The sequence below is a fragment of the Trematomus bernacchii genome, unplaced genomic scaffold, assembly GCF_902827165.1.
Source record: "Trematomus bernacchii unplaced genomic scaffold, fTreBer1.1, whole genome shotgun sequence".
Classification (NCBI taxonomy): Eukaryota; Metazoa; Chordata; class Actinopteri; order Perciformes; family Nototheniidae; genus Trematomus; species Trematomus bernacchii.
Genome location: NW_022987621.1, coordinates 1 through 448,814, shown reverse-complemented (window position 1 = coordinate 448,814; position 448,814 = coordinate 1). Strand labels below are relative to the sequence as shown.

Genomic DNA, 448,814 nt, shown 5'->3' with positions numbered 1-448,814 from the left:
TAATACAAAACATAGATTCTTGACATAAAACAAACACTAACAATGCATGTACTGCAAACATACATCCAATTTAACACACAAAATGTCCCTTTTTAAATGCACACTACAAACATACATATCCAAATTAACACACAAAATCCCCTTCTTGGAGCTAAACTGCACTATCATAGCTAGCGGCGCTAGCATAGCTAATGGCGCCAGAAAAGCTAGCATTCACAGCTACAACAATTATGCCCCTTTCACACCGGCGCTTTTCCAGCTCCTGCTGGGAGCTAGAGCCTGAAAAGCGCCGGTTTTTCCTGTTCACACCGCAGCGGCGGCGCGTCATAGCTCCGGAATGCGGTTCACTTCCAGCTCCAAAAAGTTGTCGGTCCAGAGGCAAGAGCTTTGGAGCTATGACGCGGCGTCGCTTACGTCTCTTACGTCGAGGCGTGCAGGAAACCTTACTTTGACCATCCGTTCGCTGTTATTGATCATTGTGGAGAGCAGGCAGACGTTTGGTTTGTTATTATAGCAGCTATCGGATGGAATTAATACATGGGCTGTACAGGTTGTCATGTCCGACTATCACAAGTAGAATCATAATGAAAAATACGCCGGTAAAAAGTGCCTGGAGAAAACGGCTTAGCAAGTAGTCCGTTTAGCTTCGGTTGCTATGCTAACATCACCCATGTTATACCAGAGAAACTTTCATAACAGCGTTGTGATGCCAAACAGTGTCAATTCAGACTGACACACATTCACTTAAGGGGAACTGGGGATATGTATCAGCTGCTTGTGTGACAGTCAGACAGTGAATACTTTAGAGCCGTGTGAGCTAACCTGGAGCTAACGGGAGAATACACTCCCGTTGAAGAGCAGCCAGCACTGTAGCGGTCGGTAAATGCTGAAACACATTAATAAACAATGAACCACGGCACTCTGGAGAAAAGTATAAGGTTGGAGAAGTCGTTATTTAATTTAATCTGGCTTCGTATGATTAAAAGCAACACGATCGTCGACCCGACGCAGTCCCCCCCCCCGTTGTTGTGGGAGAAAATCTCTCAGCAGCTCTGGGCAGTGTGAACAGAGCGGGAGCTGAAAAGGGAAACGGGAGCTGAACCAGAAAAGCTCTCGCTAGGAGCTAGAAAGGGAAAAGCGCTGGTGTGAAAGCCGCATTACAGAACCCAGAAAAACCCTCCAAAAATACCCTCCAACAACTATCACACCAACAGTGTGCTTTTCACATTAATATTACACACAGTCAGTCTACATATATAACATTTATCACGGATGAACTCACGTAATATGGGGAAAATATCAGACAAGGAAACAGAGACGTTGTTCGTTTGCTTCAAGTCTAATGTATTATGCACCAGTGGCAAACAACAAGCGCCCTCTGCTGGACAGACCCGGAAGGTCATCAACCATGACTTGTCATATCTATTACAAAGGCATAGCATGAATGATATTGGGTGTCTGAGGGTGTCATTACTGAGAAATGTCAAACAAAATCAAAACCCTAAATTTGAAAACAGGTTTGCATTCCTCCACTTAAGGAGACGTTATCATTGGAAACAATAAACGCGAATTGTTTTGATGTAGAATCTTTAAATTGAATCGTTAGAGCAGAACAGAATGGTTGTATTGTAGCCTGAGTTTCGTGCAGCCTTTAGTTTTACCAGGTGGAAACATTGTCTATATAATGTGAATACATGTAGAACTAGACATTAAGAGACCCCTGACATTAGGCCTATTTGAACAATAGTAGGGGCTTTTAACAGCCCGCCCACTTACAGGCATCATAGCAGTATGAATAGCCTTAAACAAACCCACTCTGCGGTAACGAGTCATGTATCTGAACCAAATGCCCTAAGTGAAGCCGTTAGTCTCATCTGACTGACCCAAGGGTTGGTGCTGGTGTGACAGGGAGGCTTCCAAGTGTTCATAGCAGATGTCATGCTTTCAGTTCATGGCTCAGTGGGGGGGAGCAGACCCATGTGAGACAGTATCAACGGCTGTAATGTTCAGTTTGAGGAGTGTCATTCTCTCTGGGAGCAGGAAATGGTGTCCATTCTCGGACCAGACCATGTCATGTCATGTAGAGCAGCCATAGCATCTCTGTGACTGCACTCAGCCGGACTGCAGCAGGGCAGAACTGGGTGACTTTTAGTGAAGCCGTCCAAGGCCATAGACAAAATGGAACCACGTACTAACAAAAGGGACACAAGGTCATCAATGTCTCTCTTTACCTTTGGCCTAATTGTAAAACAAATTAGTGGAAGAAATGTGGAACACTAATCCATCATCATGTGAAATTTAGAGTTAATTTAAATAATTACTTATGGGTTGAAGTCAAATTAACATTAACATTAGAACTAAAGTCAGTCAAAATTGGACGTGCACGGATCAGAATCTAATCAATACAACATTTTCCCAGCTCCGTAATGAAAAGGATAACAAGATTAGGTACATTACAGGAGTGTTAAAACACCCAAACATGCACATGTATCTTAGTCTAGTAGAGATTAGAGGACAGGTCTAATGTTGTGAACAAAATTATCAAGTCAAAGTTATTTTATCTTACATTTAATTGAATAATTAATCTTGAATTACTAATAACTCTAAAGAAGGCAACAATTTACAATGTGGATAAGGTAAATACTTATCCAAAGTGTGGGTGTGTGTGTGTGTGTGTGTGTGTGTGTGTGTGTGTGTGTGTGTGTGTGTGTGTGTGTGTGTGTGTGTGTGTGTGTGTGTGTGTGTGTGTGTGTGTGTGTGTGTGTGTGTGTGTGTGTGTGTGAACAACTTGTCTGCCCAAGGTTAAACATTTGGGACAGCAGTGAGAATGTTATGAGAAACAATTTGTTGCTTAGAGTGAACTCGAAGGAAGCTAGACTGGAACGTTTTAAATAAATCAAAACACTTGTACATTAATTAAATACAATTGACATTTAGCTTGAGCTGGGTTCAATACTTTCTTTATGGTATTTAAATCGGGCTCAAGTAGAACCTTTACATGGATTTGGCTTGCAACACAAAGTAATACCGATCTCTGTCTGTTATGATTTGAAAATCTCATGATTTAAAGTGTAGGGCTGTGAAGGAGAGGCCCTTGGAAAACAACATCTATTTTTTAACTGTAATTACTTATTGTAAAGAGATTGCAACATTATACTTTTTAAAGAATTGCTCAATTCATTTAACACATTTATTATGCACACAATAAAAACTTCAACAAATATATTGATCCTGGCTTAACCAGGGATCCAAACTATTTTGTTCATAAGCTTAGTTTCAGAAAACTTGTCAGTAGTTTAACAACTATTTGAATTTTAGTAATGTCTATGTAGACCAATTTGCTTGATAGGAGAAATAATTTGAAGCAGTTTAATAAAGAATGTTAAACTATATTTAAAACTGTAATTGAACTTCAACTTATATTAATTATCTGAATCCAGTGGCCAGTTGGAATAGATAATCAACAAAGTCTCCATTTTGCAGCAACAGCGCAAAAGGTTTCAACAATAATTCGTATTATGTCTGAGTCTAGTTCTGTCTTATCAGCTTTGTTTCGGAATGTGTTCAATACATTACGTTTTTTATTTTTCATTATTACCATACAATACATAGATTTAAGAATAAATGAAACAAATAATACAACATTGACCTAAAAGAGCAGACCCTGATCTCCTCAGGCAGGTTGTTTACGACCAGCAGTGATGCCTCTGAGGGTCTCAGGGTGCAGGACGGGGCATAGGGTTTATACAAGGTCACAAACATATCTTAACATAACAGCAATACAATTTAAAATGTATTCTTAAAGTAATATAATCTTCTTTTCTTCTTACACCTACAGCGCACACCCTGAACAGTGTGCTTCGTGTTAACATGTTTCTCTGCACACTCAGATGCAGGACATAAAAACACTCTTTTGCTATTTATTTTCATTTTGCAGCACATTTATAGTACTAGAATTTTGCCTTACATCTTTATATTATTTATTTTTCTCAAGTCATTTACTTTTGATGAGTTAACTAAAGTTTAGTTTATTTTACCCTGGCTATGGACTGATTCATTATTAGTTGTTACAAAACATGCACAAGACGGCGGTTAGACAAACCAATATAGACCCCCCGATACGAAACAATCAGACAAACAAACATGAACTCGTAACAAACGCCAGCGTGCCAGCAAAGTTCATCCAGCTCAATTTAGTCCGAATTAAGAGGTTTCAGAGGGGGTAGGGAATTATCTGTTTAAGTGGGCGCCTTGACTCACGCTTCCACCCTTGTATACAAGTCCTAGATCGGTGCCTGATGACCGTCCAAGAGCGATAACTAGCTTGTCCTCTTGCGACACCACTACGCTATTCTAGTGGCGCTATGCCGCCCCGATCAGGAGCGCATAGACTTTTTTCCACTACCCTTTCTCTCCAACAACAGCACAGTTAACTGTAGTCACTATGGACCAGCCTATACACTCGCTATCGAGTTCATCACAACGATGAAACACAGTCTTGTTCTACACTCGCTTGCCACTGCCCACCCGTGATCAATTAGCCTATCATTTTATATCTCCAGCAATATAGAGAACTGTGGCGCATCAGGTAATGCACGCACCTCGCGCTGCCCCGTCTTACCAGGACGTAGAAGACGGTCACAAACAACGAGAGTGCTTTTAGACCATCTCGTTTTTAATAGAGACGGCGGTGGTGTGAGTTAAAGCTATAGACAAAGGCTGTGACTTTCTCCCTCTCAGTGCACTTCACCAGCCACACAGATACGGGAGGTATTTACACACACACACCCGGAGCAGCTGGAGCCGTGTTTATAGAGGCGATAGCGGTAATATCTCTGGCTGCTTATTTTTAACTGTTGGTGCTGGCCGCTGAAACCCCCAGAATTCGGTGATTTGTCCAATACAAATCTTTACATTGCTTTCATACAGAAGTTCCACTTTACTGATGCCTTTCTTTAAGGTTTCTCTAAACATGAGCTGTGTACGCTTGTATGGCACTTCCGTCCCGAGCAGCATACACAGAGAAAATCAGCCAGGACAGAGTCCCCAGACACTGATCCCCTGGGTTTATTATCCCCAAATGTTCATTAACCAAAAACGAAACTCAGCCGTTCAGTTTCACAGGTAATTTTAGGATACCGTCAATCACAGATTCTGGTAAGGCAATGTCCAAATGTGGATTTGAAATTACACTTACCAGTTCTGAAGATTTGTTGGTATCCTGCTGACAACGCCAATTTGTGGGGGAAAACTTCTGTGTAGCAATGCAGTCGGAGTCACCGACTCAGGAAGGAGACACGGGATGAGCTGGAGCTTTGATGTCAAACACTGATGGTTTATTAGAAGCTTCGGCCAGAGAATTCACAAAACAAGTCCAAGAGCCAGAGGTTCTGACTTCACGGTAGAGTTGCCACGTCAATTCTGAAGAACTCTACCCCAGACCCGTGTATTTAGCTAGTTCAGAGAGAATAATCAACATTGTGCATAACAACATAGAATCATAACACCTCTATCAGCTGACGCCAACAGGCAGGAACAGGGAGACAAAACACTGAGAGCACAGCAGCCAAGGTTACAGGTGCGTGTGCTCAGTCAGGACAGTATGAACTGATAAACTGGATCAAAGTTATGGGCTTGGAAAATATTTCCCCAACAGTTCTGATAGTCTTTTATCTTTCAAACCGACCACAATTCTGTCTCTCACCATTTCATCATGAAGAGCGCCATATCCACAGTGCTCCGCCAGGCAATGCAGCGCTGTATGGAAGCTGTCAGCCGACTCGCCCAGCTCCTGCTGTTTCTGATTAAACTTTGCCCTCTCGAAAATGATGTTTCTTCAAGCCACAAAGTGTCCATCCAGTCTTCCAGTAACTGTCACGTACTCACTCGCTTCCTCTGGGCTTAAGTGCAGAGAAGTCAGTATGTCCTCTGCCTCCTCTCCCATAATGTAGATGAGGGCATTCACTTGATTCTCGTTCGGTTGTGTCTCTAATCCAGACGCAATGCGGAATCTTTCAAAGCGTTTTATCCACTTAGGCCAGTCATCTGCCTTGAAAGTGAACTTTTCCGGTGGTGAGACTTGAAACTGGTTCATCGTGGCGCGCTAGCTAGCTTTAGCCTCTTCCTCGGCATTCCACGGAAAAAATAATAATAGACGGCACTAAACCTGACGTACTTTTTGGTCGCTGGACACTAACATTGACTTGTTAATGTCTCGTTTTCACTTCTGACACCATGTTCTATTGTTATAAGTGTTCACTATAACTTATATAGAGGCTCTTGTATAGGAAAGGATTGGACCAACGTGTAGGTTGACTTGCTCTCGTTTATTAATCACCGATGCACAACACGTTACATCATAAAGGTTCCTACCCTATTATGCCTGATACTACATTAAGAAAGCTATTTCATAAATGGCTAGATCTTGATAAATAACAATTATTTTTATAGTTTTGTGTTAAAATATTCGGTAGTTAAATTATTTAAATTTCACATTCCTGAATGTAGGTTTGTGGTGAATGTGGGGATTGTTAGAAATTAAAATCAATGTTGATATGGCGTAATTTGAATTAAATACACTGTATTTAATTTAAATCTGTTTTATTCTAAAAACCGGAGATTCACATGTGACTTCCGGTTTTCCGCTGGTGAATTTCGTCATTTCCGGTTAGCATTAGCATGTGGCGAGATGCTACGTTTTCAAACCGTGAATTGAAGGTGAAATAACGTGATGTTGTACACTAAACACCCTCGGTTTAACACTCATTTATTGACGCTGGAATGAGGTTTGGGAATGTTTAAAGGGGACCTATCATGCAAAATTCACTTTTGTACGTCTTTTATACATGAATATGTGTCCCCGGTGTTCCAGAGAACTCACCAAGTGTCAGAAAACACAACCCTCTCTATTTTCCTCCATACCCAAATCTCTAAAAAAGGGGCTGCAACGGATCTGATAAAAACTGATCCAGATTTGAACCCTGTCCTGACATCAGGACGGTGGCGCTACGGCTATTGGGCCAACTCTCCACCTATCAGGGGAATGTGGGGTTGGGCCACGGCCGGCCATTGCCGCTCGAAAGCGCTGGAGACGCTGTAGTACATATGCCAGGCCTGTAAGTGGCACTGTAGTCTGCCACAAAAGCAGCGAAGAAGACTTCCCGCCCATAGTTACCATGGTTACCCTTCTGTTTATTCTTCGCTGTGGCTTTTTTTCTCCCTCCCCGAGTCAAGCGTTTGCTCCCGCTGCAAACGCTTGCAGGGAGGGATTGCTCAATGCAATTGCTCAATGCAATCCCTCCCCGTCGAGGCAAGCACTGTAATTCTCTCCGGTTAGTCCACCAGCAGATGACAAACACCCACCTCTCCGCCTCTTCCAAGGAACGAGGGGACCGTGCGGCAGAGTTTCAGTTTCAGTTACTTTCGCCGGTCAAGATGTCCGTTAAAGTTTAAATCTTCCGGACAAAATTAGAAAAGTGCCGGTCAAAGGTCTTCTTTGTTATTTATTGAGCTTTAAAACAAATGAATAACGACTCTATATAATAAAACACGGAGGACGGAGATCTCTTTTTCTCCCCCTCTTCTGACAGCCCAGCAGCTGATCAGAGCACGGCTCACCTCTCCTGCAGGGGGGCGTGGTCAGCAGAATCAGACCCGTAGACAGCAAACAGCACATAGAGCGAAATGAGGCATGGCTAAAATGCATGATCTGTTTGGTATTTTGAAAACAGAAACGTATAAATATACCTTATATAGGTATGGCCCTACAATATATCATTTAAATATAGCATGATAGGTCCACTTTAAGTTTGGCTATACACTAGTATTTATTTATTAGCCTACTTCAGGGGTCGGCAACCCCTGGCACACGTGCCACCATTGGCACGCGGCACCATAACCAGTGGCACACTAGGAATAAGTGGAATAAGTGTGCAAAATGTGCTTTGACTTGAGCGCCGCCCAGAGTGGCTGCCTGTACTGAGCAGCTCTTCCTTTGTTTCTAGCTTTTCTAGCTTTTCTCTTCTTTTCCCCCACTACTCTTACGTTTTAGTGGATTTAATTTAACTGTAAATGTTGGGACACTGTTCTCAACTTGTATATATTATTGGTAGGAGTTTTACCCGTTGGATTCAAACGGCAGGACAATCACCTACTCAGAAGAAGCGCTCCTCTCCCTCCAGGGCCGAGCTGGATCGCCACCAAGGGATATACCCAACACAGTCTCACGGCATTTCGTGTTATAGTCACGAAATTAATCTGTTGATTCACCAACACGATTTTCCCATTTTTTTCGTGTCACACAGAACAATTTTAAAAGCAATGTAAATAATAACAAATTAGAAGGAAAAACAGATAAAAAAAAATACAGATTTCAGTATTCTGACACAGAAAGATTTTAGAAGCAATGTATTTCTATTGGTAGTATGTTTCGTGCCTGCACCAAATAATAACAAATTAGAGGGGAAAAAAAATGACAAAAAATACAGATTTCAGTATTCTGAGGCTGTCACCATTCCTGTTCACCCTTACACCTCCGACTTCCGCTTCAACTCCGGCTCATGCCACCTACAGAAGTTCTCTGACGACTCCTCCATTGTCAGCTGCATCACAGATGACAATGAGGAGGAGTACAGGGCCCTGGTTGAGAACTTCGTAGGCTGGTGTGACAACAATCACCTCCAGCTCAACATCAGCAAGACTAAGGAGCTGGTGGTGGACTTCAGGCGGAGCAGGAAGAGGCCTCTGACCCCCATCACCATCAGGGGGAAGGATGTGGAGGTGGTGATAAGCTACAAGTTCCTGGGAGTGCACTTAAACAATAAACTGGACTGGACAGACAACACTGATGCTCTCTTCAGGAAGGGACAGAGCAAGCTGTTCTTCCTGAGGAGGCTCAGGTCATTCAATGTGTGCACGAGGCTGCTGCAGATGTTCTACCAGTCTGTGGTGGCCAGTGTGCTCTTCTTTGCCGTGGTGTGCTGGGGTGGAAACACAAACACTAGGGACACTGGCAGGCTGAACAAGCTCGTGAGGAAGGCTAGCTCTGTAGTGGGAGTACAACTGGACAATCTGGAGGAGGTGGCAGAGGGGAGGACGAGGAGGAAGCTCGACAGCATCCTAGAGAACCCCTCCCACCCACTCCACGCAGAGCTAGTGAAGATGAGTACGTTCAGCCACAGACTCATCCCTCTACAACAACGCACCAAGCGCCTCGGACAGTCCTTTGTGCCTGTAGCCATCAGGCTGCACAACCAACACATCCTCGCTCCCAGGTCGGCTAATGTTGACGTTATGTCAAGGTCCCCTGTGGTCTTTTTCCAATGCAAGGGGGCGGTCCTTAGCGTACATTTTCAACTTTCTGGGATGTCCATAGGCTTCTTGAGATCGCGAGCGAATGCTTCCCGCCGCGGGCCATTCTCTGCTGAAGCAACCGTTGCGAGACTGCATTGCATTAAAAACATTATGCTCTCTATATATTGTCTTTATTATGCTTTAAACAGTGTCTCTGGCTTTGGCTATAGGGCGGCTCAAAGTATTTTGTCCGGCCGTTGTGAAGACTGCTTTGTTTATTGTCCTTGTTTTTGTTTTAAATAAAGCATATTCAATCGAGACATGCCAAACATGTGACGTCATATGACGCGTCGCATCGAGACCCCGAGATCCGTATTCCCCGTATTTTTTAAATAAAAAGATTTTCAATCACGGGCGCGCATCAAACTTGTGACATAATGTGGTATTAAAAGTATTAAAAGAGGTGAAAATCACTACAAGTCTGGGCATGTTGAGAGCTGTACATACACACACATTTCATAGTCTTATATTTCAACAGTTTTACGACAAACTGTGACTTTTTTGACATGGAAATGATTATTTAAGATTGACAAACATCATATGTGTAATTCGTGGCACAATTCAAACGGGATCGAAAGATAATCTTTCTCTCTCCATTGACTTCAATGCATACTTTTTCCGAAATAAGATCCCATGGAGGAACCCGGAAGTTTGACGGACATTACCCACAATCCTCTGTAGCAACCATAGACTGTATAAAAAAATTAAATAATACATTATTCCGAGTGTGCTTGCTTTTCTCTTTGAAAGTCATCACATAACGGCATTGTAATACACGTTTCGGCGGCATTAAATATTACATATCTGCCGTAGTTAACTCTATTTATAGAGCCCTGATGACAAGACTTCTAGACAAACAGGAACTGCCGCCAAAACTGAAAACTTGACGTGGATCTTAAATATATAAGCAATTAAACAACATCTTACATTTCTTTTCACACAATACGTCTCCTTGCAGTATCAACACTAATTCGGCTGACTTTTATATTTGATCCAATTGGTAGATAGGCTGTATTTACGCCATAACGGTGCACAGCTGATAGAAAGGGACACCTACTGGTTAAAGCAGTTTATTGCATTTTATAATTGTATTATTAGATATTAATAGGAGGATGTGCAAAACAGACCAACTAATAAGGCTTTATTTAAACATTAAAGAATACTTTAGGTTAAGGTCTTCTTTTGAATAAGAAAAAAGCTTTGGGGGTTGTTAGAAATTAAAATCAATGTTGATGTGGCGTAATTTGAATGAAATACACTGTATTTCATTTAAATCTGTTTTATTCTGAAAACCGAAGATTCACATGTGACTTCCGGTTTTCCGTTGGTGAATTTCGTCATTTCCGGTTAGCATTAGCTTGTGGCGAAATGCTACGTTTTCAAACCGTGAATTGAGGTGAAATAACGTGATGTTGTACACTAAACACCCTGAGTTTAACACTCATTTATTGACGCTGGAATGAGGTTTATTAGGGAATGTTTAGATGACCACAGACATCAGATTGATGTAATTCAGCGGCAGAAACCGACAGGATTTGCATTGGACACGCCCCCGTCGACGCCGGCCAATAGGAGAAGACTACAGGTCCCCCGTCTGACCCGGCGCCACGGGACCAAAACAGCTGGGAGGAGCAAACCACCAACGAGCATATTTCTTTTGTAAACCACCGCATCTTTTGTGTAATTAAATGCTGTTAACTTGTATAAGCTTGCCTTGACTCTTTTCAGTCTCTCCTGCTCTCGGGGTTCAAGAATAACTAACAATTGGCAACCAACGAAGGGACTCTGAGACTGGAGAGTACTGGAAGAGGGGAAAGCTGCAGCTAACTAGCATCACAACAGGCGGCAGACAGAGGATTTTTTGGCTGGGCCTAAATCAAAGGTGAGACAGCTACCTGTTTAATTAAAAAACTGTATAGTTAAATAACTTACATTAGGTGCAAGCGTTGGTGGTGCGGTTTTGTTTATAGTGTTTCTTTGGCGCCGCCCAATTAATGTGAATATTAAAGACCTTTGGGAAGGCACTAGAGGTTATCTGGTTTACATTGGACTGGCTCCAAATAGTGTTAAGATCTCTGGGGAGGTACGAGCCATGATCTGTTTTGCACTGGACTGGGTCCGTTCATGTTAGTTTATATGTTTGATGTGTTAAACCGGCGTAGTCTCGTTTAATAAAGTATATTGTGTGGAGTTCTTAAGCCGAAAAGTATATTTTTGTGTGATGTTCTAAGCCGGAAAGATTGTGTACAAGATTGGTATAAGATCAGCTTTTAAGGTCAGCATCTATAGAATTTAGAGCTAAGGTAAATGAAGATTGTCTTGTTTTGTATTGGAGTGTTTCAAGCAGTGTGGTTTTCAATTGCATCCCATTGTTCCCCTCCCCTTCCCCCAGTCACATGAGGTTAATGCTAAGCTAGTTAGCTAGCCAGTTGGCATTACTAGGTGATACAACTGGTAACTACTGGGATGGTGGATACACAGGGATGGTGTAGATGAACATTGAGAGTAGATTAAGTTGTTTTTGTTTTTCATGCTTTTCAAAGAAAGTAATTTGAACTTTATTTGGGTAAATAAACCGGAAGTAGGTTTATGAACCGGAAGTGCTAGTTGATACATTTGAAAGGAGTTAAAAATAAGACAGCTCCCCTAGCGGACACACCATTAGTGTTAATGCATTCTTCACCACACACAGATAAAGATTACATGTGGTTTCTCTGAATTGAAGTATTGTAGTTATGACATTTGCATAATTTCATAAACTTCAGAATACACTGTACACAGTTTATTTGAATTTTCACCATATTCCTATTTTCATATTTTAAAGGTCAAAACCATACACTGTACATTTTTTAAATTTCTGATTTTAAAATTTGCATAATTTCTAATTTACTTTATTAATTTTTTATTAAAAACTTAAACTAAAAAACTTTAAAAATGAAATCCCAGATATTGAAGTTAAGTTCGGATGACATAGGATATTTTTTTATCAGGAACGAAGGTACTATTCAGTAGATTAGTGATTCATCTTTGATACATTTAATAACTATATCCAACTACTTAAGAAATATGTCACCAAAAGACACTAAGTTAAGAGCATTCTCAATGCCAGGCTCAACTGCAGATATTAAGGAGAGGGTAAACATCAGGTCAGATGCTATGACAGCGCCAAAAGATAGACAGAAGACATGGAACAGAATAGAGAAACTGTTCGAGCAGTGGCAAACGAGAGGATTGATTCCAGCAGATGATAAACCTGGACCAACGAAAGCCCATAGAAAAGCAGTAGTTGAATATGAGAATGGAGAATACCTACAACAGCAAGAGGCATGGATCAAAGCCGGACGACCCTCGTGGTATGGACCTGGAAAAAGCGCTATGAACAAAGCTGAAGAAAGAAAAGCTAGAGTTACAAGTCTGATACTCCATCTAAAATATGCCAGCCAGGGATTGACAACAAGCTTACATTTGGTAGAAGCAGCAGATCTGCCAGTAAATGAAGACACAGCAGAAATAACAGAAGAGGCTCCAGTTATCCAAACTCCAAAGCAGTATCCAAGCCTGACCGAAGTGCCTCCTCCCGACATATCAGAGAACAACCCTTCTCACCAAGCATCAATTCAAGCCCCAAATGTGAAATAATTGGTGTATGAGGTAAGAATCCTATCCAGTGTCAACCAGCTGATGGAAGCAGAACGCATCAGAGAGGAAGAGTTCAACAGAAGAATGGAAGCAGAACTCATCAGAATGGAAGCAGAACTCATCAGAGAGGAAGAGTTCAAAAGAAGAATGGAAGCAGAACGCATCAGAGAGGAAGAGTTCAAAAGAAGAATGGAAGCAGAACGCATCAGAGAGGAAGAGTTCAAAAGAAGAATGGAAGCAGAACTCATCAGAGAGGAAGAGTTCAAAAGAAGAATGGAAGCAGAACGCATCAGAGAGGAAGAGTTCAACAGAAGAATGGAAGCAGAACGCATCAGAGAGGAAGAGTTCAACAGAAGAATGGAAGCAGAACTCATCAGAATGGAAGCAGAACTCATCAAAAGAATGGAAGAAAGACAAAGACAAGAACAAGAAGAAAGGAAAATATGGGAAAAAGAGCAAGAAGAGAAAAATTACCGAACTGGTTGCTCTCCTGAAACAACACATTCTGCAGATGAAAGAAAACAACAAATAACTAAAAAATGGGGAGAATCTCAAACAAAACGCCGAACAAATGACTCTCCTGACAAAGACTATTCCAAAGAAGATGAAGATGACGACGGCAGTACACAGTTTGTAACCAGTAGACACTCCCCCTACCAAGAACAGTCACAGCAACGACGCAGATTTGCATCTCCCTCAGAGAACAATAGTAGGGACGAATACCCTGGGACATGCCCCAAAGCTGGAAGAACCAAGACCAGTGCACATACCTTCATGCCATTGATAGCGGCTGAGAGAGGAGGATTTGACTACCAACCATGGGCTCACAGGGACATGGAATCATTAGTGGCAAAGCTACCTCCACTCACCCAAGGAGGTCAGAAGTGGGTGAAAGATCTGGAGAAGTACACTGTCCAAGACCACCTGTGCTTGGGAGACATGAGGGCACTGCTTAGACGGATAGAAGGCAGACTAGAGGCAAGAGCAGTAGATTTCATGGCCAAATGCACCAACTCTTCAGATGACACTTCATTCAACAATATCAGGTCAAGCTATTGGGCTGCTATTCGTAGCATCTACCCGACAACACGCAGTTTACACGCCCTCAACAGCCTGAGAAAAGAACCGGGGGAGGACATGCATACCTTCCTGAAGAGATGTGAAGGAGTGTGGGAGGACTGCACTGGAGAACGACATGACGTTTCTCCGGCTGTCGTAATGTTGTGGAAGAACGCAGTCATTAAAGCCCTTCCCCGATCAGTTCAGGTATGCCTGGAAGCCGTGGTGGGATTAGAAGCTAAACTCCCAGAAGAATGGAAACATCTCATTCACCACGACATGACATACCAGGCAACACAGAGGGAAAATGACGAAGTGATGAAAGCACTAAAACTAAGACTTTTGAAGATACAAGTAGCTGAGAAAGATGCAGAAGCTGAGAAAAATGCCGAAGCTGAGAAAAATGCCGAAGCTGAGAAAGATGCCGAAGCTGAGAAAGAGGCCGAAGCTAATAAAAACAAGAAATCGACAAAGCAGATGGCCATACTAGCAGAGAAGGCAAGGCGAACACCTCCAACAGTTAAAACTCAGGAAGTACCAGAGAATCAAATGCAGAACCAACAAAGCGGAGGAAGAAGTTTCCATAATGGTGGCTGCTACACATGTGGTCAGACGCAAGCACAGGTATACCCTCCCATACAACAAAAGGGACAATGGAGAGGAAAGCAACGATCAAGAGGGAGAAGGGATGATGGCTGCTTCATATGTGGTGATTGTAGACATTTGGCCAGAGATTGCCCCACTCAGCAATATCCACCACAATGTAGCCCCTCACAATACAGAGGAGAACCAGTGTTAGATATTAGGAAAATTGAGGCGGAAGCATATGCCAGGTCCATGAAGAATATTTCTGTTGGATCAGGTGATTGGGTGAAAGTAAAAATCCACAAGATTAACTCATTGCAACCTGTATGGAGTGGACCATGGGAAGTTGTAGAACGCACTGCAGATGCACTCCGGATCAGAGTTAACAAAGGAACATGTTGGCACTTTCTTGCAAATTGTGTAGCCGTACCGCCACATTTCCAGAAACGGCACGGCAGTTAGAACTGATTTTGGAAAAAACTGGTACAAAACAATGAGTAATTGAACATTTTTAGGAGTTGGCAGTTTGCAAATGTGAAACTCAAACTATAATCTGAAGATTCTGTTTCTTTTAGGACTGAAAGATGAAGAGAAACATTTATTTTCACTGAGGTGTTTACTGTGGAAAGATAATAATAATAATAATGGATGTAAAATTGCTATGTCCCTAACCAAAATGTAACTGAAAGTTTTCTCTCCTCCCCTCCCCATTTCAGGATTTTATTACACATGAGTTCATGTGTAAAAAGGGGGGAGTGTGTATAATGTCAACATGGCTGTCAAATTCACAATTTTTCTTTTAGGGATTGAAAGAAACCTTCCGCCCCAACCTAGATGTTCAAACTGAGCATTGAACGATAGTTTTAGAATTAACCTGCTCCATATCTGGGGATAAGATACTGTTTGATGAATGTTGACATGTTTCTAAATATTGATTGCATTTTGAACAGGTAACACAGATGCAGAAGCAGTGGCCAAGGGGCTACTGTGAGAGATGTAATTCCAGAATAGAATACAGAAGAAGTTGACCTGTGATAATGAAACAATTTTGTAATATTTTAACAGACATTAGAGTAACTGAGGTTTGAAATATAGAAAGAACATATTACAGTTAAGCTAAAACATAGTAATGTAATGACACAGAATTTATTTTAGACAACATCTTGTAACTAGCCTGGTAAAGAAATAGAAGTAAAAGCCATGGACTCTATTGTTTAGGTCATTATGGGGATATACATTTAATTTATAATAGAAAGACATTTGATGACAGTATGTTGGAATTCTGTATTCATTTTTCAGCTTGATAATAGACAGGTAGAAGCAGTATTGCCAGGTGCAACTGATGGGATTTCTGCACACGAGCCAAGCAGAGAATGACGTACCTTTTATAGGACAGATACACTCAGGAAACCACACTCTGACAGCATTATGACTTCAGTTGTTTTTGAATCCATAATTAAATTGTATTACATAATGTTAGTGTGTGTCTTTACCACAAACAGGAATAGTTCATTGTTATATTTAGATTTGAAAAAGATTACAAGGATTTTATTTAGGAACAACACAGATGCTCATCAGACATTTCGAGCTATTGAAATATGTTATTTAGTTCACCATGAAGATGTTTTATTTTGTTTGTAACATATGCCGAGTATTAAGATTCAGATATCAGCAGGTTCTGAATTATTATTCCTCTGTCCCACAACCAACAAGAATGTGGATGGGGAGAACTATATCTGATATAACCAGCAGAGATTCCTAAATCACACCAGAGACACAGTAAAAGGATGACACAAACAGTCACATAAAAACAGACCGATAGAATAGCGCTAGACATTAGTTGAAAAAGGGAGTGTGCAACACTGAAGAGGATAGGATTGTTTAAATAAAGAGTAATATTTTCAGATAGTTTTATCCTTCTTATATTTTGTGAAAGAACAAGTGCCTTTACACCAGATACAGTATGAAGATGATATATATGATGTGAGAGGAGGGAGTTCGACGTTTTCCATACCAAGCTAATTGCTGCTATTTTACGAAGTGATATTAAAGGTTTAAGCTAGAAGTTATGCACAAATGAAAAACTTCGCATTTATGATGAATATGTATTGTTACTATTTGTATTTTCTACCCTTTATGAGTTATGTACTATGCAAAGTTCAGATGAAGAACTCATTGATTTCAGTATTATGTTCATACCTTAAAGGGTATGAAAGGAGGGATTGTTAAATACCAAGCTAATTGCTGCTATTTTGAAAAGTGATATTGAATGTTAAAACTAGAAGTTTAAGCACAAGGGAAAACTTATGTTGAAGACCAACCGAAGTATTTTTTGTATTTTTGATGACGGTTATTTGAACCATTCCATTTTGATAGTATGTTTTTGATATGAGTTATGTACTATGCAAAGTTCAGATGAAGAACTCATTGATTTCAATATTGTGTTCACACCTTAAAAGGTGTGAAAGGAGGGATTGTTAGAAATTAAAATCAATGTTTTATGGCATAATTTAGTCTAAAACATACCGTCAGTTTAAAAGCAGTCTTATGAAGAACTCATTGATTTCAGTATTGTGTTCACACCTTAAAAGGTGTGAAAGGAGGGATTGTTAGAAATTAAAATCAATGTTGATGTGGCGTAATTTGAATGAAATACACTGTATTTCATTTAAATCTGTTTTATTCTGAAAACCGAAGATTCACATGTGACTTCCGGTTTTCCGTTGGTGAATTTCGTCATTTCCGGTTAGCATTAGCTTGTGGCGAAATGCTACGTTTTCAAACCCTGAATTGAAGGTGAAATAACGTGATGTTGTACACTAAACACCCTGAGTTTAACACTCATTTATTGACGCTGGAATGAGGTTTATTAGGGAATGTTTAGATAACCACAGACATCAGATTGATGTAATTCAGCAGCAGAAACCGACAGGATTTGCATTGGACACGCCCCCGTCGACGCCGGCCAATAGGAGAAGACTACAGGTCTTACCCGGGAGATCCAAGAAGGATCTCTCTCTCTCTCTTTGCCCGGAGCTGACCCGGCGTGGACGCGGGCCAAAACAGCTGGCAGGAGCAAACCACCAACGAGCTCATTTCTTTTGTAAACCACCGCATCTTTTGTGTAATTAAATGCTGTTAACTTGTATAAGCTTGCCTTGACTCTTTTCAGTCTCTCCTGCTCTCGGGGTTCAAGAATATCCAACAGGGTATAGAAGATGAATATGGAGGGATGAAACCCTCTTTGATGGTCACACATGCAGAGCACACAGCACACACAGTGAAATTTGTATCTACAGATAAATATTAAGCCTGACAAAGTACTTAACGTCAAATATATCGCTTTCCTGCAATGTTAACTATGTTTAAGCACTTCTTTTAACTGATATTATACATATGTATTATACTCTTATAAGATGTATGTAGATAGTATAAGAAATGTGCAGAATATGACAATGTAATGGTGGAGGTACACACATATTGATAGATGTCTTGTAATGCACTGTTGAGGAACCTGCGACCCAAGTTTTTCATTCATTGCATAACTACACCGTAGTTGTGTATAATATATGTCAATAAACCTTAGAAAATCTTGAAAGGGATGTGCAAAATAGTTGGGCTGTCAAGTTAACGCGTTAATAACGCATTAACGCCACTAATTATTTTAACGCGATTAACGCATGTGTATTTTTTGTCCTCGGCCGCCGTAGTTTCAGAGCGCATCGAGTTTAAAATACCATCTACAAGCTGATGCTGACAGCCCCGCTCCTGCTGCCCGCTTGTGGCAGACCACACTTCCACGCTCACCGGCAGGCCCGGACTGGCCATCGGGAGGACCGGGAGGGTGTGTGTATGTGTGGCGCGAGCGAAGCACACCTTACGTGTTGTTGTTAGCATCTGGTGCTAGCTAGCTGAGCTAACGGATATAAGGAGCTGTTTCAATGAAAACAGAGGAGCGACATTTCGCCGACAACTGCGCCGAGCACTTGACTTTATGCAGGTAGCCAGACAGCACACTCAGCACGGATAGTGCCGCAACACAGCTCATACACACAGGCATATATGCCTTGAGCTGCACATAGCTCCAACGATCCTCCACACACACACACACACACACACACACACACACACACACACACACACACACACAGTATTGTATGAGAGAGGTTCCAGGTTGAATTGAGGCGAATATTTGTAATGTTCAGAGGTTGTTGTGTTTAATATTCATGAGAATATTTGTCATTGTTCAAATGATAATAAACAAACATATAAAGCATAGTTGTCCACTCATATGTTGATAAGAGTATTAAAAACTTGAAAAATATCCCTCTAAGGTACATTTAGAACAGATAAAAAATGTGCGATTAATTTGCGATTAATCGCGATTAACTATGGACAATCATGCGATTAATCGCGATTAAATATTTTAATCGACTGACAGCCCTACAAAATAGTCATTATATACAGTCTTTAATTAACTATTAGTAGAGAATAACGACGAGTAAAGAATATACTTTATAGGGATCCTATTAATATCTAATAATAAAATTATAAAATGCAATAACGTGCTTTAACCAGTAGGTGTCCCTTTCTATCAGCTGTGCACCGTTATGGCGTAAATACAGCCTATCTACCAATTGGATCAAATATAAAAGTCAGCCGAATTAGTGTTGATACTGCAAGGAGACGTACTGTATTGTGTGAAAAGAAATGTAAGATGTTGTTTAATGCTTATATATTTAAGATCCACGTCAAGTTTTCAGTTTTGGCGGCAGTTCCTGTTTGTCTAGAAGTCTTCTCATCAGGGCTCTATAAATAGAGTTAACTACGGCAGATATGTAATATTTAATGCCGCCGAAACGTGTATTACAATGCAGTTATGTGATGACTTTCAAAGAGAAAAGCAAGCACACTCGGAATAATGTATTATTTAATTTTTTTTATACAGTCTATGATTGCTACAGAGGATTGTGGGTAATGTCCGTCAAACTTCCGGGTTCCTCCATGGGATCTTATTTCGGAAAAAGTATGCATTGAAGTCAATGGAGAGAGAAAGATTATCTTTCGATCCCGTTTGAATTGTGCCACGAATTACACATATGATGTTTGTCAATCTTAAATAATAATTTCCATGTAAAAAAAGTCACAGTTTGTCGTAAAACTGTTGAAATATAAGACTATGAAATGTGTGTGTATGTACAGCTCTCAACATGCCCAGACTTGTAGTGATTTTCACCTCTTTTAATACTTTTAATACCACATTACGTCACACGTTTGATGCGCGCCCGTGATTGAAAATCTCTTTATTTAAAAAATACGGGGAATACGGATCTCGGGGTCTCCCTGCTCCCTGTGCGCAGATGCGACGCGTCATATGACGTCACATGTTTGGCATGTCTCGATTGAATATGCTTTATTTAAAACAAAAACAAGGACAATAAACAAAGCAGTCTTCACAACGGCCGGACAAAATACTTTGAGCCGCCCTATAGCCAAAGCCCGAGACACTGTTTAAAGCATAATAAAGACAATATATAGAGAGCATAATGTTTTTAATGCAATGCAGCAACGTATGCTTCAGCAGAGAATGGCCCGCGGCGGGAAGCATTTGCTCGCGATCTCAAGAAGCCTATGGACATCCCGGAAAGTTGAAAATGTACGCTAAGGGCCGCCGCCCTTGCGTTGGAAAAAGACCACAGGGGACCTTGACATAACGTCAACATACGCCGACCTGGGAGTGAGGATGTGTTGGCACAACAAGGGGTCAATAATGAAAAAGAAATACAATTAAATCACTGGACATAAATATACACTGTTTCCACAACCCATGTTAATATATTAGTAGTAGACCAAATATGTAGATAGATATGTCGATATATATGTACAGATGTCCATTTTCACTTTTCACTTGTCACTTTAACTCATTCCGTACTTCATAACTTAGATGACCAAATATGTATATATGCTGACAGTTATTTTACTCTTATTTTTACTCATCTCCTATTTCATAGTCTTTTATTATTATTATCATTATTATTTTAATTTTATTCTTGATTTTATTTTTTATTTTATTAATCTGTGTGAATCTTTGCTGTCCTGTTTTTTCACGCTTACCCTGTTGCTGCTTTGTACAACTGAATTTCCCCACGGGGATTAATAAAGGTCCATCTTATCTTATCTTATCTTAAAATATAAAAAAATTATTTTTGGATCCTGAACGAGACCGCCGCCAGAGTGCGTCTCCCCGTTACCTGCAGAAGGAAGCCGTGCACGCAATGCAGCCCCGCTCTCTTTAACTCCAGGCGACTTTCTGCCGCTTTCCTCCGTGGTGCAGTGCTGATCGTTTCACCACAGAGGAAAGCACTTCACCAATTGCAGTACCCATAAGGAGCTGTACAAATGCCGCAGTTTTTGCGTGGCTGTGTCTTTAGTTGAAAGCCCAGTGGCGATCCGGAGCGGGAGCGGGAGCCCGTCGGGTTCGGCCAGCCTGTCCCCGTGAATGCTGGTACTGGGGCCGGTTCTCCGGGACGGACTGCGGAGGCAGAGGGAGCAACAGGAGCCACGGGGGCTCTGTACCGGCGCCTCTCTCTCTCTCTCCGCCTTACCACCACCGGGAGCTCTCTCCCTTGAGGAGGGGCCTGAGGGCGAGCCAGCGGCAGCATGCAGCTGAGCTGCGCCCTCTCTTCCTCCAAGCGACTGAAACGCTGGGTGACCGAGGAAATCGACCCGAAGAGCCCTTCCGTGGAAACGGGGGCCCCAAGGAGATCATCTCATACCCCATTCACACCAACGGTGTTTCAGGGCCGGTTCGGAGCTGGAGCTTGAAAAGCACCGGGTTTTCCTGTTCACACCGCAGCGGAGCAGCCTCTAAGCTCCGGAATCCGGTTCGTTTCGAGCACCAAAAAGTTGTCCGTCTAGAAGCAAGAACCGCATACGTCACGCTTATGTCGGAGGGGGGCGAGATTAACCTGAGCTAACAGTTAAAGGCGAGTACGGCAAATAAAAGTTGTAACAAGCAGTAGTGCTGAGCAAAGTGACTAGAACGCAACCACACACTTCTAAAAAAAAAAACACGCTTTATAAAGTCAGGCAACACTAACCAGGCTTCGTGTGATTCTGTTTATTTGTACCTTACTTTGACCATCCGTTCGCTGTTATTGATCATTGTGGAGAGCAGGCAGACGTTTTGTTTGTTATTATAGCAGCTATCGGATGGAATCAATACATGGGCTGCACAGGTTGTCATGTCCGACTATCACAAGTAGAATCATAATGAAAAATACGCCGGCAAAAAGTGCCTGTATAAAACGGCTTAGCAAGTAGTCAGTTTAGCTTCGGTTGCTATGCTAACATCACCCATGTTATACCAGAGAAACTTTCATAACAGCGTTGTGATGCCAAACAGCGTCAATTCAGACTGACACACATTCACTTAAGGGGAACTGGGGATATGTATCAGCTGCTTGTGTGACAGTCAGACAGTGAATACTTTAGAGCCGTGTGAGCTAACCCGGAGCTAACGGGAGAATACACTCCCGTGGAAGAGCAGCCAGCACTGCAGCGGTCGGTAAATGCCGCTGAAACACATTAATAAACAATGAACCACGGCACTCTGGAGAAAAGTATAAGGTTGGAGAAGTCGTTATTTAATTTAATCTCGCTTCCAGTGGCGAGCCGTCAGGGCCCTCTAGGCCCTCTGTGAGGGCCTAAGATATTCCAAAAAATAATATTTAAAAACATTAAAAAAATATATATTTTTTTTAAATATATATTTTTTTAATATTATTTTTGTTATATTTTTCATTAGTTTTACCGAAAAAAAACTTGATTTAATAAAATGACATTTCCAAAGAAATAAATCCTTCGAATCTGCCCGTTCAGTCTCTGTTTGAATGTCAGTTACTATAGCGGGCCTCTCTGTGATTCACAGAGGGCCCGCTATAGTAACTGAACGAGAGAGTAATGTCAAATGACAGTACAATTGACCAATCATATCTTCCCTCTAAATGGGTGGGTTTTATTATCGCGGACTTTATGACGAGTTCCGCCCGCTGTGAAACTTTTCTTGTTTCCATAGCAACAACAACTTCCTGTCAACAGCGTGAACTCGCCTTCAAAATAAAAGCATGCCAAATTACACTTAAGACATACAACTGCAATGAAAGTAACAAACACAATGCAATATCCTTTTCAATGTCAAAGAACACAAATTGGGTTCACAGGTGTTGTTTTGTGTGGTAGAGGGTCGCTGTCATTGATGCGTTTTGCACCCTGGGCCGTTGTTTTGATATTCCGCTGAAGAATATGCTGTGACGTAATAACGTCTTTTTTTCGAAGGAAGGGGTGGGGGTCAGAGGGCCTAGGTATAAAGCTCACGGCTCGCCACTGCTCGCTTCGTATGATTAAAAGCAACACGATCATCGACCCTGAAGTAAGAAGATATGATTCTACATTGAAGTAAACATGTATTATTTTGAACTGTTTTAGATAATCACTTAGAAAAAGAATGTTATTCTCACTTTTAAATTCACTGGCTCAGAGATTCTGTGTTTCAACACACCAACATCCTTATCATCCCTAAAAGCCAGATGCGGTCATTAAGTCGTTAAAGACACATCATTAAATAGGTGAGGAAGAGTTTAAATGTCGGAAGGAGGGAAGGTTAGGTGAAAATATCCCCTGGGAAAGGAATGTAGAGTAAGATAAGGTAAAGATAAACATTGACTTTTGACCTTATGGAACTTTATGGTCCGAACTCTGATTGAACCAGACCAGAAGCGAATCCAGCCAATCAGGACACTTGGGGGAGGTTAGCAGTTTAAACAGCTCCTCCCCAGGGGTTCTCTGATTCGCTTGGGAGAAAAGTGGGAAGGAAGAATCGACAAATCTCCGCCCCAAAGACAGATAGAAATACTGACGTTTGTGTGTGTAAAATTGCTTTTGGGTTTGGTGAGTTTGTTGGTCCTGATATCTGTGTCCGCATCGAATCACAAACTTGAAGTCCAATTTCTTCTCGTTTGATGAGTTTGTCTGGTCCCGATGCATTTATCCGCATCGCATCACAAATCTAAAAGCCCAGAGTACTCGAGTACTCTGTATAACTTGTATATGTGTTTGGTTTCCTACTAGAAGTAAACTCAGATAATTTGTTATAACTTTGATTCCGGTGTTTTCAATTCCTTTCTTAATTTAATAGAGATCCAGCCTCATCCAACGAACGGCGCGTAGCAGAGGTATTCTACTCCAACAACCCGACGCAGTCCCCGGCCCGTTGTTGTTGTGAGCTCCGTTGGGGAGAAAATCAGCGATGTAAACTGTGACGTCATGACGCAGCAGCGGCAGCACCAGTCGGGCTCTGAGTGGTGTGAACAGAGCGGGAGCTGAACCGAAGAACCGGTTCTGAACCAGAAAAGCTCCAGCACGGAGCTAGAACGGGAAAAGCCTTGGTGTGAAAGGGGTAACAGTCCTTCTTGGTTAGTACGGTCACACCTAGCCACATGTGACGCGACGCCACGGTGGCCAGGGACATCACACGACCGGCTGCGGTAGCCATACCGTGGACCAGATTATTCATCTGGCCCACGCAGCGGTCCGAGTAATCACTCCCGTCCGTAGGCGGGGAGGCGGGGATGTCCTGCTGAGGGCATGGATGTATAATAAGAACTGGATACAGCGTGGGAGGCGGGGCCTCATTCATTCCTATGAGAGCTGCTCATTGGCGCATGAAGATAAAATGGCCCAACTTTTGAAAGAGCGAAACGTCACAGATTACCCGTCATGCCTGGGAAGTACCCGTATGTGCGCTCATAGAGCATGCGCTAATGCCCCCCAAAAGGCTTGTTCACATCAAGCACGTCAATTTGTACACGTAACAGCACCGCACGTTCATGACAGCATGGTACTGGATTGTTATGATGGATTTTGATATTAACTAGGCGGCCGCGGCAGTTAGCAGCTAGCGGCTAGCTAGTAATTATGCTAATGTACACATAAATCGTTGTGTACTTTTATATTACGCTGATGTAACAGGATCTAGTGATATCCAAGCAACAGAGCTTCATTTAGCATGATACTTGTGTGGGTTGTAGCCTACATGAAACCACTTGGTAATATATAAAAATATATGTATTTTGAGTTATGATCAATTGTGATTTAAATAAAGTAAAAGGATAGTAACTGATTATTCATGTTAAGTACCCCACAAGTAACTAAAACGTATAGTACTTGAAGGAAAGGTGTAAAATGTTTCCATAAATACCAATATCACACACTACAACACAGACTATAACACCCCTTGTTGTTAAATACCAACCATGTGCAATATATTTTTAATTACATTTTCGTAGAGCTTTGACTTTTCAGCTGAATAAATATTATAACTAGATGGTTTTGTTCAGCATTGCCATCTTCACTGTTGAGCTTTATGTTGTGCCCAGCATTCTCCTGTCCTGTGCTCTGAAATCAAAATGTGGATAAGCATTGTTGTAACTTGTTTTATTTAAGGCCGTAAAACATTTGTTTATTTGATTCTTGAAGCTTTTATTTTGAAGTGCAAGTATGTGTCCTCCTCTGACACCTTCTTGTTGTTATGAAAATTGAATACGAGCATGTCGAGTGCATTTTCTCTGTCACCGTTCTTGTTGGAAACTGTTTTAATATTATTTAATGAATCGTTGAGCTAGCTAACTAGTATACATTGTCACTATCTGCTAACGTTAGCTTTAGCCTTCGTTTTCAAATAGTTTTTTTCATAGGCTATAAACGGAGGTGGTATAAGTATTAGGGCTGTCAAGTTAACGCCTTAATAACGCGGAAAAAAATTAACGCCACAAATTATTTTAACGCGATTAACGCATGTGTATTTTTTGTCCTCTGCCGCCCCGCCCCGTAGTTTCAGAGCGCATCGAGTTTAAAATACCATCTACAAGCTGATGCTGACAGCCCCGCTCCTGCCGCCCGCTTGTGGCAGACCACACTTCCACGCTCACCGGCAGGCCCGGACTGGCCATCGGGAGGACCGGGAGGGTGTGTCGTGTGTGTATGTGTGGGGCGAGCGAGGCACACCTTACGTGTTGTTGTTGTTGTTAGCATCTGGTGCTAGCTAGCTGCGCTAACAGATATAAGGAGCTGTTTCAATGAAAACAGAGGAGCGACATTTCGCCGACATCTCATTATTGTATGAGAGAGGTTCCAGGTTGAATTGAGGTGAATATTTGTAATGTTCAGAGGTTGTTGTGTTTAATATTCATGAGAATATTTGTCATTGTTCAAATGATAATAAACAAACATATAAAGCATATTTGTCAACTCATATGCTGATAAGAGTATTAAAAACTTGAAAAATATCCCTCTAAGGTACATTTAGAACAGATAAAAAATGTGCGATTAATTTGCGATTAATCGCGATTAACTATGGACAATCATGCGATTAATCGCGATTAAATATTTTAATCGACTGACAGCCCTAATAAGTATATATCTTGAAAAGTATATATCTTGTACTTGAGTAAAAGTAGAAGCACTCAGATATTGTACTAAAGTAAAAGTAGAAGCCCTCAGATCTGGTACTAGAGTAAAAGTAGAAGTACTCAGGTCTTGTACTTGACTAAAAGTAGAAGTACTCAGGTCTTGTACTTGAGTAAAAGTAGAAGTACCAGAGTGTAGGAATACTCTGTTACAGTAAAAGTCCTGCATTCAAAATGTTCCTCAAGTAAAAGTAGAAAAGTATTCTCATCAAAATATAGTTAAAGTAGCGACAGTAAAAGTAGTCATTGTGCAGATTGGTCCATTTCAGAATAATATATATGATATGTTTTATAATGATTGATCATGAAAGTGTTCTCAAAGCTGGTAAAGGTGCAGCTAGTTTGAATGACTTTGTATACTGCAGGGTAGCTTGTGAATTTACTCCAGGTGGAACTAAAGTCTGATTTAACACTTGATTAGATTTCACATCATTCATCCACATCTGTAAAGTAACTAAAGCTATTAAATACATGTAGTGGAGGAAAAGTACACCAGTTACCTCTGAACTGTAGTGGAGTAGAAGAACAAAGTAGCAAAACATTGAACTACTTAAATAAAGTACAAGTATCTCAAAATTGTACCCAAGTATAGTACTTGAGTTTATGAACTTAGTTACTTTACACCACTGGCTATAAAGATAGAAAGACTAAGCCTTGAACAGAGGCATGAAAATACATTTTCAAAATGCTCAACAGTGCTGCCAAAATTATAAACTGACTGCTACACAATTAAAATAAATGCTTTTATAAATTTCTATTAGATGTGACTCTTTGGCGTTTCTGTTATTATTAACTGCTTTAGTTGTTCTGACTGCTAAACTCCTCTGTTATTCCTAATTTTAAAGCCGATATTCCGTGGGGTCGGGGGGCTCGGATCCTTGTCACCTTTTTCATACCTGATGAGTTTGCATCCCTGGTAGTACAGTTTACTAGCACTGAAGAAGCTGAGCCACTACTAGACCTAGAGATGTACAGCAGGTTAAAATCTGTATTGAGGATAACTGCATGGGTGAAAAGGTTCATAGATAATGCCCGTTCTAATCAAAAGAACAGGGAGAGCTAACTTCAGAAGAGCTCACAGCAGCAGAAGTGTACTTCAGCAACATTTCAGCCAGGAAATGTGTCAGCTGAAATCTGGACAAAACATAAAGAGAGATTGGAAAATCAAAGACTTGAAACCCTTCTTAGATGAAAATGGCCTTATGAGTGTAGGAGGTAGGCTACAGTACTCAGGATTACAGTTTTAGGGAGAAACACCCATGGGTGCTACCTAAAAATCACAGATACACGGAGCTACTAGTTCAGCGATGTCATGAGAGAGTGATGCATTCAGGGGTCAGAGATACTCTAGTTGAGGTGAGAGAGAGATACTGGATTTTAAGGGGGAGACAGCTAGTCAAGCGGGTGGTATCACATTGTTACATTTGCCGGAGACTGAAAGTTAAACCAGCACAGCAGGTTACAGCTCCACTACCCAGAGACAGAGTGACTGAGTCTCCACCTTTTGAAGTAACTGGGGTAGATTTTGCAGGGCCATTGTATGTCAAGTCTAGCGGTCAGGCTAAGAAGGCATATATTGCACTTTTCACTTGCGCTGTCACCAGGGCAGTGCATTTAGAGTTAGTGTCAGATCAGACCACAGAAAATGTCCTCTTAGCCTTAAAGAGATTTATAGCAAGACGAGGACTGTGTAAAGTTATTTACTCAGACAATGCTAAAACATTCAAACGAGCAGACCAAGATCTAAAGGAACTATGGAAGTCATTCAAGGGCTCAGAGCTCACAGAGTTTTTCACTGACAAGGGGATCACCTGGAAGTTTATTGCCGAGCGAGCTGCTTGGTGGGGCGGCTTCTGGGAGAGACTTCTGAGATCTGTTAAAACATGTTTAAAGAGGGTCATGGGGAAGGCTTCACTGAACTTTGAAGAGCTAACAACCATGCTTGCAGAGGTTGAGGCTGTGTTGAACTCCAGGCCTCTATCCTATGTACACAATGATGCATCAGAGCCTCAGCCACTGACCCCCTCTCACTTCCTGGTGGGGAAAAGACTAACCTCTCTACCACCAAAAACTTTGCTTCCACCATCTTAGGCAAACAATGCGAGCAGAGAGGACATGAGCCGGAGATGGCCGTACCGGCAGAGACTCTTAACCAGCTTTTGGAACAGCTGGAAAAAGGACTACTTGATGGAGTTGAAATCAGCTCACAGGTGTGAAACACCTACACCCACTTTGCTGAAGGTGGGAGATGTCATCCTGATCGGAGAGGACAACACTCCCAGGCAGAATTGGAAATTGGGTAGGATAACAGACCTGTTTCCAGGGAGAGATGGACTCATTCGTTCCTGCGTTGTCCGGACTTCTACGGGCAGTTTGTTGAGGAGACCTGTTCAGTTAATATATCCATTAGAGATAAGTTAATGGACTGAAAAGTGATGAAAGACTGTTCATCGTGCGGGAGAATGTTGTAACTTGTTTTATTTAAGGCAGTAAAACATTTGTTTATTTGATTCTTGATAGAAGTTAAAAGGTACAATGTTTCACACAAAAAGCTGTGCAAGTATGTGTCCTCCTCTGACACCTTCCTGTTGTTATGAAAATTGAATACGAGCATGTCGAGTGCATTTTCTCTGTCTTCCACCGTTCTTGTTGGAAACTGTTTAATGAATATAAAGTAAAAATTCAGTTTGGATAAGACTGCGCTTGGTTCTTCAAACGAAGCTTCTATTACACAACACGCATTAAACAACACTAAAATAAACACTGCAATACAACTTGTTATTTGTTTTTTGACAACAAAGGTTGTTCATTTATGTGTATAAATATACAACACACAGGCTATATACATATATATATATATATATATACATATATGTATACATATACAATTATAATGAATACAACTGTTTGTTGTACTGTTTGATTAGAGCTTTGACACATATATCTTTATTGATATATGTATAAGTATGACGACTTCCCCGGGCGATATCATATGGTATAGCGAATGAATCAAACTGGGTCAAAACCCTACAGTCTATGGTCAAAACGTCTTGTGCCCACATGCAAAGGTTGTACGCTCTGGCTTATCCCGGCGTGGTATTATATAGTAATAGCAAACAGCTACGTTCAACTCCTTTAATGGTAGGCTATATTGCAAGTGCAATAAGAAGCTACAGCAGTGGTTCTCAAACTTTTATCAATAATGTACCCCCTTTGAAAAAAAAGATTCAGCCAAGTACCCCCTGATCAGTGCAAAAACTATTTGTGAGGGAAAAATGCCTATATAAAGAGGTACAGTATAGTGCTGCACCATCAGTGTCTGATTTATTAAAACAAAAACATTGTAACTGAGAAACACTTAAATGCTACATTTCAAATGTTTACAATCCATCACTAAATTCATGGTAAACCAATTTTAACATCATGCAATAACACTAAGACGACATTAGTTGCATAGAACTGATCTTTGTCATTCTGACAGGGAGGCAAACTGCAGTTATTACACTTCGTTACTTTTCCTAAAATTGGTATATTTATTTATTTTGGGGCGTGGGGAATGAAGAGAATCAAATATATGAGCATTCTATGAGCATGGGATTTTGACCCCTCATATAAACATAAGCATAATGCTGCGTTCTACTTTGCGGCCACACGCCGTTGCCAAGCAACGCTTATTGTTTAGGTCCTTTGATAAGCAGGCAGTCATATCATTAACTAGAACTATCTAGATCTGATAGATTTGGACATAAACGCGAGTGAAGTATAACCGGACGCAAGAGAGAGATCAGAGATCAGATCAGCTGGTGCTGACGGAGAACACACAGCTCTTCCGGATCACAGCTCCACCCGCTGTGACGGACCGTTTAGCGGAGCAAAATACACTAAGAGTTAGACCTAACACACTTAGCTAGTTTATCTACTCTGGAACAAGCTAAACTAGTTATAAATATGTTTATTCTTTACTGTCGGGTCACTTATTACAGGTTCAGCGAGCTGCACGAGACTGACGGGCTGTCAGGAGAGGGAGAGGAAAAGAGAGCACCCCATTTATTTTTCCCATTTTATTATCCAGAATTACTGTAAACTTTTGAATAAAGTAGTTAATCTGCTATTAGTAGTTTGTTTAAATGTATTAATTATGGTTTGTTTTTCATTAACATAAAATAAATCTCACGTACCCCCTGCAGTACTCCAACGTACCCCTAGGGGTCCGCGTACCCCCATTTGAGAACCACTGAGCTACAGGGACGTTAATCTACGTCGGTAATATTAACTAAGTCTTTGTTTAATACAACATTTACGGTACAAGATTTAGTATAATATTTTACAAATGATGAATTACAGCAAACATGTGCAATATATCCATTATTACAGCTCCGTGGGCTGGCAGTAAGGCGATATGGTCCGTTCTTATTGTGCATCCATGGGTAAAGGTAAAACTCATGTAGTACTGAACACGTAACATGAACGTGCCGGGCGGCGCGGTCCCGTGGGTTAGATGCGCGTTCATAATGCAGAGGAAAATAACTCTCAGAATAACGTTATTAGCACATTTTACAACTTGAGGACCGAATGTTTTTAATAAGGGCTATACAAGTGTTCATACTGGGTAGTTTATTTAGTTTAAAAAAAACTATCCAACGATTTACAGACCACTCTTTCCCAATGTAAGTCAAAGTGAAAAAGTGTTTCCGGGCCCAGCAACCTAACGGAAGTGTAGTACCGCCGTTTGGCCACAACAAATATTTTCCTCAGAGTCCGGCGCACTTCCTGGGGGCTTGGCTGAGAGGTGATCAGCGAGACTCCCACACATTTTTCACTTCCTCTTTTCGTCTCTCTTCACTCAGTTGTTCTCTTGCTTGCTGAAGAGAAAGGGATGACAGTCAGGAGGCGAGGCCTCCTTTTATACGGTGAGATGCGCGCGCATTCAGGTAGGCCCGCCCCGGGGCCGGCTACGTCTATAGAAGTCTCAGTGGATGAATGCTTGCATGATATGATCAAGCACCCATAGAGTCCAGTAGAGGGCGGAGCCTGTGAGAGATATAACCTATAGTTTCATTAATGCACTCAATGTTTGATTATTGCTTACTGCACATATTTCATATTTTATATTCTATAATTCACTGCATTCTATTTCGTTGTAAATTACTACTTTATTTTATTGCTATCTTACTATATTTGTATTACAGTGTTCTTAATATAGTTTGCTATCTTTTAAAATGTTGGTTTTTTATTTGTATGTATGCACCACGACATCAAGTCAAATTCCTCGTACGTGTGAACCTACCTGGCAATAAACACGTTTCTGATTTTGATTCTGATAGAGGCTTATATGAAAACCACACCCGAAAGACATACAAAGGGTAAAATACAAACACATAAAAAAATCACCAACACCAAGGGCAGAATCAATACCATAGTTTTAAAAAAGAAATGCCGAAAGAAACAGGAGTGAGGAGTACGGATATTGCCATGTTAAAAGTAAGAATAACAGTGTCAAAGAGTGATAATTATTTTATTTAATATAATAGGTGAAATATTTTTGACAGCAGAACTATTACAGAATTACTAAGTCTCTCTATTTATTTCCAACCCCTAGATTCCACCGGGTCCGTCTGCGCCGCGTTGCGGTTTTGGTCCGGCCTCCTCCGGCGTCATACCCTACCAGGCGAGTTTCAGAAGCATTTCAGAAGCGGAGCGTCTTGCCTGCCGGCTCGCAGTTTTTGTTGATTTGGGCATATTTCCTGGACAGGCTACTTTGTACAGACAAAGTTAATAATAACTGTAATATTCCAGTTACAAACGACATGAATCAAAGATGTGTTGCTGTATTTTAGTGGTAAAAAAATGCATTCATCATCATAATTATTCTATATATATAATTTACACAGTGCCTGTAAACCGGAGGAGAACGCTAGCATTTCTCCTCCTACTTGAAAGACTACGGAGGGATAGGGTCTGCAAAATGAGTTTGTGTGTGTGTATATATAGCTCTGAACTTTCCACTTCCTGCCTGCCCGACCTTACGTTACGGCTGCGCCGCGACAAAAATAGGATTCGATCCTAATGTTAGAGGAGCCCTGCACCGAGCCGCTTCTGAGCCGTAACGCGCCGCGTGTGGTGGAATAGCACCCATTGACTAGAGTGGCCGCGATCGCCGTGAGCACCGCGGCGCAGCCGTAACGCGCCCGTAACGCGCCCGTAACGCGCCCGTAACGCGCCCGTAACGCGCCGCAGACGGACCCGGTGGAATCTAGGGGTAAGGTGGTGCGTCAGGGCCAACGCGATATCCAGGGTAAGCCGTGCGTATGGCCCACTTCTCCAGACACTACATACCCTCCAGGAAGAGCGCAGAGTGCGCGGTGAAACCAGGACGAAGATCTCCGGGCTTCTAAAGCAAGCAAAGAAGGCGAGAACGGTGTTTGGCCCTTGTTGGAGCAGAACACCTCTGCTACGCGCCGTTCGTTGGATGAGGCTGGATCTTGAAGTAAAAAGATATGATTCTACACTGTATTTTAGTGAACATGTATTGTTTGAACTGTTTTAGGTAATCACAAACGGGTTTTGATAAGTCACTTAGAATAGGAATGTTATTCTTACTTTCAAACTCACTGATCCAGAGATTCTGTGTCTCACACACCAACATCGCTCCTTATCACCTCTAAAAGCCAGATGCTGTTTTTAAGTCGTTAAAATACATCGTTAAATAGGTGGAGAACTCATGGGAAGAAATTAAGTTAAGATTCTAATCACAGATAGAGGTTGACTTTTGACCTTATGGAACTTTATGGTTTGAACTGTGATTGAACTAGACCAGGAGGGAATCCAGCCAGTCAAGACACTTGGGGGAGGTGATCAGCTTACACAGCTCCTCCTCAGAGAACTCTGAGTCGCTTGGGAGAAAAGTGGGAAGGAAGAGATGACCCATCTCCGCCCCAAAACTAGATAGAAATACTGATGTTTTTGAGTGTAAAATGCTTCTGGTCTGTTGAAAGCTGGTGCTAGAAGACGGTAAACTGCATCACAAACCTGGAGTCCATACTTCTCGTTTTCTGAAAGCTGGTCTGTCTACCTGTAAAACCGCATCACAGGCCTGAAGCCCGGAGTGCTCGAGTACTCTGTATAACTTGTATATGTGTTTGGTTTCCTACTAGAAGTAAACTCAGATAATTTGTTATAACTTTGTTTTCAATTCCTTTCTTAATTTAATAGAGATCCAGCCTCATCCAACGAACGGCGCGGAGAGGGGGGCTATTCAGCCACCAGAAAAGTGTTCTACTCCAACAATCTCTATTAAATTAAGAAAGGAATTGAAAACACCGGAATCAAAGTTATAACAAATTATCTGAGTTTACTTCTGGTAGGAAACCAAACACATATACAAGTTATACAGAGTACTCGAGTACTCCGGACTTCAGGTTTGTGATGCGATGCGGACACAGATGTCGGGACCAGCCACTCACCAAACCAGAAGCATTTTACACTCAAAAACAATAGTATTCATGCTTATATTTCGGGGCGGAGATGTGTTGACTTGTTCCCTCCCCCTTTTATTCGACAGCGAATTAGAGAGCGCCTGGGGAGGAGCTTTGTAAGCTGATCACCTCCCCCAAGTGTCCTGACTGGCTGGATTCACTTCTGGTCGGGTTCAATAGTTCTTCACCAGAACTTGAAATTCCAAAGTTCCATAAGGTCAAAAGTCAACCCTTATCTTCGTGGGGATCTTCACTCCCATACCTTCCCATGAGAGCTCTTCACATAAACCATCCCCCCTCAGACATCCAAACCCCTCTGCATACATTTAATGAGGTCTTTAACTACTTAAAAAACAACATCTGTTCTTAGGGGTGATAAGGAGCGGTGTAATGTTGTCTTTAACGACCTTAATGACGACATCTGCTTTTAGGGGTGAAACAGGCAAGGTGTGTGTATGACACAGAATCTCTGGGTCAGTGAGTTGTAAGTGAGAATAACATTCCTATTCTAAGTGATTATCAAAACCGTTGTGATTACCTATAACAGTTCAAACAATACATGTTCACTAAAATACAATTCAATATAATACATGTTTACTTCAATACAGTGTAGAATCATATCTGTTTACTTCACCCTCTGTGCGCAGAAGCTCTTTTTGGTCCATGCGAGGCTGTGGCTAAAGTCCTACAAGGTGAAAAAGCAACCGCTGCTGGAGCACTGGAGTGCGTAAAGACCCTGAAAGGGCGCGTGCATGCCCTACGCAACGAAAAGGCCGTGGAGGAAATCTTAAATAAAACCAAAACCTCAGCAGCTGCACACAACCTCAAGATGCCTGACCCAGCTGCCAGCCGGGTAAGCAAGACACGGTCCCGATTCCGCAGCACAACAGAGGCTGAAGATGTTGTACCAACAAAAGGAGTGGCATCATGGAGGAGAGAGTTTTTCGAGGCTCTTGATCTTGTGCAGAGTGAAATAAAGCGCCATTTTGACCAGAGTGGCATGGAAACTGCCTCACGCAGGGAGGAAACATTGCTTGCTGCTGCTAAGGCGTCAGTTGGCACAGAGGAAGACCTGAGATCTCTTCAGCTGCCAGGAAATATAGATGTCTCTGGTATTCACATGCAAATGAGGATGCTGGGAGACCTTACGAAGGATGAGGACTTTTGCACTGTTCACGAACTGGCTGTGTATATGTCCAGCCTGCACATGCAAACAAGAGGACTCTTCAAATACGTGGAAAATCTCATCCAGCTGTGTCTTTCCATGCCCATCTCCATGGCCTCGTCAGAGAGATCCTTCTCGGCGCTCCGTCGCCTGAAAACCTGGCTGCGTAACACAGTTACCCAGAAGAGACTCACTCACCTGGCCTTGCTGCATATACAGCAGGAAATTCTGGACTCACTGGACATTCATGTTCTCATGAGGGAGTTTATTTCCACCACCCCTGAGCGCAAGACCACCTTCGGTGTTCTGTAGCCTATGCTGTGTGCGCGCGAAGAGAGTCAGAGAGAGTGAGAGAGAAGTTCAGAGTTACTCGTTATTAATATGTTCACTTAAATAAAATAAATAAATACGTTCATTTCAACCTGGTCTCACCAGAATGCGTGACTCCACCACGACTCCTTAACACCGCAGTGCGTGGTGGAGTCACGAACTTTGCTACATTTACGTGTCTGTATGGGCTCAGAACAGTCTCATAATACACACATGCACACAGAAGGATTCACACTTGTATTTCATGATCCACAAAAGGATTCACACTTGTATTGTGTGCATGTGTGTATTATGAGACTGTTCTGAGCCCATATGTCTGCACCATGCAAACAACCCCAATGTAAAGTGAATGAGGCTCCTTTGTCGTGGTGCACACACGCATTTCTACAACGTCCAGCAGTGAGCTTTTATTCTATAAAACGTTTTTAAAATCTACTTTATAGCTTGTAGTAACTCACGGGAGGCTTCTTTTATTTTATTTGTATTCATAATCATTTTTATTTTTCGTCAGAATGTATTATGGTGCATTATTTACCAATGTTTGTTCTCAAAAAACAGTGCATTGTGTGTAATACAACTGTGATTTTTATTAAATTAGTTAGTTTTTAAGGAAGGCCAGAGCTTCAGCTGTGTCAAATAGATTGTTCCCTTTAGTTAACGTTATTTAAAAGATAATTATATTCCTATTTGATCATGTCCCCTTTATTGTATTACGGACGCAGAGAGCAATGTGAGCGTCCATTCCCATTGGATAACGGAGGATTTTACACCCGGAAGTAAGTATTCTCCTTACTGTCGATTGATTTTATTTACAGTGATATCTGCACTACTCATCAACTCAAAAACACCAGATTATCCTTGTTAATTACACAACATTGATTGGTTTAAATTGTGTACAATGCTTTTGTAATTTTCCCCTTTCGATTCGGAGAAACAAATATTTGTTCATAGTGTAAGAGTGGGGAGTCATCCGATAATTTATTCCGAACTTAAATTACTCAGACCTCCGAATTGACCTAACCGAAGTTATTGAGTCTATGTAAGTTTACTGCTTGGCTCAGATCCACCACACTGTAAAAAAAGATCGTAATTTTACAGGAAATAACTGTAAATTTTTATAGTAATTATCATGTTTTTTTAAATAACTTGCAAAATCCTGTAAAATGACAGATATTAACTATAAATTAACAACCCAAAACATTATTTTAAGTATTTTGACAATAACAACAAATAACGATTATTTCATTTTTTTTTACAGTAAATTTACTATATAATATTTACAGTATTTTTGCACTTTCAGAAAATACATGCAGATGTACGTAAAATAAAAAGTATTATCTGTAATTAAATATGTAACTCGTAATATAAAAGTGTATTACTATTATAAGACTTTAAGATATTTCTTTGTAATTTTAAGGTAAACATAAAACTGTAAAAAAAAGCGTCAAACAAAAAAAATGTAAAGTAAAACATTTTTACATAAATCATTTTCTCAATATTCGATTGAATCCACCACAAACACAAAATATCCAATGTTGAAACAAAAGTAAATAAATATGTTTTCATTAAATTCCTAACTTACTATATTGTAAACATCTACAGTTGACAATATCATTAAAAAAAATAAAAATCTTAGAAAGTGGAGAAATCTCTGCAGGGAGGACCCAGGTTTAAAACACACACTGTTATTTACTCAACAATAAGTCACAGTTATCCTTGTTTTATTTATGTGTTCTGTTGCTGTGTTTTTTTCCCCATTGGTCAATATACAGTAATAAGCCTTAGTCTTTCATGCAGTATAATGTGCATGGTTTTCGGATTCTGGCCGACAGCCAGAGCTACGGCACTTGAATTGGAATTCAGCCATAACACGGCAGACAAGTCAGGCATGTTTGGAATGAGTCCACAACACTCCTGATTGGTTAATATAAACGTCATTGAAGAAACCTGCCAATGAGAACTGCCCGCGCCTGTTGTTCACATTTGAAACATTCACGTCAGTTACGGGCCGTCTCCACGGCAGCGTTAAAAAATCTTGAAACGCTTCTGCCCATTCACTTTGAATGGGGTGACGTCACTTTTTTTCGCTTTCGCCGAAATGCATTGTGGGCAGGCGAGCGGAGATTCTCAGGATTTTCAAGATCCAAAGTTGAACAATGTTCAACTTTTGAAGCTGAGGAGGAAGCGTCAGCCAATCAAATCCCGTGTACGCAAATCTGACCGTTCAAGCTCTAGCCAATCAAACGGCGTGTATGCTGGGAGAGAAATACCGCAGGTCATTTCCTCATATTCCAAAAAATGGAGGAGAAATTAGCGGTAGCGAATCAATCACCCGGTGCTTTATGACCAGACCTACCGGGATATAAACCGGAGGAGCCAGGCATGGAGGGAGGTGGCAGAGACAGTGGTAGGTTTTCGCCTGTTTTGGGGAGTTTATATCCAGTTTACTTCGGGCTTTTTTGCTTCGTATGTCGCGGGCGGGAGATTCATGTGATTGGTTGCTCGCAAAAAATCCTCAAGCTTCAGATACGCCCACCTCCAAGATTTTTTTAACGCTGCCGTGGAGACGGCCCGTTAGAGCGGGTCTCCTCCTGCGGACGGAGCTACAGCTGTCTGCCCCTTTCACACCGGCGCTTTTCCAGCTCCGGCTCGGAGCTGCACGAGTTTATGGATTAATGGATTAATATCGGGATCGTTTTACATCTACACGTTAAATATGAGCATCGGGACGTCAACAAAGAACAGAAGACTTGAGATCTGGTGAGTCCTGCAACTGTAATGGAGTTAAACATGTATTTAGATAATCCTTAGTTTGTGAATGTTTTATTTTTTATTTAAGGTTACGTTTCTTCTTCTAGTTAGCTGAGTTTGCATCATTAATAGGTTGTTAAATGTTAAGAAGCCCTGAGATGCTGTTTCTTGCAAGATGTTGCGCCCAAACCTGGTTTAACAAGGTGGCTGCTAACGTTAGCTTACAGCTTATTGCAGTGCTGCCGCTCCACCTCTCGTCTCCAACACGGGAGAATTACACATAAACATGCAGCGGGGTGTCACAGTGTTGTCGCCAAGTTTAATGTAAAGTTTCACAGCTTTCTTACAGCGGAATCCAGTTTGTTAATGTTCAGCAGCCAACAGCTAGCCTAGCATAAACAGCTAACCGCTAACGTTCGGCTAACTTGCTAGTTAGCTCTGCTCTATATTGTAGCGTCTCGCTACAGGAACACAGGGAGGCTTGGTTTGTCCTTTATCCGGGAGTTTATTATACAGATCACAGGTTACTGTTGGCCATAACCACGCCAAACAATCCACTAACTCTGTCGTATATCCTCACTCTCCGTCACATATTCCCCTAGCTCTTCTCTCGCTTCCCGCGTCTCCCCCTCCAGGAGCCTCCCTCTTCCAGCCCCAACTAACCAGACAACACTCTCCCACCCAAACCCACAGCTACAGGTCACAAGAACTGTCCATCAAAACAGTGGCACGTTCACTGACACTCTGTAAAATGCAAACAAACTCTGAACAACAAACACATCAAACATCAACATTATAACCAGTCCGTTACACTTTCCCCCCTCCTCAAAGTCCCTCGTCCTCGAGGGAATAAACAAAGTCTCTCAGGTGGTTAGGGGGTCTGCGATTTCTCTGCGGCCGTGCCTGGTCTGCGGCAGGGGGAAACAGGCCCACCGTGGGGCTCAGAGTAGGGCAAGGGAAAAAAAGTCCAGGTTGTGGGGAACCAGGCAAGGTCGCTGGGTCATGGGAGGGGGTTTGGGAAGAAGAAAGAATAGTGTCCCTAGCCCGCTGTGTCTCACCAACTGATCCTAGTGGTGTCGCTGTACCCCGATAGGGTGCCAACCTGTCCCGGTGAAGAGCAACTATTCTCCCTCTCCTCTGCAGTTGGACCCTGTAGACCAGGGGTTCCCAACCCCCGGTCCGCGGACCGGTACCGGGCCGCAGAGGTGTTACTGCCGGGCCGCGAAATAGCTGTGAGTTTATCGTAATATTTGCAGAATTATAAATATATAAAAATATTTTATCATAATATTTTTTCAAAAAGTGTTTAATTTTCGCACCTATGCCACCAGTCATATTATTTCATCCAGTAGCTAGTTAATCTTTCACCAGAAAACCGTTGAAAATGGCTTTTATGATGAGGGATTCGGCGGCTCAGCCTTATAAGGTCTCCTCTCGTGCGCACGAGCATGTTACCGGTGCGCCAAGTAGGAAGAGGAGCGCACAGGAGACAACCGTTTGATTGCAGACTGTTATGTTTATGTGGGGAAATGGTGGTGCATACATTATTTGAGATATATTTCAAACTCGGACTTCATTTTAAGGACATGTCGGCCAGGGGTGTAGAGCTATTTGTTTAAGCACCGGATTGGCAAAACAGAAGAGTAAACCAGTCTGCCTTGATCTATGAATTAATGTCCGGGACTCTCGGACCCGCAGCTGCCCGCAGCTGCTTTATAGACGGAAACCCTCCTTCACTTCTTAAAACGGCTGCAGCATCCGGAGGCAGCGGCACGTATACTCCGCTTCTGAGAAGTGCAGCACCAGTATGACTGTGTTTAACTTCATCAGAACAGTTTAAGAGTGACTGCAGGCTGCTACGTGTTAACCACACACACCTATACACACACATCTACACACATCGAACTGCCCGATTACTCCCCCTTTTATTAGTTTTATGAAGGAGATGTCCAGTCAGTCACCAAGGCGCATGATGTGTGTGTGTATGTGCTCTGCTCAGCTCAGCTCTGTGTGTTCGGTGTGTTTGTGTCTGTCCGACACCGGCATTTGTTTTCAAATGTTTATGAACAGTAATTTACACACATATGGCTAACTCCATATATGCGGCTGTTCCCAAAATAAATTAGTTTAATCTTAATCTCGATGTAGTGCTAATGCTGTCGGAGTGCACCGGAACGAACGACACTATCATAATATCTTCTGAAAACAAATGCCAGTGTTCATAATGCGGCTTCTCCTCGTTTTCCCAGCATTCACTGGATTATCCGTAAATCATACAAACAAAACCAAAACGTTAATTTATCTGTTTTCCCGTTTTGGTTTAAAAACTGAATAACGTCGGTTTTTTAGTTTTCCGAAAAACCAAAAAATGACACCGGTTCTTTTTTAAACTTTGTTAATATGTTTTGGATGCATATTGTTCTAGTATCTGTTCAGGCTGTTACATACAATTAGCCTCTGTTGCTACCTGCTGGTGGTGAGTAAATATTAAAATCAGTTAAAATTGACAACCGGTCCGCGATTTTTTTTTAATGTATCTGCCGGTCCTTGGCACAATAAAGGTTGGGAACCCCTGCTGTAGACGACCTCACTCAGTCTCTCCAGAACCCTGCAGGGCCCTTCCCAGTTGCTGTCCAGCTTTGGGCATCTTCCCTTCTTCCTCTGTGGGTTATACACCCAGACCAACTCGCTAGCACTGAAATGCCGTCCTCTAGCATGCACATCGTAGTTCCTCTTCTGCCTCGCCCCTGCACTCTGTAGCTGGCGCCTGGCAAAGTCGTGAGCAGACTGTAACCGTTCCTGGAGTTTCCTGGCATATTCGAACCCTGGGGGGTCCACAGGAGCGTCGGGGGGTAAGCCCATCATCATCTCGCCTGGCGTGCGCATCTCCCTTCCTAACATGAGGAGGGCAGGGGAGCAGGAAGTGGAATCTTGGGCCGCAGACCGGTACGCCATCAGCACGAGGGGGACATGGGCGTCCCAGTCTCTTTGGTGTTTCGCCGTCACTATGGCAAGCTGTTGAGCCAGTGTGCGGTTGAACCTTTCTACGAGGCCGTCGCTCTGTGGGTGAAGGGGTGTGGTGCGGGTCTTATGGGACCCCAGTTTTTCGCACATAGCCTTAAACACTCGGGACTCAAAGTTCCGGCCCTGGTCTGTGTGTATGACTTCAGGCGCCCCGAATCTGCTAAACATTCCCTCCACCAAAGCATCCACAATAGTCTCTGCCTCTTGATTTGGTAGGCTGTATGCCTCAGGCCACTTAGTGAAGTAGTCCATGGCTGTGAGGATGTAGCGGTTCCCTTTTTCTGTGCGGGGAAACGGCCCAAGAACGTCGATCCCGATCCTCTCCATTGTGCACCCTACCGGAAATTGCTGGAGCTGGGCATGAGATCTGTCGGTAGGGCCCTTACGTGCAGTGCAGCTGTCGCAGCGGCGACAGTAATCTTCCACGTCTCGTCTGTGTTGGCCCCAGTAGAATCTCTGTCGCAGGCGGCGGAGAGTCTTAGAGACCCCAAAGTGACCAGATCCTGGAGTTCCATGCACTGACCGAAGTACCGTCTCCCGCAGGGTCCTCGGCACCACCACCTGCCACCGTGTCTCTCCTGTAGCCGGTTCCTTCCACCCCCTCTGCAGCACTCCATCACACAGCCGCAGGGCTTCGAACATTGACCATAGCCCTTTTGTGGCACGAGAAAACTCAGAGATCTGTTCCCACCGGGGTTTGTGTTGTGCAGCCACCCAAGCGGTCACCGGCCTGATGTCGACATCCCCCTCCTGATTCTTCCTCCATTCGGCAGCATCTACAGCTAAAAGTCCATGGTCAGTTGATGCCCCGACTGGTCCCACAGCTGCACATATCACCTCAGCCTGTAGACATTCCCTCTCCTGTGTCTCTCTCTTCACTGTAGCAGGGGCGGCGGGAGAGTGCATCAGCGTTGCCGTGCTGCACGCCAGGTCTGTGAATTATGGTGAAGTCATATGCTTGTAACTCTTCAATCCAGCGTGCCAGCTGACCTTCTGGTTCTTTGAAGGACATGAGCCACTGTAAGGCAGAGTGATCAGTCCGGACTGTGAAGTGGAGGCCCCCTAGGTAGTACCTGAAGTGCCGGATGGCGCTGACCACAGCAAGCAGTTCCCGTCTGGTGACACAGTAGCGGCGTTCAGCTTTGTTAAATGTTCTGCTATAGTAGGCCACTACTCTCTCTCCTTCTGGTGTCACCTGGGCCAGCACGGCTCCTGCTCCACTGTTGCTGGCATCGGTGTCGAGGATGAAGGGAAGGGTGGGGTCAGGGGGAAAGAGGATCGGTGCCTCCACTAGGGCTTCCTGTAGTAAAGCAAATGCTGCTTGACACTCCACTGTCCATGAAAACACCTCTCCTTTCTGTAACAGGCGGAACAGCGGCGTAGCTATGCAGGAGAACCCTTTCACAAACCTCCTGTAGTAGGAAGACAGGCCCAGGAAGCTCTTCAGGTCCTGCACAGAGCTGGGGGTGGGCCAGTCCTTCACAGCCTGCACCTTCTCTCCCATGGTGCCGACGCCGCCCTCCGTTAGCCTGTGACCGAGAAAAGTCACCTCACGCTTCACAAAACAGCACTTCTGGGGGTGCAATTTCAGTCCTGCTCCAGCCACTCTCACCAGCACACGTTTGAGGGCCCCGAGAGCTGATTCGAAGGATTTCCCATGGACGAGGATGTCGTCCAAGTAAACAACACACTCATGGCGGGGGATGTCTGCCAGTACCTGGTCCATAAGTCTCTCAAACGTGGCAGGGGCATTACAGAGGCCGAATGGAAGAACTTTAAACTGCCATAAACCCCCGTTGGTGATGAAGGCTGTCTTCTGTCTGGCCTCAGGGCAAAGGGGGACCTGCCAATATCCGCTGCGTAGATCCAGGGAGGAGAACCAGGAAGACCCTGCCACTGTATCGAGTGCCTCATCGATGCGAGGAAGTGGGTACAGGTCCTTCTTGGTCACTTTATTGAGCGGTCTGAAGTCTACGCAGAACCGAAAGTCCTCCTTCTTTTTCTTAGGAACCATGACTACTGGAGCGGCCCAGGGGCTGTTGGAGGGTTCGATGAGTCCAGCCCGTTGCATCTCCCCCAGTGCTTTATCCGCTGCAGCTTGTCTGGCTAGAGGGAGGCGTCGTGGTCTCATTCTAATGGGCTGTGCATCTCCAGTGTCGATGTTGTGTTCGATGAGATCTGTCCGGCCAATATCGGTCTCAGACAGTGAAAAACAGTCTTTGAATTCCGGCAAGAGCTGCAGCAGCAGGTTCTGCTCATTGGGAGTTAGTCCATCAGAGTTTCTCTGCCAGACCTCTGTCACTGCCGAAACTCTCTCATCGGCGACAGGTTCTGCAGCAATGACTGGGTGAAGACAAGGGTCCAGGGTCGGCAGGGTGGGGGTTTGTGCAGGTGCCGTCATCTGGGAGTCGCAACAAGCAACGGCGTCGGTCACTGTCTCGGTTGTCTGTGTTATAATGGTGTGGGTCACACGACAGCCTGTCTGGGGTGGCCGCCTACACATCTGAACGACCTGTCCATCTGGAAAAGTGAGTGTACCCCTCTTTGTGTCAATGACACAGTCTAATGTCCCAAGAACATCCAGCCCCAGGATGCAATCTTCCAGGTCTGCGACCCACACTGGGCAGCGAACAGACTTCTTTCCCACCCCCATTGTCACAATTGTCTCTCCCACCATCGGACATCGTTCCCCGGTAACTGTCTGTAATTTCACTATGGTGGGGCAAATAGTTGTTTTATTTCTCACTGTTTCAGGCTTCACAAGGGTTGCTGAAGAACCTGTGTCGACCAGCGCAAAACAGTCTGTTCCCGCAATAGTCACTGGGGCATACCAGCAGTCCTCAACCCAGGTTCGGCCCAGCCTGATGATTCGCTCCGGCTGGCCGTCAGCCTCTTCTGTTGGTTGTAACACTTCTACTTGGTTAATGCGCTGCGACGTTTCCTCATTTGAAGAGGGACGGGACACATCATCAGGGGTCCGCATTGTCCCGGTTATGCAGACCCGACCCCGTTTCCCTGGTTAGCTGTGCTGCGAGGGCAATCTCGAACCAGATGGCCAGGCTGTCCACACCCCCAGCAGATCCTCTGGCGGGGTCTCTGAGACTCCTCCTGTCTCAGTGTGGTGGCACGCACAAGCTGTGTCAATTTTTCCACCCAGGCCGGCTCTGCTGTATTCAGCTCAATACCGCATGCGGCGCTCACCTTCAGTGTGTGGTCATCCGCACTCCATGAAGCAGTACATAGCATCTCTCTCTCTGTGGCTAGCTCCAAAGCCTCCTGTAGAGACTTGGGGTGGGCGAGCAAAGTCTGTGTACGCAGGTCGGCTGGTAGTAGGCCCTGGAGGAAGTAGTCCCGGGCTAACTCACTCTGGATAACAGGAGGCATGTGAGTATAGGTGCGGTGAACCAGCCCCTCAATGTCGTTGGCGAGCTCCCTCAGCGGCTCCCCAGGCCGTCGCTTGCGGCTACACAGTTCAGAGCGGAGCAGGCTAGCTGCAGAGCATAGTCCAAAGCGCCTCTTTAAAGCTCCCACCAAAGCATCATAGTCACTCCTATCATCAGGGTTAAGTAGCAGCAGGCTGGTTAAAGCATCCCCAGTAAGGCACATTGCGAGCTGGAGGGCCTTTTCTTCAGCAGACCACCTGCCAGCCTTGGCTAGCAATTCAAATTGTGCCTGGAATGCTTCCCAGTTAGCTTTGCCATCATACCTGGGTGTTTTCATAGATGAGGGGAGGGCTTCTCTGTGCTGCTCAGTGTGTTGACTCGTGCCTGCCCTCTTTGTCTCTGTTTTCCCGCGTGTGGCGTCTCTATCGGGGAAGTAGCCGGGGCGGTCAAAGCCAGCCTCAGCGGCCATTCTCATAGTCATTACCCTTCCCCGACCCTCAGTAGCACCGAAGTGTTGCCGCTCGTCAGCTTCCTCCTCCCGTTTAATTTTAGAGTAGTCCCACAGCGACATGTTCTCACCGAGATGGAAACTGTAGGCTGTATGGCAGCAATCACTGTAGCACGCCGCTAGTTAGCTGTCGTTAATCCGGAGTTGAACTTTTACTTCTGACACCAAATGTAGCGTCTCGCTACAGGAACACAGGGAGGCTTGGTTTGTCCTTTATCCGGGAGTTTATTATACAGATCACAGGTTACTGTTGGCCATAACCACGCCAAACAATCCACTAACTCTGTCGTATATCCTCACTCTCCGTCACATATTCCCCTAGCTCTTCTCTCGCTTCCCGCGTCTCCCCCTCCAGGAGCCTCCCTCTTCCAGCCCCAACCAACCAGACAACACTCTCCCACCCAAACCCACAGCTACAGGTCACAAGAACCGTCCATCAAAACAGTGGCACGTTCACTGACACTCTGTAAAATGCAAACAAACTCTGAACAACAAACACATCAAACATCAACATTATAACCAGTCCGTTACACTATATTACAAGCTAACATGACTAGCTAATGTCACACTGTGTGAACTAAAATACTTGTTGTATTACTACATCATACATGCTTGGTCCAAATCACTGCTAAAATTAATTATTTTTGAAAATGTATAGTAAATAAACACTCAGCCATGCATGAAATAACATAGCAAAAGAATACGGGCAATGTTTGACCCATGTTGTCCCTTAGAAGTGTAGTGATACAAACATGATTTGTATTCAAAAAGTAAGAAAGTAAAAATTAGAATCAACCAAGCATATCTTCCCCCTCGAAATCCCAGTTGTACTTCGCTAACATGGACTAGGTCATGTTAGACAAGCAATCCAGTGGTTAGTTTTAGGGTAAGCTCCATTGTTTTTTTTGTTTTTTATTCACTTTAAGAGAAAGGGATTTCAGAAACAAGTATCACAAGTTTGGCTCGAGGTAAAATTAACAAAAGCTAACTGTAGTTAGACTATGTTCCCCCCTTCTAAACTTATGAAATAATCAATGCCCTTGGGATGCTGTGTGTGTGTGTGTGTGTGTGTGTGTGTGTGTGTGTGTGTGTGTGTGTGTGTGTGTGTGTGTGTGGGGTCCATCATACAAGATTTAGGGGATCTATTGGCAGCTGCTGATAATAACATCCATTATTATGGTTTACTAATAGTTATCACTTCACTTCCTCCTCCAGCACCTGGACACAGCAGGAACCTACGCCAGGATCCTGTTTGTGGACTTCAGCTCTGCCTTCAACACCATCATCCCAGCTCTGCTGCAGGACAAGCTCTCCCAGCTGCAGGTGGATCACAGACTTCCTGTCTGACAGGAAGCAGCACGTGAGGCTGGGGAAACACGTCTCTGACCATCAGCACCGGTACCCCTCAAGGCTGCGTTCTTTCCCCTCTGCTCTTCTCCCTGTACACCAACAGCTGCACCTCCAGTCACCAGTCTGTCAAGCTCCTGAAGTTCAGACGACACCACGCTCATCGGACTCATCTCTGGTGGGGACGAGTCTGCCTACAGGTGGGAGATGGACCATCTGGTGACCTGGTGTGGGGAAAACCACCTGGAGCTCAACGCTCTCAAGACAGTGGAGATGGTTGTGGACTTTAGGAAGAACGCAGCCCCGCCCGCCCCCATCACTCTGTGTGGCTCACCATCACTCTGTGTGACTCCCCATCACTCTGTATGACTCCCCATCACTCTGTGTGACTCCCCAGTCACTGCTGTGGAGTCTTTCCGCTTCCTGGGCACCATCATCGCCCAGGACCTCAAATGGGAGCAGAACAGCAGCTCCCTCATCAAAAAAGCCCAGCAGAGGATGTTCTTCCTGAGGCAGCTGAAGAAATTCAACCTGCCGAAGACGATGATGGTGAACTTCTACACCTCCATCATGGAGTCCATCCTCACCTCCTCCATCACCATCTGGTACGCTGCAGCCACAGCCAAGGATAAGGGCAGGCTGCAGCGTGTCATCCGCTCTGCAGAGAAGGTGATAGGCTGCAATCTGCCATCCCTCCACGACCTGCATGCCTCCAGGACCCTGAGGCGGGCAGGAAAGATAGTGGCCGATCCCTCCCACCCTGGACACAAACTGTTCACCCCCCTCCCCTCTGGCAGGAGGCTGCGCTCCATCAGGACCAAAACCTCTCTCCATCAGGACCAAAACCTCTCTCCATCAGGACCAGAACCTCTCTCCATCAGGACCAAAACCTCTCTCCATCAGGACCAAAACCTCTCCATCAGGACCAGAACCTCTCTCCATCAGGACCAGAACCTCTCTCCATCAGGACCAGAACCTCTCTCCATCAGGACCAGAACCTCTCTCCATCAGGACCAAAACCTCTCTCCATCAGGACCAGAACCTCTCTCCATCAGGACCAAAACCTCTCTCCATCAGGACCAAAACCTCTCTCCATCAGGACCAGAACCTCTCTCCATCAGGACCAGAACCTCTCTCCATCAGGACCAGAACCTCTCTCCATCAGGACCAAAACCTCTCTCCATCAGGACCAGAACCTCTCTCCATCAGGACCAGAACCTCTCTCCATCAGGACCAAAACCTCTCCATCAGGACCAAAACCTCTCGCCACCTCAACAAGGCCCCCCCACTGACACTTTACCTCATCCACAACGCAGACTCTATGCATTACATAATGGAGATCACAGGATGGTAAATAATGCAATGTTTAAATATTGCTTACTGCACATATTTTATATTCTATAATTTATTGCATTCTATTTCGATGTATATTACTGCTTTATTTTATTGCTATCTTACTATATTTTTATTACAGTGTTCTTAATATAGTTCGCTATCTGTGTACTTTTTTTTATTTAATTTTTTTTATTTATATGTGTATGTACGACACCTAGTCAAATTCCTCATACGTGTGAAAAACCTGTTTCTGATTCTGATCTTTTTGTCCTCTAGGTTGCACTGCCACGTCTACAGTAGCGCAGAATGGACAGAGGAAACATGATTGGGCCTCAAGGTTTTTGCAGCCAATATACATTCTACAAACTTGGGATAGGAGGGTGAGTGAACAAGTTATCCATTTGTTGGAACCTACATCCCCATTGTTAGACGTACTAAATCCTGCACACTGCTCCTTCAAATTGACAATGTGAACATATGTTGCCATTTTGTAATTTCTGTTATTTTCAGTTGAGAATGTTTCAAAGTACTCTTAAAAAAATTCAACTTACTTTTTGTTTCTACTGTTTATAAGTATGATGTTTAAATATGAAATGCTGTATTCATTAGTTTTCATATTTTAAGTTTTCAGAGTAATTGTTTCCGACAGAACATTTTGTGATGTCTTTTCATTGAATGTCTTTGATTGGAAAATGTTAGAAAAAAGCTGTAAAATAACAGTATTCTACCTGTAGAACTTTAGGTTCTGTATTTATTTTAGTGTTTGATCATACAAATCTAATAAAAAAAAATGTAAAAAACAGTTTTTCTCATCCGAACTTTATTTAAGGTATTTGAATGTAACATTTTAAGACAATGGATTTTGAAAAGAGAGGAAAGTTTCCTGTAAAATCGTTAAGGACAATTTCTGTATATTAATTGCTTTTGCACTTTATTTGAGTTAAAGTATTTTTACTTTAATTTTATGGTTTTTGTTTGGCAGCCGCTGCTGCCAGTCATTTGACCGTTTTTTTACGGGTTTTTTGCCCGTAGAAGTTTTAGTGCTGTACTTTTATTAAAGGTTATTGACTGTAAAAAGAGAGGATAAATCTGTAAAATTAGAGTATTTGCACGTTAAAGTATTAGTAATGTACTTTTATTAAAGGTTATTGACTGTAAAAAGAGAGGATAAATCTGTAAAATTAGAGTATTTGCACGTTAAAGTATTAGTAATGTACTTTTATTAAAGGTTATTGACTGTAAAAAGAGAGGATAAATCTGTAAAATTACAGTGTTTTCCTGTAAAATATTTAAGGACAATTCCCGTAAATTAATGGCTTATTCACTTTATTTCAGTTAAAGTATTTTACTTTAATTTAAGGGTTTTTGTTTGGCAGCCGCTGCTGCCAGTACTTTGACCGTTTTTTTACGAGTTTTTTTTTTACAGTGCAACGATCAGCAAGATCTCACCTCTATTAACTCCCCGAAGAACCAGGTTCAATTAACTGCTGTTTCAATTCAAACAACCCCCTAAATCTGTTTAAGCAATCCCGAAGGACTTTGATATCAGTAAATGAGGTGTGGCCCTACCTAAGTGTGAGCGTGGCAGGGTGCGATCTTACCTTTCAAGCAGGAGAGGAGAGCACAGATGTCTTTTAAGTTGTCCCAATCCAAAAGGTGGGATCAGTTTATTTGAAGAAAAATAGGTCCAAACTAATACAGGGTTTTTACCTTCTCTCGTTACAACATTATCATCGTACTAAACCTATCATGCTGTGATCATGTTCTAATATGAAACTTTAATTCACAGTTTTACATTTATTACCAAATTTGTAACTTCAACTGCCCAATTCAGTTGTGACATTTAAAATCTCCCAATAGAATTTAGAGGCATTTCCTCATAAAAGACCGTTGATAATAAAAAGCACATTCAAACTTTCTTTCACCAAATCAGTTCACATCAATTCCATACCTTTTTTACCTATATTCCGCACAGATGGCGGGGAGTTTAACCTATATTCCGCACAGATGGCGGGGAGTTTAACCTATATTCCGCACAGATGGCGGGGAGTTTAACCTATATTCCGCACAGATGACGGGGAGTTTAACCTATATTCCGCACAGATGGCGGGTAGTTCCATTCACAAACACATACCTATTTCCCAACACAGATGGTGGGTACTAACATTCACACACACATAGATTTACGCAATAGTTACCAAGTTCGAGAGAACCTTACCGAGAGCAAAAACCCAGCTCTGAGGGAGAGAGCGTTACCGAGAGCCAATATACCAGGGGATCCCCCCCCCCCTCTCTCCCTCTCTCCAAAAAGCAAAGTTCCTCCTCATCTGCCAGTGTCTTTATGCTCGAAAACAGGATAGAAAAACCTAAAGACACCTCCTCCATACCCATATTTGTGGAAACTGGGCATGGCCTCTGATGTAAAGAACTGGACATGACCAGACATATTCTATGGCTCTGGCATAAGACACACCTTCCCATGTTTGTGTAAAAAGGACATGACCCCTACTCTGCAGGACTTGCAAAATATTATTCTCGGCTATGACATAACCACCTTTTTGGGGCCTCAATGTATTTCTCCTTAAGTCAGGAGCCCCCCTCCCTGTGTACTGCTGTGAGGGGAGAGGGAAGAAACTGCCTCTTCTCTTATCAGTGACACCCATAAACCATTATAGGCCTTACACACTCAACTTAACAAACCACTTGTTTTTTGTTTATACTGTAAATATAGAACATCATAAAATATGAAGCATTTTCATTGTGGGTTATACAAGAATATAATTGATTATATTTGATTATAACTAACTTTCGTTTTAAGTATTCATCCTAATATGGAGATCTCAACACCCTCTTTTTAAAACGCAAAGTTATCAAAACAGCAACAGATAAAACAGTAGTGTGTGGATGGCAGAAGACACTACACTACCCAGAATCCTCAGCTATGGGACTACACCATGTGCTTAGAACGTGTCCTACCCCCCCCCCAAGCCAACAATCAGGCGAGATATTTGGTAGTGGGTGCTTGAGAAGACTAAATATTTATCTGCAGATCCCTATAAAGCATATTTATTACTCGTTATTCTCTACTAATAGTTAATTAAAAACTGTATATAATGGCTATTTTGCACATCCCTTTCAAGATTTCAAGATTTTCTAAGGTTTATTGACATATCATATACACAACTACGGTGTAGTTATGCAATGAATGAAAAACTTGGGTCACAGGTTCCTCAACAGTGCATTACAAGACATCTATCAATATCTGTGTACCTCCACCATTAAACATATTCTGCACCTTTCTTATACTATCTACATACATCTTATAAGAGTATAATTAATATGTATAATATCAGTTAAAATAAGTGCTTCAACATAGTTAACATTGCAGGAAAGTTGATTGTCAAGTTCCAAAACAAACCATGCAATATATTAGACGTTAAGTACTTTGTCAGGCTTAATATCTGTAGATACCCCCAAAGCTTTTTTCTTATTTAAAAGAAGACCTTAATCTAAAGTATTCTTTAATGTTTAAATAAAGCCTTATTAGTTTGTCTGTTTTGCACATCCTCCTATCAGGCACTAAACTGTTTTATTGTAGAGATCACTTACAGTATCTTCTTGATATTTTCTATTCTATATTATTTATATCATTGACATTCCACTTTCCCACTATATTAAGAGTATGTATTCTTAATATTTAAATGTTTTCATCAAATATAACACATTCAAAAGTGCTTTACAAAAATGAAAGACATTAAGAAAAAGGCATTTTAAAACAGTCATTAAAAAGCAACACAATCTACCTGCATTGCAATGACTCTAAACGTGTAATAACGTGCTTTAACCAGCAGGAGGTGCGGGTTAAAAAGCTGTCAAGTTTACAGTGTTAACAAAATAAAATATACTGCTGTTTCTGGTTTAGTTTACGACGGATATATTCTGTTATTGTTTTGATATTTGTAACACAAAAGCGATGTAAAAAACCCACAGCAACACAGAAAAGATGGTCATGTAGTGCCGAGAGAAGGGAGTCGGAGGCGGTGCATCGAAGGTGCAAATCTGGCTTTAATGAGCGACAGAAATGGACATGCTGTCGGGTCGCAGCCCGGGAAGAGAAGAGAAAGCGAAAGGGAGGACACACAGTAGGTACACAGTAGGTACCGTCAACATATGTGTCCGTGCGGAAACAATACCCCCAACCTGTAGTTCCATGAGTGAATTATGTAACCTAGTTAATTAGTGATCACTACAGTCTTAACATGACCCAGCGGTCTAGTAGTTAATAAAAAACAATAATATCAAAACAAATTATTACTACTAACTTTATTGTGAAATTAAAACAGAACGGTAAAAGAATAGTTTCCGGTCTATTCTGAGGCCCGATCTCTGTAGATAAATAAAGAACTACGACAGATGTGTAATGTTTAATGCAGCCAAACCATTCATTACAATGCATTCATGTGATGACTTTCAAAGAGTAAAGCAAGCACTGCTGAATAAAGTATGATTTGATCTTTTACAAAACGTTTTTTTTCATATGGAATGCAGTTGGAGGTCAACCAATCACAGAGCTTGAGGCAAAGCGGAACAATAGCTGAGGATTCTGGGTAGTGTAGTGTCTTCGGCCATCCTAAACTCTGAACAAATATTTGTTTCTCCGAATCGAAGGGGAAAATTACAAAAGCATTGCACACAATTTAAACCAATCAATGTTGTGTAATTAACAAGGATAATCTGGTGTTTTTGAGTCGATGAGTAGTGCAGATATCACTGTAAAATCAATCGACAGTAAGGAGATTACTTACTTCCGGGTGTAAAATCCTCCGTTATTCAATGGGAATGGATGCTCACATTGATTGATTGATTGATTGAAAAGTTTATTAACTGCTTGTATATTGGGTACAGTACATTGCTCTCTGCGTCCGTAATACAATAAAGGGGACTTGATCAAATAGGAATATAATTATCTTTTAAATAACGTGAACTAAAGGGAACAATCTATTCGACACAGCTGAAGCTCTGGCCTTCCTTAAAAACTAACTAATTTAATAAAAATCACAGTTGTATTACACACAATGCACTGTTTTTTTAGAACAAAAATTCGTAACTAATGCACCATAATACATTCTGACGAAAAATAAAAATGATTATGAATACAAATAAAATAAAAGAAGCCTCCCGTGAGTTACTACAAGCTATAAAGTAGATTTTACAAACGTTTTATAGAATAAAAGCTCACTGCTGGATGTTGTAGAAATGCGTGTGTGCACCACGACAAAGGAGCCTCATTCACTTTAAGGCCCTGACACACCAGGCAGTCACCAGAGAACTCGCCGACACCGACACCGACAGTTCCATCGACGAGTTCTCCTGCGTCTTGACCGTGTGTCGCACTGGAACACACCGCAAAGACTTCAGCCGAGCACGTACGAACTGCGCATGAGTGAGTGGCAATAACTGTCCTTACCAGCAGGCGGTGGTAGTGTGTATTCGTCATTCAAAAGAGACAACAACCGGAAGAAAGAGAAGAAGAACAGACTGTGATATAAACAAACAAATAGCGTGTGCGTTCCATTTTCACTCTCGTCCATCGAAAACATGTTTTAGAATATAAAAATACATGAATGATGAAATGAGCACATAAAGTGCAGACATACTATAAAATCACAGTTAATAGACCTGCATCTGATGATCGCAGTGTTCTGGTGGGTGTGTAGTTTATTGAGTCAGCAATGTAGTAATGTATGTAATGTAATAATGGCCACTTCTTGCTAAATTTACATTTCCATGTGATGCTTTTATCCGAGGCGACTCACAATAGGTAAATGAACAGCAGTAGACAGTATCTCATTTACTTAGACACTGTACTTAAGGACAATGTTGAGGTACTTGAGACTAATCCTGCAACTTTATACTGACAAATAAACCGGACTTGACCAAACAAATCACGGAGCTCTCAGCAGAGGACAGCCGGGGACGCTCCCGCCGATATCAGAGATGTCCCTGCTATGTGTGGGAGGTAAGAGAGGACATTTAAGGGCTATGTTTGATGTCTTTAAGTATCACCTGCTGGTGTTTAGCTGCTATCCTGTGCCTTAAATCGTTTGTTTACGTCCCTCACTTCCGTTTCGCTTCTCATTTGCTAGCTGAACAGCTGATCAGAGTGGTTTCTTGGCCCGATAGCTTGTGTCCGTATTTTGGCCGATTCAACATGTTGAATAGGCCATGTGTCGACCGTGAAAGGCCAAATAAGGCGTGTCACGGCCGAGGGTTCGGGACACACCAAATTGACTTTGGGCGACAAGGAACGCGTTGTCGCCAGGCAACGCAAGACGGCCGAATACGGCCTGGTGTGTCAGGGCCTTTACATTGGGGTTGTTTGCGTGGTGCAGACACGTAAATGTAGCAAAGTTCGTGACTCCACCACGCACTGCGGTGTTAAGGAGTCGTGGTGGAGTCACGCATTCTGGTGAGACCAGGTTGGTTAATTTAGTGCTTTTCTAGCATATCGCACAGCCGAATTCACAAAAATGGGCAATTGTGTAAAATGTTTAAATTGTCACTGTTAGAAACCTATGATTATTCATGTAGGCCTATTCCGTTTTAATCTGTTTAATCTCTGTTAACTCTGCATCTGTTATTGTTATACAATCCGGTGCGCAGTGCGCGCTATAAAGTTCAAGTGCGTTGTTATTGCTACCCGGCTGCGTCTCAATCAACAATAAATCGTCTTCTGATTAGAAAAAAACCTGCTGCATTTCGTGTGTGAAATTCCCCCCCCCCCGCACCCGTACCCCGCACCCCCAGCTCTGACTGACTTCCCGCGTCCCTGCTTTAATGTCTACAGATGTGCAGGTGCTAGATACAAAGACTTCGTAAATGTTGGGTTTGACTGCTGTTCCTTCATTTGGTGCAACAATAAACACTCAGACACATGATGCCTTGAAAATAAATAAACTATATTCAAATAAGGTCAATTTGACTTAATTAAAGACCTTCATTATCTTTCGGTAACACATTAGACCTCATGCCATTATCTCAAAAACAAGTTGTCGTTTTTCAAATATTGTTTTTATGCATTTCATAAGAAAACTTATATATCAGCTTCAGTTAATAATTTATTACAGTATTGAATACATTTTTATGTCTATCACATGATATCGGAGTAACTCAGTCATTGTTTTCCTACTAAAGTTCAGGCAGAGAGAGACATTTTCATCATCACAGGAAAAATCTTCACAGAGACACATTGAAGAGCAAGACCTTGGGGGCTGGGACACATGGGAGAACAAGAAGAGGAGGGGCACTAACACAGACACAGAAATATCGTACACCAACAAACAAAAAGAAGACCTGGGATGTTGCTCGTTGCAGACTTAGCCCGCTTAGCACGCTCTCACAGCTTTTAAAGGTAACAAAACAAGTAAGCAGTGGACACTGGCCCATAAATGCCTCTGTGTGTGTTATCTTCAGTATATCTGTATGGAGTAGAGTATATGTGTGCCACTTGCTCATTTTATTTCACAGAGAGCCTCTGGTGTTTGCGATTCCAAACTGTGGGAAATTACAAGTGTGCCAATAGGCGTCCATCACAGTAGACCATGCTGCTAACACACAAACACGGGGATTCAACATGCATCTGCAGAGGAACACGGAAGGGAAGCAAACACAGACACACACTGGGGAGGGGGTGGGGAAGAGAGGCATCACATCAAGCTACAGAACAGCAAAGGCCGAAGCCAGACAGTTAGTTCAGAAGTTCATGGAAACACGGAACATTGTCCGGACATTGTAGAGTTCTGTGTTTAGGTGCTGAGCCACACCTGCAGGGACAGGGCACGCCGTCTACATTCTGTACCGCTGGTGCTGATCATTCTTACACAAGAGTCCAGCAGATCTGTGTGCATGTGTATCTGTGTTTGTGTGTGTGTGTGTTTAATGAGTAGATCTAAGCTACTGAAGCGACCTCACACACCACTGACCTGCCCCACAGACACCGTTAATATCAACAAAAAGTTCTTCTTTAGCTCATGACGACCCACAATTGACAATTATACTCACAATGTTCCACAGTTTCTTCATGTAAACATGCTACTTAGACTCAAAACTCCTCCTCTGAGAGAACTGAAAGGATAAATGTACGTTGGCGGAGCGTTACAACAAACGCCGGAGTAGAAGAAAATGTGAACTGTCCTCTCGTCAAAGCTACTAAAGAGATGAGATGTGTTTTAATAGTTTTCTGTATTGCACATTGAAACCACACTCCTTGAACTAAACTCCAAACTGTCCGCCTCAAGGACCTGCGGCACAGCTAATCTATAGATAAATAATCTTCTTGTAAATAAATAAATATCTAAGTAAATGATCTTATCCATAAGTAACATAGACACAAACATGTAAATTAGATGGATTATGTGTGGTTAAAATACACTACACTGTTTGAGCAGTTCAAAGGGAAGCTTCCTCGCTGTGGAAAATATATCAAAATCTAATCTACTAAATTTACTAAGGATGTAATCAACACTACCAATCGTAATATATCGATACCATTCTAAACATTGTTTAGAAGTACAAAAAAATGTACTTCAGCTATATTGGCAAGGAAAGGATACAAAATCTGTTTTAGAAAGTTTACAAAGTATAGTTAGTCAAGGGTTAACGAATCCAATCTTTCTGATATTATTGTGTGTAACAATAGATATAACAAATTCCACCTGGATAGCACTTTTGTGGGTGAAATGCTTGTGATGCACCCGCAGCACAGGGCAGGGTATGTAAAGTGACTGATATTAAAGGTGGGGTAGGTAATTCACTTCAGATACACTTTTTGTTATATTCCATGGAATGCTCTTAACATCCCGATAGCAATGAATATATTAAATGCTTTGACAATAAATCCATAAAAAAATGTCATCTGTGGAAGCCGTAGTACTGTAAAAAGCACGACCAATCATTTTAGCCGGCCCGGCTAAAATAACTGGATGTCCTACCTGCCTGTCAGCCTTCCATCTGTGCACAAAGTTATCTCGTGCCCTCATTGGTCATGTGCGCGTTCGTGTGTGTTGGAGGAGGGGCTCTGTAAGGAAGTCTGAAGGAAGGGGCATATTTTTTCCGGTTGTGTACTTTCAAATTCTAGCGCACTCGAGCTGGTTTCTCCATTCTTACCTACCCTACCTTCAAGCATTGAATATTACAGTAAATATAATGGTAACTGATGGGACGCCGTATTGAATCAACTCTTCCCCATGTAGAAAAGGATGCAGGACTCTGGATGCTTCTAGCTTCTTTAATATTATACTATGAGGTTTTCTTGCTACATTAGCTATGACTTTATTTTTTCATGGACTGACCTCTCAGCTTTATGTATCTTAAAGTTGAAAGTGATAAAGCTGAACTGTTGGTGTGTCGATGCCACTTTAGATTTAACAGTTTTGCACTTCTCTAGTTGATTTTACTGTCTATATAGCAGCCAGTAGCTTCAGAAGCTTATGAACATTTGTATTGTATGTTCCAACTCTGCCATGCATTACTGAGCGACAGTGAGGTTTTATTCACTAAAAACAGCCAACACTATGGTACTATGACTATAGAAACTGTGTTTTATTCAAATGCAAAGTGAGACTGCGGCTTCTGTGCAGATTTACTCTTTTGGATGCGAACGCGTGATTTGAAAATGGAAAGCATTGTCTGCTGCTGACCTACAGACTGTAAACAGGAGAATGTTAGATGATAGACCTTAGTTTGTTTGCAAGTAAGTTCTTTTGAAACAGTGTGCACACCTTCCATTAAAATGGAAAGTAATTTTAAGCATGTCTGGTTCTTGTATTGAATTGCACTAAGAAAACAGTGTGTTTCAGTTACATCAGATAAAGTGCAGCTCTGTACAGCTGAAAGCTTGAATACTGGATTTGTACTTGAGAATTGTATCTTAAGGCATTGTAAGGGTGCCATCTTGAAAATGTTAGTGGTTGAGACCGGCATCCTGCATCCTAATTTGAGTGTAGCTTAGGATCTTGTGTGTGGATCATTATGCTGTAGACTTGATGATGATTGGAATCTGTTTTGTCCGTTTTTTTAAGACTATATTGTAATGTACTAGCTTCATAGGCTTCACTGTTGAAAGTAAACTAACACTGTTAAGTCTTGTTTGACCACCCATGCATGTTTGCCTGTCCGTGCTGCTGTCACTGAAGGTAATTAAAGGAAACATGCCGCAGTAATGGGTTGCTCTGTTTCCACATTACTGAAGGAGTTCCGTCATCTCAGTCTGTCTGGATGGAGCCTCCAACCAAGTTCCACACAGCACACATTTGACCTTTGAGGAGAACAAAATGCCCTTTTTGTTTCCCTCAGAACAAACGCCTCTCCTCCCTCCTGTGTGCCTGCACACTCAGCTTTATACAGGTAAAGTGGACATATCATTAAAAACTCAAAATTCAGATAGAAACCTAAAAGGCCAGTATAAACCTGAAAGTGAGCATTATATGTCTGATTTAACATCAGGGATGTCATTTACAGGTGTATTCTGATCGTTTCCTTTTACATAGTATTTCTGCTTGACTATTTGTGTGTCTGTATCTGGCTATACATGCCAAATCTGTTGGTTTGGTGTACAAACATCTGAGAGACACATCTGACTTGAACGCAGTATGTAGGGGATATGGCTGTTTTATTTCACCAGTGTGGCATTCATCTGTTTGGGCAGCTAACACTTTTACTGCCTAATATTATGATTCCAAAAATGTTCACCATTATAATGTTGGGGATCTGTGGTGTTTCTTCTGCATGGATATAAAAAAGGTGGAAGCAGAGACCTGATGGTGGTGTTTTCTTTTCTTTTCTCTGTAATATGACTAATTGTACAGAACAGTAGCTACATATTTCCTCCCTGTCTAACTTGGTCAATGGTAGGCATCATCTGCCTACTGAAAACACAACACTCTATATGTACAGCACACTGGTTTCATTATTTACAGCGCGTGTGGAGAACCGCGTTCTTCTGTACAGTGTATTAGATCAGCATCACCACTTTATAAGAACCTCCAGTGGTAAACATACTTAATGCTATTGTTATTGTAAACATTCCACTCCTTTTCAGACAGCGTTTCACCTCCTCAGTTGACTGTACCAGTAAAGATGGGGGGGGGAGCAGGTTTTTTTGTTGAGGAAACTAAAGTGTTGTTCCTTCAATGCAACTGATGGATACATTTAGTCTGATGTGCACAGGTTTCTTCTCTATCAGCGGTCTGATCCTACAGGGCAACCCACCCCCCCGGCTGTAGAAAAGAATGAGACAGCACTCCAGAGGCTCATCTGACCTTTCTCACCTCGAAAATCTCAACTTCACATTCACTCTTTCTCTCTCAGTCTGCGCTCTGCTTACTTTGTTGCAGTAACCTCTTGTGTTCACTAACCTTAACACTTCACTAACACTTCCTCTCGCCCTTTATCATGCCTGTAACTGCCTGTGTGTGTTTGTTATGATCTGTTTACACATGCGTACATAGTGTGTGTGTGTGTGTGTGTGAATATGTATCTGAAGTGTTTTAGTATCCCTGCATTAAAAGCCGGAACACTTCCAAACATCTCACACTTGTTTCATGTAGAACTGTGTACTGTATGGACTGAGTGTTAAAGTATATGTTTGTGTTGCTGTGCAATATTCTTTCAGAACATTTTCCATCTTCTTTTTAAAAGCCGCTGATGTGGCAGTAGGCCTCCAGGCTGGAGAAGAGGATGTAGAGGAACCACAAGCCCAGGAACAGCAGGCTGGTGGCGATGCGGGCCCTCCTTGGCCCCCCGAGCTCCCCCCCGATAGAGGGCCGGCGTCTGAACAGGAGCACGCCCATGCAGATGAAAGCGAAGATGGTGAAGAGAGTGACGGAGAAGGCCAGCGACCCTGGGTCCACCCTGAACTCCTTCCCTTTGACTTTCCAGTAGACGGCGGCCACCGTCCACGCCACGCCGATCCCCAGGAACACGTTGACAGCGTTGCTACCGGTGACGTTACCAACAGACGCATCAGCATGCTGGTCCTGCATGGCGGCCACTTTGCTGGCAAAGGTGTCTGAAATGAGAGAAAGAGGTGTGAGAGTGATCCATGCACCTCGATGAACTGTTGCATCGACCCCGAATGAACATTCCTGCTGATAAAACGATGTTTGAATATGCGCACGTGAATCATTGCAAATCAAATGCTACAGTTTTGTTTGCAGTGTGAATGTTCATTTTCACACAGAAAAATCAACTTCTCATCATGAGAGAGTGACTGAGGATATAGGCCATTGATGTTATCTTAGTTGTTATTATGCAAATTAAGGTCATATTTGTGGTGGGAGTTGTTTGATAAGACTTAAACTGAATCTATAGAAAGTTATGAGGACACAACATTTCTGCTGGTCTCTGCACTTTCTACATATTTCACCCGTATGACCTTCTACACCTCACACAGCGAATGAGGATTCGCTCACCTGGAATAGAGGTTCCCAGCGCCACGAACACCACGGCGGTCACGGTGTCCCGCAGCCCCACGGTGCAGCCGAAGTGTGACGCCAGATCCCCGATGAAGGCGGTGAGGAGGCCGATGGTGCTGATGGAGAACAAGAAGCAGGCCCAGCCGTTCCAGTACTCTGTGGGCGGGACGCAGGCGAACAAAACCTTCCAGAAGACGGTGACGAAATGCATGAAGTAGTCGTAACAAGATGGAAGACGCTCTTCACTACCCTCTTCGTCATCGTCGCCATCACCTGTGAGGAAAACATCAGACCACATCACAGAGAAGATTAGAGTGGAAAGAGGCTTAAAAACATGAAAGATGTACGGAAACTTGTCCGGAAGTATACTGACTGAATTCATGTTAAAATACAAATCTACCTAAAAGTAGAAGTACCAGACACACACACACGCACGCGCACGCACACACACACGCACGCGCGCGCGCACGCACGCACGCACGCACGCACGCACGCACGCACGCACGCACGCACGCACGCACGCACACACACACACACACACACACACACACACACACACACACACACACACGCACACAAACATCCTGTCAAACTTTTGGGTTTGATGTGAATCTATGTATGCCGTCAGCACTCTATTCCCTGCTTCTCTCTCTCTGGGTCCTTCTGTTTTCATCATGTTCCATTTCTCTATGCTAAATCAAAACACTCTTTCTTAGTTGTATCTGTAAAACAATAACCTCTTCAGCAGATAACATGTTATTCAATTAAAGAGATTGATGGACATCAGACTGGCTTTTCAAAGCGTGGGCATTACTCTTCTCTTATTTTAGAACAATAATGACTGTCCGTGCCTTGTAGAGAGTGTGTTTGGATGCTTGTCACTGCTCTGTATCCACCCTCCCCTCCTGACACACTCCTCACACACGTGTTCTCTGCAGGTGTGTGGTCACGGCTTCAACGCTGGTGAGTTGGGACCAGCAACTATCGTTGGCAGCGCCGCCTTCAACATGTTTGTGATCTTGGGGATCTGTGTGTGGACGATCACACACACACACACAACTCACCTGCGCTGACAGTGACCGCCTCCACAAACTGCTCCCTCCAGGAGTGTGTGCCGATCACCAGCGCCAGGTTGGTCTTCTTAATGAGCTTGTCCACGGTGCTCTGCCAATCAGGAGCAAAACACACACTTCATTAGCAGCCAAACACAGCCGAGGACAGGGGACAGAGTCACCCGTGACACTGAGCTTGTTAGCTGTGCTGTTTGTGGGGTTTTCAATGATGAAAATCTGTGAGTGAAGTTTAAAGGTTCTCTATGTCACACTCAGTACCAGCAGATGTCGCACAAGAGCACCAGAATATCAGACCAAAAGAAATGGGCATGTCAGTGCGCCCTCTCTTCTTCTGTCTAGCTTTTTTTTGTTGCCAAAAGCCTTTTTATTCAAAGAACATAGATTCTTCAGTGAAGGAAAATCCAAAAGGTTGTCTCCAGAAGAACCCTGCCATCTCGGTATTAAAGTGCTAAAAGGTTCTTAGTCTCTCTATAAATGCAGGGAGGGCCAACAGTTTTAAAGGGTGGGACCTAAACCGTCCCTCACTCAACCATTCAGCTATAGGTCGGACAAAGATATAGAACAAAACCTTTTAACTGCTTTGAACATCAGTAAGAAAAACATTTACATATAAACAGGTATGCTGTTTGTCCAAAGCTGGACTAGCTTAATCACACATAAAAGAAAAAAAGCTGTTGCTGTTTTTGTTGTGATTTCCCTTTCTAAGGGAAAGGGTCGGTTAGACTACAGAATAGGAAATGATCAGGTAATACCACTTAGCAAACATTGATCCTCAGCCCACGCTCACTGGCCTCCTCTAAATGCCAATCACACTGAATTTCATTATTCCCCCAGCGTGTTCTTACGACCCGCAAATCATGAAAGATAAGTTCAATAATAAACTGTTTGTCCCAAAGGGTCGATTGCCTTTGTCATTAAATGAAGCATAAGAATATTGAATTTGGTGTAATGTGTTTGGAGTGACAGTCTGACAGGCTCTCATTCATCTCTTTTGTTGGTTAATGTTTGTACTCTTTTTTTACTCACTTCTGGAAGAGATTGTCAAATATCCATGCTTCTGTTGGTTTCTAATTAGTTCAAAGTCAGGCATATGTTTGATCTGTTTGCTTTATTCATTTGTATGTTTAGGGAAAGTGTGAAAGAGATGGCTTATAAGAGAAATACCCATGCAAACATTCACCTGCCAGCTAGAAGCTTCCACTGTTCACAAAAATAATCAACACACAGGTGTTATTTTATTAAATGTTTGAGGGAATTTCATGATTTCTGGGCTTTTTTTCAACTTGCGTAGCACCCACTGCTTCAATTACATTCATGTGTGCTGATGACAAAAGGAAATAGTCATAGAGGACTGTATCAATATTTGATTCTGTGCATTTCACACAGACTCAGAGGCGTACAAAACAATATGATCCTTCCCTGAGTTCTTCTTAGTTAATAAAAAAACAGCACATGAAGAATCCATCGGTTTAATTATTTTGAGAGAAATAGAGCAATAAAAAGATGGATTAGCAATATATCATCCTTCTGTGTGTTGGACTGTTTTATCGACTTATTGCTATGGCAGTAAACTACACTCATCAAGCTGCTCGGAGTGGCAGTCATTGGCTGCTTTTATTTACTTAATTACCTGAGCCCACTGCACATTTTAAATATTTGGATTGCATGCAGCCTGGGAGACGTGGCAGCTCTGTTCATGCCATGAGAGTTTGAATTTTTCATGCCTCAAGCTCACCGCTGCATCGTGAGCAACGGGCATTTTGAATAATTTAAACTCATATTAGATCTGCTCGCTGAGAGGGTTATGACCCGGGTTTAGTGTGAGAGTGTAAACGTGGATTATATAACATTTCCAGGAAAGCAGCGTTCTTTTTATGCCCCTCACACTGAGGTGCAGCACCATAAGTGTCCATGCTCCTATTCGGGTTTCAGCTTTTACCTGGATATACAGTATATTATATGTTCAGAGGTGTGTACACACAGCCCTGTGCCCCACTATTCCACTGCTGCTTTTAAATATGAATTCAAATGAGATGCATTTGAAAACAAATTGTAATAACACTGTGCATTGCTGGAGCCATGTTCTGCTCCCGATACAGAGTAATATGCTTGAATGCAAGATTTTATTACATTTTTTCACAAAAGCATGTTATATATTTTGGAAGAGAATACATGTTTTTGTAATGTGTAGAATGATTTGGATCTTGTCTAGATTCTAGAGCTGCAATAGGCTACCATTAATAATTCATCTATAAATGTACCTAGAGGACATCAGAACAAAACTATAAAACTTAGACCATTGCTGGAATGAATTGGCAGTACACTGCAGTACAAAACACATAAAACTACACTTTTTCCAGAGAAAAATATTGAATGTTGCACCTTGAACTCGTAGGACTCCTCGATGACCACCTCCAGGCGGCTGTGCTCTCCCAGGATGGGCTTCCCCATCTCTGCTATCCTCCGGGCCTCCTCCTCCTCAGGGCTCATCTGCCCCTCCGCCCCCTCTGCCGTGGAAGAGGTCATGTGGAGGGAACAATAAGTACACCGACCGTGAGCTCGGAGTGAAACTAAAGTGCGTGATATTTCCAAATTCCACACCTATCAATAATAGATAGTGAGTCAGCCTTATTTCGGGCTGCACTGAGGCTGAGTCTGAAATATGGGTGAGTGTTCTCACACAGTGGGGGGGGGGGGGGGGGGGGGGGGGGGGGACATGAGAGGATGACAGATGGATGATATCTGTTTGGTGTCTGTACATGTTGCGATATACCGCCTTGGTACTATCCAACAGTATACTGTTCGTTTTGTACGTTTCTTTTTCAGTTATGTCTTTTTTTTTTTACATGTTATTGATTGAACACACACTATAAAGATTCATTTGAGTAATAGCATTAATATAATTTGCTATTGTGAATTTATTGTGCCAGAATAATTGTAGAGTCAAAATGTGATATTGTGACAGCCCAACAAAGAGAACAATAGAACAGAGACACAGAAAGAGAGCAGGTGTGTCAATAGAAACTGCACGGTATTCAGAATATTTTGTCCTCAGAATATTTGATAGATTTGTACACAAGCTACCTCTCTTAACATCTGCACAGCTTTCCACTTTTCAGAACAATACTGTACATATTTAATTTATTATTCTGAGAATACTGTACGTATTTCTTTTGGTATATCTATCTATTCATATAAATCATTTATCTACATCTTTTTTTTCGTACTTTCTATCTTCTTTAACTGTGTTTTTGTCTGCACCATATACACCAATGACAGGTAGTTGGATGACAGGTTGGTGAATTGTATTGCTAAAATGCCAACAGAAAATAACAAATCAGATACAAAGAACAGATCAAATGTGTAAAACAAGACAATGTCACAGAGCCCAGGGGGACCTCATGTGGCTCGTTCTGTCTGACCAACAGTCCTTATATTCCCCTATTCACTTCACAATGACATACAGCAGAGGGAAGCAAATACTACATTTATCATTTCTTGCTAAATAAAATGAGCACATATTTGACCATGTACAGTATGATTGGTGCTCACAGGTGGAGATGATATTGTGGGGCCTCCTGCTGCTCTGTAAAGGTGCACCGCTGTTTGTGTCCTGCATGAAAACTAAGGTCAAATAAAAAAAAACAACACACAATCTTTGGCAAAACCTAACCGACTGCTTTTGTTGCATTGTTATAATTGTTTTCAAAAAGTTTAAACATTGACCATGTGTCCAAAAAGTAATCCAGGAGAGAATGTGTTTCCTTCAAAACATATTTAAAAATACAGTCAATTGTAAGGGAAGGTCATTCTGTTGAGCTGGAACTCTTTCTCCTGTTCAAATGATTTGCAGACTTATGAGGTGAGGCTACACTGTACACAAAGCTTAACCTTGGGCCTCTTCATATCGATCCCCCGCTTTCTTCCTGGCCCTCGATACAGTATCAGAGAGAGAGAGATAGAGAGCTCCCAGCAACTTAAAAGAGAGGGGATTAATGCTGACAGGAGGCCAGTTTGTGGTATTGATCCATTGCTATGCAAGTAGCTGAGTTCTTCTTAGAGAATGAACTGAGAAACTCAGCTAATCAGGGATTCAAACGCCTCTTCTCTTTACAAAAAGAGAGGTTACGTGGTCCACAAAGAGATTCTAGCCATTCATTCATTTTCTCATTCATCTTTCTGCTGAGAAGGATGGAAATAAAGAGACGTGGAGTTTTGGAGACAGTGTGTGTGTGTGTGTAATTATAAAAGTACAGTAGGAGTAAAGCATCAGATGGAAACCGTCCCTGCAGTATTCATTGACACTAGTTCCACCTCCGAGCAGCGTCTTTCAACCTTCACGAGAGGACAGGCTTTGAAGAGGTGCCCCCCCCTGTTAGTGAGGACCATGATGCTTCAGGGCCACCTGCTCGCTGACACTCTTCATGGCTGCCTCATCGCCACTCATTTACAGGAGAAAGCTGCTCAGCTGCTTTGTCCTCAAAGAAGCATTTAGAATTTTGTGAAAGTTTTAATGACATAATATGATGCTGGTGACTTGTGCTCAATGTGGAAATAAATCTTCTTTACTGGGTACTAAAAACCTCTCTGGCTGCGGGTTGGTTTGTAATTTGCAGATCTCATTTCCTGTGGATTTGGCGTTCCCCTGCTGCTGTTGGAAAAACGTATTTCAGACCTATATTCTGCTTTGTCATATGCTAAGAGTACTTCCCATTCAAAACTAATATGAGCTTAAATCAGTGGGATGCCAGTAAGCAGGGAGGTGACCCTCTTCTCCTTTGCAGGAAGACTTATTATAAATCCAGCTGCCCTAAATGAATGAACACATCCAGGACTCAGTGTTCACTCCTCCTCTGTTCAATCCCCAAACAATCCCCATCTGCAAATCACTACTCATGTTTAAGAATGACCTTAAAAAAATATACTACAAATATATTTTATATGGATATATTAGTAAATATTTGACATCATAGTATAGAAGCAGCTGCTGTAGGTTTACAAGCCTTGGCTGTTTGTAGAGTCATAACACAGGATCTATCTGATCAGCACATACACTCAGCTCAGTGTGTGGGAGCCAACTCATTTGCAAATATTTATTTCCGAACGGTTCCATTGTGCTGTGCTCACATTCACAGAGCGGAGATCACATGAACAACAAATAACCTCTGCTCCCGAGTGGCTCTCCCTGTCATACCTCAGGGGACTGGGTTCAGATCTGGTTCATTGTTATTACCACTTATAGAAGTAAAGTCCCCAGTTAGGAAGAAATGGTGTTAAGAATGAGTCATTCAGGCTGAAACCTCGTAAACCACAGACTCTGTGGCTATAACTCTGGATTTATGTCTTTTCAAAATGTTGTGAAAAGTGAAACAGATGAACTGTAGTGCATTTAATATTCTTTTCTTGCAAACAGAATGACTGAGTCAGGCTCAATAGCCGCTTTCACACCAAGTACTTAGCCGGTACTTGTCCCCGGTACTTGCTCCCCCCGAACTCTTTAGTCCCTGGAACTGTCCTAGTAGATCGCGTTCTCACCGGAATAAGTCCCAGAGGGAGGATTAGGCAAATGAAGCCGCATTTATCTGTGACTTTCTGTTTGTGTAAGAATGTGTGTGTGTGTGTGTGTGTGTGTGTGTGTGTGTGTGTGTGTGTGTGTGTGTGTGTGTGTGTGTGTGTGTGTGTGTGTGTGTGTGTGTGAGGGGTGGGTCAGTGGATCAGAGTGGCAGGTAACGCTCGCTGCGGCGATTAATCACCCGTCAAAATGCTTCTGACAAATGAAGCTGCTGGGTCGCGTCTTCCGAGTAAATTGCCAGAAGCGCCGACACCTCCTCATCACTCCACCGCTCCCATGTTTTCTTTTGTGTTGCCATAAGTTAGTCTCTCTCCGTTGGTGCGCTGGGCTAATGCTAATGCTAATAATGCTAATGCGAGCAAATAAAATGGCGGCTTCACAAAACCTTTCGGAGTTTTACGGGGCGTGGTTTGCAATTCGCCCAGTCAATCAGAAATTGTTAGCATGGCCGACACACCCACGAACCATTTCCTCCCCAGGAAAGTACTACCTCGCTAGCAGGGAGGATCTGGGGGTGAAAAGGTTTGTGCGAACTAGGGACTATAGGCCCAGATCCTTTATGGTGGGAAACCAAATCTCCCCCCCCTATTGGCCTAGTTCGGGGGGAAAAGTACTCCGGTGTGAAAGCGCCTTTTGTATCTTCTCTTTCTGAATGTGTTGATGCTGTGATGAGTCAGACTACAGCTCACAAATACTGCAGCGGAGGTTAGGGTGATGATAATGTTGTGATAATGTGAAGCCGTTTTAATGCTGGGCTCAGCCTCAGATTGTTATCTGAAACAATTAGTTTGATATTCAGCAAATATATTGATAAACTGAATAATTGTTTGTCATATTTTAAGAAGAAATTGCAAAAATGTGCTTGCTCCTTGTTTTCCGGGGATGAGGATTTGGTGCTTTTCTCGGTTAATTAAGCTCTAATAAAGACTGTTGGTCGGACTAAACAAGAGAGCTGAAGAATGTTTGACTTGTAACTATTATCCTCAGCCCTACTGAGATTTCCTGACAAATGAAATGAAGCCAGGAGCTTCACTCTGCAGGACGAGGAATATCAGATGCTCTTACCTTGGCTGAGCAGCAGCGCTGTAGAGAGGACAGAGAGGGGGGGGGGGGGGCAGTTAGTAATAGCACACATTCTGCCTAACAGCAACATCTAATAATACATCAAACTCCACTCCACATGTTGTGATGAAAGTGCAAACTCACAGACACTATTTAGAGACTTCCTGTGTGATCACTGAGCTGCAGCGTCACTCTCAGAGTGAGCCTCTGTCTGACAGCTGGGGTTTTTAATCTCTCTGACTTCAAGACAAGCTTTCAAAATCCAAATAAACACTCCTCTCTCTTCATCTGTGACTTTTTTTCCGAAACACAACAAAGAAGAAAGGAGGAGGTTCAGGTGAGTGTGTTTGTAATTGAAGCAGCTAAAAAGCTAAACAAACCCAATAAAAGACAAAAGGAAACCCACATGCTGCAGCACAACACAACAGACAAACTAAAAGAGCAAGAATTTAAACTTGGACAAATTTCATCTTGTTACTCAGCAGGTGCTACTATGAGCAATGAAACATTACGAAGTTCCACTTACATTGTAAAGTAAGCACTCTTGTTAAAGGTCCCATGTCATGGCCATTTCTACTGATCATAATTCCATTGTTGAGGTCTACTAGAATAGATTTACATTGTTCAATGTTCCAAACTCACATTGGTTTCTCATACAGCATCTCTGTATAGTATGTGTATTCACTCTGTCCTACACGGCTTGTTGGAGCTCCTGCCCCCCCCCTCCCTGTGAGCCCACTGTGCTCTGATTGGTCAGCTCGCCCACTCTGTTCTGATTAGTCCACCACCGTTACAGCGGAACATCAGTGTTTATGTGTTACAATGGCGTTTGTTAGCAACCAGAAAATGACACCAGTAATGACAAACAGATGAGAATGCTGCGTGGGGTCTGGGTGCCGTGTTGGCGGGACATTGCGGGGCTCGCTGCTCCGCCCTTTGAGGCTCGAGGAGCGGACAGTGTGAGCTGGGTTACTGGTGTCGTTTCCTGGTTGCTGTGTGGGGTCTGCGAGACACCGTGGAGCTCAGCCTGAGCACACACACGTGAGTGTGTGGCGAACTGTGAGGGAAGATCCACGGAGCCACGGCTGAGAAAAGATAAGGCTGAGTGAGTGTGTGTGTGTGAGCTCCACGGATTGGTCCATTTGGTCGTCGTTACTTCACTTACACCAGGAAGAAAAAAATGGAAAAAGAGAAATCTCCAACGAGGCGTTCTGGGGCAGCATAGACAGGTCTTTTCTGTGTTAGAGTTTTACTCGCTACAGGGTGTACTTTGAGGGTTTGTGACTCTGCAGACCGTTTACATGCAGAAAAACCTTCATAACACACAAGGGGACGGGTAATAACCGGAAAAGCATGACATGGGACCTTTAAGATGTTAATACAGATTAATATATCTTGTGGTTTTCTATATTACATTTAAGCATTAAGATTGACAAAAAAAAACCTTTGTGGGATACAAATAAAAAGTACATGAGCTGTGTTTTGTTTTTGTATGGTTATGTGACGATAACCAGAGGAATACATTTTGATAATCAGTACTAAAATCCTTTTTAAATATCTTTTACTTTGACAAATATAGAGAAACCCTTAAATTAAATGTTGTCATCCGTTTTAGAAGTTCTTCACTTTAACAGAATAGTTTAATGAATATACAGATATGTGAAATATGCAGATGTATGTGGTGTTCAGGGGCCTCATTTATAAAGGGATATACGCTCAAAAAATTGCGTACGCCAGTTTCTACGCAATGTTTGCGATTTATAAAATACTAACTTGACGGGAAAATGTGCGGTCCTCCACGCAAACTCTAACCCATGCGTACGCACTAAGCACACAAACGGGAGAGACGAGAAACTGTGACACCGTTGGCAGAAGGAAGAATGGAGAGAAATATGTGGAAATAATACCATCAATAAAATGTTACCTCATTTATCAAATATGAATTAATTTTCAAACATTGATTAAAGCCAATCTTAAAATGATTAAACAAACGCCTGTTTGAGACTCCTCAGTGCACACAAAAACATAACTTGGAGAAATAAATAAATACGGATATGTTATTTAAAACCACCTCGAATATGTTGTGTTAATGTTATGAAATGTTTTCTCATACATGATGCGGTAAGCAGGAGGACAGAATTACGTCTAAACTGACGCCGTTTTGCATTTCTATAGGTTGTAGATACGAGCATGGTTTTATATACTATCACGTTTAATCGTGTTTTATGCCGTTTGCCAAGACTTGATAAGTCGCTCGTAAAACACAGGATGTATGGAAACTAAGAACACCATATGTGGTAAATTGTACAGCTAATATAACACAACACATTGTATTTCCTTTAACTGGTGGATTATGGATATATAGTTGCTGATCGACAGCTGGAACACAAACCACCAAATACAACAAAATAATTCAGATCCAGTCGTCATGACTCCACTCCGGAGGGATTCCCCGATCATTTCTTACAGTTTCTCATCAAGGGGGGGTCTCCTGTCCCCGGTACAAACACACTGCCTGAGGAAGGTTATGTGTATTTTCTTTGTCAGTAACTTTTTTCGGACCACTTATTTATTTATTTTGGTGACGATCCGACCTCCATGCTGCTACTCTGGTTCAAACTGCATCCACCAAACAATATGATTTATCTCCACCTCCCCAAATTAACCTAAATCTGACACGGTGTGAGATGTCTTTTTTAGCTGTTCTGTCGTCATTTCCTGCGATCTTCTTCATGCAGTCAGTCAGAATGAATGAATGGGCGTTTCTTTGACTATGTATAGGCAAATATGGGCGTTACGAGTCGATTGTGATTTATAAAGGGAAACGGGCGTAGGGAGTGCCGTACGCACATCCCTCGCCGGTACGCAATGTTTTGTGAATCGGAAAATGTCGGAAAATGTCTGTACCTATTTTTTTGCTTTGTACTACGTAAGCAACCTTCCCACGTGAATCCTACGCAAGGCGTTATAAATGAGGCCCCAGGACTACATCTGTACTCAAAGCTGATCCTCAATAAAAACACAAAGTTAGATAAAAATATCTATCCCCTTGATATGTTGGTACATAACAACAACGGTTTCTACATATTGATCACTATTCATATAATATGAGCCCACGTTGCCCAGTGGTCTGGTCGTTTAATGTTCATAATCAATTATTTCTTCCTGAGCTTTATGATATCAGAGCAGATTAATGGATTGGCCATTTCAAATTGCTTTGAATGTTTGGCCTGTCCATCTACAGCTTTCTGTAACAGGGTGAATATCTGTTTATGAAGGAAGGAGAGTCAGTACTGAGATATGAGCACCATGTTGATGACACATTCTTAATCTAAATAATGTCAACAGAAACATTGATATTGCCGTGTGAGACTATTCAATTATTTGTCAAATTTTAGTTTGGGTGATAATCAGTGGGCTCTACATTTTGAAACTACAGTTATCATAATTTAGGGGTTTTAGGAAGTATTCTGAAAACAGTTGTCTGTGGGCTACAATTTTTGTGCCATTGGTTTACATTTTGGCAAATTGTAATGATTAAAAAGTATGCCCAATTTGCTATTCTGTAACTTAACTGTTCATGTTGTCATGTGCCCAGGGATGTACCTACAACTGATATTGGATTACTTTCATGCTGAAGAAAACTGCTTTAAAGGAATGTCTTTTTAATTATATTTTTGCAGCTTTATACACATTTGTTTGCAATGGAAAGAGACTTTCTGAAAAGCTATAGTATTTGTCTGTGTCCAGGTCATTTCCCATGAGAACTTCCTGTTTACTCCTCTTGATTTGTTTGTGGTAAGTCAAGTTTGACCTTGAGGTCAAATGAAATCCTGACATGAATCACAGCAACATCCTGTAGGGACGTACCTGAGATCCCTCTCTTCAGCCAGCGCGGCTCCTCCAGAACTATGAAGAAGTTCTCATGTTTTTCATATTCTTCATCATCAATGATCCTCACCTGGAACGTCTGACTGCATCCAAACACACACACAAGCACAGAAACTAAATAATCAACGACAAACTTAGAAGTATTTTGCATTTCTGTAAACAGACAAACAATCCTCCATGAATGCAGGGCAGCATCCACATCCAGTCCTGTACACACATACAAAGACACACACTGCCAGCAGACACACACAGTGAAGCTTTGTATCAGTAGGAAGGGTAACACACACGATGTTCTGATCAGGAGCAGCTGATGTGTGAATCACTGCAGGAGGATGCACTAATCTATTCAAATACAATTACATCGGTCAACATCAATTATATCTATAAATACTGATTCAGGTCTAAACAGGTTTCATTAAAAAAAATGTCACTGTTATAGTCATCATTCAGTCCTAATTTATTGTTCTGTGTAATAGTTCATTTGTGTAGTCCATAAGCATTTATAACAAACTTGATTCTGTAATTTTTCTGTGGATAAAGCATTACATAAATGTACACAGGGCCAAGAACTCCGGAAGAAGCCTTTAAATTATGAGACTAGATTACAGATAATTAGTTCTCAAATTTCCCTCTCAAGAATGTTTTAATGATCTTAAATGATTTAATATCAAACAAATAGTTTCTGTTTGCTGAAGTTACATGCAGTCAATCTCCTACACCTGTGTACAATAATGTGTTTACTGTGCATATTGTTACACATTATTCATCTATTCTACAGGCTCAACACAAATCAAAGGAACTGAGAGGAGAAAAGGAAAAAGTGACTAGGCAGAAGAGATGAAGATGGAGCGTGGGATATCCTGAAGAGGAGGAGCAGTACAGGGGAGAGAGATGAAGAGTCAAGTTGGTTAGAGGGGTGCAGAGGGAGGGTGGACCCGTGGCAAGACAAACTGAAAAGCAGTGAAGTAAAGGATTGCCCCCCTGACTGGAGGGCAGTGTTCTGTGAAGATGACAGAAGTGTAGGAGGGAGATGATGAGTGGAGGTGAGGATGATAATAAAACAGCAGGACAGTTACAGCAATGAGGAACTGCTGAAATATATTAACTGCACTACATCACTGCTCTCACCACACTTCTGCCATTACATTTCATTTACAAACTCCTCAAAGGCGATCATGTTCACAGCCAATAAACCAATAGACCAGACCGACATTACATCACATTTCATTTGGCTGACGCTTTTATCAAAAGCGACTTACAATAAAAACCATAAAGATTCAAACTCTGAACAACAAGTGCAGATATATTCCCTTCAAGCAAGATCTGACCGTTGTAGGTGCTGGTGAATTAGTTACAAGGCCTAAATTAACTTTTTAAAGGGCTTTTTTGTGCGCCTGCATTTTTTATTTTATTGCCAAGGTACAATCAAAACACATGGGTTCACAGTTTGCGATGGAAGATATGCAGAGCATCCATAACAAACTGTGAAATACCTGTATGTCAGTGTGGTAAATGGCTAAATGTGTGCAAAGCAACAGTACAGTACAGTCATAGTACAACTGGCAGCATCTGAAACAAACGAAACATCGGACTATAAATCCCACAATTGGCAATTTACAGGCTAGTTACTTAAGGACAGCACTTATCTGCCTTATCGATTCTGGTGATTTAATCAAATGAGCATTATACAGCGGTCAACCTTCATTTATTCAGGTTCAGGTAAGGTCACAATATAATTATTAGACTATGAAAAAACTGAAACGTTGACTTTAATTAAATGTATTATGTCAACAGATTTCACATAACTGTATTAGTTTAATTGAAAGCAATAATATTAGGTTTAAATAAAAAATATTGGGCAATAATATTCAACTTAAGATTATTGCTATCCGATGCAGCCAGTTGTACTATATGACTGTACAGCAGTTGCTTCACACACATTTAGCCATTTACCACACTAACCTAATACAGTTATGTGAAATCTGTTGACGTGCTACATTTAATAAAGTCAACGGTTCAGTTTTTTCAGTGTGTGTTTATCAAGAGAAAGAAGCACAGAAACATGTCAGACTGCTGTACCAACAGTCCCAGCAGAAGTCTTCACTCTGATTCTACATGACATGCTGAGGTCAGGGGTCAAACCTTCACTTCACTGAGCTGTGAGCAGAGGTTAAAGAACCCAGCTGCAGAAGCAGGAAGCAGTCACAGAGAGTGTAACTGTCAGAATCCTGGAGGTCTGTTCATCATGTCATCAGGCAGCCAGGCCACAGAGGGCAGAGAGAGGGAGCTGTGCTGCAGCTGAGGGACAATAGTCCGTCCAGCAGCAGAGATGTGCAAGGGTTTGAGAGTGAAGTATACTCAGATATGCTGACTGGGCTCTCTAACTACTGGAGGAACAAACTGGAATACATTTCCCCTGAAGAGCAGAGCCTTTCCATGGTCACAGATACAGACTTTAGATCGATCCACCCCCCACCACCCTTCAGCAGCTGTCTCACCTGATCCAGGTCTCTGTGACTCAACGACCCTGCCAGGTTCTATCAGATCAGAGCGGCTGGAATCAATATCACACAGGCAGCAGTCCGATCGAGTTTGACACATGTGCTGCACAAGCATAGAACCAAAAAAACCAACCAGTGTAAAATAAAGATGTTCTCACTAACAATTTCATATATATTCAGTATGCTGTGGAAGATGTTATCTAAAATAATATTTGAACATTTACATAAATACATATATTTTTTCAAGTTTACCTAATCAAACTTCAACTCATACAGAGTCAAACAACAAGAAAATGTGTAAATCTCACGCTGCATGACCAGCAGATTTACGTGTCAAAGTATCTGAAATCCTCACAAACGGTAGACAGATATGCACCTATTGTATTTATTCAAACCAAGATGTCATAACAAGTGTAAAGGGCTGTCCACACCAATTTACCAACCATTTAAAACCAATGTCAAGGGGATGGTGGAGTCTACATATATATCTTACAGAAACTACTGATATCGCTTGGATTACTTAGAGAGCGATTTGATAAACAATAGAAATCTAAATCCTTTGAACTACTAAAGTGTATTTGTTCCACACAGCAGGGGGCAAGTAGAAATGTTCTTTTAACACATTTCCTTTCAACTTTTTAACTGCATTGTTTTTCTTATTATTTATTTCCTAATCTAATTCTTTCTCTGCTCAGCACAACAAGCTATTATTATTATTATCCATTTTTGTCAAGGCAATGCAGTATATCAATCATCTTCACTGTTGATGCTAACCTCCTTTATTCATGGTGAGAATTACAGTGATGATCATTGGTTGGCAGTCTGTAGTGGTGCTAGAAGCTGTGAGGCTGCTCTCAGGCACAGTGGGGTTTGAGCTGAATGCTAATGTCAGCATTACATTTATTTTAAGGAAGATTATTTACCTACTAAAGGCAATGTTATGTAACCCCCCCAGGCTAAGAATCATTGATCACAGAAGAGAAGCAGTTCAAAAGGAAAGGAAGAAATCCGCAGTCATTGGTAAAATAAACTGTAAGCATCATCCATGTGTGCAGATTTAAAAAAGAGCAGCTTCCAGTTTCAGTGTCAAGTGCTCAATAATTCCTCTACCAAGCTGGAAGTAACTGCTTTATTAAAGCTTTTCTTCAAACTTCAACAGAAACGAAGGGTTACGTATGGTAACCCTTGTTATATAAACACAGGCGGAGCTCTCTACTGGACTCTATGGGTACTCCCCTCGATCCTATCATGCAAGCATTCATCCACTGAGACTTTCTAGACGTAGCCGGCCCCTGGGCGGGCCTACCTGAATGCGCACGCATCTCACCGTATAAAAGGAGGCCTCGCCTCCTTACTGTCATCCCTTACTTCTCTTCAGCAAGCAGCATAGGACAGACAGTGCCCCTAGGTAGAGGGCTCCGCCTGTGTTTATATAACAAGGGTTACCATACGTAACCCCTCGTTATATCTCTCACAGGCTCCGCCCTCTACTGGACTCTATGGGTACAGTGGGCGGAGCCCCGATGTATACACGCGCTGTCGTCCCACAACAACACTGTTCCATCTCACTGTTCCTGACCGGCTTTCTGGTTAGCAGCCGCTGCGCCTCACTCACCTCTCCCTCGGTCGTAACCATAGAGAGAAAAGAGGCAGCGGCTGACAGAGCACACCCTGACGCGCTTACCCCGCGGAGGTGTGCTATGACGTGGAGGACTCCCCCCTCCTGCCCTAAAGCAGGGGAAAAAGAGTCCTCCAGCCCCTATGGGCCCATGTGCGCGTCACGTCCCACGGGGCCGGGGGCCCGGGGAAAAACGTAAGCGCATTACGTCCGGGGAGGGGGTCAGATGCCCACTGACCCCCTCCCTCCTCACCAGTCCTGCGTTGCCCCAGCAAGCACAGACGATGAAAAGGAGCCAGAAATGTCCAAGAGATAAAACTTTAAGAAGGGGCCTGGTGTTGACCAAGATGCCGCCGTGCATATGTCCTCCAGACTTACGCCGTTAAATAAGGCTGTTGACACAGCCATGGCTCGTGTTGAGTGTGCACGGACCCCCGTGGGGAAGGCTCTCCCCGCCTGTCCGTAGGCATGTGCAATGCACTCGCAGAGCCAGCCTGCCAGGCGTTTCTTGGACAGAGCCTTTCCAGTTACCCCAACCCCGAAGCACACAAACAGCTGTTCCGTGTGTCTCTCTCTGACAGGGTGGCGCGTAGCCTGCCTGCATCGAGCACCACTCCCAAATACAGCGCCTGTTGGTGAGGTATGGGGGTGCTTTTTTTCCAATTGATCACCAAACCCAACTTGGTTAGGTGTAGGATCAAGTGGGCTGTATAAAACATTGCCCGTTCCCTGGACCTGGCCATAACTATGAGGTCGTCCAGATAAAAGAAAACTCTCATGCCACGGCCGCGCAGTGGCTGGAGCGCTGTGGCCACACATTCGCTGAATGTGCGTGGAGACAGGGAGTAGCTGAACTTTAGCCTGTTGTACTCGCAGGCCACCCCCTGTAAGGCAAAACGCAAATACTTTCTGTGTTTCGGAGCAATCTCGACATGAAAATAAGCGTCCCTCAGGTCGATGGTTGTAAACCAATCGCCTGGCTGCAGCAGTCCCAGTAACTGTTTTATAGTTAACATCCGGAATTTTCTGCGTGCAATGTGGAGATTCAGACTGCGAAGATCCAGAACGGGCCTGAATTCGCCTGTCTTTTTGGGAACCAGAAAGTACAGGGAATAGTGCCCCCCCTCTCTGTCTTGCGTGCACACAGCAGACACTGCCTGTTTTTGCACCAACGCCTGAACCTCTGCTGAGAGAAAACCTCGGGATCTCCCCTCGGGATGAGCGTTGCTACGTCTCGCCGGTGGAGGACCCAGAGCTCGACGTGGTGGAGATGGAGGACCTCGAGGAGGGAGTGCCCTTCGTGTTCGCCTTTCCAGCGGACCTGGCAGGTCCGAGCATCAGGGACCACCACCTTACCACCGCTGGGCGCTCTCTCCCTTGCGGAGAGACCTGAGGGCGAGCCAGCGGCAGCATGCGGCTGAGCTGCACCCTCTCTCCCTCCAGGCGACTGAAGCGCTGGGTGACCGAGGATATCGATCCGAAAAGCCCTTCCGTGGCAACGGAGGCCCCAAGGAGATCGTCTCGGTCTTTCTTGGCCAGTGCAGTCAGACCTAGCCACACGTGACGCGACGCCACGGTGGCCAGGGACATCACACGACCGGCTGTGGTAGCCATACCGTGGACCAGATTATTCATCTGGCCCACGCAGCGGTCCGAGTAATCACACCTGCCCTCAGGCGGGGGGGCGGAGGTGTCCTGCTGAGGGGTAATCAGCGACACTCCCAACACACCAAGATAACAAGGGTTACCATACGTAACCCCTCGTTATATCTCTCACAGGCACAGCCCCGATGTATACACGTGCTGTCGTCCCACAACAACACTGTTCCATCTCACTGTTTCTGACCGGCTTTCTGGTTAGTAGCCGCTGCGCCTCACTCACCTCTCCCTCGGTCGTAACCGTGGAGAGAAAAGAGGCTGCGGCTGACAGAGCACACCCTGACGCGCTTACCCCGCGGAGGTGTGCTATGACATGGAGGACTCTCGGGGCGCCATCTGCGCCCCGAGCCTGAATATCTTATCCAGATACTCAAGCATCTTGCAGTCACGCGGCAGCGGGGGCAGGGGTCTTCTCCCCTCTGCCCACCCGGCTGCCTGGGAAGCAGATGGGCCGCCAGGCTTTCATCCAGTGGGGGCACACCGGGACACTCCGTGTCCGAGTGGCCCTGCACCCTGAGGATTCCAGCCCATGTCGTCACCAGAGCCTTCGCCTTCAGTGGCTGTCGCCACATCGCCTCCACACACCGCCAGATAACGGGCGGGCCAGGCCGTAGAAGCCCTGACGTAGGCGGCTCACCGGCCTTGGTGGCAGCGGTGGGGGGAACGGCAAGCCTGTACGCTCTGCCGCCATAGTCATCACCGCCGGGAAGTCCTGTCGCGCAGACCTGTGCTGTTGGCCTTCCTGGTGGTCGCCGGAAATCCCAGACGACGAGGTGTCGTCATCGTCGTCCCTCTCCCCGACGCTCGGACTTTCCGCCCGGTCCGCTGGAATGGCGAACACGAAGGGCACTCCCGAGGGGCGCTCCAATGGTGAGTCCATTTTCTTCGTTGTCTTATATTTGTATCCTTCTCTCTTCACTCAGTTGTATCTCACTGCCTTGCTGAAGAGAAAGGGATGACAGTAAGGAGGCGAGGCCTCCTTTTATGCGGTGAGATGCGTGTGCATTCAGGTAGGCCCGCCCAGGGGCCGGCTACGTCTAGAAAGTCTCAGTGGATGAATGCTTGCATGATAGGATCGAGGGGAGTACCCATAGAGTCCAGTAGAGGGCGGAGCCTGTGAGAGATATAACAGAAGGTTAGTCTCTGGTCAGCTGATACAGCTAAACACACTATGGATTAACAGATCACAGCTAAAAGCTCTCCAGTCTAACGCTGAGTGTACTGACAAGGCCCACAGAGAAACAGACTCAATATCTGGAGCCAAATTGCAGCGTAGTGGTTCTATAATGATCGAGGGTAACGAGGGTTTCTTGACTAGAAATCAAATCCTAAATCCAAGTTCCATTAGTATTCCCTCCTGCCGTGCAACGATGTGGGGACATCGACTTTTGGGGTCAAAACCAAACCATTTCAAGTGTGAATGATACTCCCCTCTTTTTAGCTATAATGAATAATGTATAGGATTACACAAGGATGAAGTAAGAGAGCGGAAAACAAGACAAAGCTAAAATGGGTGAAAAGGAGGAAAGAGGGTTGAATGAATAAGAGGAAAGATGAGGCAAGATGAGAATGGGAGAGAAGTTAAGGGTGATGACGGACAGAAGAACTACAGAACACAGACTAACACACACATTATTGCTCTAAATCAGCCTACTATCACCTTAAGAATATATCGAGGATTAAAAGACTAATGTCACAGCAGGATTTGGAAAAACTTGTCCATGCTTTTATCTTCAGTAGACTGGACTACTGTAATGGTGTCTTTACAGGTCTCAATAACAAATCTATTAGAATATGGGCTCAGAACAGTCTCATAATACACACATGCACACAGAAGGATTCACACTTGTATTTCCGGATCCACACTTGTGTTTTTCAATGCACACACAAATGTGTTCCGTTTCATATACATGTAAATAAAATCCAAATACAGAAAAAAGTTTTACATATGTATTTTTGATCCTCACATATTTGTTTTCCGTTTAAAACCTCTGCACCTGCAACACAAACCGCTTTCTGTGCATGGATCGCTGTGCATTCGTGTGTGGGTTTTTTGAGACTCCCCTGACGGTGACCCGATTCGTACTTGTAATTGTTTCTATCTATAGCCAATCAGATGTCTCCTCAATTCTAAGCCAATCACATGAGCGCGTCCCCACGAGGGTATGATTTCTTGCGTTCATGACACTTCATATACGCATTTTGCGAAGTCCGGAGCAGGGTGGACAGAATTTATTTTACCGGACAAATTTGAAACTTACCGGTCATGTTTCAATAATAATAATAAGAAGAAGAAGAATTGTGTAGCAGAGTTTCCGTTAGCAAGTAATTACCGGACTATGACCGGATGGCTAATAACACGGGAGTAAGGATCATCTCTTTTCCTCTCTCCCTCCCTCTCTCCTGACAGCCCGTCAGTTTCTCATGCAGCTCGCTAAAACTTCACTTGCGTTTATGTCCATATCGATCAGATCCAGCTCTCCTGATCGGCCTTTATAGAGAGCACCGATCAAACTATTTAGAGTGAATATCGGCCGATAATGACCGGCGGGGCTCCCCCCCGTTGACAGTTCACTGTCTAGCACTGGCTTCGTAGTGCACTGATCGATTAGGCTAAGCTAACCTGTAGCTGCTCCCTCCACACTCACAACAACTTCATACAGACATAAATAAAGCAGCTGTATTCGCCATACAGGAAACACACATTTAAAACGGTTTTGCCTGCCGTTTTTGTGTACACAAGCATTCATTAATGGTTCGGAAAGTGGCAATGTACTGAGAGTGGAAGTGTCCTGAGATTAGCGCCTGCAGGCAGGCTCCATGGACCTGTCAGCTCCGGACAGCGCAAAATGCGTACATGAAGCGCTACGTTATGAACGCAAGAAATCTACCCTCGTGGGGGCGCGCTCATGTGATTGGCTTAGAATTGAGGAGACATCTGATTGGCTATAGATAGAAAAAATTACAAGTACGAATCGGGTCACCGTCAGGGGAGTCTCAAAAAACCCACACACGAATGCACAGCGATCCATGCACAGAAAGCGGGTGTGCAGGTGCAGAGGTTTTAAACGGAAAACAAATATGTGAGGATCAAAAATACATATGTAAAACTTTTTTCTGTATTTGGATTTTATTTACATGTATATGAAACGGAACACATTTGTGTGTGCATTGAAAAACACAAGTGTGGATCCGGAAATACAAGTGTGAATCCTTCTGTGTGCATGTGTGTATTATGAGACTGTTCTGAGCCCATATTAGAAAGCTGCAGCTAATTCAGAACGCTGCTGCTCGAGTCCTCACTAAGAAAGTGGATCACATCACTCCTGTTCTGAAGTCTTTACACTGGCTTCCTGTAATTGATTTCAAAAATATTGCTGCTGGTTTATAAAGCATTGAATGGTTTAGGCCCAAAATACATTTCTGACCTACTGCTAAATTATGAACCATCCAGAACTCTCAGGTCTTCAGGGACTGGTCAGCTTTCTGTCCCCAGAGTCAGAACTAAACCTGGAGAAGTTCAGTTATTATGATCCAAATATCTAGAACAAACTCCCAGAAACCTGCAGGTCCGCTGCAACTCTTTTTGCCGCGGCTTTTAATTGAGCTATTCCTATCTTAAACTGCACTGTAACTTTTATGTTACATGTATTCTTTCTTTTAATGTTTATTTTATTATCTTTGCTTTTTAATTACTGTTTTAAATGCCATTTTCTTAATGTCTTTCATTTTTGTAAAGCACTTTGAATTACCTTGTGTTGAAAGGTGCTATATAAATTGCCTTGCCTTGCCTTGCCTATAAAGTTGTTGTATTCAGTGGACACAAAGCCACCGTGTTGTTAGGTCTTGTCTGCCTGGGAATACAAGTCCGATATTCTCTTTGCTTTAGGTTCTGTTTTGGTCTCTACCAGGGTCTTTTTAGCTGCTAGATATTCAATTTTCTTCAGCAGCTGCTCAATAACTTTGTGTAGACAGCACTCAACAGGGTCGATGAGTGTTTGTTCTTGATGAGACCAATATATGAAGTGGACCCAAGAGAAATTGCAGAATTGGGTGCACTACAAAGTAATGAGTCATTTAATCCATTATGCAAAGGGTAGTGTGATAAGTGAGGGTCTAAGGTTGTAACACAGTGACTTTTTTTGACCAGCAGCAGTAGACCAAGGATGTCAAGGGATTTTCTCAAATGCGAATGTGTAAAAATGTAAAATGTTTTGGGATACATTTGTTTGTCATCAGTGTGACTCACGTGGTCTGGTCGTTGTTGAACTCCAGCTCCCCTCTGGCCTCCTCGTAGTCCTCCCCCTCCTTGGCGGTCCCGGACTCGGTGCTGTAGGGCAGGATGACGGTGCCGCGGGCCCCTGAGTTGCGCACCACCGTCACCTCCATGGTGCCCACGCTCTCGCTCACCCGCACCATGCGATCGCTAAATGTGAAGATGCCGGCGTGGTCGTCGTCCAGGATGGTCACCGTGGCAACCAGGGGCTCAAGCAATCGACCTTTGGGGGCGGCTCCCACCTCGTCGCTCTCGAACATGCCTTCTGCGTCGCCAACTCGCAGATTCAGCAGGCGCACAAAGAAGTGCTCGTCCTCTTCGAATATGTCGTCATCGATTATACCGACCTGAGACACAGAGGGTCGTTAGGTTTGGATTAGATGGTGAACACTGTACTCAACACACGCTGTACCTTAAATGTTTCTATCATTTAAGAAATAGAGCAGGATGGATCGCGGATGCATAGTGGAGAGCAGGCTGTATGTTGTGTCATGATATAGGGGTCACCATTCACCCCTATATCATGACACAACATACACACAACATTTTGTATGCAAACAGATCACATTGACCACACTGACTGTATCTTTTTAACTAAATAATACAAAATATATATGTTTTTAAGAATCAGTACAATATTACAAAATATAATTTCCCAATACTCAAGTGTAACATGATTTCTTGAACCCCTGGTGAAAAATCCACTCTTTTTTATATCTATATCAGAAGGCTATTTCTGTGGATATACAGCGGAATAGAGAAGGTGTGGTTAAATAATGAATGACTTTTGTAGTCAGTTCAACTCAATTCAACTTTTAACCGATGGTACATTTTACAAAGCAGCATGTAACGAGCACAGTTTATATGGATACTTGCAATTTAATATGATTTTTAAGATAGCAGGCATGCACTATTTATACACAATTCATTATGCAGAATCCTTTTAGTCAAGACACAGAGCTCTAGAGGGGAATTGTATTTTACAGGAGCTAATGATGATTAGAAGCTACCAGAAGAAATCTCCCAGATGCCCTGCTGTTTAATTGTAAATATTTAAAGTAACTGAAATGAATCCTGGTCTGGGTGTTTGTGCTGTTTATTGAGAAGAGGCAGGGCTAAGATATTCTCCCTCAGCACATAAACAGAGGCTCCAGTTACAACTCTCAAACTGAGAGATTATTATCTGATTATGCCATCGCGCAATAACTGGAGGTGGGTGCGATCAAATCAGATTACGTTGGCATCGTAATCCAATGATCCAGACCACATCTTTCCATTCAGATTGAAAACATACTCTGGATGTGGTCTGTCAAGAAACATGAAGAGATGAAGAAGGGGAAAATCTGATTCCTTTTTTGGAGATTTTATTAATGTCTTAACAATAGAGTGGTGCAGGAATGAGTCCTGAAACCACAAAATGGGTTAGCATTTTACCACATCTGGTTCAGTCTCAAAGTGAACTGTATTTTGAACGTGTTTTTGGTTAGATGCATGAAATATGTGTTGGTTACCCACTGGTAAATATCAGAAGCTTCTATGTGCCACAAAAATGGCGGTTGCTAATAAGTGGCCAAAGATTTGCCGCCTTTAGTTTAGCGGTGGTGATGCGCAGCCATGTGTTTCAAGGTTTCAAGGCTTTTATTAGTCATACGTGCATAGCTACAATGTAGTTATGACGATGAAAATCTTAGGTCACAGGCTCCTCCAACAGTGCAACACAATAAACAGATAAACAGAACAAACAATTGTGCAAGTAAATAGTAAATGCAAAAAGAAAAATAGTAAAAAAGTGAAATAGTGAAATAGTGCAAGTGATTGGAATGATATATTAGATAAATAATTCCTAAATAGCAGCCAGATTAATGTTATGATGTTGTTTCAAAAGTTCAGGTGTTTAACAGTCTTATGGCCTGTGGGATACAACTGTCTCTGAGTGCAACACAGTCTCACTCCCTGATAGAATGGCGAAGTCACGCCCATCTACTTCCGGTCCATGGGACCTTATTACGGAAAAATTATGTATTGAAGTCAATGGAGAGAGAAAACGTATCTTTCGATCCAGTTTTAATTGTGCCATGAATTACACATATGATGTTTGTCAATCTTAAAAAATCATTTCCATGTCAAAAAAGTCACAGTTTGTCGTAAAACTGTTGAAATATAAGACTATGAAAAATACGCAACTAGAAAGACTACAAATCCCAGAGTCGCGTAAGTGATGTCACTCATAACTGATGTCACAATTGTTTTCCTCCACTAAAATAGAGATAGCTAAGATAAGATAACTTTAACAAGATGCCTGTGTGCTTAGTACCAGGTTGTAATCATACCAGCAATGGGTCTTGCTCGTTCTTTCGCTTCCCGTCTGATGAAAGGACCAGGAGAGGCTGGATCAAGTTAGCTACCTAGCTAGTAGCAAGCACGTTAGTTAGCATTACAGCCGGCTTAGCCTTGTCATTTTTATTAGCCTTAACATTAAGTAACATTAACCTGTTAAGCCCTGAGCCTGTTTTTCAGGTCTCAGGCTCGAAAATGACATTCCCAGAACAAATGACCATATCTTCCCTTCTAAAAGGGTTAAATTAATAATCTTTTTTCTCAAAGTAATGATAAACCTGTGAGTTGGATGAAGAAAAGTCAGAATCAATATAGATGTTTTTTATTTTAAAGAAAATTCAGATTGAACATAGTAAAAAACTGTAAATTATAGTGTCCGTCCAAAAATTATTTTTTACTTATAGTGAAAACTACCCTTGGATGATGGTAAGGTAGACTAAAAGCTTTAGGAATCCAAAGTCCAACATATAATAAGTACCCTGTATCAAGACTGATGCAAAACAAGTGACATTTGACCTTTTTAGAGAGGTTTAGCAAAACAAACTCCACCTCTGAGGTGATTTGGGTGGAAATGGGGGTTTTACCGTTTCTCTGGAACCCATTGGTCGATTTTGGTGATTGACATCTCTTTATGACTGTTAGAGCCAATAGAATCGAAGGGGAATTTCTCCACACACACGGTAAAAAAGGTGGGGGCTTTGCACATGCAGGATTGCATCAGAGTGAACCTATCTCTCGCTCTGACATCTGGAAACGGAAAAGCAGTTTTATTGCTTATGGATTATCAGAAATCATTTCAAAGGGACACAGACACATTGGATTAACCTATGGATTAACTTCAGCCGCGTTTTTATGGTTTTAATGCCATTGAAGACCACTTTTGACCAGACAACGACACAGGTAAGTCATGTTAGCGTTTTTAGCTACCTAGTGCCACATGTTTTGATGTCTGTTTTTGTTTATAAAGTTGCGAGTTCTTATCATAGAGTGATAATATATGTACCCATCGATTCTGTGTCATCTCACGATCAGATCGATGGGTTGGATGTGCAGAAAGGATAAATAATAAGGTTTTATGAGTGAGTTTCGGTGCAGTAAATCTGTTAGCATTTTTCGCTCGTTGCTAATTCAGATGCTCAGCGTTAGCATTGTGTGTGTTTTTTTTTTTTAAATAAATAAAAATGATCAGTTAGATGAATTTCTTCCCGTTACATGGATATAAAACATTCACAGTTTATTAAATGTTAAGATGCCCTCAGACACTGTTTCCTGCAAGATGTTGCGGGAGGGCCCCGGTACCGGGGTCTCTCAGGCTTAACAGGTTAACCAGAATGTTAAACAGTAAGATTAGTAGTCATATTTCGTGAACCCTTTGAAGAGTACTGTCACACCGGTGTGATCATTCTATAATACACCATTTAAGCCCGGGGGAGAAATGCTAACGCTAACGCTACATTAGCATCGACGATCTTTTGAGAGGGACGTCCCCCTTTTTCCCCTGACACATTTCGTACGGAATGTCTTGTCAGAGTGAGTGATGTTGGGGACCCAGCTGTGCGCTCTCCTGCCTGTCTGCACGCAGAGAGCTGCTATTCCCCCTCCTTTCTGTCACTGGGCAAAGTGTGACCTTCGTCTCTACTTTCTCACAGCGGCAGGTATGTATTATTCCCAGCCTTCGTCCCCTCATGGTAAATATTCATGTTATGCTATATTCCAGGGACTGTGATGCGCCATTCGCATGGCACAATAGGCATGGGTTATTATCTGAGCAGGTGTGTCTGTGCTTCTTGTACCGGGGGGACCCAGTGGGGCGCAGACTACATCTTGCTTCGCCCTTAACCCAATAGCGATAGCCTTAGAGGGCGAAGCCATATACGAAATAGAACTGAAGTTACCTACTGTAACTCCAGCTTCTATGAGTATTGGCGTAGCCCTCTAAGTTCTGGGCCCCACTGGCTCCACGAATAGCTGAAGAAAAGTTATTTTGTATGGGAGCAGATTGTCGGGCCTCCTTCCTATTTATACCGGAAGGGAGCCCGAGGGTGGGGCCCACCTTGCGGGCGGGCGTGGACTACAAGTGTTTCAGTGCTGCGCGGGTGCGCAGGGCGATTACCCAATAGTGATAGCCTTAGAGGGCTACGCCAATACTCATAGAAGCTGGAGTTACAGTAGGTAACTTCAGTTAGTGTTTGTATGTGTTTGTTTATACTGTGTGTGTCTCTCTCTCCCCCCCACCTGCCTGCTGGTCTGCTCTACACGGCTGGGAGCAATCTCCAATCAACCACACCTGCAACCTGCTCATCAGCCACACTATGAAAGCCTGCAGCCTGCACTCATTCCCTGCCGGGTTGTTGCCGTGAAAGGTTTGTTGCGTGCGGCTCTAGCTTTTTGCCAGCAGATCTATTGACAACTTTACCTGCTTTTGCCTCACACTCATTTTTGTGTCTCTCCCAGGAGGAATCCAAGGCCTGGCACACAATCAAGACCAGCCAGGCCTCTCCACCCTGGAACAACTGTTTCCCACTGCTGCCATAACCAACCTCCACTCCCAGCTCCCCTTTTCTAATAAACAAATGTTACGCTCACCAGCTGATTCCGAGTCATCCTTTTACATGTGTTAATAGTCAAATTCCAATAGTTAAGTAAACTATCAATCCTAGTGACCACAGTGGTCAGTCCACTTACCCAGGAATTTTGAGTTGAACAATTACAGGAATATTATGTCTTTATGTTCTAATAATGTAAAAATATTTTACAGAACATTTGCATAATGTTTTAAACATAAAGCATGTTATCCTTCTCTAAAATAATAACATTCTGGCAACATAAAAAAATCTAACTTGCAGCTGAAAACGTTTTAAGAACAGTAGGGCATAATGTTCTAACAATGTTATCAAAAACATTTTAAGAATGTTTTTAGAGACCGTTATCCTACCTTTCAGAAGAACATTCTGAGAACCAAAATAAAATCTTCTGCTGAAAACGTTTTAAGAATAGTAGGGCATAATGTTCTAACAATGTTATCAAAAACATTTTAGGAAGGTTATCACCAAACATTTTAAGAATGTTTTTAAAGAACGTTATCCTACCTTTCAGAAGAACGTTCTGGGAACCAAAAGAAAACTTCCCGCTGAAAACATTCCAAGAACAATGAATGTAACATTCTCAGAATGTTTTTAGAACCAAACATTTCTAGCCGGCTCGCAGTTTTTGTTGATTTGGGCATATTTCCTGGACAGGCTACTTTGTACAGACAAAGTTAATAATAATTTGAATAGTCCAGTTATAAACGACATGAATCAAAGATGTGTTGCTGTATTTTAGTGGTAAAAAAATGCATTCATCATCATAATTATTCTATATATAATTTACACAGTGCCTGTAAACCGGAGGAGAACGCTGGCATTTATTCTCCTACTTGAAAGACTACGGAGGGATAGGCTCTGCAAAATGTGTTTATTTTGGGGATTGACTGGATGCTATGACCATTCCACTTCCTGCCCGGCGCTATGCAACGCCTCGCGTCGCGTCGAAAATAGACCAGCCGCCTATTTTTAGCGGAGCCCATCGCTGAGACGCTTCTGGGACGCTTCTAGCCGTAACGCGCGCGTCTGGTGGAATAGCACCCATTGACTAGAGTGGCCGCGATTGCTGTGAACGCCGCAGCGCAGCCGTAACACGGCCGTAACGCGGCCGTAACGTGGCGCAGACGGCCCCGGTGGAATCTAGGGGTCAGGGAAGCACCGCATCGGTCCATATCGGCGGCAGTTAAAGGCAATGTGAGCGTCCATTCCCCATTGGATAACGGAGAATTTTACACCAGGAAATAATAATAATAATAATAATAATAAATTCTATTTATATAGCGCTTTTCTAAGACCCAAAGACGCTTTACATTTGGGGAAGGGTAGACAGACAAGTACAGGCAACAAAACAACAACAAAACAAAAACAAAACAGAGAAAAAACAAAAAACAAACAGAAAGCAGTCAGGAGGAAGTGGGGGGGGGGGGGGGCTTATGGGTATACAGATTTGAAGAGATGGGTTTTGAGGCGGGACTGGAACAGGATGAGGGACTCGGACTCACGGAGGTCTTGGGGGAGGGAGTTCCAGAGCTTCGGGGCTGCCACAGAGAATGCTCTGTCCCCAAAGCTCCGGAGTTTGGCCTTGGGGATGGAAAGCAGACCGGCTGAGGTGGATCTGAGGGACCGGGGTGGTTGGTAGAGGATGAGGAGGTCAGTGAGGTAGGGGGGGGCCAGGTGGTGGAGGGCTTTGTAGATGAGTACCAGGAGTTTGTGTTGGATGCGGTGGGAAACGGGGAGCCAGTGAAGTTCTTTGAGGACCGGGGTGATATGATGCCATGATTTGGTGTGGGTGAGGAGTCTGGCGGCTGCGTTCTGGACACGCTGAAGTCTATTGAGGGATGTAGTGCTGATGCCGTAGAGGAGTGCGTTGCAATAGTCCAGGCGGGAGGAGATGAAGGCGTGAATGAGTCGCTCAGCTGCAGGGCGGGTGAGAGAGGGACGGAGTTTGGCGATATTGCGGAGGTGGAAAAATGAGGTTTTTTACAACTTGGCGGATGTGGGGCTCGAGGGAAAGGGTGGGGTCAAATATCACGCCAAGGTTGCGTGCCTGGGTGGAGGGGGAAACAGGGGTGCCATCGAAGGTGAGTGTCAGGTTGGGGGTTTTGCTGAGGGTGGATTTGGAGCCGATGAGGAGGAGTTCAGTTTTATTGCTGTTGAGTTTGAGGAAGTTGTGTGCCATCCAGGATTTTATAGCAGTCAGACAGGATTCGATGTGGGTGAGGGGGGGGTTGTGGGGGGATTTGGTGCTGAGGTAAATCTGTGTGTCATCAGCGTAGCAGTGAAAGTCCAGGTTGTAGTGGTGTAGAATCTGACCAAGGGGGAGGATGTAGATGATGAAGAGGAGGGGGCCGAGTACTGAACCTTGGGGAACACCTTGGGTGACTGAAGCTGTGGCAGAGGAGTGGTTGTTGAGGGAGATGAAGTAGGATCTGTCGGAGAGGTAGGACTGGAGCCAAATAAGTGTTCTCCTTACTGTCGATTGATTTTACAGTGATATCTGCACTACTCATCTCATCTCAACTTTCTATTATCTCAGGCCTCAATAACATCCTGAAAACATTTTCTGAATGTTGCTTGGAGAATGTTCTTCTTTTGTTATCATGTAACATTGAGGGAACGTTTTATAAAGAACATCTTTAATCTGTTACCCCAACAACGTCCAAAACACATCTTCAGAATGTTGCAGGCAAAACGTTCCACCTTTGTTAACATATCACATTAAAGGAACGTTTTATAAAAAACTTTCTGTCATCTCAGGCCTCAATAACATTGAAATAATAAACATCATCAAAAAGTTCTTTGAACATCAGATTAAAACGTTTTCTTTAAAACATTATTAGAACCTGTAGGTAATGTTAGCCAAAGTTGTGAGAATGTTCTTCTGAAAGGTAGGATAACGTTCTTTAAAAACATTCTTAAAATGTTTGGTGATAACCTTCTTAAGATGTTTTTGATAACATTGTTAGAACATTATACCCTACTATTCTTAAAACGTTTTCAGTGGGACGTTTTATTTCGGTTCCCAGAATGTTCTTCTGAAAGGTAGGATAACGTTCTCTAAAAACATTCTTAACATTTTTGTTGATAACTTTCTTAAGATGTATGAGCGCATTGAGACAATTAATAGGACGTATAAAAACAAATTTGCATGCCAATATTCACTCACATGCCCTTATAATCACACTAAGGTATGTAGGCCCACAGTATTCATAATATCATGTGTAAAATATCAGAAAATAATCACTTTTTTCTGACTATAAAGGTTGTGTCTCGTATGTAGGTTCTAACTGTTAGATAAGCTATCTGGCCGTGTGTGGTTTGTGAGGGCTGCGTATAAACAGTGTCCGCTGTTTATGGATAGTGGATACAAATCGTTATTGCACCCTTTAGATTTGAGACCGACAGACATATAGAAGAACGGACCGACTGTGGGTGTTTCTCAATCGCGAGTAAAGCTGCTTCAGAGCCACTATTTCAAGCATACTACGTCATCGAGTGCCGCCGAAGTACTGTTCCAATCTCCAGCATACTTGGAAATCTACCGAGCCCGGCGTACTCCGTTTGGAGAAATATCGAGGCTGCACATGAGTAGACTCCGCGGTCTTAAAATCCCCACAATGCTTTGCGCACGGACCAATTTCCCCAAATCTGTGGCGGAAGATGTAAAGCGGGGCCTCTCATATGACGCACACCTGCACACTTGCTAGCGTGTTCCACACTTCGTTTTCCGAATGGCAGGAAGTATTCTTGACTCGCTTCTGAAGCAAGATGCTCGGCAGACATGTGCTACCAAGCAAGTGTACTCGCGATTGAGAAACACCCTGTCACTGCCCGTCCCTGAAACCCCTGTTAGTGTTTGTATGTGTTTGTTTCTACTGTTTGTGTCTCTCTCTCCCCCCCCCTGCCTGCTGGTCTGCTCTACACGGCTGGGAGCAATCTCCAATCAACCACACCTGCAACCTGCTCATCAGCCACACTATGAAAGCCTGCAGCCTGCACTCATTCCCTGCCAGATTATTGCCGTGAAAGGTTTGTTGCGTGCCGCTCTAGCTTTTTGCCAGCAGATATTTTGACAACTTTGCCTGCTTTTGCCTCAACTGATTTTTGTGTCTCTCCCAGGAGGAATCCAAGGTCTGCCACACTCTCAAGACCAGCCAGGCCTCTATACCCACCCTGTAACAACTGTTTCCCACTGCCGCCATAACCAACCTCCACTCCCAGCTCCCCTTTTCTAATAAACAAATGTTACGCTCACCAGCTGATTCCGAGTCATCCTTTTACATGTGTTAATAGTCTAATTCCAATAGTTAAGTAAACTATCAATCCTAGTGACCACAGTGGTCAGTCCACTTACGCAGGAATTTTGAGTTGAAAAATTACAGGAATATTATGTCTTTATGTTCTAATAATGTTAAAATATTTTAGTAAATTGTTACCACAGAACATTTGCATAATGTTTTCAAAGTAAAGCACGTTATCCTACTCTAAAATAATAACATTCTGGCAACATAAAAAAAATCTAACGTTTTAAGAACAGTAGGGCATAATGTTCTAATAATGTTAACAAAAACATTTTAAGAAGGTTATCACCAAACATTTTAAGAATGTTTTTAGAGAACATTATCCTGTATTGGGGAAACAATACACCCCTGACAACATCATCCGAGGAACCAATGCAGCTGGGCGGAGCCAGGATCACAGCAGAGGAACGACAGCGCCGTTTTCGTGAAGGATGCTGCTTCTACTGTGGACAACATGGCCATGCTGCATCCTCCTGCCCGTTAAAAGGCCAGGCTCATCGGCGCGACGGGGGGCGCTGGTGAGCCGATTTTCTGCAGCTGACTTTCCTCCACGATCATTGACCAAGGTAAAAATGCAGTTACGTGACCACACCATGACTCAGGGGGTACTAGTGGATTCAGGGGCGGACGCAAGTCTGATGGACTGGGGTCTTGCTAAAAGACTGGGCATTACAACTGTTCCTTTGACTTCCCCTGTAGATGCCAGTGCCTTAGATGGCAAGCTGTTATTCAGAGTAACCCATATAACTGAACCCGTTCAAGTATCTATAGATGACATTGACAGAAAGATTAAGATTCCACTTATTTGACTCTGCACTTCACCCTATAGTTTTGGGATTTCCATGGCTCCTCAGACACAATCCGAATATTGACTGGCGGTTGGGAAACATTAAGAACTGGGCTCCTAATTGTAAAGTTACCTGCTTAGCCTCCCCTGGGAACTCCAGACAGTCTGTAAATCAGACAGACAAACCCAATAGAGTTTCCACTGACATCAAGTCAGAGTACGCTGACCTGTCTAGAGTGCCCACATGTGATCTGGACTTAAAAGAGGTTTTTGACAAGACTAAGGCTACATCGCTACCACCTCATCGACCTTATGACTGCCCTATTGACCTTTTGCCTGGAGCTCCGATCCCTAGAGGTCAGCTTTACTCCATCTCTGCACCAGAAAGGGGGGCCATGGAAACGTATATTGACTCTTCCCTTAAGTCTGGACTCATTAGACCGTCGTCATCACCTGCGGCTGCAGGCTTTTTCTTTGTGGGCAATGGAATAACTGTTAAGAATAAATACCCCCTCCCACTAATGTCTTCAGCGTTTGAACTGTTGCAGGATGCCCAAGTATTCACCAAACTGGACCTCAGAAACGCCTATCATCTCGTCAGAATTCGGGAGGGGGATGAGTGGAAGACAGGTTTCAACACTCCTAGTGGCCACTACGAATATCTTGTGATGCCTTTTGGTTTATGCAATGCTCCAGGTGTCTTTCAGGGTATGATCAATGATGTGTTGAGGGACTTTCTCAACAAGTTTGTCTTCGTCTACCTTGACGACATCTTAATTTTCTCACCGGATGAGGAGACTCACATTCAACATGTCCGCCAAGTACTCCAGAAACTGTTGGAGAATCAACTGTACTGCAAAGCTGAGAAATGTGAGTTTCATGCCAAGACGGTCTCCTTCCTGGGTTACATCATCACCGCAAACCATGTTCATATGGATCCAGTAAAGGTTAGTGCTGTGGAAAGTTGGCCAACTCCCACAAACAGGAAACAGATCCAACAATTTTTAGGCTTTGCCAACTTCTACAGAAGGTTCATAAGAAACTTTAGCGCCATTGCGGCGCCATTACATGCACTAACCTCTTCCCATGTTGTGTTTAAGTGGAACACTGAGGCAGAGAAAGCCTTTCAAAGACTCAAGACACTGTTCACAACCGCTCCAATCCTCACAGTGCCTGACCCGCAGAGACAATTCATTGTGGAGGTGGATGCCTCGAACGAAGGCGTCGGAGCGGTGCTCTCCCAAAGGTCTGCTCAGGACTACAAGCTCTTTTCTCTTGTGCGTTCTTGTCACGTAAGTTGACAGACGCAGAGAGGAACTACGATGTGGGGAACAAGGAACTTTTAGCAGTAAAGATAGCCTTAGAAGATTGGCGTCATTGGTTAGAGGGGGCGGAACAACCATTTCTAGTATGGACTGATCACAAAAACCTGGAATTCATTAGGAAATCCAAAAGACTAAACCCACGCCAGGCTAGATGGTCATTGTTCTTTAGTCGCTTTAACTTTACCTTGTCATACAGACCAGGCTCTCAAAATGTGAAACCAGATGCTTTGTCACACATGATCCTGAACTTGCTGCCAAAAAAACGGAGAGCATCCTTCCACTTCATTGTGTGGTTGGGGCAGTTTCATGGCAAATATAATCTGTGGTGAAGCAAGCACATGGTGAGAGCCCGGCCCCTAGTGGTTGCCCGCAAAATAGGTTGTTTGTACCTGTTCCAGTTCGCTCACAGGTAATTCACTGGGCTCACACGTCTTTGCTCACCTGTCATCCGGGGGTAAGACGCACAATCTTTATGATAAAGCAACGTTTCTGGTGGCCGGCTATGGAGAAACAGGTGGCAGAGTATGTGGCAGCCTGCACCGTTTGTGCTAGAAACAAGACCTCCAAACAAGCTCAGATGGGTCTGCTGCAGCCTCTTCCTGTTCCACACCGTCCATGGTCACACCTCTCCATGGACTTCGTCACTGGATTACCCGTGTCCGAAGGAAACGCCACCGTCCTGACGGTGGTGGACAGATTCAGTAAGATGGCACATTTCATTGCATTACCCAAGCTCCCCTCTGCCAAAGAAACGGCAGAGGTCATGTTACGTGAAGTTTTCCGCATTCATGGTTTTCCCAGGGACATCGTATCGGACCGAGGCCCCCAGTTCATCTCAGGTTTTTGGAACGGTCCCGTCGGCACACGCCATGGTCCGTCGGTGCCGCCGGATCTGGGCAGGTGCTCGTCATGCTCTCCTGCGCAGCGCCAGCCAGATCGGCATCGCAGACCTGCTCCATCTTATAGGCCTGGACAAAGCGTTTGGCTGACTACCAAAGACTTACCCCTTCATGTCATGTCCAGAAAGCTAGCCCCAAGGTTCGTGGGCCTTTTCCAGGTTTCTAAGGTGATTAACCCAGTGTATGTGCGCTTACGTCTACTCAAGGTCCATCCGATGTTTCATGTGGGCAAGGTCAAGCCTGTAAGAGAGAGTCCGCTGGTGCACGCCTCTAAGCCCCCACCGCCTCCCCGGATGGTTGGTGGTGGTCCTGTCTACAGTGTTAAAAAACTGCTTGGAGTCCGTAACCGTGGTCAAGGGAAACAATTCCTCGTGGATTGGGATGGTTACGGTCCCGAAGAGAGACAATGGGAGTAGTGTTACCAATCCCGCTTCAATCACATTAGTATGCATAAAAAAGTGACAGGTCACACCTTCTAAGTCCCGCCCCCTAATTATGCTAATGAGCCCCTTTGATATGCTAATGAGCCCCTTTGTTCGAGGTGTTATCGCGTATAGGTGTTACATCCCCCCGGTAGCCCCCACCCCCCTCAGCCCGCCCCCCTCCCCCTCACATACAGGTGTTACATCCTCACCGGTAGCCCCCACCCTTCTCAGCCCCCACCCTTCTCAGCCCCCACCCCGCTCAGCCCCCACCCTCTCAACCCACCCCCTCCTTACAGCAGGTTTCACATCCCCCCTGTCGCCCCCACCCCCCTCCTCAGCCCCCACCCCTCTCAACCCCCTCCTCCTCCCCCCTCCTGTCCGGTCGGCATGTTCGTTACAGTTTAAATCTTCCGGGGCAGAATTAGAAAAGTGCCGGTTAAAGGTCTTCTATGTTATTTAATGAGCTTTGAAACAAACTGATATGATTCGATATTAAACCAACTAATTATAGTAGATTAATTAACTATTCAAAAACGTGTACAGTAATTTACAATAACAAGGGAATAATAAACGGACTGCTCTCCCCCTCCTGACAACACGACAGTATCAAAGTCGCGGGTCCAATAATGAGTGACTCGACAGTAAAACTAAAACATATCTATAAATAGTTTAGGTAGTTTGAGAGGTAAATAAAATAGCTACGTGTGATATCTGAAGAGTGTGTTTTGTTCCGCTCACCGCATGCAGAGATGCATGTCGAATAGTCCGCAGCATCGGATCTCCCCCCCGTCAGCAACAGCGGGTCTCCCCCGTCAGATTAGACTTTACTAGCGTTTATGTCCATGCGCAATCAGCCCATACAGGACATCTTTTGTCTGTCACACACTATTCTTGTATGTCACATAAGTGGTGTAGCTGATGCTGTATTGCGCTAAAGGGGATATCATTCTGAGAGATTTCCCTCCACACACACACACACACACACACACACACACACACACACACACACACACACACACACACACACACACACACACACACACATACCCGTATTCCCCTCCTACCCAGCCTTTTTTTATTTTAAATAAGAGTTGGGTTAATAACTAAGGAGGCTCTCTTGAAGTGTACGGATGGTGAACTAATGTTTAATTACTATACTAACTATAAGGGCCTCTCTTATAGAAAGGAGGGGTAATCTGGTAATAAATGCAACAAAGTCTCTCTGAAGAGGTTGGCAATAAATTAAAAATCTTAATGACCCTGGGGTATTTTGGTTTTTTCTTTATGTTTAATTACATCACCCCTTAATAAAATAATCCTTATATGAAGTTATATGTGTCATCTTTCCTGAAACTGACGTGCTGTCCGCTTTACAAACAAGTTATCTTTCTGCTTCTTCACACCTGAATTTTCCTCCCCCGTCCCTATTACTTCAGCCATCACAACAGCAATCAAGTCAGATCTGTGAAATTAAACACCTCTTCCCAAAGCGTGACTTCCCTATTGGGGGAGTGGGGCAGTAGGGCCTAACCCGATTTGGCCAAATATACTAACATGCAGAACATATGGTATGTTTGAAAAAAGACTAACCATCTATCCAGTTCAAGCTGTCTTTAAGATGTGACATTGCGCTCTGACTTTTTCCCGTAAAATCGTGACAAACTATTACTTACTAAATTTGACCTCATACTGCTTGGTTGAAAATGATAGATGAGCATTTTACCAACAGATCAACGCGCAATCAACCCATATTTGAGGATTCTCAGTGCAGGCACTAACAGGAAGCTGCTGTGCATTAGTGGAGAGTCCTCTGAAGGCAGCTGTTATTTCATTCACACACTCATCTGCTACCTGCTGACTCCTCATAGTAAGTCTAGCCAAGTCAGCTGTTAAGTTGTCCATACCATCGCTTGATAACTGGTAACTTTTGATTGACAGTCCAGCCATGGCAGCTGCCAACTCGTCCATATAATTCTTAAGAACGTGGTGACAATACTACAAAAAAGTGTATATATTAGGTCAGTTAACCTTGAAGAGCTAAACAGTTCAAGTGGTAAGGAACTAAGTATTTGCAATGAATAAACATAGAAATGATCACTGTCATATTATATAATCACTTAATATGGAGATAAGTAAAACTGACACAGACAGTTTAAACTGCTTGTTAAAACGCTATTGCTTATTTTTTTTCTCAGCACACTAACATAAATAAGGATGTATAATATAAAAAACTAGAAAACGATATAGTATTTTCAAGTCTTACTTTAGTATGGTAAAATTAAGAATAAGTCACATTAAAGTGTGTCATGATTTTCCGTAAAAAAGTCAAGTATAGTTTGTCAAAAGAATACTGAAAAAATCATTTTGTAGAGTAGTATGTTGAAAATCTCAGTGTTTAACTGAACACACCTACATGTGATAACGCCTCGAACAAAGGGGTAATTAGCATACAAAGGGGGGTCACTAGCATCAGTGAGGGGAAAGGTGCTACGGGAATGAATTTTGAGGAGGGGGAACTTGTAAGAATTTCCAGCTTATGAAGACAATTATATGGTACCCGTCCTTACAGCTAAACAAATCCTATGCCAGGTAATCAACAGACCACAAGAAGCACAAAAAGCCCCAGAAAGGATTACATTCAGAGCTAATAATGGTGAAACCGAAGAAGAAGCAAAGCAGATTATAATCGTTGCGGGTGAAAGGATAGAGAATTTGCAAGTGATGTTAATGCACTTATCTGATATAAAAAATGCATTCATTTACTTCCAAGAGACCCCTAAACATCTAGTTGGGCAATGTGAATTGAACGATAAACCGATCACTGTAAATGAAACGCGGAGAGAGGCAGCAGTGCAAATCGTTAAGTCTATTACCTTGTATGCACTACGACATTAACTTGGTCAAATGTAATATGTCTTTCTGAAGATGTGGCGAATGGTGTGTTTTTCAATTAAACAACCATAACAAATGAAAATGTGTTTTATTTTTGCTTTCATATATAGTAATAGTATTAACTCCTCTGACTAGACTGTACTAAAATAAGACGTTTCACTGTTAAATAAAAATGGAAGTAGAAAATCGAGATAATGATGAGGCTCGTTATGTATCCAGTAACTATGAACAGCAGTTTTGAAAATGTTATTTAACCCTTTAACTCTAATTGACAAATCTAAAATAGCCTCTATCTTATCTATAAGTTTGTGATTTTAACACTTATTCACTGACACAAGGCAGATTATGGCTTTTTTCTCTTGCCAAGATACTTTTAGACACACTCTGAGGTATGCAAAACCTTAAAACTAGAAAATGAAGTACATTGTCTGATTAGATTTTTTCGTAAAGACTGTTTCTCTAAAAGGCAAGTTTGTGATTTTTAACACTTATTTACTGACACAAGGCAGATTTTGACTTTTTTTCTCTTTTCATGTGTTACCAAGATACTTTTTAGATACACTTTTATGTATGCAACACTTAACAAAGGGGTATAATATGAAGTACTTTGTAAGGGAATGGGGGTTTCTTTAATACCCCTTTTTTATTTCTAAAAAACACTTGTACAGTTAAATAATGTAGGTTTTTCTCTGATATTCTAGTTATTTTCAGCTACCAAGATACTTTTGTTGATACACTTTTACGTAGGAACATTTGGCAACTGGTAGAATGTCAATTATTTTGTAACAAAAATGTATTTTCTTAAAGACTGTGACTCTAAAAGGGAAGTTGGTGATTTTAACACTTCTATTTTTCCCCCGTTGTCTTTCACTTACTGTTTTGATACAGTTTTATGTATGACAACTTTACAACTGGTAGAAAGTTAAGTACTTTTTCTTTCATATTATTTTAACACAACATTACTTTTTTCATATTTTTCAACATACTGTGATATATATATATATATATATTTTTTCTCTCCATTATATTTTGATGTGGCGAATGGTGTGTTTTTCAATTAAACAACCATAACAAATGAAAATGTGTTTTATTTTTGCTTTCATATATAGTAATAGTATTAACTCCTCTGACTAGACTGTACTAAAATAAGACGTTTCACTGTTAAATAAAAATGGAAGTAGAAAATCGAGATAATGATGAGGCTCGTTATGTATCCAGTAACTATGAACAGCAGTTTGAAAATGTTATTTAACCCTTTAACTCTAATTGACAAATCTAAAATAGCCTCTAGCTTATCTATAAGTTTGTGATTTTAACACTTATTCACTGACACAAGGCAGATTATGGCTTTTTTCTCTTGCCAAGATACTTTTAGACACACTCTGAGGTATGCAAAACCTTAAAACTAGAAAATGAAGTACATTGTCTGATTAGATTTTTTCGTAAAGACTGTTTCTCTAAAAGGCAAGTTTGTGATTTTTAACACTTATTTACTGACACAAGGCAGATTTTGACTTTTTTCTCTTTTCATGTGTTACCAAGATACTTTTTAGATACACTTTTATGTATGCAACACTTAACAAAGGGGTATAATATGAAGTACTTTGTAAGGGAATGGGGGTTTCTTTAATACCCCTTTTTTATTTCTAAAAAACACTTGTACAGTTAAATAATGTAGGTTTTTCTCTGATATTCTAGTTATTTTCAGCTACCAAGATACTTTTGTTGATACACTTTTACGTAGGAACATTTGGCAACTGGTAGAATGTCAATTATTTTGTAACAAAAATGTATTTTCTTAAAGACTGTGACTCTAAAAGGGAAGTTGGTGATTTTAACACTTCTATTTTTCCCCCGTTGTCTTTCACTTACTGTTTTGATACAGTTTTATGTATGACAACTTTACAACTGGTAGAAAGTTAAGTACTTTTTCTTTCATATTATTTTAACACAACATTACTTTTTTCATATTTTTCAACATACTGTGATATATATATATATATTTTTTTCTCTCCATTATATTTTTGAATATACAGCAAACTCCTGGACTACTATCGTCACCACCATTGTGGACACCCACATATTGCAGTACTACTGCTGCTGATGTTACTCCTGGGGCCAAGACGTCTCTGTTTCTGAACATAGTGAAATCGGAGTTGGTTGATATTCTGGAGAGGGTGCTGCATCGGTACAGAGAAGAAATCTGCAATGGATGTCGAGTCAACCACCCCAGCCAGAGGCAACACGATTGTCTGAATGACATTCCAGAATATTTCTTCAGAAACAATTGCAACGCGTTAATGAAAAGACTTTGGCTCGCCGACTTCATTACTGTGATTGACCAGAGTCTTAATGATAAAAACATTTACACGGCTGAATGGAGGATCCAAGGCGCTTCGGAGGCTTTTCTGCACAATCTCAAAAACTGCAGACGCCTTAAGGAGAGACTTGAAAAGATCCATGCCGAGCTGGATGGAGAAGAAGAAGACTAATAACCAGCGGTTGATTGAAGCCAGGGATTTTTATTTTATTTTTTTTCCGATACTTTGACTTTTCTTTAAAGTAAAATTTAAAAAAAAAGGGATAACTACTATGGAAAACAATCTGTATATATTTATCAGAATGCAGTCAATACCTGTTTAATAAGTGTGTTGTTGATGACGATTGAAAACAGAATGAGTAGTGATCCCCGTGTAAACAGAATGGCTGAAGTTTGTAAACTAGAAGACATTTTGGATATCGTTCATTCTGGCAGTACTATTCCGGGTCATTGGGAAACGATTGTAAACGAAACATTTAAAGTGGTACTGGAATCTTCATTTTCCGAAACATTCTGTAACATTAGTCAAGTCATAGTATAGTTTGACAGAAAGATCTTGAAAAAGTCATGGCATTGTGTGTTGAAATGGTTTTGAATAAACACATCAGTATTTAAAAAAGTAAAATTGTATCAAGTGCATCAGACAACTCAAATTACTCCATTTGAACCATATTTATAAATAAGTAAAGAATGGTCATAGTATATAGCAGGGCTGTTTAATAGTTTTCTGTGTTCTGTGTTTTGTGTGTCAGTGTGTCAGTGTTTCTGTGTTTCTGTGTTTTTGTGTGTCAGTGTTTTCAGTGTTGCAGTGTTTCAGTGTTTTGGGTGTCAGTGTGTCAGTGTTTTGTGTTTCAGTGTTTCAGTGTTCTGTGTTTCAGTGTTGCAGTGTTTCAGTGTTTTGGGTGTCAGTGTGTCAGTGTTGCAGTGTTGCAGTGTTTCAGTGTTTTGTGTGTCAGAATTTCAGTGTGTCAGTGTTTCAGTGTTTCAGTGTTTTCAGTGTTTTGTGTTTCAGTGTTTCAGTGTGTTTGTGTTTCAGTGTTTTCAGTGTTTTGTGTTTCAGTGTTTTTTGTGTTTCTGTGTTTTTGTGTTGCAGTGTTTCAGTGTTTTCAGTGTTTTGTGTTTCAGTGTTTCTGTGTTTTTATTTGTGTTTCAGTGTTTTTGTGTTTCTGTGTTTCGGTGTTTTTGTGTGTCAGTGTTTTCAGTGTGTCAGTGTTTCAGTGTTGCAGTGTTTCAGTGTTTTCAGTGTTTTGTGTTTCAGTGTTTCAGTGTTTCAGTGTTTTATGTGTTACAGTGTTTCAGTGTTTTGTGTGTCAGAGTGTCAGTGTTTACAGCCTTTCTTTGCTCTGATCAATCCCCAGGGATCCTCCCCTGGAAGGAATATAGCAGGATGAGAGAAAAACATTTAAAAAAAACGTATCTTAGAAGTGGCTATAACATTTTGATGCAATTCTAAAAGATAGTCAGATTCCTAAAAAGTTACAAACGGATGCTGGAAAATAATTATTTGTTTCTTCAGCAAGGCTTCAAAAATCTTGTTAAATAATTATTTTCCAGCATCCGTTTGTAACTTTTTAGGAATCTGACTATCTTTTAGAATTGCATCAAATGTTATAGCCACTTCTAAGATATGTTTTTTTTAAATGTTTTTCTCTCATCCTGCTATATTCCTTCCAGGGGAGGATCCCTGGGGATTGATCAGAGCAAAGAAAGGCTGTAAACACTGACACTCTGACACACAAAACACTGAAACACTGTAACACAAAAAACACTGAAACACTGAAACACTGAAACACAAAACACTGAAAACACTGAAACACTGCAACACTGAAACACTGACACACTGAAAACACTGACACACAAAAACACCGAAACACAGAAACACAAAAACACTGAAACACAAATAAAAACACAGAAACACTGAAACACAAAACACTGAAAACACTGAAACACTGCAACACAAAAACACAGAAACACAAAAAACACTGAAACACAAAACACTGAAAACACTGAAACACAAACACACTGAAACACTGAAACACAAAACACTGAAAACACTGACACACTGAAATTCTGACACACAAAACACTGAAACACTGCAACACTGCAACACTGACACACTGACACCCAAAACACTGAAACACTGCAACACTGAAACACAGAACACTGAAACACTGAAACACAAAACACTGACACACTGACACCCAAAACACTGAAACACTGCAACACTGAAAACACTGACACACAAAAACACAGAAACACAGAAACACTGACACACTGACACACAAAACACAGAACACAGAAAACTATTAAACAGCCCTGCTATATACTATGACCATTCTTTACTTATTTATAAATATGGTTCAAATGGAGTAATTTGAGTTGTCTGATGCACTTGATACAATTTTACTTTTTTAAATACTGATGTGTTTATTCAAAACCATTTCAACACACAATGCCATGACTTTTTCAAGATCTTTCTGTCAAACTATACTATGACTTGACTAATGTTACAGAATGTTTCGGAAAATGAAGATTCCAGTACCACTTTAAATGTTTCGTTTACAATCGTTTCCCAATGACCCGGAATAGTACTGCCAGAATGAACGATATCCAAAATGTCTTCTAGTTTACAAACTTCAGCCATTCTGTTTACACGGGGATCACTACTCATTCTGTTTTCAATCGTCATCAACAACACACTTATTAAACAGGTATTGACTGCATTCTGATAAATATATACAGATTGTTTTCCATAGTAGTTATCCCTTTTTTTTTAATTTTACTTTAAAGAAAAGTCAAAGTATCGGAAAAAAAATAAAATAAAAATCCCTGGCTTCAATCAACCGCTGGTTATTAGTCTTCTTCTTCTCCATCCAGCTCGGCATGGATCTTTTCAAGTCTCTCCTTAAGGCGTCTGCAGTTTTTGAGATTGTGCAGAAAAGCCTCCGAAGCGCCTTGGATCCTCCATTCAGCCGTGTAAATGTTTTTATCATTAAGACTCTGGTCAATCACAGTAATGAAGTCGGCGAGCCAAAGTCTTTTCATTAACGCGTTGCAATTGTTTCTGAAGAAATATTCTGGAATGTCATTCAGACAATCGTGTTGCCTCTGGCTGGGGTGGCTGACTCGACATCCATTGCAGATTTCTTCTCTGTACCGATGCAGCACCCTCTCCAGAATATCAACCAACTCCGATTTCACTATGTTCAGAAACAGAGACGTCTTGGCCCCAGGAGTAACATCAGCAGCAGTAGTACTGCAATATGTGGGTGTCCACAATGGTGGTGACGATAGTAGTCCAGGAGTTTGCTGTATATTCAAAAATATAATGGAGAGAAAAAAATATATATATATATATCACAGTATGTTGAAAAATATGAAAAAAGTAATGTTGTGTTAAAATAATATGAAAGAAAAAGTACTTAACTTTCTACCAGTTGTAAAGTTGTCATACATAAAACTGTATCAAAACAGTAAGTGAAAGACAACGGGGGAAAAATAGAAGTGTTAAAATCACCAACTTCCCTTTTAGAGTCACAGTCTTTAAGAAAATACATTTTTGTTACAAAATAATTGACATTCTACCAGTTGCCAAATGTTCCTACGTAAAAGTGTATCAACAAAAGTATCTTGGTAGCTGAAAATAACTAGAATATCAGAGAAAAACCTACATTATTTAACTGTACAAGTGTTTTTTAGAAATAAAAAAGGGGTATTAAAGAAACCCCCATTCCCTTACAAAGTACTTCATATTATACCCCTTTGTTAAGTGTTGCATACATAAAAGTGTATCTAAAAAGTATCTTGGTAACACATGAAAAGAGAAAAAAGTCAAAATCTGCCTTGTGTCAGTAAATAAGTGTTAAAAATCACAAACTTGCCTTTTAGAGAAACAGTCTTTACGAAAAAATCTAATCAGACAATGTACTTCATTTTCTAGTTTTAAGGTTTTGCATACCTCAGAGTGTGTCTAAAAGTATCTTGGCAAGAGAAAAAAGCCATAATCTGCCTTGTGTCAGTGAATAAGTGTTAAAATCACAAACTTATAGATAAGCTAGAGGCTATTTTAGATTTGTCAATTAGAGTTAAAGGGTTAAATAACATTTTCAAACTGCTGTTCATAGTTACTGGATACATAACGAGCCTCATCATTATCTCGATTTTCTACTTCCATTTTTATTTAACAGTGAAACGTCTTATTTTAGTACAGTCTAGTCAGAGGAGTTAATACTATTACTATATATGAAAGCAAAAATAAAACACATTTTCATTTGTTATGGTTGTTTAATTGAAAAACACACCATTCGCCACATCAAAATATAATGGAGAGAAAAAAAATATATATATATATATATATCACAGTATGTTGAAAAATATGAAAAAAGTAATGTTGTGTTAAAATAATATGAAAGAAAAAGTACTTAACTTTCTACCAGTTGTAAAGTTGTCATACATAAAACTGTATCAAAACAGTAAGTGAAAGACAACGGGGGAAAAATAGAAGTGTTAAAATCACCAACTTCCCTTTTAGAGTCACAGTCTTTAAGAAAATACATTTTTGTTACAAAATAATTGACATTCTACCAGTTGCCAAATGTTCCTACGTAAAAGTGTATCAACAAAAGTATCTTGGTAGCTGAAAATAACTAGAATATCAGAGAAAAACCTACATTATTTAACTGTACAAGTGTTTTTTAGAAATAAAAAAGGGGTATTAAAGAAACCCCCATTCCCTTACAAAGTACTTCATATTATACCCCTTTGTTAAGTGTTGCATACATAAAAGTGTATCTAAAAAGTATCTTGGTAACACATGAAAAGAGAAAAAAAGTCAAAATCTGCCTTGTGTCAGTAAATAAGTGTTAAAAATCACAAACTTGCCTTTTAGAGAAACAGTCTTTACGAAAAAATCTAATCAGACAATGTACTTCATTTTCTAGTTTTAAGGTTTTGCATACCTCAGAGTGTGTCTAAAAGTATCTTGGCAAGAGAAAAAAGCCATAATCTGCCTTGTGTCAGTGAATAAGTGTTAAAATCACAAACTTATAGATAAGATAGAGGCTATTTTAGATTTGTCAATTAGAGTTAAAGGGTTAAATAACATTTTCAAAACTGCTGTTCATAGTTACTGGATACATAACGAGCCTCATCATTATCTCGATTTTCTACTTCCATTTTTATTTAACAGTGAAACGTCTTATTTTAGTACAGTCTAGTCAGAGGAGTTAATACTATTACTATATATGAAAGCAAAAATAAAACACATTTTCATTTGTTATGGTTGTTTAATTGAAAAACACACCATTCGCCACATCTTCAGAAAGACATATTACATTTGACCAAGTTAATGTCGTAGTGCATACAAGGTAATAGACTTAACGATTTGCACTGCTGCCTCTCTCCGCGTTTCATTTACAGTGATCGGTTTATCGTTCAATTCACATTGCCCAACTAGATGTTTAGGGGTCTCTTGGAAGTAAATGAATGCATTTTTTATATCAGATAAGTGCATTAACATCACTTGCAAATTCTCTATCCTTTCACCCGCAACGATTATAATCTGCTTTGCTTCTTCTTCGGTTTCACCATTATTAGCTCTGAATGTAATCCTTTCTGGGGCTTTTTGTGCTTCTTGTGGTCTGTTGATTACCTGGCATAGGATTTGTTTAGCTGTAAGGACGGGTACCATATAATTGTCTTCATAAGCTGGAAATTCTTACAAGTTCCCCCTCCTCAAAATTCATTCCCGTAGCACCTTTCCCCTCACTGATGCTAGTGACCCCCCTTTGTATGCTAATTACCCCTTTGTTCGAGGCGTTATCACATGTAGGTGTGTTCAGTTAAACACTGAGATTTTCAACATACTACTCTACAAAATGATTTTTTCATATTCTTTTGACAAACTATACTTGACTTTTTTACGGAAAATCATGACACACTTTAATGTGACTTATTCTTAATTTTACCATACTAAAGTAAGACTTGAAAATACTATATCGTTTTCTAGTTTTTTATATTATACATCCTTATTTATGTTAGTGTGCTGAGAAAAAAAATAAGCAATAGCGTTTTAACAAGCAGTTTAAACTGTCTGTGTCAGTTTTACTTATCTCCATATTAAGTGATTATATAATATGACAGTGATCATTTCTATGTTTATTCATTGCAAATACTTAGTTCCTTACCACTTGAACTGTTTAGCTCTTCAAGGTTAACTGACCTAATATATACACTTTTTTGTAGTATTGTCACCACGTTCTTAAGAATTATATGGACGAGTTGGCAGCTGCCATGGCTGGACTGTCAATCAAAAGTTACCAGTTATCAAGCGATGGTATGGACAACTTAACAGCTGACTTGGCTAGACTTACTATGAGGAGTCAGCAGGTAGCAGATGAGTGTGTGAATGAAATAACAGCTGCCTTCAGAGGACTCTCCACTAATGCACAGCAGCTTCCTGTTAGTGCCTGCACTGAGAATCCTCAAATATGGGTTGATTGCGCGTTGATCTGTTGGTAAAATGCTCATCTATCATTTTCAACCAAGCAGTATGAGGTCAAATTTAGTAAGTAATAGTTTGTCACGATTTTACGGGAAAAAGTCAGAGCGCAATGTCACATCTTAAAGACAGCTTGAACTGGATAGATGGTTAGTCTTTTTTCAAACATACCATATGTTCTGCATGTTAGTATATTTGGCCAAATCGGGTTAGGCCCTACTGCCCCACTCCCCCAATAGGGAAGTCACGCTTTGGGAAGAGGTGTTTAATTTCACAGATCTGACTTGATTGCTGTTGTGATGGCTGAAGTAATAGGGACGGGGGAGGAAAATTCAGGTGTGAAGAAGCAGAAAGATAACTTGTTTGTAAAGCGGACAGCACGTCAGTTTCAGGAAAGATGACACATATAACTTCATATAAGGATTATTTTATTAAGGGGTGATGTAATTAAACATAAAGAAAAAACCAAAATACCCCAGGGTCATTAAGATTTTTAATTTATTGCCAACCTCTTCAGAGAGACTTTGTTGCATTTATTACCAGATTACCCCTCCTTTCTATAAGAGAGGCCCTTATAGTTAGTATAGTAATTAAACATTAGTTCACCATCCGTACACTTCAAGAGAGCCTCCTTAGTTATTAACCCAACTCTTATTTAAAATAAAAAAAGGCTGGGTAGGGGGGGAATACGGGTATGTGTGTGTGTGTGTGTGTGTGTGTGTGTGTGTGTGTGTGTGTGTGTGTGTGTGTGTGTGTGTGTGTGTGTGTGTGGAGGGAAATCTCTCAGAATGATATCCCCTTTAGCGCAATACAGCATCAGCTACACCACTTATGTGACATACAAGAATAGTGTGTGACAGACAAAAGATGTCCTGTATGGGCTGATTGCGCATGGACATAAACGCTAGTAAAGTCTAATCTGACGGGGGAGACCCGCTGTTGCTGACGGGGGGGAGATCCGATGCTGCGGACTATTCGACATGCATCTCTGCATGCGGTGAGCGGAACAAAACACACTCTTCAGATATCACACGTAGCTATTTTATTTACCTCTCAAACTACCTAAACTATTTATAGATATGTTTTAGTTTTACTGTCGAGTCACTCATTATTGGACCCGCGACTTTGATACTGTCGTGTTGTCAGGAGGGGGAGAGCAGTCCGTTTATTATTCCCGTGTTATTGTAAATTACTGTACACGTTTTTGAATAGTTAATTAATCTACTATAATTAGTTGGTTTAATATCGAATCATATCAGTTTGTTTCAAAGCTCATTAAATAACATAGAAGACCTTTAACCGGCACTTTTCTAATTCTGCCCCGGAAGATTTAAACTGTAACGAACATGCCGACCGGACAGGAGGGGGGAGGAGGAGGGGGTTGAGAGGGGTGGGGGCTGAGGAGGGGGGTGGGGGCGACAGGGGGGATGTGAAACCTGCTGTAAGGAGGGGGTGGGTTGAGAGGGTGGGGGCTGAGCGGGGTGGGGGCTGAGAAGGGTGGGGGCTGAGAAGGGTGGGGGCTACCGGTGAGGATGTAACACCTGTATGTGAGGGGGAGGGGGGCGGGCTGAGGGGGGTGGGGGCTACCGGGGGGATGTAACACCTATACGCGATAACACCTCGAACAAAGGGGCTCATTAGCATATCAAAGGGGCTCATTAGCATAATTAGGGGGCAGGACTTAGAAGGTGTGACCTGTCACTTTTTTATGCATACTAATGTGATTGAAGCGGGATTGGTAACACTACTAATGGGTCCCTGCAAGTTTCATTGTAGATCGGAGTTTGATCACTGACTTCTATCAGGATCATCCAGGGGTGTCTGGGACTTCCGGAGCAGTCCCTAGAGGGGGGATTACTGTGGTGTCTCGTCAATTGTGTTAGTTGTGTTTGTTTTATGTCTGTCATTTCATGTTTAGTCAGGTATTTATGTCATTCCAAGTCTAGTCAGATTTCTATGTAGAGTCAGGTTTTCATGTTACTTCACGTCTTGTCTGTATATGTATGTCTGTCATCTCTAGTCAAGTCCCCATGTTTCATGTCATGTCTCGTTTTCCCATTTCCTGTTTTATTTTGTACTTACCTCTTGTTTTTCTTTTCAGACCCAGTTACTTCCTCCCTTTGTGTGTTTTCCCGCCATCGTCAGCGTCTGCCCCGCCCCTGATTGTTTCCACCTGTTCCCACTTCCCTCATGTTTAAATAGTCCTTGTCTCCCATTGTCTTGTGCCAGTTCGTCTTGTTTCAGTGTGCTTCACATGTCCAGAGACCCAGCGTGTTACCAGAGAGGAGAGTTACCAGAGAGGAGAGTTTTTGTTTGAAATCAAGAGTTTAGTTTTGTCCTCGCAAGAGTGATCTTTTGTTTAAACTTTGTTTTATTTTTCTCATTAAAAAGTGAGTCGTTGAATTTGAGTCCAGTATATTTGTACCTCGTTATAACAACACCTCTCTATTTGGACTGGCACCCCTGCTGTAAATGATCTGTACAATAAAACAATTTAGTGCCGGATGTACAAAGATATTAATAGGAGGAAGTGCAAAACAGACAAACTAATTAGGCTTTATCAAAACATTAAAGGGGACCTATCATGCAAAATGCACTTTTGTACGTCTTTTATACATGAATATGTGTCCCCGGTGTTCCAGGGAACTCACCAAGTGTCAGAAAACACTCTCTATTTTCCTCCATACCCAAATCTCTAAAAAAGGGGCTGCAACGGATCTGATAAAAACTGATCCAGATTTGAACACTGTCCTGACGTCAGGACGGTGGCGCTACGGCTATTGAGCCAACTCCACCAATCAGGAGGAGACAGCCACGGCCATTGCCGTTCGAAAGCGCTGGAGACGCTGTAGTACATATCCCAGGCCTGTAGATGGTGCTGTTCTCACTGAATCTGCCCTTACAAAAACAGGGGTAAAAAATGTCAAATTGAGCAAAATGAGGCATGGCTAAAATGCATGATCTGTTTGGTATTTTGAAAAAAAAAAAGTATAAATATGCCTTATATAGGTATGGTCCTACACTATATTATTCAAATATAGCATGATAGGTCCACTTTAAATTGTATAATGTCGGAGTTTTTTTGCCGTCCGCGAGGGAAAGAAATGGGGCTCAGAATACTGAAATCTGTATTTGTTGTCATCTTTTTTTCCTTCTAATTTGTTATTATTTGGTGCAGGCACGAAACATACTACCAATAGAAATACATTGCTTCTAAAATCGTTCTGTGTCAGAATACTGAAATATTTATTTTTTTTCCTTCTAATTTGTTATTATTTACATTGCTTTTAAAATCGTTCTGTGTGACACGAAAAAAATGGCGAAATCGTGTTGGTGAACACGAATCAATAGATTCATTTCGTGACTATAACACGAAATGCTGTGAGACTGTGTTGAATATTAAGCCTGACAAAGTACTTAAAGTCTCAACTTAATATATTGCATGGTTTGTTTTGGGACTTGACAATCAACTTTCCTGCAATGTTAACTATGTTGAAGCACTTATTTTAACTGATATTATACATATTAATTATACTCTTATAAGATGTATGTAGATAGTATAAGAAATGTGCAGAATATGACAGTTTAATGGTGGAGGTATGCACATATTGATAGATGTCTTGTAATGCACTGTTGAGGAACCTGCGACCCAAGTTTTTCATTCATTGCATAACTACACCGTAGTTGTGTATTATGATATGTCAATAAACCTTTGAAAATCTTGAAATCTTGAAAGGGATGTGCAAAATAGCCATTATATACAGTTTTTAATGAACGATTAGAGAATAACGAGTAATGAATATGCTTTATCTGCAGATACATTTTTTGTCTTTTCAAGCACCCACTACCAAATATCTCTCCTGATTGTTGGCACTTGACAATCACCTTCACTGAATTTTACTCAGGTGTAACTAAAGTCTGATTTAAGGGTTGTTTATATTTCACATCATTAATCCAAATCTGTAAAGTAACTAAAATAAATGTAGTGGAGTAAAAATACCAGGTTAACCTTAAAGAAAGCCCTCAGGATTATAAAAGACCCCCATCACCGCAGCAACAAACTGTTCTGTCTGCTGCCGTCTGGCAGGCGGTACCGCAGTATCCGGACTAACACCACCAGACTCAGGGACAGTTTCATCCCACAGGAACAGAAGACTATTAAACACCTGGGGCCTCATTTAAAAACGGTGCGTACGCTCAAAAGATGGCGTACGCCAGTTTCTATGCAATGTTTGCGATTTATAAATAACAAACTTGATGGGAAAATGTGCGGTCCTCCACGCAAACTCTGACCCATGCGTACGCACTAAGCACACAAACGGGAGAGATGAGAAACTGCGACACCGTTGGCAGAAGGAAGAATGGAGACAAATATGTGGAAATAATACCACAAATAGAATGTTACCTCTCATTTATCATATGAAGAATTCATTTTCACAAATTGATTAAAGCCAATCTTAAAATGATTAAACAAACGCCTGTTTGCGACTCCTCAGTGCACACAAAAACATAACTTGGAGAAATAAATAAATACGGAAATGTTATTGATCACCCCTCGATTATGTTCTCTTGTTAAGAAATGTTTTCTCATAAATGATGCGGTAAACAGAAGGACAGAATTACTTTAAACTGACGCCGTTTTGCATTTCTATAGGTTGTATAGATACGAGCATGGTTTTATATACTATCACGTTTAATCATGTTTTATGCCGTTCGCCAAGACTTGATAAGTCGCTCGTAAAACACAGGAGGTATGGAAACTAAGAACACCATATGTGGTCAATTGTTCAGCTAATATAACACAACACATTAGTTGTATTTCCTTTAACTGGTGGATTATGGATATATAGTTGCTGATCGACAGCTGGAACACAAACCACCAAATACAACAAAATAATTCAGATCCAGTCGTCATGACTCCACTCCGGAGGGATTCCCCGATCATTTCTTACAGTTTCTCATCAAGGGGGTGTCTCCTGTCCCCGGTACAAACACACTGCCTGAGGAAGGTTAGGCTATGTGTATTTCTTTTGTCATTAACTTTTTTCGGACCACTTATTTATTTATTTTGGTGACGATCCGACCTCCATGCTGCTACTCTGGTTCAAACTGCATCCACCAAACAATATGATTTATCTCGACCTCCCCAAAATAACCAAAATCTGACACGGTGTGAGATGTCTTTTTTAGCTGTTCTGTCGTAATTTCCTGCGATCTTCTTCATGCAGTCTAAATGAATGAATGAATGGGTGTTTGACTATTTATAGGCAAATATGGGCGTTACGTGAAGCCCGCAAAAGCTGCGCCGCATTTCGAGTTGATTGTGATTTATAAAGGGAAACTGGCGTAGGATGTGCCGTACGCAAGTCCTGTGCCGGTACGCAGTCTTCTATGAATTCGGAAGATGTCTGCGTATTTATTTGCTTTGTCCTACGTAAGCAACCTTCCCACGCCAATCCTACGCAAGGCTTTATAAATGAGGCCCCTGAACTTTTGAAACAACATCCACAACATTAATCTGGCTGCAATTTACAAATTATTTATCTAATATATCATATTCCAATGACTTGTATAGAGACACCAATGTGTTTCCCATCCCCTAAACCTCCAGGGATGTATACAGTTTAATACTGGCAACTTCTAATTATGGGAAATATGAAAACGCAGGGCCCCTCCCTACAGGCAGATCACGCAGACTGCGTGGGGCCTCACCTCGCGGAGGGGGCCTCATCTATGGGCTCAGAACAGTCTCATAATACACACATGCACACAGAAGGATTCACACTTGTATTTCATGATCCGCAAAAGGATCCACACTTGTATTTCCGGATCCACACTTGTGTTTGTCAATGCACACACAAATGTGTTCCGTTTCATATACATGTAAATAAAATCCTAATACAGAAAAAAGTTTTACATATGTATTTTTGATCCTCACATATTTGTTTTCCGTTTAAAACCTCTGCACCTCAACATTACGTGTTGATTTCTATCAACACGTAATGTTGTATCGATGTATAGAGATGTACTACCGCAAAAGTATTCTCCGTCGGGACTTCCTGCAACAACACCACGCCGTTATCGTGATTCTGATTGGCCAGAAGACATTATCAAAGATGTTCTATTGAGAAGACGATCACTACGTGACAAAAGTTTTCAAAACCGTTTCTAGTCTTCGGTATTCTTGTTTTTGGCGTGAAAATAGTTTGGGCAGCGTGAGAGCGTGAGATTGAGAGTGAAAGCGTGTGTCACACGCCAGATGCGTGAGAGTTGGCAACCCTGCCGATTCGTACTTGTCATTTTTTCTATCTATAGCCAATCAGATGTCTCCTCAATTCTAAGCCAATCACATGAGCGGGTCCCCACGAGGGTATGATTTATTGCGTTCATGACACTTCATATACGCAGTTTGCGCTGTCCGGAGCAGGGTTTCCGGACAGAATTAATTTTACCGGAAAAATTTGAAACTTACCGGTCATGTTTCAATAATAATAATAAGAAGAAGAAGAATTGTGTAGCAGAGTTTCCGTTAGCAGGTAATTACCGGACTATGACTGGATATGGCTAATAACACGGGAGTAAGGATCATCTATTTTCCTCTCTCCTGACAGCCCGTCAGTTTCTCATGCAGCTCGCTAAAACTTCACTCGCGTTTATGTCCATATCGATCAGATCCAGCTCTCCTGATCGGCCTTTATAGAGAGCACCGATCAAACTATTAAGAGTGAATATCGGCCGATAATGACTGGCGGGGCTCCCCCCCCCGTTGACAGTTCACTGTCTAGCACTGGCTTCGTAGTGCACTGATCGATTAGGCTAAGCTAACCTGTAGCTGCTCCCTCCACACTCACAACAACTTCATACAGACATAAATAAAGCAGCTGTATTCGCCATACAGGAAACACACATTTAAAACGGTTTTGCCTGCCGTTTTTGTGTACACAAGCATTCATTAATGGTTCGGAAAGTGGCACTGTACCTTAATAATATAAAGGCTTGTATTTGCGTGCATTTCCTGCTCGGAAAGTGGCAATGTACTGAGAGTGGAAGTGTCCTGAGATTAGCGCCTGCAGGCAGGCTCCATGGACCTGTCAGCTCCGGACAGCGCAAAATGCGTACATGAAGTGCTACGTCATGAACGCAAGAAATCTACCCTCGTGGGGGCGCGCTCATGTGATTGGCTTAGAATTTAGGAGACATCTGATTGGCTATAGATAGAAAAAATTACAAGTACGAATCGGGTCACCGTCAGGGGAGTCTCAAAAAACCCACACACGAATGCACAGCGATCCATGCACAGAAAGCGGTTTGTGTTTGCAGGTGCAGAGGTTTTAAACGGAAAACAAATATGTGAGGATCAAAAATACATATGTAAAACTTTTTTCTGTATTTGGATTTTATTTACATATATATGAAACGGAACACATTTGTGTGTGCATTGAAAAACACAAGTGTGGATCCGGAAATACAAGTGTGAATCCTTCTGTGTGCATGTGTGTATTATGAGACTGTTCTGAGCCCATACTCATCTTGCGGAGGGTGCTTCATTTTGCAGAGGGAGCCTCATCTGAAGCGCAAATGCGGCGCACTTACAGTGTAAGCGCGCCACAGTTTCGCCGCTGCGAGGCTCCACTAGCATCCCTCCCCCCCCCCCAGACGCTCGCAACACAGAGGGCCTCATCATATAACTTTGCGTGGGGCCACAAGTTGGCCAGGGGCAGCCCTGCGAAAACATCTTTTCAAACTACAATTCCTAGTAGAGACGCGCCATAGAATATGTTGCGAAACACACATATAGTCAGCATGTGTAGTTCTGGGGGGTGGGGTGGACATGTTCGAGTCCAGTTTTGGATAGTGTGCCGTCGATGGGTTTCATTCCATTTCAAAGTGCTGTTTGACGCTCGGCGTAAACTTTGCGCACTGCCACTCCAACATCCAATCACAGAGCTTAAGGACTAATCACGGGGTTTGTCAAGCAAAGCGGCTGGTGTAGTCCTAAACGATAGCTGAGGATTATGGGTAGTGTAGTGTGTTCTGCCATCCTAAACTCCAACAACATATTTGTTTCTCCGAATCGAAGGGGAAAAATACAAAAGCATTGTACACAATTTAAACCAATCAATGTTGTGTAATTAACAAGGATAATCTGGTGTTTTTGAGTTGATGAGTAGTGCAGATATCACTGTAAAATCAATCGACAGTAAAGAGAATACTTATTTCCGGGTGTAAAATCCTCCAATGGGAATGGACGCTCACATTGCCTTTAACTACCGCTGACATGGACTGATGCGGTGCTTCCCTGAGCGTCAAATACCGCCGCCGATGGGAATACATTGCAATCAGTTGAAAGCTCTTTGCGTCCGTTTATGAAGCTGAAAGAGACTCGGTGCGTCACAACTGCACGCCAAAAGACCCTGACCAAGCGTCGCTATTGGACTATCAGGGAGTGAGACTGTGTTGTTGAGTCTGGTGGTTTAAGTCCGGATGCTGCGGTACCACCTGCCAGACGGCAGCAGACAGAACAGTTTGTGGCTGGTAGAGATGGGCGAGTCCTGATTCATCCGGATCATTAACCCGGATCCTAGAAATGAGCTGGTCGTGACGAGTCTCCCCTCTCCATTAACCCGAGTCCTTTGAGTCCCACACTTGGTGTGACGTACAAATTAAAACTATAAATTGCGTCACTCGCTACTCTCTTTATAACATGTAAAATCACATTACAACGTACCCCAGTCCATCTACCCTTTAGCAAGTAGGATAGCTGCCAGAAGTGATCGTTTGGCTCAGGGGACGCGGATCAGTGAAACTTCCTGCAGACTCGTGGGGACTCAGAGGAGCCGACGGCTCCTAACCGTAATAGCATAGCAGATCCAGAGATCCATACTCGTCATGTGCACGAGCATAGCCCCTCCTCCAGCACCCGGCTCCCGCGGCTATATTATGCACGAGTCAACAGCAGACTCAGAGATTCTCAAATCCTGACTCACTGTGCAAAACATAGCAGACTCGTGCGGACTCAGAGCCGTAACCGTATAGCAGCAGATCCAGAGATCCAGCAGACTCGTCCTCATGCACGAGTCAACAGCAGACTCAGATTCGCTAAATCGCAAAATGACCCTTTTTTTGTGATCAATATGTTTTATTAAAGCAAAAGACACCACTTTACACACATTTAACACATACAAACACCAGTATTGCAATGATTACGCAGTCCATGAGAAAATATGGGGGGCATATGATTAGATATAATTATATGTTTAATAATAATAATTGTATAATTAAGAAATTTTATATATTCTAACTGTTGTGCAATTTTCTATCATTTGTCATTGTTTGTTTCTTTTTGTGTGCTATGTTCAAAATAAACGTTTTGCCAAGTAAGATCCTTATTGGAAATGCAGCTATTACACGCAGGAGACTGTTGCACAACATGACAATTTTGTTAGAAGTCTACACTGAAACTTCATTTAGAGCCGGAAACATAATGGACTTAATCAAAATCGCGGGATCCGTGAATCCAGGTCAATGATCGAGAGAGACCAGTAGCCTACGAGTTAGTCAGCGGAACTTCACAGACTCAGATTTGCAAATCCTGACTCACTGTGCAAAACACAGCAGACTCGTGCGGACTCAGAGCCGTAACCATATAGCAGCAGATCCAGAGATCCAGCAGACTCGTCCTCATGCACGAGTCAACAGCAGACTCAGATTTGCCAAATCGCAAAATAACCCTTTTTTTTGTGATCAACATTTTTTATTAAAGCAAAATACACTGTGTAGCGGAGGTTAATATAACGTCAGTTTAATATGCTCATGAAATGCAACAACTTTTCGGTTTCACCGATAGGATTTCTACGGTCTTGGTGATGCTGACTCATATGACTCAAATGACTTGTATGATCCGGATCTCTTCAATGACTGACTCAGAAGACCCTGAGTCCGTAAAAGGATCCGGATTTGCCATCTCTAGTGGCTGGGGCAGTGGCGGCGCCAGGGTATTTTTGTTGGCTAATCTATGGTAGGGCTAACCCATACAGTGGTGGTGCTCAAGTCAGTATTTGCAATGTAATTACATACACGCTATATCGCCCCCCGTGAAACAGTGAAATGCCACGCGTGAGGTTTAGATTATTTCCCAGTCTCAATCAAAATGGAACTGTATGAAATAAAACGGCACATTTGTCTTGTAGTAAATAAAAAGGGATCACTGTGAATGTGACGTATGATAGTACACGTTGAAGATCCAATGGGGATACTGAATGGCGGTTTCGATTGATCTCAATCAATAAGGCATGACGCAGACCCAACGTTTCGTTGCTCTGATTGGCTGTAGGTCTATTCAAATTGCATTCGGAGGCATTTTGATCTGACCGCGGCCGCACTGATATTATAACGCCTGATAATTTCGACACCTTTAGTGTATAAAACTCCCCCACTACTTAGACCAGGGGTGCCCAACCGGTCGATCGCGGGGAGATTCCCGGTCGATCGCGAGATGTGTCTAAAAATAGAACAACAATATTCTGTTTTATTGTTAATGTCCTACCTATAACATAATCTTCCTGTGCCAGAATAATGCACTTGAACGCATCAAAGCTTTGTGATTGGCTGGCGTGACCCCATGTGTCGGGGCTCAGCTGGTGGGCAGTGGGCACTAGTTAGCTGATGTTGTCCGGGTCAACAGGAGTGACAGTCCGCACAAACACAAGTCCGCAATTATGGCAGAAGCAAAAAAGCCCAAAATATATCATTTTCACTCCGAGTGGGAGGATGATTATTTTTTTATCTATTCCAATTCAAAGTCCATCTGTCTCATCTGCAATGCGAGCGTGGCTTTACCGAAGAAGGGTAATTTAGGAGCGGCATTTCAAAACAGTGCACAAACGCTACGAGACGGAATTCCCTCCTAATTCTGCCCTACGCTCCCAAAAGGTGAGGGACCTGAAAGGACAGCTAAATGCACAGCAGTCCATTTTCACCAGGCCCAACAACAAGAGCAAGGCTGCTACCATAGCATCTTATCGTGTCAGTCACGTTTTGCGAAACACATTAAGTCTTTCAAAGACGGCGAAGTTGTGAAAGAAGCATTCCTGGAGGCTGCCGACGCGCTTTTTGGGGACAGTAAAAATAACAGTAGCATTTCAACAGGTTTTTGATATAATAAAAACTCAAGTTAGATACCGTTATTAATCAGCTGTAAGTTTTAGTTTGTTTGAACTTATTCATTATAATTATTGTACAAAATGGTATAAGAATGCAAACTTAAATTGATTATAGTCTATTATCAATTCAGGTTAAGAAACTAGTGTTGCTTCCATCCTATTTTAAAGGCATTTCTTTTTATACTCTACTAAAATGCAACAAAGGGTTTGATTCTATTAATGTTGTCTTTTTTATTGCACTTTGGCAGCAGATTCCTGTGTAGCTTCAGATCTGAGTTGTTTTATGAGTAAGCCTAATTTATACTTTTGTAGCAACACTATTTTTATATAATGGCAAAGAAAGGGTTCAGAGTCTTTTCTTTTTTTCCTGTGTCATATGTGGCAGCACTGTTCAATGTTTCTTGAAAACATGACCCACTGTAGTTTGTGACGTGTGAATAAACTCCAACTCTGTATCAACAACACTGTTGTGTAACTTCAGTTAAATACTTGTATGTGTGTAGATTAGAAAGAGGTAAGATAAAGGATCTGCAGTATTTTATGAAGTATTAATCGTACAAAGGTCAGTTTTATACAAGTAGAAGTGTGTATTTACCTGGTAGTACGCTGTCAGTAATGGCTACGCCTCTCTATTTGGACTGGTAGATCTCGGCAGACTGGCAACTTTAAAAGTAGCTCTCGGTTCAAAAAAGGTTGGGCGCCCCTGACTTAGACTATTCCTTGCACCCCTCTTCTAGCATAACCCCGAATGGTCTCAACCATATTGCATCAGTAGCGTGCACTTATTGTTACAGCAGGATCAGTTTGTGTGTTGTGGACACGACCCGTATATTTTCGCAATCCGTGTTCTCAACATTTAGCATTTTGCTTATTATTTAATTGAATTTGCTTACTTTAACATCACTTTTCATGGTGGGGCTAAGGTGGGGCTAAGCCATTTTTTGGTATGGCTGTAGCCTACCCCAGCCATACCCTGGCGCGCCACTGGGCTGGGGTGATGGGGGTCTTTTGTAATCCTAAATCATATGTGACAAGTGATGTAGTTCATTTCCAGGATATATAATTAGCCTTTTACTTCTGGTAATTGTATTTGTGCTTCATAAATCATAAAGTGTTATTAATATGAGGACAATATCCTCAATTTTGTTTTGCAATATTCCCAAATAGAATGGAAACATCCCATTGCTCTTTGTCGAGGGAGCCCTTGCAATGCTAACTTGAGGGCCGGCCTACAAAAATACATCGTCAGTGCACCACTCTATTAAGCTGGAGAATGGGGGTTGTTTCTTAAACCTGCAATAATAGATGTTTTGGCCATGGGGCAGCAGCAAAAACTACATAGGGGATAGGACCCTGAGAGTTCAACCAGAGAGGAGAATAAAACACGATTATCAGCCGAAGTCCCCTTACTCTCAGATATAATGCTGAAACAATAAGTAGTTCACTGATTATATGACCAGCAGCAGAACATTTGAAAACAATTGAGAATGGACTGATTGTTGAAATGTCCCATATATGTGAAACAAAAGCGACACACTTAAACTTCTGAAATATGAGTATTTCCTGCTTCAGCTGCTTTTTATTGTGTAATCTCGGACTCTGCAAACATTTGATAAACTTAAATCAAATGTTTTTAGTTTTGTATTACTTTATAGGTGAATTGATTAAATTAGTCAATATAAATTAACAGACTGATGAAATTTCAATGAAAATAAATGAACGCGTAATAATATATAATTGATGTTATATTGTTTCTTTTGCATCAGCTAGGTTCTAAAGCAGGGGTCGGCAACCTTTTTGATATGAAGTGCCATTCAATCAGCGTGCCGACGATCGTGAATTATCAACGGGGGGGGGTGAAGAGCTCGACGAAAACGCTCGTGAAAAGTGATGTTTAAAACTCAGTTAATGGGGCTCATTCACTGGCGCTTCCACAAACAACAACCAACATAATTGTTACATTCAAATGAAGTAGCCTACATTATTCAAGTTTACATTAACTTTGGATAATATTATTACTATTTTATTGTCATTTTCGGACACCTTAAAATACTGCCAGACTGGTGAAGCCATTTTGTCGAGCTTGTTTTGCTGCACACAGAGAAAAGTGTCATGTATTTTACGTCTCGCGATCGGCCTTTTTAGAGAGCACCGATCGATCGGCAGAGAGTGAGTATCGGCCGATATCGATCGCCACGCAAAAACTGCGGCATTTTTACAGCTCCTTATGGGTACTGCAATTTGTGAAATGCTTTCCTCTGTGGTGAAACTATCAGCACTGCATTACGGAGGAAAGCGGCAGAAAGTCACCTGGAGTTAAACAGAGCGGGGCTGCATTGCGTGCATGGCTTCCTTCTGCAGGTAACGGGGAGAGGCGCTCTGGCGGCGGTCTCGTTCAGGATCCGAAAATAAAATTTAAATATTTTGCACACTTATTCCACTTATTCCTAGTGTGCCACTGGTTACGGTGCCACGTGCCATTGGTGGCACGCGTGCCAGGGGTTGCCGACCCCTGTTCTAAAGTATTCAATTATATTTTTCTTTCTATTTCTTGGTGTATCAAACTCATCATATACTACGTCATAAATGATGCAGTATTAAAGGTAGGGTAGGTAATTCACTTCAGAAAAACTTTTTGTTATATTCCATGGAATGCTCTTAACATCCTGATAGCAATGAATAAATGAAATGCTTTGACAATAAATATATACAAATATGTCATCTGTGGAAGCCGTGGCGCTGTAAAAAGCAAGTCCAATTATCTGCCTTGGCCCGCGGCAGATAATTGGATGGCCTACCTGCCTGTCAGCCTTCCATCTCGTGCACAAACTTATCTCGTGCCCTCATTGGTCATGTGCGCGTTCGTGTGTGTTGGAGGAGGGGCTCTGTAAGGAAGTCTGAAGGAAGGGGCAAATTTTGTTTCGGTTGTGTACTTTCAAATTCTAGCTTACTCGAGCTGGTTTCTCCATTCTTACCTACCCTACCTTTAAGAATACGATACGATACGATATACTTTATTGTCCCCGTAAGGACATTTGTTCTGGATTCCGTCCTGCAGTTCCGCATACATGTATATATACAAATATAATAAAGATTAAAATACATACACATATCATCACTCATAAACCGTTTGAAAAAACACAATACACAGACGCACATACTGACAATGGAGACCTGTTGCACAACCCTCATGGCAAACATTTAAAAAGTATATCACATTACATGTGAGTGTTAAGAAACTTAATGGACATAGGCAGGAATGAGTGCTTATAGCCAGGGGTTAAGTTTGGATTTGATATGTGGGGGGGGGGGGCTCTGTTTGGAGGTGCGAGGGGGGTTGGGAGGTCGAGGATCTCATTATTGGACCTTAAGGGCTATACTGTATATGAGGCTCTAAAGTTCTGCTCCATTATCTGTATCAAATGCACATATTGATGCCACCAAATGACACAGTAAAAAGAAAAAGTACTACAAATAAGTTAATTTACATCTTAAATTATTAATATATACTAGGGCTGTCAAATTTAACGCGTTAATAACGCGTTAACGCAAAAAAAAATGAACGCCACTAATTATTTTAACGCGATTAACGCATGTGTATTTTTTGTCCTCGGCCGCCGTAGTTTCAGAGCGCATCGAGTTTAAAATACCATCTACAAGCTGATGCTGACAGCCCCGCTCGTGCTGCCCGCTTGTGGCAGATCACACTTCCACGCTCACCGGCAGGCCCGGACTGGCCATCGGGAGGACCGGGAGGGTGTGTGTATGTGTGGCGCGAGCGAAGCACACCTTACGTGTTGTTGTTAGCATCTGGTGCTAGCTAGCTGAGCTAACGGATATAAGGAGCTGTTTCAATGAAAACAGAGGAGCGACATTTCGCCGACAACTGCGCCGAGCACTTGACTTTATGCAGGTAGCCAGACAGCACACTCAGCACGGATAGTGCGCGCAACACAGCTCATACACACAGGCATATATGCCTTGAGCTGCACATAGCTCCAACGATCCATCACAGTGTCTCCACATTCTCACACACACACACACACACACACACACACACACACACACACACACACACACACACACACACACACACAGTATTGTATTATTGTATGAGAGAGGTTCTAGGTTGAATTGAGGCGAATATTTGTAATGTTCAGAGGTTGTTGTGTTTAATATTCATGAGAATATTTGTCATTGTTCAAATGATTTTAAACAAACATATAAAGCATAGTTGTCCACTCATATGTTGATAAGAGTATTAAAAACTTGAAAAATATCCCTCTAAGGCAGTGGTTCCCAAACGGTGTGCCGTGAGGCAAGTCCGGGTGTGCCGTGGGATTTTGTGACAACCATACGTTATTATTGCAATATACAACTACACAAAAATAATTATTTTTTAATTTACTATATCAGTACTTTGTATGCACTCATTTCATAATACAGAGGCAAACTCTATACCTAAAAACAATTCTTTTAAAAAAAATCCTCACAGAACCCCATATTTCGCTGTTAACGCAGTTGCAGGTGGGAATTATAAGACCGTGACACATCGAAGGCTGAAGGACAACATTAAAACAGAGAAACACGCAAGAGGGAAAATGGAGCGCTTTCTTGTGCGGAGCAAACCACCAACCACCAGTGCAGAGACTGCCGACAACCCACCACCGAAAGAAAAGAGGAAAAAAACTGTCAGCAGACAGTATCATGAAAGTTACCTGTCTTATGGCTTCAGTGGCGAGCGTCAGATTTTCCCTACAAATAGACGAACCTACTGACATAAGTGGGGCTGCCCAACTTCTGGCAAACGTCAGATATGTTGATGCTGACTAGGGATGCCAGAAACTGAAATTCAAATTTTCAAATTCGAAAATCGGATAGCCCTGGCGTCGAATATTACTCGATTATTCGCCGCACCCCCCCCCCCTTCCCCCCCGCGGGAGAGAAAAAAAAGTATTTTCGCAGAGCTTGCATTTGACTTCATTTGCACTTGTCACTTCTCTTCTTTGAACATGCCGCTTTGTTCATCTTTAGTTGTGTTGTTCTCACTGTTCTGTATATCGTGTGACGAAGAGAGAGGGGGGGGGGGGGTCGGTGTGTAGCAGGCTGCAGCAGCAGTCTGCACTCTTCCTCCAAGTTTACAGTAAAACAAACTGGTGGTGTGACCAATGGCCATTTACAATTATTAATACTATTACTATTAGCATTAGTCTATATTTTGGTTGAAACTAAGCCAGAAAAAAGAAAAGAAAAACATAAATAATAATAAAAATATATATAAATAAAATCGAATTTTAAAAATAATTTTCGATTATGGAGACTGTAACGAATATTCGAAAAATCGAATAATCGCTGGCATCCCTAATGCTGACTCTATCAAAGAGACGTTTTTCTTTTGCAAAGAAATGGAAAGCCATACTACGGGAGAAGAAATATTCAGGGTAACTAATAACTATTTAAAAGAGAACAGTCTGACCTGGAATATGTGCGTCAGTCTTTGCACAGATGGTGCGGCAAGCATGACGGGGAGAGTGAAAGGATGTATTGCTAAGGTGAGAGCACAAAACCCACATATCGTGACAAACCACTGCATTTTGCATAGAGAGGCATTAGTTGCCAAAACCATGCCCCCGGAGTTGACTGAGGTGCTGAATCAGGCTGTGCAGATGGTGAATTACATCAAATCAAGGCCCCTGAAATCTCGCCTCTTCTCCCAGCTGTGCGCCGAGATGGGAGCCGACCACCAAAGCCTGATCCTCCAAAACATTTTATTTTGTGACCTGACTGGTTTAAATGAGTGTGTTGCTGCTTTGATGAAGCCTAATTTGATAAAGTTTCAAATTAATTTCTGAAATATTTCGTTAATAAATATTTCACGAGTAATATAGTTGTCTTTGTCACATTTTATTTGGCATTAGTAAATAATTATGCACATTTACAGATATTTTACATGATATGAGTGATAACACGTGTTTTAGGGCTATTTTGCACAATAGGTGTGCCTTGAGATTTTTACTTGTCCTTTGGTGTGCCTTGGGCACAAAAAGTTTGGGAACCACTGCTCTAAGGTACATTTAGAACAGATAAAAAATGTGCGATTAATTTGCGATTAATCGCGATTAACTATGGACAATCATGCGATTAATCGCGATTAAATATTTTAATCGACTGACAGCCCTAAACACACATTTTTTTTTAAATATCCAACCTTCAAATTGCTATTTTAAATCAACATTGCTCTGCACACTTGCTAAAGATCATTTGTGTGGAAATCTGAGTTCAAATTTCAGTTGCGCGAGTATGGTGAAAAGTATGTGAGTAAATCTCACTGTAAACTATTAATTATGACTCAGCTTTATGCACACACATACATTTAGCATGGTTTAAGAAACGGGCTCCGTGTTACAAGACGGGTCGGGGGGTTTGGCGGCACCGCTGCAGACTCTTTGGACACACACACTCACACACCGCCGCAGACTCTCTTCACGGAGGAGCCGCAGCTAAGTCCGGGCGGTGCTGCAGCTCCTGATCGGAGCAGACACACGTTCACTACGCCGACAAACTATATCCGGTCACAGAGATCTGCTATTTTAAAGTAAAGTCAACACATATCGACCCTAAATATAGTCTATATTAAGAACGAGAAAAGTTTTAACATATATATCGTTATATATACCCAATTTAACCCCTGCAATACAGCGGTTCAGCCTGCTCTTGGGAACCCTGAATCTTCTACCAGACGGTAGGAGCTGGAATTCTGGGTGGAGTATGTGGGTGGGATCAGACACAATTTGTTGTGCCTGTCTAATAATGAACTGCTCATATATGTTTTGGTGAGATGGATGTTTTTTGACCCCCATCATTTTCATAGCAGTCTGTACCAGGCGAGCGATCTGTGACTTCAACTGCACTGTCAAGTTACCATACCAGGCAGTGATACCATACCTTATGATGCTCTCCAACACTGCATGATAAAACAGTAACAAGAACATATGTTCAACAACAAACACTTTTCCCAAACCTAACCCAGTTTTGTTTTTTGCTTAAAGCTTAGTGAGTTGTTTTACTGTCTACAGACAAGTATTTTTGTTCGACAACGTTAAATAGAATGGTTCCTAGTTTAACTTTGGAAGTGCTAAATATTTCCCATACTTACTTTAACCCAAAACTTTTCCTAAACCTAACCAAGTAGTTTTGTTGCTTTAACATAATCAGGTAGTTGTGTTTCATAATGATAAACAGAATAAATGCACCTTTGAGAGTCCTGTAGTTTCAGTATACAGAGGTGTTGGCTGAAGGAAATAATGGATAACATTTGCATCAATGTGTCCACACTTGTTTAACTGGCAGCCCTGTTCTGATCTTGCTGCACTTCCATCTCTTCACTGTGTTTCCAATTAGATTTAGATTTGTTCTGTAACTCTGTGAATAGTTGTCTCTCTTTGGTTTTATATAATAATGATTTTGACTGGCTACAACAAAGAGTGCTGACAACAAGACCTTTAATTGGGTCTGTCTCCCCATGTCTCAGGTCTAATCAGCAGAGGAGTGACACAGTGGAACTGAGTGAGACATTCAAGTTTAATTGGTTTCCCCGCTGCTTATTTCTGACACTGATCGATGAAACCCACTGGAATGCTGTTGAAATAGATGACACTGACCTTTTTAATGTACCCACTAAGTGTTTTGCTATCTATTCCCACATGGGAGATGAGCCAATTTTAAGTGTGTGTTTTTCTAGTCCAGCCACCCCCATGCTTCTTTAATGTGGCTCTCAGGCTCTTGCATCACTCTCCTCACCCGGCCTTCACACTGCTTTTCATCTTTGAATCTGAGCGGAGCATCCCCGGCTCACCGTGTCTCTTCCTCCTGCAATCATATGCTTTTCATTCAAGACATCAGTCGTGACTATGGACAAGATGGCTTTGATTACATTTGGTTACATTTCAATTTCATTCCTCAATTCCTTGGCTTTTGAAAGGCTAGCAGAAATTGCGTGACTTTGACGTATTCAAAAACGACGTTAATCAGAAGGTTTACCTTTTAGAAAATGTTTCTCTCCATCTCTGAAATGCTTCGCCGATTGTTAGACTTTTACATTTTTTTATTGAATGGACATTGTGATTTTTTCGGGTGCTTTGCAGTGTCAGTGGTTGTTGCCAAGGCTGCAAGATCACATTTTCCTGCAGGATATTCCACTGTTATGTCAGGCTGCTCAGGTGCATCTACATTTGTAGAACAGCCAATAGGAACAGCTTAGTAATCATGGAGAAGGTAATTGATATTGTGAAACTACTATATCAATTAAAATGCCTGCATTGAAACTTACTTGTTACTTAATAATGATAATAAATCATATTTATATAGCACTTTACCCAGTGCTCAAGGACACTATATGCAAACAGATAACCGTAAGAAAATGTGCAATAATATTTGATTTTCATTGATCATGCATTAATGTGAAACAATAATAGATGTTACTGTTGTCGTTGGTTGAGGTGAAAAAATGTAATTATGATTTTTGTGCTTTTAACTTTGTATGTGTAATAATAACTGTCAGACACATGTAGTGGAGTAGAGGCTTAAAGAAGCAAGAGAAGAACAGACTCAAGTAATTACAAGTATCTCAAATGTGTACAGTATGTAGTACTTGGGTAAATGTACTTGTGATATGGACTTTTAATGTTTATGATAAGTGTTATGATTGTTGTTGAGTTTCATTCTATATAATAAACCAAATGTAATTTCATCATGAGTTGAGTCTGAAATGAGTGGCTGACGTTCAGTCTAAGAAGTCCTAGAACATGCATCTATATTTGTAGAACAGCCAATAGGAACACCTGAGTCTCTCTATAGCCTGTATAGAATGTTTTTTTCCTCTGATTATTTTACACGTTGTAAGTGCTTAAGGACGAGCTTCCTGCTGTGTTTCATACCTACGGGTCCTTCTGGTTCATACAGTAAATCACTAGCTAACATAAGATTAGCTGGATTAGTACCAGCAGTATTCTCTGTCCTCTTCTATCCCCACACTTCTCTCTCCTCAGCCTCAGGCTGTCTCTCCTGCTGGGACTCTCATTAGTAATCCCCCCCTCTCCGATCTCCTCCAATCTCTCCACAGCCACCCTGCAGTTTCTCAGAAATCTGAAGCATTGTTATGCATAATGTAAAAGCGTCTCAGTCCTCCTGCATCATGTTTGCTCAGCTGGCAACTCATTGTGTGTTAATCCAGTTTTTGTGTTTGAGAGGCTGCTCTGTTCTTATTCAGAGGTAAAAATATATCATCTTATATCTCCAATCTCTCAATGATGAAACGCTGAGCTCAGAGTTTTGGGGATGGCAGATATCCTGTTTCATAATGTTTATGTAAGCCTTATTTTTTTGTTTCCCCACAGGGATCAATAAAGTTTCATCTCATCTCCAGAACGACTTAAATGAATTTGTGAATGATGCGGTCTCTCTTATTGTCAGTTTAAAGTCAAACCAGTCATGAAGGAGTCCTACAGTAGGCTGTTAGAGTCCTTAGTGACACGCTGAACAGGATTTACAACGACAGAGCAAAACAGAGAGAAAATAAATATAGATCAATTATATAATTGAATTTATATAAGTACTTTAATTAATGAGTCTGGTGGAATTATTTAGTCAAGTTATCAAATTGAAAAGACTCAATAGTTATGTAACACTCCCCTCTTAAAATATCTGTTGCCTCTGAGTTCATTAAATGTCCTATTCACCCATGCAATACAACAGAGTTTCCACAATGTGATTATTATTTCCTGAATGAATTGTTTGGAAATTGTGAAAAACAATAAAACAGTGAGCTCAAATCAGGTGGTGTGTTTGTTCTGGAGAGGAGAACACTGTGTGGTTGGACAAAAGAACAAAGAATCTCAACCCAGGAGAAGCTGACGAGCATCACAACCTCACCAAACTGGTCTTTGGTTTTATTTTGATTTGTGATTGTCTTTTAGGTGCTTTTGCGGTGGGTTAATATACCACAAACATTCTAGTCTTCCTACCACTCAAACCATTTAGACTACTTGTCTACATTTACCTATTTACACACATTCATACACTGACGGTTGTCCCTTTGGGAGGACTTGAGGTTAAAAAACACACATGCAGAGGAGCCGGGATTTATCTTCTGATTGGTGGACAACTCGCTCCACCTCCTAAAGCACAGGCATTCAGTGTCAGGTGTTAACATCTCTCCTCTCACCTTGATCTCTCTGCGCGTCTCTCCAGGTTTGAACACCAGAGTTCCCTCGTTGTATTCGTAATCCGAGCCAGCGTTGGCTGAACCGTCCTCTGTCTTGTAGTCTACATAGAAGGTATTCTCTCCCAGACCGCCTACACAGCAGCAAACATACATACATTTAAACATACATACATGTAATTTAATAACATTTAATCATAACTCACAATGTAATCAAATCAGATGTACTGTTTGAAGCTTAGTTGTATATAGATGTTGAATGAGAATATTGTAAAACCCTTTAAGACGTATGCATCTAGATACATCTCTGTTCTTATCTGAAGTCAAAGTGAAAAGTTGAACTCTGTAGTGCAGAATAGACCTGAATAAGGCTTTTCTTTCAAATACAAATAATGTAAAAATGTCCATCACTTTGGTGAAATGGGGAAACTGTGCCCTTAATGCTAATTGGTATTTATACTACAATTACACAACATTAATCTGGCAGATATTGTGACTCTTTGTTTTTTTTTAAATAAAGATTTGTTATTTCTAACTTTTCTTTATTTAAAACAAAAATATCTCAAATATATATAAGAACTCATATAATATTTTTGAGTGTTTCATAATAAAAAGTAAGATTTGAATGCATGACCTCTCTTTGACCTAAAGGGGACGTGAGGTGTGTGAAAACAACCTGCAGATATGCCTTGGTGCTTTGAGTTGAGATTGCAGCAGATTACAGTGATTGATAAACGAGAACAGATGTAAGCATTCATTTAAGGAATAAAAAGTATCTTATTATAATGGGTTACATGGTTAACCCTTGGTTGTGGAGCCTGATGGCTACAAGCACAGAATATTGTGTAAGCCCCCCAGTGCATTTCACCTTAACACCCTTGATGTAAATAGAGACTGCTGTACCATCACTCATCTGTTTTCATTTCATCACTTGTTTCTATTTGTTCCTGTGAATGATATTGATGTGTGTACCTAGGCAGACCACAGCCAGGGTCAGGACCCCGCAGTTCTCCATGCACTGACTGTGGGCGCTCTCGAAGGAGATGCGGCTGCAGATCCCCACGTTGTCTTCTTCCTCTGGCGCCTCCTCGTCGGTGACCGCTGTGCGGCGAGCGTTGTCGGCTGCGTGCCTCTTCAGGACGTTCCCCGCTCCGATCATCATACGAGTCGCCTGGAGAGAGGAGAGACGTCAGGAGAAACAGATAACTAATTCCTTCAACTTTGCTTCCCTTTTGCAAAGTGTTCACAACAAGTAAAAGACAGGGCAGGGATTTTCTAAATGTCATTTTTCACCACTGACGAAGGAAGGACTCATTGAGAAAATACTATCAATAGCAAAGGTGGAGATCATTTTGAAGTATTAACGATGATTTTTATTGATTTATATGCTGTTTTCTTTTTTGATTTAACGATGGATTGATTGTTTGGTTTTTAAAATCAGTGCAATTACTTAAAATGCTGTGAAACCTCCACCGTGTTTGTCTAGTTGTCCAACCACCTCAACATTTTTTTTTAAATTACAATTTTTTAAAAATAACATTTTCACAGGAAAAGCTGAATTGTTTGTACAATGAGTGAAACGTACGTTATTCACTTGTACTTGTGATATTCAGACTTTTAATGTATATCAGAAAATAGTATGCATGTTAAGTTTCATTCAACTTTATAAACTTTATGTAGTTTCATCATGAGTTGAGAGGTCCTTTTGTAGGTCTGCATAACCTTGTGGGCTGGCTTCAGGAACTATTCATGTATAATGTGTTAGAAATGGGCTAAGAACCCAGAATTGGAATTTGTACAGTGAAATTGGAACCTGTGTGTGTGTGTGTGTGTGTGTGTGTGTGTGTGTGTGTGTGTGTGTGTGTGTCACCTGTATGCGGTAGAAGGCTCTGCTCTTCTGCTGGTGCAGCAGGGCGTAGTAGTTGGCCAGCTCCACCAGCTGGTCCAGCTCTTTGTCCGGATACTTCTGCTTCAGCTCCTTTATGATACGAATCACCTGGAGAGCAGAGCAGATTGAAATATCTAAACACCGCACGCACGCACGCACGAACGAACTCGAAAGGCTTGGTTGGTACAGAAAAAAGTTCAGATATTGGTTTTAAATATCAAGGACTTGCAGGTGGTCAATTGAGTATATACAAAAATGTTGGAACTCCAGAATGGGAAATATTTCTGCTATATACATTAGGCGCTTTCACACCGGAGTACTTTTCCCAGTATAGTTCCGATAGTTCTTGAAATTTTGCGTTCACACCAAAAAAAAACGGAACTAGAACTTAGTTCATGAGAACCGTTTCACCCCCTTTTTAGTACTTTCATGGGAGAAAAAGGTTCCCATTCCTGGGCGAATTGCAAACCACGCCCTGTAAAACTCGGAAAAGTTTTGTGAAGCCGCCATTGTATTTGCTGGCATTAGCATTATTAGCATTAGCCCAGCGCACCAACGGAGAGAGACTAACTTATGGCAATACAAAAAAAAACATGGGAGCGGTGGAGATGAGGTGTCGGCGTTCTGGCGATTTACTCGGAAGGCTTCAGTAGAAGCTGCTGGGAGTCCCAGCAGCTTCTACTGAAGCCAGTCCCCAACTCCGGGGACTTCCGGCCAGGGACTTCGGGCGGCAGTATACGCCGTGAAGTTGTTTTCGGCCTGCCAGTAAACCCAAAGCAGAAGAAGAAGAAGTGACGTCAGCGGCTTCATTTGCCTAATCCTCCCTCAGGGACTTATTCCGGTGTGAATGCGATCTGCTCTTTAGTTCATCAGAACTAAAGAGTTCTGATGAACTAAGTACTGAGAACTAAGTACGGCAAAGTACTTGGTGTGAAAGTGCCTATTTAGGTTGATATGTTCTTTGTTTTGGTGCAATTAAAATGTTTGTGATTTTCTTTTCTTTGTGTGTGTGATTTGAAGCAGGTCCTGATACACGTACTTGTTTATTAATGGGCATGCAGAACACACTGACTGAGTGTGTTTGGCAGTACCTTACTGTCCAATTTGGAACACAGCCAATTTGAACTGGCAAGATCAGAAGCTGTGTCTACACTAACAAAAGTCGGGGTTTGTTTTGCATTCATCTTTTTAATGAAATCAAAGTCCTCCTGACTTTACCTGGCAAAACTAGACTAAACATTTTGAGCAAGCGCGCCAATAACCAATAATAGTATTATCTTTCGAAAATGCAAAAAAACGAGCAGCAGGATGAGCTCCTTCATTCTGTCCTCCTCACTTTATGGTGTGGATGGTCCTCCCTGTGTCACTTTACTGGACTCATTATCGTATTATCGTCTGTCATCGTAAACATGTACTCTCTCCTCTCCCTCTATCTAACATTTCAGCATGCTGCCAACAGATTTAAATGTGGATAATGTAATCTTCAATCCCTCTGCCTCAACTTGAGTTAAGTGTCTACTCTAACAAGTAAAGCATAGTTTGCATGAGTCATTCATCGCGGTTGGTAACAGCCCCAACATTTTATCAGACAATTTTGCCGTCTCCCGCAAGGAAATAATCAACTTTTTGCACATTAGTGTCCTCGTCATAACAGCAGAAATTGTGTTTCCTATGTTCACCTGGGAAACGAGATTAGAGACGTATTACAGAGCACATTCTGCAGTGAGAACGTGTGAATTAAAAACTTTCTTTGCTCTCCACTCTCTTTTTCCAGTCTCCACAAACATCGTAATGTTGAATAAATGACAGTACAGTCTTTTTTATGAGGTAAGAAATGACCAGACACAGCATGAGGGAATGGAGTGCAATAAACAAAAGGTGCAAAATGTTTCTGTTTGAATTCTTAACGGCATTCCTGCGGATGGGACTGTTGGCTCAGTGAAGGTGTCGCAGTTCTAATTCTACACCATCCAGGTAGGTGCACTGGCCATTCAAATACATGCAATCCCACATTCATGGTAAACTTTGTCTTTAGTTAAATGTATAATGTCAACAGATTTGACATAACTGTATTAGGTTAGTTGAAAGCAAGAATATTAAGTTCAACCTATTTAAACTTAATATTATTGCTTTCAACTAACCTAATACAGTTATTACATTACATTTCATTTAGCTGACGCTTGTATCCAAAGCGACTTACAATAAGTGCATTCGACCAACAAGATACAAACTAGAAGAAAACAGAATCATATAAGTACATCAGGTTTCATAGAGCCAAAACATTTCAAGTGCTACTCAACTGGCTTTAGATAAGCCAGTCCTTTGTTAGTATATAAGTTAAGTTATAAGTGTTAGAAATTCTTTGTTAGTAATTCTATCTCTCGAAGTGGAGTCTAAAGAGATGAGTTTTTAGTCTGCGCCGGAAGATGTGCAAGCTATCTGCTGTCCTGATTTCAATGGGGAGCTCATTCCACCATGTTGGAGCCAGGATAGCAAACCCACGTGTTTCTGCTGATGGGAACTTGGGTCACCCTCGCAGTGCGGGTGCAGCGAGCTGTTTGGCTGATGCAGAGCGGAGTGCACGTGCTGGGGTGTACAGTCTAACCATGTCCTGGATGTAGGAAGGGCCAGATCCATTCACAGCATGGTACGCAAGTACCAGTGTCTTGAAGTGGATTCTAGCAGTTACTGGAAGCCAGTGAAGGGAGCGGAGGAGCGGCGTGGTGTGGGAACATTTAGGAAGGTTGAAGACCAGACGAGCCGCTGCATTCTGGATGAGCTGCAGAGGTGGGATGGCACATGCAGGTAGACCAGCCAGGAGGGACTTGCAGTAGTCTAGGCGTGAGATGACGAGAGCCTGGACCAGAAGTTGCTTCGCTTTCTGGGTCAGGAGGGGACGTATCCTCCTGATGTTGTAAAGAGTGTATCTGCAGCAGCGGGTTGTGGCAGCAATGTTTGCAGTGAAGGACAGTTTGTGTCATGGCCTGGCTCTTGGCCATAACAAAAAGTGTGGAAAGGACAAGAGTATATATAAGAAAATATGTTTATTAACCAAAAACTAAACTGGAACCAAAACTAACATAAAGACAAGGCAAAGTTTAAACGAGAGTGGCTGATCCCAGGACAGGTCCTCCGCGGAGAGAGAGATCAAGGGTCTGCTTAAATCCTCCGGTGCCAGCAGCCAGGTGTCCTCAATCAGCGCTGACACAACAGAGGGAGAACATTAAAGGGCCATACACACACACACACACCACAGGAGACAGTAAAGCAGGGGTCGTCACACACCCCCCCCCTTAAAGTCGGTGTCCCTAGGACCACCGGCACAACAAACCAACCCCATCCCAAACAAAAACAAAAACCCAACCAGTAATGAAAAACAAAAACAAAAGACATATGGTACCCTATTTTAAAGAAAACCAACAATTGTAACATACAACCCTCATTCTGCCAACCGCGCCTCCAACACCCAGCCACATCTTTAGCAACACAGGTACCTGAGAAGCACACTTTAAAAAGATGGGCAGAGCAAGAAAGATTTACAAAACAGTATGAAAGACAATACATTACAGTCAAATATATATGTTATGCACATTTTTCCTCGGGGCAAACTGATAGTCCGCCTTTCCGCAGTTGTAGCAGTTAGTCTCACTGGCTTTACTGCAATGCACCGCAACGTGGCCGATGTCGCCACACCTGTAACATTTCACCTTATTACAACGTCTCCAGATGTGACCAAGCCCACCGCAGGAGTAGCACCTCCGGTCGTTGGCATGCCCACAGTCACGAGCCATGTGGCCTGGTTTGTTGCAGTTGTAGCACACATCCTCAGTTTGGTCACAGTCCCTGGCCATATGTCCTTGGTCTCCACACCGATAACAGAACATTTCCTTGCCACGTCCTCGACCCCTGCTGCCGCCACGACCACCATCAACGCCGCCGCCACCACGACCACCATCAAAGCCGCCGCCACCACGACCACCATCAAAGCCGCCGCCACCACGACCACCATCAAAGCCGCCGCCATCACTTTGACCAGTGGAGCAATGCTTGGCCTTCTGGTTTCTAAACGACATAGTTTCGGCCATAGCACGCGTGATCACGCAGGAGGACGTGACCACTGTAGAGCTCTCCTCAAACCCAGACTCAATCAGACCACCAGTCACTAAAAGCGCAGGGGGAACATCCGTCCAGACTCTGCTACCTGCCAAACCGTTGCCCAGAATGAAATGTATCCCCTCGATTGGCAAAGCTGGACGTACACCAACAGCTACTTCACCCTTAACAAGGTCACAGTCAATATACATCTTATGAACAGGAATAGGAAGAACTTTTAATCCCATCCCCCAACTCAGAACTGTGTCACCTGTGTCACTTTCATCAGACAAAGGCAAAACAGAGTCAACAATAAAGGAGTCAAAAGCCCCTGTGTCCCGCAAGATTTTGATTGGAACTCTGACATCACTACCTACCAATGACACCAAGCCGTCTCTTATAAATGGAGCATAAGATGCCAAAACCTCAGATCCACATAAGTGGGATGTAAGCACATCGGCAACACAGCAGCTTTTCACAGGAGCAGCCAACGCAACAGGCCCAACAAAATATCTTCTCCCTCAGATTTTGCTCTAAGCGCAGGACATTCTGCCTTCCAATGGCCTTTTTCACGACAGTAGTGGCAATTATCAATGTTATCCATGTTGTCCACATCAGATTTGACCAAACCCAATTTCCTTGGCTCCATCCCAAACGAACCAACATCAACAGCCTTTCTACTTCCTTCAAAAACAGCTAGGGCCCCAGAGCGCCCTCCGAACCTGCTCTTATGAAGCAACACAAACTCATCAGCTGCCACAGCAGCTTCAGCCGCAGAAGTGACCTTTCGTTCAGTGACATATGTTGCAATGCGATCAGGAAGAACATTTCTGAACTGCTCCAAAATCATCAGGTCACACAAATCGTCAAAAGCAGCGATATCAAGAGCAGTTAACCAACGCTTAAAATGAACAGACATATCCCTCGCCATCTCCACATATGTTTGACCTTGTTTTTGCTCAAAGGACCTAAAACGCTGTCGATAGGCCTCTGGCACCAGTTCATATGCTCTAAGCACCGCCAATTTTATTTTACTATAGCTAGAGCTATCTTCCAGACATAAAGAGGAATATGCGGACTGTGCTCTTCCTGTAAGAACACACTGAAGCATCAGAGCGCAGTCCGCATCAGGCCAATCTCTAGCTCTGGCTACACGTTCAAATAACAAAAAAAACATGTCAGGATCACTTTCATTAAAGTGAGGTAACAAGCTCAAGTTATTAACATCGAAACGATGAGGAGACCTGGGCACCTGTCCACCCTGCCCCTCACCGGACAACGCGCCATCTCTGAGAATAGACAGATGATGTCCCTCCATCTCTAGCTTTCTCACATTGTGGTCGCATCCGCTCCATTGCGATCTCCTTTTCAATTCCCAACTCACACTTTATTCTGTCATGTTCCCGGTTACGTTCACACCTTACTCTGTCATGTTCCAGCTGCAACAACAACATTTCTTTCTGCTGCTCAAACGAAAGTGCACTAGCCTGAAAAAGAAGTTTTAACAAAACCTCCTCTTTCTCTGCAGACAACACTCCTGTCTCCCTTAATGTCGACACTATAGAGTATCTTATGTTCTCTTTCATCCTCTTATCACCGACAATGGACACAGAGAAATGCTCAGCAATCAAGAGCAGCTGCTCTTTTGAAAAAGTGACAAGAGACTCCTGAGACGGAGCTTTAACGAATGCTTCTACGTCAGCCATATTATATTACCACGACCCCTCACTGGAACACAACACCGGACCTTTAAACCGAGAGAAGAGCAAAAACAAAACAAAACAAAAACAGACACCACAGCGTTTATTATACGTACCAAGTGGAACAATACTAACTTCTTGATTGGAGTTTCCCCACTAACTATTGACCATCCCACTGACTAATCTCCTCCCTAGTCTTCATGCAGTTACTTGTGGTGGGTATTTATGCACTGGAGACCGCTGGCCTAGCAAAGCGACTAGCAGGCTAGCAACACTACTGATGCTCCCAAGCCGAAGCTTCAACCACTTTCTCCGCAACACTACACACCCCGCTCAACAATCCCAAGGGAACCGCCGCTTAACCTGCCAGGGAAAACTCTGCACCGCTCCGCACTGCTCCACATACAACGCACCAACAAACCCACACGTGTCAACGAGAGAGAAAGGAAAAAAAACAAAAAACAAACAGCTGACCACGGCTAAGAACAACTAGCAACCACTCTCCCGAAATATAATACAAAACAAATTAAAGCCTCACAAAGTAATCTAATAAAGTCCCCAAACAACAATCTGAAATATACTGTCCTCCCCACATGCGGTCTAATGAGCCGAAACACAGAAACCGGCCGCACTGCATGCGCTCCCAACACACTTTACACACGCGCACCACTCCTAACACAAATCTTACCTATCTGTTGCTGTAGTACAGATAAGAAGCGGACAAGCCCCCATCTGTCATGGCCTGGCTCTTGGCTCTTGGCCATAACAAAAAGTGTGGAAAGGACAAGAGTATATATAAGAAAATATATTTATTAACCAAAAACTAAACGGGAACCAAAACTAACATAAAGACAAGGCAAAGTTTAAACGAGAGTGGCTGATCCCAGGACAGGTCCTCCGCGGAGAGAGAGATCGAGGGTCTGCTCAGGCCTTTAAATCCTCCGAGTCGGGGAAACAACAGAGGGGCCGATGTTGATTGTCAGGTCAAGAGTGGGACACTCTTTTCCCGGAAGAAAAAGCAGCTCAGTCTTGTCAAGGTTGAGCTTGAGGTGGTGAGCAGACATCCACTGAGAGATGTCAGCTAGACAAGCAGAGATGCGTGCGACGACCTGGGTCTCTGAGCGGGGAAAGGACAGAATTAATTGGGTGTTGTCAGCGTACCAGTGGTATGAAAAACCATGCGGGCTAATGACCGATCCGAGCGAGTTTGTGTACAGAGAGAAGAGGAGGGGACCAAGGACAGAGCCCTGAGGGACCCCTGTAGTTAATTGACAAGGGTCGGACTTGGACCCTCTCCAAGTGACCCTGTAGGTGCGGTCTTCGAGGTATGAGGTGAGGAGGGAAAGTGCAGAGCCTGAATATCAGGAGCGATAGTCTGAAGGAGGTTTGAGGGGATAGGGTCCTGAGGACAGGTGGTAGGACGGGCAGAGGTAATGAGGGTAAGAACCTCACTTGGAGAGAGAGAGGGGAAAAGGAGGTTAGTGAGTGGGTGAAAGGTAGGTCTGGTGACCCAGCGGTGAGTAAAGGTGAGTCGGAAAAAGAAGAGCGAATATCAACCTTATTTCAAAGTAGTTAACGAAGTCGCTTGGCAGAAGGGAGGAGGGGGAAGGGGCTCTGGGGGGGTCCAGGAGGGTGGACAAGATAGAAAATAGTTTTTTGGGATTGGAATAGGAAGAATGGATCTTATCTTGAAAGAAAGTGCTTTTTGCCTGAGAGATCGAAGAAGAGAGCTTGATAGGTTAGGACAGTGGTTCTCAAACTTTTTTCAATAATGTACCCCCTTTGAAAAAAAATTCAGCCAAGTACCCCCTGATCAGCACAAAAACAATTTGTTAAGGAAAAAAAGCCTGTATAAAGAGGTACAGCGCTGCCCCATCAGTGTCTGATTTATTAAAACAACAACCTTGTAACTGAGAAACACTTAAATGCTACATTTCAAATGTTTACAATCCATCACTACATTCATGGTAAACCAATTTTAACATCATGCAATAACACAAAGACGACATTAGTTGCATTGAACTGATCTTTTTAATAAGTTGTACTTACAATATAGTGAGAAACATGGGCTTGTGCTTCACTGAGGATCTTTGTCATTCTGACAGGGAGGCAAACTGCAGTTATTACACTTCGCATTTTGAAATATGTGTAACTCTGTTAATATAAAACCCACACTGATCAAACTTCGTTACTTTTCCTAAAATTGGTATATTTATTTATTTATTTTGGGGCGTGGGGAATGAAGAGAAAAAAATATGAGCATTTTATGAGCATGGGATTTTGACCCCTCATATAAACATATGCATAATGCTGCACTATACTTTGCAGCCACAAGCCGTTGCCAAGCAACGCTTATTGTTTAGGTGTCCTTTGATAAGCAGGCAGTCATATCATTAACTAGAACTATCTAGATCTGATAGATTTGGACATAAACGCAAGTGAAGTATAACCGGACGCGAGATAGAGATCAGAGATCAGATCAGCTGGTGCTGACGGAGAACACGCAGCTCTGCATGATCACAGCTCCGCCGCGGACCGTTGAGTGGAGCAAAATGAAATACACCAAGAGTTAGACCTAACACACTTAGCTAGTTTATCTACTCTGGAGCTAGCTATACTAGTTATAAATATGTGTATTCTTTACTGTCGTGTCATTTATTACAGGTTCAGCGAGCTGCACGAGACTGACGGGCTGTCAGGAGAGGGAGAGGAAAAGAGAGCACCCCGTTTATTTTTCCCATTTTATTATCCAGAATTACTGCAAACCTTTGAATAAAGTAGTTAATCTACTATTAGTAGTTTGTTTAAATGCATTACTTATGTTGTTTTTTTCATTAACATAAAATAAATCTCACGTACCCCCTGCAGTACTGCAACGTACCCCTAGGGGTCCGCGTACCCCCATTTGAGAACCACTGGGTTAGGAGGTCGTCAGGGTGTGTGGATTTCCACCATTTACGCTCAGCTGCCCGAAGGATGGTTCTATTAGCAAGCAGTGCGTCATTTAGCCAGGGAGCAGGAGGGGACTGACGAGCCTGCCGAGATGTGAGAGGACAGAGAGAGTCCAGAGAGGATGAAAGAGTCCAGAGGAGAGTTTCTGCAGCAGAGTTGGAACGAGTCAGAGGAAGGGAGGGCTGAGAGCACCGATGAGGTAAGAGTAGAGGGGGAGAGGGAACGAATGTTACGGCGGACAGGTGCAGAGTTAGAAGAGATTAGTTTGTTATGTTTGGAAAGGGGTAGAGAGAATGAAATGAAAGAGTGGTCGGATGTGTGAAGCGGGTTTACAGAGAGGTTAGAAGTAGTGCAGTTCCTTGAGAATATGAGATCAAGGACATTGCCAGCTTTATGAGTTGGTGGGGACGGAGACAGTGAGAAAGCAAAGGCGGTTAAAAGAGATGTTAGTTCAGATATTCCCTGTCTGGAGGTTGAAGTCTCCGAGATGTACAGTGGGAGGGCCAGTTTCAGGGATGTGTGAGAGGAGATTATCTAATTCCTCCAAGAAGTCCCCCAAGGCGCCTGGTGGACGGTAGAGAACAACAATGGATAATTGTATAGGATGGGTTACTGTGACGGCATGGAATTCAAAGGTGGAAGGAGTGAAGTTAGGTAGCTTGAAGAGGGAAAAGCTCCATTTGGGAGAGAGCAGGAGACCAGTGCCACCTCCTCTGCCAGTGGGTCTGGGTGTATGGGTGAAGGAATATGCTGTGGAGAGAGCTGCTGGGGTGGATGTGTTGGATGGAGTAATCCAGGTCTCAGTTAGAGCAAGGGAATCCAGAGACTGCAGGGAAGCGTAGCCAGAAATGAAGTCAGCCTTAGGAACAGCTGACTGGCAGTTCCACAGGCCACTTGTAACTAGATGTTGGATCTCAGTGGAGCATGTGGGATAGACGAGAGCAGGCCGGTTATAGCGATTAGGAGATGCACAGGGCCAGTAATAATTGCGAGAAGACACATGAACAGGAATGGAGAATATACACATGATTTTAGCAAGAGTGGATAAAAACACCAGCGATACTTAGCTCATTTAAAGTAGGATTTACCTCCTCTTTGCCTCCCTCGTGACTCCAACAGGACTCTATTGTCTTTGTCAGTCTGACGCTGACGCTCCAGGAAAGTGCTGCCTAAAATGGACACCTGATTGCTGAGTTGTCACAGCTGTGGGGCCACGCCCCTTTAATTAGTTAACTCTCTGCAGCTGATGGGCCTCAATAGGAAATCGAGACTGCCTCACTCCTGAGTTGTTAATGAAACTTTTTAGTGGCACAATAGTTTACAATTACATTAACCCCTAAGTTATAAAGTTATGAGTTTAACCCTTAATACAGTTACCCCTACTCAATAAAGCTCTTAGTATTCTACAAATGTTTAAATCAAAGTTAACCCTAGCAGCCAGTTAGTTCAGTTTTAAGGTTTCTGTCAAACTAATTGTCCCAAATTTCTGCCTGAAAATACTGTAGCGGTTTTGAGATTAAAATCACAATTTCAATCAGATCAACTACAGAGCATTTATACAGAGCACACACACTGAAACAGAGAAGTCTAGAAGACACCAGTTGTTATCCTGTCCAAATCGAGTTATGTTTCTCAAACTGGACTGCACTGTGTTTCATGCCTCAGTGCTCCCTGAAACAATGACCCCCCTGTCCACGTTGCCAGGTTGTGTAATGCAGCTTTGTTTATGGTCCCATCGTATATATTAGAAATGTAAGCTAGGGTGAGTATACATTTTGTCTCTGTCTGTGCTCGTTATAAGTGAGGAACATCAATAATAAAAAATCAGTAGCACCTTTTTGAGATTTTTCAACAAATAAACGATAACGTTAGTTGTAAGTTTAATTGTGCAATTCCAATTGTGTATGGTGTTATTTAAACTTTTCCAGTGACAAGTATTTGAACTTTTGAGATAGATATGAATAGACATCCCTAACTGTTTCAAAAGTCTGAGATTCCGGATAAATACATGACCTGGGGCCTCAATACAGAAAAATCTCCTTACTGATTGGCTGATACAAAGTTAAATTAGAAAGCTAGGAGAAATCCTGTCTGTTCCACGTTGTTCAAGACGTCCATGCTTATTTCCACTTCAGAATCCTGAATATAACTTGAATATGATTCTTCATTCAGCACTCGTCCTGTCAGGCCTGTATCTTTGATAACAATGTACCTGCAGGCATCTTGGGATGTCCGAGCCATGATAACAAAGGCTCCCACAGATTTTAAATTGTAGCCCTGAGGCATGAGGCAGTGATCGTACAGTGCTTTGTATTTCACAGTTCAAGTAGCCTTCAGTAATTATATTTCAGTGTTTATTTTATTCCCAAACGTCAGCGCCATACAGTCCTTTGGGGTGTGTTTCAAATTGCTTGGACAGTCCTTCCTAATATATGATTCCTCACTTTTGGAATCCCTGAGTTAGGAAGATTAATTATGTATTCCCCCTGTATGATTGTTATCGTGTGTCTGTCCTACTGTTTTTATTGTTTGTCTGTTTTGGACACTGTGCACTGTGACAGGTTTGCACTCCAAAAATCTCGTTGTATATTTGGTACGGTGACAATAAAGGCTTTCTATATATACCAAAAACACATAATATTTTTAACTGAGATTAGATCTCTCACCTCTTTGCGGCTCTCGTCCAGCTCCTTGTTGCTCTCCACATTCACCATGGTGCTGTTGGAGTTGGGCAGGTTGCCCCCCCCACCAACGTTATTGACGCCTGCTGCTCCGTCCTGAGCTACACCCCCACAGTTCTCTGCAGGGACCACGGCCCCACCTCGATGTGTCAGCTTGCCATCTATGATCATCTCCATGCCCACCTTGTTGGGCGTCAAGTCTCCCTCTGTTTCCACGACGATGCCGTGACGCTTGTCGGCACGGTAACGCTTGCCCATGTATTTGTAGAAGAGCAGGCGGCGGTCTGCGATCCACGCCAGGATGACACACACCGGGAAGTACAGCAGGGTCACCAGGGCCTCCCACACCTGGAACACAGGACAGATGTTGCCTCACTAGTCTGAGATAATAATAATAACTAGAAAATGCATTTCCTGCTGAAAATGCGTGCGAATGCTGTAAACTGTGTACATTTGTTGCTGAATTTAGCTGAAAATGCAGAAAAAGCTGAATATGGTATTAGTTGAATGGTCTCTGTAGCTGCTTTTAGCTACAGAAACCAAGTGAGTGTGTTGCTGAACTTAGCGGAGAAATGCAGAAAAGTGAAATGATTTGAATCAAAATTGTTACAGCTCAAATGCATTGCAATGACTTTGTTGAAAACTTGAAAGTGAACTGTTAAACTGGAAGAGTAGGAGAAATAGTGAAGAAGCTTAATATTTAAAACAAAAGGTTTAAAAAAGGTATAAATAACAAAATGTATAGCCTCAATGTCCTGAAATAGCTAAATAATGTAATAGTTGAATGGTTTCTGTAGCTGAAAGTAGGCTGAAGGAGTTAGATATTAAATGTAAGTAGTAGTGAATGAATGTTTACAAACACCTGTGTGTGTAAGCCCAGAGATCAAAGGTAACCATGGTGACAACGTTATCAAACACCTGTTTACGTGAGCCCAGAGATCAAAGGTTGGCATGGAGATGTGGAAAGGAGAGCCTTTCCATTGTTCTGAAGGAGAAATAAACCTCTTACATTTCTAACTATAGTTTAAAAACGGTAGCTGCTTTCGGTAAAATGTCAACGTGTGTGTGTGTGTGTGTGTGTGTGTGTGTGTGTGTGTGTGTGTGTGTGTGTGTGTGTGTGTGTGTGTGTGTGTGTGTGTGTGTGTGTGTGTGTGTGTGTGTGTGTGTGTGTGTGTGTGTGTGTGTGTGTGTGTGTGAGTGGGGGTGGGGGTCTGTGTGTGTGTGTCTGTCTGTCTGTCTGTCTGTGTGTGTGTGTGTGTGTGTGTGTGTGTGTGTGTACTAGTCTGTCTGTGGGCGTGTCTGCTCTGATTAGATGATGCCACTCAGGTGTGTGGCCCCAATCTGCCCAGCAACACCATGGTAACCAACTGCAGAACTGAGTCCCATTAAGAATGCATTGAGGATTATATCTGACCATTTTGCCACCTGTTCAAAAACTATGGCTCCTATCAAAAAATGAACAGACTGTGAGCATCAGGGAACCCCAATGAACTGATAGATGTGTTTTTGGGGGGTTTTGTGTTTAAAATGTGGAGATGGGAGCAGTTTTTTTTTATTTTTCATCGTAGGAGAATTTTTCCTACATTTTTCATGAAAAATGATGTCCAAGGGTTTGGGAATGATGGCAGGTTTAAAAAAAAAATTGGCCGAATTTCAAGCACTCCTCCACTCTGTTTTGAGATCAAAGCACTCTAGACTTAACGAGCTGCGCAATACACACTAATGTTAAAATCTGAAGAAGGCCTCTTTACCAAGCTCCAAACTAAGTTAAAGTGGACCTATCATGCTATATTTGAATAATATAGTGTAGGACCATACCTATATAAGGCATATTTATACTTTTTTTTTTTCAAAATACCAAACAGATCATGCATTTTAGCCATGCCTCATTTTGCTCAATTTGACCATTTCTAGCTCTGTTTTTGCAAGGGCTGATTCTGTGAGAACAGCACCATCTACTGGCCTGGCATATGTACTACAGCGTCTCCAGCGCTTTCGAACGGCAATGGCCGTGGCTGTCTCCTCCTGATTGGTGGAGTTGGCCCAATAGCCGTAGCGCCACTGTCCTGACGTCAGGACAGTGTTCAAATCTGGATCAGTTTTTATCAGATCCGTTGCAGCCCCTTTTTTAGAGATTTGGGTATGGAGGAAAATAGAGAGGGTTGTGTTTTCTGACACTTGGTGAGTTCCCTGGAACACCGGGGAGACATATTCATGTATAAATGACGTACAAAAGTGCATTTTGCATGATAGGTCCCCTTTAAATATCTCAAAAAGTGTAAAAGATATGAGTTTTATAGCTGAAGGTCTTGTGATCATTTTAAAGTTGGAATGAAGTCTTTAGCTGAAAGTATGTGGAAGGAGTAGCATTTGGCGCAAGTTGTAGGTAAAAGAGGATTTGAAGGTTCCTCCCATTGACTTCCATGTTAAAAAAAGAGTTTAAAAAGCTGAATATTTCAAAAAGTATGACATATTTTGAAAAAGTTGAAAGTTTCCCATCGATTGCTGAAAAGTCTGAATAGTTTGATATTTGAATGGTTTCTGTAGCTGAAAGTATGCTGAAGTTATTCAACGGCAAAGTATTGGTGGAAATAAGAATAAAGATTCGAAGAACTATAGTGGAATGCTGTAAACAGCATTCGCACTAATAAGAAGAAGATGATTCAAGAAACAGAAGAACAATGGTGGAATGCTGCACAGCATTCGCACTAATAATAATAGATTTATTTTGTTAGCGCTTTTACAGGTGCTTCTGATGAGCGGAGGCAGCGGGAAGGGGTGTGGTGGTGCAGCAGGTCTGTGAGGTAGGGGGGGGCTGATTGTTGAGGGCTTTGTGCGTTATGAGCAGGACTTTGAAGTCGATTATTTGACAGTGTAGGTTCTGGAGGACAGGAGTGATGTGGTCTCGGGAGCGGGTGTGGCGGGCAGCAGAGTTCTGGATATGTTGGAGTTTATTGAGGAGGTTGGATGGTATGCCGTAGAGGATGCTATTGCAGTAGTCGAGTCGTGATGTGATGAATGCATGAATCAGGGTTTCAGCAGCAGAGGAGGAGAGTGATGGGCGGAGTCGGGCAATGTTTTTGAGGTGGAAAAAGGCGGTCCTGGTGATGTGATGTTTATGTGGTGATTGAATTTGAGCTGACTGTCGAAGATGACTCTGAGGTTGCGGATGTGAGGGGGGGGGGGGGGGGGGGGGGGGATAGAGTGTTGCCGTCAAGGGTGAAGTTGAAATTCTGGATGGCTTTGGTACGGGATGGGGGGCCGATGATGATGATGTCTGATTTGGCACTGTTCAGTTGGAGATAGTTTGTTTGCATCCATGCTTTTATTTCTGAGAGACAGTTGGTGAGAGTGGAGTGTGTTGTGGGGGTGATGGTTTTTGTTGAGATATAAAGTTGGATGTCATCGGCGTAGCAGTGAAATTGAAGGTTGTGGCGACGAATGATTTTGCCAAGGGGGAGCATGTAAAGGATGAAGAGGAGGGGGCCAAGCACCAAACCCTGGGCGACGCGTTGGGACAGAGGAGCAGTGGACGAGGTGCAGTTGTTGATGTTGATAAACTGATGTCTGTCGGTGAGGTATGATTTCACCCAGGAGAGTGCAGTGTCGGTGGTGACGTGGTGTTGAGTGATGATTCGAGGAGGGACAGCAGGATGGTGTGGTTGATGGTGTCGAATGCTGCGGTGAGGTCGAGGAGGATGAGGATGTTCAGGTTGCCGGAGTCAGAGGAGAGGAGGAGGTCGTTTGTGATTTTCAGAAGAGCTGTTTTGTTGCTGTGTTTTGATCGGAAACCGGATTGAAATGGCTCAAAGAGGTCATTGGAATTGAGGTGGTATTTAAGTTGTGAGGCAATGACACGTTCAAGTATTTTTGACAGAAAGGGGAGATTTGAGATGGGCCGGAAGTTGGACATGATGTCGGGTGTGAGTCCAGGTCTTTTGAGAATGGGTGTGACAGCAGCCAGTTTGAGAGAGGGGGGAACTGATCCAGATCTGAGGGAGGAGTTAATGATGGTGGCGATGAGTTGGGAGATGGCAGGAAGGCTCTCTTTAACAAATTTGCAGGGCATTGGGTCAAGTGTGCAGGTGGAGTTAATTCCAGTCATGAAGTCGGACAGTTGCATGGGGGTCACAGGGGAGAAGTGGGACAGGGGATTGTTGTAAATCGCCACAAAAGCTATTTATTTGTAACCTTATTATTATTGAACACCTTATTTTTAATTGCAGACTCAATGCCAACCAGCGCACACCTGATTATAAACCAGCGGTTGCAAGGGATACACCTGCAGTTATATTGAAAAAAACAACAACTTGGCCTTCATAAGAATAATCATATTGAAATATGCCAATGTTGATATGTCCACAGTCAAAGCTTATCTATCCAAGTAATGATGTGCAAATCCAGGTTATTAATACCCGACATGTTATGAGAGCCAAACCACACTGCAGAATGAACCACCATTCACCAACCAACCACTGACCAGACGGGTCAGCCCTAGTGAGGGTGAAACCATTAATTAGCCTTGCAGGATTCATAGAGTATACGCTAAAGCTCGGTGAGTGTCTCACCTCCACGACGCCGGGCGTGATGACGGCCAGGATGAGGTAGAGCCAGATGTAGGCGAAGATGCTCCAGAAGGAGGTGATGAAGAACACCCGGAGGTGTTTGATCTTTCGGGTCTCACCCTCAGGGATCGTCCACACACAGATCCCCAAGATCACAAACATGTTGAAGGCGGCGCTGCCAACGATAGTTGCTGGTCCCAACTCACCAGCCTTGAAGCCGTGACCACACACCTGCAGAGAACACGTGTGTGAGGAGTGTGTCAGGAGGGGAGGGTGGATACAGAGCAGTGACAAGCATCCAAACACACTCTCTACAAGGCACGGACAGTCATTATTGTTCTAAAATAAGAGAAGAGTAATGCCCACGCTTTGAAAAGCCAGTCTGATGTCCATCAATCTCTTTAATTGAATAACATGTTATCTGCTGAAGAGGTTATTGTTTTACAGATACAACTAAGAAAGAGTGTTTTGATTTAGCATAGAGAAATGGAACATGATGAAAACAGAAGGACCCAGAGAGAGAGAAGCAGGGAATAGAGTGCTGACGGCATACATAGATTCACATCAAACCCAAAAGTTTGACAGGATGTTTGTGTGCGTGTGTGTGTGTGTGTGTGTGTGTGTGTGTGTGTGTGTGTGTGTGTGTGTGTGTGTGTGTGTGTGTGTGTGTGTGTGTGTGTGTGTGTGTGTGTGTGTGTGTGTGTGTGTGTGTGTGTGTGTGTGTGTGTGTGTGTGTGTGTGTGTGTGTGTGTGTGTGTGTGTGTGTGTGTGTACCTCTATAACAGACAGCAGTATCTCTGGAGCACTGGAGCCGAGAGCCATGAGCGTCAGATTGGACACGGTTTCGTTCCAGATTCGAACCGTGGCCACGGATGTTTCCCCGTTAGGCAGAGTGATGGTCACCTGCTTCTCCTGATGGCCCAAACACACATTATCTGGACTAACTGTACATCAATTCCCTGGAAAACTTGAAGGTTTAAACTCACTCACTGTAATTTCCCACATGTGTACCCAGTTATTAATTGGCTTCAGAATGCTTATAATCAAATGTTTTCTGATTTGGAAAATTCACTGAAACTAGTTTTTATTGTTCCGCTGTCTCTGGCATGTGTTCCCTGTCTGCCAGCTGAATATTATACAACACTCACTAACGGCATGTTTAACTCCTATAAGGCTCAATAGTGTACCAGTTAAATGTTTTGGATAGGAAGGCTGCATGAAGATTTAATCTTGTTATTTATTAACAGACATGATATTGTTTTACCTCTTAAACCTTTTATCTTTTTCACATGTTATTTGTCTGAACTATTTTCCATCTGAGGATTTAAAAAAGTATTTTAACAAACGTAGCATACCTGAGAAAAATAAAGTTAATGTGAAAATAAAAGAGACTTTCTGTGCAATTAACTGAAGCCATATGTTATAATTTTTCATTAAAATTAGTTAGCTTTAAAAAATGTATTAAGTTTGATGTTTGATACACACATTCTGTCTTTGTTTCATCATGTGACTGTTAGCAGTGTTAGGGGTCCGTGGAACAGGGCTCTGTTACAGTTTATATTTCTCACTGCTGTGGGGATATGGTACGCCCTTTTTTCTTTCAGGATTCAGCGGCTCTTTTTGATCTTTTTTTTACTCTTAGTTTGGATTAAATGTGATTTTTGTAATAAATGCTTTATGGAATTTGACTGATCTAAGAAGAGTGAGTTCTGCCAGCCTCGACTATCAGAATTCCAAAATCCTTCAAATAATAATAGCTATTGATATGGTAATTCTGTTTAAAGTGAATAATTCAATTATATTATAATCATATTTCCAAATTCATAATGTAGTATACTTTATGAGACTATTTCATGAAACAACAATAATAATTGTCCTCGGGTGTGTAGTGCAGTGTAATTGAGGTGATTTAATGTCAATTAGGTCAAATAAATTATCACAATTAATATTAAATAGAATTACTATATCAGATCATTATGAATTCTTTAAATACTTAACTGCTGTGGCAGTTATTATCAATCCTTGTTTATGTTTAATAAATATCCACTGTTTGATTAATATTAATGATAATGAATAATTATCATACCGATACCGTTATGTACTGTGCAGGTCCCTCCATTAACGAGGCTGTTGTTGAATTGCAAGCTGCTTTTAACATTATTCAGACTCAGCTCTCTGAGCTTAAGCTTCTTTTAAATGTTGATAAAACCAAGGTAATGCTCTTTTCAAAAGCTAAAAAGACACCAGAGCCTGTTTTAGATATTTTAACTACGCAAGGAATAAAACTTGAAGTGGTTGCCTGTTACAAATACCTTGGTATCTGGCTTGATGATTGTCTCACTTTTAAATGTCATGTCAATAACCTGCTTAAAAAACTGAGGGTTAGACTAGGTTTCTTCTACAGGAACAAGTCCTGTTTCTCGCTCGAGGCCAGAAAAAGGCTAGTCACTGTGACCTTTTTACCTTTGCTGGACTATGGGGATTTGATTTATATGAATGCACCTGCCAATTGCCTGGTCAAGTTAGATGCTGCGTATCACAGTGCACTGAGATTTGTGACAAACTGTAAAGCATTAACCCATCACTGTACCCCGTATGCAAGGGCTGGTCTGCCTTCACTAACTGCACGGAGGCTCAGTCACTGGTACATTTTTATATATAAAGCCATGTTAGGGAAACTTCCATCCTACATCTGCTCCCTGATCTCACGGCGAACTGTAAGTGGCTACTGCCTGAGATCGCATGCTGTGGTTTTATTAAATGTGCCAACTGCTAGGACTGTCTTAGGGAAGATAGCATTTAGATGCGCAGCTCCACTGTCCTGGAACAGTCTGCAATTAAAATGGAAACTGAGCAATCTGGTGCCACTCAATGTTTTTAAAGCTCGGTTGGATGCTACTCAATCGGAAGCTGTTGGTACCTGTGCATGTGGATAGTATGTAAATTGTAATCCCTGTAATGCTACTGTATGATGTCCTTTTGTTGTTCTGTTTATGTTTTTAATGTTTCATGTGGAACCTACTTGAGCAGGTCTCCCTTGAAAAAGAGGTCAATGATCTCAATGGGATACAACCTGGATAAATAAAGGTTTGAAATGAAATGAAATAATGGTTGATAAACCAGACTTGCTCAGATTAGTTCCCCGACATGTTGGTGGCTACTTTTGAGAAATATTACTTTTGACACCAAAAGTGAGGCGTAGCTACCCAACACCCCTTACAGCCCGTCCCCAGAAAGCACAATGTGGAGATCAGTGCACCACTGAGTGCTCATTATAGTTGTGAATGATGATTTGCTGTATGAGAGGAAATGACAATTTTGACATCATTATTCTTATCATTCTGTTTTTAATAAACATGATAAAATGACAATGGTTTGATATTCGCAGTAATCTTTACTGTAAATGTTGAAGCGAACCTTTTGACAGTTTTTTTATTTTGTTTTGTCTTGTGTTTTTAGTGTTATTTTATTTGTATTTATTTGTGAGATGGGGATCTCCCTAGGTTGCTATTAGTCTTTTTCTCTTAGGAAGCTTTCCTTACTGAGGGATATGACCATGATAAGAGCAGTTTGAATCCTCTAGATCAGCGGCCCCCAACCTTTTTCAACTCAGGGCCCACATTTCTTTTCGCGGCCCACATTCAACCATAAACAATACGGAGGCTAAATAAAGTTCTGATTGGTCAATTCAGAACATGTGACACGTTGTTAATCCAGTAGAACAGACCGCTGTCAAGGACTGTAATGACCGTTGCTAAGGAGGATCAAGAAAGAGAAAGGAAAAGAGGTTCAAATAAAAAAAAATCTTAATAATGAAATGTTTCCACACAAATCATAATGTTTTGCAAATTATTTGGCGGCAAATATTGAATTTACATTTACACCCTTTAATATTTTATTTGGGCTTTTAGATGAAGACCGCACCAAGTTAATACATACAACTATTCTTCTGGCTAAAATACATATTTTTAAAAGTCAATCAAGGAGTAATCTTAATTTAAGGTGTTTGAAGAGTAGATTAAAAATACAATTTATTTTTGAAAAAATGATTGCCACAAAAAAGCAAAGGGTGGCTCAACATGCCATGAAATGGGAAATGAGTGTGTTGCTGCTTTGATGAAGCCTAATTTGATAAAGTTTCAAAATAATTTCTGAAATATTTCGTTAATAAATATTTCATGAGTAATATAGTTGTCTTTGTCACATTTTATTTGGCATTAGTAAATAATTATGCACATTTACAGATATTTTACATGATATGAGTGATAACACGTGTTATAAGGGCTATTTTGCACAATAGGTGTGCCTTGAGATTTTTACTTGTCCTTTGGTGTGCCTTGGGCACAAAAAGTTTGGGAACCACTGAGCTAGCCCACTCTGTTCTGATGAGTCCACCACCGTTACAGCGGAACATCAGTGATTATGTGTTACAATGGCGTTACTTAGCAACCAGAAAATGACACCAGTAGGCCTAAGGAGGACAAACAGATGAGAATGCTGCGTGGGGTCTGGGTGCCGTGTTGGCTGGACGTTGCACGGCTCGCTGCTGCGAGGAGCGGACAGTGTGAGCTGGGTTAATTAATTCCTGCTTGCTACGTGGGATCTGCGAGACAGCGAGACATCGCGAATGGACGCGGGAAGGTCCACCCCCCATCATGCTGTCCTTCTACCGAGGCGCCACCGAGAGCATCCTCAGCAGCTGCATCACGCTGTGGTTCGGAAGCTGCACCGCCGCCGACCGCAAGAGCCTGCAGCGCATAGTGAACTCTGCCCAGAGGATCATCGGTGCCTCACTCCCCTCACTACAGGACATATACAACACCCGCCTCACCCGCAAAGCACTCAGCATTGTGGGTGACTCCACCCACCCCTCCAACAGCCTCTTCAGCCTCCTGCCTTCAGGAAGAAGGTTCCTCAGCCTCAGCTCACGCACCTCCAGGCTGGGCAACAGCTTCCTCCACCAGGCGGTCAGGTTGCTGAACTCTCTCCCCTCCCTCCCTCTCTCCCCCTCTCTGACATCTCTCCCCTGAACTCTCCACCCTGCCTCCGACCTTTCTCCCCTGCCCCAAATGGTCCTGGACTCTAACCCCCTAACTCACTTTTCTGCCCCGCTGCTACTGCACTGAAACTGTACTTTGAACACTTAAATTATATTATTGACATTTTAAACTGTATACCCCGGTTATCTAGGCCCTTTGTTTTGTTTAATGTATACCCCGTTTATCTAGGCCCTTTTTGTTTTTTGTTTGATGTATATATGTCACACTGTAGGACTGCGGGAAACGATATTTCGATATTTCTGGATGTACATTGACAATAAAGCTGACTTTGACTGACTTTTGACTTTGAAGGGGGGGGGGGGTGCTGAGGGGGCTGCAACACCCCCATCTGTGAGGCTCCACTAGCACCCGCACCCCCCCAACCACCCCCAAACGCAGCGCACCTACAGTGTAAGCGCCACAGTTTCGCCGCTGCGAGGCTCCACTAGCACCCCCCCCAGCGCATCACAGTTTCGCCGCTGAGAGAGTGTGTGTGTGTGAGGAGCTCCACGGATTGGTCCATATGGTCACGTCACTGTACCCAGGAAGAAAAAGAGAAATCTCCAAAGAGGCGTTCTGGGGCAGCATAGACAGGTCTTTTCTGTGTTACTTTGAGGGTTTGTGACTCTGCAGACCGTTTACATGCAGAAAAAGCTGCATAACACACAAGGGGACGGGTAATAACCGGAAAAGCATGACATGGGACCTTTACGTTTTCCGCACTCTTGCGGGACTATCTCCGCGTATAAAAACAAACAATGGATGTATTTTATGAACATTTATCCATGCTGAAAGTAGATTTAAATGACTTAGGAGTGAGATAGAGATTATTATCTAATATATGCATCCAATGAAGCATTGCATGACGTCTGTTGATGATCAGAGGCTGTTGTTGGGGCTGCATAAACGTTTTTTTATTTGTTTTTGTAGGCAGACCATGCAGGCCAGCCCGATGGTCACCAAGGTTCATGTTTTAATAGCATTTTAACAAAAAAAGCCCAGGCGAGCCTAACATGTGAAAAAATGGCTTAGACCTCAGAGAGTTAAACTTGGGCATGCGACCATAGTTTTACTGTATTTTGTTTGGAAAATCCACAGCGGAGGTTTGTGTCGTACTACATCCGGTGTATTTTGCATATCTCTCAGTAGCCAACGATCTGTGGTTGGCTCGGACATAAACTCCGTAATAAATGTAGTCTACATTTCATAAGAGGTGTAAAACCTGTGAGCATTTTAAATCGCATTTGAACTAAATGCTTATATAATCTGTAGTTGTATTTGTATTGTTGATTTAATGTGTGAACGAGGCGATACAGAGAAGGTTAAGCTGTCATTATTAGGCTGTTATGTACTGTGGGAGTGGTAATAAAAAAAGAAAAAATTAATTTTCAATTTTTATTTTGTAATCATCTTGCGACCCCCACTCGGGGTCTCCCACTTTGGGAACCCCTGCACTAGAACATCCTTTACCAACATAAGTAAGATAATGCTGTCCCACAATACCTTGTGGCTGCATGATATTAAGTGACGCATCAGTCGTCATGACTCATGACTCATGACATACAGATGAAGTTCATGTAAGTAATGGTGCTTATTACAATCTGGAATCTTATGCCATAACTTGTTAAAAATTGTTATATATATTATTTTTTTTATTTCTCCACTTTGAAACAAATAATTACTGATTCGTGTGGTGTTTCCCAATTTAAGTTTGTTCTCTAAAATGTTGAAATGGTGATATGTACAGAAGCAGATTTGTATTCAAATATTTTAAAACCATTAAACTCATTTGGATTCATGTTGAGTGGACAGATGGTGAGAGTGAGAATAAATAACAATGATGTTGGCATCATAATGACGTCGCTCAGTGAGTGCAGTCGGATTATTTTTAGTCCTGATGAATTCTTCTTCACATCATTTCTTAACCCGATAACATTTTTCATCGAGGCCAAGAAAAAGTGTTTAGGAAAAGACAAAGAAAGAGCTAAAGTTGAAGAGCTAAATTCAAGCACTTTCAATTACCCATATCTACACTGAAAGAACAGAAACGTTGACTTTAATTAAATGTATTATGTCAACAGATTCCACATAACTGTATTGTGTTAGTTGAAAGCAATAATATTAAGTACACAAAAAAAGTGTTTTCAGTGTGTCTATTTTTCAGTGTCTTCCTTGTTTTCACACAAATATCTAAACTTTCAAGACTCTTTAACACTCTCATCCTCACCTGGGAGGTGATGACCTCGATGGAGGCCATGAAGCGGTCTGCGATGATGGAGACCCCCAGGAACATGTACATGAGCGAGGCGAAGTAGATCACCGCCCGGGCCACCTGCTCGCCCACCGCCGGCCGGTTGGGCTGCCAGACGGGCAGCAGGATGCCGGGCCGGCACATGGACACCTCCCCACACTTCTCCTTTTTGGCAGGCGTGGTGCTGTTGCCGTAAGGCATGGAGGGCGGGAAGAAGGAGGGGAACATGGAGGGGGAGGCCGAGCGGGCCTCGGGGTCACTGCTGGGGAAGCTGCTGGGGTCACTGCGCTGGGACTCCGACTGGCAGGGAGGCAGTGGGAGGAGGAAGAGGAGGATGAGGAAGAGGAAGGGGGCGGGAGCGGCCAAGAGAGACATGGCGGCGTGTTGTCCCACAAGAAGACAGCGGGGATAGGCTGAGGAAGAGGGAGGTGGGGGGGGGGGGAGATACTGCGTAGAGCTGAGGGCGGTGTGACTAGCTCACCTACAGGGGGAGGACGAGAGAAGAGAAAAACAGAAAATGAGTTTTTGTAACAGAAGACAAGTTTAAAATTCTAACGGCAACAGGGAGCCTTTCTTTCTCTTTGGTTACAGCTTGTTCCATTTGGTTTTGACAAGGCACACATGAGAGGAGTCTCACTGAACACCAAACACCTTTCAGAGGACTGGACATGTTCACCTGAGTGAAAGATGTTATGCTGAAGCTGTTGAGTCCTTTTTCATGAAACAAGAGGAAATTGTGTGTCTGTGTGTGTGTGTGTCTGTGTGTCTGTCTGTGTGTCTGTGTGTCTGTGTGTCTGTCTGTGTGTCTGTCTGTCTGTGTGTCTGTCTGTGTGTCTGTCTGTGTGTCTGTGTGTCTGTGTGTCTGTCTGTGTGTCTGTCTGTGTGTCTGTGTGTCTGTCTGTGTGTCTGTGTCTCTGTCTGTCTGTCTGTGTGTCTGCGTGTCTGTGTGTTTGTGTCTCTGTCTGTCTGTCTGTGTGTCTGTGTCTCTGTCTGTCTGTCTGTGTGTCTGCGTGTCTGTGTGTCTGTGTGTCTGTGTGTCTGTCTGTGTGTCTGTCTGTGTGTCTGTGTGTCTGTCTGTGTGTCTGTGTCTCTGTCTGTCTGTCTGTGTCTCTGTCTGTCTGTGTGTTTGTGTCTCTGTCTGTCTGTCTGTCTGTGTGTCTGTGTCTCTGTCTGTCTGTCTGTGTGTCTGTCTGTGTGTCTGTGTGTCTGCGTGTCTGTCTGTGTGTCTGTCTGTGTGTCTGTGTGTCTGTGTGTCTGTGTGTCTGTGTGTCTGTGTGTCTGTCTGTGTGTCTGCGTGTCTGTCTGTGTGTCTGTCTGTGTGTCTGTGTGTCTGTGTGTCTGTGTGTCTGTCTGTGTGTCTGCGTGTCTGTCTGTCTGTGTGTCTGTCTGTGTGTCTGTGTGTCTGTCTGTGTGTCTGCGTGTCTGTCTGTCTGTCTGTGTGTCTGCGTGTCTGTCTGTCTGTGTGTGTGTCTGTCTGTGTGTCTGTGTCTCTGTCTGTCTGTCTGTCTGTGTGTGTGTCTGTGTGTCTGTCTGTCTGTGTGTCTGTCTGTCTGTCTGTGTGTCTGTCTGTCTGTCTGTGTCTATGTCTGTCTGTCTGTGTGTCTGTCTGTGTGTCTGTGTCTCTGTCTGTCTGTCTGTCTGTCTGTCTGTGTGTCTGCGTGTCTGTGTGTCTGTCTGACTGTGTGTCTGTGTGTCTGTCTGTCTGTCTGTGTGTCTGTCTGTGTGTCTGTGTGTCTCTGTCTGTCTGTCTGTCTGTCTGTCTGTGTGTGTGTGTGTGTGTGTGTGTGTGTGTGTGTGTGTGTGTGTGTGTGTGTGTGTGTGTGTGTGTGTGTGTGTGTCTGTCTGTGTGTCTGTGTCTCTGTCTGTCTGTCTGTCTGTCTGTCTGTGTGTCTGCGTGTCTGTCTGTCTGTCTGTCTGTCTGTCTTTTGACACTGGAGTCAGCAACATAACTTCCAGACTGGGAAATGAGTCTATGAGAGGAGCTGAGAATGCATCATTTGTCTTGCAGAGGTCTGTATCCTCTGAGTGCCATTTTAGTTTTCTAACTTGTAATCCGGAGAATTTAGTGAGCTGTGATTCATAGCAGATGACGTGATTCAGCGTCACTCTGATGTGATGCTGAGTCACCGGTGGTCCATCGAAGGCCGTGGGCAAACCATGGTGGTCTGGCAATAAAGACGTTATTTATATGAGCATGGTTCTAGACTTTCCCCACCCCATGCTACTTTGGATGAGGGCTGTAATGAAATATCAATACAGAATCATAATGCAATATTACGTTTTTTATACAATATTTCATCTTTCTCCAAAAAACTATAGACGTTTAATTCATAGTTTAAATGCAGAAGAAGACTCATTGCAGTACAATAACCAGTCCTGAGTGCAATACTCTTTTAAATACATAACACTTATGCACTTTGGAACTTTTTGAATTTACATATTTTATGCCATTGCTCTTAATTATTTATTAGCCCCTGTATGATTGGGCTTATTCAAAGCCTCTACCCAAATAATGTTACAATTATAAAACACAAGATCAATATACAAGCAATTACTTAAATTCAATAAGAAATGGCAAACTTTAAGAACAGCATATACTATACTTACATTTCAAATAAAATAGGACTGATGTGACTATAACCAGACATCATTGGTCAAAATATTTGTAAGGTATGTTTTAAAACAATGCTTTGTGCGCAATGCTATTAGGGGCCACAATCCAGCCTTTGTTATTTACCTGTGACTTTGTGTGTGTGTGTGTGTGTGTGTGTGTGTGTGTGTGTGTGTGTGTGTGTGTGTGTGTGTGTGTGTGTGTGTGTGTGTGTGTGTGTGTGTGTGTGTGTGTGTGTGTGTGAGTATGAAAAAATGCCAACAGACCCCGGTGTGAGACCAAAGGCTGGACAGTTGGAGCGAACCTGTTTCCTATGGTAATCGTTGTCCTCCACCCTCTCTCCATCCTTCCATCAGTGAGGATGAAAGCCCCGCCAACATCTTCTGATTTTCACCTCAGCTGATCTCAGTGAACGGCATATAAAAACACATGGCTTTCCTTTCTTAAGTTCTATTCCCTCTATTTCTGCATAGCTTTTTCTTCTCTATGGAGTTTCTCTACATGAAATGAAGAATACAAATGTAAGTATGACTGTCCATGTTGTTATCCAGGGGCCAATCTTTTATTTAACCTTTAAAGGTAAACCGTAATCATTGTGAGAGACCATTTTACACAGTCCATATAAAGGTTATTCATCTAAAACACTCATGTAAACTCAGGACTTGCCATAAAAGGAGAGTCTCACTGTATCATGACACCAGTTGCTTTATTTTAATAATTTCCGTTCACACAATAATAAACCAAGGTCAGCCTGTTGGCGATCAGTTTGATAAACACTGACAAGGAAAGCAAATATTGTGACAGGACAAGCTGGATATTTATATCCTGTGAGGTTTCCTGTGTCACTAGACAACATGTTTATTCTCCGTGTTTGCTTCTCGGTATCTCCTGTGACCCGACAGGACACCACAGAGCTGCAGAATAATGTTGTCAACAAAGACAACAGGAGAGAAAAACAAGAATCCTCGTCAGGCAGAACGTGTCTGTTTGTTCTGACGAGTCGCTCCAGGCCTGTAGTGACATTACACTGCAATTAGCAGAGGACGTGTTTAAGCAAAAACAGACAGAGATTGATGATAATTAGGTCAAATGAAATGATGAAATGAAACTGAGGAGCTGAGATAATCTATTAACAGGAAAATATAATTTGTCTTCCATTCATCCTCTATAAACCTTAACACCCTCAGAAATCAGGCACTCATTTAAATTCACCATAGGAGTGTGTCTGGTGTTGATAAGGGGTTTTAAAATGTGTCAGGGTACATGTAGGTGTTTTATTAATTTCATTTCCCCTGTTTAGTGATCTGTTTCATTTCTTTTGTAGCAACAAAGAGTGTCAGTGCTGGGAGCGTGTCATAACGGAAAAACAAAATGAAGATGAGAGACTGACTGTGATTCACACATGAGCCAGCAGAATCTGATTATTTCTTTTATTTTAATTAACCCCCCTTAACTGCCACTGCATTTATGTACTCTTGCAATTTGAACAAAAGTATCAATTTAATAGAGATGAATCATCATCAAACAAGAGTTAACACATTTTCATGAGTCAGTGCCTAAGCATACAATCGGTTGTTCTTAAGCCTTCAAAAATGCAGGTATGTTTTTTGAGCATGTCAATGAATTTATTTTTCAAATTTGGGGCAGTTATAAAATAATTGTTATCGGTGAAATTGGGATGTTGATAGCGGTAGGATTGATGGGTGGAGGTAGAGTTTAAGGAGAACTTGATGATGAGTAAAAGATAAGCAATGGATGGAAGATGAAAGAGAAAAATAGGAAATATACCAGAAATGTTTACAGGATAATTATTTGATCAGTATTTTTGGAACAGTCTCAACACATAAGCTAAATATTGAATACTGTGATACGCTTCTTCAGTACACTTATAAGACAACACTGGAGGGCTATTATATTCACTCATTTAGTAATCCAACATAATACATTATACATTATCAACACTTATTGTTATTAGTTAGTGTTAGAGAGATATTGCTGTTTGGTGTGTTGAGCTGCACTTGTGTACTGCAGTCAGAGGTGGAAGAGATACTTAGATACTGTATATTGTTCTTAAGTAAGGTAGAAGTACCAGAGTGTAGGAATACTCTGTTACAGTGAAAGTCCTGCATTCAAAATGTTCCTCAAGTAAAAGTAGAAAAGTATTATCATCAAAATATAGTGAAAGTAGCGACAGTAAAAGTAGTCATTGTGCAGATTGGTCCATTTCAGAATAATATATATGATATGTTTTATAATGATTGATCATTAAAGTGTTCTCAAAGCTGGTAAAGGTGCAGCTAGTTTGAATGACTTTGTATACTGCAGGGTAGCTTGTGAATTTACTCCAGGTGGAACTAAAGTCTGATTTAAGAAAGAATAAAATCCTTCGGCTGAGAAAATGAAAGGAGAGGTGTAAGGGCTGGGATTGAGGTGGAATAAAAAGTAGGGAAGGGAGGTGCAGAAGAAGTGATGGAGGGATAAAGGGTTGATTAAAGAGTAAAATAAGGGATAGGGATCATTTGAGGAAGGAGGGATTTGCTAGATAAAGAAGAGGGATTGATAGAGAAGAAGGTGGGATAGAAAAAAGTGCCATGAGTCATTAAAGGATTCATCGAAAGTGATCAAAGTGAAGAAAGGGATAAAAGGAAGGATGGAGAGGGCAGAGGGGAAGGAGGGATACAGTGTAGTAAGAAGTAAAAAGGACAGGAAGGATGAGTGTGTGAGACGGGAGGAGAGGATGAAAAAAGGAGGGATTGGAGTATCATCCTAAACACGTTTATAGTCACCATCCAGGGTACAGGCAAGTGTGGTACCATGGCAACAAGGAGAGAAGTTGGGTGGGACAATCAATCAAGAGGGGAGGGTGCTGAAGGGGGGGGGGGGAGAAAGAGAGAAAGGGAGGTAGACATACTATATGTACCTACTATTATAGTACCTATTATATTGTAATTTAGCCATAAAATACAGAGGTTCAATTTCAGTCCATTTTGCCAAGCCTCACACACACACACACACACACACACACACACACACACACACACACACACACACACACACACACACACACACACACACACACACACACACACACACACTCCTCTGCATCATGCATGTTACAGTAAATGCCTTCGTTAGCCTCTGACTGTAACTCCCCCGCTCATCAAACAGCCATTTCAACAGTGCATTAACCTCTTAAGCCCTGAGCCTGTTTTTCAGGTCTCAGGCTCGAAAATGACATTCCCAGAACAAATGACCATATCTTCCCTTCTAAAAGGGTTACATTAATAATCTTTTTTCTCAAAGTAATGATAAACCTGTGAGTTGGATGTAGAAAAGTCAGAATCAATATAGATGTTTTTTATTTTAAAGAAAATTCAGATTGAACATAGTAAAAAACTATAAATTATAGTGTCCGTCCAAAAATTATTTTCCGTATTTCTGAAAAAGGATCAAACTGACTGATCAGCTCCATGCTACCCAAATAGTTGCCATTGTTGGTGTCCCCCAAAACTGTGGCTGCAAGCCCGCGAACGAGCCGTTTTTGTTGTTGTTTTGTTGTTTGTTAAAGTGGACCTATCATGCTATATTTGAATAATATAGTATAGGACCATACCTATATAAGGCATATTTATACTTTTTTCTTTTCAAAATACCAAACAGATCATGCATTTTAGCCATGCTTCATTTTGCTCAATTTGACAATTTCTAGCTCTGCTCTGCAAGGGCAGATTCTGTGAGAACAGCACCATCTACCGGCCTGGCATATGTACTACAGCGTCTCCAGCGCTTTCGAACGGCAATGGCCGTGGCTGTCTCCTCCTGATTGGCGGAGTTGGCCCAATAGCCGTAGCGCCACCGTCCTGACGTCAGGACAGTGTTCAAATCTGGATCAGTTTTTATCAGATCCGTTGCAGCCCCTTTTTTAGAGATTTGGGTATGGAGGAAAATAGAGAGGGTTGTGTTTTCTGACACTTGGTGAGTTCCCTGGAACACCGGGGACACATATTCATGTAGAAAAGACGTACAAAAGTGCATTTTGCATGATAGGTCCCCTTTAAAGTAATTCAAGACAGAATGATATGATGATCTCCGCGCTACGGGTGCTCCGTGCATGCATGCAGTGACATGTAATATCCAAGGATTAGAGATGGTTGGATGCTGCTGTTTTGAGCATTGCAATATATTTATTTTCACTATGTTATTTATTTATGATTATCTTTAGGCTCAGCAAAGATTTGATGTCAGCTGTTGCTGTCTTTTTTTCTTTAGATAATACTGAAATAGAGCCCTGCTGTTTTGTCAGGGCTTTTTCTCTAAATATAATTTTAAAATGTCGATACAGTAGCTGCTTTGTGTAGCGTGGTTCTACAAGCAAGTCAGTGCATTCTTTGGGTGGTATCAGAGAGTTACAAGGGTCTGTAAATGCAATGAAAACAATTGGCCACAGCAAATCATTGATATTAAACATGTCATTTTTACTTTTGAATACTTCAGTACAAAGGATGTATTGAATAATGTAAGTGATATATGTGTACACATATAAATCATTAGTCAAAACAGGGCTACTTTTGATTGAATTATAAAATGTATATGTGGTAAACTGAAGAGCCGTTTGGGAGCCGAAAGAGCCGGCTCTTCTTGGTGAGCCGAGCCAAATGATCCTGCTCACCAAGAAGAGCCGGAATTCCCATCACTATTCTGAATCCACTGTTCCACGGTCAGCTGTCTGATTGATGAAGGATATTATGGCTTTCCTGTGCATGTCACAGCTTTAATGTTCGGCTATCCGTTCATTTGCGTGCTTCCAATTAGAGTATCCCACGCTGCCAAATGACGTGTCTCTCTTATTGCCAAATAGTTTGCATGCAAAGCAGAAGACACTACCTCGGGATGGTGAGTAATATAGCCACTCCCTGAGCATATACTCCCCGTTACCCAGCTTGCGCTTGAATAAGCTTCTGGAGAAGTATCTCTTCTGATGCTTGTACTGCCGCTCTGAGGCAGAGAGGTCAGCTTCTCTGTTTTGACACAATTCCGGACCCATTTTCGCCCAGTAGAGAAGCACCTGTTCGTCCATGTTGTTGCCCCAGAGACCTGGGTCAGTGCTGTAGGGGTCGTTTAGTTCTCCTGTATCCTCGTTTTACCGATTGTCTCCTTCACTCTGCTCTTCCCGCGCCTGGTCCTCTCCTCCAGATGAGTGACGTATCGGGCCTCCTTTATGTATTTTTCCGGTTGCCGTTGGCTCCCCTCCACGTAGCAAGTCCTTGTCGTCCTCTCCATCTCCTCCAACAGATAATGTCCCTCCTGTCTGTTTTTCCTCTCCTGCTTCTCCATCGCTATCAGAACCAGACGGCCTACTTGGCTCCGAGGCCCCGTGGCCGGCACCGCCGGCACCGCTGCCGCTCGGTACATTGTACATTTTACCACGTTGTACATTTTACTCTATAATCTGTTCAATATTTATACTCCATATTCCATATATTTTGAATATATATATATATTTGTATATATATATATATATATATATATAATATCTGCATGCTATTTCGACATGTATATTTTATATTTTATTTTATTTTTCTTTCTATTCTTGTATATTTTGTAGTTTTGTTTTATTGTAAAATGCCTTTTATGCTGCTGTAACAACAACAATTTCCCAATTTGGGATCAATAAAGTACTATCTATCTATCTATCTATCTATCTATCTATCTATCTATCTATCTATCTATCTATCTATCTATCTATCTATCTATCTATCTATCTATCTATCTATCTATCTATCTATCTATCTATCTATCTATCTATCTATCTATCTATCTATCTATCTATCTATCTATCTATCTATCTATAACTTGTCTGTCCTTCCTCCTCATCCTGGCCTACAGGTTTAAAATAACCTGTAAGCTTCTGCATTTTTTTTTTAAATTGCTTGTCACAAAACTCGTATCAATCACCAGCCACATACAGTACATTCAGATCAAATGATGGACAGAACATTTGATGAATTACAAAACAATGCATTTTTTTATTGGCTCATGATCAGCCCGTGCATTAAGGCGGCCTTGGGTGTCTGATGGAGACAGTTCAGGTGTAATTTGAACCAGCTCACAGCTATTTGTGCTCCTTGTCACAACATATTGATCCCCAAGGGGCTCATTTGTTCTGTTTTGTGCGTCACCTTGTATGATCAGGTCAGAGGTCAGCTTCAGAACAGGCTCTGGAGCCCTGAGGGATTTAGTGTCTTATTTCAGGCGGTGGACCCGTGCTGTCATGGGGTTTGAACTTAGTCATTCATGTGGACGGGCATCAGCTGGAAATGCCAACAAAGCTGTTTGCGAATTAACAAAGCATAAACATCCCAAAGTTATTCATGCATAGAGAAATACAATCCGTCCTGTCCACCAGATCTCAGTGTCCTCATCTGTCCACCACAAGTGCTGATAACACAATGACAAAGAGGGGTACCTGACGCACATAACTCATCCAAAAATGGGGATGACACACTGGTCTGCATCTTCACCAAACCCAACACTGCTCTCCGCCCACCCCCCTCAGCACCATTCTTCAAGACATCAGGAGCTGGACGAGCAGGACATTTCTAAAGCTGTGGCAGCAAAACAGAGACCCTGCTCATTGGCTCCAAAAGCCCCCTCTCAAAAGTACAACCCTCAACTCCTCCCAACCTCATCATGGATAGCTTCTCGGTACCCTTCTCAATCGAGGCGTTTGTCACTTCCAAGCTAGATGACTGCGATACTATCCTCTGAAGCATTCCCAACAAAACTCCTCAACAGCCTCCAAATGAAACAGAACTCTGCTGCTCGATCATTACCTGGTCCAATTTTGATGATTGACATCTCTTTTGAACCGTTAGAGCCAATAGAATTGAGGGGGAGTTCCTAAATCCACATACACGTTAAACATTGAGGAGTGAGAGTGATACGCATGCAGCTTGCCCAAACCGAAAGCAGTTTTCAGGTTACGCTCTGAAAACTGAAAACTGAAAACTAGGTTATAGCCATAAATATGAAGATGGATTATCAGTAATCAGTGACACAGAGACATTGGATTAACCTTCAGCAGCGTTTTATGCGTTGTAATGCCATGAACACAACTTTTGATCAGAAAACAGCAAAGGTAAGACTTATTTTCCGTTTTGGTCCCGTAAAGCTACGTTGTGTGTTGTCTGGGTTTGCTTCCCCTGCCGCGGGTTTTGATCGCACAGTGATGATACTAATACTTCTAGAATCTGTGGAATCTCAGCTTGCTAGCTGATATCTTGTTTGTGCAGATCCGATAAGTAATAAAGTATTTCTACCGTGCGTTAGCATTTTTTCGCTCAGGGCTAATTCAGAGGCTTGTTATTGTTTAGCTAAAAATGGTTAATATCGTCAGTTAGCTGAGTTTCTTCCCGTTAATGGGGTATGACACATTCATAGTTTGTTAAATGTTAAGAAGCCCTCAGACGCTGTTTCTTGTAAGATGTTGCGTTTTTCCCATGGTACCGGGAGCATGGGGCTTAACTGATTAAGGATGTATAACGATAACTAGATACAGTTGTTCATTCCTCTGATGGCACATGATGCCAAAATGGCCTGCCTCTCAAGAGAACCCGTATCATGGCCAATAGAACGTGTTCACTTGAGTTCTCCCTTAAGCCCTGCCTCCGATCTCCCGCTCTCGTCTCAGTCAAATGAATTGGGGGAAAATGATTCTGGATTTGGCTTTCAGCAGATTTTACAACTTTTAGAACCCAATGATTTAAAGAAGTGTTCGTACTGGGTAGTGTATTTCGTACTGGGTAGTGTATTTAGCTAAAAATAAAATGATATACTGATTTAGAGACGTCCATTCCCCAATCCAAGTCAATGGGAAAAAAGTATTTTTGGGAACAATGACATCACAGACTGACACAGAAGTTGTACCGCCGTTTGGCCACCTCCGCTCATCCTCAGGTTATCATCTCCTCTTCAGACCTCACAACCATGACTGCTATGTCTTTCAGCTGCACTGCTCTGGAGCTCCCTGTTGCCTCACGTCCCCCCATCTGATACTTTGTTCTACTCTCTCATTGTTTTCATACTTCCTGTTCTAAAAAAACAAGATGGCATCAGCACTAACACAAAACTAGTAGCTTCAAATTGATAGCTGAGGTCATGACCACTTCTGTTACACAGGTTATGAATAATAGACTAACCCCTAGATTCCACCGGGTCCGTCTGCGCCGCCGTTTTGGTCCGGCCTCCTCCCCCCTAGATTCCACCGGGTCCGTCTGCGGCGCGTTACGGACGCGTTACGGACGCGTTACGGACGCGTTACGGACGCGTTACGGCTGCGCCGCGGTGCTCAAGGTGATCGCGGCCACTCTAGTCAATGGGTGCTATTCCACCACACGCGGCGCGTTACGGCTCAGACGCGTCCCAGAAGCGTCCCAGAAGCGGCTCGGCGCAGGGCTTTTCTAAAATTAGGATCGAATCCTATTTTTGTCGCGGCGCAGCCGTAACGTAAGGTCGGGCAGGCAGGAAGTGGAACGTTCAGAGCTATATAGACCTATATATATACACACACACAAACTAATTTTGCAGACCCTATCCCTCCGTAGTCTTTCAAGTAGGAGGAGAAATGCCAGCGTTCTCCTCCGGTTTACAGGCACTGTGTAAATTATATATATAGAATAATTATGATGATGAATGCATTTTTTACCACTAAAATACAGCAACACATCTTTGATTCATGTTGTTTATAACTGGAATATTACAGTTATTATTAACTTTGTCTGTACAAAGTAGCCTGTCCAGGAAATATGCCCAAATCAACAAAAACTGCGAGCCGGCAGGCAAGACGCTCCGCTTCTGAAATGCTTCTGAAACGCGCCTGGTAGGGTATGACGCCGGAGGAGGCCGGACCAAAACCGCGGCGCAGACGTAACGCGGCGCAGACGGACCCGGTGGAATCTAGGGGTAATTTTAGAAAAGCCCTGCGCCGAGCCGCTTCTGGGACGCTTCTGGGACGCGTCTGAGCCGTAACGCGCCGCGTGTGGTGGAATAGCACCCATTGACTAGAATGGCCGCGATCACCTTGAGCACCGCGGCGCAGCCGTAACGCGTCCGTAACGCGTCCGTAACGCGTCCGTAACGCGCCGCAGACGGACCCGGTGGAATCTAGGGGTCAGAGAGCTGCAGCTCAAGGTCACCTGCCACTCAGAGCTGCAGTAAGAAAGCCTCTGCTTATTTAAAAGCAGACAACATTAGCTGTGGCAGCAACACACTTTTAAAGAGAGGCCTCTGTCCCTGGTGCTTTGGACTATTTCTGTTCACTCTCCCCCTCTCTGCTGTCCCTCTCTCTTCTTCTCATTCTTAATGTTCCTTCTCATGTGGCTCACAAACACAAAGCTTTCTGTCTTTGACAACTTGTCCACAATGAGGCAGCGAAAATGTCCTTCAGCCGGCAGGAGGTCGTTTTACTGTTTAAATGTCCTTGTCATGAGGTAGAATAAAACACTTCTTTGCCGTGTGTCACCCTCCCACACACTCTCCCTAATCACACCTTCCCTTTCCTTGCTGTCTTTGCTCCTCATTCGCAGCATCTTGTTTTGTGAAGGACTATTTGGTCAAGCTCTTAGCCGCTGCAAAAACATCCGGCCGTCTAGATTAAAAGCGTTTTTTTTTTATCTCGGGGCTTTAATCTACAGATCAGAGGCAGCAGACCACTCAGTCCAATCAAGGTCAAGTACTATTTGTTTTGTTTCAAACTTTATTTGTCTGGGTTGCATCACAACATGTTTTATCTTTATAAATGACTAATGGCTGCTATCATCATTCATTACATAGCTAAGTTAATTGCTCGATTCTGATCTGGTCAATTTGGAAATCTGCTGTTAGCAGACTGTTGCTAACGATAGAAGATTGTTGCTAATGATAGCAGACTGTTGCTAACGATAACAGACTGTGGTTAACGATAGCCGACTGTTGCTAAGGACGCCCTGATCAAAGCACTTTATCCAGTCACTTTGATGACTGTATAATACGCAAAAAGAATTGCATTCAATTTAACGTCAGCGGTGGGCAAAAAAAAACCTCTTCCTCCTACGGAAAACAATATGGAATACTTTTCGTAATATTATTTATTTTATTTTTGGAAAGCATGACATTTTGAATTAGTGATAGCTGAACTTCCCAAGTGAAGGAAAGAAAAAGAAAACGAGAACACAGAGAAAGAGAAGGAAATGGTTAAAAGATAGAGCGCTGGACATCAGAGAAATCAACAGAAGAACACAGACAGGAAGTAAACACTAATGGGAACCGCAGAAGAAGACAGACAGGAAATAAAACACCAATGGGAACACGGTATGGGCTCCACAGTGTTTGAGACTGGTTCATGGAAGAGAACATGTGGACAGACTTAAACAGTTACAGTAAACCTGGATCATTGCTGCCGACATATTGCTGTATCCGCATCCCACTGTGCCCACTTCTTTTATTTGATTTGTCAAAATAAAGGAAATGTGATGATAATTTCCCTTCACCAGACACCTCTGTAATATGAGCTGCCAGCTGGCGGAGGAGTGAGAAGCTCCCTGCTGTAAATTCTGGTGACACTAATTTCTACAAAGGGAATAATTATAAAGTGTTTCTCAAGAGGACAACGACAAGGGACGTCAATACATGATCCAGCCTTTGTGCATGGATGGAGAAAACCCAGCGTGCACCTGAGTGTTTCTGTGATGATAACGACACATGCTGTTCACTTGACAGGGGAACCATTAGAGGGACACAGAGAGGCTCAATGAGGTTTTTATCTTATATAATACACAACCTTTATTCTATTCTATTCTATCAACCCTGCAATAGTGATATGTGTTTGTAAGGTCCTGTTAAAAAAAACATAATAACCATTAATCATTTTTGCAACAACAAACGGTCGTGCTAGATGATTGACACCAGATGCTGCTCGTCAAAATTAGCCTAGCATATCTATCTATATATATATAAAATTCAAGACGTGAACATGTGACGATTTACCATGCTGGGAGACGTGAAGATGTCACGATTTCGTCCCTTCAAACGTGACATACACGGTATTGTTAACATGGCCCAACCAGTGGAGATATACCCGGAAGTGCCAAGCAAATGCTACCCCGACGGTCGGTTGTTATTGTCAATATTAATATAATAATGATTTATTTTGTAATAGTCACACTCGATTTCGCCGATTTTCTTGTTGCCCCAGCTGGTCGACACCTCTTTTAGCAGAAACAAAGGCTACATTAATGTATTAAATCGATGTTAATCCATGTCTGTGGATGTGGAATTAACGGACGTGACGTTGTGTGATTGCGTTGCCAGGCAACAGCTTCGGTTCATGTTAATTTACAAACTCTTCAACTAGAACCGTAGTTATATTTAAAAACATTTTAGAAGGCCTCACGAAATACTTTAATGTACATTTAAATTAAAATGTGAAGGAATGTGTGTATAACAAAATACAAACGTCATAAAAAATACCGGAAACAGACGTAGGCAAGGTCCTCAGCTCGGTGATTCGATGGTTTAGCCGCAATGCAAGTTGGGAAATGGTGTTTATGCGATGTGAAATCCGAAAACATTTTTTAAAAATAAGATAATACTTTATTCCGAGTGTGCTTGCTTTTCTCTTTGAAAGTCATCACATAACGGCATTGTAATACACGGTTCGGCTGCATTAAATATGACATATCTGCCGTAGTTCTCTATTTATAGAGCCCTGATGAGAAGACTTCTAGACAAACAGGAAGCACTGCCGCCAAAACTGAATACGTGACGTGGATCATAAATATATCAGCAATTAAACAACATCTTACATTTCTTTTCACACAATACGTCTCCTTGCAGTATCAATACTAATTCGGCTGACTTTTATATTTGATCCAATTGGTAGATAGGCTGTATTTACACCATAACGGTGCACAGCTGATAGAAAAGGACTTGTCGTTTTTAAAGATATTACTGATTTTCTTTGAATATAAGAATGTAAATACTGAGTTGAGAGAATAATCAGGGGATTTGGGTGATGGGATACACATCGATGGATTCAGAATTTCAATAGCTTACTGTTAAATGACGGATATACCTTTCTGTCTGTGATGTTTTACAAATCAGATATTAGAAGTAAAACATGTGAAATAATATAGCAATATCCTGTACAATTATGTGAAAACATGAATAAAACTACACATCTTCAGATGTTATACATACACAAGTGTCCTACACTAATAATACAAAGTTATTATGGCTGTGTGTACCTTGTGTGCACCGCCTAGTGGTTAAAGCACATTATTGAATTAGTTGTGTATATGATATGTCAATGAACCTTAGAAAATTATGAAATCTTGAAAGGGATGTGCAAAATAGCCATTATATACAGTCTTTAATGAACTATTAGTAGAGGATAACGAGTAATGAATATACTTTATAGGGATCTGCAGATAAATGTTTAGTCTTCTCAAGCAGCAACTATCAAATATCTCTCCTGATTGTTGGCACTTGACAATCACCTTTCCCTGAATTTTACTCAGGTGTAACTAAAGCCTGATTTAAGGGTTGTTTATATTTCACATCATTAATCAGAATCTGCAAAGTAACTAAAATAAATGTAGTGGAGTAAACATACCAGGTTAACCTCTGAATTGTGGTGGAGTAGAATTGCTGTTTTGTTTAGTAATGGATATTGAATATGGAATAAAGGTTTTGACAAGACCTGGTGTAACAATAATCAAAAAGGACATTAAAAGAGCTCCAGATGTTAATGATCTAAACAAAACAGCACACCTGAAATGTATATTTAAATACTTTATTAAGGGCAGTGAATTCATTTTTTCTGTATGTTTTTCAAATCAGTGTTATACAGTCAAGTGTCATAGACAGTGTTACATTGCTATTATTATCCTTAAAATATATGTAAAACAAAACCACTTATGATCTTTTTATTTGGGTGGTTTACTAATGACAGTTAATTCTGTTTTTGCTATTGATGGTTTCATTTTTGTGAAAAATAATAAAATTCAATAACGTGCTTTAACCACTAGATGCGCCTTTCTATCAGCTGTGCACCGTTATGGTGTAAATATAACCTATCTACCAATTGGATCAAATATAAAAGTCAGCCGAATTAGTATTGATACTGCAAGGAGACGTATTGTGTGAAAAGAAATGTAAGATGTTGTTTAATTGCTGATATATTTATGATCCACGTCACGTATTCAGTTTTGGCGGCAGTGCTTCCTGTTTGTCTAGAAGTCTTCTCATCAGGGCTCTATAAATACAGAACTACGGCAGATATGTAATATTTAATGCAGCCGAACCATGTATTACAATGCCGTTATGTGATGACCTCCAAAGAGAAAAGCAAGCACACTCGGAATAAAGTATTATTTTATTTAAAAAAAATGTTTTCGGATTTCGGATTTCACATCGCATAAACACCATTTCCCAACGTGCATGGCGGCTAAACCATCGAATTACCGAGCTGAGGACCTTGCCTACGTCTGTTTCAGGTTTATTTTATGACGTTTGTATTTTGTTATACACACATTCCTTCACATTTAAATTTAAATTTACATTAAAGTATTTCGTGAGGCCTTCTAAAATGTTTTTAAATATAACTACGGTTCTAGTTGAAGAGTTTGTAAATTAACATGAACCGAAGCTGTTGCCTGGCAACGCAATCGCACAACGTCACGTCCGTTAATTCCACATCCACACCTTTATATATACAGTCTATGATCCACACACATGGATTCACATTGATTTAATACATTAATGTAGCCTTTGTTTCTGCTAAAAGAGGTGTCGACCAGCTAGGGCCACAAGAAAATCGGCGAAATGGAGTGTGACGATAAAAAAATTAATTAAAAACATCTAATTTTGACAATAAAAACCGACCAATAGGCGCGGTAGACCATTTGCTTGGCACTTCCGGGTATTTCTCCACTGGTTGGGCCATGTTAACAATACCGTGTAACTGTCACGTTTGAAGGGACGAAACCGTGACATATTCACGTCTCCCAGCATGGTAGATCGTCACACGTCTTGCCGTGATACCGGGTTGATAAAATTACATATGGAGTGTTAAGACTTATCATTTTTTTTTTTTTGTGTATTTAGCATGATGTGATGTGACTTAATATTATTGCTTTCAAGTAACCTAATACCAACAAGTCCTCCAACTCATACGACCTAATAGGTAGATTGTTCAAGCAGCTTATTACGACCTATAATCACGTTTTAAAGTTTTCGACCTCTAGTGGTCGTTTGTCCTATTTGTTTCTTTAGTGGAATATCCTAAATTGTAGGATAGTTTCATTAAAATGATTTTTGATTAGATTTCTAGCGAGAATTCTCACATGGCTCCCCTGGTGTTCAAAGTGGGTCAGTGCAGCATGAAGAGCAGTGGCGATGGCATCCTCTGTAGGCTCTGTAGGCAAACTGCTATGGGTCAAAGGTGGGTGGAGACTGGCTTTGATGTGCCTCTCGAAGCATTTCATGATTATGGTGTGGGTGCTACTGGACGGTAGTCATTGAAGCCGGGGATAAGGGTGTCCCAATAAACTTGAACTAGAAATAAACGTTTATTTTCTAAATGTTTTTATCCTAAAACATTGAGGTCATCTTATGTTTGGTGATACAGTACTGTGTGATTGATTAACCAATGTTTTCATTGTTTCTGTGTGGATATCTGTGCTGCTGCTATCAGAGGTGACAGGAAAAGATAACTCTAACTGTCTCACTTCGATCTGATCAAATCAATTGTTGACTTTCCTTCTTTATATAGAGCTAAAGCCAGACAGCTCTTCATTGATTGTTTGAAAAAATAACTCTCTCAACTCACGGTCCTCACACAACTTCATGCTCCACTCACTGCTTTCAACTGGGCACGTACTACATCATCAGTAATATTCAGGAAGCTACTGTATAAGCAACCACTATCACATCAGTCACAGAAGCTCATAGGACCTGCAGCTCACTTCCCATGAGTCACTCTGAATATAGCAGCATCTGAATGGCTACAATATAGAAGCGGATGTAAAATCAAAGCATGAATTGAAGTTAAATAGGGCGTGAAAGGGGAAAAGAGGCAGAGAAATAAAACGGAGGCCTGTGTTGCGTGTTGGCTCAGCAGTCTGAGTGATTTCTCTTTTGTATACAACAATATAAGACCTGAAGCTGCTGTCATACAGCAGTCAGGAAATGACAGCTGTGCGTGCCGCTCGGCTGCTGCCGGTCTGTAGGTGTTCACAAGCCTGCTTTCTTTCTGATGGTGTGTATTTGTGCAGCCTTTTGCTAAAAATAACGTTTTCATACATCAAAATTGTATGTCTGGTAATTTCAAAAGGAAACATTTTCTCCAGGATTTTTGATTCGACACACAACAAATAGGTTAGTAATGTAAGTCCTAACAGGAAGGATGAGAGTGGTAAACAAACCCTGGAGACAGCTGTCACCTTGACTTACTTTATTCATTTCAGTACCTTATGTAATATATGTAATACTCATTTTTAGCAGTATTGGACAGGATATTGTAGGAGACAGGGTTAATGTATGTGTTTTTTCTTTGAGTTCATCTCTTCTATCTAGAAATGTGTGAATTTAAACTTAATATTTAGAGTTTAGAAAATAGACCATTATATAAATTAGATGGGTTTTTGGAGAATGGGAGAATTTGCAGCTTTAAAGCCAACTTACATAACTGCTCTGCAAGCTTGACAGGAGACTGACTGGGTTGCAATATTTGTCTAAAAATAAGTCTTCAGTGTCAAAGTTTCCCTTTTACAGTCAGCCCTCAGAATTTGAACAATGATTGCTCACCCACACTCACTGACAACTTGTGTTCACTGGCGGCCGGGCAAACAGAGAGGATTCTGGGTATAATCCTGCTTTGAATGGCCCATTAGCAGAAAGTCTGCACAAACTGGATAACAATAGAGCAGATCTGGGAGGGGAATTGGCTAAAGATATATATTCAGTATTTCTCTCATTTTCTAGTAAATACTAATCAGATGCTACATATCGGTTGTGGTTCTGTCTTAATGTCCCAGATTCATTAAATGTGGTCTGGACTGTCAGATTTATAAAAATATCCTTGCTGTGTCTGAGAACCATTACTTATTCGTCACAGTTGGTCATATTTCTCAGAGATTGCATTGTGGGATTGGAAGAAACGAGTGTAAATTTAATGGAATAAGGGCAACATATAGTAAATACATTCACATCTTCCAAAGCAGATATTCAATTGAAAAGGGGAACAGTAAATGCAGTACTCTATTATACACTGTATTCCTATAGCAGGAACCAGTTAGGTGGTAAAACTGTTGCACTCTAGGATAATAGTACTGAACTACTTGTCCATGTTTACTCATGGATTCAACTGTTTACCAAATGTCTATCAGAGCCAATCCACCTCAACTCTCTCCTGTTGCAAAAAGACGAATGTTTGTTTCTGTAAAACCACAACAAGTGTGTATCATATCGTATATATTCAACGAAAAAAAACAACCTGTAAAAGATTGACATCTGTAAACTCCAGTGTCCAATCATGTTGCACTTAACTCACTCTTGATTTCAAACAAACAGATATGGAGTATTTGAGTCTGTGTGTTTTGAGGATGACAGAAGATGGGTCGGTCAGTGTATGTTTTGGTCATTGGATTTTCTTTTCACAAATGGAAATTCAAAAACAAAAAACGAGTGGATATTTAATTTTCGTTTTAAAATTGAAAAACCAAAATTGAAATACAAGGCGTTTTTCTTTATCACGGTCAAAAAGGGATTTACTAAACTTAAAAAACGGGATGATTTTCATTTTCTACTTCTCAAAACAAAAAATAAAATCACTAGAAAACAGAAACAAAAAAACTACCGTTTTTCATATTCTGCTACCGGAAGTTACCTTACAAAATAAGAGCGCAGATGAGGACGGTCAATCCGTGTATCTACGGTCCATTTGTTTTCACAACGAAAACAGCCAAGACACATATTGAGCCCAGAAAATGAATGTTATTAAGGGCTGTAGATATAATAAGCCTTTGTCTAAAATGGACAACATTGTTAGGAGATTTCAACTATACAGCGATTCTGCACTGCGGTCACTCAGCCGTCTCTCGAGTTTGTTTTTTCAAATCAGCTCCTCTTTCCTGCTATATTCAATGAGTGATACAAATATTTTTTACCACAAGTTCCTAATACAACTGACACTGTTGGACTCGGTATTAGTTTAACTGCTACCAGAAATGAAATGAAGTACTTTTACTGTGTATACTTTGTGAGTAATCCTCTGTCAGAGTCCCCTCCATAGTACATAATGCATGTTTTTCTGCTATCTTTGATGAATGATACAAATATAATTTTACCATCAGTTCTTAATGAAATTGATACTGTTTGACTTTGTATTAGTTAGCCTACTACTAACAATACATTGAAGTACTTTTACTGTGTATTTTTTTAGAAATACTCTGTCAATATCCCCTGCTGAGAACAACATCAAGCCACTTCTGCTAAGTTTGATGAGGGAATTCTTTTTTGTTGCCATTAGTTATTCTTGAGATTGATCCTGTTGGACTCAGTACTACTGAAACTGCTGTAAGGGTGATGCCCCATGATCACAAAAAGATCCCTCTAGAGTCTGAGTGCCAAGGACCTCATATTATGTCTGTCATTAATGTTACATCACCCATTATAACAATTTTCTTTCCTTTTTTCTCTTCTCTTAACTGAATAGTCCTGTCTTTAAGTATAACCCAATGTAAAGTCCTTTTCCTGCACCATTTTAAGGCTACAAAACAGGCATTTTTACTGTATGTGTTTGGAGAAATGACACAATAAATGGCCCAGAATTTTACTTTATAAACTATGAATCTTGTGGGGCTTGAAGAAATATTACAACATTTGCATGTTGAACTACATGCTGATATATCTTCCCCAGCCTCAAGGAAATACAATAAAATAGATGGATTCATAATTTAAAGAATTGATTAAAATGTATACATTAATAATGTTGTGTGCAAACATTTCAAATTAAAATATAAAATGAAAAGAAGTTTACTTTTGAAATGATTTCTCACAAAAACCTTTCTAAATTATAATAAATTATTTAAAAAGTTTTAGTCAATATACGTTTTTCTGCCTAAAATAGTTGAAATTGAACATAAACTATATCAAACACCACATCCATGGCAATTAACCAATTTGTGCCCGATTTCCTCAGCTCAGAGCCTGAGCCCAAACATTGATGAACTTGCACCCAAGATGAGATGCCAAGTATCTGCTTGAACTAGCATCACAGAGCAGCACACTGAGTTTACATGGATGTTTCCTTCTGCACTTTGTTTCTTGCGACAACAGGGCATGTTTGGTTTTTTCTTTGAGGGAAATTATTTTGTTGAAGCTGTTGTTGGCCTGTGGAGAAATGTAATCATAAGAAATGACTCTGGAAAAGCTGCAGATAGAGCCATAAGAAATGAATGCAACTAATGATTTAATGTTTAATGTTGCTAACATAACAAAGCTTAAATGATAGGCAATCATTTAAGCTTTGTTAGTTCCAGGTTTAATATGTGCAATAAGTTAATTTCAATAAGTTCTGCAATAAACATTGAACTAGTTCGGCCCTCGACTAGTACCCATTTTTTTATTTTGGCCCACTGTGTATTTGAGTTTGACACCCCTGGTCTAGAGGGATCATTTTGTGATCATGGGGCATCACCCTTGTATACAGCATCAGGACAATATCATATGGAGTCAGACACTGGAAGTGTGCTGGAGGCGTTGACTGGGACTGATGGAAGGATGAGGCTGATGAGACTGAAGAATCTGCGAGGAACGAATTAGCGGCAGAGGAATAATTATATATTAAAAGACAGCAGCATCATAAGAGGCCAACCATGTGACAGAGTGTGTCACTTTGCTGAAGGATATTTGTGACCAGCTATCCAGGCCAGTCTCTAAAGACTTTCCAAGGTGTAAAAATGCTGCTGCCGGAGTACTGACTGGAAGTATTGCTGATATCATGTCTACTATCCTCTTAAAATACTCTGTCCAACAATATCAGTCTCAGGAAGAAAGGTGTTTTAACGCGGATTCAAAATAGCAGAGAAACATGCATTCTTGTACTCAGGAGGGGACATTGACAGAGGATTACTGGAAAAGTACACAGTAAATACTTCATATACTTGTGGGGGTAATTTCAGTAGTCCAACAGGATCAATCTCACAAAGAACTAATGACAACAAAAAGGAATTCCCTCATCAAACTTAGCAGAAGTGACTTGATTTTGTTCTCAGCAGGGGACTTTGACAGAGGATTTCTCAAAAAATACACAGTAAAAGTACTTCAATGTATTGTTAGGCTAACTAATACAAAGTCAAACAGTATCAATTTCATTAAGAACTAATGGTAAAATTGTCTTTCTATCACTCATCAAAGATAGCAGAAAACATGCATTATGTAGGCCTACTATTGAGGGGACTCTGACAGAGGATTACTCACAAAGTACACAGTAAAAGTACTTCATTTCATTTCTGGTAGCAGTTAAACTAATACCGAGTCCAACAGTGTCAGTTTTATTAAGAACTTGTAGTAAAAAATATTTGTATCAGGGCCGCCCTCCCTACAGGCCGATCACGCAGACTGCATGGGGCCTCACCTTGCGGAGGGGGCCTCATTTTGCGGAGGGTGCCTCATTTTGCGGAGGGTTCTTCATTTTGCGGGGGGAGCATCTGAAGCGCAAATGCGGCGCACCTACAGTGCAAGCGCGCCACATTACACGGATTGACCGTCCTCATCTGCGCTCTTATTTTGTAAGGTAACTTCCGGTAGCAGAATATGAAGAAACTGTCGTTTTTTTGTTTCTGTTTTCTAGTGATTTTATTTTTTGTTTTGAGAAGTAGAAAATTAAAATCATCTCGTTTTTTAAGTTTAGTAAATCTCTTTTTGACCATGATAAAGAAAAACCTCTTGTATTTCAATTTGGGTTTTTCAATTTTAAAACGAAAATTAAATATCCACTCGTTTTTTGTTTTTGAATTTCCATTTGTGAAAAGAAAATCCAATGACCAAAACATACACTGATCCAGATGGGTCTACACTACCAGAAATGAAATGAAGTACTTTTACTGTGTACTTTGTGAGTAATCCTCTGTCAGAGTCCCCTCCATAGTAGCCTATCCAGGCCAGTCTCTAAAGAAGTTCCAAGGTGTAAAAATGCTGCTGCCGGAGTACTGACTGGAAGTATTGCTGATATCATGTCTACCATCCTCTTAAAATACTCTGTCCAACAATATCAGTCTCAGGAAGAAAGGTTTTTTAACGCTTATTAAAAGAAAAACATGCATTCTTGTACTCGGGAGGGGACATTGACAGAGGATTACTGGAAAAGTACACAGTAAGTACTTCATAGTACTTGTGGGGGTAGTTTCAGTAGTACTGAGTCCAACAGGATCAATCTCACGAAGAACTAATGGCAACAAAAAATAATTCCCTCATCAAACTTAGCAGAAGTGACTTGATTTTGTTCTCAGCAGGGGACTTTGACAGAGGATTTCTCAAAAAGTACACAGTACAATTACTTGAATGTATTGTTAGTAGTAATATCCTTCAGCAAAGTAACACACTCTGTCACTCTGGTTGGCCTCTTATGATGCTGCTGTCTTTTAATATATAACTATTTCTCAGCCGCTAATTCGTTCCTGGCAGATTCTTCAGTCTCATCAGCCTCATCCTTCCATCAGTCCCAGTTAACGCCTCCAGCACACTTCCAGTGTCTGACTCGATATGATATTGTCCTGATGCTGTAAGGGTGATGCCCCATGATCACAAAATGACCCCTCTAAAGTCTGAGTGCCAAGGACCTCATATTATGTCTGTCATTAATGTTACATCACCCATTATAACAATTTTCTTTCCTTTTTTCTCTTCTCTTAACTGAATAGTCCTGTCTTTAAGTATAATACAATGTAAAGTCCTTTTCCTGCACCATTTTAAGGCTTCAAAAACAGCCATTTTTACTGTATGAGTTTGGAGAAATGACACAATCAATGGCCCAGAATTGTACTTTATAAACTACGAATCTTGGTGCTTGAAGAAATACACACTGGCTAAGCCGGCCAGGATATATATATGCCTTTTTTGGAGCCCATTTTTGCAATATTTATTAAAATGTCACTAGTTATTTAAACAAACCCCTATCTGAGGATAATACAAGCAACCATAAAACGCCCTTTATGTAGAGAGCCATTGAAGCCCATGAAGAATGTATCCTTCCACAAATCTTTTCATCTGCTGTATTAATAAAGCTGCCACGTGTTTTCAAATTCAAGTTAAGGCACTATCTGTGCAGAACATTACACATATTCTTCATTTGCAGTATTTTATTTTAAAAGTGTTCAGAAAGACTGCATCAAATATGCTATATCTATATATCTATATAATATCAATATTGTTATTAACTTCAATCAAAGTCAATTTAAATAGCGGGCAAGACTTTCCAAGGGGTACAAATGCTGCTGCCGGACTACTGACTGGAAGTAAGCCTATTGCTGATATCATGTCTACCATATCCTCTTAAAATACTCTGTCCAACAATACCAGTCTCATGAAGAAAGGTGTTTTAACGCTGATTCAAAATAGCAGAGAAACATGCATTCTTGTTCTCAGAAGGGGACATTGACAGAGCATTACTCAAAAAGTACACAGTAAGTACTTCATAGTACTTGTGGGAGTAGTTTCACTACTAGCCTACTGAGTCCAACAGGATCGATCTCACGAAGAACTAATGGCAGAAAAAATTATAACAAACTCGAGAGACGGCTGAGCTGACCGCAGTGCAGAATCGCTGTATAGTTTAAATCTCCTAACAATGTTGTCCATTTTAGACATAGGCCTATTATATTTACAGCCCTTAATAACATTCATTTTCTGGGCTCAATATGTGTCTTGGCTGTTTTCGTTGTGAAAACAAATGGACCGTAGATACACGGATTGACCGTCCTCATCTGCGCTCTTATTTTGAAAGACAACTGTCAGACCGTAGCAGAATATGAAAAAACGGGGGGTTTTTTTGTTTCTGTTTTCTAGTGATTTTATTTTTTGTTTTGAGAAGTAGAAAATGAAAATCATCCCGTTTTTTAAGTTTACTAAATCCCTTTTTGACCGTGATAAAGAAAAACGCCTTGTATTTCAATTTTGGTTTTTCAATTTGAAAACGAAAATCAAATATCCAGTCGTTTTTTGTTTTTGAATTTCCATTTGTGAAAAGAAAATCCAATGACCAAAACATACACTGACCCAGATGGATGCGTTTTAGTGAGCCTTGGGAACGGCAGTTGTCCTTAATCATATTTTGTTATGGATTACATGGATCAGCAGGAAACAGTTATACAGTAACCATAGAGAATTAAAGCATTGTACCTCTAACATGGAGTTTTTAATTAATGTGAGGGAGTTTTTGCTATATACTTTGCTGTCACAACGTAGATTTCCCTTTTGTGGGACTAATACAGGAATTCTGATTCTGAATATATTATAATACAGTGATAAACCTTTTTCCAACAAAGGACATTAGAGATGTTTGAGCCGATCCTAATGAGGCCAGTGATGCTGAGTCATTCAGATGGACCATTATTAGCTGAAACAGATCAGAGGAACTTCACTTTGTTCTGTCACTGCTGTTGTTGCTGCGCTGTCCTGATAATCACAGCTCTGCAGTGTGAGCATTTCACTGCACATGAGATGAGTGTGTGACGGCCCGTCCACACGGCGACGTGCGTTGAAGCTTCAACGCTTCTGCCCATTCACTTTGAATGGGGTGACGTCACAATTTGCCGAACTGCATTGTGGGATCATCGCTTCGCTTTGCTCGCGTTGCTCGCTTCAAAAGTTGAGCAATGTTCAACTTTTGAAGCTTCGACGGAAGCGTCAGCCAATCAAATCATATGCCAGTACAAGCTCTAGCCAATCAAACCGCGTGCTTGTGTGTCCGGGAAACCCCCTTTAATTTACTGCAAAGACATGTCGGGAACCCCCCTAAGGGGGCCCCATATATCGTTTGTCACTTCACCACTATCCTGGCCAAAATAACGAATGAGTGTATGGAGGTCTTTCAGTCTGTGTTTACTTCACATAACTCAGGAACCAATCGTTTCATCTACTTCAAACTTGATGGGTGTATTTCTGAAGACCGTAGGGCAGGGGTCGGCAACCTTTTTTATATGAAGTGCCAAAAAAAAAAAGATTGTGATCAGTGTGCCGACGATCGTGAATTGTCAAGGGGGGGGGGGGGGGAGCACTCAACGCTCGACGCTCGTGAACTGTCAACAGGAGGGCGGGGGGAGCCTCGCTGCGGGGAAGCAGTGTGAGGAACGCTTTCACCTGTCGGCGCAACTTACATGATGCCGTTTAAACAAATTTTAATTATTGGTTTAACTGGCATAATAATAATGACGACTGTCCGTACTGTGATTCTCCAGAACACACAGATGGCCAGTCCGCCCCTGTGTAGAATAGTATTTCGATGAGAGATGAGCAGATCGCCACTGGGCTTTCAACTAAAGACACAGCCACGCAAAAACTGCGGCATTTGTACAGCTCCTTATGGGTACTGCAATTTGTGAAGTGCCGTTGCGGCAGCAGTGCTTTCCTCCGTGGTGAAACGATCAGCACTGCACCACGGAGGAAAGCGGCAGAAAGTCGCCTGGAGTTAAAGAGAGCGGGGTTGCGTTGTGTACATGGCTTCCTTCTGCAGGTAAAGGGGAGACGCGCTCTGGCCGCGTGTCCTTCAGGATCTGGAAATACAATTTAAATATTTTGCACACTTATTCCTAGTGTGCCACTTATTTATTTTTATTTATTTATTTATTTGACAGGGACAGTGCACATTGATTGACATTTCTGTAAATGCGCCAGAGTTAGCCAACAGGCTATTTTTCATCTGTAGTCCCTGGACAAATGTTGAAAGTCAACCTAAAAAAAAAATTCACTTTAAATGACAGGTAAATACAATCAGTAAAACAACATTCAACATAGATGCTTATATTATGATAAAAGCATATATAAAAACATAAAAACATAAAAACAAAACTAAAATACATATTCACAAAGCAGACAGATAGCAACAGGTCAAGGCACATGTACAAACAGAGCGTTGTAAAGTGCAGATTGTGTTGAATGAACTCTTCCTTAATGGAACAACGCAGTCTCCTCTTGTTGCAGCTCTTGTTGACCTAGTTACAGGTGTGCGTATGGTGATAAAATGTCTGAGCGGAGGTGAGGTAAGGCCGTGTATTATTTTGTACATGAGGCAAGCATTTGCATATCTCATTACATTTTCCCAGCTCAACAAGTTGTACTTTGTGAGTATTGGGCAATGATGAGAATAAACTGATTTCTTATCTACTATTTTAAGTGTTTGTTTGTATAATGATTCCAGGGGTTTAATAGTGGTTGTACAGGCGGGATGTGAGCAGGTTGTTAAGCAGTATGTGACGTGAGATAGAACCATAGAGTGCATGTACATCAGAGCCGCCTCTGTTGACATGCAGTCTCTGGTAAACCTCAAATTTGACAGACTGAATTTGACCCTGTTGCAAACCTTTTTCACCTGAGCCTTCAAATTGAGTCTTGAATCAATTAAGACCCCCAGGTATTTGTACTGTGAGACCACCTGTAGCCTCTCCCCGGACACAAACACATCTGGCTCAACACAGGAGGACTTGGTTTTGGTGAAGAACATACATACAGTTTTACTGACATTTAGTTGCAGACAGCATTGCTCCAACCAAGCTGTTACATGAACCATCTTGTTCGTCAGTTCATTAGCCACTTGTGTCAGACTGCCTCCGTGAACATAAATTACAGTATCATCAGCATATATTTGGATGTTTGTGTCAGGACATATCGATGGTAAGTCGTTTATATACAATGAAAATAACAATGGACCCAGAATTGACCCTTGTGGGACACCTGTGGACAGCTGGAGGTTAGATGATTGATTATTCTGTACTGAGAACGGTTGAACAAATATGATTCTATCCATTTAAGTGTTTGTGTGGAGAAGTTAATGCTGGATAGCTTAGATATGAGTTTTTTGTGATTAACAGTGTCAAAGGCCTTCTTTAAGTCGAGAAACACTGCTCCTACAACACCACCTTTATCCATTTTGGATTTTATTTGTTCTGTGAAAAAACAGTTGGCTGTTTCTGTAGAGTATTTGGCCCTAAAGCCAAATTGCATTGGATGCAGAGAAAAAGCACTGTTATTCAGATGGTTCATAATTTGTTACGGTTACTGGTTACGGTGCCGCATGCCAATGGTGGCACGCGTGCCAGGGGTTGCCGACCCCTGCCGTAGGTAGGGATGTCCCGATCACCTTTTTTTGCTCCCGATCCGATTCCGATCATTTGATTTTGACAATCTGCCGATACCGATTTTTCCCGATCCGATCTTTATGCAATGCATTAAGAGGAAAAAAAAGGTAACAGCTGGTCATCCAACGCGATGAATTCAGCTATCTTGGCTGTTATTTTTTTGGCCTTTTCACTGTTCTGGGGTAGTTTCTCTTTCCTTTTAAAAGTCTCTGAAAGTGTCGGTTGTTTCAGTGCCGTTACCTGAGTGGCCGCTGTGTACTCGTCGTGTTGTTGTTGGTGGTGTTTGTATTAGATTGGTCATGTTGAACGTAGCTCTGTTCTTTCCACCACGCGGAACCTCCGCCTTGCAAACATTGCATCTGGCTGTTACACTGCCTTCGCTTTCAATTTTATAGTACTTCCAAACTCCTGACATTTTCTCTGTCCCGACTCCCGAGTCACCAGCTGAACGTAGCCTCTTGTTAGCTTACTGCTACTATTAGACACTGCGCCCACTCTGTTGCCAGATTTGAGAGAAATAAGCAACCAGGTCTATGAAAACAAGCCCAAAAGAAGCAACACATACATGATGTTGTGTAATTTTAACCCAAAACTAAGGCCTCAGGATGACTTTAAGACGTGAACATGGTCATTTTTGTTTTGTAACATTAAATAAAATGTATAAAAATATTTTATAAAAAAAAAAAAAAAAAAAAAAAAAATTCCGATCCCCGATCACGTGATCGGATCGGGACATCCCTAGCCGTAGGGCATGCTTTGTCTTATTTGGTGCAATTTGGACACACAACGCATTAAATGTAATATAAACAATATTATTGTTAAAGAAAACATTGGCTCATAGACTTCAGTTTACTCAGCTGATGACTTACATATGTGGCATCATGTAGGCTGGATAATAATGTTACATCATGGATGCAAGATGACTAAGGTTACAAAGAGGATGGATAACATGTTCCAACTGAACTCTTCTTCACTTCTCTGGAGTCACAAGCAACCTTGAGACCTCAGAAATCGGGAGCATTTTAAAACCACCGCGGGGGGGGAGCTAGTGGATCGCCGGAGCTGTTAGATTAACATTAACATGCTTATTGTAGTTGTAAGTGCAATGCCTTGCGGCCTGTACCACCATCCTTGATGGAGTATATGTGTGGGGTGGACCTGTATTTTACAGGAAAGGAGTTAGCAGAGGGTAGAGTTGTCGATTCTTGTTATGTTTTCTGTGACTATCTTCCTCACCATGCTGAACACCCTCTCAGACTTCCAGTTGCGCGCGCTACTAAAGAGACGCGCTACCATGGAAACCAAACAATGGTGTAGCTGTATTAAAGTCCGAGCGGAAACAGTTGTGAGTAAATCTGATTTTGTCAGAAATCGGGAGAAATGCGGGAGAAATATGACCCCGGGAGGAAACCGGGAGAGGGCAATGAAATCGGGAGTCTCCCGCGAAAATCGGGAGGGTTGGCAAGTATGGTCACAAGTGTGCATATAGCCTACAGGAACACTGCTGCCATAGATCTCATACTGTGTAATAATGCTCACATTGTTTGAGTGCTTGAAATGTTAATCTCTGTTAAAAAAAAATCTCTTGTGTAAGACAACAACCTACATTTAGGCATCCAACCAAACAACCCATTCAAATGACATTGACTTTAAGAAAAGGGAAACAGGAAGTTCTAGAATGTTAACTCAATTCCAAGTTTTTGGACTCATTCCTTCAGAACTAGCAGAGAAAGAAGCAAGGCCACATGAATGAATGACTACAAATACAAATCTGCTGGATACACTGCACATTTACAGGGATTTTTTTCCTACACAAAACAGCTTATTCTACAGCTTTCCAACCAAGACTAATCTAAAGCAGTAACAAACTTCAACAAAGGAACAGTTTTCTTTGACTGGACTCTTCAGCCTTCCGTCAGACTTGGCCCTGGAGTTCCTGCTTTGAATCAGTTTGCTGTGCATGCTTTGTGTTGCAGCATTGGCAAGATGTGTCTTCAGATTCAACATGTACTAGCTTAAAGCATTGCAAGTACTATGGCATTTTGATATAAATTATGAGAAACCTGAATGGGTTAATAAGTGAGACGTGTGTCAATTTTTTTTAAGAGAAATTCCATTAATGAATTATGATTGTATATTAGTACCTAGGGTTATGAAACACTCTTGTCACATAGTTAAAAGACAATTATTTTTTATATTGATGCAATAGAAAGATACAACTCTGCTTCTATCTAAAATATTTGCGAGAGGAAATCTGTAGCCATCAGATACTGAACGTTCAATGGAGCTACTGTAGTTATTTCAAGGTACCCTAACAGAACACAACTCTCATCCATGTTGAGATTGCCTTTGCAAATATAAAAAATCTATCCTGTTTCTTATCCAATACCCCTCAAATCACATCAAGGAGAGAGGCCAGCACGCTGCTTCACTAACAATACGTTTTCAGCTTCCTGAAATATGTTGCTTTGTCTTAATGTAAACACACCTCCAGGGCATCAACCTCCTCAATGTAACACACACACACACACACACACACACACACACACACACACACACACACACACACACACACACACACACACACACACACACACACTGTACAGAAGCACTAATAGTTAATGAGCTTTGCCTCACTTCATCCATAAAAGCATCAATGTCACATCTGGCTGAGAACAAGTCAGCCGACACACACGTCAGCATGTGTACGCAAACAAACACACAAATCATTCTGATGAGGCCTGGCTGCTTAATGCAGGGTTATTTACCACTGTGCTGATGTAACCACACAGTACTGACACACACATACATGTGCATACTGTAAACAGAAAAATGAAGAGAAATTAGCTATCATAGTTGTCAGGGCTGAGATGAAGGACTTAGGAGGCCCTTGTGCGTATCACACCATACACACATATGTGAGAGGCCGTCTAGCTCACAACTCATACTTGGTCTTACAAACAATATCAGAATCTCACATGTACACCACCAGACTCTTTCACACACAGTATCATACCGTCTTTAACGTACTGTCATTCCTTCCTTCATTTACTATCATACTATCATACATAAATAACTATTCTCTCTCACACACAAAAACAAAATCTCTTAAACGCACCATCATACTCTCGGACACACACCACTATCGTCTTTCACAAACAACTATAATCTAATAGAACATAATAGTGTATATGAAAGAGGATAGTAGTATGTGTGTAATCGGTAAACAATGTATGTAAGACAAAATAATAACCTAAGAGGGAATAGTATTTCATGTTAATAACAATAGTCATATATGTAAAACAGAATAGCAGTGAATGAAAGGCCGAATAATAGCTTATAGAAGAGGTAATAATAGCATACACGCTAGCGTTAGCCATACTAGACTGTATACATGCTTATTGCACAGCTAGCATTAGCTATATTTACCTTGTTTACACTTAGCGGTCCTATGTGTTAATCCAACCCAGCCTCACGACATTTCGAGTTATAGTCACAACATTTAATCTATTGATTCGTGTTCACCAACTCGATTTCCCCTTTTTTTCGTGTCACACAGAATGATAAAAGCAATGTATTTCTATTGGTAGTATGTTTCGTGCCTGCACCACGTCTTTTTGTCCGGTCGGGTCTTGGAAGACTGTGTGTCATAAAAACATTTTCTTACTCATTATCAAGCCACGATTATTGTTTTTATTTTAAATTCTATAATGTCGGTCTTTTTTGCCGTCCGTCAGGAACTGAATTTCTAAATAATGTCACCGGAAACAGACGTAGGCGATACACACCCACTGAACTGATTACCCAAGATCCTCAGCTATGGTTGAAGCTCGGTGATTGGATGTTTTAGCCGCAATGCACGTTGGGATATAGTGTTAATGCGATATGAAATCCGAATTAAAAAAAAAGAAAATATTACTTTATTCCGAGTGTGCTTGCTTTTCTCTTTGAAAGTCATCACATAACAGCATTGTAATACACGGTTCGGCTGCATTAAATATTACACATCTGCCGTAGTTCTGTATTTATAGAGCCCTGATTAGAAGACTTCTGGACAAACAGGAAGAACTGCCACCGAAACTGAATACGTGACGTGATTAAACAACATCTTCAATTTCTCTTCACACAATACGTCTCCTTGCAGTATCAATACTAATTCGGCTGACTTTTATATTTGATCCAATTGGTAAATAGGTTATATTTACACCATAACGGTGCACAGCTGATAGAAAAGTACTAATTTTTTAAGATATTACTGATTTTCTTTGAATATAAGAATGTAAATACTGAGTTGAGAGAATAGTCAGGGGATTTGGGTGATGGGAGACACATCTATGGAATCACAATTTCAATAGCTTACCATTAAATGACGGATATACCTTTTTGTCTGTGATGTTTTACAAATCAGATATTAATGTGTAGAAGTCAAACATGTGAAATAATTTAGCAATATCCTGTAAAATTATGTGACAACATGAATAAAACTACACATCTTTAGATGTTATACATACATAAGTGTCCTACACTAATAATACAAAGTATAATTTATTGTGTTAACACTTTAAACTTGACAGTTTTTTAACCCGCACCGCCTAGTGGTTAAAGCACATTATTGAATTTTGTTGTTGAATATGTTATATTTGATGAAAACAATATTAAGAGTACATACTAGGGGGAAAGTAGAAGGTCAATGATAGAAATATAGAATATAAAAAATCAAGAAGATACTGTAAGTGATCTCTACAATAAAACAGTTTAGTGCCAGATGTACAAAGATATTAATATGAGGATGTGCAAAACAGAAAAACGAATTAACCTTTATTAACACATTAAAGAATACTTTAGGTTAAGGTCTTCTTTTAAATAAGAAAAAAGCTTTGGGGGTATCTACAGATAAATATTAAGCCTGACAAAGTACTTAACGTCTAATATATTGCTTTCCTGCAATGTTAACTATTGAAGCACTTATTTTAACTGATGTTATACATATTAATTATACTCTTATAAGATGTATGTAGATAGTATAAGAAATGTGCAGAATATGACAGTTTAATGGTGGAGGTATGCACATATTGATAGATGTCTTGTAATGCACTGTTGAGGAACCGGCAACCCAAGTTTTTCATCATTGCATAACTACACCGTAGTTGTGTATATGATATGTCAATGAACCTTAGAAAATCTTGAAATCTTGAAAGGGATGTGCAAAATAGCCATTATATACAGTTTTTAATTAACTATTAGTAGAGAATAACGAGTAATGAATATACTTTATAGGGATCTGCAGATAAATGTTTAGTCTTCTCAAGCACCAACTATCAAATATCTCTCCTGATTGTTGGCAATTGACAATCACCTTCCCTGAATTTTACTCAGGTGTAACTAAAGTCTGATTTAAGGGTTGTTTATATTTCACATCATTAATCAGAATCTGCAAAGTAACTAAAATAAATGTAGTGGAGTAAAAATACCAGGTTAACCTCTGAATTGTAGTGGAGTAGAATTACAAAGTAACAATGAGCTGTCATGTGGGTATATATTAATGCTGCACATTATGGAGACAAGCAATTTTCACCCATTTATTAATTAAATGTTTTAAATGTGATAACACCAATATGTTTGCTATCCCCTAAACCTCCAGGGGTGTACACATTTTAATACTGGCAACTTCTAATTGTGGGAAAAAACGAAAACGTCTTTTAAAACTACAATTCCCAGTAGAGACGTGCCATAGAACATGTTGCGAAACACAATAGCCAGCATGTGTAGTTCTGGGGGGGTGGGGATGGACCCGTTAGAGTCCAGTTTTGGATAGTCTGCCATGGTTTCATTCCATTTCAAAGTCCTGTTTGACGCTCGGCGTAACCTTGGCGCACTGCCACTCCAACATCCAATCACAGAGCTTGAAGATTAATCACAGGGACTGTAGTCCCAAATGATAGCTGAGGATTATGGGTAGTGTAGTGTCTTCGGCCATCCTAAACTCCGAAAAAACTATTTGTTTCTCAAAATCGAAGGGGAAAAACACAAAAGCATTGTACACAATTTAAACCAATCAATGTTGTGTAATTAACAAGGATAAACTGATGATTTTAGTTGATGAGTACTGCAGATTACTATGCAAACTTCGAGACCGGAAATACTGTTTTCACCCCAAGCTGTTGCCTGGCAACGCAATTCTGTTGATAGTTATTTCATATCGCATTAACACTATATCCCAACGTGCATTGCGGCTAAAACATCCAATCACCGAGCTTCAACCATAGCTGAGGATCTTGGGTAATCAGTTCAGTGGGTGTGTATCGCCTACGTCTGTTTCCGGTGACTTTATTTTGAAATTCAGTTCCTGACGGACGGCAAAAAAGCCAGAGATTATAGAATTAAACAAATAAATAAAAACAAGGATAATTGTGTGTTATTGTTGAGTAATTAACAGTGTGTTATTTAGAAAAGAATAACAAATTAGAAGGAAAAAAATATTTAAAAAATACATATTTCAGTATTCTGAGCCCCATTTATTTTCCTCACGGACGGCAAAGAAAGTCAGACATTATACGATTTAAAATAAAAACAATAATCGTGGCTTGATATTGAGTAAGAAAATGTTTTTAAGAACCACACAGCTTCCGGTCTTCCAAGACCCGACCGGACAAAAAGACGTGGTGCAGGCACGAAACATACTACCAATATAAATACATTGCTTTTAAAATCGTTCTGTGTGACACGAAAAAAAGGGGAAAATCGCGTTGGTGAACACGAATCAATAGATTAAATGTCGTGACTATAACACGAAATGCCGTGAGACTGGTTGGTTAATCTGTGTATGGTACACTTGCATGTATGAGATCATTAAAGGTGGGGTAGGTAAGTTTGAGAAACCGGCTCGAGATACACTTTTTGTTATATTCCATGGAATGCTCTTAACATCCCGATAGCAATGAATATCTTAAAGCTCCCATGTCATGCTTTTCCGGTTATTACCCGTCCCCTTGTGTGTTATGAAGGTTTTTATGCATGTAAACGCTGTGCAGAGTCAAAACCCTCAAAGTACACCCTGTAGCGAGTAAAACTCTAACACAGAAAATACCTCCCCAAAACGCCTCGTTGGAGATACGTCACTGGCCATTTGAGTTCCGGGTACGGCATGATGTCAAGTGGTACCCGGAACGAAATGGACCAATCCCGAAGAGCCGTTACGTTACGTCCGCGGAGCCGTTACATTAAGCCCCCGCTGATTGGTCCAAATTGACCGATCCACGGACTTCCTCACACACACATCTGTGTGCAGGGAGCAGGCAGCTCTGCTGATTTCTCCTCCCTGGCTGCAGGCTGATAACAGACCGTTGGGATCGCGGCGAAATTCTCTCTGCAGACCCAGAGAAACTCTGTTTTGTTTTTGTTTTGTTGTTGTTTTGTTGCCTGTCCTTGTCTGTCTACCCTTCCCCAAATGTAAAGCGTCTTTGGGTCTTAGAAAAGCGCTATATAAATAGAATTTATTATTATTATTATTATTATTCTCACAGCGTTTATCAACCTTTGTCTTACTCAATATCAAGCCACACTTATTGTTTTTACTTCGACTGTGACTTTGTGTGTGCTCAGGATGAGTTTGGCTGTGTTTCGCTATGTATGCTAAACAAGGAAGCAACACCTCCACGGAGCTCAGCGCGATTCACAACGTCCCGACCAATCAGAGCACACTGTGCTCACAGGGAGGGTGGGAGCTGGAGCTATTGGAGCTCCAACGAGCCGTTAAAGGTAGAGAGTGAAATTCAGTGAATACACGTAGTTTACAGAGATGCTGAATGAGAAACCAATGTGAGTTTGGAAAAATGCACAGTATAAATCTATTTTAGTATACCTCAACAATGGAATTATGATCAGTGGAAATGGCCATGACACCTCTCCTTTAAGTGCTTTGACAAAAAATCCATAAAAAAATGTCATCTGTGGAAGCCGTAGTACTGTAAAAAGTACGACCAATCATTTTAGCCGGCCCGGCTAAAATAACTGGATGTCCTACCTGCCTGTCAGCCTTCCATCTGTGCACAAACTTATCTCGTTCCCTCATTGGTCATGTGCGCGTTCGTGTGTGTTGGAGGAGGGGCTCTATAAGGAAGTGGCAGATTTTTTCCGGCTGTGTATTTTCAAACCCTAGCGCACTCGAGCTGGTTTCTCCAAAATTACCTACCCCACCTTTAAGTGCCTTTTTTTATAGTTTCACTCCGTTTGAATGTCAGCGGACTGCAAATAAGTCAATAAAGGAGCATGGCTGCTCATTCCCTGGCTCTCAAAAGAGTTTGGCTGGCTGTTTAATCTATGTTCACACTGAGACAGTACAACACATAGAGAGAACAGTACACATATTGTGTAAGTACATACAAGCAGGTCACACAGTATGATCACAAATAGATAAACTCTAAAAATCAGTTTTTATTAAAAAGTACAGGCTGCATATGTGTTCTCAGCCTTGGAGAAACTTGACATGTTTTGAGATGTGTCTGAACCTCTCTTTAGTGGTTTAATAAAACAGATATTTTAACGTGAGCCTACGTTGTTCATGTGCTGTTGAGGTTTAATTTCAGTAGTTGTGTGCTATCATGTATTTACAAAGTGTGAAGAGGAGGCAACTTTAGAATAGGGAACCTGTTCAGGTCAATTAGAGTCAAACTACTAGCTTATTGGTTATGAACAAGACTTCACTTTAAAATAAGGAACATATTCTTAGATAGAAATACCTCATTTTGAGTTATTTAGACTTAATTAACACTTATAGTTTCATGTCTTGTTACATAAGAATAGATCATATTTGTTAAGTGTTATTATGGGAGAATTACTATTCTTGTGGTATTACTGCCTTAAAAGGCCCATATTGAGCAGAGCATATTAAGACCCAAACTCATGTACAATAACTTCCTTACTTGCAATAAATAAGCACCAATTAGAGGGTTATTGAGGAAAAACCCTCAACTAATGGCTTATTACTTGTAGAATATGGTCATGTAGAATAAGGCATTAATAAGTGTTTTATAATGACTAATAAAGAGCCAATATACTGCTAATAAGCATGTTAATTAACAACTAGTTGATGGTGAATTTGTGAACCTTAATATAAAGTATTACCAAAAGTTCTTATTGCAGCTCAAATGTAGCTAGCAGTGCTCTGAGCAGCTTCAGGCTTTGTTTTCAAGGCTGTAAACCAGTCAAGGAATGAATATTTAAACTGGCTTCCTGTTGGATCAACCTGACTTCCTTTTAAAGTATACTCTCTCTCAACCAGTACAATGTCCTCTCACATAATCTGTCATAAGGTCTCAAAAACACAAGCATTGTCTTTCACATACACTATCATTCTCTCACACACACACACACACACACACACACACACACACACACACACACACACACACACACACACACACACACACACGCACACTACTATACCCTCATACATACTACAATTCCTCTCTCACATACACTATCATTCTTTCTCACACACAAAGTTTTCTATCTTGCATACACTAGAGTATTATATTGTAGTATGATGTTGTCTGTAAGTGGGAATAATAGTGTAAGTTTGATTTATGGCCCAGACAAACATGTGTGAAAGACAGTATGATTGTGCGTGTAAAAGTGTTTAGCTATATGTATAAAAGAGTTTAATGGTGTATGTGTGAGATTCTGATACTGTTTGTAAGACCAAGTATGAGTTGTGAGCTACGTAGGTACTAAAGCTTTTAGGTACTAAAGCTTTTATGTGCGCTGCTCCTCTAGCTTGGAACACTATGCAAAAAACATTGAAACTGAGCATTCTGATTCCCTTGCATCATTTTAAAGCACGGCTGGATGAAATGTTATTAGATACCTGTCATTGTGAATAGGTTGCTAATTTATACCCCTCTAATTATGTTGTGATGTCCTTTTTGTTTTCTGTTGTTTTTATGTGTAACCAATGTACCGCAGGTCTCCCTTGAAAAAGAGATCGTTGATCTCAATGGGATTTTAACCTGGTTAAATAAAGGCTACAAACAAACAAACAAGACGGCCTCTCATGCACACACGCACACACGCACGCACGCACGCACGCACGCACGCACGCACGCACGCACGCACGCACGCACGCACGCACGCACACACACACACACACACACACACACACACACACACACACACACACACACACACACACACACACACACACACACACACACACACACACACACACACACACACACACACACACACACATTCATTAAGAGAAAACATATATACACAAGGAGAGCTCTCATGAATTATCTTCACCTGTCAAAAACACACGCTCACACAAAAAACAGGACGAGTGAGAAGTAATATAAGACACAACACACACACGCTTACACAACCAAACACACACGTACAGCAATGACCCACACAACAGTGCCCATTCATCACCACTTGGCTGTGTTGCCGTGGGATAAAACGAATGAGCCGTTACTGTTACCCAGAATACATTGCTCTAGCCCTTTATCCACTCAACCGTCAGAGAAACTCCCTCTAGAGAACACAGGGATTTTAGCCTTTGCAGACCATTGACATGCACACAAACACCTATATACAGTAACACACTACAGGAGAGGGAACAGCCAAAAGCATAACAGGGCCTCTTTGATGTTATCTGTCTCTTTAATACTATTCATTAACTGTTGTTAGAAATGTAGTAGAAGGAGAATGAGTGCAATATTTATCAATGAAATGTAGTATACATTTGTATAAAATGCTTGAGTTTAATACAAGATCCTCAACATTGTACATTGTTTTGAGGGTGGGACATGCTGCAGGTGAGGCAGGAGAAGGACATGTGACCAGAGGAAAGGAAGGAGAGCTCACCACTAGTTCTGGTTTCTTTCTTCAAATCTTGATCCACCTGGGTTGCTCCTACTCACTGTAGGCTGCAGACAGAGAGAGACAGAGAGAGATTAACAGATGGTAAAGTTTCACTTGTTTTTAAAACAGTACACAGCCCACAGAGGCAGACACACAACATCTAGCATTCTGACACTGATATGGAGAACCACATACTTTAAAGAGAGAAAGACAGAGAGAGCGAGAGAGTTCAAATAAAGGAGGTAGACAGAGTGCAGGAATTTAGAAAATTAGAAAAATGAAAATAGATTAAAAGTGTAAGGCTATACTGGGAAATGTTATTGAGTTTAATGCCAACGGGATCTCTTCTTTTAAATAGCACTATCAGACTTCCAATGCAGGAAAGTTTGCCTAATGACAGACCAATAAATGCTCTATGGAGAAGGAGCAGGAGTGTTGAATACAATTGCAAATAAAATTCCAGGTTAGGGAAGGCTTTGAAAGAGTGATAATTTAGTTTAGGTTTGATTAGTAGGCTTGAGTCAAGGATGGCTGCCCTGCACCCCCTTGGCCTCGAGGAACGTGAGTATCAAACTGACCGGGTGGAGTGAACTCATTTATGCTGAGATATTCTTCAGTCTCAGCCAGGTTTCAGTGAGACAACAGAAGTCAATCTGATTATCTGATATCAAATAATTTACTAGTAACGCTTTAGAAGGTTAAGATCTGACCTTTGAGAGTTCTCATTACATTTTCCTGTTTAGTTTCACTTTAATGTACTATTCCCCATATTTTTACTTTTTAATTAATTCTTTAAGTGGTTTTGTTGAGTGGATGCCCAAAACGAAGCCCTCAGAAGTCTGTAAGACTGCAACCCCGCCTCGTCTCAACTCTGATTGGTTGGCCACTAATACACGTTTATAATATTAGTAGATATGAGAACTGCTCCTTCCAGAGTCGGCTGAATGCCATCTCTCCTAATCAGATCTGATGTTCCCCAGAAAGCACAGCAATTATCTACAAAGCCAACACCATTTGCAGGAAAGCAACATGACAACAACTGAAATGATAACATGCAGCTATACATGTCATCACTGGTCAGACAACTAGTCAGGTGATCAGGGCTCATTTGTATAAATGTCACTTCATTGGGTGAGCAACCATCCCCACAGAGGGTCAGGATAATAAGCACAAAAACTAATTAAAATGTGTGTGTGTGTGTGTGTGTGTGTTTGTGTATGTGTGTGTGTGTGCAGTCATTTCACAGATGGTAGGAGAGGAGAATGGACTGATGAAAGGAGATGAGGCGTGTATCGATATGGCAGGTCATTATCTGAGGTTACTCTCAGATCACAACCACAAAAAAACGTTTTTATAGCTTGAAATAAAATCTGCTTCTAAAAGCCGCTAAACCTGAAGGATTTCAATTCCAGTTTTATTATTTATCCAGAGTGTTCCATAGTGATGTCACTATGTTCCTGAAGTAAACAAAGGAGTCCAATGGAGTAGTTTCAGGCAGGGGGGGGGGAGTGTGTGGGGGAGAAACTCCCTCTGGAGGGAACACAGGGATTTTAGCTGTTGCAGACCATTGACATGCACAAAAACCTAGAGGAAAGGGATAAGCCAAAAAGCAGAATAGGGGACAGTGGTCTATAAACATTGGGATTAAATGGATTTTGGAACATTTTTGCTTAATCAAAATGGTCAAATTGTATCATATAGAATAATGCATATTCAAATATGTGAGGCAAAAATGAAGAGGCTGGACCAAGGAGCTTGTCAATGAGGGGGGGTCTCAGTTAAACCTGTTAGTTCTCCCCCAAGAATAATTTCTCCTTAATGAAGTGCACCTCATCACATCGTAAAGTAAAAACTGTTATAAGTTCAGTTTGCAAACATAAAGTTCACCTTAAACTGCCAAGAATATATAAATAAAGAGAAACAGTGGACAGGGTGCACACCCAGCACAGTGAAAACGATCTTCTGTCAAAGCATTGTTTAATAAAACATATTTTTTAATGAACAGTCAAATGTAAATACCACTTCTTAATGATACCCTCTTAAAATATCCTTCCCATAGCTCCCTTTTATTAACACAAGGCTGCTAACAAGAAAATAATATCATATTTTAAAGGGGACCTATAATGCAAAATGCACTTTTGTACGTCTTTTCTACATGAATATGTGTCCCCGGTGTTCCAGGGAACTCACCAAGTGTCAGAAAACACAACCCTCTCTATTTTCCTCCATACCCAAATCTCTAAAAAAGGGGCTGCAACGGATCTGATAAAAACTGATCCAGATTTGAACACTGTTCTGACGTCAGGACGGTGGCGCTACGGCTATCCACCAATCAGGAGGAGACAGCCACGGACATTGCCGTTCGAAAGCGCTGGAGACGCTGTAGTACATATGCCAGGCCTGTAGATGGTGCTGTTCTCACAGAATCTGCCCTTACAAACACAGAGCTAAAAAATGTCAAATTGAGCAAAATGAGGCATGGCTAAAATGCATGATCTGTTTGGTATTTTGCAAAAAAAAAAGTATAAATATGCCTTATATAGGTATGGTCCTACACTATATTATTCAAATATAGCATGATAGGTCCACTTTAATGTAATATTCATTACATTTCCATGCAGCCGTGACCTCTTTTCCCTGAATGCAAATGCCTTTAAACATTATGTGGTCTTATTATTAGGGCGCGTTAACGCAAAAAAAAATTAACGCCACTAATTATTTTAACGCGATTAACGCATGTGTATTTTTTGTCCTCGGCCGCCGTAGTTTCAGAGCGCATGGAGTTTAAAATACCATCTACAAGCTGATGCTGACAGCCCCGCTCCTACCGCCCGCTTGTGGCAGACCACACTTCCACGCTCACTGGCAGGCCCGGACTGGCCATCGGGAGGACCGGGAGGGAGTGTGTATGTGTGGTGCGACTCGCGCGAGCGAGGCACACCTTACGTGTTGTTGTTGTTAGCATCTGGTGCTAGCTAGCTGCGCTAACGGATATAAGGAGCTGTTTCAATGACATTTCGCCGACAACTGCGCCGAGCACTTGACTTTATGCAGGTAGCCAGACAGTGGGACATTGTACGAAAAGTCAGCACACTCAGCACGGATAGTACGCGCAACATGATTGCAGCGTCCAGGCAGCTCCCATTCGAGCATATATGCCTTGAGCTGCACATAGCTCCTCCAACGATCCATCACAGTGTCTCCACACACACACACACACACACACACACACACACACACACACACACACACACACACACACACACACACACACACACACACACACACACACACACACACACACACACACACACACACACACACACACACACACACACACACACATTGTATGAGAGAGGTTCCAGGTTGAATTGAAGCTAATATTTGTAATGTTCAGGTTGTTGTGTTTAATATTCATGAGAATATTTGTCATTGTTCAAATGATAATAAACAAACATATAAAGCATATTTGTCCACTCATATGTTGATAAGAGTATTAAAAACTTGAAAGATATCCCTCTAAGGTACATTTAGAACAGATAAAAAATGTGCGATTAATTTGCGATTAATCGTGATTAACTATGGACAATCATGCGATTAATCGCGATTAAATATTTTAATCGACTGACAGCCCTACTTATTATATTTCTCAATTTGTCACTTCATTAAAACTCTAAATGTGGGAGAATGAATAATGAGATACTGAGGGCTGCATTGAAAACAATAGATGTGCCTAATAATGTGTGACAAACAAATATTTTAGAGTTCTGTCTGGAAATCAGATAACCCGCCTCTTCAGGAGCAGACAGCTCTTCATCCCTCATCACGAGGTGTTGACCTCCTTTACCAGGGGGAGGGATTCTTCACTCCGTCAATAGCTCTTTATCTGCTGGGGGGGGCGGCTGGTCGGGGAGGCACACAGCGATGACCCCCCGCTCTGTGAGGTTCACTCATCTGATGCGACCCAGTGGAGGGGACAGCATCCCCCCCCCGCCATGAGAGTAGAGACGCACCCATCGATCTGTCAGCTGATCTGTCAGGACTCTCAGAGTCTTTCGTTGGTCAAATTGACACGTGATGGTTTATCGCCCACACACACTATATGCATGTCAGTGTTCTTCAGAGTTCTCCAGTGTTGTATCTTTGCAATTTGTGAAGTTCAGCTCCCTCTGTGTTGCATCATCCAGCCAAATGCAAAAACATGAAGCTGTTTATAATCGGAAAGCGTTTTAAACAGACTCGTTAAATCTCCTGTATTTGGGATATACTGCAATTCAGAATCAGTTGGATTAGATTTGTCCGGAAGCTAATGGAAAACTTTTATTTTAACATGTGTTTAAGTGAGAGAAGGTTGCATTACTTGGTTTAGTTTTGGAGAATATGTCATTTGTTTATAGGGAAAATACAGTTGAATTATTTTTTTCCATTAAAGAAAAGGTACTTAAATATGAGCGTATGCTGTCAAAAACAGTTCTCAGAAAGAAATCAGAATCGGCAGGACAGAGGGCTCGCCCCTCACTCCAGTCTCCAGTTTCACCGCGTGGCCTCCGCCCAAGCTCCGCCCACACCCCCTCCCATGGTTCATCAGTCCTATGACCCCCGCTCCAGCACTGCCCCATACCCAGGTTCACTGTTCCCCTTCTGCCCTTCTTCCAGGCGATTCATTCTGCATTATGCACTTTTCTTTTGCCCCATTGAGTATATTTTAATTATCATACTAAGAATTGGTCTTATACTTCAGCAAAATATCTGAATACTTCTTCTTCCACTGGTTGTTTAAATGGTAAGGCATGGTTTGAATGGTAAAAGTTATGATATAAGAATCAAGTTAGGCATCATTTCATTTTTCTACAGTATATATGTTCCTATTTTTGGACTCAAAGCTGCAGTGTTTAACTATTTTGAATAATAAGCTGTCAAAAGTTGTGTGTGTAATGCAATGATACACCACAGTGTATGACCCCCCCCCAGTCCTCAGTGTGTGCAGGTGTAACTGAAGAGCAGAGAGCTTGTCTGATTCGGGGACAGTAAACATCAGGTTTTCTCTCCCGCTGCCCCCCCGCTCCCCCCCTCAGGCCGCGCTGACGTAAAGGTCTGGGCTAAAGGTTGCTGCAACATGTTCTCTACAGCGGCATTAATCAGGAGAGTAGACGCTAAAGTTCACCAGCCAATAGTCTCCTTCTGGGTCTGTCTGTCTAATCACTGTGCTCTTTCCCTCTGCATGGCACCGCAACTCTCTGCCTGTTTATCTCCGTGTCCCCTGCTGACACATATCAGACGTTTTTCTAAAGGTTGAGTCAAACGAAACATTCAAAATAACATCCATTGCACCGAAGAAATGTTTCTTCACTCCGTTCAGGTTTTCTACATGACAGAGAATATGTATCTTTTTAAATCCATCAAAGCTCAGTTTCTAATTGGTCTGAATTCCGGCTACTGTGGAAACAAGGCCCCTTTGTCCCGACATAGCACAAATAATATCATATCATATCCTAACTTGGGGTTGCGAATCCTTCTTAGAATAAAGTCAGGGGGGTTTGTGTGTGGTTGTAGAAAGTAGGGGTGTGAATTTACTCTCAAATATTGGGGTTGCGATTCCATTAAAACATGATTTTGCTTCAGTTTATAGGGGTGCTAAATTGATGAATGTATTGCAGCCCAGGGCACATGTATTACAGTCTCCACTCATCCTAATGTCAGCAGACTCAGAGCATGTCACACTATCATGTGTCTCCTGCAATGCAGCTACCTGGGTTTAAAGATAATATACATACAGTAATGAAAGCAAATGAGAACTAGCAGCACAGATACAGTACGTTTCCAGGGTGAGGTTTGGGTCATTATAACAAAATCAGCACCTTTGACACTTACCAATTAACATTTTGCATCTCATATGTAAAACAATTTTAAAAGGGGTTGTGGTGAAGTATTTCCTGGCTGAAAACAGCTGCCAAGGCAACCAGTGCAGAAAATAACTGGTCTGGAAATGAACCCTCCTCAACATTTGTTGTGATGTATAGATGCTGGTAGTTAGATTGTTTAAGCATTTGGTTTAGCTAGAGTAGTTTCCCTGTTTCCAATCTTTATGCTAAGCTAATTCAGGCAGCTGTTGGCTGTAGTTTAACTTTTACCAAATAGACATAAAACGCGTTATCAGTCTTTTCATATCTCTACAACAAAGCAAATACGTGCATTTCCTAAAATGTAAAACGTACAAATAACCAAAAAAGATATATTCTGGTTTATTAACACTGCAAAGTTGTTGCCTTTTTCCTTTCTGCAAACACAGTTAAGGCTAAATAAAGACATTCTTGATTATTTGTCCTTAACTTATTATTGTTATTCCTTGTTAACTTGCTGCTACTGAAACACAATAATATCCCAATCTGATCAAACTGAATTAGAATACAGCCTTGCACTAAGCTATTGGTCACTCCTACAGCCAGAAAGATCTGGAAAAACATTGTCTTCAATATTGTTCACCATAATGACTTAATCTCTTTTAATCTTTCTAATTAAAGGCCTGCTCTCTGCCTCCAAGCTTTACTGACACAAGTAGCTTAAAGCAATAAGTAAAAGGAAAAAATCAATGAAATGAAATCCACTGGGTGGGGGGGTAATGCTCTCTCTCTGCAGCCGCCACACAGACGCTCACTCATTTGGTGATTATAAATATCTGCAGCCTCAAAGGTTTGTTGGTGAGGTACGGCCTGGGGCCAGCCTTCAGCACCTCTCTGGAATACACTCAACCTTTAATCTGTGGTGAGTAAAGAGCATTAACTCAGTCCCGCCAATCAGAGTTACACCTTTAAATGTGTCCGTTCCATAGCTACAGCTGGATACTTATGGCAATGCAAAAGAAAAGGCATTAAGTCAGCAGATGTTTTTAGGAAGATACTTTTCGGGAGCATTTTTTTGATGATTTTAATAAGACCAATCTATCCATATTATCCTTTTAAATACATACAAATGGTACATTTGGATTTTTTTAAGACTGCACTTCCCATGGCAAAAATCTAATACAGAAAATAAAAGCAATCCGTCATTTAATGTTTTTATTGTGACAGGAGAACTATAATTGAAAGGCCATGTAAACTTCTAAACGAGCAGGACTTTGAAAACGTTTCTGTGTCCTTATATACTTGCAGCCGAGACGCAGTTGGATGTGTTATTGAATTATGTAATCTGTGAAATAGCAATGCGATTTCACAGACAGGCAGGAGAAGAAAGGCTATATACATTAGGGGTGTTGAAATTAATCGTTTCTACGATGCATTGTGATGCGGACGTGGACGATTCTGCATCGATGCAGTGACAGAACATAATCGATTATAGCGTAGTAACGTTCAGGCGCGTCGCCAGGCCTGGGCATCCGGCTTTTGCATGGAAATAAACGTGTCTTATTGGCTGATAGGTACCTATCCTGTGACAATGTTTAAACTGTCAGTCGGACTCGGAGCTTTTGAAGATGGACATAAGAAAAACATTTCTTAAAAAAGACGACAATTCTCAAGTGATGGCTCACCCGCATAGATTACCCGCGCGATTCAAAGTAACGTAGCTGTTACTTTGAATCGCGCGGGTAAGCTAAACCGTTAGCAAGTAGCTATAGCTAGCCAGAGATATTAAATTAACACTTTGTCATACAATATAAATGTAATGTTTTTTAGTGTTACCTGGTGATTTCAAAGAAAGCTCTCTTTTGTGTTGAATTACTGTCAGTGTTCGACATGAAGCTAGAAGCTACCTTACATTACACAGTCACAGGGGAGTGATTTGTAAAATATCCATAAAGAAAAAGAAAATCTGTTTACAGTTCTGTTTCATATGGGTGTTGAGAGATGTATCCATATCTCTTAATTATGCTCTCAAAGTGCACCAGATTGATGCTTTTAACTTCAATATAAAAAAAAAAATCTTCCCGGGGGAGCATGCCACCGGACCCCCCTAGAGGAGGTTAGGTCCGCCCCCCACTTATAAAAAATAGCACTTTACCCCTGCTTACACCTATATGCCGTGAGCTGATTATCGAGCCTTCATTGTAACAGTCGCAGGTGTACTGTGTTTATGCGTGTGGGGAGTGTTGCAGTATACATTTCCACTGTAGCGCCCGGTACCTTAATGTACCTTAATGAACTGTGGACTAACCTCTTAAGCACGGCGGTCCCCCCATTGGACCCCTCCCACAGTTTTTTTTCCGAGACAATGTCTCAGGGCTTCTTAACATTTATGAAACTATTAATGTGTAGCACCAGATTAACGGGAAGAATCTCAGCTAACTGAAGATATGAACCATTTTTACCAAAACAAAATACAAGTCTCATAAGAAGCGTCTAAATGACCCCTGAGCGAAAAAATGCAAACTGACTTTGGCACACAATTCAAGATAAAGATACCCTTATTACTTATCGTAGCTGCACATACAATATATCCGATTAAAGCTGAGACTCCACAGATTATTTAGGTATAGTATCATCACTGAGCGATCCGAACTTGCGACAGGGGAAGCAAACACAGACATCACAACACGTACCTTTACGGAGCTTTTACGGCAGATCGTCTCACCGTAGCTGTCAATTAGGTCAAAAGACGTGTTCAATGGCATTAAAACGAAAAAAAAATACTACAACTGTTGATCCATAGGTTAATAATGTACCTGTGCCTTTGAAAAAATTATTTATAATCCATAATTCAATTTTTATGTAAAAATCGGAGCGGAAAAGTTAGCTGCTAATGGTAGCCACCAGAGTGTACGCAGCTTCCGGTTTTGGTTACGCGTCACTCTCACTCCTTATTTGTTAACGTTTTGGTGTGTATATAACTTTCCCTCGATTCCATTGGCTCTAGCGGTTATAAAGAGATTTCATTCATCAAAATCGAGCAAGAGGGGCCAGAGATAGGTCAAATCCACCCAAATGACCCCAGAAGTGGTTTATTTTTGCTAAATCTCTCTAAAAAGGTCAAATTTCACTTGTTTTGCATCAATCTTGATACAGGGTACTTATTATATGTTGTACTTTGGATTCCTAAAGCTTTTAGTCTACTAACCCATCATCCAAGGGTAGTTTTCACTATAAGTAAAAAAGAATATTTGGACGGACACTATAATTTACAGTTTTTTACTATGTAAAATCTGAATTTTCTTTAAAATAAAAAACATCTATATTGATTCTGACTTTTCTACATCCAACTCACAGGTTTATCATTACTTTGAGAATAAAGATTATTAATTTAACCCTTTTAGAAGGGAAGATATGGTCATTTGTTCTGGGAATGTCATTTTCGAGCCTGAGACCTGAAAAACAGGCTCAGGGCTTAAGAGGCTAAGCCCCGAATGTTTCCAGGTCCAGGAAACGCCCCTGGTAACGTTGCTTCCTGATTTTACGGCCGCGGCTTTACAATAAAGTTTTTTTTTCTGTCACTTTAATATCAAATCGGTCGGTGACGCAGAGATCAGGGAACAGACGTGACAGCGGCACAGCGACTCCAAACACGGAGCAGTCTGCTTTATCCACCAACACAAGAACACCAGTCCAGAACCAACAGCAGAAGGACCCGCTCTGAATCAGTCCGTGTCGCTGCGGCTCAGAGACACAGGGATTTATGTTTTTAAAATATACTCGCGTTACAATCATGTCAGGTTTTTGGTGGATTTAATTAAGTCTTGGATTGCAGAGTATGAATGTCCTCTTGCTATTTTCAGACGATAAATACGTGTGTAAAGTTTGTGAAGGCAGGAGGAAAGCTTCCACGATTACCGTCTCCTCTCCGTTCCTTCAAACCCAGCCCCCTCCCTGAAAATAATGAGTGACAGGCTGATAGTAACCTGATGGAAACTTTATTATTCACTTGATCACTGATTGAGATATGATGAAGCTAACTTAATCTCATACAATTATGGGATTTATGTAACAGTAAGACAGAGAATGTAAGTGTGCACCCACATGCACTATTTTTGATATGCTGTTGTAAATACTCCTGTTGTCTGCTGTGTTCAGACTCAAGTCCTGTGTGTGATGCCACATTCAGGACATTCAGTGTCCTTTTTTGAACAGAAGACCGTTGCTAGAAGCTGCAGCTAGACTGCAGAAGCATTAGTTTTTTGTTTTTGAGGATGGAACAATTTCACAGACAGATATAGGCATGCTAGAGCTATACAATTGGTTTATTTTGGTTTATAAATTAATGTCAAGACATTTATGTTATTGATTTCTGAAGCACTTTCTAAATAATAAAAATAGGTTCATATGTATTTACTGCATGTATGCATTGATGAAAAAGAAGCCATGTGCAGTAATATAGAAAATTGAGGATGCAACGCATTGGTATGAATCGTGATGCATCGGGATATCGAATCGAATCGGTGACAGGATAATCATAATCGAATCGTGAGACCAGTGAAGATGCACAGCCCTGCATATAGAGATGGTCATAGTGCAACTGGAAGACCTTGAAGTGGCACTTTGAAAAGCTCTCTACACAATTTATGTGAAAAACCTCAGGCTGCAGGCTCTGCAGAGCAATGCTCTCACAGATATACTGTCGTTTAGAAAATGCACAGAGGAGGCGACTGTGATGCTCTTCATTTATTCAAGCAGTCCATTGGGCGGCAATATCTTTCTGAATGTGTTCGTGCTGCATCACTCGCAGTGACCCTGCTCTGACCCAGAGGTGGTAAATGTCAGCAGCTCTGACTTCAGATGACATCCAGGGATGAGAAAGAGTTCACAGAGTGCTGGGCTGTGACTATAACAACTAGAGATTAGACTTTAAATGAAATGCACTTCCAGACCAAGACCTTTACTCACCAGGGAGGGAAGTTTGAATATAAAATAAAACTACACTGACTTCTAAGACGTTATGAATAAAAGGAGGCCCCCTTGTCAGAAGTCAGCTGAGTGAGAGCTGCTCATTCACAGGGCAGGCACTCGGCCGGTCTGTGGACTCAAGCTGGCAGATCACTGCTCCAACAGTTATGCAGTGAAGGAGCCCAGACCGACATGCATTAAACATTAGAGCCCAGTTCTAACTCATTCAGCTGTGACTATGGACAGATTCACAGAACTGGTCTTGCCTTTAAGACTTAAAGCTCATGAATCAGAATCAGCTGAAGGTTTTAATAGCCATGCATAATATAAAGAGATATTCATGTGTGTACTGTACGTCTGGGCTTTTATTAACACAGGTGTGTGTGTGTGTGTGTGTGTGTGTGTGTGTGTGTGTGTGTGTGTGTGTGTGTGTGTGTGTGTGTGTGTGTGTGTGTGTGCCCATCAGGCTGCAGCAGCGGCCAGTGTCTGAGCCTCAGACCTGATTTATAGATGACTTCTTGTCTATTTCCATTTTAGGCAGCTTTGAAATGTGCTTTGAAATGGACATGTTTCCCACACAAGCAAAATATGTTCTGAGGCCATACTTTATGTATTACTTCTGCTCTTCTCTGCAGGTAGTGGAAACAACAGATCCCAGGCAGAACCAAAAGCTACTTTATTTTGGGTGTAATTAACAAGACGGCTCCAGGTCTAGCTCACAGTGCAGAACATAATGATCTGGCTCCAACACCACTTGGATCATTTCTATTCTTACAGAGGAACGTATTTAGCACATTTATATTTTATTTAAAGATGGTGGTTAAAAGCTGCTTAATATCCTGTATTAAGAGAAAACTAAAACATGGAGCCACAAAACATTAAAGCTCCGGTGCTGCTTCTGGAGTACAAATCAATCTGTGTTTCCTGTTCTGTTGAATCAGACGTCTGGAAACAGTGCCGAGCTGCTTTCAAAGGCTCAGAGGTGTTTGTTGCAGAATTTTTGTAAACTTCTCAAACCAACCAATAGTGACAAAACAGTCAGCAAAATTAAACATTTAGAGAGTAATTAACTGTCCTCTACACACAGGCAAAAGGAGCTGTGGTCCAAAAATATCAGAGGGTATGACCAACACTGTATTAACTTTAGTCTGTTTGAAGACAGTGTGCAAAAGATCTTACTTTAGTCTTTTACAAAACACAAGCTGTTTAAGTGCCATATGAACATATTACAATGAGGGCGGCCCCAAAACCAAATCCTGCATATGGCCTCCAAAGGTTTAGGGCCTGACCAATCAGCGCTGCAAACAACTCTTTTTTTACTTTTGGTTAATATACAGTTTTCATTGCTTGGTTATAAAAAAACATTGAAAAACCCAAGAGAAGGTTTGCTGAAATTGCTGAAATTATCTATATTTAACTAATAGTTGACTAATTGACTTGCTTTTCTTGACAATGGAATCATTGAGTAAGTCATTTATGGAATAAAGTTAGAGAATGTGCTGTTTTTGTCTTTTACATCATTTTAAATAAAGGTTTTGGGGTTTGGTAAGATAACATTTACAATCCACATTTTTTTTAAGCATGCCTTAACAATTACTGTAACCAATTCTAGTTACCTGAATGTATCACATACTTTAAACACTGATTTTTACCAATAGTTTCTCACCTCAAGATAATACCAGCTGTTCCTGGACAGTTGGAACAGCTGACTCCACTCCGTCGTCTTTAACCCAAGTTAAAGGGGTGGAACAGAGTTCATGTGGGACTTTTATAAAATATTCCTCATTTCACTATTTCTTTCTGCTGCTGTCCGGTAGACAGCATGCTTAAGTGCTTCTGTCAGAATCAGTTTGACTTTGTCTCTGTTAGTTTGCAGTGTTCCTCCTGTCCCTGCCTCTCTGTCACAGTGCAGGCGGCTGATCTGATGGGACATAAACTTCAGCTCCCATTAGTCCATGCCTCACATCAACACTCACATCAACAGCAGAACACACTGTAGAGCTAACAGCAGAATACTAAGAAGGCCTTTGAGTGAAGGACGTTTAGTCATTAGACTGGTATTGAGATGCAACGTTGATATAATGAATTCAAAAGTGAAACAAATAAATGTATGAGATGAGTTAGTTAGTAAGTCGACTGTGGCAGCTGTCAAGGAAGCAACTCCTTATAAACAGTGATGACCAAAGATCATGTGGTTATCATAGAGACTAAGTACATAAGCAACACAGCAGATTCATCAGAACCACATCAAAGTAGCAAGATGTTGGTAACTCTTTTTTTGAATTGATGTTCCATTTGACTTCCAAGATATATTATTACAATGTATTCATATACTTCAAAATACTTTTTTGTTATTTCCCCATCAACATACTTCCTTGACACTGTGAAACAAACAACTTTTTTCATCTGCATAAACTTTTAGAGCTCTATTTAACTGAACTCTCAAAGACAAAACTAATTTGTCCCAAAACGTTGTTAATAAGAGTGGAAAAGGTTTTTGTTCAAAAGATGAAAAAAGACCCAGGAATCCAATTTTTAATCTTAAAGTTCTAAAGCCAGCTAAGGCTTTTTGTTTTGTTCTTGGTGGTATGAATAAACATTGATCTTGGAGAATCAACACTGTGACATAAATACATCTTTCTCACTATCCTAGACCATAGACTCTATGTTAGTCTACAACAGACACGAGCTGCTTAAGATCAAGGAAAATGTGGGCTTTTTTGCAAAGTTTGGCCAGGGTGGACACACAAACTCCCCTCCCCCTTCTATCGGATGCACCTGCACACCTACTGCGGGGCGGGCCCTCGTTACCCCGGAGACGCAATCGTCACTGGGCCGTGAATCTCACGCGAATGTTGCCCCGGTTCCAACCAAAGGCTCGCTGGTAAATGCGAGATCGGTCGCAAACAAAACTTTCATCATCCAGGACTTTTTCATGACACATGCTGTGGACGTGCTTTTTATAACGGACACCTGGATGTCTGCGGGCGATTCTGCTGCTTTTACAGAGCTATTGCCTCCGGACTGCAGTTTCATTAATTCTACCGGGACCACGGGTCGTGGAGGAGGTATAGCGACTGTCTTTAGGAGCAGCTTATACTGCAAACCCACGCCGTCTATCTCATTCTCCTCCTTTGAACTGAGCCTGTTTGAGCTGGGACGGATTCATCCTGTACTATGTGCTGTGGTCTACCGACCGCCCAAGTACAACAAAGACTTTATAAAGGAGTTCTCTGAACTATTGGCCGGTATCGTGACAAACTATGACAGCGTTTTAATTGTCGGGGATTTTAACGTGCATGTCTGTTGTATCTCTAAGCCACTAGCTAAAGACTTTCTTGATGTTCTAGATGCTTTTAACTTCATACAACATGTCTCTGGCCCCACGTAAGAGCATGGGCACACTTTAGACCTAGCTTTATCCCATGGTCTGCCCATTTCAAATGTCAATGTGTGTGATGCAGCTTTATCAGATCACCTGCCTGTGCTATTTGATTTGATTCTGCCCTGTCATAGTCTTAAATCATGCGCTCCTGTCCGTCACGGTCGTATGATGAAACCTTCCACTAGTTTCTCCCCTGCCTTTGTAAACCTAGCCCAGTCTGGTGCCATGTCCTCTGACTCCCTGGACACTGAGCAATTAACCTCAGCCTTTCTCTCTACCTGCACTGGAGCTCTTGACCTTGTTGCTTCCCTGAAACTCATGCGCCCCAGAGCCAAATCTGAACCCTGGCTCAATGACGTCACTCGTGCTGCCAGGCGTGAGTGCCAGCAGGCTGAGCGCAGGTGGAAGAAAGACAAGCTTCATGTAACTCATGACATTTTAAAAGAGAGTTGGAGAAAGTATCAGAGCATTGTAAAGGCTGAAAAGATGAGTTACTTTTCTGATATTATTTCAAGTAATTTAAACAAACCTCGTGTTCTTTTTAAAACCATTGATGCTATGCTAAACTCTCCTTTATTCACTTGTATTGAAGCTTCAACTGAGGTGTGTGAAAAATGTCTCTGCTATTTTATAGACAAGATCTCCACTATTAGAGCCAGTATCTCACCACCCTCTTTTGACCCCTCCATTGACATCACATGCACGGCTGTCTTCCAGCAGTTTGGACCTGTGTCGTTGTCATCTCTTAGTGACATTGTTGCTAAATTAAAACCCTCATCTTGTCCCACAGACCCAGTCCCTCCTCGACTTTTTAAAGAGATATGGGACACTATTGGATCTAATGTCCATACAATTATAAATAGCAGCCTAGAGTCCGGTTCTGTGCCAGTTTATTTTAAACAAGCGGTTGTGGCACCACACAAAACAATTTCCCAAATTGGGATCAATAAAGTACCATCTTATCTTATCTTATCTTATCTTATCTTATCTTATCTTATAAAAAAACCTAATCTGGACCCTTCTGTCTTCTCTAATTACAGACCCATCTCGAAGCTTCCTTTTAGAAAACCGTACTCTTACAGCTGCAGTCTTTTATACATGCACACAATATTTTTTATATTTTTCAGTCCGGTTTTAAAGCGCTTCACAGTACTGAGTCTGCCCTTCTAAGAGTATTCAATGACCTCCTGGTCACTACAGACTCTGGTGACTCTGCTATTCTTGTGCTCTTAGACCTCACAGCTGCCTTCGATATGATTGACCACTCCATCCTTATCTCTGGTCTAGAGCACTGTGTGGGTATCAGGGGCTCTGCCTTAGAGTGGTTCAGGTCCTATTTGTCCCAGAGATCCTTCTCTGTTAGACTTGGTGACTTTACATCGTCTTCTGCCCCCCTATCCTGTGGAGTTCCCCAAGGTTCTATTTTGGGGCCCATTTTATTTTCTTTATACCATCTCCCCCTTGGACTGATATTTAGAAAACATGGCGTCTCCTACCACCTTCATGCGGACGACTCCCAAATATATCTGCCCCTAAACAAAACACCAGCTCTCTGATGCCCCTGGTTCACTGTCTTAATGACATAAAGGCCTGGATGGCGCTAAACTTTTTAAATATAAATGAGAGCAAAACGGAGGTCTTTGTATTTGGACCAAATGGTGAGGTCCCTTCCATTGACCTGGGTTCCCTGCAACCGTATGCAAAACCCATGGTCACAAATCTGGGGGCGTCAAACTCAACAGTGCTTTTAAATTAGATAACAGATAAACTCTGTGGTTGAGTCCAGTTTTGATCACCTGAGGCTCCTGTCCAAAATCAAACCGGTTTGATCCTTTTTAGACTTTGAGCGTGTTATTCATGCCTTTGTTTCTACTCGTTTAGATTACTGTAATGCACTTTATGCCAGCCTAAACAAGACTCTGCTGGCACGCCTGCAGCTGGTACAAAACGCTGCGGCTCGTCTGCTTACAGGAACCCGCAAGCATGAGCACATCACACCTATTCTGGCTCCCCTCCACTGGCTTCCTGTCCATTTTAGAGTTCATTTTGTTCATTCTGTTAAGCCCTGAGCGTGTAATATTATATTTTATTATAATGTTATGTTCATTGTGAAGCACTATGGCAAACCCTCTGTTTCTAAAATGTGGTATATAAATAAAGTGGATTGGATTGGATATCCTCACATCAAGGATGGGAAAGTGTTGTTCCAATAAGAACTACTTCCACAGACATGAGGCCAACACTCACTTTAACATTCTGTCTCCGTGTATTTGATCTTGCTGCTCCGTTTGACCAGTCTGTCGATTGTTACTGTAAAGGATGGCAACCTCAAGTAAACCTTTCGAGTTTAATGAAGGTTTGATTTGAGCTGAATTGAAAGAAAATGTTTATATAAAGTGATGCGATCAACATTTAAAACTCTGTATTTGAGTTAGGTTCAGCAATAGTATACAAATTAAAGGGAAAACCTGAAGAAACAAGTAAAGAAACATAACGAAAATAGAAACTCCTGTATTCATTCACTTTACTTAAAGGTGTCCTATCATGCAAAATGCACTTTTTGAAGTCAACATTTTAGTTTTTTTAGAATAAAGTATATTCAACTTGTATTTTTTCCCCCCCGGGCGCCGTACATAATGGCAGCCCACTGCTCCTAACACTAGGATGGGTCAAATGCAGAATGTGCATTTCCCCTCTGTGGGACGATTAAGGGTATATAACATAAAAAACAATCACATCACATCACAGCATCCATCCAGTGCTCTCACACACTCGTGTTGGATGTTCCTCATGCAGGCTGAGGAGGGAAGAGCTGGAGGCTAACAGCACGCTGCAGTGGCTTCTCTCAGTGTATCCCCGCTCCTGTTCTACATGAGGAATACAACTCCTCCTCTCTCTTCCTTTTCACACTCCTGTGTTCACACACTCGTCGTTTCATTCTCTCCCTCCCTCTCTCTCATTTTATTTCTAATTGTGTTCAACTTCAATACCCCTCTTTCATTTCCTCCCTCTCCTAATTGTGTGTGTATATGTATTCATGGCACATTTCTCAGTTTTATGCTAATTTTTGCTTTTCATCACCCCCCCCCCTAATCAAGCTCTGGTTGTATGTAATTCTCGCCCTCTCTCTCTCTCTCCTAATTACACTGTGTTGATGTGTTGTTGTCCTGACCTCTTTCTTCCTCTTCCTCATTCACCCTCTTGTCCTCTCCCATCTCTTTTCCTATCAGTCTATTCCCAAGGCTTCCAACCTGCTTATCTTCCGTCTCTCTCTGCTCTGCACACTGATGTCATTTCATCTTTCACATATACATGTGTTGCTTCTGAAGAGGCACTCCACAGTTACTCAAACATAAATACAAATGTGTGATAATCTCCATCAAGGTAGCTTTGATTTCTATTGAAGAAAGATTCTGTTTTCTGAAATGAGTGAAGCATTGTTATCATCACTGGCATTTATCTAAACTCTGTCTGTCAGTCCTATGAGAGGTTTACCGACCTCTCTCCTATAACTATCGATTTTATTTTGCCTCGATGTGAGAGGTTTAGGTAACTGCTTCTAGTCATCGGTTAGTTTTCATTCTGTTTTATAAAACGGTCAGTTATTTTATTGTTATAAATAGAGTGACAGAGTTCAGAAATAATAGCATTACTCTGCATTCCTATCAATTCTGCACATTAACACATTTGACCGGGGAGAGGTATCATAAAGTAGCGGGAAGAGACAGGAGGAAGAGGAGGAGGAGGAGGAGGAGGAAGAGGGGAGGAAGAGGAAGAGGAAGAAGATGACAGAGGAAGCCAGGGGAGTGGAGCTGAAGGGCGGTACCTCTGCATCTCTCTGTCAAATGAAAAAGGCAAATGATATTCCAGAGAGGGGAGATAGATGAATCGAGGAAAAGAGAGTAAAGAGAGTAAAGAAGAGAGAATCAGAGGGAAACTGTGAGGATGTCCAAGTGGAATTCATGCTGCATGTGAACGCAGTGTTGCTGTTGAAGTTATTCACAGAACCACAACATTTTACAAGATGACATTTGAATACATCATGATTAAGTTATAATTTACCTGCCGCAATACTCATATTTACAGACTTTGAACACACCATAATGCAACTTTATGGAACCCTTATTCAGATATTATTATTAAGCTTTCCAGCTGGTTTCAACACAGATGTAGTGTATTTACAATGAAGAATTATCAGGGAAACAGCATGCGTGCGGCAATAGTAAGTTTACTGAACATATAATCCCAGAAAGCCAATGGTGTGTTTATGAGGAGTGAGGACACTGTGTGTGTGTGTGTGTGTGTGTGTGTGTGTGTGTGTGTGTGTGTGTGTGTGTGTGTGTGTGTGTGTGTGTGTGTGTGTGTGTGTGTGTGTGTATGTGTGTGTGTGTGTGTGTGTGTGTGTGTGTGTGTGTGTGTGTGTGTGTGTGTGTGTGTGTGTGTGTGTGTGTGTGTGTATTTGTCAGTTAATAAAACAAACTGCCTGTTGGGGAATAATTTCCCCTGCATGTCTTATTTCGCCCTCTGACGGAGATGCCCAGCCTTGAGCAGCCGTTATCTCCCTTAAAGGTGGGGTAGGTAATTTTGGAGAAACCGGCTCGAGATCGCTAGAATTTGAAAATACACAGCTGGAAAAAATCTGCCACTTCCTTACAGAGCCCCTCCTCCAACACACACGGACGCGCACATGACCAATGAGGGCACGAGATAAGTTTGTGCACAGATGGAAGGCTGACAGGCAGGTAGGCCATCCAGTTATTTTAGCCGGGCCGGCTAAAATGATTGGTCGTGCTTTTTACAGTATTACAGCTTCCACAGATGATTTTAATGTATTCCATTGAATATAACAAAAAGTGTTTCTGAAATAAATTACATACCCCACCTTTAAGGAGGGGCTGCCCTAGCAAGTTGTTGTTGTTACCAGTTTATGACCGGGCAACTCTCAGTCAGAGATAGTTATTGTTGTGGGACACCTGGAACACATCCTTCTCTGGGTGTAGATGACCCCGAGCCATAAGCGACAACAAATGTGATTCAGTGTCCCTCAGCTGTTTAGTCTATCTATTGAAGAATGTTGATTATTACACTCTGAACTAGTTAAAACGTGGAACTACAGAAGGGGTGTTCAGAATTGATTGTGGCATCTCAACCGTGTGGTCAGACCGTGGCCCGTGACATGTCTTGTGAATTCTATGGCCGAAGCTCCAAATAAACCATCAGTGTTTGCCATCAAAGCTCCAGCTCTCCTAGTGTCTCTCTGAGTCCTGACTCCATCAAAGCTCCAGCTCTCCTCGTGTCTCTCTGAGTCCTGACTCCATCAAAGCTCCAGCTCTCCTCGTGTCTCTCTGAGTCCTGACTCCATCAAAGCTCCAGCTCTCCTCGTGTCTCTCTGAGTCCTGACTCCATCAAAGCTCCAGCTCTCCTCGTGTCTCTCTGAGTCCTGACTCCATCAAAGCTCCAGCTCTCCTCGTGTCTCTCTGAGTCCTGACTCCATCAAAGCTCCAGCTCGTGTCTCTCTGAGTCCTGACTCCATCAAAGCTCCAGCTCTCCTCGTGTCTCTCTGAGTCCTGACTCCATCAAAGCTCCAGCTCTCCTCGTGTCTCTCTGAGTCCTGACTCCATCAAAGCTCCAGCTCTCCTCGTGTCTCTCTGAGTCCTGACTCCATCAAAGCTCCAGCTCTCCTCGTGTCTCTCTGAGTCCTGACTCCATCAAAGCTCCAGCTCTCCTCGTGTCTCTCTGAGTCCTGACTCCATCAAAGCTCCAGCTCTCCTCGTGTCTCTCTGAGTCCTGTCTCCATCAAAGCTCCAGCTCTCATCGTGTCTCTCTGAGTCCTGACTCCATCAAAGCTCCAGCTCTCCTCGTGTCTCTCTGAGTCCTGACTCCATTAAAGCTCCAGCTCTCCTCGTGTCTCTCTGATTCCTGACTCCATCAAAGCTCCAGCTCTCCTCGTGTCTCTTTGAGTCCTGTCTCCATCAAAGCTCCAGCTCTCCTCGTGTCTCTCTGATTCCTGACTCCATCAAAGCTCCAGCTCTCCTCGTGTCTCTCTGATTCCTGACTCCATCAAAGCTCCAGCTCTCCTCGTGTCTCTTTTGGCGCAGTTCCACTGCAGCGCGGAGCTCGCTTTAAGCGTGCCGTGTCGTGCCGTCCCCTTTTTTGGTTGTGCTTCCACTAGGCCAATTACCGGCGCGGCACGGCGCGGGGCCACTTTTTCACCTCTTTTCTGGCCCTAGAAAATTGTGGTTCTATCGGGGCCAACAAACAGGGCTGAGTCGGGCTGAGTATGCTAAACTAGAGAGAGGAGCGCTGGCAAGAGGGCTAGAACTACAACAAGATGGACATATTTGACCGTGATTTAATTGTAATACACGTTTCAAAATGATGCCGAAGTAACAACATACTGATACCGGTTAGTAAAAACCATGAATTAATGCTTTGTCAAGTCTGCAGACAGACGGCAGGCGAAAAACCTTTTAAAATTCGTGTTTTTCTAGATGGAGATTGGCTAAGCTAACGCAGTATATGCCCCGACCGTCCACACTCACAACAACGGCCTATACAGACATAAATAAAGCAGCGACTGTATTCACCATGACACAGGCAGTCTGTGGTTTGTACTTGTTTAACTTTTGTCGAGTTTCTGAACATATATGAGGAGCTGTGAGCTCTGAGTGCTCACAGCTAACGGCTGTGTTGTGCTTCTGGATTTCTCATTGAAGATGACGTCACGGCTCCGCCTACACTGCGTTACTATAGTAACTACCCCAGTTCCTAAACTGTAATGGAAGCGCAGCATGAAGTGAGTCGGCCCTGTTAAGGCCCAACGCGGCCAAGCCGTACCGAGCCGTACCGAGTGTGGCCGAGGCCGACCGTGTAGTGGAAATGCGCCATTTGAGTCCTGTCTCCATCAAAGCTCCAGCTCTCCTCGTGTCTCTCTGAGTCCTGACTCCATCAAAGCTCCAGCTCTCCTCGTGTCTCTCTGAGTCCTGACTCCATCAAAGCTCCAGCTCTCCTCGTGTCACTCTGAGTCCTGACTCCATCAAAGCTCCAGCTCTCCTCGTGTCTCTCTGAGTCCTGACTCCATCAAAGCTCCAGCTCTCCTTGTGTCTCTCTGAGTCCTGACTCCATCAAAGCTCCAGCTCGTGTCTCTCTGAGTCCTGACTCCATCAAAGCTCCAGCTCTCCTTGTGTCTCTCTGAGTCCTGACTCCATCAAAGCTCCAGCTCTCCTTGTGTCTCTCTGAGTCCTGACTCCATCAAAGCTCCAGCTCGTGTCACTCTGAGTCCTGACTCCATCAAAGCTCCAGCTCTCCTCGTGTCTCTCTGAGTCCTGACTCCATCAAAGCTCCAGCTCTCCTTGTGTCTCTCTGAGTCCTGACTCCATCAAAGCTCCAGCTCGTGTCTCTCTGAGTCCTGACTCCATCAAAGCTCCAGCTCTCCTCGTGTCTCTCTGAGTCCTGACTCCATCAAAGCTCCAGCTCTCCTTGTGTCTCTCATGCCCCTTTCACACCAACGCGTTTTCAGAGCCGGCTCGAAGCTAGAGCCTGAAAAGTACCGGTTTTTCCTCTTCACACCGCAGCGGCGCCGCCTCTTAGCTCCGGAATCCGGTTTGTTTCCAGCTCCAAAAAATTGTCGGTCTAGAAGCAAGATTCCGGAGCTACAACCTCCTGAACAACAACAAAATGCCCGCGTTTTATCCAGTTTGTACACAACGATAGCAGAGCATAACCAAAGCGAACAGCGCTTCAATACAATCGGCCATTGTTGTTGTTGTCGATGTGAGGGATTTCCGCGCGGTTTGGCTTTTATGAAGCAGGCACGTAAACGGTTACATCATGACGCAAACGATGAGGCAATGACGCAGTACCACCCCGGCTCTGTGTGGTGTGAACAAAGCGGGAGCAGAAAAGGGAAACCGGAGCTAAACCAGAAAAGCTCTAGCACGGAGCTAGAACGGGAAAAGCGCTGGTGTGAAAGCCGCAGCTGAGTCCTGACTCCTATTGCTTCAGAAGTTTCCCCTACACTGCCCACAGCAAAACATAAAGCCAGGCACAGAAACTCAACACGTGAGGATCCTGTATGTGAATTCTAACATGTAGCATGTAGCATAGTGATTGAATGCAGACCACCATCAGCAGCTGTATGATGATGACTTGAATACGCAATAAGGCAGTCCATTCTGTTTTATGAACATATCTATTTGCAACAGCCCTGTTTTTGTGTGCGCTTGTTTAACACAACAATGGAGGGCCAGGGGACTCAGCCCACTTCCAGTCTATGAAAGCTGTCACTGTTCTCAACACTCTGTCTGATCCCTCAGGAGGATCCTGAGCTGCATTCAAACTGAAGTCTGATATATACCATCATCAGCAGAGATAATCAGAGTGGAGTGTGATTTTTGGAACAAACAGTGACAGTGAACACCTCATCAACGTACTTAAAGGGGCCCCATTCTGCTTTTAGGGGTGTTCCCTCTCCTGTAGTGTGTTCTATAGGTTTTTGTGCATGTAAATGGTCTGCAAAGGCTAAAATCCCTTTGTTCCCTCCAGAGGGAGTTTCTCTCCCACAGAGACAATATCAGTAATACATGTAAATGTGGTAAGTCTAAAAATGTTAATGTATTCAATGATCAAATCAAACTGGCTCTGATGTTAGTTTTATGATACATGTGACAGAGATTACATTTCCTCCTCACATTTTTTTTATTCTGGTTTATTTTTGTGGCAAATGTTATTTTCGTAATGGACCATGTGAAACAGGAATGCCTGGAAAGCGTCCTGCCGTGCTTCAGGTACAGAGTGTTCCTCTGTGGCTGCTCTCTTCAGTGAACTCAGAGCTCTGAATTATTCAGTGCACCAGTTCAATATTCACGCCTGAGCGGCACCTCAGATACGAGGTGGATCCAGGGCCGCCTTAATGCACGGGCTGACCTGGGCTGAAGCCCAGGGGCCTACGGAGATCGGGGGCCTATCATGAGCCAATAACAAAATTCAAAAAAAATAATTCAAATGTCTTTTTTTTTTTTCGGGAGTTTTTTAAAAATGGTAACCCTTTCACGCATAGAGGTCACTACAGTGGACAGCTATTCAAAAGGTGTTTTCTTGTATATGCATTGTTTTTTTTTGCATAGTTGCACCATCAGCCACTACATAGGACCCTATTGCATCATCCCATACACTGCTACTCAGTGGAAAGTCAGTGTAAGTGCATGATACATGTCTCTAAACCAAGATGGACGACAGAAAGCCACATGGACCAAGTCACCCATCTATATCTTGCCAATCCTTTCATGGAAAGCGCTCCCGTCAGGTATAAAACATGTGGTGGAATCATATAATTCATAAATTATCAAAGTATTGATTTTATGTTTGCAGGAAATCATGATTAACCACCTGTCCACTACAGTGGACGTCATGCATCACTGGCTATATTTCAACTACAATTCATACTGGTACTGCTGCTGCTGTACCCAGGGCCGTCCCTCCCTACAGGCAGATCACGCAGACTGTGTGGGGCCTCACCTTGTGGAGGGGGCCACACCTTGCGGAGGGGGGCCTCATCTGAGGCGCACCTATGCGCTTATGTGGCGCAATTAGGGTGGCGTGGCACGGTTTCGCCGCTGCGAGGCTCCACTAGCACTCATCAAATAACTGTGCGTGGGGCCTCAAATTGGCCCCTGGCCCTGGTTATTCTTGAAAATATTTCATCTGCGATATCTTTTTGCGCCGTAAATCAATATACTTATGTTATTATAATGTAATTTTAAGTTTGCAAATCTTTATTTATAATTTTTTCCAAATGTACATCTTTTCAGTTCAAACCCTGAACGCATACTGTCCACCTGAGTGGACATATAAAAATATATTTTAAAAAAATAGATGAAAAAAAAAGAAAGTTCAAATCTTGGGCACCACTTAACAGCCAACCAGAATGAGAATATGTTTAACATGTGACTTATTCAAATTGTGAGTGATTGAGTGACAGATGAAGGTTGTTTAGGAGAAAATGTCGGAAAAGAAAAAGTTTGAGAGTGGCGCTCGGAAAAGGAAATTGTTGAGGGAAAAGGAGTTTCGAGACAAGCAGCTATTACAAAAAATGCCGAAGCTTACAGGTTATTTTAAACCTGTAGGCCAGGATGAGGAGGAAGGACAGATTAGTTATGTACCGAGCGGCAGCGGTGCCGGCCGCGGGGCCTCGGAGCCAAGTAGGCCGTCTGGTTCTGATAGCGATGGAGAAGCAGGAGAGGAAAAACAGACAGGAAGGACATTATCTGTTGGAGGAGATGGAGAGGACGACGAGGACTTGCTACGTAGAGGGGAGCCAACGGCAACCGGACAAATACATGAGGGAGGCCCGATACGTCACTCATCTGGAGGAGAGGACCAGGCGCGCGTAGAGCAGAGTGGAGAAGTGCGATCACAGAGCCTGCAGAGGCTATAAATGACTTTGATTTGTTGTTTAAATAGGGGGCCTACAAAACCTATCAGCCCCAGGGCCTGATGGCAGGTTAAGGCGGGCTTGGGGGGAGCGGAGAGGAGACCACCACTTTAAACCAATGTTTTTATTATTTCAGTTACAAGTTCCTTTCTACAATCAGAGCTGGATCTCTTGTTGGCGTACTGCAGTCGACAAAGACTCAATATTCGGTTTGCATTGTATCCATGCTGAATGAGCAGCTCAAAGCTACGTTTAGCTTGTTTCTCTGCAAAAACAGACAGACATAGTGACGGGACTACGGATGGAAACTAGCTTAAAGCTAAAATCCGGCTCATTTACATTTAAAAGCATTATTTTGTTTAAAATGTTCATTAATGTGCACTGTCCCGGTTCAAATAAACGATTAAATAAATAAATAAATAAACATAGATCCTGCAACCGAGAGCTGTGATTGGTCCGTTTGGAGCAAAACTGCTGAGTTCTTTAATTGTTTTCTTTTCGTAAAACCATTGCTTGTTTAAACCATGTTGCTTTGTCAAGAGGGAATAACAGAACATAAAAACAATTACTTTGAGTTAAATCTCCTTTTCAATAATGCTACACACGTTTACTGTGAGCTATTTGAAATGCAAACCTTCACCATTATTGCTGGAATATCTATGAAATTAATTAAACAAGACAAACTCAATTTATTTGCAGTACAATGAATGTGCAACACACCCAGTGTATCTGTGGAGGAGCTGCAGCAGCAACTACACTCCAAAGCAAACAAGGGAGCACAAATCCTCCCTGAATTGGGCAAAGATAAGTTATTACTATTATATTATATAAATAAATATTATATTATATAATTAAAATAATTATGATTTGTTGAAATGTAATCTTTTAAGATGGCGAGACACTTTAATAAATAGAGAAAGGATGTTTTCACAGAAATATCAATAGAGAGAATAATAACCAGTTTAATTTCTTAACACTAGTTTGAAGCAGTTTATGATAAATCAGTGGAACTATTAATGCCACGTTTCCTAGTTTATCAAAGTAAATATTTCAATGAAAATATCTTTTTATTTACTAGGCTATTATTTTAAATATTTGTAATGCAAATAACCTCTAAAGACAATAATACCCAAGTTAAAGCATTTAGAGGTTTTGTGAAGCTGACAGGTGCTCATTTAAGAGGGTCCTGGGGACATTGAAAATCCATTACTGTCAAATGGCAATATAAGGTTTAGATCTCATTAGGAGGGATACTGAACATAGTGTGGGTTATTTTGTCTACAGATATATTTAGGGAAGGACCAGAGGAGCTTCCTCCTCCCACTGCACCATGCATTATTCATGACGTTAGGTATTTAGGTTGAACTCCCTCTGAGACATGTGGAGCTACAGTCTGGGATTTATTTGCAGCCTGTACTTCTCTGCAATATTCTGGAGGTGAGAAACCTGCTTTAGAGCAACTCAATGAGATGAAAGCAGAACAGACAGCAGGGTATCAGGAGGCATTAAGTCCCTGACAACCATGACACTGTTAGAAAAACTGCTTATGATGGAGGGGTGAAATAATAACAGCAGAGATGGGAGAGACTGGTTCACTTTGAGGTTTAAAAGACAGGTTTGTTGCCAAACATCATCATGGATGATCTTGAATGAGAAATGAAATATGCTGATGAGGAGGAAGGAAGATAGGAGAGGAGGAGCAGGCTGAAAAACACTTTGGTTACATCAGCACTTTGCAGACAACAGCCCAACCACATCTCAGAAGGCAGTGGGAGATAAGCTGTTAGGAGAGGAGGACGATTAATCAGCTCACACTAAATACCACTAATATATGACTATTAAACTGCTATCATTAGTGGTAGGAGTGGGGAGAAGAAGGAGGAAAAAGAATGTTCATTTTTGTAATAGATTTATGTTTGTATGAAAATATTTGCTGTGCCAGAAAGAAGTATTTGCTGTTCGGGTTGCGTTCTACATCCTGATATTACGTACATCATGGGAAGAAGGTTCACACCAGAGAGAGCTTTAGACAGAAGTATTAGATAAACAGTGAAGAGGTTACTTTAACCACAAGCTTCGAGTAAGCTTTGACTGTTTCCATATTTAACCAGGACCACTATTGTTCACTGGCTTTAACCAAGTCCTTATAAAACATGATATTTAAATTAATAGATTTTTATGTAAGTATTAGACACCTTGTGACAGGAGGTGACCTTAATGAAGTGATGCCGCGGCTCAGTCCTTCTAACGTCCCAACAGTGGTCATCTTTTTTTTATTTGTCAGGAGCCGAGAAATAAATGACATGTGATGATAGAGAAGGTTTAAAACCATATTCTACATTTTATCGTTATCCACTTAATTAGTTGTTTAAGAATGTGATTTTTTGATAAGGATGGCACTTTCTCACCCAAAACTGTCGGCATTCGGAAGTTATCAACACGTTATCATCTATAAAACGCAAATTAAAGCATCAAACTTGCTCAAATGAAGAGGCGTGGATGGGTACTATGTCTAGTACCCATCCACTACGTCTATGGGTACTACTCTCATCAATGATACGCGAGCGTTCACACACTGAAGTTGTATAAACGTAGCTGGCCAATCAGGGCGAGCCTACCTGAATCCGCGTGCATATAAGGCAGCTACACCTTCTGACTGTCATCCTACACCAGGGGTAGGCAAGTAAGTTTGGCCTTGGGACAATTTTTTGCTGAGCCACAAGATGGCGGGCCAGAACATAATCAAAGCCTAATTCAAGGAATTGATTTTGGTAAGGGGGCGCAGCGCCCCTGTTCCCCGGTTCAGAAAAAACTCTGATATCGCTGATAACCCTCCCCATCAACACTCTGATGCACAGTCAGATCCGCTGATTGGTTCACTGATGATATAGGCGCCCAATCCAGAGCCTCTGGATAGACCCGCCCAAAGGGAGGCTCGTCGTCTCTAGCCCCATTTCAGTCCCATGTTAAAAGCCAGGGCTATTATCTGTATTTGAACAGACTTATCTTTTAAATTGAGGTGTATTTATTGTTCTCTTCAAAGTTTATTTTTCTCTGAAATTTTAGGGAGGATGGTCCTCCCTTTCCTCAATGGACGAGTCTCCACTGAGTAAAGCAGAGTTATTAACTAGGTAGCAGTGTTATTTAACATACTTTTATTCTGATAAGTATTGTCAAGTTCTCTGGGTTTTTGGCATTTATTTGAGTGTTTGCCCAAATTTGAGAGGCTTGAGGGGCAACAGAGGACGCATGGACAACTGGAATCCTTTTTCCTTTTCTTTATTTCAACTTTTCAAGGACACTTTAGGATTCTTTCAGGTTGAAAACCTTTAAAAAATACCAAAGGACAAAATAAATCAATTACAGCATGTTTTGCTTTGCAATTTATTTAATATATTATAACCTAAATTAATCAGTAACAAAGTATTTTACTCAAACTCAATGTATTTAATAGTTAAATAAGTACTTTAATTGACCTGGTTCCCCACAACCACACATTTGCCATATGTGACCCGCTCTATCGAAATCAGTCGGAAGTCGCAACGGCTCATTTCAAAATAAACGTGGATTTGCGTAAAAAACTAGTTTTTCGGGGTTCGGGTGTTTTGTAAAAAGTAATCATAGATAACACGGCAGGGTCCGTTACAGTTTGTTTTCATCTGATTTCAAATAAACAAAGTCTTGGCTTTCAGAATATTAAACTTGTTTCGGCAAATTCAGATAATAAATACAACTTTGAAGCTTGTAACTGCATAATTACAAGTGGAGAACGGAGTAACTTAACGTCACAGCAGGCGTAACAACAGCCGGTGTTTCTCGTGAGTGTTTTCCCCGGGAAACAAACACAATACACACAAACGCAAAAATACACAAACACACACACACATACACACACACTCACGAGCTTCCCCCAGACCAGTAATCCAAAGCAGTAATGTCACTCTCCAAAGGTCTAAAGAGGAAAGTTGACGGTGAAAACAGGGCATTTAAAGAGGACTGGACAGCGAACTATGCGTTCGTCCTACCTGGTTTCATCAATGCAAAGCCGTTGTGTCTTATCTGCAATGAAGTTGTGGCTGCTTGCAAAGAATACAATATTAAGCGGCACCACGAGACGAAGCATGACACCTTCAAAGTGGCCTTTCCACCCAAGACAGAGGCACGAAAGCGCAAGATTGAAGCAGCACTGACAGCAGGTTATGCGCACAGCAGCAGGATCCTGGTGCGAGGCCTCACAGCCCAACAGAAAGTGACAACTGCGTCCCTAAAGGCGTCGTGGGTGCTCGCAAAGCACAACCGGCCATTCACTGACGCAGAGGTTTTCAAGGAGGTGATGGTGACCGTTTTGGAGGAACTGGCCACCGACAAGTCCATGGATGGTGTCATTGCGTCAGTGAAACAGGTGTCCCTCTCTGCGAGGTTCGCTATACGCCGCATAGAAGCACTGTCGGACGCTGTGCAGGGGGTAATTATTAAGGGTCTCAGTCAAGCCAATTACTTTTCCTTAGCCATTGACGAGAGCACTGACAGTACAGATGTAGCCCAGTTGTGCGTCTATGTTAGATATTTTGATGGAAAGGAGTTCAGGGAAGAGCTGCTGTCTCTTATTCCATTAGAAGGGCATACCACTGGGGACGTTATATTTACGAAACTGGAAGAGTTGTTTAGGCTGCATTCATTGTCATTTGAGAGGGTTAACCTAATCGTGACAGACTATCCTGCTATGGTGGGAAAGCACAGAGGTCTGGTAAGCCGGTTGAAGGAGCACGCCCCCCAAATGCATGGACTGCACTGTCTGATCCATCAGAGTGTCCTTTGCGCCAAACTCAGTGGTGAGCTAAAGGAAGTTATGGACAAAGTGATGCGTGTCATTAATTTTGTCAGGGGTACATCAAGCACCCAGCATCGGCTTTTCCGACAACTTGTGGCTGAGTCAGAAGAGGCCAACCACGATGACCTGCTGCTTCACAATGACGTGCGCTGGTTGAGCAAAGGGAAAGCGTTGGACCGCTTCTGTGCACTACTGGATGAGGTCAAGGCGTTTCTTAGATTGAGCAAGATTAGGGCAGCAGCTGACCACCTTGCCTTTCTGGGAGACGAAAAGTTCATGTCCAATGTAGCATTTTTAGCGGATATATTTGACCACCTAAACCAGCTTAACCTGCAGCTACAGGGGAGAGGCAAAACCATAGTGGACATGGTTGAAAAGCTTAAATCCTTCACGAGGAAGCTGGAGTTGTTCGAGTCAGACATATCCACTGGCAGGCTCCTCCATTTCAGTACACTAAAATCACAGGCACTGGGACAAGTGACAGAGCTTATGGTGGACTTCATCAAGCAGCTACGGGCCAACTTCACGGCAAGGTTTGAGGACTACTCCAGTCCAAAAGACATCATTGCCTTTGTACGCGATCCTCCAACCCAGTCTCACATCTAAACGTGTAATAACTACGTCGGTCCACAACTTGGGACGTAGTATTTCTACAAAAACGCCTCTGAAATTGTAGGATCCCTACGTTTTTTTTCACCATTCATTTCCAATGGCTGGCGTCTATGTCACGTGATCTTCAACTTTCTCTCCGCAGAAATAAAAAAACATGGCCGACCTTCGTTTTATTCTCGGTAGAAAATGCCTATTTTAAGGTTAGTTTGGCCATTAAAATGCGTTTTGATGTCATTTGATGCGAGAAATATGAGTTGTTATTTCAGATTATGTGTGCAGTGGATGTACATGATCTTTAGTTTGCTAGTTATTACGAAGAATACTTCAGGAAATTGTGTAAATACAACGTTTTCATTGTTACCAAGGTGGTTGCTAGGGACGCTGCTATCGATATTATGTCTGTTATGTTGTGTAACTGTTTAATCGTGTTATCTTTATTACTACCCCCTTCCCTGTCAATTTATAGTGTTGGTCCACAGCGCAAACGTATTAGTTTAACAAAATCCGCGGCATAGATACGTTATTTTCCCCTGTGCAATTCTCCAACCCAGTCTCACATCTCATCGTCATAAACACCGGAAACAGACGTATGCAAGATCCTCAGCTCGGTGATTGGACGGTTTAGCCGCAATGCACGTTGGGAAATGGTGTTTATTATCTGAAAACAGGAAGAACTGCCGCCAAAACTGAAAACGTGACGTGGATCATAAATATATCAGCAGTTAAACAACATCTTACATTTCTTTTCACACAACACGTCTCCTTGCAGTATCAATACTAATTCGGCTGACTTTTATATTTGATCCAATTGGTAGATAGGTTATATTTACACCATAACGGTGCACAGCTGATAGAAAGGGACACCTACTGGTTAAAGCACGTTATTGCATTTTATAATTTGTATTATTAGATATTAATAGGATCCCTATAAAGTATATTCATTACTCGTTATTCTCTACTAATAGTTAATTAAAGACTATTTTGCACATCCCTTTCAAGATTTCAAGATTTTCTAAGGTTTATTGACATATCATATACACAACTACGGTGTAGTTATGCAATGAATGAAAAACTTGGGTCGCAGGTTCTTCAACAGTGCATTACAAGACATCTATCAATATGTGTGTACCTCCACCATTACATTGTCATATTCTGCACATTTCTTATACTATCTACATACATCTTATAAGAGTATAATACATATGTATAATATCAGTTAAAATAAGTGCTTCAACATAGTTAACATGGCAGGAGGTATAAACACATATTGATAGATGTCTTGTAATGCACTGTTGAGGAACCTGCGACCCAGGTTTTTCATTCATTGCATAACTACACCGTAGTTGTGTATAATATGATATGTCAATAAACCTTAGAAAACCCTAAGGTATGCAATGAATGGTAACTATTGAGTTTCCATTCAATAAGGCCAGAATGTGGCCTTATTGATGTATCTGGCCATACATCAATAAGGCCACATTCTGCACAAAGCCCCTGAAGGACCTTTGAGGATTTAAGATTGTGGCTCTTGGACTGGTTAGATTTATCTAATGTAGGGTTAAGAGTGCAGTTGAAATCACCGCCCATCAGTCCTAATCCTTTACAATTTTCATTGAAGAGCAGCACCATGTCAGACATGAACATTGGTTCATCTATGTTGGGAGCATAGATATTTAAAAAGGTGATTGGGGTTCCAAAAATAGTACCGACAACCAAAACAAACCGACCATTTGGGTCCGTAACAAATTTTTCTAATTCGAATGGGCAAGTTTTGTTTATCACAATAGCTGTCCCTCTACTATGGGTTTTATATGATGAAAAATACACCTGACCTATCCAATCTCTTTTCAATTTAAGGTGTTCAGTATCTGAGAGAAAGGTTTCTTGTAAGAAGACCACATCAGCTTTGTCTTTTTTAAGAAGAGATAGTACTTTATTCCTTTTTATGGGATTTCCCAAGCCTTTAATATTCCAAGAATATATTTTCATGTTTTGCATGGTGACTGCTGCATATCTGTGGGATTATATTTAATACATTGTATATTTTGGCCCCATACACAAAAGGGATTGTCACTGCTTTTATTATTTACCATTAAAACTAATGTAACAAAAACGCAAAACACAAAAAGAAAACAATATAACATCCCACCCAAACCAGGGTCTTCCGACCCTGGCAATACATCTACCCAATTTGTTGTAGCCCAGAGAGAAACAAACGTCAGAAAAATGTGCATCTCAGAACTAACGAAATGTCCTCTTTGTGTTGGCAACTTGGAATTTACCGGTTTTTAATAAATTTTACCAGCTAAAAAACGGTAATTACCAGCTAACGGAAACCCTGATGTGCGACTGTCGGTCCGATATTGTAAATAAAAAAAATTAAAAAAAATCTCAAAATAATATTACATTTTTTATTCTCAAAATTACGGCCCAAATATTATTGCTGGCGGGCCAACAATGGCCCGCGGGCCGCCTGTTGCCGACCCATGTCCTACACCCTCTTCAGCGAGTGGCATAGGAAAGACCCCCTAGGTAGAGGGCTCCGCCTGTGCTTGTATAACTAGGGTTACAATACGTAACCCCCCCGTTCTATCTCACACAGGCTCCGCCCTCTACTGGACTCTATGGGTACAGTGGGTAGAGCCCCGATGGATAAACTCCCTGTCGCCCTACAACATCGACCCACCACACTGCCCCTGACCGGCCTTTGGTTAACAGCCACCGCGCCCCAACTTCCTATCATCCAGTTGTGACCGTGGAGAAGTCGGGGCCGCAGCTTACTTGGCTGGGTAGAGCCTAATTGGTCTGAATAAGCCCATGGCTCCACCCTGCAGGTGCCAGCGCAAGTGACTATACACTGCGCACTACGTTTCCCAGGTCCCTAAGGAGCATGGGGAGAACGTAAGTGCACCATGTCCCCCACACTCACACACGCTTACCTCGTGTAGAGTGTGCATGGACCGTAGTTGGGAAGGCTCTCTAAGAGATACTTACCTTATGAACGGGCCTGGCGTCAACAAAGTCACCTGTGACCCACGTGACAACGGCTACATAGGCCGGCGTCATTAGCGGATCGGCTCCCAGAATCTTCTCGCGAGCACACAAGAATTCTGAGTGACAGGAAACTCTGGCGGTCATCCGGGACTCATAGAACCGTAGTTACAGCCGTAACTATCGTTCTATTTTGTCCCTACTGACCGCCAGAGGCGGTGCTTTAGCACTGGATGACCTATACCAACCATGTCATGAAGAATCCAAGCCCTTGCTCACTACTGGAAGCAGCGGAGCTCGGCACAAGGACCACGCCCAAAGAATGGGGAGTGGCGACATTAACCTGATAACAACTGGAGAATGTGCCAGAAGACGCCCACGACGCCGCGGAGCAGATGGTCTCCAGGGGCACCACTCTCAGGGCAGCCCAAGATGTTGAGATGCTCCTTGTAGAGTGGCATCTCAGCCCTGATGGCAGGGGGCGGCCACTGGCCCCGTAGGCATGTGAGATGGTATCGACAACCCAGTGGGGCAGCCACTGGTTAGAGGGCACAACCTCCTTTAGTGCTGCCATGGCAAAATCAAGAGTTGCTCCTACTGCCGTATACAGGCAGTAGCCTCGATATACGCCCTTTGGGCACCCACAGGGCACAGCAACTTCGACGTGCCGTTCTCCTGAATGTCAAAGCGTGCCAGCTGGGCAGGCTGATTGAAGTGGGTTTGTGGAAGCACCCTGGGCAGGAATACCACATTTGCCCAAAGGGCAACACCTGAGAGTCCCACCTCGGGCATGTATCGTTTATGGAGAGGACATGCAACTCCCCAACTCGCTTCCCTGAGGCTATGGCAAGCAGAAATGCTGCCTTCGTGGGCAGCCACCTAAGCCCCACCTGGGCCAGGGGCTCGAAGGGAGGAGATGATAAGGCATCCGGCAGCTGGGGCAGGTCCCAAGCCGGAGCCCTCGGGGTGCTAGGGGGACGCTGCCGTAAAGCCCCTCTCAGGAAGAGGGACACCGACCTGTGGCACCCCGCCGTGGCGCCGTCGACCCAAACATGTCAGGCAGAAGTAGCAGCCACATAAATTCAGAGTGGAGTGAGAACGTCCACTATCTAGAAGGGACTGCTGTCTGGGCAACAGTGTACATGTTGTCCCAAGGAACACGCACATTCTTGCCCCCCAGTTGGGGTAGAAAGTGCGTGAGTGCAAGCTGCACAGCCCGAAGCTCGAGCACGTTGACATGGCGTGCACCCTCCTGGGCAGACCACTGACCCTGAACGGTCCTGCCCTGCCGCACTGCACCCTACCCTGAGAGACATGCACCTATGGTGACGGTCTCCTGGCGGGATGGGATGGCGCCCATGGGCACGCCCATCAGGAGATAGGCCCTGCCCCTCCAGCGTGACAGAGAGTGGAGGCAACGCTGCGACACCCTGACTTTCCTGTGCCTGTGCCACTTGGCATCCAAGTGAAGACTGTTCAGCCACATCTGCATGGGGCGCAACGACAGCGGGCCTAAGGGCCCAACGGCCGAGGCAGCCGTCAGTCTGCCCAAGGGCCGGAGGAACTGAATATAAGGCACCATCTTGCCCGGCCCACGTGGAAGTAGGCATCCCTCAAGTCCACGGTTGAGAACCACTCCCCCTGTGTATGTGCTGTGGTCAGCATATAGAATGGCAGCACCTTCAGGAATCTGTTGATTCCTCTGAGGTCCAAGATCAGGCGAAATCCGCCGACTTTCTTGCTCACAAGAAAGTACGCCGAGTAGAACCCCCTGGGCTAAGCAGAGGGTCTACTGGCTCGATTGCGTCCTTGGACAGAAGGACGGACAACTCTTGGGCCAGAGCTAGGGCCTCTGCCGGATCGCTGACGACTGTCATTTTGGCCCGGCCGAAGGCTAGGGGCCGGAACTGCAGTTCGTACCCGTGGGTTAAGGTGAAAACCACCCAAGGGCCGGAAGTACAGACAGCCCAGTAACTGAGCTGCTGCTGGGAAAGCAGCCGACGACCGGCCCCGAGAGTCTCAGGTGACTTTGTTGTTATTAGGTACTCGAACTGCGCATGCGTGCGATGGACATATCCAGTGCTAAAGCACCGCCTCTGGCGGTCAGTAGGGACGAAATAGAACGTTATTTAAACAGCCAAATATCAACATTTTAAATTTTCCTCAGTGGACTTTACAGTACTGTATGTACAGCATATGAATACAACACCCTCTGTCCTTGCACCCTCACATCGGACCAGAAGAAACTCCAAAAGAAACCCCACAGTTATGGGGGAAACATTGAAGAAGGATCCCTCTCCCAGGACGGACAGACAATAGATGTTGTGTGTAAATTAAAAAGATAATGCATTTACAACATAGGTAGTCCAGATGCTTGAAGAATGCACGTGTCTATATGTAAGAGCTGGAGCCTGACCTGACACACAGCTGAGCTTCAGTGGGGTTTCCTGCCCCCAGGTCAGCAGCATCACTCATCATCTGGCTCTTTACAGGCCTTAACATAAGTGCCATCATTGACATTTAAAAGACACATTACCTATCAAGCTGTGGTATTTGTCAGCTCCCATGAAGCTAAATGATCAATGCTAATAGACATCAAGGTATATGAGACTTATGGGACATGAGGCATATGCAAGACGTGTGATTTACAACATGTGGCAGTCTGCTGCAGGCAGGGGGGGTGCACAGTGCCATAAATCAGAACGTTCAGCTTTTTCACACATTTGATGGTAAAGTGAAAAGGAGGCTGAAGCCATTCTGTTAGCTTGTTGTTTTGCAAACCCTACATTTGTATAGTCTGCCTCGGTAGCTCATAAGAACAGATATGTGGTTTAGTTTCACAGAGATGAATAAATGCAGATAAATGCTTTATGTCTGTCAATTTAACAGTCTGTGTTTGATGTTCTGTTTTCCAGGGGGGTGTATGATAAACAATAGTGATAACGGTTTCATTTAGAAAGATCAGAATTCCTTTATTTGAAGAAAATAAAGCGTGAATTGCATGAGGGTGTATTGCACGTCTGTATTGGTAACATATTGTCACTAATATATTATTGAGAAAGACATTTAGTCATCTGCCAGTTTTTCATTTCAGTAAGTGCACGTTGATTTAAATTGAGTTCTATTTTTCATATACGCACTAAATAAATACACGCTTAAAAAAATTAAACATTGACATTAATGAAATGTAATTCTTTATTTAAAATGTATAATATTGCTTCAACTAACCTAATACAGTTATGTGAAATCTGTTGACATAAAACATTTTATAAAGGTCAGTATTTCAGTTTTTTCAGTGAAGAGACAAATAAGGGAAGTGAAAAACAATGATCAGTTGTTTGTTGCTGAAAAAAATAAATACATACGGTAAATCAACAATGGTGTTTAAGCCCACCGCTGAGAGACTCTGCAGGTTTTAACACTCCACCACCTCCCTGATATCATTCAAGAAACATAATGAGTCAGAAACACTAATGGCGCTTTTAGTGGAAGCACGACTTAGCCCGATTTAGTTTGGCCCGGCCGACTTTTTTTTGCTTTTCCACTAGGGGTAGTTCCGGCTAACGGATTACCCACGGATTTTGGGTAGTGTAGTGTCTTCGGCCATCCTAAACTCCGAAATGTTTTTCGGATTTCATATCGCATTAACACCATATCCCAATGTGCATTGCGGCTAAAACATCCAATCACCGAGCTTAAACCATAGCTGAGGATCTTGGGTAATCAGTTCAGTGGCTGTGTATCGCAATGATGCTCGAAATGTCCCATATAGGCCTACGTCTGTTTCCGGTTCTTTTTATTTTGAAATTCAGTTCCTGACGGACGCCAACAAAGCCAGAGATTATAGAATTAAACAAATAAATAAAAACAAGGATAATTGTGTGTTATGGTTGAGTAAATAAGAGTGTGTTATTTAGAAAAGAATAACAAATTAGAAGGAAAAAAAGATTTAAAAAAAGATTTCAGTATTCTGAGGCTCTGAGCCATTTATTTTCCTCACAGACGACAAAAAAAGTCCGACATTATACGAAGCAAATAAATACACACAGACACTTTCCGATTCATAAAAGACTGCGTACCGGCACAGGACTTGCGTACGGCACATCCTACGCCGGTTTCCCTTTATAAATCACAATCAACTCGAAATGCGGCGCAGCTTTTGCGGGCTTCACGTCACGCCCATATTTGCCTATGAATGTCAAAGAAACGCCCATTCATTCATTCATTTTGACTGCATGAAGAAGATCGCAGGAAATGAGGACAGAACAGCTAAAAAAGACATCTCACACCGTGTCAGATTTTGGTTATTTTGGGGAGGTCGAGATAAATCATATTGTTTGGTGGATGCAGTTTGAACCAGAGTAGCAGCATGGAGGTCGGATAGTCACCAAAATAAATAAATAAGTGGTCCGAAAAAAGTTAATGACAAAAGAAATACACATAACCTAACCTTCCTCAAGCAGTGTGTTTGTCCCGGGGACAGGAGACACCCCCTTGATGAGAAACTGTAAGAAATGATCGGGGAATCCCTCCGGAGTGGAGTCATGACGACTGGATCTGTATTATTTTGTTGTATTTGGTGGTTTGTGTTCCAGCTGTCGATCAGCAACTATATATCCATAATCCACCAGTTAAAGGAAATACAACTAATGTGTTGTGTTATATTAGCTGTACAATTTACCACATATGGTGTTCTTAGTTTCCATACCTCCTGTGTTTTACGAGCGACTTATCATGCCGATCTAGATCCCTCCGCTTCGCGTCGGGCTCCTGATCAGCCTGTCGGTGTTCTTTTACCCATAATGACCGCGTCGCTGCACATTATCCCTTACTTAGTGTCTGTCATGTCTCCATTCTTTAATGTTCAAAAAGCTCTTTATTTTTCTCATACTGCTTGTGCTGCAGCACCTCTTTTCACCCTCTGTCTGAAACCAGAGCCCAGTCTGCTCTGATTGGTTAGCTGGCCGGCTCTGTTGTGATTGGTCAACCGCTTATAGATGTCCCGCCCTTTAGCCTATCACGTATGATGTGTTGGAGTGCTAGCCAATAGAAACAAAAGCGTACATAGTGATGTCACTATGTTACTGAAGTAAACAAGTGGAGTGTGTGAGAGAAACTCCCTCTGGACATAACAGGGATTTTAGCCTTTATAGACCATTTACATGCACATAACAGCTATAGCATACACTATAGGAGAGGGAAAACCACAAAAAGAAGAATAGGGCCTCTTAACTTAAAGCGTATGAACCCAGCAAAGTTCGAACGACTTCCCAACTCTGAAAGTGTGAACATCAGAGGAGCAAGTGAATGCACCACAGGCTGTGGCAGAGGTCTGCGCTCTATCTGATTCAAATAACCTTCTCTCACAGGGAATGAACAGGAAACAAAATGTTAGAACTGGGTAACGTTCCACCTCATCCTAACCCTACACTCTCTGCAGTTGCTTCTCATGAACCGAGCCAAACATGCAGTGGCATTTATTTTAAAGCCGCCCCAGGAAATGCAACGTATGGTTGAAGCATTGATGCTTCCAGCCTTTGATCACTATAGCAGGTTCCCACCTGTGTTAACTGAGTCCTGCTGTCTTTGTGTCTGCTGTGCTCAGTCAGATCCCAGCAGGATGGAGGGATGCTCTCACTCTGCAGTAGGTTGGTTGTAAACAGATACCCAGCTGTCCTCAGTCTGTTCACTTCCTGACAGAATAGCTGCAGAAGGCGTTTTCTCAACAAGGATTGTAATCCCTAATTTTATAACTTTAAATATATCTACTGATAAGTACCTGTATACATATTGGGTGGATGTGATTGTAGAGTTGCAAATTAGATCTTATCTGACTTACTGTAAGGAGTGGCATGTGTTGCTGAGGAGGATTACAGTTCATAAAATGAACGTGTCCACTGCATGTCCTCATATATACACCAGAACTCTTGTGTATCAGTACAGTATGTGTGAGTGGAAACGGCAGTTTAACTTAATGCAGTCAGTAGATGTCTTTACAAATCTGCTGACCGTTTTCCATTACCAGTCTGTTGGCCAAGGAGAAGCTTTACTTCATGGTTACCCAATTACATATTTCTACACTTCATTACATATCATCAATCTACAATGTTCAGTGCATTTGAGATTGTTGTGATAAAGGGCTTTAATTTGGCTTTACACTTGACCAGTCATGTGTGCATCCACCGCAGTGAGTCACTTCCTACGTTCCCATCGAGTCCCATCTGCCAGAGACTGCAGGAGCAGTGAGTGTACAGGTACTGATAGAGGCTCTGGTTTGGGTTAATGATGCATTTGCTGTTTAATTAGCATTATGAATATATATCTGCAGACATCATGATGTAAATGAGTGGTAGTGATGGATCACAGGCTCTGACATCACTCCTCCCTCTCCACCATCTTTCATCAAGGTTCACCTTGGAGATCTTATGAGCATTAAGTGCTATCTTTGGTATTTCCATTTTAATGCATCACTTTCAAATATGACACGAAGGTGTACTGAAATGGAAAATGTTATCATTCTAGTTATGCTTATGAAATGTGTTGTATTTTGCAAGAGAATTGAACGTTTACACATAATTATTCTCGTTGTACAATTGCTAACAGTTTCCAGTAAACATTTTCTAACCTACACAGGAGTTGTAAAGAGTGTTGGGTTTCCTTACCATGTTATTATTATTGGTTGGCTTCTACTGGTTTCAATTCCACCACAGTACTTACTTCCATATATCAGATGTTTACAATGAGTCATCCAGATCCAGTGGTGTAAAGTAAATAAGTAAATGGTTTACCTTTACTCCACTACTAATCTGCACAATGACTACTTTTACTTTTGGTACTTTAACTATATTTTGATGCTGATACTTTTTGTACTTGTTACTGAGTAACATTTTGAATGCAGGACTTTTACTTCCTGTTAGGCCCCAAGCCTGTTTTTCAGGTCTCAGGCTCGAAAATGACATTCCCAGAACAAATGACCATATCTTCCCTTCTAAAAGGGTTAAATTAATAATCTTTGTTCTCAAAGTAATGATAAACCTGTGAGTTGGATGTAGAAAAGTCAGAATCAATATAGATGTTTTTTATTTTAAAAAAAATTCAGATTGAACATAGTAAAAAACTGTAAATTATAGTGTCCGTCCAAAGATTATTTTGTACTTATAGTGAAAACTACCCTTGGATGATGGGTTAGTAGACTAAAAGCTTTAGGAATCCAAAGTACAACATATAATAAGTGCCCTGTATCAAGATTGATGCATAACATGTGACATTTTACTTTTTAGAGAGATTTAGCACAAAAAAAACACTTCTGGGGTCATTTGGGTGGATTTTCCATATCTCTGGCCCCCCTTGGTCGATTTTGATGATTGACACCTCTTTCTAACCGTCAGAGCCAATGGAATTGAGGGAAAGTTCCCCATACACACACAGCTTACCAAATAAGGAGTGATAGTGACGCGTAGAAAAACCGGAAGCTGCGCTAGCCTCTGGTGGCTACCATTAGCAGCACATTTTTCTCCTCCGATTTTTGCATAAAAATGGAATTATGGACTATCAATATTTTTTCAAAGTGACAGACACATTGCTATAACCTATGGATTAACTTCAGCAGCGTTTTTTCTCGTTTTAATGCCATTGAACACGACTTTTGATCAGAATAACAGCTAAGGTGAGCATATCTACGTGTTTTGCTAACTAAAGCTACTCGTGTGTTGTCTGTATTTGCTTCCCCTGTCACAAGTTCAGATCGCTCTGTGATGATACTTATATTTCTATAATCTGTGGAATCTCAGGATGTTATCTAAGCTTGTTTGTGCAGATCCAATAAGTATATCGATCGGTATAGCTAGAGTTAATTAATATTGTTTTGCCCGTGGCTAATTCAGAGGCTCAGCGTTAGCTTTGAGGTTTTTTGTGAAAAAAATAAATATATATATCAGTTAGCTGAGTTTCTTCCCGTTACTTATATATGAAACATTCATAGTTTATTAAATCTTAAGAAGCCCTCAGACACTTTTGCTTGCAGATGTTGTGATTTCGGGCCCTTCGGCGGGTCCGTGGGGCTTAAGAGGCAGAGTATTCCTACACTCTCGTACTTCTACTTTTACTAAGTACAAGATCTGCGTACTTCTGCGTATGGATGTTGAGAGGTATCCATAGATCTCTTCATTTTGCTCTCAAAGTGCACCAGATTGATGCATTTAACTTCAATATTTAAAAGCATGCCCCCGGACCCCCCTAGAGGGTGTCAGGTCCACTCCCCACTTATAAATGTTGCACTTTACCACTGCACCCCCTCTAATCTCAGATGCACCCAGAGTCATTTTGTTTAAGTACAGTGAGCCTTTCTAAAATATACAGTAAAGAGACAAACCCACCAGCATTAGGATATACTATGACTTTGAGCCAAATACTTGTTTTTGGGCTGTATAAATAAATTGACTTGAAACAGTTGCTGATTTAGAGTACTGGCACCTTTTTTATTCCAATTCAAGCACTGAGTGGGACATTGTACGAAAAGTCAGCACACTCAGCACGGATAGTGCGCGCAACATGATTGCAGCGTCCAGGCAGCTCCCGTTCGAGCATATATGCCTTGAGCTGCACATAGCTCCAACGATCCATCACAGTGTCTCCACATTCACACTCACACACACTCACACACACACACACATAAGAGTATTAAAAACTTGAAAAATATCCCTCTAAGGTACATTTAGAACAGATAAAAAATGTGCGATTAATTTGCGATTAATCGCGATTAACTATGGACAATCATGAGATTAATCGCGATTAAATATTTGAATCGACTGACAGCCCTAGTTAATATTGATCTAATATGATTGTCATCGGTCTAAATTAGATTTCAAATGATTAACTGTGTATGTAATGAAGATCATAGTGTGGGTTGAATCCATTTTCATAACCACTGTCTTTTAACTGATTTAAATGCGGAAACTGGGCTTATTCATCAGAATTTCGTATGACTTGACTTGACTTGCTTGACCTGAGCAATGACTTGACTTGACTTGCTTGACTCTCACCACAGTGACTTGGGACTTGCTTGATACTTGTAGGTCAAGACTTGAGACTTGCTCATGACTTGCACATGTAGGACTTACTCCCACCTCTGTTGATATCAGACGGCAGCTGCCTACACTCTTCGATTTCACTTGTTAGATATATGGTCAAACTAGTTTGTCACTCTGCTTTACTAGTTAAAGGGGACCTATCATGCAAAATGCACTTTTGTACGTCTTTTCTACATGAATATGTGTCCCCGGTGTTCCAGGGAACTCACCAAGTGTCAGAAAACACAACCCTCTCTATTTTCCTCCATACCCAAATCTCTAAAAAAGGGGCTGCAACGGATCTGATAAAAACTGATCCAGATTTGAACACTGTCCTGACGTCAGGACGGTGGCACTACGGCTATTGGGCCAACTCCACCAATCAGGAGGAGACAGCGACGGCCATTGCCGTTCGGAAGCGCTGGAGACGCTGTAGTACATATGCCAGGCCTGTAGATGGTGCTGTTCTCACAGAATCTGCCCTTGCAAAAACAGAGCTAAAAAATGTCAAATTGAGCAAAATGAGACATGGCTAAAATGCATGATCTGTTTGGTATTTTGAAGAAAAAAAAGTGCATATAGAGGATCTATATTCCTGTCTGCAGTCCTAAGGCAACTTTCTAATTTTAACAAAGTCTTCAATGTTCTTATCTAATTTGATATACAGTCATATGATCATAATTACAAAAATACTTTTGTTTTATATTTTTGTAAATATGGTCATATGACTGTATTTTAAAACACAGTGTATTTAAGCTCTTAAAGAAACTATTTGGGCTGGGTGGCGCTCTATAGCTTAGGGCCAATAGGAGACCTCGATGCATTCTTTCCCCTCCTCCTCATTAGCATTCTGTGCGACTAGTGTGACTAGTGCACATTTGGGATCCACTAGTACTACTAGTGAACATTTTAAGCCTCACTAGTTCACTAGTGGAATTTAAATGTATCTCACCAGTTAACTAGTAAAGGGCAAAGGGTTCACTAGTTAACGTGTAGACATTTTGAGCCCCACTAGTTAACTAGTAAGGTCAAAAGAGGCGTCAACTAGTTAACTAGTGAACCTTTTGCCTTTACTAGTTACTAGTGAGTGATTCTGGGTGCTACTAGTTAACTAGTGCAGACAAATGTATGCCACTAGTTAACTAGTTGTGCTTATTTTTTGTAACTAGTTAACATGTCAGAGCTTTTGCAGCGCACTAGTTAACTAGTACGGTCAGAGGGTCACTAGTTCATCAAAAAGCTTACAAGTTGGGACTTTGGTGCTACAAGTGGTGCTCCTGTGTGGTGCACTAGGCTTATGTGGTAACTAGTCGGACAAAAGTGCCACTAGTTGCTGAAAAAGAGTGACGAGTGTAATGTTTTATTTAACTAGTAAAGCAGAGTGCCAAACTAGTTTGACCATATATCTAACAAGTGAAATCAAAGAGCCAACTAGTGTAGGCAGCTGCTGTCTGATATCAAGGATATGGAATAAATACTCAAATGGCTTGCCATAGAGTGCGACATGATAAATACTGAGACTCACACACATTTAGCAAGATGCCCCCTTCAAACCATCAGAAAGATGATATGATCTGGTGACAATGAGATTTGACCTCCAGTGCACTCACTGCGACTTCAGAGAGAAAACAAATGGAAGCCATTGTTAAATAACTCCCCATCGTAAAGTATTTGTACTTTGTAAATAAAGCAGTCACCGACACGGTCCAGCTGTGGAACTCAAACAGATGCTGTCACAGTTCCCTCTCTGATTTCCCAGCAGAGGTTTTAATGGACACGGTTGAGCTGGATGAGCAGTAACCGTGGTCTGCCATCCATGTTTGTCTCCAAATACAACAGAGTTTGGGCCTTTTTATTTTGCAATGATTCAAGGGAAATATAAAACTCTGTGTCTCAGCAAGAAGGACGCATAGGAGCCAGTGAAATCCAACAATATTCTCTAAGAGTGACTTTATTTCTATGTTGCTAACAAAGGCGTTGATAACAAATAGGTCCATGAAATGATAACTTCAATAATCTAAAGTAGCACCGTTGGATCCCTGTGGAGGGAAACTGATGATCATTTCCTGCTTCATTGCCCCAGGATGTTCTTCATTTTCTGCTGGGTTGCTCTCTGCTGTTACTCCTCTCCTGCTTCCTCCCATAATTCCTCCCTCCTGGTCTTCCTGTGATTTCTCTTTGCTTCTTTATTTATACATTTAACTATGTTAAAAAATGTCCAGCTGCAGCAGTTCAGCAGACTAGTTTCTGTGTCCTCACTACTAGAGAAACAACTCTGATTTATTATATTTACATCCCAGCTGGATGTGGAAGTTAAAATGCTTGGCACTTCAACTGACCTTGTTACCTTCAGACTGCACATCAGATGTTAAAGACAGACTGTTTGCACTGTTAGTTCCATGTTATCAAATAGTTTTTTGTGTGTCCAGACAATAATCACCCATACTCATGGGTTGCTGTGGTAACAACATAGGCAATGTAACTACTCTGCTGAAGCAGCTTTCCAACTGGGAAGCATAAATAAAGAGCAGGTCAATCTTCCTTCCAAACAAACATGCTGTCAGGTCGCGGCGCAGGACTCGCTGAGCCTGATGGGATGTCAGGTTTTACAGCACCATGACTGGCTGGTATGGAGCTCAGCTCAAGCAGGAAGACTCTGTATACATCCATTCACTCTGCAGCTACATTAATCAGCTCATTATGGGAGTCTTCTTTTAACCAATTACATTTCACCCCAACATCAATAGCCAATCATCGTGCTGCAGTCAAGCTTCAAAATGGTTCTCTTCTCTCCTGCAGTCAGCTGTGATTTCAGGTGTTTATGCTGCAGCCCGCCTCCACCCCATCCACCTCCTTTCATCCAACACAGTCTCACTCCCTGAACGTCCAGGAGCGACGCTTGGTCAGGGTCCATGGCGTCCAGTTGTGACGCGCCGAGGCTCCTTCAGCTTCATAAACGGACGCAAAGAGCTTTCAACTGATTGCAATGTATTCCCATCGGTGGCGGTATTTGACGCTCAGGGAAGCACCGCATCGGTCCATGTCGGCGGCATTTAAAGGCAATGTGAGCGTCCATTCCCATTGGATAACGGAGGATTTTACACCCGGACGTAAGTATTCTCCTTACTGTCGATTGATTTTACAGTGATATCTGCACTACTCATCAACTCAAAAACACCAGATTATCCTTGTTAATTACACAACATTGATTGGTTTAAATTGTGTACAATACTTTTGTATTTTTCCCCTTCGATTCGGAGAAACAAATATTTTTTCGGAGTTTAGGATGGCAGAAGACACTACACTACCCAGAATCCTCAGCTATCGTTTGGGACTACACCATGTGCTTTGCTTCACAAACCCCGTGATTAGTCCTCAAGCTCTGTGATTGGATGTTGGAGTGGCAAGTGCGCAAAGTTTAATTTAGGAGCGGCATTTCAAAACAGTGCACAAACGCTACGAGACGGAATTCCCTCCTAATTCTGCCCTACGCTCCCAAAAGGTGAGGGACCTGAAAGGACAGCTAAATGCACAGCAGTCCATTTTCACCAGGCCCAACAACAAGAGCAAGGCTGCTACCATAGCATCTTATCGTGTCAGTCACGTTCTTGTGAAACACATGAAGTCTTTCAAAGACAGCGAAGTTGTGAAAGAAGCATTCCTGGAGGCTGCCGACGCGCTTTTTGGGGACAGTAAAAATAACAGTAGCATTTCAACAGGTTTTTGATATAATAAAAACTCAAGTTAGATACCGTTATTAATCAGCTGTAAGTTTTAGTTTGTTTGAACTTATTCATTATAATTATTGTACAAAATGGTATAAGAATGCAAACTTAAATTGATTATAGTCTATTATTAATTCAGGTTAAGAAACTAGTGTTGCTTCCATCCTATTTTAAAGGCATTTCTTTTTATACTCTACTAAAATGCAACAAAGGGTTTGATTCTATTAATGTTGTCTTTTTTATTGCACTTTGGCAGCAGATTCCTGTGTAGCTTCAGATCTGAGTTGTTTTATGAGTAAGCCTAATTTATACTTTTGTAGCAACACTATTTTTATATAATGGCAAAGAAAGGGTTCAGAGTCTTTTCTTTTTTTCCTGTGTCATATGTGGCAGCACTGTTCAATGTTTCTTGAAAACATGACCCACTGTAGTTTGTGACGTGTGAATAAACTCCAACTCTGTATCAACAACACTGTTGTGTAACTTCAGTTAAATACTTGTATGTGTGTAGATTAGAAAGAGGTAAGATAAAGGATCTGCAGTATTTTATGAAGTATTAATCGTACAAAGGTCAGTTTTATACAAGTAGAAGTGTGTATTTACCTGGTAGTAGGCTGTCAGTAATGGCTACGCCTCTCTATTTGGACTGGTAGATCTCGGCAGACTGGCAACTTTAAAAGTAGCTCTCGGTTCAAAAAAGGTTGGGCACCCCTGCTGTAGATAAATAAAGAACAACGACAGATGTGTAATGTTTAATGCAGCCAAACCATTCATTACAATGCATTCATGTGATGACTTTCAAAGAGTAAAGCAAGTACTGCTGAATAAAGTATGATTTTATCTTTTAGGAAACGTTTTTTTTCATATGGAATGCAGTTGGAGGTCAACCAATCACAGAGCTTGAGGACTAATCACGGGGTTTGTCGTGTGAAGCACATGGTGTAGTCCCAAACGATAGCTGAGGAATCTGGGTAGTGTAGTGTCTTCTGCCATCCTAAACTCCGAAAAAATATTTGTTTCTCCGAATCGAAAGGGAAAAATACAAAAGCATTGTACACAATTTAAACCAATCAATGTTGTGTAATTAACAAGGATAATCTGGTGTTTTTGAGTTGATGAGTAGTGCAGATATCACTGTAAAATCAATCAACAGTAAAGAGAATACTTACTTCCGGGTGTAAAATCCTCCGTTATCCAATGGGAATGGACGCTCACATTGCCTTTAACTGCCGCCGACATGGACTGATGCGGTGCTTCCCTGAGCGTCAAATACCGCCGCCGATGGGAATACATTGCAATCAGTTGAAAGCTCTTTGCGTCCGTTTATGAAGCTGAAGGAGACTCGGCGCGTCCATGGACCCTGACCAAGCGTCGCTCCTGGACGTTCAGGGAGTGAGACTGTGTTGTTTCATCACACCCTATGCCAGGAGTGCTAATCCAAAAACCTCATCACACCTCCTCTTCATCCCATCTCTTCCTCCCACCTCCCCATCAAATCCAGATCTTCATCCCACCTCCCCATCAAAACCAGATCTTCATCCCATCTCTTCATCAAATCCAGATCTTCATCCCATCTCTTCATCAAATCCAGATCTTCAGCATCACCACCAGTGTATAGAACCCAGGTAGTTTTCCTACACGGCTGCACTTCAATCTTCAAATATATACGACATCAGGATCGGGGTCAGATTGCCAAATACTATTAACATTTCTTTATTATCGTATATGGCGCACGTTTCAATAAATGTTCTTTAAACAAAAACATTTAATCTTTCCTTATAGAAATAATGAAATGGTCCACGCTGCAATCATAGTAAACTTCACTCCAAATGCTGTTTAGAATAAATAATAAAATAAAATATTTTTTTAACGATGTTATTGTGCTGGCTGAAATCTCAGAATCAATCTTGAAATGCCAAAACCAGCATTCATTCACTCTCTCCAGTCACATGTTGATTCATCAGATCCCAGCTATGATGGGCTCCTCTCTGCCTCTCCTCACATCACATCATGCTTAAGGACACATGATAGCCTGAAGCACAGCCTTACAGAGCCAAGAACCGTGAAGATTTACTGCAATCCACAATGTATCTCCTGCTGAGGTGTTTCCTTTCAAATCCTCCCTAATGTTGCTGAGAAACGTTTTTCCCTGAATGCACCACAGCCTGCTGGACTGATGGCCTGTTTGCTCTGTGTCTCTGTTAATTCATCAACTCCGTGGCTCATTATGCACGTGCATACATCATGGATGCTGGAGTTAAGATACTTGTGTGTTTTACCAGTTTTATCAGCTTCTTTTATAATATGGTTCAAATAAATATGAATATATTATTTCCTGAATTCAAGATTTAAACATTTGTAGAATTGTTTTTGTTATTTGTGAAATCAATTAGTGATCTATAGGAGGATCCTCCTAAACTACATTTACTATGCAAATGTAGCTATTGGTATGTCAATTTTGGCTATTTTTACTTTATAGAAACATTGGCCTATTGGTATTTACTGTACAGTACAATTTGTGCTGAGCAGAAATCTAATAATAAGGTAATTGTATTAAAAAAATGTAAAAATGTAAAGAAACAGGGAAAAGGCACTAAAGCTTCTTCCTCTCTTGTTATTTGGATTTGTTAGGTTTCAATCAATAGGAACTCCTTTCACTCTAGAGTCTTACATACAGTTGTATAATAGACTGTGATAGAACCTGGGACGTGCACAGGTAGGGGCTAATGTTGCCCGGGAAACAGCCCGTTTGCCATTTTTGTCTGACCTGCCCCTCTGGAGAGAGCAGTTTTTATTTTGTTTCTATTGTGGCCGAATCAACACGATAAGCCCACAATTAGTATTGTAGCGTCTCGCTGCGGGAAACACACCTCGTCAGCGCTGTCATCTGCCCCCAGTCACGTGACTTTGTTTACAATCTGACAGCTGGAAGCAAAGGAAAGCCCTCCTGCCTCATATGGCTATGGTGATCACACCAAATGCCTGCCTGGCGTTAGAGTATAGGGGACAAACCAGGGGACTTTACTTCCTCTTGACACTGTCGGTTATTTACAAAGAAAACACCTAAATATACTTGTTATTGTGCTTCTGTCTTTCTGTGTCTTTTACTCTGTAAACTCCCTCACCGCTCTCTCTTCTCTTGATCGCCCTCTCTCACATACGGGTGAACAGTTCACTGTCCCGCTTCATTGTAGGATTTCTGCCATGTCTCCACTTTAGTTTGACCATCTCTGTTATTAAGTTATGGGATTCTAAATAAATAAGTAATTAGATACCTTACCGTTACTGTGCTCATAAAGAATGATAAGAATAAGAATAAGAATAATGCGTATTGAACTGGTTTCATTAATTAGTGAGTCTATTTAAGGTAATTAGTTAAAGCCCTATGTTATCAGTATGTCTGCACAGCAGTTATAATGGTCAAACTACGTTAAAACAGAATTGTTCCCATTGTTTCTTTAATAGTTACTAACATTAGATATTTTAATGAGATATGGACCGCAAAACTAAAAATGTGCCTGAATAACGAATTTAGCAGTGGACATAAAAGTCAACTGAGTGTCACTTGCAATGACAGTGTTGTGTTTTTATTTTATGAACCTTTTACATTAAAAACAAGTTAGAATTTTCAAAAGGTCTTATGTTTTTTTCAGGGGGGGGGGGAAGGCCCTTTTTCCAGTTTAGAGCAATAGCCCCTCCAAATGTCTGTGCACGTCCCTGGATAGAACCAATAAATCCTGCACACTGTTGATCACTTGAACTCAACTTTAGCTAATAGTTTTGTTCCTCAATCAGAATATATCTGCATGATGAATGTCTGAAGATGAAATGTTGTAAATAAAAGTAGAGAACAGGAAGTAGCTCTTCTGGTTCGGTAACAGTCAGAGATGCTGCTTGGTACTGCGTTGTTTCTTTTCTTGGAAAATAATTCTCATTTTTCCATTACACTACATCACTGCTTATGTAGAAAATAAGGGATACAAAGACAAAGCAGCATTCTAATCGCGGCTGCAGACTGCTGACAGGACTGAGCTGCTCTGTTCTCCATCAGCAGCATTCATGTGCAGATTAAATCAGGCCAGGCTGGGTGTAATACATGTGATGTTCTTGTGAAGCATGAAGCTAACAACACCCATAATCCATCTCTGCATCATATAAGCTGTGTGTGTGTAACATTTAGCACTTGCTGTGTCTGTGTTGACAGTAACCTGTTTTTTTATGGATTCTGTGAGTCTTTGTTTGAAACATCATTAAAGGCTGTCTCAGCACAAGGTACATGGATTTTTAACACCAGCATCATTGCCTTTAAACAACCTTGTTTGATTTGAATTGGTTAACAAATTCTAAATGAGTTTGGGCCTACAGTACATACAGTCAGAGCACAAACTAATACAAATAACACATTGTCTGGTACTTTAAGTAAAACATAACAGGAATCTTGAGTTTAAAATATTGAGTTTTAATTAAAGGGGACCTATCATGCAAAATGCACTTTTGTACGTCTTGTATACATGAATATGTGTCCCCGGTGTTCCAGGGAACTCACCAAGTGTCAGAAAACACAACCCTCTCTATTTTCCTCCATACCCAAATCTCTAAAAAAGGGGCTGCAACGGATCTGATAAAAACTGATCCAGATTTGAACACTGTCCTGACGTCAGGACGGTGGCGCTACGGCTATTGGGCCAACTCTCCACCTATCAGGGGAATGTGGGGTTGGGCCACGGCCGGCCATTGCCGCTCGAAAGCGCTGGAGACGCTGTAGTACATATGCCAGGCCTGTAAGTGGCGCTGTAGTCTGCCACAAAAGCAGCGAAGAAGACTTCCCGCGCATGGTTACCATGGTTACCCTTCTGTTTATTCTCCGCTGTGGCTTTTTTTCTCCCTCCCCGAGGCAAGCGTTTGCTCCCGCTGCTTTAATTCAATGCAATCCCTCCCCGTCGAGGCAAGCACTGTAATTCTCTCCGGTTAGTCCACCAGCAGATGACAAACACCCACCTCTCCGCCTCTTCCAAGGAACGAGGGGACCGTGCGGCAGAGTTTTAGTTCTTTCGCCGGTCAAGATGTCCGTTAAAGTTTAAATCTTCCGGACAAAATTAGAAAAGTGCCGGTCAGAGGTCTTCTTTGTTATTTATTGAGCTTTAAAACAAATGAATAACGACTCTATATAATAATATAATAAAACACGGAGGACGGAGATCTCTTTTTCTCCCCCTCTTCTGACTTGATCAGAGCGGCTCCCCTCTCCTGCAGGGGGGCGTGGTCAGCTGCAGCTCACAGAATCAGCCCCCTGCAAAAGCAGTGCTGGAGAACAGCACATAGAGTGAAATGAGGCATGGCTAAAATCATGATCTGTTTGGTATTTTGAAAATAGAAACGTATAAATATACCTTATATAGGTATGGCCCTACAATATATCATTTAAATATAGCATGATAGGTCCACTTTAAGGTATTTGTCGATATTAAAAAGCTGTGTATATTTCACAAAAGCTAAACTTTTACATGAGCAGCATTCAATGTATGCTTTGGTGCTACTGACCGGATTCCGACAAACAAGACATATGAAAACAGATATGAATATATTTATGGCAGCTCTTTATGATATCATGTTTCACAGCGTAAGGCAAGTGCAAACAAAGAAAACACATTTTAAGGACAATTTCTTCTGCATTATTTGAGCTAAAATACAAAGGGGAATAAAATCCCGAAAGAACCACCAATCTCGATGAACATCAGAGCTTAGCTTAAACTGGGTATGACCTCATGTGTCTCATCGAACATTAAACATGTCACTGGACAACAAAATAACCACAAGAAAAGGTGTGGCTGTAACCAGATTACACTCATGTGCAAACACAAAACAAAGGTGAAGATGAGTGTAGTGCAGAGGTTTCATAGTGGGAGGCATTGAGGGTATCCCAATATCTGAGACCTCTTACAATATTTTTAGAAAATCATAGTAGGTGGGGTACTATGTTTTTCTAAAAATACTGTAAGAGGGGAGGCACAAAGTCTCAGATATTGGGATACCCTGCTGAGGACAAGAGGAGAAACACTGAAGATGATCTGACACCTCCACACTGTTCACTGTGGGAGGAACAGAGCAAGACGCCTTTGTTGTGCGTGTGTGTCTGTGTGTGTCTGTGTGTGAATGTGTGTGTGTCTGTGTCTCAGAGCCATCCATCTCCCTACCCCAGTCACCTTCTATAATCACTATGATTGCCTGATTTCTCTCCATGTCAGCTAATACGCCCCTCATTACTGTGAGTAGCAGTGTGTGTGTGTGTGTGTGTGTGTGTGTGTGTGTGTGTGTGTGTGTGTGTGTGTGTGTGTGTGTGTGTGTGCGTGCGTGCGTGCGTGCGTGCGTGCGTGCGTGCGTGCGTGCGTGCGTGCGTGCGTGCGTGCGTGCGTGCGTGCGTGCGTGCGTGTGTGTGTGTTCTTATAAAATACTCACACACCACCACCTTCGCTCCCTGGTAATCAGGCTCTACATCAGCTGTCAGCCTTTCTGAGCTCAAACATGGCTTGGGTGCAAACCAACTCATACACCCAAACACTTTACAATTATTTTCATCATCCTTATTTTCCTGATAAATGTAATTCTCAAAAAGTAATTAGCCGATATACAACCAACCAAATATATTTATAGAAATAATTATTATGGCTGTCATCTTTAACACATTAACACTCGCGATACATCTGGACATATTAATGTAAGATAAGAACATTAGCAAGTTTGAAGTCACGTTTATTTTGACTCCCTCCCGTAAATCCAGTACGAATGTGGAAGGAACAGGCTACCATGTACTGCACCGACCGGAGACCACTGCCCATCAGTGAGGACCATCACTACCTCACTGTCCCAGCACTAATCCATGACTAATGTCATCACCAAACAAGCATATACCCTGCAAAGCTCATACAGTTGTTGCTAAGTGATAAGTGTCATAATAAAGAAATACATTTTAAGTCTCTTACCAGTGTTTCATACATTTCTTTATTACAACACCACACCTGTATTTGTTTTATCTCCCCCCAAAACATAAGTTCATACTAGAATTTTAAACTTGTGATTAATCATGATGGGATGAGCCGATTAAATGTTATAGTCGATTGACACCTGTTGGGACTCCACATTAACAGAGACTCTATTTTCACGTGATCCTCTTATTGTGAAAGTCCAAAGCCACTTCCTCTCTACATACCTGGAAGTGCTTTATCACACGCCTGAAGACAACAATCTACAGTAACCATTGGTCACTGTAGCCTGATGCATGATGTCACAGTTTTCACCCAGAGATATGAAGAACACCATGTATAAACTGACCCCACAGCCGGCCTGCTGGAAGCACACCACTGCAGCTACCCATCAGATGACAGATATTTATTGATTTACAAAACCTAACCTCTCATATGTGTTGTTTTTTTTTAACAATAAAACATGTTTGAGCAATCCCTGTCACCACACTTCACCTCAGTGTCATTTGCCATGTCAGTGATTTCATTTGAATTTCAATTTACCGGAAAAATATCACCTGTATTTATTATTGAGCTGGAAATATGAATGCTATATGAAGGGGGGACATCATCAAGGCATGTACATTTATATTTTATAACATTTATCATAGAGCATTTCAAGCCTGCATAACTGGGGTGCATGGTCTGGGGTGTAGTGAATGTTGTACCGAAGCAAACCTGACGCACTGGGAGAGGCTCGTTTTGAAGGATATGTAACTGCTGTCAAATAACTCTCTTAAGCCAGAATCACAGCACAACAGGAAAGTAAGTAAAGTAAGTAAAGTGAGTAAAGTCAGTAAAGTAAGCAAAGTAAGTAACTCAAACTAGGTAAAGTAAGTAGTAAGTAAAGTAAGTAAAGTAAGTTAAGTAAGTTAAGTAAGTAAGTAGTAGGATAATGTTCGGTCTACAGGGTGCATTATAGCCGCGATCCAACTTTCTTTGTAGTGTATTCGCTGTTGTAGCCTATCACTTAATAATGTGACCATGTACGAGAGACAACAAACAGTTAATATTCTTAAAATACAGGATTTGAGCACAGAAAAAGCAGCATGTGTACGGCACCTAATGCGAATTAGAACTATTAATCTTGTAGCGTTAGTTAGAGCGGAAGTGAACCTGCTGGACTCGGCTCAAGACTGGGACATGCAACTTGACATAGATCAGAAGCTCACCCCCCACCGGAGATCATCACAACCAATCTCAGGCCAGATTTGATCATGTGGTCAACCTCAAAAAAGTCCTTGTGCATCATTGAATTAACTGTACCATGGGAGGCTGCAGTTGTTGAAGCGTACAAACGGAAACTTTTAAAGTACTCTGTATATCAGCCGAGGCAGTACAGCAGGATGGAAAACACAGCTGCTCCCAGTGGAGGTCGGCTGCATCAACCACCAGGCTTCTTAAAAGCATGGCTGGGACGCCAGCCCTCTGGAGAACGAAACCAAACACTGAGGAAGGAGGGTGCCCACCTGATGACCCCAATCTGGGCCGCCCCTCCCTACACGCAGATCACGCAGACTGCGCGGGGACTCATCTTGCGGAAATGCGGCTCCGCAGTCACCCCGCTGCGAGGCTCCGGCGAGCTAACAGTTCACGAGCGTGCTCCACTAGCACCCCCACCCTGTCAACGCTCGCGACACATAAGGGGGGCCTCATGAAACACCTTTGGGTGGGGCCACAAGTTGGCCAGGGGCAGCCCTGACCCCAATGATGTTATTACCCCTTCATCCACTCAAGAAGGTGCCGATAATAAGGGATTGTAAAATCAAGTACTATGAGCTCAACGTTCAGACTATTTTTTAATATAGTTTTCTCTCAGTGATTGTGATGTTATGTTAAATGTTCTTTGTTTGTGTTTCATGTATTGTGTCTGGATATGTGTCTATGTTGGTGTTGGACATGGTGCAAGTCAAATTTCAGACTTGATCTGACCAATAAAGTATTATCGTATCGTATGTATCGTAATACATATTATTATTTTTAACGTACAGTATGACCAGAGGGATTTGAGTTGGTCGGACTTGTACAGATATTTTCCAGCCAGAGTTCTGTAAACACCTTCTAATGGAAACACTGCCCAGACCTGGAAAGGGTTATTAATGCCTTTGTTACCTCGAGGTTGGACTACTGCAACGCTCTGTACGTGGGTATGGACCAGGCATCAATTAAACGCCTGCAGCTAGTTCAGAACGCAGCTGCACGTCTTCTGACTGGCCACAAAAAGCGTGACCACATCACCCCAATTCTGGCCTCACTGCACTGGCTTCCAATTCGGTTCCGAATTGATTTAAAAATCCTTTTATTTGTTTTTAAAGCCCTAAATGGGCTGGCTCCGGCCTATATAGCTGAACTCCTCCAGCGCTACACCCCAGCCAGAGCTTTAAGGTCTGCTGACCAGCTGTTGCTGGTAGTGCCCAAGACCAGGCTCAAAACCCGAGGGCACCGAGCCTTCGCAGCAGCTGGCCCTAGGCTCTGGAACACTCTGCCCCTCCATGTGAGGTCGGCCCAGACCCTAGGGGTTTTTAAATCTACACTAAAAACTCACTTCTTCTCTCTGGCCTTCTAGTCAGAGCGGAGCACGACTCCTGACTTTTCCCTGTGTTTTTTATATATATCTGTTGTAATTTATTGTCTTTTATTGTGATTGTAGTAATGTGTTTTTATGTGATTGTAGTATTTATTACATGTACAGCACTCTGGCCCGACCAAAAATCGCTTTTAAATGTGCTTTATAAATAAACTTTGATTTGATTTGATTTGATTTGAAGGTGTTTACAGAAGGGGCAATGTTGTCCATTTCTCACAATATATTGGTAATATTTGAACACATTGTTTAATCAGATAAAACACTGAACATTTTGTTAGTGTTCCACAGCTACATTCCCAGGAGCTCCATGACAGCTTCTGAGGCTCAAGAGGGATGTTGCTGTTGACTAAGATCCCATGAGCCTTAGCCCTGGCACGCTCTCAAAGCCTCATTGGAGCTGCATGTGTTGAATGTTCAAATCAAAAGGTGTTCCAGTTCTAAAACCCAGGACAGGAATCGATACTCATTTAGATTTGAATACTGACAGGCACCCCCCACACATTGTTCCGAAATATATACCAGACTTTAAAAACATGTGATAAGCACTGCAGTTTAGTCTACTTGTTATCAATTCATCAAGCAGCTGTAAGACCTGTGCAGCCGTGGTGTCAGAGCCTGGTCTGACCACAAAGGGAGGAAGAGGGTGAGGGGTGGGGGCTTGGTGGTGGGCTGAACTAATCTGCAGTGCAGACAGGACTCTGCTGTGGGAAGCTTCCAAAGCAGTTAGGAGGAGAGATAGCTGCAGGAAAGAGACAGGGGAGAAGGCTCATAAAGCACTGAAAAGAAATAGAGGAAGAATAAGTGTGGGGGCGGAAGCCAGAATCAAATGAGTTAAGACAGGTAAAGGACTGAATCAGAATAAGAAGTAAAGAGAGATGACATAAAGAAAGTTAGTAGTCACGAAAACAGAGAAGGAAAAAATGAGGAATAATCTAAAGAAAGAAGGGAGGAGGTGGAGGAGAGTTGGACTGTGGTAAAGTGGAGAGAAAGCAGGAGGAGGGAGCGTTCAGAGAGAAGTGGACGGCAGGGGAAACAATCAGCATATCAAAGACACATAGAGAGGAGCAGCAGTGGTGTTGCAGCTCCTTTCTTCATGAACATTCTGCTTTAAATGCACCGTGCAGCATCAGAAGCTGTACTCAAACTGTTTAGAGCAGCTGCTCTGAGCGCTTCTATTGAAAAACCACTGAACTTTCCAGAAAGGTGCTGAGCTCCCAAAGGACCTGCCAGCACCTTTCTGCCAGAACAACATGCTTTACGAACACTCAGCCTCACAGAAACATGATCTTCCTCCCGCTCACACACAAACACACACAGTCTCAGTACCTAAGTTGAAAACATATCATTAAATGAATAGTCCCAACCAGGGGCGTCGCCTGGACCTGAAAACATTCGGGGCTTAGCCCACAGTGGCGGCGGCACTACAGTGGCATTTTTTACTGCAACACTCCCCACACGCACACACACAGTACACCCGCGACTGTTACAATGAAGGCTCGATAATCAGCTCACGGCATATAGGCAGGGGTAAAGTGGTATTTTTTATGAGTGGGGGGCTCACCTCCTCGAGGGGGGTCCGGGGGGATGCTCCCCCGGGAAGATTATTTTTTAAATATTGAAGTTAAAAGCATCAATCTGGTGCACTTTGAGAGCAAAATGAAGAGATCTATGGATACCTCTCTCAACACCCATATGAAGCAGAACTGTAAACAGATTCTTTATGGATATTTTACTAATCACTCCCCTTTTAAACTCTATTCTTGTTTTACTGCCATATAGTATTTCATAACTGTTTTTCCTTTATTCTCTTTTTTTTATAACTATAATGATCATATGAAGGTGTGCCGCGGAAATAATCTTTTGAATAATTTGTGACCAAACCGTTTGAGACCCACTGAGATAACTTAGACTAAAGTTAACTATCTAAACACTCAGAGAGTCCTTTAGCTCACCTGAGTCTCTCAGTCTGAGAGGAGAGGACTCTCCTCCAGCTTCTTGTGGAACAAACAGCTCCTTATGTCCGTTAGTGCAGCTAGCTAACCAGATGCTAACAACACGGTCCATGCTGACACCGGTCTCTCCCTCTCCCTCTCTCCCTCTCTCTGGCCCAATCCCAAACCGCCCCCTACACCCCACCCCTACACACTACCCCTCCGTTTGCGCGTTCGCGCGGAGGGTCCGCCACATTAAGTGCTGTTCCAAACCAACGAGTGTGGAGCGGTGTGGAGGGGGAGTGGGCTATCAAGCCCTCAAACAGCGAGTCTGCAGCGGTGCTGACTTGAGACCGGTCTCTACCTGACCGGAGTCACGCTGTGTGTGTCCGTCAGGAAACACGCTGTTAAAAAGTAGTTCCAGCAAACATCCACTGATAAACTGCGATGTTAACAACGTCATGATAACCTCATATTTTTTTAACTTAGGATCGTACCTGTGTTTAGTCTAGAAAAAGGTAAATGTGTGCATTTTATTATAAAGTTGTGTATATTTACAGACTGTTGCAAAAACTAAGAAGCTTATAAACATCAGGTTTAAAACTAAAAGAGCTTTACAGAAAAAGTAACACAATGAAAGATGTTTGTAGTTTTATTTGAGTTATTAATTTACATTTTTTGTCTAAGAGATGCTGATTTGAAACCGTTGTTACATACAGTTACGGCATTTCCTGTTTCTGCCGGAGAGAGGGGAGTTTGTCCCAAAGCTTGCCGCTGTATTTACTCCCTCCATCTGACAGGAGGGAGCCTCGTGTGGCTACAGACGGAGTTCACTCCGTAAATTTGCTTCGATAGTTTAGTTTCTAAATGTAATTCATGTGTTTTCAAGTTGGTGAAGATGTTTCTTCATTAGAATGTGTTTCGGCACATTTGTGTTATTATATTTGCATCTTTTCTAAAGCTGCAGTACATTTCTCCCAATGGAAGTGTTTTTGGACGTTGTAGCGACTTTAGATATCATCACTCCTCAGTCACACCACTTGAATAAAACTCTGAGTACCAGGTGACAGCAAAGTTTCATAACCATGTTCAGGGAAATCCACATCTCTGTCAGCAGGCCTTCACAATTTGAATCCCATCTTTCTAGATAATCAGCGTCTGCAGGAACCAACTGTTCCAGGTCTGTGTCAATAAACAGTGCCTGTTACTGTGTGCAGCCCATCCCAACATATATTCTCTCTCTCAGGGGCTTTCGGAGGCAAGGATGTGTGACAAAGAAAGCAAACTGGAACTAAGAGCCTCCGCTGGAAGAAGTTGTAAAAGTTCCACAACAAAAGTTACCACGGTGGAAGAGCAGTGAGTGAAACGACTGAAGAGGAAATAAATACGCAGCAGCAAAGGAATACAAAGAGATCTGTGTGTGTGTGTGTGTGTGTGTGTGTGTGTGTGTGTGTGTGTGTGTGTGTGTGTATTTTGAGGTTAAGGGAGTAAGTGGTGATAAAGACAAATATATCGTTCCATCTCTGCTCCTCCCTGATCTTATCAGGGTGTGTTAAGTGAGGGGAAGCCACAAACACACAAATATTTCAGCAGAGTAGGATGTGTGTGTGTTTGGGCGAGAGGAAAGAATGGTGGGAAGAAAATGTGTCCTCAAACATACACACACACACTTGAGTCAAGTCCTCATCAATTATAACCCTATCACTGTGTTTTCTCTTTCTCTCACACACACACACACACACACACACACACACACACACACACACACACACACACACACACACACACACACACACACACACACACACACACACACACACACACACACACACACACACACACACACACACAGCAGTGTGTAATCCCCTGGCTGTGAATAACAGCAGATAGATGTTTAGTATTCCGAGAGGCGGACGGAAACCAGAGCAGAGAGCGAGCTGGCTGCAGGAACAAAGCAGCCCCTCCTCTCTCTCTCTGGGAGTTGTTAGGTCTGTGTGTGTGTGTGTGTGTGTGTGTGTGTGTGTGTGTGTGTGTGTGTGTGTGTGTGTGTGTGTGTGTGTGTGTGTGAAATTGTACCATTAACCAACAAAATATAGTAGACTTACCCAAACCAAAGTCATGGGGTCGAGCTGCCCTGAAACAGAGAAGGATTTGATTAGGAGACTGAACTCAGTGAATTAGCGTGTTGTTGTTAAGGATTTTATTTTAGTTACAAAACCACTTTACAGTCATAAACTGTAACACTTTAGAGAGCAGAATGTATTGTCAATGAAGTACTTCCTTACACTTAAGGTATAATAGACATACGTTTCTACACACACACACAAACACGCATGCATCAATGTTTCCATTAACCGTTATTTACCCGGCAATATCTGTTGAGGTCCAACAAATGTAAATCTCTCTGGTCATAAATAATTACCTGTTTGCACAATTTATTATATATATATTTTTCCATTATGCACATGTCTTATGAGGGGACTTGTTTTATTTCAAAATTACCTAGTTTCAAATCTACATGCCTTGATAATGTCATTATTTAGTCTTCCTATCAAATGGTTTTTAAACCCAATAATAAACACAGATGAGATTTGACCAGAATTCCTCCCCTTTGACATTGAAACCTTACGGGACACGTTCACCAGCACCATGTTTTCTAACAGAACGCTGAGGTGGTGCCCTCAGAGAGCAGCCCCAGAGCAGCGCCTCACAGTGACGCAGCAATTTCTCTTCAGCCTCAATGTCCCGAGACACTCAACTGGAACAAAACCGCCTGAGATCAATAAAGAAAGTTATTGGTTGAAAGAGATTTATTTATTCGGCTACGATAAAAAGCCTTTAAGATAATCAGTAGTCAACATTTCTATTGAGAGCATATAGAACTCAGCAGGTGCTTACTTATCTGTCAGTGTGTGTCTCTGATTTAGTGCCAGTTACTCCAGCCCACGTGTTATATATAAGTGCGTTTTAAATTCTTCATAACTTCCGCACTTTTTTTTGTATTTTGTTCCTCACTTCTCTTGGTAAATACAATTATTTGAAGGGAATCTGCCTGGAGGAATTCAATCTAACCACAGAGAGCATCTCTCTCTCTCTCTCTCTCTCTCTCTCTCTCTCTCTCTCTCTCTCTCTCTCTCTCTCTCTCTCTCTCTCTCTCTCTCTCTCTCTCTCTCTCTCTCTCTCTCTCTCTGTCTGTCGGCCTCTCCTCTCACTGAGACGTGCCTCAGATAGTGATGAGGGCTCCTGTCAACAACACCCAACACGGCGGTGTAAATTGGATTATTGATCTGTGTGCAGTAAGAGAAAAGAAAGTGTGTGTGAGAGAGAAACACATAAAAGAGAAGGATGATGACAGATAAAGAGAAGCGAGTGAAAGAGGTCAGAAAGTGTAAAAGACACCAGAGGCAGACAGCTGATAGATGAAAGCTCCATACAGAGAAAGAAGAAGATCAATGTGTTCCTACAATGTATTTCAACCTCTTAAAGATGCAAACAAGTCCATACTTTACTGCTTGATATCCTTTATACTGTGTACAGGACTTGTTACATGTTTGCAGCTGTTCCAATAGGTGTCAAGCATTTTCCCTTTTATACTCGTACTGAATTCAAGTTTAAAATGATGGTATTGTTACAACCATTGTATATAAAGTAGACATACCAGATCAAGGGTTTTTGGCCAAATCAAATAAGTATTTGCAGATTCTGAGTCTGAGTACTTACAATATTTACTCAAACGTGATGGAACACTTATAAACCTTATTTCACACATTATTTTTTCACAACCTATGGCTGTTCCAAAACGATAAAGATTATAAACCTAAATTATTTATTTGAATGAGAGATTAACATAGAGAACGAGATGATCAGCCAGATCGCATAAGTCAGAACCAGTCTAACCCTACGGTGGGGTTACAGGGTGGAGGTTCTTCCCTCAACAAAGACCATTAGCTGCAGAGAGCTCTTTAATCAGACAACAGAACGTTTCATTTTGCCCAGTCATCAAGTTTATAAAACCGCTGGTCAGCAGAAGTAACAACAAAAATGCACATTGAAGAGATTCAGGGCTGGCAGGCTGTCTCTAAAAAACAGTCAGCGACCCATTGAAGGCGTTCTCACACTGGCTCCATCATTCATTGGTTGGGAGGGGAACCAAAGCAAAAAGCAATCAACACATTAATACCAATCCTCCAACGCTTTATTGGTGCAGGATTCACTGGGCAACCTCAAGTGCTAAGCATATTTTAAAAGATTTACCAAATGCCTCAGATGGTTTTGCAGGCTTCTAATTACCTAATTCCCAAATGCAACAGAATATTTAGATAATACATTTACATATAGTGCAGTTCAGCACCACTATCAGTTAATGTATTTTCAGTTAAGGGTGACTGCTTCATGTGTTTGTCTGACCGGAGACATGCTCCTGGCTCACTGCTGCATGCTTTCTTAGATTTTCTAAATGACCTCTTGTTCATCATTATCATTGCTTTCTGTTGACTCGCTAATGATAATACCAAAATGACGGTAATAGTGAAGTAGAGATTCGACCAAGTCCCACCACCTGATGTCATGTTAACATCCTCCCACTTGGAAGGATCCTCCTTCAACACCAACTCCAGTTCCACTGTCAACCCCTCAACTCACGTCCGTAACCTTGGCACCATCCTAGACCCCGCTCTCACTTTCCTCCCTCACGTCAACCAGGTCACAAAAACCGCCTTCTTCCAGTTAAAGAACATTGTCCGCATCAGACCCTCCCTCTCATCCACCGCTGCTGAAACCCTCATCCATGCCTTAATAACATCCAGACTGGATTACTGCATCAGCATCCTCTATGGTTCACCTGCATACATCCTCAATAAACTGCAATATGTCCAAAACTCTGCTGCCCGTATATGCTCACCTCCACCCGACGCTCCGACCACATCACCCCTCCACCACCTCCACTGGCTCCCCATCAAACACCGGATTCACTTCAAATTATTACTTCTCACATACAAAGCCATTAAGAACCTTTCCTCCCCCTACATCAGTGACCTTATCCAACCACACACCCCTACCCGTCGCCTCAGGTCTGCTGACAATAATCTACTACAGTCCATCAGGACAAAGCTCCGGACCTGGGGTGACAGGGCCTTCGCAGCAGCCCCTCCTTCCTCTGGAACTCCCCCCCCTCCCTCTGGACCTGGGGTGACAGGGCCTTCGCAGCAGCCCCTCCTTCCTCTGGAACTCCCCCCCCTCCCTCTGGACCTGGGGTGACAGGGCCTTCGCTGCAGCCCCCACCCGTCTGGAACTCCCTTCACAGTCACATCCGAAGGGCCAACACTCTTGAATCCTTCAAGAAATCTCTCAAAACTCACTTATTCACTCTAGCTTTCAATCTCTAATCATCACATTTCCCATAACTGTGTTAGGTTAGTTGAAAGCAATAATATTAAGTTGAACTTAATATTTTTATTATTGCTTTCAACTAACCTAACACAGTTATGTGACATTTGATGGCATAATACATTGAATTAGAGTCAACATTACAGTTTTTACAGTGTGTGGTGCAGCCAGGTTTAAAGGTCCCATGACATGGCCATTTCTACTGATCATAATTCCATTGTTGAGGTCTACTAGAATAGATTTACATTGTTCAATTTTCCAAACTCACATTGGTTTCTCATACAGCATCTCTGTATAGTATGTGTATTCACTCTCTGTCCTAAACGGCTTGTTGGAGCTCCTGCACCCCTCCCTATGAGCCCACTCTGTTCTGATGAGTCCACCACCGTTACAGCGGAACATCAGTGTTTATGTGTTACAATGGCGTTTGTTAGCAACCAGGAAATGACACCAGTAATGACAAACAGATGAGAATGCTGCGTGGGGTCTGGGTGCCGTGTTGGCGGGACGTTACGGGGCTCGCTGCCCCGCCCTTTGAGGCTCGAGGAGCGGACAGTGTGAGCTGGATTACTGGTGTCGTTTCCTGGTTGCTGCGTGGGGTCTGCGAGACACCGTGGAGCTCAGCCTGAGCACACACACGTGAGTGTGTGGCGAACTGTGAGTGAAGATCCACGGAGCCGCGGCTGAGAAAATATAAGGCTGATTGAGTGTGTGTGTTTGAGGAGCTCCACGGATTGGTCCATTTGGACCTGGGTATCGTTACGTCACTATACTCAGGAAGAAAAAAATGGAAAAAGAGAAATGTCCAACGAGGCGTTCTGGGGCAGCATAGACAGGTCTTTTCTGTGTTAGAGTTTTACTCGCTACAGGGTGTACTTTGAGGGGTTGTGACTCTGCAGACCGTTTACATGCAGACAAAGCTACATAACACACAAGGGGACGGGTAATAACCGGAAAAGCATGACATGGGACCTTTAAGATATCCTGCTCTGATGAACACCTGCCAGCCAATCAGAGGCTGCTCATGATGTGAGCATGTCTGGAGAACCGAGAGAGAGAAGACACTCTTTATAAAGACGAGAGGCAAGAAGGACAACCAGACACAGAGAGAGAACGCCCTTAACATCATGAGACGAAACAAGCCCGCACACACGTGTTGTTTGTTCATTGGAAGGGGACAGGACAGAAATGAGCACCCAACTGAAGTTGTTGTGTTATAGAAGTGTATGTGTGTATACGTGTGTGTGAGATTGTTAAAATCAAAGTGAGCAGTCAATAAGGTGAAAACATTTGAGTTTGTTCCTGTGTTGTGTTTTGCTTTGTCTCTCTTTTCTCTTGTTATCTAATATTACCAGAGAGGGCACCAGCTAACGAGAAGCAGGTATGAGCCAATATCAGGACGTACGTACGCACACACACACACACACACACACACACACACACACACACACACACACACACACACACACACACACACACACACACACACACACACACACACACACACACACACACACACACACACACACACACACACACAGATAAAGATAACCTTAATAAAGTGTAATGGTTGTTGACATCTTCACTCTGGGTTGGTCCTCAGGCCTGGGGCAGCTTCACATTACACTCTCTCTGATTTTCTCTCTACCACCTCTGCTGCTCTCATAACAAAACACCTGTTGTCAGCCAGAGATCCAGAGCAGGAAAGCTTAGGAGAAGGAGCTCGTTGAAACAATGCTGAAGAAATATGTTTTTGACATCTAGTGTCAGCAAATGTCAGCAATGTTAAATATTAGTGCTGGGTTAAACAAATTACTTTACGATTCAAATCAATGTTTATTTGAATGATTCGATAACATTAAATAAAATGCAGCGATGGATCTTTTATTATATGCCTGCCCTCTTCCCATGGATACCTCAAGCTTTAACCCTGCTTTAAAACGTAGCTGGAGCTGCTTGGCTTCATTTTAGAAGAGGGGGGGTAAAAGTGTGTGTACTTTTAACTACATGAGACACCTTTCATATTGTTCTGCTTTGAACATCTCATCTGCTCTGGAACTCACTTACACACACTCTCTGCAGCCACATCTTACTACAGGCCTCTTATACTGTAGACGTTCTTATGTGAACATGATGGTACTTAAACCCGACCTTGGCCATTTCCTCACAGCATGCTTGTGCGTGCTGTGGCACTTTACAAGGTGATATCTTTGTTTACTGCATTGGAACAATAAAGTGTGTAATAACACACCAGGTTAGAGGGTCTTTCCAACATTACTGTTCTCTGCAATCCAACCCGGTATCACGGCAAGACGTGAACATGTGACGATCTACCATGCTGGGAGACGTGAATATGTCACGGTTTCGTCCCTTCAAACGTGACAGTTACACGGTATTGTTAACATGGCCCAACCAGTGGAGAAATACCCGGAAGTGCCAAGCAAATGCTCTACCGCGCCTATTGGTCGGTTTTTATTGTCAAAATTAGATGTTTTTAATTTATATTTTAATCGTCACACTCGATTTCACCGATTTTCTTGTTGCCCTAGCTGGTCGACACCTCTTTTAGCAGAAACAAAGGCTACATTAATGTATTAAATCGATGTTAATCCATGTGTGTGGATCATAGATATAACAAGTCTGACAAACAGGAAGCACTGCCACCAAAACTGAAAACGTGACGTGGATCATAAATATATCAGCAATTAAACAACATCTTACATTTCTTTTCACACAATACGTCTCCTTGCAGTATCAATACTAATTCGGCTGACTTTTATATTTGATCCAATTGGTAGATAGGTTATATTTACACCATAACGGTGCACAGCTGATAGAAAAGGACTTGTCGTTTTTAAAGATATTACTGATTTTCTTTGAATATAAGAATGTAAATACTGAGTTGAGAGAATAATCAGGGGATTTGGGTGATGGGAGACACATCTATGGATTCAGAATTTCAATAGCTTACTGTTTAATGACGGATATACCTTTCTGTCTGTGATGTTTTACAAATCAGATATTAGAAGTAAAACATGTGAAATAATATAGCAATATCCTGTACAATTATGTGAAAACATGAATAAAACTACACATCTTCAGATGTTATACATACACAAGTGTCCTACACTAATAATACAAAGTTATTATGGCTGTGTGTACCTTGTGTGCACCGCCTAGTGGTTAAAGCACGTTATTGAATTAGTTGTGTATATGATATGTCAATGAACCTTAGAAAATCTTGAAATCTTGAAAGGGATATGCAAAATAGCCATTATATACAGTCTTTAATGAACTATTAGTAGAGAATAACGAGTAATGAATATACTTTATAAGGATCTGCAGATAAATGTTTAGTCTTCTCAAGCAGCAACTATCAAATATCTCTCCTGATTGTTGGCACTTGACAATCACCTTTCCCTGAATTTTACTCAGGTGTAACTAAAGCCTGATTTAAGGGTTGTTTATATTTCACATCATTAATCAGAATCTGCAAAGTAACTAAAATAAATGTAGTGGAGTAAAAATACCAGGTTAACCTCTGAATTGTAGTGGAGTGGAATTGCTGTTTTGTTTAGTAATGGATATTGAATATGGAATAAAGGTTTTGACAAGACCTGGTGTAACAATAATCAAAAAGGACATTAAAAGAGCTCCAGATGTTAATGATCTAAACCAGGGGTTTTCAAAGTGTGGGAAGGTGAGCCTCCCCTCAGAGAACATAAGAACAGCCGCGCCCCCCCCCCCTCCCAATTATTATTGCTATTATTATTATTATAATCATTGTTGTTGTTGCTATAATGCAGGGGTATTCAATTGCATTTCAAAGAGGTCCAGTAAGATAAAATGAAGACTGTTTCTCTCCTCTTGTCTCGTCTCTGTGTGTGTGTTTGACCGCTGATCTAAACAAAACAGCACACCTGAAATGTATATTTAAATACTTTATTAAGGGCAGTGAATTAGTTTTTTCTGTATGTTTTTCAAATCAGTGTTATAAGTGTCATAGACAGTGTTACATTGCTATTATTATCCTTAAAATATATGTAAAACAAAACCACTTATGATCTTTTTATTTGAGTGGTTTACTAAAGACAGTTAATTCTGTTTTTGCTATTGATGGTTTCATTTTTGTGAAAAATAATAAAATAATAAAATAAATAACGTGCTTTAACCACTAGATGCGCCTTTCTATCAGCTGTGCACCGTTATGGTGTAAATACAGCCTATCTACCAATTGGATCAAATATAAAAGTCAGCCGAATTAGTATTGATACTGCAAGGAGGCGTATTGTGTGAAAAGAAATGTAAGATGTTGTTTAATTGCTGATATATTTATGATCCACGTCACGTTTTCAGTTTTGGCGGCAGTGCTTCCTGTTTGTCTAGAAGTCTTCTCATCAGGGCTCTATAAATACAGAACTACGGCAGATATGTCATATTTAATGCAGCCGAACCGTGTATTACAATGCCGTTATGTGATGACCTCCAAAGAGAAAAGCAAGCACACTCGGAATAAAGTATTATTTTTTTTTTTTTAAATGTTTTCGGATTTCACATCGCATAAACACCATTTCCCAACGTGCATTGAATCACCGATTTGAGGACCTTGCCTACGTCTGTTTCCGGTATTTTTTATGACGTTTGTATTTTGTTATACACACATTCCTTCACATTTAAATTTAAATGTACATTAAAGTATTTCGTGAGGCCTTCTAAAATGTTTTTAAATATAACTACGGTTCTAGTTGAAGAGTTTGTAAATCAACATGAACCGAAGCTGTTGCCTGGCAACGCAATCGCACAACGTCACGTCCGTTAATTCCACATCCACACCTTTATATATACAGTCTATGATCCACACACATGGATTAACATCGATTTAATACATTAATGTAGCCTTCGTTTCTGCTAAAAGAGGTGTCGACCAGCTAGGGCCACAAGAAAATCGGCGAAATGGAGTGTGACGATTCAAAAATAAATTAAAAACATCTAATTTTGACAATAAAAACCGACCAATAGGCGCGGTAGAGCATTTGCTTGGCACTTCCGGGTATTTCTCCACTGGTTGGGCCATGTTAACAATACCGTGTAACTGTCACGTTTGAAGGGACGAAACCGTGACATATTCACGTCTCCCAGCATGGTAGATCGTCACATGTTCACGTCTTGCCGTGATACCGGGTTGCTGCAATCCCTTTCATATCCAAGCAATGTTGTTAATGTACTGAAACATCCATAACAAAATGGATGTTTAATCAAATTGGAAAGCACATTTAAATCTTGGGAATCGGAATCAAATCTATTCGGGAATAAATGACGATACCCAGCCCTATTCATTGCTGGTCACATTACGCATAGTAGCAGTGTCGTTTGGGAACAATGGATTGAAACGATTTGTTGAAGTCTTCAAACGGTATCTTTATCCAGACACTCAGCTCAGCTGTCCATCTCTTACCAAAAAGCATTATCATCATCAGGCTGAACTGAACATGCTCCAGGTTCCAATCCTGAACCTTCAGCACTGACGTGTGCCCTGAGTGAGTCGCACTCACCGATTGGTTGAACATATCTATGTGCGTTATTGTTGATTCTAGGTCATTAGTACACTGAAAATAACTGCTTTGTCCATCATTAATACATGAAAGCAACTGCACACATGGATCTGCTCGACCTTCAATATGTTTGCTTTTAAACCCCAAACAAACCACAAGAAAGACTGGTGGTCACACTCTGGTTGTTCAGTCTGCATCAGAGCTTCATTGACAGCTTTTACTTCAGCTTAAACAAATTAAAACACATCTCAGTGAGTTTGAGCTGTAATCAATTCACAAGTTACAAGAGATGATACATTTGTTTTCTAACAACATGACAATAAATAATACTCAGAGTGCAACTTCTGCCTCCCTACTGATCCAGTCAGAGCTCATTCAAAGCCCCATGAGGACATTAAAAGGATCCTAAAATGTTGAAAGTCATTTATTTTGTCCAACTTTAATATCTGCACCACTGCAGGTGAAAGTAAACACGGCATAAGAGCAGGAGAAATATAAGGTTCATCCCAGATCTCTAATGAGAGGCTCTCACCCATGGGACTCTGCTCCTGAAAACACATGGCTACTCGTCAATCAGGAAACTGTTACAACGAAGACCTTTGGGTCAAGACTCACACTGCTGTTGGAGAAACAGTAATGAGGAGACAGACGGGATAAACGATACCTCGACTGAGACATGGAGAGAGGGAATAGTTCATCCTGTTAAAGGGACATCGGATTTTCTCCTGAAGATCTCACCATCCTTTATTCTTCAGTTGCGGAAAAAAGGGTCATTAGATCGCAATTTAAAAAAAAAAATACAGACATCTCTCTGATCCATTAGGAGCTCCAAGAAATACATACATCAAAAATGACAAGCAAGGGCGTGGAGGGGGGTTGGGGGTCCGCAGAGTAGCTTGCAGGCCACAGCTGGAGCCACTCGTGAAATATGGATATATAACTGGGTGATGGATGGAGAAGCAGAGCTTTGAAAGGGTGAGAGAATGTGTGTAGATGGAAATTAACTGATGTGACTCTAATAAGTTGATTGGAAGTAAGGCAATGTACACATATCAAAAAGATAGATATTAGAAAAGTGAATCATATATTATTGAAATGTGTTCTTGTAAATACAGAATCATATCTGTAAAACATCGGATAACACAGGGCAATAGTTTTCATGTTACCAAGTGATAATAATAACTGTTTACAATAATGGGCTCTAAAGATATTTTATTGTTAAACACTCAGGGGGCGTATACGTTGTTCTCTAATACCTGACACTAATATGATGTTTATGAAAAAGCTGCAACACCCACATCCTAAATCCTCAGAGGCAGTACAGAAGAAGAATCAACAATGAGTCAGCACACTGTGCCCTCCTCTCTTTAATGCATCTGCATCAAATCCATTAGCTGTGTTCATCACCTTTAATATCTTCACCTATCTCACAAGTGTGAACAATTAATAGCATCATTAATTTGTTATTTCTAACGTGACAAAAAGCATTGACAAATGGACCGATGATCCTGTAAAGGAAATGTGATTTATGTTATAATCTGTTTTGTTATAAACATGTTATCTTGAATTTCAATTTTCCATTACAAAAATTATAGTGTCTGCTGTCAATTATATTTTTCTCAAAGGATGAGAAGCCTTTGTTGTGATGAGATGGCAGAGCAGCGTGGTCCCAAATGCACAAAATCGATCGCAGAAAAGACCTTTAATGGCAGTAAATCCAATCAGAGCAAGGCAAAAACAAACTGAACTGAACTCTTCCATGAATGACAAACAAGGACAACAGAAAACCAGAACCTAAAAACATGCAGGACTAAGGCTGCTTTTACACGGGAACGTTTGCGTTTATGCACAGTATGCGTTTTCAAAAAAGTCTTCCGTTCACATGCATTCGTTTCATTTAACGTGTCTGTTCAAACGAGACCGCTGGAAACGCTGTAGTACATATGCCGGGACTGTAAGTGGCGCTGTACTTCCACACGAGACCGCTCGAAAGCGCTGGACACGCTGTAGTACATATGCCGGGACTGTAAGTGGCGCTGTAACTTCCGCCACAAAATACACCAAAAGCAGCGAAGAAGACCCCGGAGCAGCCCGGAGCAATGTTGCCATGGCTACCCTTCTGTTTATGCCCCGCGGTGGATTTAGCAACATGTTCATGTAATTCTCCATGTCCACTTGTTGCTGATGGTTGTGGTAGAGGAGCTGTAGATTTTGCACTAACATCTGTAGCATGGTCGAGCTGTAGATGTTGTACTAACATCTGTAGCATGGTCAGTAGCAGTAGCACTAGCAGTAGCTACTGACAGTAGCTACTGGCCATGCTACAGAAGTGAGCAGCAGAGGCGGGGAGAGGTGGGGCTATCGTTATTTTTTCAGGAAATATTCGTATCGAGGCGATTACACGGACTCGTTTGACCCCCCAGAGCGTTTAGTTTGCAAATCTATCCACCTTGGGACCCGTTATCGTTTGTGGGGTCCGTTTCTATTGTTTTGTTACGGCCTCGTGTAAATAATAGGGCTATACGCAAGAGAAACTATGCAGATACAAGCCATTTCGTTCTCGTGTAAAGGGGGTCTAAGACACAGCTGGGGAGGGCAGGAAAACACAACAGCACCAGGTGACCAGAATCAGGTGATCAAACGGAAAAAACAGGAAGTAACAACAGGCATTACACAGGGGGTGAATCATTTTCAAAACAGGAAACAGACCGATGTGTCATTTTTAATAAAGTCTTTCATCACAGTTGGCCAAGAAAAACTGCAATTGGTGTATCTTTAAAAAAATTGCACCTCCCCTACAGACTATTTCTACTTTTGGTTAAATAACAGCTTGTTGGCTACCAAACCTCCTGAGGAACTTTACCTAGCAACATCAAGCATATCTTGTTATGAATCAGGTTCCAGTTGCACAATTCTTTAATCTTGGTATTCCCAGTCATCAATCTATTTGTGTTTGAGTCTTATCTTATTCTCATGAATCAGTGTGTGAAGAAGAAGCTGACTGGTGTATTATCAGTGCTGCTGCAAATCACTGTTTGAATCCTTTATCTGGTTAAGGACCTCAAACCTCAGCAGCACCTTTTAAACGCTCTGGAGCAGCATCAGTTACCATGGCAATTGACCCCGGTAAGAAGGGAACCAGCGGCGTAGGACCTAAAACTAAAAGTTAACCATGAAGTGACCTTGCTAACCCGAAATCCTGCTCCGTAGTACAGGCATCAAGAACAGACCTGATCCAGAACAGACCTGATCCAGAACAGACCTGATCCAGAACAGACCTGATCCTGCACAGACCTGATCCTGCACAGACCTGATTCTGCACAGACCTGATCCAGAACAGACCTGATCCAGAACAGAGCTGATCCTGCACAGACCTGATCCAGAACAGACCTGATCCTGCACAGACCTGATCCAGAACAGACCTGATCCAGAACAGACCTGATCCAGAACAGACCTGATCCAGAACAGAGCTGATCCTGCACAGACCTGATCCAGAACAGACCTGATCCAGAACAGACCTGATCCAGAACAGACCTGATCCAGAACAGAGCTGATCCTGCACAGACCTGATCCAGAACAGACCTGATCCTGCACAGACCTGATCCAGAACAGACCTGATCCAGAACAGACCTGATCCAGAACAGACCTGATCCAGAACAGACCTGATCCTGCACAGACCTGATCCAGAACAGACCTGATCCTGCACAGACCTGATCCAGAACAGACCTGATCCAGAACAGAGCTGTCATGAATGGAGCTCATTTAACAAGCAAGGTGAAGTGACAGAAGAAAAAAGTATTAAAAGGGACATCTGATGAGCACCCTTTGCTTTAAAGGTCAGTCTGAAAATATTTCCTATTTTTAGCACATTGCTGATTGTGCCTCCGGGTGTGAAGGTGCACTATCACAGGGAGATGGATGAAAGGTCGTTTCCAGGCTCTGCTTTAGAACACCATTACTCTCCTGCCTGCCAGTGGTGGCAGTGTTTCAGCACCAGACCAGAGCAGTCAATTACCGACTCATGCCACAGATATGAGGGGCTCATCTCCCCCATGTGAAGAGGAGGAGGGGGCTTCTGTCTTAGTGCTAACACGTCCATTTTAAAAACCAGCTGCACACCCATTATAAGCCCAGGCCACCAGAGCATTTCAACTCCCTCATCCACAACCTCAGCTCTCAGGCAGCTTTGTTCTCTAATAATTGACCAGGTTAGAGTGTATTTAATATCCAAGTAATATTGGTACTGTAACTGAAACATCAATAATCAAATCAATATTGAATTGAACTGGACATCGAATTTGAATCTGGTGAATTTGGGGACTAATTGAATTACAGTTGTTCTTGTTTTTTCTGCTGCTCTAAATAAACCATGTCTGCTGTCATGGATTCTCTGTGATGTCTGGTGTCCCAAAAACAATAAAGTGCCCGTGCGCCTGGAAAGGGATGAGGAAAAAAGAAAGTGTGTATGGAGAAAGAAATATTTCTGACGTGCACAGGCCACAGAGGATTGTAGGGAGAAGAGAGGAGGCAGATTTACACTGACAGCTCCAGACATGGTCTGATCCTGAGCACTTTTGATTTATCTGTTATTCATTTGCTCTTTGCATGTCTTTCATACAATGAAAAAACGTCTCAGTGTTTTCAGTATAGGATCCTCACAATGAGATCAAACCAGGCATATATTTAAGGAATATAAACATTAAACTAACTTTAGTTATTTGGTGTCACCTTGGCTTAAAACCTTGTGTAGAGCATACAATAGCTGCAAGTACTTCCCAAAAAACAACTATTCCCAAAAAAAGTTAATTAGTAACAAAAGACATGTATTTATTTCGTCAAATCTCAATCATTGTCCAAAGGTCTTAAATTAAACCAGTTTGGGGTAAACCAATGTATGCAGGACCCACTTCTGAGTGGCTGTTTACAAATGAGCCGCAGTCTTATTGGACCAAACACAGCAAACTAGTCAGAGCCAAGCCCACAGGAAGTGATCACCACGTCAGGCTATCTCTCGCTACTCAAGCCATTGTGGCTTTACTCAGCATCTTTCATAGGGATAAATGGGCCCACCTCGCAGGGTTCCATGTGTCTTTGTGCATCCCTGATCAGAGCTCGAGATACAGTGACTGCAGCAACAGGGGACTGCTGTCCTGAAACGCTCTACATTGTATCGGGTGGGGTGGGGAACTTGCTCTGTTGCCGCCTGAACTGTTTTTGCGAACTGCGAAAAACACCCAAAAACAGGGAAAACGACCGGCAAAAGCACAGAAAAGGTTCGGAAATAGTGACGGCAGATAGTTCGCGCGAGCCCAGTCACGTGGGCGTAGCCCACGTGACTGCAACTCGCATAATTAATATCGTTACGATCAATTTAGTCGCTCGCGAAGCGAGCGATAACCATGCAAAACCCACAAAAAACAGGGAAAAAGACGGGTAAAAGCCCATTAAAAGTGGCCTAAATCATGACAGTAGGTAGCCCACGCGACTTACAGTGACGTGGGCGTAGGCCACTGGAGTCAATGGAAAAGGTTCCAAACGGCACAAGACTTTAGATGACAGTTACGGACCGTCTACACAGCAGCGTTAAAAAAATCTTGAAACGCTTCTGCCCATTCACTTTGAATGGGGTGACGTCACTTTCCCTCACTTTTCGCCGAACTGCATTGTGGGCAGGCGAGCGGAGATTTTCAGGATTTTCAGGATTCAAAGTTGAACAATGTTCAACTTTTGAGGCTGAGGTGGAAGCGTCAGCCAATCAAATCCTGTGTATGCAAATCTGACAGTTCAAGCTCTAGCCAATCAAACGGCGTGTATGCTGGGAGAGACATACCGCAGGTAATTTCCTCATATTCCAAAAAATGGAGGAGAAATTAGCGGTAGCGAATCAATCACCCGGTGCTTTATGACCAGACCTACCGGGATATAAACCGGAGGAGCCAGGCATGGAGGGAGGTGGCAGAGACAGTGGTAGGTTTTCGCCTGTTTTGGGGAGTTTATATCCAGTTTACTTCGGGCTTTTTTGCTTCGTATGTCGCGGGCGGGAGATTCATGTGATTGGTTGTTCGTGCCTTGCTCGCAAAAAATCCTCAAGCTTCAGATACGCCCACCTCCAAGATTTTTTTAACGCTGCTGTGTAGACGGTCCGTTAATGGTCCGGCCCTCAACAGCTCTACACCAATTAGGGGATTTCATCATATGCTGTTGCCATGGCGACAGATCCCTCGCCATGAAAAACGGTGTTGTCCTAACTCAATGGAAAAACTTCCAAACGGTACCAGACTTCAGATGACAGTTAATGGTCCGGCCCTCAACAGCTCTACGCCAATTAGGGGATTTCATCATATGCTGTTGCCATGGCGACAGATCCCTCGCCATGAACAACGGTGTTGTCCTAACTCAATGGAAAAACTTCCAAATTGTACCAGACTTCAGATGACAGTTAATGGTCCAGCCCTCAACAGTTCTACGCCAATTATGGGATGTCATCATATGCCGTTTCCATGGCAACGCATCCCTCGCCATAAAACACGGTGTCGCTGTAAATCCAATGGGCACGGTCCCATCGTCCCCCAATCTTCACTTTTATATCACCGGTCCATGCCTCAACAGCTCTACGTGAAATATGAGATCTCACCGTATGCCGTTTCCATGGCAACGCCTCCCTCGCCAAAAAAACCGATGTTTCCGTTACTCCTATGAAAATGGTCCAAACGGCACCAGACTTCAGATGCTGGCTAATGGTCCGGCCCTGAACAGCTCTACATGAATTATGGGATGTCATCATATGCCGTTGCCATGGCGACAGATCCCTCGCCATGAAACACAGTGTTGTCATAACTCCATGGAAAATGGTCCAAACTGCACCAGACTTCAGATGACAGTTAATGGTCCTTTAGCTATCCTGTTTTTGTTTTATGTTTGTCAGAATGTCTCTGCTCTGCTCGTTTATGATCGCCAAGCTCTCCTCCACCTCAGACCCTCACTGGAGTTGATATTGCTGCCCAAACCTACATCTGGCAACCATAAATCGTCCCCCCGCCCTCTACTGTCGGATATCCCCACTTACCTACGCCGGTCACACTGCATCCTGCCTCGCCGAAAGCGCTTTCGACGACGGGGAAAGCGTGGTGGTGCACTGGTCCATCTTAAGGCATACCTGACGGCTTCTTCCGTGAATTATCCACGCCTCGGATGTCATGGCCCTCTCGCTGCACACCATGTGAGGGATCGGTGGATTCGCCCCGTTTTTCCGGAGCTCCGGACTCTGAGGGGCCCGCTGGCAGCTCCTCCTGCCCGACTGACTGCTCCCGGCCCGCGCGGCGTTCAACACGCACATCTTCGTCAGCTGAGACGCACTACACCTTCGGCAAGCCCGGAGCGAAAACTTTGCATGGCTTTGCTAAATGCTAGGTCGATAGCAAACAAAACGTTCCTGCTAAACAACTTTTTCACCTCTCGTGAACTGGATTTTATGTTCCTGACGGAGACCTGGGCCCACGCTGGCGAGTATACACCGTTCTCTGAACTTCTTCCTCCTGACTGTACATTCTTCAGCTCCCCCCGTGCCACTGGCCATGGTGGGGGCATAGCATCAGTGTTTAGAGCTAGCCTCCAATGCCGTTGCAGCTTCTTGAACTGAACCCGGCCTCGCCTATACTCTGCACAGTCGTGTATCGTCCGCCAAAGTGTAATAAGGATTTCATAAATGACTTTTCTGACTTTCTGTCCGGGATCATGGTGAAATATGATCGTGTTTTGATCTCCGGAGACTTCAATGTCCATGTGTGTTGCGAGTCCAAACCTCTGGTTAGGGACTTTTTAAATCTCCTTGATTCCTTTGGTCTCGTTCAGTCCGTGGCTGGCCCAACACACGAAAAAGGACACACTTTGGACTTAGTATTATCGTTTGGACTGTCTGTATCTGTGGATGAAATATGTGCAGCAACGCGTATCTCAGACCATTTACCGGTTCTGTTTACAACCTACATCCCTTCCGCAGGAGTCGAATCACGTGCCCCGGCGCGTCCCCTGCGTTCGATTAACCCCTTGACTGCCTCACAGTTCTCTGATGTTTTTAATGCTTCTCCGATCAGTAAATTAGATGTGAACTGTGCTTTTAATGCTGATGAGCTTATCTCCATGTTTGATTCGACATGCACACTAATACTGGATTCTGTTGCTCCTTTTACGCTTAGACGCACCAAAGTTCTATCAGAGCCGTGGCTCAATGACTGTACTCGTGCTCTCAGACGCGCTTGCAGGCGTGCAGAGAGAAAATGGAAAAAGGATAAACTCCATGTCTCCCTAGAAATCCTTCATGCTTGCCTTTCTGACTACCAGGCGGCAGTCAAAGCAGCCAAAACAGAGCATATTTCTCTGTTCATCTCCAAAAACAGCCATAAACCTCAGGTTCTCTTTAATGTCCTCAAGTCTATCATTAATCCCTGTGATGTTTCTTCTATTGTCCCATCGACTACACTCTGTGATAAGTTTCTTACATTTTTTATTGAAAAGGTATCTGCTCTTAGGCTAGCCCACACTAGTGCTACCCCAGATCCTGCTCCTTTTCTGTGCCCTGCTGTCCTCGACCACTTTGAGCCTGTATCCCTCTCTTCTCTCTCGGATGTAGTCAAGCACCTGCGGCCGACAAACTGCAACTCAGACAGCATTCCCTCTCGCCTTCTCCGAGATGTTTTTGATTCAGTTGGAGCAAGTATTTTATTACTTTTAAACACCTCTCTTACCTCAGGATGTGTCCCAGCTGCCTTCAAACATGCCGTGGTTAAACCACTCCTTAAAAAGAAAAATCTCGACCCCTCCATTCTCGCAAATTTTAGGCCCATCTCCCAGCTACCTTTTTTATCAAAAGCCCTGGAGCGAGTAGTCTACGCCCAGCTGCAGTCTTTTTTAACCATCCATGGAATCCATGAAAAGTTTCAGTCTGGCTTTAAACCCATGCACAGCACTGAAACAGCCCTTTTAAGAGTTTTTAATGATCTGCTCCTAGCCGCCGACTCAGGTAGCCCAGCTGTCTTGGTGCTGTTAGACCTGACAGCTGCCTTTGACACTGTGGACCATAGCATCCTGCTGTCACGGCTTGAACAGTCCGCTGGCATCACAGGCTCTGCCCTTGCATGGTTCAGGTCCTACCTGACAGACCATAGCTTCTCGGTACAGCTAGGTGCCTTCTCCTCTGCCAAAGCCCCTCTTACCTGTGGGGTTCCCCAAGGCTCGATTCTGGGCCCCATCCTTTTTCTACTGTACATACTGCCCCTAGGTTCAATACTCACAAAACATAACATTCCCTTCCACTGCTACGCCGACGATGTACAGATCTATCTGCCTCTCAAAGCAAATGTCACACACTCACTACAGCAGTTGATGGACTGCTTAGCAGAGATAAAATCCTGGCTGAGCAAAAACTTCCTCAACCTCAATGAGAGCAAGACCGAGGTCATCTTTTTTGGACCGCAACCTCCAGCCTCTCCGGTTGATATTCTGGGCTCTATCAAAAAAAACATCCTCCCCTCGGTCATGAACCTTGGAGTGACCTTCACTAGCACTTTTAAATTCGACAAGCAGGTCAGCACCGTAGTAAAATCCTGCTTTTTTAAAATAAGACTATTGGCCAAAACCAAGTCGTATTTATCTTTTAATGACTTAGAAAGGGTTATTAACGCCTCTGTAACCTCGAGACTGGACTATTGTAACGCTCTGTATGTGGGTATGGACCAGGCCTCAATTAAACGCTTACAGCTAGTCCAAAACGCTGCTGCACGTTTGCTGACTGGCCACAAAAAGCGCGACCACATCACCCCTATTCTGGCCTCACTACACTGGCTTCCAGTTCGGTTCAGAATTGATTTTAAAATCCTTTTATTTGTTTTTAAAGCACTAAATGGGCTGGCTCCGGCCTATATAGCTGAACTCCTCCAGCGCTACACCCCAGCCAGAGCTTTAAGGTCTGCTGACCAGCTGCTGCTGGTAGTGCCCAAGACCAGGCTAAAAACCAGAGGGCACCGAGCCTTCGCAGCAGCTGGCCCTAGGCTCTGGAACACTCTGCCCCTCCATGTGAGGTCGGCCCAGACCCTAGGGGTTTTTAAATCTAAACTAAAAACACACTTCTTCTCTCTGGCTTTCTAGTTAGAGCGGAGCACGACTCCTGACTTTTCCGTGTGTTTTATTTTTATTTTGTTTTTAAGATATATCTGTTGTAATTTATTGTCGTTTATTGTGATTTGTAGTAATGTGTTTTTATTACATGTACAGCACTTTGGCTTGACCAAAAATCGCTTTTAAATGTGCTATATAAATAAAACCTGATTTGATTTGATTTGATCATGTGAACCACTGCATATGTAACATTCGTTTCAAGTCTCTTTATGTTTTTAGCAAACACATTTTATAAGATGCAACTGAAATGTAATAAGAGTAAGAAATGTATGTTTCTCCTGCCGAATGTTACAGTAATCCTGGCCAAAGAAATTGCAATTCACAACATCATCAGCTAATTACAACACATGCTTCAATCTCTTGAAATGACACTGAAACAATATTAAAAAACAGTTTGTGTCCCTTTCTGTCGGGATATCTAATATTATCTGCATATATAATTATAATTTGTTTCACCGACCGACAGTATAAATCAGTTATTTGATTTACATAATTATGTGTGCGTCCTTTTCAATATGTATACAAAAACCTATTTAAAATCAAACAGCACAGAAGGCTGGTTTTATAAAGATGCAGCCTGAAATTAACCAACCTCTATTTTTTTGTTGTTAATCATTTGGCTTTGCATCCTTTCAGCTTAGATCATTGTAGCCATCGTATCACCTACAGTGCAGGTATGAGACAGTAATGAGGAACCTAGAAAAATGTGTTTGATATTTGGAGTGTTTCTTATTGGCTCTACATGTAAATAAAAAGCTACAAAGCCTTTCAAATAAGATGGAATCAGCTCCGGAGCGAATAAAAGGATTAATCTCAGAATCCACTGATGCAACATAATGTATAAAGATTGGAAAATGTCAAACATATTTCGTCTGTATATATCCAGGTAATGAAAAGGTGCTTAATGAGTTACCTTCCAACATTATCTAAGATAAGGGGGGGGGGGGGGTGCTGCTACCATAGATTCCCTTCTAGATAGTCGAGGGTCCAGGAGCAGACACATATCGTTCGTCTCTGCCACCCTGAGGGCCTCCTCCATCTCCAGGAAAAATAATGCACATTTCCTGAAGTATAAATCCTGTAGATGAATGAACCGTTTTCAACTTTAACTTTATTGTCCCAGAGGGGCAATTGTTCTTGCAGACAGGTAAAACACAGAACACACAATCACACGGACCTATGTACATGGAACGTGATGAAATACATATAACACAACCTCAACTCTCTGTCAAAATGTTCACTTTAACTGAGACACGGCATTAGCTCCCAATTTAATTCATCCATTATTGAAACCTTCGTCCCAAGGCAGATAGCAGCACTGACAGGAAGAGGAATGAAAGGCCGTCTGCATCGTAACGTGGACAGAAACCATACTGCAGAAAGAACAGGTCCACAAGAGAGTCCTGTGATGGACAGATAGACAGAGCGAGAGACAGGAAGTGGTAAAAGGAACACATGGCCGTAATACATCTTTCAGCTTGTAACAGACACAAACACAGGCACTCTGGGGAAATGGCATGTGACATTAGAGAAAAGCCAAGAAGGACAGAAAGGAAGACAAAACGCTGCGAACTCGCCCTCTCACAGAGACAAAATGATCAATTGTATGACCATAATGTTAACTGTAGAAATCTTCAGTCATGTCTACTCCTTCGTATTCAACACTACACAAATAATGAGCCTAACCCTTAACCTCATTTTCATCACATTTTGCAACTACTAAACACTTTTCACCATCTGTCAACATATCTTTAATCCTTCACTGAAAAAACTGAAACGTTGACTATTTTTTATTTAAACTTAATATGATTGCTTTTAACTAACCGAATACAGTTATGTGAAATCTGTTGACAAAATACATTTAATAAAAGTCAATGTTTCAGTTTTTTCAGTGTTCTTCCGTTTCTGTGTGTGTGTGTGTGTGTGTGTGTGTGTGTGTGTGTGTGTGTGTGTGTGTGTGTGTGTGTGTGTGTGTGTGTGTGTGTGTGTGCGTGTGTGTGTGTGTGTGTGTTTGTGTGTTTTTCAGGTAGGTTAGTGTAGTCAAGCACAAACACATACTAGTGAAGTCCTTCCTCAGCAGATTTATCATGCATTCAACACATCATCTAATCAGCATTTTAACCTCAAGCCTATTAATATTACACAGTGCTTCTGTATGTAATTAAAAGAGCTGTTTGTGAATATTTTAGATCGTCTCAAGAAGCACAAAAGCAAGGACCAACGGTCATAATTCTAAAGTATATCTTTTAAACCATCGCCTTGTAAACACAACTGAATCTGAGAGCTAAAAGCATTTATAAAGATATAGTAAAAGCTCTTATAGGTCAATAAATCATGAATATATGATCTATTAGTCTGGGAATAAAGGAAGTGATGTATGAATAATACATCTGTTTACTCTGCTCTCGTGCTGGTTTATTTTTCCATTCTGTTTGTGTGCAGTTGATGCCCGAAGACTATAGTCTCCATTGGAGACTTCTGAGGTCCCAATGTGTGTGTGTGGTGCAGTGGGTTTTGCGTTGGTGTTTCGGATCAGGGGGTCACAGGTTCAAATCCCACTGCAGTCAGCATGTCGTTGTGTCCCTGAGACACTTCACCCCAAAGTGCTCCTGTGGGGATTGCCCACAGTGTTGAGTATGTAAGTCGCTTTGGATAAAAGCGTCTAACAAGTAACATGGTGTGTGTGTGTGTGTGTGTGTGTGTGTGTGTGTGTGTGTGTGTGTGTGTGTGATACACAGTATGTGAATGATAAATGAGACCTGGAGGTTATAATTCTTGGATCCATCTTGTCCAGATTTGTCCATAAATCGCTGTCCCAGTGCCCATGAGCAAGAAAAGCCGTAATGATTGAGTAGATGTAGCTTGGGATGGGGAAAAACAATTAATTGGATGAAAGGAATTGGAAAATGGAAAAGCATGCTCGAGTGCCTGCATCTCTATAGAGGCTGGAGCAGTTTTGAACACATATTCTAATGCGATGCAGCGTGAGCAGACCAAATATGTAAAGTGAGTTTTAATATCAGGAAGATGTATGTAGATGTTGTCTTGTGTCAAATGTAACAATGAGGAGACGAGCATTCAAATGTCTTCTTCTCTGGTGAAGAACATGCACATGTAAGAATGGGTTTATTTCATCATCATTCCTCAATATTCTATGTAAAAAATCCATCCTGAGAGTGATGAGTTTGGAGCCTAGACGCCACACTCAAACTGAATCTGCTGTTTCAACATTTCAAACGTGAGATGTTTGATTGGATAACATTCTGATGTAGATCTTTGAGGTGTATTCATTTGGACAAATAAGTGTCTAGAAGTGGGAAGTAGTGAAGTATAAATACTTTGTTACTGTACTCAAGTAGATTTTTCTGGTATCAGTACTTTACTCCACTATTTATTTTTCTGACAACTTATTACTTTTACTCCTACACACAAATAGCTGTACTTTCTGTATAAACACGAGTATCTGTACTGCTACTTTAGTGAAGGGTATGTGTACTTTTGCTATCTCTGTATCTCAAATCTCCAATTTTCAAAACCACAAACAGAAATACTTTTGAAACCTGTGTTTGACATGATCCTATTGTGTCTGTTATTTTGCACCTATTGCATGCAATAGTTGTGTATAGGAAAGCATTGTGCATGTTTGTTGCCTGTGGGTTCCATGCATGGCCTCTCTGCACTGACCAGAGCTGAGCCTGATCCTGGGCTGGACATAAAACAACAAATGGTAAATAATGTATGACTACTAGCTGGACTGGAACAGGCTTCAACTTGATAAAAGGCCATTTAAACTCAAACATGATTACATTTACCCTGGGCATGATAATGAAATGTATCTGACTTTCTGCTGAGGTAATTGAATTGTATTGACAGAATCTTAATCAGTTGATTGCTAATGAGAACCTCCAATATGGCCGCCAGAGGCTGAGTAATACCCTTTTATGAATCATTGCCAAAATAAAATCTGTTCTAAATGCAACTACTGCGCTGCTAGTTTAAGGCGAGCTGAGTCAGCCGGGGTTAACTGTCAGAGCTGAACACACACTCACACACTCACACTCACACTCACACACTGCTGCACCCTGATGGCACCAGGCTGTGCTGCTGCGGTTCTATTCTAACTCTGTAATTGGTGCGAAGGCAGCAGCCTTCTCAGCCCGAGTGGCATTAAAGACACACGTCTGCAAATCGCCACAGCAACAGCACTGGGGAGGAAGTGGCATGATGCAACACGTGTTATCCAAAGTTAGATCCAGTCAGTGATGCAAGAGGAAGGTGCTGCTGGCTGGAAGCTGTGAGGAGAGACAGTGATTCATGTTGTTTTCTCAGGAACAGGGACCTGCTGATCGGGAGCACTGACTGCCTGTTATAGAGAGTAACTAAGTACTTAGAAGACTTCAACTTAAAAATAATATTTCAATGTTTTGCTACTTTTACTCCACTACAATTATTTAATAGCTTTAGTTACTTCACAGATGTGGATGAATGATGTGAAACATAATCAAGTGTTAAATCAGACTTTAGTTCCACCTGGAGTAAATTCACAAGCTACCCTGCAGTATACAAAGTCATTCAAACTAGCTGCACCTTTACCAGCTTTGAGAACACTTTCATGATCAATCATTATAAAACATATCATATATATTATTCTGAAATGGACCAATCTGCACAATGACTACTTTTACTGTCGCGACTTTAAGTAGATTTTGATAATAATACTTTTGTACTTCTAATTGAGTAACATTTGAATGCAGGACTTTTACTGTAACAGAGTATTCCTACACTCTGGTACTTCTACTTTTACTTAAGTACAAGATCTGAGTACTTCTACTTTTACTCAAGAACAAGATCTGAGTACTTCTACTTTTACTCAAGTACAACATCTGAGTATTTCTACTTTTACTCAAGTACAACATCTGAGTACTTCTACTTTTACTCAAGAACAAGATCTGAGTACTTCTCCCACCTCCTAAAGAAGGTCAAGCTTGCACCCTTTTGTGGTGTTGAAAGTACTTCATTTGAATGAAGTGTGCAACACGAACACATACAAGTGGGGGAGGAACTACTTTTTAACAGGTATAGATAATATATAAAAGGGCGTTGCGCTGCACTGAAACATTGGGAGGGGTACAGGTCAAGAAGCAAACACACTCAATGCAACATATTTAAATCAGCTTTTGCAACTTTCATCAGGAATAGTATCCAATAAACTTTGCCCCTGAACTGTGCTTTCCTTTAATGCATCAAAACGAGAGGTTTCACCCTGATCCCCTCAGCCCTCTAGAGAAAAGACCATGGAGGAGGATGTGGGTTGACTCGACAATATTCACACACGTTGTTAATCTCAGACTTCCGCAGGCTCCACCTATGCAACTCCACTTTACCTCCAAATCATTCTAAATTCAATATACATGAAGTTCAGTTCAGTGCCTCATGCAGAGTCAGATGAAGTCATTGAGAAGAGAGAGCTATCTTCACCTTAAAATACTTTCATGTTTTTTCTACACTTCATAGAGCTCAGTATGTTTTATTGCTCCACATGAGCACTTTACACAAATGAGGCTGTTGAACTTGTGGTTGAAACATTCATTTTGGCAAACCAACTACACACTTTAGCCCACACCGGCTTCATCAAAGAAGTGAACAGCGATGAGTCAGTGTAATAATGGGGGGGGGGGGGAGCTGACAGGAAAAGAGACATTATCTACAGAGGCTATACTGGTCAATGTTAGTGTGGAATAGGATACATTTCACATGTATGGTGAAAAGCTTCACACTGTATTGTACACAGTTCCTTGCAGAAGGAGTTTCTCTACCACACTCAATTGTTTAGACTGGATGGATGGATGGATGGATGGATGGATGGGTGGGTGGATGGATGGATGATGGATGGATGATGGATGGATGGATGGATGATGGATGGATGGATGGATGGATGGGTGGTGGATGGATGGATGGATGATGGATGGATGGATGATGGATGGATGGATGGATGATGGATGGATGGATGGATGATGGATGATGGATGGATGGATGGATGGGTGGGTGGATGGATGGATGGATGGGTGGGTGGATGTTCCAAATGTTCACTTACAGAGTAATGAGCAATTTCCCAGAGTGCAAACGGCAGACTGACTATTAAGTGATGAATAGAAGACGACAGAGTGAGGTGAAGACAGACTGCATGCTGGGAGAACAGCTTCATCTGTGACCCACAGGCTGCAAGTGGATAGAAAAATAAACCACTACAATTCTGAAGGACGTCATAAATCAGGGATAGAATTAACAGTTAAACGAAAAGAAGCTACTGTCTTCATAGCTGGCCCAAGTTGATTTCCTTTTTCAGAATTATATACTAAACCCTTTCAACAAACACAGTGCTTTCTCTAAAAAATAAATGACGAAAAATAGACTTAATATGGCATTTGTGAAGGACAGTTTGCACTTGTAGGCTTTTGCTGACAAAATAAGAAACTCATATTTTTCATAACTACAAATGCATGTTCAAGATCTTTATTTTAAATTCTAGTTAAGATTCCATCATAATAATCCATATTGATGGCCACAGCTTTAAAGAAAGCAAAGGATCCTTCATTTTAAGAAGAGAAAAGTGTTGACTATGCTATCTCAGAGTCTCATTTCATTTGTGGCTTATCTTAGTCAAGCATTTCAATGTGAAATGAAGAATATGACAAATATATTTCATGCAGGCAGGAGAAGAGGTGGGGCTATTCTTAAATATGCTACTGTCGGGGGGCTTCTTCCATTACAGTAAATCATATGTTATGAATTCATTTTGTATAATACTCTGAATAAATACTCTAAATGATCCAAAACTGTCAAACAAATATAGTACATTAAAAGTACAATATTGGCCTACAAAAATGTATAAAAAGTATAAAATGTAATACTTAAGTGAGAGTAATTAGAAATGTGTACTCAAGGACAGTATTTGAGTAATTTAACTGTGTTATTCCACCAAAGAGTGCAAGTAAATTAAATAAAACCAATGTGAGCTTGTAATCACAACCATGAGGTTCCCCCTGAAGCATGGGCGGTGGAGAGATGGAGACATAAGTCTGCACCATAGACTGTACAAGGAAAATGTCCAAAGTGAGACATGTACTCCTCACAGTGTTCAAGGACTGTCTCCTGGCCCTATCTGTCTAATGAGTATGCATGATTGATTGCTCGTCTCCTGTTTAATTACATCACACATACACCTGTGGGTTGCCATCACTGAGAGCTAGTCTAAAATAGTGATGCTAACATGCTAATTGCGATTAGCATCAACATTTCTACAAAGTGCATCAATATAGTACAGTGTCGAGGATACACTTGACACTTGTTTCCTTCTGCTCTGAGAAATAAGTACTAAAACAGAGGGCCTGTCTGTGCAGGGACCTTAGGAGCCAGCTCCACCAGGTGGCGTCACCTCCACAACCAATTATACAACCAAAAGGCTACATTTAGCCTATGGCAGCGGTTCCCAACCTGTGGGCCGCGGTCCACGAAAGCATTGCAAGTGGGCCGCCAAATAATTTATTTTCCTTTTTCTTTACAGGCTGAAGACACACACATGGACATAACAAATACATATAGGAGATGACATTCCCATCTCAGAGTCAGACAACAACAAAACAAAAACAGAAGAAATAAAGATACAGTCAGTAGGATCACTTCAACATTTCACAAACAAAAATAGGTTGACAACCAAATGCCACCAAAAAAACAACATGGCAAGCATATTTATTGTTCCTTTAATCCCACTCTTCGTTAGAGCTAATTATTTCCCATTTCTTGGCGTGTTGAGCCACCCTTTGATTTTTAGGCAATAATCTTTTCCAAAAGAAATTGTATTTTTAATCTACTCTTCAAACACCTTAAATTAAGATTACTCCTTGATTGACTTTTAAAAATATGTATTTTAGCCAGCAGAATAGTTGTATTTATTAACTTGGTGCGGTCTTCATTTAAAAGCCCAAATAAAATATTAAAGGGTGAAAATGTAAATTCAATATTTGCCGCCAAATAATTTGCAAAACATTATGATTTGTGTGGAAACATTTCATTATTAAGATTCTTTTTTATTTTAACCTCTTTTCCTTTCTCGTTCTTGATCCTCCTTAGCAACGGCCATTATAGTCCTTGACAACACACTCTCACTCCATAAACGTCCAGGAGCGACGCTTGGTCAGGGTCCCGAGGCGTGCAGTTGGGACGCTCCTAGGCTCCTTCAGCTTCATAAACAGACGCAAATAGCTTTCAACTGATTGCAATGTATTCCCATCTGCGGCGGGATTTGACGCTCATGGAAGCACGGCATCTGTTTGTGTCGGAGGCTTTTAAAGGCAATGTGAGCGTCCACTCCCATTAGATAACGGAGAATTGTACACCCGGAAGTAAGTATTCCCCTTACTGTCGATTGATTTGACAGTGATATCTCCACTACTCATCAACTCAAAAACACCAGATTATCCTTGTTAATTACACAACATTGATAGGTTTTAGTGTGTGTACAATGCTTTTGTCACGTTTTCCCCTTCAATTCTGAGAAACAAGTAGTTTTCTATGAGTTTTGGATGGCCGAAGACATTACATTACCCACAATCCTCTGTAGCAACCATAGACTGTATATTGCAGCAGGCAACAGCTTCGGTTCATGTTAATTTACAAACTCTTCAACTACAACCGTAGTTATATTTAAAAACATGTTAGAAGGCCTCACAAAATACTTTAATGTAAATTAAAATGTAAATGTGAAGGAATGTGTGTATATTAACTGTGGGTTTTTCTCTGGAAGTTTTTCCTTGTACGCTGTGAGGGTCAAAGGACAGATGATGCCGTTTTTCTCATACTGATATTCCGCTATGCACGCTGGGATTTGGTGTTTATGCGATGTGAAATCCGAAAACATTTAAAAAAAAATTAAATAATACATTATTCCGAGTGTGCTTGCTTTTCTCTTTGAAAGTCATCACATAACGGCATTGTAATACACGTTTCGGCTGCATTAAATATTACATATCTGCCGTAGTTAACTCTATTTATAGAGCCCTGATGACAAGACTTCTAGACAAACAGGAACTGCCGCCAAAACTGAAAACTTGACGTGGATCTTAAATATATCAGCAATTAAACAACATCTTATATTTCTTTTCACACAATACGTCTCCTTGCAGTATCAACACTAATTCGGCTGACTTTTATATTTGATCCAATTGGTAGATAGGCTGTATTTACACCATAACGGTGCACAGCTGATAGAAAGGGATACCTACTGGTTAAAGCACGTTATTGCATTTTATAATTGTATTATTAGATATTAATAGGATCCCTATAAAGTATATTCTTTACTCCTCGTTATTCTCTACTAGTAGTTCATTAAAGACTGTATATAATGACTATTTTGCACATCCCATTCAAGATTTCAAGATTTTCTAAGGTTTATTGACATTAAAGACTGTATATAATGACTATTTTGCACATCCCTTTCAAGATTTCAAGATTTTCTAAGGTTTATTGACATATCATATTATACACAACTACGGTGTAGTTATGCAATGAATGAAAAACTTGGGTCGCAGGTTCCTCAACAGTGCATTACAAGACATCTATCAATATGTGTGTACCTCCATCATTACATTGTCATATTCTGCACATTTCTTATACTATCTACATACATCTTATAAGAGTATAATCCATATGTATAATATCAGTTAAAATAAGTGCTTAAACATAGTTAACATTGCAGGAAAGCAATATATTAGACGTTAAGTACTTTGTCAGGCTTAATATTTATCTGTAGATACAAATTTCACTGTGTGTGCTGTGTGCTCTGCATCACTGCATGTGTGACCATCAAAGAGGGTTTCATCCCTCCATATTCATCTTCTATACCCGCAAAGTTTATTCAAAAGAAGACCTTAATCTAAAGTATTCTTTAATGTTTAAATAAAGCCTTATTAGTTTGTCTGTTTTGCACATCCTCCTATTAATATCTAATAATACAATTATAAAATGCAATAATGTGCTTTAACCAGTAGGTGTCCCTTTCTATCAGCTGTGCACCGTTATGGCGTAAATACAGCCTATCTACCAATTGGATCAAATATAAAAGTCAGCCGAATTAGTGTTGATACTGCAAGGAGACGTATTGTGTGAAAAGAAATGTAAGATGTTGTTTAATTGCTTATATATTTAAGAACCACGTCAAGTTTTCAGTTTTGGCGGCAGTTCCTGTTTGTCTAGAAGTCTTGTCATGAGGGCTCTATAAATAGAGTTAACTACGGCAGATATGTCATATTTAATGCCGCCGAAACGTATATTACAATGCCGTTATGTGATGACTTTCAAAGAGAAAAGCAAGCACACTCGGAATAATGTATTATTTAATTTTTTTTAAATGTTTTCGGATTTCACATCGCATAAACACCAAATCCCAGCGTGCATAGCGGAATATCAGTATGAGAAAAACGGCATCATCTGTCCTTTGACCCTCACATCGTACAAGGAAAAATTTCCAGAGAAAAACCCACAGTTAATATACACACATTCCTTCACATTTAACCTGTTAAGCCCTGAGCCTGTTTTTCAGGTCTCAGGCTCGAAAATGACATTCCCAGAACAAATGACCATATCTTCCCTTCTAAAAGGGTTAAATTAATAATCTTTTTTCTCAAAGTAATGATAAACCTGTGAGTTGGATGTAGAAAAGTCAGAATCAATATAGATGTTTTTTATTTTAAAGAAAATTCAGATTTTACATAGTAAAAAACTGTAAATTATAGTGTCCGTCCAAAAATTCTTTTTTACTTATAGTGAAAACCACCCTTGGATGATGGGTTCATAAACTAAAAGCTTTAGGAATCCAAACTACAACATATAATAAGTACCCTGCATCAAGATTGATGCGAAACAAGTGGCATTTGACCTTTTTAGAGAGATTTAGCAAAAAGAAACCACTTCTGGGGTCATTTGGGTGGATTTTCCATATCTCTGGCTTCCCTTGCTCGATTTTGATGGTTGACACCTCTTTCTGACTGTTAGAGCCAATAGAATCGAAGGGGGAGTCCCCCACACACACACGTTTTGAAGAGAAAAGGTGGGGGCTTCGCGCATGTAATTTTCCATCAGAGTGGACCTATCTCTAGCTTTGACATCTGGAAACGGAAAAGCAGTTTTAATGCTTATGGATTATCAGAAATCATTTCAAAGGGACACAGACACATTAGATTAACCTATGGATTAACTTCAGCCGCGTTTTTATCGTTTTAATGCCATTGAAGACCACTTTGGAGAGACTACAGAGCCAAGGTAAAAATGTTAGCATTTTTAGCTACCTAGCGTCACCTGTTTTGATGTCCGTTTTTGCTTATAACGTCGCAAATACGTATAATTAAGTGGTAATGTCGGTGTCGTTAGATTCTGTGTCACCTCACGATGTGAATCGATGAGTTGGATGTGGTGAAAAGATAAATAATAAGGTTTTGTGAGTGATTTTCGGTGCAGTAAGGTGTTAGCATTTTTCGCTCGTTGCTAATTCAGAGGCTCAGTGTTAGCATTGTGGGTTTTCTTTTGAAAAAATGATCAGTTAGATGAGTTTCTTCCCGTTACATGGATATAAAACATTCATAGTTTTATTAAATGAACATGCCCTCAGACATTGTTTCCTGCAAGATGTTGCGGCACTGCCCCGGTACCGGGGTCTCTCGGGCTTAACAGGTTAAAGAAAATTCAGATTGAACATAGTAAAAAACTGTAAATTACGCAGCAAAGCCTTAGTTCTGTTAGGAAAAACATTCTAACACTACAATCAGGATTTCAGGAAATCTGAAAAGGCACCAGCAAGACCTCAGTGTTTTAGTGCCAAGACAAGATTGTTAAATAGCTGCTTTAAATCAAGAGCCAGATGGCATCAGTTCAAACAGAAAGCGTTTCACTTCTCTGAAGTCGGTGCTTTTTTTTTTAGTCTTATTTAACCTGTTAAGCCCGAGAGACCACGGTACCGGGGCACTGCCGCAACATCTTGCAGGAAACAGTGTCTGAGGGCATGTTCATTTAATAAACTATGAATGTTTTATATCCATGTAACAGGAAGAAACTCATCTAACTGATCATTTTTATTTATTTTTCAAAATAAAACCCACAATGCTAACGCTGAGCCTCTGAATTAGCAACGGGCGAAAAATGCTAACAGATTACTGCACCGAAATTCACTCACAAAACCTTATTATTTATCTTTTCTGCACATCCATGACATCGTTTCACATCGTGAGGTGACACAGAATCGAAGGGTACATACATTATCACTCAATGATACGAAATCGCGACGTTATAAACAAAAACAGACATCAAAACATGTGGCGCTAGGTAGCTAAAAATGCTAACATGGTTACCTTGTCTCTGTAGTCTTCAATGGCATTAAAACGATAAAAACGCTGCTGAAGTTAATCCATAGGTTAATCCAATGTGTCTGTGAAATGATTTCTGATAATCCATGAGCAATAAGACTGCTTTTCCGTTTCTAGATGTCAGAGCGAGAGATAGCTTCACTCTCATGCAAAACTACATGCGCAAAGCCCCCACCTTTTTGTTTTACAACGTGTGTGTGTGTGGGGGAATCCCCCTTCGATTCTATTGGCTCTAACGGTCAGAAAGAGGTGTCAACCATCAAAATCGACAAAGGGGGGCTACTTTATACCTCTACTGAACTACATCTCAGTACCTCTCTGACTAATAGTGACTTACAGAATACAATTGTTTATCCCCTCACTGTCCTTACTGTATATAGTACAGTACCATTTGATCAGCTTTCATCACTAGCTGAAAAGAGGGCTGTTTTTTGGAGAAACTCATCATAAATTGAATTTTTGGAGAAAAGTGGTTCTCACAGGTCAGAAACACAAACAAACATAAGAAGATCATGAACAAAATATGATGCATTGCTGTAAATGATTATACTGTAGTGATCACTGTTTATCACTGTTTATCATAATTCACTCATGGAACTACAGGTTGGGGGTATTGTTTCCGCACGGACATATATGTTGTTGACTGTACTTATTGTGTGCCCTCCTTGCTTCTTCCTCTTTGCTTCCCGGGCTTCAAGCCGGCAACATGTGTTTTTTTGCTGCTGAATAAAACCAACTTTGCACCTTCGATGCACCGCCTTCTCTCGGCACTACACTACCAAACATTATATAGAGGAGTTTAAAGGGCCCATGCGATGCTTTTCCGGTTATTACCTGTCCCCTTGTGTGTTATGAAGGTTTTTATGCATGTAAACGGTCTGCAGAGTCAAAAACCCTCAAAGTACACCCTGTAGCGAGTAAAACTCTAACACAGAAAAGACCTGTCTATGCTTCCCCAGAACACCTCGTTGGACATTTATCTTTTTCCATTGTTTTCTTCTTTCAGCGATTCATGCCGGATATGTACAGCGTAGGGGCGTAGGGCACTGAAGAACGATGCTGTTCCTACTTTGTTTGGACCAGCAGGATATTCGGGTACACAACCTGTAAGTATTCATTGTTGTTTGTGTATTTATGATGTTTAAAACAAACAAGGTATCTACCACGACTGTTTAAATGGGTAAACGTTTTTCGGGCTGCTAAGCCATTGACACAGTGCTAACTGGGCTAACTAAGTTGCTAGCGTTTCCATATATCAACTCCAATGTCAGCAGATGGCCTCCTTACATGTATCTCATAGCAGGAGAATGTCTGCATTCACACACAAAATACTCATAGACAGGATACTCCGGGTGATTTCCCGTACGGTCAGTCGCAAAACTTAATTGCTACGCTTCCCTGCAGTCTCTGGATTCCCTTGCTCTCACTGAGACCTGGATTACTCCATCCAACACATCCACCCCAGCAGCTCTCTCCACAGCATATTCCTTTACCCATACACCCAGACCCACTGGCAGAGGAGGTGGCACTGGTCTCCTGCTCTCTCCCAAATGGAGCTTTTCCCTCTTCAAGCTACCTAACTTCACTCCTTCCACCTTTGAATTCCATGCCGTCACAGTAACCCATCCTATACAATTAACCATTGTTGCTCTCTACCATCCACCAGGCGCCTTGGGGGACTTCTTGGAGGAATTAGATAATCTCCTCTCACACATCGCTGAAACTGGCCCTCCTGCTGTACATCTCGGAGACTTCAACCTCCAGACAGGGAAGATATCTGAACTAACATCTAATTTAACCGCCTTTGCTTTCTCACTGTCTCTGTCCTTGATCTCATATTCTCAAGGAACTGCACTACTTCTAACCTCTCTGTAAACCCGCTTCACACATCCGACCACTTTTTCATTTCATTCTCTCTACCCCTTTCCAAACATAACAAACTAATCTCTTCTCATCCTGCACCTGTCCGCCGTAACCTTCGTTCCCTCTCCCCCTCTACTCTTACCTCATTGGTGCTCTCAGCCCTCCCTTCCTCTGACTCGTTCCAACTCCTGCCTCCAAACTCTGCTGCAGAAACTCTCCTCTCTACTCTTTCATCCTCTCTGGACTCTCTCTGTCCTCTCACATCTGCTAGTGAGTTAAATTGTCGATGGGGGGGGGTGCTAGTGACTTATCCGAGCGGCCCACATCGTCCGACCGGCCCACTTCAGTACCGGCCCATCGGGATTCATCCCGAACGTCCCGATGGCCAGTCCGCCCCTGATGGCGGGTCATGCAGCTGATCCTTTGCCACTCCAATTTATCATTGTAACTCAATCTTGACAATGACTCGGTTAATAATTTCGCAACGATGTCATCACTATCACTGACATGAGCCATCATGAACGAACTTATGCTAATCATAAATCTATCGATCATAAATCTAGCGATTAGATTTATGATTCGAAAATAATAAAAGTAGGGTAGACATGTGGATATTATCCGGCTGAACAAAACGTGCATTTATCTAACAGGTTCGTTATCCACAGACCTTATTTCGAGCTATTACATCCATGAGAAATCCCATTGCTTTTCTGTCGAGGGAACCCGAGCGCAGCTTACTTCCGGGTTGTAGGACGCGTCACTGTACCACTTGCATAAACCCCACAGCGGGCGGAACTTGTCATAAAGTCCGCGAAAATAAAGCCCACCCATTCACGTCAATTGTACTGTCATTTGACATGACTCTCTCATTGAGTTACTATAGCTGGCCCTCTGTGAATGTACATAGGGACCAACAAGCTCTCCCGTCTTCACAGTAACTCGCAGAGACGGCATTTAACCCTTCACATTCCAACAGAAACTGAACAGGCAGATTCGAAGGATTTATTTCTTTGGAAATGTTATTTTAAATACAATTAAATCAAGTTATTTTGGTAAAACTAATGAAAAATGTAAAAAAAAAAATATATAAAAAATAATATTTTGAAAAACAATGTTTTTTTTTTAATGTTTTCAAATATTATTTTTTTGAATATCTTAGGCCCTCAAAGAGGGCCTAGAGGGCCCTGACGGCTCGCCACTGATCCCCTCAAACCTCCTTCAGACTATCGCTCCTGATATTCTACCGTTTCTCACCCATTTCATCAACACTTCTCTAACTTCTGGTCACTTTCCAAACACTCTCAAGGAGGCAAGAGTAAACCCTCTCCTAAAGAAACCCACTCTCAACCCGTCCGATGTTATAAACTACAGGCCTGTCTCTCTCCTCCCGTTCCTGTCTAAAACACAAGAACGCGCTGTCTTTAAACAACTCTCCTGTTATCTCCATCAGAACAACCTTCTGGATCCGCACCAGTCTGGTTTCAAGGCAGGTCACTCAACAGAAACTGCCCTCCTCGCTGTCTCTGAGGAACTGCACCCGGCTAAAACAGCCTCCCTCTCCTCTGTCATCATCCTTCTGGACCTGTCTGCTGCATTCGACACGGTGAATCATCAGATCCTCCTTCGCACTCTCCAAGAATTTGGAGTTTTAGGCTCTGCACTTTCCCTCCTCACCTCATACCTCAAAGACCGCACCTACAGGGTAACTTGGAGAGGGTCCGAGTCCGACCCTTGTCAATTAACTACAGGGGTCCCTCAGGGCTCTGTTCTTGGTCCCCTCCTCTTCTCTCTGTACAGAAACTCGCTCGGATCTGTCATTAGCCCGCATGGTTTTTCATACCACTGCTACGCTGACGACACCCAATTAATTCTGTCCTTTCCCCGCTCAGAGACCCAGGTTGTTGCACGCATCTCTGCTTGTCTAGCTGACATCTCTCAGTGGATGTCTGCTCACCACCTCATGCTCAACCTTGACAAGACTGAACTGCTTTTCCTTCCGGGAAAAGATTGTCCCACTCTTGACTTAACAATCAAGATCGGCCCCTCTGTTGTTTCCCCGACTCAGACTGCAAGGAATCTGGGTGTGACCCTAGATAACAACCTGTCCTTCACTGCAAACATCGCTGCTACAACCCGCTGCTGCAGATACACTCTTTACAACATCAGGAGGATACGTCCACTCCTGACCCAGAAAGCGACACAACTTCTGGTCCAGGCTCTCGTCATCTCACGCCTAGACTACTGCAACTCCCTCCTGGCTGGTCTACCTGCATGTGCCATCCGACCTCTGCAGCTCATCCAGAATGCAGCGGCTCGTCTGGTCTTCAACCTTCCAACATTTTCCCACACCACACCGCTCCTCCGCTCCCTTCACTGGCTTCCAGTAACTGCTAGAATCCACTTCAAGACAATGGTACTTGCGTACCATGCTGCGAATGGATCTGGCCCTTCCTACATCCGGGACATGGTTAAACCATACACCCCAGCACGTGCACTCCGCTCTGCATCGGCCAAACGGCTCGCTGCACCAGCACTGCGAGGGGGACCCAAGTTCCCATCAGCAAAAACACGTCGGTTTGCTATCCTGTTTGTTTGTTTGTAGCCTGGCTCCAAAATGGTGGAATGAGCTCCCCATTGAAATCAGGACAGCAGAAAGCCTACACATCTTCCAGCGCAGACTGAAAACTCATCTCTTTCGACTCCACTTCGAGCGATAGAATTACTAACAAAGAATTGCTAACAAAGCACTTATATACTAACAAAGCACTTATATACTAATAAAGGACTGGTTTATCTAAAGCCAGTTGAGTAGCACTTGAAATGTTTTGGCTCTATGAAACCTGATGTACTTATATGATTCTGTTTTCCTCAAGTTTGTATCTTGTTGGTCGAATGCACTTATTGTAAGTCGCTTTGGATAAAAGCGTCAGCTAAATAAAATGTAATGTAATGTAATGTTAATTACATTATAGTTGGCGTTCCTAGCGTGTATGCTACCGAGCTAAACAAGAAGGCTACCAAGAGCTAGACATGCTGGGGAAAACATTGTTTTTATGCCAGCTACAATGAATGTAGCACACTACCCGTATATGATTGCAATTGTAAACATGTTCTTGCTAGCCTAATATGAACCACTAGCTGTTGTTCATAGTAGGTTGGCATATTACACTGAACAACTAGCAAACGTAGGCTAGCATATTAATCTAGCTGGCAAGCTAACGAACCTAAAACAACTAAGTTTCTCTAATATTTTGTGATTTGCATTTGATTTCGTCAGGAACTCCTGGCGTATCCGGCGGACAACACATGACGGGATGACCCACTCTGATGCCTCGTCCTAAAAAGCCCCAGCACCAGCTTACAAAGCTGTGATAGGCAAGATGCCGAAAACGCCTATAAGGGGAGGAATGGATGATATACAGTGTATATATGTATATTTACACATGTTCATTTTGTACATTTCTAAAAATAAAGTTTGATGGAAATACTTAGTAGCCTTTCTTCCCTGAATTATTTGCCCCTATAACATATCATTCATATATAGCAAACCATGATTTGATTTTTCATCAAACACAGTAGTAGTTTATTACAGGTAAGAATAACTTACTCTTCTTCCGTTCTACGCCTCAAAGGTCCATAATCGAATCTGTAAATGTTATGGAGGTTCTGCAGGGTGTATGGGTTGAGACAGTTTGGCTCTAGTTCTGGGTGGCAGGGACGTGCACAGGTACGGGCTAATGTTGCCCGGGCAACGGCCCTTTTGCCCTTTTTGGCTGACCTGCCCCTCTGGAGAGAGCAAGAGGGTTTTTTTTTCTGTTGTGGCCGAATCAACATGATAAGCCCACAATTAGTATTGTAGCGTCTCGCTGCGATCAAACACACCTTGTCAGCGCTGTCATCTGTCCCCAGTCACGTGACTTTGTTTACAATCTGACAGCTGAAAGCAAAGGACAGCCCTCCGGCCTCATATGGCTATAGTGATAATACCAAATGCCCGCCTGGCTATTGGTGGCAAATCCCCGGGTCAATCTGTCCCCGGAAATGTCCCCGTTTTTAAATATGCTTAAATTGATTTTGAGTTTTCTCATGGCAGTTAGAGTATAGGGGACACACCAGGGGACTTTACTTCCTCTTGACACCGTCGGTTATTTACAACAACAAAAAACCCTAAATATACTTGTTATTGTGCTTCTGTCTTTCTGTGTATTTTCATCTGCTCCGTAAACTCCCTCAACGGGGCCGCTCGCTCTCTTCTCTTGATCGCCCTCTCTCACATACGGGAGAACAGTTCTCTGTCCCGCTTCATTGTAGGATTTCTGCCATGTCTCCACTTTAGTTTGACCATCTCTGTTATTAAGTTATGGAATACTAAATAAATAAGTAATTAGATACCTTACCATTACTGCGCTCATAAAGAATGATAAGAATAAGAATAATGCGTATTGAACTGGTTTCATTCATTAGTGAGTTTATTTAAGAAAATTACTTAGAAGCCCTATTTTATCAGTATGTCTGCACAGCAGTTATAATGGTCAAACTAGCCTACATTAAAACAGAATTGTCCCCATTTTTAGTAAAATTAGATATTTTAATGAGATATGGACCGCAAAACTAAAAATGTCCCTGGTTTTCATTTAGAAAAAAATTCATAAGGTCTTGTGTTTTTTTTTCCGGGGGGGAGGCCCTTTTTCTAGTTTAGAGCAATAGCCCCTCCAAATATCTGTGCACGTCCCTGCTGGGTGGTGTACCATGCACATAATAGGTGCTGGGACTTGGTTCATTCGTGTTACAACCTATAGGAAGGTAAGATATTTGTAACATAACACGTTTAGCAATTAAACCAACTATGGCGAGGTTTACAAAATAAACATTCAATTACTAAGGAAGAAATAAAAGGGCATATAATAGTCTATTGACTTGACTAATCAGAACAGAGTGGCCGAGCTGACCAATCGGAGCACACTGGGCTCACAGGGAGGGGGGGGCAGGAGCTCCAACAAGCCGTTTAGGACAGAGAGTGAATACTGGTGAATACACATACTTTACAGAGATGCTGTATGAGAAACCAATGTGAGTTTGGAAAATTGCACAATTAAAATCTATTTTAGTATACCTCAACAATTGAATTATGATCAGTAGAAATGGCCATGACATGGGACCTTTAAAGGAACACTACCTTAAACATCTACAGCGGTATATAACACATGAAGCAGCAGTAATATTATTCCAGAAACATCAATAATAGAAAAACAGGAAACATTTACTGCTCGCTAAATAGTACACAAGTACATTTTGTTGATAATAATTGCTGTCATTTGCATAGTGCACCACTACATTTGGTTATTTGGTAAGAAAAATATAACCAACAATATAGAATGACTGGGAACAACTTGCTTATGATTTCATAAGATAGAAAACAACCAACAAAATAATGATAATATCTTGCATTCAGAGAGTTCAGCACTCTCTCATGTCATATAGTTGGAATGCTGATACAGCATTCCAACTATATGTTATGCTACGGACAAAATTCTTATTATTATTCCATCCAATTATTTTGGCCCTCTTCTCCTCCCACATTCAACATCGCAGAAACTCCGTTCAAACATCAAAACGTTCAGCTCGGTCGGGAATCGACTGCTATTACTTTTATCATTCATAACTTTCATAATTCCAGAGATACATCCCATAATACATCACATTTTTAACATGGAAGTCAATGGAGAAATTCTTCAGACTTCAACAAATCTTCATGCGACTTCAACTGCTAACTGTTCATTCATACTTTCACTCAGAAACCTCATTCCAACTTTAAATGTTACACATCTTTCTGACATTATTCGTGTAACACAACTTTTAAATCTGATTCTTACTTTTAGAGATATTAAACATTGTTCAGACCTTGGTAAAGAGGTTTTCTTCAGATTTTAACATTAACTAGAGTGCGTGATGTCACAGCTAGAGGGTAAGAAATCTTGAAATGTGCCTTCATATTTTTTTTTAAAAACTGCCATAATTCCCAAACCCTACATTCTTGAGACATCATTTTTCATGACAAACGTAGGAAAACATCTCATAGCTTGAAAAATGACAAATAATTAAGCAAAATAATTAAACAAAATGCCTCTTGAGGGCATGAAGTGACAAAAACGTTCAACATGCCTCCATTAACCCTTAAAGACCGAGCGAGCCGCCCGCGGCTTCAAAGAGGCAGCGTTCTAAAATGCTTAATAACTTTTTAACCGCTAATCCTATCCATCTGATTTAAAAAGTGAGGTAAAGCGGCGATTCTAGGCTTTTCGCTGGTATCACTATGTCCTTTTCCGGGATTCAGAGGCTCCGACGTGATCGGGGCAACGTCATCACATTGTACAGCCTTGATTCGTCAAGGAGACCCACGCGGCCCCTCCGTCTGAGCCAAACAGCAAAGGTTTTAGACTAAGTCCCACCCCCCTGTGTCCGGATAGGTTTAAAATGTAAAGGTTCAGGCAAACCTCTGCCCATGCTACCATCTTCTCGACCAATCAACATAGGTTGCTGTGTATGTTTTTGGCGGCGGGAGATAAACAAAGAGAAACAGAGAGACGAGAGAGTAATACTAAAGAAGAGTAATTTTGCCAGCGTAAGAGAAATAAATACAACACGAGATATCTAGATACAGTCACACACACACACACATACACATACATACATATACACACACACACACACATCCCAAGACAAATTCAAACCAACATGTCAAAACGGCGTTACACTACGGAAGAAGCCGTAGAATTGATTTTGTCCGGCGGACCGCTTAGCGATGCAGCGGTGGATTCCTCAGATTCCGAAGCTGACAGCTGGCGTGATGAAGAGGAGTATGATCACGGGATTGATCCCTTCGAAGATAAAAAGTGAGTAACTTTGCTTATTTCTTATTGTTTGTGTTGAATTTATCGGTTGCTATTTCTGTATAACGCCGAAAATAATTAGTCCTAAGAGTTTTTATAATGGATGGCCATTTGCCGTAATTGTGTCATAAAGTGAAGTCCTGAGCTCAAGATTCACTATCAATAGAGGCTACTATTTATTTCAGTAAAAAAACGTCAAGCAATACCTTTCATTTATTGCCTCATTCTGCTTGCCCTCTTTGGTTGTTTGTTATAAGGTCTAATGTTATTATATTCATTGCATTACAATTCAGTTACTGATTCCATCAACTAGTAATGTTAGCAGAGGGTTAAAGTCAGGGGTTAAATTGGGCCGGGGCTGTCCGGGGCTCAGCCCCGGCACATAGGACGATGCTCTGACGTCGTCACCCTCGCTCATTTGTCATTTGTTTAAGCCATATGTTAAAACATCTCTCGTTCTTAATATAGACTTTATTTAGGGTCGATATGTGTTGACTTTACTTTAAAATAGCAGATCTCTGTGACAGGATATAGTTTTACCGCTTAGTGAACGTGTGTCTCTGCTCCGCAGCACCGCGGCTCCTTCGTGCAGAGAGTCTGCAGCGGCGTGTGTGTGTGTGTGTGTGTGTGTGTGTGTGTGTGTGTGTGTGTGTGTGTGTGTGTGTGTGTGTGTGTGTGTGTGTGTGTGTGTGTGTGTGTGTGTGTGTGTGTGTGTGTGTGTGTGTGTGTGTGTGTGTGTGTGTGCAGAGAGTCTGCAGCGGTACCGCCAAACCCCCGACCCGTCTTGTAACACGGAGCCCGTTTCCTACATCATCAGGGCCGGTTCTAACCAATTTGCTGCCCTAGGCGAGATTTTAGCTGGCCAGATCGGTTTACATTTTAATAACCAAATATGTGAACATAACCAATAACATACCACAGCCAATAACAAATAAATGTAACTTATTTTATTTTTGTTGTTCATTCATATCTTATTTTACCTAGTTAACATTTATTTATGCATATTTTTGTATCTCTCAAGTTTTAAACGATATTTCTGGTTTACTGTCCTATAGTATACATTTAAATGATTTCAAACCTGTTTATCCCAATAATTATAAAGGAGTGCCTTGGAAATATGTGTTTACATAAATTGCATTTATCTCTCTTGCTCGCTCCCACGCCCACTTTGGCTGTGAGCTGCGGACGCCTGATAAGCCAACACCCCCCACTTTCATCACTTACAGCGCCCGTCGTACAGGGCAAATGACAAGTGTTACCGGGGTGAAAAGGGTGTTACAAGGGTGTTATGTCGCCTATGCCAAAAACCGGCCCTGTACACCATGCTAAATGTGTTGTAAATGAGTTATGATCGGTCATAATAACACAGAATTTGGTGATGATTAAATAGTTTACAGTGTCATCTCTCGCAAATTATGTTAGTTTAGTTTAGTGTTTTTGTCTTTGTCTAGTGATTTTCCCCTTTATTTTTTAATAGTAACCTTCCCTCTCGTTTCAGATACTCTGACCTCCCTTCCTTGTGTGTCTCCCACACCTGTGATTGTCGACCCCGCCCCTGATTGTTTCCACCTGTTCCCCATTACCTGGTGTATTTATTGTCCTCGTCTCCCTTTGTCCTGTGCCAGTTTGTTTCGTTTCCTGTGACTAACTACCAGTGTATCATGCCAGGAATAATCCCAAGCAGAGCTTTGAGCCACGTCTTGTTGTCTGAGTATTTAGTTATCCATGCTCCTAGTGTTTTTTCCTCATTGAAGTGATTTTGTTTTGTTAGTGTTTTTCCTCATTAAGAGTGACTTTGTTTTGAAACTGTTTTTCCTCGTTAAGAGTTATTTAGTTTTTGATCTCTGTAGTAGAGCTTTGGTTTGAATAAACCTTTTTTGTTAAAACCTGTGTGAGTCGTGCATTTGAGTTCAAACCCGTTTATTCAGTCGTAACAGATTTACTCTCATACTTTTGGCCATACTCACGCAGCCCTACAAATGAATTGAAATGTCCACACAAATGTTCTTTAGCAAGTGTGCAGAGCAGTGTTGATTTAAAAAAGCAATTTGAAGGTTGGATATTTGTAAACCTTTTTTTGTGTATATATATTAATAATTTAAGATGTAAATTAATTCCAGTTTATTTGTAGTACTTTCTATTTTTATTGTGACATTTGGTGGCATCAATGTGTGCATTTGATACAGATAATGGAGCAGTTGCTTTAGGGCCACAGTGTATATCCCTTAAGGTCAAATAATGAGATCCTCGACCTCCGCCCCCCTCTCGCACCTCCACACAGAGCCCCCCCACATATCAAATCCCAACTTAACCCCTGGTTAAAGTGTGTATCAAATCAAAAGTTGAGACTGTGTTTAGAAAATAGATAGGATGACACTGGAGAAGTAAAAGCAATAAAGGAAATAAAATAAATTCAGACATTTATATCTGTATATTTTCCTTCCTTTTATTTTAGTCCAGAGAATGAGAGAGGGGATGCACAAGCCACTGTCCTCATCAGTAGGCCTCCTTCAAACCGAGAGGGAAAAGAATGTGGCCAGGAGGGTGCAGCATCCAGAAAAAAGGCCAAACCAATGCCAGCCCCCCTGACAGTGAAAGGGAGAGGAAGAGGCAAAGGGAAAAAAACATCTCTGACCCCAGAAGAGCCAGGAGCTGTTTGGAACGGACCTGAGGTGCCAGATACTGCCCAACAACTACCACACTTTTGCCCGAAAAGAGCCCCTGGAGTCCAAGGTTTTGTTGGTGTGGAGTATACTCCTGCACAAATATTTAGAATTTTTTTTAACAACAAAGCTGTAAATATCATCTGCAAGAACACAAACAAAAATGCTGAAAAAGAGCAGGCTAAGGGGAAACAGTTTGTTTGGGAAGAGCTAAAGCCGGTAAAATTCCTCATGTATGTCGGCCTTATGATGTTCATGGCACTTCTAAAACTGCCAAAAGTAAGAGACTACTGGAGGAAGGGATCACACCTAAGTGTTCTCTTTCCTGCTTCTGTCATGACAAGAGGCAGGTTCATGGCAATCAGCAGAGCTGTACACCTGAGCGACCCAGACCATGATTTGGCAAATAACCGGAAAAAGGACACCCCAGAGTACGATCCACTCCATCGCCTAAAACCACTTCAAGCCACCATAAAAGAGGCATGCAAGGCAATGTGGCAGCCTAGGAAAGAATTTTCAATTGATGAACGGATGGTGGCCACAAAAGCCAAAATTGGACTGAGGCAGTACATGAAGGCCAAGCCAACTAAGTGGGGTGTGAAGCTGTTTGTGTTAGCAGACTCCAGCAATGGGTATACCATCGATTTTTCCATCTATACTGGAAAGAGCCGCTTCATTTCAGGGCAGGGTCTCTCCTATGATGTTGTCAGCGGCCTAATGGATAATTCCTACTTGGGGAGAGGTAACCATCTTTTTGTAGACAATTTCTACACCTGCCCAAAACTTTTTACTGACCTATTTGCAAGGGGTTTTGTGGCATGTGGTACATTCCGCGACAATCGGAAGAACGTGCCTAAATCAAAATTGAATGCGCTAACCTCAAAGAGCCCCAGGGGCTCAATCCGATGGCTCAGAGAGAAGGAGCTTTTGTTTGTGAAGTGGATGGATACGAGAGAGGTGTCAGTGTGCTCTACAATACACCAAGCCTTCAATGGAGACACTGTCACCAGGAATGTGTATGCTAAGGAAACGAGGAAATGGCAAAAAGAAAACATCATGGCACCTCGTTGTGTGGTTGAATATAATAAATACATGGGTGGGGTGGACTTGTCTGACCAGCTCATCCAATACTATTCAGTGCACAAGAGGTCCAACAGGTGGTACAGGACACTGCTGTACCACTTTATAGACATTGCTGCAACCAACAGCTATATTCTGCACAAGGAGATGTGTCTGTCCTCAGGGTCAGTGGCCATGTCCCACACCCAGTTCATGGAGGAGCTGTCTGCAGAGCTGTGTGGAGTCCCAATTGGCAGCTTTGTGCCACCCAGAGGGGCACAGTGCTTGCCAGAGTCAATGTCCTGTGCAGACGAGGAGGAGGAGGAGGAAGAGGGAATTGACTCATTTGCGAGACGGAGGTCAGGAGACACGGCAACAAAAGGTCAGCGAAAATGTGTGCTCTGCAAAAAACGTTCCATCTGGAAGTGTGCGTGGTGTGATGTGACACTGTGTCTTGTGGCTCACAGAAATTGCTTCAGCAAGTGGCATAGCAGCCGCACGTAAAACCTTTCGATTGACTGAATCAAGTCTGATTGTAATTTAATGTAAATAATTTAAGAAATGTTGATACATTTCCTTTGCTCTTTGTATATTTTTCTAATATTTTGTTTATAGTTTGAAGATCATTTGCTCTTTGTACATTTGCACTTTCTATATATTTCTAATACTTTGTTTATAGTTTCAAGATAATTTGCACTTTGATCATTTGCACTTTGTATCTCCAGCACTTGGAATTTGTTTCACTGTTTGTGTTTGTATTTAAATGATCAAATGATAATATATTTCTCTGAAACAAGTTATTTTTGTTGCAATGTCATCTGTTATGGTTTAATGTTTTTTTTTTTACTCTCTCAACCTTTTTTTGACAGAAGAAACATGATCAGTCATTTAAATATGGAAATACATTTCGTTTTTATTATTCCATATTATTATATAATATTGTAATAAATAGCTGTAACTTGCTCAGGGAACATAATATGCAGATTACATTTCATTTGAAAGCCTAAAACATCTAAATGCAGCTTTATAAATAATAAAAAAGAAAATTCCTATGTTCCTGGCGGAGTAAACAGTAAAAAAACACAACATTTGTACTGGCGTTTTTGAAAAGTGCTGGTAAATTCAGCCATTATCACACAAAGTTAAGGTAAAATTTGGACTTTAAATTAACCAGACTTGAACTAGAGGTTCTCCTGAATCAAATGAGGTAAGGCACTTGATGCTGACTGCTAGAAAAGGTTAGAACAGGTTAGGAGAAACAAATAAATACAGGAGAGTCAGGCAGGCGAAAATTCCGTCTAGGTCTTTAAGGGTTAAAGCCCATTGTAATTTCAGGCTGATATTTCCTCACAGCAGCAGCCGCACACCTTTAGTTAAACTGCCAAAAAGGACACATTATTAACCCGAAAGTACACACAAATTACACTTCAGATACTCAACTTCCTTGACATGCTTCACGTTTTGAAATTTCACAGATATCTGTTACGGTTCTTCGACAAAGCGTTCACATGTAAGAAGTTTATCTCTCATTCAGAACAATGGAAACCTTTGATCTCTGCACACCTCGTTAGCTCAAATATAAACACCTGTGTCATGGAACACGATGATGTCATAACACACAGGTGTTCGTGTTTGAGCTAATGACGTGGTCACTGGAGTTTAACAGACTGTCTGAGCTTATTATTTTCTGTCTGATGGAGACTTCATACTGACTTCAACATGTTCCACCTATTTTATACATTATTGGTGACACACAGCTGTCGTCGTTAGCTCAAATATAAACACCTGTGTCATGGAACACGATGATGTCACATTGACAGGTTTGGTAACGATGCAGCCATCAACGCATCTAAGCGTATTATGGGGTGTCATCAAATGCCGTTGCCATGGCGACAGACCACTCGCCATGAAGCACGATGTCGCTGTAAGTCCAATGGACACGGTCCGATCGTCCCCCAAACTTCGCTTGTATATCACCGGTCCAGCCCTCAACAGCTCTACGTCAATTATGGGGTTTCTTCAAATGCCGTTGCCATGGCAACACAAGGCTCGCCATGAAACACGGTTTTCTCATAACTTCAGTGAAAATGCTCCAAACGGTCCAAAACTTCACAGGTTTGAGAACGATGCAGCCATCAACGCATCTAAGTGTATTATGGGGTGTCATCAAATGCCGTTGCCATGGCGACAGACCACTCGCCATGAAGCACGATGTCGCTGTAAGTCCAATGGACACGGTCCGATCGTCCCCCAATCTTCACTACGCCAAATCTGAGATCTCACCATATGCCGTTTCCATGGAAACGCATCCCTCGCCATTAAAGACGATGTCGCTATAACTCCTATGAAAATGTTCAAAAAGTGCTCAAACTTCACATGTGTGCTAACAGTCCAGCCGTGAAGACATCTACGGGACATGCCGTTGCCATGGCAACACAATGCCCACCATATAACACGGTTTTCTCATAACTTCAGTGAAAATGCTCCAAATGGCCCAAAACTTCCCAGGTTTGGTAACGATGCAGCCATCAACGCATCTAAGCTTATTATGGGATGTCATCAAATGCCGTTGGCATGGCGACAGATCATTCACCATCAAGTTAGTTCAAAGGTTTACAGTTCAAATATTCTGCTGCTTTTCCAAGCCTTTTTACTCTCTTTTCTTCTCTCATCACACATTTAAGCCCCCAGTGTTCATGTATCATTTCAATCTAAATTCTTCACTTTCTTCTTACACATTACATTTCAGCATAGCAGTTTAGCGTCAGATTTTCAGCATAAAGCATTCCCACTAGCAATTTCTTCAGGAATTGCATTCTCTAGTTCTGTTATGATGTTAATTCTCTTAAATGTACCCTTGTTACTGTACACCTCTGGTGCCCCCACCTTCCCCTCTGCTCTGTGTTTTATTCCTGCAGCTCCATCAGCAGCTCTCTCTGTGGGGACACAGGAGAAGTGCACTGGTTATTGTGCACACTGTATTAATGAAGCTGCACAACATGGAAACACATTTATGCAAATCTGAAGTGGAAAACGGCTGCGGCTGATATTATTTTCTCTCTTTCGCATTATGTAATCAACGCTATCGTCATGTTTGGCCCCATTTATAATCTGTCGCTCCCCTAACTGTCTTTATTCACACATTCCAAGAATAAGGCCAGGATCAATTTAAAGGATACAAAAATAACTATTTGGATTACCTTGAAAACCATCTTGAAAATAACTTCTTGCATGCCTCCACGATGAAGAAGAATCCAAAAAGAGTTAAACTAATTAATCAATTAAAGGAAATGGGGGGCCACATTTAGCAACAGCATAGCAGTCTGTCGCTTGCAGAGAACAACTACTGTTGGTGAAGTCCTGTTGAAGCGTACGTCTTATGAATGGTATGATGTGTTTGGGTATAGGTAATATATGACTGGATACATGAGACTTGGATTGTACTGCAGGAGTTGTATATGGATTTTTTTATATGGATTTGATTTTGTTCAACTTGGCCCCCGTTTACTTGAATTCATCAAGACTGTTATTGGTTCGGTATGGAGGCATGGGAGGACAGGATTTTGCCGACTAATGTATTTGTTTTTTTAATCAGTAGATCTCCACAATTTCAAAGCAGCCGTTTAAATCTTGTGTTAACCAGAGATTTTGCTGATTACATTTAATTAAACTAAGACCTAAACAACCTGAGGAGGCCGTAACTGAGACAACAGGTATTTTCCTTTCTAATTTTCCTTTCCAAGAACAGAAGATGAGGGTCCACAGTAGTGGAACCACAGCTGCTCAGTTTAAAGGCTGGTGGTTCTACTTCATGCACTGCGTCACACTTCTTGGGTAAATAATGAGAACATAACTTTATAAAATAACAACTCCTCAGCTCTGCTGTGTCCCCACTCCCCAAGCTGTCAGGGGGGGGGGGGCTGCTGAGAGGAGCTCAGGTACTCTGGTGACTTCCTGCATCACACTTCATCTCATCACAGCACACACACACACACACACACACACACACACACACACACACACACACACACACACACACACACACACACACACACACACACACACACACACATACACACAGACACACACTCACACACACACGCACGCACGCACGCACACACACACACACACACACACACACACACACACACACACACATGGAGTAAGGTTTTGCAGAAACTTTCAGAAGACACCACCCACAGGATTCCACATAGTGTACTGAAGAGTGACATGTGGAGAGAAGTGTGTGTGTGTGTGTGTGTGTGTGTGTGTGTGTGTGTGTGTGTGTGTGTGTGTGTCTTTGAGTTTCATCCCCGTCATAAATCCCATTATTAACTCTCAGTGAGCTGCCAGTTAGAGTGGGGCTGTATAAAAACATCTCTCCATGAGAACATTTCTAACAATATACAACAACAAAATATAGTTTCCCACTTCTCTTTGAGAAATTGATTCATTTTTAGATACCAGCCACCTAGACATGTGCCACCACCTAGTTCAGTTGAAAGGCATTTATTTGTGATGATCTATGCATCTAAACATTTGGAAAAACTCAACACGAACTTGTCTTTTCAGAAATATGTTTTCTCTTACTAATTCACAGTGTCGACAAATTCCATTTGAAGCAAAGTTATTTTATATCAAATACATTTCTATATGATTAGAAAAGTTCTGAGTAACCTGAACAGTGACACACTTTTACTCACCTTTACAAATGCAAAGTCTGCACCACACATCAAATACCATTCAAGTTTCCTGGATGTGCTTTGTCTTTGCTTTCCTGTTTTTATTTATTTGTTTGTTTGTGTGCGTGTTTGTCTGTGCGTGTGTAGGAGAGTGGCACAGAAAATATGCTAAGTATCTTCAAAAGCCTCTGGACACGGTGGAATGAAGCGTCTTATTAATTGAATTGATATAAAACATTTAAACATCGGCATGTGTGTGTATTATACTGTGTGTGTGTGTGTGTGTGTGTGCGTGTTTTTTTGTATGAGGAAGGGTGTAAGTCTGAATGTGTACATGCTGAAAGAGACAGAGAGAGATAGAGAGAGAGGGAGAGAGGCTATGAGTGGCACTCAGTGTCAGGCTGTGAAACAAAGCCTTTAGAGAAGTCCGTGACAGGCTGAAAGGAAGCGAGGGATGATGGGATGAACGAGAGACAGAGATAACAAGTGAGAGACTGAGAGGCCGGAGGGAGCAGAGAAATGAAAGAGAGGCAGCTGCATAACGAGGGGGGTGGGCAGAGTCAACGAGCACACAAGTACACAGCAAACACAACAATCATACTGAGATCTGACACACACACACACACACACACACACACACACACACACACACACACACACATACACACACATAAACTAACCAATAGCTCTGCAGTAACTCTCATGCAGAGGAGCTGCTGCAGGGACCTCAAAAGGAGACAAATGGTGACAGAAAGAAAGAAGAAGAGAGGAGAAAAGGTTTGTCAGAGAAAAATAAGTTTACAGCTGAGCGCAGAAGAGGCGGCAGAAGTACTCAGATGAGTAAAAGTAGAAGTACCAGAGTGTAGGAATACTCTGTTACAAGTAAAGGTCCTGCATTCAAAATGTTACTCAAGTAAAGAACAACAGTATCAGCATCAAAATATAGTGAAAGTAGTGACAGTAAAAGTAGTCATTGTGCAGATTGGTCCATTTCAGAATAATATATATGATATGTTTTATAATGATTGATCATGAAAGTGTTCTCAAAGCTGGTAAAGGTGCAGCTAGTTTGAATGACTTTGTATACTGCAGGGTAGCTTGTGAATTTACTCCAGGTGGAACTAAAGTCTGATTTAAGACTTGGTTATATTTCATATCATTCATCCACATCTGTAAAGTAACTAAAGGTATTAAAACATTTAGTGGAGTCAAAGTACACCATTTACCTCTGAATTGTAGTGGAATAGAAGTACAGTACACAGTAGCAGAACATGAAAATACTCAAGTAAAGTACTCTAAAAGTGTACTTAGGTACAGTACTTGAGTAAATGTACCTAGTTACTCTCCACCACAGACTAACATCAGTAGTCAGGGGTCTACGCTCATGGTGGTTCTGTCAGGGCAGCAGTGAGAGTCATCATAAAAGGGATGCAAACTGTGACATTTTCACTTGAACTTTTAAAGATAAACTCAAAGGTTAATTCATATGGCCCCCTGTCAGGCTCACCAAACAAAAGCCTGTATACTGTATGATTTTTAACAGCAGCGTATTTATCCCTTGAGACTTTTGTACATTACTACAAGAATTTCACATCACATATATGTAATACTAAGCCTTGTACTAATTTAACTCAAACCACAACCTTCTTCCTAAACCTAACCAAGTAAGTTAGTTTCACAACATTACATATAAAGGTCATATAAGAAGTTTTGGTGTAAGGGTGTGTTGACTGCTACTTGAATCTGTCAAATCATGTCTCCTGTCCCCTGTCTCCTGTGTCCTGTCTCATGTCCCCTGTCTCCTGTCTCCTGTCTCCTGTGTCCTGTCTCCTGTCCTCTTCACCTCCACCAGTATGATTTCAGTCTCTCTGAAGGACTACATCTGACACCACAGGCTTCCTCTATCTATCATCAGCAATATAATCACACACAATTGAACAGGCAAGAAACATTCTTTATTTTTGTAATATTAAAACAATCTTATGGCAGGGACAAAAAAGAAAAGAATGTATTCACTAACAGGAAATGTTTGTGCCAATCATCTGTTTAGCCCAAAAACGATTCAAAACAAATGAGCAACACTGTCATTGTGTTATTCCATACACACACACACACACACACACACACACACACACACACACACACACACACACACACACACACACACACACACACACACACACACACACACACACACAAAGACCACTAAGAGAACCGAATATATACATTTAGCCAGTGGTGTAGTGGTTGTTGGACGCGGGGGATCGCCGTCCCCCCACTTATTTGGAGCCCCCACTTTTTTGAAGCATGATTTTTTTTGAAAAGTCTAATAAATATAAAATCTTTGCCAGTGTTATCAGTTGCAAGTGTGTATTTGTTGTAATAATGACGAAAACATAATACATTTCACAGTAATTATAATAAAAATGTAGCTCAAGTATTTATGCAACTTGATTTGAAGTGTGTGTGTGAGGGGCAGCACCGTGTGTGTGTGTAGGGTGAAGGGCGAAAATGCTGTGTGCTGCACACACAGCATTTTTATCATTTGTCCCGCGTCCCACAAATTGAGACTATGTCCCGCATTTGAGTGACAGTCACGCAGAAAGGCCGGCTCGGTTCGCTGACGGCCGGCACCGCCCTTTATTATTATATTTTTTAAATGGCATCATGTAAGTTGCGCTGACAGGCGACAGAGGTCCACAGAGGTCTACAGTGTACGCCCCCCCCCCCCCGTTGACAGTTCACAAGCGCGTCCATAGTGTCTCTCCCCCCCCGTCCACCCAGTAAAAAAATCCCCACTACACCACTGCATTTAGCCTTATATTTTAATGATCATTTAAGCAGATTTGAACATAAGAGGCCCTATTCTGCTTTTGGGGTTTGCCCTTCCCTGTAGTGTGTTCTTTAGGTTTCTGTTCAAGTAAATGCTCTTCAAAGGCTAAAATCGGTTGGACATCTCTAAGCGGTTGACCAATTACAACAGAGCTAACCAATCAGAGCAGACTGGGCTCTGGTTTCAGACAGAGGGTGAAAAGAGGTGCTGCAGCACAGGCAGTATGAGAAAAATAAAGAGCTTTTTGAACATTAAAGCATGGAGACATATAGAGACACTACATACTGATATACACCTGAACATCAGCAGGAGAGGACTCTTTAAAGTAGAGACACTACATACTGATATACACCTGAACATCAGCAGGAGAGGACTCTTTAAAGTAGAGACACTACATACTGATATACACCTGAACATCAGCAGGAGAGGACTCTTTAAAGTAGACACACTACATACTGACATACACCTGAACATCAGCAGGAGAGGACTCTTTAAAGTAGAGACACTACATACTGATATACACCTGAACATCAGCAGGAGAGGACTCTTTAAAGTAGAGACACTACATACTGATATACACCTGAACATCAGCAGGAGAGGACTCTTTAAAGTAGACACACTACATACTGATATACACCTGAACATCAGCAGGAGAGGACTCTTTAAAGTAGAGACACTACATACTGATATACACCTGAACATCAGCAGGAGAGGACTCTTTAAAGTAGAGACACTACATACTGATATACACCAGAACATCAGCAGGAGAGGACTCTTTAAAGTAGAGACACTACATACTGATATACACCTGAACATCAGCAGGAGAGGACTCTTTAAAGTAGAGACAATACATACTGATATACACCTGAACATCAGCAGGAGAGGACTCTTTAAAGTAGAGACACTACATACTGATATACACCTGAACATCAGCAGGAGAGGACTCTTTAAAGTAGAGACACTACATACTGATATACACCTGAACATCAGCAGGAGAGGACTCTTTAAAGTAGAGACACTACATACTGATATACACCTGAACATCAGCAGGAGAGGACTCTTTAAAGTAGAGACACTACATACTGATATACACCTGAACATCAGCAGGAGAGGACTCTTTAAAGTAGAGACACTACATACTGATATACACCTGAACATCAGCAGGAGAGGACTCTTTAAAGTAGAGACACTACATACTGATATACACCTGAACATCAGCAGGAGAGGACTCTTTAAAGTAGAGACACTACATACTGATATACACCTGAACATCAGCAGGAGAGGACTCTTTAAAGTAGAGACACTACATACTGATATACACCTGAACATCAGCAGGAGAGGACTCTTTAAAGTAGAGACACTACATACTGATATACACTTGAACATCAGCAGGAGAGGACTCTTTAAAGTAGAGACACTACATACTGATATACACCTGAAAATGAGCAGAATATATCCTCTTTTAAAAAAATATTTTATATTCAGCAAGAATAACCTGAAACCAAGGAAATCAATAAAGGTAATTATTTGCTTGGGAAATGTATTAGCTGCAGAAAATATGAAAATCAACCAGTATTTTCCTTTAATATGATTCCTTTGTGCTCTCTGTTTATTATTATCTTTGGGTGGCATAAGACTGGGGCAGGGGCGGACTGGCCATTGGGAATACCGGGAGTTTTCCTGGTGGGCCGGTGCTGTGCGTGGACCGTGGAAATAAAAAAAAAAATTATTTTTTAAATGTTTGCCTAAATCCTACCGGCACACATTTGTAAGTGTTCCGGCCACTCCCTGGGAGTGGCCCAGTGTGGCCCACACCCCACTGGGCTGGGCTGGGCCATTTTGATAGGCTACATATGTTCTATCTATCAGATAGTTTCACTTTCACACATCAGGCCCGTAGCAGCTGTCACTGCGCAGTGAACGATCAGGAGTGAGTGACTGAGAGACCTAGCTGGCAGTTGCTTACAGATGGATAAACAAGCTCCAAAGCATAAAGGCGTTTTTGTATAGTTTGTGTATACAGTATACAGTATTGTAGCGAGCCCTGGGTTCAGAGGGAGGGGCTTGCATGGGGGAGGGGGAGGGGGGTTGGCAGAGAAACGGGGTTCAGGGGGAGTGGCTGCACCCGTAGGATAGAAAAGGGGGAAGTGACGTCTGACTCAGAGGTCGCGCGGCTGTGGAGAAGAACGTGTTGCCCACATTCTGTTACTGAGTTTAGGCTAGTTAGCTAGCAGGTTTATTGTTTTGGGTGCAGTCACTTTTGCCTCCACTTGCTGTTCAAATAAATGTTGAAAGAAAAAGTCAATCTGTTTACAGTTCTGTTTCATATGGGTGTTGAGAGATGTATCCATAGATTTAGTCCCTAATTTTGCTCTTAAAGTGCACCAGATTGATGCATTTAACTTCAACATTTAAAAATAAAATCTTCCCGGGGGAGCATGCCCCCGGACCCCTCTAGAGGAGGTGAGGTCCACCACCTGCCCACACCCCCTGTCAAATTGTCTCACCCACATTGAGGATGCTTCCTACACCCATGTTTTATTCCATGTGTCAAGTCAGGCGAATTGCGTCCAAATGTTATTGCATCAATGATCTGTTAACATTAAAATCACTAAATATATGCTGTAACTATTTTTGCTCTAGGCAACTCAAGGGCTCAGGTAATGTGATTACTATATGAATAATGGTCCAAAATAACATAAAATGCATAGGGTTTTTTGTTAAGTGACATACTTTCGTCGCCGGCCGGCCGATACATGCCGCGCATTAAGTGGGCCTGTCTGTCAATTAATCCCCGGGCCACTTTTTCCGCCCAGTCCGCCCCTGGACTGGGGTGGATCCTGCGTTCTGTCGTGTGTGTCTATCTGTTTGCAGCTACTGTAATCTTCCATACTACTAAACCCATCTTTTATTTTTTGCTCATTTATGTCTTTGCTCAAGGAGCTCTTCCTGATAAAATACCATATGTGATATACAGGAAACTCTGCTTTATAAAAGTGTGATAAATGATGAGACCACCTTTCACCTTTTCTTATTGAGCTGTGTGTAGAGAATTGATTTTAGGATGAGTCTGCTGTAGTTGTGAATGTGTTGCTAAAAGAAGACCCCCCAGCACCCCATGTCTGAGCCACAGAGTGTGAACAGGCAGAGCAGCCAGACGATGGAGCAGGCAGGCGGTCAGATAACAGAGGCAGACCCCAGACACAATACTCTGAACATGCTGACACACAGAGGAGCTCCCTGCAGTAACACAGCGTGGGGGTTGTTTAACTTTCTACATTATTGGCCATGACACATGGCCATGTTTGGAGGAATGAGAGGAAGTCATCAAGAAAACCCAAACAGTTTATTTCAGTCTGTCTGTGTGTCTGTGTGTGTGTGTGTGTGTGTGTGTGTGTGTGTGTGTGTGTGTGTGTGTGTGTGTGTGTGTGTGTGTGTGTGTGTGTGTGTGTGTGTGTGTGTGTGTGTGTGTGTGTGTGTGTGTGTACTTTATGTGTAACCTCTGATGTGTGTGCTCCCATGCTAAATAACAGCAGTGCTACACATATACTGTGTCGTTATCCTGCAGCAACAATGACACACGGTCACAGCCACTGACCCTGCTGCCATCTAAAATAAACTCTGTACCTCAGAGGAGGAGAAACATGAGAGTCAGAGATCAGTCCGCAGGGTACCAGCTCATTTCTTGGAAACGATTCATAATATAGTATTTACATCACATTGAGCAGGACTCAGTGTTGGAAGAAGTACTCAGATCCTTTACTTAGGTATTAGTACAAATACTGTAATCGTAAAATACTACACTACAAGAAAAAGTCATGATAAGTAAAAGCATCAAAAAGTACTTAAAGTACTGAAATTAAAATGACTCATTCTGCACAAAAGCCCATATTACCATTACATATCAGAGTATGTCTGCGGCAGCGACGTGCAGTCAGGGGAGAGGGAGGCAGAGCCTCACCTGTCGTACTCCAATGCAACCGGAAAAAAACTAAAGAAAAACTAAATAATAATAATAATAGAATGTCTCCACTGATCTGTGTTGTAAATGGGATTTCTGTATGATTCCAATCGCTTTTTATAGTAGAAATCGGCAAATTTGCCGAGCTCCGCTACAACTACATGCGCGATGAGAAGTGAGGCAGCTCTGCCTCACGTAACCCTACAGAAACTGGCTGGAGCACGGGCACTAAGCGCATGCCTGTTACCATCTCACTGTAGGTCACAAATGTAATGTTTGTAGATCCCTTTATTACATGTGTCCTCGCCATCCATAGTCTCTTAATAACTTATTTCACGTATATGATATTTAGGCTCACTGGTCTCCAGTAGCGTAGGCAGAAATGTACTATTTTATACAAGCTGGCCCACCCTGTATAAAATAGGTGGAAAAATGACTTTAAAGTAGGCCTGGCCTATAATAATAATATATAATAATAATGCCCATTGCCAAGCATCGTTGTAGCATTTCCCTCCGAATAATGGTCGAAGACCTGACTGATGATATGAATTCTTCAATATCAACGTAAGAGCTATAAAGACACAAAAATAACAAATAAATGTAGGCTCCATCCGTATAAGAATCACTTTAGCATACTACCAAATGTGAACTGTAAACAGACAGCAAAGCTACAAAACAGCATACAAACGAATTAGGACACAACCTACATTTTTATATTATAGTTAATACCAACCTTGTGCCTCTTCGGGGGGTGCTAATCTTAAATATAAACTTTATCCTTTACTTTCTCCGTCTTTATATGTAGATTAATCTCCGTCACGTTGTTTCCATAGCAACAACAACTTCCTGTCAACAGCGTAAACTCGCCTTCAAAATAAAAGCATCTAAATAACACAGGAAGTTAACCTAAATTACATTTAAGACGTATTTACAACTGCAACGAAAGTAACAAAAACAATGTAATATCCTTTTCAGTTTCACAGAACACAAATTGGGTTATTTACAATCGTTATTTACATGCTGATACAGCATTCCCACTATATGTTATGCTACGGACAAAAAGTTTATTATTATTCCATCCAATTATTTTGTCCGTCTTCTCCTCCCACATTCAACATCGCAGAAACTCCGTTCAAACATCAAAACGTTCAGCTCGGTCGGGAATCGACTGCTATTACTTTTATCATTCATAACTTTCATAATTCCAGAGATACATCCCATAATACATCACATTTTTAACATTGAAGTCAATGGAGATATTCTTCAGACTTCAACTGCTAACTGTTCATTCATACTTTCACTCAGAAACCTCATTCCAACTTTAAAATGTCACACATCTTTCTGACATTATTCGTGTAACACAACTTTTAAATCTGATTCTTACTTTTAGAGATATTAAACATTGTTCAGACCTTGTTAAAGAGGTTTTCTTCAGATTTTAACATTAACTAGAGTGCGTGATGTCACAGCTAGAGGGTAAGAAATCTTGAAATGTGCCTTCATATTTTTTTTTAAAACTGCCATAATTCCCAAACCCTACATTCTTGAGACATAATTTTTCGTGACAAACGTAGGAAAACATCTCGTAGCTTGAAAAATGACAAATAATTAAGCAAAATAATTAAACAAAATGCCTCTTGAGGGCATGAAGTGACAAAAACGTTCAACATGTCTCCATTAAAGCCCATTGTAATTTCAGGCAGATATTTCCTCACAGCAGCAGCCGCACACCTTTAGTTAAACTGCCAAAAAGGCCACATTATTAACCCGAAAGTACACAAAAAGTACACTTCAGATACTCAACTTCCTTGACATGCTTCACGTTTTGAAATTTCACAGATATCTGTTATCGTTCTTCCACAAAACGTTCACATGTAAGAGGTTTATCTCTCATTCAGAACAATGCAAACCTTTGATCTCTTCATAGCTCGTTAGCTCAACTATAAACACCTGTGTAATGGAACACGATGATGTCATCACTCCAACTGACAGCAGTCAGTTCTAACTGTTCATTTCATACTCACACACACACACTCTCTCTCTCTCTCTCACAAACTCTCTCTCTCTCTCTCTCTCTCTTTCTCTCTCTCTCTCTCTGCCACACCGGTCCATGCCTCAACAGCTCTACGCCAAATCTGAAATCTCACCATATGCCGTTTCCATGGAAACGCATCCCTCGCCATAAAACACGATGTCCCTTTAACTCCTATGAAAATGTTAAAAAAATGCTCAAAATTCACATGTGTGCTAACAGTCCAGCCGTGAAGACATCTACGGGACATGCCGTTGCCATGGCAACACAATGCCCGCCATGAAACACGGTTTTCTCATAACTTTAGTGAAAATGCTCCAAATGGCCCAAAACTTCACAGGTTTGGTAACACAGCCATCAACGCATCTAAGCGTATTATGGGATGTCATCAAATGCCGTTGGCATGGCGACAGATCATTCGCCATCAAGTTAGTTAAAAAGCTGGCATATCAAATATTCTGCTGCTTTTCCAAGCCTTTTTACTTTCTTTTCTTCTCTCATCACACATTCAAGCCCCCAGTGTTCATGTATCATTTCAATCTAAATTCTTCACTTTCTTCTTACACATTACATTTCAGCATAGCAATTCAGCGTCAGCTTTTCAGCATAAAGCATTCCCACTAGCAATTTCTTCAGGAATTGCATTCTCTAGTTTACTCTTGTATTGCACTAGGTAACAGCAACAATAGGTTGTAGCATTCAAACCTGCTCATGGACTCAGTGGTCCTCGCTTTTTTGATGTCTCTCCAACAGTCTACATATCCATCCCTCGTAAATGCACCTTCAGCTCCTGGGCTGGGGAAATGTCTGCACATTTTACAGAAAAGCGCGTCCCTGCAGGCAGCTCTCTGCCTCTCTCACGTTACTATGGCGCGCGCCGGAACCAACAACCAGTTTTTACCGTAAATGAGTTCGGTTCAGAGGATAAAACACATACAACATTAATTCAACTCGATATTTGTTCACTTGAATTTCACTTTGAATGCTTGGATATTCTCAATAGGTGAATACATTTTTATATAATAATAATAAAGAAATTTAAACATTTTAAAATTTAAAATTTAAAATTTACACCGAAGCTTTCTCAGGGTGGGCCAATGAGTAAACTGGGTGGGCCTGGGCCCACCCTGGCCCTATGGTGGCTACGCCACTGCTGGTCTCATCATACAACGGCAATGAAAAAAGCACCAGGGGAGGCAGCCATAACCTCTGCCGCACTGAAGGGGGCGCACGTGAGCCCACAGGTTCTTGTTGCTACTGTTATTCTACACAGAGACGGTAGACGCAAACAACAAGCTAGACTTTTGAAACTAGAGGAAGATAAGGAGGACTTTTACAAAAAAGTAATAGAGATTGTTGTCCAGAAGGATAGCATGGACTTCATCTTCAAGTCAAGGTAAGACCACAATTGTAATGAAAATGGGATCTTACTAAGAGAGAACAATCCAATATTAAAATGTTGGGTATCCTTTTGTTGAAGGGTCTGTTTAAAATTAATCGAAACATCAGACTAAAAAAGCTTTTGAAAATAACAGAATATTTCGATTAAGGTCAAAATATAATATTTGTAAATCTGACTCTGAAAGAGTCAGTGCCTCACCGGCCATGAACCTCACCGCACGTCACTGGTCTGCGGGTGTTTGGGAGTACCACTGCATATTATGTGAAAAGCTGTATCTATGATTGCTTCCGAGGAAGATCCAGGAAATCTTATAGATACAAATTCTGGATGAAAATATTCAGTGAGGAGTTAGAAAGAGTGATCTGAGCTCTGCATCCCTTCTCACATCTGCTGCAGGCTAGAAGATACAGACTTCTTTAGCAGGTGGTAGCATAGCACTGATCTCGGACCAAACTGTTATCAGCCAAGATGCATTGTGGCTAGTATAGGTTTTGACAGGTATGTGTCGATAAAAAAATGATATCTCTGTTTCTGCTGCAGAGATTTGAATCCTTTTTTTCAGACAATTTTGAGAGCAATGATATCAGTGAAGCTCATAAGATAACAAAGATGATAACGGCCTGAGAATCTAACAGCAGCTTCTGAGGAGCAGCACTGGGATCAGGGCTGCATAACGAGAGCCAGAGGCTTCTGCAGGATTCATCCACATCTGACGTGCAGAGTTTTATGATATAATGTTAGCTGTAGAAGCTCAGCAGTACACTGTAAAAATTTACCAGCATTTCACTACATTTAACAGTATTATTTTACAGTGACATATTGTAATCAAGGCCCCCTGTAATATCCCAACAAATACATGTAAAAAGGACTGTATCCTTGGATTTCACAGCATTTAACTATTATTTCACAATAAGATACTGCAATCAAAATCCTCTGTAATATCACAACAACATTGTAAACATTGCAAGGATTTCACAGCATTTAATAATCATATTACAGAGAAATATTGTAATAAAAAGCCCCTGTAATATCACAACAACATTGTAAACATTGCAAGGATTTCACAGCATTTAAGAGTATCATATTACAGAGAAATATTGTATATATATTACAAGCTAACATGACTAGCTAATGTCACACTGTAAACTAAAATAGTTTTTGTATTACTACATCATACATGCTTGGTCCAAATCACTGCTAAAATTATAGTATGTATTTTTTTACATGTAACAAATACATGTAAAAAGGACTGTATCCTTGGATTTCACAGCATTTAACTATTATTTCACAATAAAATACTGCAATCGAAATCCTCTGTAATATCACAACAACATTGTAAACATTGCAAGGATTTCACAGCAGTAGTGAACTACTACACACTGTGAACTAAAATAGTTTTTGTATTACTACATCATACATGCTTGGTCCAAATCACTGCTAAAATTATAGTATGTATTTTTTTTTGCATTTTTATCACACTTGGCCTAAACTATTTTAGTTCATCATTTAAGAATGGGAGAATGAAAATAATGATTTGTGGTAATCAAAAACAAGGCATTTAATTAATACTTTGAATATTAATGACTAAAGGAATAGATTTGAAAATGTATAGTAAAGAAACACTCAGCCATGCATGAAATAACATAGCAAAATAATACGGATCATTTTTTACCCATGTTGTGAAGTGTAGTGATACAAACATGATTTGTATTCAAAAAGTAAGAAAGGAAAAATTAAAATTTGGTGTTGATCCAAAACAGGTTAATTGAGGAATACCTGGAATCCTGAATGATTAAAGTAATTTATTGCAAAGATATTTACAATTAAAACTAATTCGGGTCACTTTTGACGCATGTTGGTTGTATGTTGTGTAACAAAGGGTTAACATGACAGCTGTGATGTTCACTCTTTTGACAGAGCACCAGTGGACAGTAAAGACTATGGAAGAGAAGATGTGATGGCTGTGTGGAAAGCTGCTGACGCCAGCCTGTGTTCCTCATCAGTTTCTCCAGGCAGCACCCAGCTATTCTTCCATCTTGCAGATGAAAAGACTTTGATATGTGAGTAATAACTTGTGTCTAACATAATATTCAATGTGGTTTAGTAAAGTATTTAAAAATACCCCACATTGTACATGTACAGGACAATCAGACCTTTTTCAACAAAGATCATCACACTACGGTGGCCCGGAAGTGCAAGACACCACAGCATTTCAGAAAACACAACAGCATTTCAGATAACACCGCAGCATTTCAGAAAACGCTACAGCATTTCAGAAAACGCAACAGCATTTCAGAAAACACAACAGCATTTCAGAAAACACAACAGCATTTCACAAAACGCCGCAGCATTTCAGAAAACACAACAGCATTTCAGAAAACACAACAGCATTTCACAAAACACCACAGCATTTCACATTGGACGGAAAGGGTATTCCTTTAGGGAGAACACTTCTTGTTTGTGATTGGACAGAGCCAGCCAGAGAAGCACTGCTGTGATTGGTTGTTTTTGCTGCCAGTCAAGAAATGACACTTCGTGATTGGTCAGCACCCGAGCGCAACATGTCCCAACACATCAGCCGTTAGCTATTTGCACACACTCAGAGCTTACAGCTCCTCATATCTGTTCAGAAACTGGACAAAAGTTAAACAAGTACAAACCACAGACTGTCTATGTCATGGCGAATACAGTCGCTGCTTTATTTATGTCTGTATGACGCTGTTGTGAGTGTGGACGGAGCAGCTACAGGTTAGTTTAGCCTGATCGATCCGCCCCCTCTCCAGCACGTCTTGTTTGAATGACAGGAGTAAACACTGACAGCTGCGGTGAAACTCGACAACAAAATGAACATATTGACCGTGATTTAATTGTAATACACGTTTCAAAGTGATGCCGAAGTAACTACATACTGATACCGGTTAGTAAAAACCATGAATTAATGCTTTGACAAGTCTGCAGACAAGACGGCAGGCGAAAAGCTTTTAAAATGCGTGTTTTCTGAATGGAATCGGATCCATCAGGCTAAACTAACCTGTAGCTGCTCCGTCCACACTCACAACAACGTCATACAGACATAAATAAAGCAGCCACTGTATTCGCCATGACATATACAGTCTATGGTTTGTACTTGTTTAACTTTTGTCCCGTTTCTGAACAGATATGAGGAGCTGTGAGCTCTGAGTGTGTGCTAACAGCTAACGGTTGATGTGTTGGGACATGTTGGCTGTCGGGTGCTGACCGATCACGAAGCGTCATTTCTTGACTGGCAGCAAAAACAACCAATCACAGCAGTGCTTCTCTGGCTGGCTCTGTCCAATCACAAACAAGAAGTGTTCTCCCTAAAGGAATACCCTTTCCGTCCAATGTGAAATGCTGTTGTGTTTTCTGAAATGCTGTTGTGTTTTCTGAAATGCTGTTGTGTTTTGTGAAATGCTGCAGCGTTTTGTGAAATGCTGTTGTGTTTTCTGAAATGGTGTAGCGTTTTCTGAAATGCTGTTGTGTTTTCTGAAATGGTGTAGCGTTTTCTGAAATGCTGTTGCGTTTTCTGAAATGCTGTGGTGTTTTCTGAAATGCTGTTGTGTTTTCTGAAATGCTGTGGTGTTTTCTGAAATGCTGTTGTGTTTTCTGAAATGCTGTGGTGTTTTCTGAAATGCTGTGGTGTCTTGCACTTCCGGGCCACCGTATCAGACAATTGTTTTGTCTTTTGAGGTACAGCCGCAGCAGAGAGTCTGAGTTTGAAGAAAACCCTACAATTGTATTCAGTGTTGTTTAATCAATCAATATTTACTGGTCTTGAATTTCCTCACTGGATTACAAAATGCTCGAATCTTATTGTACAGGGACATTATGCAGATTTCATCAACTGAAGATGAAAATATAGATTCAGCGATATGTACCATTTTAAGGAAATAGACTGTTAGCGGTATTGACCGAAGCTCCGCAGCTGTAGCTAGGCGCTGCTAATGAAAACTCAAGTGCTCAATTTGTTACTTTTGCTTTTTTATTAAGAATTGACCAAGCATATCTTCCTCTTCGAAATCCCAGTTGTACTTCGCTAACACGCAGTGCCTGCGAGAGTGCGTTTGATTGTTCCCACCCTTACCTCATTTATGGACTAGGTCATGTTAGACAAGCAATCCAGTGGTTAGTTTTAGGGTAAGGGTTTTTTTATTTATTCACTTTAAGAGAAAGGGATTTCAGAAACAAGTCTCACAAGTTTGCCTCAAGGTAACATTAACAAAAGCTAACTGTTGTTAGACTATGTTCCCCGCTTCTAAACTTATGAAATGAATGAGAAAAATATGAACAACTCTTCATAGAGCCACATCCACACAGCTTTAAAGTTGTAGGAAGCTGAAGCACTGCATTCGTGCCAGCGCCTAGTTGTAGTTTCTAAGGTATTAGAAAGTTTTCTGGAAGGGGTTTAGCATTTGATCAATTCCCTTGGGATGCCATCAAGAACTGTTTTTACAATCAATAGTGTGTTTAAGTTTCCAACCCTGCTTCAAAGGTCCATCATACAAGATGGGGGATCTATTGGCAGCTGCTGATAATAACATTCATCATTATGGTTTACTAATTGTTGTCTTTTTGTCCTCTAGGTTGCACTGCCACATCTACAGTAGCGCAGAATGGACAGAGGAAACATGATTGGGCCTCAAGTTTTTTGCAGCCAATATACATTCTCCTACAAACTTGGGATAGGAGGGTGAGTGAACAAGTTATCCATTGGTTGGAACCTACCATTGTTAGACGTACTAAATCCTGCACACTGCTCCTTCAAATGGACAATGTGAACATATGTCGCCATTTTGTAATTTCTGTTATTTTCAGTTGAGAATGTTTCAAAGTAATCTTAAAAAATTAAACTTACTTTTTGTTTATACTGTTTATAAGTAGATGTTTAAATATTAAATGCTGTATTCATTAATGGTTGTATAATTCTACAAATATTTTTATATTTTAAGTTTTAACATTTTTATAGTAATTGTTCCCTACAGAACATTTTGTGCTGTCTTTTTATTGAACGTCTTTGATTGGAAAATGTTAGAAAAAGCTGTAAAATAACAGTATTCTACCTGTAGAACTTTAGGTTCTGCATTTACTTTTGTGTTTGATCATAAAAATCTAATAAAAAAAATGTAAAAAACAGTTTTTCTCATCAGAACTTTATTTAAGGTATTTGAATGTAACATTTTAAGACAATGGATTTTGAAAAGAGAGGAAACATCTGTAACACTACAATGTTTTCCTGTAAAATCTTTAAGGACAATTCCTGTTTATTAATTGCTTTAGCACTTTATTTCAGTGAAAGTATTTTACTTTAATTTAAGGGTTTTTGTTTGGCAGTTTTCTTTTTTACAGTGTAGCCTATTTGATTTGACCCAACTGGACTGGGTGAGATGCTTTTTGTGCATTTTTGCTTGCTGTATGTGGATGACGTGATTAGTCATGTCATCCAATAGTATTTGACAGGAAACCATTGTATGAGCTTCCTCCAGGAAGGACCGGAGCTGGGGACTACAGTTATGCACGTCTATCATTGTAAATTGATAGTAAATTGCTGGCTACTCATCTGCATTACTTTCACAGTACACATTGTACATTCACAGTAAATTACTGGCAACTCTTTTGCATTACTTTCACAGTACACATTGTACATTCACAGTAAATTACTGGCAACTCCTGCATTGCTTTCACAATAGAAATGTAAAAGTACAGGCCCTTGTTGTAATGCATGTACAACAAAATGATGTAATTCCCCAGTAACATACTGTAATATCACAGTAATTCCTTAGTCATTGAAGCTGTGAAGTTACAGTATACAGTTTTACCTTTACAATAATGCATTGTAATACCATGGGTGTGAAATTACAATACATTGCTGTGAAGACATTCACAGCAATGTATTGTAATATCATGGGTGTGAAATTACAATACATTATTGTGAAGACATTCACAGTAAATTGCTGTGAATCTTACTGTGAAAGTCATGCAACATTTGGCCAAGTATTTATTGTGAATTCACGGTGAATATTTTTACAGTGTACTGTATGTCTTTAGTATTCATGTATGAACAGCAACCAATACTAAAGCAAGGTGTCCATGTTCTCTGCTGGCCTAAACACTATCAGAATCACTGACTAACCTTTTAATATAGTTTTTCATTAACATGCATTCAATTATTTCCAATAGTCTATTCTCCTGAATTCATAGCTGTTCTCTGTGTTGCGCTCGGTTGCGCTGTGTCCAGTAATGGAAAGTTGGAGCTTTTTTATCCAATCATATTTCATTCAGAATGTGTTGATGGGTCAAAGAAATCTTCCTGAGGCCTTCAGAATCAACAGAGCAGACCTTGTAGTGTAAAATACATGGCAAGGAAACTGTTGCATTGACCAATCAGATTTCGAGTTGGCGACACAGGGACGATCTAGCAGTCGTACGATGACGTCGGCATTCTCACATCCTTTCATTTGATTGTCAGCGCTAGCAAACACTAGCGTGTAGCGACCTGCTAGTGAACAGCATCTGAAGCATACTTATCAACCTGCACTAGGTAAAGCAATTCAGTGTAGATTTTAAAGCGTTTTTTTCAACCCACACACACACACACACACACACACACACACACACACACACACACACACACACACACACACACACACAAAACACAAAACACACACACATACACACATATATATGCTGATCATACAAAGGCTTACATCACATCAGTTTTACAGTATGCAAATGACTCAAGCTGAAGCAACATGTTTCACAACAACACAAACAGCTTTAGGAGTGTTTGCTAAATAAAAACTCATCTGCAGGGATGAAGAGCAGGATGCTCTTTAAGCTTCTTACACATGGCACACTTAGACATGCAGCCGAAAATCAGGCTGAAAGCTGGCACCTCTTATGAAACAAACACAATTACATAAAAAGGGGCATCCTGCTACCAGATGCACTGAGAATATATCATATAATACTTTATATGTGATAATATAACATTCCGTTTGGTTGATGCTTTTATCCAAAGTGACTTACATAAACTACAATACTGCAGACATGCTTACAGGAGCAGTTTGGGGTTCCAATGTTTTGCCCAAGGACACCAAGGCATGTTGACTGCAGAGACCAGCAATCTAAAACGTATGATTGGTCGACCACCATTTCTCCCCTGAGCCAAAAAATACCTGACCAATTATATAGAAGCGGAAAGCATAGAGTTTACATATACAGTAGCTTAAAAGCAAACGCTTCCTTGATGCATTAATAGAGTAGTAGATCTGCCAGACATGTATAAGAGTTCTCTGATCAGCAGGAACATGAATCTGTTTAGAACACACACCCTGGCTCAGCTTTGTGTTATGTGCAGAAACATCCCGGGTATGATTTGGAACAAGTAAGGTAGAGTTTGTTTAATGACACCTATAATAAGGTAAGTAGCCTGCCAATGGCATCATTTCAGTATAACCACTTAGTAATTCATACATGGTATCAAGAAACTAATATTGACCTTTAGTGTGTACCAGGAAGTGAACATCAGACATTTGTGGACCCACATATACATTTTCTTTATACTTTTTTAATATAGCACATTACTTCTTCCTCTTTGCTTTTAGCAACAGTCATAGTCTGTGGGCCGCTGTCATTTAAATCTAAGACAATTGATGCTGTTGGAGTTGCAATTTTGTTTAATGACTTATTTCAATGCAAGCAGACTATGTATGGAAACTTTACTTCTTTTGAATATGTGGCCCTTCAGCTGAAATGCTCCTCTCGAGCTCTTTTCCTAAACATCTACAGACCACCCAAATACTGTGCAAGCTTTTTTGATGATTTTACCGAGTTACTGTCTATAGTGTGTATTGACTTTGACCGTCTAGTCATTGTTGGTGATTTTAATATCCATGTTGACAATCCCCAGGACAGAGGGGCTAAAGAACTGTTTTGTGTTATCGACAATTTTGGACTGACTCAGCATGTGAAGGGTCAGACGCACAATAAGGGGCACACTCTGGACCTAATTGTATCAAAGGGTCGGAACATTTCTAAGCTTGTGGTGACTGATGTAGCGCTCTCCGACCATTCCTGTGTTTTCTTTGAGGGCTCTATTACCGTCCATACAGTTGTTAAGAAAGAGGTAACCACTAGACGCCACTTAACTGAAAATGCAGAGGAAATGTTTGCCCAGAGTTTTACTCCCTCAATTGCCCATCCTAACTTCTCAGTAAATGAGCTAGTTGATCATTTTAATTCCAAAATAACAAATGTCATGGATACCATTGCTCCCATTAAAACAAAGGAAGTATCTAGCAAGAAAATATCTCCATGGAGAAAAGCCATGACTGTGAGAACAGCAAAAACTGAGTGCAGAAAAGCTGAACGCAGGTGGAGAAAAACAAATCTCCAAGTTTACTTCGAAATATATAAAGAGAGACTCTCCGTCTATAATCGGGAAATAAAAAAGGCACGACAGTCTTTCTTTTCTGACATCATTACCAAAAATAAAAACAACTCACGTGCCTTGTTTGCTACCGTCGACAGACTAACAAACCCCCCAGTGTCAGTAGCTTCAGAATTTCTATCCACCAGGGCCTGCAATGATTTTGCCTCCTTCTTCACTGACAAAATCATGAAAATTAGACAGGCAGTCAGTGCCTCTGCATCAGGTACAGCAAATGTACTGCCCCTATGTTCACCTAAAGTCAATCCAGACATCATGACACAATTCCATCTGATAAATGCTAATGACCTGGAAGACATTATTCAACATCTGAAATCCTCCTCCTGTAGCCTCGATATTATTCCGACAGGATTTTTCAAAACTGTTTTTCATTGCTTGGCCTCAGATATACTACACATAGTAAACAAGTCTCTTCAAACAGGTGTATTTCCGCAGGCCCTGAAAACTGCAGTAATTAAACCGCTCCTAAAAAAGCATAACTTGGACACAACCGTAATGAATAATTACAGGCCAATATCAAACCTTCCTTTTTTAAGCAAATTGATTGAAAAAGTTGTCTTTCAACAGTTGAGTCATTTCATGTTTTTAAATGACGGTTTTGATGTGTTTCAGTCGGGCTTTCGACCAAACCACAGCACTGAAACTGCACTTGTAAAGGTCTTAAATGACATTCATTTAAACACAGACAGTGGCAGAATATCAGTGTTAGTATTATTAGATCTCAGCGCTGCCTTTGATACTGTTGACCACAATATATTGCTAGACCGTCTAGAAACTGGGTGGGAGTTTCAGGAACAGCTCTAAATTGGTTTAGTACCTACTTAAAGGACAGAAAAAACGTTGTCTCAATAGGCAACTACACATCAACTTTGACAAATATGTCATGCGGGGTTCCTCAAGGCTCCATCTTAGGACCTTTGCTTTTTAATATTTATATGCTACCTCTGGCTGAAATTATTAAAAAGAGCGATCTAAGCTATCACATCTATGCAGACGACACCCAGATTTATTTTAAAATTACACCAGGAGACTATTCTCCGATTAGAACACTGAGCAAGTGCATTGAGCACATCACTGACTGGATGACTCAGAACTTTCTCCAACTGAACAAACAAAAAACTGAGATCATTGTTTTTGGAGCAAAGAAGGACCGATTAAAAGTAATCGCAGAGCTTCAGTCGGCAGACTACAAAACCACTAATAAAGCCAGATATCTGGGTGTAGTGATGGACTCAGACCTGAATTTCAACAGCCACATTACAACAGTCATTAGGTCTGCATACTATCACCTGAAGAACATATCGAGGATTAAAAAACTAATGTCGCAACAGGACTTAGAAAAGGTTGTCCATGCTTTTATCTTTAGTAGACTCGACTACTGCAATAGTGTCTTCACAGGGCTGACAAAAAAATCCATCAGAAAGCTGCAGCTGATTCAGAACGCTGCTGCACGTGTCCTCACTAACACGAAAAGAGTGGATCACATCAGTCCGGTTCTGAAATCTTTATATTGGCTTCCAGTCGGCCAAAGAATTGATTTTAAAGTACTATTGCTAGTTTTTAAATCATTACATGGTTTAGGACCAAAGTATATTGTTGAACTCCTACACAATTACGAGCCATCAAGGTGCCTCAGGTCTTCTGGGACGGGTCTGCTATCAGTTCCGAGAGTAACAACAAAACATGGAGAGGCAGCATTTAGCTATTATGCCCCGACACTCTGGAACAAACTACCCAAATCATGCACGTCCGCAGAAACGCTTACCATTTTTAAATCAAGACTAAAAACATATCTCTTTACCGCTGCTTTTAATTGAGCTGCTCATATTCGAACTACAGTATGCCTTTTAAACATACACCTGTGGTGTTTATTTTTATTATTTTATTATCTTTGCTTTGTAATGCCTGTTGTAAAATGCCATTATATAATGTGTTTTTACTGTATTTATTCATAAAAAGTCTTTTAATTTGTTTTGTAAAGCACTTTGAATTGTCGCGTACAGAAAAGTGCTATATAAATAAACTTGCCTTGCCTTGCCTTGCCTTGTTGGTAATTTGTCAAAAAACTAAATGACTGATCAACACAAACACAGGTGCTTCCGAAACACTGAATGTTGGATAAATATATCTTCTCTTTTACAGTTTGGCCTTTATAACCTGATATAAGTATTTATTTTACTTTTCTTTTTCCACCTTGCTCTAATTTTGTAGTACAAATACTTCTGATAACAGCCCAGTGAGGCTCATGAAACACCTGTTCTGATGGAGAAAGAACTGAGGTTTTGCTTTGTTCTGTGTTTTCAAATGATTGATTTTCTCTGGGCTTCAGTTTGTTCAGGAGCAAAGAGTCTGCCCAACATCAGACCTTCTTGTTACAGAGTCTGAAACATCAATTAGTTCCTCCTGCAGGAGCCCATGGTGTTCTTTTTCAATTAATTCAACCTAACTGCTGCTGCTGCTGCTGCTGAGGGCAGAATGAAGAAAGCATCAGAATATAATGTAACTTAAACTACACACACACACACACACACAAAACTCAAACCACACAAACACACTCACGCACACACACACACACACACACACGCACACACATATGCACACACACATACACATACACACACACACACCCATACACACACACACAAACACACACACACACGCACGCACGCACACACACACACACACACACACCCACACCCACTCAAATATACAGTATATGAAAGGTAATTTGGATCATGGCCAAGAATCTACACTCATTGAAACATCCGTGAGACGGATTAAAGAAGTCAGAGAGAGGATTTGATGTGTTACCAGTGTGTGATGAGTCACAGTGTGGAGGTGTGTGTGTGTGTGTGTGTGTGTGTGTGTGTGTGTGTGTGTGTGTGTGTCAGACAGGGAGAAGATGTGATGAGACTGTGGCTGAAAGCGACCTCATCTGATTTCAAAGCCTGCCTCTGAACATGTGGAGGCATGTGGCGCAGTGGATAGAGCCTTGGTGTTGGGATCAGGGGGTCACAGGTTCAAACCCCACTGCAGTCAGCATGTCGTTGTGTCCCTGGGCAAGGCACTTCACCCCAAATTGCTCCTTTGGGGATTGTCCACAGTATTGAGTATGTAAGTCGCTTTGGATAAAAGCATCTAACAAGTGACATGTAATAGTAATAATAACTAGAGAATGCAATTCCTGAAGAAATTGCTAGTTGGAATGCTTTATGCTGACGCTAAACTGCTATGCTGAAATGTAATGTGTAAGAAGAAAGTGAAGAATTTAGATTGAAATGATACATGAACACTGGCTTGAATGTGTGATGAGTGAAGAAAAGAAAGTACAAAGGCTTGGAAAAGCAGCAGAATATTTGAACTGCAAACTTTTGAACTAACTTGATGGTGAATGATCTGTCGCGATGGCAACGACATTTGATGACACCCCATAATACACTTAGATGCGTTGATGGCTGCATCGTTACCAAACCTGTGAAGTTTTGGGCCGTTTGAAGCATTTTCACTGAAGTTATGAGAAAACCGTGTTTCATGGCGAGCATTGTGTTGCTATGGCAATGGCATTTGAAGAAATCTCAAAACTGTCTCGTAGATGTCTTCACAGCTGGACTGTTAGCACACATGTGCATTTTGAGCACTTTTTGAACATTTTCATGTTAAAGGGACATCGTGTTTTATGGCGAGGGATGCGTTTCCATGGAAACGGCATATGGTGAGATTTCAGATTTGGCGTAGAGCTGTTGAGGCATGGACCGGTGCGGCAGAGAGAGAGAGAGAGAAAGAGAGAGAGAGAGAGAGTTTGTGAGAGAGAGAGAGAGTGTGTGTGTGTGAGTATGAAATGAACAGTTAGAACTGACTGCTGTCAGTTGGAGTGATGACATCATCGTGTTCCATTACACAGGTGTTTATAGTTGAGCTAACGAGCTATGAAAAGATCAAAGGTTTGCATTGTTCTGAATGACAGATAAACCTCTTACATGTGAACGTTTTGTGGAAGAACGATAACAGATATCTGTGAAGGGTTTGGGAATTATGGCAGTTTTTAAAAAAAATATGAAGGCAAATTTCAAGATGTCCTACCCTCTAGCTGTGACATCACGCACTCTGCCTTAACGAGCTGCGCAATGTTAAAGTTAAAATGTTAAAAATGTGATGAATTATGGGATGTATCACTGGAATTATGAAAGTTATGAATGATAAAAGTAATAGCCATCGATTCCCGACCGAGCTGAACGTTTTGATGTTTGAACGGAGTTTCTGCGATGTTGAATGTGGGAGGAGAAGACGGACAAAATAATTGGATGGAATAATAAGAATTTTGTCCGTAGCATAACATATAGTTGGAATGCTGTATCAGCATTCCCACTAAATGAACAGAGAACACTCAGCAGCTGATCGTCAGCTCCAGACAGCTTCCACAGTTTGAGTCAAATAAATAACCCAAATTGAATTACGGGCACTATCATATTTGGAAATCTTATATTGATACAAGTCCCTGCACTTTTTCCACAATGCCAATAATACCTGCTTAAAAATAATCAAGTACAGAAACACTAACACGGTCAAAGAACATCACACACTGAAAAGACTGAAACGTTGAACCTAAACTGAACCTAATATATACATTTTTATAAAGTCAACGTTTCAGTTTTTTCAGTGCATATACACATCGCCGTATATGTATTGATAATAAGCTGTTAAACCATCACAACAGTATTATATGTATTTGCACGACTATCCTGTTCTAACCTGTCCATAACCAGTCCTTATAACATATAAACTATTACCACATTAGTGCCTGACATGTCCATATTACAGTCTATTCACTTCAGCTGCATCAGTTTGCCACAGTACTCCTTTTACATTTTATTCCTACTTTATTCTCATATTCACTAGCAGATGGCTTCACTGGGACTGTTGTTCATGGGAAGAATAAAGAACTTTAACTTTATACAAATCTGAAATAAAAATCTGCACTCAATCTCAATGAAAATAAGACACAGTGTATCTATGATGTGAGGAGCATTTTCTTTTTTTAAATAATAGAAACGACACAATATGTCATCCATATACATGTACAGGGCTCAACGCTAACTTTTAAAAGTGGTTGCCAGGCTGGCAACCAGGCATCAGCTTTTGGTTGCCAAAACTGAAAATACGGTTGCCATTTTTAGTCACCTTATATTTTAAATAATTAAGATACATCAACTTAATAATGAACATGTGACACAAAAGAATGTTCAAATGCTTTACAATAAGTAATTAACACAATTATTTGAAACTTAATTGGTAGTAAACTTGTCCACCCTCAATTGCTGGTATACAAAACACCAGTAGTGCAGCTGTTGCCATGTTCTTCACAGATCACTAGTTTCTTGGTCATCCATTGTCTCCCTTTCAATTGTGGGTTTTCTTGACCTTTGTGCTGATCCCCACCATAGATCCATTGGCCCTTCAGCATTGAAGTCTTGGATTGGCCAGACTAATAAATGTCTAATGTTAAATAAATGAAAACCATTCACAGTTAAGAATTAGATATTAATTATTAATGCTGTAAATTACCTTTAATAATGTCTAACTATATTTAAAATGTGTTACCTTTTTATAGAAGTGATTATATTTGTATGCCAATATGTTCCTATGGTAAAGTTTCGTTTTGCATTTTTATTTTGGTAGTAATTCGATCAGGACTCTTATTTTGAAGGAACTTTTACCGGAAGTGAATGCACAACGGAGCAGAATGTACATAATATTTCGCCTCCCAAGACTTTACGCATTTCCTCTTTGCTTTTCGTTCGGGTTCACCTTGCACTTTATCAGTTGAATCACTTTGAACATTCGTTTGAGATGTTGACGGGTTGGCCGAACTTTTTACCCCACAGTCAAACAACTTAATTTGCTTCGCCATTTTTTTGTAAAACAAACACACGGCGCACCGTGCACGCGAGTAAACGTGCATCGCTTTCTGGCTCCGTAATCACACCAATGCATGTGCAACTTAAAGTGGACCTATCATGCTATATTTGAATAATATAGTGTAGGACCATACCTATATAAGGCATATTTATACTTTTTTTTTTTCAAAATACCAAACAGATCATGCATTTTAGCCATGCCTCATTTCGCTCAATTTGAAAAATGTTAGCTCTGTTTTTGCAAGGGTTGATTCTGTGAGCAACAGCACCATCTAGCGGCCTGGCATATGTACTACAGCGTCTCCAGCACTTTCGAATGGCAATGCCGTGGCTGTCTCCTCCTGATTGGTGGAGTTGGCCCAATAGCCGTAGCGCCACCGTCCTGACGTCAGGACAGTGTTCAAATCTGGATCAGTTTTTATCAGATCCGTTGCAGCCCCTTTTTTAGAGATTTGGGTATGGAGGAAAATAGAGAGGGTTGTGTTTTCTGACACTTGGTGAGTTCCCTGGAACACCGGGGACACATATTCATGTATAAAAGACGTACAAAAGTGCATTTTGCATGATAGGTCCCCTTTAAGTATCAGGTTCCGACTGGTCACAACAATAATTAAATATTACTCTCTTAATACAACAAATAATTAACATTTATCTATTTTGGGGTGCACATTTTGCTGTTTGCTGTCCTTATTTCTTTATGTTAAAAACTGGTTGCCACTGATGGCAACCAAAGGCCAAGAAGTGGTTGACATTATTTCTGAATGGTTGCCAATGGCAACCTGGCAACCGTTACTGTCGAGCCCTGATGTAGTTGGCTGGCAGTGTACTTTTCACTCACTAAAGGTACCATAGCTCAGTGTAAGACACAGAAGGGTTTTACCTTCATGGCTCCTCCACATCGGACTACAGAGAGAAATGTCCACAGACCGATCATTACTGAGACGCTCAGAAAAAAATTCATCATTATATAGTATAATACTATAATCAAAAACTATATATGTATCAAACAGTCAAATATATACATGTATTTTATCATGTTTGTCCTATGAATGAGTTTGAGCTCAAGTGCCTGGATGTGGAGGAGAGAGAAAGACTGAGAGACATACATTGAGTTAAAGGGAGAGAGGCCCCCCCTTCCTAAAAACACACCTGCACACATGCATGCACACACACACACACACACATACACACACACACACACACACAGACACACACACACACACACACACACACACACACACACACACACACACACACACACACACACACACACACACACACACACACATACCTCCTACAGCAGCCAATAGGGGGACAGCTGGTGGCACAGTTCCTGACTTTGACCAAAGACAGCATGTGGGTGGACCAGTGGGGTGTTCTGTGTGTGTGTGTGTGTGTGTGTGTGTGTGTGTGTGTGTGTGTGTGTGTGTGTGTGTGTGTGTGTGTGTGTGTGTGTGTGTGTGAAAATGTACACGTATGTATACTGTGTAAATCTATCAATTTAAAGGATGACACATTTATTAAACAAAAAAAAAGGCAAGCAACCACAAAGCGTTCCTCACACAGTGCGTTTTCATCCACCTGTTATCATGCGCAATTTCAATTTGCACACGACTAACCCTAATAATTGATTTTATACACAAAGTATGTTAAATCACCTTCTACTGAAGAGAAGAGAAACATTTTGGTCATAGCTTCACACAATCTGATGTAACCTTCCTTACAATAATACATGAAACAAGCACAGGTCACATGTCACATTTCTGTGCACTTTTCAACACAGTTTTTTTGAATGTGTAACACATTTGTAAATTAACCTGGTCACAATGAAAATACATTTGGGTCTTTTTTTCAGTTTAAGAAAAATTCAAAAATTGCTTTTTAAACTATCCAACGCTCGCTCCATGTGGACTTTAAAGGAGTTTCTCTGCCTGTGAGGACAGAGTCTGCGTACAGCATGAAATCAGCCATGAACTCCAATAGTGGCAACATTACACAGCAGAGGAAAGGTCATGAAAAAGTCCACAGTACTGTCTAAAACAACTCCTGCAGGACAATCTGCTTCTCTTTACTAACAGCACAGCTCCTGCAGTCCTCCAAGAGCCTTGTTCAATTTCAAAGATGTATTGTCATGTCAATGTGTGACCATGTCCATGCATTGGTTATTGCACCAGACTCGGCCATTGCTTCCTTACTGGCTCGTTTTATGTCTTTCTTTAAAGACACTGGGGAAATGTGATACAACGTTTTTTGATGCACACAGAACGAAAACCTACAGGCTTGAAAAGTTGTTGCAACAAACTTTTAAAAAAAAAAAATTCTCAAAATGTATCAAAACATCCACAGAAACTTCTGCAATTCTGGATCCCTACCAACTAATTCACAACTCCACAGTTAATCCATAGGTTCTGTTCCTTCAAATAAATTGTTCTTCACCAATAATGAGTTAAGAAGACCATGACATAGAAGTCTGGTTTAAGGATTTTTGATGAAGTGTTCTTTTACATACTGCTTGGATGTACTGTATATTATATATTGTCTTCTGACTCCATGGTCATGATCTTAACTGACGGCAGCAGAATGAACACCAGGTTCAGTTAGAGAAGACACAGGGGTTGGATGGGGCCATATGACATCACTCACCACTCCATACTCTCACAAAGAAGGAAAGTAGTGGCTGAGGGTGGAGGAAGTGTGAATGGAGGTGGGGGAACAATGAAGGACAGAGGAGGTGGTGGGGGGAAGGATGACTAGGCAGATATTAAACCTGTCAGTCACACACAGGAAGTAGAAAGAGTGGGAGGATCCAGGATGAAAAAAACACAGATTTATTTTAACTCTGAGAGTGAGAGAGTTTATCAGGTATGACTGGTTAATATTCCTGAGGTGGATATGTGTGTGGTCCTTCCATTCAACAATATCAGACATTTATTTGGACTACAAGTACAGACATTTTGTAAGGAATGCTGTTACTTTTATTCCTCATTATTGCTTTTCCTCCTTTATTCTAATTTGTTGATGAATTTAACCAATACATTAGGAGCACTTTAGAATAGTTGAATGAGACACACAATGTGTTTTCTTCTGTTAGCCATGCAGCTCTGCTGTAATACTGTCAGTCTCTCTGAAGTACACACTTGGTCGAGACTCCAATATCTTAACTTTAGGATGGGTTTCAGTGAAATTGGGCACATTCATGTCCCCTCAACATTTGAGTGTTTTAATTTGTATTTGGTTTGTGGCATAACAAGTGTAGGTCCCAAACCCAGATCACAAACTGCTCTCTCTCTAGCCCTCTGGTAGGAGGTACAGGAGTTTTAAAACACGAACCAACAGACTGAAAGACAGGCTGCTAAACCAACAGGCCCAAGTGCAATACTCTTTTAAATCCCTAACTCTGATGAACTTTATCACTTTTTTAATGCACTTTAGATCTTTTTAAGCAATTGCTCTTAATTATGTATTCCCCCTGTATGATTGTTATCTAGCATCTGTCCTCCTGGTGTGTTTTTATTGTTTGTCTGTTTTGGACACTGTGCACTGTGACAGGGTTGCACTTCAAAAATGGTTGTACTGTATATTTGGTACGGTGACAATAAAGGCCTTCTATTATTTTATACAGTATTTTATTCTAACTGATAACATCTCAGCTGTACTATGTGCTATTTATTACATGTTAGCTGCTAAGATTCTAAATTATTCAAAATTTGTCATTTAAGGTTTATCATTCAAACATTGATCTGAATATTACTAAACAGATGGGACAGCGTTTGAAACCTTAGAGAAAGCAGAACAGGAGGACGAGCCATACAGTAGATGGCCTCTTTTGTTACTGGTGTGTCATTTAAACATCTCTGAGAGGCTCAGAGTCCAAAAATCACACCCTTCAAACCTTCAGTCCACTCAGATCCAAACTACACCTGCCTACAAAGAGCTCTACAGCACCCTCCACACCATCACACCCCCAGGTGAGAACGCGCTGAGGGGGGTGGGAACATGGTTTGTGGGGAAAGGAAGGGGAGGCCACTGAAAACAGAGAAGGAGTGCAGAGGAGGAGAGGAGAGGGGTCATAAAAGAGGACATGACAGTACAAAGATTATGGTGTAATTTCATTTCAAACCTTTATTTATCCAGGTGTATCCCATTGAGATCATTGATCTCTTTTTCAAGGGAGACCTGCTCAAGTAGGTTCCACATGAAACATAAAAACATAAACAGAACAACAAAAAGGACATCATACAGTAGCATTACAGGGATTACAAGCTATAAACTCTCATCCAGCATCCAGAGTTCCTCTGAGCTTTTAATAGGCAAGCACTGAGCACACACACACACACACACACACACACACACACACACACACACACACACACACACACACACACACACACACACACACACACACACACACACACACACACACACACGCACACGCACTCTTGAATTTGAACTTTTTATGTTCTGGGAAAGTTTAAAAATCATCAGTATATAAGAATTAGGATTGATGAATGGCCTTGTTTGCAGTTATTGTATTGTCCAAATGCTTTTTTAATGGAGGTCTATGAGAGAAATACTTTTCAGGAAGCTGTGATGTATTTTGGGCTCTTAACTTTTTTCATTTATTGGCTTGTTTTATGTTTCTCTTTCCTTTTTAATCAGTTTTAGATGCCATTCTGCAATATTTCTTCATTTCTGTAAAGCACTTTGAATTGCCTTGTGTTGAAAGGTGCTGTATAAATAGGCTGCTGTTGTGCACCGCCAAAAGTGTTAGTCAGTCATGTTTCATGTTGTTATTCTTGTATTGTCTTTCACTTCCTGTTTTGTTTTGTCACTCATTTGTCACATCTCATTTCAGGTTCCTTGACTCCCTTTCCTAATGTGTTCTCCCGCGCTCATCAGCACCAGCCCCGCCCGATTGTTTTCACCTGTTCCCAGTTATCTCCTGTTTATATTCCCCTGTTTCCCTCTGTTTATTGTCAGTTCGTCTTGTCCTGAGGCCTGTACTACGAAGCTGGTTCAACTTAACCTGGATATGTTTGAGTTAGCCGGTTGGCCCAATCCAAAACATACGCGCTCTCGCTAAGCTGTACTACGACGCGGGTTATCAAGTGGATCGCTCAAGCCAGCCGTGTCCTATCTAGTTAGGTGCGCGTTCACATGAAAGGGGTGGTATTTGGAGCATTCGACCAATCACAAACATGGACAAGCGTACTGACAGCGCAGCGTCATACTTCCTGAATGAAAAGTGAACTTTAATATTAGTCAAATATGAAGAAGTTAAACTTTAAACATCCATGACTTAAACACTTTATCCAGGATAAAAGCCACATAGCTGCACCTGCAAGGTGAATACAGCTGGTAACAGAAAAAGCGTTTGAATGCGTACATTAACAGGTTTATGAAATCACTGCCCCGTCCAAGACACGAGTGGATCTGACTTTAATTACATTTGACTCGAGTGTTTCGTCAACTTAATGTGTTGCTTAAAATAATACTTCTGCATACAGTATGTGACACTGTGAGTGTTGCACGGCCAGATACGGCTCAGCTGACTCAGATAAGGAAATATATGATACATTATGATGTGATATGAATGATAATGGGACACATCGACGTCTGCACTCACAGTGCCGCGGACTGTACTTAATGTTACTCTGATCCGGTTACTTATGTTGTGGCAGATATTTAATTAAGCTTTCTTAACGGTAATGTTATAATAGTCAGATTGCTCTGAAGATGGGAGGTGATATTTTATTAATGTTCACGTTCACACAGTCAGGTGATTTTTGCCAGCCGTCTTTCCTGCAACGGCAGTTTTTCTGTATTTCCTCTATCCTGTAATATGACTTGATCGCTTTAAACTCCGCACACTGAGCTCTGATTGGTCAGCAGGTGTGACCTACACAAAGTGTAATCACAATTGTATGTTTATATTTAATATGATTTTATATGACCTGTTTAACAATGGACAGCAGGGGGCAGTAGATGGCAGGGTATCACTGCCGCAAAGGGGTTGGTCATTATTTACGCGTCTGCCGTAAAATGTCTGACGTGATGACGGAGCTGTCGTTAGCTTGCCATTCTGGCAAGACCCGCCAAACGAGCAGCAAAAGGCATTCTCTGCTCATAATTTCTCCTGTTCTACAGGTCAGTAATGTGTACAGATTGTCACAAATGTTATAAATCGCAATGTCTTAAGTTTGAAGTGATGTTTAGATGTTGTTTATTATGTTTAATGCCGCGTAGAAGACCACCTCGTGGTGGCTGTGTGTGTATAATGGTGGTCGCTATTTAGATGTAGTAGACTCACGCTCCCTGATGAAAGTGAATGCAAGTTAATTGTTTATAGCTTCTGTGCACTTTATTAGCTACCTATTTTCAGTGTTTATATTCCAAATGACAATGTGTGTTCTGTATTATCTATAGCCTATGTGTACTATGGTCAGTCGTTCTTTAATTATTGTAAATGCTTGTTAGATGCTAATGCTAGCACATTTTAGACTAATGCTAATAGTTATCCTGAAAAGGTACTTAACAGTACATTCTTATTTTTAGTCATGAAGTTAATGACACTTGGTTATAGACAAATGTGTTTATTTTGAATACTTCAAGCATGTTAAAAGTATATTTTGAAGACATGAACATATAAACATGTGTTTATATTGAGAGTAGGAAAAGGGCAAGAACAATTGTGTTTTGTTTTGTGCCAATTGTGAATCAATTCTGGCAAGACCCGCCAAACGAGCAGCAAAAGGCATTCTCTGCTCATAATTTCTCCTGTTCTACAGGAATATAATCTGTCATCGCGCCCTGCATAGCGGGGCCTGCTACACAGGCAGTGCTTTCACTGACTTGATCTCTTAGCCTGCAACCTAACCTGCTCTGGAGCAGGTTAGCTGCTCAGCATGAGTTACCATGGAGATCTAGCCCGCTAAAAAGAGAACCAGCGTCGTAGGACCGGAAACCCCGAGTTTTCCCTGAAGTTAGCCCGCTAAGCGAAAATCCTGCTTCGTCGTACAGGCCTCTGTCCTCATGTCAGAACTCTGCTCTTCAGCGTTTGCTCGTTTTGATTCAAGCCTATTTTTTGCTCCTGAAACGTATTATAAGTTTAGTTCCTCACGTTGTGAGCGATTTTCTGTTGTTCCTTGTTTAAACCTTTTTTTTGTCATCTCGAAAGAGTGATTTTTCTTTTGTTACCTTTTGTACAATAAAGTATATTAATTATACTTTACCTTTGGCTCCCGGGTCGTGCATTTGAGTCCTTATTTCCTTGTGTAACCTAGTTCATAACAGCTGCCCTGCCTAGCAGGAAGCCTTCAGAAACTTTGAAAAGCACATGGACACACACAGTATCTGGTGGAATCTTCATCCCTGAAGAGAAACAGCCTGGGTCATGCTTATAGCACTTCTCATTCATATGTATAGGCTGTAGAAACAAAGAGAGAGTGGGGTGAGGGCACATAAGTTATAAAGGTGAGGAAGGGGTAATCATTTAATTCAATGCAAATTGAATAAATTAGAAGGTAAGACAGAGAAAAGGCCAGAGGGAGAGAGGAGGGCAAAGGTTAAGTGTGAAGGCGGTGGAAGGAAAGGAATTACTTTAAACAGCTGAGAGACATTGGTGTGACGGAGTGAGAGGAATATCAATGGAAACGCGCCACACTTACTCAAGTGGTTAGGTAACCGCCGAGCAATGAAAGTAAAAGATAGACACAGAGACTCAGTTCAACCCATAATGCACTACTGGTGTAAAAGTTGACTCTAATGCATACAATTAATTTCTCCCTGGCAGTGTGTGTGAGTTTCAGAGCCTTTATAACACGCAGTCTGAAACACATCTGATAATAAGATGGGATTTTGTAGCCTCTCTCAGCAGGAGGCCAGATCACACACTAACACACACACACACACACACACACACACACACACACACACACACACACACACACACACACACACAGACAGACAGACAGACAGACAGACAGACAGACAGACAGACAGACAGACAGACAGACAGATACACACACATACATACACACACACACACACACACACACACTGTAGTTAGTTTATCTCTGATACACAGATGCAGCACTCTTTGTAGGTCATGAGTTGTGACTTTGGGATTTAGTCTCTTTTATCTCGAAACAGCCTCATTTCCAGACAGTAGGAAACACCCGTACTGTACCGTGATGCAGACCTTCAGTGTGATATGCAGAAACACAATGCAGTGCAGCAGAATTAAATGAGAATGTGGTTGGCTTGATGGAACAGATTTTTCTCAGAATGTCGTATCAAAATATAGAATATAGCTGCTTAAAGTCACAAAAGGGATTGCACAAATGACTGGAAGTGTTTTTCTCTCAGACTTGGCTTAGTTTGCTTAAATTAATTCACTATGCTTAAAAAGACTTGTGTCTTGACATTAACCTCTTAAGGACGACGGTCCCCCCATTGGACTGTGTCTCAGGGCTTCTTAACATTTATGAAACTATTAATGTGTAGCACTAGATTAACGGGAAGAATCTCAGCTAACTGAAGATATGAACCATTTTTACCAAAACAAAACACAAGGGTAATACCAAGCCTCTGAATTAGCACTAAGCGAAAATATGCTAACGCACTTAGCACAGAACTCAAGATAAAGATACCCTTATTACTTATCGGAACTGCACATACAATATATCCGATTAAAGCTGAGACTCCACAGATTATATAGGTATAGTATCATCACTGAGCGATCCGAACTCGCGACAGGGGAAGCAAACACAGACACAACACGTACCTTTACGGAGCTTTTACGGGAGATCGTCTCACCGTAGCTGTCAATCTGATCAAAAGACGTGTTCAATGGCATTAAAACGAGAAAAAACGCGGCTGCATCGGTTGATCCATAGGTTAATAATGTATCTGTGGCTTTGAAAAAATTATTTATAATCCATAATTTCATTTTTATGTAAAAATCGGAGAAAAAAAGTTAGCTGCTAATGGTAGCCAACAGAGTGTATGCAGCTTCCGGTTTTGGCCACGCGTCACTCTCACTCCTTATTTGTTAATGTGTTGGTGTGTGTAGAACTTTCCCTCGATTCCATTGACTCTAGCGGTTATAAAGAGATTTCATTCATCAAAATCGACCAAGGGGGGGCCAGAGATAGGTCAAATCCACCCAAATGACCCCAGAAGTGTTTTTTTTTGTGCTAAATCTCTCTAAAAAGGTCAAATTTCACTTGTTTTGCATCAATCTTGATACAGGGTACTTATTATATGTTGTACTTTGGATTCCTAAAGCTTTTAGTCTACTAACCCATCATCCAAGGGTAGTTTTCACAACCTGGTCTCACCAGAATGCGTGACTCCACCACGACTCCTTAACACCGCAGTGCGTGGTGGAGTCACGAACTTTGCTACATTTACGTGTCTGCACCACGCAAACAACCCCAATGTAAAGTCAATGAGGCTCCTTTGTCGTGGTGCACACACGCATTTCTACAACGTCCAGCAGTGAGCTTTTATTCTATAAAACGTTTTTAAAATCTACTTTATAGCTTGTAGTAACTCACGGGAGGCTTCTTTTATTTTATTTGTATTCATAATAATTTTTATTTTTATTCAGAATGTATTATGGTGCATTATTTACCAATTCTTGTTCTCAAAAAACAGTGCATTGTGTGTAATACAACTGTGATTTTTATTAAATTAGTTAGTTTTTAAGGAAGGCCAGAGCTTCAGCTGTGTCAAATAGATTGTTCCCTTTAGTTTACGTTATTTAAAAGATAATTATATTCCTATTTGATCATGTCCCCTTTATTGTATTACGGACCCAAAGAGCAATGTGAGCGTCCATTCCCATTGGATAACGGAGGATTTTACACCCGGAAGTAAGTATTCTCCTTACTGTCGATTGATTTTATTTACAGTGATATCTGCACTACTCATCAACTCAAAAACACCAGATTATCCTTGTTAATTACACAACATTGATTGGTTTAAATTGTGTACAATGCTTTTGTATTTTCCCCTTTCGATTCGGAGAAACAAATATTTTTTCTGAGTTTTTGGATGGCAGAAGACACTACACTACCCAGAATCCTCAGCTCTGGGACTACACCAGGTGCTTAGAACGTGTCCTACCCCCCCCCCCCCCCCCCCCCCCTTAGGTCACAGGCTCCTCCAACAGAAAAAAAATAGTGCAAGTAAATACAAAAAGAAAAATAGTAAAATAGTAAAAAGTGAAATAGTGCAATAAGAGTCTATATACAAGTGATTGGAATATGATATATTAGATAAATAATTTCTAAGTAGCAGCCAGATGAATGTTATGGATGTTGTTTCTAAGTTCAGGTGTTTAATAGTCTTATGGCCTGTGGGATGAAACTGTCCCTGAGTCTGGTGGTTTTAGTCCGGATGCTGCGGTACCGCCTGCCAGACGGCAGCAGACAGAACAGTTTGTGGCTGGGGTGATGGGGGTCTTTTATAATCCTGAGGGCTTTCTTTAAGGTTAACCTGGTATTTTTACTCCACTACATTTATTTTAGTTACTTTACAGATTTGGATTAATGATGTGAAATATAAACAACCCTTAAATCAGACTTTAGTTACACCTGAGGAAAATTCAGTGAAGGTGATTGTCAAGTGCCAACAATCAGGCGAGATATTTGGTAGTGGGTGCTCGAGAAGACTAAATATTTATCTGCAGATCCCTATAAAGTATATTCATTACTCGTTATTCTCTACTAATAGTTAATTAAAAACTGTATATAATGGCTATTTTGCACATCCCTTTCAAGATTTCAAGATTTTCTAAGGTTTATTGAAATATCATATACACAACTACGGTGAAGTTATGCAATGAATGAAAAACTTGGGGCACAGGTTCCTCAACAGTGCATTACAAGACATCTATCGATATCTGTGTATCTCCACCATTAAACATATTCTGCACATTTCTTATACTATCTACATACATCTTATAAGAGTATAATTAATATGTATAAATAAAGCCTTATTAGTTTGTCTGTTTTGCACATCCTCCTATCAGGCACTAAACTGTTTTATTGTAGAGATTACTTACAGTATCTTCTTGATATTTTCTATTCTATATTATTTATATCATTGACCTTCCACTTTCCCACTATATTAAGAGTATGTACTCTTAATATTTAAATGTTTTCATCAAATATAACACATTCAAAAGTGCTTTACAAAAATGAAAGACATTAAGAAAAAGGCATTTTAAAACAGTCATTAAAAAGCAACACAATCTACCTGCATTGCAATGACTCTAAACGTGTAATAACGTGCTTTAACCAGCAGGAGGTGCGGGTTAAAAAGCTGTCAAGTTTACAGTGTTAACAAAATAAAATATACTGCTGTTTCTGGTTTAGTTTACGACGGATATATTCTGTTATTGTTTTGATATTTGTAACACAAAAGCGATGTAAAAAACCCACAGCAACATGACATGACCCAGCGATCTAGTAGTTAATAAAAAACAATAATATCAAAACAAATTATTACTACTAACTTTATTGTGAAATTAAAACAGAACGGTAAAAGAATAGTTTCCGGTCTATTCTGAGGCCCGATCTCTGTAGATAAATAAAGAACTACGACAGATGTGTAATGTTTAATGCAACCAAACCATTCATTACAATGCATTCATGTGATGACTTTCAAAGAGTAAAGCAAGCACTGCTGAATAAAGTATGATTTTATCTTTTACGAAACGTTTTTTTTTCATATGGAATGCAGTTGGAGGTCAACCAATCACAGAGCTTGAGGCAAAGCGGAACAATAGCTGAGGATTCTGGGTAGTGTAGTGTCTTCGGCCATCCTAAACTCTGAACAAATATTTGTTTCTCTGAATCGAAGGGGAAAATTACAAAAGCATTGTACACAATTTAAACCAATCAATGTTGTGTAATTAACAAGGATAATCTGGTGTTTTTGAGTTGATGAGTAGTGCAGATATCACTGTAAAATCAATCGACAGTAAGGAGAATACTTACTTCCGGGTGTAAAATCCTCCGTTATCCAATGGGAATGGACGCTCACATTGCTCTCTGCGTCCGTAATACAATAAAGGGGACATGATCAAATAGCCATAGGAATATAATTATCTTTTAAATAACGTTAACTAAAGGGAACAATCTATTTGACACAGCTGAAGCTCTGGCCTTCCTTAAAAACGAACTAATTTAATAAAAATCACAGTTGTATTATTATTATTATTATTTGAACAAAAATTCGTAACTAATGCACCATAATACATTCTGACAAAAAATAAAAATTATTATGAATACAAATAAAATAAAAGAAGCCTCCCGTGAGTCACTACAAGCTATAAAGCAGTGGCGAGCCGTGACATTTATACCTAGGCCCTCTGACCCCCCCCCCTTCCCTCGAAAAAAAAGAAGAGTTATTACGTCTCAGCGTATACTTCAGCGGAATATCAAAACAACGGCCCGGGGTACAAAACGCATCAATGACAGCGACCCTCTACCACACAAAACAACACCATTTATATAAACACCTATCATGACAGGGCACCCACAGCCAAGTCACAATTACAAATGAATTAAGTCGGCACGGCGGCCCACATTGAAAATGACTTAGGCCTACCTTTGATGATCAATTCACTTAAACACAAAGTCCATCCTCCTGTCCTTTTGGATGAAGCACTTGATGGCGGGGTCATGCAGCTGATCCTTTGCCACTCCAGTTTATCATTGTAACTCAATCTTGAAAATCACTCGGTTAATAATTTCGCAACGATGTCATCACTATCACTGAAATGAGCCATCATGAACGAACTTATGCTAATCATAAATCTATCGATTACATTTATGATTCGAAAATAATAAATGTAGGGTAGACATGTGGATATTATCCGGCTGAACAAAACGTGCATTTATCTAACAGGTTCGTTATCCACAGACCTTATTTCGAGCTATTACATCCATGAGAAATCCCATTGCTTTTCTGTCGAGGGAACCCGAGCGCAGCTTACTTCCGGGTTTTAGGACGCGTCACTGTACCACTTGCATAAACCCCACAGCGGGCGGAACTTGTCATAAAGTCCGTGAAAATAAAGCCCACCCATTTAGAGGGAGGATATGATTGGTCAATTGTACTGTCATTTGACATTACTCTCTCATTGAGTTACTATAGCTGGCCCTCTGTGAATGTACAGAGGGACCAACAAGCTCTCCCGCAGGAGACGGCATTTAACCCTTCACATTCCAACAGAAACTGAACAGGCAGATTCGAAGGATTTATTTCTTTAGAAATGTTATTTTAAATACAATTAAATCAAGTTATTTTGGTACAACTAATGAAAAATGTAACAAACAAATATATAAAAAATTAATATTTAAAAAAAAAAAAAAAAAAAAAAATTTCAAATATTATTTTTTAGAATATCTTAGGCCCTCACAGAGGGCCTAGAGGGCCCTGACGGCTTGCCACTGCTATAAAGTAGATTTTAAAAACGTTTTATAGAATAAAAGCTCACTGCTGGACGTTGTAGAAATGCGTGTGTGCACCACGACAAAGGAGCCTCATTCACTTTACATTGGGGTTGTTTGCGTGGTGCAGACACGTAAATGTAGCAAAGTTCATGACTCCACCACGCACTGCGGTGTTAAGGAGTCGTGGTGGAGTCACGCATTCTGGTGAGACCAGGTTGAGTTTTCACTATAAGTAAACAAGAATTTTTGGACGGACACTATAATTTACAGTTTTTTACTATGTTCAATCTGAATTTTCTTTAAAATAAAAAACATCTATATTGATTCTGACTTTTCTACATGCAACTCACAGGTTTATCATTACTTTGAGAACAAAGATTATTAATGTAACCCTTTTAGAAGGGAAGATATGGTCATTTGTTCTGGGAATGTCATTTTCGAGCCTGAGACCTGAAAAACAGGCTCAGGGTGGAACAGGTTAACTAGTTCTTGGGAACCTGACTTGAAACCTGGGGTAACCGTTATGAAATAAAGCCGTATTTGATTCTGTTGTGCTCCATATGTGACTCTAAAGGCTCTGTTTTCGTTTTTTTGTTTGTTTACTTGTTGGTATTTGTCCTCTCCCAAAGGCCATGTTCATTTGATTTCTAGCCTTTGTTTTCTGTCTTTCCGTCTCAAAGTCAATCTCCTGGATCATTTCGGACATCACAGCCTCAGTCTGTCTGTTTCCCTGTCTTAAACTTGATATCTGTTTTTCTTTATCCAAGCTGATGAGATAGGAGGGGAAGGGATTGGAAAAGATCAGCCTGTTTGCTCATTCATTTGTTTGCCGCTCACGAGTGTCTCACAAAGCCCTGATCCAATTTCAGCCAAACTTGAGGGAGTGATGCATCTCACATACAGAGCTCCCATATTTTCAAATGTACAGTTAAATCCCCAAAGTGACGGAGCTCCTTCCTGTCTGTCAACCTGTCCTTTTGTTCTGCCCCAAAATAAATCAATCCCCCTGTCTCCATCTATACCAGTCCTGACACACTCACCACACACTCTTTTACCATGCTCCAATCAGCCGGATCATTTGTGTAATTCAAAACAGTGAAGAGTGTGTGGATGTGAGGCTGGAGTTACGGAACAGCCCTGAATGTTTCCCCGGAGAGCAATCAGCCCGGGGAGACAGAGGAGAAGTTAGGAGGAGAAGAGAAGGATAATGAGACCAAAGGAGGGAGCAATACTTTCTTTATTAGGGAGATACATTTGTGTTTCCTCTTTGGTTTGTTGCTCATTGTGTATTATTTTATGTTGTTTGGTGGGCTGTACAATCATAAATCCCTCTTTGAAAAAACTCTTGAAGTAATCTGCAGATTGATCATGCCACCACAAGGTTCTGTGTTTTCGGTGCAGCCCTGCCCTTTTGTTTTAGACAGGGCAGATGTGGGCAAAACCTTTAAAAGGGTTAATAAGGCTCCAGGACCTGCCTCAACGACTACCGCCCAGTAGCACTCACCTCCATCATCATGAAGTGCTTTGAGCGGTTAGTCAAAACATTCATCACCTCCTCCCTCCCTGTCTCTCTGGACCCCCTGCAGTTTGCCTACAGAGCAAACAGGTCCACAGACGACGCCATTTATTGATTACAGTTCAGCTTTCAACACTTTGTGCCCTCCAAGCTGGTCATCAAGCTCAGGGACCTCGGGCTCAACAGCGCCCTCTGTGATTGGATCCTGAACTTCCTGACGGCAGACCCCAGGCAGTGCGGGTGGGAAACATCACATCCTCCACCCTGATCCTCAACATCGGAGCCCCTCAAGGCTGCGTGCTCAGCCCTCTCCTCTACTCCCTGTTCACTCACGACTGTGTGGCCACACACAGCTCCAACACCATCGTGAAGTTTTCTGACGACACGACCGTCATCGGCCTGATCACCAACGGCGACGAGACGGCATACAGAGAGGAGGTCGAAAACCTGACATCTTGGTGCCAGGATAACAACCTCAACGTCAGCAAAACCAAGGGGCTGATTGTGGATTACAGGAAGCAGCAGAGAGAGGGACACGCCCCCATCGCCATCAATGGGACTACGTGGAGAGAGTCAGCAGCGGCTCTTCTTCCTCCGCAGGCTGAGGAGGTTCAACATGGACTCCAGGATACTCTGCAACTTCTACAGGTGCACCATAGAGAGGATTCTGACCTTCTACAGGTGCACCATAGAGAGGATCTTGACCTTCTACAGGTGCACCATAGAGAGGATTCTGACCTTCTACAGGTGCACCATAGAGAGGATCCTGACCTTCTACAGGTGCACCATAGAGAGGATCCTGACTGGCTGCATCACGGCCTGGTACGGCAGTTGCAACGCCCTCAACCGTAAGACTTTACAGAGGGTGGTGAAAACTGCACAGCACATCACCAGGACGGAAATGCCATCCATGGAGGAGCTTTACTTCCAGCGGCTCAGGAAGAAAGCCCTCAGGATTATAAAAGACCCCCATCACCCCAGCCACAAACTGTTCTGTCTGCTGCCGTCTGGCAGGCGGTACCGCAGCATCAGGACTAAAACCACCAGACTCAGAGACAGTTTCATCCCACAGGCAGTGGCGTAACAAGGTTGTGATTGGCCCCGGTGCAAATATTGTTTTGGGCCCCCCCCATCGCCCCAAACATAAGCGCACGCTGATGCGCTCACACACACACAGACATACACAACCACTCAGAAGCGCCACATGTATAGGCTATCAACAACAGCCTGCCCTGGCCTCAGACCACCACAGCCTGACAACGGCACAGCGAACTAAGAAGAGGATTAAACCTGTTTCCTTGATGTTTGTCTCTGGGGAATGGGCCGGTAGGCCTACATAGACCGGTTGCTATAATATAGCTTTTGATCTTGGCGTCGGGGGTCTCAATAGCGCCATAGAGTCCCCTATCGGTTGGGGCCCTTGGGGGAACTGTTGGACCACCGCCAAATCACACCAAATCGCACAGCCAAATCCAGCCTCTCCTCCTGGCTGGCTGGAGAAGAAGGTTGCACAGACACGGCCACGGATACAGCTTCACTTGTGGAGCTAGATGGCAATGATGGTGGTGAGCAATCGTTAGCCTCCGGCTCCGGCTGCCGCTACACGTCAACATTGCTGACGTTAGCGCTCGATTTCGAGGACGATGTATGACAAAAAAAACGGTCTAATTTTGTCAGTTTAGCTGTTACATCTCCTTGTTCTCTCTTGTCCTTTCTCTTTTGAGCGCCGCTCTTGTGCTTTGGTTTGCTGTACATTATAAATGCAAGCTATTACATTTTTTATAATGCTGCCGAACTTGCTGCTGCTAGCTACAGTACAGTACAGGTTGATTAAACGGTTCGCTCGTCACGCAAGGTATCACATGACATGAAAGGGAGCAAGGTCATTGGACAGACAAATTACAAATTAATTTAGGTTGCTTGGTTACTTTGAAGACTGCGTGAACCGGTCAATGCCATTGGGGCCCCTTGCCGGCTCGGGGCCCCAGCTAGCCCTATTTGTTGTAGCAAAGCCTGTTAACACTTTTGTTTGCGATTCACAATTTTCAAACAACCTAAAGTGACATTTTTTGTAAAAGAAAAGCTGTGATACAGCTTTTGCACATATTTTATAGCTTACATTTGGGTTGTTCTTGTGTGTTGATGATGTCAAGTTGGAAACTGCAGTTTTCTGAATAAAATAATGGAAACATAAATGATAAATCGTAGAAATAATCGACAGATTAATCGATGATCAAAATAGTTGTTGGTTGCAGCACTAATTTGCTTCGTTTCTGAAGCAAGCTGAAATGTTTTGGGCCCTACTAACCACATCCCTTCATCACATCCAGTGACAGATGGGAAATGCTTCATGTTGTGGCATTCTGCTAAATCAAAAGCGTTGAGTAACAAATAATTTATTGTATACATTTTTTTGCCGATTATCACTTCAAGAGCTGAGTTGATAAATATTCTGTTATGTAACGGCCCAGCGCAGCAGCACAGGGCTGTGGTTGTCCCGGAGCTTCTCCCAAGTGTGATCTGTGAATGTGTGAGTGTGGGGTGGGGTGCTGATGATAGAGGAGCACAACACCCACTGTGTTAATAAAGGTTAAAAGATGCAGAAAACCAGGCAACATATGTTGCTGTGTGGGGCTCCTGATGAGACAATCTGCTGAGCGGCCAGTAGTGAGCTGTGCTACACAGAGAGGGAAAACATGAAGAGGATGTAAGGAGGCGAGGAGATGCAGAGGGAGCAGGGGGGGCGGAGAGAGGAGGAAAGAGAAGATGGGAGGAAGCTAGCGTGAAAGAGAGAGTGCAATCGAGATAATGGAGGAGAGGAAGAGGAGATGCAGATAGAAGCAGACAGAGAGGAAGAAGGAACGGTAATGAAAAATCTATCAGATATTGAACAGGAGAAGATGCTTGTGGAGTTGTGCGAATGGCCGTATGTACCAAACATCAAAATAGAAAAGGCAAACATCTGATCACACTACACACTGAGTTCCATTGAAGGTGACTCTAATTATTACTAAAAGCTTCCCTTAGGGGAACATGATGTGGCTCCATCATTGTTCCATCATTTGTTAGTATCTTGTTCTGTTGCTGCATCTGTGTCCTACAGCCTTTTTCCGTCAAAGGGGGATGGAGGGGTGTAGGGAGGGGAGAAGTGGAGGGAGAGGCAGAGGCCAGGCAAGCGTGTGCTCCTGCTGTAAATCTCCCCGGTAGTCCACCAGCAGCTGAAAAACACCCACCTCAGAGTTTCCGGTCAACATGTCCGTTAAAGTTTAAATCTTCCGTACAAAATTATAAAAGTGCCGGTCAAAGGTCTTCTTTGTTATTTATTGAACTTTAAAACAAATGAATAACGACTCTATATAATAATATAAGAATAATACACGGAGTCTCTCTTTTCCTCCCCCTCTCCTGACATCCAGTCAGTATTTTCGTTATCAGGAAATGATCGTATAGGGCGTAATCACGGAGCCGTTTGGCCCCCCAGAGCGTTGCGTCCGCAGATCTACCCACCTTGGGACCCGTTATCGTTATCGTTATCTGCGTTTCCCTGTCGGCCTCGTGTGGCCGAACTGTCTATAAGATAGAGAACTGTAGCGGATACGACCCGTTGCGTCTCCGTGTGGCTAGGGCATTAGATTCAAATACTGCTTTACTCCGTAAACATTTGGACCGTCCAGTTCCGTAATCTGTTCAGCACAATGCTTTATTTAGAAAATCAAACCGGAAGTCAAGTGTTTATTTAACGCTAACTTGATGCTGGTGTACGCAGCCGAGAGGCGCAGTATCTTCAGAGATTTACCAAGCAGCAGATCCATCTCCATGTAGAGACGGTCGGTGGTCTCACCTTGTGTCCCTCTTTATATGTATTTAGTTTTATAATTTGTTATTAAAAGCATACTCTGAGGGTGTCCGACGACCTTTGATTGAATAACTGTTTCTCTGCAAAAATAAGGGCAGTCCCAGCACACCTTTTCACACTTGGTGATGTTTGTCTCTTAAACACAACACCCCCCCTGCTCCCGGGCTGCAGTGCTCCCTGCGGGGCCCCAGGGCCGCTCCGCTCATTAGGAGCCACTTTGGATGGAAGCACGGAGCTGCAGCTTCATGCAGTGTGTGTGTGTGTGTGTGTGTGTGTGTGTGTGTGTGTGTGTGTGTGTGTGTGTGTGTGTGTGTGTGTGTTTGTCACATACCCGCAGCATCCTTAGCATTTCACTCACGCGTCTTTATAAAAAGAGACAAACATCCGCGGTCACAATAAGGCTTTAAAGCAGCAGCACGGACATGAGACAGACTGTCAGAGGGTCACTCAGTCAGCACTGATCCACACACACATCCACACACTGATCCACACACTGGTCCACATGGTCACCGGACAGCAGACAGAGACCCCCGCATGGGGCTGTGAGCGAGCGCACACAACAAACGCGCGCACACAATAAACACAAACAGACAAAGTGAGAGGAAATGTCTTACCTGGTGTTCTCGTGCCGGACACGCGGAGCAGCGAGCACTATCTGCTGTTAGGATGAATGAGAGACAACTGTCCTCTGTGCTGCGTCCCGCCTTCCCCCTCTCTCTCTCTCTCTCTCTCTCTCTCTCTCTCTCTCTCTCTCTCTCTCTCTCTCTCTCTCTCTCTCTCGCTCTCTCTCTCTCTCGCTCTCTCTCTCTGACACAGTCAACAAACTGCACACAGCACTCGCGCTCCCTCTCCCCTCACTCCCCCCTCATCACACAGCGCGCGCAGCTGGGCGGGGTCTCCAGAAGCACGGTTTGTCCTCGGGGGCGCGGATGGATGAGGAGAGTGGTATGAAATTCGAGAGGAGAGGAGACGAGGATAGAAGAGGAGAGGAGACAAGGAGAGAAGAAGAGACAAGGAAAGAAGAGGAGAGGAGAGAAAGAAAGAAGGGGAGAGAAGGAAAGAACAGGCGAGGAGACAGGGAAATAAGAGGAGAGGAGACAAGGAGAGAAGATGAGAGGAAAGAAGGGAAGAAAAAGAGAGGAGACAAGGAAAGAGGAGAGGAGACAAGTAGAGCAGGGATGAGGAAAGCAGTGATGGAGAGGATAGGATTAAAGGAGGCAGGGGCGCCGTAAGGGGGTGAAAAGTTAGGACGATTCTAAGGGCCCGTGGCTGACAGGGGCCCAAACAATTTTAGAACATTAAGAACAAAATGTTTAAGTAACCAATGTGATATCTTTTCAAGGGGCCCAAAATACCTGGCGGCGCCCTGAAAGGAGGGATGGAGAGGATAGGATTAAATGAGGGATGACGAACATCAATCAAGGCTGGACAAAAATAGAAACTTAAAGGAAAGGACAAGAAAGAAGAGAAGAGGGAGGTACTGAAAAGTAAAAAGATGAGCAGCTCTCCTGTTCATTGTTGTGTTAAAGTGGACCTATCATGCTATATTTGAATAATATATTGTAGGACCATACCTATATAAGGTATATTTATATGTTTTCTTTTTCAAAATACCAAACAGATCATGCATTTTAGCCATGCCTCATTTCGCTCTATTTTGCTGTCCTCCACCCTGTCTTTGCATGCGCTGCAGCTGACTACGCCCCCCTGCAAAGGAGGGGGCCGAGTTACGAGCGTCGTGTTACCATGCTGTTACCATGCCACGGCAACCTCTCATTCCCCTGATAGGTGGAGAGTTGGCCATATAGGCCGAGCTCCTCCGTCCTGATGTCAGGACAGTGTTCAAATCTGGATCAGTTTTTATCAGATCCGTTGCAGCCCCTTTTTTAGAGATTTGGGTATGGAGGAAAATAGAGAGGGTTGTGTTTTCTGACACTTGGTGAGTTCCCTGGAACACCGGGGACACATATTCATGTAGAAAAGACGTACAAAAGTGCATTTTGCATGATAGCTCCCCTTTAAGTATTGTGTGTATTTGCTCGTATTACTGTTGTGTAGAAGTTATATTTAAATGATTTGCAATGTGAGGAAGGGAAAGTACAACTAAAGGACAAATGAAGAAAGGAATGTAGCTATGTGAGAAAAGAGACATTTTACAAGGGAAAGGAAAAACCAAAACGATGAGGAGAATTTAAAACCAAGAGAGACAGAATGGGAAAAAGAAGGAAAGGGGGAGGAAGATGATTGGGAAGGAGGAGAGAAGAGAGGAAAGGGGAGATGAGTGGTAAATGATTAAAGGAATATTAGTGACAGCAACAGGAAGCTGTGCAGTCCTCTCCTCTAATACTAGACCTCATATTATGCATGTTTCAAACATACGGCACGCAGGATGACTTTGCAAAGTGTAAAAACTACAGAGAAGAAATTCACTGCAATTTTCACAACTTTTATGTATTTTCTATATTTGATACATTAACAGAGATACCTTAACCTTCTCCCTCTTTAGTTTGTCTGGTGGTGTGTCAGGATTGCTACACAGATGTGGAAATGAATGTATCTTTCTAGATCTTGACAAGTGATCTGTGTGTTGTACTGCACATGTGTAAATGATAAACTGAAGTATAAAACTGCTGAATTTGCTCTTATTTTTCCTAGGAAATGTCAGGTTGTTCATAATGTTTTGTTCATTGAATGTGAAGATTTTCAGAATGTACTTTTTTCAATAAAACAAACACATTTGGAGTTGTATTTATAGCTTATTATGTTGTGTGTACTGTTCCGGCTGTATGGGGCCCCTGAACTAAAATGAGTTTCACACCCTCGCTCTAATACCTACATGTGGATGTAGCAGGCTCCACAGTTTAACACTACCTCAGTTAAACTCAGAGTGGAGCGGCTCAATTACTTACTGTGCCGGCTGAGTTCTGCTGAGCCAGCACAAACTCAGGCCTTCAATCAGTCTGTCAGACAGAGAGGCTGGGCAGTGTGCACCTCCTCCCCCCCCCCTGTCAGCTCCTCCTCTCCTCCCCTCCTTCAGCTCCTTCTGCTCCTTCAGCCACCACACCTTGTTTTTGAAATGGTAGCTCCTCTTCCAGAAATGTGTCCACAAAAAAGTGAGAAAGCAGAAGCCATGACTTGGTAAACATTGTACTTTATTACCAGTTCAAACTGTGGAATAGGGCTCTTTCTGAAGTGTGTGTGTATCATGGGTGATGGGAATGCTTTCCTTAGGCATGAATCCAATTATACATTTGTTGTTGTTTAAAATATCTAAAATCCCTTGCAACTAAACCTAACCCTAAACCTCCTGGTCTGAATGAAGTGAGGCCAATGTAATGTAATACTGACCAGCAGGGGCCAGCTGTTCCAAAGGGAAGATTGCATAGAAGTCTATGAAAACAATATTCTACCTCTCAATTGGTTATTACCTCAGTAAACATTTTCCTAATGAGTTTTGCTTGGAGTTTACACCATGGTGCTTATTTATAAACAAATTTGAGTTCATTCATTAACATTATCAAAGAGAGGAGAAATGTATGAAGCTAAATGGTTTCATTAAACACCATTAACCCGCACCAAATCCTCTGACCACATAGACTCCCAGACTCTGGAACTCTCTCCCCTCACACATCCAACAGTCTACAATCACCACATTCACCACACCACACCCACCTGTTCAGATCATCCTACTCACTGCAGTGCTACATGTCCCCTATCCTTTTGCACTGTTTTTAACCTTTCTTTAGACTATTTTATGAATTGTACGGTGTCCTTGGGTGCTTTGAAAGGCGCCTCTAAATAAAATGTTTTATTATTATTAAGAGGAGAAAAGATTGAGGACTTGTGGCTAAAGAGGGGCAATTTCTCCTCCTGGGCACTGCAGAGTGGAGCGGCTCAATTACTTACTGTGCCGGCTGAGTTCTGCTGAGCCAGCACAAACTCAGGCCTTCAATCAGTCTGTCAGACCGACAGGCTGGGCAGTGTGCACCTCCTCCCCCCCCGTCAGCTCCTCCTCTCCTCCCCTCCTTCTGCTCCTTCAGCCACCACACTTTGTTTTTGAAATGGTAGCTCCTCTTCCAGAAATGTGTCCACAAAAAAGTGAGAACGCAGAAGCCATGACTTGAAGCCATGACTGTTTTGAACCTTTCTTTAGAATATTTTATGAATTGTACAGTGTCCTTGGGTGCTTTGAAAGGCGCCTCTGAATAAAATGTTTTATTATTATTAAGAGGAGAAAAGATTGAGGACTTGTTGCTAAAGAGGGGCAATTTCTCCTCCTGGGCACTGCAGAGGGGCCCTTCAGCAAAGCACTGAACCCCCAACTGCTCAAGGTGCCAGACCATGTAGTCCCTCTCCCCCCATAACATCTCTCAGTCATGCATGTGTATAGGTCCGATAATGTGTGAAAAATAACACTACAGTGGAAATTGAATTACCCCTTGAGGGGATAATAAAGGAACCTATTAGAAAAATGATTGGCCAATGACCCTACCTCTGATGCACTATAAATCTCACTAGCAAAATGACTACACACACACACACACACACACACACACACACACACACACACACACACACACACACACACACACACACACACACACACACACACACACACACACACACACACACACACACACACACACACACACACACACACACACACACACACACACACACACACACACACACACACACACACACACACACACACACACACACACACACACTTTGACTCCAGCATGTGTCTCACACTAGTCCACCTGCTCCGTGGAGACTAAATAAAAGCAGCAGAGGTGACAGACAGCAGCATCAGAGAGTAACCTCCTGAGACACAATCAGATTCCAGACAATTGATCAAATGATGCGTCACATGAAATCACATCAATTATAAGTTGAGTTTGTTTATGTACATAAAACAATATACCCAATCAACAATGCATTAATAAAGACACTCATGTGTAAATGAGTTGGTTGGTGTTAATGAGGTTTTTAATTTGTACCACCATTATGTTTTTTGGTGTAATCTATTTAATGGTGTCATCAGAGCAGATTACATTTAGAATTGTGGCATTACCAGTATGCTTGTTAATACATTACAATGACTACAAGTACATCATCTCAACTATATTTTGTTTGGTGTTTGGGATATAATTACATTATATTAAATTCATTGTTAAAAATATATGGGCAAAACTATTAAGATTGTTAGTTTATTTATAAGGGAAATGTACAGTGGTCGCCACGGAGGAGCACACAGCCTCTGTGAGCGAGCGAGACAGAGAGAGAGAGCGAGAGAGAGCACACCTTTATCTATTTAATATAGCCTAGTTGTAAAAAAGAAAGTAAGAAATCATTGTAACATAAGATAAGAATAAACAAGTTTAAATGATTTGTTATTGCTTGTGATCATATTCTAAAGATGTTTGGATTATTGAAAAGTATACAGCTCTCTTTCATCTGAGTGTTGAGAGCTGTATCCATACATTCATGTTGTGCTCAAAGTGCACCAGATTGATGCATTTAAAAAAACATTTAAAAAAAATCTTCCCGGGGAGCATGCCCCCGGACCCCCCTAGAGGAGGGGAGGTCCACCCTAGAGGAGGTGAGGTCCACCCCCAAATAAAGCAGGTTAAAATAATTAAATTGAATACATTTTATTTGAGTAAACACTGAAAACGGGTCCCACAGACCCAAACAGCACACAAAGGTTAAAGGTCAGCATATAATAATGTTCAAATGTGCTAAATATATACACTGCAAAAAACAAAAAAAGAGGAGTAAAAGTAGCTCACGACTTGTTTTATTTTTTGAAAGTAGCTCTCATCCTAAAAAAGGTTGGAGACCCCTGATATAGAACGATACATTTGACAATTTTAAGCTTGGCCTCATTTGATTGGAGCGATGAGGAACAGGTGGGGCTTGAAAAGGCCCACCTGTTCAAAGTGGGGAATGACAGAACAAGTTTGAGAACCACTGCTCTAACCCCACAGCAACCGAGCTGAGAGATTTGCTGACTCAATATTTTAATGGAATTAAGAAGGTAAAAATATAGAATTCATTGTTTCTTTTATCGATTCTGCTTGTATCAAAAATGCATATGATCAGCCAGTCTTGCAGAAAGCAAAGGTTAGTTGTTGATGAATACATGTTGTCGTTAAAATGACCAATTTTGCACACAGACAGCTGGTTGCTGTTTCTGAGTGTTACAAAGCAGGCTGTTCATTTTGTTCAGTGACAGAAACATGTTGCAAAGCTGAACCTTTCTCCAGCGACAGATGGTGCTCGCTCTCCCTCAGTGGTGGAGCTTCTACTATCACAGTGTGTGTGATATCTCTGGCTCAGTGTAACTGCAGGGTGTGTGACATGCAGCAGACCCAGATCCTGGGCTGTCCAACACCAGAAACACTGCGTGGTGCATTGAATCCAAATTAAATCATCCTCGAGATGCTGCGAGGTTATTTCCTATTCCATCTCAGCCTCTTTCTCTGACACACTCAAAAATCTACACACTGCACTCTGGGAAATAAATGAAAGTGTAATAATGGGCCCTGCCAGAGTGTCTTGAGTGGGCGGAAACTGAAGGCTGGAGATCTGTCTATAGAAACTGGGAGAGGGGGGGAAGAGGCCTGATACTATGAGGAAAAAGGCCAAAACAGAGAGCTATAAATAAATAAAGAAGCTTGACAGAAAAAAGGGAATGTGATGTTAAAAGAGAGATCCAGACAGACATGAGAAAGGGGGAAACGGAAGTTAAAGAGGGGAAATCTTGGGATGGATCCCCCCGCCTGGCTGCATGAAGGAGAGCGGACAGAGAGAGCTCGCTGTGGAGGGTTTGTCCTTCATTGTTCATCAGCAGGAAACCTATTTCTTTCCCAACTGAGCTACAGCGATGTCAGCAGTCCTCGGAGTGATCTGCACCAAAGGCCTCTAAATCTTATCCGCTTGACTGAAGGCTCACGACTCAAACTGAAGACACCCAGAAGCAAGAAAGATAGGTTATGAAGACATAAAAACACTTTAAAATAAACGTATATTTTGAGACATCAGTACTAGTGGCGGCTGGTGGAAAATGTTTTTGGTGGGGCTACGGAAATGGTGACCAAACCATACTAGGGGGGTCCGGAGGGATGCTCCCCCGGAAGAAAGTTTTGAGAAATGACCCCTTAAATTAGGACTTCTGGTGATGTTAGAGAGGGGAGGGGGGGGAAGGACAAATTGAGGCTTAAAAATATGAGATAATCCATAATCTTCAGTGTGGTTAGCTATGAATCTTCCAAAACTTCCAAATACCTTGTCCTGGACATAGTTTCTACAGTATAAACTGTGCAACAGTACAGTAGGCCCACACAAACTGCAGAACACTGGTGCTTTGGGAACACTCAAATGATTTAATTCCCATTTAAAATCAGGAGACTAAATACAAACATTATGTGTGTGTGTGTGTGTGTGTGTGTGTGTCATACTTGCCAACCCTCCCGATTTTCGCGGGAGACTCCCGATTTCATAGCCCTCTCCCGGTTTCCTCCCGGGGTCATATTTCTCCCGCATTTCTGACAAAATCAGATTTACTCACGACTGTTTCCACTCAGACTTTAATACAGCTACACCATTGTTTGGTTTCCATGGTAGTGCGTCTCTTTAGCAGCGCGCGCAACTCAAAGTCTGAGAGGGTGAGGAAGATAGTCACAGAAAACTGAACAAGAATCGACAACTCGACCCTCTGCTCACTCCTTTCCTGTAAAATACAGGTCCAGCCCACAAATATGCTCCATGGTGCTACAGGCATTGCACTTACAACTACAATAAGCATGTAAATGTTAATCTACAGCTCCGGCGATCCACTAGCACCCAGAGTCTCCACCTGCAGACGCAGCCATCCTTGACAACTACTGTAGCGTCACCTTGGATACCAGTCCAAACAACTCACAGACACACAGGGCGCTGAAATTGGCGCCCTATGACCATCAGATCTGACGATGCTGATTGGCCAAAATTATGTTTCGGCGGCTGTTACGACCCGTCCTCTACCAAGTGGTAGTGGCTCGTGGGAAGACCCGCAACATAAAATAAATCACACCAAACACGCAGCACTTAACGGCGAGCATTTAATTGAGAGCACAGCCGTTACTTACATGAGCCATAGGGCAAATGAACAAGGTCTGGAGGACGGGCAAAAACAAACAAAAGGAAGAAGGGGGCCTGGGCCAGCCACACCACGGACCGTAGGACCCAAAGCTTCCCTCCTCTGCCCAGAGATCTAACAAAAACCCTACGGGAAAATAAAGCAGCGAAAACCTATTCTAACAGGTCCTCCAGAGTTCACACATTAACATATTAACAACAGGCATCTACAGGTCCAAACGGCAGCGAGATATTGTCCACGGTCAGAGTCTTCCGGCATCGGGAAAGGGAGAGACACTCTTCTCCTCCAGCTTCTCCTTTTTAAGTCCCCAGCTGAATGGAATTAGGACACCTGGGGGAGGCGGAGCCAGGGGCGGACCAGGTGTACCTGCGCAGCAGAGAGACAGAGAAAAACAACAAGAGCACGTAACACCCCCACCATGAGTTAGTGAATTTTTTTTTTTAAAAGAAAAGAAAACAATCACAACAATCGACTTTAAGTCGACAGACGTGCTCAACCACTCAGTCCACACACCGAACAGGCTACATATCATAAGCGCGACAATGCATCAGCCAACACATTGTCCTTGCCACGAATGTGTTTGACCTCAACATGAAGGCTTGCATGAAAATGCTCCATCGCATCAACCTTTGATTTGTCTTACGCATTCTCTGCAGGAACACAAGGGGGTTGTGATCGGTAAAAAAAAGTGACAGGGATGTTTGATGACCCAACGTATACCTCAAAGTGGTTTAAGGCCAGAACCATAGCCTCCTTTTCGATGGTGGAACACACCCGCTGGTGGGGATTGAATTTCTTGGAGCGGTATGACACAGGGCGCTCCACTTCACGATCAGTTCCAACACATCTGCACGCTGCGCATCAGGCAAGTGTGCTAAATGAGACTCAATATTTACCAGAGTATCCGCAGCGATCGGGGCCTCCGAGGTGACAGGGGTGTCACTTTCAGCACTGGACAGCGCCACCACACAGGCCGCGACAGGGTTATGAACAGCCCCGGGGATTATCGTACCTGTTTTCCCACCCTCACGCCACGATGGAGGGTCCCTGATCGGTCTGTCCAATCCTGTAGCCGTACAACTGTCACGGGTGACTGCAACCACATTCACCCCCGGCTTAACGAGCACTCTGCCACCGGCTAAATCATTCCCCAAGACCAAATCTACCCCTTCAATGGGAAGACATGGCCGAACCCCGACAGCTACCGGACCTGTGACCAGATCTGACTCAAGGTGAATATTATGTAATGGCGAACCCACACACTGCATACCAAACCCCCTCACAAGAACACCCGAACCCACAGCAGACTCCTCAGAGAGGGGAAACACACCCCTCACCATAAAGGATTGTGACGTTGCTGTATCCCTCAAAATGGTCACTGGAACCCTGGTGTTCTTCCCCGGTAAAGACACCATTCCTTTCATGAGAAAAGGATCAAAAACGTCCAGTTCTGACTTGAGAGACCCTGGCTTTGAAGTACTCACCAAGGCGACCGTCTTTACAGGCTTCTCCTCATCCCGTAAAGCAGGGGTGTCAAACTCAATTTCATCGCGGGCCACATCAGCATTATGGTTGCCCTCAAAGGGCCGGTTGTAATTTTAACACTATATAAATATACATATATAAATATCAAAATAATGTTTTATACTGTATAACAATATTGCCTCTGCATTGGAGTATTATTGGTTTTGGCAATAACTACGTCTGAAAGCACATGGTTGTGCATTAATGTATTGTGCACGTAGACACAAAAATACTGTATGTGGGCTCAGACTAACATTTCACTCTCTTACTGTTACATAAATCCCATGAATTTATGAAATTTAGTTAGCCTCATCATATCTTATCAAAAAGAGATACAATGTTTGTGAAATCTATTTTTTGTGAATAATAAAGTATTTTTCTTTTGTATATCAAGCATTATTTAAGTAGGCTATATTTCATTTGAATTCAGCAATAATATTTTAATAGTCTGAAAGCCAAGACTTTGAGAACCCCCTGTCCCAGATCCTGCTGTGTTACTATCACCTGTCACTCACTATTTCAGTAAGCAGTGAGTGGGGGGGGGGGGGGGGGGCGGCGGCGTGTTGAGGAGGAACAGAGTGAGAGGGGACAGGGATCGCGGAAGTTTTCCTCCTTCCTTTACAAACTTTACACAAGTATTTATAAGTATTTATCGTCTGAATATAGCAAAAAGACGTTCATACTCTGCAAGCCAAGACCTCATATATTTTAATCAACCAGAAACCGGAAATAACCGTAACGCGAGTTTTTCTAAAACATAATAAATCCATGTGTGTCTCTGAGCCGCAGCAACACCGACTGATTCTTAAAGAGCGGGTCATTCTGTCTGTTTGTTCTGGGACTGGAGTTGCTTGTCTCGGTTGCTGAAGCAGACTTTGCTCCGTGTTTGGTGTCTCTGTGCCGCTGTAAATTATGTTCCTTCAACTCTGTGTCACTCACAGTCACACACTGGTCACTCACCGCCTCAGAGTGCCGCTGCTGATAGGAAGTCGCTTCAGTGCGCACGTCACAAAACGAAATGCATTTTGGGACATGCTGTTTATGGGCAACGTGCTTAAACGGCATGTAACCGTATAATAAACTGTTTATATTCTTTGCGAGCTCTCGCGGGCCACATAAAATGACGTGGCGGGCCACATTTGGCCCGCGGGCCTTGAGTTTGACACGTCTGCCGTAAAGCATAACAATTCGCAAAAACATGACCTCTTTTCTTGCAGAAATAACACACTGGGCTATCCCTAGGTCCCCAATTCACCTCTCCCGGTTTTTCCTCAACATTTCCTGGCCTGCTGGACTGTCATGGCACATTAGTGGGGACTGGGGTTTCCCTGATGTTGTTGTCCACAAACCAGGCCTGTGCCCTACTCCTCTCACTGAAGACAGACTTGTGAGTAAGAACATACTTGTCACGATCTGTCTGTGTTGTGTTGTGTCTTGTCTTTTTCTGTCTCTGGTTTCCTGTTTTGTTTTGAAATGTTTTCCTCCTTGGTTGCGGTCGATTACTCCAAAAAAACAGCTCCTAAGTTCTAACCCTATCGTCTATTCCTTGACCTCGGAGTGAAACGTCATGGGGTTAAGGGATAGTGGATAGGAGAATTCAAAAGGATTTAGGAGAAGAGACTGCGGTACTTTAGAGAATCCGACTGCACTTTCACTATCCGACGTGTTTATGATGCGCCAGCGGAGGTCATAAATGTGCGTCTGCTGCTGTGGGGAAACTATGGAAACTACAGTTTTCTATACAGCGGACTACAACATGGATGTTTAATAAGAACGAGGGACTACTGTAAACTCATCTAGAGACTCTGCACCGTGCTCTGATGCTGTTGCTTTATGCTTTATGAACGGGGACAACAGAGAAACATATTCTTCATGACCAAAGTTGGAATTGAAATAAAAAAGGAAAGTGAAACTTATGCTCGTCACCCTCTCCCTCCGGTCCACATTAATACAAATGATCCCAATACGTATGATTGCATGAAAAGATCTTAAAATCAATACAAATGTATTTATTATAAACGTTAGTCCTTAACATCTATCACTGTGTATATCACCATTCAAACATCTTTTAAAAGTTGAACAAACCCCACACAGCTCAGTAAAGACTGTGAAATGTTGACTTTATTTGATCATTTCAGTAAAAACTAACGTTCATATTTCTCTTTTTGAAGAATACTGATGAACGTTCAAAACAAAGCACTTTGGCAACTTACCACATACGTTTTAAAATGCTTAATAAGCACCGTAACTTTCATGATATCATTTCTCGTTCATAATCGGTTGTTTCCGTGAACAGCCGACTGTTGTGTGACGGCAAATGCCGTGGCCGCAAGGCATTGTGGGGCAGCATTTTCTCCTCTCCTTTCGGTTAGGGAGGTCCAGTGGTTCCTAAGCTAAAGGAGGTTATAAAGGAAGTTTGAAATCTCCTTTCCTTTTAATTTAGAGAATTCGAACGGCACTTATCATGGCTGCCACTGAGGAACTTCCGGGTCATTTCACTCCGTTAGGAAGGTTCCTAAGCTAAATGGACTATTCGACCGCAACCCTTGTGTATTGTCTGATCCTACTCCCTGTGTTTGCCTTCCCGTCGTTAGTTTCCCTGGTGTGTCTGATTTCCTGATTGTGTTCACCTTGTGCCCCTGTGTTTTCTCCTCCCTCCTCACCTGTGTCTTGTTGTGTGATTAGTCTTGTGTGTATTTAAGTTCTGTTTTTTCTGTCTGTCTTGGTTAGATCCTTGTTTGTCTGTGACTGTGTTCATGGGTTAGTATTCTTTTTGTCACCGCTAAAACCTTAATAAAGGTATTTTCTTTGTCATCTGCATTTGGGTCCTGCCTGCTTCACTCAACCCTAACAGAAGGATCTAACCAAGGATGGACCTAGCAGTGTTTTTTGAGGATGAGGTTGGCAAATTATCCTGCAAACTTTTATGTTTTCTTGGAGAATGGATGAGGGCTCATGGTAAAGAGGCTCAGGAGGCTGCTCTTTCACGAGCACGCCGGGAAGTTGCTGATAAGCCCTGGTTAAGGAGCTCACTGCCTGAGTTTTTAAGGGACTTTGTGACTCCTCCCGATAAACTGCACGCCTGCTTTAAACCTCGAGACCCAGCAGCCATGTTTCTGGCTCACATTCTGGCTCCAGTACTGGCTCCTCGGCCGACGCCAGCCCCCCGTGTTTTGTTAGTGGTTCGGCCCACTCCAGCCCCTCGTGTTTTGTCAGTGGTTCGGCCCACTCCAGCCCCTCGTGTCCTGTCGGTGGTCCGGCCGACTACTCTTCTGCCGGGGGTCTTGCCAATCCCATGTCCTGTGCCGTTGGAGGTCCCGCCGACTACTCTTCTGCCGGGGGTCTTGCCAATCCTATGTCCTGTCCCGTTGGGGGTCCCGCCGACTACTCTTCTGCCGGGGGTCCTGCCAACCCTATGTCCTGTGCTGTTGGAGGTCCCGCCGACTACTCTCCTGCCGGGGGTCTTGCCAACTCCATGTCCTGTCCCATTGGGGGTCCCGCCGACTACTCTTCTGCCGGGGGTCTTGCCAACCCCATGTCCTGTACCGTTGGAGGTCCCGCCGACTACTCTTCTGCCGGGGGTCTTGCCAACTCCATGTCCTGTGCCGTTGGAGGTCCCGCCGACTACTCTTCTGCCGGGGGTCCTGCCAACTCCATGTCCTGTGCCGTTGGAGGTGCCGCCGACTACTCTTCTGCCGGGGGTCCTGCCAACCCTATGTCCTGTGCTGTTGGAGGTCCCGCCGACTACTCTCCTGCCGGGGGTCTTGCCAACTCCATGTCCTGTCCCATTGGGGGTCCCGCCGACTACTCTTCTGCTGGGGGTCCCGCTGACTACTCTTCTGCCGGGGGTCCTGCCAACTCTATGTCCTGTGCCGTTGGAGGTCCCGCCGACTACTCTTCTGCCGGGGGTCTTGCCAACTCCATGTCCTGTGCCGTTGGAGGTCCCGCCGACTACTCTCCTGCCGGGGGTCTTGCCAACTCCATGTCCTGTGCCGTTGGAGGTCCCGCCGACTACTCTTCTGCCGGGGGTCTTGCCAATCCTATGTCCTGTCCCGTTGGGGGTCCCGCCGACTACTCTTCTGCCGGGGGTCCTGCCAACCCTATGTCCTGTGCTGTTGGAGGTCCCGCCGACTACTCTCCTGCCGGGGGTCTTGCCAACTCCATGTCCTGTCCCATTGGGGTCCCGCCGACTACTCTTCTGCCGGGGGTCTTGCCAACCCCATGTCCTGTACCGTTGGAGGTCCCGCCGACTACTCTCCTGCCGGGGGTCTTGCCAACTCCATGTCCTGTGCCGTTGGAGGTCCCGCCGACTACTCTTCTGCCGGGGGTCCTGCCAACCCTATGTCCTGTGCTGTTGGAGGTCCCACCGACTACTCTCCTGCCGGGGGTCTTGCCAACTCCATGTCCTGTCCCATTGGGGGTCCCGCCGACTACTCTTCTGCCGGGGGTCCTGCCAACTCCATGTCCTGTGCCGTTGGAGGTCCCGCCGACTACTCTTCTGCCGGGGGTCTTGCCAATCCTATGTCCTGTCCCGTTGGGGGTCCCGCCGACTACTCTTCTGCCGGGGGTCCTGCCAACCCTATGTCCTGTGCTGTTGGAGGTCCCGCCGACTACTCTCCTGCCGGGGGTCTTGCCAACTCCATGTCCTGTCCCATTGGGGTCCCGCCGACTACTCTTCTGCCGGGGGTCTTGCCAACCCCATGTCCTGTACCGTTGGAGGTCCCGCCGACTACTCTCCTGCCGGGGGTCTTGCCAACTCCATGTCCTGTGCCGTTGGAGGTCCCGCCGACTACTCTTCTGCCGGGGGTCCTGCCAACCCTATGTCCTGTGCTGTTGGAGGTCCCACCGACTACTCTCCTGCCGGGGGTCTTGCCAACTCCATGTCCTGTCCCATTGGGGGTCCCGCCGACTACTCTTCTGCCGGGGGTCCTGCCAACTCCATGTCCTGTGCCGTTGGAGGTCCCGCCGACTACTCTTCTGCCGGGGGTCTTGCCAACCCTATGTCCTGTCCCGTTGGGGGTCCTGCCGACTACTCTTCTGCCGGGGGTCCTGCCAACCCTATGTCCTGTGCCGTTGGAGGTCCCACCGACTACTCTTCTGCCGGGGGTCTTGCCAACTCCATGTCCTGTCCCGTTGGGGGTCCCGCCGACTACTCTTCTGCCGGGGGTCCTGCCAACCCTATGTCCTGTGCCGTTGGAGGTCCCGCCGACTACTCTCCTGCCGGGGGTCTTGCCAACTCCATGTCCTGTGCCGTTGGAGGTTCCTCCGACTACTCTTCTGCCGGGGGTCCTGCCAACACCAGATCCTGTCCTGTTGGGGGTCCCGCCGACACCTGCTCCGCCGGGTTTCCTGCCAACTCTGTGTCCTATCCTGTTGGAGGTCCCGCCGACACCTGTTCTCCCGGGGGTCCTGCCAACTCTGTATCCTGTCCTGTTGGGGGTCCCGCCGACACCTGTTCTGCCGGGGGCCCTGCCAACTCTGTGTCCTGTTCCGTTGGGGGTCCAGTCGACACCAGCCCTTGCTCCATCCGGGGTCCCATTGACACCAGCCAATGTCATGTTCAGGATCCCGTCTACGCCTGTCCCGTCGGCTCCGGTTCCTGTCTGGCCGACGCTGGGTCCTGCCCGGCCTCCGGAGCTGTCCCGTCAGCACCTTACTGCCCGTCCTCCGGAGCTGTCCCGTCAGCGCCTTCCTGCCCGTCCTCCGGAGCTGTCCCGTCCGCGCCTTCCTGTCCGGCCTACGGAGCTGTCCCGTCGGCACCTTCCTCCCCGTCCTCCGGAGCTGTCCCGTCATGGCCTTCCTGCCCGTCCTCCGGAGTTGTCCCGTCAGCACCTTCCTGCCCGGCCTCCGAAGCTGTCCCGTCAGCGCCTTCCTGCCCGTCCTCCGGGGTTGTCCCGTCGCCGTCTTCTTGTTCGCCCTCGGGCCCGGCCCCCTGAGTGCCGCGGTCTTCGCTCTCGAGCCAGGCCCCCTGAGTTCCCCAGCCGCTGCCTTCGCCCTCGAGCCCGGCCCCCTGAGTGCCGCGGCCTTCGCCCTCGAGCCCGGCCCCCTGATTTCCCCAGCCGTGGCCTTCGCCCTCGAGCCCGGCCTCCTGACTCTTTCAGCCGCTGCCTTTGCTCTCATGCCCGGCCCCCTGAGTTCGCCCGCTGTGGTCTTCGCCCTTCCTTGATCTCTGCCTTGCCCCCGGGCCGTCCGCCCGAGACCCCTTCCGGGTCCTCCGCTGTGCCCCTGGGCTGTCAGCCCAAACCCGTCCTCCAGACCCCCTCCAGCCACCCTTTTGGCCCTAGTTATGTGTCACCTAACATATTTAGCTATGGCACTGTCGTATACATTGAATTATTCAATTTGATAATATGTAATCAACTTAGGCATCCCTCCTAAAAACAAAATTAAAAAAAAATATTCATAACTCATATTCGAATACCTGAATCATTTCGAATATTCAAATATTCGATTAATCGTTCCCATCCCTAGTTGCTACCCGTTCAAAAAGGACAAAATAATTATCAACATCTCTCTCGTGAAACACTGGGATAAATCGAGTATATCTACCCACGTCAAAGTCATGAGATTGTGCCGAACAATGCTGTGTTCTCCGAGCTCCGCCTTCACCTCAGCCATTTCGAATGTGGCGCGCTCAGCACTGGCAGCAGATTAATGCGGTGCAGAAGTTATGATTATGCGAATATGCGCGATCCCGCGGGGGAGAGGTCTGAGGATTTAAACATTAAATTAAATTATTATTATTTTAATATATTTATTATGCAACACCCGCGACCCGACCCCCATCATCTTTGTTTTACCCAGAACCGAACCCGGAAAAAAGCGTTTGAAAAAATACCACCCGCGAATCACTTTTTGTGCGGGTCCGCAGGTACCCGACGGGTGACCCGACCCGATGCAGGACTCTGGCCTGGAGGTCCAATGAATCAGATCTGCACACTGTCTGGAGTTACCCTTTCACTCATGAGGCACACAACAGAGACTTCTGTGTCAGAAGTGATATCAACTGGAAAACATGAGTATATGTAGCGTCTGGGAAAGCTAGCACAGGGTTGCCAACTCTCACGCATCTGGCGTGTGACACACGCTTTCACTCTCAATCTCACGCTCTCACGCTGCCCAAACTATTCTCACGCCAAAAACAACATGAACCGGCGATAGTTTTTGGTTGGTTATTTACAATGTTGAGTTGACAGCTGCTCAAGCTGTCGATCCGCTCCCTCCCCGCCCCCACCACTCTTAACAACGTTAACAGACAGCAGAGCAGTGGGAGCCGGTTGGTCAATCCCCGACCCGTATTGCGCATGCGCAGATCTAAGATCGGGGCGGAGTGGCGCAGCGGGCTGTGCGTTTGATCATCAGATCAAGGGGGCGTTGGGGAACTCCAGTTTCGAAACCCGCTCCTGCCGCCACTGCGTCAGGCCGTTGTGTCCTTGGGCAAGACACTTCACCCGAATTTGCTCCTGTGGGTATTGTCCACAGTACATGTATGATACTAATGTGTACTTGTAAAGCGCCTTGATGACTTTGAGGTGTGAAGATGGGCGGTGTGGCGCAGTGGGCTGTGCATTGATCATCAGATCAAGGGGGCGAAACCCACCGCTGCGTCTGTAAAGCCGTTGTGTCCTTGGGCAAGACACTTCACCTGAATTTGCTCCTGTGGGTATTGTCCACAGTACATGACCGTTACATGTATGTATGTGTAATGTGTATCTGTAAAGCGCTTTGGGTCATGGAAAAAGCGCTATAATAAATATAAGGAATTATTATTATTATTATTATTATCCAGTAGAAATGATAAAAAGTAAAAGTCTGCTGCTTATTGTTCTACTAGGCCAAAATAGAGTCAAAGAGTATATGAGAGTGAGAGTGCGTTAATTAATATATTTGGCAGTTTGGAGTAAGTCTGTAGATTTGTTTGTGTCTGTGTGTTTCATGTATAGGCCTCTCACGATAATTAATTTTATTGGATACATTTTCCCGGAAATGATTGCGATAAACGATAATATTGTCGGCACCGTTGTATGACCATTTTAGACCACTGACATAATGATAATATATAATAATAATAATTCAAGTACATCCTTTCAAACTGCTAGTCACATCCTCATGTAAATGGCAATTTATCGAGGTCAGAAAAGTTATGGAGTTCATTTTTATTTATCGTACGATAAGTCAATTAATTGCTTATCACGTCAGGCCGATGCACACAATAAAACAGTGGAAACAAACATGTGTTTGACTTTCATTAGTGAATGAAACTTTGTGCCCTTTATAGTCTGTGTCCAATATTATATATATATATAAGGAATTATTATATATATATGTATATATATATATATATATATGTATATGTATGCTAAGGTCCCGCTACTGACACGATAGCAGTCATTTAGTGCGCATATGTGTAATTAAACCCATGATATCAAAATCTCACTCCAGCCAGGTACCCAAAGTTGGCAACCCTGAGCTAGCAGGAGGCACGATATGAAGCAGATTACACACATTTTTTATTGGTGTAATTTTTTATTCTTTCTTGGATGTTTAATTTCTTCCAGTTTTACGGCAGCCATGAGAGAATCATCAGCACATGAACTATGAACTCTCTGGAGAATGAGCGGCTAGATCACACATCGGTTCAATCAGCATTACGCACTCTTTACACAAGGAAACTGGCACGTTCAAATATGTTTGAAGATGGTTCAAATGACATGGAAATGTGCATTCTAACATACAGGTCCTTTGGGTTATCTCTAATTACAGGGTGGCAGTGCATGTGTGAGAAATCTCTGTAGACTCCAAGAATAGGATTTACTCACAGCAGAGATGGAGTACTCGAGTCCTGGACTCGGACTCGAGTCGGACTCGAGTGCCGATTTTCGGGACTCGTGACTCGACTCGGACTCCCGCACTGATTGACGCGACTCGGACTTGGACTCGTGAATTCTCGCGCACGATGACTTGGACTCGGACTCGGACTCGTGAATTATCGCGTACGCTGACTTGGACTCGGACTCGGACTCGTGAATTTTTCCCCCCATGATGACTCGGACTCGACTTGTACATTGACGCTCCGACTTGGACTCGGACTCGGACTCGAGCAAGTTTTCTATGGAGTCTGATGTCCTCTATCCTGGCGTGTGCACCGGCTGCGAGGCGAGTTCACGTACTGGGCCCCGCTATTCCAGTCTAAAGATGTCTAGAGACACACCCCGCATCGTGCTGTATGCTTTCACACATTCTGCTTCCACATTGGAAAAGAGCAGCGCAAAATGCTCTATGTGGAAACAATATTGAAGAGAAGGCTCCGTAACACATTACTCTAAACATCGAGTTCAGACATATAGGCTGTCTTGAACACTATCATCAGAGTAACGTCATCTAATCAATACATAAAGATTCAGCCGATAACACGAAAGCATATGGCTACTTAACATGCAGAATGATGTCATTTTGCATGCTAAGTAGCCATGTGCTTTCTGGGGCTAAATCTTTATCAGTAAACCGATTTAACCGGTAAAAGTTCCTTCAAAATAAGAGTCCCGATCTTATTACTATCAAAATAAAAGTGCAAAACGAAAACTTTACCATAGGAAAATATTGGCATACAAATATAATCACTTCTCTAAAAGGTAACTCATTTTAAACATAGTTTATATATAATAATAATATTAATATTAGTAATAAGCTTTATATTTGTATAGCACCTATTACAAGAATTGTAGCCAAACTGGCTTCACAGCAGTTCAATAGACAGATTAGTATAACATGACAGGATAAAAGCAATGTAGAGGAGCAGCTACATTTCAACACATATATCCACGAAGATTAATACATGAAGACTTGTGACTCGGACTTGACTTGGACTCTTCTTAGGTGACTCGGACTTGGACTCGGACTCGAACACAGGTAATGATGACTCGGACTCGGACTCGACTCGGACACTCCTTGGGTGACTCGGACTTGGACTCGGACTCGAACACAGGTAATGATGACTCGGACTCGGACTCGACTCGGACATTCCTTGGGTGACTCGGACTTGGACTCGGACTCGACTACGACTCTCCCTTGGTGACTCGGACTTGGACTCGGACTCGAAGAGTGGTGACTCGAGAGTGACTTGGACTCGTGAATTGGTGACTTGACTACAACACTGACTCACAGTGACTTCACCCGTTGGTTTGTGGACTACTATTTTGAAGCCTAAAGTTTGGAATTTAGCCGCCGACATCTTCGACATCTATTTTGACAATATGGAGAGGAGGGAAGCATGGGGGGGGGGGGGGCAGGTCTTGTTGGAATTGCAATCGCTAGCGCTAGTGCTAGTTGGCTAACATGCTAGTTAACCTGTTATGCACCGCATAAAGGTAGCAATGCTTTAACCCAGGTGGGAGGAGGTGGCCCCCACCAACTTTTTTTGCGGCCCTCAGATACATTTATGGGGCATTTCCACCATGGCGCGGAGCGCGGTTTAAGCGTGCCGTGTCGTGCCGGGCCCGTTTTTGGTTGCGCTTCCACTAGGCCTAGTTCCGGCCCGGGGCTACTTTTTCACCTCTTTTCTGGCCCGACAAAATCGTGGTTCTATCGTGGCCAACAAAAAGGGCTGAGTCGGGCTGAGTTTGCTAAACTAGAGAGAGAATCGCTGGCAAGGGGGCTACAACTACAACAAGATGAACATATTTGACCGTGATTTAATTGTAATACACGTTTCAAAATGATGCCGAAGTAACAACATACTGATACCGGTTAGTAAAAACCATGAATTAATGCTTTGACAAGTCTGCAGACAGACGGCAGGCAAAAAACCTTTTAAAATGCGTGTTTTCTAGATGGAGATTGGCTAAGCTAACGCAATATATGCTCCGACCGTCCACACTCACAACAACGGCCTATACAGACATAAATAAACCAGCGACTGTACTCGCCATGACACAGACAGTCTGTGGTTTGTATTAGTTTAACTTTTGTCTAGTTTCTGAACAGATATGAGGAGCTGTGAGCTCTGAGTGCTAACAGCTAACGGCTGATGTTGTTTTTCTGTGGTTCTCATTGAAGATGACGTCACGGCTCCGCCTACACTGCGTTACTATAGTAACTACCCCAGTTCCTAAACTGTAATGGAAGCGCAGCATGAAGTGAGCCGGCCCTAACAAGGCCCAATGCGGCCTAGCAGTACCGAGCGAGGCCGAGGCCGACCACGTGGTGGAAATGCGCCATTATAAACGACGTAATTAATTACAAAAAATATTTGTATTTGTTTACTTGTAGTACTGATACCGTCCACTAGACTCTTAGTTACGTCGCGAGCTGCGTACATGATTTCGTTCGGCAGCCAAATACCGCAAAATAATCTGTGACGCGTTTGTGTGTATTGTGTTTGTTTCCCGGGGAAACACTCACAAGTAACACCGGCTGTTGTTATGCCTGCTGTGACGTTAAGTTACCGCTTGTAATTATGCCTTTACAAGCTTAAAAGTTGTATTTGGCGAAACAAGTTTAATATTCTAAAAACCATGTTTATTTGAAATCAGATGAAAACAAACTGTCACGGACCCTGCCGTGTTATCTATGATTACTATACGCTTTTCATTAATAATTTCAGCGGGAGGGAGGGTATGAAGGTAGATATGGTGCAAAATGCGAGAGCGTGTAAAACCTGATGTGAGTACTTGCAGAAAAAATCTGAGCTTGTGTGCATACATTTACACTTGTATAAAATATCCATGTATCTGTGAACCAAATTTGAAGTCACAGAATAAAAAAAAAAGTTTTGTAGCTTGTAGAAAAAAAATGAACTTAGTGATGAAATGTTCACTTGCAGAAAAATATATATTTTTTAAATATATTTTCCATTACAACTGCAACTTGGTTATTACAACCTCTCAAATCAGTCATTACAACTTCACGAATCTGCTCTGTGGCAGTATAAATCGACGAATCTGCGGCCTTGACTTTTGCTACACTTCTTGAGATGAATGTGTCGCAAAAGTAATTTTCACCTGTAGATGTGGGGGGAGGGAGGGGGGTTGGAGCGAAGGGGCGGAGCTATCACAACGACGACGCTCGGGTCAGTCACACAGTCACAGCCATAGTCAGGTCGAACTGGATGACTGCGGGGCTAACGGTCCGTGTCTTCATGCTTATATCGGACTATTGTGACTCGCTCTGCGGTTAAAACAGACGGTGCATGAATGCGGTTTTGCGGTAAGTGAAATTCGAGTACTTATTTATGTGTTTATGATTTTAATCATCTACGTAATGAATGTTAAGGCTTGGGTTAGCGTGTAAGCGAGTGGTAGCTACATCTGTGCTAACGATGCTAATCGTAGCCTGCAAGTTAAAACCATAGACTGTATATATGAAGGTTAAAACGAAATAGACAAGTGTTAAGCGTTAAGTGGGATAATACTGTAGAACAAACGGCTTCTGTTTGAGGTTGGTAAAATAAGGTCATCCTTGTAACTTAGAGAGATATTTTATTATGTAGGTAGGAACTGTATGCATCGCTAAGGTTAATTTAAATCCGCTATGCTGAAGTATGTAGACAAGCTAACGTCGAAGTAGTGTATGTGAAATCAACCTCACAATAAGATGTGTGTATATTACAATTATTAATGTCATATTTCAAGATGATTACTTGGATATTACAATATGGTTGGTTGAGCTGGAGTTCATTATTGAGCTTGCACGTTAACGTCAGTGTTGTAGTCAAGTCACCAATTCACGAGTCCAAGTCACTCTCGAGTCACCACTCTTCGAGTCCGAGTCCAAGTCCGAGTCACCAAGGGAGAGTCGTAGTCGAGTCCGAGTCCAAGTCCGAGTCACCCAAGGAGTGTCCGAGTCGAGTCCGAGTCCGAGTCATCATTACCTGTGTTCGAGTCCGAGTCCAAGTCCGAGTCACCCAAGGAGTGTCCGAGTCGAGTCCGAGTCCGAGTCATCATTACCTGTGTTCGAGTCCGAGTCCAAGTCCGAGTCACCTAAGAAGAGTCCAAGTCAAGTCTGAGTCACAAGTCTTCATGTATTAATCTTCGTGGATATATGTGTTGAAATGTAGCTGCTCCTCTACATTGCTTTTATCCTGTCATGTTATACTAATCTGTCTATTGAACTGCAGTGAAGCCAGTTTGGCTACAATTCTTGTAATAGGTGCTATACAAATATAAAGCTTATTACTAATATTAATATTATTATTATTATATATAAATAAACTATGTTTAAAATTAGTTACATTTTAGAGAAGTGATTATATTTGTATGCCAATATTTTCCTATGGTAAAGTTTTCGTTTTGCACTTTTATTTTGATAGTAATAAGATCAAAATGACGTCATTCTGCATGTTAAGTAGCCATGTGCTTTCGTGTTATCGGCTGAATCTTTATTTATTGATTAGATCATGTTACTCTGATGATAGTGTTCAAGACAGCCTATATGTCTGAACTCGATGTTTAGAGTAATGTGTTACGGAGCCTTCTCTTCAATATTGTTTCCACATAGAGCATTTTGCGCTGCTCTTTTCCAATGTGGAAGCAGAATGTGTGAAAGCACGATGCGGGGTGTGTCTCTAGACATCTTTAGACTGGAATAGCGGGGCCCAGTACGTGAACTCGCCTCGCAGCAGGTGCACACGCCAGGATAGAGGACATCAGACTCCATAGAAAACTTGCTCGAGTCCGAGTCCGAGTCCAAGTCGGAGCGTCAATGTACAAGTCGAGTCCGAGTCATCGTGGGGGGAAAAATTCACGAGTCCGAGTCCGAGTCCAAGTCAGCGGACGCGATAATTCATGAGTCCGAGTCCGAGTCCAAGTCATCGTGCGCGAGAATTCACGAGTCCAAGTCCGAGTCGCGTCAATCAGTGCGCGAGTCCGAGTCGAGTCACGAGTCCCGAAAATCGGCACTCGAGTCCGAGTCCAGGACTCGAGTACTCCATCTCTGGTTAACGTCAGTCATATCTGAAGAACGAACCCAAATCTTGTTGTTTTTATTAATTGTACACTATTACCAAATTGGTATCAAATAAACAGTAAGCATTGGTAACACAACTTCCAAAGTTACAGTAAAATTAAAAGGACCCTGACTCGGCAAATACACAATCCAACATGTTCAACAGAAGAGAATAAGTTATATTGTTTGTACACATGGTTCTTTACATATATATCTGTTTGTTTAAAGTGTCCAGGTGATGCAGACAGGCTGGACCAGAGAGTGAGAGACAGAACTGGACTCCTCACAGCAGTGAACTTCAGCACAGGTACAAATACTCTTTTTTCCTACTGTATAAAGAATCAAGAAAGATATTGGTTTAAATAAATGAAGTATTGACTTTAATACACTGATATACATTCCATTAAACAATACTAAATACTAGATCACCTACACATCAGTGAAGTTGAGGGGTTTTTCCATGCAAAGGGTTACATTTAGATGTTAACAAGCAATATTACTTTGTCAGCTTTCTAATTTAATGTATTGAAGGCAAAGCTATTTAACACATAGTGAGAACTGCTACTATTTATCTCTCAATATTGTCTGTAAAAAACGTGGTAAAAGTTATTCTTTCAGTGAGACAACAGAGCAAGCTTCTACAGTTGCACTAAGTTTTGATAACAGTTAAATATTATTTTGATAATAAAATATATTTCAATGTTGATGAATTTCATACTGTTCATTCATAATCTGATTGTCTTTGTAGCTCACTGTTGAAATAAAATAAAACATTACAATTACAAAATAATTATATCTACAGCCCCTAAACACAAACACACCTCTTTCATAAATAACACACTTGTTCTGCAATAATATGTTTTATGTTTCCTGTAATTTTTGTTAGGAAAGGACATGCCTGAAAGACACGATTCAACATTTTCTCCTTCTCTGAGGGTCAAGAAGAACATCCAAGAGGAAAATTAAAAGCTGATGTTATGAGATTTTAAGACCAGTACAGGACATTCACTAAGAAAGCTGATCGAATGCAGCTATTTCCACATCTACACTCCATCAGCTGATTATTTCTATTTGCCTCACTTTATGAGCTTCACAACATGTACCTTGTACCGCAGAGTTTGCAACGTCACAAATAAATGGGGCCAATCTTCAGTCAGATGTGAATGTGTAATCTAACATTTTCAGTAAGAATAATGGACAAAAGGATTGCAAATACAATTTATTGAAATGTGAACCAAAAGTTCATCAAAAATGTTTTAAATAAAAAGCACATATGGACAGAAGGTGTAAACCTATTAAATGTATAAGTAAACACATTTAGTCAAATAAAGTGACAGACTAGGCCTGTGCAGTTGGTATTAGCTATGCATGGGCTCCTCCATCAGGTCTGGTCCTCCTCGCTGAGGAAAGATCCTCAGTCCTCTCCGGCCAAACCAACAGACAGGACGTCCATCACACGGAGGTTTCTCCCTGAAGTCTCTGCAGCTCTCTGGACACCACGCTGTCTCAATCCGTCCACACTGAATATGAGAGGGGGAAAATGAAAATAATAAATGCTTTAGACAATAAGAAATATAAAAGTGAACCGTTGAGTTGCTCAGTTTTTTTTTAGATTGTCAATACTATTACTGTATAACTAATATCCCAGGTTAAGAGGCACCTTCAAATAAAGATTGGTCTTTAAATACATTTTGTCTTTTGAATTGTTTGTCTAAAGTCAAGGATCTAGAACTGGTACTTGTAGTTTTAATGGTACAGTCTGGTTATTATGCTGTTTGGAGGAGGCATCACAGGTAAGAGCACTAACTAGCTACCATCACATGTACCTTAGCTTGACTTAAATGTATTAAACGTATAATTAAGTGATGGCAAAATATAAATAACTAATGTCATGCAAACATATTCATATTTGCTTGATTCCAGTGTTGAATTTAGCACAATTGCATACAAACGTCAAGGGATTTTAAGATTCTGAAGTCTTCGTTCTAAATAGAAAATAGCATGGATAATTTACAAAGGCTTTAAAAACACATCAGGAGCCCAAGACAATTATAAAACTTGTCATTATTTCAGTACAGTTCAATTGGTTTTATTTTCATAAACGGTTATCAACCGTTAGTGCCAAAGCAGTAGGCTATAATATATTAATTACTGCTGTATAGACTACAGTACAACCACTACTTGTTTAGCTAGCATAAATTCAACAAAGCTAGCGTTAGCTGGCTAACTGACGTTATTTTGCCGCTAAACTGCACGATATAAAATGGTGGTCTTCATAGCGGATTTAATCCTCAATCACAATAATAATATTCAAAGTAATACTGGGGAAGTAATGGGCAAAACTTACCATTGATTGACGCGCGACGCGCCATGTCAGCAGACTGGTAGCGACACGGACCGTTAGCCCCGCAGTCATCTGGTTCGACCTGACTATGGCTGTGACTGTGTGACTGACCCATGGATGTATAATAAGAACTGGATACAGCGTGGGAGGCGGGGCCTCATTCATTCCTACTAGAGATGGCAAATCCGGATCCTTTTACGGACTCAGGGTCTTCTGAGTCAGTCATTGAAGAGATCCGGATCATACGAGTCATTTGAGTCATATGAGTCAGCATCACCAAGACCGTAGAAATCCTATCGGTGAAACCGAAAAGTTGTTGCAATATAAGACGTTATATTAACCTCCGCTACACAGTGTATTTTGCTTTAATAAAACATGTTGATCACAAAAAAAAGGGTTATTTTGCGATTTGGCAAATCTGAGTCTGCTGTTGACTCGTGCATGACGACGAGTCTGCTGGATCTCTGGATCTGCTGCTATATGGTTACGGCTCTGAGTCCGCACAAGTCTGCTGTGTTTTGCACAGTGAGTCAGGATTTGCGAATCTGAGTCTGTGAAGTTCCGCTGACTAACTCGTAGGCTACTGGTCTCTCTCGATCATTGACCTGGATTCACGGATCCCGCGATTTTGATTAAGTCCATTATGTTTCCGGCTCTAAATGAAGTTTCAGTGTAGACTTCTAACAAAATTGTCATGTTGTGCAACAGTCTCCTGCGTGTAATAGCTGCATTTCCAATAAGGATCTTACTTGGCAAAACGTTTATTTTGAACATAGCACACAAAAAGAAACAAACAATGACAAATGATAGAAAATTGCACAACAGTTAGAATATATAAAATGTCTTAATTATACAATTATTATTATTAAACATATAATTATATCTAATCATATGCCCCCCATATTTTCTCATGGACTGCGTAAGCATTGCAATACTGGTGTTTGTATGTGTTAAATGTGTGTAAAGTGGTGTTTTTTGCTTTAATAAAACATATTGATCACAAAAAAAAAGGTCATTTTGCGATTTAGCGAATCTGAGTCTGCTGTTGACTCGTGCATGATGACGAGTCTGCTGGATCTCTGGATCTGCTGCTATACGGTTACGGCTCTGAGTCCGCACGAGTCTGCTATGTTTTGCACAGTGAGTGATTTGCGAATCTCTGAGTCTGCTGTTGACTCGTGCATAATATAGCCGCGGGAGCCGGGTGCTGGAGGAGGGGCTATGCTCGTGCACATGACGAGTATGGATCTCTGGATCTGCTATGCTATTACGGTTAGGAGCCGTCGGCTCCTCTGAGTCCCCACGAGTCTGCAGGAAGTTTCACTGATCCGCGTCCCCTCCCCTGAGCCAAACGATCACTTCTGGCAGCTATCCTACTTGCTAAAGGGTAGGCAGATGGACTGGGGTACGTTGTAATGTGATTTTACATGTTATAAAGAGAGTAGCGAGTGACGCAATTTATAGTTTTAATTTGTACGTCAGACCAAGTGTGGGACTCAAAGGACTCGGGTTAATGGAGAGGGGAGACTCGTCACGACCAGCTCATTTCTAGTATCCGGGTTAATGATCCAGATGAATCAGGACTCGCCCATCTCTAATTCCTACAGTATGAGAGTTGCTCATTCGCGCATGATGATAAAATGGCCCAACTTTTGACAGAGTGAAACGTCACAGATTACCCGGCATGCCTGAGAAGTACCCTTATGTGCGCTCATAGCGCATGCGCAACTTTAACCATGCCCCCCAAAATGCTCGTTCACATCAAGCACGTCAATTTGCATACACGTAACAGCACCGCACGTTCGTGACAGCATGGTAATGGGTTGTTATGATGGATTTGATATTAACGAGGCGGCAGTTAGCAGCTAGCGGCTAGCTAGTAATTATGCTAATTTACACATCAATCGTTATGTACTTTTATATTACGCTGTAACAGGATCTAGTGATATCCAAACAGAGCTTCATTTAGCATGAAATAATTATTGCACTGTATATATATATATATATATATGTATATGTATGTATATATATATACATATATATACATATACATATATACATATACATATATATATATGTATATATGTATATATGTATATATGTATATGTATACAGATGAAGCGTCTTATTTTGGACAGTTTAAAATGCGAGGGTCGTGATCGGTTCGTGCACGTTCCGTGATGGCCGGCCGGCCCCCAGTCTGACTTGATACCGCCCCCGTGATAAATACATTTAATTATTGTGAAGCCAGCTGCAATGGATCATTGATCCACCAGGGGGTGCAGTGGGGTTCCACACTGGAGTCATGTGAAATCAACTTCTTTGTTGTTAAGATCCATACAGTGTATGTCACGGATAGGATCATAGTCTGTGCTAAATAAGACATGTAATCATTTAAATAATGTTGTTTAGTCGGAAAAAAACGAACGAGCCGGCTCTCCCGATTTTTAATCCTAATTTAATCATCATCATTGATGTTTATGTTCGCCGAATTGACATGAAATCACTGACAAATATGAATATTCTGTATTCAACTTCATTGAAACGATCAGGATGGGTGTTATTTTTCCCCACAATGACCAAGTCGCTGCAAATGATCCCATGTATTACATGTACATGGCCACATTCTCAACAAAGTTACGTAACGAAACATTCTGTATTCCTTGCTTACTTTTTATTTAATGCTTTATAACAGCTGGAATAGTTCGTTTAGAACAGGCACCTCACTCGCAATCTGCTCCTCCGCAACGCCTACCACCTACCTCCGGCTGAAATTATGAATGTATAGTAATCATAGATAACACGGCAGGGTCCGTTACAGTTTGTTTTCATCTGATTTCAAATATTTCAAATGTCTGAAGTTAATAAATACATTCTCAGTGTTCAAGTCAATAATAGTCATATAAGAAAAGTACTGATCTAATAACAGAGATTTTATAAGGACTTTTCAATGTTCGACATCGCTCATGTGAAATACAGTAAACTGGATGTTGTGGTGCCGAGAGGCGGGGTATCAAAAGTACAAGCTAAACTTTTATTTAGCATCTGAACACACTTGTAAACAACGTGATGCCCGGGAAGCGAAGACCCGGCGGAAACAGCTGGTCTGGTTCACTAAAATGTCCGTGTACAGTATATCTGGTACTAATGTATAGCGGATCTTTGTTAAGATCCATATGTCACGGATAGGATCATAGTCTGTGCTAAATAAGACATGTAATAATTTACAAAACATCACCATGTTGTTATGCGCATGTGCGAGATGTCACGTTGTAATAACAATAACTCATCTCTCTCGGTTTTTTTTGTTTTCTTTGTGTGCTTTGCCAAAAGCCACTGTGTCAAGTGTCCTAGTTGGGTTGCCGTAACGAACAGCAGCCGGCTCTCGATTTTTAATCCTAATTTAATCGTTTATGTTCGCCGAATTGACATGAAATCACTGACAAATATGAATATACTGTATTCAACTTCATTAAAATGTTATTAACGTGCCTAAACTCAGTAATTCACTAAAAATTACTGATCCCTCCGCGTCGCGTCGCGGAGGGATCTTGATCCCTGGGTGTTATTTTTCCCCATAATGACCAAGTCGCTGCAAATTATCCCGCTTATTACATGGCCACAAAGTAACGACATGACTCCCAATATTAATTAAAATGCTTTTATGGATTTAGAAAATATTTTTATTGATTTAAAAAATAGTTGTATGTATTGATTTAAATTTACATGCATCCGCTAAGAAAAATAGTCCGTTGTTACCGTTTTTTAAACAGTCAGAATGAAACGGCAGCTCTCAGCTGTGTGTTCACACTCCTAATGGCCCATCACAGCTCTCTCCCCCCCTAATCTTTCTTTTCCAACAGTTAAGTTAACTGTAGGTTACTCTGAGTGACAAGCTTACGGTGAAGTAACACTTTTTTTTTGTGAGTCACGACCTCGCTGTTTCATTCTAACATAACGCTCCAAATATGACTGTTTCCACTCGGACTTCAATACAGCAACACCATTGTTTGGTTTCCATGGTAGCGTGTCTCTTTAGTAGCGTGCACTCCTTTCCTGTAAATTACAGGTCCAGCCAGGCAAAACAGTAATATGAAATATGAACGTTAGTTTTTAACTGAATTGATCAAATAAAGTTAAAATGTCACAGTGTTTACAAACATTGACCATACCGTTCACCAGCCCCCACCCCACTATGTTGAGTATAGCCTACTCTTTGTTTAAAACGAATTGGCCATCGGAATGTGTGTGTCCCAACCCCCCCCCCTGTGATATCTCTTCTCCAGCAGTCTGTAGTTTGTCCGTAAACTTTAGAATGAAATGTAATACCGGTTAGTTTTTTGTGTTCATACTGACAGAAGAAGAAATAAATTAAGTATGAATGAGAATAAGACTTATGTAATGTATTGACATTTGATCAGTAGCCTATAAATGTATTACTAACTTTATCCACTGTGGTACCGAAGCTTGGATCACCGCCAAAGACATGGCCGAGGGCAGCTGGCAGCTATCAATATTTTTCATGTGCGATTCTAACGCTTTCAGAAAGTGAAACATACAGCATCATTTGAGAAAAATAAATCAAAATAAGCGTTATAAATGAACCCTGACTACTTGTGTTTAGGACTCACTGTATTTTGCTACTCTCTAGGTCTGTGGGCCAAATCCAGATATGGGGGGGGGGGGGGTTCTGTTAGAAGGTGCGACGGGGGAGGGGGGAGAGAGTTAGACGCTCGTGAATTGTCAACGGGGGGGGGCCTCTCTGCACGGAGGAGCCGCGGAGAAGTGAATCACAGTGATCTCATAAACATATGACCAATGTGCGAGGGTGATGACATCAGAGCATCGTCCTATGGGCTTAGCCCCGGACAGGTACAACAGGTATTCACTCAGAGGGGGGTAGTTACCCATTTACATGTCAAAAAGCAACAAACAGTGGGCGGGTGGGGGAAGTATACTGAGAAGTATATAATGAGAACTGCTACCAATGGTGGCCTATTTAGTTTATTAAGAAATACATATTTGTAGCTTTTTTTTTATCTGCAGTAGGAAATGCAGAGAGTAGCGACAGGGCTGGTCCAACCTGATCTGTAAAGTGATCTAACTAAGTGCTATTCATTTTCTTGACGGGGAAGTGCAGTGTAAATGGGGGGCTTATATGCATTTGAAAAGCAATATAAATCACACAGTTCGTATACAATAGGCATTAAAAGCACCGTCGATAACCATTGCCCTTCTCCTATTCAAACCAAAAGAGAAAATGCAGATATTACACTCTGAAAAGAAAGGGTAGACATATCTGTACTCTTAGTGCCAAGTAGCTAAATAAATTCTCCAAATCAAACCAAATCAAACCAAGATATCTTGGGTATTCACTCAGAGGGGGGTCAGTGAACCGGGCAGAGTTTTTCGCCGGTCAACGTGTGTGAAAGTTTAAAGTTTATCATCTAAATTTGCCAAAACAAGTTTAATATTCTGAAAGCCAAGACTTTGTTTATTTGAAATCAGATGAAAACAAACTGTAACGGACCCATTTTATTCATATTCCGAGTCATAAAGACTTTATTTAAAATAAACATTTATAACTAGTTTAGGTTGTTTGAGAGGTACAGCTACCATTCTTTAATTAGATATTTGATAAGTGCATGCAGATCACATAAAACACGTACACAGATACATTATTTTGTATTTTTATTAAATTTGACAATCTCAATTTCACTTTCCACTATGTCCACCGTTGTTTTTCACAACCAATGGCAGAACTTTATTGAGGCCTGTAATTAGTCAACTACAGGTCTCTTGAAGTCTTTTTCTTCCAAAAAGCTTGTGACAAGATGTTATTGCTCTTGGGGCATTAAAAACAAGATTTTAACTTTAGTTTTTTATATAATATCTGCATTGTCTCTTGTGAAAAACTAAGTCTTACTTTGGCCATAGTTATTTAATATATAGCGCCATCTCCTGGTTAAACCCTGAAATTGGAGAATAGTGGGAGGGCCTAACATTCCTGAATACTGGTCTTTGGCAGGTCTTAGGCAGGTAACTGGCTGGCAGTAGGCAGGAAGCTGTATGCTGGGGTCCAAAATAAGAGGCTCCATCTGTATATGTATATATATACATGTATATATATATATATGTATATATGTATATATATATATATATATATATATACAGTGCAATAAGCTTCTTAGTGCAATAAGAAGCTACAGGGACGTTAATCTACGTCGGTAATATTAACTTTATTTAATACAACATTTACGGTACAAGATTTAATAATACAGCCCATGTAGTATAATATTTTACAAATGATGAATTACAGCAAACATGTGCAATATATCCATTATTACAGCTCCGTGGGCTGGCAGTAAGGCGATATGGGTCAGTTCTTATTGTGCATCCATGGGTAAAGGTAAAACTCATGTAGTGCTGAACACGTAACATGAACGTGCCGGGCGGCGCGGTCCCGTGGGTTAGATGCGCGTTCATAATGCAGAGGGAAATAACTCTCAGAATAACGTTATTAGCACATTTTTACAACTTGAGGAACGAATGTTTTTAATAAGGGCAATACAAGTGTTCATACTGGGTAGTTTATTTAGTTTAAAAAAAAAATTCCAACGATTTACAGACCACTCTTTCCCCATGTAAATCAATGGGAAAAAGTGTTTCCGGGCCTGGCAACCAAACGGAAGTGTAGTACTGCCGTTTGGCCACCACGAATATTTTCATCTGAGTCCGGCGCACTTCCTGGGGGCTTGGACTGACCCGAGCCTCGTCGTTCTGATAGCTCCGCCCCTTTGCTCCAATCCCCCTCCCTCCCCCCACATCTACAGGTGAAAATTACTTTTGCGACACATTCATCGCAAGAAGTGTAGCAAAAGTCAAGGCTGCAGATTCGTGGATTTATACTGCCACAGAGCAGATTCGTGAAGTTGTAATGACTGATTTGAGAGGTTGTAATAACCAAGTTGCAGTTGTAATGGAAAATGTATTTAAAAAATATATATTTTTCTGCAAGTGAACATTGCATCACTAAGTTCATTTTTTTTCTACAAGCTACAAAACTTATTTTTTTCTTCTGTGACTTCAAATGTGGTTCACAGATACATGGATATTTTTTACAAGTGTAAATGTATGCACACAAGCTCAGATTTATTTTCTGCAAGTGCTCACATCAGGTTTTACACGCTCTCGCATTTTGCACCATATCTACCTTCATAGGAGGGGTTGACAGGTGCCTGTGTTATGGGCATAGATATGTCTCATAATTATTTGTGTGAACAGAAAAATAATTTGTGTGTAAATATGTGATTTGTAAATGTAAAACACCATCCACAAATGCATTTAAAAGATTTGCAAACTCACAAATAAATTTGCAAATGTAAAACGGATCTGCAAATAGGCTAAATATTTTCACAAATAAAAAAAGATCTGTGAATATCTCTTTAACATTGACAACTTTCGATCAGGCATTTGTGAATCCATGTTGTATTTGTCAACCAAAAATGCGCTTGCGGATCTCAAATCTCTGCTTGTGGATCTCAAATCTCTGCTTGTGGATCTCAAATCTCTGCTTGTGGATCGTCTTTTTACACACACGGAATTTTGAGACATACTTTCCGCCGGTCTCGGCAAAAAATCTACTCGTGTCACTCGGTTATTTTCGGAAACCACGTGATGGCCTGCTGATGACGACATTTCCGCATGATTTCAAAGTAAGAGCATGATGGTTTGTTTAATACTATGTTTTTGTATTATAATGAACAGCGGAACGTTAGATGCATTCTTCATCACCATCATCATCATGGTTGGTTCAATACAGCATATATCGAGCACATTCGTATGCATTGATGTTGAAGTACAGGCTATACGCCACTTTCGGGTCCCGGGGGAGCAGCTGGCAGCGAAGCAGCCCAGAGGAAACTCTTTCTTCATTGTTTTTTGTGTATTCAGTCAAGCGGGTCAAAGTTACAAAGCACTTCACATCTTATTAATCGGCCTAGTTTTACCTTACCAGTGCAGATAAGGTAATCTGTAAAAAAAGCACCGTATTTAGGTTAGCCTTCATAGTAAGGCTACATTAAATGTTATAATATTCATTGTGTCCTTTCTACTGCATATATTCCTGTGTATTGCTTTCATTTGTATTTCATGTTATTATGTTTATACTTGTTTCCACACATTTCACAATTTGGGATGAATGAAGTGTCCGTCCGTCCGTCCGTCTTTTTTATATATGTGAAATTCGTAATTTGAAAAATGATTGATTCGAAAATGATATGCTGCTACAGTACAGTACAAGTAGCCTACTTCTGGGTGTTTCATTCAAGCTCGGCTCCGTGTGTGTCTGTGTGGCACGAGTGAGCGAGCGCGAGAGAGAGAGAGAGAGCAAGATTGTTGTTGCTGCGCTAACCGATATTAGAAGCTGTTTCTACAACTAAGTGAAAGGAAAGTCCTCTCCTGTCAGATAACGTCAGCTCAGTGAGGTAAAGGACTCTCTCAGTGTTTAGATAGTTCACTTTAGTCTAAATTATCTCAGTGGGTCTCAAAACAGTTTGATTACCATTACCATTACCATAACAAGTATTTCCGAGGCACACTTCATATGATCATTATAGTTAGGCTATAAAACAATAAGAGAATAAATGAAAAACAGGTATGAAATACTATATGACAGTAAAACAAGAATACAGTTTAAAAAGGGGAGTGATTAGTAAAATATCCATAAAGAAAAAGTACATCTGTTTACAGTTCTGTTTCGTATATGACGAAACAGAACTGTAAACAGATGTACTTTTTCATACTGTGCGGCTCGCTCACTCGTGCCACACAGACACACACGGAGCCGAGCTTGAATGAAACACCCAGAAGTAGGCTACTTGTATACTGTACTGTAGCAGCATATCATTTTCGAATCAATCATTTTTCAAATTACGAATTTCACATATATAAAAACAACGGACGGACAGACAGACATATAGATAGATAGATACTTCATTCATCCCAAATTGTGAAATGTGTGGAAACAAGTATAAACATAATAACATGAAATACAAATGAAAGCAATAGACAGGAATATATGCATATACAAAGGACACAATGAATATTATAACATTGAATGTAGCCTTACTATGAAGGCTAACCTAAATACGGTGCTTTTTTACAGATTACCTTATCTGCACTGGTAAGGTAAAACTAGGCCGATTAATAAGATGTGAAGTGCTTTGTAACTTTGACCCGCTTGACTGAATACACAAAAAAACAATGAAGAAAGAGTTTCCTCTGGGCTGCTTCGCTGCCAGCTGCTCCCCCGGGACCCGAAAGTGGCGTATAGCCTGTACTTCAACATCAATGCCTACGAAAGTGCTCGATATATGCTGTATTGAACCAATAAACTAACACAAACTAACTGTATCACTATAACATGATGATGATGGTAATGAAGAATGCATCTAACGTTCCGCTGTTCATTATAATATAAAAACTGAGTATTAAACAAACCATCATGCTCTTACTTTGAAATCATGCGGAAATGTCGTCATCAGCAGGCCATCACGTGGTTTCCGAAAATAACCGAGTGACACGACTAGATTTTTTGCCGAGACCGGCGGAAAGTATGTCTCAAAATTCCGTGTGTGTAAAAAGACGATCCACAAGCAGAGATTTGAGATCCGCAAGCAGAGATTTGAGATCCGCAAGCAGAGATTTGAGATCCGCAAGCAGAGATTTGAGATCCACAAGCAGAGATTTGAGATCCGCAAGCGCATTTTTGGTTGACATATACAACATGGATTCACAAATGCCTGATCGAAAGTTGTCAATGTTAAAGAGATATTCACAGATCTTTTTTTTATTTGTGAAAATATTTAGCCTATTTGCAGATCCGTTTTACATTTGCAAATTTATTTGTGAGTTTGCAAATCTTTTAAATGCATTTGTGGATGGTGTTTTACATTTACAAATCACATATTTACACACAAATTATTTTTCTGTTCACACAAATAATTATGAGACATATCTATGCCCATACTGTGTTGACATTCCCCTTATTGTGCGTCAGCAGAGGCTACAAGTGTCTTAGGTTCAAGTTAGACAACTAATGTCTCACGGTATAAATACTTTATTACTTCTCGGATCTGCACAAACAAGATAACAGCTAGCAAGCTGAGATTCCACAGATTCTAGGCTATAAGTATCATCACTGAGCGATCAAAACTCGCGGCACGGGGAAGCAAACCCAGACATCACACAACGTAGCTTTACGGAGCAAAAACAGGACATTGTCTTACCTTTGCTGTTGTTCTGATCAAAATTTGTGTTCAATGGCATTACAACGATAAAAACGCTGCTGAAGGTTAATCCATAGGTTAATCCAATGTGTCTGTGTCACTTTGAAATGATTACTGATAATCCATCATTCCATTTTGGTAAAAAACTGAGATTTCATATTAGCTGTTATTAGCACTATTATGGCGCATTTCCACTGCAGGGCCTCGCACGGCTTAGTACGGTATAGTTAGGCCTTGGTAGGCCAGGCTCACGTTATGCTGCGTTTCCATTACAGTTTAGTAGTTGGGGCAGTAACTATAGTAACGCAGTGTAGGCGGAGCCGTGACGTCATCTTCAATGCGAACCACAAAACTAACATCAGCCGTTAGCTGTTAGCACTCAGAGCTCACAGCTCCTCATATCTGTTCAGAAACTAGACAAAAGTAAAACAAGTACAAACCACAGACTGTCTGTGTCATGGTGAATACAGTCGCTGGTTTATTTATGTCTGTATAGGCCGTTGTTGTATGTGTGGACGGTCGGAGCATATACAACTTTAGATTAGCCGAAGAAAACACGCATTTTAAAAGGTTTTTCCCCTGCCGTCTTGTCTGCAGACTTGTCAAAGCATTAATTCATGTTTTTTACTAACCGGTATCAGTATATTGTTACTTCGGCATCATTTTGAAACGTGTATTACAATTAAATCACGGTAAAATATGTTCATGGCACGCTTAAACCGTGCTACGCGCTGCAGTGGAAATGCGCCATTAGAGCTACAACCCAGCTTCCGGTTTTGGGCATTCTGGCTGCGCATCACTCATTCACCAATGGGTAATGTTTAGATGGATTTTAGGAACCTCCCTCTCGATTCTATTGGCTCTAACGGTTCAAAAGAGGTGTCAATCATCAAAATCGACCGAGGGGGCAACCCAGTCTCACGGCATTTCGTGTTATAGTCACGACATTTAATCTATTGATTCGTGTTCACCAACACGATTTTCCCCTTTTTTTCGTATCACACAGAAGCAATGTATTTCTATTGGTAGTATGTTTCGTGCCTGCAACGCGTCTTTTTGTCCGGTCGGGTCTTGGAAGACCGGAAGCTGTGTGGTTCATAAAAACATTTTCTTACTCAATATCAAGCCACGATTATTGTTTTTATTTTAAATTGTATAATGTCTGACTTATTTTGCCGTCCGCGAGGAAAAGAAATGGGGCTCAGAGCCTCAGAATACTGAAATACTTTATTTTTTCAATCTTTTTTTCCTTCTAATTTGTTATTCTTCTCTAAATAACACACTGTTATTTACTCAACAATAACACACAATTATCCTTGTTTTTATTTATTTGTTTAATTCTATAATCTCTGGCTTTTTTGCCGTCCGTCAGGAACTGAATTTCAAAATAAAGTCACCGGAAACAGACGTAGGCGATACACACCCACTGAACTGATTACCCAAGATCCTCAGCTATGGTTGAAGCTCTGTGGTTGGATGTTTTAGCCGCAATGCACGTTGGGATATGGTTTAAATGCGATATGAAATCCAAAAAAATAAAAATAAATACTTTATTCCGCGTGTACTTGCTTTTCTCTTTGAAAGTCATCACATAACGGCATTGTAATACACGGTTCGGCTGCATTAAATATTACACATCTGCCGTAGTTCTTTATTTATAGAGCCCTGATTAGAAGACTTCTGGACAAACTGGAAGAACTGCCGCCGAAACTGAATACGTGGCGTGGATCATAAATATATCAGCAATTAAACAACATCTTCAATTTCTCTTCACACAATACGTCTCCTTGTAGTATCAATACTAATTCGGGTGACTTTTATATTTGATCAAATTGGTAGATAGGTAACGGTGCACAGCTGATAGACAGGGACTTGTAGTTTTTAAAGATATTACTGATTTTCTGAATGTAAATACTGAGTTGAGAGAATAGTCAGGGGTTTTGGGTGATGGGAGACACATCTATGGAATGTCAATAGCTTACCATTATATGACGGATATACCTCTGTGATGTTTTACAAATCAGATATTAATGTGTAGAAGTGAAACATGTGAAATAATATAGCAATATCCTGTAAAATTATGTGAAAACATGAATAAAACTACACATCTTCAGATGTTATACATACATAAGTGTCCTACACTAATAATAAAAAGTATAATTTATTGTGTTAACACTTTAAACTTGACAGTTTTTTAACCCGCACCGCCTAGTGGTTAAAGCACGTAATTGAATTTCTTTGTTGAATATGTTGAAAAGAGTACATACAAAATAGGGGGAAAGTAGAAGGTCAATGATAGAAATATAGAATATAAAATATCAAGAAGATATTGTATGATCTCTACAATAAAACTGTTTAGTGCCGGATGTACAAAGACATTAATAGGAGGATGTGGAAAACAGAAAAACGAATTAACCTTTATCTAAACATTAAAGAATACTTTAGGTTAAGGTCTTCTTTTAAAGGAGAGGTGTCATGCTTTTCCGGTTATTACCCGTCCCCTTGTGTGTTATGAAGGTTTTTATGCATGTAAACGGTGTGCAGAGTCAAAACCCTCAAAGTACACCCTGTAGCGAGTAAAACTCTAACACAGAAAATACCTCCCCAAAACGCCTCGTTGGAGATACGTCACTGTCCATTTGATTCTTCCGGGTACCGCATGATGTCATGCGGTACCCGGAACAAAATGGACCAATCCGGAAGAGCTATGGCACGTTACTGTGTGCGCGGCATTTCACAGACGAAAGCTTCCAAAACATTGCCCAGTTTGAGGCCGGATATGCACAGCATTTGAAACTGAAGGACGATGCTATTCCTAGTTTGTTTGGACCGTTTGGAGCAGGGGAAGATTCGGGTACACAACCTGTAAGTTTGCATTGTTATTTGTGTATTTATCAAACAAGACTGTTTAAATGTGTAAACGTGTGTCGGACTGCTAAGCCATTGACACAGTGCTAATTGTGCTAACTAAGTTGCTAGCGTTTCCATATATCAACTCTAATATCAGCAGATGGCCTTACATACTTGTATCTCATAGCAGGATAATGTCTGCATTCACACACGAAATACTCATAGACAGTATACTCCGGGTGATTTACCGTACGGTCAGTCGCGAAACGGAGCTAGACATGGGTTTGCTCGGGAAAACATTGTTGTTATGCCAGCTACAATGAATGTAACGAGGCTAGCTATACATGCTAGCGGAAAACAATGTATTCATGCCAGTTACAATGAATGACCGAACGTAGCAGACTACCCGTATAAGATTGCAATTATAAATACGTTATTGCTAGCCTAATATGAACCACTAGCTTTTATTCATAGTAGTTTTATTACACTACATTATAGTTGCCGTTCCTCCGAGCTACCGTTCATATCGTGTTTGCTACCAAGGTAAACAAGAAAGCTAGGTTAGCATATTAGCTGGCAAGCTTACTGTGTTGATTAGATAGATGGATTAGATAGATCCACACTCCTACCACAATTACTACTAACAAACAACTAAGTTTCTCTAATATTTTGTGATTTGCATTTGATTTCGTCCAGCCAGATCCTGGCGGACAATACATGACGGGGACGGGACTACCACACTGATGCCTCGTCCTAAAAAGCCCCAGCTGCGATAGGCAAGATGCCGACAACGGGGAGGAATGGATGATATACCGTGTATATATGTATATTTATGTTCATTTTGTACATTTCTAAAAATAATGTTTGATGGAAATACTTAGTAGGCCTATCCTTTCTTCCCTGAATTATTTGCTCCTATAACATATCATTCATATATAGCAAACCATGATTTGATTTCTCATCAAACAGTAGTAGTTTATTACAAGTAAAAATAACTTACTCTTCTATAACAACAGTTGTAGGTACAGTTCGGTTAGTTAGCGTATAAAATATACGGCTGTACCGACGCCATTATAAGACTGATGTTCCGCTCAGATCGAGCCGAAAAAAGCACTGGGCGGAGCCTCTCTGGTGGTTGACTAATCAGAACAGAGTGGCCGAGCTGACCAATCGGAGCACACTAGGCTCACAGGGAGGGGGGGGCAAGAGCTCCAACGAGCCGTTTAGTGGAGAGAGAGAATACTGCTGAATACACATACTTTACAGAGATGCTGTATGCGAAACCAATGTGAGTTTGGAAAATTGCACAGTATAAATCTATTTTAGTATACCTCAACAATGTAATTATGATCAGTGGAAATGGCCATGACACCTGTCCTTTAAATAACAAAAAATATTTGAGGGTATCTACAGATAAATATTAAGCCTGACAAAGTACTTAACGTCTAATATATTGCTTTCCTGCAATGTTAACTATGTTGAAGCACTTATTTGAACTGATATTATACATATTAATTATACTCTTATAAGATGGATGTAGATAGTATAAGACATTTGCAGAATATGACAGTTTAATGGTGGAGGTACACACATATTGATAGATGTCTTGTTGAGGAACCTGCGACCCAAGGGTTGCAAAATTCCGGGAATTTTGAAAGATGGAAACTTTCCATGGGAATAAACGGGAATTTATGGGAATAAACTGGGAATTTTCCAAATTGAAGGTTGGCTCTTCATAGGGAACTTAAATATAGTTGGGGAAAGTATATTTTAGCATAATCTTGACTAAAACAAACAGATGCCATTCAAGTACACTTGAATATCCATGCCATAGCACACTGCTTACTGCATGGCTACTGAGACCACACCCCCTACAGGCACTGTGCATTCCTCCATCACATGCACAGACGAGTAATATTTAACTCAACATTCCTGTTTTCGTTCTTCAATTAAACAAATAATTGTTCAATAAAATAATTAAAACTTGTTCTGTTCTACTTCAAAAAAATCTGTTGAAATGTCATGTTTTTTGTTTAATTTTGCATCGAATATTTCCAAAATTCCCCAGCTTAACTTCCCATGGAAACTTTCCGGAAATTTACCGGAAATGTTCCGCCCCTTTGCAACCCTACACCGTAGTTGTGTATATGATATGTCAATAAACCTTAGAAAATCTTGAAAGGGATATGCAAAATAGCCATTACAGATGAAGCGTCTTATTTTGGACAGTTTAAAGTGCGAGGGTCGTGATCGGTTCGTGCACGTTCCGTGATGGCCGGCCGGCCCCCAGTCAGACTTGATACCGCCCCCATGATAAATACATTTAATTATTGTGAAGCCAGCTGCAATGGATCATTGATCCACCAGGGGGTGCAGTGGGGTTCCACACTGGAGTCATGTGAAATCAACTTCTAAATAATAGATGTTGTTTAGTCGGAAAAAACGAACGAGCCGGCTCTCCCGATTTTTAATCCTAATTTAATCATCATCATTGATGTTTATGTTCGCCGAATTGACATGAAATCACTGACAAATATGAATATTCTGTATTCAACTTCATTGAAACGATCAGGATGGGTGTTATTTTTCCCCACAATGACCAAGTCGCTGCAAATGATCCCATGTATTACATGTACATGGCCACATTCTCAACAAAGTTACGTAACGAAACATTCTGTATTCCTTGCTTACTTTTTATTTAATGCTTTATAACAGCTGGAATAGTTCGTTTAGAACAGGCACCTCACTCGCAATCTGCTCCTCCGCAGCGCCGCCCACCTCCCTCCGGCTGAAATTATGAATGTACAGTAAGGCATAGTAATCATAGATAACACGGCAGGGTCCGTTACAGTTTGTTTTCATCTGATTTCAAATATTTCAAATGTCTGAAGTTAATAAATACATTCTCAGTGTTCAAGTCAATAATAGTCATATAAGAAAAGTACTGATCTAATAACAGAGATTTTATAAGGACTTTTCAATGTTCGACATCGCTCATGTGAAATACAGTAAACTGGATGTTGTGGTGCCGAGAGGCGGGGTATCAAAAGTACAAGCTAAACTTTTATTTAGCATCTGAACACACTTGTAAACAACGTGATGCCCGGGAAGCGAAGACCCGGCGGAAACAGCTGGTCTGGTTCACTAAAATGTCCGTGTACAGTATATCTGGTACTAATGTATAGCGGATCTTTGTTAAGATCCATATGTCACGGATAGAACTATATATTGAGCTTTAAAACAAATGATATATATTATAATAAAATAAACACCGGCTGTTGTTATGCCTGCTGTAACGTTTACTTTCTCCGTTCTCCGCTTAAGTAATTATTACTTCCTGGTTAGCTTTCCGCTCGAAATTTAAATCTGAAAATGGCAAAATAACGGAGAAAAAAACGTTCACAGAGAAGACGACAACAATTGTCACTTGCACTTGTCATTTAGCATCTGAACACACTTGTAAACAACGTGATGCCCGGGAAGCGAAGACCCGGCGGAAACAGCTGGTCTGGTTCACTAAAATGTCCGTGTACAGTATATCTGGTACTAATGTATAGCGGATCTTTGTTAAGATCCATATGTCACGGATAGAACTATATATTGAGCTTTAAAACAAATGATATATATTATAATAAAATAAACACCGGCTGTTGTTATGCCTGCTGTAACGTTTACTTTCTCCGTTCTCCGCTTAAGTAATTATTACTTCCTGGTTAGCTTTCCGCTCGAAATTTAAATCTGAAAATGGCAAAATAACGGAGAAAAAAACGTTCACAGAGAAGACGACAACAATTGTCACTTGCACTTGTCATTTAGCATCTGAACACACTTGTAAACAACGTGATGCCCGGGAAGCGAAGACCCGGCGGAAACAGCTGGTCTGGTTCACTAAAATGTCCGTGTACAGTATATCTGGTACTAATGTATAGCGGATCTTTGTTAAGATCCATATGTCAGTAGAGATGGGATGGCAGAAGGTGCTATATATATATATATATATATATATATAATTCCAAAGCTGGTAAAGACCTTTCAAATTTAGCAATAATAGTCATATAAGAAAAGTACTGATTTGTTCTTGAATCAACTTTTTTATGGAAAATGTTTTATGTAATTTTATTTCATTTTAAATAAAATGAAAGACATTCACAGTTAATGTAATTAGATATACATTATTAATGCCATACATTTTTAAATGTAATTAGATATACATTATTAATGCCATACATTTTTGCATAAATATTTATTCAGTATGATAGCTGTCTAACAGAAGTTAAATCCATTTCTCACTTATTCTGACAATGTACTTAACCCCAAATAAAAGAACCCAATAAAAATAGTTGTTAAATAATAGTGAAGTCACGTTGTAATAACAATAACTCATCTCTCTCGGTTTTTTTTGTTTTCTTTGTGTGCTTTGCCAAAAGCCACTGTGTCAAGTGTCCTAGTTGGGTTACCGTAACGAACAGCAGCCGGCTCTCGATTTTTAATCCTAATTTAATCGTTTATGTTCGCCGAATTGACATGAAATCACTGACAAATATGAATATACTGTATTCAACTTCATTAAAATGTTATTAACGTGCCTAAACTCAGTAATTCACTAAAAATTACTGATCCCTCCGCGTCGCGGAGGGATCTTGATCCCTGGGTGTTATTTTTCCCCATAATGACCAAGTCGCTGCAAATTACCCCGCTTATTACATGGCCACATTCTCAACAAAGTAACGACATGACTCCCAATATTAATTAAAATGCTTTTATGGATTTAGAAAATATTTTTATTGATTTAAAACATAGTTCTATGTATTGATTTAAATTTACATGCATCCGCTAAGAAAAATAGTCCGTTGTTACCGTTTTTTAAACAGTCAGAATGAAACGGCAGCTCTCAGCTGTGTGTTCACACTCCTAACTCTGATCTTTCTTTTCCAACAGTTAAGTTAACTGTAGGTTACTCTGAGTGACAAGCTTACAGTTAGTGAAGTAACACTTTTTTTTTGTGAGTCACGACCTCGCTGTTTCATTCTAACATAACGCTCCAAATATGACTGTTTCCACTCGGACTTCAATACAGCAACACCATTGTTTGGTTTCCATGGTAGCGTGTCTCTTTAGTAGCGTGCACTCCTTTCCTGTAAATTACAGGTCCAGCCAGGCAAAACAGTAATATGAAATATGAACGTTAGTTTTTAACTGAAATGATCAAATAAAGTCAAAATGTCACAGTGTTTACAAACATTGACCATACCGTTCACCAGCCCCCACCCCACTCTTTGTTTAAAACGAATTGGCCATCGGAATGTGTGTGTCCCAACCCCCCCCTGTGATATCTCTTCACAGGGGGGAGAGAGTTAGACGCTCGTGAATTGTCAACGGGGGGGGGTCTCTCTGCACGGAGGAGCCGCGGAGAAGTGAATCACAGTGATCTGCTATTTTAAAGTAAATTCAACACATATCGACCCTAAATATAGCATATATTAAGAACGAGAAAGTGTTAACATCGTTTTTTGTAAACATATGACCAATGTGCGAGGGTGATGACATCAGAGCATCGTCCTATGGGCTTAGCCCCGGACAGGTACAACAGGTATTCACTCAGAGGGGGGTAGTTACCCATTTACATGTCAAAAAGCAACATACAGTAGGCGGGTGGGGGATGGTGAACGTTTACATTTCTCTACAGCAGTGGTTCCCAAACTTTTTGTGCCCAAGGCACACCAAAGGACAAGTAAAAATCTCAAGGCACACCTATTGTGCGAAATAGCCCTTATAACACGTGTTATCACTCATATCATGTAAAATATCTGTAAATGTGCATAATTATTTACTAATGCCAAATAAAATGTATAGATAGAACAATCAGTGGTTCAAGTTAGTATATTCCTCAGTGTAACATATCCACTAGTTGCAAAGCTTAAACATTTTTATATATTTTTTTATTTTAAGGGAAAGGATGTTTTCACTACTCAGTTTGTCAACTATGTTACGGACAAACTTGATGTCATTACAATCATTTGATTAAGTCCTGCACTTCAAGTAAAATCAAATTTGAAAGGCTCTTGAGTCTATTCTACCATATATCCAAAGATTTTTTAAAGTTTAAAAAATAATTGTATTAAAGTTTTGTTTTTTCATGTGATATGTTCAGCACTGTCATTAAGTTTAGGGATATTTTGTATTATAAAACTACCATACAGGTCATTTTGATAGTTTTAAGAGATGTCATGTAAAACTCCAACCTGTGTAGATATACATTATACTATAAAGGATATCAGAAGCACTATTTTAGATATTTTAAATTTGAAAAAATGAGGTGCAACATAGTTGACAATGAAAGTCAAACATTTGACGCAAATAACATAGTTGACTGGACACATTATTAACCATCAGCACTATGTTAATTTCAAGGCAGAAGTGCAAAATTCCATTGATAATGATGTGTAATGACGTCTACATGTCGTACAAATTGTCAACTAGGTTACCTGTCAACTAAGTTACTACAGTTATTACAGTACTGGGTAACTTAGTTGACAGGTAACCTAGTTGACAATTTCCCTATTTTGACCCATCATTTCAATGGTAGGCCTTGCCTGGATGACCACATGTCATTTTCTTGAACAGGTTAACATCACATTTGCACATATAATTGAATTAAAATCATTAAACAATTGTAAACCATAACAATGTACGTAACATTGTTGATTGTCAATGAGTATATTAATTGACCATGTGCTATTATACATAAAATATTGTAAAAATGTAGAGGACAATCACCACAGTGTGTTCAAAATGTCTGCCAAAGAGGAACATGGCATCATGTGATGCTGGTGACATGGTATTGGGACAAACAATTTTTGAGTTAAAGGGGGAAGTTCTGTTAGTAACATAGTTGACAGAACTTTTGCGGACATTCATATATTAAGATATTTAAATTATTTAAAGGGGGAAATCAATTAAAAATATGTTATTATTCTTTAGTATTTAGACTTTTGAAATAAATGAATCATTTTTTAAATTTACTTTAATGGTTTTTATTCATTATTTTGAATCCAAGACACCCTCAACTGAAAAACGGACATAGCAAAAACTGACAATTTAAGAACATCATGACACATTTCAAGCTAAATAAAGCATAGGATGCACATAATGTTTGTGTGATATTATAACATGCTTTCCAATAATAGGCAAAATATGATATTTTTGAAGAAAATAGTTAGAATAATTATAATTATCATCAATGGACATCAATGGACATGGAATGTACCCTAAATTGTAGAATCACTCAGCAGTTACATACACCAAACCTTCCAGTTATATTCCTATCAATATTATGAAGGCTTTTACAGAAGGGTTTGGTCATATATAATTCATAGCCTGAATTATATAACATTTTATACCTAAAAACATGGTGAAAATTGATATTTTAGGGCTGTTGACAGTATTTTCTGATTTATGGAGTGATAAAAAGAGATATCCAAAATCCCTTCTGTAAAAGCCTTAGATACTAATATGACTACAAAATGAAACAATAATTTTGATCCTGGCTTTATCCAAAGTTCAGATTTCGGTTCCTGAAATGTGTTAAAATATGCGCATATTTCATGAGATAATGGTTCATTTGGATATTTAAACATGCTATTTCAGAAAACTTGTAATACAAAAAACAATTGCCTTATTGTAAGTAATTAACTGGAGAAATATTTAGCTGATATCTTTAAGTTAAAAATACCCTATTCACCTGGGGTGTCTCGCCTTAATTAGATGTTTGATAAGTGCAGATCACATAGTAAAACACGTACACAGATACATTATTTTGTATTTTTATTAAATTCGACAATGTCAATTTCACTTTCCACTATGTCCACCGTTGTTTTTCACAACCAATGGCAGAACTTTATTGAGGCCTGTAATTAGTCAACTACAGGTCTCTTGAGTCAGTCTTTTTCTTCCAAAAAGCTTGTGACAAGATGTTATTGCTCTTGGGGCATTAAAAACAAGATTTTAACTTTAGTTTTTTATATAATATCTGCATTTTCTATTGTGAAAAACTAAGTCTTAGTTATTTAATATATAGCGCCATCTCCTGGTTAAACCCTGAAATTGGAGAATAGTGGGAGGGCCTAACATTCCTGAATACTGGTCTTTGGCAGGCAACTGGCTGGCAACTGGCTGGCAGTCGGCAGGAAGCTGTATGCTGGGGTCCAAAATAAGAGGCTCCATCTGTATATACAGTTTTTAATTAACCATTAAAGAATAACTAATGAATATACTTTATAGGGATCTGCAGATAAATGTTTAGTCTTCTCAAGCACCAACTATCAAATATCCTACAAGTCCTCCAAATCATACAAGTCCTCCAAATCATACGACCAAATAGGTCGATTGTTCAGCAGCTTATTACGACCTATAGTCACGTTTTAAAGTTTAGCATCTCTAGTGGTGTGTAAGAAACAACAATTTGCGGCAATTGCAAACGCTCCGGATGGTCGTATATTCACAAATAACCCTCTCTGGAAAATCCTGAATTGTAGAATAGTTTGGCCATTAAAATGCTTTTTGATTAGATTTCTAGCGAGAAGTGTATATTGTACCTTGAGAATCCACGTCCAGTGGATGTGTAGGATCTATAGTTTGATAGATATTGCGAAGATTATTTGAGGTCTTGCCAGGAGAACGTGTATGTCTTTCCCCCTATGTAAAGTTAGCGTCAACCCTCACGGGGTGAAAACAGTATTTCCGGTCTCTACATTTTCATAATAAAACCGTATTCCCCTCACTGTCAAATGATTTCAGTGATATCTGCCGTACTCATCCACTAAAAAACATCAGTTTATCCTTGTTAATTACACAACATTAATTGGTTTAAATTGTGCACACTGCTTTTGTGTTTTTCCCATAGATTTTTCCCTCTCGATTCTGAGAGACACATTTCTTTTTTCAGAGGTTTTGATAGGCTAAAACAGGGCTTCTCAAACTCCGGACCAAGGTCCGGATCCAGACCGAACTGCAAATCAATCCGGACCAAATCCTGTGTCCCATTATAAAAAATTAAAACTTTCTGATTCTTACGGTGGCTGAGAGGTGCAATCGACAATTACAAAGTGTGAAACACTTTAACAAAGCTTGAGACAAATTTACATTTTATAAAACAAATTTACATTTTATAAAACAAAATTACATTAGCAAAACACTTTTACCAAAGAGAAAACAATTTAACAAGATGCGAAACACTTTTACAAAGCTAGAGACAAATTTACAAGTGTCGAAACACTTTAACATTTGCCGAAACACTTTAACAAACTAGAGAATCAAACCGGAAATGGAATGCCCATCATACCAGAAGTGACGTGCAAGTGATTGACACAAACTTAAGTTTGTTTTGGAGGATAGACCGCCGGTACCTATGGACCTTTATGGTCGTTAAACATGTTTTGTCAGTTCTGTGGAAACCACCTGGGCCAAGTGACATGGTTTTGCTCATCACGATATACTTTCTCTTGCGCAAGAGATACGTTCTCGTGCTCACAAGAAAGTTACAGGTTCGCCAAGTAGGAAGTGGAGCTGTGCCTTTTACACACAGCCTACGCTGTGTTTACCTTCATTAGACAGCTAAAGAGCGACTGCAGGCTGCTTCGTTATAGCCACACACACCTCTACACACACACACACACACACCTCTACACACACACACCTCTACACACACACACCTCTACACACACACACACCTCTACACACATCAAACTGCCCGATTATTACGCCTTATTATTCTATTTATGAAGGAGACCAGGGTGTGTGTGTGTGACACTGGCATTTGTTTTCAGAAGATATTAAAGCTCCCATGTCATGCTTTTCCGGTTATTACCCGTCCCCTTGTGTGTTATGAAGGTTTTTATGCATGTAAACGGTGTGCAGAGTCAAAACCCTCAAAGTACACCCTGTAGCGAGTAAAACTCTAACACAGAAAATACCTCCCCAAAACGCCTCGTTGGAGATACGTCACTGCCCATTTGAGTCTTCCATTTAGTTCCGGGTACCGCCTGATGTCATGCGGTACCCGGAACGAAATGGACCAATCCCGAAGAGCTATGGCCACACCAGCAGCGGTGTGTTCCTCCTCCAGAGGTTCGAAGAACCGGCATTTCACAGACGAAAGCTTCCAAAACATTGCCCAGTTTGAGGCCGGATATGCACAGCTTGTTTGGACCGGTTGGAGCAGGGGAAGATCTGGGTATACAACCTGTAAGTTTGCATTGTTATTTGTGTATTTATCAAACAAGACTGTTTAAATGTGTAAACTGTGTTGGACTGCTAAGCCATTGACACAGTGCTAACTAAGTTGCTAGAGTTTCCATATATCAACTCTAATATCAGCAGATGGCCTTGCATACATGTATCTCATAGCAGGAGAATGTCTGCATTCACACACAAAATACCTATTGACAGTATACTCCGGGTGATTTGCCGGTCAGTCGCGAAACGTAATTACATTATAGCTGGCGTAGCGACCTAACACACGGAGCTAGAGCTAGTTTTGGTCAGAAAAACATTTTTGTGATGCTACGTTGCTAGCGTTTAAATATATCAACTACAATGTCAGCAGATGGCCTTACATGTTTGTCATGGCAGGAGAATGTCTGCAGTCACACACACGGAATACTCATACAGTATACTGTACTGTGATTTACCGTACATTGTGACCGTACATATACTGCATGTAGCTAACGAGGCTAGCTGTATGCTAGCGCAAAACAATGTATTCATGCAAGTTACATTGTATGACCGAACGTAGCAGAATACCCGTATACGATTGCAATTATAAACACGTTATTGCTAGCCTAATATGAACCACTAGCTTTTGTTCATAGTAGTTTTATTACACTGCATTATAGTTGCCTTTCCTCCAAGCTAACGTTCATATCGTGTTAGCTACCAAGGTAAACAAAGCTAGGTTAGCATATTAGCAGGCAAGCTGTTCATTACACAACTACTACTAACGAATCTAAAACAACTAAGTTTCTCTAATATTTTGTGATTTGCATTTGATTTCGTCCAGCCAGATCCTGGCGGACAATCCATGACGGGGAAGGGATTCTACTACTACTGAGGGTGCTAAAAGGCACCGCACCGACTGTGCGCAGGCAAGATGCGAGGAGGAGGAATGGATGATATACCGTGTATATATGTATATTTATGTTCATTTTGTACATTTCTAAAAATAAAGTTTAATGGAAATACTTAGTAGGCCTATCCTTTCTTCCCTGAATTCATATATAGCAAACCATGATTTGATTTCTCATCAAACAGTAGTAGTTTATAACGGGTAAAAATAACTTACTCTTTGTTATGAGAGTAGCTCGTAGGCCACAACGGAAAGACAAGGAGACATACACGAGTTTACAAAACCACGGCACATTTATTGTGGTAAATGCAGAGACCGGTGGTTGAGAGGATCGCAGAGTTAGTCTTCCTGCAGCCGCTTTGGAGAGAGACTGTGTCCGGAGGTGTCCGTGATCGTGCTGATTAGCCTCTTCAGCTCCACCCCATCGTAAGACAAAGGCCCTGAGGCCGTCACACTCTTCTATAACAACAGTTAAAAATATATATGTATATAAAATATACCGCTGTACCGACGCCATGATAAGACTGATGTTACGCTGAGAGCAGCCGGGAAAAGCACTGACATGGGCGCAGCCTCTCTGGTGGTTGACTAATCAGAACGAGTGGCCGAGCTGACCAATCGGAGCACACTAGGCTCACAGGGAGGGGGGGGCAAGAGCTCCAACGAGTCGTTTAGTGGAGAAAGTGAATACTGCTGAATACACATGCTTGACAGAGATGCTGTATGCGAAACCAATGTGAGTTTGGAAAATTGCACAGTATAAATCTATTTTAGTATACCTCAACAATGTAATTATGATCAGTGGAAATGGCCATGACATGGGCCCTTTAAGATACTGTCGTCCGTTCCGGTACTGCGGTCAACTCAGCCGTCTCTCGCGTTTACTTGGTTAAATCAGCAGCTCTTCATTTTTGAGTGCGCAATTAATCGGGCCTTTACGGTAATCGCAGAGAAGCGGCACTGACGCTAGTAGTAGGCTACAAGAGTAAAATAATGCATGTTTTTTCTGCTTTATTTGCGATACAAATAATTTGTACCATAAGTTCTTAATAAAACTGACACTGTTTGACTCAGTCCTAGTTTGACTGCTACCAACAATAAATGAAGTACTTTTAACGTGTACTTTTTGGGTAATACTCTCTCAAAGTCCCCTCCTGAGAACAAAATCATGCCACTTCTGCTATATTTGATGAGAGATAAAATGATTTTTAGCCATAAGTTCTTAATAAAATTGGTATTGTTGGACTCCTACCACAAATACAATGAGGTACTTTTACTGTGTACTTTGAGTAATACCCTGTCAAACTCCCGTGCTACTTACTCCTACCACAAGTACAACCAACTACTTTTAATGTGTACTTTTTGATTAATACTCGGTCTAACTCCCGTCCTGAGTACAATCATTTCTGTATTGTATATGAACTATGAATTATTGTACTCAGGACAGGAGTTTAACCAAGTATTACTCAAAAAGTACAGGTCTCCCTTGAAAAAGAGATCTATGATCTCAAGTGACCAATCTGGTTAAATAAAGGTTTGAAATGAAATGAAATGAAATGAAATGAAATGAAATGAAATGAAATGAAAAGGCGCGATTAATTGCGCACTCACAAATGAAGAGTTGCTGATTTGACCAAGCAAACGTGAGAGACGGCTGAGTTGACTGCAGTGTTCCACTGCACTCCGACAGCACTGAGCACTACATCGAGATTAAGATTAAACACATTTATTTCATTTGGGAACACACACATATGGAGTTGGCCAGATGTTTGTAAATTACTGTTCATGGTAATTTGAAAACAAATGCCGGTCTCAGACACACACAGACACACCAAACACACACACAGAGCGGAACTGAGCACAGCACAAACACACACGTCATGCGCCTTGTGGACCGGACATCTCCTTCATAAAACAAGTAATAGGGGGAATAATCGGGAAGTTCGATGTGTGTAGAGGTGTGTGTAGAGGTGTGTGTGGCTATAACGAAGCAGCCTGCAGTCGCTCTTTAGCTGTCTAATGAAGCTAAACAGCGTAGGCTGTGTGTAAAAGGCACAGCTCCACTTCCTACTTGGCGAACCTGTAACTTTCTTGTGAGCACGAGAATGTATCTCTTGCGCACGAGAAAGTATATCGTGATGAGCAAAACAATGTCACTTGGCCCAGGTGGTTTCCACAGAACGGACAAAACATGTGTAACGACCATAAACACTCGTACCGTCCATAGGTACCGGCGGTCTATCCGCCAAAACAAACTTAAAGGGGACCTATCATGCAAAATGCACTTTTGTACGTCTTTTATACATGAATATGTGTCCCCGGTGTTCCAGGGAACTCACCAAGTGTCAGAAAACACAACCCTCTCTATTTTCCTCCATACCCAAATCTCTAAAAAAGGGGCTGCAACGGATCTGATAAAAACTGATCCAGATTTGAACACTGTCCTGACGTCAGGACGGTGGCGCTACGGCTATTGGGCCATCTCTCCACCTATCAGGGGAATGTGGGGTTGGGCCACGGCCGGCCATTGCCGCTCGAAAGCGCTGGAGACGCTGTAGTACATATGCCAGGCCTGTAAGTGGCGCTGTAGTCTGCCACAAAAGCAGCGAAGAAGACTTCCCACCCATAGTTACCATGGTTACCCTTCTGTTTATTCTCCGCTGTGGCTTTTTTTCTCCCTCCCCGAGGCAAGCGTTTGCTCCCGCTGCAATGCAATCCCTCCCCGTCGAGGCAAGCACTGTAATTCTCTCCGGTTAGTCCACCAGCAGATGACAAACACCCACCTCTCCGCCTCTTCCAAGGAACGAGGGGACCGTGCGGCAGAGTTTCAGTTTCAGTTTGTTTCGCCGGTCAAGATGTCCATTAAAGTTTAAATCTTCCGGACAAAATTAGAAAAGTGCCGGTCAAAGGTCTTCTTTGTTATTTATTGAGCTTTAAAACAAATGAATAACGACTCTATATAATAAAACACGGAGGACGGAGATCTCTTTTTCTCCCCCTCTTCTGACAGCCCAGCAGCTGATCAGAGCACGTCTCCCCTCTCCTGCAGGGGGGCGTGGTCAGCAGAATTAGACCCGTAGACAGCAAACAGCACATAGAGCGAAATGAGGCATGGCTAAAATGCATGATCTGTTTGGTATTTTGAAAACAGAAACATATAAATATACCTTATATAGGTATGGCCCTACAATATATAATTTAAATATAGCATGATAGGTCCACTTTAAGTTTGTGTCAATCACTTGCACGTCCCTTCCGGTTTGATTCTCTAGTTTGTTAAAGTGTTTCGGCAAATGTTAAAGTGTTTCGGCAAATGTTAAAGTGTTTCGGGAAATGGTAAAGTGTTTCGACACTTGTAAATTTGTCTCTAGCTTGGTAAAAGTGTTTGTTTTTGTTAATGTTAAAGGGCCCATGTCATGGCCATTTCCACTGATCATAATTACATTGTTGAGGTATACTAAAATAGATTTATACTGTGCAATTTTCCAAACTCACATTGGTTTCGCATACAGCATCTCTGTCAAGCATGTGTATTCAGCAGTATTCACTTTCTCCACTAAACGACTCGTTGGAGCTCTTGCCCCCCCCTCCCTGTGAGCCTAGTGTGCTCCGATTGGTCAGCTCGGCCACTCGTTCTGATTAGTCAACCACCAGAGAGGCTGCGCCCATGTCAGTGCTTTTCCCGGCTGCTCTCAGCGTAACATCAGTCTTATCATGGCGTCGGTACAGCGGTATATTTTATATACATATATATTTTTAACTGTTGTTATAGAAGAGTGTGACGGCCTCAGGGCCTTTGTCTTACGATGGGGTGGAGCTGAAGAGGCTAATCAGCACGATCACGGACACCTCCGGACACAGTCTCTCTCCAAAGCGGCTGCAGGAAGACTAACTCTGCGATCCTCTCAACCACCGGTCTCTGCATTTACCACAATAAATGTGCCGTGGTTTTGTAAACTCGTGTATGTCTCCTTGTCTTTCCGTTGTGGCCTACGAGCTACTCTCATAACAAAGAGTAAGTTATTTTTACCCGTTATAAACTACTACTGTTTGATGAGAAATCAAATCATGGTTTGCTATATATGAATTCAGGGAAGAAAGGATAGGCCTACTAAGTATTTCCATTAAACTTTATTTTTAGAAATGTACAAAATGAACATAAATATACATATATACACGGTATATCATCCATTCCTCCTCCTCGCATCTTGCCTGCGCACAGTCGGTGCGGTGCCTTTTAGCACCCTCAGTAGTAGTAGAATCCCTTCCCCGTCATGGATTGTCCGCCAGGATCTGGCTGGACGAAATCAAATGCAAATCACAAAATATTAGAGAAACTTAGTTGTTTTAGATTCGTTAGTAGTAGTTGTGTAATGAACAGCTTGCCTGCTAATATGCTAACCTAGCTTTGTTTACCTTGGTAGCTAACACGATATGAACGTTAGCTTGGAGGAAAGGCAACTATAATGCAGTGTAATAAAACTACTATGAACAAAAGCTAGTGGTTCATATTAGGCTAGCAATAACGTGTTTATAATTGCAATCGTATACGGGTATTCTGCTACGTTCGGTCATACAATGTAACTTGCATGAATACATTGTTTTGCGCTAGCATACAGCTAGCCTCGTTAGCTACATGCAGTATATGTACGGTCACAATGTACGGTAAATCACAGTACAGTATACTGTATGAGTATTCCGTGTGTGTGACTGCAGACATTCTCCTGCCATGACAAACATGTAAGGCCATCTGCTGACATTGTAGTTGATATATTTAAACGCTAGCAACGTAGCATCACAAAAATGTTTTTCTGACCAAAACTAGCTCTAGCTCCGTGTGTTAGGTCGCTACGCCAGCTATAATGTAATTACGTTTCGCGACTGACCGGCAAATCACCCGGAGTATACTGTCAATAGGTATTTTGTGTGTGAATGCAGACATTCTCCTGCTATGAGATACATGTATGCAAGGCCATCTGCTGATATTAGAGTTGATATATGGAAACTCTAGCAACTTAGTTAGCACTGTGTCAATGGCTTAGCAGTCCAACACAGTTTACACATTTAAACAGTCTTGTTTGATAAATACACAAATAACAATGCAAACTTACAGGTTGTATACCCAGATCTTCCCCTGCTCCAAACGGTCCAAACAAGCTGTGCATATCCGGCCTCAAACTGGGCAATGTTTTGGAAGCTTTCGTCTGTGAAATGCCGGTTCTTCGAACCTCTGGAGGAGGAACACGCCGCTGCTGGTGTGGCCATAGCTCTTCGGGATTGGTCCATTTCGTTCCGGGTACCGCATGACATCAGGCGGTACCCGGAACTAAATGGAAGACTCAAATGGGCAGTGACGTATCTCCAACGAGGCGTTTTGGGGAGGTATTTTCTGTGTTAGAGTTTTACTCGCTACAGGGTGTACTTTGAGGGTTTTGACTCTGCACACCGTTTACATGCATAAAAACCTTCATAACACACAAGGGGACGGGTAATAACCGGAAAAGCATGACATGGGAGCTTTAAATCGTTCTTTCTTTGGTAAAAGTGTTTTGCTAATGTAATTTAGTTTTATAAAATGTAATTTAGTTTTATAAAATGTAAATTTGTTTTAGAAAATGTAAATTTGTCTCAAGCTTTGTTAAAGTGTTTCACACTTTATAATTGTCGATTGCACCTCTCAGCCACCGTAGTTCTGATGTAAATTAATGTACATCATTATGTACGCGCGTCTTGTGTCTGACGCGTTGTGATAATGAACGTGCATATATATTTACTTGTGTGCGCGAGCGTGACACGCATTGCAGACCGCAAGTTAACCGCAAGTTTACCTTGACTTTCTAATGCCTTTTTTGCCGAGGTTCAAGGCATTGACTACAGACAAACAGTGCCATTTCTCCCACTAGTTCAAGCCAAGTATTGAATGTGTGTGTGTATACAGGGGCGCTGTTTGCCGACAGGCAAGGCAGGCAAGTGCTTGGACCAGAAGGGGGCCCACAAAGAAGGTAGATTAAGAAGGTCCACAGAAACGACAACATGAAACATCCCTTAATTTACTGCAACGACATGTCGGGAAACATGCATAGCGCGCCATAAGAAACTGCTTCTTAATTTAAAGGGTGACTTTACTGGCATTGATCCGGACCAGTGACCTTGTATAAAGTTCACAAGTGGACCTTTAATAAAAAGGTTTGAGTACCCCTGGGCTAAAACATCGAACTACCCATAATCCTGAGCTATTGTTGAAGCTCGGTGATTGGATGTTTTAGCCGCAATGCACGTTGGGATATGGTGTTTATGCGATGTGAAATCCGAAAACATTTAAAAAAATTAAAATAAAATAATACTTTATTCCGAGTGTGCTTGCTTTTTTCTTTGAAAGTCATCACATAAATGCATTGTAATACACGGTTCGGCTGCATTAAATATTACACATCTGCCGTAGTTCTCGATTTATAGAGCCCTGATTAGAAGACCTTTGGACAAACTGGAAGAAATGCCGCCGAAACTGAATATGTGACGTGGATCATAAATATATCAGCAATTAAACAACATCTTCAATTTCTCTTCACACAATACATCTCCTTGCAGTATCAATAGTAATGCTGACTTTTATATTTGATCCAATTGGTAGATAGGTTATATTTACACCATAACGGTGCACAGCTTATAGAAAAGGACTTGTAGTTTTTAAAGATATTACTGATTTTCTTTGAATTAAAGAATGTAAATACTGAGTTGAGAGAATAGTCAGGGGTTTTGGGTGATGGGAGACACATCTATGGAATCAGAATTTCAATAGCTTACTGTTAAATGACGGATATACCTCAGATATTAATGTGTAGAACTACAATATGTGAAATAATATTGCAATATCCTGTAACATTTTGTGAAAACATGAATAAAACTACACATCTTCAGATGTTGTACATACATAAGTGTCCTACACTAATAATACAAAGTTATTATGGCATTGTATGCTGTGTGTTATGTGTAATAACATCTTCATAAAGTATAATTTATTGTGTTAACACTGTAAACTTTAACCCGCAGCGCCTAGTGGTTAAAGCACGTTATTGCATTTTTTTATTGAATATGTTATATTTGATGAAAACATTTAAATATTAAGAGTAGCCTACATACAACATAGTGGAAGGTCAATGATAGAAATATAGAATAGAAAATATCAAGAAGATACTGTAGTGATCTCTAGAATAAAACAGCTAGTGCAGGACGTCCAAAGATATTAATAGAAGGATGTGCAAAACAGACAAACTAATAAGGCTTTATTCAAACATTAAAGAATACTTTAAGTTAAGGTCTTCTTTTGAATAAGAAAACAACTTTGGGGGTATCTACAGATAAATATTAAGCCTGACAAAGTACTTAACGTCTAATATATTGCATAGTTTATTTTGGCACTTGACAATCACCTTCCCTGAATTTAAAGTCTGATTTAATATAAGGGTTGTATATATTTCACATCATTAATCAGAATCTGCAAAGTAACTAAAATAAATGTAGTGGAGTAAAAATACCAGGTTAACCTCTGAATTGTATAGTGGAGTAGAACAAAGTATAACTAGAGAATGCAATTCCTGAAGAAATTGCTAGTGGGAATGCTTTATGCTGAAAAGCTGACGCTAAACTGCTATACTGAAATGTAATGTGTAAGAAGAAAGTGAAGAATTTAGATTGAAATGATACATGAACACTGGGGGCTTGAATGTGTGATGAGTGAAGAAAAGAAAGTAAAAAGGCTTGGAAAAGCAGCAGAATATTTGAACTGCAAACTTTTGAACTAACTTGATGGCGAATGATCTGTCGCCATGGCAACGGCATTTGATGACACCCCATAATACGCTTAGATGCGTTGATGGCTGCATCGTTACCAAACCTGTGAAGTTTTGGGCCGTTTGGAACATTTTCACTGAAGTTATGAGAAAACCGTGTTTCATGGCGAGCATTGTGTTGCCATGGCAACGGCATTTGAAGAAACCCCATAATTGACGTAGAGCTGTTGAGGGCTGGACCGGTGATATACAAGCGAAGTTTGGGGGGCCAATCGGACTGTGTCCATTGGACTTACAGCGACATCGTGTTTCATGGCGAGTGGTCTGTCGCCATGGCAACGGCATTTGATGACACCCCATAATACGCTTAGATGCGTTGATGGCTGCATCATTACCAAACCTGTCAATGTGACATCATCGTGTTCCATGACACAGGTGTTTATATTTGAGCTAACGACGACAGCTGTGTGTCACCAACAGTGTTGGGCAAGTTACTTTTAAAAAGTAACTAGTAATAGTTAAAGTTACTGCTCTCAAAAAAGTAACTAGTTACTTTATTAGTTACTAAATTATAAAAGTAACTAGTAACAAGTTACTTTACTTTACTTTAAAAATAATAACAATAAAAATACAAGTTTTTGTGTTGTTGGAAAAGGTCTTTCTGCACTGTGGCCCTGCTTTCACTGGTATTTTGCTGACTAGTTCTCTGAAGGCAACAGACTCGACCGTTGCGATGGGCAGCATGTCCTCAACAACATACCTGGCAATCAATCTGTTTAGTTGACTCTGGGTGACATGTGGCGATTTAAAAAAATCGTTTTTTGGCTGTTTAGATGGTGTTGCTCCATCTGGGTCACTGCCGGTGGTTGAGACGGTGGGGTCTTTGGTGACTAGTTTTATACAGGGTTCTTACACCTTTTCCAAAGTCAAATTCAAGCACTTTTCAAGCATTTTCAAGGTGCATTTTCAAGCTTTTCAAGCATCTTACAGCTGTTGTAAATTACATATTTATATACACATACTTATACTCAAATGATTATTTCCCTACCTCACATTAAATCAGATGTTCTTTATGCTATAAACAACCAAATGTGTGTTTCATAATAGCATTCTACATGAGGAAGAAAAATTAAAAATGTTAGAAAAGAAAACTAAGTTTAATATTTCAAAATGTGTCACCTATCTGTACGTAGACTGGGCATCCCATATAACCTGGCTGAGCCAATATAAAACAATCAGCCAAATAACTTTTCAATATATTATTGATTACTATTTTTGAGGTACTTTTAGGTTGGCAGTAAACACAAGTCAGAGGTAAATGGTGTACTTTGACTCCACTACATGTATTTAATACCTTTAGTTACTTTACAGATGTGGATGAATGATGTGAAATATAATCAAGTGTTAAATCAGACTTTAGTTCCACCTGGAGTAAATTCACAAGCTACTCTGTAGTATACAAAGTCATTCAAACTAGCTGCAACTTTACCAGCTTTGATAACACTTTCATGATCAATCATTATAAAACATATCATATACAATTATTAGGGATGCTCCGATCGCCAATTTTGGAGCCGATCGCCGGAATCAGTATCGGCCGATACCGCTCTCTTTTCCTCTCTCCCCCTCTCTCTTTCTCCTGACAGCCCGTCAGTATCTCCTGCAGCTCACTGATCCAGTAATAAGCGACCCGACAGTGAAGAATAAATATATTTCTAACTAGTTTAGCTTGTTCCAGAGGTAGATAAAATAGCTAAGTGTGTTAGGTCTAACTCTTAATGTGTGTTCTGCTCCGCTCACCGGTCCGTCACAGCGGGTGGAGCTGCAGGATTTCTGCTTCACACAGACGTTGCATACCGCTATTTTATTGTCATTTTCGGACACTTAAAATACTGCCAGACTAGTGAAGCCATTTTGGCGAGCTTGTTTTGCCGCGCACAGAGAAAAGTGTCATGTATTTTACATGCAACGTTAGCCTAATCTAAAATGCTCTACGGCGTACCTTTCGTGTGGTGTGTCGCTCGTCAGCGCAGACTCTCGCATCGTTATTGTTGCACACTTTGCAGGAGGCTACTCTTGGGCTTCGCTTGACCCTCGTCTTAGCCATGGCTTGTATTTGTCTTCTGCTAGCCAACGCTCGTTGAAACGGCAACCTCCTGGCATACTGTCATCTATCACTCTCATCAGAATGCCCAGGTCACACACGTAACAAAAACACTTGCCGGTCACGCACATTGCGCGGGAAGGCCGGAGCGGAGCTGTTTTATGTAAAAGCGAAGCAATTAAGCGCGCTCCGACTTCTTTATTTTCTTTTAATCTAAAAAGCGAGGTAAAGCATTTACAATTTCAAGCACTTTATCCCAAATTCAAGCACCATTCCCAAAATTCAAGCACTTTTCAAACCTTGAAAACACCTCGTACAATTTCAAGCATTTTCAAGCATTTCCAGCACCCGTACGCACCCTGTTTATAGCCCCTTGTACATTAGTTAGGTGCTTCAGGAGATTGGCATTGCTGTTATTCGTTGTGGACAATGCTTTCTGTCCTGCACACAGTTTACATTTGACCGTAATATTTTTTGCGTCTTTTATCCCCACAAATTGAAAATAGTGGTTATATCTCCAAGTTGTAAATGCGCTGCTGCTCTCGCTGATACTTGCATCTGCCATTGTGTGTGTGTGTGCTGTTGGTCGGCGTTGCCGTGTATGTGTGTTAGCAAGTGTTTGTGTGTCTGTGTATTTTCCCCATAAGGCAAGACCCGCCCAACTCTGTCTCTGATTGGCTTACCCTGAAATGTTACCCCGCATTAACCAATCATCACTCCTCTCTGGTCACTTTCACTTTTCCATGGTACTATGAGAGGACATCACTGTATTCGCCTGTAAGTTACATCCGCACGGAGATTCGGTTCAGTTGGACCACATAATGTAACGCAGTACATTACATTTAAATCCCATTTAAATCACAGTAACTATAACGGCGTTACTGAATGGGAATAGGTAACTAGTAACGTTATTAGTTACCGCAAAAGGTAGTTGCGTTACAGTAACGCGTTAGTTTGTAACGCGTTAGTCCCAACACTGGTCACCAATAATGTATAAAATAGGTGGAACATGTTGAAGTCAGTATGAAGTCTCCATCAGACAGAAAAGAATAGGCTCAGACAGTCTGTTAAACTCCAGTGACCACGTCGTTAGCTCAAACACGAACACCTGTGTGTTATGACATCATTGTGTTCCATGACACAGGTGTTTATATTTGAGCTAACGAGGTGTGCAGAGATCAAAGGTTTCCATTGTTCTGAATGAGAGATAAACCTCTTACATGTGAACGTTTTGTTGAAGAACCGTAACAGATATCTGTGAAATTTCAAAACGTGAAGCATGTCAAGGCAGTTGAGTATCTGAAGTGTAATTTGTGTGTACTTTCGGGTTAATAATGTGGCCTTTTTGGCAGTTTGACTAAAGGTGTGCGGCTGCTACCGTGAGGAGATATCAGCCTGAAATTACAATGGGCTTTAATGGAGGCATGTTGAACGTTTTTGTCACTTCATGCCCTCAAGAGGCATTTTGTTTAATTATTTTGCTTAATTATTTGTCATTTTTCAAGCTACGAGATGTTTTCCTACGTTTGTCATGAAAAATGATCTCTCAGGAATGTAGGGTTTGGGAATTATGGCAGTTTTAAAAAAAAATATGAAGGCAAATTTCAAGATTTCCTCCACTCTAGCTGTGACATCACGCACTCTAGTTAATGTTCAAATCTGAAGAAAACCTCTTTAACAAGGTCTGAACAATGTTTAATATCTCTAAAAGTAAGAATCAGATTTAAAAGTTGTGTTACACGAATAATGTCAGAAAGATGTGTAACATTTTAAAGTTGGAATGAGGTTTCTGAGTGAAAGTATGAATGAACAGTTAAAAATGTGATATCATTATGGGATGTATCTCTGGAATCATGAAAGTTATGAATGATAAAAGTAATAGCCATCGATTCCCGACCGAGCTGAACGTTTTGATGTTTGAACGGAGTTTCTGCGATGTTGAATGTGGGAGGAGAAGAGGGCCAAAATAATTGGATGGAATAATAATAAGAATTTTGTCCGTAGCATAACATATAGTTGGAATGCTCTATCAGCATTCCCACTAAATAAATTGCATGTTGTACATGCTGTTGTAACAAAAACATTTCCCAACTTGGGATCAATAAAGTATATCTTATCTTATCTTAAGATGATCGATGGCTACTGCCATATTTGCAAAATGTGCCTCTGAACCTTGACAAAGCTTATCAAACAGGAGGGGTCACAGACATAAGACCAGCTATTAAATAAAGCTCTTCTGACCTTAGCTGTCATGTGGGTATATTAATGCTGCCCATTATGGACACAAGCAATTTTCACCCATTTATTAATTATATGTTTTAAATGTGATAACACCAGTGTACAGAGTTTAATACTGGCAACTTCTAATTATGGGAAATACGAAAACGTCTTTTAAAACTACAATTCCCAGTAGAGACGTGCCATAGAACATGTTGCGAAACACAGTGAGTGTTTCTCAATCGCGAGTACGCTTGCTTGGTAGCACATGTCTGCCGAGCATCTTGCTTCAGAAGCGAGTCAAGAATACTTCCTGGCATTCGGAAAACGAAGAGTGGAACACGCTAGCAAGTGTGCAGGTGTGCGTCATATGAGAGGCCCGCCTTACATCTTCCGCCACAGATTTGGGGAAATTGGTCCGTGCGCAAAGCATTGTGGGGATTTTAAGACCGCGGAGTCTACTCATGTGCAGCCTCGATATTTCTCCAAACGGAGTACGCCGGGCTCGGTAGATTTCCAAGTATGCTGGAGATTGGAACAGTACTTCGGCGGCACTCGATGACGTAGTATGCTTGAAATCGTGGCTCTGAAGCAGCTTTACTCGCGATTGAGAAACACCCAATTAGTACAGCGGATAAGCTCTCATATTATAACAATTGTGCATTTTATGAGAAAAGCATGACATTTCTAGCATAGTTAGTGCATACCATAAGGTTTATTTTCAGATGTGGAGGGAAGTCAGATTTGACCTGTGAGGACCGTGAGAGGTCAAATCCAAGATGGCCACCAGTCTCTTGGGTCAAATGTTCAAACACGCTTAATTTTAGAACCAAACATTGTAGAAAAACATTTAAGGTGTCATATCCAACTAAATTAGGGATGCACAATCATTTGGTGATACTTTTGGGATCGCCAGAATTCACGAAAATGCATTTAGGTGAAGATAAAGGTAGAAATTGACCAAAAATAAGCTGTCAATCAGTTGAAATTTGCAAAATTGCAAATTATTTATTGTGTGTGTGTGTGTGTGTGTGTGTGTGTGTGTGTGTGTGTGTGTGTATGTGTTGGTGGCAGATGTGGCGCAGTTATGTATTGTGTATATCCATGCTTCAACTAACTGGGTATAGATGCATTCTCTGTAGAGTTCTATGTTTTCTTGAGCCATACAGGTAAATAAATCCTGGATAATTATATGTAGCTTATGGTCCCGCCTTACCAATGATATCAACTTATATCAAACCTTAGAGATGCGCCGGTGAAGATGGCCGCATCGTCTTTGTGCTCCTCTCCAACTTTGCCCATTTTCGTATTTTGTACATATTTATTTGACTTTTGCCGTTTTACTTTTAACATGGTTCGCAACATGCTAGCCGACCGCACCTACTCTGCCATACAATATAGCAGAGAGGAACTTCTTCAATTGCGAAACTTCGTGGACAAAAATAACCCTCCGACAGACAATGGAGATTCACCATGGCTACCTGTTGCTGTTCTACCTGAGAGACGCAAGAAGAAAACAAAACGCGGGTGCCGGGCCGGGCTGCTGGTCAGACTGAGGAAACGAGAGAATCGGCCCCTCTTCCGAGTATTCTTCTGGCTAATGTTCAATCAATTGAAAATAAGCTAGATGAACTCAGAAGCCGGATTGCTTTTCAACGGGACATTAAGAACTGTAACGTGTTAATTCTCACTGAGACTTGGCTCAACCCCGCTATCCTGGACTCCGCCATTGTCCCTGATGGATTCTCTATTTTTCGTCAGGACCGGACTGCTACCTCGGGGAAAAGTAAGGGAGGCGGTGTGTGTGTAATGACTAACAACAACTGGTGCTCAGATGTGAAGATTATTTCATCGGACTGTTCCGCACATCTAGAGCACCTCATGATCTCATGTCGGGCCTTCCATCTGCCGAGGGAATTCACATCTGTTGTGATAACAGCAGTGTATGTCCCCCCGCAGCCACTCGCCGACAACAACACGGCACTCGATCAGCTGTTTGGGATTATTGATAAGACCGAGACTTCACGGCCAGATGCGGCGTTCATTGTGGCCGGAGATTTCAACACCGCCAACATGAAGAAGGTTTTGCCAAAATATTACCAACACATCAACTGCCCGACGCGCGGGGGAAACATATTGGACCATGTTTATTCCCCTTTCCGGAATGGATATAAGGCTCTCCCTCGCCCTCCCTTCGGCAAATCAGACCATATCTCACTACTGTTGTTGCCTGCGTACAAGCAGAAACTTAAAAAGGACAGACCGATAACAAGGACAGTACAGCGATGGAGCGATGAGTCAGATTCAGCACTGCAGGATTGCTTTGCATCTACGGATTGGAGTGTGTTTGAGGACAATAACATCAACACACACACGGACACTGTCATCTGCTACATTGGGAAATGCATCGATGACGTGGTACCGAAGGTTTCTGTACGGACATTCCCAAATCAAAAGCCCTGGATAAACTCCGATGTGCGCTGCAAGCTGAAAGCGCGCACTATCGCGCACAGAGCGGGAGATTTGGAGGAGTACAGGAAGTCTAGGTATGATCTCCGGAGAGCAATTAAAAATGCAAAGAGACAGTACAAAGAGAAGGTGGAATCTGACTTCAAAGGCTGTAACACTAGGAATATGTGGGCGGGACTAAGGACAATGACTGACTACAAAGGAGCAGCGGGGGGTGCTGCGGGAGTGTCTGCGTGCGCATCTCTCCCAGATGAGCTGAACAGTTTTTTTGCACGCTTTGAGAGCAGCCAGGCTGTGGAGGTACAGATGGACCAGGAGCTACACTGCCCTTTTGTTTTAAATAGGGCAGATGTGTGTAAATCCTTTAAAAGGGTTAACCCACACAAGGCTCCTGGACCTGATGGCATCCCTGGCCGTGTTCTCAGGGTGTGTGCAGTTCAGCTGGCAGAGGTGTTCACAGACATCTTCAACAGGTCCCTGCTGCAGTCTGTAGTCCCCACATGCTTCAAACATTCCACTATCGTTCCTGTCCCGAAAAAGACAATCATCACCTGCCCCAACGACTACCGCCCAGTAGCACTCACCTCCACCATAATGAAGTGCTTTGAGCGGTTAGTCAAATCATTCATCACCTCCTCCCTCCCTGAATCTCTGGACCCCCTGCAGTTTGCCTACAGAGCAAACAGGTCCACAGACGACGCCATAGCCCTCACCCTCCACACTGCCCTCTCACACCTGGACCCGAAGAACAGGAACACATATGTGAGAATGCTGTTCATTGACTACAGTTCAGCATTCAATACCATTGTGCCCTCCAAGCTGGCCATCAAGCTCAGAGACCTCGGGCTCAACAGCGCCCTCTGTGACTGGATCCTGAACTTCCTGACGGGCAGACCCCAGGCAGTGCGGGTGGGAAACATCACTTCCTCCACCCTGATTCTAAACACCGGTGCCCCTCAAGGCTGCGTGCTCAGCCCTCTCCTCTACTCCCTGTTCACCCACGACTGCGTGGCCACACACAGCTCCAACACCATCGTGAAGTTTGCTGATGACACGACCGTCATCGGCCAGATCACAGACGATGACGAGACGGCGTACAGAGAGGAGGTCGAAAACCTGACATCTTGGTGCCAGGATAACAACCTCCATCTCAACATCAGCAAAACAAAGGAGCTGATTGTGGATTACAGGAAGCAGCAGGGAGAGGGACACGCCCCCATCGCCATCAATGGGACTACGGTGGAGAGAGTCAAAAGCTTCAGGTTCCTTGGGGTCCACATCACTGAGGACCTGACATGGTCTCTTCACACCACCACCATCACCAAGAAAGCTCGACAGCGGCTCTTCTTCCTCCGCAGGTTGAGGAGGTTCAAAATGGATTCCAGGATACTCTGCAACTTCTACAGGTGCACGATAGAGAGTATCCTGACTGGCAGCATGACGGCCTGGTACGGCAGCTGCACCGACCTCGATCGTAAGGCTTTACAGAGGGTGGTGAAAACTGCACAGCACATCACCAGGACGGAGCTGCCATCCATGGAGGACCTTTACTCCCTGCGGCTCAGGAAGAAATCACTACGGATTATCAAAGACCCCCATCACCCCAGCCACAAACTGTTCTTTCTGTTGCCGTCTGGCAGACGTTACCGCAGCATCCTGGCAAGGACAAGAAGATTCGGAGACAGTTTCTTCCCGCGGGCAGTGAGACTGTTAAAAAATTGAACTGTTGAAACAACTTCAAACATTCATCTGCTACTCAGTAGTATATATATCTAATACCTAATATATATATATATCATTCCAATAACTTGTATATAGACTCGTACTGCACTATTCCACATCATAACTTTATTTTATTTTATAACTATTATTCTTTTTGTATTGCTCTTGCTCTTATTGTTATTATGTTATTATGTTGCATTGTTGGAGAAGCCTGTGACATAAGATTTTCAACTACATAATTACTCTGTAGCAGGGGCGTTGCCTGGACCTGAAAACATTCGGGGCTTAGCCCACAGTGGCGGCGGCGCTACAGTGGAATATTCTACTGCAACACTCAGGGGCGGACTGGGACTACAAATCAGCCCGGGACTCTCGACCGGCCCACTTCGGTACCGCCGGCCCACCTCGGTACCGCAATTATCAACGGGGGGTGCTAGTGAGTTATCCGAGCGGCCCACCTCGGTGCCGTAAGTAAATGCCGCGCGGAAATTGTCGACGGGGGGGGGGGTGCTAGTGACTTATCCGACCGGCCCACATCGTCCGACCGGCCCACTTCAGTACCGGCGGCCCATCGGGATTCGTCCCGAACGTCCCGATGGCCAGTCCGCCCCTGGCAACACTCCCCACACGCACACACACAGTATACCCGCGACTGTTACAATGAAGGCTCGATAATCAGCTCAAGGCATATAGGCAGGGGTAAAGTGCTATTTTTTATGAGTTGGGGGGGGACCTAACCTCCTCTAGGGGGGTCCGGGGGCCTGCTCCCCCGGGAAGATTTTTTTTTAAATATTGAAGTTAAAAGCATCAATCTGGTGCACTTTGAGAGCAACATTAAGAGATCTATGGATACAGCTCTCAACACCCATTTGAAACAGAACTGTAAACAGATTTACTTTTTCTTTAAGGATATTTTACAAATCACTCTCCTTTTAAACTCTATTCTTGTTTTACTGCCATATAGTATTTCATAACTGTTTTTCCTTTATTCTCTTTATTTTTTTTATAACTATAATGATCATATAAACGTGTGCCGCGGAAATAATCTTTTGAATCATTTGTGACCAAACCGTTTGAGACCCACTGAGATAACTTAGACTAAAGTAAACTATCTAAACACTCAGAGTCCTTTAGCTCACCTGAGTCTCTCAGTCTGTCAGCAGAGGACTCTCCTCCAGCTTGTTGTGGAACAAACAGCTCCTTATGTCCGTTTATCAGCTAGCTAACCAGATGCTAACAACACGGTCCCTGCTGGCACCGGTCCCTCTCTCTCTCTCTCTCTCCCTCCCTCTCTCTCTCTCTCTCTCTCTCTCTCTCTCTCTCTCTCTTTCTCTCTCTCTCTCTATCACACTAAATGCGCTATTGCCACACACACACAGAGCCTAGCTTGAATGACACAAGCACACGTTTATTTCCATGCAACTCTCTGATTGGTCTGGTGTCATGCCTCTGTTGCATTCACTGAACACGGGAAATTACAGTCCTGCCGTCCTCTCTTGTGTCATGATGAGGTTCACGTAAAGCACGGTTAATGTATTATATTATTGAGGGAGAATTGTCCGGGGCTACAGAAAAAACATTCGGGGCTAAAGCCCCGGATGCCCAGGCCAGGCGACGCCACTGCTCTGTAGCTATGTCAGATTGACAATAAAGAACCTTGAACCTTATCATCAGCTAGATACATGATATCAAAGTAACAGTCAAATCCAAGATGGCCGCCAGTCCTCTGTGTTTAATGTCCACGTTTTTTTAAATGTTGGAACCAAACGATGTAGAAAATAATGTGTCATTTAATGTGTCATTTCCACCTAAATTGGGGATGCCCATTCATCTGATGATACTTTTGAGATCGCCAGAATTAAAGACAATTAATTTAGATCAAGGACAAGGTCAAATTACATTAAAAACTTTTGGATTCGACCTATGCAATATAGTGAAATGTGCTTACATTTTGAAACTATAGGGATAATAATACAAAATAATAGACCCATGGTGCTAGTCTATTTTAATGATGATAATAATACAGATCTAAATCTAACAGTCTCCAGAACAGAAACATAGTGCAGTGCACTTCAGTGCAGCTTTGGCACACTTGCATCGTCCAGTGCACCCTTTCTGGCAGCGACAGTGGATCAATTCATGGCACGATTTTGATGCTTCAGGTAGAGTGGTCCAAAGTGGCTGCCACCCAGTTGTTTCCTCTGTCCAGCCCCAGTCAGACGGCTCTGGCATCTTTGGATCCAGGACCAATGCCTGGTTCCAACAGTTGGCCAGGTAGCAAGTGCGCTTGATGTGCTGCTTCAGTGCTGCCTGGGTTGGAGGAATGTTCTCTAGAGATCTAGACTTCTGTGTGAAGAGCTGTTTCCTGGCATCATTCACCTCCATGCTCTCACTGGTTTGGTCGTACATCAGCACCACAAATCGCTCCAGCAGTAACATTGATCCTTCACTGACCTCACTTGGCATGCATAGGAGTTCATTGAAAGCACCAGTCACCTCTGGGAAAGACTTCCACGTTTACCAGGCAGTCTTCTTCCCTCTGCCAGCGAAGGCAGAGACGGTGTCACACCCGGTGAAAGCGTGAAGGACTGGGAGAGTCAGACACTTTGTTGGATTCATTGTGGCAACAATTTCATGAACAGCTATGTAGTGAAAGCTTGATCCAACACCAAAGGCAACCCACAGCTCATCAGGAGCTATTTTGCTGAATGAAGCCACAGCCAGTACCACCACATCGGTATCAACCGTACGTATGGTCACTTTCTTACACCCCTTTTGCACAGCATCTGCCACATGCAGAAGTAGACGAGTGTCGGCCTCCTCTTGAGAACACGGGGCAAGGCAGGCTAAGTAAGACTCAGCAGGAGAGCAGAGGACTCCACTTCCATCTGTTGCATACAGTTCCTTGCCCTCTGCGAGAGGAAGATGAACAACTCTGCGAGACAGGAAAGCAAACAAGTCGGTTTTGTTCTCATCGCATCGAAGAAAGTCCTTCCAGTTCTTTGGCATCACAGTAGAAGGAGCCACCCTTTTCCTGATGCCCTTTCCCCTCTTTTGTCTGGTTGAGGCTTTCAGGCTGGCAGGTAGGTATACATCCCAGACAAGGTCAATGCGGCTGCTTTTCTCAAGTTGAGCAGAGATGTATGGTGCAAACACTCTATCTCCATACTCTTGAAATGTTCTTGATGTTCCAGGATTTAACATTTGAACCACAGCTGCACCATCGAAAATTGTTGCATCAGCCATAGGTACACTACAGTTTTCAAGCAGATCTGATTCTAGGCAGCGAAGTAGATCTGCTTTAACCCCAATCCGAATTTTGCCTCCAGTTGACAGAGCTGGTGGGGATCCCTGGTTTTCATGGGAGAAGAAATTGTCGATGTCTCCATCTCGTGTTTGACAGGAGATGTACAGCCTCGAAAAGAGACCACAGTCACTCTTCAGTGCTGCAAGCTGTGCCTTTTGTTTCGACTTCATCTTGACCGGTGGCCGACTGAACAGTGGCAACTTGTTCTTTGGAAGTGTTTGTGTGACAGGTGTTGTACACTGTTCTAGCCTCTCTTTCACAAACGTGGTGTACTGCTCCTCACCAAGGGTCTCGATCCTTCTCACAGTTTCAGCCACTTTGATGTCCATGATGTCCCTTGTGTCAATGACTAGTAAATCTTGGCTGTGTTCTAGGAATGGATTTCCCATCTCTTCCAGCAATGTCACAAGTGCTTTAACTTCCTTCAGAAATGCTGCTTGTACGCCAGGTTGCTGGTCGTGATGACGGTGCCCAGTGTCACTAGCACTATGCTGTTGCTCAAACTCTGTAGTGATCCTGGACATTTCTGGCCCTGCTACCATCCAGCGTCTAAGTGCTCCTGGATTGCCAGTCAGTCCAATAGCCTCACCAGAACCTTTCACCATTGCATTGTTCTGCTCATGGCACTGGTCGAGTGCCATGGCAGAGAACTTGTTGCTGGTTTTGTGCACCACAAAATGTCCAGACTTGAATTCTGCTAGGACATGTGGATGTTTTTCAGCGAGAGTCATCATGTCACGGATGTGTACGGAAAGCCATCTGGAGTAGTGTGTGTGATCTAGGGCAAACATCCAGGGCATGATCTGTGTCAGGGATTCCACTTACAGCTGGAAGTTACCTTCACGAAGTGACCTGATGTACCGCAGCAAGAGAAGCTCCAATGACAGGGTCTTTAGCCAGTAGTCAAAGTGGACACTGGCCTTTGCTCGCTGTATGCACCACTCCTCAAAAGGCGGACTATCAGGTTGCATGGCATTAGAGTCATCAGGTGTGCAGTCTTCACTGTAAGCTTGTTGGAGGAGTGTATAAAGGCTTGCAGCTGTGAGCTGGTGCGCATGGCGGGTCTTGGTGACATGGCTGGCATGTATAAAGGAATTTGCTGTTCCGGAACTTGCAATGTCAGCCTGTACCTGTGAGGATTTGCAGTATCTCCCTCCTTCTTCTCCCCTTTGTTTTGTGTTTGTTATTGTCTGTCTGTCTGTGTGTCTGTCTTCCTGGCTGGGCGTGGCTGACCCACTTCTGTTTCCCGCCAACTCACCTCCTCAGCTGTGGCTCATCATCCGGATTACACTAATCACCTTCACCTGCATATATACCCGGGTCCTCCATCCAGTATTCACCAGTTCGTCGTTTCACCACGCTGGTAAATACGACTTGGTATTTTCACTATAGTTTAACTATACACTCTGTGTTCCTGTATCCTTACCTTATGCTCTCTCTGTCCAGTATCCGTCTGCCTACTTCTCTGCCTGCCACGTCCAGCCTCCGACTCCTCGTCTGAGTTCCCTCCGTGCTTCCACGCATACCAGCTCAGGCCTGTCTACTCTCGTCAGCTCTGGATCCCCGGCTCACCTCGCCGGTGTTCCCTCCGTGCTTCCACGCACACCAGCTCAAGCCTGTCAACTCTCGCCAGCTCTGGATCCCCGGCTCTCCTCGCCGGTGTTCCCCGTGCTTCCACGCACATCAGCTCAAGCCGGTCAACTCTCGCCAGCTCTGGATCCCCGGCTATCCTCGCCTGTGTACCTCCGTGCATCTCCGCACCTCTGCTGGTGACAAAACCCTGGCCCCGGATTAAGTGGACATTTAATCCCTCTGTTTATTTCCGAAGGCTCTTTTGGTTAAATAAACCTTTTTTACCAACTAAACTCTGTCTCCTCTTCCTGGTGTTCAGCATTGTGAGTTCAGTCCTGTAGGCTCGTGAGAGCGTAACAGTACCAGGGTGTTCGTCCAGCCAGTCTCCCAGCAACTTCAACATGGCCATCTCAATGTGTAGACCACCGAACATGATCACAAAGTGATCCTCTCCATAAGTGGCTGGTCAGGTCCACTGGACTTCCTTAGCAAGAGCATACAGTGGTTGGTCAGCTGCAAGGACAGGAATCTGACCAGGGTTCACGTGCTGAACTGCTGCCTTGACGATGTCCATGGAGTGACGTATCATTGCCACTGATGCCCCTTTCACACCGGCGCTTTTCCAGCTCCTGCTCGGAGCTGGAGCTGGAAAAGCGCCGGTTTTTCCTGTTCACACCGCAGCGGCGGCGTGTCATAGCTCCGGAATGCGGTTCACTTCCAGCTCCAAAGAATTGTCGGTCCAGAGGCAAGAGCTTCGGAGCTATGACGCGGCGTCTCTTACGTCGAGGCGTGCAGGAAACCTTACTTTGACCATCCGTTCGCTGTTGTTGATCATTGTGGAGAGCAGGCAGACGTTTTGTTTGTTATTATAGTAGCTATCGGATGGAATTAATACATGGGCTGTACAGGTTGTCTTGTCCGACTATCACAAGTAGAATCATAATGAAAAATACGCCGGTAAAATGTGCCTGTAGAAAACGGCTTAGCAAGTAGTCAGTTTAGCTTCGGTTGCTATGCTAACATCACCCATGTTATACCAGAGAAACTTTCATAACAGCGTTGTGATGCCAAACAGCGTCAATTCAGACTGACACACATTCACTTAAGGGGAACTGGGGATATGTATCAGCTACTTGTGTGACAGTCAGACAGTGAATACTTTAGAGCCGTGTGAGCTAACCCGGAGCTAACGGGAGAATAAACTCCCGTGGAGGAGCAGCCAGCACTGCAGCGGTCGGTAAATGCCGCTGAAACACATTAATAAACAATGAACCACGGCACTCTGGAGAAAAGTATAACGTTGGAGAAGTCGTTATTTAATTTAATCTGGCTTCGTATGATTAAAAGCAACACGATCATCGACCCGACGCAGTCCCCGGCCCGTTGTTGTTGTTGTTGTCGGAGAAAATCAGCAACGTAAACTGTGACGTCATGACGCAGCAGCGGCAGCTCTGGGCATTGTGAACAGAGCGGGAGCTGAAAAGGGAAAGTGGAGCTGAACCAGAAAAGCTCTCGCTAGGAGCTAGAAAGGGAAAAGCGCTGGTGTGAAAGCCGCATGAGTGTGCATTGTCAAGAAACAGAGGCAATAGTGCGGTTATTGCTGCAGATGGGATGACAGCTTGGTGCGCATCAGCGTGGTAGGCATACCACGATATCCAGCCATCCATGGTAGACTTTTCAACAGCTGTCTTGACTTTGCTGAGCCATGCATACATATCTTCTTTGGCAGCTGCAGCAGTCAGGAGGTTGGGAGGTCTCACAGGACCTTGTACAGCCGGCGCACTGAAGACCTTTGTCTTGAGGGCTGCTGGTGGCACAATTGTGTAGGCTGATGGCAGAGGTGTCACTGACTTGGTGGAAGAGCCACCCTGACCAATCACTAGGACACCACGATCAGCTCCACCATGTGTGTGTCACGGATGCTGCATAAGTGAGATTCCGGTGCCGTGGAAGGAATCTTTGGCTGTTGCAGAACTTGGATTGTGGTCGATGTTGTCCACAGCTCCTGTTGTGAACAGTCCATGACGTAGCTTTGGTGGGCACACTACATCTTCCACCCTAAAGCTCTGGCAGACACCATTGGCAATGTCTGATGTGAGTTGCAACAGCCTGTCATAGGAAGCACACAATCCCAGATTGAACAGTGTGTCAACCAGTCTTCTACTTCGTGTTACTGCATGGATCTTGAGGGACAGATAGAGTGGGAGTGGAGTTTCTTGGCTGCGGCTATGACGTGCTGAGCTTGGTGAATCCACGTTTCGTGCGTGCTTCACACTGTTGAACACCATTAATTGGGAGATTGTTAGGGCAGGTTTTGTGGTGGCTGTGTGGACCAGCTGAGTTTGATGCTTGATGTTTGCCCCATCGAGTATCATGTTGACTAGAGCCAAGAGGGATGGTGGCACAGCCTCCTGCTGACAGTTTGCCTTGAATGACCCATCAAAGGAGAAACCTGACTCAAACATCTCTTTGCGCACCACCTGTGCTGCTCGCATTAAGTGCATGGCATCACTGTCATGATGACATGCCATCATGAGGGCTGGTCCAATGTCCTTCTCAAAACTCAGAAGTGTGTCTCTTCCCTGTGAATGTGCCCTCAGATGAGGAAGCGCAGAAAGCAGTCGGTTTTTCAGTCTGGTGGTGTGAATTCGTTTCTCTACAGTCAGACCAAGTTGCTCCAGTCTGATCTTGTACAGCTGAGCGATGTCTGTCCGTTTAAAGACAGGAGCACTGTCCTCATCACTCTTCATGTCTTCCAAGTATGCCACTAGCTCAGCAAAGGCTATACCATGCAGGCAAGAATCATCTCCTTCATTGCCTTTGGGTGCAGCCTGCCTGGCTCTGTACGCAGACAGTGGTGATGATACTTGGCCTCAATGGCAATCATGTCTCCTGCTGCAAGCTTGGCCAACAGAGCAGTGTCCTCAAGTTCAAGGGCACACTTCCGCACATTTGTGTCAATGTTGTAGGTTGATGAATTATGTAAGTCTGCAGAACCAGCAGGCTCATTGCAGAAGAAACAAGTAGGCTCTGTGGACTGTGGATGGCTGTGAGCAGATCGTGTGTGCACAGTAGAGGTACTTTGTTGTTGTCCTGTAGTTAATTCTCTAGGACTTTGTTCGTCAAATGCCTTTTTGTTGAATTTTAGCCGACATTTCTTGTGCCACTCAGCCCTGTGTGCCTTCAGAGTGTATTCTATGCCATTCACGTCATCCAATCGCTCCAGGTTGAAGTCCATTGGCATGTGCTGAAGGGTGTGGAATCGGAGAATGTCTTCTGCCAGGGATGCATAGCCACTATCAATGGGCTGTTTCGTTGATCTGAATGGACACTGTAAAGATTCATCTGTAACTACTTGACAGAGGACACAAATGTTCCAGTTAGTGCTGGGGGGTGGCTTGGATTGCTTGGATGTAGAGGGCTGGGTCGGGTCTATCAGGATGTGACGCTTCGACATGGTTATGACAAAATCACCACTGCAGGAGAGAGGATTCTGAAACACAAATAACACAATATTAGTACCATACCACATTACATCTAGGGTATTTTCTTAACCCTCCCGTTGTCCTCGGGTCAATTAACCCGCCACTGTGTTTAACAGCAGAGAAAAATCCCTTAAATTATATTTTGTCTTGAAAATGTAAACTTGAAATTTGATGACTTTTCCTAGATTGTCAGTTCTGCCCGCCAAAGAAGGACTGTAAATCATATACCGTGTGCTGCAGGTGGAATAAATATATCTGCAAAGGCTGTGCACTTGCATACTGCCCTACATGTGCTACTTAGTTGACTGAGTTATGTTGTTTGGTTCACATGTTCACATTTTTGTTTTGTATATTTTATTACATTGTTTACTGGCCAAAAAAAAACCTTGTTGACTGGCCAAAAAAAACCTAACTTATTGGGTAAAAAAAAAATGCATTCAAAACTACTTTTTGCACACTTCTGCTACTTTCTTAGGCTATTATATGGAAATACTATACAAATATTGCTTACCACCAAACAGTACAAAATAATACAATTGACAGTGTCATAGAAACGAGTGGTGTCTCCTGAATAAATGCTGTCTTTCTGCCATGTGAAGAGGGAAAACTCAGGTATTCACAGAATTTGTGGTCAATGAAAGTCATTTCTTCAGGCAAAATAGAATTGATGTTTAACATTTAATTATGCTGCTTTATATTGGGGGTTTAGTGAAGGCGGGTCATTTTGACCCGGAGGACATGGGTGTATACAGAACATGAGGACATCACAATGGTTAAGTGAGGTGGATAACCACGACAATTAGCTAGCTAGCATTGGCATACTTATAATATACTTATTGGCCGGATGGCTATTTTGTAATAGTAGTCTAGCTACAGTACATAGCCAACTGATGTGAGATAGATAACTACTTAACTTAGCTAACTCTAACTTCATTATCATATCATTGTATTATAAATGTTTACAAAATAAAACACATATACTATAGCTTTTCACCTGAATTCAAAATGATGAGTATGATGCCTGGTTTTGCTGATGCCTGCTGGTTGGACTGCAGTATGCTGCTTGGGTGTCAGGAAGCGTTACTATGCAGCCGCATAGCAACGGGTGAGTGGGGCCAACCGCTGCCCACCCAATCAACCACTGGATGTTCATTTACAAATTTCAACTGATTGACAGCTTATTTTTTGGTAAATGTCTACCTTGTCCTTGTCCAATTCAGTTGGAAATGACACCTTAAACTATTTTCTACATCGTTTGGTTTCAAAATTAAAAAAGACGTGGACATTAAACACAGCGGACTGGCGGACATCTTGGATTTGACTGTTACATTGATGTGATTTACAGATGGAGCATCTTATTTCAGACTCCAGCTTACAGCTTCCTGCCTACTACCAGCCAGTTACCTGCCTAAGACCTGCCAAAGACCAGTATCTGGGAATGTTAAGCCCTCCCACTATTTTCCAAGAGGGCGTTGCCAGATTTTCAATTTCAGGATTTAACCAACTATGGCCAAACTAAGACTTAGTTTTTCACAAGAGAAAATGCAGATATTATATAAAAAACTAAAGTTAAAATCTTGTTTTTAATGCCCCAAGAGCAATAAAAACACTTGTTAAAAAAATCCTGAGTGAGGCTTTCATAAATTGCATTTAGCTGACGCTTTTATCCAAAGCGACTTACTATTTAATAAATGATAAATGATTATTCATAACAAATATGAGTGATGTGTGATTATTATTCATGCTATATACTGATATAGGGCTAAGTAAGCAATCAATCCTGCAAATTAACCCTTAGTTGTTCAATATATTTATTCTGACAATGTGAGTAGAAATACAGAAATTCTGCTCCCTCCCACCTAAGGCCAACGTTGCAATATTACAACATTTTCCTAAAAACTTACCAAAACGTAATTATTTTTAAAACTCTTTCATTTCTGATCCAGAAGCCAGGGGTTAAATTGGGATTTGATATGTGGGGGGGCTCTGGTAGAAGGGGGGGGGGGGGAGAGTTAAACGCTCGTGAATTGTCAACGGGGGGGGGGGGGGGGTGGGGGTGTTGTCGTTCTGTGATTCTCCAGAACTCACAGCTGGCCAGGGATAAGTCCCGACTCTCCCGACTGCACGTTGCTGTCACACACCGCTGCAAACTCTCTGCACGGAGGAGCCGCGGAGGAAGAGACACACATTCACTAAGCCGAAAAAACTATATCCAGTCACAGTGATCTGCTATTTTAAAGTAAATTCAACACATATCGACCCTAAATATAGCATATATTAAGAATGAGAAAGTGTTAACATCGTTTTTTGTCGCTGTATCAGCATTCCCACTAAATGAGCGACCTCTGCTCCTTGCTGCTCCAAATGTGAAAAGCTTTTAGTCTGCCAGACACTTTAAAGGACTCAAAGTTTACTTACATCATTACATTGCTTAGTTAATGAAGCAATGCTCCTCAATGACAGATGAAGGTACAGATCCTGCCACTGGCTCCGACCATCTGTGCTCCAGAGGAGTGTACATCACTTCAGAGTGCATTTCACAGCCAGTGTTAACTCATACTGGTAGCAGGCCAAAACCAGCTACTGCGATGCCTGGATGTGGGATCGTCTGCAAGTGTAAAACATGTTAATTAGAGGTTCATTTGATGTTAAAATCAACAAGGTGAAGTGCCGTTATAGAAATCTAAAAAGAGATCATTGCTGCCTTTCAAGACAAAATAATCTGGCCCTCATTGGGGGAAAAGGAGCTCCATTGGTACAGTGATAGAATGTAACTGTTGGGAAAATACTGAATGTGCTCTTCCAATATCAGAGTAGCACATGACAACAAAGGCCCTACGTAGCTGTGTACGTAACCGGATGTATGATTACCTAGAAGAGCGTCAGGACTGTTTTAGGCATATGTTAGCTATGTGACAACGATTAACATGATGATTCAGCCTCTATGGAGATAGATATATGACTGTCATTTTATTGCTTACGCAGGCCTTAGCTAATCTAAACTAAACATTGAATACTGCTTTGAACCGGTATTCTGCATCTTGTGACTGTGATACCCTCTCTTGTATATAAGCATGTCAAGGACACTGTTCTGGGAACTATTTGTCCCATGCAACCTCTGTGTGTGATGACTACTTCCATTCTTGCAAGGATAATAAATACATGTATCCTAATATTGAAGACCAAGCCGGTGACGAGTGATATTTTTCCCAACAGTAACCAAACTCAATTGTTGTACTTAAGTCAATATTGTGGAAGTACTGATTCCCCAGATTTGAGCTGATTGTGAAGAAGCGTAAAACAACAGTTCTCTGACACATTAACATAAAAAACAAACAGAATACTTAATAAACAAAATAACTCAAATATAGTACAAACATTCGGGTACCATGGCCAAGCTCCTTTTCTTATGGCGCATTTCCACTACAGGGTCTCGCTCGGCCTCGCTCGGTATTGCTAGGCCTTGTTAGGCCTTGTTAGGACTGGCTCACTTTATGCTGCGTTTCCATTACAGTTTAGTAGCTGGGGCAGTAACTATAGTAACGCAGTATAGTCGCAGCCGTGACGTCATCTTCAATGAGAACCACAGAAAAACAACATCAGCCGTTAGCTGTTAGCCCTCAGAGCTCACAGCTCCTCGTATCTGTTCAGAAACTAGACAAAAGTTAAACAAGTACAAACCACAGACTGCCTGTGTCATGGTGAATACAGTCGCTGGTTTATTTATGTCTGTATAGGCCGTTATTGTGAGTGTGGACGGTCGGAGCATATACTGCGTTAGCTTAGCCGATCTCCATTCAGAAAACACGCATTTTAAAAGGTTTTTTGCCTGCCGTCTGTCTGCAGACATAATAATAATGCAGTTTTTACTAACCGGTATCAGTATGTTGTTACTTCGGCATCATTTTGAAACGTGTATTACAATTAAATCACGGTAAAATATGTTCATTTTGTTGTAGTTTAGCATAGTCAGCCCGACTCAGCCTGGTTGTTGGCCCGGAAAGAACTTCGATTTTATGGGGCCAGAAAAACTGTGAAATAGTACCCGCTAGCCGGAACTACGCCAAGTGGAAACGCAATCAAAAACGGGCTGGGCACTGCACGCTTAAAGCGAGCTCCGCGCTGTTGTGGAAATGCGCCATTAGACTCTTGAAAGACCAGAGTTCCTGGCTGACAATATCTGCTAAAATTAGCTTTTCATTCAGAGCTAATGTCATGAGTGGGCAGTCCTCTCCCTCTCTTAAGTCATAGAGAAAGAGCTTCGTTACACCCTGATTGGCTGAGAGAGCTGCAGCTGCTTTTAATTCTTAATTAGGAGCCAACAGGTGATCTGAAAAACCTCCAATCAGCTGAGGGGAGCTGAGACTGTTAGCTGAAACAATCAGGGAAAAGGAAATGACAGCAAGTACAAAATAATGAGGGACTAATACACAATTTTGAGGATATTTCTACATTCCATTTTCTATTAATTCAATTTTCCAATTCCAAATAAATATCTTTTACTCTTCTTCATTTATTTGTTTACTTTATTAACTTTGTAGATTCAGATTAATGATAAAAAATATTACCAAAAAATAGACTTGAATGTTTTGTTGCATTATTGTTAACTCTATTGATTGTTGTTGGTTAATCTCAAACTACCCATCAGATAAATACGATTAAACTCAGCCCCACCTTTACCAATCTCAACTTTAAAGCATTATGCATCACTAATTATAACTCCTATGTATATACAGTGTGTGTGTGTGTGTGTGTGTGTGTGTGTGTGTGTGTGTGTGTGTGTGTGTGTGTGTGTGTGTGTGTGTGTGTGTGTGTGTGTGTGTGTGTGTGTGTGTGTGTGTGTGTGTGTGTGTGTGTGTGTGTGTGTGTGTGTGTGTCTTCAGGCTGTTTCCCTGACACACACTCACACACACACAAAGACACACACACAAGCATGTAGATTGAGACTGGCTAATATATAATTAATATATAAATCATATAATTTACACATACACCCACCGCAGCCCTCTGCCTCTCTCGCCCTCTCTGCTCACTAAAATCTTGTGAGTATTTTTGTATTATCATAAAATCTATACCTGTGCTTTGGTGGAATTTTCATCAGGATTTAATGTTTGCGTCCGTTCTGCCGAGGCTGGTGTGATGAGGGTGTGTGTGTGTGTGTGTGTGTGTGTGTGTGTGTGTGTGTGTGTGTGTGTGTGTGTGTGTGTGTGTGTGTGGTTTCCTCACTGCTGCCTCAGAGCCGCAGCGCCCTCTGCTGCTCTCATACAGATCACTTTGAGAGTAGTGTTCATTTTGTCAGCTATTTTTTTATTTAGTTTTAGTCTTAGTCCTGTATCAAATGTCCTTGTTAGTTTTAGTCATATTTAGTCGCATTCATCCTGTTTTTATTTAGTCAAGTTTTAGTCGACTAAAAGTCTTGAGCATTTTAGTCTTATTTTAGTCAAAGAAAACAGGAACTATTTTAGTCAAGATTTAGTCGACTAAAAGTCTGAGCATTTTAGTCTTATTTTAGTCAAAGACTACTAACTATTTTAGTCTACTTTTTGTCAATGAAAAAAACTGTTGACATTTGAGTCTTTTTTAGTCATCAAATTATATAGAACATTTCAGTCAAACTAGTCTAGCCAAAACCAATAATTTGTCATTTTAGTCAAATTTATTTCACAATAAGATGATATCTTATCCTTATTTGATGAAAAACACAGGCTGAATGATTACGAATGCAGCTTTGCAGAGAGTATCTGGTCAGGTTTGTGGTGTTTTTACCAGCTGTGTTATGGCCACATTGCTTCCCTTCTGATAAAACAATGCAGGTCTCCCTTGAAAAAGGGATTTTTTAACCTGGTTAAATAAAGGCTACAAACAAACAAACAATTCGCTTTTTTTCTCTGCCTCATTGTAGCGAAAATGGGCCCAAATATCGCCTTGTTTCTTTCTTCCAAGCAGTGGTAGCATTAGACTTTTTCGTTGTCAGTCATTTTGACGGACAGGATCGTGACAGGATCGTAACATTTCCGTCATAATCCATTATTACCCGTCGGGTCTGTACACAACTCGTCACTCACTCGCAGCACCGGAAATGGAACTGCTGGGAGAAAAACTGACTATCAGATGTAACGTTATCTTTGATATTATTTCGTCTCCTCCTTTTTCGTCAACGAAAGTAAAGAGAGATTTTGGCACAGTTTTTATTTAGTAAACTACATGTTCGTCTCGTCACTTTTCGTCAACGATATTGCCATACATGCCAACCTTTCCAAATCCAAAAGAGGTAGGTTTGCGCGCGGCAAATGTGCACGCCCAAATTAGGTAATCAGAAGAAATGGAACCCCAGTAATTACAGGTATAAACCATGTATTTAACATATATTGCATAATTGTATGCATTTTTCAGAAAAAGTGGTAGTTTGGTAAACAGTGACATCAACGACATAAATATGTAAATGTAAAATGCCCGAAAAGTAAAAGAATGGGAGATAAATATCCCAAAGTCTCCACATTTTATTATATTTTGAGTGTGTTTCTGGTCCTCTTTCAGTTGAGACAGTGTAGATGAAGGATGTGTCAGGATGTAGAACTCTTGTGTGAACATTGGATAAAGCCAGGTTCATATTCTTGTTTCATGTTGTTGACATATTAGAGTCAAAGGTTTGCACAGAACCTGGGATTCTCCAGCATGACGTGTCTGCGGGGAGAGAAGTCTACATCAGTTATTAAAGTTAGATAGAATTCATCATTCATCTTTTTATTTACAACTACTACTGTGACACGTCAAATGATCCACTGTGATGATAAGAGAGAGTCAGTTTATAGTGACTCAATATTCTTTAATTAGGTGATAACCAGAACATAGCAGTGTAATAAACAATTCATAAAGAAATAATATGACTTTAGTTATGGACTTTTATTAAGTCAAAAACAATAAGGTGTCACTTTTGGTGCCATTTTATAGACTAAGTGTTTCAACTGAAAACTTTCTTTGTGCACAGAAGTGACTTGCAGACAGGACAGAAAACACTGATTGCCTCATAACTTGAGCTGTATAGTGCATTTTCTCTCAGTCTGAGGGGCACATTTGGAGATTCAAGGGAGCTTATTTACATACATTATGTTCTGTAATCATCCTCTTAGCTTCTTTTGATGCTGTTTTTAAACCTCTGCGACTCAGCGTCAGCGACAGAGAAGATGGTCGAACACACTCTGCAGCCTGTCAGTCCACATTAGGTCACGTCTGCCCTCAGGCTGGACACCACAGAAGAAGAGGAGTCACGGCTGGTCTGAGGATGTCTGCTTAACATCCCGTCCAATCACACTCAATCCCAGTGATGGTCTAAGGAGAAAATGCACCCTGGGAAATAATATTTACTATGTTGTCATGAGACCTGTTTCCTTATTGTTTCCTGTTTGTCTGCTGATTTGTTGAATGTAGGGTGGTAATGAGGGCAGCCGTTGCTGTGGCAACAAGCAGCCTTTCCCTCAAGAGTCGAGACCAAACTGATCATTCATATCCACGTATGAAGACTGCAGACAAAGTTCACAGTGTCAGTGCTGAGAGGAAAGGAAAGCACCTGACGGTTTTTCACTTTCATTGAAATCAATTTGACAAATGTCAGGGAACGATAAACTGGACTTGACGCTCATCAGCAGAATTATACAATGTTCTCTAATAACATAACATTTTGACATTATGAACTTAAAAACATGTTACATTAATATATTGGCACCTTGTATATAAATATGTTGAAGCGAAGTACAGCAGAGAAGACAGGATAACACAATGCAGGTGGTGGGGGGGAGAGGGGGCTGTGTCAAGGAAAGGAGGTGAGGATGTTAAAATCAAAGGAAAGAAGGAAAGGAGTAAAGAGTGAAGGGAAGGTGGAAGGATCAGAGTCCTAGAGCCCAGAGGTGATTCACTATCATCTGAAGCTAAAAGAAGATCATACGCTGCTGCAGTGTTTCTGCAGGCTGCAAATATGGCTACTGATTTTAATATTCTTATTATTTAGTTTTAGAAGAGGAGAGGGGGAGAGAGAGGAGGAGAGGGAGAGAGGAGGAGAGGGAGAGAGGAGGAGAGGGAGAGAGGAGAGGAGGGGGAGAGAGGAGAGGGAGAGACGAGGAGAGAGAGAGAGGAGGAGAGGGAGAGAGGAGAGGGAGAGACAAGGAGCGGGAGAGACGAGGAGAGCGAGAGAGGAGGAGAGAGAGGGGAGGAGAGAGGGAGGAGGAGAGGGAGAGAGGGAGAGAGGAGAGAGGAGGAGAGGGAGGGGGAGGGAGAGATGAGAGAGAGGGAGAGAGGAGAGGGAGAGACAAGGAGAGGGAGCGACGAGGAGAGAGAGAGAGGAGGAGAGAGAGGGGAGGAGAGAGGGAGAGAGGAGGAGAGAGAGGGAGAGAGGAGAGAGGGAGAGAGGAGGAGGGGAGAGAGACCCGAGGAAAAGGAAATGAGAGGAGAGCAGGAGAGCCGAGGAGAGAGAGGGCATAGAGCGAACGGTGAGTGGGGAGGACGACGGATGAGGGGGCCAGGGGAGGAGGAGAGAGGGGAGGAGAGGGGGAGAGAGGAGGAGAGGGGGGAGAGAGAGGGGAGGGAGAGAGAGGAGAGAGAGAGGGAGAGAGAGGGAGAGGGGAGGGGGAGGGAGAGGGAGAGAGGAGGACAGGGGGAGAGAGAGAGGGAGAGAGGAGGAGAGGGAGAGAGGAGGAGAGGGAGAGAGGAGGAGAGAGGAGGAGAGGGAGAGATGAGGAGAGAGAGAGGGAGAGGGAGGAGAGGGAGAGAGGAGGAGAGGGAAAGAGAGGAGAGAGGGAGAGACGAGAGAGGGAGAGAGAGGGAGGAGAGAGGGAGAGAGGAGAGAGGGAGAGAGAGGAGAGGAGAGAGGAGGAGAGAGGAGAGAGAGGAGAGAGAGGGAGAGAAGGGAGAGAGGAGGAGAGAGGAGGAGAGAGGAGGAGAGGGAGAGAGGAGGAGAGAGGAGGAGAGTGAGAGAGGAGAGAGAGAGGAGAGAGGAGGAGAGAGGAGGAGAGAGGAGGAGAGGGAGAGGAGGAGAGGGAGAGAGGAGGAGAGGGAGAGAGGAGGAGAGGGAGGGAGAGAGGAGGAGAGGGAGAGAGGAGGAGAGAGAGGGAGAGAGGAGGAGGGAGAGAGAGGACAAGGAAGAGAGGGAGAGAGAGGAAGAGAGGGAGAGAGGAGAGAAAGGGGGAGAGGAGGAGGGAGAGAGAGGAAGAGAGGGAGAGAAAGGGAGAGAGGAGAAAGAGGGAGAGAGGGGAAGAGAGGGGAGAGAGGAGGAGAGAGGAGAGAGAGGACAAGGAAGAGAGGGAGAGAGAGGGGGAGAGAGAGAGAGAAACAATACATTTGGAAATAAATAGAGTAAAAAGGAGGAAAGATCAATCCTGACAGTGTTGGCAGCTCTCCCCCCACGTCCTCCTTTTCCCCAGTCTCTGCATTATCATGCTCCTCACCCCTCTGTCCTTCTTATCTCTCCTCCTCTTCCTCTCTGCCCCCCACCCCCTCTGCTCTCCCCATCCCGCTCTGCCCCCCCCCCCTCTCTGCTCCTCACTGGATGACTGTGATTGAAAAACTGATATTTGCATTTTGATTACCATACAAGCTCGAAAATGAAATGTGAATGTTTGTGTGAGGAAGAACCCTTGACTGAATATATTTCCCAAACAATAACATTTATTATTTCCTGCATGACTTACAAATGGTTTTATTTATGTATTTCTAAATGCTATTTTAACAGAGATAAGTCAGGTTAGAGTAGAACAGAAGCTGCATTGTCCACAATGAAAATGATCTTCGGCCGCACCCCGTCATCATGAATTCAAATTTTTAAAAGTAAACATTGGAATTCAGGCACATGGAATCATTTCAGTGGGCATAGTGCAACATGTACACGTATGTGAGCTGATGGTGTGGCCCTGCATGGTTTGCTATGAATCAAATAAATATACAGTGATGGAAGAAATCAGATATTTTACTTGAGTAAAAGTAGAAATACAACAGTTTAAAAATACTCTGTTACAAGTCCTGCATTTGAAATGTTTTTTAAGCAAAAGTACAAAACTATTGGCATAAAAATAAACTTCAAGTACACCAAGTAAAAGTGTTTATTGTGTGTAATGTCCCATTTTAGAATATTGCCCCTTTCACACCAACGTGTTTTCAGGGCCGGCTCGGAGCTAGAGCCTGAAAAGTACCGGTTTTTCCTGTTCACACCGCAGCGGCGCCGCCTCTTATGCTGCGTTCACACCGGACGCGATGCGAATATTCGCTTCGCTCTAATCGCTTCGCTCTAATCGCTCCTATCGCATCGCTCTAAACGCTCGAGTTTCACCGCGGCTGCCAGCTGTGTTTACTCGCATCATTCAAACAAGACGCGCTGGCTCGGGAGTGAAGGAAAAAGATATGATTCTACACTGTATTGAAGTAAACATGTATTGTTTGAACGGGTTTTGATAATCACTTAGAAAAAGAATGTTATTCTCACTTTTAAACTCACTGATCCAGAGATTCTGTGTTTCACACACCAACATTGGCTGTTATCATCTCTAAGAGCCAGATGCTGTTTCTAAGTCGTTAAAGACATCGTAAAATAGGAAAAGATCCCCTGGAAAAGGTAGGGAGGGGAGATCGGGACGGAGATAAGAATTGACTTTTGACCTTAGGGGACTTTGGAATTTCAAGTCCTGGAGAGAACTATTGAACCCGGCCAGAAGCGAATCCAGCCAGTCACTTGGGGGAGGTGGTCAGTTTAAACAGCTCCTCCCCAGGGGTTCTCTGATTCGCTTGGGAGAAAAGTGGGAAGGAAGAATCGACAAATCTCCGCCCCAAAGACAGATAGAAATACTGACGTTTGTGTGTGTAAAATTGCTTTTTGGGTTTGGTGAGTGGTTGACTCCGTTAAACTGTGTCCGCATCGCATCATTGACAGAAGGCACTCTCTTCTCGTTCGATGGGTGGTTTGATCCCGATACATTTTAGCCGCATCGCATCACGAATCTAAAAGCCCGGGGTACCCGGAGTACTCTGTATAACTTGTATATGTGTTTGGTTTCCTACTAGAAGTAAACTCAGATAATTTGTTATAACTTTGATTCTGGTGTTTTCAATTCCTTTCTTAATTTAATAGAGATCCAGCCTCATCCAACGAACGGCGCGTAGCAGAGGTATTCTACTCCAACAGGAGCTACAACTACAACAAAATGAACATATTTTACCGTGATTAAATTGTAATACACGTTTCTAAATGATGCCGAAGTAACAACATACTGATACCGGTTAGTAACAACCATGAATTAATGCTTGACAAGTCTGCAGACAAGACGGCAGGCAAAAAATCTTTTTAAATGCTTGTTTTCTGAATGAAGATCGGGTCGACCAGGCTAAGCTAACGTTGTATATGCTCATTCCACACTCATAACAACGGCCTACAGACATAAATAAACCAGCGACTGTATTCGCCATGACACAGACAGTCTGTGGTTTGTACTTGTTTAACTTTTGTCTAGTTTCTGAACAGATATGAGGAGCTGTGAGCTCTGTGTGCTAACTGCTAACAGCTAACGGCTGATGTTTTCTGGTTGAACGTCAGTGACGGCAGGCTGAGATCCTCACCGCTGATTGGCTTCCGCGAGAACGTGTCACGTGAATTTGACGCTCGAGTTGAAAAAATTGAACTCTCGCGTTTGACGTGGCACCGTTCAATCGCCTCAATCGCGTGATTCGCGCCGCGTCCACCGCTTCATGCGCGCCGTCGGAGCGAATTCGCGTCTGACCGCGTCTCTGCATTGACTTTACATGTAATCGCGCCGCCCCCAAACATCGCATCGCGCCCGGTGTGAACGCAGCATTATGCTGCGTTCACACCGGACGCGATGGAGGCGATTGAACGGTGCCGCATCAAACGCGAGAGTTCAATTTTTTCAACTCGAGCGTCAAATTCACGTGACGCGTTCTCGCGGAAGCCAATCAGCGGTGAGGATCTCAGCCTGCCGTCACTGACGTTCAACCAGAAAACATCAGCCGATAGCTGTTAGCAGTTAGCACACAGAGCTCACAGCTCCTCATATCTGTTCAGAAACTGGACAAAAGTTAAACAAGTACAAACCACAGACTGTCTGTGTCATGGCGAATACAGTCGCTGGTTTATTTATGTCTGTTGGCCGTTGTTATGAGTGTGGAATGAGCATATACAACGTTAGCTTAGCCTGGTCGACCCGATCTTCATTCAGAAAACAAGCATTTTAAAAGGTTTTTCTCCTGCCGTCTTGTCTGCAGACTTGTCAAGCATTAATTCATGGTTTTTACTAACCGGTATCAGTATGTTGTTACTTCGGCATCATTTAGAAACGTGTATTACAATTTAATCACGGTAAAATATGTTCATTTTGTTGTAGTTGTAGCTCCTGAGCCAGTGCGTCTTGTTTGAATGATGCGAGTAAACACAGCTGGCAGCCGCGGTGAAACACGAGCGTTTAGAGCGATGCGATAGGAGCGATTAGAGCGAAGCGAATATTCGCATCGCGTCCGGTGTGAACGCAGCATTAGCTCCGGAATCCGGTTCACTTCCAGCTCCAACATTTTTTCGGTCTACAAGCAAGAGCTTCGGAGCTAAGAGGCGGCGTCGCTTACGTCTCTCTTACGTCGAGGCGTGCAGGAAACTAAACCCACCTCCCCTGAACATGGGTCGACTGAAGAGTCTTGTCATGCCTGCCTACAAGCAGTAGCGCTGAGCAAAGTGACTAGAAGGCAACCACACACTTATAAAAAAAAACACACTTTATAAAGTCAGGCAACACTAACCAGGCTTCGTGTGATTCTGTTTATTTGTACCTTACTTTGACCATCCGTTCGCTGTTATTGATCATTGTGGAGAGCAGGCAGACGTTTTGTTTTGTATTATAGCAGCTATCGGATGGAATCAATACATGGGCTGCACAGGTTGTCATGTCCGACTATCACAAGTAGAATCATAATGAAAAATACGCCGGTAAAATGTGCCTGTAGAAAACGGCTTAGCAAGTAGTCAGTTTCAACCCAGTCTCACGGTATTTCGTGTTATTAGTCACGAAATTAATTTAATCTATTGATTCGTGTTCACCAACACGATTTTCACATTTTTTTCGTGTCACACAGAACGATTTTCAATGCAATGTATTTCTATTGGTAGTATGTTTCGTGCCTGCAACACGTCTTTTTGTCCGGTCGGGTCTTGGAAGACCAGAAGCTGTGTGGTTCATAAAAACATGTTCTTACTCAATATCTTACCCTAAGCCTAACCCTATCCCTTTTATTTTAAATTGTATAATGTCTGAGTTTTTTTGCCGTCAGTGAGGAAAAGAAATGGGGCTCAGAGCCTCAGAATACTGAAATCTGTATTTTATGTCATCTTTTTTTTCTTCTAATTTGTTATTATTTGGTGCAGGCACGAAATATACTACCAATATAAATACATTGTTTCTAAAATCGTTCTGTGTCAGAATACTTAAATCTGTATCTTTTTAAATGTCTTTTTCCTTCTAATTTGTTATTATTTACATTGCTTTTAAAATCGTTCTGTGTGACACGAAAAAAATGGCGAAATCGTGTTGGTGAACACGAATCAATAGATTAATTTCGTGACTATAACACGAAATGCCGTGAGACTGTGTTGTCAGTTTAGCTTCGGTTGCTATGCTAACATCACCCATGTTATACCAGAGAAACTTTCATAACAGCGTTGTGATGCCAAACAGCGTCAATTCAGACTGACACACATTCACTTAAGGGGAACTGGGGATATGTATCAGCTGCTTGTGTGACAGTCAGACAGTGAATACTTTAGAGCCGTGTGAGCTAACCCGGAGCTAACGGGAGAATAAACTCCCGTGGAAGAGCAGCCAGCACTGCAGCGGTCGGTAAATGCCGCTGAAACACATTAATAAACAATGAACCACGGCACTCTGGAGAAAAGTATAAGGTTGGAGAAGTCGTTATTTAATTTAATCTGGCTTCGTATGAACGCAGTCCCCCGTTGTTGTTGTTGTGAGCTCCGTTGGGGAGAAAATCAGCGATGTAAACGGTGACGTCATGACGCAGCAGCGGCAGCTCTGGGCGGTGTGAACAGAGCGGGAGCAGAAAAGGGAAACCGGAGCTGAACCAGAATAGCTCTAGCTCGGAGCTAGAAAGGGAAAAGCGCTGGTGTGAAAGCCGCATTAGCTCCGGAATCCGGTTCGTTTCCAGCTCCAAAAAATGGTCGGTCTAGAAGCAAGATTCCGGAGCTAAGAGGCGGCGCCGCTTACGTCTCTCCAGTTGGTCTCTCTTACGTCGAGGCGGGGGCAGGGGCATGGGCGGGATCAACCTCCTGAACAACAACAAAATGCCTTCCATTTCGTTTCGTAAGAGCATAACCAAAGCGAACAGCGCTTCAATACAATCGGCCATTGTTGTTGTTGTCGATGTGAGAGATTTCCGCGCGGTTTGGCTTTTATGAAGCAGGCACGTAAACGGTTACGTCATGACGCAAACGATGAGGCAATGACGCAGTACCACCCCGGCTCTGTGTGGTGTGAACAAAGCGGGAGCAGAAAAGGGAAACCGGAGCTAAACCAGAAAAGCTCTAGCACGGAGCTAGAACGGGAAAAGCGCTGGTGTGAAAGCCGCAATATTGATTTACTGCATTATAATTATTGATACATTAATGTGTTCATCACTGCTGGTAAAGGTTGAGGTACGTTTAATAACTTTATACTGCTACTGGATATCTTAACCTATAATTATAAATCATAGTGAATGTATTAGTTTATTTATATTTTGTATTCGCTAATAATACTAATATGTAAAGTAACCAGTAACAAACTTTGTCAAATAAATGTATTGGAGTAAAAAATACTATATTGGCTTCCAAATTGTATTGGAGTAGAAGTATAAAGTAGCATAAAATAAAAAATAGTCGATTAAAGTATAAGATCGTAAATTCGTACTTCAGTACAATACTTTGGTAAATGTACTTCAAAACTTTACATCACTGTAAAAAACGACAGGTTGTTGGCAGTCTAAAGCAGTAGTTCTCAACTGGTGGGTCGCGACCCAAAAGTGGGTCGCGGACCCGTTTCAAGTGGGTCGCGGATGTGTGAGTGAAGAAAAAAAAGTTGAAAAAAAAAATTTGATTATTTTTTTTTTTTTTAGAAAAAATGCAAACTTTTATTTTGAAGGACCGATTTTCTAACGCTGTGCATGCAGTAGGCGTTGGACTGGAAGTACCGGAGACCATAAATGGTTTTGAAAACTTCTGTCACGTAGTGATCATCTTCTCAATAAAACATCTCTGCTGATGTTTTTTCGAGTCTTCTGGCCAATCAGAATAAAGATTGTTGCCGGAAGTCCCCACGGAGAATAACTGAGGTAGAACTATTCTTTATACATCCATGGGTACAACTTCAGATAAAAATGAACACATAATGAAATATGACCCCCGGTTTGATGATTGACAGGTCACAGAACAATGGGAGCTATCTACCCTTACCCACAATTTAAAGTAAGTCACACACAATCTCCTCTTTACTCTTCTCTCAGCAAGCTGTCAGAACTAAGTGAAAAACAAACAATGGCATAAAATATTATTAATATGTCGGGTAGTAATAGATTTATTTATTTTCTTCTCAGAGTGTACCAGAATGCGTAGTTTATGTTAGTATTTCTAAAAATCTCCTGGGGGAGAATCCCCCCAGACCCCCCTGCTGGGGTTGGGTTTTCAGCATGTGTGCCTTTTTATATAGTTCAGCTTTGATTCCATTATCTCATTAAACCTTTTTTAAAAGCATACTTTAGTTCTGTGAAGGGATATATGCACTGTACTTCACTTTTATTAATATTGTATTCTGAAAAGCGTATATATTACAGCACGATTTTTTGTTGAATAGATTTGAGTGCTTCAAAATGTTGGGTCACGATGTATTGACCAAGTAAAAAGTGGGTCCCGAGGCCTAACCAGTTGAGAACCACTGGTCTAAAGCATCGTTCTGAGGGAGGCAAGAAAAAGATGGGAACAAGCGATGGGTCGATTTCCTTATGATGTCAGGAGCTACATTTGGTATAAATGTCTGCTTCTTAGTTGCAGATCTTTTGTCATTGGCCTTGTTAACCACCCTTCACAGCTAGTCAGGTGAGGTGTTTATTTGAAATGACAAAATGCTTTCTACCAAATTCTTGTTTTTAAAAAACACTCTGACGTCACACACAGCTTCTCAGCCTCCTGATGGAACCCCATCAAGTCAAAGTCAAAGTCAAAGTCAGCTTTATTGTCAATAATTCTACATGTTGTACATCCAGAAATATCTAAATATCGTTTCCCGCAGTCCTACAGTGTGACATATATACATAAACAACAAAAAGGGCCTAGATAAACATGGTATACATTAACAAAACAAAGGGCCTAGATAACCGGGGTGTACAGTTTAAAATGTTAATAATATAATTTAAGTGTTCAAAAGTACAGTTTCAGTGCAGTAGCATGGGAGATGGGCAGAAAAGTGAGTTAGGGGGTTAGAGTCCAGGACCATTTGGGGCAGGGGAGAAAGGTCGGAGGCAGGGTGGAGAGTTCAGGGGAGAGATATCAGAGGGCGGAAGAGATGGAGGGAGGGGAGAGAGTTCAGCAGCCTGACCGCCTGGTGGAGGAAGCTGTTGCCCAGCCTGGAGCTGAGGCTGAGGAACCTTCTTCCTGAAGGCAGGAGGCTGAAGAGGCTGTTGGAGGGGTGGGTGGAGTCACCCACAATGCTGAGTGCTTTGCGGGTGAGGCGGGTGTTGTGTCCTGTAGTGAGGGGAGTGAGGCACCGATGATCCTCTGGGCAGAGTTCACTATGCGCTGCAGGCTCTTGCGGTCGGCGGCGGTGCAGCTTCCGAACCACAGCGTGATGCAGCTGCTGAGGATGCTCTCGGCCCTTATGAAACAAAAATATATTGTAATATATTGGTAAATATAATACAATATATTGGATCATACATTTCCATATATGGGAAAGTAGTCCTTATATTTTTAAATATATTGCAATATATGCATGGACCATGTATGGCTATATATTGATACATATAAAAAAAATATATTGCAATGAAAACAAAAACTGCACTATACATTTATATGTAATAGTTTTATTGAAACACTCATTTATCTTTCATGAGTTACACAAGTTTACATAAAATTGAACAGATATTCATAAACAGTTATCTCACTTCGTTTTGTATAGTTACCCACTTTATATATGAACATATGTTTGATGGTAGCCTATATATAAAAAAAGTACAAATTGTCCATTGAATGATGGAAAATAATATACAGTTTATAAATATATATAGACACACACATATATGCACGCATATATATATGCATATATGCACGCATATATATATATTCACATATATATATATATATATATGCATATATGCACGCATATATATATACATATATGCACGCATATATATCTATGCATATATTACGGCCGACCGGCTATTTGGAGTGGAACGAAGCCCATCCACGGCAGACAGGCCAAACAGTATTCGAATGCGCCACTTCCGACTGATTTCGGGGAGCCCCCCCCCCCTCTCCAGCAATAGATTGATCTGATTGGCAGATTCAAATCTGCGTTGCTGCCTCTGTCTGTTGATTCTGTCTGAGTGTCAAAGAGAAAGCATTCATCAGGTGCTTCGAAACGGAAAATTAAAAAGAAACGAGAGGAAAATACAGCACCAGAGTCAGGTATGTGTGTGAGCATTTAAAACTATTTTAAATTGAAATAATTCTGCATGTACACTACAAGTAGTCTAGTTGCTTAATCCGTATGTCCCGTCTCTCGGCACTACACCAGCTAACGTTAGTTAAATTAGCTATGTTAGTTCCCTCGTGTATGAGTGTATAACCGGTCCGCAGCTTTGTGAACATTCAATTTCGAAGATTTTCGATGTTACAGTTGTTACCTTTTATACTGACGGTATCTCGGCACCGAAACCGTAGTTTCGGATACACACCGGTGGTTTCTGACTTGGCTCGTTGTCAGCCTACTAGCTGTCCAGATATTTCGAGGGGAAAAAGGATGAAGACGATGCGTTCGGGTGCCGTGGGAAGAACCTCCGTTTATTTACGTTCTTCAATTACATGGACACTGAATTGAATACATACAAACTAGACACTATACTCCTTTTCTGACCACTTTCTCTATACTTTCGTCTCTCTCTTCATACCTCCGCACTTCGCCTTGGCCATCACATTTTACACACACCGGACTTCCAAAAACCCACAACCCCTTGCGGCTGCTACTCTTAAAGTGACAGGCCAAGCCTGTAACACTACCCCCACTCTGGATGATGATAAAACAACCCTTAACATCACTCCAGCATGTAAACATTATAAAAGGAAAGCATGAAACATTAATGGCAACACATTCCCCACAATAATCCCCATTTCCCACAGTCCTTGAAGGCGTCTTCCTTGCTGTGGAAACAGCTTGAATCATGAGGCAATGTCCATAAAAATGTCCACGAAGCATACTGCATAGATCCTTTTTTTTTAACGTTTCAAAGGTGTATAAACACACATGCTGACATGTACATAACATACTGTGATGTAGTTAATCAACCCAGTTAAATTCAACACTGTGTGACTTCACTCTATATATGATGTGGCTCTTAGGCATTACAATTGTACCATCTGTTTGGTTTCTCTAACCAGTTACATCCTGCATCAAGTGTCAAAGCAGTAAAACAGTATCCACATTACTCATTACCACAGGCAACTAAATGAAATAGAGCCACAAACTGTGGATGTATAACAATATAATTAAATAACTTTAGCTTAAGAGCATAGAATTACTCTGGAACTTTTTTTTCCTTTACTGAGTTAGGAACAAACCTGCTGACACCCTGACTCAGGTTAAACTATAACAAACCCTAGTGACTGACCCAGTCACCTAACATGTCAGGAACTCTGCGGACTCGCTGGGGTCTCTGTAGAGGGGTGGAAATCCGTAGGGGATCACTGGCCGGGGCCCTGGAAGGGCGCTGAGTCCGAGGAAGTCTGTCATGAAGCCAGCTGCTGCTCGGCGTAACTGGCAGTGAAGAACCTGGGTCCTCGAGAGCCTCCACAGCTGAATCCTCTGCGTCTGATGGGGGGTCCCACAGGTGGAGAGGCCCGATGACTGTGTCAGATGAGTTGAGGTCTGGCTGAGGGGGCGGCACCTCGACAGGCGCCCAGGCTTCTGTGTCTTTGAACACCCAGCTGTTGTCTAATGGGGTCCTGGAATAATACGGCTTGAGCTTGTCATGGTGGACAACTTTGACTTTGGCTCTGGGGCTCTTTTTGAGTCTATAGATCAGGTCATCCAACATGCCTACAATGAAGTAAGGGCCCTCGTAGGATGGCAGAAACTTTCGTACCTTGTTTTTAACCCTTTTGGTGCCTTTAATCAGGTGCCAGACTGCATCTCCCACTTTGTGTTGGGTTTGACAAATGTTTTTGTCATACTGTTTTTTAGCTCGCTCAACAGATTTCCCAAGAGCTTCTCGTGCTAGCTGGTGAGACAGCTCCAGACGTTCTCTCAGTTTCATGACATATTGAGGGGGGGTGTTAGTGTCGATATTGTCATTGTCAGGTGGCAAACCAGCGACCAGGTCGACTGGCTCAGTGACTTCTTTTCCAAAAAGCATCATATTTGGTGTCAATCCGGTGGAGCTGTGTCGAGTTGCTCTATAAGCCATGAGTGCATAAGGCATCATGAGATCCCAGTCCCAGTGACATCTGTCTGCAGTAGTAGCCAGGATTTTCTGCAGAGTGGCATTAAAGCGCTCTACCTGTCCATCAGACTGTGGGTGAAATGGGGTAGTTCGAGTCTTGTCAATCCCCAGCAGCTCGCACATCCCCTGGAAAACAGCTGACTCGAAATGTGTGCCCTGGTCACTGTGCAAGCACTGGGGAGCTCCGTACCTACACACCCACTCAGAGGCGATCTTTTCTGCCACCGTGGATGCTTGCTGGTCTGGGATTGGATAGGCTTCTACCCACTTACTGAAGTAGTCTTGCACTACTAGTATGTAGCTATTGTGTCTCTCTGTTTCATTTAAAGGGCCCATCACATCAACTGCAATCCTCTCCATGGGGGCACCGACTCGCACCGTGCCCATAGCCGCTCGAGGAGTTTTCTTCGGGCGAGCTTTAGCAGCACAGCTGGGGCAGGTGCGGCACCAGAGTGTGACATCGTCCTTCATGTTATACCAGAAATATCTGGTTTGCAGGCGTGTGAGAGTTCTTTCTACTCCAAAATGGCCTCCCACAGGACCATCATGCATCTGCTCCATCATTGAACTGCGGTACATATGAGGCAGCACAATCTGGGGGTAAAACGTTGTTCCTTCAGTGCTATAATATTTCCTCATTAGCACTCCATCTTTCTGGTTAAGTCTATTCCACTGTGCCCAGTATGATTTGGTAGCGGGGCTCAAGTGGGCTATGTCTGCATATGGCAGCCGGCCTCTCCCTTCATCCATCCACTTTTTTACTGGTGCAATGTCAGGGTCAGATTCCTGAGCCATTCTCAGCTGTTCTTGAGTCCACCCAGAGAATAAACTGGTGTTGGGAATATCACTCACCCAGTTGATGCTTGGATTTAGCAGGTCATAGTTGTTATTGTTGTCACTGCAGGCATCCTCTACCCCCACTGGAGGAAACTCTGGCTCAGCTACCCCCACTAGAGGTTGCTCTGTGGGAGTATATATGGCAACTTCAGCTGTACTGTCTGTCAGGTCACACTGGACCCCCTTATGCTGGTGTCGCTCGCTGTCATGCTCTGGCACTGTGCAGGGGCACGACTCCCTGCAGGGCCTCCTGGAAAGTGCGTCTGCATTTTGGTGGTGTCTCCCCGGTCGATGAACCACCTGAAAATCATACTCTGCCAGCTTCTCTAGCCAGCGGGCCAGCTGTCCCTCTGGTTCTTTTAACCTGGTTAACCAGCGCAGGCTGCTGTGATCAGTCCGGAGAGTGAATGGTCTGCCAAGCAGGTATTGTCTGAAGTGACAGGCAAACTCCACGCCTGCCAGAAGTTCACGTCTGGTGGTGCAATAGTTTTGTTCTGTGGCTGACAACCTCCTGCTTCCATAGGCTAGCACCCTCTCCTCACCCCCCTGGATTTGGGAGAGGACTGCTCCGATTCCCCAGTCACTAGCATCGGTGTCGAGAAGCATCTCGCCGCTGTCAAGGGGGTAGCCTAGGACAGGAGCTGTTGACAGTCGTCCTTTCAGCTCTGTGAATGCCTCCTGGCATTCCTCTGTCCAATTAAATCGTGCATACTTTTTGGTCAGCTCGTGAAGAGGTTTAGCTATCGTAGCAAAGTTTTCCACAAAGCGTCTGTAATATGATGCCAGGCCCACAAACTGACGTACCTCAGAGATGTTACGAGGCGTAGGCCACTCTGCCACTTTCTTCACCTTCTCTGGATCAGTAGACACACCCTGGGCTGAGACAATGTGGCCAAGGTAACCCACCTTCTCCCGGAAAAGGCAGCACTTTGACGGTTTCAGCTTCAGGTTAGCTCCTCGTAGCCTGGCGAACACTTCACTGAGCCGGCTTAGCATTTCGGAACCGTCCCGCCCCAGGACGATGATGTCATCGAGATACACCAAGCAGGTCTCCCACTGCAATCCCACTAATACTCTGTCCATTAGCCTCTGAAACGTGGCCGGTGCATTGCACAGTCCAAAGGGCATGACGTTCCATTCAAATAGCCCCTTGCGAGTGCAGAAAGCTGCGGCTTTGCGGGCCCTTGGTGTCAATTCCACCTGCCAGTAGCCTGAAGTCAAGTCTAGTGTACTGAAGTACCTGGCATTGGAGAGTGTGTCCAGAGTGTCCTGAATACGTGGCAGGGGATAGGCATCTTTAATAGTCCTTTCGTTAAGGGGTCTGTAATCCACACATAATCGCGGGCTTTGGTCTTTCTTCCTCACCATGACAATAGGTGCAGCCCAGCTGCTGTTGCTGGGACGAGCTACACCAGACTCCAGGCTCTGCTGTACCTGCAGATCTGCAGCAATCTGTTTGTCTCTGGCCATTCTGCGTGGCGGCTGCTTCACAGGCTGCCCAGGAGTAGTCTGTATGTCGTGCTGCACTAAGCTGGTGCGGCCAAGGTCAGTGGGCCCGGTGGAGAAGACATCACCGAACCTCCGTAGCACGTGAGCTAGCCCGGCTCTGTCCTCCTCAGACAGGTGAGCACAGCTCTCTGCATACATGTCCTGTAGATGACTGGGCACAGATATAACAGGAAAGTCATTGGGGTCTGATGTTACTGGGGACTTGGTCGGATGGAGATCCACTTCTCCCAACACCTCCGCTGGCTGAAGAACTCCGACCACCACCCCTCTCTTCAGAGTAACAGATGCAGGACCAGGATTGTAAATCCGCATGGGAATGTTGGAGGAATGCCGGGTCTGTACAACAATGTGGGCTGCCAGGACGTGCTGTCTCTCAACAAAGCCTTTAGTGGGGGTCAGCATCATATCTTTGTTAACAGCAGAGCGGAGGCGGGCAGTACCAGGCACCACATACTCACACCCCGACTCCAATACTGTTGTGCGGGATACCCTGACGAGGTGCACTTCAGGCTGTCTGCTGGGTTTTGAGCGAGGCACTCTCTCACCGAAGAGGGTGATTTCCCTGCGACCATAGTCCAAGTGAGCATGTGACTGCAGCAGAAAAGGGTGCCCCAGGATAACCTCTGTATTTTCAGCTGTGTCTGCTATAATAAAGTTCACATTGGTTACCTTGCTTCCGGCTTGAACTGGCAGGTTGACTTCCCCTCGGACAGCGATGCCCTCGGGACCGATGCCTTGTAATACTTGTACGATGGATGGCTGGATTTGAGGCCTCGATTCAACAGGAATGGCGTTGAAGTGGCGGAGGGGGAGTACATTCCTCCGAGCGCCAGAGTCGAGCAGAGCACACAGTTCATGTCCCTGTATCAGTATCCGGATACTCATGTCATCATCAGAGCCTTTATTGCATGTGACCACCGTACCTGAGTCAGGAGCTGGAGTGTTATTAGGTGCATGCTGTTTGCGTTTTCGGGAAGAGGGACAGTTCCTTTGTATGTGCCCCACACCAGAGCAGTTGTGGCAGATGACTTCTCTAGAGTTCATTTGTACAGGTTTAGCTCTGTTAGGCGACCACTGCTGGTTAAACCTCGGTGCTTTACTCTGGGTGCTAGCGGGCTCCGCAGCCCACTCTTCAGCCACCCCGAAAGCCTCCATACAGGCGGAAACATTAGCATTTTCGTGCACCATAGCTGCCCTGGGTCTCCGCTCTGCAGCATTGCGATAACCAGACTGCATTAGCTGTGTGACGGCTCTGGCAGCCCGTCTGGTGGCTTCATACCTGTGGGCTATCTCGTAGGCTCTAGCCAAGTTGCGCGGCTTGTCCTCCAGTAGTCTTTGGATCACTTCTGCATCGGCAAGGGCGTTGGTGAAAATCTCCACACTGATGACGTCCTGCTCCGGCTCATTACGGTCAGCATACACAATTGACACTTTTTCATAGATGTCGTCTCTTAACAGGTGCAGGGCCTCCCCCGGTCCTCTGACTCTCTGTCTCAGTTCAATGCCTATGGCAGCAGCATGTTCTGAACACGGTCCGTAGGCCGCCTCAATCTCACTCACCATCCGCTGATAACTCCAGCGAGTAGATCTGGGGTTCTTGTGGATGATGGCAGCCGCGGGTCCAGTCAAGCTGAATCTGAGATGCACAGCCATAGTCCTCTCTGACCAGTGGTTAGCCTCAGCACATCCTTTAAAATGGAAGAGGAAGTCTCTCCACGAGCCAGCCCCATCAAACTGGCTTGGGCGTAATGTTGGTATTCTCTCTCTGTGTCCACGGTGTTCATCTTCATCACTTGTGTCCATATAGTCCTCTCTGTGTGCTGCACGAGCTGCAGAGCTGCGTGGTTCAGACCAAGCTCTCCTCATGTTAGGCTGATCGCACTCACACTGGCCAGGTGCGGTCCCACAGTGCACAGCTGAGCATGTGTGAGCTTGTACTTTACAAGGCAGTGTGGCAGGCTGCTGCATACAGGGTGTTAATGGTGACACTGGCGGCTGAAGGCACTGTGAATGAGCTGAGTAACTTGGGATGGTCGGCATAGAGTGGCTATAGTCCATGGAGGTGAAAGGATTAGCTGGTTTAGCTGAAGTTGATACCATGCTCATTAAACGGTCACATTTTGGTGGAAAGGGGGTGAGAAACTCACTATTTGGCTGTGCTTGCTCCTTTGTCGGCATGATGAAAGGGTTAGTTGGCGCCAGTGATGCTTCCGGCGGCGTGGCGTAGCTTGCGGCTCCGGCTAGCGTTAGCTCCATGCTAGTCAGAAAGGGGTTGGTGCAGTCCCCATACCCAGTATAATCCATAATTGTCTGGTCAAACATGTCCACCTGACTTTGAACAGCCTCATCAATATTCACCAAGAATGGATTAGAGCTTTTCCGTGGGCTTTTTCCGTTAGCTGCATCAGCTTGTCTCAGTCTGTGATTAGCATTAGCGTTAGCTCCGAACGCTGCCATTAAATCCACTCCACTCTTCTCCCCCGTAGAAAAAAAAAAATCTCGGACGAGCCCCCAATGTTACCTTTTATACTGACGGTATCTCGGCACCGAAACCGTAGTTTCGGATACACACCGGTGGTTTCTGACTTGGCTCGTTGTCAGCCGGTAACTAGCTGTCCAGATATTTCGAGGGGAAAAAGGATGAAGACTAGTGATGTGTCGGTCGCGAACGAGCCGATTCTTTTGAACGGCTCTTTGGTACGAACGAGGGGAACCGAGTCCTACTTGGTGAGAGCCGTTCTTGTTATCGTTCAATCGTTGGTCCGCACGGTCCGCACTCACTGCCTGCCAAAATCCACTCGCCTTTTAAAAAGCTTGATTTTGTTCCCCAAACGTATTCTGTGAAGATCCGCCACTACTCTGATTGGTAGGTTTCAGCACGAGGAGTGAGATGGGGTGGGTCTTAACGGAATACGCGCGAGAGAGAAGTCATAACAAGTGGTACAGGACAGGTAGACGACGTGTTTTTCGGATGGAAAATGAGCCAAACGCGAAAACGCAGCAGCATTTGGATGCACTTCAACCAAAACCCAGGCAGTGATAAAGCGCACCATTTGTAAAGGCAAAATATCCTTTAAAGCAGGGTCAACAAATAATCTCCATCGCCACTTAAAAACACAGTATCTAATATTAAGAGTTGCATGAATTTCATTCAAGGCAAGGCAACTTTATTTACTTAACACATACAGAGGGTACATTCAAAGTACATTCACTGACATGAATGACATGGATATGGCGCCACCTTGTGTCATGTTTACAATGCCGATTATTGACATTAGGTCTGGCAATCATTATCCTGGTGATTATTTTGCAGATAAACCTAGTAACCTTAAAAAAACGGCTCTTTTGAACGGCTCTTTTGAACGGCTCTTTGAAAGGAACGGAGCCATAAGATCCGGCTCCCTTCAAAGAGCCATAATTCCCATCACTAATGAAGACGATGCGTTCGGGTGCCGTGGGAAGAACCTCCGTTTATTTACGTTCTTCAATTACATGGACACTGAATTGAATACATACAAACTAGACACTATACTCCTTTTCTGACCACTTTCTCTATACTTTCGTCTCTCTCTTCATACCTCCGCACTTCGCCTTGGCCATCACATTTTACACACACCGGACTTCCAAAAACCCACAACCCCTTGCGGCTGCTACTCTTAAAGTGACAGGCCAAGCCTGTAACACAGTCAACTGAAGTCGACCCAAAACAGCCAAAAATAGCGGACCTTTAGATCGCTAACATTTTAGCATAAGTCAATGGAGTTTAACATAGCGAAAACTAGCCCCACGGCTAACGGACATTTTCTGACTGTTGACGATGATGAGCTAGTTAAGTAATGTAACCACAGTTAGTCTATGTGTTGTAAATTCCCCTTGTTCTCCTTGATCTGCATTATATCGTTCGTGTTTTAGTCAGGCACATTTAGGGACAGCTAATGTAGTGCAGCTATGGGTCCTCGAGCTGGTTACATCCATGGGTTACACATGTGCGTTCAGGACAGGAGATTATTGCGCATCGTCACATGCATAATTACCATCGTCACAGAGAGAATGCGTTCGTGAAGAATGTGAGCATATATGCAGATCTTTAGTGTTGTTAATGTTATAAGATTGTATGCATAGTGTCCTGCTGAGTCAGTGTGTTAATGAGTCTTGATGTCCCGTTTTTAGTTGCTATGTTGTTCAGGAATTGAGCTAATGCTAGCTAGTTAGCTAAGTTAAGCTATTCAGATGAGATGCTAATTTAGCTTTTATTAGCCGTGTGTTTGCAACGTGTCTAATGTGTTTTAGCAACAATTAGTATTGCTGTTGCTTATTATTAATAACCATAGTCTGGTTAGTTATTGTAATTTGAACCTTATTTCTATTTCTGTGTATTTTGCAGAAACCATTCATTCATTCTCTACTCTACGTTATCATTATCATCATACTCATCAACCCATTCAACATCCTGTATGTGATTCCACATCAAGCATGATGTATTCTGTGTTGATGATCAGAACCAAGCTAATATAAAGTCCAAAGACTGTACTTCCTGTCTCCGTGTCAACTCTCTAACCGGAGTGCTGTTTTGAATAAAACGGCTCCAGCACAAACATCACAAAACACATAAGATTCCCCAATACTATGTGTTCTGATGTTAGTAACTATGTAGGCTAACATTAGTTAGGCTATGTGTTGTGGACTAATGCATTCAAGTTAGTTCACATTTTAGTTGTTATTGCCCCTGCTGACAATTGTGTGGATAATATGTAGCCTACAGTCAATGGCATTTCACATTTTGCTCTCCAGTGTATGTTATTTTAATGTTGACCCATAATACTATATATCTATATATTTTACAGGAGCATTGTTGAAATTCATAGGTCGAACTAAGCCTGCAGAACCACAAGTCAAGAGGACAGAGGAGCCAGATAGCAGTGGTGACTGAGACAGAATAAATAAGGAGAGAGGGCCCATGCAGAGAGGCAGACATCAGTAGTGAGGAATCAGACCCAAAAGACACGAGGACAGAGAAGCCAGATCGCAGTGGTGAGGAACGCACTGTCATTTAATTTCACTGTAATTTTACTTTTCACATATCACTTTATTCACTATTCAGCTTAGTTATCCTTGCCATGAAGGAATGAATGATTGAATGGATGAATGTTCTATATTATTTTAATGACAGATTGAACCACAGCAATATTGTTTTAGAGATGTTATATGTTTAACTGCTATGCCTGTCATCTCTGCTCTGTGTCAATGTGTTGTCTCCTGGGTTCTGTAGTGCCCGGAGTCTGTCTTTTTATTTTTTTCCTCCCAAACCCCATCCCCTCAGGACGCCTTTTGCCTCCTGTCAGGTCATCATTGTAATAAGAATTTGTTCTTAATTGATTTTCCTGCCTAAATAAAGGTTCTACTACTATTTATTCAGTTATTTTATTACTGGTACTGCTAATTGCATTATGCGTATTGTTGTATATTGTATATACGTATGTATTTACTACTACTACTTACAAAATCGAGGGTTGTAGCTTTGTGTCAGTACATATTTCAGGGTTTTTCTATGCCTTTGTTAATCTAAATTCTAATACTCATAGGCGACTACCACTCCTGCCGATGCCGATGCCGAGGCCCAGTTCTCCCTTCCCACCACCCCAGGCTCATTGTGCTAGGTAAAACTCTCATTCAATAAAAGTAGTCTTTTAAAGGTGGGGTCGGTAATTTTGGAGAAACCAGCTTGAGTGCGCTAGAATTTGAAAATACGCACATGACCAATGAGGGCACGAGATAAGTTTGTGCACAGATGGAAGGCTGACAGGCAGGTAGGCCATCCAGTTATTTTAGCCGGGCCGGCTCAGATGATTGGTCGTGCTTTTTACAGTACTACAGCTTCCACAGATGATATTTTTTTATGGATTTTTTGTCAAAGCACTTCAGATATTCATTGCTATCGGGATGTTAAGAGCATTCCATGGAATATAACAAAAAGTGTATCTCGAGCCGGTTTCTCAAACATACCTACCCCACCTTTAAAGATGAATGCAATTACATTTTAAAAAGTTTTAAACAGAACTGTTACAGATGCAGATGCTTGGTCCAAATTCCATAAAATATACCAACCAGTAGCGCCACACTCAGACGAAAATGTACAAAGCCTATTCTTCCACTATTCGTATTCCCACATTATTCACCAAGCCAGCCCATGCTTTAATATAGATATTATGGATATTGTTATAATTCCTGCTGTCTTTTGTGAACTTCTAATTATTTGTAATTGTTCTGTTCCACAGATGCTGTAGTAAACCACCATCCAGGGACCAAGACATCAGATATAAGAACATCCATTAACACAAGAATTTGTGAGTTAAGGCACGAAAAAAACAAGATTGACGATCAAATAGGGTACAAGACTGTTTTTTTGGCCCTGTTCCGGACCTTGTTTTAATGAGTGATCAGCTCATGTTTAAAGTTGTCACCAGGTGAAACAAAAAACAAGATTGTTAAATAGGATAACAGACTGCTCTTTTTGGCCCTGTATGAAATAACAATGCATCATTTATTAACTATACCTATACAAAATGTAATACATTTTCCCTTCATTATGTAATAACACCTCCTTTTGTAATAATTTGCCCATTATGTAGTAAACAAGTTCAATGCAAATATGTAATACATGTCGCCACATTTTGAAATATATTATTACATATTGCTGTGGTTATTACAAAATGAGTTGCAAACAATAACATTACAACTGTTTATTTATTTATTCAACCATGAATCATCCTTACTCATAATTTAAAAATACTTCAGTAGAATATCTTTCATTGGCCAAAACTAGATCAAGTGTTACCATATTCATTAGCCAACATGTATATCAACATTAATTTTGGGATATATTTACAGTTTGGTTATGGTTACATAATGAATATTAGTTTTTTAAAAGGGCAACTCACACATTTTGTAATAACCATTGCAAAATGTAATAATTGATTACAAAATGCAGGGACATTTATTTTATATTGCGTTCAGGCTGTTACAGAATGCAGCAGATTATTACAAAATGTGGGTTTTATTACATAATTACATGAAAATGTTCTTGAGTCATTACATAATGTGTTGTTTATAGGCCTTTTCTTTTATTCTTTCCTTGTCCTTCTTTTAATGAGTATTTTGATAACTGTTACACATTGATAGAAAAAAACAAATTAAGCTTCTCATTATTCAGACTCAGCTCTCAGCGCTTAAGCTTCTTTTAAATGTTGATAAAACCAAGGTAATGCTCTTTTCAAAAACTAAAAAAGACACCAGAGCCTGTTTTAGATATTGTAATTACGCAAGGAATAAAACTTGAAGTGGTTGCCTGTTACAAATACCTTGGTATCTGGCTTGATGATTGTCTCACTTTTAAACTTCATGTCAATAACCTGCTTAAAAAACTGAGGGTTAGGCTAGGTTTCTTTTACAGGAACAAGTCCTGTTTCTCGCTTGAGGCCAGAAAAAGGCTCTGTGACCTTTTTACCTGTACTGGACTATGGTGATCTGATCTATATGAATGCACCTGCCCATTACCTGGTCAAGTTAGATGCCGCCTATCACAGTGCACTGAGATTTGTGACAAACTGTAAAGTATTAACCCATCACCGTACCCTGTATGCAAGGGCAGGTTTGCCTTCACTAACTGTACGGAGGCTCAGTCACTGGTACATTTTTATATACAAAGCCATGTTAGGGAAACTTCGTTCCTACATCTGCTCCCTGATCTCACGGCGAATTGTAAGTGGCTACTGCCTGAGATCGAATGCTGTGGTTTTATTAAATGTGCCAACTGCTAGGACTGTCTTAGGGAAGATAGCATTTAGATGCGCAGCTCCGCTAACTTGGAACAGTCTGAGCAATTTGGTTCCACTAAATGTTTTTAAAGCAAGGATAGATATTATCCAATCGGAAACTGTTGGAACCTGTAAATGTTACTAGCTATGTAAACTGTAGTCACTGTAAATATGCTGTATGATGTCCTTTTTTGTTTTTCTGTTATGTTTATATGTATTCATGTGGAACCTACTTGCTGCAGGTCACCCTTGAAAAAGAGATCAATGATCTCAATGGGATTCACCTGCATAAATAAAGGTTTGAAATTAAATGAAAGATTTTTCAGAACATGCATTTCTCCTCATTGTGAACATATATTGCACTCATGTTCAGAATATATGGTACGTACATGGTCTTTTATAAATCTGAATATATATATATTGCATACATGTCCCCATATAATTGTGAATATATAGCGCATACATGTCCCCATATAATTGTGAATATATATAGTACATGTCCCCATATAATTGTGAATATATTCTGCATACATGTCCCCATATAAATCTGAATATATAGAGCATACATGTCCCCATATATTTGTGAATATATATAGTACATGTCCCCATATAATTGTGAATATATTCTACATACATGTCCCCATATAAAACTGAATATATAGTACATACATGTCCCCATATATTTGTGAATATATATAGTACATGTCCCCATATAAATGTTAATATATAGTAAATGTATGTTCACATATATACACAACCAATATATTATATATATTTACATATATTACTCAATATATGGAAAGCGGCAATTACTGATGTATTATCCCATATATTACAATATATTATTCAATATATATATATTGTAATATATTAACACAATATATTATTCTATATATCTTCAATATATTTTGTAGATATGAATAAATATGTTTTTCATGTTGATTATTAATCCGTATCACTTGGTGTAGCCAACAGCAAGATTTCCTTTATTAAATCTTTTCAATTAACCAGTAAATCAGAAAACAAAATAATGCAATATATTGACAGTTAATATATGGGGAAATATATTTTCTTTGCGTAAGGGCTATACGGTCATCCGTTTCTGATAATGACGACGCAATAGCCC

General features: G+C 42.0%; 1 protein-coding gene across 1 annotated transcript; it reads right to left on the bottom strand.

Annotated features, from left to right (window-relative positions):
- Positions 1 to 54,415: 54,415 nt before the first annotated feature.
- Positions 54,416 to 343,601, bottom strand: LOC117484322 (sodium/calcium exchanger 2-like). Its single transcript, XM_034132798.1, has 17 exons — positions 343,521 to 343,601; positions 250,881 to 250,909; positions 191,390 to 191,451; positions 152,498 to 153,002; positions 146,006 to 146,143; positions 145,235 to 145,462; positions 140,652 to 141,014; positions 129,224 to 129,349; positions 128,326 to 128,524; positions 127,357 to 127,487; positions 81,576 to 81,949; positions 71,528 to 71,631; positions 67,661 to 67,678; positions 63,406 to 63,530; positions 61,015 to 61,114; positions 59,948 to 60,223; positions 54,416 to 59,544 (listed from the first exon to the last, which is right to left on the bottom strand). The coding sequence occupies exons 4-17, from the start codon at positions 152,894 to 152,896 to the stop codon at positions 59,168 to 59,170; spliced, it is 2,958 nt and encodes a 985-aa protein (XP_033988689.1). The 5' UTR covers positions 152,897 to 153,002; positions 191,390 to 191,451; positions 250,881 to 250,909; positions 343,521 to 343,601; the 3' UTR covers positions 54,416 to 59,167.
- Positions 343,602 to 448,814: the final 105,213 nt, after the last annotated feature.

Bases quoted from the DNA above. Each gene is read 5' to 3' on its own strand.
- LOC117484322 (XM_034132798.1), bottom strand. From the start codon at position 152,896: ATGTCTCTCTTGGCCGCTCCCGCCCCCTTCCTCTTCCTCATCCTCCTC. The intron at 81,950-127,356 runs GTGAGAGGAGAG...TCTGTGTCTCAG, and splicing joins AGACGCGCAGAGAGATCAAG to GTCGGTATAATCGATGACGA. The intron at 71,632-81,575 runs GTGAGTCACACT...GTTTGGATGCAG, and splicing joins TTCAACAACGACCAGACCAC to TCAGACGTTCCAGGTGAGGA.